The following is a 576716-nucleotide window of genomic DNA, read 5'->3' on the forward strand; positions in this document are numbered from 1 at the left end:
CCATAACAGAATGAACATATCTCCAAGTTTACTGTAATTCTTCCCTTTCGAACCCCTCAAAATCACAAATGTGTTATGTAGCTGATGAATGCATACTATTTTTTACCTTTTGCAAAGGAGCTTGCAGCATTTGTAGGGTGCGGTGCCCTCCACTGTCACACTGTCACACATGTGATATACCCTCCAGGCTGAGTTATAGCCAAATCAAGAGGGAAGGGCCCCATGCCAGTCCCTTTGCTGGACAGCACAGACTGTACCATCAGTTGGCATATAGTGGTGCAACTCCATGGCTTTCTGTGCTGCTTGTACAGGGGCAGGGTCTGCTTCTGAATCGCTAACTTGCTGTGATGCTTCTCACTGTCTCTGCATCAGGTTGTCATTCCACCAGCTTCTCTCAGGGATACCACTGTGAAAATGTTATCATGAAGATCCTTTGCAAGGCACAATAACTGCTTTAGACCTGTATTTTGGTAATAAGATATGAACCATATGATTTACACAGTAGATTATTTTAAATGCCCCAAGACGTACATACATGTATGTATACATATATTTCTATGCATATGTGTATCTGAATGTACAACGTATGCACCCACGCAGGTAACTCTTGTTTGTTGGTGCACAGACTCATCAGCATATCAGGAACCCACTGATACTGTGTTTTGCTGTTTGGATCTCTCCTCATCTGATGGGTGCATAGCAGCACAAGTGAGGAGACAGTTTCGTATTGCCTCTGAAGGCAAGGAGGCTCTTGCTGGTTATTTAACCCAGTTTGAGCCTGGAATAAAAATTTTGGTAAACAGGCTCTGGTAGAATAGGTTCAGATAAGGGGATGCTGTGAAGGACTAAAACTTTCACATTCAAAAAAACCCATTGCATTGTTTGGGGCAATTCGAGCCCAAATGCATTAGGCATGTGTCTCTGCTGTCTTTATGTGTGCCTACAGCTGCAGCTGTGAGCAATAGTTGCTCTGGTTGCCCCGGTATGTCTAGTGTTTGACCACTGTGTGAGGCTGGATCCCAAGTACTTTGAAGTCAATGGGAGTATTTTCACGGAAGCTGCTGGTCTTTGGGTTTGCTTGATGTGGCACTGCAATCAGAACTGAGCTGGAGAAGGGGAGGGCCACACCACTGCCACCAGGATGGATGTCACCTCAAACCATGGCCAACAGCACAGGGAAACTGAAGGAATGATTGTCATGGAAATTTCCCAAGAGGCAGAGTGTTTATTTTCCAGAGTTTTGGTCTTAGGGATTTACTGTAACAACCAGCAGAAAAAAGACAAAACAGCTCCTGCATTTGTGAAGAAGGAATAAGCCGAGGAAGGAAATGTTGGCTCCTCTTCATCTCTCTCTGTGATGGAAATAATGTCTGTGACCTTCCCATGCACTTCCTTTGGAAATCATAATTCACCTGGTATCTACAGTGACTGCTGCCTTCCATCTCCAGACACCCAAGAGGGGAGAGATGTCAAATTTTTCTTCCCTCTTGACCTATAGAGATGCATCAGCCTTTTTAGGGACTGTTGGGTGCTCCTTACCCAACATTTCTGTGCAGCTGGAGCACCTAGTGAAGAGTGAGGGAGAAGAACGAAGACCCCTGTGAACTGCAGGAGCATCACACATCCGGGGTGCAGTCCCACTGCAAGCTGAACCGCTTCCCCAGAGCTTCTTGTCTCGGGGGAGCACTAGGAAATCGCCGGCAAAACTCAGTGCAGGTAGTCCTGGGTTTTGCCCAGTGTTTGACAATGAAATACACAGTCCTTCTGTCAGCACTGGAGAGCAAAGTCTGCAAACTGAAAAAGCACATCATTATCATAGATATTTTTTGTTTAAATGACTACCTTTTTGTCTGGCCCGACAGAGAGCTGCTAGTGCCCACTGGGCACTGGAAGAGGTACAGAAGTCAACATTTCCTCTCTGACTACGGGAATTTCCCTTTGCTGTTATCCAAAATCATTGTAATAAATTTGAAAGTGGAGGGAGGTGGATTCTCAGCTCATGCAAAGCTGCCTTGTCCTTTGGCTTCAGTGAAGTGGCAAGAGTTCACATCAGCTGAGGACACTGATTGAGCTTGGCTCATCTTATAGCCAGAGCTGATCCCCTGACACAGCGGGTGAAAAAGCCTCTTTTAATGGCTGTTGCGGATGGGCTGCCATGCCTCGCCATCTGGGCACAAGCTAAAGAAGGGGATGTCCGTGCACTTCACCTCTGACATCAGGAAACCAGAGAGGGATTATGTGCAGTAAAACTTTGCTCTACAAATGCGTATTTCTTGGCTTATTACACTGATGAGTTATGCTTGTGATTTGGTGCCACAACCTACACTCTTTGCTTTCAGATTGCCTTTAAATGCTTCAGTCTTTTAATTAACAACAGCAACAATAAAAGACCTCTGTCAATGTTTGTGGCATTCAGCTGCCATTCTGACGCCAACTGCTGCGTGCCGATCTCAGTGAGAAGGCAGTGTTCTGGGCACTTCAACTTCCCCGAGAAAGTGGTTGGTATATCACGACAGGTGATATATCACAATATCATGATAGGTGACAATAGCAGCCATACTGACTACTGTCAGTATCAATGCAATGGACAATAATGATGGCGATAAGCTGTGTCCTTAGGCGAAGTTTGGGTTTAAGGGTTTAAGTTGGGTTTAAGGTAAGTCATTAGTTAGGCGTGCAAACTAAGGTCAGAACAGATGAGTGAAATATTTCAGAAAAGAAAAAATAAACCTGATAGGGGACTTTACTCAGCTCCTCCCTTGGCTGCTTTAGGAGCCAGAGAATTTCCACATGCCCCAGTCTGCCCTTACAGAGTGTAAAACAGGACCCCTTGGCAACACAGGGGTCTTTCTTACAATAAAAACAAGTACAGATCGATCAACATAGTCCTCTGTATTTTCACTCTGTATATCCTCTATATTTTTTAACTCTGCTATATTCCTGATTTAGCAATGGATCCAGAGAATGACTTTGGTAACTCATGTCACCTCCCTGCCCTTACTGGACTGGCAATTCAGGTTGCATGCAACCTGGCTTTCCATTTGCCCTAATAGCTCTGCCAAGCACTTCTGGAGAAAGGGGGTGCCCATGCTGCACTGAGGGTCCCCGACAGGCATGTTCCTCCTGGGTCTGCAGCAGCTGCTCATGTGGTCAGCCCTCACTCATGCCAGGAGTCTCGCCAGCCTTGGTGTGCTCACTCCCATAAGTATTTGCAGCTCACTTTGTCAGGATTTAGCTTCGTCACCAAATTTACTCCAGTTCCGGAGGGACAATGACTGAGCCAATTGCTTTGTTTTGTGGGCAGCTTCAATAACGCCAAGTACTGGCCACAGAGACTCTGACTATTAAGAGCTGGCCCTACCTGGTTTGTAATGGATGGGTGGAAGAAGACAGCCTGAACTAACTAACTCCCAGGGTGCGTTTAGTCCACCGCACCACATTATCTCCCATTTTCAGCCATTTGTTCTTTAAACCTTTTCTCAGGTAGTTCATAAAATATTAATGTGAGAGGTCCCAGAAATCTCTCTTCTTCTCCTTTGCTGTAAAAAAAAAATTATGAAAGTGCTTCTCTTCAACCAGCGATTTCTTTTGTAAGAGAAATATTTTATCTAGCCACTGAGACAATAATTTCTGTTTTCAAAAACAGGAAGAAAAGTATAAACAATGTGCAGCCAGAACAAATAATAGAGGAGGTTTGCCAGCCACATTCCTAAATGCACATATACAACGTCTGTGAACAAAACTGCCACAGCCCATGATTCCTGACATTCAGAGCTGTCACACCATTTGTTTTAGTCTTAAGATTTATGAAAGATTAATGATGATAAAGACCTACTGCTAGTTCTAAGCAATCTAGGGATACCTTGCAATTTAGAAACTGTCCCCAGTGATTGTTGCACAAGAACAGAAGAAGCCAGAGTGAGGGATGCCGGGCATGGGGAGGATGCAGCCTTTCAGGCAAAGCTCTCCTCTCCTCTCCACTCCATCCTCGCAGATCTCTGGCACGCTCCCCATGCTGGGAGCCTCTCTCTATAGGAGTGGAAGTTTTGCACATGCAGTGCAGAGTCTGCAGCTGAAAAAGACAGGAGGATTTGCCTGAAGAAGAGCACTGCAGGGCTCTGGTGGACGGGCTTTAGCAGATCGTGCTGCAGGGGTGTTAGATGTCCCAGCCCCCGACTGTCCTCACCCCTCTGCAGGGAGGCACCAACCCTGCAACAGCATCTGCACAACAGCTCCTGCGCCTACATTGCAGCCACTCAGGTTCAGCCCTAGCATGTAAGTGCAAACTCCTAAGGAGGGTGAATTTGCGCTAAGACACCAAGCTGAGAGCAAGAGCACGGGTGGAACTGGTGCCGACGGTCTCAGGGCAGTAATTCTTGCAGAAGGGCAGGCACAAGCTGCAGGGTTGCAGACATTGCTATCCAAACTGTCTGATCAGTGAATGCAAGCCCAAACCCTCATGCACTCTTCCTTCTGCTGAATTTGGCTCTAGCAGAAGGTTTCTATTCAGACAGGGCTGCCTACATTTTCTGGGGCATGGCCCACTCTTAGTTTTTAGGACAGGGTCAAATGCAGGAGGACAGGCTGGCATGCAAAGTCTGTGATGTGTAAATCAGGTGCTCATTGACCGGTCTCACCAGTCGTACATGTTGCAGCCTGTAAGGACCCTCTCTGTCCACATCAAACTGCTTTGTAAGTGATGTGCTCTCTCTAGCCCTTCTATGTGCCCTATACATGGGTTTTGTACCACATTTACTACATTGGCTTGAAACCCGCTGAGCTGTAATGAGGCTTGGCATCAAAGGGCATCCCAGTAGTATTGGCATTGGTTAGACCCCAGCCATAAAAGGAAATCGTAGCTCCAAATGAAATGGGTCAGTGCAAAAACAGTGTGAGGATTTGGGCTAAGGACATGTTCCCGTCTTTTCAGTGAATATTTTAATTTTCTTCTTTATTCCTGTTTACCTGCCCCAGGTATGAATAGGTTGTCCCAGCAAACCTTGGCCCCACTGGGAGGATGGCAAATGCAGCTGTGCCCTGGAAAGCACTTCAGTGCCCGCTACCACCACTCGACGTGCAGCCTGTCGCCCGGGGTGCATCTGCCCTGCCACTGAGCGGGGATGCTGGCACTGTTTTAGGGACATCTTTTACAGAGTTTTCTGGCAGGCAGTGCTAATGGTGGCATTGCGGTCAGCTCTTGGGAAGGAGATGGAGGGGCGACCATCAGAGGCATACAAGGTTATTCAGTGAGTCAGAGCTCCGGGGAAAAATCAGAGCAACTCATTTGAGATGGAGAGGTTTCGGTTTGGTTTAAGTGCCAGAGAAGGGAAGAGGATATTTTGAAGTAACTAAGAATTAAAAAATAAAAAGTGAGGAAAGAACCCTCATCTGATGATTGTTTAAAGCTGCTCAAGCAGTCCTGGAGGCATGAAAACTAAGAAAAGGTGAGTGAGCACTCCTCCCATGCTCACTGGAAAATTGATCCTTGTTCTCAGCTATCATTTACGTACCCATAATAAATATTGACTCCCACCCTACCGCAGGACTTACATAAGTGCTCCAGACACGTCTGTTTGCAGACATTATGATCTGTGTCTTTGACTCTCTGTACTAGTCTCGTTATAAATGATGAGCCAATAAAGACTCTTGGAAAAGTTTTTACGATATTTTAGTTGACATTTGGTAGCTTCAAAGAATCACATAGAGCTGACTTCAATCTATATGCACTGTTCTTCATTGATTAGGTGAGCTCATTGATTTCTAGCAAGATTAAAGGTAGAAGACAACTGGTGGAGAGGTTAAATATGGAGAAGACCTACTAGACCCATTTGCCAGTTACCTGCTATAGTAGGAGATGCTTTTCCCGTACAACAGCCAATAAAATATGACTTCCACTTTCACATGATTCCAGAAATTGTCTGGACATGTAGGGACAGGGTTTCTTCCTGCAGCCCTGGCAGCTGCCAGTATAAGGAATTTTCTTCTGTAATTCAGCCTGCTGTTGGCCACAGATTACTTCATCCACGTGCTTCCACTCATCTCTGGTGCTGCTCCTCTCTTGTGTTGGGCTGCCCAGCTGAGCATCATTTTACTGATCCCCTATTGAGGAGGGACCTTCAGCCTGCTGGAAACAAGGATGTCTACAGGAAAATAAGAGCAGGCATATTGGACTAAACCAAAAGGGTCTTATGATGGTGTCCCTAACAATGGCCAGCAGCAAATGAATTGAGGAAGCACATAAAAAGGGTAAGTAAAGAAATAAGAGCCTTCCCTGGTGGCACCTGGCAGTCTGTAGACACCTCCTGAGCTGGTGCTCCTGTCAGGAGCTTTGAGTGTGAAAGCCTTTGATAAACCTTTTTCCCATCAGTTTGTCTTTTTGAAGACATTTGTAGTAAGTGTTCAGCGCAAACAGGTGAGATGCTTTTCGCCTTTACATTGCACTCCAGGTTCCTTTCCAGTTTGCAGCCACCCAGTATCCAATATTTTTCTGAACACCATTGCTGAGTATTTCTCTTTAGCTAACATCTGCATTTTGGGCTATTTTCCCCAGCTCTGTTAACTAGCATTTTTCAGAATGAACATCCTTAATTGGATCAATTTGAAAGGATATTAATTTTCTGTCCATTTATTCGATCTCCCATTCTCCCCACTGGGGTTCACAACCCCTCTGAACCTGAGTGGCATCAATGAATACAATTAATATAGAGTACACATACGTTCTCAGATCATTAGTGAGAATGTTAAATAAGATCAGGTCTAATATTGATCTCTGGAGCACCTAACTTTCCAGCTATTCCCCATCTAACCATGTTGATGACTAATGATGTTTTCTACAGCTAGGCAGATGAGGTTTTGGCTTACTGCCAGTCCCAAAAATCAGGAGAAAGCAAGAGAGGAGTTGGTTTCAATCATGCTGAAAAAGAAAAAAATTCAACACTTTCTGGTGAATCATAAAATCACATATATTCAGTTTGGATCAGGTGGAGGTTTTCCTTACTTAACATGGTAGTTTCAGTTTTGTTTAAAACACCATCAAGTGTTTTAAAACTTGCTTAGCTGCACATTAAAGGAAAATTTCTAAATGAAAAATAGTTTTGAATGTGAAAATACAAATGCTGCTTCCCAAATGATCCAATGGGATGTTGGATTTTTTTAGGATGGTTACTTTTTCAAGACCAAATAATTTAGGAAAACTCAGTCAGTAAGTACAAAGTGTAACTTTGTAACTGGCAAATCTACATTTTTCATCCCCTCCTGTAACCATGGCCCACTAGAAAAAGAAAATTTTAGTTGAAAAATGTTATCCATTTCTGATCATCTTGCACCAGGTTTTCATTTCTTTTTCATTTAATTTTATTTTTAATATTTGTGGCATGTAAACGGGACAACTAATTACAGTGATTTTTCTGAGTTAGGAAGCATTATTGCTTGCTGTTATAATTAATTATATTTACTGTAGCAATGCCTGAGAGTACTTAACTGTGGCCAGGACCCTGTGGCTCTGGGCTCAGAAGGAGCACAGGAGAGCGGGCAGATCCTTCTGCCGAAAGAGTGAAGCTGGACACCAACTATAGCAGGCTGCAATGCACAAAAGTTGAGCACTGGGATAGGAGCAGATCTCATGTTTGGTGCCTTCCTCCATTTTACTGCCTTATGGTTTATTTGTATTGGGTTTAGTTAGAAAGGGATAAGCTAGTTGGGAAAAAAAGAATAAAGGACGGTTAAGGAGACTATGTCAAGGGAGAGGTTGCTGAGAGGTGCAGGTATGAAATGAAGATGAGCTCAAAAACTTGAAGTACTCTGAGTCTGTGTTCGTTTTTGTCTTTATGTCTAGTGATATACAAATATGCTATATTAATACTGATTTTATATTTTATATGAATCATATAATTAAAAAAAAAATAAGGCTGATACAACATTTATTCACTTTCTGCCCATTCTGTGAATTGATTTTAACTGTGTCTCTAGGCTAATGTCCTCTCCTGCCCTGGTGTTACACAGCTTTGTTTTAGCCCAGAGCTTTTGGTCCTTGTTCTTAGTAAAAGACTAATGCTCAGAGCTAAATGAGCTTTCCTCAGCATGGGAGTTGGCCATGGGGTCAAGAAATCAGCGGTGGCTGTACACCAGCTCCATGCTCCTTGTTATGCAGCACTGCCGAGCTGACAGCAGCCCCAAGGCTGCTCTACCCACTTTGGGGCAGATAATGGCCCTGAGCCCCTTCAAGGCGAGATGTGGCATGAACTACTACCACCTCTCACCCTCCTCTTCTTGCCAAAGTCCCCTTTCTGCCAGCAGTGCAGGACAGCCCTTCTACACAGGTAGGGCAGCTTACAAACTTGCAATCTCAAAGCCTCTTGCAAACAAAATCTAGGACACCTATGTCTTTGCGTGAACTCCTTCCTTCCTCAACGGATGTCAGTGGACCCAGTCTTCCCAATTACTCATCGCCTCACATAAGCCTGCCCCTTTCTACAAAGTTTCCTCCTCGTTTTTCACTGATGCCCCAGTTAAGAGCTAATGGGGTATAAAGCTTCAGGCAGAAAAAAAGTAGGTAAGGATGCTGGAGCACTGTCCCAAAGAGCAGACCAGAGCCTGCTGATGTATATCCACAATGAGAGTCCTCAGTATATGCGTATGGAGGAAGGGGAGAAGGGAGATGCTTATTAGACTGAATGGGAGTTCTGTGCGCAGGAGAGGAGCGCTCTGCGGCCCTGAGGATGTAAGGAAGATTTGCTAACTTTGCTTTATACTATTCATGCAGATAAGGAAGACTCTCAAGTCTCCAATCATAAATCGGTATTATACAGTATACTCCCAAAGGCCATAATTACTTCCAGAAGCAGAAATTTGAATGACCCAGATAATTAGTTCAGTGCAGCTGGTCCAAAAATTATTTACATAAAAGCCAGTTTTACTTGAGGGGGAAGAAAAACAACCTTGCTACCGAAAGAAAATGACCCAGTTAGCTTCATGCAATGAGTCTGAGGAGGCAGAGCATGAGTGGCAACAAGGTGGCCTGCGCCATCACTTCTTCCCTCTTGTTTTCAGAGGGCAAACACCGGACTGCCGGTCCAGCAAACGAGCCCCTCTATAGACAAACATGCAGGAAGGCAGTGAAGAAACAGGAAAACTGCATTAATTTGACCTTGTGCTTTCTGTGAGAATTACTCTCAGGGAGATGCAAGGGTCCACCGCAGCCAGAGGAACACATTTCACTTGCAAAGGCGCAGGCACCTAAGGAGCAGCGAGAGGGGTGAGGAGCAGCACAGCTCTGCTCCAGGCTCCAAGGGAGCCGGAGTCAGTTCTTCCACGCAGGGGACTGATGCAGCTGGAAACTAATCATTGCGGTTATCTGGATTAATTTTTAACCAAAGCCAGTTCCTCCGTCCAGCTTAGCACATAGCTGGGCAGCAGCAGGGGTGCCCAGGAGGGGAATGCCCAGTGGCTCTGTGGTTAAGGTCTCAGAGGGCCAGTACTAACGTTTCAGAGGCTGCCCTCTAAACTGCTAGGTTGAAAAGGAAAGAAAGGATATGTTTTTAGAAAGCATTTAATTTTAAAAGCATTTGAGTGATTCAACCCTTTGCTGGTGACTCTGTGCACTTTTAGCATGCACTAATGGGCACGCTAACCACTGCCAGGTTAACCACCACCGTTTACTTACGGCTGTGTCCCGTGTGGACAAGCCCTGAGTCCCAGCTCTGCAGCGCTCTGACCCCATCCCCAGGGCCATCTCCGCGGTCCCTGCCAGTGCTTTTACCCTGCAGGCAATGAGGATGGTGGCTCAGCTCATTCAGGGCTGTCCTGTTGCCCCACTGTGGGGTCACCCCCCACGAGCACTTTGGAGACGCACTGGTTCTTGCTTCTCATAGACCGGGGCATCCTGTCCCCTGCCCATCAGTGCATCAAGACATGCTGCCACAAGCATAGCAACACACGGAGCTACAGGCCATGGTAAGTGTGAGGAAGAAGGAAGCCTGAGCTGTATATCCCCTTTTATTGTGTCCTTACATCTTTGCCAAGTATCCCGAAGGTGACCCCTTTTCATTCAGGCTGTGGCCACCACAGAATCAGACCGATGCTCTGCAACAAAAATATGCCAGAAAAGGTATCTGCTGTCCCCAGTGTGCCACAGGCATCACCTGGCATCACCACTCTTTAGCACTCCCTCAAGGCATAAGTGTTTTTGTGCTGTTGCTTCTCAAAAAGCTCGCTCACTCTCAGAACAGAGCTCTCGTCCCCCAAAAGGAGCCAGAAGACAAACAAAATCTGTGAGAAACAAAACAGGGTAACAATGATCTTTTGCATTCAAGAGAGAGCACAAACACGCTTACTTAAAAAAACCCAAATTGTTCACCGAAAATGTTGTAAAATGTATAAATAATAACAGTAAATTGCCATGTATCTCACCAGCACCACATTACTGTTTGCTGTTGTTTGCTACGGTTAGCACTGGTTACTTAACAGCATATTAAATAATCAGATAACATCCCCATAAAGAGACTGGATCTGATTCACCTCCCACTTCCACTGCTTTTATGCTAGTATATGTCCATTGATTTAATGGGGTTAATTTTGATTTACAACAGTGTAAATGGAAAGGTGAATTAAAGACCACAGAAGGCAAGTTGGAGAGGATGTGACTTGCAGTGGGCTGGATCCTGATTGCAGTAACACACCCCTGGGGATGGGGGGTGGGGGGGTGGGGGTGTAGCTCCACCAAGCTAGAGAGCTGCACAGTTGCCAGGACAGAGGAAATGGAAATTCAGGCTCTGCTGTCCTTTGTTTCCAGTGAATGTGCACAACTTGCACAGCACAACGCGCCAGCAGTTTCCCTTCCCTTTCCCTCACTCCACCCTCTCTCCATGTGTCTCAGGGGCATAAGAAGCATTTCTCTTGCATAGGCTGAACCCATGGGGGTCTTCTTGATGTGCATGCTGGAGATATTTTGCTCTGCCCTTTGCCTAAAGGCAATGCACACAAAGTCCTCCAACTGGAGCTTGCTCTGGTTCATGACTCTCACATTCCTGCCCCCAAAAGCTGAGCACAGGCCACCAGCATGGGCACCTTGCAAATGTTGCTGGTCAGGCAGAAGTGCGTCTCACAAAGGGCTTGGGGCCAGTGGATGGCAGGTCCTGGAGGAAAAATATTAGTGGACAGAAGAGAGAGTAGCTTCTTGCAGGATCAGGGAGTGGATGAGGGAGGGGTCCTCAGGGGCATTTGGGTGAGTAAGCAATGCCTATCTCCCCAGGCCATCCTGATTTCCCACTTGCTGTTTGGGGGCCCGTTAGTGGAAATCTGCAGGGGTGTGTGCATTTGCATCCATGTCTCTCTTTCGACATGTGAGAACCAGCTCCTCAGATGCTATCGGGCAACAGCGAGTGAGCTCAGCAGAAGCGCGGCATCTCCCACCGGCAGCAGAGCTGCTCCTCCAGGACGCTTTTCTCGGAGAAATAGCACAGCCTGGGTGTTTGGAGACAGCGCTGTTGGTAAATACACCCTTGTTTACATTTCCTGTTACATAAGGGGAATGTTTCCTCTCCTGGCTCCTCGTCGCCCCGTGCAGCATGGGATGCTCACAGCGGGAGAGGGCGGGCGGGAGAGGAAGCAGGATGTGCTCCCCTGCCGCGCTCCCAGCGCTCCCACCACACCCTCGCCCCACGCCAGGGCCGCTGATGGAAACCGCTTCTCTCTGTGGTCTAACCTGGCTCCCAGTCAGGGCAGCAATTATGCCGCTGTAATGGGTACTCCCAAAATGTATCGGTCAATCGGAATTGCATGTTAAGCGGGTGCTGAAAGCCATGGCAGGTTTGATGATTGCTCTGCACCAGGGCCGCAGCTGTAGGCTGGCGAATGCAATGAGCGCCCAGGTGGATGCGAGGAGTGGATCTTGACGTTGCATTCACTCTGGTTGCAGAGATGGAGAGCAGTGGGTGCTTCAGAGCAGCTGCTTCCCTGATAAAACTCCTCCTGTCTTGCAGCAGAAATGAATTTGCCCCTCCGGGCCAGCTGCTCCACAACGTGGGAAGTTCAGGAACCTCCCTGAGGTGCAAACAGACATTTCCAGCAGCAACAAAATATACATAAACATTTTAAAAGATCACTTTAAAATTCCAGCTCTCCCCCTCAGCTGCTTGCCACAGTCCGATTTCTAAATAAGCAGGATTTCTCCTGTGTTCAGCTTCATACATATATATACACACATAAGCACGCCCACCTTGTACACAAAGTATTCCCCATCTTCAAGTCACAGTCTCAGCAGAGTACAGAATTAGATCCTGTCTCCGCTTCATAAGCTCGCCCTCTCTGTTAGTTTATATAAAGCCATTTCAACCCTGAAGGAGCTGGCATCTCGCATCCCTGCCTTCTGAATGTACAGAGCAGAGGAGTAAAGAACAAAATAGTGGGGGTGAGGGGGGATGTTCTGTTTCTGCTCAGTAACATGAAACGTCCTGGAGTTAAATACCAACAAAATATTCAGTGTTAATGTTTAATATTGCTGGGAACTTGTCACCTCCGCTTACCGTCTTGGAGCTGCCATTCTCTTGCAGACTCCCACATCTGAGCTCTGGGCCTAACATGCTTTCCCATTATATACTAGAAGAAAAAAAAGAAAAGCCAAGAAGTAGGGAGAGACAGTGACTCTGTCTCGGCTACAAAGCTAGGTAGGGCTTTTTTCCCCTTTCTGTTTGCAGAAATAAAGTGACTCACATGGCAGAGCTCCTGAACTGCTGCTTTTCAGGGGTTACCTTTTTGAAGCACCCCTTCTCTAACCTCTGTGAGATGCTCTTGGATGTATGGAGATTTATTTTGCTGTGCTGGGTAACCAGACTGTCATGGTTTAACCCCAGCCAGTAACTAAGCACCACGCAGCCGCTCACCCCTCCCCGCTCCCAGTGGGATGGGGAGGAGGATTGGGAAAAAAAAAGTAAAACTCGTGGGTTGAGATAAGAACAGTTTAATAACTAAAGTAAAATAAAATATAATACTAACATTAATAATAATAAAAAATAGAATAATAATAATTGTAATGAAAAGGAATACAACAAAAAAAAAGAGAGAAATAAAACCCAAGAAAAGACAAGTGATGCACAATGCAATTGCTCACCAGCTGCTGACCGATGCCCCAGCAGCAATCCACGCCTCCCGGCCAACTCCCCCCCATTTATATACTGGGCATGACGTTCCATGGTATGGAATACCCCTTTGGCTAGTTCGGGTCAGCTGCCCCGGCTGTGCTCCCTCCCAGCCCCTTGCACACCTGCTTGCTGGCGGAGCATGGGAAACTGAAAAGTCCTTAACTTAGGATAAGCACTACTTAGCAACAACTAAAACATCAGAGTGTTATCATCAACGTTATTCTCACACTAAATCCAAAACACAGCACTGTACCAGCTACTAAGAAGAAAATTAACTCTATCCCAGCTGAAACCAGGACACAGCCTCATCACCCCTCTCCTCCCCCCGTCCCCAGTCAGAGCCTGCACGGCTGTTCTGCAAACAGATTCAGGAGCACAGAATTTGGGCGATCCAGGGACAGAACGGTACCTAAAATAACATGAATTAAGACTTTGCCTGCAACACTTTAAAATCAACTCGAGGCTGATTTGCAGTTTTGAGGGTCCTCTTGAAAAATGCATGGATGCCATTTCACAGAGCTCGCTTCCAAACTGGGGAGTATTTCTCAGTGCATCTTGGTGCCATCCCGAACATCTCCCTTTCACTGCTGGAAACTCAGGCACCAAAAAAATAGGACGTCAAATCTCCTCGCAATCAGTGGAAACACCGTGCATCACACTGCAAAAAGAATTGGGCCATCCTGCCTGTCTCTCTGGTTTCTGTAAAATGCCTTATTATCCCTCTAGGCTGAGTGGTTAATGAAAATTCAAACTCTTCTAGCTTATTCCAGTTAGGAGGAGAAATGGGTGATGCAATCAGGTATCTCTGCTGCAATTCTGTTTATTTGGAAGGCTGTACAAAACCCTGCTGCTTTAAGCACAGGAGGAACAAAAAAAAAGAGGAGGTCATTTCCCTACCCTTCACTCCAAACCTCCTTTGGTCAACACCCCGACCCAAAACTGACGCCAGTATTCTGCCAAAAACATGTAATCATCAGACTCTGTTCAAACTTTCTTCTGCTTCTGTGAGCTCTGTTATTCCCTCTACACCTTACCTTTTTTTTCCCTACAGCAACAAACACGCTCATCACACTCCTGAAACAACATTCAGCCCAGGCGCTGAGGTGCAGAGCAACCGAATCCCTACAAAATACCCAGTCTGCCTTTTGCGGGGAGCGGGGCAGATGACAATGACACGTGCTTAATGCCTCTTACAGCCATTTTAAATAAAAGATGCCTCTAAACTGTCTTTTTCACAAAGGTTTAACCCAGCAACACTCGCCACCTTTGTATTCTTGCAGCTAAAACTTTCAGTTAAAAAAACCAAAAATGGATAAACTGAGATTTTTGTGGAGTTCAGTGACCAGATCCATTAGGCTTATAACACACACAGAGATGCGCTCTCATCCCTCCCAGCCCGCAAACAAGCCGTGGCTGCGGGAGGATTGTAAACTACCTCTGTTTTTTCCCTGCCTTTCAGCATCACTTCTGTTTTGAGGATGATCCAAATGCCACTTTACTACTGATCATTTGGAATCAAACCTACAAAACATCCAGCGGGGTCAGACCAAATCGCCCAGAAAGCTGTCTCTGGCAGCCGGCAAGAGCAGATGCTTCAGGAAATGTGCAAGAAAAGGGCAAATTCAGATTCATCCTTCCTCTGGCGTAGGCTTCCAGCTTCTGACAAGCTGAGCTGAAGGATGCCTTCATATTGTTGTATTTAACATCCCTCAAGAGTCTTTTCTGATCTCAATCTGTCCGATCACTTTTTGATCACATTTCGCTTTTGGCCTTCCTGGCATCCCCTAGCAATCAGCTCCACAGCTTAATTACATGTTTTTGTTAGAAATTTACTGCCTGGTCAACCAAAAATAAACCCTGAGCTACTGGACACCAAGTAAAACACTGAGAAATAGTAAATACCCATTCTTTCTTCATCTTCTCCCTGACATTCATGGTTGTATTTATGTTTATCATGTTTAATCTATCTTATCCCCTGAATTTATGCAATAAACTTTTGAACCTGTTTATACCTTTGCCATCTAAATATCCTGTGGCAATGACTTCCCAATGTAAGACTCTGCTGGTGACTTCCTTCAATTTGTTTTAAATCCACTCCTTGATTAATTCACTGGGTATCCCATTGTCACTGTCAAGAATAGTAAATAATCCTTCTGTTTATACCTTCTCCAGCCATTTGTGGTTTCATAGCACACTGCTGTAGTCCACCTTGGCCCCAGTCATCTCTCTCTAGACTGAAGTGTCCTGGTCTGTTTAATAATAGATTGCTGCTAAACTTAACCATTGCTGCTGGAGGAAGTGGTGAGTGTAAAGGCAGTTTCTGTGGCTGCTCTCAGGGTTTCATTTTCCTGTTTCATTGACCTTAGACATAGTGCCTTTCTGGAGAGTATTTAGGTCATAGGAATGTAATATAGTGGAAAAAATGTGAAAGCCTGTGAAAAGAAAGTATATTCTAAAACATTTTGGGGAGGGAAGGACGTGAACTTTATTTGCATCTTTAAGAAACAAGGTGTGATAAATGTATTCTTAATTACGTGCAAAAGTAGCACATACAAGGTATTGTTAGGTTCTCATCTGAAATAATCACAAATCTTTATTTTTTATTAATGAACTTGGATCAGAGATGGAGCTGCACTATACGTTAAGGGAGCTGACTCTTCTCTGTTGACATATCTTTAAAACAAGGGAAAAGATAGAAAATGGAAAACATCAATATCACTGACTTGCAAACAAAAAGGAAGGTTTAAAATGGAAAAGTTTGAACTGAAACGTACACAGAGACATAGTGTGCAGTGTAGATACAGAAGTTATTCATGTTTCCAGAGAATGTGCTTACTAGGTAGATAGACAGAGAGATTATATATCAAATATTACACAGTGACTCAAAATAGTTTCACTGGCATTAAATTGGAAGGAGGATTACATGCTACTATGAGTTTTGAAATAAATGAACTTCCATGGAAACGTTTATGGAAATCTTACTTCTGGAAGGGTGATGTGCAGCACCAAGAGCATTTTGAATGGAATTCCAAAATTCTTTCACTCTTTATTCCTAGAGAGAGTATTTCACTGCAATTTGTTTTCACTTCTTGCCAGAATTTTCAGTGTGTATGCATTAGGTCTTGGGATGAAATGGAGACAAATCTTGTTCTGAAAATTTCCAGGAGTCATCTAGGCCAATACATCCTAAGGTATGCTAACACACTGGAGAAATAGATGGTGTTTATGGCTATTTCTGAATCAGCGGTGAAAAAACAACATTAAGGTTGTACTTAGGAGTCTGAACAAGGAAGCAAATTTCTGCCTTGTTATAGCCCTATAATTCGGTTACAACTGATCTATGATTGACACATGATTGCCTTGAATTTCTTGGTTTGTAATTACCAGCTTCACAGTTTTCACGAACATCCATGAGTTCCTGTTTTCTTCGTGAGTTGCTCACAGTCGTGGGATCTTGAGTATTTGATCATTCAATATTTAGTGCCTGTATTCCCGTGCAGCACTGGGTATGGCTTCCTGGCTGTGTGATGCAATCTTTAGACAAAGAAATAGAGACTTGAAGAAGTCACCTAAGCTCCCTCAACAGGGAGAGATACCTCCAGCAGCCACTTTGTCCCACCCTAAACCACATACCTGTAGGAGGTGGCCTAAAGCGCTGCGGGGCTTTGCTTCTCTCTCCCCACTGCAGCTGGACCCTATTTAGCTCAGGCAAAACTACCCCATCATTTCACACATGGGCTGCAAAGTAGATTTCTCACATAGATAGTCCCCAAGGGTGTGGTTTTAAGCAGATTTATTTAAAACAGTGCAAAGGGCTGTATGTTTCCTATTTAGCTTATGTTGGCTAGCTTAGGATGGTTCGGACTTGACTTATGGTTGGGATTCTCGTGCTTCATTTACTCGAGGGCACAGAGGCATGGCTGCTGCTCTCAAAACAAAGCATGTTAATGGAAGAAGTTTAAGCAGATGTTTTTTGTCTGGCATTTACGATGGTCCAAGTTGGTTACCGCAACTGGGCTGGCACAAGATAACTTGGGCTGAGTCTGATGCTGGGGTGGGTTGGGCAGTACCTTACACTAAACGAAAATACACCACTCTTCAACCTGAGCAGCAGTGTTTGTCCCCAGATATGTTAGCACTGATTTGACAAAACTGATGGGAATAGAAGCACAGATCGGGCCTTAAAACAATTAAGCTGTGCAGATATTCTTATTTCAAACTGGGAGGCACTCACTTCATCTTAGCTCTGACCCCTATGTTTTCTTTCCCCCTTGAGAAACAGTGAATATTGTCTATAGAGAGCATTTTGGTTTTTGAGACCTGCATGTATTTGATAGCCCACTTTCTGCCAAAAAAAGAGTTTTGAGCAACCCTAATTGGAGGCCTGAAGATAAAGCTAAAAAGGATGAAAAGAGGCCTTACTGAATGTCAATGCTGTCCAGGAGGAAAGGTCTGGCACACTCGTGTTGGTAGGCAGTTACAGCCCCTATCTGTCAACGCTAATATGCCATGTGGAGGGAAATGTCTCCCGTTACACCTCCGAACGTGTCAGCGATGCATTTGAAACACACCCATCACCAGAGGACACAAGTATGAGAAGCATTTTGTTTTGCAGCAACAAAAAAGATAAAACATTGGAAAAGGTTGCCAACAAAGCAAGCTCTGTGGTGAACCATAGCCGCTCTGTGGAGGATCTGGAAAAGATACGGAGACCTTAAAAAAAGAAAGCAAAGGGGAAAAACCCCTGCCAGAAGGAATTACCAGCAATTTTGGAAGCAAATGCTCTGGAGGGGAACAGCCAGAGGAGGATGAGGAAGGGGTTACTGCGGCCATTGAGCGAGCAGAGAGGACAGTGCAATGAAGGAAGGATGTGCTGGAGATCCACGGCTTTGCCTCCTGCCTCTCCTGCGGGTCACAGGGTGTCCTTGGGGAGGCCAGAGGCCATGTGCACCTTCCCGCACACCAGGAAGTGTGCTGCTGTTTTGGGGATGGGATGGGATGGGATGGGATGGGTAAGTGCATGCCATGGCAGCCGTCCTCTTCCTCCTCCTCTAGGGTATGCTACGGTTGCTCTTGCACACATGGTTCAAGGATTATTGATTCATTTTTAGGCCACTTTCCTATACAAATGAGGCTCACGCAGCCTGCCTGAGCGCCCGTCCGTTAGTCTCCCCTGCTAACTCTTGAAGCCTTTTGTTTTCAGGCACATTGACAGACGGGTGAAGTTTCAGAAATATCTCATCCCTACAGGTTTTGTGACAATAAAGGACTAAGTAGAGAAGAGAGACCCTCTTCGCTTCTCCGCTGAAGGACTGACTACAAGAGCTCGGCTGTTATTAGGCATCAGAAACCCACACGGATGAGTCCCTCCCTGGGCTTCATTGCTTCTGCTCCACAGGAACTCACTCATGTATTAACTGAATTTTCTCGTCCTTCCCTTTATAAAGCTAGTGCTCTACTGTAACGGGGATAATGACATATTTTGCCTGAAATAGGATGCTTATGAGAGCCTAGCTTGAAATAAAGATTATAAAAATGTAATGTCTAGCAATTGTAATATCAGCCATGGAGTAGGAGAGAGAGAGACAAACAGATATATAGGTAGGTAGACAGATAGATAGATTTCTTAATTGAACTCTCTACTTGGCTGTATTTCCTTTAGGCAAGTACCATAGATGACTAACAATAAAGGACTGTAAGGAAGAATATGTAGGGTTTTTTAACAAATTTGACTTATCATAGGCAAGTTTTTACACTTGCATCAGCCTATACTGAAGATCCCTAAATAATTCAAAGCATCCAAATGGTCTAACATTAGCAAAGTAGTATTCTCCCCACAGGTGCTTAAAAGCAGAAAACAAGGTGGCAATATTTCCTCTTTTAAAATACTAATAATATTTCATTCCCCTGCTCCAGAGCATTTAATATCCTATATAAATCAATACCTACCTCACTATCTATCAATAAATGAATAATTACATTTCTGCCTATCCCCAGACGCTCTGAAACCATTTATTCTAGTCATTTAATCACAAAGCTGCTATTGCAGGGGAAATTCAAGCAGACATGAATACATAAAGCCAAAAATAGAGAGCTAAGCTGAGAACTTTGCTATAATAGCCGTCTCTTCCGAAGCAAGCTGCTTCTCTCTTTCCCAGGAGATGTAGTAGGTATCTCTTCACTTTTCAAAACAATAACTGGTGCAGTAAAGCTCAGTCAAGCAAAGCAAAACTTCACTCACTTTGCTTTTCACAGTCAACATTTGAATGCAACAGGGAGTCCTTGCTGATCTGATCAGGAGCTCTCTCTTTCCCCCTCAAAGAACCTGGGGTCCCAAAATGTTCACGCTGGAGCCTCCATTTGAAAAGGAATCTTATAACAAGACCCATCTGTCTCTATAGAAAAACTTATTCATCTCAAATGAATACTCTTCTTTTGTGCTTTTTTCAATGGACCTACATCTGGGAAAACTGAAAATATCCATCTTCATCCCATGGAAGCCTTAGTTTACCAGCAGCAACAGCATTCCCCTTCCCAGTTTGTTCACTGTCCTTTTGATGCCATGTGCCTGCTGTTAGAAGACCGGATACATATGCATTAGAGAGTGTGTGTGTGTGTGTCTGTGTGTCTGTGTGTATACACATACAGACAACACATAAGATTCAGAAGAAGAGTCTAGATGTGATGTGAGAGTGGTAGTTTCTCATTCATTGACATTAACACAATCTTCCTCCTGCACCTCGGTGAAAGCCTCGGAGATGACTGAATTAGGCTATGTCTAAGTCAAAATACTAAACAAATATTAATTATATAAACCTCCCTCCCATCTCAATTAGATATATGCTTTTTGTCTGTAAGAAGGATGGAAACTCAGATGACTTGCCAGAGTTCAGAAACCAGAATGGTGATATGTTCTCCCAGCTCCCCATCCTATGCAAACCTGTTCTTCCTTCCAGACAGGCTGGGTATGTTTACCATGTCTCTACCTTTGTTTTTGTTCACCTTCCATCCCCACAGCGAGCCCTCAAGCACGTATTTATTTGCACTTCGAACCTGTGCTTGCTTGCACGGGTATGCTTTAGCTCAAGCTGGGACCTGATTGCTTTAGGGGAGACAGAGACGAGATTGCCTGAGTGCCAGTAAAGCTTCAGTGCCTTCGTCTGCAATTCCCCCCATTCACCCCAGCACTCCAAGTTCTCCTGCAGTTGATACCAACAAGTGGGAAAGAATCCCACAGCAGTTCAGAGCAAAGCATGTGCAGCACAAACGCCCATGGGTGAGTGCAAAACAGTGTGATCAGACTAATGTGGACGGAACTTCACCTTCACCAGCAGAAATAGCAAAAGCCTTTATGCATATTCTAATGTAAACCATAGACGGTTTATTATGTCAGATTTAGCTTTGGGAGGTGTCTTGCATCCCATAAATGCTAGGTTACAAAAAATGCTGACATATGTAGGTATGTATGTGTATAAACACATATGTCTGGATCTTTGTGAAAAATAACAGCCTAGGATGGATGGACGGATAGCTGACTAACTAGCTAGCTATACACATCCTTAAACTGAAAAAAAAAAGCCTTTAAGCTACATGCATCTTTTAACACTGACTTGACTTGTAAATCCCTAAGTACACTGAGAGGGCTGCAGCCATCTCAGGTTCCATCAACTTTCCTTTTCACTGAGTGCATGGCCCTGGATCCTGCTCTGCAGATCTCAACAGCCCCAGCAGAACAGGGACGCATGGTTGGTCGATCGGGTAGCTTGGTCCTTCATTATTTGGCTTTAGTCCGAGTAGCAACAGCAAAGCTTTTGTGGGTATGATTTGAATGGTAGCCAGGCAAAGAGGACCATGACAATGCAAGAGCGAGGAAAGGCCCTGGCAAAGTCTTTTTCTAGTCTCTTTGGTATCCAAAATAACAAGTATTTTTCAAGGGTGAATCTGAACACATCCTATTTCTGTCACTCAGTGGCCTCGCCCCCCACGGCTCGCAGGCAGGCATGCAGCAGCCCTTGCGTCCCAACACAGACGATTCAGACCTGCTCTCACTTTGAAGTTAGCCCTGCTTTGAGCAGGGGACTGGACAAGAACATCCTTTCCAACCTAAATTATTCTCAAGTGCTAAGTTCAAAACCTGGTTTACGTGGACATTTGGGTGGCATCTCTCCGTCCCAGCACAGAGCTTGCCCTGCTCATTTTGAATCGCAGTGGGCTATCTGTGACTCTGCAGCAGCAGAGGAATAACATCCAATTTGCAAGGAAGGAACTCTCCTGATGTGAGAAGACTCCTGAGTAGCTCAAGCCAGCTCTCTTCCCTACCATCAGTGCCCACATGGATGGAAACAAAGTAAAGAAAATTTCAGGCACAACTGCAACTCCTGTTCCTTGGGAGGATGCAGCAGCTCCCACCTGTGCTGGGTCCAGGCTATGAGACCAGGAGAGCCACCATGGCTTTGTGAGGCCACGGTGCTGCTCCAGCTGCAGAGGGCAGTTTGGCAGGGGAGGCACACCTGGCCCATTGTCAGGAGCAGGGAGTTGATCCCAGTCCAAATCCGTTGTTGAGATAGCAGATCAAGACTAACTCTACTCAGAAATCGCCACACTGCACAGATCTGTCTGCTTGCGGGATTTGTGCTAGCTTGATGAAAGGGTTGGCTCCTATCCTCAGCTGAACTCTCATGGTTCAAAGTTGTGCTGGCTTTTTTCTGTGTCCTTTGGGGTGAAAAATGTCTTGCAGCTGCTGCTTATAATTATTTCCCCTATGTTTCAACATTCTTCAGATGAATGTCACCCGAAGCAGTGCTCTGAGAGACTGCAATCATGATTGCCAATAGCCAACATCCAGACTAAAAATAAAAAGCCACAGCATGGGACTGAGAGACAAGCAATACATCCTCTGGCAAAAATCACCGATCGCTGGAAAGAAAAGGCCTCACCCCTCCAGTCCTGTCGTCTTCGTGCTGAAAGAAGCTTCCACCTAACAACATCCTCTTCTGATGTCATCAAGAAATCAAGATGGCTTGTAGAAAGCACTAGGTGAGCTGACCTTTCCTTTTCATAAGTGTCCATGTTTAATAGCCATGAAATTTTGGCTGGTCAGTAAACTCAGTGGAGCGAAAGAGAAGGTTTGTCAGTGGAGCATTCCTTAGAGGAATCTGGGGAGCTGTTACCAAATACCTATTTTTGGCCCCACAGCTAACACATCATCTTTTTTTTCCCTATGGTTTCAACAGTCACCTTTTGCGGTTTAGGCTGAAAGGATCCCACCTGCAGAAGGGAAGGGAAGGAAACCTAAGGAAAACATTTTCTGGGAGAGAGCCACAGTCCCTGCCTTGCTTCCTCCCAGCTGTCACAGCCCAGGAGGGAGGCAGAGCTGCTGAGGATGATGTTTCCAGGAGTACTGGGATGTGGACAGGGAAAGGGGGCAAGGAGCAGAGCCATGGGTCTGCCCTTTCCCCATGCAGGTGCTCAGTGCAGAGGGTAATGGGTACACAGCACAACCATGCTGTAGAGATGGGACCCAACGGGCTGCACACCTCGGTACCAGATAACATCAGCTCTTTGGACCAAGCCTTCAGGTTGCCCTGCCTTGTACCATGTGTGGCACACAGCGAGCCTGGCAGGAAGAAAATACGACAAGCTTGCAAGGCTTCTCAATTAGCTCTCCACTACAGCTCAGGAATTGAGACCTCAGGGTTTTGCCTAGTATATCAAATTTTGCATATTATACCTGAGATGGGCCAAAATATTTATTTCCCTTCTTTTTGCTTAGTATTTAACATGCAAGGAGAATCTGTTCATTTGTCAGGCTGACCTTCCTCAGAATGGGGTCTAGAGACCAATCCTTTATGTGCTGCCAGTAGCATGTATACTTGGGCTAAGTAGAAGTATTTTGTGGCAGCTGATCCACCAGTTCACTGCAGTGTTAAGGCTGATCCTAGCCCTGCAACAAAAGCCTTCCTGAATTTTGCACGCAGTAACCTCGCAAGATGAAGACACTCTAAAAAATAACGTGACACTCTACCCTTGTGAAAATAAATAAAAGGCCACAGCTTCGAACAGCAGTGGTGAGATGTTTTATTTGCACTCATTTACCCCATGCCTGGGAGACATGAATTCTCAGTCACTATTGCTACACAGTCTTAAATGCGAAATAAAGTGTTTCATGTGAATGATAATAATTGTTTCAAATCAGACTCTAAACACCCAGTTGAGAAAGGATAGTACCGCCTTTGAAACAAAAACTTGGCTCAAGAGGGAAGGAGAGATATTCTAGCTCGTTTTCCATTTTTACAAGTCTCTCGAGCTCTCCCTCCCAGTCTGCGCAGTCCTGGGCAGATCATTTCCCTGGCGTCTTGCTCCTTGGGGGAACCGCAAATCCTGGTGCATTCTCATTTAACTGAAAGGATCCCCAGTTAAAACCACAGCACTCGGGCTGATTCAATAACTTGTTTGGCCCACTGTTTTTTAAGAGGTTGCAGAGCTATAAATATGTTGTTTCAGGGGAGGACTTAACTGCCAAGAACAAGCAGCTGATGTTATATTATTAGATTCATGACTAGAAAGAATGGAGTCTAGACATTCCTTTATTAAAAAATAAGATTTTTTTAGTTAGCATTTCCTCTCTGTGCTGTGAAGTGATAAATACGATCAATAAGTGTCTAATATCTCAAGTCAAGAACCAGTCCCACCTTCAGCCTTCTGCTCCCTCAGAGGTTTTATACGGGTCCATGCATTTGATGACATGCCTCCTGGAAAAAAAGCTTAAGATAACATTTACAAAGTTTATGAATGTTTTACAAGGGGCTCCCTTTTCACTTGTGATAAGACATGGGGATTTCAGGCACAGGCAGGAGAAGAAAAAAGTGTCATAGCTGAGTTAGGGAAGGAGGAGAAAAACTTTTCTTCTTTAGCTGATCTAGTAAAAACACCTCTTCTCCTTGGTCATTGATGCACAGTACCTACAAAGAGCGTTCCTGCATATACATCTGGCTGCATCTATTGCAAGAAGCACTGGGATTACAAGCTTGCAGGCTAGCAGGACCCACGTGAGTCACAGGAATCAGCAGACTCACCTTTTGGTTAAAAAAAAATCATGGCGATTTTCCTAAAGACGTGGGGACTCACGTTCATTTTGCTGGTCAGATCAATGCCATTGCAAGGAGGTAGAGGAGAACTGCTGAGTTCTTCCCCACCTGCTCCTGTTGGAGGCATCATCTGCAAAACCCTTCCCTCCCGAGCACAGCACACACAGACTTTGAGAAGATCCCTTTTCCATAGAAATCCTAGGGGAAAGAAATGAAAATCAATGAAAAGCAAAAGCAAAAGCAAAAATATCCAAGGTACACATCTGACAGGTATTGCAGGCCCAGACCCAACAGAGTATTTAGACTCTTATCTCCTATTAGTGCTCATGGGTTGACACAAGTAGAAAGAAATAGGAGCTTTTCTGAGCCAAAAACATGTGGAACAAACTCAGAAGAAGCAAAATGCTCCTTAATGTCTCTAGGCCTGCTTATTTAATGACACTGGAGCCACATACATCGTTATTGCAGCCCCCATAAACACAGCATTGGTGCCCATCACCCTGCTAAACGCCTGCCCCGACCCTCACAAAACGGTAGCATCGCACTGTGAACATCGGCGCTCCAGTGACCAATGAAGCAGCACTAAACGGACCGTTTCACCTCAAGCACAGCTTTCGGTGGGCTTGAGAAATCCACTCCTGCTGAAATTTCAAACAAAAACCCTTGGATGGGCCATCACTTGAGGTAGGGAAGCATCTCACACAGCTAATGGGAGTCCTGACAGACCATTCAGTTGTGTGGTAAGCTCCTCGCCTCTAAGAAGTGAGACCTCCAATAACATACTTCTGAGTTAAAATGGGACAGCTGTATTTCAGACAATCTTGCTGCTTACCCTGGGTTTTCTTGGGCTATTCTGATGGAAATCAGAGGGTAACACATCCTAAAGAATCAGATTTGGGTGCATTGTTTTCATGACCGAGAGTATGTTGCTCCACAAAAACAGATTACTACCTTGTAAACACTCCAAAAGTAAGGGTCTGTCCAAGATATGTCTGCTGCTAATACTTTAGGCAGGTTGACTATGTCCTAATTCACGCTTGCTAGACTATGTGATTATCAAATCTTAAAGCAACCAGTGTTCCTAGTCATATTTTATCCCAGAATGTGGTTATCAGCTCATATCTATGCCTTATTTACACTAGAATTTAACATCATGTATGCAAACATATGCTAAATCCCTCGGCTAAAAACCAAGCATCAGCATACATTAAACCACCTTCATCTTGTCCAGAATATTCTGCAGCACTTTAACTGTATGATGATGCCATGGCAGTTTCTGACCTAAGAGAGATGAGTGCTGAAGCAGCACAAGTGAGACGTGTTTCACACGACTGTGGCAGGTTTCCCCAGAGAGCACCACAGCACGTCTTCCAGGTGTTTTGCCCCATAAAGGGAAAATGGAGGGGACAGGCTGTGCTAGTGTCTGCTTTTGGCGTGCCAGGAGAAGCGCAGAGGCTCTCGTGGCAAGAGAAGGAGCTGCCAGAGTAGCAGGAAAGTCCACTTTCCCGAGTGTTTCCTAATTAGCGCCATTTCTGGAGGCAGAGTACCTAATCCCAGTGTGCAGGACTGACCTGGTTACTGAAGGAAGGCATTGTCTAACCCTGGTTGCCCACTGTTTTCCCTGCTCTGGAATATACTTATTATATGCTCACATAACTGGGCTCTGTACTTCTTCTCACTCAGAAATGAGCCAGCTGGGACTCAGAGAAGCACCCCTGCCCTGCCGGTGATGTTAGATGGGGTAACCGTGCACAAGTATCATAGTTTCATATAAATACAAATATAGGTGCCAAAGGGGAGCACAGTGCTCTGCCTACAAAATACACCCCTGCGAGTGCTCCAAAAGCCAGGGCCTGCTCATGATGTATCTACAGCCAGCAACTCAGCCAAGCTGAATACATCCTGATGCTTGTCAGATAGCATGATTATCACATATCAGAGATCACGTTTGCCTCCCTAGGCCAGGGATTATCAGCCCAACAAGCCCGTGGTTCCCACACTTTTAGGGCATTATTCCCTTTTCTCACAGCTCGCCCCCTTTCTCATCCAAATGACATAAAATCTGCACCTGCAGGTGGGGCAACAGAAGGTGCTTCCCATTGCCCGGTACCCACGGCAGGCCCTGGGCCACAGCTTGGAAACACCCTTGTCTTTACCAGGGGGCTGCTCACCCCTTGTAGCTCTGGAGTGCTCCGTAACATAGCCTTGGTCACGCCTGTCCATGCTGCATTGAGCAAAGCAACCCCCCACCCTGACCGCAATGTCATCAGACCCATCAGACCCCACCGATAGCATCTCCTGGAAAGGTGTTTTCAGCAACACCCGCATATAAGGAAAAGCACCGCATGAGCCCTTCTGCCCAGCAGAGAAAGGCTCGGGAGGCTGAAAACATAACCAGAGGAGGCTGTGTACATCTTATCTGGGATGCCAGAATGCCGCCTTTATAAGCGGAGCCCTGTATTATCAGAAAAGAGGCTATTTTCGGCTTCTTAGCTCACCCTCTGGAGCGGTGGGTGACCGGTGCTGCAGGAGCTCATTTAGGAGTCAGGAGATAGAGAGCCGCAGCAAAGCAGCCGGGGATTTCCGGGAATGCGGGGTCACCCTGCATCCGCCTCTCTGCACGCTTCCAGCAGCGGAGCAGAACAGGCTCGGTGGAATAAGGCAGGTGCCATTAAATTACGATAATTTAAAGCATTTTTTGCCTAACCTGCTAAGCTACGGACTTATCTGTTTTTATCCCCTGCACCAGAGAAGAGAGTGAATGCAATGGGAACAAATAGACATAGATGATATTATTTTAATACCAGGATTATTTTAATACATATAATAAAATTCAATTCTGCTTCAAAAAGTTAAATAATTTACCGTGTTTCTATGCACAGTGCACTAAAAAATACACGGTTAAAGCAATAATTTATTCTTTGACAACAGGAAACAGCTGATAAAAGAAAAACTCTTTTGTTTTGGATTTACAGACCATTTCCCATGTGTTATGTTTGCTTTGGCTGTCTCTCTGGCATCCGCTGGTAGAGATGAGAAGGAGGGGAAGGCAAGGGTGTTGCTCAAAACACAAGACCCCCAAATGGTGTTACTCCTGTTGTCCTCTGCATAAAGGTAGCAAGGATCCTCCTGAACCCTTTTTCTCCTCCCCAGAGTTTTTTTAAGGTAACTGTGTGAGGTTACTGTCCTAGCAGAGGTCCAGAAACTCCCTGGAAACACATCACAAACTTCCCAGGAAAAGACAGGCTAGGAAGTCCATAGTCTGGAAACGGAGGAAAAAAAAAAAAAAGAATAGCCTAAATAAACCAGTATGCAATTGCTCCCATGTGTTACTCTGCAATCCTTTTGTGCTTGGCTGGTGGTTTTATTTCCTAAAGGAAGCACTCCTCAATGACTGTCACACTTGTGTCACCGGCAGTCTAGCCTCCCTTTCCCTACCTGAAGAGTGAGCCTCTGTGTATTTCAGGCTGTGCACATCCCTACTTTGCTGCGTGTCCAGAGGAGGCCTTGCAGTTGCCCCTTCATAGCACCTTGGGTAAGAAACCTCTCGCCATGTGCTGAAGTTGTACCTGTGCTCCCTGCTCCCAGCATTGGGCAAACAAGGCAGCCCAGTGCTTGACTAGCCTGGAGACCATCGCCTCAGACAGGGCTCATGAAGGAAGGCAAAAAGGATTTCTTGTCTTTTCTTAATTATGAACAAAGAGGCTTTGAGATTGCTTTCTGTTTGGTTCTTACCTGAGGAACAGCAGGACTGCTAAGTCTTGTGTTGGTGTTTTTGTTCTTTCTTTTCCTCTGGAGAACCCTCCGGAGGTCTCAGAGATGGGAAAAAGCAGGATATTGAATCTTTTCTGCCCAACAGTCCTTACAGCCTGAAGAAGGGCTCATGAACCCTAAGCTTGTCTGTGCTTCCTGGCTCTCAAGCAGGTCTTGCAAAAGCTATGACCTTTACGTGTAGGCAGGAACCACCAAAAGGTTCTGTTAAAACACTTTTATTTTCCAAGCTTCGGGGATTTTGAATATTGTCATGCAGTGATTAACTGCACCATGTATTTAAAATTGTCTGAGATTTCCACTGTAGACCTTAAACACAGTGCTAAATAGGGCAAACAAAAATAGCTGTTACTTTGACAAGTGCTTATTTAAAGCCTGTTTTGTCAGCACTGCTGCCCTGGTTATGACAGGGAAGTTGTCTAGAAATTGCATAATTACCAATATTAAACGCAAAAGCAAAACAGCACCGCACAATTCAATAATGGAGCGGGTCACGTTTGCCATGGCTGTTGCAGCCTCTATTAAGGCTGCAGCAACTCTGTCTCAAACCATGGCCTCAGGAAAATGCTGCGCTGCTGCTGCTCCTCATTTGCTCTCAGCCCAGGAGGTTGCTCTGCTCTCGGCACTCAGATTGCTGCTCCAGGGGAGGTGATAAGGACACTATTTTCTTGCTCGCCCGCGTGCTGCTGAGAGAAGGCAGCGTTACTGCCTTTGCTGCTCGATCTCCAAGTGTCTGGCACTCGTCACCGGACTCTTAATGGACTTCAGTATAATAGGAGTGGGGACTGGAGGGCAAGGGGAGAAGCAGTCTGAAAACATTAGGAGCTCCTTTTTGCACATAATAAAATTTGTAAGAAATTCAGCATCTGAGCTTCTGTGGAATAAAAGAAAATATTCAGTGCTCTTTCCCTCCTTCCCCTTCCTCTTGCCTTGCCTTTCCTCATAGTGGAAAGGAGGTGAGAGAAGACGACCGGCTCAGAGATGTTTTTTTAATGGTTTGATTTCACAGACTTTGTGTTACTTATGTACCACTCATCTTCCTTCTGATCTCCAGGGGCACTTTCAGATGGCTTGTCCTCCTGTTTTCTATCGGCTCAGCAGGTCACTCAAAGGGCCTATCCATGTCATCAGTTTTTCAGTCAAACCATAGAAGGAAGCATTGCAGCAAGCTCCACACCACCTTTCTCCCCACCTCTTTCCCTCCCAAGGTTTATTGCATGCACCAGGGCAGGTTTCTACCCACGAAGACTCGTTACACGTGTCATACTTATCTGAATGCAAGCTCGGTATCGATCTGCTCTGCACTTTAGTCTAGCTCATTTACTTTCAGGAAAAAACATAGGGAAACTGAGCAGGGAGCTCTGGCCTGCTGGTGAAGATCCTCTCTCACAGTGCTGCTTACCCGGTGTCTCGCCTGGGAAAAGCAGCAGCAGGGTCAGGAGCCTCTGGGTGCCGAGGCAGGCGCACTGGAAGTGACAGATTTGCATTTAGCATCCACCAGTGAAAAACCTGCTTTAAGTGACTTGGTCAGCGTCATATACGGATGCAGTGGCAGGAGCAGGTATGCCAACCCATAGTCGAATTCCTAAGGCACCACGTAATCTTCTCCCTTCTTGTAACCTGCTGCCTCATGGGCTGCACATCTTCCAGCTACAGGAGCACTTGGGATGAGGACCCTACAGCCAAGGGCTTTCTTCATAATACAGTCTTCACTAATTTTAACAGCAGAAGCATCCTGTGCACTACATGAGGGTGGGGACTTAGGGAAAAAATTAGCATCATCATTTAATTAAAGATGGATCATAACAATAAAATCTGCACAAAGGGACTGGCGTGGGATTACGAAGAGAACCTTAATTGTGGAATTCTTCCTATTTGAGTCTCTGATTTTTCCATCTCAACACAAACTTTTTAACAGCTTTGGCATGTAATTTCCTGTCTTTAAAAAAAAAAAAATTAGGAAAGACTGAAGTGTTATCATTCAGCTTCACACTGACACCTGTATGCGTCATCAGCAAAGCTGGAATCTATTCTATCCGAGACTCTTCTCACTTGACCTAAAGGATTAACTGATAGCAATAATAGGTTGCACTCTAGCCTGCTCACTGCAGGCCAAATGTGAGGGGAGTTTGGCTAAAACACTCTGTGGCGAGCACAGGCAAACTGCAACTTTTCAGAGGCCTGGAAATTAGGTAAATTTTCTTTGACAGTATAGTGATATCAGACTTTCAGTCCCTGCTTCAAATGAGGGGTACTGCCAATGCTTTCTAAAGATAAAGTTGCCAGCCTTTTCTTTTTCCATGGGTGAAACCTCTTTTTTTCATTATGTTTGGGAGAGCTGAAATGTTTCAGCTGAAACTACTTATCAAAAAAAAAAACCAAACCCAACCCAACTAAAAACAACAAACCATGCTTCAGAAGACATCTGAAGAAAATTTCACACTGAACAGCCAAAGCTTGACAAAAGTTACACAAAGCTGAAAACAGGACCTTCTCATCCGAAACACTGGATGCCTTTAATAATCAACAGTGCTCCCCAGTTGCTCAGGTTTCCCTTGGCAGGCAGAGGATAATCATCCTCACTGCTTTCAGTAAAGCCTTTTAGACCTACTGGTGAAAATGAAGAAACTGTCATCATCACCAATCCCATCTACAGTGATTATTAATATTATCTGGAAGAAAAGCAGGGCTTTGTTCACACACAGGATTTCCTAACAATGAACCTATATACGACATCCCATACGTAAGAGCAGAGCTTCCCTTTTCGGCTGGGCCGACAACCATGTTGCAGTCAGGGTTCTGCCCCACGGGCAGCACTTGCCAGGCAGCTGAAGGTGCTGAAAAAAAAGGTCCAGCGCTGATGTGCCGGGCACATATGCAGGGCTCAGCCCGTCCTGCTGCCGGGCGCTTTGAGCACCCCTTCGTGCTGCTGTGAACGACCGTGCTGGCTGCAGACAGTAGTGAACCATGCCCCTCTGCCTCTGCCGGCATCCTAAATAGATACTGGTGAAGATGTAAAACACTGCCACTTGCACTTCTCTTGTAAAGAAAGAAACCTAGAAGTGGGTGCAAATAATAGAGCGGCACAAAGCACCTTGAAAGCAAACAACCATTTGCCTGTAAATTATTAACAAATTTGTCTAACTCTGCTTCCAACCAAGATGATTCAAATATTTTTATTTTTGTGGCTACATAGATCCCTTGCTTTCTTTACAGTCCTTTTAAATTCAACAAAACAGAGGAAAACTGCTCAAGTTCAAATTTCTTGACATTATTGTCAGTTTATTTCCATGAAGCTGAATGCTGAATATTATGAAACAGCTCAGGAATGCTGGACATAAAGGGAGATTTCCTTTTTTTCCCCTTCAGCTGAAATATCTTTTGGCAATAAATCCCTGCCGGAAATGTGCTTTCCCTGATTCCCCAGCTTAATTAGCTCAAACAATGTAAGATATGTAACACTGACCACCATGGGAAACCTGATAACAAAGAACAGTGATACAATGCAAGCCTTTCAAACAGATGCAGCCAGTACCCTGCTAAGACAAAAGTGGATTCAGTGCGGTGTCAAGCCTTTTCTTCGCTGCTGCAGGAGACACTAGCACTACGGTCAGACAAGCTAATCTTTGCCATGTTTTTCCCCAGTAATGATCTAAAATTGCCAATTCCTCTGTAGTATGCGGGTCACACATGAGTATTTTCGTCAAGGAAGAGACAACAACTAATGCCGCAGCTCCTCGGCACTCAGGATGCATTCACTGCTATTGCCATAGAGAAAACTATGAGAAAACTGACCCCAAAACTGGCTGCTCATGTGGAAACGAGCAGCGCTCCTGGTTGGCAAGACTGCATGCCCTCACATGCTCCCTTCTGAGAGAGCTGAGGCCGCAGTTTCCTCAGGTTTTCTTTCCTGGGCTATATCCTGAGCAGCTCTAACCCCCTGCCCTTGCTGAACACTCGCTCCCACCCCTGCATCATCCTTCAGCAATGGTTTGTGCAGATGGATGGTAAGCAAGAAGGATGTGCTGACTCAGGTTGCGAATATCCTTTTTCTTCTTGCCTTTCCTTGCTGCATTACTGCTAGCAGGGTGAGTTCTCCAGTGCCAGCCCCTGCTCGGCGCTGGGGTACTGCGGTAGCTGCAAAGCTGAAGGAAGGGTGGAGGATCAGGAGCATGAGCAGTGGGTGAGCAAGGACGATAGCGCTGCAAGAGACAGTAACATCACTGGTGGTGGTAGCAGCGAAAAATACAGCCTCTCCTGCAGACAAGCAGAACTGGGACCCTACTTAGGTCAGAACAAAATTAATGTGCAGTTCGGGTCTGGATTGGTGCCCACAGTGTAGATAGTCCCAGTGTACATTAAAGCTGCTCTCCCCTGATATTGTTAAAGATGCCAGCGGAGAAAAGATGCAATAGGCTTTTGCCTATTTTTCCATTTATAGTTTATAATTTTTAAGTTTAGACATATTTATAGATTTCCTTTTTCTTTTACTTGCATTAGAAGCTTGAGTCTTATCACTTCTGTTCCCCAAAATACTCTGTGGACACCAGAGAACTGGCAGGATTATAATGTCACAGGCACACAGGTAGGAAAGTGCAAGTAAACATAGGAACAGGGATTTCTTAGTCAGAGCGTTTATAGTTTGCTGCTTCTTTTGGTTTTGTCATTACCTGTGTAGCTGAAATGCCTTGCAGGAGAATGGCAAAACGACTTTGGCCAGGTCCACCCGGCAGAGCTCTGTTGACTCAGCAATGTCCGTTGGGGACATGAAACCGGTCGGAGAGCTGACCTCCATCCGTGCCTGATGCGCTGGGGCCAGACACGCTGGCAGGGTTGTGCTTTACCAGCTCAACTTGTTTCACTCGCGCATGGGTCCAGAAGCGCACTGCTGCTGAAAGCGTATGCCCTACCAGCGCGGCCCTTCCCATGTACAGCTGGCCCTTCAGAAAAGGTGAGAAAGCTCTAAATCCAGAAGAAGTCCTCCAGGAGGGCTTCTAGACAAAACAGAGAAACAGCAAATCCAACCAGTTCAGGGTCTGACTTGCATATTCCTAATATAATATCAAACAGTTAAGAAAGCCCAACAGCCGTCTCCTGGGCTTCTTTGTTCATTGTGAAGAACCAAAGGTCACGGGCTCACTTTTCTTCTGTGGGTTGCCTTTGAAGCACGGGTGTCATTGGTGCACCGCGGGGCCCCATGTAGAAGGTCCCATTTGATCCGAGTCCGTAGGTGGCTAGCTCTTTTTGGCATCTCTGGTTATCACCTTTGTATTACAAGGCCAGTTGCAATCTGGCTGATCTGTTAAACAAATTAGATTCATCCCTCTGGCTCTGCTAAAACTCAAGTGTAGCCCTCAGTTGGGTAAAGCACAAACACTCCAGCTTTATTTATATTAATGTAATTATAGATAGACCAATATTGAAATGGCCAACTTGCACTGTAGGCAAAATAAACAAATGCTTCTTTGGTGATCAGTGCATCATGGGGTTTTTTTAATTATAGCCTGCATGCTAACTCTAGACCATACCTAGAAAATGTGGCAGTCTTAGTTCTCAGAGACAGTAAATGTTGCTCATTTTCCAATATATCAAAGTGAGAGAGTGTACAGAGTATGAAATTATTTTATACACCAGTGTTGTGGTTTAACCCCAGTCAGCAGCCAAGCATCACGCAGCCGCTCCCTCACTCCTCCCCCCCGCCCCCACTCCCAGTGGGATGGGGAGGAGAATCGGGAAAGAAGACAGAACTCATGGGTTGAGATAAGAACAGTTTAATAACTAAAGTAAAATATAATACTAACAATAATAATAATGAAATAATAACAATAACGAAAAGGAATACAACAAAGAAAAGAAGAGGGAAAAAAAAATTGCACAATGCAATTGCTCACCACCCGCTGACTGATGCCAGAGCTGCGATCCGCCCCTTCTGGCCAACTCCCCCCTGTTTATATAGTGGGCATGACGTTCTATGGTATGGAATATCCCTTTGACTAGTTCGGGTCAGCTGCCCCGGCTATGCTCCCTCCCAGCTTCTTGCACACCTGCTTGCTGGCAGAGCATGGGAAACTGAAAAATCCTTGGCTTAAGATAAGCGCTACTTAGCAACAACTAAAACATAAGCGTGTTATCAACAGTATTCTCCCACTAAATCCAAAACACAGCACTCTACCAGCTACTAAGAAAAGAGTTAACTCTGTCCCAGCCAAAACCAGGACAACTAGGTATGAAAGTATTTCATACACCAGGTGTTAAATCTCAGTCCCACAAAAGTCATTGGCAAAATTGCCACTAACCAGCAGAGACAGCACTTCAGTCTAGGAGGATATGCGTGTGTATGCAGTGAACAAATGTAAGAAGCCTAAGGAAAGAAAAAGAAATATCAGGAATGTACAGGAGATTACAAAATCTACCATATCTATCATGAGTGCTGGGCAGCCACATGTGTCCTGCATCTGGTTCTCCAAATTAGTCCCATACATGGCTGCAGCATCACTTATAAAAAGATCCCAATTCATGGAGTCTTATAGCGCTGTTATTAAATACTGTTTACTAGGCACAGCTGTGCTTAATTTCTGCCTGTATAGTCCTTGGTTTCAGCAGAGATTTTGAAGATGTTCCTATTATCACCACAATTCTGGAAACAAAACTTGCATGAGAAAACAAAAATGCAGAGCTCCTTCTTCATCTACTTTTCCAACCAGGCAACCAACTACACTCCCAGCAGAATAACACCAAAACCCTGGTTTTATGCAGAAGAGCTGGTGTGAACATTTTCTTTGGTTTGCCTCCAGAGGGGATAACAGTCTTCTTGGGATTTGGGTCTGATTGTTCACCGTTTTCTCAAAAAGAGCTCCCCCAGGGCTCTGGCAGAGTTTGGTTTGTAACTTCTGAGGCTCTGCATCTGGAGATCTGCCAAGCCTCTGCCTTTGGGTGATACACACTCCCATTTAATGGGAATCTACCGCCACCACCCCACACACATACAGGGTTTCAGGCAGGAGGTACTACTTTTTCTGGGAAAATTACTGCTACGCAGGCACACAACAGTTGCGTACGAGCAGTCACACAGCTGTGGGATGCATCAGATCTATTGGGCACGCGGCAGATGGTTGGATGCCTCTTGCACAGCAAAACCTCTGCATCCTATTGCTCACATACGGGGTGGCTCTGTACCTCAAATTCAGTGAGTTCATCTGGGTCTGGCGTGCCTGGAGCTGGTGAAACAGCTAACCCTCCAAATCACTGCACAGCACTCTGTCATTGTCATCAGGCTTCCCATGTACTTGGCATGATGACTCAATTAAACCAAGATTTTCAGTCTCTTGCCTGGTGTTTCATTGGCTCAAGTTCACTTAAACAGACATCTCCAGAAGGTCAGCTCGGGAAGGTAATGAAACACGAGCCAGAAAAAAGTGTGCTTGCTTAGGGCACTTATGCCAATGTAACAGAATTGTGCACAGGGCAACTTCACTCCCACCCGATTCAGGTGGTTGCACAAAACAGAGAAATGTCAAGGAAGACTTCGGATACCTGTAGAGCTTACAGTAAAAAAAAAAAAGCAAGAAATAGGTTTCTAAACTAATAAACATATATCAGTATTTAGTCACTAAATTACATGATGTGATTTTGCATTCAGAGGAATTCCAATTGTTTTCTTCTTGAACTTTGCAGTTGGCTAAAGGAAGACAAACTCATTGAATCATTTTAACTGACTTGTGTTTTTGGGGAAACTAGAATATTCCAGTACTTCAGTACTTACAAACTTAAATTTATAGAGAACAGTCAAAATGAAGATCTGTTACAGACTTACAAATAGTCTTTCTGGAGCTACACACACTTTTCTTCACCTGGTATACTTCCGATCTTTATTTACCATGCAGCCAGAAAAAACATGCGGCTTGCTGGAAAAGTGCAGGCAGCACTAAACTTACTCAGTAACTGCTTCTCTGGTTACAGTACTATAGCACTGGTGCTGAAGGAGGCAGTGGTTGGTGTAGTTAGGAAAGGAGGCCTCTCTAAAACCAAAGTGTCTAGCTGAATTTTTTCTTTCTCTCTCATTCATCCCAAAGGGAAACCTAAGGTTTCATGCGAGCTATGGCTGTGGATATAAAATAGCTTGGCCTCTTCTCCGTGTGCAGAAAGCCTTATCCTATCCCAATAAGATTATGGTCTATCCCTAGGTAATTGCTGAGCCCAGACTCAAGAGACGGTCAAACAAGACTGCCACAACATCAAGGAACAGGCTCCACTGACATCCCAGGGAGTCAGTCCAAAGTCTCTGAGCTGAACACCCCAATCTTTCCAAACATCAGGGCTATAAATTATGTGGCTCATGTCTATGCTACATATATATATACACACACATGTATAGCTATTTTCTGTTACTGCTAGCTTCCTTGTCTTTTAATAATTAAGTAAGTTTTCCACTCTGAAGGGCAATTGATTGTCACAGAAATTCTTTTTAATGCATTCACTTTGTGTGTACCTGTCTCCAGGTAACTCCAGGACTCCATCCACATTGCCAATCATCATATTTTCAAAATTAAGTCTTTTCTCATGAACACTGCATAAGGACAAAATCAATCTGCCTCCCATCACACTATGTGAATAAAAGCGAGGCTGTAGGATGATGCCAAACCACACACTTGTGGAAACATTTAAGCATTTTCTTAGCTCCCTTGGACTGTCTTGAAATTTGAGCAGGTGCTTAAAATCCTTTGCACTATTGCATTCTTGGAGGTCAAAGTATTAATAGGGAAAGTGGCCAGAGAGCAGTACTGATCTAACAGGTCTTACACACTACACTAAAAATGTTGGTAGATCACAAAGCCCTTCACTGATTTGTTTTAACTGATGAACCAGATCTTGGTCTCCTTTTTGTCACCTGACATTTTGAGCAACTCATGGTCCCAAGATACTGATGAGAAAAAATGAAGAATACAGTTGATGAGATTCAGGGCCCTGGGCCTATAATGTGCCCCCTGCAAGCAAGATGTTAAACCCCAATGACATCTCAGCATGGACTGAAAGGTGGACCTGTGCAAGCTCCACTTCCCCAGATCAGATCTGAAACCAATGCAGGAGTCACTGCCTTATGGCATTGTACTGATGTCAGCAGACAGCAACTTTATACAAAGTAGGGCTCTCATTCACGCTCATTGAGTAAGTGTTGTTATTGCCTCCCAGCTGTTTGTTACCACCCGTCTGCTGGGCTACGATCTCCTGACAACAAAGTCAACAGGAGGGAACTGGTGTCTGAGCCTCAGCTATTATAATTTAAGCACTGCACAGACTAGCACCTTAGCATGAACCCTCCCTTCTTGGTGGCTTGAACTAAATACACAATGAGGTACAATCTGGAGTGGCTGAGGTGTAGGTACATGCTCCCCACTATTACTTCCGTCCCAGAGGGGTAATTGTCTAATGCCAAAGTCCCCTGCTCATGTAGGGGAACAAAATATGTGTAAAAGGCAAATGAAAAAATTCACAGTACTTTACACCCAGCCACTGCCACTTATCGATAAATAAACGTGAGTGTGATGTGGGCTCTACAGTAGCACTCAGCAGGTAGCCTCCCACTCCTCCCAGCTGGGTACCCAGCCCAGCCCACGCCTGCTGGGACAAGCTCCCGCAGGCTCCCAGTAGAGCTCTGCTACGAGCCACAACACCAACTGCTGAAGCACAGCCAAACCCGCACCAGCGGTGGAGACTGCATCCAGAGGCTGCTGTCCCTGTTCTGCAAGGTCCCATAACCCACCATGGTGTTACCCCAAATCACTCCAGTTCAGATGTGTCAGTTCCCATCCTCTATCAGACCCCTCTCCCATGCGCTCCCATCTGCAATGTCCACAGCAGCACTCCCTTGTGCTTCCAAGCACCAGGTTTGCTCTTCAAGGAGACTTTTGCCAGCTGCTTTAAAAAATGCAAACTCAGGCCAAGTGCTTCATGCTTTTGGATGCTGCCATACCTCTTGGAGCCATTACTACAGAGTGGCATAGAGTACTTTTATTATGGAACTCACATTTGGATTTTAAATGTTCTTTCCATTTCTCCAAATCAAGCTTGGATTTTTATTTTATTATTACAGTTTGATTATTGCAATATATTTTTTATTATTGCTGCTAATTATTACTCAGCTCTATTGGTTATTAGGTTCATCACTGCTTGGAAACTTCTGTGTTAGATCTGGTCTGGATAAATATAAAAAGATTTGGATACTTTTCCAAAAGTTTTGAATATGCAAAATTGTCTGTATTCCTGGAAAGGAATGGAAGTTAGCATATGAAAGAGGAAGAATCAGACAAAGTAGGGCAAATTAAAGGACAGACTCTAGTACCTCCCATCTCTGGGAGAATTTCCTTAAAACTGAGACACAGCATCCTAGTGAGTCTGTTTCTGCATAGCTTGTGTTAATTTAAAGTGTTTGTGTTGTATAATTACACTTTATTATCAGGCTTTCTGTAATGGTCAGTGTTACATATCTCAAGCCATGTGAGCTAATTAAGTCAGGAACTGCAATTTTTGGAGTGATATAACAGATTATTGCCACAATAGCATTCCCACAGTATTTCATCATCTCAGACTCCGACTATACTTAGAGAAAAAGAAAAGTAAATTCATTTTTTAAACTGGGTCTAGTTTAAGCCTTCACCCAGACATCTGTGTGAGGCCTCCTCTATAGAAAGAACTGGGGAAGGGGGAAGCTCTTTGTTGGGAATCTTAGAATAAAATACCTGTCGATGGTCAACTCTTTTCAGCACAGTCTCATTTAACTCTCCTGGGAAGAAAGCTAACTGACAGTGTTGAAAGTGCTGTAGACAACGGCCAAGTGTGTGTCCCTCCACAGCTGATGAGTGCATGGGTGACTCTATCCCCTCTGTGGTGGTCCCCAACACAGTTGCACAGGGCACCCACCCAGGGAAGCCAGGGCAAGGGAACAGCTCTCCTCTTACCACCCCGCTTGGGCCTGGGTTGGACTTGAGTTGGGTTCGGTCGTGCCATGGTCACACCAGGTCCAGCCAAATGCAACACTGTCATGGTAGACCAGACCCCAGCAGAGCACTTGGCTGAGGATATGGGGATGCCCCATGAAATGCTGAAGATGCCTGAGGCAAAGAAAACTAAGTTTGAGGGTATCCTTACATGTTTGGTCTTGAGTTTGTGTAAGGATGGGGGTGTGAGACGAGCTGGATCAACGAAGAAAGGTAGATTTGTCTTGAGCAATGAAAACTCTTACAGTCAAATCTCCCTGTCCATCTGGGGAATACGGCGTTTAGCAACAGCTGAAGAAGGAAGGGACGTGCCTCTGTGTCATGGAGACAGAGTAGTGCTCTGGAGATCCCCTGTTACAGTTGTTGAAGTTACACAGAGTTGTTTTGAGAAAATTTACGCCCAATTCTGGCTGCTCACTATGGCTATTGAAGAACATTTAGACTTGAATCAACTTTTTGAAGAGCCACTTTTGGATGCATTCAGATTTTGTATCAGCTTTGCTTTCTGTAGAAGAAAAAGGCCCATGAAGGCTGGCAATTTCAAATCATTTCACACAAACCCACACTTTTCAGTGAATAAGTTTGCACCAAAAATTTACCAAGGTCTAGTATAACGTAAGTGTAACTATGCAATTTCCTTGTAAATTCTGGATTTATTTTTGTTATTTCTGCATAGGAATGCCAAGTAATTAACAGCACCATCCACTAAAGTATAAATGTTTATTTCACAAAATGCTCAAGCAGAACTGACATCAATTGACCATTTCAAATATCCCATAGCTTTTCTAGCTTCCCCCCCCAGCCATTTGATTCTTAATGCTGGGGAATGTTCCATACTGTGCGATGTGTGCACAGAGATTATAAACAGTCACGGTGTGGTTTGCTTGCTGATACACAGTTAATTCAGTTGTCTCCTTCAAGTGAATTTACATCCTTCCATCTTCATATAATGCCTTTGCATAGAACTTAGGACATGTATCAGTTTGATTACATGAGAAAAGGCAATCCAATCCGATGAATTAATCTGAAGTAGAAGAAATTTTGGTGCCAGGAACATTTCTGCCTTCTAAAATGGAGCTGAAACATGGATCATTTGTGTTTCAATATATCCAGGGAAAGCAGCAAACTCTGTTCAACTTCACATGGGCAACTTTAATGAATTTTCGCTCTAGGTACAAATGAGTGGAGAATTTTTCCCTGCATGACAGACACTTTCTTTTTCTTCAGTACTTTTGTAACCAACAACATCTGTGTACCTTATTTCAACTTTTGCAAGAATTGGACAAAATTGCTTTACCCATTAGAGAATACATAATTCAACAGGATTCATTTTTCAGCTTACATCAGTGGTAAATTTAGTTTAAAATACATTACATATAGCATAGCCAAATATAGCATCCTGAATTGAGAATTAATTGTAATTACTAGGCTACAGTTTTCTCCCAGTCAATCCTACACCCATCCTAAAGAGTACTCCCATACTTGTTTTCCTTGAGACTTAATTATTTTACGCCCTAAATATGCCATCTTCTACTTCTCATTTGGCTAGGAATAAAGGTTTAAAGGATCTCTTTTCTGGATTATTAAGGAGAAGATTTTCAATTTCTAAGCTATAAATATTTGTGAAAATATTTGATCTGAAATAACATTGTACATTAAGCTGTAATGAATAAAATGCCCATTATTTCTGCTGCTGATGGCAGACAGATGGAATTTAAATTCAAACATGTTGGTAACTGTCAATTCCTTCCTCCTCCTTGAAAATCAATGAAAATGAGATCCATAACTTATAATCCACATTTAGAATTGTGCTTAATAGCTGATGACATGATATGACCTATGGGGAGAAAATAACAGAAGGACTCTCAACTTGAAGAAATTCAAGCCTAGACATCTAGGGAAAATAATCCAAAACTCAGTTATTCCTCAGAAGGGAAAATGAGGAAAGTAATGCTGAAAGAAGCCTGAGGGTGATAGTAGAGAGTGCATTAAATGTGACTGAGCAAAAAAAGAGAAAGGGAAATTTTTGGCTGCAGATTCAAAGACATCATCTCCTGGAAAAGGGAAGAAAAGATTCCACTCCTTATGGCTTTGGTGTGACCACACTAGGAATACTAAATTCACTCCTGGGCACCTTATTAGCATCTAAAAGGGCAGGTTCAGTGGAGAGCAACAATAGTGTCTAAGGGGTTGTCTGGGCTGACTTTTAAGGAAAGATTAAAATAGTTTAGGGGTGGATTGGGGCACCTTTTATTCCCATGGAGTAGCACTTTAATTCTTATTCCATCCTTTTCCCCTACATTTTAACAGACCTACTTACAAAGCAAAATATTATGGGCAAGTGTGTAAAAGTCTGGCCCTAAAGATATATGTATCGGCTAAGCAATGAACAGGGGAAGTTCCAATAGACATCTATGTATGTCAGAAGGGTTATTAACACCAGTGGGCATAACTTGCAACAGGATGATATTTTTAAAGACAAAAATGTAAAAGAAAATGAAAACTTATTGACAGGTCTGTTAGGGTATTGATTACTCTCATAAATGAAGTGATGCATCTCTTGATACATTTAAAACCATGCTTGCAAAGCACAAGTGACTCTACTCAAGTGAGCAATCCTGCACTGGACAGAAGATGGACTAGATGGCTTAGTGGGTCTCTCTTATTTCTACTTGCACTGACTTAGAAACTCTAATGAGACACAGGGAGTTACAAGACAACTTGGTAGTAAATATGCACCACTGTCTAATGTATTATTTGGCCAAAGCCCAGATAATTCCTGAAGTACACCTCAGGGCCTCATAATGACTCCAGTGCTAAATATCTTACAGTCCCACCTCTGCCTGGCTGGGGCAATGAAACATTACACAGTGTAAATAAGAAATCAGTCAGTAATCCTGAGCTGCAGTCTCTAACGGTAGAGTTGGGGAGACTCTTTGCATCTGCTAGAAACACTGTTTAGAACAGTTTTGTGCTGGGTTTAAGTCTGCTAAAACCTCCCTGGGACTGTTGCTTTCACAGAGTTGCTCTGCCGTGCTCTCTTCAAGTAGCATCTTCCCCTTGCTTCTTACCCAGGCCCAGGGCTTCCATCAGGAGGTGGATCATCATCACTTCGGTCAGGGAAAATAGTTCAGATCCTCTGACGGACAGATCTGCCACCCTTTGATACTGCAGACATGCAGCAGTGATGGTAGGTACTGGCCAAGTAGGGCTCCTGCGCTGACCCACCGCAGTCCAATTGCACCCCAACACAGGATGCTTATCACCTCCCCCAAGATGCCCTCTCTTCTCCAGTTCTCAAGCAGGCTTTGTTAGCATCTTCTGCGTTTTGGCAGAATGGTTTATTTTCCCTTCATAGGTCATTAAATCTCTATTGATTTCAAGCAATTGGTTTTCCACACTGTGCAGATTTTGTTATAAATTACTGATAGGGGATGTGAGTTGGTTTGGCTCCCCATCTGGTGTATTTAGCAGCGAGCTTTGAGTGTATGTTTCTCCTGTTGCTCTTGTTGCGGTACCCACACAATGACAGCAGCAGTCCTGCTTTTCTCCAGAGCTGAGCATAGGTAATTTCCTTAGCCTGGGTTCCCAAGGAGAAGCCATTTCATATTTATTCATTCTTCCTCCTCTCAGTCCAAATTTACTCTCCTTTCTCCCCCCACCCCGAATAAACACATCCATATTAAATTACCGCCTTCCAAAAATAGGCTAGGAAAAAAAGGCAATAGATCCTCTCACTTTTTTTTTAACTGCGTTAAGGCAACATGATAGTGTCTCTCAGCTGTGAAATTACCTGTACTGGGAAACTTTGCTTCCACAAAGAAGGTCCTCTCCGTGAAATGGAAACAGTGCAGTGATGGTTTTTTGGTTTTCCACAGCCCTTTCTGTAGCAAATACCATGTTGTTACTGCAGCCTTTTAGACGCTTGGAAAGCACCAGCCCTGGACAGAGTCAGGCCTAGCAGCCAGCATCCTTCAGGGCTTAGTGCAAAGATCAGCTTTATGGAGGGATCTGAACTGAGATCTACACAAGTTTGGATCCAGTTTGGGTCAACCAACCTGCAGCAATCTGACAAGAAGAGTTTCCAGGCTGTTTCTCCTTCAGGGATATCTGCAAACGTTTGTGTTTCTTGTTACCAAACACAAATTTAGTATGAGAGGTGGTAACAACTTTCCCAGTATTCATCCTTAACTATTTCTGTCATATTTTCTCTCCCTTTCATCATCTTCCCAATACAAAATATTCTTGCTGTTTATTTTTAAAAAGTCAAGAATGGACAAGTTGATTTACAAACAGCAATGAAGAAAACTGTTTTCCTCAACAATGTGTATTTCTCCTATATTCATTTTACCACTCTCCTTTCTCATATTCTTCTTACGCTCACTCACCAAAGAGAGTTTACATGATGGTAGCAAACAGTGCAGAAAGAGAACAGGGTAAGCGTGGAGAAAAAGAATGAGCAAGAGACAGAGAAAAACCCCAGGAGCTTTCTTCTGAGATATTTAATAAAGTAAGGGCTGTGGGAAGATAAACATAGTGTACTGATTCCATTCAAAAAAGTAGATCTTCCTTTCAAAGCAACCACAGCCAAACCAAAGAGAGCCAGGAATTTCTGTAGCAGGAATTCTGGCATCTCTGAAGATCTCTGTAGATACAGAAATACAGAGAATCAGGAGGAGATGGAAGAATAAAATTTAGATTAAGAGTGCATCTTCAGAGCTTGAAGACCCACAGCAGAAGGCAGAGGTGAGCGTCCAAGCTGGTCCATTGACAGGGGAAGGAGGTGCAGTTGCCATTTTGCAGGCAGCAACAGATCTCGTTATCTTGGATGTCAGACTCTTTCATACAGACACTGTTGCCCAGTGCAATGGGCTGTTCTTGAAAAAGAGAGAACTTTTCCCTGGAGCTCTCTGGGCATCTGATCACCCCTTCAGAGAGGTCCACTGGGAATTTTCATTACCATTTGGACAGAAAACAAAATTATGCAGACTGGACCTTAGTTTAATATTGTATTAAGGTAAGCGCATTGGCATCATCCTGTAACAAATATTACATCATCCTTTTAACTAGTAATGTTTTTAATGTATATATTTCACTAGGCAACAGACTGATAGAGTTTTTGACCTTTTAAAGTCACACGAAATATTTACCAGCTTTGCTATCTGAGAGCACTACAAAGGCAGTCAGCCCCACGAATGTGAGATGAGAAAGGTTCACATTCACTTCAAGTGGTATTCTGTGTATCTATTATACACACACACACATACACACACATATATAGGTATATACAGAAGATTACATACAGAGGCCTGCTATGGAGAGGGACTGTATATATATAAAATGATTATAAGTACTTGTCTCTCACACCCATCCTCAGTGTGTGTGAGTGCCAGAAACTAGACATGACGTTCCAGACTGGAATGATGCAAGGAAGAAATATATTGCATTTATGGAAATCGTTAATTTTCCTTGTCTGGGAACCTCTTGAATATAAATAATATCTTCACTTATAAATTTCAAAGCGCTGTCCTAAGAATGGGTAAGAATCATTATCTTCATTTGACAGTTGGAGAAACAAAGAGCAGACTGTTTTAAGCAGCAGTCTAAGGTCACATGGAGTAAATGAAGTCAAACCTCATCTCCTGAGCCTGACTTTCCCTTGAGAGAGCATACCAGAGAGCACACTACTCACAACTTTATCAGCTGAAACTCTTCAGCGCATATGCTAATAATATTGGCAAACCTGAGCCTTCACAGATCAGGACTGAGGTTTCAAATGATCAGTGGATTTGCTTTAAATGCATAAGATTAAAACCCCCAAATAAATACACTTGTGTTTCTTCTATTTGCCTTCTGTTATCTGAGCCTTTGGAGTATGCTAAGGTAATGGTTTCCAGGTATTTCCACCACCAAAAGATCCAGGCATCTTTCCCTAAAAAAAAAAAAGGGGGGGGGGCAGTACTAAACAAACAGCACTAAATACTGTAAATAAAATCTGGAGAGTTGGCAAAAAAATGCAGAGACCATACCTATTTCTGGCACATGCTGAAGACTGCTCTCTTTATAAAAGGATCTCCCCACCCTACCCCAAAAGCAGATCTTACTTTCAGAGCCGCAGCAGTTCCCAGTGATGACTCCTGAGACTGGTAAACATCCATCACTGCCTCAGTTTGCATCCTCCAGAGCTTTTCGAAGGTGCGACAGCTCAGGGCAGAGCTCAGACTACACCGTGGGAGTCATGGGTCTTTCTGAGCTGTTTGAACCCAGCAGCTGATGTGGCCAGAGCACAACAATTTTGAGCAGGGCACGTCCCAGCTTTCTTTTGCAATCAGAACTGTTCTTCCCCCAGTATAAGCCAATTCCTCCTATTCAGATTGGTAACGTGGGATCAAAGCCGCCACGGCCACAGGAAGCAGAGTGCTGGTCCAGCCTGAGCTCATTCCTCCTGCTCAAATTTGCTGGTGGATTAACTCTGTGCCGTGAAGCTTTACATCAGATACTGTTTATCTGCACCCTTCTTCATGCCAGCTGAAATTCACAACTCTGAAGCGGTGGTGTTCAGTTTAGGGCTTTTTTTTTCCCTCTTAAGACCTGTCTTTTTCAAATGTCTCCAAATTAGACAATTGCTAGGGGCACTGATAGTTGTTTTCCTTTTAAGTCAGAGGCACTACTTGCTTTTTCAGTTCCTCAGTTGTTTTATCTCTTATTATGTTGAATCATTCTGAAAGCTATATCTTCCATTCAAAAGTCGTATCCCATTATCTAGGAGGGAATTTGAAAAGGTCGGTGTTAAAAGAAAACACAAGCTAAAACAACCCCAACACTCAAGCCTTCAACACTAACTAACCCATGCGATATTGAAGGTTAATTAGACTTTAAGAAACTGTGCAGGCAATACATGTGGCATGCTACTGATAAAATGACATTGCTTATAATAAATTAAATTATAGTAGAATCTCATTGAGGCACTAATCATGGGCAAACCACTGAAAAAAATTAATGTTTAGTCAGGTTAGGATCTCTTTAAGTTAATAAACAAAAGAATACAGTGTATTCTGGTGTGTGGCCTTCAACAATTACAGTTCAATTTTACTCAGTCTTAATGCATTTGCATACATGTTGCAAAAATAACAGTTGTAGGTATATGACAGCACTGAAAATATCTGGGTGGTCTCTAAAGAGTGTGAATTAGCAGTACGTTATTTAATAAACTTTTTTACAGGGAGCACAAGATACCTCAATGGTTTCTCCTTGCTCTGCCATGTCTGTTAGCATGTAGGTATTGGAGCAGACATAGTACGTACTGGGGAGAAGCACATATGGACATTCAAAAAACTGAAATAAAGTTGAACATGTTATCCAGCTTTCATTTCTCTCTCAAAGTCATAAAATTGCATGCTGGTGCACACTTGCTGGAGTGTGAAAAATAAAGTATATGTTGGTACTGAATCTCATTTTTAGCAGAGAAGATTTGAGTGTGTGCCCTGTATATTATATGGGCATGTAATATGCTATGGTAATAAATAAATCAATCTGATCTGAGAACCCAGTTCTTATTTTTCAGATAACTTGTTGACAGACTCTGGTAAATGCAATTGCTCAGATTTCTTCATGCTGTAACCCCTGAAAATGTTACAAACACTTTTACAACTGTAAGCCTGAAGACGCAGCACCACACAGAATCCATATTGCTAACACATGAATGGCCTTTAATATCTGCAGTGCCTTCAATCAGCTCCATTACATTCCTCTCAAAGAAAGACATGAAATGCATTTGACACTATCACAGTTTCATTAGCTAAAACTTCACTGGTGTTAGCCATATGTGATACAGCAGGCAACCCTCACCTTTAGAGGAAAACGCAGATCTCACCTGTTTGACTTTGCTTTTTCTGAGAATTCAGAAACCCAGACAAATAAAAATCCCATGTTTGAAAGAAGTGGAAGGAGAAGAACTCAAAAAAATAAAGAATAGTTAGTTCTACAAACTTTGATTTGATAGCATTTGGATATGTCAAGAAGACATATTCTTCTTGAGAACATGCTGAGGGGCAAAAGTCACAGATACTCCCAGATACGCAATCACAACATGAACACGGTACTGCGAAATGCTTAATCGGAAGGAGCAGGCAACATGGAGTCATCACAATTTAATTCAAGCTCTTAAAGAGAAGGCATTAAAATATCTCAAACCAGATAATGTTGGCTCCCATTTCAGTTGATCATTAAACTTATTCCATCTGTTTGGGGTTGCAGCCCTGCCTGACTCCCTCTGAATAGCATCTGATGCATGAAAGCATCACAGAGGCAGATCTGTCTGTACCATGATTAAAACAAACACACAGATAATTGTTTGGACTGTTACGCAAAGTAAAAATGCATTTTCTTCCTTTGCATTCCTTCGAAACACATCCCTCTTTTAACCCAAACCTTTAAAAGGGTATCCTTGTCACTACAAAACTGAAGAAAACACTGGAAGTTGGAGCACATCTTTTAATGGTTTCCAGGCAGCCTGTATCAGCCCGGAGCAAAGGAGGGTCTGGTAAGCTGTCTTCCATCTACTCAACTATTCTTATCTCTAGTTCTGTTTCTAAGGTCAGTAAAAACATACAGAAGTGATTATGCAGGAACTAGCTCTGAGGGATTATGCTATTTGTCAAAGTAATAACAGTGAATTCAATATGCGTAAATCTCTTCTCCCTGTGCAGTAGAGCTATGCTCTGGAATACCAGTGGGATATTGATAGGAGTCATTTCCTAGGCAGATTATCTTTGGGGGGAGTTTGTGGTTGATATAATAAGAAACCCAAATTTTTTAAGAACCCACAAGGTGCAAGGGACAGTTCCATGGGCCCTTTCTGCTAACAAAAACAGTTACTTTGCATTTTTATCAGTGACCTGGAAGAAAATATAAAATCCTTGCTGATGAAGTTAGCAGATGACACAAAGACTGGGAGTGAACAAAGAAGAGAGGTCACTGACGCAGGGAAAGCTATTAGTAAGCAAACAGCATGTTTTCTAATATACCCCGATATAAAGGTGTAAAGAAGCTATGACTGTAGGAGGTCATTATAGAATCAGGGACTCTGTCCTGGAAAGCAATGACAGCCTGGTCATGGCGAATAGCCAGGTGAGTACCAATCCCTGAGGAGATGCAGCGGCCAAAAAACCAAGTCTCTAAGACAAGGGTGGGAGAACCTTGGGATACAGAGGCTGCATTTTGTATTTTGGCACTGGTTCATCCAGTGAAGGCCTAAGCCCATCTGTGAATCCTAACAACCTTGCAGCCTCATTTTGTGAAACCAACCTGCCTGTTGGGTGTGACTCCACTTCTGGGGAACTGCCAGGGAGCAGAAATCTTGGGTCTATACAACTCTTTGGTGGGGATCTAACTTGCATCTGTGTGGGTGAGCTGTACAGATGTGCCACATTCAGCCATGACCAGCCGTGCCATGTGCCTTGGCCTTTGCCTCCTGGGATCTCCAATGGGATGTTGGGGCTGCCAGAATGTGGGTTCCCAGTGAGGAACACCAGCCTCCTGTGCCATGGTGTCCCAGAGGCTGCCATGTGGATGAGTGGAACCCGTCAACAAGCCCAACAGCTTTAGCCCACCACATCACCTTGTATGTATCTCAGGCACAGACTAGATGCAGCCACTTTGTCCCATCCTGGTGTCTGTGGTCTAGAAGGGTGTTAATAAGCTGTAAAGCAGAGTAGGTGTGGAAAATTTGCCTTGTATAGTAAAAGGTTGACACTTTTTCACAGAGAAAATGAAGGACTGGATTTGATCAATATGTAAGAACAGAGCTTCATATTGGGCTTTGTGGTAATGAAGACAGAGGTGTAACACCACCCAGAAGCTGCAAGTTGAAACTGGACAAGTTCAGACTAGACTTTAGAAGTGCTGATGTTTGACTACTAGAAGAACCTCCCAAAGGTTTTGCTGCGTTCCCTGGCCGTGGCAATTTTTAAATTGAGATTAGGTTCCTTCTAGAAGAGGATCAGATGAGTTAAGTACAGCAGTACCTCTGGCCTCCTAGTCCGTAGTCCATGAAGCCCACTCTGAGCTTTCCTTTCTCTTCTTCCATTCCAGAAAACTTGATTAAATGGGGGCACCCCCATAGGAGCATCAGAGATGCTTTTGTTGACTTTCCTTCCAAACTGGATGTTTCAGAGGACAGTCATAGGCTATGCTAGGTGAGATGCCAAAGGAATTCACCTCCCGTGTGATACTATATTGCCAGGCATGATAAGGACTTAAGGCAGGCCTGAATAGAGAAATCAAGCCAGCTCTCTTTTGTCATACAGACCAGGAATAAATCTGGCACTTCCCACTTGAACAAAGATTTGTCTCTTGCAAATCTTGTTTGGAGGACAGCCAGAGAGCAAAGATGCAACTATCTGAGGGCCCCTCTAGAACGGGAAGCGTCATTTAGGGATGGGGATCCAACAGAGACTCACCTAATAAAATCAGGTGGGGATGGCAGTGTATGTTGGAATTTGGTTGTCAGTATATGAGGCTATAAATGAGGCTATAAAAAGCCTGGAATCTCACACAGCTATTGCTTGTTATTTTAACATGTTAATGGGGATTTCAAGCTCATGAAAGACATGAGATTGCTGGTGAAGACCTGTCTAGCCACACATAGGATCAGCAAGAAATTCAGGTTCTTCCATCCCACTCAGCCTTGCCATGGAAGAAAGACCAGCCTCTGGTAAATTTTGGCCTTTATGAACAATTTAGCCCCCAGGGCCCTCTGATGGCCTACGCCAACTCCGATGCCTGCTTTGTGATACAGATATATGTTACTTGGAAACCAGACTGGTATCGGCCACTTATTTCTTTTTCCTTATTTTCCTCCTTATTGTTTAGAAAAAAAGAAAAGGGATAGCACCACAAGAAAAGGAATAGAGATTGTCTAATACTCACAGGGACATTTGCGGGATCTCCCACCATGCCTCTAGTTATTGTATCTTACTAGAACAGCTCAAAATGGATACTTTGGCAAAACAGGGCTCTTCAACAGTGCCCCTATGCATCGGATGGTGAGATCATCACTTTAGGACTGTCAGTTTCTAAAGAATTTGACTTGTGTCTTCTTGACTTCCTGGCAGGTTCACTCACCATTTGGTGCCCGCTCTCAGCAGCACGCACGTAGAGCCCAAATAGTTACAGCCTGGCTATTTGCAGATTCTGCTTCTTACTGTGAAATTTGTTCACATTAATTCCAGATAGGAAGAAAAATCAAGTTGTTTGGGGAAATATTTTTTATTTTATCTTCTACTTTAGCTTTTATCATTAGAAACCAACATAAGTTGGTTTCTGGGCTGGATGAGTCAGATGGAGCTGATAACCATTAGCACTGCATTAAAACACTGCATTAAAAAAATAAAATAAAATACTTCTTGTAAACATCTGATTTAAAAAAAACCAAAACACTAATCAGTTAGAAGCTGACAGAAATTATTAGCAATAAGCTCTTTCGCATAGAAATAGGCTTATTACCATGCATTTGCAGCAGCTGGCATGAGCCTGGCATGGTGCCAGCAAACTGTGTCCTGCAAACACCATCTTTCCACCTGATCCTAGGAAGAACACCAGCAAGACAGGGTTGTATTCTCTTCTCAGTTCCTGCACAATACACTCCCATTGACCCCTGCAGGAGTTCCGTGCATGTGCATGTGTGTAAAGAGTATGGTCCGAAAAGGAAAAATAAAGTCAGTTTTGCCTTTTCAGCTGGCAGATCTGTGAGCAAGGACTGTGGGCTGCTTTTAAAAGACGGGGGTAGAAGGGCGGGGGGATGTGTTTCGCTACATCATTGAAAGCTGGTACAGGCCACCCGGGAAGGAAAGAATAAATTAATCACAAATCGCAGCCACATGAAGATCTTAGGTCAAATCAGATTTTTTAGAGGGTGTGGTGTTTTTGGTTTTGTTTTTTTTTTTTTTAAATCAGCAGAAAATTACCCTCTGCATGATGCATGGCATAGTCTTCAGCTCCTGGGTCTGCCCACACTCGGATCTCGAAACACATTTGTGGTTTGCTGAGATCTGGTGTTGTTTGCTTGCTTTTTTTGGCCAAAGACTTTTCCATATGATTACACTCTAAAAGTGTGCCATAGATTACACAGTCCTTAACCAGGTTACAAGGAGAGAACACGGGTCTGCATTTAGGAAACCATCTTTAATCCCAATAGGAACAGCTTCAAACATTCAGCCTTCAAACTTTTTCATTATTGACTTGGTTAAACGTAGGGACAGATCCTGCAAATGTCAGGGATGTTCACTTTGCTGGAGGACAAAAATGCTCATAATTAAAATTAAAACTGAAGCAAAAGAACGCGAAACACTTTGCAGGATTGAGCTTCAGGTATGGAAAGCACAATGTTAACAGCTTGGTGTTGTAACATGAATCCAGTGATTTTGGTATTTATTCTAAAAGGCCAAATTACGTAAGATTTTGTCAACTCTTTAGTTTAATGGGGGTGAAAAATACTGACTATAAAGGAGGAGAATGAAATGGCCTGTGAGGCTTTATGGCTAACACAAAAATCACTATTGAAACAATGATCCCCTTACAGTTGACAACATCGACCTTTGCTGAAGAAATCCAGAAGTCTTGAACACGGTGCTCGCTGCTTAATCCAATTTCAAGTCAATCGAAGGAAGCAAAATACAAAGGAAAAGGTCATATTGACTTAGTATAACAATCTTAATGAATCTTGGCCCTCTGTTTTGCATTTCCAGTGGAAACATGAACTCAGCGGCTCATTCCCTTCCTCTCTGTGCTGCTTCCAAACACACAGGTAGAGGGAATAAGCTTTTGCTCAGCTCGATCCCCGAACAGCACTGTGTCTCTGTTTAAACAGAGCCTGAAAACCAGCCTTTTTATTTTTAGAAACAGCATTTACTAAAAGGAGCTGTTGTTGACAAGAAAAGCCACTCATATTTGAACCTGAAACATTTCCAGCACTTTAAGTGTGAGGGGAAATGTAAGAAATTCGGGAGTCACAATCAATAAGGAAGAGACCATGAAGGATTTCTGGACAGGGAATATTTCTTTGCCTCCCAAAAGCATTTGTCCTGTGCAAAACCAGAATATTTTTTGGCACTGCTGCAGCTTTTAGGTGTACCAGTCATGGACCAGCACCTGGCTGTGTAATGTACTGTACAAATACAAAACAGAAAGACAAATCTAAGACAAGAGCTCACAGATGGATGCAGACAGACAGCTGGGGGAATACGAGGAAACAGGGTGACATTATAATGTTTGAGTCCCTATTTCAGATAAACAGTGAAAGGCACAACGATAAGATTTCTTTCTATTTTTTTAAAGCTGCTGCTCCCTCCGTCAGCCCCAACCCTGCCATCCCCTAAGCCTAAATGAAATAAATTAGCCTGTTAATAACAACTGAGCAGCACTGGCAGCCAAGGACAGAAGTCTAGTGAAAGACAAATGGTTAAAGTTTACTGAGTAGTTACAAACCACCAAAAACAGGTCTTAAAATGGGAAGTGTCAGGCAAGCCCTTAATAACAGGTAATACTACCAGCCCCACCTATAATTACAGTACTCATTTCCCCACCCTCTGAATGTCACTCGTTTCCATCAATTGCAGGCTTTTCAGAGCACTGACAGTGCCTTGGCAATGTCTGCACACTGCCTTACCAAAACAGGGTGACGTTTTTTTATCTGAGCTTCTGAGGAGCTGCTGCAATATATGTATTAAATAATAACAGCACAAATAATAGCAATAATAATGAAACAGGAGGTTCAGCTCTGCCCACATCTAGCTACGCCAATGCTATCATATCCCCAGTACAGTTTGAGGCAACCTTGAAAGACTGCGTGTAGATGTATTGAAAGGAATACATTTACCGTACATCACATAGTCCCCATTAGGAGATTTTTATGATCACATTACTGTGTGCTTTGTCTTCAAACGGAGACTTCGCTGGCTTTTCCACCCATAAGCAAGAAAAAATACTTGCCACACTCATTATCAGTCTCTTGGTTCAGATTTTCTCTCTGATGTACAGCTGCTTCATTTTGGTTCTCAGTTCCAACAAGACGTATTATTGTCACCTTTTCTGTAACAATTTCCTTATACTCCTGAAAATAGACGACAGTCAAGGATATTACTATGAGCCTGAGACTGGTACGTACTTAGAAACGTCTTAGATGTGTAGAGATGGTTGAATATTTTTGTTTAGTCATTATTTTACACATTTACGTCCATTTGGGTTTGTTTTGACATTATTTTACACATTTACTACCATTTGGGTTAGAGGATTTTTAAAAATTATATCAGTGCTTACTAACCAGCCTCATATGCTCTTTTTCAAACTGTTTGCTCTGACTGTTGAGGGGGGCTCAATGACTGCACAAACGGAAACTTCTACACTTGCTGATTTGATATGGGGTGCTTTTTAAACATCTGATTTAATATGCAAGAAAGAATAAAAAATAATAAATGTATGGGATGAATTTTCAAATAAATAAAGGTTTGTGAAACAAATTAGGGAAGATTTTGAGAGACGTAGTACCCCAGTGAACAAGCTCCTGTGTACTTGTAATAATATAACCCATAAATCACAGTAAGCCAAGCACGATGCTTTGATTTGTGAAAATATGCAAGAATATCCTTTTAACTATCTGATCAGCTCTATATCGAGCCCTCACACTATCAAAAGGTCAGAATCCAAAAGGGTTAAGTATTGACTGACAAGAGGATGAAAGGAAAAGCAACAGAATGTAGGTGTATAAAGGTCTTGAGGGACATTCCTAAAAGTCAGTATCAGTTTTTACACTTCTTGCACAGAACAGATATGAATTTCAAATAATGAATAGATTTGGATCATCTGTACTTTTCAAAAATGTGAAACTCCTATTTAACTGTGTCCATGCCAAAAGCTTTTCTTCTTTTTTCTTGCTCAAGCCTTCATTAATTTGAAAATTCATGCCAAAAATTCATTATTTTTACTTTTTCTCACCCACTTTCACCTGTTTAGAAAAGCACCCCCTCTCCCATCTTTGACCCTGCGATTTGTACAGTCACTCACTGAATAATGCAGCCTAAGTGTTTACAAAACAACATACATGGGTGAAACTTGCTATTTACCCAGGCGTGACAATATGTTAGAAACAAATGGGTTTGAAAGCAAATAAAACCCCGGGTGCTGGCTATTTCCAGTACCACAAAAAAATGCTTTGCATCCTAAACGCAGTGGGTAGATGCAGCAGGTTAGTGAGTTACATGCATAGGACATGTGCCCCTGCCCCTCAGTCCCGCTACAGCAGAGCCATCGGGGGACTATTCCCCTGTGACAGGACCCTCCATGATGACGGTGGCAGGATGGGAGACTCACAGCGTGAGGGGGCGACTAGAAAAGGCCCTTGGCAATCTGTGCTCCACTCTCCTTTTTTTAGGGGCAGGATGTTTTGGGAGGAGAGAGTTTGCTGGCAACCTGATCCTCCCTCCGGTTGCGGAGATCTTCAAAGGAGATGGTGCTGGCAGCTGACGTCCCCCCTTCTCCTGTTGGGTTTTTCCTGTTCACACTGCAGATCCCTCCCCCGACAGACCTCCTGATCAGCTCCTTCTTCCTTCCGCAGCACAAGCTCAGCCATATTCGCTTTGTACCATGCACCACATCAGGAGGCCTCACTACGTTGTTTATGTGGGAGAGCGGCTTCACTGTGCAGTGGCATTAACCAGCTTCAAAAAAATAATAATTTGAGAAGTTGCATGGCTTCTAAATGGGAGCAGGAACCTGATGGTTGAGAAAGGCAATGGCAAACACAGCAACACTAGGAGGGCCAAGGAAGACACTTATGAGAAGGAAATAGCTGCCAACCCAGCCCTCTCACCTAGGGCTTCCCCAGAAACCATAGTAGCTTTGTCTCTGCCCCATAGTATTTCACATGCAGTAGGCCCCTGCACAGGGATACGTAAATCTGTTGGAAAAGTTGGCAAAGCTCTTTCCCCACTTCTGCTTCTAGAGGCTTGGGTGCCCAGAGTTAAGTCCTTCACCCAAAGACACTTTGCAAGCCATCCCTCTGTGCTGGAGGTAATCTGGTGCAAGGAGAGACAGTCTGACTTGCCCAGCCCTGCAGAGGGGCAAAAGAAGAGCTCAGAAATTGTGAACCCATGCCCCAGCCCAAAAACCTCCAGCCGTACAACACCCCTGCCCTGAGACGTGGCACAGCCCTCTCCGGACTGGCGAGTGGGCTGGCTGGGGATGGGCTGCAGAGACCCTCCGGGTACGTGTAGTAGTGCGTCCACATGCTGCCTCCCCTCCAGCCCCGTGGACGTTGCCTGACAAATTATGCCCAGTGACGCAGCTGTAAATGGCAATATCTCTTGGAATGGTTTCAGTCAAACCACACTTCTCTGGCAGCGCACACAGGAGGAGAAAGGTGGGTGGAAGGAAAAAGGCAGAGCCAGCGCAGTAGCAAATATTGACACAAAACAATAACAAAACATTATTGTAAAACCCACACAAATGAATGGGTGAGTCTGTGGATGAGCACAGCCCAGGAAAGTGCTTCAGACTCATGCATTCATATTCACATTTCCAGTCCTAAAGAATATACTTGCAGAAACAGAACCTGTGTAAGCATAGGTTGCAGAAACTGAGATGAGGCAAATAATAAAAAAGTAATTTCTAATTATGCAGAAGGGCAGATATTACCAGATATAACAAAGTGCTAACACAATCACTCAGTTTGGTTTTTTTGTTGGTTTTGTTTTTTTTAATGTGGGTAGTCCCGCTGGCCTTCCTTAACTCTCAACAAATGCTTTCTGGATTGGGTGCTCAGCACCTGACAAGATTAGGCCCACATTCAACATTCACAATAAAGCTTAATCTTGAGTCACATTAGCCCATGAAAAAAAAAATAGTCTCTGCTCTGTTACAGTCATACACACAGCAATAAAAACTTGCCAGTCACACTACCTGCATTGTACAGGTTGTCTTACACTTAACTATCTGCTTTTCTCCAGAGCCGGCTATCAGATCTCCTCTTCTTCCTTTTTGTTCTTTGGTGAGGGAAGGGTGGTTTATAATGGAAAAATAAACAGCTTGTTGTATCTACTTTTCCCCCCCCATTAAATTAAACAGGTGATGTAATACCTCCAAAAGTATTTGCATATGTTTTCTTAATGAAGCCACCCATGACTCCCACCATGTAATGCTTTGTTGTCTAAAGTCACTGTTCTCTGACACATGCATTTCTCCTGTGTAGGCCTAGGTCAGCCATGGCTTCTCCCAGTTTTCCTGCTGAATGCCAAGCAAGTCGTTTTGCTTGGCAGACGGCATATTTCCAAAAGCATCTGCTAGCAGGAGCAAGGGACGGTACCGAGTACTCCACTAGCTGCCTAAGTAACCTGAAAACCTGCCCCTCAGTCCTGCTTCGGCTCTCTGGTTTTGATTTGTATTTTCCTACCCCGTGTGATGTGGTCCTGATAACCTGAGCCAGGCAGCTGCTTGGGTACTTCAGTAGCAGGAACCAGTTAGATGGATGAACAAGTTATGAAATGTTGATCCAATTCCCCTACTGAAATCACCTGCCAGCAAAATATGGACATCCTTTGAGAACACAAACAGCACCCTGTCTCTTAACAGCATGATACCGAGCATCTGAGGGACAGAGCCTAAAGCACCACTCATTTGTAGCATCAGCTTTACTTCAGGAGAAAGGAGACACCGGGCTGTGGAAATACCTGCACAAAAGTTTGCAAAAGCGCATTTTCATCCTGTGCTTCATATGCAGAAATGCTATACTATTTACTCACTTGGATGACGACTGGGAGATACATTACCATGAACTGTTATGGAGATGAATGCCTCAATTTTAGGAATTTATGTCCCAGTTGTTACTCTGAGAAAATAGCTATGGACATACATAGAAGCTGACCCCAACTAACAACTTAAAAATCAGATCTTTGGAGTAGACATGAAGAAGCCACAGAAAACAAAACAAGAGTTTGATACAAAAGCAGCATTAAAACCAAAACCATTTTCACTAGCATAGTATATACATCTTTGCTTAATTAATTATACGTTTTCCTCTTTGGGTAAAAGGGATTTGAGACATGCAAATTCTAGCTTAGGGACAAGTTGTGCAATGTCGCACTCACTCATGAGTAATCCAATTGACCTCTACGGGCCGACTCATGTGAGCAAGTGCTCATCACCACCACCGAGGGTTGCACAATCGGTGGGGTTTCAGTGCACCTCTCTATCTGCACCACCCTCCCAGGCAGCACCATGTCCGCCGTGCTTCAGCACAAGTGTTTCGTCGAGCTTCTCTGATTGCTACAAAGCTACACCAAAACACAGAGGAAATGTGTCCTGTGCAAGGAATTGGTTTGATTAGTTCTCTTAGGATATACATGATACTTTTTTTTTTAAGATCACAGAAAGAACATTTCAAGGTTACTCCGTGAGAATAATCAATCTTTTAAAACACACAAGTTCTCTAATTACATTTGCAAAGAAAAAAAAAAGCCATGTACGCTGTGGCAATGAAAAAGCTAGTAAAGTCAGCACAACTGAGCCCTTAATTTTGCCTTTTCACCAGGTTTCAGACAATTAGGTCTGTGAGCAGTAAAAAAAGGGAGGAAAAAAAAGAGAAAAAAAAGTACATGGTTAATTTTTACATTATGGTGCCCAAATGAAAAGAGATCGCTTGGCTTCATTTAACCTCCTGTCTTCGTAGTCTGAAGAATGCTGCAACGTGCTACTGGTGCATGCCTGTAAGGTAACTAGTAACTGGCTTCCATAAACACTACATTTACCAGAAAAAAACAGTAAAAATCCCTGCCTAGTTCACTGCACATTATACAAGCCTAATTGCAAAGAGATTTTTTTTTTCTCTGCAATGAAGTAAATGGAAGCGCCAACACGTACAAATATGCATCTGTTACTATTGAGATGTTTACAGCCCCTGCCTTGCCAATTGCACGTGTGTAATACCTCGGTGCGTCGTTACCTATAGAGCTCTGGTTAAGAGACAATAAGTGCAAATTAATATATAAACAGACATTATCTCTTCAAGCCTGGACATGACTTGAAGCCTCTTTAAATATTTTTAAATGCCACAGCTTTCTACTAAGGTTTTAAAATCCTTTCTTCCAGTCTCTGCTGATGGTGAAAATGTTCAGGGGACAGGACAAGATATTTATAATAACAGGACATTTCACTCTGCACTTTGTTTTAGCATGTGGGGGGAATAACAATTGTATTCAGACTTGAAATGGCTTGGGTTACGCAGTTCAGAGCACAAGCACCTGCAGCAAATTAATTTGTTGTAGCACATTTATTATCTCATAGCTTCTATTTAGGCTGCAGCTGTTGCTATTATGTTAATAATGTTTTTTATCACCACTGTATACAACAGGTTATGGTAATACAGAATTTTGGGGCATGGGGTGTTGGTTTGGGTTTTTTAAAATTTTATTTGTCAGAAAGAAAAAGATCAGGAGAATATAACACTTAAGCATTGATCAGGCATTTAGCCTTCTGTTTATTAGCTGATTTGAAAGAGAATGGGCAAGAGAAATTAGAAAAGAGTAACAATAGACAAAGATGGCGCGTGCAGAATTTGTGAAAGCAAAAAAGGAGAAGAAGAGGTGGAAAAAAAGAAAGAAAGAAAGAAAGACCGAACACCGCAGTGCTGGGGTGGTGAGTGTTCGGGTGGGGGCGGGGAAAATGCTGCAGTTTTCGTGAAATAATAAGGTGGAAAAAAAGGCATACAAAGAGTAGGTTTTTCATTGTCTGTAAAATATAAACACAGATGAATTCTGTCTTTGGTTTGTTCATGCTTTTCACTCTGCACAGCAGGGATGTTCTTAAGAAGTTGCCCTCTGCGAAATTTCACTAAATGGAAACCGTGGACCCTGCATGATGCGATTATAATCACACCAGCCATTCTTTTTACATAATTTTTTGTTTAAAATCCAGTAATGTTTCTTGTTTTTAAAACATATATCTATATCTATACACGCAACTAAAACGGTGCCGGTTTACGTCCCCCCAGCAAAGTGCAAGCTGAAGCTATAACTGGCTGTATCCCATCTGCAAATCTCCATGGACTCAAAAACAATATGAAAATTTTTAGCTGACAAGAACATGTCTGCTGCCTGCAGTCACTGCAATAGCTCACCATGTTGCCTACTAACCAAAAGATCAAAAATTATCGATTTCATGGCGCTGCGTGCTTGGGATAGAAAAGCTACTTTAAAATTTGCATTATTTAAGAAATGAATTAAGAGAAAAGACTCATGTTTTAGAGCACTTTGGAACATAAAAATGGCTTTATGTTTTAATCTTATCAATGCTTTACTATAATTCTATTATTTTTAGCAGCTGGGGTCTGCAAATGATTTTTTTTTGCCGATGAATTTAGGATTTTGCCGCAGTATACATCTGCAGTCCCAGAATCCTCTGGTAAGATAATCCCTCCTGCGATGGGGAAACGCCTTTAACCTTTTCGTGAATGAAAAATATGCAACCATTTTGAAATAAAAAGGGGGAAAGAATGATGATTTCTAAGAGCTGGAATGAAATTTACTGTGAATTGAAAGAACAAGGAAAGGAAAATATACTGTAATCGCATTGTGGCGTTGGATTTTCTCTCTGTTGTCTCCATCGCTCCTACCCCTTCTTCAATGGTGTCCGTAAATATGCCTGGAGTATGGTGTTACCCATATTTCATGTGGGTGAGAAATCGAGAACCAAGACGTTAAGAAATACAGTGTTTCCTTGCCATAACTGCAGAAATGCTACAACTACTACCTCCATGCTGCAGGCTTTAAGGAAAATTTTGATTACCGGTCATTGAAATTCATTTGACCAGTGGATTCTTAAGATGACTGGACTGCGTTAGGGGAGCCAAGCCTCCAGATAGCAAGAGGTGTTTACAGCTGCTCGGGGTTTTCAGCTAGAAAGGGAAGAGGAAATTTTTCTGCGGCGTAAGGAAAATCCGACGCCCTAGTCCATGCACAGCCTGTTTGGAGGTCTGTTCAAATGAAACTCCTACCCTGATACTCTCATATTTTCAGACTGCACAGTAATTAAGAAAGAGTGGTCTGAACAGAAAAATCAGGTTTTAATAATTTACTATCTTATGTTTTAAGATTACATATTAGAATCAATTACTCGGAATAAGGAAATCTGGCCTAAAGCTATTGAAAGAAAAAGGCAAAATTTATGTATCAACGACCTCTTCAAAGACAGCTTTCTATAAAAGCACAGCAATATATTTAGAGTATTGACAATTAAAGGGTTACAACTCTGAGAAATCAGGGGTTTCATCTGGACAGAGTCTGATTAGGGAAGAAGGCGGCAGGTGTCACACCTCTGTGACTGTTATTGTTTTTGCCTGTGTTTCTGGCTGGTTTTTCTGCCAGGGTGCCTGAACACAACCATTGCAGTTGTTTTAAAATAGGAGTACGAAACCCGTAATCATTAAGAGACAGGCACAGAGAGATATTTTAAAGGAAAACTTAAGTGCTGCGGTATACTTGATAATGACAACATTTTGAAAAGGATCAATATTGTGGATTTCTGTTTACATGATCATGCAATAAATTTTGAATATAAAGCCATCCTGATATTTGTTTGGTTATTAGTAATTAAACTATATATATTAGGAGATGTAATGCTTCATGTTTATTCTGTTCCACTGCTTAATATGCCAGTAATCAGATATTCTGATGAGTAATGCCTCAGCTGCTAAATCAGCTGGAGACTTTTTCCAGTTTCTGAAACATACCAGATAAATAAAGTTAAACTGTTGTAGGCATTCATGTGTACTGAATTAAAGAGGGAAACATTAAGGCATATTGCATATATCCAAAACAGGAACACTGAGGGAAAAGAATAACTTTAAAAAAAAAAATCAAATTGGTGGCCAATGACAATTCTATTTCCAATGCTTGAAGCAACATTTATAGACTACTCCAATTTATGTCATTCCAACCAGTTAACAAGATGTTTTGATCGGTATCTTCTATACTAATTTATTAAAAATTTGTAGGGTCTCTCTTGCCTTCAAAATGACCCAGACTTACACACTCGCATAATTTTTTGCATAATTTTTGAGAAAAGTGAAATCTCACCATTATTTTGAGTTTGGCTAATTCTCTTTCTCTTTGTCCATAAGGAACAATTTTTTTTTCACTGAAACTGAGCCCGAATAGCACAGCCATTTGCTTTAACGCGGCAAAGATTCTGACATGTATTAATAAACTGTAGGTCTCAAGTATGAGACAGAAGTTATATTGATTAGTCCTCTATCTCAAAGAGTGCTTAAATATTGCAAGCATCTCCTCTCTTTTCCCCTTCACTCCTGTATGAAAGTGAAAATATGTGACTTTTTTAATACACTGCAACTTCACTTCGTTGGAAGAAGATTCCTTTTATTTTTTTCTTTTTTTAAGAGGATCAGAATGATGTATTTTTTTTTCTGACAAGTGAATATATATTTAGTCAGTGTCTGAAAAAATATCTGTAGTTGATTCTTCAATATGTTCCTAGAGTATGCACGGTTAGAAGCCAATTATGCATACATTTTTAAGATCCATATGGGAAATCAAAGATTCAGGCCCAGAGCCCTAGATGTTTCTGTAATTGGTAGTTTTGCTTTGTCCTTATATTAGTGCCATGGCTACTCATTCGTTACTACGTTCCTTACAAACATAGCTAAATGCCAGGATTTCACAAGGAAAGGTGACCAACTAAGTTTACCTTTAGCTCTTTGTTATTTTTAATTAATGGGCTTCCTGCTTTCTACCATGTTAAAAGTTGACTCTCCAAAAGCAGTGCTAAGGATGTAAAAACAGAGGCTAACAAAAAGATCTAAATCATTATCTTTTAAAATTTAACCATGAAGCTCTCCTTTGCACTGAGGATTTCTTACTGCAGTGATACACAATGGACATGTTAGGAGACTTTTGAAAAAAATATGTCTGCAGCATACTCGTTCAGCAAACGGCCACCAAAACAAACCTATTAAAGTATAAAAGAGCTCTAAGGAAACTTCTGAAGCTGCATATACACACTCAGTGCTTTTTTAGGGGGGAAAGAAAAAAAGTAGAAGAGGAAGAATAACCAGACTGTTTGTGAATTTACTCACGAAGCCCTGCACTGTAATATGCAATATAACATTTACTCTTCTTGTTTTGATAGTGGACCGTAACGCACTGTATTTTAGAAAAATTAGAAACACAAAATGTATTTTAGAAATATTTTTATAATTGAAAGAACAGTATTACAAGTTAGAGTTAATCGTAATTGCAACACTTCCAGCTATTAAGATATTAGTTTTCCTGGGGTAGTTTTTTTTTAAAAAAGGTGAAATTTTAGAAAATGTTTAGCTACCTAATAGCTAAAAATTGCAAAGCTAATATGAACCAAATTTCTACTAGCAATGTGTCTAGAGCCAAAAGCATCCTAACCACTTGGCAGTGAAACAAATACAGATTAAAATGAGAACAAACCATGCAAGAGTAAAGCAACCAAAAATCAACAAGAATTTAGCATTATGTACTAAAGGTTTTATGAAATTTTTATATATATATATATAAGTTGTACATTTTAAACCTGTTTTTAAAAGGTCTAGTTCCAGTTGTCCTCATCAGGTCAAAAAGAAAAGCGGTCCATAGTTCAGGAGCCAGAAGCAAAGACACGGACTGTACCCCTCCTGCTCCTGCAAAATCCAGGCTCCAAAAGCCCCATCCCTGCAGACCTCAGGGGGTGGGATGGCACACAAAGAGGCTCTGAAAGGTATCTGGGACCATGCAATGCATCAAGGGCATTTGACTGATTCTACTGTTGTTATCAAGGACCCAATGGAATTGCTTATAGTGAATTTGGCAATAAAGCCCTATAGAAACAGCACTTTGAACTTATATAGTACCTTTGATCCAGGGATCTAAAAGGAGGGGTCTGTCAGTATTACTATTCCCATTTTACAGAGGGTGAAACCGAGGCAGAGCAGATTTTCTCAAGGTTGTAGAGGAAGGCAGCTGAGAAAGGGAGGTGGACAAAGAAATTAACTCTTCCCCCCCCCTTTATTTTTTTTTAATGCCCAAACCAATCTCCAGGAATACTTTCTCTGACTCTTATCATAAATTGGAATCAAACTTCTGGTCTCAAGAATGGCAAGGTCCTTCTGCTCATAGCTGCACCAAGTAACTCCCCTGGAAGGTGACGAGCATTCACAGCCCGCTGGCCCTGATCCGGCAGGACTTGCTTTGCCAACTCTTGCTGACGGTTGCCCTCGTTCTTGCCCTCCTTTTGCCCGGCATTGTTAAAACGGGCAACTGTCCTAAGAGAAAACAGCACGACAAGGAAAGCTGTATTTCTTGAACCTCTGACTTCAGGGTTGTCCAGGTGGCATTTCGTTTCCTCACTAGTGGAGACTGGAGGTTGCCCACTGCACAGGGAGGCTGGTGGGCAGATGATTGCTACGTGCCCTGCAACGGCAGTGGGGAGCAGGGAGGAAACAAGGATTTTTTATCACCATTGCCTTCCCAAAGCCACTTCAGTAGCGACAGCTAACCTGCAGACTCAGGACGCCTCCCCTGCACTTGCCCCACTGGGTTGTGGCCCCCTGCCACCCATGCCAGGTCCACCTGCGCGGGCTGGGGTGCCTTTTGTGTGCAGCAAGCCCTATATTATCCCCCCCCCCCGGGAGAAATCCCATGTTAAAAAGCACTGATTCAAAAAAAAGCAGTTGATGTGAAAATCCAGTAGCACTGTGGAAGAGGCTCCTTTAATCTAACACTACATATTACTCAATAAATCAACGGCAAAAACCCAAAAATCTTTAAGTGTAACTTCCTGAGTATAAACTCAGAGCCCATTTAAAACAGTATTATCAGTGGAAAAACAGGTATAAAGGTAGCCCCTTCATGAACCGCACATCTCCCGCTGCAACAACCACAGAAGCTGGAGGCTGGTGGGGAACAAGCGGCTGCACGAAGCCGTCCAGCGCAGGACCAAGAATTCAACCCCCAACATCTGCTAGTGCCAAAGTAAATTTATACTGGGGGGGGAATAAATCCATCTTTCACTAGCAATGGATGTTTTACATAAACACGTTAGTATATACAGTTCTTGTTTCACGTAGAAGGGTGTGTATTCCCCCCCCCCCCCCCCCCGGTATGTTAAACACAGTCCGCCAGTGCAAGACGGTACACGCAAAAAGTCTGTAAAACATTTTGCTGTGCAAGCCCGTGCACGCCGAGGAAGAGGCTGCCACATACGTGCCTTCACAAGGCTCTGCACGCCGCGAAAAACCTTGTGCAATTCATATTTTCCTGTTTTTACGACTCACTAAAGAGGCGAGGGGCGGGCGAGGAAGAGGAGGTGTTGGGGGGGTGGGGGGAAAGCTCGCTTCTTCCATAAAAAAATAAATAAATTGCATAACGAGATACTTTCTTTGGCAACTGCTTCCTGACAAATATTTACAAGGACAGAGCGGAGCGCGTTTCCGCCGACGTGAGCGGGCCCCGCCGCCACCTTCCCGGGCTCCCCCGGGCTCCCCGCCGCCGGCCGGGCCGGGCCGGGCCGGGCCAGGGCGGCAGCGACAGGTCTGCGGGCTGCCCCAGCCGTTTTTCCTCGGTTCAACAGCCCGGGAGTCTCCCGGACTTGGCGACAAGCGTTCGAGAGGACGGAGTTTCGCTACCGTTGGTGGTGTGCGTTTAAAAAAAAAAAAAAAAAAAAAAAAAATCAACCAAAAACCACCCACCCCACCCCCCGAAACTAAAACGCCCAGGCAACGAAACACCTTAATTTTAAAGGTGGGGGGGTGGGGGTACCACGGTCGCCTTTCCCCCCCCGCCCCCCCAAGCGGGACCCCGGGCTTAATCCCCTCAGCTGCACCCCCTCCCCCGCCGCCTCTACTCCACCCTCAGGCAGCAACTTCGCTCCCAGCCGGCAACTCGGATCCTTCTTCCCCACCTCCGGAATAAGGTGTCTCCGCCGTCCTCCCCCCGCCCGCCCCTCACGCCGCCGCTCCCCGCCGCCTCGGCCCGGCCCGGCCCGCCCTGCCTCCCCCCGCCGCGCCGCCGCCGCCACGGCCTTCCCCCTGCTCGCGGCCGCTTTCCCGCCGCTGCTGCTCTCTGTCTCCCTCCGCCCTGGGAGCCGGGCACTATTTCTCCTCCCCCTGCACTGTGCGCTGGGTGCCTGTGGAATGCTGCGCGCTGGGCCCGGCCGCGGCGGCAGGATACAGCCGAGTCCCACGCTCACTATAAGAACCTCCTTGTGAGCGACGCCATTTTAAGCCTCTCGCTCGGTTCGGCGGTGGGAGCAGCAGTGGCGCTCGGGGCAAAGGGACTAACACCGCGCCTCGTACGGTCGCCACCTGGGAGGACAGCGGCGGGGGCACCGCCGTAAGCAAAGAGCTGAGTGAGGAGGAGGCGGCGGGGGGACAAGGAAGGAAAGACGGACCGGACCGGGATCGCCCGGGCGGCAGCAGCAGCAGCCGGAGCCCGGGGGGACCCTGCACTCTCGCCTCCCTGCAACGTTAGTGCCGCTTTCTCCGGCGGGAACTTGGGGCGAGCCTGGGCAGGGCCCCCCTCCCTTCAGCGGCCGCCGCTGCCCCGGGGCAGGCGGGAGCGGGCGCTGCGTCCCGCGGCCGTTGGGGGGTCCAGGGTGTGCTCGGCGCCGAGGCGGGAAGGACCGGGCTGGAGGGGGGCGGGGGGGCGCTGCCTGGGTGGGAGAGAGGCGGGGGGGGGGGGGGCGGACAGGAAAGGAGGAGAGGGCTCTTGTTTTGGGAGGTCCGGACAGCTGCGTGGTTGCCGGAGGCGGCAGCTGCAGCTCCCGAGGTGTCTCTTGGGAAGCTCGTCCTGGGGCGAGGGGGTGGTTGCTCGGGTCCGCAGGAGAAGGCGAGTCTCTGCTGCCCGGGTCTCCGTGGGTCTCTGCTCCCGGCTGCGTTTGCAGCCGAGGCCGGAGTACTTTCGTGCCTTTCCCCCCCCCCCCCCCCCCCCAAGGGCGGAGGGAGGTACTGACTCGCCGGTGGGCTGCAGACCACCGTTGGTGATAGGAGGGGGAAGAGAGCAGGGGACGGGTTTATTTGTACCGAATACAATTAACTAATCACGGTCACCGTAGTCAGCGGGAGATAACTAATCTGTTGCCTTGTGGGTTTTCGGTCTTAGTTGCATGCATATTTGCTGGAGAGGTTATGCTTTTTCTGGGTGTCACCGAAATGAAGCTCCCCGGAGCTGGGAGCAATCAAATTAAGTTTTTAACACCCACGTTACCAGAGTCTTGTAGCAAATGACTTAGGACTTGGGCAGCGTGGGGGCTCGCACGCCGCAAAGGAAAGCGCCTGCTGCTTTCCGTGGCCGACTGCGGGGACGACGGCGGCTCCAACCTCCCAAACTAACGCACTTCTGAGGTGTGTGAAGCAACTTGCTGTTACTCCCAGTAGGATATAGGGCACTTGTTTCTGATTTTGCGTGAAACAGGGAGCTCCAGATGTGTTTGGTTTTTTTTTCCCGAAAAGCTTAGTTCATCTCTCTTGTGCATGATTAGCTGCTCCTGGAACACCGAGGCTTCTTAAATCTAGCAAAACCTTAAATTCTTCCCTAGCTAAAACTTGATGTAGGACGTCGGGCTGCTTCTTTTTGAATCTCTTCCCAAAAACCTCTACTGAAGATTATCTCTTCTGGGAAGAAAGGACAGGCTGTGAAGGTACTGTGGGCAACTTGTGACTTTAGGAATAGCAGTGTTGATCTTTGTAATCAGCTACTTCTTGATCTCTTTCTCATGGAACAGCCATTGTTCTGACACTCCGTATATTCCAGACATCTGTGGTCCTCCCATCCCCCAAAGTATGCAAGTGGTGAATGGAAAGAGGCTGGGCTGGTATGCTGAGGTCGATGGACGGAAATCAAGGAGGGGTTTTAGTAAAACAAGATCTTTATGTGCTGAGACTATAGTAAAGGCAAAAACAAGAAAACTACCTGAAAGACGATTGGGTTTTCCTTGATATTAAGTTCAGACACACCAGAGAGCAACTTACCAATTATGATTTTGCTTCTGAATGACAGAAAGGTACTATTGCAAGGCTTTAAAACAGCACAAAGGGCAAAACTTATGGGTGTTTATTGGGCCAAGTTATAATGTGAATTTCAGTAGCTGACAGTCCAGGAACCTAATGTTAATCTTGCACTTTTAATAAAAAGGTGCTGACAGCTGCAGGTATGTGGCTACTGTGTCGATTGCCTAATGGCTGGTACTGTTGAAATGAGGCTACTTAGGTGTTTAGACAAGGCTTTAAGGCTCTCTAAATTCAGCTATTCAGTATGAAATTATATCGAGTGTCTTGCTGTTCTGGGGTTGTTCTAAAGAAATGTCATATTTGCTTAGCTATTAGTTTAGATATTTTTTGTTTAGGTATAACCTGATATGCGTGGGAATGTTCATGTTGGTCTCTATGGCTCATTTCAAAGAGTCTAGGGGAGAAATAAGTAAAAACATGTTGATGGAAAGGACAATGCAATGCACAATAGCTTCTAAAAGCAAGGATTTAATACAAACTAAAGCTTGATTGAAAAAGTCAGTTCTTCAAATGTTGTGTTACAGCCTTAGTAAACCAAGCTTCCTTTTTCTTGCCTAAGCAATAAATAAGCTGGGCTTCTTCTTGATATATAGTCTACTATGAACACTAGCGTTTTGCTCTGATTGTGGTGCGTCAGTAACTGGCTTATCAAATCTCAGCCATGAAACCTGGCTGCCCTTAAGACGTACAGTTTCTTTGTGAAACTGGATGTTGGTCTTTCGTGACTTAACATCACCAAAAACTCAAGTTTAGCTCTTCAGAACACAATACTTCAGAAAACTAATTCAGATGTAAAGACAACAAGTTAGTACTAGTGGCTTTCTAAACTAATTTTGCAGTATTTTGAGGGGTAGAAGGGGAAGTAGCAAGAATGGGGCAGGAAACATGACTATTGTAAGCTTCAGTCTTATAAACTGAAGTCTGAATGTGCAGTCTGAAACTCCTGGATAAGAATGTTTCTGCAAAATATCGTCTAGTAGGCAGACTAGTGTGCAAATACAGCAGTAATCAAAATCACTCGTGTTAATTCGTAGTTAAAGCTGGTAACGCAAGGGTTGTGGTGATCATGCAGTTGCTTGCAGCAAAACTTGTTCTGTGACTCTGGTAGACTGCATACCGTGGCAGGAAAATCCGGACTGCCCTTACTTATCTTGAACATCATACTTCATGAAGCCTGATAAAACTTTGTGAGAAACTGTGCAGGCAGTTGGGGCTTGCTCTTGGGTCCTCACAGCATGCATTTGCAAGCTCTGAGCCCCCTGCCTTGCTGGGTGACTGTGTGGTAACTTAGAAATGGCACCGCATTAACTTTGCAAAAATCTGCGGACTCCTTGGCAGTAAGTATTGCACGTGACTTTTCTTGTCTCTTTAGATAAAATGATTATCCTGGTTGGATGGGCAGGGCAGTATTGATGACTTTCTAGTTAAGCATTGGAAGACTTGTTTTGGGCTGCTTTGATGTTAGGCACCGACTAAATTGATTAGACTTGCCAACATAAGGTAGCCTGACAGTGGTTAACATTTAATACCCATTTCTGGCACTTGATTCCAAGGTAAAACTTGCTGTAGTCTGTGATCAGGGTTTAGTCCAAGAAGGTAATGTCTTAATATGCTAGTGTTGTGTAGCCTGTGTTGCCTTTTGTGAGAAGAAAGGAGCCAGGAAAGTTTTTTGCACTGACAGGTAACTTCAAATGCAAGGGAGAGAACTAATGGAAGTGTTATTCTGGCATTTCTGTCTGTATGGAACACCAAATTGATAAGGTGAGCAGGTGAAATGTATACCTGTAGGTCACCCTGCCCTCATGAATCTGTTAACTGTGATTTGATCTGAAAGCAAATGTGTCCTATGCTGTTGTTGCCTTGGGAAGTATGGGTGCAGATGTTGCTTTACAGCTTTCATTATAGAAGAACTTTTTCTTAACATTCCAAGTTGCTTTAGGAAACAATGTACACTGGCTGGATTAGTATTGCAGAAGTAAAGTACTTGCTTTATTACTTAATACTAAATCAACTCTGGAGCCTTGTTTAAGGAATAAATTAATTCCCTTAAAGGTTGAAAGAGTTAATCTAGTATTCTAGGTTCTGCTTTTAAAAAGGCAGTATCAGCTAGCTGGATCTTACTGGAGTTGGCAAATGCACAGTGTGCACTGTAAGTATATTTGCTGGAACTAGTGTTCCTGGGCTGGCTTACTGTGCTAAATAGACTTGTATAAATTGGAGAAGTTTGCCAACTCTGCAGCAACTGTAGCAAGTAGTTCTGTATTGTCCTGGCAACAATTCAGGTGCCCTCCAGTGGCCAGAAATCTTAACATCCTAAAGGTGCTGATAAATGCTGTTGCCTTGTCAGTTTGCTGTAATTAAGTGAGTTGAAGAAACATCTTAAAATGTCAGACTTCACTAGCATGTTTGTTGCTTAAACAGTACTTTTTGGAGTGTTGGTATGTCCTATTGTAAATACATAGTTATTCTGACAGACAAGCAAAGACAGCCACTTTCAGATTCATAAGTGTTCCATTAGTGTCAGTGCAATTATGACTAATCACTCTGGTTTCTTAAACCATGGAGATTAATGTTTAACATCCATGTTCAGGGCTGGCTACATGGTTGCAGCCTAAGAAGAAACTAGATTATGGTTAGATACTTATTGGTTGGAAGGGAGATTGTTTGCTAAATTGTTGCTGTATTAGAGTGGAAATGAATGTTTTAAGTTCTACACAGGAGGGAAACATACTTCTGTAATACAGTGACCATCAACCTTCTTGTTAGTGATGTACGCAATCATGATAAATGACTGCAGAACCATTAAGTATCTTTTTGACACTGAAAACTAAGTGGGCAGGAAGCTTGAAGGCTGGCAGTGGTTTGTTGTTGAACTCTATTAGTGTTAAATGAAACACAGTATATTTGTCTAAGTTCTCATATGTTATCTCTAAATGGTCATGATGGCAGCTTTTTTTGTATGTGGCTAGGTATGATGTTTGATCCTGGCTACTGCCATCTGTACTACAGATATCTTAGTGGAAGTAGGGGCACATGGACCAAAAGCTGCAAATCAGTGCACGTTTATTAGGTGAGTACTGCTGGCAAACTAAACCTTAGATAGAAACACTAGCTCATCCCTAACTGAGAAAGGCAGGAGTGTGCATAATGTAGATACCGAACTGTGTCCTGCAAATAAGAGGCGGTAACTTTCTAAGCTGGGATAACAAAGCTGCTCTTAATGTTTTGCCCAGCCATGAAGATACTCAAACATAGTGCTGCATGAAACCCTAATTGGAAATGCTTGCTGGTGACCAAAAGATCTCAAAGTAAATCCATTGCTGAACAGAAGTGACTTAATAACTGTTTTGAGGTTACTTGCATGAGTTGGTGGTGCTTAGTTGGTCAAAACAATTAAGACATAAGAGTACTTGAGTTGATAATCTTGTTATGAACTTAGTGCAAATTCATAAACTTGAAACTGTCATACCAGCCCTTTAATACTGAGCTGCAAACTGCTGTTGAAGGATTGATATGTACATTATATGGAGAAGATTATTACTTTTGTTCTCGAGCTGGATGTGTAACACCTGATTAGTAGTTGAAGCAGTTCCTCACATATCATGTTAACATTTAAGATTATCATCAGCTCCTCTCTTGGACAGTGAAGAAGGATATGTAGGTACTTGGAGCCAAGTGATAGATTTTGCTAGTGTTGCAGTATACTTGCCAGTGAAAAGCTCTCTTAAACCATTACTTTCAAACATGACCTGATAATTTCTCTGTCAGCTTGAGCACAGCTGCTGCTTATAGCTCTTGGAAACAACCAGAGATTTCTATAGAGGACAAACAAATACCCAGTGCAGAAAGTGTAGCTCTCTTTGAGAAGATCACTTTGTTTTGTTTGCAGATCTCATTAGAAGCTGCTGGCTTACTTGCCCATGACTTTGAATATAAAGGATTGTGTTGACAGACCTCTTGCAACTCCTGAATGTTTCTCTAGGTAAAGGGCAAAATAATTGTGCTGTGGATCCAAACACTGTAACTTCTCTGAAGTGACAAGATCCAGTGCTGTGAGATTTCAGCTACTACAGTATAAGTATGCTTTTAAGTAGCAAAGAGTGTGGGACTGTGTGAAAAGGTGTGGTCTTTATGTTGCATAGTATGCCCAGGCATGTGACTCTGGCAGCCTTAGGCTCTGGCCAGCATCAAACAAAATTCTGTAGGGCACCACTGATAGTTGTAAGAAATTATGGTGGTAGGTAACTGATAGCAAGTACCTTTTGACATCTCTAGGTGTCCTATCAATATGTAATTTCCACCAAAGTTGCTCTAAAATGTCTGTCCTAAAGAGTAAAGTACTGCGCATCAAAGGTATTGGAGACCCTTTATATGATATTGCCAGCTTCATTTTTGAGAAGGCTTCATGGCAGGTTCTAAAGTTTGAAAGTTCATCTCTTAGAATGATTGTGCAGATCAGTGCCCAGGTGAACTTTATTACTTTTTTTAGTAACTTACCTGATGTGCTTGTTCTGAATTTTCCTCTAGGTTCTCATCATTTTATAGATTAGTTACTTCAGGTATTTGTTGGCTGTCCATGGCTCTCAGACCAATGTTAACTGTTGCTTTATTGAAACTTCTAATGGGTTGTTTTTAAAAGGGTACATAAATCTTAGTACCTGTGAAGACCCTGACTAATTGCACAAGCTGTTAGTGCCTAAATGCTGTTTTAGTTACTCCAAGTGCTGTGTTTCAGTGACACTTAATGCCTGCAGCTGAAAGAGATCCCATCCGGCAGTGAAAGCTCACTAAGTCCATTTCTGATATGTTTTGTTACCTAAACTTCTGGTCGGTGGCTAAAGTTGCTCTTCAGTGATCGATTAAAACTACCTATATTCTGAGTGGCATTCTGTACTTAGGGTGAGCAAAATAAAACGTGGATCTTATTTCACTTGCATTGTAGTCTCAACTGCACTTGAAACTTAATGAGTTGTCACGGTTGATCATTTGGCAAGCTGGCTAGGAAGTGTGATTCTTTACTAGTCTGCTGTCCCTTTTGGGAGGAAGGGGAGGGTAAAACAGGTGAGTGTCCTGTAGTATCAGAACACTCCGTAGTGCTCCAGTCCTAATGGAAGTGAAGTGTGGTACAATGGAGCCTTACAGCTGTGTTATAAAGTTCTTGTGGCCCCTTTCCCTGCCCTCTGCCATGTGTGCTTAAGGCTGCATGGATTCAAAGATGAGCCTCGAGTTTTCTGATCTTGTAACCTGAGTCTTTCCTTCACTAGACATTTTTTGAGGAATAAATCCTCTTTTAATACGCCTAACCCAGTGTTTAAGTCTAGTCAAGACTACCAGATGCCTGCACTTCAGTTCCATTAAGCAGTTGTAATCAACTTAGAGAAGTCTAGCAAGAACAGAAATATTTTCATGCTGTTTGTTTTAAGTAATGAGCATGCGAATAGAAACTCTACTCTGCTCTTAATTGGTCTTAGATTGCTGAGAACTGAAAATAGACAGGCATAACACTTTATTGTGTGATGTGGCATCAAATGAACTCTTATTAAAAAAACCCTTAAAAAGCTAGTGTAGGGAGGCTCTTCTGCCTTTATGTTATGGAAAGGAATTTTTAGATAATTTCTAAGGCAGAAGACAAAGGCTGAAAAGTCAGAACAATTGATGTAATAGCAAACTGGGATGCCTGAAGGAAAAAAGAAATAATGAAGTGGAAATGAAGCAGCAAAAAACAGCGGCTGAAAGCAGAGGTAATTTGTAGTGAGCATTGGCAGATCTCTGTCAGTCTGTCACTTAGGCTGTCAAATACCTCTCTTCCACTTTAATTCTGTGGATTATCTGAGCTAGTTTGTTGCCTCTTTCAGCATATATTAAGGATATTTAAAGCTTGGAAGTTGCAACCTGTAAACCTTTGAGGTCAGTAAAGCAGATACTATTCAGGTTTCTTAATTTCCTAATGTTTGATAGGAGAAACAGATCTTAGACTTTCAGGTCTTAATAATAAGAAATTTTAAAGAACAGCTTAAGACTGTTGTATATTCCGAGTTTAGAGTCAAACTTACTGTGATCCGATTAGCTAAATCTAAAATAGAATGTATTGCTGTTTGCAAGGCATCTTCTAACTTTCTGCAGGCATCAGTAGAATGCATTGTCTGAAGTCTTCTAGCTTGGATAAATTCGGGCTGGATGGATTATATAGGATACTGAGTTTATCACTGGCCTGAAGTATTCTTGCTTAGTGGTTGGAGGGAATGATGTTAAGTAAATGTCACTTAAGGAAATGACCAGAGCAGTTTTGTCATGAGTTAAAGTTTATGAATGAGTTTGTTCTGTTGCAGTCTAGGATCAGTAAGCTGGATTTCACTGTGGGCATGTGCTGTGGCATGCAGGTTAAGATTATTGATATCTCTTAGTTTTCAGTGGAACTACTGAAATAGTTGAGGTTGCTACGTCTTGGCACATCACTTAAATATAGTAATGCTGCTCTATCTCTTGCTGTGGCATTTCTTCTGAGGTGGTAGTGAAGGCTACAGATGAGTGTTTCTATCGTCTAACCTGAAAGAAGATAGAAATGTTTTAGAACTGTGAAAACCCATGGTGGTTTTTTCCTTTTAGAGTTGGCTGTATGGTTTGACTTGTTTCCTTTTGATGTTACGTACTGTATAAATTACTTCCATTTACTTAGGAGATCTTCAGATGGCCTATGACAAGATATTTTTATCCAGTATTAAATATCAGCTTGCTGAAAGCAGAAGGAAGCCTGACATTAATATGAAAAATGTGAAGTTTTATATTCTGATTTCTGGTATAGATAATAAGGTAAATCTTAACTTTACTGTCTCCAAAAATATCCAGGTGGTCCATTGCTTTGTTTAATGTGATAATTTACAGCCCTAAACAATCATTTGAGAACCAGTTTTCAATGAGTTTCATAGTAGTTTTTGTCCATCTAGGTCCTTAAATTGCTGGTGTGAGGAGGGATTTGAAAAACTGAATCTCTTAATCCAGAAGTCACTACTGGTGAGTGACTAACTTCACAAGAATCAAGGCCCTCTAATGCTTGCATATAACTTTAACTTCAAAATAATCTGCGCTCACTGCATACAGCTATTCCTTTGAGTGGAGAAGGTGACTGAGGACTGCAAATGCTGCTACTTCAGACAGAATATGGGAATGCTGTTCAGTACTTGTTTTGTGGATATGGAATGTATTTAAGGAAAACTGTTGTATTTAATCCTGTGTGGTACCTTTGTACAAGAAGAATTAAATTTTTTTAAATGCAAGTCTTCAGAGTGAAACTCAAGCATCTGTTTCTACTTTGAAATAAAGTATCTTCTGTTCATTGCATAGAAAAATTGTAAACACCAACTGTCATTCCTACAGCAAGCTTCTAAAATCCCTGAAAACGCACAACACTGAAACTGTACGTTCAGGACTTCTACCAATTTTACAGAAGCATCTGATGCATGAAGGGCCTCCAAAATTACCTACAACACATACTTTACCCCAGAGCTCAATAGAAGCCAGATAAAAATCCTAAAAGTTAAGTTTTGTTTGGAATATCTGGGAGGATATGGGAGAAGAGGACTTTATCCCCATTTTGATAAGGAATAATTAGAAGTTTACAACAGATTTCTAGTGGTAAAAATTCTTGAACTTGTTTAGCCTTTGAAGATACAAAACGAAAGTTTCCTAAATTGAGACCTACAAGGCAAATGACAATCCTTTTAACTCCCCAGGTTATCTTGCTTCTTAATACAAAACTAGAATTGTCTAAGTTAGAAACTGAATGTAAATACCTTGGATCATTACTTTCCACAAGTACCATCCTTGTTTTCATCTGTGGATAGGCAATCAGTTCTTATAGGTCACCTGTAACTCTCCCTCCTTCACTCCCTCTCAAATTGTAGCTGCCATGTTTTCTTCAGCTAGTCTAAGATTTCTGGCTCTTTTTTTTGTAAAAAGTTAGTAGGCAGGTATAAATTGATTATAGGCTTCCCTCTTTGAAGGAAGAAAAATAACTTTTTAGGCTTCCTGTTAATCAGTTTAGTGCTATTCCCAATGAATATTAAAGTGACTATTTCCATTGGATCATGTCTTCATAAGGCTAAAAGCAGGAGAAGTAGGTTTGCCTGTTGCAAGAGTGCTTATAGCTGTGGGGTAGGTTAGACCAAAAATTGCTTAAGGAGACATGTCAGCCACTCATGCCTGAAAGCTTTTATACCATGAAAGCTTCTTTGATGTTTCCACTATCAGTATTGTTTTACTTAAATGATTCCTCCTTCCCCCCTGCTTCCTTTTCTAGAAAACAGTAACAACTTCCAGGATAAGATCAAAGGATTTTTTTTATTTAAAAATCATTAATTGAATGTATTTCCCACATCCTCCACTTGACAACTAAGGTTAATTAGGAAGCTTCTGCTACATTAAGTTCTTATATTTCTGTTCTTGGGTCATAGGAATGAGTGCTGTAGTTATCTGGTGTTATTAGTTGTGGAACTCATGTTGCCTGTATATTTTGGCTACTGACTCTTTGTAAAGCAGATACACAGGCAACATCATTGGCAGGCAGCTGCCTGAAACAAGACCAGTTACAAAATTAGACCCAAACAGTGCTTCTAGTAACACCTTGGTAATGGTTGCAATAACTTCAGAGCACTTAGAGAAAAACTGTTTTCCAGTACATGTACTTCTCTTCACTTGTATGTAGATGATACATGTTTTTAACTGCTGTAACTCACAAGAAGTGTAAGATCTACTTGTTCTATGTAAAAAAATGTGTCATTCAGCACTGATGGTTAATTTAAAGATGCGGTTGCTTGGCCTGTCCTAGATGAGACAGAGAGAGAGATGTATGAAAACATGGTCAGTAGATGTGTTCCCTTTAAGTAGATCACGGTGATTGGATGTATCAGTCTTGATTTCTCATACAAGGTTTAGTAACATGCTGCTCTCAAGCAAAAGACTTCTGGAAGACTTGCAAACTTTAAGTTTGACTTGCTTTACAAAGGGGAGGGGATCTGCTTATCAGATCAGTCAGGTGTAATCTGAGTCAATCTTGATGAAGAGATTCTATTAAGATAGTAGCCTTGAAAGAAGATGGACATGCTTTTATTTAATACAAGCTGCAAATATGATCTGTTTTGTAGGCTAACAAACTGGTTTAGCTGACAATAAAAATGGGTTTATCTTAGATAAACTGCAGCAGAAGTGCAAATGTGCTGTAGTCTTGATGTACCAGGCGGGTAAATGTCAGGCTGATATTCACCCCCCTAGATAGGCTATTCTCATAGTTCTTGTACTCTGTAAGACAGAGAAGTAAACAGTTCACTGTGCTCTGTGTCCTAATAGAGTTTAACAGCTTTAGAAAGAAAATTATCTAGGTTTTACTGAAGCTATTCAGAATTATTGTTCAGATTTGAGAAATACTATAGACTTGTTGACTTCTTGGCACGTGCCTAACTCTTCTCCAAAACCAGAAGTTAATACCTAAGTTTTATTCATCATCAAAATACTCCTTCTCTTTCATTCCTTTGAAAACCAAGAAATTAGAATCGTCTTCTGTAGTAACTTGAAATTATTAGCTCATAGGCCTGCTAAGCTTGCAGAACTGTTTTTCTCAGTTTTTTAGAATTCAAATGCAAGGTTGGGACTGATGGTACACAGTACAGTCTAGTGCAATGTCTTCCATTGAGAAGGAAGGAATTTAATGAGGAATGAGGAATTTAATATGTATTTTAAAAAACCCAGCCTCCATTTAAACCCAAAGCTCATGATGCTTGCTAAACAAGTGGGTAGTGTCATGGGGGAGGAGGAGGACGTTTTTAAGAAGTTAACGTTCCCATAACTCCATCCATACAGTCCATCCATATGAACTTCTGTATAACATGACATTTATCAGAATTCAGACTTGACTTCCGAGTACCAGGTAGTCTTTAAAAATAGTGAGGCTTACAGAAGCTTGCTGTTATGCTAAAGTTTGTTTGTAAAGTATACTAAGTCCTTCCTGATGGTTAAGATCTGTATTACTGACCTTGACAATGTATTGTCACTAGTCGTGTCCTCCAATAACTTTGAATAGGAGTGCGATTTAAAGGAGCTGGTATATGCTTTATGGTTGAAGACTACAAGCTTAATTATCCTAGCAGGGTTTTTTTTTTCTCTTTTATTTCCGCTCCTCCACCACCTCATCCCCACCCCGAATGTATTGACCCAGTTTCTGTCAGGAAAATGAACAGCGCAAACATTTGTATCTAGTCTGGGGTTGTTGCTCACTTCATAAGTGTAGTGGTTAACCTTGTCAGTGACATGCAGGAAGACAAAGTCAGCAGCTTGTCCGGACTCAGTTTACTGCCTTGTAAAATGAGAAGAGAATGGGAAGGAAAGTATGGGAGAACGTTCAGTTACAGAAACCCTAAAACCAAATGGAATGTACCCCTTTTCCCTGGCTACCTTTGGTCTGCAGTTATTTTGAACTCTTAGGATTAAAACCAATTTCCCATCTAAATAAAAAAAATGCTACCTGGAATTGCTGGGGGGTTACAGGTGTATGAAATGCAGATTAGGATGTTAGAAACTTTCAGGTGCAGCTAGCAGGCTGATCTAAGGTCAGCATTTCAAAGACTGAATATCTGACTGATAATGCATTTCTGAACACTTAATCAGTATTCTTCATTGCTATTTTGTAGATGTTCTTCAGCTTTATTTTGGAATAGTGTTGCAGTTCAGTGGCTAGTCTGGTCTGTTGGATTGTGCCTAATGGTATAGCTACTCTTCTGATCTCTTCAGACTGCTGAAACTGAAACAACCATTTCAGAATGCAGTTGCTGTAAGCCAGCTGCCTTCATTTGTGCAGCATTCAACAGTGGAAGGAAATTATAAACGTTGTTCTCAAGCCCCGTAGTGCATATTTGAATCTGAGGTGGTAGTAAATATCTCAAGCATAGTCAATGCTCTTGACTGGTTCATCTACCAGTATGTTAACTTCAAAAGTAGTTTGGTGATCATTTATTTTTATTAGCAGCCTCCTCATAGGAGGAGACAGGAAAGGTTACAATAAAAATAGATCTTCTTTTGGGCTAAGCATATTGCGAATTGCATATAGCAGCTAGATCTTGCCCAGTTTTCTATTGGAAATGTTGTGTCTGACAGTGAGGACTACAGGGAGCAAAGATACAAATTTCACTTTTAGTGCTATTCCACTTCTTTCTATTTGGAAGGTGTTAGTGGGGCTGACAAAGTAATGCATAAGACCTGCAGGGAGCTATCAAGCTTTTGTGTAGGCACTTCCTCCAACTTAGCTACTCGGGAGAATTTTTGTATTAATGCTGAACTGACAGCATGACTTAGTTTTTCCTTCCCCTTACCACTGCTACTCCCAGACTCCCTAACAGCATGTTGGAAGAATCCAGTGTTCAAGGCACTGGAAAAAAATGCTTGTATTGTCAGTGCATCCTCCATGCAGATTGTGAGGAGTAGACTCCAAGTTGGCTACTCTCTTACAGGCTGTGGAGTAGGACCAGTTTAGGGACCTAAGTGTTTCCAACTGCATAGGAGGGTACTTACTGTATGTTGTGTTACGTCTTAAATCAGCTCAATGCTGCTTATCTACTGCAGATGCAGATCTACTGTCCATTTTAAAAGAGCCAGGGAAGGGTTGCTGCCAAAAGTTGTGGGAGTGCAGAGTCAGGACAAACAGCACTGGCATTTGTACAGCAAAGTAACGAGATTGCTCAGGAGCTGCTGGAGTATCCTGCAGCTGGCTCAGAGACAGTGAAATATAAGCTTGCCTCAGAGATGCCTAACCTATTCAGTGAGACTTTTAAAACTGCAGGCCTGTCTTCTGTTTAATTATGATTTTCTAAAAAGTACTCCTGAAGGAAGCTCTTAAACTGGGAAATCTGTCTTTACACAAATACAGCGTCAAATGGACTTTGTTCTCCTGACACAGTACTGCAAACCTGTCCTTTAAAGAGATTAGTGGCTTGCCTTTACTTCATTGTCTAGGAATGTTTTGATCAGCATAGCCCTAACACCTAATGGCACATTGAAAGCTGATTGCTGGAAGAGATGGTTTTGCTCACTGCACTAGTTACCACTAGAAATGTTTCTGCTTGGCTAGCTCCCAGAATAGGCTGTCACCAGCTCTGTGTCTGTGCTGAAAACAGTGTTGGACTGTGGGGGGAAGGGGAGCAAATGAAATAAAAGTATGACAGCTTTGAGTGACCTGTTGTGAAGCTGTAGCCTCGAATTTCTCTTTCTGGGTTAGTGAAGACACAGCTACAGATTTATGGTACAAATACGTACTGCTTGGTGATATCAAATGGAGGTGCATACAGAAGATTTTGTTAGGGCATTTGATCGTATTTCAGCCTCCTGCCCCCAATTATCTTGGCTTTCTGTGGGGGAAAAAAAAAAAAGAGTTTGGTGACTTAATGTGTGCAACTAAAGGAAAGCATTTGTTTATAAGGCTGCTTCAATTTTCAGTTTCACTTCAAGATATTTTGTGTCGGAAGAAGCCTTTCTTGTGGTACAGGAAAGGAGTAAAGGAGGAGGTTCAATTATAACTTTTTAGGTACTCTTTGTACCACTGAAATAATAGCAGCTTGCCTTAAATGGTCATTTCAGCTTTCCCCATGAAAATCTGTGTTGTAGCCCTGTATCGAACAGTTTTGCTAGTATCTTAAGAGTAGTTGTCTTTGAGGGAAATGAGGAAGTCTGACATTTAGCCCTTGTCTTTGCGGCATGTCCAAGCTGTGGCATTTAATGTCTGGACTTGATCTTATGCAAGGATAGAGAAGTAAAAAAATGGCTCTGTCATGGTCAGTCTTCAATTCTTTTTCTCTTGCAGCTTTAAGAGGAGAATATATCTTACATATAGTCTGCCAGAAAAAGTCTGGGTGATACATCTCATTCTTTTGAATCTCTGTCCATGGGGGTTTGCTAATTAGCATTTGAATATACTCACTGTAGTAATGAAATGGCAAGATGTGCAAAGTCTTAGTTTGCAATTCTAGCGTTCTAATATGAAATCTTGTCTTACTAGCTCTGATTAGTGTTTAATAAGTTCTAACCTTGCTCTTTTTTAGGGTCTCTGAAAGGTAGCAGGAAGAAGTTCTGGGAGTACAACAAGGAACATGGCAACTCAAGGTATATAACGCATTACAATTTCTGTTATTAGAATCTAGCGGCTCTAATAAAGAGCAGTTAAACTGGCTCCTTACTCCCCCTTTTTAACTTTTTAGTCACTTGGATTGAATAATGTCTGCACTACTGCAGTAATACCTTACACTGGAACTCAAACCTGCAAACAAGTTTGTCATCGTAAGCATTTTGGGTCCATTAAGTACACAATCATAGTATGTGGAAAAGGGAACCTTTAAGCAGTAGACTAAGACAGTCACAATAGCATTGATTGCTCTGCCTGTTAGTTGGATTTATAGATGTCTGCATTGGTTCAACGTAAAGCCTCAGTTTAAAACCGCTGTCTCACTTGCAGTGCTACCTCTGCTGGGTTGAGGTAGTTGTTTGTAACAGTTTATTTTCATTCAAAATCTGTGTCATCTCTTGAAGGATTAATACATGCTGGAGTAATTGAACTAAACTTAGTTGTTCAACAATGATTTCTTACAGCTGACTTGATGGAGTTGGATATGGCAATGGAGCCAGACAGAAAAGCAGCAGTCAGTCATTGGCAGCAACAATCATATCTGGACTCTGGTATCCATTCCGGTGCCACAACAACTGCTCCCTCCTTGAGTGGTAAGGGAAATCCTGAAGAGGAAGATGTGGACACGACACAAGTGCTGTACGAGTGGGAGCAGGGATTCTCTCAATCCTTTACCCAGGAGCAAGTTGCTGGTAAGGCCTTTTCTGTTACACTGGTTTGCTTAGGCATGCAGCTTAACAATACAGAAACCTAAATACTGAATAATTACCAATCTAGAAGATAAGCTTTTTATTCCTTGTTTGGGGTGACGACTTATCTTATGTTTCAGATATTGATGGCCAGTATGCAATGACTAGAGCTCAGAGAGTGCGTGCAGCTATGTTCCCTGAAACACTGGATGAAGGAATGCAAATCCCATCCACACAATTTGATGCTGCTCATCCAACTAATGTGCAACGCCTGGCTGAGCCATCCCAGATGTTAAAACATGCTGTTGTTAATTTGATAAACTACCAAGATGATGCTGAACTTGCAACGCGTGCAATCCCAGAACTGACCAAACTGTTGAATGATGAGGACCAGGTAAACGTTTTCTTTGCCTCAGTGTAGCCTGCTTGTGGGGCTTCTTCAACGACCTTAAAACTAAAAGCTTTCTTCAAATATTTCTGTAGGTGGTGGTGAACAAGGCTGCAGTTATGGTTCATCAGTTATCCAAAAAAGAAGCGTCTCGCCATGCTATTATGAGATCTCCTCAAATGGTATCTGCTATTGTACGTACCATGCAAAATACAAACGATGTGGAAACAGCCCGTTGTACTGCAGGTACACTACACAACCTCTCACATCACCGTGAAGGCTTGTTGGCAATCTTCAAATCAGGAGGCATCCCTGCTTTGGTTAAAATGCTTGGGTATGTGGACTACTAAGATGGTACTTACGTTTTTTAGTTGGTACTGGTAGGTGCAGGTACTCACAAGGTTTTTTCCTTCTGTAGATCCCCAGTGGACTCTGTGCTGTTCTATGCCATTACAACTCTTCACAATCTCCTGTTACATCAGGAAGGAGCCAAAATGGCTGTCCGTCTAGCTGGCGGGCTGCAGAAAATGGTTGCCTTGCTCAACAAAACAAATGTCAAATTCTTGGCCATCACAACGGACTGCCTTCAGATTTTAGCGTATGGCAATCAAGAAAGTAAGGTAAGTGCCTCTGCTATTGAAGCACTTAAAACGAGTGAGCTTGCTCTGAATGGCCTAACAGTTCCTGTGTACTGACCTCCTTATTCTGAATCTTCGGCCATGTTGGGCCTTTACCAGTCAGTCCTGACCCTGCAAGAGGTGAGGGACACAGGAATTATTTTGCAGAAATGCAGTCGTGGTTACAGTGAGACTGCAAAACTTACAGACTGCACCAGCAGATGTGAACCGTTTTTGAGATATCTGTAACCTATGATGGGTGTAAGCCAGCAACAATTACTCCCTACTGACATGCACAGGAAGTGACAGATAAACATTATTTTTGCCCTCTTTCAGCTGATTATTCTGGCAAGTGGTGGACCCCAGGCTCTAGTAAACATAATGAGGACCTATACTTATGAGAAACTATTGTGGACCACAAGTAGGGTGCTGAAGGTGTTGTCAGTCTGCTCCAGCAACAAACCTGCTATTGTTGAGGCTGGTAAGTACCTTGTACCTATGGTAACTTAAAAAGCTATACAGTACTTCAGGATCAGTACATTCCACACAAGAACAGAAACTGCCAGCATCAAAAATGGAACCTGGATCAGTCCTTCAGTTGATAACTAGTTTTGGAGGTCTTTAGTATACAGAAGTATAAAAGGCAGTCTGTTTTAAGTAAGTCTACTATGTTGTTAGCTGGGTGGCTGAGCATTGTCAGAATGGTCCCCTTAGAATATGCATACATTTAAAAGACCCAGTGTCACAAAGAGAATATCAGGGGTTTTTTTCTACTTGATGAAGGGTCAGGGCCTAGCCATATTATGATACTAATGCCAAGAAGGATCCAGAAGCTTGAGAGATACGCTCTCAGACGTCAAGGAGGAGAAGGACCTGACTGTTCACAAGATGAGCATCTGAGTAACGGTGTCAAATCTGTACCATCTTTTAGGTGGGATGCAAGCTTTGGGACTCCACCTCACAGATCCAAGTCAGCGTCTTGTCCAGAACTGTCTCTGGACTCTGAGAAATCTGTCAGATGCTGCAACAAAGCAGGTAAACGGCTCTTCTAAGGGATCAGGATCAAAAGCCAACATAGTGGAAGAGGAGAGAGACTAAATTTTTCTTCTCTCTTTTTTGCAGGAGGGCATGGAAGGCCTTCTAGGAACTCTTGTTCAGCTTTTAGGATCAGATGATATTAATGTTGTGACTTGTGCTGCTGGCATCCTTTCTAACCTTACCTGCAACAATTACAAGAACAAGATGATGGTGTGCCAGGTTGGTGGCATTGAGGCTCTTGTGCGCACAGTTCTTCGAGCTGGAGACAGGGAAGACATCACAGAACCTGCTATTTGTGCGCTCCGTCACCTCACCAGCAGACATCAAGAAGCTGAGATGGCTCAAAATGCAGTACGTCTCCATTATGGACTCCCAGTGGTGGTTAAACTGTTGCACCCGCCATCACACTGGCCTTTGATCAAGGTAAATAATGGTTAACAGCTTTCAGTGCTGAAAACTGGTGCTTTTTTTAATTTAACTTTAACTGTGAAAAATGCTTTGTTTCCAAGGTGTTGGGGAATGTAATTTGTCTGACAGGAAAGTTGCTTCAATTGAGCAACTTAGTGTTGTCTCTTTGAGATTTAAGCATTTGGGATCAACTGATTAAGAAAAGAAATCTCTAACAGCAAGCACGCCTGTCATGCTCTTATTCTCCCCCCCTCCCCCCCCCCTTCTTAACTGCAGGCTACTGTTGGTTTGATCCGCAATCTGGCGCTCTGTCCTGCAAACCACGCCCCACTGCGTGAACAAGGTGCTATTCCGAGGCTAGTTCAGTTGCTGGTTAGAGCACATCAAGATACTCAGCGACGCACTTCTATGGGTGGAACACAACAGCAGTTCGTGGTAAGTGGCCACCACTAACTGAAGTTACATGTAAAACTTGTCTCTAAAACTCCTCATTTGTCAGTGTGCCTCAGCCATGTATTGTTTGGTCTAAATAGCTGTTGTCTTATCATTTGCTCCAATTCATGTTGTTCTCTTGGCGTGCTGATAATTCTGTCTTGGCAGACCTGAAGTTTTTCTTAAGCAAGAATGCCAAAACCTTGGTTCTTATTTTACTAAGCAGCTCTTGAGCATTTAATTCTGAATGCTGTAGATCACAAAAATACTCGTTTTGCCGACTCTGGCAAGGCAAGTAGTTCTCTACTAGGAAACCAGAACTGCCTCGTCCTTAGAAGTATGGGTTTAAGAATGCTATCACAGCTTATTGTATATTTTCAAGGGTGATCAGAGCTGTAAAAGTACTGAGAAGTTGTACAGGCTCCATACTTGTTACCTGTTTAGGTACCAGGTCAGTGTGGCAAGATCAGTCTCGATTTTTGTGCCCCGTTAAACACATTAACAAAGGGGAAGTTGCCTTAGCATGGGCAAATGGAAGCAGTACCTACTAGTACAGGAGCGTAGTTAATACTTGCAGAGGCAGGAGGGGGCCCCTCTGTTACTGATAACCACTGTTTCAAACTTAGTAAACTGCCAAGCTGATCTAGCTTGGGGAAGAAAAGCCAGTGTTGTCAGACATGAAGTTCATAATGAACTGAAATAAAAATGAGAACACTGGGAGGAGTTCCACTGAGATGCTTCACTTACTGAATTTAGTTGGATAAACTGGGCCAACTCCTAGCAGGGATGTTAAGTTTGAAGGCCAGCAGTAGATAGTGGATATGAGCCCTGTTGGGGGAAGGGGGTATGTGCAGGGGACAAGTTTGGTTGATTTGTTGACAGGCTGATCAGCTTTTTGACGGTCATTTTAGAAGATAGCACGCAATACCTCAAGTTCAAAAAATGCCTTTTCTTTCCCTAACTAGGAGGGTGTGCGTATGGAAGAAATTGTCGAGGGCTGCACTGGAGCCCTGCATATTCTTGCACGTGATGTTCATAATCGAATTGTAATCAGGGGTCTAAATACCATTCCACTATTTGTGCAGGTAAGTAAGAGCTCAAGACAATGCTGTAGTACATACTAGGAAAACTAGTAAAATGGCTCTTACGCTTCCTTGGTAGAACTGCTAAGTCAGATTGTGCTGAAGAGCTCATTTCAAGTAGAAGAGCTAAAGAAACCCTTGTGTTTTGGTTGCAGTTGTTGTACTCTCCCATTGAGAATATCCAGAGAGTAGCTGCAGGTGTACTTTGTGAACTGGCTCAAGACAAGGAAGCAGCTGAAGCAATTGAAGCTGAAGGTGCAACTGCCCCTTTAACAGAACTGCTTCATTCTAGGAATGAGGGTGTTGGTAAGTGAACTTAAAAGATAGGCTTCATACTTGTGTTAGAAAAGTTGCTAGAAGACTCGACCTCTACTAAAATCGCTCTTCCTTTCGATAGCAACATATGCAGCTGCAGTGCTGTTCAGAATGTCTGAGGACAAACCACAAGACTATAAGAAGCGACTTTCGGTTGAATTGACAAGCTCTCTGTTCCGGACTGAGCCAATGGCCTGGAACGAGGTGAGTCGTGTCTTCTGTATTAATGGTTCCTTGGGGAGACCTTACTTCCAAGTCCTCCCTCCTTCCAGTAGTGAAGTGCAGGTGCCGTCAGTGATACAGGCCCAGCTTTACACATGGCTGTACCTTCTTTACTCTCTCTACACGTCAGGTTCAGTGAACCTGTGGCAAGCAGCCTTAGAGCTGCTTCTTCCCTTGCAGACGGGAAGAGTCCATTCTCTACTGCTCCTAAAGTTTATAATTCTCATTATGTCCATTAGCGTGCAAAGCTGTATAGAACTTTGTACATTTCTGTGCTGCTTGTCAGAACCTAATGAACTCTGAGTGCAAAAACTGAGGCATGAGTGATATGAGGGAAGCATAAACATAAAACATATCCTGTGAGGCTTCTATCAGGCAAACGATGTAGGACTAATAATCTTGGGGTGGGGATGCAACTTGTGTACTCCTTAGAATTGAGCTTTCAGACTTGAATATGTTTGTAGGCTGATTATCACACGTTGCCTTTTTTTCATGCTTAAAGGGCTACACAGTGACTTGAGACTGAAAACAAACTGTGTGCATGGGGTAGAGGGAAGGTTTCACCAAGTCTCTGTCTTCCCCCAGATTCTTAAGATTCAGGTGCCTAGCTTGTCTTATCTTGTACGTATTTACTAAATGAAGGACAGTAGTCCTTGATTTGTACTATTTCAGTGCTTACTTTTCTGTTTTCCTAAAATCTGTATCTACCACAGTAATGTGAAAAAAAAGCTAGAATTGGAGTATCTCTTTGAGATTGGAGTTATGCAATTGCACTACAGACAGGCAATTAATTCTGTAATTGGACAAACTGGGAGAGGTCCCTTCAGAACTCTTAAAAGCTCTATTGCTGGCTTGGGAATCTCTGAACAGCTGACTTGCAGGAGTTGGGCAGGTGTACCTGAGGAGGAGCGTTCCTAGACCTGCCCCATCTTTTTCATTCCCAAGTGGAACCCTCCTTGCAGTGATCTATGGATTCCTATCCCTAAATCTGGCTGTTATATATTGGACGCAGATGCTTAGATAAAAAGGCGTTTCATGTTCACAGAAGTACCATGCTGCAGTGCTCACTGCACAAGAGTTGCTAAAAAGGGATCTGGGGCAAGCTTCAAAACTTTTTAAACTCAGAATTACCAGTGCTGGCCCAAAGACCTGACGTTAAAACTGTTTTGTAACTTTTTGTGTACATCTAGACAGCAGATCTCGGACTTGATATTGGTGCGCAGGGAGAACCTCTTGGATACCGCCCAGATGGTATGTCTCTTCCATTCTCCTTGGCTAAACTTAAGTTGGATGAAGTCAAGTCATAGATTTTTAAAGGAGAACTGCCAATGAATGAAGAGTGAATTACTCTTCAGCAAGGTATTGCAAACTGGCAGGCGGATGGGGAACTGCCAGTTCAAATAACCAGTTTCTGCAACACCACTGGCGGCACTGAAATGGGAGCCATGTGAACGTGCAAAACTGGTGTCTCTTGTCTGAGTCTTGTGGGAGAATCTCCCGCTGAGCTGTTGTTTCCAGAAATCTTTTACATTCTTTGCAAATGGACTTGACAATTCCAAGAGTGCAGTTTTTCTTTAAAACAAAAAAGCTGGTATTGAATGTATTAGTCTGTAAGTGTCTATAGACTTGAACGCAAGCCTATCCCTAAGGATTCTAAGCTATTTTTGACTAGTCTTTCAGAAGCAAGTCTACAGTCTTGGAGCCTGGTTTTGCTGCAGTATTGTTGAATTTTAGTACTGTTGATTGTGCAGACTAATGGCTTGGCTGGAATCTGCTCGTGCTTCTGACTGCAGTGTGCTTTGTCTGCAGAATCATACTGGAAGGCTGTTTCGAACAATGGAATAGCCATTAAGGGCAGGCAACAGATTGTTTTGAACTTGGCTGAACTAGAAAAAAATTAGATGGCTACAAAGATCTTCTCACACACTGATACTTGCAGCTTCTGATGCATCTAACATCTGTTAACATTATGCTTTTTTTCCCTCTGCCACCTTTAACTTTCTTAGATCCTAGCTACCGTTCTTTCCACTCTGGCGGATACGGTCAGGATGCCTTGGGTATGGACCCTATGATGGAACATGAAATGGGTGGCCACCACCCTGGTGCTGACTACCCAGTTGATGGTCTGCCAGATCTTGGCCATGCCCAGGACCTTATGGATGGGCTGCCTCCAGGTGACAGTAATCAGTTGGCCTGGTTCGATACTGACCTGTAAATCATCCTTTAGGTAAGAAGCTCCAACCTTGAATTTAAAAACAAAACAAAACGAGACAAACGAATGACTGGACTGAGGACTTGGTTGGCAGGGAGGGATTGGCTCAATTGGGTCCCAGTGTGCCAGAATAGTGAATCAACGCTCTGGAAACACGATCAGTACACTCCAAACTGACTTCTGCCGTGAAGCGTGGAAGTAATTAACTGTAATGTCTTGTGCAGTGGCTTCGTGCAGTCTTAATGTGTTAAAACAGCCCTTTATTCAGGAACACTGACACCTGTGTTTTTTCCTCTTTGCAGCTGTATCATCTGAATGAACTTGCATTGATTGGCCTGTAGAGTTGCTGAGAGGGCTCGAGGGGTGGGCTAGTATCTCAGAAAGTGCCTGACACACTAACCAAGCTGAGTTTCCTATGGGAACAATTGAAGTAAACTTTTTGTTCTGGTCCTTTTTGGTCGAGGAGTAATAATACAAATGGATTTTGGGAGTGATTCAAGAAAAGAAGAATGCACAAGAATGAATTGCAAGATGGAATTTATCAAACCCTAGCCTTGCTTGTTAAAAATTTATTATTTTTTTTAAATCTCTGTAATGGTACTGACCTTGCTTGCTTTGGAAGTAGCCTTTCTTTTCGCAGTAATTGTTGTTAGTTTTTTTTAAAGTCTCTCGTAGTATTAAGTTATAGTGAATATGCTACAGCAGTTTCTAATTTTTAAGGATTGAGTAAAGGTGTAGAACACTAATTCATAATCGCTCTAACTGTATTCTGAATAAAGTGTAACATTGTGTAGCCTTTTTGTATAAAAAACTAGACAAATAGAAATGGTCCAATTAGTTTCCTTTTTAATATGCTTAAAATAAGCAGGTGGATCTATTTCATGTTTTTGATCAAAAACTTTATCTGGGATATGTCTGGGTAGGGGCCAGTAAGAACTGTTTATTTGGAACCTTGTATTGGACAGTTTACCAGTTGCCTTTTATCCCAAAGTTATTGTAGCCTGCTGTGATACAGATGCTTCATGAGAAAAATGCAGTTATAAAATGGTTCAAAATTAAAGTAAACTTTTAATTCACTCTGTGTCAAATTATTTCAGATCATAAAGTATATTTGTGTGTTAACAAGTTTTCTGAAAATTGTCCTGGAATTGCACAACCACCTCAGTACTTTAGGGGAGGAAGCCAAGAACCATTTACCTCTTTCATCCCACTAAGGAATAGTTACCCTTTAGAGCCCCGAGTCCTAACGACAATGGTTTCCTACTGCGGTCCTCTGAGGCAGTATTCTTCCCCTTGACCTGCTCCCGCTTTGCTTTTGGCAGGTTCCTCAGCATGGGGCAGGTCTAGCCAGATGGGAGGCAACTACACTTCATGCCTGGCCTGCCAGCCACACACTCACTTCTGGGCTTCAAAAAGTGAGAACAGTGTTTCTTCAGTGTTACTTCAGCTCTCCTCAGGTGTGCACTGTCACTAGGGTCAGATGAAGATCCTTTGCTTACAAGCTGTCAGCTGGTTCAGTAGCTTAAGCCCATTTTCAGGTGTCCTAAACCCATTTTCAGGCATCCTCAGTCTTCAGTTACTGTGTGAGATACGACCTGTGTGTACCTGACTTCTCTTGGGGCAGCACCTGTGTGGCTGGAAGCAGGGAAAGTGGTTCTTGAACTGCTGGCTAATTCATAGACTGTGCACCTCTGCACGGTGCAGCTGTCACCAACCTCTGTTGAGAGCAAACACTCCCAGGCTGTCCTGCTTCAGTGCAGCAGTTTGCCAGCAGAAGGTCAGAGCAGGTCTTGGCTGCAAAGGATCATGGCTCAAGTCAGGATCCCAAGATGCTGAGAGGCTGAACGAAACTACAAAACCGAGTGCCCCCCCCTTTGCTTGCAGAGCAAAGGCACTGCAACTGCCGAGGGGCAAGTCTCACCCAGTAATTCAGCTTTGTTCTTCTCAGCCACACTTGCGCTAGAAGACTGTTCTATAAAACACTTTACTAAATAATAGCCACCACTTAGCTTTTCCCCATTTCTAGTAACTCCAGCTGTTAAGCTATGAAAAATAGACAGCGATATTTAAAGTAATGTAAGAAAACAATTCCTGTACAATGTACAAGGTGAAATCAGTTTGTGTACCTAGGGCTGTTTGCTTGCCTCCACATACTCTGCAGAACTGGGCTGTCCGAGAGCAGGCTTGTAGCAGCAACTCTCAGTAAGGCGCCTGTGTTTGGCAGGTGTGGCAGGAGCATGCAGTTGCTGCCTTGAAAGACGAATGTTAAGGAAGAAGCAGTCATGGTACCAGGCTTAGCCATGCTGTGTTCACTCGGGGCACATGGGGAGAAGAAGAATTTAATTCTTTACACACTGTGGCATCTGCTAGCTCTAGAGGACCCTTCCTGGAGTATCAACTTTTACTGGGGATAAATGACAAACTGCCAGGCTTATCATCTCACCTATTTTCAAAGAGGAGCTCCAGCCAGGAGCGTTGGCAGCTGAGAACGACACTCCACCAGTGCAGCTTAAGCTGTGCAGTGCTAGGCAACAGAGGTGCACACAGTCTCGCTAACAAAGCCCATGCTACTGGGTAAAAAACCTGATAAAAATCTGTCATGCATACATGCCACATGGACACACAGCCTCTGTGTGATCCCCGGGGTTGGTTCTGGTTGCACAAGATGAAGAATATTGTCTTTCTTGATAGAAAGGTATTGTCTAGTGCCAGTCATAGGCATGAGGTGACCCCTTGAGATGAACAGCCAAGGCATTCACCTGGTCCAAAAGATAAACAAACATTTCTAACAGCAGCTTAAAATAGTGAAACACTTACTTTATGTCTATATTGTGAAATTACTGTTTATTTAATGTACACTTTTCAAATACTTCAGCTACATCATGTAATGCCGGCAAGGTAAAGTAGTAACTAAGAATTCATCCTTACAGGGCTTTAAAAAACAAACCACCACCCCCCAAACCAGTTTCCCTCCCTTCCTGAAGCCTCCCAAATTCACGCATATGCCCATACACGGCTACGGCTCAGCTTGCTAAATTAGTTACGTCTGCTCTGCTCATTTGAAGATGTTCCTGCAGGACTGAGGTGCTGAGGAGCACACACAACTTGCACATTTCGGTAGGCCAGTCAAAAATGGTTCACTTGGTAGTCTTGATATTTTCATGTCCCACTGTTCTCAGAATTTCAAATGCCAAGGAAGCAACAGCAACATCAGCGTGAGAGCTAGGAATTAAAACCAGTGACATCTATTAGACATTCTTAGGGGAAAACTTTTTGTTCAAATTCCACATTTGCCTTTATGCTGGAAAATTCTTAATAGCCATTAACTGCACTGTATACCCCACTTTTCTTTAAGCAGTAACATGCAACTAGTGATTCTGCCCTGCAGCAAATCCTGTGTAAAAATGAATTTCAGCTCAAATTCACAGTAACAGCTACCTCAATCTCCTCTGTAAAAAGAAAATATGATTTATCATGCCCCCCGTGAATCTACATACACACTCTCTTCCAGCTTGACAGAAAGATGTATTTTCACACACATAGCCTTCCTACCTCAGCGCTGCTCCGTGCAGGAAGGCAGTTCCACTCCAAGTGTTGCCCACCTCCTGCAAGGAGGACCAACTGCCCCACCACACACAGCTCTGCAGGTGTGAGATTGAATGGTGGGGCCCTTTGCTTCCTCACCTAAGTTTTTATTATATGTATTTTGCCTAATTTTTCCTTCTAGAAACACACATTTTTTCTAGCATTGGAACAGAGGCTCTAACACATTACTACTAGTCCACAGAAACAAGTCTTTTCTTTTTTTTTTTAGTAGACTACCATCCCTCATCTTTAGCTTAGAAAGGACACTAGCAGATCAATCTGCAGCTTCCTCGGTTGCTGCTAATGACAAATACCTACTAACACTCCATGCTTTGGGGAACGCAGAACTAGCCAGGAAATCCAAATGATTAGTCCACACTATGTAAGCCAATGGCTTAATGAGCAGCAGTTTAAACCAGAAAATTTAGTTATCTGAAACAAATTCATCTCGGCAACTGTCTTCACTGAAAAATAAATGGCTATGATCCCACATTTTGAAGTGTAGATTTGATTCCACGTAGCTACTAAGCAGAGTTATGTGTCACTCTTAAAACTGCCTGTTCTGACTAGCTGAGGATGTATCGCAGAGAGAGAGTGTGGTGATCCACAGCTGCTACACGGCAGCAGGAGAGCACCGAAAGCAGCCTACAATCCGAGCGGTGCCCCTCTCTTGGCACGTGACTGCTCGGCTGGTATCCTCCTTCTGCTGCACAGGCAGAGCGAAAGATTAGAAACCTGTCTGTAAAAAATGAGCAAAGCAAAAACACTCCTCAATCACTTCAACCCAGTGATGATATGTGGGTGGAAGGGCCTGGGAGCTTAGACTACTCAGAGGATGGCTTAGATCCAGGATCTCAGTTGTAGCGTTCTCTAAAACGTTTCCAATTCTGCATGAGATACAGGGAGGCTTCTTAACCGGGTTCAAAGCACAGGTGAGAGACCAAGTTTATTAGGTCACAAGGAATATTCTGGGAAAGATGCCACATAAGGGAATCTGGGGAGACAGCAGAATATCCATAACCTCCATAAACAAAATGGCCATTCAGCTAAACCTGATAAAGCTTGCTAACTCCAGGCTTCTCCTTCCTGCCTGTTGCCAATTTATCCATGTCTGAGTCCATTACAGCCCCAAGATCCAGGCTGAATCCCTCTCAGTTTCCTCTGGAGGCAAACGGATAGGGACATGTGTTCCCTAAAGAAGGGGAGGAGGGGAAATGAAATCCGTGAGCTCTCGGGGGCTCCCCTGCTGCTGCTGCAGTGCGGGAGCTCAGCACAGTAGAGGAACTTGGCTTACCCTAATGTATCAAAACACTCATCATTGGCATCAGCTAGAATTTGGTCTACTGAGCATTTGTGTCAAATAAAAGCGAGTGCTGTTTATTTGGGGCTCTGTAGTATGTGGTTTTCTGAGTACAGAAATGTATAGATAACAAACAGAAAAGCAGACTCGACTGGGCTGTCTAGTGCATCTAATGCTGAAATGTCACAAAACAGAGTGAAAACTAGTTCTAAAAGAAGAAAACCCCGTCTTTCCCCACTGTCATCTTCAGTAGTGGTGCCAGTGTCTCCCCTGGGGAGAGCTGACGTTTTATTTTAGTTAGATAATTTAATGTGTCATACAAAAACCCATGAGTCAGCAGCTGAGTATGCGAGAGGGATGCAGACTGTTCTCGACAGGTTTGGTTAGTCCTCAGTGTGCGTCTCCTTACACTCACCACGTCCCAACATTTCCTCTCCACATCTGCCCACATCCCCCCTTCCTTCCAACACAGGGTACACCCTGCCATAATGTCGAGGAGCCAATTTTCCCAAACAACTGACCCATATAAAGCCTGCATTTGGGAGCACAAAGAGCACTGAAAAGATTATATTAGTGTTTCAAAAACTGATCTATAAACTACAATTTCTCTATGAATTTTAGTTCAACCAGGAGTGAAATGCAGCCTAACAGCCCACGACAGGAATGTAAAATTTGTTTTGAGGGGCAGAGAACAGTAATTCATTCATTCATATGTCCAAGGGGGATTAGATGAGGGAAAGTCTATGGGAGATGAGCTGAGGTTTGGCCAACTTGTTGGGACTAGCATCTCTGTTCTCGCAGAGGAGGTCACGGCATTCCCCTAAGTCTCGTGCCTTCTGGAAGAAGCCACAGGTATTCTTAAACAAAAGCAGTTCTGTTCTTCAGCTGCGCATTTGAAAGTAATCAACTTGCAAGTGCACCAAACACAATTACTTTAAAACAGGGCACAAACATCCGATTGTGCATCTAGTCCACTCTGCCAAGAACCACTGACCAGCATCCGGCTATAGAGACCAAGTGTTTGGAATAAAATAATATTAAAAAAACCCCCAAAACTGGACACGTGCACACACATTGAGCCGGACCATGCAGCACACTGCGGCTCGCCACAGCTGGGGATCAAAGCACAACGACGACGCAGCAGAAATGCCAGCAAGCTCTGAATGAGAGGAGTCTGGAAGAGAGCAGTGCAGGGAGGGGGGCCAGGGACAGAAACCTGAGAAGCTTATACTGCACAGAAGGTGATTACAGGAGAAGACCATCGCAGACAAAAGAGGAGACAAGTGCTCTCAGCCCTGGAAATTCCTGGAAGCCTGAGGGAACTCACCTGGCAGTTTGGGCCAGGCTCTCTAGAGTTTGGATAAGAGCATCGCCATCATTCTTCAGGCTCTCTGAGCGCTTCTCGTTTGAAGTTATCTGGAACAAAAAGAAAGAACCATTATCAAAGGCTTAGCAAGGCATTCCTCTCTGTCATTTTTTGTGGGATAGGGGAGAGGGAAACAAGTTATAGCATTTATTACCATTGTAAATGGAATGTGACATTAAAGAGACCCAAGAGAAAGTCCCTTTTACTGCACAGGACTGAATTTTAGGCACAGACCATCTAAAATGTCTTGGCTTAATTAACGAGATTCACTCTTGTTCCGAGTCCCTGTATGTGTGCAAATTCACACATCACAGTGTGCCAATCCTGATTTCATCCTTAGTACCAATGCAAATACAAGTCCCATTTAGTATGAATTCCAGGGAGATCTTGGGGACGCAGTCATTTTCATTTCTCACTTCAGGGAAAAAATAACCAAGCTTGTATCAGCCTTCAGATCAGGATGTGTGGGGTTTCTCTGAGAGGAGCCAGGTTAAAATCACTGCAATGTTAGTAGTTGCATATTGAAATTTTTCTTGCCCCTCATCAGTCATTAGGAATATTACCCGCACAGGACTGTCACCTACAGAGCAGGGGACTGAGTGACCAAAGCTATATGCCCTTTTGTGTCAAGTGAATCCTGATTATAGCTGATTTTGCTGCTGGTGTGTTTTATCACACTAAGCTGTAAGGACTGGTTTATTGTTTCTCCAGCCTTAAGTAGTAGCTCCAAGCAGCAGCACATTTCCTCACCAGTTAAGCAGGTGAATGGGAAGGTCACGGGGGACATGACATGAAGTCACACGGCACTGTGGCACAAACAGACACTGAATACTTGGCTGCTTGCTGAAGAAGCTCTTGTATCTCAAAAAATTACTGAAGAAAAGGTTTGCGTGTCAGTTCCTGCTTGCAAAGGTAAATAAATCTTCGCTGAAGAGAAAGGAAAAGAGGAGGACCAGAGCAGCTGATTATTTTGATACCGGAGGAGTTAATGCTTGAAACGACGACTTCTAATCCCAAAATCTGGCAAGCACTTTTAAGCTTTAGCATGCCGCGGCGGGTCCTATTTACCATTGATCAAGCATCTGGGCGATACGCCTTCACATCTCCCTCTTAAATCAGAAGAGAAGCTGTATTTACAGCTGCCATCGCACCATAATTTATCAGCAGCGATTCTGCAACAACAGTGTCACTACATCTATAATCATAACATCCTGTAGTTAAGCAGTAACAGGGAACAGGGACTTGTCTGAAGTAAACTAAAATGTATCCTGTGTGTCAGAAAAAAACAGTGATGCCATTACCTAAGTACAAATCATTGGTAAATCCTGATTACAGGTCATTAAACCTTTTTACTCTTTTGAGGTTTATATCTGACTCTTTCAGTTTATATTTCAGTAATTTATTCTTCTATATTTGTCACCCAGACACAGAAGGCATTTCGTAATCTGGGTTCTGAATGTGAAAACACCACCACACACAATAGTAGCATTACAGTTGCAATACAGGGAGAAAAGTGCTTTCACCACGAGACATTGCTTTCTATTCCTGAAGAGTGCTCATGCCTCTACCAAACACTTCCCCGTAAGTTCTGCAGCTCACCAGCTGCTGCCACGTTCTTTGCACTTGCCACATTCGTGCCCCTTGTTTATCCTGCACACTTAAAGGAGCCAGAGGTCACGGGGGGAGGAAGGTCACTAGGACTGGATCATGCTCCATAAAACTACAAGGTCAAATAAAGGTTACAGAGATCTCTAATTCTAATACATCTTAACTCTTGGGTGCCGACATCTGTACAACCCTTAGTCTTTCAACAAATTAGCCTTTGTGCATTATACATAGACAGAACATTCAAAATACGCTCAACTATAAAATCTAGTATGAAGAAAAAGTTTTAATTCTAAAATGCTCTATTTCAAACAATAACTTAGTCCAACTGAGTCACAGGGTCTGACTATAAGCTTGCCCGTGTTGCAGCATGCCTTGTGTCATTATTAAGAATACATTTCTGTGGATACAATGCATTTGAATGGAAAGGATTAAAATGGCTTTATACGCACAGAAATTGTAACAGACAGAAACAGAAAGACCCATGAGATCATCTACCCCATCTCCCTATTATACTTCACTGTTCAGAGCAGCTTTCAGCCACAAGCAATGGGCTTCTGCGGTATCTATCCATGGGGGCTACTCCCCTATCTAATAAAATGCTTCAATAAGATTCCTTCAGCAGTACAAGCAGTACCACAAGGAGGGAAAGAATCAGGCTTTTAACATCATGAACAGCCTGCAGACTGTTTAAATTAAGTCTAAAACAAATTTAGGACACGTTTTCTTGAGAGCATCAACTAATGCCTTCACACAAGCCAAGGGGTGTTGGTGAAGAACAGACCCGTCCAGCTGGCAGTGCCACCTGCACGCACAAATGGAGAACTCGCACAGACAAAATGTGGCTGTACTGATTTATGCGGGCGGCTGGGGTTTCCCCACCTGCTCTCGATCACCGGTGTCCAGAAAACTGCTTTCTATCTACCACCAGGCATCCACACCATGGGCCTTGGAGAGGATCAACGCTGTGGTAGCAGGAAAGCTGCAGGCCGAATACAGGGTGAGCTGCCAGTGCCCTGTAGCCAGCTTGACTGCAGCTGCCTATGTTTTTTTGTCAGCACTCCCATGCTGTTACTGCTCTGACTGCTAGCATTTATTTGCCCTTTATATCAGTCTGTGTAGTAGATCTGATTGCTCCCTGAGTGATCAGAAGGTCTCTCGCATACGACAGATTACATCCTGCTTCACATAAAGCTCATGAGAAATATTGTCTGAATCACTGTTCACTTTCAAGACCCAAGATAAAACCTTGCCCATGTTTCCTATTTAAAAATTGTTCCGATTTTGTCTCCATTTTATTCCATAGATAAAAATAAATTATGACAGGACATAAAACCATCAGTAACCAAAATTTTAGAAATGAATGTATTTTTCACTTAGTTTGTTATGTTTTTCTTCTCCCCAGCACTGCTGTGCCTTTTATCCACACCAGTTCTAGTTCTCATTCACTTGAAATTTTAACTAGTTTAATGATCTCTTGTAATATTGCTATTTGTTAGGGCTGGCTACAACACATATTCAATGACATAATCAATAGCTATTCCTTTAATTAAAAATGTAATTAAATCTCAGTGTAGTTGTACACTCACTGCAATTTAACAAGAATTTCAAAATTACTTTTCTTTATTAAGCCAATAGCCATTCTGCAGCTTTCCTCTCTTCAATTCTGTTAAATAAGGATGAACCATAAGGAATATCATAATTGATATGTAAAGATCAGTATTTCCTAAAATTTAGGATAGCTCTTCAGGTGTTATGGTGCTGCTAAAGGTGAGTTCAGGAAAAGATATAATACAAAACATTCACTGGATGATCATCTTCACTAATAAATTGAGGAGTTTCGGATTCTTGGTCTAAGAAGTGATTTTTGCAATTCACGTTTCAAGAAAGCATGGAAACTTAAGGGACAATTACTTTTCTTAAGGCTAGTTTCATAATAGTGAGCTGCTTTCTCTGATTAGTCATAACTCACATTCTGTAATTTATGACTGAGTTAAATGACCTAAGTAGTAAACTACTCTCTCACCATTTTGAAGAGAAAGAAATTCTCCTGCTTTGTTGAGGTTTCAAGTAAACCGTAAGCTTGATGTCTGCGAAGCAAACTGGGAAATAATGCAAAATACTGATTGGGTAAAAATAAGGAGCTTTTTATTTGAAACTTTTTTGGGTTGAAGAAAGGCCTTAGGAGTGTATTTAGCTGCACCTTCAAGTGTTATCTTCTCAAATAAACATTTGCTGGAGATGTTTACCATTTCCATGCTCAACAGAGGCTTTTCTACAAGCCATCACTGTGCCTGTATATACAGATACAAGCAAGGCATTTCATAAATGCTCTTTCTTACAAACTGGCCTTTTCTCTTTCCCAAACACACATATTTTAACCTCATAAAGTGATGCTTCCTTACTTTTTCCTCAAAATGTAATACCATTAAGCTAATTACCTTTGCAGGATTAGTTAGCTCAAGTTCTTGCTCAACTTTACTGACACTGGCTGAGAACAGCCACACCGGTAACACAGGAGCTGCCGTGGGCTGGTTTATCAGAACCACCAGATACTTGTAGGTCCAACGTTAGCATCACTTGAATATCGACAGATGCTGTGAATAAAGTACCACTTATCCCCAGCTGGAGGCTTTTCTGTGAATGGGAATTGTATCTTCAGCTAATACCGCAGTAAAACCAATCAGCAATATATCTTTTTCTGTGCACTAACTGGGACACTATGTAGGACATGAAATATATTTAAAAAAATTAAGTTTTCAGAATGAAAAAAATAAAGAATTAAGCACACTCCTATTGGCCTCTAGACACTATTTCAAATAATGTCTTCATAGTAAGTGCTGTCCCTGCAATTTCAAATGTGCATCTCAGACTTCTCATTCCTGCTTCCACCTTTGACTGGCTGAAGGCACTGTCAGTAGGACACAGAGTCTTTCATCCCCACCCAAAGCTGCTGTTTCAAATGCCATCCAGGCTGGTGGGGATTGAAAGTTGATGGCTATTCACAGCTGCTTAGTGTGACCTTATTCCCATTTTTTAAGGAACAAATGTCACAAAATATAGTGGTGTCAAAAACATTGCTATAGCTGATGTGACAGCCCAGCAAATAAGTCAATGGGATGGTAACTTCAGAAATTAGGCATGATGCCTGGGCTGGAGGAGAAAACCTTCCAGTGTTGCAGCCCATCTTATGCCTATCCCAGGGCATTAAATGGTACTTTTCCTCTCAGGCTGTCAGTGCTGAGCTATTCACAAGCACTGCAGTAATCAAATAAAACACGTCACTTGGTATGCCATTCACAACTCATGACAACATGGCCAGAACTATGCAGCCATTCCTTCTTAACAGAGGAGCACAATAACCAAAAATATGCTGCAAACACAGACTCGTTCAGGTGAGCATCTATGTGAAATAAAACTAACAGACCCATTGATTGTGTTCAAACCTACTAAATATAAATATTTCTTTCATCATAAATCCCTCTCCAAGCATATACATTAAGCTGGCAGTGCCCAGAGGAGGTATAACAAATGGATCCATCACTTCCCATGATGGATCAAACGGATCCATCACTTCTGTAGGCCTGCACGCTTACTTACTCTTACAAAGTAATGTAGGCCTACCTTTGCATAATGAAGGGCCAGACCCAATAAAGCATTTGGAGCCTATAAAGTAGAGGCTGTAATGATTACGTTTTAGGTGTCAGCCCCCAAAAAGGAATCCCAAGCAGAGACTGACATACCTGCACAGTGCATGGGGAGCACATAGTTGCCAAAGGCCATGGAAACCTGCACGTCGAGCACAAAGTTATCTGAATTCCCCCTCCTCTCTAGACCTCAGACTGCTAACACAGCAAATGAAAACTCATGGTCCAGACAGCAGAGACCACAACTCCAACCCTTTTCTCAGTGCCCCCACAGCAGGCTACAGGCTCCTGTGCTCTCCTGTAGTCCTCTCCCCTTTTCTAGGCGAGTGAAGGTCACATTTTTGTTGCTGCGGCAGAGTTTCCACTGGATGGGGAGAGGCAGGGAGGTTTGGATGGTTCCCACGCAGTGAGTGAATAACACCACGGCATGGGGACTCGGCAGGGAGGCAAGAGGCAGCACAGCTCTCCAGGTCAAGGAAGTTAAGCACGAACTCCCGTTTACCAGGGGAGCACTCTAGCTATTAGGCCAATTTTACAACCGTGGCAGGAATTTTTTAAAAAATAAAACCAAAACAACTAAACACAGCAACAAAAATCCCAGATATATACAGTGGTCTTTTGTGAGGTGTTTAATCTGGCATTTGTTAGATGTGCTTTCAGCAGGTGCGTAGGATTGGACCCTTCAAAGTGCTAAGGTGCAACCAATGTACAGGTTGTTTAATGAAATTAATGGTAACTCTTGCCAGGCTATGGAAGTGTAGCAGAGGAACACCCGAGGACAGTGTGCTCACAGAGACACCGCATGCTCACTGGGATGGCCACAAATTATTTTTGCTCTCCATAATGTACGAGAGCTCATTCTAAAAGGCTAAAAACCTTCCTGGCATTCCTCTCCATCACAGCATGCTTCCTTGCTACTCTTCTTTCTACACATGGTAGAGAGAGACACAGAATGCGTGTGTGGGAAGAACAAATCAAGTTGGACAAGTTATATTTATGTTACTAATTGCCAACTCATTTGAACAGGCCTGAGCAACGTTGCTGGACCATAAAAACAAGAAATGAAAGTTACAAAAGCATGAGTGTTCCAGGTGTGCTTTGGCAAGCATATTGCAGTCAGGGATTGCAGACACACAATTACAAAGACTTTGTGGCCTTCAGATCCTGCAAATACATGTGAAAACAAGCAGGTATCTGTGACAAAAAAACCCCTACATCAGACAGCTTAGCTCTGATTTTAGAGTTCAAAAATCTTTTTTTTTCCCTCTTTATGGATAAAATTCTTGTTCCACTGAAGTCAGCAGCAAACTCCTTTTGACTTTGATAAGGCCAAGATTTCATTCAACGTGTTTTGTTTTCTTCTAATTTGTATGTGTGTGCAGGTTTATTCTAAGTTCAAAGCAATTTCCACCGGTAACTTGGAAATGTACCAGGTTCCCGGCAGTCTGAAAGCCACGCTGTCTCGAGGACTATTCACAGAGAGACAAGGAATGTCTCTCACATGCTATATAATGGTTAATTGATTTTGGACATTTCTTGACACCTTCCACTTTGAGGCTATTCTCTGCCCTTCAGCATATACATAATGCGCACAAAGGCATGCTCCATGATTGTTGTAAAGTTGTAAAATTACAAACTCTAAGGGGCATTATCTAAGCATAAGAGAAGATTCGTAAAACCGTGGGGTAATTATTGAATGGAAGACTGCTGTCTTGTTTGATTTTTTTAATTTGGTTTTTATTGCGAGCAGTGTTCTCAGCTCACTTTCAGGAAATATCCATTATCACAGTTTCCATCCTCTATAACTAGTGAGTTTAAAATATGTGACTTAACAGAAATGGATAGGGCAACCTCTTCACATCCATTAGAACCAGCTGTCCACAACAACTTCATTAGCAAAAGTGAACGTCAGTCCTGTCTGGCAAACGGTGTCTCAAAGGTGCTACAGGAGACTTCCACATAGTGTTGCAGTGTTGACAAATTACGCATGCTCGTAAGCCAGACCACCATCAATATGACATTAAAAATAAACACTTGCCACCCAGTTGCTCGTGATCTCATCTGCAAACACAGGTTCATCTGTCATCTGCATGCCAACAATTCCCTGAGGTACCACTTCAGACTAATTTCACTCTGTCCAAACAATGATCCCAGCCGGCCTCAAACATTGCTTTAGCAAAATAGGACCACATACTGAGCTTACACAAACCTTGCAAGCCCCTCAGATCCCTCTTCCCACAGCTCCCAGGCAGCTGCCTGCCCTCACCTTGCTGGATCTGATGGGACCACCAGCTCCCAGGTACACTTCACCCTGATGGTGTCTTATGATTTCCCCTTACAAAAGGAACAGGGAAATCCACTGGAATAATTTTTTATTACCACAGCAGGTCCAGTTTAGGCTCAGATCCTATGTTTATGTTCCTTTAGGAGCTATTATAGAGGCTCCTGCTTGTCTTAGAGCAAAAAAACCTAAAAGCAGTTATGAACACACACTAAAACAATGCACAGATTCTCTGCATATCTAGATTTTTCCTCAAGTTCATCATTCCCTGGATGTCTCATATTCAAATGTCCTTCATAGTCTCTCTTTCTCTTCATCAGCTTTTCTCCTAAAACAGCTCCTGACAAGTAACTCCCAATCTTCCTTAAATGTTGATTCCTGTAACTCTTTTTCCAGTGCCACTGTTTTTTATGGCCTAATAATTCAACTCAGGAATAAGATCCCTGCATTTCAGCATCTGTCATCCCTTGTATCTCCCCGTAAAATCACAAAATTGTCTGACTGCAAAGTTTTTTTGGAGTTATATCCAACTTTCATCAATATGCTCCATGGGTTAGGGATGGCCTTCTTTTCTTTTCAGGTACATGTTATTTTCATGTTCATCTAATACAGCTGAACCTAGATCTTTCACTGACATATTTCGTGCTATGACAATTCAAATAATTTCAAATATTTATACACTTGTAAGGGTAAGAATCATTACTACAGACAGCTCATCTTCTCGCTATTAGGAAAACCAGTGACACCCAGAACATACTGGAAAGTGGTGACCTTTAAATGGCAATTACCATACAGAAGAAGTATGCAAGCAACCAAGCAATTACCAATTTCATAAATGCTTTTATATCTAAGGACACAAACCCTTGAGCAGCCATGCCTGTGATGCTCAGGTGAACTGGCCAAACCCCTAGGAACTGCCAAGAAGTTGCAGTTTACTGAGGAATTTGAGTTTTAATGCATACAGCCTCCAAAAAATAATATCTCCAACTTGACATTGTCCCTTGTCCTGCTTTAAAATGCTCCTCATAAAGATAAAAGACTATTATGCCTTGACAAAGGCAGAGTGATGTGAACAGATGCTGTCAAAGTTGTCCTTATACAGATCTATTGGTGCAATTCAAGTCTGATCTAGTATGCAAAATCCCTAGCTTCCCCTGAGCAGAACCTTTGTATGGCATTGATTAACTTTCACGGAAGATGAAACACAATTGGAAAGCTCATGCTCACATTGGTCATATCTGGACTTGAACACAAGACTCCAACAACTAAAAATCTGTACAACTTGACTTAATGTGTTAGATTTACCATTCCAAGAAAAGCAGGAATATGATGAGCTAAATTAAGAACTAACACAGATTATGAAAAATACATACTTAAAGAATAAAAAGAGTAGCAAAATCTTGTTAGAAAATCATTATGAACTATGATTTTGAGCTAAATATTAAAGCATTAAACATTAGTTCCTTTGTAGTCCCTACAGACTTGGTTTCTATGGACACATAAAACTTGGACATAGAACCGTTGAGGTTTTCCTTAAGTACCAAACATGGATAGTCTTTCATATACTGAAAAAAAAAAGACAAAAAAAAGCTCTGAAGATTTTTTATTAGGGAAAAAAAAGCATCATTATATTTATGCTTTATATAAAAAACAACTAGGAATGTAAATGACTGAACAGGGATATAAGTCTATAAAACACCAATTTCTGAGGAAAATTATGCTTTATGTAATGGTTCAATTTCCATAAAATTGTAAAAACTGTCATAAAAACAAATGGACTTCTGAAATCGATGCTTGCTTATTGTCATGTGACAGATGGCTCTGACTGCCTGGCAGAGAACAAACAGCTACCTAGTTGGTCCTCACTGACCTCTGAGAGAATCATTTTGGTCTATTCACATTCTTTTTTTAACAAGCCCAGTTGCATTTAAGTATCTTTATGGCAGCTAGTAAGTCATCCGTGTGCAATTACAGAGAGGAGGTCAAAAGGAAGTAATAGTGATGAGCCCAACAGATGACACAGCTAGGCAACCTCAACAGTATTGCACTATGTAAAATTACAGTGCACTGAAACACCAAATGAGTCCGACAATCCTTTTGTGCCCACAGAAACAATGAATTAGGACTCCATAATGAAAACAACAGTGATAGTCATTGGGAATTACACTAGCCTTGAATTATGAATTGAATAAACAGGTTGCAGGTTTCAGAACTGCCAGTTTCACTGTACAACCCAAAGCAAAACATCTGTCCGTGTGAAAAGAGAGCGTATTTCTCATTGTTGACCATGGCAGTATTGCTTTTCAGACAGCTCCTGTATCTATTCATAATCATACTGGGCTCCCAGTACCCAAATACCAGCACAGTGCTAATCGTTGGGGATGGGCGTCGGAAAGCAAACACATTCCAAACAAGGGGGTAAGTAACTTCCCCCAGGAATATGAGTCCACAGTATGCCAGCCACTGGAATAAAGACTTTTCATTCTTGCTGCTCTCTGAAATTAAGAGCAGGTCCCATGTTTGATTCTCCCCGCCGTCAGTGTCATTAAAGAGCAGCCATTGCAGACTGACTGAATACTTTAATGTCAGTTGTGAAAACAACCATCAACCAAAATGTCAGCCCAAATCTGCACTTAACACAGATGCACATATACTTCTAGACTTACACTACTTATTCCAAATAAACATAGTAAGATTTAACGTAGAATGAATAGTTCAATAGGCAAAGTTGCGAGTAAGCGTTCACAGTTACTTCAGAGGTCATCCCCTCTCACTGCATCTCACACTGTAGGTAACCACAAGTCGTCAGTATGTTCATGTTTTGGCTTTTGTCAACAGCTGCCATTTCATTAAGTTGTGTTTGGGCTCCACATGCTTCACCCGTTATGAGCCCTGCTGGTTTAGTGACATCAAGAAACCAGTGATTTGACAATTTCATATCGGTTTTCACCTCCCCACCTCAACTCGCATATACCCACACTTGGCTGACTATCACAGTTTCATCAGTGACTGGCAGAGCAGGTTCCTGAGTAGCTTTCCTATGCTTTTATGAATTCATTGAGTTCCAGCTCCCGGCAATCTGTGTCTAAGAGAAACTCTTCCAGCTGTCCCCAACACAATACCATTTTACTGTTCTTTATAATAATATTTCAAAATACAGATGAATATAAACACTGCGGAGGTTCTTCCCTGCAACTGCAAAAACAAACGGGCTCTAAGACAAGGTTAAATGATTTACAGCAGAAACTTGCAAAGAGAAGATAAATCACCTTTTTCTCTCAATACAGTGCTGTACAGTCATCTTCGTCTTTTCTTATCAGCTGCCATTTCCAACACATGGAAGAAGTGCTCTTATTATGCTAGGGAGCAAAAAGGATGAAGCTCTTCAACCTGGCAGTCTTCTATCAACAATAAAAGAAAAAGATACAAAGACTGCAAGTCCAACATGATGTCACTACCTAGTGACATGAACGGCAATGTACTGCTTTACTGTTAATAAAAGAAGTCAGGGAAGACCAAGGCTCATTTTATTTAAGGATAAACTCAAGTATCTGGTAACTCATCCCTGACGGTATAAAAAGAAGGGTAACGCACGACAACCCTGCGTAATACTTCACGGCAGATGGAGCGAGGGGAACGAGACTAGCTGTCTGTGCAGGTAGGGGCCATGGGAAGGACAATTTTGTCCTAATGCAACTGCTCAGTTGTGATCACCAAAGTGGGACAAGGCAAGGAGGAATATATCACAGTGTCAAGAAATGAATGTAGAAGTTACAAAATATCTGCTTAAATTGTTCATCCTCTCCACGTAGAAGGCTGTGTCTGGCACTGTTACCACAGATACTCCAGCTTATCTTCTCCATTGCGTAGTTAAACAAATTTTAGCTAAATCAAAATCATGCAATTAAGTAAAGAGTCAAACAATCACAAGTACTTGATTTAAAGCAGTTTAGAAAATTACCAACCACTTAGCCAGAATATGAAATCTAGGTATATATGCACCCGCTAAATGGCAATGTTAAGTGGGCTGGCTTGAACCACCACTGTTGGTGATTTACACTAACCTATTTTACTCCATGCTGTAAAAGACTGGGGTGCCCATACAGTCAGCTGTGTTATCTCAGGCAAGGCAGTATTAATTTCCAACTGAGCAGGCAACAGCTCCCTCAATTGCTTTGCCTTGATGGCACCGTGATGGATGGCGTTATTTTAAAAGCTCACTAAATGTTAAAATTCTGAGCAAGAAATTGCTATCAACAGAGGAAAGATGCTAGCACAATTATTTTTAATGCATCCTTATTTTTACAAAACATATTTGAATTGAGATTAGTTATGTCATCAATTAGTTATGTTGTCCAAAGGGGTTTTGTTGGGTTTAGTTGCCATGGTTTAAAAAAAAAAAAAAAAAAAAAAAAAAAAAAAAAATCACTGCCCCAACTGTCTGCTCCATTTCCTTGCCAGGGGTTCCTGTCCCCAAAGCAGGAAGGGGAGAATAAGATCCCTGTTTATATCTCACTTGCTCTGGTTCACAACTTGTCCTATTAGCTTGAACAGCTGATGAAGGTGGGCCTGCATTAACACTGGGCTGAGACACGTTTCCAGGTCTGTTGAGTCCGGACAGCAGAGAGGCAGGACAGCGTAGTGGAGGTGGCGGTGGACCAGGCAGGGCAGCAGAGTCCACTGGAGCCAGCATCTCAGGGCCTTAAGCAAGAGCTCACAGACTTTTGTCATTAAATGGTGGAGATAAAGAGGTGGAAAGCTGAAAAGATAAAATTTTCAGCGAAGAAGTAAGTTCACAACAAAGGGAGAGTCTGTCCTTCTGTAAACACAAAATCCGCTGAATTCCCAAAGAAGAAATCCTTTTTCCTATAGGAAGTAAACAGTTTAATTTGGATAGGAGAACATTCTCTGGAAGACAAACTGACTGTTTCTCTTTGTAACTCTGTAATACAGCAGAGATTGACCTTTGCATCCTCATTTTGATGCTTATCTTGAACAAACAGCCTAGAAGTCAATGTCTACTGAGAAAAAATTAGGGAAGTGACTTTTCTCTAAAAGTGCAGAACAAGTCCTAGGGAAAATTTTAATAAATATGAGTCCAGCTGCTGTGGCTGAATGTTAACCAGCTTTGCGATGTAGTGTTTATTTGGCCATGAAATGCTTGCTGAGACAAGTTAAATTTCAATCTTAAATTATATGATTAAGTCTTTCAGGGAGAAAGTGATCCTTTGTAGCTTTTGTTATCTCAAAATACGTTATATTTCAGTATCAGCAGAAGAACAAACATTTTCTTATTTTATACATGCATTGGCTTTTTGTTTTTATCTCGTGGGTGAATTTAGCATTCAAGGAATGGATACCACTGACTAAAGGCAATCCTAATGAATGCAAGGGTTCTGACAAACTTCGCCCACGCAGATCGGGCAGTGAACCTTACACCTAGCTTACAGCACCACTTCTGCAGTCTTGGCTTCAGTTGAATAGACAACCGTATCGAACTGTGTACAAAACGGCTACCGACAACCCAGCTGTCAGCTATGATCTAATCAGGATGTGAACTGGATATTTTTTCCTCTCATTTTCTTTTTGACTATGGGAAAAAAATTATAAGGTACTATTATCACATGGTAATATTCATAATAAATATGCACAGATTACAAATAAAGCATTTTTAACTTAATATAGCAGTTTGTTTTCTCTTAGAGGTTTCAAGTTAAAACTCCTCAGATATTTTTGCTGATGCGCAGCTAATTACATCATTGTTTTGCATTTGCTATTGCACAACCACCACGAACAAGGTGTGCCTTAAAATTAGATGTTGCAGCCCATACGCTTAACCTGATTAGGTCAATAATTTAAATATTAACACAGTTATGGAACTGAAAGCAGACAGATTCTTGTTAAAAAAAGAAGTCATTATATACTCTTACACTGTATTCTTTTAAAAACACAGGACTTAATGTTTTCAGATGCAGAATGAGCATCTGGATGTCTGCCACAAGATACTGCCTTTTGCTCCTATACCCACCGTGGCTGTCAATCTTATAACTCTGTCCTCCAGGACAAGGTAACTGAGTCACAGTGCAAACTTAATCACATCACAACACAAAGCTGATGTGATGATCTCATTACTGTTCCAGGAAAAGAAATAAACTCAGTTCCTATTTACACCAGCAAATCTAGCTTTCAGCAAAGACCTACAAAGGCCCTGACCACATAACAGAGAGAACAAGTAACTTGAGTGGCACCCTGTTAGGGAAACTATTAATGTAAGCGAGATAGTGACATTGAGACTTTTAAAGAAAGTCTCAGTGCTTTGTCAGAGGATTTTTGAATTTTAAAGGAGATTTGAAGTTTAACCAAATCTATGATCCTTTTTGGTAAGGTTAAGGTACCTGGAAGTTACCTTTATGTCAGGTTAAAAATAATTTTGTACATTAAAGAAGAGATTTATTGCACTATTTCAAGCACTCAACCCAATCTAAATTGGCTAGGAAGTTCATTTTGAAGCTCTTCACCCTTTTTTTAATATTGTATTTGGATTATTTCCTAGAATAGTATCAGACATGCAGGAACAAAATCTAAAATGACTAAATCTGACTTAAAAAGAATACCTGTCTGATCAAAGCCTTTAGCTCACCTGTGTTGTTTTTTGGGTTTTGGTTTTGGGGTTGGTTTTTTTTTGGTAGAACTAACTAGCAGGAAAAGTCTTATCTTCTAAGAGTTGCACTTAAAACTGATTGCTTATAAAGATTTGAAGAATGATTGGGATTATCATTCTAAAACAGCACCCAGGGGAACTGGGTGGATCAAGGGATTGCTAATGAGATATTGAGTCTTTCACATCTAAACTGCTGATTTAAATTCAATCCAAGACAAAGATCCCCCAACTGGTGGACATCTGATGATCTGTAAGAAATGAGGTGAACTTCTCACTCTTAGAGTTGTTCTTAGAAGACACCTGTTTTAAGAGCACTGAACTGCCAGCAAAATTGGCACTCTTTGCAGTGAAACCAAGGAATGAATTGACAATGAAACAATTTAAATTAACTTTTATCCCTCAATCTAGTAATATAAAACAAGGCTTTGGCTTTCTGGATCAGGTTTAGATCACAATTACTTTCCCCAACCTGCTCAAAATAAGAGTTTCAGCCTCTAAGACTACTATAGTAAATTCAAATGAAACATTTTAGTAAGGTAAAGATTACTATTTAAGTTCCAGAGTAGATATATTGGGCTTTAATGACTTATAATTTACAGAAAGACCAATGGTAGGTGTTAATGAGTGACTCAGACAACTTTCTATTATGCTTTTCTGCAGGAGCAGTTATCATGTCAGTTGCTCAGAACATAGCACACTCTAGTCCTCCCTCTTATTTAATAAAAGCAAATTAATCATTTCCAATCATTTATGTACTCAGTGAATTTAGACCCTAGTTTCACTCATAAGTTACAGTAAATGTATCATTTTAATTAACATACTAGTCATAGCTGTTCTACAGATGCTTTGTTTGTTTGAACGTACTTCAGCGTATGAACTATTTGCAATTCTTATTACGGTGATTCTTGATTCACTAATGGGATTTGTGACAGATCAACTGTATGACATATGACTGTTTCTCTTTGCTGACTACTGGGTCAGACTGAAAGTCCACCTCCCAGGCCTAAAGCTCTTTACTCTTGGTACATTACATGGCTGTCTATCTCAAATGGCTACCGTGCAAACCAAGCCCATAGCCAGTACAGGGAGATGGACTGACCTTACCTGCATATGAATCAGTGGGTTGGGCACATACTAATTGCCACAGAAGGAGCAGATCCTGTTCCCCTTACTCAGCCTTCTTCCCTCTTTCCTTCCTCCCAAAAAGTACTCCTTTCACCCCATAACCCAAGCCCCTTCTCCCTGCAGGACCCTCCCTCGCAGCCCCATGGCAATTACCACCCATGCACAGGAGGGGAATCCACCGGAGCTACCAGAGCAAGACCCAGTCATGTGCTGGTGGCACTGCATGGAATGGGGGAGGCTAGAGGAGTTTTTTGTTGTGTCTTTCAAAGGATCCCTCTACTGAGTTCATTGCTCTACCAGAGAAAACAGTTCCTTCTTGTGCTAGGTCCCAGGGCAAATCCAGAGAGACTGCGCCTTGGACCAGGAAGAAGGATTATGGTCCCTTTAAATAATGGAAGGTGTTGACCATCCACAGAGGTTTCCCTCCCTCCGTGGCACCATCAAAAAGCTCACGTAGGTTCTAAGATGCTCCCTGACAGCAGGCTTGCACAGCTGGCCAAAGCCACCAAACACAAGACAGGTTCCTTAGCGGGGGTGAAGAGGGACACCACAATGTGTGGAAAATGGCACCTTGAGAGAAGATACCATTTCTTCTCCTGCTAATCCTTTCCTACTATCTTCCCCTTATGCGCTGCCTCCCGGATCCTGCTCACTCCAAACCCAGTTTTGCTAGCCATCCCTCCGCAGACACCCATGAGCAGGTGCTGGAAATTTGTCCTAGGGGACAAAACCGGCAAACTTAATTCATGGCAGGGGGTGGGGCTCCTTCACATCATTAGAAGAGGTCACTGATGCACCCACAGCCCCATCTCCTAAGACAGCCTGTGTGTACAGACAGTCATATAAAGGATTAACACCACCATCATCAGTCCTCTCACAGAGTCCTTTAGGAAGCCTTGGATATGGTTCTCTGGGATATGGTTGGTGAGAAAGAAGAGACTGCCTTAGTGGATGCCAGGCAAAAATCCATTCTGAGGACACAAGTACTTGGCTACCACCTTTCCAGAAAATCAAGGTCTTGGGTCTGACTTCTGTCACCTGAGGAAGGGATAATCTCCTGCCTTCCCATTAGGTCTTCATCTAGGTGCTGAGACAACACCAGCACTCAGTCTTATCTTTCCTGCCTAAACCTCCTCCTACAGGTCCAGCTGTTCTCAGTCTCCACGCTGACCATTGGTGGCCAATCCCACAAGGCTTGGCAAGTGCCAGATTGAACAGAATCCAGAGAGAAAAGGTGTACGTATAGAGCCCTTTCTTCTTGCATTTCCTGTGGATCTGTAAGAGGGGAGTCATCCTCTGCCAGGAGGCTGCTAACATGCTTCTTGGTACCCTTTTACTTTCCCAAGGAGTAGATGTATGCACATGCTTCAATTCTGCTCCCAAAGGAGTTGGATGTGTGATCAGAGAAATGTGCCTCAGGCCCAGTGGCCTGTCTGGACCCAGACTTTACACTCTTTCTCCTATCATTCAATACATTAGGGTGGGTAAGGCAGGTGCCTTTAGGCTCTAAAATATCTTGCACCAGATGCCAACTAGCCACAGCCCTCCACCAACTAGCCCTTTTCATGCTGCTGCAGCACAAGGACTGGCACACACCTTCTCTACATCCCAGCACCTTTACAACGAAGAAAAGACATAATTTCCTTCCTATCAAGCAAGCCCAAACTTCCAAAAGGCCTCTACAAATCCTATGTCCTCTGACAGGCTATTGTAAGAATGACCATAGGCTGACCTTGGCCAAAATTAAGAGCTTGTGACTATTACAGACACGAGGTAGCAGTCCATGAAAGGGGTTGACCAGCCACAGGGGAGCTCCTTACTCATTTCTGGCCTCATGGACATTTTTCCTGGACCAATGTTCTACAAGCCCCAATGCCTGTATAGTTAGGATGATTTTTCCCTCTATACATTATTCAGTATTTATCATTACTGAATATTATCTGCAATTCTGTCTTCCATTCAATCGATACTTTGAGTTGTCTGCAACTCTTCACAATCAGCCTGAGTTTTGAATAATTCTGTATCATCAAAAATCTGTCATAGCGCTCTTCATCTCTTTTTCGAGGCAATTTATAAATGCGTTGCACAGCAAAGATCCCGGTAGGCTTATGACAGTAATCTACATTTATGGTGCAACACTAGCCATTTATTATTTCCTATCATTTAAGCTGTTACTAATCTGTGAGAAGAACTTTCCTCTTTCTCATGGCAGCTTAGTTGCTTTAGGAAGTTCTACTGAGAAACCTTAAGAAATGCCTTTTCAAAATCCAAGTCCACTATGTCAAATGGATTACAATTCTTCACACACTATTGACTCACTCGGAGGAACTGGAGAAATATGACTTCCCTCTACGGACATCATATTGACTCTTATGTAATGTGCTATATTTATCTTTCTGTTTACCCATCCTTTCCTTATTATCATACCTAACAGTTCAGCCTTGCAGAAGTCAGAGTTAATTGTTTGCAGTTCTCAGAATGATCCCTGGAGCCCTTTTAAAAATTTTAGTATAGATACTGATTTACCTGATAGGTTGCATACCATAATTTCAGGCTCCGCAATTTCTTGGACAATTACCATTGGGACCAGCTGACCTTTTACTACTCACTTGATCAAACTGTTCCAAAATCTCTTTTTGTAACACCTTAATTTTTTTTTAGACAATTCTATATACATAAAAAACAGATTGAGATGACCAAACTGTAACTCTCAGGAGCAAAAATCAAAAGCCTGAAAAGTGACCTTTGTGGTGTAAGTACAAGACTCCCCCTCTTCTTGTCTTCAGAGGAATACTTCATGTGTCAAGCCTACAAAATGAAGTCTGATGCAAAGATACAGTAGTTTCTCAAAACCTTTGTAAATAGTGATGAATGACTACCTTCATTGCAGATGATGTATTTTTTCATTTGATGAACTGACATGCTATTAATGAGGACTATCTATGACCATGAAGAGTGGCATCTTTGTCTCTATTAAGAGACAGTTTTTTGAAAAATATACATCTCAGAGTATAACCTGGATGACTGACCTTGCTAAGTAACACATACTAATCAACTTGGTAGAACTGCACAATCATCTAAATGACCACTACAGACTTCCAACGACCTTTAAGTCTTAGCACCTCAATGTTTATGGACCTAAACATTCCGAGACAGATAGAAAATTGCAGACATTTGGAAGTCCTCTGATGGACACCTCACCTGGAGGTAGGCTATCTCATCACCTTGAAATGATTTCTTATGATTTCCCTTGAAACATTCCTAGATAAATCTCCTGGAGACAAGACACTTCTTGCTGATTGTGTCTGTCCCTTATCACATTTCCATTCAAAACTGCACACACCAGGGGGACTCTCCTCAAAACTGACACTCAGAGTGATGCTTCTTGTATGCTGCAGTTTCTGAATTTGTTCATGAAAACAGAAATGAGAGAAGTTTTTGAAGAGCATGTTTCCCATGTATTTGTAGCATATATATGACAAGCACACAAATATAATATATCATAATAACATATCTAGCTTTTGACTCTGAGAACAAATTGTGGGTGTATTAGCTCTTGCTTAATGTAGGCACCACTGGGAAGTACTTTTAAAAAGGATCATAAGGCAGTGCAAAGGACTAAGATTCATGAAACTATGAGACGAGGATAATTTTGCAATGGGTGTGGACTGCGGGAGTTTTCTGAATAGATGCTCAGAGCCAAGAAGAGCTAAACCTTTCTTCTTTTTTTAAATGAAACAAAAACTTCTAATAAAGACATCAGATAAATAGAATAATATTATTGCCATAGGACACGCAAGTGCAGTAAAGCTAGGATATGATAGCATTTCAATGATAAGCAGAAATCACAGGTTTAGAATTTAGAGACTAATAAAACATAGGAAGCTAAAATTATAAACTGTTGCAAACATATCTGAGAACATAATGAAAATATTCTTGAGAACAGTGTGCTTACCATGTTAGTGGAGGAAAATTTGCATAGTTAACAGGCATTGATAATTTACGTAATGCAGTTGAAGGAGTAAGAACATCATTGCACTGTAATTAGGAGAACTATTTGTCAATCTCATTTTAAATTGGACTTAGAAACTTCAGACATGTCAGTGGCATTTATATGAGTAAAAGTTACTGGAATGACCATATTTAAAATGCATTAGGGCAACTAACTTTTAGATTATCAGTAAACCAAAGACCATCGAGTATGCTGCCAACCAACACTGGGGGCCAAAAAAGAGGGTAAGTTCTCTAGACAGTCTTGGAGGCTGTGGGACAGAAAGTGCTAAATCAGGGGAAATGTCAACGAGTGGTTAGGATATGGAAATAGACAGCTGATGGGTACATAACGAAAAGTGCAAATACTAGATTGTTAACAAGGAAGTCTCATGGGTGAGACTGCCCTAAGAAGAAGCTGGAAGGTGGCAATGGAGAGGGCATGAGAGATAAGCAAAGGGGGGTTATGGCCTTCATCTTCCTAGATCACAGAAGAGGATCTGATTAGTGGTTAGGGTTATCCACAGAGCAGCTTCTCCCACGGAGAGCAGGGGGATTTTAAAATAGGACAACGGCATTTTATTACAGCACAACAGCTGAGAAAGCTCCAGTGGATAGGGAGCACTGGTTCACAGCTTCCCCTCTCCCTCCTTATTCTGAATGAACTCAGATCTTGGAAACCGAGCCGCTGCCTATATTCAAGTTTGTTTACATGGCTGACTGACAGGAGATAATATTTCTTTACATCTCTCTTCACAAAAGCCTGCAGCAACAGATGGATTTTGCAGCATAATCTAAAGGTCAACAACTTCTGACCAGCAAACTAATGGAGAACAGACCAGACTGCAGGAAGTTCAGCACTGGGGAAACCTAATTAAAAATGATGTTCATATTTAACCAGTGTTTCAGTATTGCACAAGGACAGAGGGACTACCTGATGTACCTAAGATATGTTCAAATCAATAACTACTTTTCCTAAAAAGGAAAGCTATGCATAAACGTAAATCACATGCCAAATCCATTATTTGCAAGACACAATATGTAACAAACAGCCAGTTTTCTCCATCAGTTAGAAGTATTTTAGAAGCCTTTAAGCACATCAAAATATTCTGAGCTCTACGTGACAAAGGGGTGGATTTTGTAGTCATATGTCTGAAATGGCTGAGAATTATTTTCACAAGTTATAGATTTGGAAAAAAAAAAAAAAGACTGTCACATGGACATTCAGAAGCACTTACGATTAATCAAGACTCTCAAACTGCAAACTTGAAATGCTCTACTTCTCTTCAGCTAAGAAAACTGGTTGAACCCTGCACACTGCTCAGCTGCCCACCCTTTCACCAAAATTTCTTCAATTGCCCAAGGGTGTATCCCTCAGCCTCAGAGGGTCTAATCAAACATGACCTATGCTTAACAGTAATGCATACAACTACAGCACCCCATCCAGAATAAACGAAAGATCAGTCAGACACTATTTTGTATAGCCTTTCAGTAAGAAATCATTCCAGTCCAGCAGTTTGTAATGCGGGCAACTGGTCAGTAAAACCAGTCAATCTCATTCCACAGCAGAGAAAGTCAAGCAATGAAACCAGTGCAGTCTCCGAAGCTCTGCATGGCCTCTAAATTGATAGGCAGAGGTGAAAGATCTCTGAAAACCAGTATTTTCTATTTGATTTCATCAGTCAGGTCGAGGAAAGTTAGTGTCTTTGACAGTAACATTTTATCATTGAACTTGACACAAACATTGACTTTTAGATATGAATTCTACACATACACAGATGCGGTCATATAACTTAGCAAAGCCCAAATCACTGGTTACCACAACACTAGTAGTAATTTCAGCTACCATGTAATTGATAATTAATTCTGTAGTTTGAGTTGCAGAACTATTATTTGATTATAATACTCCTCTTTTGCACGCACTTTTCTGAATATGCCTTATAGGAAGAAGCATTCCCTATTTTAAGAAACTTCTGAGAGTTTTTAAGACTGCTGAAAGCATTTAGCTAAGTTTTCAGCTGCAGACTTTTAAAGAGGAGCATGGAAAATACACATGTAGGAAAAGAAGTGCACATTTTAAAGAGCTGGCTAAAAGACAGCACTTTGATTTTGCCCCAGTCGTTGATTTGATTCCATGAGACCATGAAGAAGACCAACCAGTGGGAATTAAAACATTAGATCACAATAAATCAACAGACACGAAAACATTAGCTCAGGCATTAAATTTACATTTTCCAGACCATTGGCTCTTGTGACCCAGAATATACTGGGAAATTTGAAGTTCTGCTGTCAGTTCTGTAGCTCTGTTTCACTTTAGCCCAAAGCAACAATCATGAAGTGCAGGCTCTCGCTTCACTCCCTTGCCCTACACTGGAACATACTTATTTTTAGGTATGGCATACTTACAATCTTATTACACATAGGAGTGGGGAAGATAAGGTCCATGCTCAGTCTCAGACTGGGACAATGCACGCACTGTTTAAATGGAAATAGCAGCTGTTGGGGACCATACAATCAGCCGCATAGCTGCAAGAAGCTTTAGCATACTCAGGGAGAACAGAATTTTCAGATATTTCTGTTTCTAATATGCAAGAAATCTTTACTGAGCATATTTTTTTAAGGGTTTCAAGCTTTTAAAAAACTTTTCAAATAGGAAAAGATTTCAAGGGATGGCAAAAGCCACATTGTCAAAACAGAAGTCAAATTCTTGCCACAGGCAGTAACTTTTCAGAAAAGCAGAGTTAAAAAAAAGTCATCAGAATTTTTAAAACTGTGACCAGATAATAATAACAACATAATATCTCTTAGTAATCTTCCAGGCAACTGTGGAAAATTCATTAAGAATAGCTTAGGAAAATTTCAACCTGAGGCCAATACGTATTATGAAAAATCAGAGCCAAAACATCCCAAAGTCACAGGCAACTGTTATACAATGGGACAAGCCAGAAAACCCCAATAATAAGCAACCACACATGCCATATTAAGCCCTGTCTACACCACAAGGGAAAAGAAAAAATAAATATTTTGCTGAATTTTGGCTAACATGCTTTTAGCATGCTCTCTCTCACTAGTATCACCACAGCATTTCTCCTAAACATTGTGCTGCAGTAAATGACTTCCCAGGATAGCTTTGTTTCTCTTCCCTGTCTCCATATTATTTTAGAAATCATACTAGAATAACACTGGTGACAGACGTTTAAATATGTCTATTGCTACCACAGTTTCAACAGCAGTGCGCAAAGGCTGTAATGACCACATCCTGCCCACAACCGTTCAGTCTACTCAGCTGCACTGAGCAGACCCAAAGGGACACACATAGAAATGTTCCCCTCTTGATATCCCAGTTGAACAACGGTTCTCCTGGACTTCTAACTTTACCTCCCTTGTAGGAAATTCAGATAAATAAAAATCAACATAATAACATAATGAGCAAGCTTGTGATGGGAATATTGCCCAGGTACTAAAGAATATTTCATATTCTCAAGCAATATCAAATCAGTTATGGAATATTTGTAGTAATATAAACAGAACACAATAAAAATACAGATTTTTTTTTAAGTTTTCCCATAATAAATTACCAACTATATGTGATCAAACATCTGTAATGCAAAAATACTCTACAGATAAAGTTTCAAATCCACTCACACCTCCTCATTTCAACTGGCCTTGCCACGATGAGGCTATGCCTCATAAATGATGGAGGAACCAGACACCAATGCCCTGCATATAGTGCATGTGCTCTTTATGTGACATACAGTGAAGGTCAATGGGACTCCTGATAAACAGGGACTTTGGAGAGGATATAAGGTCATGACCTATAAATATGGAAGAGGTGAATCCCGTAATACTTTTTCCTCCTTTTTCATCAAGGATAGTCATGGATCCAAACTCTTAGGAGCTCTGTGCACTGAGGCTAACCCCTGGCTACTAGAAGCAGGACACTGGGGAAACCAATGTACACCAAACCAATCACTCAGGTGAACACAAACTACATCCTTACCTTGCTCCCTCTAACAGAAGTCATGGATGGGTTAAGTAGCACAGGGCAGGGGTAAAAATCTCCCCTTTGAAAGAGATCAAGAGAGGTCCCTCTCCTGATGGAAAGTCAGAAGAAAGCTTGGTTGCCTCTAGCCTGAGCTACATCTGCACTCTTCTGTGAGGCTGCTCCAAGAGTCTGAGCTCTGAAAGCATCACGGGGCACATTTTGCTGATACCGTGTTACAAAGAGTTAAGAGTTTCTCCCCTGTAGCTTCAGCTTAGCTGGGACTAAGTGGCAGAAGCGCCTGTTATTGATACACGCCCCGCGCGGCTATCCCTCACCAATCTGTCCAAGCAAAACTCAGACGTACAAGGTTCGGTCTTCACAAGTCTCTCGAACGAAATTATTTTCCTTTTGGATCAAGTTACTCATGTATTTGGTAACAGTGGGTTTGTAAAAGTCATTTTAAATAAAAAATAGTTACTACAGTTACTGGGATATTGGATAGGGTTTAATGTCATAAAGTAAGCTGGAATTAATACAGAAACTTTGTAACTTTCTGCATGAGATTTACTTATTTTTAGAAATAACAAAATTAAATCCACAGGGATCTCATCAAGTCAATATAAACTTTTTTCCCCTCTGAAATCATATCCATTAATACTACTATCACATACAGGAGAACTGAGTAAATTGAATAATAACTTTGGTCAAGGATTTACACCTAAACTGGGCAGGAAAAATCTACCCATGTCAATGGCTTGTTCTATGGTATGTAAATTACCCTAACGATAGCAAGCAATTTTCTTTAGTCATTCATTCATTCTCCTAAACAACAACTTTCCAATTTATCAAGATAAATGAAGGAGCTCAGCTACAATTCTTAAGGGAAAATTTAATAACCCCTTTTAGTAAATGTTGACGTTGAACCACAGTGCTATACAACACAGATACTGGCATTCTGCACCATGTCAAAACGAGTTCCAATTACCACAGGCTGTGATTTATTTTCTGATTCTACAGCTGAGGAGGTAGATGCTAACTAGTCCTCTTTTATATCTGCTTACAATAATTTTACTGTGACTGAAGAAAAATAATTAAAATAACTTTCCACCTTCCGCCACTGGGATACAGTTTTTGTCACTTTACCACAATGGATTGTTTCTAACACCACTGTCAAATTGCTTAGGATAAATTCTTTATATATTCATTGGAAGTTAAGTTTTTATTTTTGCCCTGTCAAGGACTCTTAGCTAAGGATGACAGATCATAAAAGAGTACATTCTGAAAGGTATCATTTTCTTTACCTGTGTTTTTCAGAAAGACTTCTAAGACACCAAAGACCTTCACATATTAAAACCTTCTGGTATAACTAGTAAAGGTGATATTTTCCAAAGCATCGTATTCACAGTAAGAAACCAGCTTACCTATTCTCATGGTAACTGGGAAAGAAAAAATGAATGTTTTATTGTGCCACTAAAACACCTAAATACTGCATTAGTAAAAGCAGAAACTGGGTAGATGTGATGCTTAGGGGTGGACTTGGTAGTGTTAGGTTAATGGTTGGACTCGATGATCTTAAGGGTCTTTTCCAACCTAACCAATTCTATGATTCACAGATATAACAGTCACTAATATTATTTATTTGTACTCTTGACAGTGGTCAAAGGTCTGGCTTACAAGAACTGGGCCACAGCGTGCAAGGTGAGCTATAGATATGGCAAGTTTTTCTATAGACCTTAGACCAGGCACAAAGTATGGAGGGAAATAAAAAAAACCAAACCAACCAATTATCGAGAGGAGAAGCAAAATGCTGGCTTAACTGTATCAAAATAACATTTGTAATTAGGCTAAGAACATATTCCAATTGTCAATTGCACAGATAAACTAAGTCAGGGCAATTAAACATTGTGCTTTGCACGGTGATGAAACTTCTATTGTTTTTGTGCATGGGCATATCGCTACCACACAAGCTACAACGATATGTAATTGCACCTTGGCACTTTTACTGGAAAGAGCATATTCCTGACTGTCCTTTACATCAGCTTTGACATCAGCAGAACGATTCTTAGTTTGATCTAGTCAAAGGAGGGGCAAAGTCTATATAATATTACAACTGTTTCCACAGCCGAATAACCACAACCCCTGGCTGCTACCTGTGAGGAAGACGCACAAAAGGGGGAGTTTCAAAGGCAGCAGTTCTGCAGTTTTGGTTACTTCTTTGAGATGTGTTTGCTCACTTCCAGTTACGCAGTGGGTTGATTCTTCGTAATTTAGATTTTAATTTACATTAAAACTTTTCCCTTCAATATATTTAATGAGCGCAATAACACTACAAAATGTGTATTAGTCAGCTAATACACCCACACCCTGGGTGTGTTATAGCCCTCAGCAACATTGCTGCCCCAGTACATCCAATATGCATGCATAATGGCTGACAAAAACACACCTTGTTGTGTGTTATTGCTTACATAAGACAGGACTTAGCATATGTAACTGTATATTAATGACACGCCTTGATACATTGTTAAACTGGAAACTATGGTTGTACTCCATCAGAGGCTTAGGTGTGTGCTGTATTACACAGAGAAAAATTAATTAAGAAATCCTGCGTTCTTGCTGGCAGTAGCTGTAGCGATACGCTGGGAACAAGAGACCGCACTCCTCACTGACCTACATGGAGCAAGATCCGGGCCAACCTCCTAAGTGCCGAATACCTCTCGGACAGAATCTCTATGCTGAAATGTGTCACGATGATACGATTCATTTAGAATGAAAAAAAAAACACCCCACCAACCATTTCCCCACCCCCCCCAGGCTGCGGCTTCTCCATCACTGTAAAACAGCCTGAGTCAGAGCTGCCGCCGAAGGGGCCTTTCCCCTCCGCCCCTCGCCAATCTCCCCAGCCCTCCTCTGCGCCAGCGCTGGCATTTGTGCAATCAGATGGTGAGAAATCAGGGATGCGATCTGGCCAACCCCTCCCATGCTTTTTTTCCCTAGGTTAGTTTTACAGTTTACCACTCACGCTCGTACTGGCACCAGAGAGGCGGCAGAAACACATGGCTGGGACCTCCCTTTTTGACGCCAGCCCACACACAGGCTGGTTTAAAGCAATCGCGAAACCATATCATTAACAATGTTGGCAAAAAACTTCCCACAGACACAGTTATCCCGACAAAAAGTTGCCTTGCCCCAGTGAGTTTTTTCATTTGAATATCGAGTTAAGGTGGCTCTCTGCTGTGGAGCTGAGGGGGAGGTTTCCCCAAATAGCTCTGCTGGCAAACCTCCTTCAAGTCTGCAGTGCAGCAGTACCGACTTCAACAAAGCAATGCCAAGTGATACCAGCAGTGATCCAGCCACTGGTGTTTTAATACTGATTTTTATGCATTGCCCTATTTTCAATATCTTATACTTTTTCCTCTAAGGACATTAACCAAGTTCTCTCTTTCTTTATGATTTTTTTTTCCCCCCTTTAATGCTTCAAGCTTACTCACCAGGAAAGTTTTACCTCCAGCTGACACAGCTCCATCAGCTCTCCTACCAGGCCCATTTGAAAGAAGTAGTAAGGTGTTAATTAGGGTGTTAATGGCTATAGAAACACCTTTTTTTTCATTTCAAGGAAGAAACTGCTGGAAACTCAGCATTCCTTGCAGAAGTGTTAGCATAAAAAATTTAACAAACAAAAATGCCTTTATTCGGCACACAGTGTAGATAGTCTTTGGCTCCCAACAGCTTCAAACTACAATTCTGTTTATTCTCTTTCACCTTTGATTTGGAACCATTTCATTGTGGAAAAAAAAGGTATATCTTTTCTTGGTATCCTTGAGTGCCAGAATATTTTTTTTAAAATCCTTAAAATGAATTCCACCAGAGTGCATCTTCACAATGAGAAAACAGTTGTGTTAATGTTTGAAGTAGCGTATGGTTTCACAAGCCAGCTGAGCCAACCTCGCATCCCTCTGCTGCCGAAAGAGGCTGCCCCCCTCTCTTCCCTGCTGAGTCTTCCCAGTGCCAGTCCACAGTTGCACTGGCACTGGCACTTGTCTGATACCTCTGTGAGTTCAGTTAACTCACTAAACTGACATAAAGCTATTTACTTCTTTGCTGGGTTCATTTTCTGCCAGTTGAGTGAGCTGAACCAGCTGAAAGAGGGGGCAGTGCTAAGCGCAGGGAAAGCAGTGGGAAACACGTACCTGGGGGATTCTTCCTTTTAACAGCAGCAAGCTGCTAAAATAGCTCAGGCATCTTGTGAAACCTCACCCTAAGGGCACAGCTTTACTAATCACCCGATACAAATTAAGAGTTTGCTATTACAGAGAGAGACAGGTCCTAGTAGTCATCCAATCTCACATTAAACTAATTCAGCTTGCTAAAGTGGCAGAAAACTACCTAGGGTGGCAGTCGCTCTTTGCCAGGTCAGCAAGTGGAACTGGCACATCTTCTGGCCCGATGAGTGCAGAAGCTGACGCGAGGCAAAGGCAGAACTGCGTGGTGGGGGCAGCAAGGAGAAGAGCCAGGGAGAAGAGTGAGCCCACTCCTTTTCAGCTGTGGTGAGAGCTGAAACCTTGTGAAATCACACCCCATTTTATGAAAACTCCTAGCAGAAAAAACCACTTATTTCTCCACTCCTGTTAACAGATAACTGTGAAGCTACTGTTCCCCCAAAGTCTTTATATAAACTTGTTGACTTGTGTAGAAGCTAAAAACTGCGTTTCTTTTTTTATCAAAATTTTAATTTCATGTAATATCCCAGTCTAACAGTGACGGCAAAAATAGACACAGTGATTTCAGACACTGCTGTACACCAGACTGTGTGTTACTGTTCTCCCAGCTTGATGAGTTAATCATGACTGTTCTTCATTCACTGCAGTGCAAAATCGGCACGGCTAGTTCAAATTATCCTCGGCAGTAATTTATATTAAGCAAAGGAGGAAATTCTGGTTGTAATCTGAAAATAATTTTTGGAGATGTCAGATGGATAGGAAACCTTACTTCCAACACCACAGCTGGAACTGGGTGGATAGGCCCCCTCAAAGGCGTGGCATCACACCAACACTCTTCCAGGTATGCAACACGGTTTGTCTTTTTAAACCAGCATCTTTCTAAATGCTGGCTGTTTTCAACTTTCACTAGCTGCTGTTTTTGAAACATTTGTGTCTCTTGGGTGGGAGTTTTGGGTTTTGTTTGTTTGCTTGTTTTTCAACGGAGCAGGTTATTTGGATCCTTATGCTTTATGTTACAGCTAGACTGAGATGAGAGTGCATTTGTCAGGTGGCTTATGTCACTCAGAGATTTGAGGCAGCTGGTACCTTTGCCAACAAAAAAGCTTCTTCTCTCAGCATATGCTACATCAGTACTAGGAAGGTTTGCACCACAACTGTGCCAACCCAGTTACAGTGGCACATTTGTAAGTGTGGCATGACAAGACCTCAGAGTAGTGATCTTTATATCCCGCTCTGACATGAATTTTGCTCATGGGGCAGAGGGATATTTTTCCATTACTTCTATTCAAACATACTCATATCTTTGGCTTTTGGTTACTCATATCTATTTTCTGATCTGTTCTGATAAAAGCCTATTAGAAAAGATATTATACAGAAACTTCAGATCCAATTTGCAGAAATATCTGGAGTCATAAATAAACAATGGAGTTCATGAAATCTGATCCATTAAAAATACAATCTTGTGACCTGTTTCTGGCTCTGGCAGATGACTTCTCCTAAGAAAAGCTGTTGAAATTCTGAACATTCACATCTGAACTCCACTCCAAACTTAATTTAAACTTCAGCTTTAATAAATCTGGATCATTACCTCATCCTTACTTTTAACTACTAATAGCAAGTAACTTTATGGATTGCTACACCTGACAAATTATTAAATATTTCAGATATTTTCTAAATTAAATGAAATCTACATGTGTTTCTTTAGTCCCCATCTCCTTTCAGAAAAATGAATGTATCTCCCTGTACCGGTCTTACTTTATTTAAATAACCTGATAACTCATCCTTTCTTATCTTCTCAGGACTCAAAATAAATCAGTACAGTCTCTTAGTCTACTCTTTCCTAAGGAATACATTTCTTGCAGATCTAATCCTTTTGAGTAACTAAAATCCTCAAGTCTTTGAATCATTCTGGTTTTGTAATACTTTTCTGTAATAAGAAAACCAGGATGCAGGCACTACCTCCCCTAATTCACATTCTGACATCTGTATTGGCGCAGGAAAGCCTGCAGTATTGTATTTGGACTAGATTGTTCACAGACATGCAAGTATTTCACTTCTGAAGTTACAGAATTGTTGATCTTTTTTAAGAAATTATTGTTCACTGAAACACTAAGTTAAGAAAAAATATTGAAGGGAAAGGAATGAAAGTAAATTATTTCTCCAAAGAAGGTAATTACATAGCTAAGCATTATCTAGGGAGAGAAAGAAAATCCTAAGAATCAATGGGGCTTGCCAGAGTTGCTTTAATGTGCCTGATTTTTTACAAACACTAACCTACAATTTCCTGACATCTTAAATTATACGTTTCTGAGAAGAGTACAGTTTGGCTACAGTGTGTCATACATACAAAGTCCTTGCTGACTGAACAGAAGGACATTTTTGATGCTATTATGACAGGCTGGAAAAATCCTTACAAAATAAGTCCTCTAAAAAAAATAAACATATCCCAAAGTTAACTTACTGGTCTACAGAAAGCATTCGGTGCAATCTCAGCTGAGATTCAAACTTAGTTCCCAGTCTCTGTTATTAACTCCACCAGAAAGGCCTGAATAATCGGTAAAACAAAACAAGAACAGGGGAAAATCTTCTAGATCCCAGAGGCCTGCAAAAGATCCAACTGCAATCCAAGAGGATGGAAAATAACCAACCTAAATATTTTGACCAGAATTAAGTATTAATGCTTCAGCGGCTTCCAGAAAGAAATATGATTAAATGGAGTTTAAAACCAAGTATTAGAGAAGGAAAATAGTTTTCATGTTATTATGCAAACCAGGCATTTTCTATGCAAATTCAGGCACCGAACTTCTATAATCTGAATTTTAAAACATAAGTTGATATCTTGATTGTAAATGGTGTTTTTTCTTTCTGAATGTCATGCTAAATTACTGTGTGCATATGCAGGGTGCATGGGTGGAAGGGACTGGCACAAGGAGGAATCCATTCTTGTAGAAAAAAGGTTTTTCTAAGGGCATGGTTAAGAATAAGAATATAGCACTTCCAATAAAAATGGAACTAACCACTGTTTGTAAACACATCAATGTGCAAATGAAGAAGCACTACTTGTTAAGTACTGACAATATTTGATTCAGCCCATGCATATACCAGTAAGCTGGTCTCGCTGGCCTCAGTCTCAACCTTCTCATCTCTCCAAGTGGTTATATTCTCTCCATGGGGATACCAGAGTGCCCCACAAGTCAATATGGACAATCTTCAGATCGGTCTTCTGAGCACATCTCCACTATTAATTTCTACATGTATTTCATTATTAAAGCGTAACTTCGATATACTGATCGAAATGACTGGCTTCTGTAATTCCCATTTTGCTTCATCAACTAGAGTAGCACAACAGCTGTTAAAAGCCTTTTATATTTAAAATACTATTCTAGACCTACTGTATATTTTCAGTTTACAAATCTGCGATACAGAATAATGAGAGGTAGATGGAAAGTCACAATGTACTTCTAAATACAGCAAACTCTACTGGAACCTGTCTTCATATATGCAGCCATAGCTTTCTCTCATTATTTCGAAGTAGCAGTTTGTATGTGTATCTGAAAATTAGGAATGCTGAGCTTGTGGGCCTAATGAGGCAAGGCAGTGAGTAAGCCCAAAGTCTACTAACTTCTATAGGATGTAGAAGTTCCCCACTTCTGGCATTTTTGGACTAATATAGCAGAACTTTTTAGCTTGTACAAACCGGTGCAGCTCTGCTGCGTCACTGACACTTCACTAATTTACATGAGTTCAGCCTTTCTTAGTCTAGTGAATGTGAGAAGTGCTTAAATAAATAAGAAAGCCTATTTCATGCTGCATCTGTATCTTGCAAGATTGTTATGTGATTAATTGTACAAAAGAACAACACAGTTGTGCTACCAAAAAAAGATGAACAAATTTCTCATAATATTTATGCAACAACATCTCAAAATACAAATTAATCTCTAGTTTGCATCTCAATTGTCAGACTAAGATGAAGGTATCTCAGCACGAAATCTATTTGTAAGACACAACAATATTACTGTTCTATAGTGCGTATAATTTGATGAATGCCTTTTCTGGAATAGTTTTTAACTCTTCATCCCATCAGAACATGCACTAAAACCTGTCCCCTGTAACAGTCATATACCATTCTGCAGAAAGATGCCAAAACGGTATAACCATAAGAGAGTATGGAGGACTGTGTTAACATTTGCTGACCTTTTCAGGTTTATTGAAACCACGTTATTTCAATTTCCTTGAGATAATGGTACTTCGGATCAATATGTGTGTTTGATCTCAGTGGTTATTTATAATTTCCTATTGAAAGTACACAAAAATTTAGTCGTCCTAAGTTTCATCTCCTTGCACGCCAATAGTCTTCCAATAATTGAATTGAGAACACTTGCTTTCCAACAGCATCTATAAAGAATAGTACTCTATATACACCAGTTTAATACCTTCTTGTATGCCTTTCCCCCCCCCCCTTAATCTAAATTGCTCTAGATTTCTTTTTAATATAGCATTATTTTCTGTGGTCACATTATAGGATTAGGAATCAGGAATTTTACTTCCAATTCTATCACTAGCCATCTTGGCTAAAACAACCAAAAAGGACAGAGTAAAATATTCTGACATGATCAGAACAATTGACAGAAGCCTCAGTAGGTAATATTAGTTCAAAATTATTTTGTTGCTTCAAATTGGCGGTGTCTTTTGAAAAACACAAGGCTCTAAAGGTAAGAATAAAGTAAAAAATGCTTGGAAGTGAGATTAACAGAAACCAAATCAGTGTCACTTTTCTGAGCAGAAAATGGAGCAGGTTAAAGTTATCAAGGCCTTGTTACCAAGTTATCAGATTAGCATGCTTTCAATAGACAAGACTGGCTGCTTCTAACAAAGCAGAATAAAACTTGGATGGGTCAGAAGCCAATGACAGTTTGGGACTTACCCAATTTGAAGTCTTACAAAAAAAAAAAAAATCTGAAATCTTGAATTAGACCCTATTTGTCACCCAAAAGCAATACAGGCTGAATCAGCAGGCAGTCATTGTTTTCTGTCTTCTCCATACACTAATCAATCTGCCTCATTCTGCTCTAGCGACAGTCCATCACTAAGGCATTAGAAACCCAAGCATCTGAATTGAGTCTTTTCTTAGGACTGTGGTCAGATTCGGAGTTGTACTAGTCTGTGTCTCCAGGAGCCTAAGGAAAGGCTGCACAACTGAAGGCACACTTTCTCATGTGTACGTGCTGAACAAGCATCGGGATGCTGATACACAGAATTCGATCCCGCTATTCCCAAGGATGTGCTGTTTTCAGAGTTTTCTGTGTCTGCAGGCAGAGACTAAAACCAGCTCACATATTCCCATAATAGTTGTCTTGACCACATCTAGAAAAGATCCTTTGCTATTTCTTTCCTCAAAGCTGAGACAACGTAATATTTTGTCATAAAGTGTAGTTTCTGCTCAGACTGCAAGCAGTAGTACTCTGGACAATTCCTCTAGAATTCAATCCGGCAAATACCCGAGCTACAGCAGTCTGAAACAAGCTCTGCAGCAACAACAGGCCAGCTGCGACCCACAGACAGCTCTAACGTGTCGCTACCCCAAGAAATACGTCATGTGCAAGATGGTGGTCCTAGAGGAGTGCTGAGCACCCTTCCTTGCACACTGAACTGTGCATTGCCATCTATTGTTAGGATTAGTCAGCACTTGTGTAGGCGTTGGAAGAGTTTTAAGGCTATGATAAATACTTTGATATTTTATGTTTAAAGGCAAAAAGAAACCTTCTCTACTGATTTACAAAAGGGTGAAATAGCTGAATGAACAAGTCTGCCTACGACCTTGAATGGGACAGACAGGTGGTTTCAAATGATTACCTCAATTAAATACAGATATTTTACAGAGATGTTTCTCTGATAAGCAGATAAGTGATACCACAGGGAAATTTCATCCTGCCAGAAACCCAATGACCTCTCCAGTTTCTACTTGCAGTAATATCAGCACATACACAATAATACATTTTGCTTAGAATCTGCTAGTGAAAGTCCAAAAAAGTTCATATAGAAACAAGTGGCCTTTTTTGGACTGATGATAGAAATAGGGGAAGGAGTTCGAAAGTTATTGAAAATCCACCTAATTATTAACATAGATTAATCGGTGAAGTGTGTTCTCCTTGATACAAGAACCACAATACCACTAATGGAACAAAACCAACCAAGAACCAAGCTTTGAAAGCCTCCAACAGTCTTTTGCACTTTAACCTTTTGTACAAAGCACCTTAGCATATCATTTCTAAACAACATTTTTGTTTAAAATTTGACTGAATTTCATAAAGGACAAATGTTTAAAACAAAAATGAAATAAAATTTTAATTTAGGATTAAAAGTTTCTCTTTTATGCTAAAACTGTTTCCCTCCAATTATATTTCATTTGGCCTGATCCCTTTCCCTCCTCAGTTTTTTTCTTTGATCAATAAACCAATGGTAGTTAAACATACATAAAAATCAGGGTCATTAAGTTAGGAAGGCAAACTTGCCAAATTCAAACATGTACATTGAATATTTTCTTTCCATAAAGTTATGTTCAGCTTTACAGCTAAGTCAAGGCTGAAAGCTTCAGCAGTAAGGTACCTGTATTAGGTATGTAAAGGGAACGTTTTTTATCTTAAATATTTTTAAAGTATGGATTACAATACTACAACTACTAGTCTGCCATTCAAAATTAAAAAGGAAGTGAACTGCTAAAAATATAAGCTGTCACTAAACCATTTATTTAATTTCTTGAAACTTTTCATACTTGCATGAAAATAGTTTGCCTAACAGACATCAGCTTCAGTAAAGAGAAACACTACTTGTTTTATAACTGGCCACTGCAAAAGATTTATGCAACTCACATTACATTCTATCAATGTTCATTGTTGTTTCCACAAGAGCTATAAGAAAATAAACATTGGCTCTGAGTTTCATTCCCAGTTCCCAAGTTTGAACCAAAGTCTACTCACCTGCATCTTCAATAAGCCTAAACATTTTAGGATAGTATCTGACTTTTGCTTTGATATGATTGTTCATCCAGACCAAAAAGTAAGAAATCGAGTGGATTAGAACTATGTGAACCAGAATAAACATGCAAACAAAAATGTTCACATAGGCTCCCTCTTCAGTGACATTGCAAACATGCACATAACCGAAGGCTGAGTTTCTTGGGAGATGTGCATGAAACTTGTCATCATACCATATCACTTTGCTCTCTCATCTGTATTTCTAGTACACTTGAGTGCAAGCACACCAATCAACATCAGCTACATCTGAGAGCAGAGGTACATTTTGAAGAGTTAAAAATAAATCACTGTAACAGAATAAAAATATAAAAGAAAATACATGAATTCAACTGAGAAGCAGAAGATAGTAGATCACATTTTAATTAACACTACTTAAAATTCAAGCTTTCAAGAACTATGTCTAATTCTCTCTGGGTTTCAATGACACCATCTAGTTGGTTTTCTTCTTTTGAAAATTGCAGGGTGCAACTGCACTTTTTGATTATCATACCTGTCTCATTTCTATATGCTGAAGGGATAGCAAAAATCCCTCCCAAGTAATTCTGCTATCCAAGGTTCCGCTCAGATGCTCTTGTACAGTGATATTTCTATCTGTTCTTTTCTTGTCTCTCCTCTTCCTTCCTTCTTTGCTTTAGGTCACAGTCAGTTTTAAGCCTATGATTAAACTGTCATTAGTGAGCGATTTCTACAATGTTAAAACTATGGGTTTTTTAAACCTCAGTTTTCAAATGTGAGAACATCAAAACATTTGTGGCTTTTTTACTCTGTGACTTCAGAGGAGTGTATAAAGATCATTATGAGCTGTTCCATGTTTTAAAATTAATAACCAGATTTGAGCAAAAGCTGCAAAGGTAAAAATGCCATCAGAGAGCAAACCACTAACAGTGCCACTCAGAAGTTTCTGCCCACATATTCAGCCCAATGGTTTTGAGACTAGACATGAATTAGGAAAGTACTATAAGGAGATGATTATGTATTATGTGGTATAACTCTAGAAAATTATTGACACTTGTAACTGCTTAACTAGAAACAACATAATTTTTGCATTAGAATATCAAGATATTCTTACATAAATTATTTTATGTAAATGAAATAATAATTTATGAGAACATAACCCATTTAAATCAATGTCAATGATATCACATTTAGGTAAAGAGAAATAGCAGAAACGTGTCATTAAAATTGGAAGTGATGAATCTAGACCACAGTTGTAAGTGCTGCTTGGCATTTAAACTGAATTTAAATGTTCACACTGGTCAGTGAGACTTTATGGTACTTTGGAAACTTTTCTCCAAAGGAAATCACAGCAGAAGTAACAGAAAGCAGAGAGATAACCCTTTACTCATCAACTCCCAAACAAAAAAAATACTAGTAATTTAAACAGTGCATACTGAAGGTAGCAGGAAGCATTCAATTGCTGTACATGCTGGGCTGACTACTATCATAGCTCCAGTAGTATCTGAACACTTCCCAAACAAGAGTTTGCTGCTTTTCCATCTGTAGCAAAAGTAACAAATGGGGTGGTGGGGACGTAAAGGACCTTTTTACAGACATTAGCAAGCTGAAGAAAGGAAATTTTGCCTTCCATCAGGAAAGTCATAAGAAACCACTGAAGCACAGTTCTTTCTGTTCACTTTAATGAACCTGAAGCATATGCTTAAGGTCTTAATTTTGATAGTGACCGAAGTCCTTGTTCATTCATTCATCGTGCTTCTGCTCCAGAAAACCAGACTAAGATTCTGTTCAAAGTCACAGGCTATGACTCTATGTCTATGCACAGTGCTGAGTATGAGAAATAAAACCCTCTAGACAGAAATACGACGACAGCCAGAAGAGACATGCAGCCAGCACGAAAGCTGTGCAAGTCGATACCTATCTTCTCAGAAAGTTCACATGATAGCTAGACTTGCACACAGTGACTGAAAAAAAAAAAAAAAAGAAATTAATAGAACCAGTATTTTCTCTGACTGTTTTGGAGAACAATGTGAACCATCTTAGCACAAGTTAATAGTGCTGGTATGTCCCCAGGCACACTGAAGACATGATGGCCCTATTTTACTCCTGAAAGCACAAAACTTTTCAGTTTAGAAAGCTCCAGGAAGGTTTCCAGAACTTTCTTTTACATCTTCTTATTGGGACTTGCTGATGGCTCCTCTATGCTTGATCACATCTCTAGGCCAGACAGAAATAAGGGCCCTGAATCTTGCCGTTGTGTGTCAGCAGGGCACTAATGACAGATGAAGCTTTTGCTTTCCTCTTTGTAGGCTCTGAAATACTACCCATCCAGTTACAGGAGCCGGAAGAGGGTGGGAGTATTTCACTGTGACCTCCCCCCACAGTTTATCTATGCCAAGGAACATAAAGAAGCCGACCCTCTTAATAACAGGACTACGAGTCCCAAAGTGCCTTAAATACATAAACTAAGACCAACTATTATACCGCAGAAATCACTTTGTATAATGACAGAATTAGGAAAAAAAATGCACGTGCTTTTTTTTCTGACAGGTCTCAAGTTGTTTATTTGTAGATGCACTGAAGTTGTCCAAATAAAACAGCAAAATGATCCACATAAATCACCTTAGGTGCTATGCATAAACATCACTTACTGCAAGGAATAAAAAAACCCCAACAAAACAATAAAGAGATGAGACAAGGTCTTTTTTTTTTTTGTTAGTATATAATCCTACTTCCAGATCTAGTTCTTTAACAAAGATTATATCAGATATATTTTTTCTCTGTATATTGTGTAATCAAACTGGTTTAGACATCTCCAATAATGAAGACGTTGCTACTATTATTATAAAGTCATATAAAAGTAGGTGAGCAGCTGTAGCCTAATAAACACACAGCTGAACAAAGGAAACTGCTGACAAGCTGCAATCTTGTTTTAATGTAAATTCTCATGTGTTCACATCATATTTTAATTGTACACAACAATAAATAAGCTTCTGTCACTAACAGTTTCTCATAAATGGGCTAATGCTAATTATCCCTCTATTTTCAACCACATGGTTTTAGTGAAAAGATTAATGTCAGAAAAATAACATGAAAATAATGAGCTTTGCAAGCCATTTGAGTGGCAGAAAATATTACAGTTTTCTTTATTTGATTTTTCTAGTTTTATATGAAAGCTGTGAGAACTCTCTCATAAGACATCTCAATATTTCAAGCATTAGATCTAGCAATATATTAATTGTGTAAGAAATATATAACCTGTTTCTCTAAATTTTTCTTCAGGATTGTTGTACTGGTGAACTGAAAGCCAAAATGTGCAACTCCAGCACCATCACTGAATTTAAGGGCTGATCTTTCTTACAGCTGGAAATACATAATTAAATACGGGCAACAAGTTTCCTTTCTCTTCTGTCCTTTGTTCTACAGCTGGCATTAGGAAATGTTTGTTTGGTCTGAAATCATTTCTACTAGTCTGACAAAGTTATTTTAGCTCTGACTAATGATAAGATACAGCATCTAAAAGAATGCCACTCAAGTGCTACAAACTTGCTTCTTTTCATTTTCACTCTTTTTGTCTGATTAATCCTTCTAGTTACATGTCTTAAGTTTCTAGTCAAAATCAAGACTGTACTGAGTACCATATAAACATACAGCTTGAGACACAAATGCTTGCATTATGTGGTGGCCCCTAGACCAGACATACATACTTTCTGTACTGCAAGCGTGGCATCAGGTCCAGCTGGAGCACAGCCCCTACTGCATGGAGGAACATGCATGCTTGAGCACACCGTGTGGGTTACCATGTTTGTACCAGTTGCCTTGCAGAGCAATAGGGCTGATGGAAGACTGGGGGGGTGCAGAGACTACTGCACCTATAGCTGCTTTATTAGTGTGGTACGAACAGTTGTTCAGCTGTTTCAGGTACCTCGGCTGATTTTCTGTTTAAAACAGAAACACTCTTTTTGCTTTCTTTTAAACAAGTCGATGGGTAATAGCGTTTGCATCTCACACGATGTTAGCGTGATACCGCTAAATATGATATTGAATCTTTTGGATGAGTGTTCAAGTAAGGTTGCCAGAACTTCTCTGTTCTCACTAATAATGTGATTGTAGCTAGAAAACGTCCCTAGAAGACCTCATCCAATGATGACACGATAATACATGGTGGCTTTGATGCCCCTTTTCTCTCCCTACAGTCTTCCTGAATGCATACAACTTCACTGGAGCACATTTTCCACTATGGACATTATCACACAGAAGTCCAGCTCTGATCCATCTTCTTCGCAGAAGAGTGGGAGATACATCCCTGTCCATCAGAGGGGAGAAGAACAGAAAGGTACATAAGAAGTGCAACCACCTCCAATCTCTTTCCTTCCTCTCTGCTGGAATAGAGAGGCTTCAAGCTGAACCCCTGTAAGTTGGGTCGGGCGCTGGATCAAAGCAACGCTACAGAGGAGACAGGCTGTACACAGCAGGACACAGGATTCATATCACACTAAAATCAGTATGTTCAGCAGTCTCAAAATCTAATGTGTTTCATATTGTTCAGGAATTACATTCAGAACTGCAGTGCTGCCATGATACTGAGAAAGTGTTCATCACTGCTTTTTATTTCTCACCTCTAATCGTTTCAAGACATTGTTATTTTTCTTTCTCACATACACGTATTCAGCAGTAGTCAATGCTGCTCCTTTCATATTCCAATCCATATCCTGCCACTGTCCTCTGCATCTTGTCTTACTCCCAGATGTCCCACAGTCACTAAATCACTGTCAGAGTGATTACATTTGCATTCTACTTTCTCATCCAAGTTCAACTAAAAGTATCATCATTTTTTAAGTTCTTGAAGTATTCTACAAGGTACTAGGCAGAAGTTGAATAAAACAATCTTAGCAGATTGATGTTTGGCTGCTATTATTTTCTAGTAGAGATGGACAAATTTGGTTTGCTTCGTTTCAAAGCCATTTGAACTTTGTCAGTCAAAAGCTTGATTAGATTATTACTAGGTTCATCTCCCATTTAAAACAATTTGTTAAAAGGGGAATGAGGAAAAAGACACAGATACAAGCTTTAAAAAACAAAAACCTACTGATGCTAGTTTTGCTTTTGGGAAGACTATTAGGCATCCCACACAGTTTAGTCTCATATCACAGCATCCTATTTCACTACATTTCATTTTCTTGAAATGTACAACTGAAGAAACTTAAACTCAAATGCAATTAAAATTGTTAAACCAAAATACTTAATATCCTATAGAATTTCTGCTCCCCAGTCAGTTCTGTAGTCTCTTCTTTCAATCCTTTTGTAAGAGAAATAAATATCTTTTTGCTAGGACTTAAAGTACCTAATGATTTGGGATGCCAAATCAGAGAAATTTTTTGTAGGCCTGATATTCAGGAGTAAGTAAGTAATACTTTCAGGAAATTAGATTTCCTTTGGAATCTCTGCAACTAAATTTGGAAAATTAAGGTATTTCAAATCCTAGTCATTTTAAAAACTTTTAGCCATTATGTAGATAGAAATACTAAAAAATAAGAGAAGTTACAATTTCATGAAAAAATTTTAAAGGATTACAGAACAGTATACAAGCCTAATAGGTGCACACACACAAGCACATAACAGTATGCTAATGTAATTATGTACTCTTGAGATCATAAATAGTTATGCAAAATTGAAGTATGAAGCTGCAAGAAGGGGAAGAGGATCTTGTTGAAACCTGCAGTGGTCGAAATGTAAAATGAGAGTAGGCATTTTAACATTCTTGCTCCTCCAGATTTCAACATCAATTCCCACAAAGCTTTCAGCTTCATTTAAAAGAAAAAAAGTTTCAAGAAAAAAACAGGAGCATCTGGTTCAGAAACCGAGTGAAGAATCAAAAACATATAAGCAGAGGTGGAAATGTAGAATAAAAGACATGTCAAGAAAAGGATCCTAACAAATATACTGGTGAAGGTGATACAGAGACTAGAACAGTCTCTAAAATCATTCATTATTAAATAATATCACCTTCAAAATGTAATATATATTCCATCTTGGAACTACAATTACATGAATAAATTGCACGAGCATCTCTCTGATGTCATCAGAGCTCCTCAGTGGAGCAACAGTCCACTTGAGCAATCCTGAGGGCATATTATTTCAGTCTTTCAATGACAGCTGTAATTTGCTTTTCAGCAATAAGAATTTTCCTCACCAAACTAAAAGAAATATTGCTATATTAGCAAAGTCAGGGCCACACATAACTGACTGATGTGGCACAAATTACTCTTAGCCATCTTATAGTTATAGACTTTGAAAAGAAATACTGTGTGCCATTTCGTGAATATACCCCCATTTATATTGCAAATACATAAACTGTCCTAATGGTTTAAAATGACAAAAGAGGGCCTTGATCTTTATAAACAACGATTCCTTTTATGCTTTATGTAAACGTGTTATTTTATCACATATGCTAAAAATTACCTTTTATAGTATTTAAATACTGGTAGTACTTCGAAGAAAAGTAGCAGTATGAGAACGTGTTAATATACTCATTTCCATGGGAATTATTCAATTGTAAAAGATTAACGTGTTTTTATTTTTAACTATAATCTACTTTGTGTAGACTTCTGCTCTAATGAGAATAAGCAACACACAAGTTAAAATTTTAGGGCTAAATGCTGCTTTACCAGTAAGCTCTGCAGAGCTTTTCTGCTCCAGCACTCAGGACCAGCAGCGCTGGGCCCAGGCTCCCTTGGGAAATCCTGCCTTTATATCTCCCCAAGCCCACTGCAGGGAAAACCTCTGCCTAGGGGGACACGTAGAGAGCCCTGCGCCGGCACCTCCCTGGAAACGCTGGTCTCTTGCATGAAAAGCCACAAAGGAAGCATTTGGTCAGAATGAGCACAAAGGTATTCTACCTCAATCCTTTCTTCTTTTTTTCAGTGATGAAATGGGACAATAGTAAATTGCAGTTACAAATAATGTAATTGGCTTAAATTATTAGTCTGGTGGACTCCACTGTTTAGTATACATACCTCACATCACATATATATACCTCACATCATGTATATATGGCAGATTTTTACACAGACGTTTTGTTTAGCACAGGTAAGGGCAGGTTTTGATATACATTATCTTTTTCTGATGCAATTCTAATATGCAATAAAACTATTCATTACAATTACCAAGGATTTACAGCATAAAGATCAGATTTTCATCCACAAGGTACAATATTATGCACTATGGAACATACCATTTTGACTTTTCAACGTATGCTGGGGTTATTCTCTACAACAGTTCTCTTGCAATTAAGTACACCAGTATATTTTCTTCAAAAATGAATTTTAAATCATTGGAGCTATTTGATACTATAAATTACATGCATCTGTTGATCCATTTCTAAATGAACACTACGTATTTCTGGACGAAGTACTCTTTTATTGATATTAAAGGATTTAGGTAATAATCTGCTTTTGACAAGACTGAGGATTGTGTGTCAACTTTATTGCTCTTAAAATGCCCCCTGAACGGTCTAAAAAAGCAAGCTGTATAAGCAGAGTAGAGCTGGTATGCAGATTATGAGATATTCTTAAACTGCATCATATGAACTCATGAACTAGGCATTGCATCCCAGAGAAAGCATCTGCTGTGTGAAATTTAGGACAGTAATTCACAGCCCATGGAACACTGCATCACCACAAATTACATTTGTTATAAATTTATAATGATGTTCGTATAAAAACATTATGTTTTAATAGTTTAAAGAAGTGACAGCACTGGGCACTTTATAAATGTTTAACCAGTAGAGTCTTCATAATTTAAAATGTGGAGGTTTCATCACTGAAGACACTGGATTGAATCACTGTTTGAATTTGGGGAGGGGGGTCGGTTACTGTAGAAATCTACTGAAAGTCTAACCTCAGTGCACACAAATGCTATTTTTAAACATAACCTTGTTTCAGAACACTTACATGAATCACGGAGTCATCTGAAATTGTGCAGCACCATGTTCATAAAGCCCAGATACGGTTATCATTGCCAGGGATTAGTATGTGAGCATTGATCCTTTGTTGGGTAACTTTAAAAGTATGCACTTATTGTTAATGAATACGTCAACCAACCATTAGGTGCATGAGATATCCAGGGAAAAACTTTAAATGTTTTGTTTTCTTTCATTGTATGTATGTTTTAACTGATGCTTCTAAAATAATTTTCATCTTTGATCTTTCCAACAATCTCTAACTCCTTAGACACTGCCTTCCTTTTGCTTCATATGGTCATGTTGCTTGGTCTCATTATCATGACCAGCATACTTCTGTTGTACCTATGTCATATTTTTACTCACAATTTCCACCTGACACAACCCATATCTGAAATGCCCTCTCAGTCTATTTGTCTCCTTTGCCTAATTCATGTGCCTCAGAGACCCACATTCTCACAGCTTGATGGCCAAGGACTGTCTCCCTCTACAATATACCCCTTTAAGCACTCCAACTATATTCCCTGTTTATCTGCGTCCACACACTGGCTATTAAATCAAGCTCTGTGTGACCTGCAGATTTGCTCATGGCAAGATTTTTGAAAACACCAGCTTCTCAGCAGTGCTCCAGCCTTATAAGATGAAGAGGGTAAGGGTCTAGACAAAGTGAAACACAGCTAATGTTTGTCAGATGCCATATTAAACTGCAGAACTTGAAATATATTAAAAAATCAATAGATAGAAACATTGGCAAGAAAAATAAGGGAGCACTGAGGATTAACAAAGAGGATACGTCAAGACCTTTTACTCTGACTGCCCAGTACCAGGTGATTTAGAAGTCAAAGGAAGGACCACTCCTTTCCAGTAGGGAATCTAATTCCTACATTAGATTTCCTTCTGGTACATGGAAGTTAAAATTCTACTTACACGCTGAAATGTAATGGACTATTTCACCCTCAGTAAACTTGTCAGCAAGGAGACTGAGTTTAAGAGAACAGATGTAATAAAAAAGGGAGGTTTTGTTGAAGGGTTTGCAATATGAGTTTGCAAAAAGTCACAGTAAGCCTGGTTTCTATGCGTATCTGTATCTCATCTTCAACATGGGCAACCAAAATCTTTCAAAGCTGTTTCAGCTTCTGGTAACAGCCTCACATGAAGACAACATGAAGAATAAGGATTTTTAAATACTCCTGTGACCATAAGAATTTAAATTTGGAATGAAATGAAGATACTTTTGTATTAATAATCAGGAGCAACTAGTTAAATTCCCATTCCTGCTTGCACAGAACCGAACATTGCCCAAGGATCTGTTTTATCCAGGATGGTCACCTTTGCGTCAAATTATTTCCTATTAGGGACTGTCCCTTTCAGGCAATTCCTTGATCTTATTTTGAATACAGGAAACAAGCTGGATTGTTCTCTGGGGCAAGAAATGACTTTTTACTGTGCTTGCATTGAGCTTACCACAATGAGGTCCCTGTCTACAGGCACTAATGCAATTCAGCTACAATAATAATGAAAGCAGCAACTACTGCTCATACACTCCCATTAACGCTACAGAACCTGGAAGTATGTGCAACCTAGTATTAACATTCAAGCTGAGAAAATATTTTTAATAATTTAATCCTATTTGATTGGTGTTGATAGATCCTCTTAAGCAAAATGTTGTTGATATTTACTACTCCTTAACCGAGGACCATGAAATATTTTGCAAACATTAAACATCACAGGAGCTTATGAGGGTAGGTGAGTAATATTAAACATAAAGCTACTAGGACAAAGCAGAAAGCAGCAAAAGTAGGAGCCATCCAGCTGTGTATTAGAAAGTTGTCAGCATCAAACAAACACTAAAGAAAAATGAAGGAAAGCCATTAAAATAGGCCTCTGTTTGAACTTCTGCGTTAGGAGTGGGAGAACTCAATATATGATTTGCTAGCAAAGCAGGTGTTCGTCTATGTGGTGGAAATACCAGATGAAGGATAGTATGCTCTCTTCAATATGGAGAAAGCACTTCACAGTTACAGTAAAAACACTGACAGCAAATTAGTCATTGCAGAGGTGTAAATGTATAAAACAAAACAGCACCTCTGGATTAAGATAACCATGGATATTCCAGACATATCACCAGCTGCAAAAAGGTGGGACCTAAATCACATCGAAAGTTAGAAGTCCTGGTAAATATTTCCTTAACCAAAAGCTTCCAAGCTATCCAAACTCCTATATAACCCCCAAAATGGTAAGTTAATTGCAGAAAAAATTCCTCACCATCTGACTTTATGTATCACTACTTAGTGTTCTGATTTTACCACAGGTTATATGAAGCCTAGTATTTTTAATAGAACAGGCTTGTGGACTCCAGTGATCAGCTGCAAAAAAACCCCTCAGCTTAGATCCAATTAAAATAAAATTTTAATTCTCACAGTTGTTAAGAATTTCTTGACACTTTGAGTTAAGAATACTCCAAGTCACATACAAAAAGAAAATACACTGTGTTTACGGTTATACATACACAGGGATACAAACTATACCACAATATAGCAAGCCTTGTCAGAGAAGTACAAAATTCACACAGCAGAAGAGGATTCTGATGCAACCAGAAATAAGTGATCCTATAAGCCTGGACAATCTTATCGAGATTTAAGTATTTGCCTTTTCTATGAGAAGAAATAAGCAGAGCATTCCTGTACCATCTAGTGCTTTGGGTGAAAAAATAGCAAAGTTTTCTGCAATCTGGTATCAGCCACAGAACTTCTGGAGAGGATCAAAAGTGACAAGATAGGGGAAGATAAGAATTCCAGGGACTGCATCGGTGACTGAGACTTACCCATGGATAAATGTTCTGCTTCATTTCATAAGACAGAAGGATAAATACTGGAAAAAAACCCATCAGCATATAACTTTAGAATGCTGCGCTTAAGAATTCTGGCCAACTAGAAGAAGGATATTGTAAAATTCAAAGAGGTAAATGAACAGGAAGGCTAATCAGAAACAGAAAAGGCCTATTAAAATTCTTTCAGTGCTCTAACCAAGTGTGTAAATCTAAATACCAAAATATACTTCCCTCTCCTCCAGCAGAAACCATAGGATGCAAATGTCAAAAAAAGAGAAAGTCAAGGACAGTGCTAACATATTGTACTACTTGTACTACTACTCAGCATCCTGAAAACACTCCATGAGTTACACAAGGTATAAATGAGCCTGAATTTAGCCCTTCACAAGTTACATAAGCCAGGCACACAGGTCATAAACACACACATGCCTCTAAGGTGAAATGGTATCTAACCATTTCAGATTAAAAATTAAAATTCTTATCAGACTTATCCAGTGAAAATTTGTGCCCTGGATTTCAATACACAGAATGTAATTAGTCAAGTTAAAATTAACCATGTATACTATTATAAAGAATGCTATGGGATCTTGAATGATAATCATCTACAGTATCCCTCTCACATCTGGATATCCTAAGTATTACTAGACGTACAAATAACATTTTCATACAGTACTTTAAAAAAGTGCTTTTTGAAATGCTATGTTACTCTTAATTTCAAATAAATAATTATGAACTAAATAATCCATATTTCAAGACTTTGTATTGCTTGTAGAACGTCTGAGAACAAATTGGAATATTATTAAGTTTGACTATTCAAAACCCACACTTTCATTGACTAAACGTTTTCTTTCTTAGTGCTACTGAAAATGCTTTATTAAGCTTAAAAAAAGTCTTCCATCAGGGTTTAATGATGAAAGGACAATATTTCTTTTCCATGAGAATTTGGTAGAGCCCATAAGACATGACAAACTGAACACAAAGTTCAAAATATAGCTTAAGCAAGATTTAAAAAAAAAAAAAAAATCCAAATTACTCAGATAAATTAATCAATATTGGCTCATTACTCTGTTCAGTAAACAACAAAGTACAGCAAAGGGGCTGTGCTGTAAGAGAACTATGCCCACTAAATGCTGAATTGCTTTAAATTACACTATACTAGCTCTATTTAAATCATTGTTTAATTGTTGTTTAAATTGCATTAGAGTAGTTGTGATTAGCTGCATTCATCTTCTGAGTAATTTAAACCAGTTTTTCTTAACTCTTTGCTGTAAACTCAATATATTGCTTCTTGACCAACGGCAATGGCCTGGCCCAGCAATTCCAACTCACAAATAACCCTGCTGACTGTTAATATTCATCAGGGACATTGTAACTTTTTTTATTAAAAGGAGTGTCATTAGATTGTATTTCAGTCAAACCATATGCAAAATTCAAAAAGCTATACTTAAAAGCTTACTCTGTGACTAGATTAAAACCCAGAAATGGAGGAGGAGGACAGTCGTCTCCCTCGCCCCTGGGGACGGGGCGATTTCCCCACCCTGCTTTCTTTCCAAGTGTCAGGATATGGCAGGGCCTGGAAGTGCCATGGCAGAAGGTTGCTAAGCAACAGCAGGCGCTAGAGGCCTCCCCATCTCTCATCTCTGGAGACCCTCTCCAATTTCATTAAAACCCTAAAACAAAGGCCTGTCCGAGTATGCAAACAGAGGGAGCTTCCCCACACGGCGGGAAGGGTGAAGAGGCATTATCCTTCCCATGTATTTGCTTTCAAAGCATTTTGAGAAACCTGTCCTGTTTAAGATCTGCATAATGTATCTTAATGCTGATTAGCTTTTTCTTCTTGGGGGGGATCTTAAGTTGTCAGTGTCTAATGAAATGCTCCATCCTACCCAAGGACATTATTCTATTAGACTGAAGCCAACAAAAGATGGTCTATAAAGAAGGGATGCAGGCTTGGTAACAACTCGACAATAAGAGATTAACACTAATGAAGGACAGAAATTGTTCATGTAAGAGTCATCCAGATTTTAAAAAGATGTATAATTTAAGGAAAACATATATAACAACACGTACATTTATAGTGAGTATACCTATACATGTCAGCAACCCACAAGTGATTATTGTATTCACAGTCTAACAAGCATCTCTTACAAAATTATTCCTTAGAGTGATGGAATATTATGGATTACCTTCGTAATTAATGAAATTAATTAAGGGCATGCTTAAAAGATTCAGATTAGGAGAAAGATGCGTAAGAAGTTTTTCTCCAGCTAATTGAGATTATTTGAGTGCTGTGCTCTCTTGGCAGCAGATACGCTGACAGGTTCCCGCAGCTTTGTAAGACTCTGGGAAAGCAGACTCTGCTGGGAATTGCCGCACAAGCACCTCCTTGTGGCACTGAATCCTCAGAGCTGAAGCCGTAACAGGGATGCTATCTGAAAATCTCTTGGGATTTTGCTTCACCTTCTTTGAGGGAAGCTCCCTGTAGACATACTTGTGGGAATCTACTGAGGAGCAAATCTCCAGCAAGAAGTTCGACTTACAGAGGGATTGCAGAACTGTTACCCTAAATCAAACATTTGTGCTACTCGGACTGTATATCTCTTCAAGCTCTAAATGTCTTTCCTCATAATGCATGATCAGTGATTAATATAATGAGGACCTAATCTGAGACCTATCACAGTAAAAAATATACGTATATATTTTAATATGCAAACACACAGCTGTCAATTCAAGAGATGTGAACTCAGCACATCTCTCTATAAAATTCAGGATGATATCATTACTAATCTACATGACAGAAATACTTAGGGATACATGACTTGAATGATATTTTAGACATAGTGACCAGTGGTTCCCCAGGCCTTGGTTCATTGGAAACAGGGTAGCAAATCTGCCTGCAGGTACACAGTGACACGGTTGCTGCGACCCAAACTGGCAGGGAAAGCAACTTAGTGTTCAATAGTCCTACAATGAAATTAATGAAAGTTATAGACCTTTGCCACAGCTCAAGTATTGTCATTCTAGCCTTAACATCTTTACTACGCAGCCTAATACGATTTGAGAAATCCTTGTATGTATCCCCACAGGGTATATGACATGCAGATGACATCCTAAATGTCTTAGTTGCTCACAAATAAAGGATGAACAACTTTTTGACAGTTATGATATGCAATTTAGTGAAAATGAGGTTCTAGAAAGACAATCAGAAGAAAAAAAAGTGTGATTTAGGTAGAATTCAAATATACTTTCTGACAAGTACTTAAGGTAAGAGTCACAGAACAAAAGTTCACTCTCCACAGTGAGTGCAGAATTGCCTATTAAAGCCTGACGCTTACTCATTTTTCTCAGAGGAATTTTTCCTTATTACTAGATGGAATAAAAAAGAGTCTTCTCTTGTTTTGAAAGCTGAAACATTTTATTTGTGAGTACCCAGCTGTAATCCCACAGTGATTACGTGGCCGGTGGAAAGATATTGGCTAGTTCTAGAAAAATTATGGTGATAATCACTTGCCTTTACATTACATACTAGATGATAAATTGAGATGGCAGGTAGATTTTTCCTCTGGGGAAAAAGAGAAATTAAAAACTTCTCAGTAAAGCAGGCAAAAATTGAACTATTTGCTTCCCAAATGAAAATTTCTTCCACTTCACAAAGAAATACTTTAATCTAGATGATTTACTGGACTGTAATAACATGCACTATATCTTCACAGAAGAGATGAAGTGATAAGATAGCGATTTCCATGAAGGGTGGCAGAAGAGGCTTCCAGAACCAAAATATGGGACAAGATCACTCTCCTGATGTCACTGATCAGTTACACAAATGCTGCTAAAAAAGACGAAGAATATTTGAATAGCAGTATTGTCTAATCTAAGATGAAGCAACCAGAACAAGAGACTTAGTAAAAGGACTGAAGGGAAAAAAAAAACCCAAACAACCCCCCCCCCCGACCAAATCCTATTTCTTTGATTCAATAATTTTATTCTGTTTCTGTCCATTATATCAATGCCAGTGAGAGAACATTCTTGAAAAAGACTGGTTAACCTGGGCTTGACAGAGCCAAAACCTTTGAAAGCTAAGAGGTGATTATAAAAAACAGAAAGAAGACAGTCAATGCTGCCTCTTTAAAGCTTTTAAATGATCCTTACTTACACAGTTACAAAAGTTAGCTCAAAGCATATTTTTTCTGGTTTTCACTCCTAATGATTTCTTTTTACAGCAAAATAAAGCCTGTAAAAAGGGCTGTTCATAGCAATTCCATTAATAAGACTGTATAAAGATATATTTTTTCCCCCAGCCTGGCCTATATCTTTATTTCCATTGAATAAATGAATACAACAAAATTGTAGGGCAAAAATCAGTGAAGAAAGTGTTGCAAGAAGTTTATATTGCCCTACAGTCAATTTGCTGGTCAAAGTTGACAATGACCATTTAAAAAAACCCCAAAACTCAAAACAAACATCTAACTTTGTCCAAAAAAACCCCTCCACCAACTGGAGATAAAACTTCATGAATGAATACTATTAAGTTAAAACAACACATAGATATATGTTTCCAATTCATCAAGGTAAGGTCATCTTGTACGTCAACAAATTCTCTGACATGCTTTAAACGGAAGACTCTGAAATTGAGATGTCTGTCTCCATTGGGTCACTGGAGTCATATGACATATGTCCATATCTTGGACAAAGATTAACTAGTCATACTGCTATGCCTTTTCCTTATTTCCAGAAATACATGCTATAAAGGCATCTATAGCATAAACACATTGAATTCTTTTTGTACATTCCTGTCTTATGTAAGCAATACCTGTGCCTGTAACAATGAAGTTAATGTAACCACAGATTGGAAAGATGCTCTGTGCAAGCACTGATTGGCAAGAATGGAAATTGGTGCACTTAATGATCCCTCCATTAAAATATTGCTCATATATTAAAAAAAGAAAAACACTGCTCTAGGCTTCAAAATTCAGCATGAACAGCTGACGTGGGCTGAATCCTTCTTAAATAGATACGATTATATTTCAATGTCTTTTGTGATTATGACAATTTTGACAAGATAATCATCTCCTCTGAACAGGACTTTTTAAGGTTTAGAGAAATAATGTAAGATTTATTAAATAATCTGTCAAATTATCTATGAACCCTGCTTTCAAAAGAAATCCTATGATCTCATTAAAATAATTACAGAAAATCTATGCCTGATATTATAAATAACAAGTACCAGTATCACTGGTATACAAAGGAGAGATCTAAAAGTACAGGAACTTGCAAGATGCGAAAGGTGATAGCATAGCTTTGTTCTCTTAAGATAGTCAACAGAAGTTTCTGTGTTAAATATCCTGCACGCTAGGTCAACTTTTGAACCATAGTCTTCAAAATGGAGGGAAAGGAAACAAGTCTGTAGCTATGCTAAAAATAAATAATCTAGATATGTATATTGCAGCCTCATTTCTCTTTCCTTTCCTCACTCTTTGTTGCCTCTTTTCTCTTATTGCTTTTGGGGAAAAGCAAAAGCCAGTTTACACAGCACAGCAATTACACAGAAAGAGCAGCACAGATATGAGCAAAAATCAATAGAGAGTGTCTTCAAAAAAATCTTTGCTAGAATTCTCTTTTCGGGAAGAGCATGAGAAAATAAAGGAGTGAAACCTGAGATGATGTCAAGAATGGGAGAAATTATTAATTTTAAACATCATATCAATTTTAATTTTATATATTCATGCTTCTTTTAGGGAAAGATAGGACTGAGCAAAACTGGGAAGAAGGGTATGGTGTTTACTTTCCTGTGACGTAAATACAGTAGGCAGGAGAAAGAGGACAGGAACAGCTCTGAAAGCTCTACAAGAGAGTTGCTTCCACTTAACTCCTGCTGCCATTGATTATGACCTTACTCTAGTAGCCAGCACTGCACTTGAAAAATTTAAGTGTCTTCTGCCTCTTACACTGAGGAAGTTGCCCTCTTTTAATCGAAAACCCCTGCTCTTGGAGAGTAAAGGGTGAAGTAATCAACCAATGCAAGGTGACCATGCAGGCAAAGCTTCTTATCAAGATACTTCAAGATAAAAAAACCATAGTATTATCTGAGAGAATGTTACAGATACAGAAGCTTTTCCACCTAAGCTACTTGAAAGACACAACGCTGCTTGTCATGCCACCATGTCAGAGCACGACAGAACTGAAACCCCTACCCATTAATATCACCAGACTAAGCCCCTGCACGACTCCCACTGATTGGCATTCTACATTACAACCACTCCAGCAGAAGTGGTCCCTATTTCTCAGTGAGATGAGGAGTCAACAGTCGACGCTCAAACCTATTCCAAGTACAAAATGGCATTTTATTTACCATGAAATCAAGCACTGTGTTTCTGAACAGCTATTTAATGCTACAAGGTTAGTTCTTTCAGAAGGCATTCAGAAAATTGTTCCAGTATTTCATAAAGCTGAAGTACTAAACAAATATATAAATAACATGAGTTATTTAAATAGCTGAACGGTTAACTGAAATAGGGGAAATCCAACAATCATTTTGTAAGAGGTTTTAAGTGTAGAAGGCTATCTTCTCCAGAGAAGTTAACTGAAATTTAAAGACATGAAATTTAACTTCACATATTTTGTTTTCAAAATTCTTTTATACTCTTTTTTACTTTAAGAGGAAAAAAACAGCCAAAAAATTATCCAATGATATAAAAGAAACACATGGACTTTTAAAATGTTTAGAAGCCAACTCACCAGTCTCTTTACAATTCTCAACAAAAGCTTCAGTTGTCGTGTATCTTTTTTGGACTTCAGTACTTCAGCAAAGCTGTCCATGTTTTCTGGAGACATACTCTCCTGACTGTTCCCTCCATACAGCTGAACCAGCAATGATAAGCACTGTGAGGCACTCACAAATATTTCAGTATCTTCACTGGGAAGCTAAAAATGAACAAAAAATGAACAAACAAAAATCAAATTCCGATTTCAGAAAAATTGCATATCATTGGGGATTTGGAAGAGTATTAACATTTGCATTGTGCCAGGAAAGAATCATTTCTAGTTGATTGACTCAAAAATCCATTAAACTAAGCTTAATAAAGTGATGAAAATATAATTTAAACATACCTGTTCTTAAGCAGCAGTATAACAATGTCTCCACTATGATTCTATCAAATAGCCTATCTATAGCGACATCATAAAAGCACTGAAAATTTTGCTCCCAACTCTGTTATTTTCAGACAGAATATTTTGCTTTAAATAAAGTAGTAATAGCAGAAAGTATCATTATAGCCATGATGTCTAATCTTCTACATAATGCACACCACAAAACTTAATCTAATTATTTCTAAATCAAGTCTATGGCTTCTGGTTGAGGTAGAGTACAGGCTATCTAGCTATTTAATAGATTTTAAGTAGTCACATTAGGAGATATGTTTTGCAGATGTAAAATATTTTCTTGAATTCCAGCTTTTCTGCACTCCTGTGAAGAGCAGACACTGGAGCAGGCCCTAGCAATGGGATAGAAAATGTCTTTCCTGGGAAGCAAAATTATGGAAAATATTTGGAGGCACGGCTAATAATCATCTTTAAATGAGCTTCTGATAGTATGACACTGCTATCAAAATTATTTTTACCTTTCTTGAAAGTACAATCTGGAAATAATGAGCAGAGATACTATATTATGCTTGTATTCAGCACTGTTGGAACGACAACAGGAATGCAATGTCTAGTTTTAGTGCAGATAGTTCACGAAAGCTAGTGAAAAAAATCATAGAGGTTTCTTGGGAACAGGCAAGAGGATGACAGATTGGAAAACATAACAGCAAAGGACTGAAGGAATTCAGTGTCTACAGCTTCTCAAAGGGAGGGTTAAAGGGCACTTGACCATATTCTCTCAGTTACACGTGAGAAAAAGCAGGCTGAGGATAGGTTAATTCCTTTACCTGAAAAAGGACTGGTAAGAGATGATAGCTCAAAACTTTAGATAAAGCAATTCAGATTAGAAGGAAGATAATTTCCTTTTTTCTTTCTTTCTTTAATAAGAGTGACTAACTGCTGAAACAACTTTCTTACAACTGAGACAGATTCTCCATCACAGGCAATTTATATATCACAAAAATACTTTTTTTCTAAAAAAAAAACCAAAATCCTTTACTATAATGAGGAATTAGTTTAGGAAAGTCCTATATCTTGTGTTATATAAGATCCTAGACTAAATGATTACAATAGCCTTTTCTCGCCTTACGATCTATGAACTGAACAAAATATACCAGCAGTAGTCTTAACCAATAAGGTATAGAAGTGTAAAAACACCTCATCACTCCTACTCAGTTCTTTAATTCCAAAAGTACTATTGAAATATAAAGAAGCTAGATTAAAGTACAGTTAACAGACTATCCTTACTGACAATAAAAAGGAAACAATTTATATAATCTGTCCAACCATTTATATAATATGCCCAACCATTTCAATAATGATTACTTATTTAATCTGCAGTACGAACTTCCCAAGTTTTTTCATTTTAAGGAAAACCCATACAGTTACTTTAAAGCAATCTGTGAACATATCATCAGACATATACTCCTCAAATATTCAAGCAGCAATTCCCCGGGGATCTGCATGCAAATACAATCCTGTTTTCCATTAGTTTCATAGAGTTGGCTGTTTAAAACAGGCTGAACTGAGATGTAAGCTCTGAATACATAGCCCCAAGACATAGCACATTCTATTTGACCTAATGCTATGCAAGTGACAGGACCACAGCAGCTATTTCTTCCACGGTTTTTCTGTATGGTTTTTCTTCATTCCAATCTAAATGCCACCTATTTGATTGTTTCCTTTCCAACATCCAGAATTATCTAATAACATCATCAACATAAATAGCAAGGCTAAAAAGGAGGAAAAGCTACAAATAGTAACAAGCTCTATAGCTCCATTTACATCTCCAATCCTTATCAAGTGGAAAAAAAAAATTCCACTGATCTCACTGGGGGCTTTGAGCCGACTTGTATTTCCTTCACTGAAAAAAAAAATGCTATTAGATAAAGGAAGGAAAAATCAAACTACTTTAACGTATCTCTCTCATCCCTTTTAAAAGCAGCACTCTAACTTACAGTTTGTTACTAGATCAGTGTAGACAGGTATATCAACCACTCCCTGAAGAAAATCACAGTACAGGAACTATATTCAATTTTCAAATGTTATTTGTTGGCTAACCAAAAAATAAAAAAATCAGTGAACATTTGGACAGATACCTCCTTGCCATGGTATTGCAGTGGAGGCTAGTTCTCTGGGCTCCACAAGCACAAAATCCCATGTGTAATCAGTAATCACAACAGCGATACTTGGAAGTGAGACTGTTCCCAAGGTCTTTTTCTGAGATATTCACTAAGTTATCAGAGGAGTGGAAAGGTGTCAGTCTCTGCAGAGGACTGCTCCTACAACAACCTTGCGTGAAAAAATACATAAAGCACCACGTCCTTCGCAGTTCTTCCTGACACCAGGAGGGTACATGACTTTCAAGGAAGCAAATGAGCAAGTCCAGCCTGTTAGCTTATTCCCAAGGTAGGCTGTCTTCAGCAGGAGTTAGCAAGACAGTGGAACGTTTTGCCCCAGGTGAGGAGGAGCTGGGCTCGAGCCAATGGCTTTGCTTATCTCCTCCTGGCATGCCCAACCTTTTATCACTGTTGCTGCTGTTCTTTGTCCCCCCACAAGAGAAAGGAAGACCCTGAAACTCTCCATCCAATATGTCTTGGCACCAGATAGGCTTGCTCTTCACAGGAGATCAAGCTTTCAGTGACCATCCTCCAAACCTAGCCACCAGTATCACTCCAGGGTTCACAGTACTTGCCAGCCGTGACATCGTCCTATTCAATCACAAATGCCAATGAAGTCCTTCATCCCCTGTTGTACTTCAGGCTCTTCTGCTCCTCTGCTTCACCAGAGTCCCTTTGAGCTTCAGTGTTATGTAGAGTTTGGGGAGCAAGTTGCTGTCATCTTGGAAAATTGCAGGGTAAAACAATAACAGCATAGGTCTTGGATGAATAGGAAAACAAGCTAGGAATAGGAAAGACCATATTTACTCCAGAGGGGATGAGAATCACTGGCCTACAGTCTAACCCATCAATAATTAAGGTGGAAGAGGAACTCTCAGCAATGTCCCTATTTAAGTATGTCCGCATCAGCATTTTTCTCAATAACTCTCACCATTTTGCTGTTTCACTACTGACAAGTAGTGATTTAGATGTCAAAAGTCGTAAGTTGGTAACCTGAAATTTAACATTGGCTGCCTGTCAGTGTTAGTACTGGTTATAAAGAGTAGGGGCTCTGAAGAAAATTAATGGTGTGAACAAAAGCAATGACTGACAATATAATAAATATCTGTAAATACAGAAAATCAAGGAATGAAAATTCAGCTTTCAAGTAAATAGTATCTCATGTCTAATAAGAACAGCGAAGCTAGAATCATGGTGCTAGACAATTAATATAGATGGATGGTTCACCTCTTAATCAGCTGGAACAGTGTTCTGATTATTTTTCTAATCATAACAACTCCATTTGATATGAAGAAGTATATTTCAAGTCTTTGAAATGCATTTATAGTTTCTCATGACAGCAGCCTCTTAAGTTTTTGTTCTTTCAGGGGACGAGAAACCCATGAAAAACTAGAGTTCTAACTCTTTAAGAAAATACCTGTCCCTTAATATTTCATAATCACATGAAAAAACTCTAGTGGCCTTTTGTTTCTTTTTGCTTTATCAGTCTTAGAGGGGATTATGGATTCAGCCCTTCAGCAAGGTAGAAATGTTAGTACTCCTTCTCCTTGCAGCTGTTAATATTCTGGCTAGTGTATAGGTTGAAGAAAAACCAGCACCTTAAAATAAATTACTGAACAGCTAAAGTCATAATTTTTGCCGTTCTCTAACTCAGAACTGTAGATTTATTTTTCACTTCAAAATTTTAAAACAATGCCTCATGACAAGACTTTTGTGCAATGAAGACTGTGTATTACTTTTTACTTAATTTTTATGGCCATGTTATAGCTTCCTGTAAACAGGCTCATAACATAAAATTCTACTTCTCTTCCTTTCTAGATGGAACCTGCTCTGTGTATTTTAAGGTTAACGTGGTGAAGAGCAGGAAGTTTCTTCTTATTACATACCTGTATTTCTGCAGTCTGTTGTCAAAAATGCCTTCAGTTTGAACAAGTTGCAGTGTGTTCATGAATTGCAAACCATTGCAAGAAACGTGTGATCATTTGAGCTGAAGTGGCAGTTTTCACACTGTTGGAGTTGTTACAGCATCTAATTTTAGAGCTACAATGAAACTGTCTGGATTACCCGGAGGGGACACTATTTCAGTGCATTAATGAGGTTATACACAAAGAGAGTTTATTACGATAAGAGATAGATGTTCATTAGATCAGTAATGTGATTACAGAATGTGCTGTAAAGGAAGCACCATTGGGAACTATAGTGAAGATGATTTTGCAAACATTAAACAAAATGTAAAAGCAAAACATCATTATTAAATCTGCTAACTTTACTATGCTATTCTTATTAGTAAATATGCACAGTTTTAAATGAAAAAATAAAATATTATATTTTGGCTTAGGGCAAAATTGTCGTCCTCCTACCTAAGGGAAAATATTTTAAAAAACAATGTATTTTCAGTTCATTTTAATCCAGCCTAATTGCTGAGAAACTAAATCCCCATTCTGAAATTCTGTGCTTGTAACAATATATTCTTATTTCCTCTGGTGTGTTTTTGTTTGGGGTTTTTTTGTGGTTTTGTTTGTTTGTTTGTTGTTTTTTTAGGGTAGCTCTCTAGAAGAGAATTCTTCAAATATAATTCGCAGATAACATTTCAAATACAATAACAGCAATACATTATACAATACAGGAAATAAATATGTCTTTCCACTGACCACAGAACTGTCTGTATTCCTAAGAAACGTGAAATAAAATCCTACAGTCTACAGGGTTATAATTCTTCTGCAGTCATTTTCATTATTCATTAGCAAATACCTTCACATGCTCTGAAACCAAAGTCAGGGCACAGCCTTAGAGCCAGTGCAACATAGAGACAGAAAGGACCTAGAAGAGATCATCTCATTCATCCATGTGTACTGAGGCTTCGTATTTGTCCTCTTCATGTTTGCACATGATTAACTGGTCTTTCAACAGTAATACACAGAGCACAGTAATCAACTGCAAATTTTACTAGTACTACTATAATGAAGAAGCCTACCACCAGAAGACAAGAAAAGTTCTCTCCCAGCAGTCTGGTAGGCTGCAGAAAAGACTGGAAGATCTACACCTAGGATCTACAGAGAAATGAAACTACTTTTTATAGGTACTGGCAAGGTTTCTGAAAGTTTCTGGAAAGTTTCTGAAAATTCACACTGAAGTGATTTCAAAAGTAAGTAAACTTTTTTTTTTTCAGTATAACAGTACCTCAAAAAGTAGAAGGTATTTTATATCTTCTATAATTGCTGCAAGTTTCAGTATAATAATCAAATTACATTTATGTTCAAGCGGAGAAACATTACACAAAAAAGCTAAATGTAATTAACTTTTAAACACAAAGCTGCCAAGAAGAAGACTAAATGCTCAATTTATTTTCCTCTTATTGATCAATTAAAGGCAGACATCATGGGATTAAATATTGAATTCTCCATATTTGCAGTGTTTTCTGCATGACAGAATTTGTAATTATTTCTTCTTTCACGTTCTTAAAAACTCTGAAGTTTCATTTACATGCAGTCTAGGTTTCCTACACTTGCTTTGCTATGCCCTAAGTGATAGACTAAATCACAATTACAGAAGGGAAAAATTGATTCTAAGTTTTTTACATTTTCAAGTTTAACTCACATTGATTTTTGAGGGATTATTAAGAGAGATAAACATGTAGAACTTGAGGAAAATAAATAAATAGACAAGTCAATGAGGCATGGAACAATCATCTACTTGAGGAATAAACATATCAATGAAGGAAAGCGATTATTCAAAGTGACATAAGAAACTATAAATATGGTAAGATAGGTAGAAATAGCAAACCAGAGAAAATACTTTTAACTCAACGTTTTAAAGTGATGGTTAGTTCAGAATTTAAGACCTCCATTATCTCCAGAAAATAAAGTTCACAAAGAACTGAATGCCTCAAAACAGTAATAAAGGGTTATGTAGCCACACAGCTCAATGAATACAGAGAACTACTGTTGGCAGCTCCACAGAACTTAAGCTTAGGTAGGCCTGAGTCTTTTTGAGGGGTAGGGAGTGTATACGTCTTGAGACCCACTAGACTTCACAAAGAATCTAGTCCTATTTAAAGAGATCAGAGCATAAAACATTTTAAACAAGTGGATCCTAAATGTTAAAATTACTATTCTGTTGTTCAAACCCTTCCAACCTTAACAGAAAATGTTTAATACAGCAATGGGTAAAGGATATAAAATTGAACAAACCTAGCTGAAATAACTTTCATATATCCAATCAAGCACATGTATGTAAAGAACAACACATACACATTACAAGAGAAAATCCCTCACTTTTACAAAATCTTTAACAAAATTCAAAACCAAAAACAAACAAAAAAAGAAGCAGCACCAATGGTCTTTACTCTTTACCCATATGTTAAAATCAGCAGATTTTAAATAAGCATTTTAAACATACCAGAATCTGTAGAAATACAGAACAAAGCAAAACCTAGTGGTAATTTGCAGCCGTGCTTCTGAAATACAAGGGCAAGTCAGAATCTAATCAGTACATGCTAACTATACAATTATCCTATCCTTTAATTAAAAACTTATAAAAGACTTCCAGGTGGTATAGGCTGAGTAAAGCTTGGCCTCTAATTTTCTGTTCTTTGGAGAGTTAATGGAATTTAAATTTATGACTAGTTTCACTTTAAAGGAACATTTGCATCTCTTCATGTCTTACTATTTATCATATATAGTGATTTAAAAAAAAATAGTAGAAAATAAATTAAAAGAATTTATAAAGATGAAATATTATATAGTTGAAATTCAGTCACTTTGTTTTAGGTCATTCAGTGAACATCCAAAAAGCCTTTGTCAATAGCTGGTTAAAATAAATCCATCAAAGGAGGACCTAGCAACAAGTATAATGCCAAAAATTAATAAAAAAGGAATCACACTCTTCCCCAAAACAGAAGATGACAGACAGTGCATAAGAGAGTAAAAGGGCTGCAGGTATTCATATCACAATACATCTGAAAACCTATATTTAAATGAAAAACAAAAAAAATTTGGGTCTGGAAGAGAATGCAGTGAATCTGAAATGCCTCAAAGTGAAATAACCTGGAAAAGACAGTACGATATGCCACAGGGAAATTCTCACATACAATTTTAATGCTTTTATGTTGAATAAAAGGCTGAGGTAGCCTCTAAAAACCCTGTCCAGCTCAAGAAGCATTCCTCTACTACAAGCTATTACACACAGAGCCAGTACAAATCGCTGGCACAGTATGATGGAGGCTGAGCTGATGGGATGCATCCGGGCCACAATACAGCACTCTGTGGAGATTTCAGTGCAGCGCTGTGACATCTAGCAAACCCTGGAAAAGACTGACTTTAAACAGACAGACTTCAAAGATGTTTACAGATCACCAGGGACCATTCCCACTCATAAATCCCTCAGGATCATGTTAAAATAAAACTAAACCCTTGAGAAAAACTCAGAAGGCTCAAACCCAAGAAAATAATATTAAAAGGCATCACCCACTGCAAACTAATTTTAAGTATACTGACTTTTCTAATGGTAGCAGTACTTGTTTCAAATTTTGAATACCATCCTTTCCCTATGGAGTGATCACTAGTCCATTCTAAAGGGCTAAAATCTGGCTATACATACGTATCTGGCTATACATACGTATCTGAACTGAGAATCTGCAGCCTGCCCCTCGTCCCACTTGGGACAGACTTACTCTGATGTCACTGGTAACCTGCAAGTCACTGTGACCTGTAATTTCTCCAAAATTGTTAGGGTCCTTCCTTCGTACTAGATGGGAGCTTACAAACAATGAAAAACTAGCAAACAGAGCTCCAAGATGTTGAATTCAGTTGAATAATTCCAACTTCAGCAACATTCCAAAAGGCTTACAAACACGCAAATTCTCACCAGTTGAATAAGCAGGCTAATTAGGTCCGTCAGGGGTTTATTGATAAGCAGAAGGTCTTCAGCAGCCTGCGTATCCCCTCCTGTGCCAGATTTCTGTGCCTTAATAAGATGAGAAAAAATAAAAAGCAACCTTGGTGACTGTTCCTTTATGAGAAACAAATTAGGTCCATTAGGCGGTCGAAGTCTGAACGGAATTTTGAAGGAGACTTATATACTCTTTTCTAGTTAAGTATTCCTGGGCTCCCAATGAGCAGTTACGCTCCCTGTGTCTGTAACAATAAGCACAAAGCAAAAGGGACTCATGCTGTCATGCCCATTCTGCACAGGCTGAATATACTGACCTACATGACATTTCTTCAGCAAAATGCTATAAACTGTATATGCAAAAGATATCTCTAAAGCCATAAATGTTTTATGTATTTGTATTCTCTTTCAGCATGACATGCCTATTTTAACATTAAAGTTTAACTATGTTTTTTTCCTTTATCAGGAACAATTTTAAGTGCAACTCAAAACAAGAAAATCAAGGTGAGTGAAAAGTTAGGATTCTCATCAATAACGTCCAATTTTGTCCTTCTGACTCACTTTGTATCCTGAAATATTCATAATATAATAATTTGTTTTTGAAATAGGAATAATAAAATCTTCAAGTGACCGAAGTCTGTGATAAGATCTGTTACTACTTGTAATTCTGACCATTGTCATCCCCCCTCATCAAAACACACTGCCATCCTAGGCAGTGCTATTTATGACCCATCCCTGCCCCAGGACATCAGAAAGGTCTGCTTGCAAGATGTTTCATTTAACTTCATTATCTTGCACCAGCTTTGGACCATGATCCTATACAGTTGAGCTGCTAGAGGAAAATGTAAACATTTTGTCAAAAAGACACATTTAAAAATCATTTTTTATAGTGTTTCATTTAAAGCTCAATCCTAAAACCATCATCCAAGTGTAATACCTGAGGATTTTTGTTTGGTTAACTGAACACAGGAGCAAGTCCCCTGAGGCAGGAGAAACTACTGCTGAAGCTTCACTGTTCATACTGATGAGTTGAAAGGATAATGCCTTTCTTCTGGAAAGAATTTTGAAATAAAAGAGATCTGAAGAGCTGTTTCTCCAGGTAATAGGACACATTGATATGTCCCTCACTGAGACTCACCACAATGACCTGGAATGCTGAAGTTAAAGAAGGGCAAAAAGACATGGTGCAGAGAAGATAAAAAAATAGTGTTTATATTAATCAAGAAAGAGAAGTAAGCCACCTTCACTTCAGCAAAATTTACAACAGCTTTTTTTGGTTAGTGCTTGGATGAGAAGAAAGACATCCTCCATCAGGAATGTTTGATTACTTTCTTGAACTTTTATATATTTAGTGTCTTTGGAAAGAGAATCAACAATATCACTAAAGGAATTATACTTTATATATGTATATAAAGGATAGACACTACACCATGCTTAAACCTACATTAAGTCACTAAATAGAGTCCACTTCTCAAATCGAGATTGCAAATTACTTTCAGCTACTGTGGATCACCTGTGGAACATGACATGATGAAACTGCTCCAAAACAGATATGCAAATTAATCTGAACCTTTGTACCATTTCCATTAAAACCCAAGTACTCGGACCGCAGAGAGCAAACTCTTGAGAGAAGCTGGATACAGTTATAAGCACCATCCAGCATAAAGTACAGAAACGCAAAGGAAAAGTGGTGTCATGTTTTGCCTATGCAGCTGGATAAGGTTATCACTTTACATATAAAAAGCTTAAATAAAAAGGATTCAAGTGGAGGTAGTACCATCTGTAAAAGCCAACTTAAGCCTTAAAAATGGATAATATGAGAAAATTTTATTCTCTTTTTCAAGTTCTGTTTTAGAAGGTATCTTATTCAGACAAAAACAGTCCAAGAATATTTGTTATCACTACAGTGATGCATTTAGTGACACATGGATAGTGGAATATTATGTAGATGCACGGTAAATAGCAGTCACCAACTAATGGCCATAATTCAATAGGGCATGTGTACTGAGGCAGCTGTAGAACCCACAAGGGCCCTGCAATGAGCACTGTCAAGACAAGTATGCCAAGGCAAGTAACATCACTGTAAAATTAGTTTTATAGGGGTACAGGACAGAGCTATGCTTCAAAACTCAGTTTTCCAGCTGTCTCTTGTTACCCATCAGCCTTCCAGAGCAAAGCAGGTTACTTTGACTAGAGTTGGACAAAACTGGAGCTGGAGTTTTAGCGCATCAATCAACTGATGTATTCATGTAAAGCCAGAACAGAACTTGGCTTTGAATGTATAGATTTAATTTTGTATCTAAATAAAAATCATCGGTTTCACTAATATTACCAATCCATGTGCAAGATCCTCTTTCCTCCTATGTGTCCTCCAGTATAACTGGCCTCACCACTGTTGCATGGAGCATAAGTTCAGAATTTAGCTCTCTGTGATTACACGGAGTGATGCCAACAACATGACCATCAGCAATTAGCCTACAAAGTTTGATTTACAAAGTGATTCTTAGATGAGAAACCCATTACAGAACCTGCTGTAAAAAGACAAAAAAGACTCAAAAAAGACAAGGTATTATACCATCAGATCTAAATTAAGTTTCTTCAAAAAATTAAAAAAACCCCACCTCTCAGTGAAATATCTGGTTGATAACGTAACTGATTACGTAAATCTGTGTAGAAAAACCAAAAAGCTCAATTTTCAACACCCACTTCATACATTAAACCTTCTTAAAACAAAACAAAACAAAATCCCAAACCGAAACAAAAAAACAACCAACCCACAGAGGAGGACCTTTTCAGAATAAAGAAGCCATGTCCTGAAAGACAATACAACCTGGCTGCAATCTTTTGAATCTCTGTCCTCCAGACATATTGGACCTAATAGGCTTCTCTGTTCTTCAGCGGATAATCCCAAGAACATAAAAAACCTAACAGGAAGAGTACGTGTTGTTGTTTGCAGCCCAAATACAGAAGTTAATTCCACTTGACTAACTTAGAAATTTGGCAGATCATTTAAAAACAAAGCAACTATTACTAGCTTAACATCATGTCTAAAAAAAGATGAATGTTTTTTCTTGTTTTGCTTTAAGAGAGTTATGTGCAATTTCTTTGAATAGTATTTTTTGTGCTTCATTTTTAAGGAGGAGGATGTCTTCATTGGAGAAGGAAGTCCTACCAATGCTCTGATTTGCAGTGGTTCAAACAGAAACTTGGAAGACAAATTGAGCAGCATAAGAGAGGAAATACTTTTATCAGTGCACATGCAAAGGTTACATATGCTTTTCAAGTACAGTAATCACATGTGATTTATAATAAAAAGATGTTGGTTTTTATGGAGTAATCTTTTTCTTTTAAAATGAATGGAAGAAAAATGCTTTGAACTATCATCGAGCAAATGTTGAATTAAGCTACTTATGGAGTACAGAAACAAAACAGTCAACTAGGATCTGTGTTTCCAGCACAGTGAGCCTAGTATAGATAGTCTAGCCAGGTAACTACATGAAACAGCGACATGAAGCTGAAAAATACATGCTTTTCTCTTTCTACCACACTAAAAATTCCATAAAAACAGAACAGTGGGCATTTCATTATTAGGATAACAGGAAGTTATCAAAAAAATTGTTTAAGATGGTGATGACCCCAGGAAATAAATTCCATACCTGTAAAGTCTGGCGCACAATGTTTGCTGTATACAACAGCATGCAGTGCAAAATGTCAAGCAAGGACAGAAGCAGTGCATTTGCTGTCTTGGTGCTGCTTTTATCATCTGCCTCCAAGTACAGAGCCACAGTTTCTATTAGTAGATTACAGATATGATGAGCCAGTCCTACATAGAAAGTGAGACAAAAAAAAGAAATAGACTATCAGGAAAAGAACAATGTGGAAGGTAGCCTAGTTAAAAATAATAGATTAGGATAAAACCAAATTTCACATACATAATGAATATTTATTAAATTTCCTCTTTTTCTCCATTATTATAATTACCTCCTCTCCTATTCTGTTCGGAGCAGCTCATAAAGAGAGTTAAACTGATACAATCAAATTTGCTAACTGCATGGAAAATTATGTAACATTCATTAAAGAAAGACATACTTTGAATCCTAAACTTTTCTGTAGCATGCTGGTACACAAGTCTCCTTCACAACACTCCTGGTCACAAGAATTAAGCAATTTCTCCAGGCTGTTATAAAATGATACACCAAGGTTGGAGCCTACAGTTTTCTTTCTTAACTGGTCTGCCAATTACGACCTTCCCCATATGCTTTAATTGTAGAATTGAACAGTGTTATGCTTAATACAAAACATGTTCAGAAGAGCATTATAAATGAAATACTGAATACTACACCTAAAATGCTATGAAGATTTGTTTGGTTGTAGTAAAAAGTTTCCTGAAAATACCTTCTTGTTTTGAAGCTTTTTTTTAAGCTCCTTTGGAATTTAATAACATCAGCTCCTGTAGCCTGCTTAACCCACAAATCAATTGACTTATCAGAAAAAATATAATCCATTTCAAGGCAACACCGATTCAATTCAGAATCTTTCTTACTTTCAAATACAAAGCGACTGAGTTCATTATATTTGATCTTAATCTTTTTCTTTCAGAGTTTCATAAGGAAGGAAAGATACTTTGTTCCTCACCAAGAACATAATTACGTTTGTAAACTGTCTTCTTTTACACTGGCAATTAGCCATACTGTGACTTGGGTGCACATATGTAGTAACATTTTAGTATATTAGGATATTAGCTTCTAGTCCCCATGACTGTCAAAAATGACTGAAGTATTTCACTGATTTCACTGAAATAAAAAGACTGCTTTTATAAGTTCTCCTTTAAAAAGTAATTGTATATATTTTTACAAATATCAGTACAAGATTAAAATGAGACATTGTAGAATACAATATGTAATTACACCATTCAGCTTTTGAGAGTAGTCACATCTGTGGGGTGTTGAACTATTTTGACTTCGAAAGACGCTCCATCAATTAATTAAACTTCCATGAAATATTTTCCTCCCCTATTCATCACCCTTAATACTTTCCTCAGGAAATTAAATACAAAGACATTCATTTAGAATACAGTTATGGGTCAGGATCATTAAGACTTGCACTCTTCTTATATCTCACATCTTTTGTGGTTTTATGATTACTAGCATTATTCTTTCACAACAGTTTGATTGATGGACTGCAGCTCAGGCGAAGCTTTGAATTTCCTGGAGTTTTGTCTGCATAAACCAAACTCTCAAAATTATATCAGTCTAATCTCGCACATTTAATTTCCTTCTCCTTTTTTAAAGTACAATTTCTGCTGCAGTTCTGAACACTTCATACAAAAATGAGATAGCATGCAGAGACGCATTTAAGTGATGTCACCAATACCCACCAAGAAGAAAAAAACCAGACATAATTGTAAGTCTACCCGATACAAAACTTGTGGTTATTCTATGCCTTTTTTCACCAGGCTAAATTAGAATAAACCTAAGAAAACAGTCCAGTAAGAGTTGGTCCCTATCAAAGCGACGTCTGCAAAACTGCCTGCAGGGATATGTCCAAGTACACTCTGTTTCTCCCTGTATATGACCACAAAACCCACAGCCACATCAAAATGAATGAGTCATTCTATTATTTCTAGATGGCTTACATATAACCCTTGAGACAGTGACTTGGAGATTAACACCGAGAAGGCCACTTTCAAATGAAGGCATTGTATATGTCATCATCAAGACTTTTCTAGGCAGTAGTCCTCTCTGTATTTATAGCACTAAGTAGGGAATGACTAGTAGTGAACGAAATAACAGCATCTATGACTCTGATCTGCAATACTTTCCCTTTCAACTTTGAAGAGAACGACTTGTTTATTCCCTTGACCATACCAGCCTGAGTCTCACAACTGCCTCATTTCTGCTGTTTGGTGAACAGGGAGGTGAAGCGAACGCTCGACCTTCTCCTCACCCATTGACACATGAATAATATAATCATCTAGATTTTATTCTCTTGAAGTATCTACATCCTAAGGGTATGTGTATTAGCAACCCTGCCTCCAAACACCTGAAATACACAAAAATATTCACATTTACTTACTTAACTAAACCATCAGAATTAGTGGATTTTATATAGGTAGATACATGCTCAGAGAGAGTTATATTTACAAAGATATGCATGTTAAATTTGGAAATTTTGGGGAAAAAAACCACCTTTTCCTGGACTTAAAATACCTTCGGAAAATTTAATGCATCAAAACTTTATTATAAAGACATCTAAAATAAAACACTGGTGCAAAATGTTCCCTAACACGCTGCATGATTCACTCAGAAACCTGATAAACACTTGGTTCGACAGATAAAAAAATAAAACAGACTGACCTCTTGGCCAAGTAAATAAAAGTTCCAGACATGCTCTTTAAAATACTTTATTGTGTCACAACAAAATGAAAATTGGAGGCCATAATTGTAGACATGTAAATATACTCCTTGCTTACACCACAAGACAAAATACACATTCTTTGTCCTCAGAAGAGAAAGTTGGGAAGCTGGTATAATTTACAGTGACCATGACAAAATTCAATAGAAGTTTAATGGCCTTGGACACTGGCACTGTAACCAGTTTACTCAAAAGGTAGCTATAAAGATCAAGACCGACATGTCTCAGCATTCCGAAAATTGAATCCCAAAACAAATAGTCTGAAAAAAGAGGACGCAATTCTAAAAAAAAGGAAACTGTATTCATAATTTAGTAAATAATTAAAAAATTGCATATGGATCTCTAAGTTTCAGAAGATACACTGAAGGTTTTCTCCCAAATTTTACAACTGATTCAAGAACCACATTCTTCTTAATTTCCAATAAAGCCTAAAACAATATTTATCTTTAAAAACTTCAGACAATAGATTTCTGAGTCATATTTAACAGACATAAGTTTCTTATGCAGTAATTCTCAACTCTTCATTAGAAAGTAAAATAGGCTCTGATTCAAAAGGCACATCCCATGCACTCCTGAACTTTGGAAGTGGTGGATGTGAATCTGAATTCTGTATCACAGAGGAGAGCTAAACCCAATTGAGGAAGATTGTTCTACTGAGAAAGGTTACATATTTTTAAGTATTCTGGTGCTTCCAAGTATGTTGTCAATAGTCCACTTTCTCAAGAGAAAAGTGTTAGTGACAGTTTACATGGGTTAAAGTAATGCATCATACTTTCTTTCAGCTAGGCATTTCTTAATATGAGAATTAAGTAAAAACTTATTATTTACATTATAGATTTTTTTGTTACTCTATTAATTTGCAAATTTCAGCAAACAATATATCACATCATATTGTTTATAGCTATAGTTAGTTAAAATTTACTACAATACTTCATAGTGCACTAGTCATGCCTTATATTTATTTGTAAAAGGAGGATCTTCAAAATATCAAGCCTCAGTGCAGTTCTCTGCTATTCAAATTTTGCAGAAAAATAAGGCAAAACTTGGATTTTGTATTAGAATTATTGTGTTTATAAATTAACATAACTGGAATTAAACAAAGAACCTGTTCTAATTGCAGTCCAAGATTCATAATATGTATTAAAAGGATTGCATCCAAAATTCCTAGCCACAGTTTTACAGCATTTGACAAACGTAGTGTTCACAGCAGAGTATTTCTCCTGCCCAGAGACCCCTGCAATGAACTGAACATGTCGCTAATAGTGCTTTATGAATGTGGACTGTGATGACCGTGCTTGTGTTTTACAAATCTTTTCACAAGATAAAAGGAGTCTTTTGGCCCATGATACAGCTAATCGGACAGAATGTGCCATGATACCTTTTGGAATAAAAGCTGAGAGGAGATATTTTATTCTCACCTATTAGCAAGATGGATAAAGGAAAAGAAATCTTCGCTTCCAAATCATACGAAACATCAAAAGACAGCCTAGGAAGCAATCTTCTAGGCAATCCTTTCATGCCTACCAGCAATTAGAGCGTTCAACAAACCTGTCTGCTTCCAGCCGAAGAAAATGTTAGAGCAGGTGCACTTCCTCCGAACAATGCCACCGCGCAGCCAAGCAGCTAGCAGCAAAACCCTCAGCCCGGCAAAAAGGTTTCTCTTTGTTCCTTTCTACGTGTTGCTCTCTGGAGAGCTGTTTTTCCCATTTGTATCACACCTACACAACTGACTCCCCAGGGATATTACCAAATATATATTCACTAGACTCTTCTTCCTTCTTTTACTTACAGAGTGGATCTGCCTGGGTTTTTTGCCTTTTTTTTTTTTTTTTAAAAAAAACAACTCAAAATAACAACATATTGGGAACTAGAAACAATATCACCAGACTAACTAGAAAACATATTTCATAATCCTTTTAATGTTAATGATAAAACTCAAAAATATTGCTAAGAAGAAACACAGGACTGTAGTCTGATAGATTCTTTCACACAAGAATTAGCTCCTCAGTACCCAAGCACTTAAGATAATCCATCATGTCATAAAGATTCTTCATAAAACCTTATTTACCTACATAAACCTGGGATTTAATTTGCATTCTTTGCATCACAGCCCTACTACTCAAGGTTTCCTGTTTTGAACAACTGAAAATAGGCAACATAAAGCAAATGGTATCTTTAAGTCAATGGTATTTTTAAAAGAGGCTTGTTGCCTTTATTGTTATTTCTGTTTATTATTTGTTACTGTTTATGTTTCAGGAATTATTTGTGTTAGTACTATAATATTATTGAGGGAAGAATAAACCAGGATAGAAAATTAGATCACCACTGATTTCAAGATTTGGTGAGTTATGAATGTCAAATCACGTGGAAAGAAAATGATAGGGTTGTTGAACATATCAATTGCATGACTGCTGCCCTGAAAATTATTTTCTATCCTGATCTTAAAAATGAGTAGCATCTAAAGAACAAAATTTTGCACATATTGGATAGTCTATTCCTAGTACCAAGATAGTGACTGGACATTTCATGACTGAATAAAGAATCACTAGGTTTGAGGAACAAAACTCTCATTTGAATTTGTCACACTGCAGTGGCCAAGGCTCTCCAGAGCTTCTGTTTGTGGGAAGAGTCTGTGGCTCAGCTTTTCCTACACACATGGCAGGCAGGCACTCACCAATGGTGCCCGAGGAAGCAGTCCTGCCCTCAAACGCAGGAAAATGGATGTGGTAAGGATTATGACAACCAGGGAAGAAAAGCCAGTTATCACCGCTACTACAACTAGGTTGAAAGTAGACTGCGAAGTACTATGTTACCTTGAGTGTGGATGCCTGAGAGGAATACAGACCTGATATTCTCAGTGGCAAGATTTTTCTGCTTTGAGTCAGTCAAAGCATGACATAGCTCTACTTCACTTTTTCAGGACTGGCAACGTTTAGCGGTGATTGTTAGAAAGCAGTTTATAGGTGGCATCTTTCACTTGGGAAGAAAGAGAGCAGAACTGATGACTCCCCAGGGAACCATGTCAAACTCCTCTCAGCCAAAGAGAATCCTGCCAACACAGAAATTTACTTTCTTCTAAAATTTAATCTATGGAACAAACATGTAGGTGATTAAGACCAACAGGTGTATAGAACAGCCAACTAAAAGACAGAAAACCAAGTGGATTCTCTCATTAAAAAAAAAAAAGTATCTGAGTGTAATAAAAGATAGTAAAAATGCAACTTGAACAATTTAGGAATAACAAAACCACATACTGTTGAATATGCTTGACTGGTCAATACAAAAATAGTAAAATATAACAAATTATACCAACTAGGCTAGACTGTGGTTGTTCTGTATGAAAAGATTTGGTTAGAATGACATACACAGAAGAGGAGTATTTCTGAAAGTATAATCACTGATCCCTTGGGATTTCCTGATTTGCTGCTGCTTTGAAAATTTAAAAAAAAAAAAAAAAGGGAAAAAAAAAAAGGAGTTTCCCATCTCAGAATCTTGTTGAGGTTTCTGTGACAAAATTTCAACTGAATTCAAGATTTTGTGTCAGATTGACTCAACCATACTATAATTAATTCAGAAAAGATATCCAAGCTGTTTGAAACTAAGTTCACAGCACATGTGGGTACATAGCATCAAAGTTTTGAAGGCAGGGCATTTTTTTCTAGACAAGATTTATCGAGATGGTCCTCATCCCTAGGAGTGTAACTCATTGGACGTGAACACAAACTTGTTCAACAGAGATAGAATGAAGGATCAGAAGGTAACTTTCTTTGGAAAATAATTATAGGAACCTCCAAATGCTTTCTAGTTCTATCGGGGGAAAGAAAATATTCCAAAATTTATATGAGCGAATACTACATAACTATGGACTGTAATGATGTTCAGGGCATCTATTCACAGTATTGATAAGACACTAATAGTGTCTCATTTCAGCAGTCAGGTTTGATTTGTTTGCACACCATGCTGTTGGCACCACAGTCTCTAGAAATGCTATCTGCTTCTTACATTCTGTAAGTCGCTGAGAATAATTGGACATTTACTACAAAAAGATAAGTGAAAAACGTAACAGAAAGGTAGGATCCAGCGAAGATGTACACACAAACTTTAAATGCTCATATCAGGTGGCTTGTGAGACTGGACATAAAAGAAACATTTCTTTTGAAATTATTTATTCAAATTAAACTTTTGCTTTTCAGAGATGAAATTTAGTACCCAGCAGAGTTGTAAGATTTGCTGCCAGTTCTGTCACTAATGCATATGTTATGTACATCACAAATAGGCTGCTTTTTTGTTAATCGGGGAGCATAAGGCCCTTGATGCATGTAAAATCAAGTGCTATCATCCCAAGAGGTAACTGACAATACAGTAGCGTACAATGCTAAGGCTGCCTGACAGACACTGATTTTGTAAACAGCTTTGTTGATGGCAAACACTACTTCTTTACAGGTGTTTTCTAGTGATCAATTGTTGGAGGTTATTACCCCTACAATTGTGTGTGAGTGTGCATGCACGAGACAGAGAGGATGCAAGTACTCCCTAGTCTCCCCTGACAAGCCCTGCTAGGCTGCTTTAAACTATTCAAATGGGTAGCCTGCATTAACCCATCTGATTTTGCTTGAAGCAGATTCATACACTCAAATGACCCTTCTAGCTGGAAGACCTAGGGAGGGATGGAGGTGGAAGTAATACAGTGACTTCATGGGGTATACATTTCAAATATTTCTGTCCCCAATTGTGCATATATTAAACACCTAACTTGCATTCTTTTCACATGGATTTAGGCATTTTTGTTGATAGTCTTTCAATATGTCAGTTGTGCAGTAGTTGCAAGCACAACCTTCCACCACAAAAAAAAATATTAAATAAACTGAGACTGTAGTAAGATAAAATAACATTGTCTGGATTGACTATTATTGCTGTTATTAAGCAAATGCTATAGCAGCTTTTCAGTTAGATATTTTTCCCAATATGTCAGAGATACATTAGAGCTCATAGTCCATTTTATAAAGCATAGTAATTCTCCGTCATACTATACTGTAAGTCAGATCCTGATACACCCCATTTCATCCCTTACAAGGTGTCAACTAAAATAAAATCTCTTGGTTTTGTCAGACAGAAGTTAGAGGATGCTTAGGAGATTTTCCAAACAGCACATTTTAATGATCTGCATGAGGAACAAGAACATCTAACAGGACACCTTACTCTTTGAGAGGCAACAGTCTTTAAAACCTCCTTTAAAACTAGCCTGAGATATTAACAGTTGTTGCTTCACAGCTATATGGAAGAACTTCTGCTTGCATGTTGTGAATTAATATATAGTGTATGCTTTTTAGAAAAACAAAGGCTGCATGAAGTCCTCAAATTAATGGCAAAAACCAGACAAAAAGTTCTTCACTAGATTAAAATCTGTTATTTTTGTTAGATTAGGAATTCTTTGCATTCAGCAAGATTCAGAGTCAGTAAAGATTCAATAAAGACTTTTGACTTCCTGCTCAGAAAGATCAAGCCTGCAACAATTACCATGTGATAAGATACAGGGGGAATTTATATCCTGGGCTTAATTTAGAACTAGAAATTCTTCTAAAGAGATTGCTATTTTAATAATAGACTTCCTGTCACACAAGATTAAACCTTGTTTATCGACTTTAAACATCTTAACACGCTTCTGCTTTGGCATCAACTTTCCCTTCTACCAAAATCCTTGAGAGACCACATTCAAACTTGGAGAGCTGCCTTTTTGACAAAACCTGTACAGACCAGATATGAACAGCCTCAGAACGCAGATACAGCCCTAAACTGTTGTCACAAATTGACAGCATTCAACAGCTTTGAATGACATTACCAGCACTAATTGCTCTAACTAGGCCTTCAAGAGTCCCTGGAATGAGAGTGATAAGGACCAATGAACCTTAGCTTCAGAAAATTTTCTGAAGTTTTCAGTTTTAAATTGCAGAAATAAAACACAGTTGACTACTGTTCCCACATATACTCAGCAAAGAATAAGGGTAAAAACTCTATACTTCCCTACTGAAAAGTCAAGCTCTGTAAGAAAAGATATTAAATATTTATTCCCGCTCCTCTTGGTCTATTTACATCAGTCTTCCATAGGATGAAAACTTACAAATACTTGGATTTTCAAGTGACAGTCTTTTACAATTGTTACAACTAGACCAAAGAACAAAAGCAAAGGCTTAGAGTATCCACTAAGCAGATTTTGCTGCTGGTTATTACAACAAAACTGAATCTACGCCACAGTTTCCTGTAACGTCCTGCATTATTGATCAATTAAGTTTACAACAGAAATGAAAGCTGACACCTAGTAATTGCAACTGTCCAAGGTGGCCTTGGTGTATTTACACTGACGTGATCAAAGGGCTTAAACAGAGGCCAGGATGTTACATGATATTAAATCTGGTTTTGCAGCTATGACCAGATTAAATTCTGTAGCCTTAAACCTACTCTGCTAGGTCAACTGTTTTCCAAATAAGTGTTACGATAACTTTCACCCGCAGACTCTCTAATTTGCTATCATCTGGCCATACCAATAATGCCACACCTGATTAAATCTCTAAAATCTAAGCGCAGACTTTTCACCTCAGATGTTATTATCCTTCTTATTAAGTGGCTCAGGCATATGTCTTGTTTTGTTTGCATGGATGCTTGTTCTACTTTGACCTATCTATGATTTTCAACCTTACCACTGGGATCTTTGAGCTGGAACCCATCACACTGAGATCACGCTGTCACCTCAGGCTGTACCAAAAGTGCCTTACCTAATCCTCACCATTAGTACAACCTAGACCAACAGAGCCTTCATTTTCTGTCAGCAGAGCTACCTGATCCCAACTATCTTGGCTTCAAATGACTGCACTGAGCTAAGTCAGCTGGTACTACAGCTCAGCTTATTTAATCAAGAGGCAGTCCTGGCTCTGAAAGAACTGTAAGCCTGCGTGTGTTTGAATACTGTGTTCCATACCCTGTCTCCCCTATCTCAACAGGACCCACACAATAGGAGCATGGGTCTGCTGACACTGGGTTGTGGACAGCCTGTACATTTTCTATGTAGGTTAGCTGTTGCTGGGAGTAGTAGAGCCTGTGTATTTGGTAACAGACTGGCTCAGACTCTTGGGGAAACTTCTGTGTAAGCACTGGAAGGAGATCACATGGAATGGTTTGGTCTACTAGGCTATCTTGGCCCAAGCCACCCAGTTTTGAAACAAAACCAGTGAACTACCACCCTCCCCAACAACAAGCTGAACTGGATCCTGCTACAGATCTGATGCTGTAACTGAGAATCTGGATTCTGCTTTGCTCAAGGGCAACTAATTTCTTCAGAGATGAAAAAGAAGTTAAGAACATTGATACAACTACAGTGAGAGAGATGGCCGCCACAGAACAGAAAAGAGGAATTTAGAGAGCCAGAATTTTTTTATTAAGTGGGTGCCCTGTGAAGACGTGCAACAGAACAGCAAAAAAAAACCAAACCAGTATGCAAGCCCCATTTTAGTACCTGTACTGGTTTTGGCTGGGATAGAGTTAAATTTCTTCATAGTAGCTAGTATGGGGCTATGTTTTGGATTTGTGCTGAAAACAGTGTTGATAATACAGTGATGTTTTCCTTATTGCTGAGCAGTGCTTACACAGAGTCGAGGCCTTTTCTGCTTCTCACACCACCTCACCAGCGAGGAGGCTGGGGGTGCACAAAAAGTTGGGAGGGGACACAGCCGGGACAGCTGACCCCAACTGGCCCAAGGGATATTCCATACCATATGACGTCATGCTCAGCAGTAAAACTGGAGGGGGGGTTGGCAGGGGGGCCACTGCTCCCAGACTGGCTAGGCATTGGTTGGTTGGTGGTGAGCAATTGTTTTCATTTGCATCACTTGTCCTTCTTGGGTTTTATTTTCCTCTCTCTTTGGTTTGGTTTTATTTTTTCCTCTTTTCCTTACAATTTTTTTTATTATTATTATTATTTTTAATTATTAAACTGTTTTTATCTCAGCCCATGAGTTTCTTGCTCAGTTTTACCCTTCCGATTCTCCCCCCATCCTACTGGGGTGGGGGGGGAGTAAGCGAGCGGCTGTGTTGTGCTTAGTTGCCAGCCAGGGTTAAACCATGACAGTACCTTTTCCTTTTTCTCTATTGTGCCTGCTCTGCTGGGCATAGGTGTTTATTAGGCATTAATGTACTACAGGGTCCCACTAACTTTACCAACTTGCTCCAGCACAGGGAGCCTCCACAATCCTGTCCCAGGGTGTGCTTCATGTGTCACTTCTTATGTGCCTCGGGCACTACCACTATGCACCTACATTTGTCTTCCAGCCCAGACCACTGATTCTAGAAAGCAAGTTCAGGCAAAGAAATTAAGTTCGATCTTTTTGTTTGACAAGATAAACAACGGGGGTGGGGCGAAAAGGGGAGCTTGCAATGAAGGGCTCACGTTCCTTTGTTCCTCCCCCATGTTATCTCAAGTGAAGACACAAACATCAAGGATGATAAAATTTAACAGTAGCTTGAAACAACGAAGTAATATTCCCCAGCATTTTCTAAGATAATATGCTCTGCAACAGATTCAACATAGATCACGGCTTCCATCTAGGATTCAGGATTGCAACAGATATCCTACAGAATGGTGACATCAGGGCATATTTGATAGGGCTTCCCTCTGTTTATGGGAAGAAACACTTTTTCTGGTTCAGAGTGAAAGCTAGTATGTCAAACAGCTTTAGGGATGCCCAATGAGTTTCAGTACAGGAGTGCACACTTTTCCAGATGAAACCAACATGCAGTTGCTAACTGTAAACAGCCGAGATCTGCTCAAAGTTTTAGCTCTGCCCTGTTTGAACTAGGCTTGTCTTTTGCCTTTGTTCATCAACATTTTTAGAAAGAGAGAACTGACTAGGCTTAATGAAGATTGTGCTTTAAGGGAGAGGGACTTTGGAAGTAGGCTACAAAAAGTGAAGTCTGGATCTAGTGAATCTGGATCTATGCCAAGTAAAAGCAGCTCTGATGGGAAGGCCAGAGGAATTAAGATCTGTGAAACTGGACTGTCAACAAATTATGCAAGAACTGGAGAGAAGCTGCAGCAAGTAGACACCAGAAATGAGAGATGTATATAATAAAATTTTCAAGAAAAGCAATTTCACGGCAAGTAGAGGTCAAATATTTTGCACAACTTGGCCTGCCAGAATACTGCACTGAACTGGGATAGTGGGCTACAACTCAGCCTGGGAGACTGGGCATCACAGGCAGCACCAACACCGGCCAGCTTGATGGAACTGAATCAGGAGGTTATTGCCAAGAGTTGTCAGTTACTGCCTTCTGGATGTGTTACTGCAGCTGGTTACAAGCATGACCGTATACACACCTTTCACGAACACAGGTTTTCTTGCAGTGGGCTAGGCAGAGCCCCTGGTCAGTTCTTGCACTCAGTCCAGACTGAGTATCTCTGTATCCAGACTGATCCCATAATGCACAGACTCAGTCTGAGTGACTGCCTGACACATAGCGTAGGCAGGCAAAATCTTGTAAGCAATGCTGTTCTTTCCATATCTTCTGTCAAAATCCCTAAACCTGCCTTGATAATCTGTTCCTTTGGGTATTTTATCTTCCTTATCTTGCTTATGACTTTTCCTCACAGTATAGACAAAATGCTGCCTCTAAATTCATCTTGTGTTGCTGTTTGAACCACATGCTCTCGAAACTCAACAACATTCAATGTAATTTCTGAAGAAAATGCATAGTAAGTAACAGTTCGAGCGTGTTTTTCTTGTAAGATGAATAATGGCATAAACCCACACTTTATGTCATTCTGGGTTGGGTGGTGGGATCAAAATATACAATATCTGTCTGTGTTTATTCAGCAAAAATGTGTATTGGAAAGACTGTTGAGCCATCATGGATAATTTTACTGTTTTTTCAATCTTTATATAATACATATAGTAGCAGTAGTTTTGTTGTCATCCAGGGAAATAAGTCATATTTCACAGCTTTATTGTTGACTAAAAAGCTACATGTCACAATCCGGGCATGTTAGCTAGGAAATATGATCTTTTAAAAGTGTGAATAAATCCATTAACAATACTGTACCAGATTTTTGCCAAGTCTCACAGGAATAGGGATGAGAGGTTTTTGAGTAAGCAACCTGCAATATGATAAGCAAAGAAAGAATGGCCCTCAGGAAAGATAAAACAAGTTGAAACTAAATGGATGCAGGTGAACAAGAAGTTTCCACCCTTTTTTTAAATTATCTTTTCAAAAGGTGGGTGGTAATTGGGGGGTGGGGTGGGGGTGGAAATTTTCCCAGTTTTTACAATCTCCTAAAAGACAGAAAAGAGCTTTAGACTTTATAAAGATATCCTATTTCTTCTCCTATTCATCTTAAAAATTCAAAGGGAAGAACATATCTTCTTCCTCAACCAAAAAGAAGGAACAGCTAGCTGATGCAATATCTTCTAACAATGTGGAGACATCTGTGGAAACCTTTAAATTCTATTTATGAAACAAAAAACCCGCAATGTTTATCAAGTTAGGGCCTCTTTAAATGAAGTTACACTGACTTGCTTAAAACTCAGATCTGAAATCCACCACATGTGCTCGAGCACATGTCTTTGCTGACACACTTGTCTTCATAAACTCTTCTTAGATAAAAATAATCTTGGTCCAATTAGACAAAAGCTTAAGCTAAAATCAGACAAAATAATTTTTTTTTTAAAAAGGGTGGATAGACAAGTTTGTACCACATTTATGAAATGTTTTTTTTTTTTAAATCAAATGGTATCATCAGGTGAGCATCTACTTTTTTGTCAGAGCAGCTTAAATAACCACTGTCCCTCAGCTGGAGGTTTCAACTGCACATCAATCAGGTTCCCCCAACAGCTGACTTGCAAAAATTGACTTTCTGCAGATACATTGCTATAAAATGTAAATATTCATGGATACAAACATACACATAATTAGTTACCATATCAAATCTACAAGGCATTGACCAAATGCTGTAGGAAAAACCTACCAGTTAAGGAGTGATAACTTGCCTAAATAACTTGAACACGAACACACTCACTCACTTGAATATATACTGCCTTAAAATGGTGGAAAATCCATATGTAGACATAGATTTATGGCTTCAGACTTCAAAAGAAATTTACCTATAGAAATGAATTCTTAAATACAAAATGCACATAAAAACATAACTTACAGTATTTGGAAAAACTAAGCTAAACAATATTATAAAATTAGATCCTGAATAGCAAAAGAAAACATCAAACTATAAAGACTATGTATAAATGTTGTATTTTAGGTAAAATTTAAAAAATAAAAAAATATTTAGGTGGAAAAACAAGAACATCACAGGAAAAGTCTCAAGTAATATAGACTACCACTTTGTATTTGTGTAGAAATTGGAACTTTCAAAAGGCTTTAAAAATGTAAATAACTTCAGTTTCTCCATTATGATATAACACCCCTTCTGCTTTAAAGAAAAAATTATTTTAAACTTTAATTGTCCAAAAATGCTTTAAACAGATTATTTTGTGAGATGAACATATTTGTTCAGTCCACAATTTTCCTGAGAAAAACTTAGAAGAGGAAAATATCTGGCTGTCTGGGAGCTACGACAACTACTGAAAACATCTAAAACAAAACAAAAAACCCAAACCATTCTTCAAACCAGTGAAAAACCTCCGATTTCATTTATCTGTCCGCTACATAGATCTTGTCCTGCCAAAACTGGTGCTTGTTTTCAGCAATTGACAAAATGGACTTCTTTCAGTAGGATCAAATAAGTGCATCTGAAGATGACCATTATCCCTATGACAGAGTAATGACTAATGTAGTTTAATTTTATATATAGTACTTTGTACCTTTGCAACTTTACACTTACTTCAAATTGGCAGTTATGTATTGCTTTCATACTGAGACCATTCTAACAGCTAGAATAGAAAATATATGATAGCTCTACAACCTATGGCATAGTAACTGTATTTAAACTGGGCCTCTTTTCAAATATATAGTTACATTTTTAATTTCATCCCTTAATATCATCTTTTAGCTTACTAATTATATCTGACAAGCTACACAGGGACATCATCATAATTAGATTTTAATTTATTATCTGTAACAACTTAAATAGTTTGTGTCATCAATAGTTAACCTGTAGCTAATATGATAGCTATACTTTTACCAAGTTATTCATTTTCTCTCAAACTGATCAAATCCACTAGTGCTAATATATCTGATTTGAGTTGCATTTCATGGGAGTACTAGCATAACGTCTAATGATAATGCAGGAAAAGCAGCACCTAGAGTGAATGCAAAGATGACAATCTCTAGAGTGGAGGAAAAAAATATCATTTTTATGGCTAAGTGGATGAGAAGGAGCATAAGGCTTTGAAGACTTCTTCCTTCTTCACAATCCTGAGTTTGTCATCAGGAAACCTTCAGATACCCACATCCTCAGATGGAAAATCGATGCCTTACATTTTAACATAAAAATATCATTTTTCAAATGAGTTTTCTGCTTCCAAACATTATCAGAGTAATCACTCAGCCAAAATCTTAAGTCTTAGTTTTGTCTAGGAAGTGGATAGGAATAAAAAATGTCTATTATGGTTTGCATATTAGAAATATAAAGACAGTCTAAGTTTTGAAATTGCTATATTTATTGAACTAACTTCCCACCATTAAACTAAGCTGATCAGTTATCAGATTTCTGCACAGGACCTCTCAGACTAGAATATCATGGAATGAAAAGATTTTGAATGTTTTTTGTTATTACTCCTTTCTCTTACATCAATTAGGTGTTAAAATGAGATATCTTAGGTAGTTTAAGCAGGCAGCTATGCTGCAAGATGATCTGCTTGGCTGGCCACAGGGATGGCATCAGGAAGCCTACTCCAGCCACAGAAAAGGCCAGTCCTCTTTTACAGTCCAGCACAAGTGAGACAAGATGTAACAACCTGTTGAGCCTTTATTAACTTATTTTATCCTTTGAAGTCTTAGAAAGCGTGCTGTGACATTTTGCGCCTATGGGTACGGCTCTCAACAACGACAGGTTTGGTTCTACTTCAATGGCATAACTGTTTCTCACAGCAATTACCATTTCTATTTTCATCCATTTCAGCTGTATTGTTGAATATCACAGGATGACACAGGTTATTTTTTCCTCAAAGACTTCACTACTACCATTCTACTTTGACATGATTCCCACTTATCTTTTATGATACCAGACTTCTAAGTTTACCCATCTGATGTTATACACTTCCACCTGAGTGACTGGCATTTTGGGTCAGAAAAACATGTCTTAATACTGTCAAAAAACATTCTGAACTCCATAACATCATAAATGAGACTTCTTCAGGCTCAACCACCACTGACTTCTCATATAAGCTGTAACTCAAATGAACATAGTGACACACAACTACTATCTTTAGATGTTGTGCTGGTTTCGGCTGGGATAGAGTTAATTTTCTTCACAGTAGCTGCTATGGAGCTATGTTTTGGATTTAGTATGAGAATAATGATAACACATTGATGTTTTTAGTTGTTGCTAAGTAGTGCTTATACTAAGTCAAGGCCTTTTCTGCTTCTCACACCGCCTCACCAGCGAGGAGGCTGGGGGTGCACAAGAAGTTGGTAGGAGACACAGCTGGGACGGCTGACCCCAACTGACCAAAGGGATATTCCATACCATATGACGTCATGCTCAGCATATAAAGCTGGGGGAAGAAAAAGGAAGGGGGGGACATTTGGAGTGATGGTGTTTGTCTTCCCAAGTAACCGTTACATTTGAGGGAGCCCTGCTTTCCTGGAGATGGCTGAACACCTGCCTGCCCATGGGAAGTCGTAAATGAATTCTTTGTTTTGCTTTGCTTGCGTGTGCAGCTTTTGCTTTACCTGTTAAACTGTCTTTATCTCAACCCATGAGTTTTCTCACTTTTACTCTTCCGATTCTCTCCCCCATCCCACTGGGGGAGAGTGAGCGAGCGGCTGTGCAGTGCTTAGTTGCCGGCTGGGGTTAAACCACGACAGATGTTCATAGAGACGTCTCTGTGCTCAAGAGCTGAACTAACTTCTACAGTACTGGCAGGGAGCTGTGAAAGGCTTACATCCCACACAGCAGACGCTGTAAGGTGTACACCTCCTAACTGAGGGACTTTCCCTGACACATCCAAATGATACAGAAGCAACATTTGCAACTACTCAGAGAGGACAATACAAGTCTGTCTGCATTTATTTTCTGTATTTTAAAATAATTTCTTACTTCACATTTATTTAACTGAGAGCATTTTGTTTCTAAACATTGATTAAATACAGAAAAATTGTTTTTAGGTCCTTACTCATATTGATTTCCCTAACTTATTCTCCCTGCCAATCTTTCCATCCAGAATCACAATCTGTTGCATGTGAAGTAAGCTTTATACTTGCTTAGGGTGATGTACAATAAGCAGGTATAAAGTACTGCCATGAAACAACACATTTTCTATCTTCAGTCACTGGACAAATATTCCTATATTTGCATGTATCCTGTAAAATTTTTGCAGAAAACTCCTCCTAGGAATAAACAGGGGCTACTAAGGAATTAGCAAATGGCTTCAAAATCAGCGTGAATGTGTGTCGGATTTCTTCACAGACTAAGTCTGTGGGTTTTGTTTGTTTGGGGTTTTTTTTTTAAGGGCATATTAGTTTAAGTAATGTATTCTATAGGATTTTATAACTACTGCCTTTCCCTTGCAAGTAGACTTCTCCTGTATGACTAATCCATGGTCCTCCTCTTGATTGCTGTTTTTTTCCAAGAAAAAGGTTAAAGTTGAATGTTGGTCTCATGAGTGCCACTTTTTCAATATGCAATATTTAACAGACTTTAACAATACAACACAAGAAGACATTTGAAATCTAATTAATCTCTTGACATCTGACTAAAAGTCAAAGCAGTAGACCACAAGATGAATAAGGACACCTCACCCATGAAGGCTGATCTTTCTTTCATGAGGTGCAAATGAGTTATGATAATCTGACTACAAAGTTTATTGCAGATCTCTTCCTTTTTAATAATTGCCCCTGCTTTAAGCACCTAGCATGCTTTCTTAATATGATATTGAATATAACAACTGCTGTAGCTGACATTCTACATTTCCACCAAAGGTCCTTCCCTAGGAACTTCAGTTTTTACACAAACTGCTTGAGGTACCATGTACTGCTAATAGCTGCTGCACTTTTACAAAACTCAAAGACTATTTTTATTGTTCTAAAACCCACAATTTCACTTTTACTTTAGTTCCTGACATTCAACAGCATTAACACATAACGAATAAAGTTTAGGATTTGCTGTACCATATAATGGAAACTGTTTTTAAATATTCATACAAACATCCCTGCTTACAATGTTACTTCAGGACAGTAGCCAAACACAGGATCACAGCAGTAGAGCCTGGAAAAGGTCATTTAATTCAACATGACTGTATTGAACTTTATATATAATCATCCCCTTATAATACCATCATGAAAAGAATTTGGTAAACCATTTATGGAGTATAATGAGACTCCAAAAAAAGCTAAAAATGCAAACTCATTCGTAAGTAATACTGGGCTGCAAACAATTTACTAGATCAGCTTTGAAATACAGCGGTAACCTTTCCTAAAGGCAGAATTACTTGGAATTACTTTTTATACATACTGAAAATAGCTGTTTATATAAATGTAATAAATTTGAGGTATTATCAGGAATAAATAGTTGCAGACAGACTATCAGAAGTTACCCATTGCAGCCTGTAAGATTTTCCAACAACCTGTTTTGTTCATTTCTTCAGAATGAGGATCCTGATGAAGCAGCTAAAGCCTTTGAAACACATTTCTCTACACTGTAATATATTATGTCCAAACTCTTCCTATAAGCAAAATGCACATGATGCAACAGTTAGAATGAAGAATTTCCTTGCCTTTAAATATGACCTGGGGACAAACAGGACTCAAAGTTTGAAAGCACTACTAACTGCAGACATTTCAGATGATTTAACATTTTCTATTTTTTATTTGTACAAATGACTTGAAAAACAAATAAACAAAAAACCCCCAGAAACACAACAAGAAAAGAAACAAAGGTGACAAAAAGACGGAATTGAAGGCTGTCCTGGTTTTGGCTGAAAATAAAGAGTTTATGTATCTGTGAATTGTACTAGAGTACAAGAGTTTTACTACATTTAAGTTCTGTGATGCACTTGCGTATTTATTACTCATCACGTTCCACATAATTAAGCAGTCTTGCACACTAACATCACTTACTTATCAAGCAGCCAAACCTGACTTTGTAGTTCATCTTATGTCTAAATTTGTCAGTACGTCAATGCTTGTCAATAGACACAACATGTCTAAGACAGACAGTACGTCTTTTCAGTAGACTGCCCTAGCGCCTATCTATAGAAACAGATGACCAGCTACTGTACTCCTACAACACCTGCTTAAGAGCTGATGATTCTAGCATCTAGAAACGGGTGTTCATTTTATAGTCAACAAATGCTAACCCTTTTAATATGACATGTGCAAAGTAATATACAGCTGGTTGTTTCATGACCAGTAGAACTAACAATACCCCATTTCCTACAGATTTGCATCCTAGATCCCTGCCTACCTCCATGGTAATAAGTCACCGTCCTCGTCACTGATGACTGCCTTTCCCTGTTTCCGAAACATTGGCACTGCTTCGTCCTATGTCACCCAACTATAAGCATGTGCTATAGTGGGAGTTGCTCCCATGCACTGACTGATCATGTGGGATCATTACATAGGTACCTTCCTCAGGCATTGACCAACACACTGTTGAACTCAGTGGTTACAAACCTAAAACAGAAGACTGCAAATATCCTAAAAAGCAAATGGGAAGTGAATACAGAAAAGAACAGGGGGATATATTAATTAATAGATCTTTACAGGCCTATTAATAGACCTCAGGATACTATATAAGAGTGTAAGTTTTACGCTTCATAATGTAATTTAATAAATGCTAATGGAAATAGAACTCACAGATGAGAAGGTTTCACCTCCACCAGTAAGAAATATTATAATCCAGGATATAAACTTAGACCAGTTAGCTCCACTTTGATCATGTCATAACTTTATGATAAAAGAAGGAAAACTTCAAGAATGATGCTCCTCTCACATTTACATTCTTTAGTTCCTACCTGAAGGTGAAATGACATCTTTTGGGTTTTTGCAACCTAATTTCCATAGGGATGGTCCAAGATAATAGGTTGCAGACTTACTGTTTTTTAAAATTTTGTAACTTGGAAACTTTAGGTATTAAAATTCCCTTCTTTCTGTAAATGTATAAGTACGTATTTATATATTTTGTGCATGTCATGCATTGCACTACTCCGTTTGCTGTACATTAGCCAGGAACATTTAATTGATAAGCCCATACTATTGCCTTTCCCTAAGCTATGGCATAACTTGGATATCTCTCCTTTCCTCAGATATTAATTATACAAAGAATACATACTTTGTATAATTGGACCTCTATGCTCTCTCAAGTTAACTTAAAATTGTCCAATGATTTCAAAAGGTGGGGAAAGGGAGGAAAGAAAGAGACTGGCAGACAGAAGCCAAGACAGAGGGAAAGAGAGTAAGTCCCACATTCTTAGAAGACCATGCTACAAATGACCACTATTGTCTTGGCTTTTTAGCATCTCACCTTAACTATTCACAAGAGATGCTATATTAATCCCAGTCTCCTTACTGAATTCCAGTCTCAGTAATTAAACTGAATCATATTATTCCCCTCTGATTATTAAGTGGAAATTGTCATTAATGTTAACAGAACAAATGTTTAATAGCTGATAACACATGTACAGGCCATTTTAAATTCCCTCTGTGACTTTAGTTGCATATGTTATTCTCCATTTCACCTTTAAACATTACAAGTGGTTATCATTACATGTCTGATGTATTGTCACACAAAAGGACACAGTTCAGGGGAGAGAGAAATTAATGCTAGGCAATCCACCCTGTCCGCAAGTTGCTGAAATGCACAACCGTATCATTGTTATTAATATGAAATCACAGAAGTAGTAATGAAGCAAGTGCCACCATGCAAGATTTCCTTGAGAAAGGCGAAAGTTCAACATGTAAGCTGCAGCCCATTAAAAAAAAAAAAATCTCTATCACCTAATACAACTCCTTTGAGCAGGAGAGAGTTCTGAAGGCTAACAGGCAGAAAAGGAAACAGTGATGAGGGTCTCTGGATGATCTGTCTACAAAAAATACTGCTCCTTGGCAGCTGAAGAAAGGCAGACACAGAATCGGAATGAAATCCTCATTGCTAACGTCTGGACTCTTGGAAACAAAAAAAACTTGACAGGACTGACCCCTTAACCTGAGTTCCTTATAATGTTTAGCAAGTATTTAGGGTTTTTAATTTCTAAAGCTCCATATATACATGAATTAATTATCGCACTGTAATGGGGAAATAAGGGAAATTGATGACCCATAATACCCTGTCTTCAGTCTTTCTTTTTCAAGACAGCAGAATAGCTCATGAATGTTGAATGCCTTCATTAACAGCATGGACCCAGAGTGTTAATAGGATGGAATAACATGCACCTTCAGCAAGTTTGCAGATGACATTGAAATGAGGCAAGCAGTTCATGTGATGAAGGGCTGAGCTAATATTCAGAAAGAGCTCAAGAAGCTGAAGAACTCAAAAATTGGCTGCCAGAAGCCTCTTAAAGTTTAGCAAAGGCAAATACAAAGTTCTGCACTTGGGAAGGAATAAATTCATGCAATAGTACAGGCAGAGGCTGGCAATACACACACCACGTGGTCCGCTCTCCTAAACATCTTGGTTGCCTTCCTCTGGACTTGCTCCTATCTGTCAAAGTCTTTCTTATAGTTTGAAGCTCAAAACTAGACACTGTATTCTAGATGAAATCCCACGAGTGCCAAATAGAGGAGAATAATCACCTTCCTCAACCTTCCAGTTATTCTTTCTTATCACAGCCCTCTTTTGCCTTTATCGCTGCAAGGGCACACTGCTGACTCATGTTCAACTATTCTATTTGGACTCCAGGATCCTTTTCTGCAAGAAGGAGCTTCCATTTTACTAGATCATGGTCTTCTCCATCACACAAAAATCATTCAAAAATGACAAGTTGAATATCAAAGATAGTGGCAGAGGAAGTTTAAGGTATTTTCCTGTAGTGAACACTATATATTTACAGTTGGTAATGAAAAGGATAAAAAGCCCTCCAGTTTGTATGGAATAACTTTTCTCTCTTTTTCATTCAAAGAAAATCTTATCTACAATTACAAATCAATACCTTCATAACATTCTTGCAAAACAAATTTCAGTTCTTTACTCGACAATTAAGCCCTTAATCAATAAAGCACTGGCCAAAATCCAGGTTTTCAGTACTCTGAAGATTAGCCAGTGGGGAAAAGGTATGAGAGAAGATGGGGACATTTTACTTGAGATAAATTATTTTTGGCTGCTGTGCTGTATGTCCTAGTCAGGATGCTGAAGTTCAGTGAGCCCAAGTTAGTGTTATCCAATCACCAATAGTCTGAAAATATTACTGGAATCATTTACAACATAGCACAAGGAAAAGATAAAAGACTTTAATACCACTTCCTTAATTTGGAAACTAGCATGATGGAAGAGATGCATTTTATTTTTGGAGCAGATGAGAAGTGAAATAGCACTGGTACACTACCAGCAGCATAAAAAGTACATGGGAGTTTGCTCTGTGAGACAATAAAGAGGAGATATTTAAGGAATGGATGCAGTTTTGCCATGTTGTTAAATAGTTTTGCACCTAATTTGCCATGCAGAAAGGCAGAGTATATTACTTCGACTAAGGCATGCCAATTATGTGGTTACAGTGCTTGTGGGACTTGAGCTAACTTCTTTGCATATCATTGTGCAGTTTTAACAAGTTATCCTGTTGCAGCTCAGGTCAGTGCTAGCTTAGGATTTTGCCCGAGACAGAGCAGATGGGCCCAAAGATAGTAAGAGCAGCACATACATCTAAACCCCAAGAAACCCCAAGCAGTTCTAAGTGTGACAGGCAGTTTACTGAGAAATAACCAAAGAATCAGAATCCTATGAACCATCCTTCTCCAATTCAGTCATATTTTCCTCTTCTTTCTTTTCTTCTGGCCCTATTCTCACACCACTATCTTCAGAATGGATCTGTTTGAAACAGAGGAGCATGTTATTAGCTACAATGTTAAGTTCCAGTTCATCTTCTGAATGATGGTATTGTCCATTCAATCCCTTCAGAGTAAAAAGGACCAGGAATTCAGCTCTCCCACTTTCTGGGTGAGTGCTTTAACTGCTAAGGTAACTACTAAAAGGAGGGCATGACCACTACTACCAACTTTGATGAAGTTTTAGGGTGGTATGTGTTCCGATTTTTTTTTTTTTTTAATCGCATATCTAAGGCAGATCTAATTCTTCAAATTTGCTCATCACCATCAGTGTTTATACTTAAACCATTAATCATACTATGTTGCATCTGGCTCCTTCTCTGATGTGATGACTATAGAAAAGCTACACTCTGATAAAGTTTCCCCCTCACCCCCCACCCAATCTTTTCCTAGAGACTTTAAAAAGGTTTTCTCTCAAGTCTTGGCTTCACAAGAGACTTAGCTGTCTCTTCACTGTCTCTCTATGCAAATTTCTTCCTTTTCCTTCTGGAGTATGCTATATACTGCTATGCCAGTAGTCTAGGTCTTTGATTTATTCTATACAAATAGTACAAACAGTAGTGTAGATCTGTACTGCTGGATGTCACCCACTCGATAAAAAAAAGTAATGCTATCAATGTGTATATTTCTAAGCAAATTTTTAAATTTATATAGATTTCCAACAGCAGAAACTTTCTCTTCATTTTGTAAACCCAACCAATTTCTAAATAAAAGGAGCTTCAATAATAAAATATAGTAAAATGAAGACACGGAATGGTTTGTAGACTAAGACTTCATAGTCAGTTTGGGCTCCACCCCACTAGTCTACATCACTGGACTGGAACAGAAGCTATTTTTTTAAAAAGTGCAGAAATATTGGACAACTTATCCTTTCACAGGTTTGAGCAGTGAGAAAAGGAAGAACTTGCAGAGGTGCTCTCTGCCTGCACTCTGCACTGTTATGGTCAGAGCTCTAGCCCACTCCTTTCCAAAGCCATTCTTCACTGGCATAACATAACTTTCAGTCAGTAATTCTTTTGCAACCACATTTTCTTGGAGGAACAGCTTTCTAAAAGTTAAATTTATAATCAAATCAGTAAGGGAGGTAGATGAAGTGATGAGGAGTACCAGTCAGTTACAATGCAATTATCTAACAACCACTACAGAATATAAATACATACAAGTCTACAGTTTCACACAGTGCCAGATATTACAACAGACCGGGAAACTTCTATAGTAAGGAGAATAACTAAAGATAAAGACGACATACCTTCTTTAAAGAGTAACATCATGTTCGTGCTTTTGTTAGCAACCATGTTATTCAGCAAGGCGATTACAGTTTGCATTGTATTCCCAAGTATACTGCCTTGGTGTTCCTGTAAAAACAACAAAAAAAACCCCCAAAATAAAAATAATCTAATTTTCTTTTTGCAAGGTTAGAAGACAACTATTCCCTTCCAAAAATGTAGTAATACAAAAGCAATACTCTCTCAATCCTTTAAAGTTCAACATTTAAAATACTAGAAAACCATGCAAATATCTTAGTAGATAATATCAATTTCAGGGAGCCAAACCTAAAATCTTGGACCAAAACGTCTCCCATGTTCTTTTGAACTGAAAGAGTTCCTAGTTAGGCCTAAAATTTTAGGACTTTTTAAAATGGCATAGAGCTTTATCAATCTGACCTCTATATATTCAGAACCAGGAACATTTCCCTTTGTATGGTATTTCTTTTATTAATGGTATTAATTTTACTCTTTTCAGTTTCAGCTTGATAACCCACAGTAAGTTGTAAAATCTATTTGTTGTTTTTATTTGTATACTTTCATAAGTATAAAATCAATTTCACATGCACATTAAAGACCTATTTCTGTATTGAATTGCATCACTCTTATGATGTCTTTCTTATGCTTGATGATTGCTTCAGTGAATTTTTCACAATTTTCTGAGACTATACTGATAAGAGGAAGGCATCAGGGTTTATAAAGAAATTTATTTTCCTCTGTTATAGTTAACACACTTGCAGACTCAACCTGAAAAGGGTGGATAAGGCAGTGCAATCAAAGCATTTATTTATTCACACTAGTGACAGTAATAACTCAGGTAACTTCCAAGAAGCCAAAATAGGACAAGCTTTTCCATATCTGAGCCTAGATATAAATATAAGCCTGAACACATTTCAAATCTCCCTAGAAGGTTCAGGAAATATTGGGTCCGATTTTTCAGACTCAAAGCCAAATAGAAACATACATCCAAAGTGAAAATAACAACATTAAGAAAAAACTGTCATATTTCACATATTGTAGAATTTTCACATGCACCTAGGTGACTTCCATGCTTCCCTTTCCCATCAAATCTCTCAACATTCTGACATCATCCAACTACTTCACTGCCACAGAATATACCATCTATTCTGATCCATCTCCTGTCTGACAGTAGGCCTTTGAAAAAAGTTAAATTTTAAGTTGAACAAGATGAAACATTATTGGTCTGAAGTTAAGTATTTCAGATGACAAAAATTACTTCAGCCCTTGAATATAGTCAAAGGAACACTCTCCCTGAAAGTTCCTTTAGGAGATGAGTGCCGGTGGCCAATAACAGTTTATTTGCTACATCTCTTTGCTCAGGTGTTTATGACCTGTCTCAGATGTATGCTTGAAAACAGCAGCAGCAATCTGTCCTTCTTTGGGATAATCTTATTGACCATCTAAATACAATAGCTAGTGCAGCATTAGGCTGCTTGACTGTTAGCCAGCAGCCATCACAAAGAACATATTTTACTGTTCTTCCAAGAATTCACTTCAAGTCAACCTATGAATGCCATTCAGAGTGATATCTCTAGTTTATAAGCCGCTTTCTGGGTTGGGCCAGGACTAAGTCAGTAGCACTGCATTTAGGATAAGCTACACTATTTGAATCCATGCCTGGAAACATCATATAACTGTTTGCAAGAAATTCTCAAGTGAGACACTCTTGATTTTTACTTTTTGACTAGTCTGATAAAACTCAGGATACTGTGAAATGTAGCTTCAATGCCACTTTGGAAAGTCCGCTGTTACAGTGGTACAAAGGGTCACGCTATGTGAAGAACAAATGTTTTCCTTTAAACATTTAACTACCGAAGGAAAGGTTTTGACAAGCAGAGGCTCACATGGTTGCTTTAAAAGCATTGATTTCTGTTTCTGCACTCAAAACTAAAATTAAATGCTATTATTTCCTGTAAATACCATGAAATATACATGATAAGGCATAATACATTAACAGATAAAGAAATATATAAACATACACAGCCTTCTATTCATCTTCAGACTGTATGAATTTTCTATTCGTACTAGAGTACTTTAAACTGGATCATAAGGAGAAGAGAGGTTCATAGCCTTTTGAGGGACTGTAGTTTCCTACTGAACCCTAAAAAAACATATATCCAAGAGCCCCAAAGTTCTATTTACTTTACATAGCACTTTAAGACGTCACTTATGATTTCTATAAAGAGTACAATAAATATCTGTTCCTCTGAAGGTTTAAAATACAGCCTGAAATATTTGAAAGCAATGTTGGAAAGTATAAACACTACATTCTTCAAAAGATAAGGTAACAAATACAGAAAAGAGATACTATAAAGCCATGGTACTAAAAATAAATTTGAAGATATTTCCTACAGATAGCTGAAGGGTAAGAAAAACATTTTTTCAAAAGATCAACAACATGTTTATCTGGTAGTCTATCATCACAATATCTTATTAATTCTCCTAAAGAACATTTAGAAAACAATACATTAAACATTAAGAATGACTATTTGTGTTATTGAAGATAATGATACATACACTAAGAATATAAAAGCAAAAAAATTCCACAAGTGCCAAAATGAGAGCTGACTCAAATATTTTCTTTGCAAGTACAATATTTCTATTACTGCCCCATATACATTTCAAGTAAACATCTTCTAGTAAAATTCCCTTTTGAGATACGCAATTACAAGAGAAGCTGGTGGTTGCTTACGATAGCAATCTTTTGCATTCACCAGGTTAGTAACATTAAAATGAAGCCATCTTTGCTTTTAATGGAGATCAATGATACTATACAACCCTCTACTGAAAGACTAGCACTGATGCTTTTACTTATATCACAGCATATGTAACAAAACTTATCTTACCCTAAACACATATAAACTAGAATTCAAGATGCTACACAGATATCTTGAGGAAGGAAAATGGTCTCTTAATGAATAAAGTAATCTTACAAATGGTATACTCAGCTGTACTACTAGAGTTTTAATGTATGTATCATAGATGGTTTTTGACAAGATACTAGGTTTCAAGAAGCTACAGGTATGCTTTACTTATCTAAGTCATCATTGATCGCTGTTAGACTTGATTTTAGAGGTTTATATAAAAATACTTAACTTCTTCATAATCTATCAAGGAGCAAAGCTGTTCTAATTTGTGTGCATAGCACCACAGACTGTGGACATTTAATGAACAGTGCACTTGACAGCTTTAATAAAACATAGCATTTGCCAGCACAGATAATTAGAATTGAAGCAGCAAAATTCTAGTGTTTGGCAACACAGATGAAACAACTTCATTAAAATGTACAGCTTCAGCGAATGAAAGGCAGGAACGCACTGGACCCTGAAGAATCAGCCTTCTCAAAACTAATTGCTTCAGTGCTTAAAAAGGACAGCTATGAAATACCAAGGGCATAACAAGGAAATACTAGTATAAAAAAAAGGAACCACAGAAGATAAATCACGCTTTTCAAATAGGACTGCACTGTATTTAGGCCATTAAACTTTTCATTCTAATTTTGAAGGGTTGTATGTTAACGGAAGAAATCAGTTGAAGTATTTTTTTTTAAAGCCAGTTAGGTAAGAGGGTGTGAATCAGCAAAGTGGGAGTATGAATCTTGGCAAGATACTACAGCTAAAGCTGCCATTTCTCTTCCTTTAAGTGGATTAGAATTTAGAACAGTAGGCAAACTACAGTATTTTAATTACATTTTAGATAACAAAAGATATAGCAATTGTAATAAGAGGCTACCAATTTGGGAGACTTCACATACATGCCTCCTACTTACATATGTAAGAATCTAGAATAAAATGCACTAAATGCTATGTTTACAGATATGCTGTAATTAAATCTAAGGACCACTATATACCACAGCACTACTGCTCATTCAATATAATCAGAGTGATTAAACTTTAACTATAAAGGGGCTCTCCTTCTCAAGCTTACATATGACCTATGAATGTAAGTTAGGTAAATAAGTGGATGTAACAAGATGGAGGCTTGATTTTTCATACACTAAATCCACTGAAAGAAGAAAATTATAGAAATGAACCATATCCAAATTATATTTACTAAAAGATGCCATTTTTATGTGATGATTCTTTGGCACAGTATAGTTGAGATAAACTAAACCAAAGCGTTGAGGCTAACAAGGACCTCTCACAAGAGCACAGTTTAATATTGCATTCAACCTAGCTTATTTTGATATACTGTATTACATTGTCTATAGAAAATAGAGGATCAGAAACTTTTTGGACATAACAGTAGAACCCTTCTGTACGAAATGGTATTATTAGCATGCAGCCTGCAAGGGACATTCACAACAGTTCTTCAATCGCAAGAGGAAGCCCACTGAGAAACAAATTTAATCCAGCTATCCACGTAGCTGGCTAATCTGGTCTTTAACATTTTGTGGCTTTTAATGCATAAGACCAGTTATGCGTAAACCGAAAGCATATAAATACGGAGCTCTAACACTAAGGTAATACTATTTTCCTTATTGATGATCTAAGTCAGAAGTAAGCACAGTCATGTCGCTTGCTACTCTGCTTTTCAAAAATCAGCCTTTTTCAAAAACACAGTTCTAACAGAGCTAATATTTCCAAATATTTTCCTCTGGGTATGGTCATACAATAAGGAGTAACTACTAATCTGGCAACCAATTTCTGGAATAATTATGCTTCTCAGATGTATCACAACAGTGATATATTCAGTCCACACATGAAGATCGGAAGTCTTGCAACTTTCACAGAAATTCCTGTTGGAATACTGAAAAAAAAAAAAGAGAATCTGTATTCTTAGTCACCAAGTGCTTAGGCAAAGTCAACTGAGGACAGGAAACAGTCGTAATTTTGAAGGACTGATGAAGGAGAAAGGATACCATTAATAAAAACCTAGGATACCAAGTACCAACCAACAGAAAGCAGTAGTGTTAGTCTTAGATTTTGTTCTCCTACCCACTGCAGCAGGAGATGCAAAATTTCACAAGATACTTTGAGAAATACATCCATTTTTGAGAAGTATATCAATTTACAAGTGTGTTCTCTTGCCATACCTAAGTTCACATTTTCAGAGATCTAATAATCTGTCTTTTTATTCTGGAACTCATTTGTTACATAATTTTCATTTCCCCAAATTCCTTGTTATCCTGGAGACAAGCATGCAATTTTATCTGTGTTAATGGTCAGAATCTCACGAGGCATAAGGAGGGAAGGTGACATTTACAACAAACAGATCTCTAAAGAACGTTGCCTCTCTAGAATTAAAAGATGAGATTTTTTACTTTTAGAAAATCAGCTTCTGTTCAGATCATACAAGTACTTCTTTTGCACAACAAATGTTAAGAACTGAAAATATAAATAAGGCCAGTGTCCTTTCTCTTCTCATTTTATTTCCAAATCCTGTGAGAATACAACTTCAAAGAATGAACATGTGAACAAGAACAGTATTTTTAACAGCACCTATTAATAGGGTAAATACTTTTCCTCCTTTAAGAGGACCACTTCGTGTTTCAAACTTGTGGAAGTTGAATAAACCATGCTAATCCAAGCAGGAAAATTTAAGTAGCGAGTTAAGGATTACAAAACTGTCCTATGTCAGCAAGCATGATAATTATAAACTATATGAAGAGAAGAATACTTAAATCTGTTCAGAATTAGAGGTAGACAATCTTCAAGGTTATTAAGAGGGAAACCATACGAAGGCTTGTCATCAATACTGCTTTATACATGATGAAAAGAGAAAGATTCCAGGATATTGATACACTTTTAAAATTAACATGATTTTTATAGTGTAAACTACCAAAGTCCTAAATCTTGAGTCAGAATTCCTTTTTGTCCTTGCTTTTGCTTTGTATTTATCTGACAAAAAAACCCCAGCTATTGGCATGAAAATTTCTGTTAGTCAATTTTCAGTGAATCAAACAGTCATCTTGGGGGAAAAAAAAAAAAACAAACCAACAACAGGAAACTAATGGTCCAATTCAGTGAAATTCATGTACCATTTTTTGTCTAATTTTTGGACATAGACAGGATAAATTCTGTTGCAGCACAACACAGTAAACAATAACCAGCCATGCAATCTTACATTCACTGTTACAGATGAAGTGCAAAGCAACTCAGCAGCAAATCTCTAAATGCACATTAAATTCTTCTTACAGAATTGCACCTAAATTTCTGGCACCAGTAAAACCTCAAAGCTTCTCCTTTTGCTCCTGAAAACCTTAGGGAAAGAACTCATTCTCAGGGGACATTTTCTTTACTGTCAACAGAGGGAGCCTGAGAAGACTGCTCTCTCAAGTAGAGTCAGACTCCTTCACAGGAAGGACACTCTGAAGCAATTTCCTATAAAAACATAATTTTCCCCATTACCTAAGAAAGAAGTACCCAAGCAATTATCTTCCTGAGTATTAAAACTATTCATTGTGAATAACACTCAGAAATACCCTTAAAAGAAAAATTTGCTCACGACTAAAGAGACAGTATGGAAAAGAAGCTATATAGATATCTTACTCTGGAGAATTAAAATTCCTCATATCAAGGAAGATCCCGGCACCCTGGAAGCATGCATGCTGGTATGTTCTGAAGCAATGAAGCTCTAGAAGTAATTGATACCACCACAGCAGTAACTTCATATTTAGTATCATAAATCTGTAAATGCTTTGGAGAGTCTCAAGTACCAGTGAAGCATTTGAACTGCAAAGTCACTTGGGAGCTGCAATCAACCATTACAGCAAGAAATTTCCTTACCAAAATATTCCCTTCTCAGACTTGTGTTTCAGCATTAATTAAAAGCTAGTTCTTAAACAACTTCAGAATGACAGATACCTATCAACTGACATCTTTTTTTTTCCCCACATAGATTTTGCTTTGATGTAAAAGACACTTTGCCACCACAAGGAAAGAAGTTTAGATGAGTTTGGGGAATTTGCTGGTGACATTTTTAATTTACAGAACATAGATTCATTAGGCTTATCCAAAAGATCATATTAACATTTTTGACTGGAAAAGGTTTGAAGGGTTCAGAATGGAATTTCTGCTTAAAATCATAAAGAGAGACATATGCTGAATAGGGTACTAAGTTAGGGCATTCACCTAGGATACTGAAAATTTAGTTTCAAGTCTCTGCTGGAATTGGGCTGTGAAGAGATTTGAACATTGGTCTCCTATACTCTGTGTTCCTTAATCCATCATCAGCTATTAAGGAATGGGTCTGTCTCTTCTCACCCAGAACCTGCTCCCTTCTCTATAGCTAACTAGTTGCTAAATCAGTAGTTAAAAGCAAAAACTGATACTGACTCAGTTTACACTGCCGACTGAGGTGCGCGAGATTGAGATGGAAATACCTTTCCTGACATTTTCCCTAACAACTGAAAAAAACCAACTGAGGAAAAACTAGACTTTTCTGAGGAAGTAAAAGGGATAGGAAAAATATCCATTGTCCCTCTTAATCTCAAATTGAATGTTTTATTCTTCATACTCACAGACTATCTTAAAACTCAGTGGTGCTGGCCAAAAAGGTGTTGAATGAGAAGCCATGGGCTGACATGGGCAGCACAGGGAAATGGAACCTGTCTGAATGAGGAAAGGATGCTCTTCCCTACCATAATTTAGTTGGGTTGAGGAGAGATATAGTCAAGCTGCCAAAAGTGGCAGGAAAAACACATTTACATATTGAAATTTTTTTGGTTTACCCTTTGCTTTATGCCTTCTACCCTCAAAATACTACTTAGTTTGAAGTACATTGTTTTTTCATACATTCACCTTTACTCAATTTGTAAATGCAACAGAGAACGTTGATAATTAGTTTATTCAAATTACATTAAATTTGAAAACAATGAAGGGCTATTAAATCAAAAGGAAGCATCTGCTGAATCTTCTGTTACTGGATTCATGGTACAGTCTCATTACATTCTGCACCTTCAAAATAATTGTATTCTCTCTCAATTTCTATTATTGGGTTTTTTAGGGATTATTTAAGTAGTTAATTACTAGTCTGAAAGACATTAGGAAATTCTCACTTTTTTAATTTTTTTTTTTTTTTAGTGCAGCCTATTAATCTCAATCTTGGACACCTGTTCATAGAGATTTTGCATTTTCCCAAAGAGACATGCATTTAGAAAACAAACATACTCAACAATCAGACTGTATCAGCTATCAACACCTCACTGAGCTCAAAGTACACATACTACCTCGTATCGATGTCCGAGCAAATTCATCTCCCAGCCCTTCCCCACTCAAGTTATTCCTATAGCAGCAAGCTACATCTTCTGTTAGTTGATACCAAGGCACCAAGCCACAAGGCAGGAAACAAGGGAGCGGTAACAGTATTCCTCAATGAACAGACTGGCAGAAGTGCTGAAGAGTAATACAGCCAGCATTATTATCCCATGAGAGAGAGTGCATTTCTTTCATGTTCTTGTCCTGGGCTTAGACAGACAAGCAATTATGCTCTAAGCAAACTATACTCCTACTATGACACTAGGCAGACAAGGCAAGAGAAATTATGAACTGATTGCTATAAGTGAAAACTCTATCTAGCAAAACACTGTTTATTAAATGTAAATAAAAAATTGTTAAATAACTCTACTCATCATCACAGTGCTTTTTTGTGGTGCTATACTCAATAAACATTAACTCTCAACACTAAAGTTGTTTGCCTCAGAGTGAAATTCATTTATACTCTAAAGAAATATTATAGGGATATTTTATTTGGCATGATTTTTCTTTGCTTAATAATCATGGTCAAGACACGACAATCCATGATTTGCCCAACACTTAAATCATAACAACTCCCTTTCAAATCACCAGCCTTCTCCCTTCCTTCTAACATTGCAGAAGGTTACAGAATTGGGTATCTCCTCCATTTTAGCACTATTGTTTCCAGATGACTGAACATTGAAAAAAAGTATAATGGATGGTAGACTCACATATGTGTTGGGTTTGTTGTTTTTTTTTTTTCCCCAGTCAGCTAATTAAGGACCATGAACATTAGTAAACCTTTACCATAACCACATTATTAAATACAAATCCAGGAAACAAAAAATATTTTAGGTATACTACAATATCTCTGTGAAATATAGGAATACGGTTTATGGGTAAACTATCTCTGTAAAGTTTCTTCTTCTATAAATTAGTGGAATATAATCTCTACTCTCAACTCTATCTCAAGTTAATGTTCCCTGATAAACAGTATGTATATTACATAAACACACTTTCATACCCCATGTATCAGTGTTATCTTGGCACTTATTCAAGAACTCAAGGATTAATGCATTTTCTTCTTATGCCAAGCTGTGTATATGAAGTCCAAGAATAAAAGGAGCTGGGGTGAAAGTGAAAATCAATGGTCTGAACAGAATTGAACTATGATACTAGGGCAAAGATTCAGAATTTGAAGGCAAGATTAGAATTCATGGTAGTCCTAACTGTGCGTGTGCCACAGCGATTAAAACTCTCCCGAGTATAAGTGGATTTGATACTGTCCTGGTTTCGGCTGGGACAGAGTTAACTCTCTTCCTAGTAGCTGGTACAGTGCTGTGTTTTGGATTTAGGGTGAGAAGACTGTTGAGAACACACTGATGTTTTAGTTGTTGCTAAGTAGCACTTCTCTTAAGTCAAGGATTTTTCACTTTCCCATGCTCTGCTAGCAAGCAGCTGTACAAGAAGCTGGGAGGGAGCATCAGCAGGGCAGCTGACCCCAACTAGCCAAAGGGCTATTCCATACCATGGAACGTCATGCCCAGTATATAAACAGGGGGCAGTTGGCCGGGAGGCGAGGATCATGGCTCTGGCATCGGTCAGCGGGTGGTGAACAATTGCATTGTGCATTTTTGTTATATTCCTTTTCATTACTATTATTATATTTCATTATTACTATTGTTAGTATTAGATTTTACTTTAGTTATTAAACTGTTCTTATCTCAACCCACGAGTTTTACTTTTTTTTCCTTTCCTCCTCCCCACCCCACTGGGAGGGGGGAGGGGGAAGTGGCTGCATAGTGCTTAGTTGCTGGCTGGGGTTAAACCACGACAGATACTTCAAGTCTTATTTAGCTTAAATATGTGTATTTGCTACTTCTCTTAATGTCAGTCTACAAAAATAAGTATTCGTGAAATCCAGGCCTAAAAAATGTAGTGTTCATTGCCACCAAAAATCTCACTGCTCTCAGAGAAACAAGTCTGGTACTAAGAGCAACATTTGGAAGGAGCAGTTTGGATTCATAGCCAGATGACTGCTGAACTGGAACAAATTAAAAAAAAGGGGAAAAAAAAAAAAGGAAGTGCAGTTTCTTATTCTATGTAAATACTAGAATCACGCTTTCTCTTGTAGACACAACAGGAAGGAAGCTTACCGTTATCCAAAAATCTCTCACAAAGATACAAACCACTCATCAGCCTATGTCTAACAAACAAGCCACCAACTCCATTCTTTAATCAAATTCTGTGCGAGGTTAACATGATTTTCCTTTATTACTGTTTACCAGAAGGAACGGCATGTAGTTAGGATGAAGAATTAAAAAGAATAAATAAATCTAGAGACTAAAAAGACAGAACTGCAAGGTTAAATGACAGTACCTTCTCCTTGCTTAAATTGTTCTAGGAAGTTGCTGCAGTTTCCAGACTCCACAGAGTTTGCTTTTAAATTAGTTCTGCCTGTGGCAGCAGAACCAAAGACAGCATACATATCTTGGTTATGTTGGTCTGAGACAGAAATAACATTTTTTCCTTTCATCATTATCTTTATTTATTATTTGTTTTCTTCCTGTTTTGCATTTAATACTTACTCTGTCTCTACCTGTGACCCTAGAAAAAGTGAACATAATGAAGTTCACTTTAGTAGGTCATATTTCATGTATGTATTTCAGCAAAATACTTACGAAGTGACAGCCCCATTTTAGCTCTATAAAATACTGACAGCATGAATGCAACATCAGTCACAGGAATTATATCCTTCATCCACTGGAATTCACTGATATTGGAAGACAACCGTTTCCTTAGCTGGCAGCGGTCTGCCAGTGATGCTAGACTACGAAGCAGCATCTGAACCAGAACTGATGAGAAGGAAGTAAAATGGAGAACGAAATGACAGCTAACAAGAATGGCAATAATAATAATAATTATTATTATTCAAAACATATTGGAAATATGACGTTTATAATAATATAAATTTGTATGTGCTAACAGATTAATATTCCTGTGAATTTAAGATGGTACCTAACTAAAAGAGGGTAGATTTAGATTACATACAAGGAAGAAATTATTTACTATGAGGGTGATGAGACACTGGAACAGGTTGCCCAGAGAAGTTGCGCATGCCCCATCCCTGGAAGTGTCCCAGGTCAGGCTGGACAGGGCTTTGAGCAACCTGATCTAGTGAAAGATGTCCCTGCCCAAGGTAGGGGGCTTGGAACTAGGTGATTTTTAAAGGTCCCTTCCAACCCAAAGCATTCTATGATTTAGTCACATGAGTGACAACATCCATGTTTTCACATAGCAGCTGCTATTAAATAAGAGACACAGACATAAAACACTAACAGTTCTCATCACCCAGAATATTAAACTAGGAAGAAGAGACAGAAAACAGAAACTACTTCACTGAGTATATAAAAAAAGTATAGCACAATGAATTTTGGAATGGCCTGAGTCTTGCTCCCATGGTGGCAATCTCAACAGTGCCAGGCAGTAGACAGTTTGAAAAATTCGTGGTACAGATATACTTGGCACTACAGCGTCAGCTGGTACGTCACTGGTACTCCCTGAGGCGCTCTTCGTGCACTTGCCTGGCCCAAGCCAAGCACCACTTCTGAAAACTCTCACTCTCAGTTCTTCTGAAGTCAACTCCTACATTTCGAAGAGGAACAAGGGCACAACTTTGGATTTAAAAGCTGGTCTTAACTCAGATCTACAAGAATACAAGGAAAAGACACCAATTCTGCTCCTCATAAGCATTTGCAAAGCAGTATCAGAAGCCATGACTTAAAAGAAAGTATACCTCTTGCTGCTACATATGATCTAACTCATAATTTATTCCATTTTTATAGAAGATTAACAGATGGGTCAAAGACAGAATCAAGAATGACTAACATCAGCAAAAAAGAAAGGTCTTCTAAACAAGTCCTACTTCTTCCTCAAAGACAGAGGAAGTTATTCTGCATATTATTATTATTAACAAGAAGTTGAACATCATTTTTTAATTTGCACATCTTTCCAGGGTAATCTCCAAATGATTTATTATTGCTTTCTTCATAGTGTCGCCCCACCTCTTCCCCCCAAGTAATTTCTATTTAGGTGCCTATATACTGATTCAAGAAATGAACTTTAGGAATACAGGTTTGAAAATTGGTATAGGTTACAAAAATAAATTCTAGTTAATGACTGAGATATATTCCAGTCATCAATTTGTGTTTTCTTCTGAGCACAAGTTCAATTCAAACCTTCCTGCTTTTCATGACTATTAAGGAAGTTATCGCCTGGAAACATAGGAGATACACTATGAAGGCACTAGAAACATAGTGCCTTCAACCCCCAAAAGAGTGACCTTCCCCCCACCCCCCCACCCCTCCCATGTAGCTCATTTCAGTAGTAAACAGATACTAAATTATTATATGAGAATTTATGTCTATTGGTTTAAAAGGACAGGATACATTAAATGTATATACACACACATAAATATACACACACGCATTTCCTTGTGAATTTTTTAACTATGACATACAAAATTCAAATGAAACTATTCTAGCAACATTGAAAAATTAATGACTTGAGACTCTATGTTGTTTCGAAACAGAGCAAGATTTTCCATTCCCTCAAACATTCAAGACTTCAAAAAAACATTCCCAGTCCGCACTGACACACTCCCTAGGTTCTCACACTACCTGTAGCCCACAGTGGTTCACTACCTCCCATGAAGTGTAGTGGACTGAAGTTCTTCTATTTCTCCTCATTTTAAGTGAAAGCCCAGATCATCAGAAGCCTCTGCTATGAGGAAAATTTAATATATACCAACTGAAGCAACTTCAGCAGGAGATGGTGAGAAATGCTAGTGAAACATCTTGCCTAGTACTCAAAATACTTATATTGAGCTTCAGAAACCCAGCATCAGCCATTCCCTCTGGGTGATTCCGAACTTGGGATCTGCATTTGGCCCCTTCCCCTAAGGCATTCTTGATTAACAGGCCACTGGCTACCCTGAGGTCTGCCTTTCTCCTCTGCCTCCCGTGCCACTTTGTGCAGAAACTTGACCCTGAACACAAGAAGCCTCTCTCAGTGAAACCTACATCCAAACTGGAATAACATCATGAAACACTGAAATAACCCAAATATCTCCTCCCTCAAACAACACACTCGAGTCCTGAAAACGATGGAGCCATGACCAGTTCCTATCAGCAATGTTCTGCTGCTCTGCCCAAGTTGTCTACCCACAAAGAGTAGTTTTATTTTCATATGAACTCATAGCCTGAAAAGGAGCTGGATACTTTTAGATCAAAGTAGCATTTTGATGCTAAGGGAGAGACGTAAAATATCATCGAGAACTACATTTATTATCACTAGAGGCCAGACGGAAATTTTAGCCCATATACGATGTCACACAATGTGTCACTGCACTGTAAGGAAAGAATAAATAAAAATAGAACCACCACCAAAACAAAAAACCCCAAATAATAGGACCACTGGATTAAGATAGCATAGAAACATGTTTTATACGAATTGATAAAAATACTAACTTTGTTAGAAGACAGACTTCTAGTAATAACTTGCCATGGTTTAATCCCAGCCAGCAACTAAGCACCACACAGCTGCTTGCTCACTCTCCCCCAGTGTGATGGGGGAGAGAATCGGAAGAGTAAAAGTGAGAAAACCCGTGGGGTGAGAGAAAGACAGTTTAGGAGGTAAAGCAAAAGCCGTGCACGCAAGCAAAGCAAAGCAAGGAATTCCTTCCCGACTTCCCATGGGCAGGCAGGTGTTCAGCCTTCTCCAGGGAAGCGGGGCTCGCTCACGTGTAACGGTTACTTGGGAAGACAAACGCCGTCACTCCAAATGTCCCTCCCTTTCTTCTTCTTCCCCCAGCTTTATATGCTGAGCATGATGTCATATGGTATGGAATATCCCTTTGGTCAGTTGGGGTCAGCTGTCCCAGCTGTGTCCCCTCCCAGATTCTTGTGCACCCCCAGCCTCCTCGCTGGTGGGGTGGTGGGAGAAGCAGAAAAGGCCTTGACTCTGTGTAAGCACTGCTCAGCGATAACGAAAACATCCCTGGGTTATCAACGCTCTTGCCAGCCCAAATCCAAAACATAGCTCCATAGCAGCTACTGTGAAGAAAATTAACTCTATCCCAGCCAAAACCAGCACATAACTAAAGGAGTTAATTTTTTAATTACTCATAATAAGCCATTTTACAGTTATTAAGGTAACGATATTAGTATTTTACTTCATTTCATTCAACTTATCCTCCCTGAATAGTTATTCACACTGAAAAATGTGTACAATAGATGTGAGAGGGAATAAAAGCATGAAAGAGGAAAACAGCTAAAATATATCTGAAAAGCTGGTAGCAAATTTTCCAAAAGCCAGGGAGAGGACAGTAGGGTATCATTAGCCATTTTCATATCCTAATGGAACATACAAGTTTCAGTCTGTTACTAAGAGCGGGTCCGTGGCAAAGAGCCCAAATGAGGTCTGAGAAAGGATAATGTACCTTTAATGATTGAAATAGCAAGAAAATTAAATCTAATCATGTTTCATTAAGCATACTCTAGCTCCCATTTTTACTAAATTATTTTATTATGATTTCCCAACTGTCTGTTGAAATAACCTTTTACAGCAATTTAATTCACCATCATAAACAAGTCTCATTTCTCACAATGAAGTCCCTTGGGATTAGTGAGAGGAGATGGATAATCTAAACCTTGCCAATCCTGCAGCCACTAAGGTAACCACTCAGGGAGACAAAGATTTTTGTTTTCCTATTTGTGGCTGAGATCATTAAGATATAATTAGAAACATATTCATGAGTAATAGAGCGTCTGTTATGGAGATACCATTCGCCCAACAAGCATCTTCTATACCAGTCTTTAATAAGAAGGGCAGCAGGCATAATCCCCACTTCACTCTCTGGAGAGTTCTGCATTAAATGGACTGCATTAGACATCCCTCTCACTCCCCCCTTTTTAATGGAATCTTATTCAGGCATCCAGTGTTTTCTCAGACTCCATTGTTACCATCAAAACTGCTAGCCTGTTTGTTTTCAGCAATATGCTCCTGCAGTGCCATCCAGATGTAAGCCCTAAAGATAGCTACGTGCAGTGAATTTAAATCCTGCTCCAGAACTTGTTACAGGGCAAGCAAATGTGGAACTTCACAATATACAGTAACAAATCAATTGGACTGTTTACAGAGTAATCCTTGGCTCTCTGCAGTAGTGAAAGGAGCTATCAACCCTCGTATGTGTCCCTTCTGCTTCAGTCAAATGAATAAAGTATGCAGCAAGTAGAAAGGATGCACCAAGAAGAAAGGATACTTTACTCAAATAAGTAACTGAAAGAAATCTGTTTTGTTCTTGTACACAATCTAATTTATTGCCAAAGTCCATACCAAATCACATGACATAGCAACGGAAAATTAAAAGCTATGTCACCCACCAAACAGTGCTTAAGTATCTGCCACAGGGATCAATTTATGGCCATCACTTAAACTGCAGAGTGAAAACTGTCAGCCACCGTATTTAGTATCATGATGTTTGAACAGGTTATTATTTTATTTGGTAGGCAGGAGTTTGAAAGGAACCAAGTATATGAAAAAGAAAACAGTTCTAGGGCACAATTTTGCTTCCTGTACCCATATGAGCAGTAAAGAAATACTTGCTTAAAGCAAGCAAGGGGCAGAAACTGAACCTTGTAATACAAACAGGGGACTTGAAAAACAAACCTAAGGGGGGGGGGGGGGGGGGGGGGGGGAAGACCACCAAAATTTCAGCTGAGTCTGTGAGATGATGCTACTGTTATAATTGTAATTAGAAAGTTAGAGTGGGTAAACTAAGATTGGATCATGGTAGGCTTAATCTTTTTGCATATATTTGACTATAAATCTACTTTAGCAAAGCAATGATTTTTAAGTTTGCCTATAAAAACATTTTATAAAACAAAATATATTTAGAAACTAAGCATATAAAAAAATGAGGAAATTACTACAGTTAAAAACAGAAAGTTGAAAGCAGAATATTAAGATTTAAATTGTTTTGCTTTGTGGAAGACTGACATTCTAAAATCTAATTATCATCCCGCAATATGAACTCTTCAGGAAGACATTAACATAAGGAATCCATTATACATGACTGAAGCCAAACCAGACAAATTTCTAGATAAATGATCAGAGTTCAGAAGCATAATGTGGAACCCTCTGCCAGCCAGAAACCACTCACGGACGTTCAATATCCTTTTACAAGCTCTATTGTGAAACACACAATAGTTATTACCTTAGTCATCAGAATGCAGCTGGTCAATAAATGTACAGTCAGCAACTGCCACATTCCTACACCAATATTTATTTAGATGAGATCAGGAGATATACCTCAGTTGTTTGACAGAACACTGATAAAGTCACAGTAAAATTCTGGTCACAAGATCAGTAACTCTTGTTCTGAAAAGCATGCATCTCAGCTTTACTTCAGTATGCATTTTTCCTTAAATGCATTTTTAAATCTTTGCCTTAATATTTGCATTAGCAGGAACAATAAATTGGCAGCTTGGTCTTAATCAGCCTGATAAACACAAAGTTTGGAAGGAATGAGATTTTTCTTTAATATTGCTTCTACAGCAAAAATAAATAAATATTTAAATGTAGAAATTAATCACCTTGGGTGAACATTTTCATTAACGGTGATTCGTTTCTATATGACCCATTTAAAACTTCTCATAAAATTGACACGAACTATGTTAAGGTCAGGATTTCTCCCTGTAACTTCTAATTGATAGAGGACATAATTTGGGACTAGACTTGTGAAGTTTCACATTAGGAAGACTCATCACCCCTAGTCTTTCTGCAGCACCTGTTTCACACATTTGCAGCATGGTGCTACAGCCCCTCCTCTTCATGAGGTCTCCACATGCCCCTTGGCTCAATCTGTGATTCAGTGACCGGCCAAGTTGGGGGGGGGAGCAAGGGAAGGCTGCAGGGTTGCACTCCAGCCAGCCCTGGGGCATGCAGCAGTCACAAACAAGAGCAGCCCTGTCAGCTTCCCAAAGCTGTTGTTCTCCCACCTCCCTCTTCCCCCGCTCACAATCAACTGACATGTAACTCCTGGCACCAGGCACATTTCTTCTTTTTTATGTCACATGATCTAGCATGAAGAACACTTATGAGGTCACAAAGACGTCGAGATTTCTAACATAAATAATGTCACATATATATGTATGTACGTTTATTTTTTATAGATACGCACATATATAATTTTGTAGTATTCATATATACAATCTGATTATAGGAGAAGAACTAAATAAAATGAAATGTGTCCAAGGTGTGGGCACTGCAAGACTGAGAATGAGGAAAAAAGCCTAAAGAATGGGAGGTGAGATTTACCAGTTACTGATAAAAGTGAGGGAGGATGGACGATGAAAGATAAAGAATTTAATTTGTTTAATTTTATTCACAGCAGAACCAGCTACCAATCCAGAACATTAACTACTTTTGCTGCATTATTTAAATTAAAATGTAGGAGAAAGGCAGCAACTGCCAAGGAACATTTGGAGGAAAGGGGTGTGACAGAAGTAATGTGGTTTCTGAAGATGATGATACCAGTTAAATCTCCAATTAAAAAGGAGTGCAATTATATCCCTTTACTCATCCCCAACCACCTCCCAAATATTTTTTCTCTAATAAGGGTGAAAATTGTCCAATTATAATGACTGAGTGAAAAGAGCTTTAATGTAACACAAATCCTGCGGAAATGTGCTATGTTAAACACGGAGAGCTCTGAAACTTGTTCATAGATAGGGAATCTGTAAATGGAGGGAGAAACATTGTATCTGATGTTGCATCTGAAATTTAATGTACGAAAAGCAATGCACACGGTGGGGAAAAAGTACTAACTTCATATATGAACTAATAATGCAGATTAGGAAAGACAGTTTCACAAAAATGACAGCTCAATGACAGCAGTCAAAAAACCAAAGTGAAATGTAAAGAAAAGAAGGAAAAATAAAAAAAGAGCTCATCCCACAGCTCATCCACCCTTTGAACACTCCGTTCTGGTCCTACATCTCAAAAACTATATATGAAAAGGGAAAATATTCTGAGAAAGCAGCAAGAATGATCAAAAGTGTGGAACAGCTTCCATTTAAAAACATCTAAGTAATGATGGCTTTGTAGTCCAGAAAACTGTTTTAGCAAACTGAGGGGGAATATTGAGATTTATAAAATCAAGAGTGTCATAAGTGGATGAAGATCCATTGTTTGCTGATTTCTTGAATACAGAAACAAGAAATAATCAATTAATCTGATAGGAGCCATGTTCAACACAGACAAAAGGAGCTGTTTCTTCACACTATGCAAAGCCAGGCTGTGCAGCGCCTTGCCACGGCGTTGGGAACTCAAGCAGTTTATATGGGCATACAAGGGCGGTTGGGTAAGGCCATGGAAAAGATGTCCATTGCGAATACTAAACACGTAGTAACTACAGCCAGCTCAGAAAGGTCTTGAGTTGAAAGGGGTTGGATATAGAGAAAGTACTTGGTGGACATGTCAGATAGGATTACTCTTTCTGATAACTTTCTTCTAGACATCCACTTGTGGCCACTGTCAGATACAAAACCAGCAGGCTAGCCAAGACCCTTGATCTGACCTGGTCCAGCCTTTTTTATGTTCCGTCTAGTTGCCTGTACAAAAAGTAACATGATCACCACCATACTTCAAAAAAAGACCTAAAGGAAATAAGGTATGACAAAAATCAGATTTCATATGGCGTCTAAGTAACCCACAATAACCAAAGAAAGCATGAAAAAGCCTCACAGAAGTCTGTTCAAACAGAATAGTTTCCAATGTTTTTCATGCAAAAAAGAGCCCTTAGATGAATCAAACTCCCATTAAAATAAACAAATATGAATTAATGTGGAAAGTAGATTAGGTACCACCTGATTTTTAGACATAACTGCAATGACTTAAGTACATGGCAAGATAGTTACATATTTACACACACAAATACTCAATCTCCAGTTGTAATTTAGATAAATATTTGACTTTTTATAAATGACATTTCTAAGCAGAAAAGATTATTTTACTTACTTGTGAATGACATACTATTTGAAACATATCAGCCTTCAGAATCATCTTAGCATAATAAATTAATATTATACCAGCACCATTAACCCCATAGTTTTATCATACACATTAAATATTCAGTTAAAAATGTAAAAGGACTTGTAAGTCTTATAACCTGTCAATAATTCTCCTTGAACTGAAAATGAGGAAGAAAAAAATCATACATAATTTTTAGCATGAAAACTCCTAAGAGTACATATTCCATCTTGTGGCCACAGTTTCCAGTAAGTTTCTCTAGAGTGAAAAACACATACATACACCCCCTCTGAAAAAAAACCCCAACACTACACCAAATTACAGAACCTAATTACTTTTGGTATTCTAAAAAATGTATTTTTGAGTAAGTGAAAAATACCTTTTTGCATATGTTATCTGTTTGAGCGATACATACTTCACAACATATGAACAAGACAATGTAAATCCTAATTAGAAATACTTAGGATAAAACTTATGTTAGGAAATTATGATAAAAATTCAGGATATGCCTACTGAATAACTCACATTGACATGGAACAGGATGCAACTTAAAAAACAGGAATGGATTTTCGTTATTATTATATTACCTTCCTTAATCAAGAATAAATTTCCAAAACATTTCTTAAGTCAGGTACAATTAGAGATACAGACACCTATACTCACACAAGTAAACCCTGCTGGAGTTAAAGGACTGAAACAGAGCTTGATATTAAATACTATATATTTTGTAACTAATACAACTAAAAATAAGAGCTTAAATAAGAACTTGATGCCCAGATTTGTTTCTGAATTCTCAAAATTACTGTTTATTTTTAACTCATGTACTCATTGATACCAACATATTTGGATCCAACCAAATAAACAGCACAGACTGAAAATTAACCTCATAACTCAAAGTTAATATTGTGTACTTTTAACTTGCTAATTTCTCAAAGAAATAACTGTTGCTTCAGAAAACAAGTTAATCTGTTTAAATCATAAAAAATAATCTGGTTTCTCATACAAAAGTAGGAGTGGTAATACAAACTGCTACAGCTAATAACTAAAAACTTACAATACAGAAAGGTTCCCATGCATGCATTTTCAGTAGGTAAAGCAGAACCTGACTCAGTTCAAACTAAAAGTCTGCCTACCCCAACAACCTATCTAAAACACTTGGCAACAGAAGCAGCCCTACAAGTACAAGCCAGGTATACAGAACACTTTCCCCAGCCTCTAGGAATTCACAGCCCAAGGACTCTGAGCCAGAATCAGATCTTTTGAACATAATTTTTCTTCCATTAATTTGTCCAGTCTCTTTTTTAATTCAGGTAAACTGAGGACCCTATGGCACAGAGGTCACAGCTGAACTTAACCGTACATGAAGCAGTATCACCTTTGGTCAGTTTTTCAGATCCCAACAGCAAGCTCTCTTTAGTTCTTATAATACAGTTCTTATATTAGAAGACACAGTGAACAGCAATATTGTTCCCTGTTCACCTTGTATGAGCCATTCATGACTGTATGCTATGTATATGTCATACTTCCCCCTCAGTCATCACCTTCCAGATTAAAGCATACGGAAGAGTAATCTCTTCCACAGCGGCCATTCCAGACCTTTGATCATCTGTGTCTCTTTTCTTTGTACTTCTTGCGGTTCTACTATAACCTTTTTGAGATGGGAAACCCAAAATCCACACATGGATTAACATAGCACAATGTTTTTCTGCTTACCATTGTAATACTTCATCTTACACTCTATAACATTCAGTTTGTTTTTCTGACCAGGACTAAAGATTAAGCAGATGTTTTTATTAGACTGTGTTTTTATCTAACCACGATATCTCATTCCTGAGTGATAATGGCAACACATCTTGCATCACTGCATATGTAGAGTTGGGACTGTTGACAGTAGACACCTTGTGCAATACTTCAGAACATATACAGGTTTCAGGGTTGCTTTGAAAAGGAGTGCAAATTAAACTCAAAGTGAGTAGTATTAGGTGTCAAAAAAACTTGAGAAGATTTTAATTACACGAATACTCAACAAGATCCTGAAGGTTAGGTACAAAACTTCTATCAAAAAAGGCTCAAACCAAGCATGATGAAAGAATATGTGAACACTAAACAGCTTTATAACTACCAAAAAAACCTACCCAAGCCAAAATTGTTGAAGAGGGGGGGAAAAACCTTGATCCAGAAACTCTGCACTGTGAACTTTGTAAGATCTTAAACCACTTCGTGTTTGCAGAAAAACTGAGAGGGGAGAGAACATGAGCACCAATTGTGTGCCTATCCGAGTCTTAGGGCGGTCCATGGTGATGGCCAGTCCTGCTCTCTCACTCCTGCTGCTGGTGACATCCATCATTAAGGAATATAAGCTCAATACCCTCCTGCCTTAAGTTCCCAAGACTGACAGACTGATCTGATGACTGAAATGAAATTCCTGGTACAATGTTCAGTGACCACAGAAAAAGGTCATAAACTCCTCTCATTCAGACTAAACTGGGGGAACACTAACAGAATTATTCCTGACGGAATGGGCTAGACAGAAGAATGCACTATGAAATTAAATACTGAAGACTATTATTTAAAGCTATGTATCAATATAAAATTTCCCTTTCATGGCAAAAAATTCATGCTTTTTCCATATTTTTTTAAAGTCTTTTGAACTATGCATGGATTCAAGCCATCCTTACTTAGTGTGAGAAAACAACAGGTTTTTATAGGATGTCTGAATTGCAGAAAAAAAAACAATGAAAAATATTTAACACCACAGTTTAAACTAGAGTACTCATTAATCAGTCCTTAATTTTGTTTTTTACATATAATTCTTCTCCTAAACACTATTAAAAAAAAAAAAAAAATCTTCTTTCTCAGTACATATTTCAAATATTCTACAAATCTTAACTGTTCCAAAGGTGACACAGTTAAAAAGAAAGGTGTTAGTTAACATCTAAGTACACTTGTTTTCCATTTAATTTTAGAGGAAACTCTTCCAGTTTTCCAAGAAAAATCTAATAGCATCAACTTTAGCTGTCAGGTGCAAAGCTGAAGTTAGCATGTTCCCTTAAAGGTCAGAGCTGCACTGTTTTCAAGTAAAAATATAATCATTAGGAAAATATTACCTCTTTTGCCCTAAATTCTCCACAGCGATATTCAAGTTACCCAATCACAAAAGTCTCATATATATCACTTAATTAAAAAATTTGTTCAGAACAGTGTTCAAAAACCACAAAAGCAAGACTTATATTTAAGGTACCTTGCATAATGTCCAAGAGTATTGCCAGACAAAACAAGCTGGCAGAAACACTCATTGACTTTATACATTCATCCACCCAACCCTGACCTACAGTCTATCTTGGATTTAATTCACAGAAGAACACCCTCATGCAGTATAAAATGTAGCTGGCTCAGATAAGGGAGAAATGGGAGCAGAGCCAAGCCAGCTGAAAAAGCACTGCCACTTCAGTCCATCCACCTTGCTTACTTAAAGATCAAAGCATAGAAGGAATTAGGAAGCAGGAAATAGATAAAGAGCTTGGAAACCCAAACTCACCTGGGAGATTACTGACTTGGATCCTAATCTAGAGGAGTTAACATATCTAACTACAAGTAGGACACAGTGAATGGTGGCTACCATGCTAGGAGAGAACCTGTGGCATAGTTTTTGTTTGGTTGGTTGGTTTTTAGGAAGACAGACTGGACCCGGCTAATCACAGAATGACATATGGTTGAAGGCACCTTTGGAGCTCTCTAGTCTAACCCCCTGCTCAAAGCAGGCTGACTCAGGGCTGCATCCAACTGAGTTTTAAGAGTCTCCAAGGATGGAGATACTACACCCTCTCTAGGCCCTTGTTCCAGTGTTTGACCACCCTCCCCACAGCAAAAAGTTTCTTCCTGTATCAAGAGGGAATTTCCCATCTTCCAACTTGCATTCAGCCTCTTGTCCTTCCATCATGCATTGCTGAGACAAGTCAGGCTTCATCTTCTCTGTACTGTCCCATGAGGTAGCTACAGACAGGAATAAGATCCCCCAAGCCTTCTTTGCAAAGGTTGTATGAAACCTGTTCTCTCAGCCTTTCTGTGTCTGTCATGTGCTCCAGGCCCCCTGATCATCAGGGTGTACATTCACTGAACTTGCTCCAAGATGTCAAAGATTCAGAGTAAGCACTATTACAGTCTTTTACAATATATTTAAAATTCTTCCCTGAACACAGTATTTGAACAAACTATGTATTCCTAACCAGTTTAGCCTTCCAAGAAAAACGAACTTATAAAAGTTGTTCAGAATAACCACTATTACAGCCTTTGTAGGGAATTAAGGGAAGCGCCTACTACCAGGGTCCAGCAAGGTCCAAAGGACAACAGGGAATCCTCTAGATATAGTAAGAACCTAGTGGATTTTGAGCAACAGCCACAGGCCAGCACCAAGTGATAAGCAGATGCTCCACCCTTTGCAGGGGTGCAGACTTTTGGACAACTGTTGTTGTTGGATCCGAAGGCAATCCCTGAAGGGATCATGGGAGTTCTGTATTCCGTACCATAACACTGGACAAATATTAGGGTTACAGTTATTTGTTAATTGCTTTGAAGAGAGTTTAAACTGTGTCATCACCATGCATCCCTGTAACATTGGGCTGTTTGTCCCAACCAACAGAAGAAGCAAAAAGACCAGAGGCCTCAGCTGGGCTGTAAGTCCCATTGAAGCAACACTGTGAAATGTTCTTGGGACAGGCAAAGCAATGAAGTGATAAAGACAGAGATCTGCCCACGCAAGGCACAACAGTGATTGTTACCCTGCAACAACTTTTTCTTTGAAATGCATTGTAAATGCATTCAAAAGACAACTTGTAAGACATTATACCATAATACACAAAACAACCATCCACTTTTGACTAGTTTAAAAACATTGCATAAAAAACCCCAACCCTCCACAAAAACAGTATGCTTGCCTGCTTATTGAAGACCAGTAAAATAAAATATGAACAGTGAGATCAAAGAGATGGAAAACAGTCACAACATCATAAAACTTAGAAATGTGTTCTTGTATCAGAAGTAATCATGGTCACCATTTCTGCAAAGCACAGACCTACACACTTCACTACTTGTTTGTGATTTTCCTTTCCAGTATGTTATAGCTAGCTTTAAAACCTTACTAAAGTCTTTTAGACTCATGTTTATTAACTGGAAGATTTTTGACTTCTGGGACAGGATAAATAAAACTACCAAGAAATACCTAAGAATATTGTTTATACATGAGTTTTCTTATGTCCCTTAGCACTGAATATAAAATAATAGTAATGTAGCATACACACTAAAATATTAGTGTCTAGCAATAGAAAGCAATTCCTTTAAGATGCAAATAGCTGAATTTCCTTCCTATAAAAGAACATAATCCTGTCACAAATGCTGTGGACTCAATTTTTCTCTCAGAAATGGAGCTTCAGGTGATTTTGTAAATAATTTTATTCCCTCCCCTAACAGAAGCACTGGCTTAAAATAATTTTCCAGATAAGAATAAGAATGATAGAAGGATATGCTTTAGTAATATTTTTCCTCTTTAAAAGCCATTTTATTAGGCACAATATCAATTTATAATATTAAAATTATTTAAAGGATGGCCCCTCATATATTTTTATTTTTCTACCAGTAGTTCTACTGGTGATAGATCTACACAGACATACAGTCATAAAATAGGCTGTTCACATTTATTTAGAATTTGTACAGTGCTTCTCATAACAAAATCTGAATACCTTCTAAATCCTAATGAATTTATCATCCCTACATTCCTGTGATGTACATTTATAGTTTAGACATTACCTTGCCATAAGGAAAATTCATTAAAGAATTATGTTTGAATAAGGTCCATCTGGGACCTTAAACAGGCCTAGTTTCAGAACGATGAGCAACAATTTCTGATAGTTTTGTAAGAGTAAACGTGTTCATCGGACACATGAACGATAGAAGCACACTAAGCACATCTGAAAAAGAAGTCTTATACAATTTGCCCAGGGTCAAGACGAAATATGGATCATCGACAGGAATAGGAAGCAGCTCCCTCAATTCTCTCAGTAGTCTGCCAACAAGCCCATTCTTCATCCCACGAATCACGTACTTCAGGAAAATGAAAAAAACTGAAAACCTGTTCTTCTCAAATTCTGTCATTTGTAACAAATACACATTTAACTACTACCATTATGATCTCTCGATATTAGAAAGTTGAATTAAAACCAGTCAAAACTCTTTAACTCAAGCAGACCTACAAGAACAGCTGAAAATCAGCTACTAATACCACTCGGAAAAACATTAAACCCCCAACAATAATTTTCTCAAGGTTATGGAGGGAAAGTAAATCATTCCAGCTCTGTTTAAAGCTAGCAGCTGTTAAGAGGAACTTTAGAAAGTTTTCAAATTTGTACATGCAAAAGTTTTAACTATACAGTATCTCCTTCATTATCACAAGCTCATGATATTCATAAAAAGAACACAAAAGAAGAAGTGGCACACTTCACCTCGGAGGTATATGGCACCCCTCCAAATGAGCAGCATGTGGTTGCCACATGGTCCCTAAGTCCCCAGAATATGTTCCAATCACTTGCGACACTCTAATTCCAGTCCTTTCCATGAGATTTCTTCAAACTACATTGGTCTTTTGCAAGTATGGGAGGACATCCATACCTTAATTGTGAAGACATCCTCCGCTTTGAACTTGCTAGGGGACCCAAGGCAGGATGGCTGCAGCAGCTAATTGCCCAAGTATTTATTAAGCTTCATAGAAGGCTTTCCACTTTCTAAGCCCTCTGTTGCAGCATCCACATTACTAATGTTAGCTAAGCTACTAGCTCAAAGTTAGGTGGAGACATCTTCGTGAATCGCTGCCACACACTGACTGCAGCACAGACAAGCCTTAAGCTTTGTGGTTACAGCAAACATGTTGAAAGTCTAGCATAAGTTACAACGATATTGAAAAAGTAAAATCTTTCTCCTATTAATGTTTGTAGCACAATGCCTCCGCAAAGGAAACTTTTATTGACCTTTTCACTGGGGCCCAAGAGGCTGGAGAGCCGCCCTGCGGAAAGAGATCTGGGGGTTTGGGTTGATGGCAAGCTGAATATGAGTCAACAGTGTGCCCTGGCAGCCAAAAGGGTCAACCTTGTCCTGGGGTACATCAAGAACAGCACAGCTAGCCCGTCAAGGGAGGTGATTGTCCCACTCTACACTGCACTGGTGTGGCCCCACCTCGAGTACTGTGTGCAGTTTTGGGTGCCTCAATATAAGGACATCAGACTATTAGAGTGAGTCCAGAGGAGGGCGACCAAGATGGTGAAAGGTCTCAAGGGCAAGACTTACGAGGAGCAGCTGATATTACTTGGTTTGTTCAGCTTGGAGAATAGAAGGCTGAGGGGTGACCCCATCCCAGTCTACAGCTTCCTGAAGGGGGGCAGTGGAGGGGGAGGTGCTGATCTCCTCCCTCTGGTGACCAGTGACAGGACACAGGAAATGGAATGAAGCTGCGTCAGAGGAAGTTCAGATCGGACATTAGGAAAATGTTCTTCACTGGGAGGGTGGTCAGTCACTGGAACAGGCTCCCCAGGTCACGGCACCAAGCCTGTCAGAGTTCAAGGAGCGTCTGGACGACGCTCTTCGTCATACGATTTAGTTTTAGGTAGTCCTGCAAGGAGCAGGGAGTTGGACTCGGTGATCCTTATGGGTCCCTTCCAACTTGAGATATTCTATGATTCTGTGATTGCTTTATCCATATGCAAAACCACTGCACAGCATCTAACAATATCTGGGGAAACAAATCATATACCATGGGTTCTCGTTATTAACCACAATCAGAAGCGGCTTTTATACCATGCATTTTAGCTTCTAATAGTTTCCTTGTCATCAGTTAAGAAGATGATAGTTACACATCAATAAAACAAAACTGTTAAGAGTTCATTCTGTACACAGTGTTAATACTTACAGAGAACAACTGACTATAACAGATTAACCTGATTCAACACTAATCAAACATTTACAGATGTATAGATATATAAACACTTCCCCAGAAACTCCTGACTGAAAGATTACTGACAAAAAAAAAAAACCAAACACAAAACTGTTTCTGAAAACAAAACAAAACTTTCTTTTAGTCAGATTCTGCTTCTTGCTAAAAAATTCTCAAGAGTTACACTTTCACATGTTTATTTCCAAGACTACACATTCTGATATGCAGGCTTATCCCTTTTAAGTATACACTGTTTTCAAGTCAGCAATCTAAAAGAGATAAGTAGTCTCAGGCATCTCATCCTTAAACTAAAGTGTTTAAGCAAGTTAACAGAGTAATGAAAAAAACCACATTTCTACCAGAGGAGCCATATTTTATTCCTTGAAAATGGAAATTAACATGCTGTACCCTATTGCCTTTTACAATATCTTCTTCAGTCTTTAGAAACACTCCTATTCGAATGATTTAGCATTAAAAAGAAAATAAATATAATACCTTACTGAATGTTGACACAGGACTTCAATGCATTGGTAAAAACTCTGTCAGTTTGAAAAACGTTTAGACCATATTCATTGTTAAAGTGTTCCTCTACTCATAGTAATTTTTACATTTGCATTACATTTCTCTAAATGGTATCTCATAATTTTTTTATCATTCCAAACATATAAATTCTAAGATAGTCTAACAATTTTTCACTAGTTTCTCCTTAACTCATCTTTGGATATTAAATCTCTTTCAAAACAAGCAATTATTTGGCTTTATAAACCACCCATTAAAATAGGATTTTGGCATTTTCACTTTCAGAAATCCTCATAGATTACATTCCTAATCTGTCACAGCAGTTTTACGTACACTGCCACAGCATACAATGTGACTATTAAATCTAGTAGATTTTAGGAAATACGCATACTTCACAAATAGAAAAAAATAGAGATATTCATTATAGGTAAATCTAACATTCCTAACTATAACTAATGCCCATCCTGTGGAAGCCAAAAAAAAAAAAAAAAAAAAAAAAAAAAAAATCACTCTTAGAATCTAATTTCAGATACCTTATAAACACAGATTTTCCCTAAAAGCAGTAATGAGCAGATCAAATACACCAAAATGAGCCATTGCATTTAACTTTTTTATAACAGCATTGAATATACAGACAGGAACAGAAATACCACACACAAAGCTATTAAAATAAATACTATTTCCTGTTCTTTAAAACATATGTTGCCTAACCATTCCCAGATATCTTTGTGTTGATTTTTTTTAATAGAAGGCTGAGGCTAAATTAAGGATTGACTATGCCCACAGACTGGAGTGAAATGTTGATAGCTATCAGTTACTACCAGTATTAGTCTTCTCATGCAAGCACAGAGCTTAAAGAGGGACTTTAGCTCAAAGCTCATTTACAGCATAGAGGACCAACCATCTATTCACAAAGTGCTAGAGCTTATACTATTTGCCATATTTGCTATCCTAATTTTCTCCAGCAGGTAAGTTCAGCAGCATAAACTTGTACTCTCTACAGAATATAAGAATAAGAGTCTCCTACGGTACTGTTTCAAGTATCCATCCTGGATGATCTACCAGTACTTGCAAGAGTTAGAAACATGCTCCCCATTCTTCTAGACAACCAACAAGGTGTGCACCATGCTGGACTAGAAGGTGCTTAGTTTAGCAGACACAAGTAAACTAGTGCTTCAACTGCTGCAATAACCTCTGATACATGTTCCTCTATATCTATCATCCACGTAGCTGCTAAACAGAAAAACACCTCTACCTCTTCCCTCAAATGATATTTGACTCCAGCCTCTCAGTAGAAAACAGAAACCAAGTAAAATAGGAATGATGAGGCTCCTGCTTTTCCTCTCCAATGTTTTTTCCTTTTTTATATTATTTTCACAGGAAAGGCTTGTCAGAAAACAAGTATTATTTTTAAATGGTTCTAAATGGGTGGCTTTGTTGCTTTAACTGGATCACAAGGAGTGGAATCTCTGACCGTAACCATTTCCTGTAGCTTGGCTTTTTCCTCCAATTAAAATTCAAAATGGAATAGAAAATCCAACCACTGCTTCTACTTGGCTGCTACACAACTTCCTTCTCACAACATTTTTTTTTTTTTTATTGAAGGGTTTTGGTTAAAATTATTTTTAATTTAAAAAAAAAAAGAAAGCAATCTAGTTATACATGGCTATGTATCTCCTACTTAGACAAAATTTCCACAAAATTATTAGCTTTCTTGAGAAGAAGGTGTTACCCAAATAAAACTGGAGTGGTTTGTTTCTTCTTTTAAAGTATGAATATGTTCAACTAATTTTGATGTAACTGTTACAATTTTTCTTATAATCATGCCTAGCTCATACTCTCTTCCTTAGCGCTCCATGGAATAATGAACGTGATTTTCAACTGGAATTACAACAAAGTGAGCAAAGCACACCTTCCAAGAGGATCAGTGTCTGCCAGCATGACAATGATTTTGACGCATTTTTTGAGCATTCGAGCACAGGTTACTGCAGTCTATCAAAAACATTAACAGTATATGAACCTTTAGTTTAAGATGCCCAATTCTGTAATTAAACTTTTTAATATGGACTCATATAGCAGTCCCAAAATACACAGGGACAGTATAAAACCTCAAACGTAGACACAACTAGGAAAAATAAACAAAAATATATGAATATGACTACAAAAAGAAACGTATTTTGTGTTTTCGTAGTAACAGCCTTCCACTGTATTTACAGGAAAATAATTTAAAATTTTTATTTTAAAATTAGTTTTAATTATTTAAAAAAAATATAAAGAAAAAATGTGGATTTGTTTCTGTTAAGGACAGACCAACAGTATAAATAAAATAATCATTATATTTGTACCTTTAAATTAGAATGTACAGTTTAGACACTAAGACACTATCTACCATTGGTTGATGGTATTTAATAAGATATCAATTTAAAGATACAATAACTTTCAATCTTACTACAAAGTAATTTTTATTAAAAGGATATGCCTTTAAATCCATGTTGCCACATTTTTCATGTGATCACTGACCATTAAAATACAGAATGTTGCAAAAAAAAAACTTGACAGCAAAAACTGAAGTCTCTGAGATGCTGGTGTGATTAAAAGTTACACTACACATTTTAATAGGATAAGCACACAATTCACTACTGACCTTTAAAAAGAGGACAGCACTGAGCTCCTAATCACAAGCATCATTAGCTTTAGTTTTAAAATTTATCAGCAGAAAAATAGAATTTCACCAACTACACAGAATTTCTTTTCTATGCAATAGCTTAGATTCAGATAACCCTAAAGGAAGGTCAGGTAATATTTATGATGTATGGAGGGTGCCTGTCCTACCCCCTCTAAAAAGTAACATAGCACAGAAAATAACATATATGCCAACTTCATTGCTAGCTACTCAGCAAAATGTTGGTAGTAATCTAAAATACAAATAGCCATAATTTATAAATACGGGAGTAAGCCACTTCCAATTCCTTTATCAACCTCACTCCAGCATCATAATATAATATTCAAAAAGAATATTTTGTATATAATATACTAATATTGCAGACAGATCACAGGTCTGACATAGCAAAATATATTAGAAACAGAATACTAAGGATGTAGCAGAAAAAGGCAGTAAGACAGTAAAACATGAAACATATCCCTCAGTAACTTATCCTGCTACAATCCCTTCTACTTCATCAACAGCAGCATTTCATATTTATACCTTATATCAACCCAACTTTTGGCATCATTCACATCATCATGGAATTTGGCTCATTATTTTTAATCTTGTTACCAAGGGGGGTTTGCACCTTTTAAATTTTGCACATTATCATGCCAGCTTTTCTTCTGTTTTTCAATCACTTACTGTCCCGAATATACTCATGTATTGTCAATACGTCTCCCTTTTTCCACAGATACACATCACTACCTCTTCACTGATCTCATCAGACATTATAGCAAGATAAATGTCTACTCATATTGCAGTTATACCTTCATATTGCTTTGTAGAACTACCCATAATCTATCTAACCGCTAGCACTAGGATCTGGGATCAGGGTACTGATGAAATTAATGTGCATTCAGGTGTAACATGAAATTCCCCTCTGAAGTTTTGCAATGAAGAACTATATCTCGGTCTTTCACGTATTCACAAAATACACTATTAATGTGTATTTCCTAAATGTAAGTGTTGAGTGATAAATAAGTGTTGAGGGTTTCCAGGGGAAGAGCAACTGTATTTAAAGCCTCTTACTAATAAGATCAGTAACTAAAACCTAGCTCAGGTGAATAAAACTAATAGCTATTCTCTTAGAACACCTTTTCAGGTAGACAGTAACAGCCTTTTTCACCAATCCAGTTCTTTTTGTTTGGCAACTATAACAAAAATCACAGTCATAAATGACATCAAAGGATACATGTGGTATGATTCAGCTGAGTTCAGAGATCTAACATGATAGAGGGTAAGTGTGGCGGGTTGACCCTGGCTGGATGCCAGGTGCCCACCAAAGCCGCTCTATCACTCCCCCTCCTCAACTGGACAGGGGAGAAAACATAAAACAAAAGGCTCGTGGGTCACGATAAGGACAGGGAGATCACTCACCGATTACCGTCACGGGCAAAACAGACTCGACTTGGGGAAAACATTACTTTAATTTATTGCTAGTCAAATTAGAGCAGGATAATGAGAAATAAACCCAAATCTTAAAACACCTTCCCCCCACCCCTCCCTTCTTCCCAGGCTTAACTTTAGTCCTGATTTTCTCTACCTCCTCCCCCCCGAGCGGCGCAGGGGGACGGGGAATGGGGGTTTGGGTCAGTTCATCACACATTGTTTCTGCCGCTCCTTCCTCCTCAGGGGGAGGAGGACTCGCACTCTTCCCCTGCTCCAGCGCGGGGTCCCTCCCACGGGAGACAGTCCTCCACGAACTTCTCCAATGTGAGTCCTTCCCACAGGTGACAGTTCTTCACCAACTGCTCCAGCATGGGTCCCATCCACGGGGTGCAGTCCTTCAGGAACAGACTGCTCCAGCGTGGGTCCCCCGCGGGGTCACAAGTCCTGCCAGCAAACCTGCTTCAGCGTGGGCTCCTCTCTCCACGGGGCCACGGGTCCGCAGGTCCTGCCAGGAGCCTGCTCCAGCGCGGGCTTCCCACGGGGTCACAGCGTCCTTCGGGCATCCGCCTGCTCCGGCAGGGGGTCCTCCACGGGCTGCAGGTGGATATCTGCTCCACCGTGGACCTCCATGGGCTGCAGGGGGACAGCCTGCCTCACCATGGTCTTCACCACGGGCTGCAGGGGAATCTCTCTGCTCCGGCGCCTGGAGCACCTCCTCCCCCTCCTTCTTCACTGACCTTGGTGTCTGCGGAGTTGTTTCTCTCCCATTTTCTCACTCCGCTCTCTCTGGCTGCAACTGCAACTCCCCTGGAACTTCTTTTCCCTTCCTTAAATATGTTATCACAGAGGCGCTACCACTGTTGCTGAGTGGCTCGGCCTTGGCCATCGGCGGGTCCGTCTTGGAACCCGCTGGCATTAACTTTATCGGACATAGGGGAAGCTTCTAGCAGCTTCTCATAGAAGCCACCCCTGTAGCCCCCCCCGCTACCAAAACCTTGCCACGCAAACCCAATACAGTAAGAAATTGCCAAACCTCAGTGTTATTGCTTAGACCACAACATAGGGTAGTATGCAGTATATGAGGTAGTGCAACTCTACATCAACGAGCAGTGAGAAGCAGTCACATTAAAACCTATTTCTTGTAAATTGCCCGGTATCTGTAAGCCATCATGTCCTCACTACTGTGATAGCTAGATTAAAGCTAGTACATTCAATCCCACTTTGATTTTAGCACAGCCTAGAAATGAAGACTGCTCCTGGAGATACTTTCCAGTTCTGAGCCCACATTATTTCCCTTGAGAGCCTAAAAGAGTCAATGTCCTGTCAGTGGCATCACTGGAAATAACATGAACTACATTTAAAGATGCATAGAAAATACATTAGACATTTGGTCTCAGCATAGAAAATTATTAAGTAGTAGCGATATTCCTTGAACTTGACAGTAATAGCTCTACATTAACTTACTGACAGTATAAAATGGTGTATTGACTCTGAAGCATAATTCAAATTCAATAGTTTAGGGTCTGGTAAAATTCTAGGTACAACAATGCAGAGCTCAATGTTTCTGATCTGTGCTGTTTCTTGAAACCAATTAAAGTATAAACCTAGCCAAAGACTAGTTTATGGAGAGTAATGGGAAGTAAATGACATGCAGCTCCTTTCACTCATATGACCATGAAAATTATTTCAGAAACCTATAATGAAGGAGTTTGCTAATCTGTTCTGTTCATGAGGAAAAACAGCCTAACGATTAATCCTTCCAGTCTGACTAGTCCTGGCTCCTGAGCCTTCCCAAATTGCCTAACATTCCTTTGCTGAATTCACTTTTCTGTAGGGAAAACAGGGGAATAGTAAGGAGGGTGGCAACCTGTTTATGGTCTCACTTCTCACATCCCTTGAGCCAAAGAAGACCACAGCTGACAGCCAGTGTACTGTTAAAGTTTGAATGCTATATATGGCAACTGAAGCCATTACAGGTGTCCTCTCTGAACAAAGTATGTTGAAAGGGGAATTTTTTTTCCTCCCTAAAAGTGATAAGCTTTTTTCCTCACAACTCTAACCATAAGCTCAAAGATAGCTATACAGGTTTAAGAGAACTGTGAAACCTTCACAGACCACCAGTCATGCAGGCAATTTTGAGCTTAGCTACTCTCTAAAAAACCTATTTCTAGAACTCATGAGGTCAAACTATGTGTGGGGAGGTGAGGAGGGAGCATTTATGACTGACTCCAACTTACACTACTTACATGGCATGACATGCACACATTTTAAATTCCATGACCATAGATACATTATAAAAAGTTTTTCAAGATCTGGGAATGGGAATATTTCTAGAGATCATAAGCATGTTCAAATACTCATAGCTATATACTAACATATATATGTGTGTGTCTGTGTGTGTATATATATACACAGGCAGTTAAATTTCAAGATTCCAACACCTGGAGACGTTTCAAACATTAACTCAATATTTGAGGACATTAACGTGAAACATTTGACTTCCACATTTTACTGTGTTCCTCTTTTGTTACTACCTAAAAGCAGCATTCATCCCAGGTAAAAACTATTCATGAACTACTGTAAAATGTTGTTTTTATTGTTAATACTTATCACAAGAAGAGATTTGTACATATATGTACACAAAATATCATAAAGCCTGTGTTCTGTATGCTACCGGAAAAATCTGTCATCACTAAAGAGGTGTCGTGGTTTAACCCCAGCCAGCAACTAAGCACCACGCAGCTGCTCGCTCACTCCCCGCCTCCAATGGGATGGGGAGGAGAGTCAAAAAAAAAAACCCCAAAAAACCCAAAAACGTAAAACTTGTGGGTTTATATAAGAACAGTTTAATAATTGAAGTAAAATAAAATATAACACTAACAATAATAATTGTAATGAAAAGGAACATAAGAAAAAAATGGGGGAAAAAAGAAGAAATAAAACCCAAGGGAAAAAAAAACACAACAGTGATGCACAATGCAACTGCTCACCAGCCGCTGACTGATGCCAGAGCAGCAATCCACCCCTCCTGGCCAACTCCCTCCTCCCCCCCCCCCGTTTATATACTGGGCATGACATTCCATGCTATGGAATAGCCCTTTGGCTAGTTGGGGTCAGCTGCCCTGCCGATGCTCCCTCCCAGCTTCTTGTACAGCTGCTTGCTAGCAGAGCACGGGAAACTGAAACCTCCTTGACTGAAGATAAGCGCTACTTAGCAACAACTAAAACATCAGTGTGTTCTCAATATTATTCTCACCCTAAATCCAAAACACAGCACTGTACCAGCTACTAAGAAGAAAATTAACTCTATCCCAGCCGAAACCAGGACAAGAGGTTACTTTAATGAAAAAGGGCTTATCTGGGTATGCAGTACTAAAGAGATTTAAAATGATAGGCAGTGAAATAAATCACTGCAAAGGAAGAGTGAAGATTAAAATACTTAAACCTAAGAAAGGAATATCAAAGTTGATTCAGAATCACATTTATGAACATCATCTACCCTGAGTAAGATTGAATTTCAAGAATGATCCAAAAACAAGTATGCAATCTGCCTGCACTGCATAAATTATGCATATTTATTTATAACGCATATTTAGTATTCATCAGGAGCATGCTTACATGACAGGACACTTACCTGATACAACTTCATGAACAAAAAGATTGAAAAAAATAAACATGAGATAGTGGAATTTAGCAATGAAAAGGCTAGTGGATAGCACAGTACCCAGCTTCCAAACTAGCCTACAGATTTTTCTTCTTCATGAACATATTTGTTTTGCAACATTTCAGAGATACAAAACCATCAACAGTTTTCATGATCTTCATAAGTGGCAGATCCTACTTCGGGATGGAATTTCAGCATGTGACTATCCAAAATCATATCCTTGATACTTTATATTGAAAAAAATTCTAAAAGCAAGTACTGGGAATTGGCATTATCATGCCAACAGCTTGATACTGTTAAATAAAATGCAAGTTCCTCAGCATTTCTTGTTTGGGCTGGGCAAATATATAGTTCTAATTAAGGAACAAGCTCATTAATTCTATTTTGCAGGTTTTTATTTGGTTTAAAAAAGAAAAAAGTATCTTATAAAAGAAACTTTTTATACAGATAGATTAGTTGGTGAGAACCACATAAATGGCTGCTTAAACTAGATTCTTTTGTATTGATAGACTGTTCAATTTCATTTTATCAACATCTTACTATTTTATCAACATGCCTAATGAAACTTACTAGTTTGACATGATTTTGGAGATATGATATCTATCTATTAGAATATATATACATATAAAAAAATATTCTTACCAAGATGACTTGGAAAAGAACTGGGAAAAGATGGATTTCTTCCACAAGGCTGTAAAAAAAATATTTTAAGATTTATTTAAAAGGATAGAAAATGAATTCTTATTTAACACACTAAACTCATGAAAGGAGCAGAGTACTAGAATAGCTGTTGGCACAATCCATGACCCAGAACCTCAGCCTTTGACTAGCTCTCTACAAAAATGAGCTCCACTTCAGCTATTAAATACAAACAGCAATGTTATACTGCTTTGGAAATTACTGCTAGGTCTGCTTCACTAATGTGATTCAAGTGAGTGGAACAGCAATTAAATTAATATTTTTAAATGGCAGAAATTAATAAAAATGCAGAAATATGCTACTATACACACTACGAAACAGTCAGTGTGCACCATTAGTAATTTGAATTAATAGTCTCAGCACACATAGTGAAATTATAAATATGCTGTGTTTTTTAAAGCATGCTTTAAAAAAAGGTTAACTAACTTCTTGGGTTTAACATATTAATATACAATACATTTGTCAGCCACTTCTCTTGACAATACTGAGGAGTGGTTACCCAAAAGAATTTAGCTATATTCTCCTGAATTTTAAAATCAGATACAGACCAGCATATATATACTTAGAAGAATATTCTCAAAAAACAGTAACACTTTACATTAATGCAGTCTTTTCTATTCTTAGAACCCAAAACACTTCATATTTATTAGTAAAGCATCTCTCACGAACACTACGATGACATATGAATTATATGATTACATACTCTTTCCTGTATTATATTGTCTAATTTGAAGAATGATTGTCCCTTTTCCTTACACACTGTACTAGATGCCTATTCACCAAACACCACAGAGAACATCAAATTGTGTGTTTTGAAGATTTTCTCGTGTCTTTATAACATTACTGAAGTGCTTCATAAACAAATAGGTAGGTTTAGCCTTGTGATACAGCTATAAGATAAGATTGTATTATGAATTCCACGTCACAAATGCAGAACTCAAACACAGAGAGCACATCTGAAAGTGTTGAGGAAGTCCACTATGACTGTATGCTCAACATGAGACACATGCTTTTGCATACTTATTCAGGGAACTCAGCATACAACATACTACAAAATTGTCTTGCAAGTAGTATGTCAGTTAAAAACACAAAGTTATATTATATAGTTTCCTATGAATAAACAGGAGTTATATTTGACTAAAATAAGCATTTAGTTTCATGTTTGAAGCTTTACTGTGTAATACCCTACACTGGCTTCTGGTACAACAATAATCAGATTAATTCTGTTTGCTAAACTATTTTTTAGAAAGAACCCATATGTTCCTCAAATTACATGTTTCCATTTAAGAGTTTTCATTCACGTCCAGCAAGAAAAGAGGAGAAGGTATTATTTTTATGGATAGTGTAAGCTAGAGCACTAGACTGTGAACTGAAGCAACTAAAAGGAATTGCACATTCTCTTCTATGAACTTAATGAAAAAATTGAAAGGGGGCTAGAACAAACATCCACGGGTCATAAAATCATAAAATGCTTCATTTAGATTAATGCCACCTATCAGAGCCATGGTCATTCATGTTTGCTGAAAACATGTTATGTAAGGAAATATAATAAGGACCAAAAGGTACGCTAACAGAACAACCATATCTATGAAGAATTGAGAATTACTTAGAAGTCAAGATACGTGCATTAAGTATAAATAATGGTTTCCTATTTCATATTGTTTTCCTATTTCTCTGATCCTTGCATTCACCTAAATGTAATAATGATGACCATATAGAATCTATATGAAGTCAGGGTGGGAGCAGGGGCTTAGTGTAAGATCTATTGCATTGTACAGCACTGGCATGTGGACCTGCAGATGAGTAAGACATATCCACTAATTGGTCAAAACATAACAAAACAATATGATTTTATGCACCTATATAAACATGTTTAATGTAACTAAGAGCCTTGCTCAATCAAATGTGTTAATTTTTTTCTTGCATACAGAAATGTGTAAAAGCACAAGTTACACCCAACAGAGAGAGAGAAAGAAGAGTTTATGTAAGGAAAGAAACTCATTATTTCTAAGTTAAGAAGCTTGAATTTAAGGACAATTTCTGTTCTTATTAAGTTGATGGAAAAAATATCCATATTCAATGGAAACCCCAACAAGATCCTTACATAGGTCAGGAGAACCTAAAAGGTATTCTTCTCTGTGCCATCCATCTAACAACCCTTAAATAGACAGTTATGGCACCTTGGACACAGGCAGGTCATGAGAGAGTCCCAGGATTGCAGATAGGAAGAGTTATTGTATTTGAGGTTCGTTTTCCAGGGCCAAATCTACTAGTTAAATTAAAAGCTTAGACCATGGCTGTAAAACGGAATTTTGCTGATGTGGGTATAACAATACTGAATGTAAAAAAGGTCATTTAAACACCACAGACTCCCAAAGTGAGTGACTACTGTAACAGCAATCATATTGACAAAATGAAGTTTTGCCAGCACAAACCTTCTTATGCTTAGGGCATATTGGAATTACTTACCCCAGCAAGAGCTGCTTACTTGGCTACGTAAGCAGCATTTAAACTGGGAACACATTGGCCGTAAAATACAATGAAATACCAAGAATAGCTAAGCAATCCTAGTTTAGGCAAAACCTAGAAAAATGCTTTTGTGGTAAAGAGTAAATTATGAAACAATTGGTTTCAAAAACTGTAAGCAGTCCCAATTGTTACAGCGTTACAAAGTCAGCTAAACTTTCTGCTGAGATAAGCTAAGACAAAACTAGAGCCAATACAGCTATTGTTAAAGGTCACCTGCAAACCTTTATGATTGAAACAGGAAATAGCTGCAGCCTTTAAAGAAAATTATACGCATAACTTAGCTAAAGCATAAAGTCACATCAAGCAATGTATTAAGACAAAGCTCAGATCTGATTTATCCCAACTTTGCATATATGTGCGCAAGAGAGAGAGTGACATTATCACATTCTTCATTGCTATCTTACATAGTTCTACAAAGGAAATATCTTAAAGCAGGTGAAAGAGGAGTTTAGCTATGGAATTTATTTCACAGAATGGTCATATTCTAAATCAAAAGCAGTTTGGTTCTTTTTAGACTTTTATAAAATTTGTATTAAATTAGGTCCTACCCTGTTTGGAAAACACATAGAATCATCATCATACATGTAAGCAAATCATAATACTTAATATCAAGTACTTGCATTTTCTTCTCATTTAAATCTACATCCAAATAAACAACACTGGCTCAAAATAACTGGTCATCTGATTTTATAAGACTTGCTATCAGTACAATCTGAATTTTTAACACACTAACAATTTTCAGAATGAGATTATGCTGCCAATTTTGCTTTCAAAAAATACACACAATCTGTTTTTCTAAGATATCCTAAATTGCCTTCTTGAAAACACAAACCTACTGCAGGACACTGACCACAGACGAAAGGCTTTTTGTTACAGGTGTGATCCCTTAACAATCCCAGGCACTTACTTTGAAGTAAGAGCCTTACAACAGGACTTCTGGTTTAGAGTTTAAGCTTTCCATCCCTGCACCTGCATACAAAAGGAAGTACCTTATACCAGGGTGTGAATTTACACTGCCTTGCATTCACTTCTCACTGGAATAATTCTGGTACACACTAATGAAGGCAGTCTTGAGGAGAGAGCATAAGACTAACTCCTATCTTATTGGGCATCAAGAATATCCATACTGGTTCCCTACACAGAATTCTTTGATAAAAATGCAATGAGATATCTCAGTTGTATGTGTTCAAGCTAGGTGTTATACCAAGTTAGAGAAAAAAAAAAAAGAGTGAAATCAATAAAACTTCTGATCTTGTGTCACTCACAAAGCAATTTAATAATGTCACTATTTTATTCCTCTAATTAAAATTGTCTAACAATTAAATACTCTTATTTAGCTTTTCTTAAACTTTTTTAGTAAATTCTCTGCTCAAATACAAAACTATAAATTCTACATATCCAGATTGCTGTTTTCCCCCTTTATAGGCAGGATTTACTTGTAGGTAGGCTACACCTACAGTGGCAGCTGGTCCCTAAATAAAGGAAACAGGGCAAAATTCTTCTGTAAAAACACAGAGCAGTGAATTTTCCACAACACTGAGATTTGTGCTCTTAAGTCAATTCATTTTCAAAAATCATTATATTATAGTATTGTCATAAGTTTTTATAAAAAAGCCGCAGATTGCTACACTTGGAGTAAACACTACTAATTAGTCTTTCACTTCTCATTATACAGAATAAATACCTTTTCTAGAAGGACAGCTATGCAACAAACAAGACATACTTCACAATAACAACAAGGGGTTAATAAACAAACAGAATTTGATTTTGACCCCTGACAAATGACTTAAGAATTCATGCTCTTTACATCATGATGCACTGCAGTCTGCTATTGTTCATGCCTGTATTTTTGGTCTGGATCGTTCACAAAAAGCCCAAACCCACAAGCATGCAAATGTTTGTATTATCAAATTGAAAGGCTGCAATAAAGGCTAGAGAATGAACACATAATGGCCAACACATCCATGACCTCATGCCACTTCAGCAGCATAGAAGGATAGAAAGTTGGTGGAAATAGTCAACTGGAAACTCCTCCATCTCAATCTCATACAGCAAGTAAACTCAGGGATACGAGTTTCTAAGTTGGAATAGCCTCTTAGGGCCATTGGTATCTTGAATAAATTAGAGAAGAGTTCACATAAATTTACTCTTTCTGGGTGAATCCCAAATAATAAAGACCCACCACTGAAGAAGAAAGTTTCAAAGTCATCTTACTGCCACACTTTCATACCATGCCCTTCAGTAGCTGTTCAAAGGCAAAGACAATGATCTTACCATTGATTTTAAGAAATATACCAAGGCACAATTTACAATGGTATCTACCATAAAATAGATCAGGAAGAAGATCTATCAACCTTATCTTTAGGGGTCCCAATTATTTTAAAGTAAATTTTCTTGAAAAGAGTTAGTCTTCAATTCCAGTTCCTAAGCTTTCTCAGCAACTGTAGTTTACATTTCAAATGACCCAGGGGGCAAGGAGGGAGACTTTTGGCCTTTCTGCAGGCAGAAAATTATGTTGGATATAGAATAATCAGATTTTTATTTAATGCTTTACTTTTTGTAGTAGACAGAAAATGAAGATAAAAACAACAATAAAGATCTGTATGTAAAAGAGATATACATCACCATTATTTGATGATTATATTTTAAAGATCTTTCACAAGTGTATAATTAATATTGAACATGGGAAACCTAACAAAGAAATGCTGACTGCTGTTCATAAACACAAAGGAACAAGATTTGAGAATTAAAATAAACGTACAACTCTACTGTAGGAAAAATATCTGAAGTAGGATATTTCTTCTTTCCAATATCTTGAGTATTTGCTACAACCGTCAAAGTATGTGAAATTCTAGGAAAATATTTTTCAATAAGTATAATATGAAGATCTCTATTAAATGTACTGATCCATAGTAGTTTTGTTTTTATCATGTATCAGCAGTTGAATTGTTAATAGCTTCCAGTAATTATGTGGTGAAACGAAAGGGGCTTACTTTCAGTCCCAGCGTAAGCTCAAAAATTGTCTGTTGCACACATTTATTGGAAGGGTGTCAACACAATCCCAGTCATTTTGCCAGCAGTCTCAGCAAGCTTACTGAGGGAGAACAGTTTGTATTGTCAATTCCTGTGCAGTTTCCAGCTTCAAAATTCATATTTTTAGAGGAATATTTGTCTTTTGATATGTCTAAGCAACTATGTATTGTGTTTCACCAATTTCCCATCATTTCCTACAATTTTACCCTTGCCTATTCACAAGTAGCATAGAATACCTAACCAACAATCCTAAAATAAAACGTCCCCCTTTTTTAATATAAAATCATAATACAAAATTATTCCCAGTCAGTGAAGCAGTAATTGCAAGCAGGCATGAAAATTATATTAGTTTTTTAAAAAAAATTAGAAGTGAAGTGTATGTGTTATCAGCCCCAAATATTACAGACCTACAACATGGTATAAAACAAGAAAATACTACGACCAAAAGCTTGAGGGGCACTAAGGGTTATAGTCATAAATAAAAATGTTTGAAGCTCTCTGACAAAGCTGCAGCCTCTCCAACTGTGCTCTGCACATTCAGTGGCAACATAAAACCTTTGCCTTACTGGAATTAAATCAATTTCCAGCTTTTTAGGGTCTAGAATCTTTGTTTCACTTTTAAAAAGAAATTACATAAAGTTTGGCTCCTTAAAAACATCTGATATTAAAAAAATGTTTTACTTTCCCTTGAGTACTAAGTCCTGAGGGATATTTTGCTTGAAAAATTTATATTAGTATTTCCATTATGTGTTATCTTCATGGTCTCTTGACACCTATGAGTCAATGCCTCCTCCTAGCTTCGAAAAAGAATTTATTTAGTCTAAAACATTAAAAATACATATTCAAGCCCTTTTCAATAGTCTCCTATTCTCTTCCTTGCTGAGATTATAAAATACCTTCATTCACTCTGATACCAAGGATTTGAGATTTAAGCTCCTAGTGTTCCAATTCAGATTGTTGATTACACTCTAGAAAGGACAGATTACTTCTCTGAATGGACTATCTGTGAAGTGCTAGGATCTATAATGTAAAGTAATATGCCAGGCTACTCCTAGTTGACCGTACCATCAGAATAAAGAAAAGCAACCTTCCTCCCGAGATTAGATATTTAGGGGATTTTTTTAATACAGACTCTAGCTTTCTGTATGTAATAAATTTAGTTGGTTCTACTGTGGGCCACAAAAATAGTCCAATATTGCCAGTGATAATACCTACACACCACAGTTTATTTCAGTTTGTTCAGTGACGTGTTTCAATATGGATACATGGTTGGTAATTTTTCTATTCCACTTATCTTTAAGAAACCAAAACAGGAAAACTATGCATTGATTTACATATTATACAAACTTGCAGAAAATTACAGAAACTGATTTACAAAGCCATAAACTGACACTAACTGTAGTTTTGATTAATTCAGTTTTCCATGATCATTTTACAGATTTTTTTCCTCTCACTGCGCATAACAATCAAAACTGAGCTCTACATGACTGTTACTAGAAATTAGAATTTACTAGAGAACAAAAGCTCCGTTTAGGGACAATTTTCAAAATTTAAGGTGGATCTATACCACAATTTCCAAATACAGTCAAAATTATTCTATTCAAACTGTCTTAACACATTTTAACATTAGTTTTATTTCACTCTGAAAGAAAACATTTTCAGGAAAACTGGACTGTACTAATGTGCCCAGTCTTAGACGAAATAACTGGATGATTGTCCCTTCTGCTAAAGACTGACTTAGGAGATTCATTTCCAAGTCCCTGATCAATTTGATTCAAAGTGATCTAGTAAGCACTCCAGTTACAAGGCCCAACTGAACCAAAGCACGTCAATCATCCATTCCGAATTTTGATATTTCACTGAAGTATATCTATGTTTTAGTTTAGACAAAAGAACACATCTCCATGAAATTTTGTTAAGAGTCCATGTTAGCAGAATGGAGAGCAATGAGGACTTAACAGTGATACAATAATCAATAAGAGTTCTGTGGAAACGAAATGCAAATCTTACTTTAAAAATACACATCTCACAATCAGGCTTTTGGAAATAACCATACTTCTTTATAAACTTTCAATACCAGATTAATTAAAACACAATGAATTTCAAGTATGGTCAAGTGATCATGCTAATTTCTGATAAATCTACTCATCTCCTGAAATATCAGAAATGATACAACTGAAAAGCTTTTAATTACAATCATGATATCTTACTCTGAAAACTGATTTTAAGAAGTATTATGCCTCAAGAAATTTTTCAGCTTAAGGATGAAGTTCATTAATTGTCACAAATGGAACTGATGAAAGTCTAGTAAATCTTACTTCTTTTAAGGATCCTAAATCTTGGGTTTTTTAGCAGAGCTTTTTTGATGTTGTTGCTGTTAAAGCTTGAAGACACATATTTTCTGAAGTTTTTGCCAGGCTGTGATTGCGTATTTTAGACTGTTATTGTATCCAACGGGAAAATAAGAAAAACAATTCCATTCTTCCTCAAGTTTTAAAGACTAGTTTGAAGGCAAGGAAGCACAATAATGTTAGCCCTTTCTCCAGTTCTGCTAATTTTTAACATTATATTAAATAAAAATTGCATTAAAGTTTTTATAAGTTAATTTTCAGATTTTTATTTAACATAAAATACACCTTGATGTTTCACAAAATTATAATGTTGTCTAAAATAAATCAATAGCTGGTTAGACAAGTTATTTCAATCATATCTCAGATACTTTTCCAAAGCCTTTTTAAAAATTTTTTATTTTTTTAAGCATTTGTGTATTTATAACTTTAAAGTCAAGCCTGACTGAGATTTCAGCCCTAAGTAGCTACAATTCCTTAACCATAAAAATACCATTTGCTAAATAATTTTAACTGGTTTGATATATGAAAAGCTTCAGACAATTCTGAAAAAACTTTTAGTCATATGCTTTTAATCATATGATTTAGTTTTAGGTAGTCCTGCAAGGAGCAGGGAGTTGGACTCAATGATTCTTATGGGTCCTTTCCAACTTGAGATATTCAATGACATGAAAAACACAATAGTATGTCAAGCAACTTTTTCTTGCTTCTGGCCTTCTATAGCTAAGCACTTTCATGCCTGAGTGTTCATGCAGAACTATTTTCACAAATAAGGACTGCAATTAGTCTGTTACATCAACCAAGATCTTTGGTTATTATTCTTATCCCTAAGAAATTATTAACACAATCTGCTAAATGAAAGAATGAGGGTGAGAAAGTACTTCATTCACCAACAAAATCAACACCTCTACCAGTAACCTTGGTGCTTAGTTACTGACTGGGGTTAAACCATGACAATTTCCAAGACAGCAAAGCATTCACTCTACACCTCAGACTTCCAACACTTTGTTAGTCAGATAATGTTAATGAAAGTTTCTGAATCCATATGATTTTTGAAGGGTGATCTGTAAGGTGTAAACACACCCATCTGCTAAATTACTGACCTATGTTTTCAAGGCACTAAATAAGGAAAGTAAAGTAGGCCTTACACCTTCAACCTAACTCATTTGAGACTCCTCTCTTTTTACATTTCCTGCAGATCATGACAGCAAGAAGCAAGGAAGCAGCATAAAGGACATTACGCGGGTTTGGGGCCTGTTCTAAAACACAGTCTACAGTATTGTAAGTCCTTCTACATATTCCCTCCCCCAAAAAATTCTTACTGAATTTAAAATTAAAAAAACCCTTTTGGATTGATAGAGAGATGGCTGACCAGGGACAAATGGAAGGGACTGGGTGAGATAAAAGCAAAGGTCCCCGTTCACACACCAGAGATCACTTCTTCAGGCAGTCAACTAACATTGATTTCAAGTGTTCTCAGTTCCTACAAAATTTCATTCTACTACATGACAAAAGGGCTGTCACAATCTCTGAAGAATGGCAGAAGTTTGAAAGAGAGATACAACAGAAGGCTGGCAAGCCTTCCACAAAGCAAGGCCTTTTCTTCACAGAAGCACTTGTAATCAAGCATCTCTTAGATATTTTAAAAATAATTAAGGAATATCTAAAGGAGAAAAGAGCCATTAAAGTGAACTTAAGCCATCTATTCAACAATGGGATTAAAATCTGAATTGAAAATGAAGATCAACATTCCAGATTTTAATTTGTGTAGAGACTGCAGTTCTTGCATGTATGATTACCTCCAACTGTTCTTTCTATGCAGAGTCTCTAGAGAAGAGACTGGTAAATATTTTGGAACTTGCTAAAAATCCAAACCCATTTTCTGTTACTGAAAGAAAGAGGACACAAGGGCAAATCCACCCTGAGCTGAAAAAAATCTAGCTAAAAATGAAGCTTTTAAAAAATTATTTTTAATAAATACTAACTACATAGCTATGAAACATCCTTATCTATATTCATTTAATAAAACTGTAAGCAGGTAGAACACCACCACTCAGTGTTACGATAACAAGGTTATCTTTCAGTCCTCTGAATATTTCCTCCATTTTAAAAAAAACCAATCTATTAAAAAAAAAAAAAAGCATAAGCAAGAAAACATTGAGAGAACATTTGGGAATAGTAGCATTTCTGAGTTGGATCTGCATGAGGATTTAGGTGTCCTCATGGTCCTAGAATTTCCAGTCATAAAAAGTAAAAGCATCTATCTTCATATATGTGGAGAATATGGGCCTAAAATCGGATTTGCAATATTCAGAACACTGAGCAGAGATCTGGCTGATCTAGCCAATATGAAGGCCTAAAATGCTCCTATCTTCCAGTTTGAGTAATCAATACCCATTTAGGATTCACAGTCTCATGCATCACTTGCTTTTCTTTTTAAAAAGGGTAGTTTTGGGCATTTGTTGTGGTTTTTTTTTTAAATGGTTACCAAATGTCTTCCTTAGAAGTGTAAGAGACCCAGGTTCCAAACCTCCTCTTCTCTCCTCAGGGAAATTTAGCTAGTCAGTAGGCTATGTTCACTCCATAGAGGGTTAACACTCCAACCTCTCTTTGTGAAGCTGTCCTACTGAAGAGAAAAAAAAATTAGAGGTTTATTAGACCACAGAAGGGGAGAATGACTTTGTCACGTATTTTTTTAGTTCATCATCTGCCAAAGTGAAATCCTGAAACCCTCGTGATATTTATGTATTTAAAAAAAACCCAAAACATACAAATATTTACAAATATGTAAATTCTGCAAAAATCCCTCTTTAAGTGCTTAAATCCTTTTTTGTAAAACTTGATCTTACTGTAAGGGTCCCAATTTATAAGTTCCCAATGGAAAAAACAAAACAAACAAGTATATTTACATCCATTTTTATCATAAATTAGCTTGGAGAAGTTCTAACAACAGCATTTTTCTTTGTAGCGAATGCATATGAGCCGCTGAGGGAACTGGGGTGGTTTAGTCTGGAGAAAACGAGGCTCAGGGGAGACCTTATCCCTCTACAACTACCTGAAAGGAGGTTGTAGCGAGGTGGGTGTCAGTCTCTTCTCCAAAGTAACAAGCAATAGGACAAGAGGAAACAGCCTCAGGTTGCACCAGGGGAGGTTTAGATTGGATATTAGGAAAAATTTCTTCACCGAAAGGGTTGTCAAGCATTGGAACAGGCTGCCCAGGGAAGTGGTTGAGTCACCATCCCTGGAGGTATTTAAAAGGTGTGTAGATGTGGCACATAGGGAAATGGTTTAGTGGTGGACTTGGCAATGCTAGGTTTACAGTTGGACTCGATGATCTTAAGGGTCTTTTCCAACCTAAATGATTGTATGATTCTATATGGTCATGTGCCTGAAACTGAGGTGTTAGTAAAAGAGTTTATAGACAAAATTAACAAAATGAGCAACATCACCAGGACCAGACAGCACTCACCCAAGAGTTCAAAAGGAACTAGAGAACAAAATAGCTCTTAACTGTAGTGTGTACCTTGTTTAGAACTCTCTGCTTTCATAGGAGAGATTTAAAAGACAGAAAATGTGATGTAATTGGATACTAACTTTCGAGCAAAGTTGGATGGGGGGGTGAAAATCTGGGTATTACAGACATTCTAAGCTGAACAAATAAGTAGAAACTATTCTGAAGAACAGAACTGGTGGGCATGCACAAAGCAAGAACAAAACCATTCATTTTAAAGGGATGTGTCGTGGTTTAACCCCAGCCGGCAGCTAAGCACCACACAGCCGCTCGCTCACTGCCCCCCCACCCCTGGGATGGGGGAGAGAATCAGGAAAAAAAAAACTCGTGAGTTGAGATAAAGACAGTTTAATAGGACAGAAAGGAATGAAAAACAATGATAATGATAATAATAATAATATGACAATAGCAATACTAAAAGAATTAAACTATACAAAGCAAGTGGTGCACAATGCAATTGCTCACCACTCGTTGACCGATGCCCAGTTAGTTCCCGAGCCGCGATCCCCCCTCCCAGTTAACTCCCCCCAGTTTATATACTGGGCATGATGTCATATGGTATGGAATAGCTCTTTGGCCAGTTTGGGTCAGCTGTCCTGATGGTGTCCCCTCCCAGCTTCTTGTGCCCCTCCAGCCTTCTTGCTGGCTGGGCACGAGAAGCTGAAAAATCCTTGACTTAGTATAAACACTACTTAGCAACAACTAAAAACATCAGTGTGTTATCAACATTCTTCTCCTACTAAATCCAAAACACAGCACTATACCAGCTACTAGGAAGAAAATTAACTCTGTCCTAGCCAAAACCAGGACAGGATGAAATGTCAAATCCATGACAGATCTTTGAAGAAGTCAGTCAGCAAGTGGACAAAGGAGAGCTGGTTGATACAGTATTCTTGAGCTTTCAAAATGTATTTTATAAGGACCCCTACTAAAGGCTCTTAAAAAATAGGCAGGACTGTTCAGATTGCAAAAGGTACAGCTAAAGGAGACAATATGCCAGAAATTTATCAAGTAGTGTGTGCTTCTTTTTAACTGTAAGAACCTGATGGCATCAAATTAAGTGGCAAGGGTCAGATTAAACAAAGAAATCCAAAAGAAAACCACTGAAGATGATAAATCTTCATATGCAGGTGATTATGCTATGGAATAACTATTAATGCTGAAAGTTGTCTGTTGAATATATTTTTGAACCCATGTAAACAAAATGAAAATTATTCATCAATAGCTACTATCTACAGAACACCATGTCTTCTTACATGGCTTCTGAAAAAACAACTCACAGGGGACTGAGAAAGCCTACAGAAAGTATTGCCGCTCGCTTGCCTTCTGTCTTCTCTGGGCACCTACTGTTGAACACAAGACAATGGATTGGATGGTGGTTTAGATTTGCTTCATGCTGAACAGAGGATTTGTGGCAGAACTGAATTCACTCAAGTCTGCAACTCCAACTGTAGTACCCTAACCAGCTTGACCCTTCCTCATTACCTGCTTATTTTTTATTTGCTATTCATATTCACAATGGCAAAAATTCACTATTGAAAGTAAAAATAACCAAGAATGAATAGTATTTTCTCCTTCTGTTTAATGCTTTACATTAAAAGAGCAAATATGTGAACCTTACAATATGACATTTTTCAATAACCGACTTAACAGTAACATCAAATAGTAGCCTCACATTTTTAAAACTTAAGACATTCAGCAACTGATCAGCAACACGAAAAAGGAAACGAAATTACAGGTTTAAGGTTAATAGCTGATTTCTTTACTAAAGGGGAACTTTTATAAAATGTAACACTAACGAGTTGTGTTTTACATTAAAAACAGCGATTAGTATTACAGTCAGTACATGACCAGACTATGAGAACTCACTTGCAGCAATGAACTCTGACCACTGCCTTTGATATGAATTACAATGATGTGCGACTTGACAACAGTGTTATTAGCTGACACACAACATTTCAAGAGTCTGTTTCTGGGTAAGTCTTCCTGCCTGGTGTTATTCAATAAAGCAGCATATATGCAAATATTATACCAAATAAAAGGAATAGCAAAGATCATAGGAATTCTTTGCTGTTTTATATTAGCATTACTTCTCTAACAAGAAAATCAAGGTTTTTACAACTCAATTTTCATAGATGTGAAACTAGTGTGATCAGAATTGGGTTCAAAATTTACATAAATATTCCCCAAAGTTCTAATAAAACTGTATCATTCTCTGACAACCTCTCTCAATCCATCTGCATTGTGATTTTCTCACTAATGTTCTACACCTCTAACATGTAATTCCACTGTTCAGTTCAGTTGGACTAGGCCCTACAGGCTTACCTGTTATCAGAACTACTCCATATTATTTTATTCATATTCATTACAAAAGACAGGAAAACACATAAAAAACAGAAAAGTAATTTAGAAGCAAATAGATCTATTTTTTAAAGTGAGCACTTCAACCTTAAACTAGGAAATTAAAATTACTAATGAGAAGAACAAAGTGGTTTTAAAGCAATTAATATAAGCCCACGTTAATCAATTCACCAGGAAAGGAAAGCACTGAAGTGCTAGCCCTCTAGTACAATGGCAAAGAAACTACAGCAGGTTCAGAGATAATCTATGCACAATACTAACAAGTGCTTGTGAACCAAATCATAATTCTACCAACACAAACCAATTAAGAGCACCACACTGAACTCCAAAGAGTTTGGTCTTGGTTTTTTTTTTTACTGTTTGTTTTTTGAAATTGAGGGCATGGATAGACCATTTCAGAACATACTGAAATGTAAACAAATGCTAATGTAGAACATCATGGTGTATGAGAAGAGGATCAATTCATTACTAACACCGACTGTAAAATGTGCCTTTAATGGTCTTTAATAGACAATGCATGGGTATGAACAGTAGCGTAAATGAAGTTTGAAAATGGGACCATTCTTGGATGATTCCAGAGACATTGTGATAAAGAGTTACTTTAATTAGTCAAGACAATCTGCTGCGGTGTACAAGGTCAACCCATCTATCATCTTCACAGGTATAAGATCTGTGGCATTTAGAAGAAGAAGATTTTTTGTTGCTCTTCAGCACCTTCCTATTTTGTTTTCTGCAGCCGTTTCCCCTTTTCTAGAGCAGTGCCTAATGTCTGTCTGGGAAATTTACAGTAAGGACAGGAGGTGGGGAAGGTTCCTTAATTTACTCCCCTGTCCTTCAATCCACCATAAATCTAAGAAGGGTCACACCATTAGTTTATAGATTATTTTTTCTCCCTCAGGAAATGACCTTAATAACAGAATACTGGAATGTGTCCCACTCTCATGATTATTATCTGATGCAATATCTGACACTTCCCTCACCTCCACTCTATTTCCTTTACTGTCTCCCTTCCTTGCAACGAAAAACGTCTATTTTAGCAACCCATAAAAATCAGACTCCATAGTTTCCAGTGTTTAGCTTTCAGATATATTAATGTCATCAAATGCTGTAAGTTTCTGACTAAAGGTAAGTCAAGTAGCTGCATAAAAGAGCACACAGCAAAATATATAGCTACGTTTCATAACCTTATAGATAAGAACAAGAGCCAAGTTAAGAATCATGATTCAGTGTAAGTTTCCTGGAGTAGCACAGTATAAGATACCTTACAACAGTCAAAACATTTAAGAAGAGCTAATCGATATGCCATATTAATAGAAACTAAGACATTCACATCAACTCCTCCTTATTACTAGAAAAATCTAGCAATCTGATCATTACAGACCACAACAAAACAGTGTACAAGACTCAAAGCAGGAACCAAAAAAAATCCCAACCCTTAACAAATAGATTATGTCTGACTTTCTATCCGTACATATAACCTACACATTAAGTTGATAAACACACAAAGGACAAGATATCTTATGATACTGCTCTTTTTGAATACAGATTTTGCATAGTTAAATCAGATCTTGCCCTGCTGCAGACATTTGCTCCCACTGTGAGAAGTCCAGTTCCTCCAACAACTCCTTACACAAGTACAATCCACCAAGAGTAATTAACAAAGGGAAAAAAAAAAACCACTAATGCAAATTTCCAGTAGTCCAGAGATTAATCATTAACTGAAGCTACATGTTTCCTTAATGCCAGTGATTTCTTTTAAAAATTGTCAGTCTCAAAATAGCTAAAGATGAACTCTGCTATTAATTCTCACACTGGTTTTAATGTCCACAGTTTTTCTTATCATAAAACATTAAAAATCTTGAAGAAAACAAGGCAATAGGTATTTAGGAGAGCCACAACAGAATACTATTAACGTTCTTAAAGCCAGACTATTAGCTTTGAGCCAAGTATAAAATAGATAACTGATGGACAAATTCTGTTCAAAGCTCATCCTTCCAATATCTGCTATTTTCTTAGTAAACGAACTCTAAGTGAGGTTGTATCAGACAGGATTGTAAAAACAGGTATATAATGGAAATACTGACTCATTTATACTCTAACCCATTAAGGTGAAAACAAACAAGAAAACACTCATCCTTCTCCAAAACTGGATTTTCTTCCTGGGGATGCTCATATGATCAGATGTCCAAATACTTCATGTGCTCATAGAAACATATTAAAGTTTTTTTTACAGCTACCATATTACACATGCTGGAACTCAGGTTTGTGAGAGATCTAATTCTGCAGCACATTAATGGGATTTCACTAGAATTCTCCACTGCTAAATTGAAAAGCAATAGAGTGGAAGAACTCCCATAATACAGAATGTTAAAACCAACCCCAACAGTGGAGCAACGGCAAAGATTACAAGGTAATTTTTTGTATTCTTACAAAATATCAATTATTAAAGGCATTCAAAATATGTATTGTACATTAACAGTATTTTATCATAAGCTTATAAGACATTAAAAATAATATTTAAATATCTGTTCCTCTGCCATATATAACAAACTACCTGTAATAGAAAAAGTGTCAAAAAAAAATGGTGAAAAGATCGAATGTTTTTCCTCTAGTATCACAAGTTAGCTGATTTACAGTATCAGCTATAAAAAAAATGAAGCAAAAGATTGGGGTGCATTTGTCTCCTTTCAAGTGCTAAAATAAGAACTGCTCAAATGCTGATGCCTCTATCGGGAAGCACACAGGAAGAGACTGAGGGGATGGGAAGAAGATGATACATAAGTGTGAGATACAAGAAAAATGGTGGGATTAAAGAAAAGAGAGAGCAAGAAAGAGAGAATGCGTTAGGTGAACATGTCTGAGAACAAGCTATCATATGGAACAAACTAAATAAAACACAGTAGCCCTCATCCTCCTCCCATTTCACTCTTGTTTATTTCAAAATAAGGTTAATAATAACAGCTATTTTTGAAAGATGTGGAAACAATAAGGTAAATACTAATTTAACATTTTGTCATTTTACAATCTTTTTGCTACCACCATTTTTATTCATTTAAAGCAAGTCACAGGAGAAAGCATCCATCCTTGAAAGCCAGGCATTGCGGATGAAATGTAAACTTGGAGAAACCACAGAGACTCAGTGAAAAGTGACTCACATCACTGTCATCAGTACTAAAATACAGTAGAGTTTTTCCACAAAGAACAAATTTAATCCCAAAGGATTTGTGTCCAATGTTACTTATTTACTCCTCATCACAATAATCGTAGATACTTTCCATGTGCCTAATGAAAGCGGCAAAAGAGAGCATATGCCTTGAGCAATGCTGAGATCCATGTGTACTGGTTAATTAGCCATCAATCCAAAACAGAATCAACTGTGATCTAGTGTTCACTATAGCATGTACCTGGTTCCCATTTTGTTCACTAGCAGTTTGTGCAAATATGAGTATATTATTCACCTCTGTCACACTTCCAATGCATCGGCTACTTCCAGCTAAAGTTATTGGGAAGTCAAAGAATCAGGAAGACGACAGACCAAGAGAATTGCATAAACTCCACTCCTTCCAAAATCTAGCCAAACAAATTATTTAGTGAAAGTAAAAGAGGAGGGCCAGTAAGACATGTGAGAAACAGAACAATTACGGATGTGTTAGTACCTGGAATCTAGTAGCTCATCCTTAAATAACAGTACTGGATACACTGGTATTTAAAATTATTAATAGTTCATTGGATATCCACAGCTGCTCTTTAATAATATTAAGAAAAGAATTGCTGCCTGCTGTAAGAAGACCATGAGGATGAGTGTGCATCCACATCCTACCTACATTGAGCACAACAGCAAATACACACTATTCCTCAAATAAAGAGAATTCATTAGGCAGAGGAAAAGTGCTGCTATAATATCCAGCATTCTAGTTATGGAAATATTTTTTATAACTCAAAGTATTAGAATATCTATAGGTTAATTCTAAAAATAGAAAGCTGTACTATTTGTATAGTACATAAAATCCTGCAGTAGCATAAACAGCTTCTATACAATAAAAATACAATTAAGTACATTTACTGTATCCAAACCATTTAAAATCTCAAGCCACTCTATGTCCTAGTTCATTTTTAGTCTACTTAGTATATTAAAGCAGTGTTCACAGTAGCATCATAAAAGATTAAAAGAGGATGTTTTCATCTTTCGTAATAAAAACAGTGGGAAAAAAAAATTACATTTCCTTCTTTATGTGTTTTTTATCTTGTGCTCATTTCAATCAATCAAAGCAAGACAGTATGGTACGCAGTGACTTCTTAGCCGTAACACTATCAGACACCTCGAACAGACAATGGTGAGTGCAAGACCAACTAGATTTTCTAGGCAGATCTGGGAAGAGGAATAGCTGCGTGTGTGCACACATATGTGAGAGAGATGCTTCCTTATTACCATCAAGAAATGCAGTTTAAGTCCTATGCCACTTTTTTTTTTTTGTCCATCATAGCCTAAACTTTGGAACAAGAAGAAAGAGACATTAAGAGAATTTTAAACATACTGAGTGTATCTATACCAAACATTAAAATCCATATTTAGGAACTTAAAAGGGTAGCTATATTTGCAGAAAAACTGAACATCTTTAAAGTGAATTGACTGGTTTAAACCTTTTACAAACACATCACCTTTGTCCTAGTACAAATATGCTTAGCTGGACAACAGTTTTGATAATGTTTTGGTACTAATTTTTTTTAAGTTTTTAATGATAATTTTAATGTTAAAATTCTTATGATTTTTTCTCTAGTGTTTCATTGGCTAAATCCATATTAAAATAACAAGTATCATATAAAATTGGCACAAAAGACATAAGATTGTGTTCTATAACAAATACTCTCCAAGGATTTTCTAAATCTCCTAAGTGCTAGTCAAAGTAGTATGATAGTGAGATCTAAGCTACTGTTAATTCCTAATGGAAAGAAACTAATTGAAACAGAAAGAACCCAGAACAACAGAGAATGTGTAGTTGTATCACCTCACAGAGGCAGGGCTGTGTTCAGTCAGGGCCACCAACAATTTCAGAGCATACATTGGTAGTGGGTCCGGAGCCATCAGAATGTGCTCATACCTGAAAGGGAAGAGGGAAAAACGGGTAGCAACAGTAAAAAAAAAGTCAAGAGACACATGTTAAAAAGTTGATATTAAAAATACATCATTTCCCATTTTCCAAACTTTATAATAACCACAATGGAAATACAATGCTGTTTGGAACTGCGCAAAGCAATAAACAAGACTCACTTAGAAACAGTATTTTAAAACCAGCATCGGATTAACTTTAAAAGCAGCATTAATAAAAGAACACATTATTTTTTAGAGATATATACATAATTATAAAATATGTAATAATATATATAAAGCATAAATTATATTAAAATATAATATAAAACATGCATTTTGTCTATGCATATGATTTATTTATTGATCTATATTATATATTTTTATATATTAAAAAAAATCTAATCTTCAAGAGACAAGTAGAAACCGAGCCTCAAAATATTAGGCAGAAGATTTACTGGGTGCACAGAAGACCATCAACCAACTTATATATGATTAAGCTCTATATTTTGTTTAAATAGTGATTTTTCTCAAAATGAAATATTTTCCTTATAGAACACTTGCATTGAGCTTTATGTTTTATTTCAAATTTCAAAAAATATTGCTTTAACTACAGCATACTTCCATTCTCCAAGTAATATGGAACAGAACAATACAAAAATACTTCAAAACAATGTTTCTTGAGAGCTATGGCAGTGAAGATAAAACTACAAGAAAAACATCTATGAAACATTTCCAAATATCACCTCATGGAAATCTTGGTAAGGGAAAACAGGCTGCTGAAAACCAAAATGGACCTTGCTGTTGCTGCTGACATTCCAGTAATGCCCACTCAAACAGGGCTATTGTTATTTTGTTTAAATCAAAATGTACCTGGACAGCAATAGGATACAATGATGGAAGAGAGAAACATGTAAGCATAAAAAACCCCACAGACTCAGCCCTGTCAAAACACCATCTTTGATTACAAATAGTGCTACTCTAAAACATGTGGAAGTAATAGAATTAGGAAGCATAAATCTCTTCATTCATGAAAGAAAAACCATGTAATCAAGTACAAATGAAAGGATGATTTGTAAGAAAATGTGGTAGGTTATCACGTTTTGTGCAACAAAACGCTTCCACTACATTTTTTTCTTTTCGTGTTCTGATGGGGGAAGGGGGTGGAATCAAGCAAATCACCAAGAATTTTACTTCACATCTTGAGATCCCTAGTGCTGCCTGAACTGATGAATCTGGATCACTTCCTACCACCTGGGTGTTGGCATGTACCCTACTGTATGCTAGCTCTTCACTGGAATGAAGATCCCCTCTCACCAGGCACCACACCTCAGCACTCGGATTTACACAGGAAGGAAACCTAGAAGGAGATGTGGTGCTTTCTGGCCAAATCTCCTATCTGGACGACTCTAGGATGAGGAGGGTGAAGCACACCAACTGTGTAGTCTTGATGTAGCCTGTGGGAGCTCCTTCACAGGGGCTAACATTCCTACACAAGCCCACAGCCTATGGGCAGTGTGTCATGGCTACTACATATTAGCTTGAATGTGGTGCCATAGAGTTGCAAACCACATTGGAGAATCGACACAATTAACCAATTAGAAGTCAGTGTTGGCTTCATGTCTTCAGTCATTAAAATCTCTCCTTTACAGATTCCAGCTCCTGAAAGAAAACTATTTCTCACTGGTGATTAAAAAGTCCCGTTCTTCATAAAAGAAGAAAATACTATAATGCATTAGTAGGCACTGATCCTGGAAGCCCTACATGTGAGCAATACATATACCTACCAAACATAATGGAACTACTTGCATTTTTTTGCAGAATCCATGACTAAATCTTTTGAGGCAAGCAAAGATGCTATCAGGTGACTCGGGTGCCAGAAGTCACCTGCTCGCTGCATAAGACATGGATTTAGGTCTCCAAAATGGTAATTCCTAATAGTAATAATGAATGAATCAGCCACGCTAGCTTAAAGATCTGACACTTGGCAATATACTTGTTTTATTATAAACACATCAATACCTTCCCTAAACAGGGTCCACTTTAAACAGTTTTAAGCCTTCCAGGTATTACATTTGAGAGAGACTATTACCATTGTGCACACTTAGCATCCTAATTCCTTGAGGTTCAATAAAAAACAGTCTCACCTTATTTCCTTTTAGTTAAAACTCTATTCCCCCCTCCCCCAAGATAACATTAGTAAAGGATATTTCTAAGGGAAGGTGCAGCGATCCATCAAACCAAATACCATGTGAGAAAACGCAGATTACTAAAGTCAATGTCTTAGCAATTAATATAAACACATTGCCTGAATAAAGGCCATTAGGAGCTATGAATATATGAGTCTTCTCTGAAGGGAAAATATTCCATGCTTGAGATACTTTGTTAAATGAGTTAATCCAATGATTTCCCTGCCACTTCAAAACACAAACCAATTTAGTAAGAATAGTTTTAGAGAGCATTTTATGAGGGTTCTGTAAACTCCAGGTACTACACTGCAAGGAGTTATTTTGTCCATCTTTTCTATAAGCAACCATGACAAGAAGACCTAGAGATTTGGGGATATGGATTCTCTTAAGTTCTTAAAAAAGACTGAACATTTTATCTACAAATTATCTCAAGTATCCTGGACTTTGTACTTGCAGAACTGGCTTGGCAGTCCACTAAGAACAAGCTACATAATCTTTCAAATGAAATAAAACTTCATTTACACATTCCTCTCCTTTTGCTGATTATGGCTCAAATTTCAAATGATATATAATTAGGTATACTAAGAATTAAATGAAAAAGATCTGATGTTTCAATTTCTGATTAAAAAAAATCTGGATATGTAACAGAAAGCATTTGCCTTGTATTCATTTTCTATAGCTGAAAGTTTCATTTTGGTTATGAAACGCTCAGGAAAATAACCTGTCAGTGAACTGAAATTTAATTACACTATTTCATTCAATTATATCAAAATCCTACGAGGAAGTTAACTTTCTGATCTACAAATGCACAAATATTTAGTGGATTTACCATTTTATTGATGATGTAGAAGATGAGAAAAAAGTAGTAACCATGGCATTCCTGCATTTATCTCAAAATGAAGACCATTTACATTTCATGCATAGTGACCAAAATTCTGTTTCCTTAGTTTTACATTTAAACAAATTAACTCGTGGAGGATATTTATAGGAATGAAATATATACACAAATGAGTATCATTATAACCTTTGTTAAAAACAGTATCCCATGTTAAACCCAGATGTCTCCCCCTTCCATAGTCAACAGCTCTCAGTTCTTAAAAAGTAGAATCAAAAGCGGTTGAAATACCTACTTCCCCACACAGACTGCCCATGAACAAACAGCCATTGCATGCCTCTCCTCTTTTGACCGTGCTCCAGCTGAGTCACACTCTGTCCCATCCTTTGTCCAGCAACAGAAAGACTAAACAACATCAGCAAACACCTCTTCACCCTCCAAATACAAGCTAGTTGTCTCTTCACTTTCTGTCTCAGAGTTTTCAAGTAACTCTTACTTCTTGGGATAGAGCTTTACATTATTTTTACAGGTAGGTTACACTGAATCTTAGACTTCCCTTCTCTTTAGATTTAGGCCAGACTCCTTTACATTCAGATAAAGCTGCTTTTGAGAACTGTAGACAGTGTGTGAGGATTCATTCCTACCTCCCATCAATATTTTCTTATCCATACCTAGAACGTTGCTGAACAAAACTTACCTTTCGTGTCTTTTCTGACATCCAAAGCAGTTGCTTTAGTCTTGTCTTAGCTTCTTTTTGAGTCTTCTCCAAATTGAGTTTTGAGGCTTTCAAGTCAAAACTGAGTTTGAGTTTTCTTTTCTACAGAAAATCCCCAAACCCTCCTCTGCTTTTTGTTCCCTCTGTGCCTTCTTGCATTGATTACCTGCTCCCCACAGGTGAACATATTTACTAGGGGTTGGCTCAACCCACACATTCAAGTAATGTATTAAATATGCAGACACTAGTTAACTCTTTCTGAATCACTAGAAGATTTACATACTGTTTTACTACGCTCCTAAGCTAGAGTAAAATTTGTTTATACCAAGGTTCCAATATATTCCAAATATCATAAACTTCAATATTTATTTTCTTGAGATAATCTCAAACAGTTTTCCAAATAGAAGTATCATCATCTCTACTGGCGAGATGAAGGAACTGATTCACGAAATACTTAAAGCCTGGAACCAAGATTCTGAGCTACTGCAAGACCCTTTTTCATACATCTACAACACCATGCATGCAAAGATAGCACAGGTGAAGTCCCCAAAGTAGGATCACATTTAGTCTCAGACCAAAAAGCCCTGCCACTCAACTGAGCTAATTAGCTTGGAGACAGGAGTATAGTGGCTGTTTTCCTTCTAGTTTGTAATTAGCATGACACACCCCCCCACCCCCCTCCAGTTCAATGATTTTATAAGATGGGCATGTCTACAAAGGGCAAGTTTCAGAGCAAGGACAGAACTTGGTCTCGCTTGACTCCAGGTCTCTTCCCCTATCTGAACAAAATTATCTGACAGCTTTTAATAATGCACATACTCTATTTTTAAAATAATATTTCCAGTTTCCATTTTAATTCATATTGATAAATCCTATATTTCCCAGAGAAAAAAAAAATAATGTGAAGAAGGTGTGAAAATAAGCTTGTCTACAGAGCTCTATAGCTTCCCATCCTCTCTCACAGAGAAAAGATTACACATCTTGCACGGACAGAACTTTGGTCCTCAAACTGTAAGAACATTAGTCAATTAGCAAGAGACAGTCCCATTTTTGGGGAAGGCACTGTGTTTCTGATCATAATCACAGTCCCATTTTTGGGGAAGGCACTGTGTTTCTGATCATAATCCAGCATCCATTTCTCTACCCTTCTGTCACTTACTTAATGTAGGGGTGGGGAACAATTTTCTCATTTAGGGCAGCTAAGTATCTACAATTATTAACTTTTGAGGACCACACATTAAAATACACTGTAACATTACTAGAATAATGTGAAAGATAAATGATGACTCATCATTACTGTACTCATCTTGTGTTCGTGCTTTCCTTCCCTCTACTCACAGATGTTATCAGCTCACAGTATGTATGTGCATAACACAGAGAGCTGTCTTTGTGCTCACCTGCAAGTCAGTTTGAAATGACAGGCCTCATTTGACCATAAACCATATAAATGAAGTTCCAGGCCACATCTGGCCCACAGGCTGTAGTTTCATCTACTCTGCTGTAGGGTTTTTCTGCTGCTTGGAGCAGCAGGAAAGGACAGCAATTTAGAGGCAATAACCCCTGGGTGGATCACGGAGGACTAATCCGTCCTGTACTATTCCTTTTTAAAAAGTTATATGCCATTCCATGTGATTTCAGAACATCTTACATGAGGGCACAATATCCAAAATAGACAAAAAGATGTTACTGTTAGAATGTTCTGACTTTATTAGCAGAACAAAGAGGAGTATTTAAATCACGGCCCGAAAGCTAAGGGAAACTTGTTTCACTTCAAGAGCAGCCAGAGGCACAGTATCAGAAATGAGTGTCGCACAGAAGTTGTGTTTGTGTTGTATGACAAAGTACTAAATAAACCTAGGAGAGAGATGTTGGGCAGAGAACTCTGGCAGCAGTTAATTGCTATTCCTCTTTTCATTTTGCCATATAAACATAAAAAGGGTAGTTAAAACAAATACGCTGTCAAAATGGATTGAGTATCAAGTTATTCCCCATTACAGGAGCAATATTATACTTACTGAGGCAGCAATGAATCTCTAATGAGAGACAGAAGCTTGCTGTTTGAGTCAAGGCTCTCCCCTTTCTCCTCAGCCATGACCTCGTGGCTTAAAAGCAGTGATGTGGTTTCTGAGAGCAACCGCAAGCTGAAGAGTCTCCATTCCACTTGAAAATAAAGGTGCCAAGAATGTGACCACACTGAAGTCTAATTAAAACAAAATGTGGAATTCATGGAAACTGTAGTTGATGTGGCCATATACTTACCATTCTGACTGTGGACCAAAGAAACTAGTGGTGGGAGGATACAATCTTCAACCTAAAATAGAGAATTAGAAAGATCTGGCTTAGATCATTCACAGGGGAAAAAATAGAACAGAGATACACTATCATCTGTGTTTATTTCACTGCTAAAGCCCTTAATCAAAGAGATGAATAATCATGGAAATTCATCTGTAATCACACTTAAAGCCATCAAGTTCAGTTTTCTCTGGTAAGCTGTCAAATTTACAGACAGTAATGTACTTTCATATAGAAAAGAACAGTAACTTCGGTATAATTCATTGAGAATGAATTTCAATTTAAAATACAGAATTCAGTGCAGATGTAAGATATTAAGAAAAAAGAATATTAGAATATCTATTAATCCTCATGCTTTAATCCCTAAACTAATCATCTAATAGAGTTCAGAAGAAACGTCCTTCTAAAACAAACCTGCACAAACTAAAATACATCAGGAAAGATGTACTACCTCTAATGAAATATCCTTAAGCTTAGTAGAGTGTCTTGATAAAATTTTAACTTCTTCCATTCTGGTAATACAGTGTCTTTCATTAAAATTTAAATTTACAGACTTAAGATTTGAAATATGAAAAAAAAAAAAAATAATCCAATCAACTCTTTATTGTCCATGAGTGTATTGTTACAGATTAATCATCTGTTACAGGACTAGTCAGCTTAGTTCCATCTGAAATCAACTTATGGCAAACTAGGTTATAACTCAGTTTTATCTAATATTACAAAAATAGTGTATTATTAGTATTCTCTATAAGAGAATGAATTGTTAAGCCTTAAGTCATTGGTAAAATATGATTTATTTAGACAGGACATGCTTTGGTTTTGGGGAGAGGATGGATGGATGGACAGCCCTGCAATTTTTAAGTATGCATCATGGATGCACAGCTTGTCCTTGGATTTATTTATACAAATAAAATTACTATCTAGGTTCTTACTACACTGTGGACAGGATTTGGTGTTACAGGACTGCATTATAATCCCCCATGTGCTTTCTTTTAGCAATTAATACTAGAAGATAGAATTTCTCTAGATTTGTGCAGCTACTATTATGAAACATCTATAGAAGCTGAAAGTATACATGAAAAGGGGTCACTAAATGAAGTTAGCCTGTACTCAGCAATAACTACAATTAGCAACTATTTCATTGCTAGTTGGTGGTCTCTGTTAAATGAATTTCTGACATTAAGGGATTCATTTAGTCTAGCTTTTTTTCACTTCTGAAAGAACTACCAAAAGATGCCTTTGTTACATAATTTCAATAAAAGAGGTAAAGGACACTGCTTGAGGTATGGAAGTCAAACTACTCTTGCAAGTACAAATAGCCTTTATGCCTATATAGATAATGCTATGTATCATAGATGTAGTGACTTCTGTAACACTTCGTGATTTTGAAATATTTCATGGTCTTTTCAGTTAATATGCAATAAGACAAATAACAAAACTACATTGCACTCCAACAACTCCACTAGTCCAGGTTTCTAAACTGTTCTACAAATGGTAGTTTATCAGTTATAACATACCTGTGAGGTAGGATTAAAAAAAAAAAAAAAAAAAAAAAGAGTTATGTACTTAAGGTTTTTCAGTCCAAAAAACTAGTTCAACCTACTGCAATGCTTCTCAAATGAAGAGGCACATTTAAGTGGTAAATTAAAGGTATGAGACAGAAGAGGCAAAAAAGCAGCTCTCAATTGTCTGAAGCAACGTAGGGACTCAGAATATTATGAACCACTCGGCAGCAGCATTGACTCAGACTGATACCAATTAAGATGGCAGTATACAGCAGTACGATGCAACTTCAATCTCTAAAACTTCAAATCTTTCACTTTCATCTAGTATTAACAGTAGTCTTTCCACATTAGCGAATGTAGTTAAAGCCAGTCGTAAGTCTTTTCTAAGATAAATATATAAACTGAAAGAGGGTAGATTTAGATTAGATATTAGGAAGAAATTCTTTACTGTGAGGGTGGTGAGGCACTGGAACAGGTTGCCCAGAGAGGTTGTGGATGCCCCCTCCCTGAAGTGTCCAAGGTCAGGCCAGACAGGGCTTTGAGCAACCTGATCTAGTGGAAAGTATCCCTGCCCATGGCAGAGGGGTTGGAACTAGATGATCTTTAAGGTCCCTTCCAACCCAAAACATTCTATGATTCTATATTTTAAACTCTCCTTGTAAAGACTATTTAAGTCTTAAATAATTGTAGTAGCTTTTCCTGACTTTTTTCTAACACAAACCTCAATTTTGGCAAACAAACTGTTTAGAATGGAATTCTCCATAGCAGGTGTTTGCCTCATGTCAGTTCGGTGTGGTGGGGAGATCAACTAAATGAAGCGCTAATCCTATGGAAAATTATTTTGTGATGCAAGAGCATACCAAAATGCACATGCTGAAGGGAGAAGCAAGTACTAAATTGCACATGAACCTTAAATCAGATACCTCCTAACTCTGCAACCCTCATCTTCTCTCCATGCCATTTGGGTCACTGTTTTTTACTAATGTGTACGCAAATTTGTAAACAAGATATGAACTAAGCAAGTAATTATTGAGGTGAAATAAACTTAAGTGTAATAGTACATAAAATATTTTTAATAAATTCACCAGTGAATTGCACAAGTTTCTGTAAGTTACGTATACAGAAGTGTGGTATTAGTATTTTGGCATTTTCTAGAGGGATTGAAACAAAATAGAAGAATATTTAAACAAGGATTCATTTTTTCTTCTTTTAAATGACTGCTGACATCTGCATGGACTCAAATCTCCATATATGCATGAAGGTAGTCAGATATTTTTCTTGTCTCAGTCTTTATCACTAAGATTGCTTACAAAAAAAAGTGGGAAATATTCTTGTTTAAGCCTAAACAGACTAGATAGTTTGAATATGATCATAGCTATATCTGGGTTTCTACCATCTTCTAAATAGCCTGATACCCAGTTCATGATAAACCCCTAACTGCACAAAGCCACTATTGTAAAATTTTGTAGTGATGGCATTCAAAGGCTATGCTGCCACAACTGTGCTGTTACCAGTACCCAAAATAGCAATGAAATACTAGAAACTTCCATACACACTACATTCACATCTCCCAGCTATAATACATATGTACAGGACCAAACAAAAATGTAGCTCTAACCTGGTAATCCTGTTTCTGCAATTGGGAAGGAGCAGAAAAAGAGTAGGAGAAATAGACCAAGCATGAAGTACAACTCTAGTTTCTAGTAAAGTAACTCTAAAGAAACTTCCTAAGCTGATGCTGTATCTGCATTTTTGCATTTAATAAAGCTTACTAGCCTGTCCTCCCATATATTTGTCCAATTCTATCTTAAATGTATTTATACCTTTAGCATGTGCAATACCTACAGCACTGAATTCCACACTTCTATTATGCCTTATGAAAAAGCACTCCCTTTATTTTAAAGCAGCTAACTTGATACCCACTTATTTTATTAAAAACATGAATAATTATTTCCAATTCATCTTTCCCATGCCATTCATAATTCTATACTTTCAAGTCTCTGTTTCCAAGCTGAAGTTCTTATCTACTCAGTCCCTCCTTGCATCATTGAGCTGTACTTTTTCTTGTTAAGTTTCATTCCCTTTGAGAGTGAATGACCACAACTGTATTCAGTATTCAAGCCTTGAGGGCACTACGGACTTACCATGGCATAGTGATGTCTTCTGCTTTTTCGTCTGATTTTTTTACCAGTCGTTACTAATAATCTAGTTGTCTTTCTGATTACTGCTGAGTATAAAGCTATAATTTTCATAGAAAAATGATGCTAAAAGATCTCCAGGATAGTTACAAGTAGTTTAGAGCCTGACACTGCATATGTATAGTTGGAATGATTTTCCCCATGTGCTTCACTTGACATTTATCAGTATTGAATTGCATGTCATTTTATTGTCCTTCCACTCAATATCTTGAAACCTTCTGCAACTCTTCTGTCAGTTTTAATTTTCACTACCGTGAAAAATTTGGTGTCATCAGTCAGTTCTGTCACCTCCCTATTCATTCCCTTTTCTGAATTAGTTATAAATAGCACATGTTGCAACACAGATCTTTATAAGGTACTATTCTTAATATACCTAAATTTTTAAAAACTGATCTCTATTCTCTACTTAGTAAATTTTAACTAGTTAGAAGAAGTTGATCTGTCAGAGGGTAAGAGGAAGGGCCACTGACAGATTTGAAGTCTTTGGTGCATGACTTTGTCAAAAACTTTTTGGAAATCCAAGTATACCATCCAAAACCAGAACATCTGTCTCCATAACATTCACTGATTTCTGCAAGGAAAACTACTAGTGAGGTATGAGCACCCAGCAAAAGCCGTACTCACTTTTCTACAGTATTTTATTACTTACAAAAATCAGACCTCTTGAAAACAAGGCACAATTTTTACAGAAATTCTTCTGCAAAGTCTGTATGTTACTTTAACCCTCAAAAGAGAGAGAGAGACAAGCCACAGTTTCAGAGTAAAGTATTCACCAGCTAGTAGGACGGGCTCGAAAGAGAAAACTGTAATTTCAGTCCTTCTGTGCTTGCCTCCACTGTTCAGGAGACGTCAGACACAAGGCCTGCACCCTAAATAACATTTGGTGTTACACTGGGTGAACAGCCTTAAAGCCTGGTCCAGTAGCATTTGTGAACCATACTGTTCTCAAGTGAAAATCAGACCCTGGAATTAAACTTACATAAAGAAACTACACTATCCATTCCATGCAGCTATCATATCCAAACTCGCAAGTGACTAAGCCCATTACTTTACTTCCAGAGATTTTTCTAGAAGTATCTGGTTCTTTTCAGTGTGCATATGTTCAACTTACAACTACTGACAAATATCTTCTCCTTATCCACTATTCAAAGCAGAATGTACCAAAGCAAAGACCATCCAGCTCCCAAACCCTTTTTTTCCAGTCACGTGTAAGATCCACAACATCCAACATCACCTTGACATCTATGCTCATTAAAATTCCACATATAAAGTTATTGCTGAAAGTGACCATGGAAGTAAGATCATGCTGCCTTCAAATTTCTTAAAGCATTTGCTGGAGGCACAGCATCCTCCTCAATGTTTTAATATTGCCAGTAATCTCTCAGAATGTAATAGAAAAAATAATCTAATGCATGTTAGAATGAATTGAGAAGGATGACATTTCTGTAATTTTTTTTGAAAAGTCTTCAGAACTTCAGAATCTTCATTGAGGTTTTTTTTTTTTTTCTTATTTCTGAAAAGAGACAGCACTGATTGACTGACTCAATATGTCAATTACTACAGAACTGCTTTCACAAAAAAGTCTCATTTCATGTGGATTAGCTTAATGGACAGAAAGCCACATGGGGTGTAGAATTTCAATCTACTTGAAACAGAAAAGTGAAGAAATGCTGTACAATATGTTCATATAGTCATACCCTACACTGACAAAATTAAGGTGTCAGTGGTTAGATCAGAACAGCCTGTGGATGAAGAACACCACTGATGCTGAATCAAGACTAAGATGAGCAGAAAAAAGCACTTGCAGAAGTTTCTAACCCTTGTGTTGCCATCTTTGGTGAAAATAGTAACTCTTATATTGTCAACCAGTAGATTTCCATGTCATACTGCTTTTCCCTTGACTTCCCATCAAGCAACTCATCATGTTCAGGGTGCTTTTATTTTAGCCTGATTTTTAAAAATAAGTTTTAAAACCTTGAGGAGGAGAATCACTGCTGACAACTTTTGCCTCAATCAGAGAAGAACTTTCATGCTTCAAGTAAAAGATCATCTCTGCAGTATACAGATCATTTTTGGGAGCTAGTTAGAGTATAGAAAGGACTCCTACAGGAACTGCCTGCCATCATGAACCTCATCACTGCTCAAAGTGCTCTGAATTAGCACACGTCCTTTTTTCAGGCAAATAAATATATTTAACAGAGAAAAGAAAAATGCAAATGATACAGTCAGCAAAGAATTCTTCCAGTTAATTATATCTAAACCTTTACCAAAATTTGAAAATAAATATTATTGTAACACTTCTTATCTGAATTTAATAAATATTTTTCCATTTTAGGTACATTGAGGAAACAGGTAGTTGGACTTGTGTCAGTTTAAGAAACCGGGGTTTATGTTCCACTCCAGTCTATAGAGACTCTTCTTGATGGCCTTCATCATCATATTTGTGTACCTGAAAATCTACAGTTTTGTCAAAATTTGCCGAGTCATGCTTACTGTTAGTCTTTACTTTATATCTTCTAAAAATGCACACAACTGCATGCAAAATGAAATTACTGCTCACTACTGGCTTTCATTTGAGCACTTTCAATTAATTTCCCTTGACTTTATCACACTTAGCAATATATAATACAGTCAGTCCCCACAGAAATGAATCTCCTTAATAACTGACTTCAGGTTGATGGTAATCAGAAATTTGATCACAAAAAAATCAATTTCTTCAATTTTCTTTGTTCAAGGTACGAATGCAAAGGCAAGTCAAACATGAACTAAAACCCAGAACAAGCAATTCTTTTCTTCTCAAAGTAGAAAAGAACCTGAAATGTTGCTCTTAAATTCCTATTAACTTACACAATTTCCTTTGCAGCTAAACTAAAATCAGAACTGAACTGAAAAATTTACTGGTTCTGCTTGCTTAATATAACCTCACTTCTTATTAAATTCACTAAACTTTATTAGAGATGCATTTAATTTCTGATTAGAGACTTCAAAGCAATGTCACAGTTGTAGCAGACAAAATGCATCCTCTAAAGAAGGTTTTGGCCTTCCCCCTGCCCCCTCCATAAAACACTGTTTGTAACCAACTTTGTCTAAATGAGCAATCCAAGCTTCAGAGATCAGCCTAGGATACATGCTTCTCTCCAGTAAAAGAGTTTCCTATTAACCACTGTTATACATAAATATTGATCTGGAAGCTCAAACATGTCTTGCTTCAACTTTTTAAAAAAGCACCAAGTTCCGCTGGGTGCTGGCATTTATATTCATAGATTCCAGTCATGCTCAGCGAGCAGCAATTAGAAGATATCCCTTGAGTAAAAGCAATTCTAAAAATATTCTGTATGCATCATAGAAGATGAAGTACCACTTTCCTCTAAAGTAATGTATGCTGTACATTCAAGTATAATTAGCACACTAGACTTTGTAAATAGTATTAAACTAATTACTGTTTGCACCACTAGTGGCAGATGCGGTTAGAGATTATTAATTACAGTGGACAATTTCTTGAATTTAACATACCAAATACAAGGCAATTTATCCACTTTATTTTGTGTCTGAATGGCTATTTGCTGAGTGTCAGGAGGGCTCTTTTAAATTAGGAAGAACTGTTACTTATGGAAATGAGTGAAATAATAGATTTTCTTTTCTCAAAAAAATAAAAAGCTGTTCATTCATTGACAAGGATATAATTATTTTTAGTTAATAAATTTCAATATATACCTATTCTAAATCAGGGAAACTATTCTACAAAAGTGGTATGTGTCATAAATTTACAAGCATTGGACAGGCAGGAAGTTTTATCTCTAGCTACATAAGGTAAACTGATGTGCTGAAATGGATTTTAAATAAACATCTAAAACTTGCAACATGTGTGATGAAGTAAACTGTACCCCAGAAATTTAGATACTTAAATAAATCACCTACTGCTAGCCAGGGGTTACTTAAAAGAGAGCGGGATAGTCATTCCCTGGCTTCAATAGAATGTTTTGCTGAATGTGGGGATGGGAGCAGGGGAAGAAGAGTTGTAAAGGGGAGCTATCTCCTTGGTGCTATTTTTTCAGGGAAAAAAACCCCAGACCATTGATGTTTAAACAGCTAGGGGAATTTTATTTAATGTGCTGACACAAGGTATTGCAATTTCAGTAAATGTTGACGGACCTCCATAAAAAATGGTACATATTTCTGTCAATATGAGACACACTGATAACCCACAGAAGTAAAACAATTATTTTTAAAAACTGAGGTGATTCTAGAATTATACAGTCATAATACAGTGACTTACAGGCTGACAGGCATGTAGGGAGATATCAATAGGCATTCATACCTCACCTACATTTACATTTCTTTTCTAGAACATCGTTTGCCATATTAAAGTAAATCGAACTGTTCAGTTCTATACTATTTCCCCTCTGACTATTAATTGGTTAGATTTTTGTGCATAAGGACCATTCTCTTGAACACCACTCTTTTGTAAGCATTAATGAAAATAAACATTAAACTTACTTAAATTCCAATTTATATTTTTGATTAATTTTACTGTTTTCATTTATTAAGACTTTATAATCTAAATACTCAACTAACACACACACCAAATAGGATTCAACTTGTAAAAACACTTAATTTCTAAGATCACTCATTCTTATCTAGCACAATCCCTAAGATCACTCATTCCTATGTATTACAATTTGCTAATGCCTTTCTTAAGTGCTTACAATTTGTCAAACACTGATTGAAACATTCTGACCTACTGATTTACTGACAACTGTGTCACAATGTAATTGTTCTGGCTTCAGCTAGCTTAGCCCACAGTAAATCATTTAACCAAAAACTTCAAAGAAAACAAATCTTAGTGATGTAAGAAGCTTACAGTATGTGGGTTTGGTAATTGTAATGCAATTTTTATTAAGCAACCTGTTATACTTAAACAAAACAAAAAAACCCCACCATAACTGCTGTTGTTAATCTCATTAGGAAGAGTATTGATGGAATGGGATCTTCAGCCCTCAGAAGTGGTCTTTCCAAGCTATGTTAAAAGCATAATGAACAAATAGAGTGGTGAAATTTTCACTAATATACAGCAACGTACTTGCTTTGAGGCTGAAGAAAGACTCATAGAATCAAGTGTTACATTTACATGAAAATCATTTTAAGAACTGCTATTTCTAAACTTTAAGCCCTTCTCATTCTCCCTCTAACTTTTCAACTAAATATAGTAAACTGAGTCTGAATGCCTTGCTGCTTCTTTGAAAATTAAATCTCTCTATAAACAATAAGGATTTTTTCTGTCAAATAGAACCATGATACATTTTAAGCCATATTTTAAACAGTTTCTAAATATTCAAAACATTCTATTTATCAATGGAATTAGGCCAATTAGCCTGTAACTATTTAATTTGTTGCCAGACTTACGGTCAAGCGATGGACTATCAACAAGACAGGATGCTGTGTTACTGCTTCAAAGGCTGATAAAGTAGTCTTAATCAATTCTTCTGATGCAGCTTGCCCTATTGGTAAAAATCATCATATTTCTTTATAAAATGCAACAGTTATAATGTCTGCATATAAAAGTACTGCAATATCATAGGTTACCTTACCTATTGCTCCATCCAAGTTTGTTTCTCCTGAATCTATCGATCTGATAAAATTCTACAGAAGAAGCAGCATTTATGTTAAAACACTTTAGAAACAAAAATTAAGAAGCATAATCGCTGAATAATTACAACGTGAAATTCTTTAAGGGACTGTGTAAATACAAAATGTTAATGCACCTACATTAGGAAACACTGTCATAATAATTAAGATACGAAAGACTGAAAGCATTAATGATCTAGCTGTTATAACATAATTTTGCAAGTCTGTAATGCTGCTGGACACTTAAACGTAGAGTACAGTAAGAACTATTACTCTGACTAATGTCAGGAATGATAACATTTCCAGCTAAACAGACAGTAATTAAATGTCTTCATTGTTAACAGAAAACTGTAATTTCTTAGAAGACTTTGAATTACCTTGGACATAGCTATGGTAAAATAACTCACTAAAAAGACCAAAGACCCTCCAGAAAATGCAATTTTCTGTTATTTGTACGATCTTTTTGATCTCCATGCATACTACACACACTATCGATACAGTTACACACAGAAGAATATACAAAAATGCATAACCTTCTATTAAAAAATGACCTAAATTAGTCACCATTTTGAGGAGCAGGGACAATGAAATGTTAATAATATGGGTTAAGTAAATGTTGTACATTTAGATCCATTATTCTTTTGCCTTTTAATCTTGATTTTATTCTTTTGCTTTCACTTGTATGCATAGCTGTTTATTTCACAGGGGATGCAAAAGACGTTATTAACATTTGCTAAAGAACGAAAAATTCTCAGCAGAATTTATAGTATGCTCTTTTTTACTAATGCAGTATAATACATGGAGCATTTACCTTGGATAACATCTTTCTCATTTTCAATTTGCACACATCTATTTATTTATATGATGTAAAGCATTAAGAAAATGACGTTTGTTTTATATTTCACTATCAATTAATTTGTTTTATTATATATTAAATTGGCAGAAATGTCTACACGGGTTATCTTTTTCTCAGTATGTAAGAAACATCTGAAGGATTCTTCTCTAATTAAAAATACAGTTAGAAACTAATTATATATTTCATAATTTAAATGCATCTCAGAGGCAGTCATAAAAAACAACTGCTTCTATAAAAAAACTAGTTATTTATATTCCTGATCGTTTGAAGAAAATTACTAGTTATTATCTAATTAACTTGCTTTGGAAGAGAGTAGATTATTTTGTTTGCTCATTTAAGACAGTTTCACACCTAACCATAGTCTCAAGACCAATTTGGAAAAATCAACATAGTTGGTGCAAAAATTTTTCTGGCTACTAATGCTTATTTCCTTAATTTTATACTAGAAACACAAGAAGAAGATCTATTCATTAAAAAAACCACCAACTTTCTGGGGTTTTTCAAGCAACGGAGAGGAATGGTGTGTGTATTCCTCTACGGATGAGTCTGTGCCCTATGCACTCCACTAGGAGCCTACTATTAGCTGTGCCTTTGGGGCAGAGCGTGTCCTCCATGTATTTCTATTCACAGCTGAAAACATGAAAGGACTGTCCTGACTCCCTCTCAGTTTCTTTGCACAACACTACTGAAAATTACAGTGATGATGGAAATAACTTCAAAGCAACGAGAAAAAAAAAATTCTCAATGAACAACAGTTACAGGAAAATAACTACTCTTTTCCTTCCAGATACCAAGCACACATCTTTCAACTCCTAATCATTTCTTATTGTTAAGAGTAAGATTTTTTTAATAAATCAGGGGGAAAAAAAAAAAAAACCAACCCCCAAAACCCCCCAAAAAACTGAAAGACTGACTTGCTAAAGTCTTAGAGGCCTCAATTATATCACAGTACTTTGAAAAAGTACAAGCTGATGATCAAATGTCCCTTTATAGATGCCAGTGGGAACACTGCTAAACACAAAATTCCAGAGTAGACTGTTGCCTGGTAGAATGGATAGTTACACTTCCAGAATTAATTATATTAGTCATATCATAACACATAAATGTTACATAAAATGGATTCAAATTTGATATTCAATTTTCAGATATACTATTTCCCCTCCCTTTTTCATGCGTAAATTGAAATAGTATATGTAAGTTCCTGAATTGCCTTGTTCGATGGAGACAGAAGGACAAGATGCAGGAAATACTCAGTAAAGTAATCTCCTCCTTGATCTGCGAGGAAAGCTGGGCTAGTATAACTAGCCTGACTTCCTCAGTCAGTAGTTCAAGCAAGCTGGATTAACATCAAAAGAAAACTTACACTGTACCTGGTCTGCTGTACCTATACTGTTGACAGAAGAATTTCACCTTCTAGAAGGTTGATCCAAAACCATTAATAAATCTACTGCCTAGTTACAAATGCTTCAAAGAGATAAAAAGCTTTGTAATTCAACATCTACAGTTTTAATTTTTTTTTATTCATTCTAATGCTAATTTTTATACAAATATTTTAGTAGAGCTAAATTAAACCTGCATTTTCTTGGAATCAAGAGTCAAAGCAGAAAGAGAAGTTAATCTGAATGGTAAACTTTAATTTAGCTGCTTGTGGTGAAGCATTTCTTCATGCTATTGTGGAAGTAAATACCTAGTTGTCATTTATGAACCCATGTACTTAAAAGTATTTACTTAACTCTGATATGCAACTTTAGAATATGCTTTTTTCTCATTTAGCAGAAACAACTGTTTTCATATGAGGAAGTTACATTACAACAGTACTACTTCATTTTGCTATGCTATCCTATTGCAGAGTTAAAAAGTTCATTTTCTATTGCTAATGTCATAAATAGGTTGTAGATGTTAACATGAGACAAATATCTTGGCTCTGTAGCTTATAATACTCAGCTTTTCATCAAATAAATGCAGTGTAAAAGTACTGGCAAGAAGGTGGTGACAAAAGGAAAGAATACCTTAAATATAGATTAGATTAAAATTTATCTTTCATTTCTACTTATAAAATACTAGTGTAAAATTCTAGAAAGAATATTCTGTGTAATTTAGAGCTAAACTTTTCTACCCTAAAATAAGGCACGCAGGCAATTCTCAGTTTATCAGACACGTGCAGAGTTTCTCTATACTTGAACACAGGATAGTGTATTTTCCCTTTGATCCAACAGATTACTACAGAAAATATTTTCTGCTAATATATAAACTTTTGATATAATCAAAGCTTAAATTTTATATTCAGAATAAAGTTCTCTCTCCAATTTATAAATTTAATGTAATTTTATCACATTAAAATAATTCCCAAAATTTTATGCATATGTATATGTTGTAAACAAGAGTTAACACAGATGGTTATACTCACAAGTAAGGTCCCATAGTTGAAAAGAAACTCCTCTGTGACTATCTGGGGACGAAATACCTATTTGAATTTAGCAAAAGTTGAAAAAATTACATTAAATGCATATCTTATGACCAGAAAAAGTAAAACATGTATTTCACAGCCACGTTAAAAAAAAAAGGACAAAATATGTATTTGCTTCTATCATTAGAGTTGTCTTACAATGTGCAAAAATAAGGCTTACATCTTTAATGCTGTTACATAGCTGGAATACTCATCAACGTATCTACACATTAATAAAAGTTCTATTTTATCCATTGTGATCACAATCAGCAGAAATTAGATTTTGGGAAACTGCAAGATTTTGCCCTCTGTTTAAAAATTTTTTGGGGAAAAAAAAAAATCTACCTGGGATGTCACAAGATGAAGTACTACAGGCATCATAGGAAGGCACATTTTCAGCTGTTTGGCCTGAATTGTTGATGGGTGTTTACGTCCAGAGACGTTAGTTAAGGCAGTGAGAATGTCACCTACAGAAAACAACATTTCAGACTGATCTAACATAATTGCTTTACTAAACAACAGCAAATGACATATAAAACATCTCTATTCCAGTATCCTCTGTTCAATCCCGTCTTCTCCCTCCTGCTGAAAGTAGTGTTCATGTGACTGCATGATAAATCAGGCCGATCCAGCACTTTTCTTTCCTAGCTCAGCAATCAGCCAGGCCAATTTCCTGCTCTGGCTACAGGAACAGGTGCGCAAATGTGACCTCTGGCAAAATGGTGAGGATAGAAATACAATGCAGGCGTAGAAGCAAAAATGAAATTACCCCTCTTGGCGGGGTAGACTTATACTGGCTTTAGGTGGCTACATAGGCATGGAATTATACTCTTGAAATTCTATGGATGCAATTCTATTTCCAGTGAAATAAAAAGCAAGATTCTCATGACTTCCAGCTGACCAAGAGCTGAATTCACCATGATTAGTGGGCGACATAATGCTCAAGCAGTATGTTTTTCCTGCAGCATAGTACCACTGGAAGAAAGAAACAAACATCCTCCCCGCTCCCCCCCCTCCAAGATCCCTCCACCAGCCATGCACATACACATTCTCATACACAAGTTTAATAATGACGCAAGTGACCTAAAGCAACAGGAATTCTCACGTTCTCATAAAAGAGGTAGCAGCAGGTCAATGAGAGAACTCAGTTGCCTCCACAACAAACCCCAGATACAATAATGTGGGAACAAAATTTTAATGGCAATAGTGAAAATTATACTTCAAACTTAGAAGAGACATATAAAAATCAAGGAACATTATGCTAAATTTGTGTTACAGTAACTATTGTCTCAGAAAAGCAAGACGTCTTCTACATAGGGTAAAGAACAGAAGTAGCATGAGAAAAGTCACAGCTTGTATGCAAAGAAGGAAAATTCTGTCTCTATAGCCTGAAAATATTGAAAGCCAAATCCCATCTTGAAAGAACGCTTCCTATATTTTTTTCCCCTCACAAGAGAGCTTCACAAAACTGTAAAAGGGAAATCACATAGACATCAAACAAGTGAAGGACAGGATTCGGTATTTTATGCAATTTTCATGCCAGAAAAGGCCCCTCCTTTCAGAGTAAGTCACACAGTTTATTCATGTTGAATAATACCAATGCTTTTCTTCTGCTCCCATGGAGTTCAATTTTCAACATAAGCAGAAATGACAGAGGCTGGCACTAAAGTAGGCTGTAAAAATACCTAACCTTAAAGATTTGACTCGTTCTATAATGCACTGCTCAAGAAAAAGAAAGCGTTGCCTAAAACTCTCCAAATAAATAAACCAAAATATTATTTTTTCATCAACACATTTTTGTTTTGAATTCCTCACAATACTGTAATTCAACAAGACCTCTCTGTGGTTAGCAGTAAGTAATTTACTGAACAATCTAATCTATGTTTTAAGGCCTATATAATCATCCCATTTGCCAATTTTGCAGTCGATAAGTAGATAGATATGGTTACTTTAATTTTTAGCATGATCTAAGCAATTTATATCTACTTCCTAGAAATAAGTTAATTATAAATGCAGAAATAAAATTACTTTCTTACCTACAACTGAAAACTTTTAAAATTATCCACAAGATTAACAATTTATTTCATTTGTTTAAATGTATCTTTAAGGCCAATTTCTACAACTTGTTAATCTATTTGGTTTATAGCTACATCTGGTGGAAGAAGATGGGATCAGTAAGGAGCTTACATAAATGCATATTAAAAAAGCCAGCTAGGATTAATTCTAAATCAACAGTTAAACTGCTTTTAACTATTCCAGTTTGCAAATCTGGGTTTTTTTTCTTAGGAGCTCCTAGCTTTTACCTCCTAAAGCAGAACATGTTCCTTCGTCATACTCATAGCAATAAAAAGCCTTCTGACAAATGTGGACAAATATGGACAGATAGCTTAATCTTAATAAAAACATTCAACATACAAATCTAGCTTGGAAAGGAAAACAAAGTGTAAAAATTATGCTTGATATATCAGTTGTCAACAATGCATTGAAATTGTACATCAGTAGTAAAAAACCCCAGCAGAATACATGTTAAAGCAACTGACATATTATGTACTGTAATGATAGTAATTATATATTTGATGCATAGTACTTTCAGGTTCTGAGGAAGTATCAGGGCCTACTATATTAGTTGCATATAGTACATACAGATAGTAGGAGGTGAATTTCTGCCTCAAACATTTATAGTCTGAGACTTCTAAATCCTGAAATAGAGCCAATATGCAAACATGATATTTAGTTAGAAAAAAGGGATCGGGTATTTGCAGTAGAGCAAAAATTTGCATTGTCATAGGAAGCAAAGTTTCTTTTAAAATAGCAGCATGACATTTAGGTCTACTGACCTTTGCAGTGCTACCATTTCATTTTCAATATTCTAGTGATAATGTAGAGAAGATGAAAAATACATCAGGTATCATTTCCTCAGAAAATAATTTTATGAAAAAAAAGTTTTATCATTTAATGACAAAGCATACACAAGTAGGGTTGGTTTTGCTCCCTTTCTTTTCTTGAATACTCACAGCATTTCCTTCCTTGTCTTCCTGTTTAGCTTTCTTACTCTTCTGTGGGTGATCTCACCCGCCAGAAGTTTTAATAAGAATTTTAATGATGATTCAGACTGGCCACACCAATCTCATACCTTCTCCTTCCTTCCTTCTTGTCTCCTTCTTCCTCCCTTCTCCCTCTTTCCTTCCCTCCCCCTCTCATTCTCCATCCCTTCTCCCTCTCTGCCTTTCCCTTCTCCTCCCCCTCCTCTTTCCTTCTTTCTTCCTGCCCTCCTCTCTTCCCTTCCTCTCTCCCCCTCCTCCCACTTCGCTTCCTCCTTCTTGCCTTTCCTCTCTAACTCCCTTCCTTCCCTTCCCTTCTTTCCTTTCTTCCTTCACTCACTCCTAATTAACTTTTTCAAATAAAAACCTCATCTTTCCTCATATAACATATAGCACAGCTTATTCCAGGAAAGACAATCCCACTATTCTTACTCATCTAGGGTAAATTCTGTGACGTTTCTTTTATTCAATATCAACCCGATGTTCAAATCTCACCAACAGATCCTCCTTCGTTTTCCAAGATTTTTATCTATTACTTTTGTACAAATGGCCAAAATTCTCATCCTGTTCCATCACCTTGACTGACTCCCCAGACTCTCGAACTGATTTCTTTGTACTCCAGTTTCTTCTCTGGTTGCCCAATGAGTCCAAATTATGCCCTGCAATTTGCAGGTTTTGTTCTATTTGCACGCAGCCCTTTCACTGTTCCTTCTGCAAGTCCCCTCTTCCCCAGTACCTCATCCCACTATGACAAGTTTGAGCATATTCAATGATGACAGGACTTCAGCTGCTATACCCAAGCAAATTTCTGTTTCAACATATACAAATAGCGCAAAGTTCAAAGTAGCTTTTTATCATTCCAAAGGCTCACATACTAGTGAAATTTGAGCAGATATTCACAAAATTGTCCAAACGCATATCCTTGGCACAAAAGCTACTTTGCTGAAACTTCAAGTCCTTATTCCTAAGTATAACGGATGAGCTGAGGTAGCACTGATGTTCTCTCAGAGAAAATCTTTCCATCTTTTCTTATGCATGAGCAAATCTGTTTCAGACATCTAAAACAACTGAAGTATCTAGGCTGAAATTTTCCAGAAAAATTGCCTGAAGCAAATACTCAACATATAAGTTTCAGTGTAAGTGATTAACACGTTCTCACAGATAGGCCCTGTTGCATCTCTCCTAGCTCTGTGCTTTATCAGGCAAATTTGCTCTTAGGTTTTTCAATGTTTGGAATATCTTTAGAACATTGATAAAACTTCTTGTACATTTGGACCTCATTCCTGACTGAGTTGATGGGGCTTACCATTCAACAAATACAAAACATTAATATAGGAAATCATGCATTCCAACACAAAATATATGGCCATGACATAACTAAAAAACTTCATGAAGCTGACATCATACAAACTTTACGTAATCAGACAATACAGTCTTTCCACCTGTATATGTAAGGAGATATTTGTTTCTCGAGGGAGTAAACAAAGGTAAGATTTGTTCAGTTAACCAACTGAATTTACCTAGAATTCCTGGCAGCTCCCGTACAATGTGATAGATGAGAAGATCCAGGCATTTTGACAGATATTCACTGCCACCTTGCTGCTCTTTTCCTGGCGTCGTCTTTCTGCCGTCTCTTTCAATATACATCACGAGTCTACATTTAAGCAAGTGCAAAACATTACGTCTCATAACAAAAAAATGACACTATATCTCAAAAATTCTACTGAACCAGACATTTCTAGTATCTATGGTTACGATCAAGATGATACATTAGCTTTGGCTCTGTAATTTTGTTGAAATTTTAGGCTTTCCCTTTCAAATAAGTCAATTTTAAAAATAACACAAATGACTGAGTCAATGTCGCGGTTTAACCCCAGCCAGCAACTAAGCACCACGCAGCCTTTTCCTCCTCCCCCCTCCCAGTGGGGTGAGGAGGAGGAAAGGAAAAAAAAAGTAAAACTCGTGGGTTGAGATAAGAACAGTTTAATAACTAAAGTAAAATATAATACTAACAATAGTAATAATGAAATATAATAATAATAACAGTAATGAAAAGGAATATAACAAAAAAAAGGAGGGGGGGGGGGGCGGGGAAACAGTGATGCACAATGCAATTGCTCACCAGCCGCTGACGGATGCCCCAGCAGCAATCCGCGCCTCCCAGCCAACTCCCCCCTCTTTCTCTACTGGGCATGACGTTCCATGGTATGGAATAGCCCTTTGGCTAGTTGGGGTCAGCTACCCCGCTATGTTCCCTCCCAGCTTCTTGTACACCTGCTTGCTAGCAGAGCATGGGAAACTGAAAAGTCCTTGGCTTAAGATAAGCAGTACTTAGTGACAACTAAAACATCAGTGTGTTATCAACATCATTCTCACACTAAATCCAAACCACAGCACTATACCAGCTACTAGGAAGAGAGTTAACTCTCTCCCAGACGAAACCAGGACAGTCAAGGATCAAGAGGAAAGAAATCCTTAAGCTACTGTAAGTTAAGTGCAACTCTACTAGTTTAAATGACTATATTATGCTAACATAAGGAGTGAATCCCTCTGCATATTTAGAGAGACTAATTTTAAAATCCATTTTATTTTGAAATATATGACCAATATGTGCAATATGAGCAAAAGACCAGACATTCATTTTCAACATGTGAGAATTCCAAAAGCAAGAATAATTTAAGTCAATGTAACAAGAGATCAATCCTTCAGTCAAGAAAAATCATGCTACATAAATCATACTACAGCCTGTCAAAACGTTAGCACTAGTTAGAATGGCTACATTGAAAGGATAAAAGTCCAAACTAGCCTTACATCCTTTATCTAGAAATCTGGTGTTCAAGATTTCTGAAGACAAACTCAATGCTTACATTCTAAATGATAAGTGCTGTGTAGCTATGCCGTTCTGCAGAATGACATTTCTCATAGTAAACTATGGTAACTGATTTATTAGCCATTGGCTAACTTACAAGAGATTGCTTCAATAATACACCTGTAACAGAATGCTTCAGGCAATATTTTAAAATGCTCATTTGAATAGACAGAAGGGCCAAACTTCCCTTTAGGAGCATAATATTGACAACTTTGTTTCACATTCAAACTCCCTGGGGGTCCTGTGCAAAGAACAATCAGTCACTGGTGAGTGAAATCCATGCTCTGGATTTTAAGAATGTACTTTTTTTTTTTTTTTAATTTTTTTTAATACTCTTCTTATAATCAATGCTCTTTAAATACGTTATCTTCATACTTCTGTAAAACTGCCCCAAGTGTACATAACAAAACTGCAGGGCTCACAAACACAAAATTTTATCCTAGGAAGTGTGTATTTCCATTAAAAAGCCGATTTACTCAATGAAATAAAAATTACCTAAGAATGCATTTTGCAGGATTAGGTCTCTCAACAATGCGTGACTATTATGGAATACTACAACTCACCTTATCCTTCCTGAACTGTGCTACAGAGACAAAGACAGAGATAAGTCAAAAGACCCATTCAATAACTACCTTTCACCTCTGCAATAGCCCAGATGCAACACATTCAGCTGCGCTTCCCAGAGACTACGGGGACATCTTTTATTTTTCTTGCAATCTCTGGAAATTGTATTAAATTACAAGGAATTTTGATTTGTCTGGTAGAAGAGAACTACTTAAAAATCTGACATTACGCTTCAAATAGAATTCTCCTTTAAAAAGCTTTAAGTTTTTTTAATACAAAAAATTGAATGTTTTAAATTAAAATGGTATAAAGCCCTCTAGCCCTTCCAGACAACCAAGTAATTTTTACTCAAAAACTGTTTAACTTTGAACAGAAACATGACAAAAGATCAGAGTTTGTATGGATTTTTTTTCTTCAAGAAAACACTTCCGTGATTTAACAATCATCTGATTCTAAATAGAAATATATTTAGGTGTGTTTAAGTTTTACTTAAAATAGGCTGAATAGACTTCAACATGCATGGGTTTATTGCTGGGGGGAAGGGGATTCATTTTTTAAAAGCAAGTTCTATTAATTAATCACATTTGAGAACCATACAAAGTATGTTCATTTATTCTGAGAGAGGAAAGATACAAAGTTTACATAAACTCATGAGTCCTCTCTTTTCGTGTTGTCCTTCCCATCACAAAATTGTTTTTCACATAAAGATTTCTAAAAATATGTGCAACTATTTTTTCCCTGATAGTACTGTTCAAGTAAACATTGCCTCGAGAAAATTGTACAGATCCATATCTAGGCAGGAAAGCATTAGTATCTCTATTTCCCTTCAACAAATTCCTCAGTCATATGTAGAACAATCCATCAGTTACTTTCATTCCCTGAAGAATCTCAGTGTTCTGTCTAATGGGCAAAACTAGGCCTATGGAAATACATTTATTCAATTCATATAATGCACACGTTTGTCTTGCACTCAACAATACATGAAAAAGTATGTAGGTGTTACTATAAATAAGGTAAACATAATGAGGAATAAACCACTGTCTATGAAGCCAGGTTTGATTTTTTAAAAATTTTGTCAAGTATCTGTATTATATGATATGGCCATCAGTGAGCTTTTACACAAAAAAGCAAAACCACCCAAGTTTTCTGAGAAAAGATGTGAAGAGTGGAACAAAAAGGGGAGAATTGCAGAGTTAATGGTCCTGAGGAATGGGAATGAGGTCTACTACTTAAAAAGAATAAGAAGTGTTCACTTATAAAGATGATCAACATGAAAAAAGAGAAGATTTAGTCAAAATTCAGAAGATTGAGCAGAGATGTGGTAAGACATGGTCTTCAAATATAACGAAGTCACTGTAAAAGGAAAGAGACTACATTGTTTTCTGTGTTTTCTGTGCTTATCCTGTAGAATTGAAATTTCAATGAGAAAACAACAAGAATTTTTGAGTGTTAGGAATACCTAACAATTAAAATAGCTGTCAAAAAGAGGTCATGGAATACCCACCATTTTCAACCAATCGTTAAAAAATATTTCTCAAGTATAACAGACCTTGACCTGGATCAGAAGGGTAGACTCTCCAACCTCTCAAGGTCTCTTTAAGAACTGTTTTCTAAAATTCATTCATTCCCTTCCATCAGTGACATTTACCCTCAACATCCTTAAAATCAGCTTTAGATATCAATACGGTTCAGCTACTTTACCAGTATTTCAACAGGGGGAAAAATGCATGCGGCCGCCAGATGACTGAACCTCAAAGCAGGAGGTCTCTCACTAGCAGTCTTCTGCCTACTTCTCTCTTCAGTTCACTAAGTTCACAGAGAATGACAGACCTCCAAGAAACTAAAGAATGTCTTGCATGCTCTGAGGACATATACAGTCCATTTACACCGACAGTTCAAGGACTCATTTTTAGTCAACCTCTGCTAACAGAAAAGGATGAAGATTTTTTAAAGGATATTTAATGTAGATATATTGTTTATTTTACGGAGATGCAACACTGGATGGCAGATCACGCCAGTAAGAAGGGTCAACCCCTATTTCTCCTCTTTTATGTTTTGTTTTAGGTTTTTTTTAAGTCTGAAACCAGCTTGCTGGGTTTTTTTCCTGAAATCACTGACTTGTGTAATTATTCCCTCCCGCCTTCCATTTTTCTTTTCCCATTTGACTGAGCACCAAACTTTTCTGTTCTTTTTCTCACTATTTTTCTAGGCCAATCTTAGACATATAAGGCCAACAGGCTATGCTAGATGTGAGATTGTTATAGGTCTCCAGGTAAAGCTTTTCCTTTGAGGGCATATAGAAGATCTGAAAATTTAAAAAATATGGGAGGTGGGGACAGATAACACAGAGAGATTTTGCCCAGAAGTTATGCTTTTGTGCATAGTTAGGCTTTTGCAGACTGTGAAAGTCTGTCAGGAATACTACCTTATCTTTCCATAAGCGTACATCTCTGCAGACAGTAGAAAAAGAGGTTTAAATAAATTCTTTAGGGAGGAAGTTCAATCTCCAGGGCAGTCTCTATTCACCTAGGAAATTCTCTGAAACCATTTAGATCCAGAAAGAACAATTCAGTGAGACTAATCGGAAATTACTACTAGTACAGAAAAGGATGAAATTATAAGCCTTAACAAAACTTCAGGTTGTATCCCTCCCCTCATTAACAGGTAGCCTGCCTTTGCAAATCATGGAGAAAACAAGGAGACTAGAAAATTCAGGGTGATTAGCAAAAGAAATGAATTTGGATAGTGTAAGCAAACAAGTGCTATTGCAGCCTAAAAGGTCTCATATCTTCTCTAAGGTATGTAATGGACTACCAGGAGACAGGTAGAAAAGAGAATAACAGGTGAATTGTATCAATGTTGTGTGAGAAAAAATTCACTTCAAAATTACATTTGATATTACACATAAATGTTTTTCATCCACAGATCTCGAAATCTCAAAGTACTGTGGAAAGTCCTAGTGGAATTTCCTCAGTGACATCCATTGTCAAGCTCTTGAATTACACACTCCCACCACAACTAATTTCATAATTTAAAAATATGCTATGACAGATTCAGAGAATTTGTTTTTGTTTTGTTTTTTTTTTAAAAAAAAAAAATCACAAAAATCTCTGCAAAGGTATGTATAATTTTGATTGCTAAACTAAAAGCCTTTTCCAATGCCAAACTGAACATTTAACTTGAAGCTGTAGAGATATATGCAGTGTTGCCATGAAACAGTTATTACTGACTGTTTTATCATCTGCATCATATCCTTTAACTAATGCACACTGAAAAATTGCCTTATATTGATTATCTTATCATAAACAGATTTTATAATCTAAAGCAATATAAATCCTGTTACAGGCACTAGCTGCAACTGCTAAAGACAAACCAATAAGTAGAAATTATGCACATTTTACTACATACTCTTTATATTTCTCAAATCAAACACCTTCATAAAGAGAACTTGAGTATATCAAACATTTTCAATAGTTATCCAACTGATTACTGATTACTGTACTAGCAATTTTGAATTTATGAGTCTTAATTTTGAAGTAACATTTTTGTCACAGAACTGGAGACATTTAACTAAAATACTCCAATAGGAATTCAACAGTGTAAGTCAAAGAATATCCATTATCTCTACTGGGCTTAATAAAATTCTTCCAGAGTTCAGGATATTATGAAAGTAGCTGTCTCCACATATAATGTCATTTCTCCTCTCTCATCCTATGTAGCCATCTTACTTTCTGGATGTAAGAAAGGTTCTAGTCTAGATGATCTATCCTGTCAAGAGATATACTGTTCACTGAAGAACAATTCTGAAGGAAACATCACAAAATTAAGAAAAACAGTTTATCAATTCAATATAGCTGCTCTAAGACTTGCCTATTGTTTTACCTAATGTGTTATACTATGTATTGGTCCCTAATCACCTCTGTCTGGAGCATCACAATAAAATAGCAGAATAAAGCCAAAATTCACAATACAAAATAACATCCCAAATTCACAACACATTCTCTTCAGAAAGGCTGCTCATTGGCAAGCATTATAAATAAAGAGATCAAATTGTTGATAAAAATGATCAAAGTTCTTCTCCTTCACATAATACCTTAGGTATAAATAAACAAACAGTAACTGTCAGTACAGGACTTCTGTCAGACATTTCTCCAAATACACAGCTCAGTCCTATGTGCTGTATCAAGCACATGAATAGCAGCAGTCATTAAAAATGCAACCATTCAAAAAGTCACTTACAAATCATTAGAGACATTTTACACTAACCAGAGCACATTACCTGATAAAACATTTCTGGAAGTATAAAAAGATATAAATGAAAAAGAAACTTGAATTCAGTACTTATTCCCTATGATCTACAAAAATTGGGATATCTACAGATTTGTATGTGAGTGGAGGGGTATATAATGATAGCACTCCACAAGATGTCCTCTCACAATGGCTTCATAGTGTAACTCACCTGCTCCTTCCAATCCAGCCCTTTAGCTCCAATGCATGTGTCTTAATTCTTCTCAAACATCAATATAAGATATAACTTTATATTTGCTGTAAATGTAGTTAGATTTACAGCTACCCACAAGCCTCACCCTTTTTCACTTTCAGTTCCAAACCTGCTTTATTCCAATACCATAAAAACTGCGTTTACACTACATTTTGCTGTTCTTCATAATGAACAGCAGAAGGTATAAATCCCAGATAAAATTTCTTCCATCTTACTTCTCCAATCACCCTCGAAACACGCTGACAATTTACATTCTAATGGAGTCTAATTTCCTCTTGTCTGATATGGGAATGTTTCTGTGCCATCAGAAGACCCAAAAATTCAAATAATTATTCTACTGTGAGTCAAATATAATTTTAGAGCAGTCATTTCTTGCAAAGTATTTTAAAAAACATAGAAACAAATAAAGTATTTCATGTAAAAGTCACAGGAATTCAGTGGTCATTAGATAAATCACTCCAACAACACATATAGCCAAGAAATATGATTTTACCTTGAATGTGCCTATACTGAAAAGACTATGGCTTATACCACACCCCAAGCTGAAGAAGGTACATGACAGACCTTTTTGTTTTGCTTTCCCACCATAGCAACAACTCACTGATGCACTATTTGTTTTGCCCTACTCAAAGCAAAATCTGCTCCTTACTAATGCTCACTGGGACCACAGGTTACTTTAAAAGACACACTCTCCCTGTAAGACAATGGTTTCCCCTTGTGAGTAATCATCACCTGATGACCCCAGACAAAAGAGAACACTCTTTTTTTTTTTTTTTATATTCTCATGAATAAAAAGATTCATATTACACAGAAAATAGTTCACTCCTAAAACACTGGCTCAAAAATACCACACGTTTTAAAGTACTTCAGGTACAACTTTGAAAATAAACATTCTACCTCTAATTATCTTCCATTATCACCTTACCTTGCTTGACAACTGAGTAGCAACATCTCCCTGTTATTAATTAAAACTTGAAGCAGGACCAGAAAGGCTTTTGCTCGAATAAAAGTTGAAGGACTTTCAAGTAAACGAGTAATTGTAGTCACAAAATCCTTGGCGGAAATAAACACAAATAGGTCAATATTATTTTATGGAAAAAGGTTACTTGCACTGTATTTTAACACTGTATACATTTAAAATTTGCTCGTTTTCATGTGCATTCTGTATTACTAAGGTACTCTTCGTGTCACTCATAGCAAACCAAACCAAACAAACAAAAAAATCCATAAAACACACTGTCCAAGACAGACTGGCCCAGTCAAGCAGGCAAAGCTGCTTTGTACATCTCAAGAGCTGCAACAAGTAAACACTATCTAATGTACTATGTCCAAAATGGTACAAAATGAACTACAAAATATGATAGAACTTACATTTTAAAATGTCTTACCTTAAGGATAAACGTAGGATATTTAAATATAATTATTTTAAAAGAAGATTGAAGGATTTTCAGAATACATAAATATTTCAGCACAAATATGATTAAATGTTTACCTATTAATTCCAATATATGCAGGAAGATTAAAAACAACATCTTTGTTGTTTTGGATACAATCATGTCTACATCAGACCCTAAATTATACAACAGATGCTCCAAATGGATGGCAAAACTGTTTCTACCTTCTCTGATTGTTCTTATCTAAACTAATTTTATTTTGGGTTCATAAAGTGAAAAACATCTTTTCAAGGAACAACCCAAATTAGGACTTGGAAAGAAAGAAAAAGGATAAACCGCAAGCAGTAAGGAGCCATGACTTTCCTAATCCACTGACCATTCTCCATTCCTATGATAAAGTCAATTTATAAGATGCTAAGATCCTTGCTAACTCCTTCCTTCCTGTAAATCAAAATGAAAGAATAATTTTTAAAAGTGTAACAAGGATAGTGAGAAATAAAGAATAACCACAAAATATTTCCCTTCAGAAGTTTAACACTGGTTAGCTGACTGGACTCTGAAATCAGAGCTTTCTTCTTTTTCTCTCTCTCTCTCTATTTTGCCCTGTATATTGAAAGGATTTTCTTTTCTAGTTTCTGGAATGTGGCCTGACATGTGGAAAGATGCGAGATTCACGTGCACTGCCTCAGCTTCCAAGGGAATAAAGCTGAGAATCAGTGGAAGGAAAAAAGAGCTTTCATATTACGAATAACAGAATTAGGTATTATGAGTTGTAAAAAGTGTAAGGTGAAGATTATTTATGCTTTGTCCAATGATATGTTGTAAATCTTGAAGAACCAAAGGAGAAAAAAGAAAAAAAAAAAAAGGACAAAAACCCCATATGGAGTATTCTCTACCTCTGAGGATTAAAAATATCTGCTACTTATCTGTACTCTTCTTCTACGAAGACCAATTGGGCTATTTGGTTTAAAAAAAAAAAAAAAAAAAAAAAAAAAGTCCATCTTTAAAGATGACCTTGCTGGCAGCAGCAATGGTATTTTTGGATCAGCTCTTGATTAGAATGCCTTGTTCTGAAAACACAAACCTTACTTCAAATCTCTCTCAAAAAAAACCTGAGCCAGAATTTACAAACTGAGTCAATTGGCTCTATCCAAGAATTAGACTAAGCACAAATGGCCTCATCAACAGGAACTACCTTCAAACATTTGAGCTGGATTCTCAAGGGAGTGACACTACAGAATAGAGGTGCGTAGTGTATGTGTGCATGTTGTGTACAAAGTTTAAAATCCTGCTGCGTGACACATTTAACATACCAAGTATTATTCAAATTCCCTCCTTTGCTGACAGAATACCTGAAAGGCAACTTCATTGTCATAAAACTGAAAATCAACACTGAATGTAATTTATTAAAGCCAGTCTTTGCAACAATTAACTATACCTCTTGACAGAGACTCGAAAAAGAACAGGAGTGTAAGAGTTGGCCAACAAACCATCAGATTTTACTCTATCATTTTAACACTGTGTTCAAAAGCAGTCAGCATAGACGGTAACTACAGAAATCCCAGAAAAACAAACTGTTATTAATTATTCTAGAACTGTTTTGTTGTATTTCTGTAATTTATTTCATAAACAGAAGAGTTCCTCAATCTTGTGGTTAATAAGCATAAGCTGTGTAAAGTTTACTGCTTTAAACACTTCAACAGCTCATGGAGCATGACTTGTAGCTCCTACAGCATGAAGCTGCAACGGTAAAGTTCTTAAATTACAATCTACTAAAAGCAAAGGTTGAAATTTTAATAAAGTGGGGTTTTGGGTTTTTTTTAATAAAATTACTCAAAACAAACAAAAAAAGTTTTTACATTAAGAAACCTCATAAAGCCTCAGACTTAGTGAAAGAGTATATATAATGCAACACTGCCTGCTAATATAAATGGACTTGATAGACCAAGCACAGGGACACCGTGACAAAGACACATGCAACTACAAGCCAAAGCACATCTGACTATTTTTAGTCCTCATGCTCTGGAAAGTAAGAATATTTCAATACTACATGTCGGGGTTACCATGGGTTAATACAACGTTGTCAATTAAAATCAGTTACATCAGACTTATCTGGCAATGTTCTCATAATCTGGCTTAAGAAACAAATGTGACATTTTGGAATTTGTTTTTCTGGACTGCAAAACAGCAACAGTTTAGCCAAAGAAAATCTGAAGCACATCTTTGCTGACCTGCAGAACTCAATATATCAGAAAAGCCAAAAATTGCTGAAATACCATCTAATACATTGATTATTAATCGCTTCACTGTTACATTGCTCTTCCCTCCCCTGCAACTGTTTGATGTATCCATGGAGACTCTGCAGGTTAAAGACACTCTTTTCATTGCAAGTGAACACACTGTTGACTGCAACAAGATCATGATCTTATATTGGATACTCTTAGTAATACTGCAAAGCAAGTTTAAAACAAATCACAAAAAGCAATGATGTTTTCAAATTGGCTACACAAGGGGAAAACAGTTAGACCATTATTTCGCTATACAAGAACTGAAGTTGCGATAGCAATCCATGTTGTATTGTGTATTTTCAAATTCCCTTTCTATGCATTGCAAATGCCTCCATACTACAAGTTAAGAGTTACAAAGATTTTGTTAAAGACATTTATATCTTTTTATTAATTCATACTGATATTGACAGAACCATCAACATCAGAGGTAGCCACTTGTCCACTACAACAACGTTTATAACACATTTATAATGCTTTTTTCAGTGCCATAATTGGATATGACAGAGATAAAAAGAGACTATGGCCAATCGTGCAGGGAAGCGAAGAAACAATGCAGTTGTGACAATGTATTGCTGTAAATATCTGAATAATTTTACTTATTAGTAGTTGAGAAGAAACAAATAAAAAACATCCCACCCCATTATCTGACCTCTGGAAGAACCTAACTGCATTCAAAAAGTTATATGACTGGTTTTCACTCATTCAAAGGTAATCTTGACAGCCAGATGAAAGTAATTAGCAATTTTTTTTTTATTTACTGCTATAGCGTGTCAAAGTTTTTTGATTTTGAGCTCTTTTTCCACACTTTATTTTACAAACATCACTGCAGCTTTTTTTGTTTCCAAGACAAGAAACTAAAATAGAAAGGCTCTGTATCAGAGAGGGACAAAAAACAGTCCCTTTTAGCTATTGTAGTTCTCTGAAGATTTATACTAGCGTAGATGATCACAGAACTGCATTTCTCCTTTGTCTTCTGGCTTTTATTTTGTAACTGGTTTTACTGCTGTTCTTGAAGGGAGTAAAAAACAAGGGCAGCCTTAAGTCTTCTAAGCTAAGGGAGTTTCCAGATAACATATACAAAGCTAAATGATCTCCATCCTGAATTCATATCTTTAAGCATCTTTTAATATGTTGGTTTGCAGCTGTAGTAAAAAGATAGTCACAACCTTGTCACTACCTTCTGTATAACACTGAGGTCCTTCTGCCTCTTAAGCTATAGTATACATGAATTCTACAGAAGGCAAAATACTTTGTAGGCCAGCACTACCCACTTGTTTTTTCTTTTCCCTTCTCTAATGAAGGTGGACTTGTGTGTCATGCTCATGGAATATTGAAAAGTGCAAGGACTATTAAATTCAGTTCTCAGCAATAAAATATTAATACTCCATGTAATGTGATAGTACCTGGCAGTTCAATTCAGGAGCAGGATTATATTTTTAGATCCTAGTCAAGAAAAATAGAAATCTAGTTTCTGCTTCCAAAATCGTACAATCTAATTTAAGCAAAATAGACATTCTATGAGATATAGATTTATCTCAGCTGTAAGGCAGAAACAGTTACGAAATGTGGGCACATGCAGTAGAACTAGACCCTCTTTACCAGTTTTTAAAGTACAATGTTTTTTCAGTTAGAGCTTTGGGTACTATTCCCACTTCTATCATTAGTTTGATATATGCTGTTAAAAGAATCTCTATATTTCAATTTTCTAATCTGCAAAATTGCAACACTTGCTCACAAAACACCTATGACAATTCATTAATGATTAAGCAGCAATTTTAAACCCACAAAGTTTCAGCCATTACTGTATTGCATGCCACCAAATACTTTCTATTTTCCTATAACTAGTTGGAGAATTTCAGAGTTGATTATTTTTATAATGTCAAAAATCTGATTAAAATAGTTCATAAGAACTGCAGTATCAGAAAGGGAGTCCTTTTAGCAATGTAAGTCCTATATAAACAAGAAATTTTTCACAGAAAACATCATGCTGTAGCCATATCCTTGTTACACTTTGCATTCTTTTGCTGAATGTTCAAATGAATATTTTTTGAACATACTTCTCTGTCTATACCACTAACTCACAGTAATGTGCACTATTAGAAACTGTGACACTATGGGACAATTTGCCACCTGTTAGTGCTGTTGTAGTGGGATCTGTGGAAAGCTTAAGGCCAGCTGACATACATTTACAAAAACACATTGGCAATTCTGACAAGGCACAGAAATGACTTTTAGGAAGAGAATGAGTGATTTCAGGCTGCAAGAAGAGATAGGTGGAAAACAGTAGGTTAGTTTTTAATTTAAACATTTTTGTTAAAACAGTGTGCAGAGAAACCAAACTAATCTCTCTCAACTAAAGCCTAATAGATTGTTATAGTCGAGATGACTGTCAGGTTACAGTATACATTACAACAGAGTATCTGATGACAACATGAGCTAGAGTTCCTATCTTCTTTGAGATTTTTATCCTTTCCAAGCAGAGGGGGACTACTTTTGTTTATGCATTGTGCACACTTACTGCCAAAAAAATAAACACTGTTTCTCTAAACATGGAATCATCTGGTGATCAAAATAGAAAGCTTTTAATCATCTCTTCCAAAAATTATATTAGACATAAATCAGAATTAGTAGTTTTATTCAGTGACACTAAAAAGAAAACCCTAAGTCATTAAAATGCTAATTTCTGCAAGACATTTCACTTACAAATTGGCCTAAGGTCCTTTAAGGAGAGCATAAAGTACAGCTTTAGATTCAATCAGGACACTCATTATTTTCTCTTTTAAATGTTTAAGAGAGCTATGTCAAATAACTGTCCTCATGCATTCCTTATTGTTTTTCCTTAGGGCCATTATCAGTTATGGTCAGGCTAGAGTCTTCAGAATTGATTGAATTCTAGCTGCAGTAGCAATTTATATACCCATTAGTACCATCTCTTGAAGATCTGTGAGAAGAAAGAAAAACTATACACCTCGTTATTTAGATTTTAAGCAAATATAAAATAAACACATTCCTCATTTCCTGCTATTCAGATATGTGTCACTGAGTTAAGCATTTTGAAAACACAAAAACACTACCAGAGCCAACTTTAACTTTCCATTAGTGAAATTCCAGGCCATTGAATAATATTAATCTGAAATCAAACCTTTTCTTGAATCAGCCTCTGTAGATGAATCCCACATGACAACATTGCCGAAAACATGGTGAGCATGTACTGCTGAATTTTGCATATTCCATTTGCCAAAGAATTTAGTACAGCTGTTAATCCCACTTTTTCAATGACACTCTGGAAAGCATTAGGTGAGTAACGAGTAATTCTGCATAAAGCCTACAAAAGTGAAAAAAACCCATTGTTATTTAATGGGATTATTATCTCAAGAAAAATAATGGAGAATAAAAACAGGTGGTGACTTTTCCAATAGTTTAGGAATACAGAGAATACATACAGTTTCATTCATAAGTCAAATATTAGAGGAAAAAGCTACTTATTTTTAGAGACCTGGAATTCTTCTAAATATATTGCTATACACTCCATGCAGCTGAAACTGAAATATCTTGTACACCAACATCAAACAGTCACATTACTCCTTCCCTCTAGAGAACAATAATGAGGGAGCGGCATAGATCATGTTTGAGTCTTTTACAGGACTGAATGCAGGACGCATCAGGTAACACTGTACTAGAAAGGAGCACAGGCAGCAGAAAATACAGAGATGGCACACACCACAGAAATTCTGGTCACCCATAAAGGTGGACGTTTTTCTTCTCTCTCTCTGCTCATGGACCATAATCTGATATGTAGCAGTTCACTATCTAAAGTCTATCTTTAGATGTAGATACTACTTTAGATCTAGATACCTGTTAAGGAACAGGGTTTAGTATAGTAGACATGAAAACTATTGTCCAAATGGTTGATTTACAAATATTAGTGATTAAAACAATTCTAAAAGAAAATGCAGATACTGACTGTGCTCTAGTGAAGTAAGCACAAATCTGTTCAGTGTATACTAACTTAGCTGTTTCATAACAAACATTACCAAATGACCTCCAGGGTGGATTCATCTCCAAGTCAACACAGCTTTTCCTTTTGATACCTCTGGAAATGCAACCTTCAAGATACTGTAACTGCTTTTGTTCTCTCCAAATAAAGAAAATAAGACTCTTTGGACATTTAAAATTTCATTTTCTTTGGCTTCAATGTAGTGTTAAGATAAGAAAACAGATTATGTCAATTATTTGAATCAGGTGAAAATCTGAATTGGTTTTAGGGAAAAACTTTGAAGGCGACTTTCTTCTGTGAAAAGGAGGCGATATTACCACTTCTTTGTTCTCTTCAGACCAGCTATATTTAGAAATTGCTGCTTCCTTGGTGTGCATTCAATAGTGAGGTATCATTTAAGAGAAACTATAGTCAATTATAGCCAGAGAATACTATCAATCAGAGAAAAGCTTTCCATGTAAGAACCTCAGAAACTGCCCAGTTCACCAGTGCCCTTAGAAACATTACTCAAAACACACACACACACAAAAAAAAAAGAAGGGAAAAAAAAAAAAGGAAGGTATAAAAGAACTTACGATTTTTAAACAGACATTTTATTGATGCTGTTCATCTACTCTCCTCCTGTTCTTCCTTGTCCTTTCTGGTCCAGGAACCATACTGATTGCAGCCTTTTATTTTTCTTCTCTCCCCACCCCCCGCTTTTAAAACAGAGACACTCAATCTCAGTTTCTTAGTACAGCATGCTCTATTTCCCCAAGGATACAATCCAGCCCTTCACCTCTAGTCTGAGTTCTCAAAATGAGTGGGCAGGAGGTATGTGCATTCACTAAACATAACCTGGAGGGTCATATTACCAGTGAACTGCTGGGACCTAGGGACAGACTGTGTCAAAGCAACATGGAGCTAACTTGGTATGCTAACGTGGTGTATGCAGACTTGCTAATGCCTTAGCTCTCCGCTACAGACCTCGTCAAACAAGGGTGACCATAGCCACAGGCCATCAGATGACCTCCAAGCAAATCCGGTAGGAAAGATATGTCTTCTAGGATGACACTGCAGCTTTGGAGACAGCAGGAAAGCTCCAGCCCACCAACAGCCAAGGGGAGAAGCTTTAAACTCCCATTAGCTTGTATGTCACAGGGTGCTCTGCTGAACAAGTGAAACCAACACTTCAACAGAAAAGCAGAAGAGAGCGTTTAATGGGGGATAGAAGACCAAGTATCCTAAATCACTTCAGCAGATCCAGTATCTGGAGAGAACAGATGGAGATAGGTGAAAAGGTGGTGGAGCAGGAATTGGGAACCAATGATGAGAAGAGGTAAGAGTAGAGCTCACACCATCATCTCTCAGCAGCGGTCTTGGAACAGGAAATGATCACAGTGAGAGTAAGGCATTGGCAGAGCCTCTCCTGGAATTAGCTTCTCCGTCCTTGCTTTCTGCACAACCTTAACCAGCACCTTTTCTCCCAGCAGCTCCAACCCTAGCATCATGATCCTTATCGGTCCCAGCCAACCTGAGATATTCTATGCTTCTATGATCATCTATGCCCTACCCATTGCCTTCTGGTTTTACATGCCATACGGTGGCTGGATAACATCCACCTTTTCAGGATGTACTCCACGACTCTCTCAAGTTTGAGAATGAATGCATTAATGTATCTGCAATACCCAAGCCTCTGAAAGAAACTATTCAGCACCAATTATTTAAGGGGAAAAAAAAAAAAAAAAACAACCCAACAAAAACAAACCCCCAAAAGATTGTGTTGAGCTTTCCCAAATTAGTTTCCATTTAAGTGGCTTATGCTTTGTTACTCCTTCTCCAGCAGAAAAAGCCATCTCTCAGAAATGAAATTAAAAATTTTTTTAAAATTTTTTAAAAATGTCAGTATACTGCAAAGAAAACATTCCTCCTGCTGCTGAGCTTGTCAGAACATCACTTTGACATCTTACAGAATTATTTCTTCTCTGAGTCTAGCAAAATGATAAAAAGATATAGCTTTCCTACAGGCAAAATGTGTGATATTTACCTGAGGCATGTTGGACTCCAAAGTGAGCAAAAATACTGAGACACAGTCCCTGTTTGCCACCTCTGACAGGCAGGACAAGGTAAAGTGTCATTTCTGGACTCCAGAGACTGAAGACAGAGAATCTTCTTGATATATTTTTATTATTGATTGAAATAATCATAAGTAAAATTCCACAGTGCCTTACTGCTGATATACTTTGCAGACAGCCTGCTAGGTCTAGGTAAAGATATGACACATGTATTTCTTAACAGAAATGTATTTTTACATGTGAATATAGATGTCAGTCAAGAATAAATTCTTCAGGATACATTCAAACAAGGCAGGAATAACTGCATAATAAAATACAATAGGACACTGATGATCTCAATTTATGTAGTCATGCAGAATAAAAATGCCTACATATCTATAGCAACAATTTAATGAATGTAGAAATTGTGCAGTATAATACAGCTGGAGAATACATTAGTATTTTACTTTAAAAATCAGTATGTCACTGAAATCTCTATAAACTTCAGTTGGTAAGAGATCTGCCTGTGCTAGATTTCAATATTGATTGATTACTTTTTTCTAGTTAAAATTATATACCCAAATACCCCAACAGTATTAATACACAACCATGATTTACATCAGGCATTGAGTAATAAATCCAACAAACAAGTTCACCCTCTTGTTACTTCAGTGTTTCACTACAAAGCAGCAAAAGGATTAGAGTACCACCTTAGTGTATCCTACTTTAGAAGCTTCCTTGTCCAATTCACTTCATATGGGGTATAAAATAATTAAACCTCAGACTTTTGATAAAGGACACAATCCCCGAAACAGTGGAGGGGAAAATTCAGGAACACATTCAGACCCAAGCACACTCATGTGAAACAATCTGTCTGGAAAAAGGAGATGGAATCGGCTACACAGATAGCAATAATTTCCATGAAGACCAGAAAAACAAGAAACAAAGCAGTTGGACCAAGGATGTAGAAGAGTGAATGCCTCTTACTCTTGCAGTCCCCCTCACCACTGCTTTTGCTCAAAGCTCTCCAATATGTTAGTCTGGAGCAAGTCCTACCTCCAGTATGACTAAAGCCTCAGTAACCACCCAAGGGAAAGGTATGATCTTCCGTAAGCCTACTGTCTTCACAGGAAAAAAATGTTAGTTGGGAATAGTTATTCTTTTGCTTATATTGTCCACATGTACATTTATACCACAGATTTACACAAGATGTTGAAGAAATTTTTGTGTCAGCAGAACTCAGCATGCACACACAACTTGGTCGTCTCTTAAAACGCTGGCCTTGACACTAAAGCATGCACTGCTAAGGAACTTTGACAGAGAAAAGTTAATAGAATGATAAAAAAAAAAGGCATCTTACTTAGATTGACAACTGCCATTGAAAGGATGTCCCACAAATCAGCTGAGTTTCTCTAGGGAATTCTAATAATTGCAGCTACCATGACCTCCTAAAACATACTGCTTTGTCCTAACATATGTCATCTATAAGAGGGCTTCTAGAGTAGTTCTTGAGGACTGATAAGCTCTGACAACTAAGTCTTTGAATTTGCATTATAAAGGGAAGGGGGGAAAAAAAAAAAAAACCAAACCACAGGAGGGAAGAGCTTGGCAAAAACAATATCATTGCAAGTCTTATGAGTGCCAACCCAGGAGTGCCAGACGATTCAATTTTGAACTACAGTATAAATATGGTAACTTACTATACATGTCACTGCATTTAACATCCCTGGTTGAGCAAGAAGCCCATAGAGATCAGGTTGCTCTATAACAGCTGCAGTGACAAGAAGTGAAGGAACTGAGGAACTCAAAATCTGTGACACTTTCAATCTCCTCACTTGGAAGAGACCACACAAATGCCAGCACTGTTCGACTGAACTGAGCAATTAAAAAAGCCTCATTGACTAGTAAGTAGTGGTAGCTGTCAGTGGACACACCAAAAAAAAAAAAAAAAAAAAAAAAAAAAAAGGACTAAACTAGGCTACAATAAGCTCTTCAGGTTTTAGCTTCCTCTTAAACATTTTTTCCTACCTTCCAGGTAAGACACATGAAAATTTTCTTCTCATCAGATGCTATGGGAAAAAAGGCAACTCCAGTAATGCTTAAGAGAGGCTAGCTACCCATAGCATAAATACTATGACAAAGAAAAGATTTCTCAGTGGTTTACCTCAACCTCACAGCCTCGGGAGGATCAAATGACCTGGGATCTCAAAAGAGGCTGAGGATAGAGAGGGAAAAACAACAACCCTCTCTTCTCATAGTCACTAGAAACCTCATCTAAGGGCAAAGCATGCAAACCATATGGCACTGATGATACTAACCTCTGAGGCCACTGCTACAAAAAGCCGTAGTGAGTCTGCACTGATGACAAGTGTATTCTTGAGAATCAGAAGTATAACTTCTGCATCTTACTGAGCAGAAAAAAAGCTCTTGCCTACCTCAAGCATACTATACTGTCCAAGAACAAACTGACTTTTCGGGGGCAGGGGGAAGCCCACTGACATCTCCTCTGGTGATCTTTCTTTGTTCAGTGTCTGAATTTAGTTCAGACTGTTTCTCTGGGATATGCTGCTCACTGTGGCACACAAAACAGATGTAACTGTCCAACTGGCCCCTACAAGTGGAGCAGCTCTGGAAGTCTGGTGTAGGAGTCAAGGGAATAGCAAACGCTGAGGCACAGTTCTCCAAGTGAATAGCAGAGAAACAGGAGGAAAACTTCAAGACAAGTTGAAAGACATAAAGAGCTATGATCTAGTAGCAAACAAATAACAACTGCCCAGTCTAATGATTGACAAGAACTGAAAGCAGAAGATATGAAACATCCCTTATGGCAAAAGTAGTGGTAGGAGAGAGGATCGAGCAGACTTGTTTAAATACTCAATAAGTAAAAGAAATCATAACTCTAATCTTCAGTCTTTTACCATATATACAGTCACGATGTAAGCATAAAATTCTCACATCAAATGGATAAAGTCTCAAAAAGAGCCTTTCTGAAAAAGCAGCCTACCAGCCAGACTCACAAGCAGGCTTAAGCTATAAATGCTCTGTATAAAGGTTACACATATATTTTACATTTTTAGAGACTGACAATCCTCTACCCATAAAAGTTCTAAGACTAAGTTTTTACAAAGCATTTCAGGTGGCACAGAACAAAGGCTTCTGTAACATGTATTTTACTAAATAAGTTTACTGTTCTAAAAGGTCAGCACGTTTTCCCAGTTTTTGAGCAGTTTATTTCCCAGGCAAGACTCTGCCACAAATACACGCTGAGCTAAATGTTTAATAAATACATACATTTTTAAAAATTATAAATTTATTCTACAATTTATCTCTTCAGCCACACGTCACATATATTTTTAATTCTCTCTATTACCTCAATGCTAGATGTGTCTAAGTACATACTGCTGCTGCAGCAACATTACCATTTTCCATCTGGGAAGCCAACAGTAAACTCATTAGTGAGCCTGAGCTCTACTCAGGAAATGAGCATCCAGTTATCACACTTCATTTACAATAAGTCAACTTGTTGTTCAGTTCTAAAATATTACCTGTATTGGTGAGTAAGGCTTTTGTTTTGTCAACAAGAGATATGCTTAAACTCACAGCCCTGCTAAGTATTTTCTACCTCACAAACGTTTTTGTTCCAAACCTTTTGCTTGCATGTCATAGCTCTGTCTTGTTACCATCCTATTAACTTACAAATTCAGGGCAAAGACTAGCCCTGACAATTTTATAGAAAGTAACATGATGATTTCAAATATGTCTCCTAAGCAAGTCTGCGATAAAAAGAATAAACACTTTTCATGTAAAACATCATACAAAAAAGAAATTTCAATTTTGCAAGAATTTAATTGATTCTTTGAAAGAGTAAACTTTTCAAACATAACTCCTGATCACCAGCATAAGAATATATATGTTTCAGAAAATGATTAATCACAAGGACTTGTCATAAGCACTGGACTGTAATACATGCACTTTTCAATTTCAGAAAATTTGTAAATATATTTTAATGTAATCTGAAATATAAATACACATACATAACAGAAAACATGCTCAAAAACATTTCCATTCCAACTCAGAATGCTTTTCAAAATAAACCCCAAAACATTTCTGTAGCACAAAAGGAAATTCCTTACCGACACAGCAGTTATCTTCAAAGAATCTACTGTAGAATGTGTGAAAAGGTACCACAAGACAGGTCCAATTTCTCCTGTAATAAATCCTTGGGCATGGCAAGAAATAGTAGTGCAAACATTTTCAATGATCTTTGCTGCCAAATGGTTCACTACCCGGTCTTCCTATAGGAAGGAGAGGAAAGGAAAACTCATACACAAATGTTTCTAATTTATTTTTAAACTACTGCCTATATCCATGTTTTATTCCATGTATATTGTCTTAGTGCGGTTTCTTAATTTTATTTGATACTTGCCAAAGTCATTTCATAGGAAACCTCACCTTGTGACAAAGTTATGTTTACAGATCCTACTTCCCCCCACTTCCTCTTCTACTGCGAAGACAATTTAATACAAGTATAATTTAATACAAAATCTTTCAGCTCCAAATTATCACCCCAAATTAAATGTAGTCACTAAAAAATGAGAAGGTTTTGTTATGTTAGAGGTGTTCCATGATCAGTGCTTTATGAATGAATGTCTGTGTATCAAAACTCATCGCTACAACAGGCTCTGAATAGCAAGATTATGAGATATACAGTTACATTAGGAAAAAGCAAATTAATTACATTAAACCCTCTTTATTCAGAAGAGCCAACAACCCCCTGGGATAAAGAAAAAGTCTTCTTGCAAGTCAAGTTACTCTATAACTCCCTTCTCTTCCTCTTCTGAAACAGACAATCCTGACCAATGTTTAAGATAAACCATTGGGTCCCATTTACTACATCAATTCCTAAATTTCCGAAAGGGATTCTGAATCCTTCATATTTTTAATACTAATAAAATAATTTTATCTGCAAAATCATTTGTGGAAAGCCACTGTACATGTAGCTTTAATATCTACATAATACTATTCATACTACAATGTCTCCACAGAATAAAAAACATCATGTCAGAATGATCATGAGTCATCAGCACACCACGAACATCACATGACAGTTCTTTCTCAATAAAACTGTTACTGACTCCAATGGAAGCTTAACTTAATACAGATCACTTAAAAGCAGAGTCTCTACTTTCTCTCTTTTCCCCCTCACCTCCTTTCTTTACTATCTCTTTTTTTTCACTCTGCTTTCACTTAAAAGCAGAGTCCTTACCTTAACAGAACTGGAAGATTCATTGCCGGTGGTTTTTTGGCTGTGCATTGCCTCACCTTATCTCAATCTTTAGCTATGAAGAAGTGAAGTTTTTCAACAATGTCTTAAATGGCATTCTTGAGTTCAGGAAGAGTGAATTTTAATATAAGAAGGACAACCAATTTAACTTGTCAAGTCTACCTCATAGCCTGGCTTCACAAATAATTCATCATAATATCTAATTGATTTCTTTCTTAAACTAATCTCCACATTATCCTACTAACCTTTGGATTTCTGACATTTATCTTCACAATCGGAACCACCAACAACTGTGAGCAATGATAATGAAACCTTTCAGAAAGCAGTACAAAAGCCTTCCAGAAGGGGAGAACTTATACTTCATTAAAAATACACTCAATATCCACTCTTCCTTCCACTGACTTAGGTATTCATCAATGTATTCATCATTTTCATGATAATCCTTCCTGTTCTCCCAAAGAACTGCAGCTCTACTCAAAATACTTTAAATAAATACCAAAGCCAATTCCCATCTAAACCATTTACACTCTTGTATAAAACACTACTGATTTTTATGGTCTTCTTTCTGCTTTACAGCCATGAAACCAAAGAGGATTTAGGCTTCTCTGTTTTTACAGTTTTTATTACTGCAATATCTTGTATCATTTCGATCTATTGAAGGTCTAAATACACAAATACACATACATGTTTACCAAAATTAAGTTTCTCAAAACTTTTTATAAATAATGTTAATTTTTAATCTTTTTCTGTGAATTATACTTCTGAATGTCAGTCCTTTTTTTTTTTTTTTGGTACAGTTAAGGTAAAAATACATGGATTTATCAAACTGACTACATGCATTTAAAATCGAATCTATAATTGAAACATTAATAGTTAAGTTAAATCTTTCTTATATAGGAAGTGATCACTAGGAATGCCAATTGGGACTCCAGTGCTACTTTAAGCAGGCAGAAACACTTAATAAATGCACTATAATCCCATTAATAAATCATAGTCAAAGCATTATACAGCGGATAATAGTTTTTATGAATGTTAACAAATTTCCAGATGCCATTACAGCTTTTCTTCACAGAATTTGGTCCTGAAGATGTGCTTTATTTCCTTTCAGCCACCAACGAGATGAGTTATGCCCTGTGCCAGATAGTCCTGCTACTTTGGCTAGAAAAAGGTCATGTATCATCACAGTGCTCTAAAAACTCAATGAGGCTGTCAGAGTAATTCCATTTGCTGCCACCTGATATTGTCCATCTCAGCTCCTCTGGGATCTATTCCTGAGCACTGTCTAAGCAACAAAACTTGTACCATTTTCTGCTTAATTAGCTCTCTGGAAGGGAAGCCTGACCTAAACTAATATTTGGCCTCTTAACTAAAGAAGTCATCCTGTCATGTTACCAGGGCATAAGCTATGTTAGTGAACAGAAATGGATCTTCAAGATATGAGTAAAGCAGTTCCATATAACAGTTAACCTCTGTCCATATCATGAACTGCATCAAATCTAAATCTATGAATAGAACTGTATCAAAAAAAAAGTACATACTCTACTTTCACTGGGTTTAGATTTCAACTAGTTTTATAAAATGCACTTAAAGATAAAGCTCCTAATTTTCAGTCATGTTGAACACTTGCTGATGTATCTGTTTCCAGTTAAAGTCACGGACGCTTAGTGAAAATGAGCCCTGAGTGAGAAAGCAAATATCAAAAGGGTAAACAGATGTAAACTGCTAAAAGAGAACTTCTTTTAATCAAGTCTTTCTATTCCAGTTGGGTGGGGGGGAGCAAATCAAAGTCATCAAAGAATCTACTTTCATTTTTTGAAATAACTGAATCTAATGGATATTTTTATTGATTGTTAAAAATCTAACAGTGCACTAGAAGTTTTGGAGGCACTGAAGATACAGTCACTACACTAACCAACATACTACCTAAAAATAGCATAATTTCATTTAAAGGTTAAGATAAAATATTTTATGATCTTTTTATAGTATACTGTGTATAGATACATACACTTGAGTAAAAGCATAATACTGATAAAGAAACATTGGAAAAGCTGAAAGATTCAGGAAGTAACACTGTATTCCATCATTATTCTACATCAACTTTCATACACTTCTTCCTTTAATCTAAAAAGACAGAATAAAAAGAAACTACAAACATAACTTAATGAAGTAAAGCTGTATCATCCTAAGCATTCATGATTATAAGAAGTAAATCTTAATTTGGCAACAATTTGCAATATAAAACCTTCACAGAGAAGAAGGAACATGTAGAAATAAGAATTTTGAATACAATTTGTGGAAAAAATTTTAAAAATTCTGACAGTAAACTAGACAATTGATATCTAAAGAAGAAATTAAAGTGATAACGTATATGATTCAGACCATTACTTTTATACTATAGGCAATTCTGTCAGTAAACTAAAAAACTGATATCTAAAGAAGAAATTGAAGTGGTAATGTGTATGATTCAGACTATTACTTTTATACTATAGGCAATTCTGTCAGTAAACTAGAAAACTGATACCTAAAGAAGAAATAAAAGTGCGAATGATTCAGATTATCACTTTTAAACTACAGGCTGTCCTGTACTTTCTGAGAAAATAGTTACGATTTTGTTCTCCTCTCCTCCAAATTCTCCTTTCTCCTCCAAATTCACTGTAAATGAACTGTTCTGGCTAAGAATATACATTATAAAACATACTGCCTTATACTATATATTGGCATTTATTTTTTAAAGTTATCTTTTATTATTAAAATTTCTCATCAGTTCAGAACCAAACCCCTCAGGCTTATATCTTGCTCCCTCATAAAGGAAGAAGTCCATATGAAAGAGGGAAATGCGTACTGTATAGCTTACTGGCAAACTCTAATTTATTAAAAATCTTGCTTACACAGTACTTCGCACATCCAAGAGACAGAAGATCCTTTGTAACCTCATTCACTATTTCCGATTCAAATACATTCTCCAGGTGCCATGCTTTAAAATGAGAGGATTATGCGCATTCTAAAAGCCAGATACAGCTAATTAGATATAGTTGTATAAATTAATTTATCCATGCAAGTGTATTGCCTATATGTAATTTTTTCCAGGTTCTATGAAGTTATTACTAAAATAGTATATAATTGTGTACCTTATATTTACATGCCATTTGTAAGCAGAAATGGACAGATACTAAGCTCCTGAAAGCTTTTTCAATGATTCCTCTCTGCTTCCACACAGGAAGACTTAAAAGGAGGCTTGCACACAGTTTCTGACTCCGTTGTCTAGTTTCAGTGAAGGACCTCGTCAAAGCAACATAATCCAGACCAAATCAGACAAGAAAAAATTATAAAAGACATCAAAAAGTAGTTTGGATATGGGAAAGATTATCAGTTCTAAGACAACTATGAGAAAAAAAAAAAATGTTTAAAAGGAGGATCTGAAGGAAAGGAGGGGCAAACATAAGGGAGAAAACAGTGGAAGCAGAAAGGTGAGAGGATTGACTGAAACATAGATGTGAAGAGGGGCAAATGTAAAGCAGAAACTAAAGCTGAGATTTCACTTAGTTAAGATTAGGTTGAACCTTAAATGTGATACCGAAAAGCAAAAAAAATATATGCAGAGTCAATGAGGAGATTCAAATAAGAGAGAGGACGATACATTTTGGGTGAAGTAGACAAGGGTAACTTTAGCAAAGGAGTTTTGAATAAATGAAGTAAAATGGATGAAAGGGGTAGCCACATTAGCATTAGGTACTTCATATTAAATAAGAATATTCTTTCTGAAACAGAAAGTATCTTTCATGACTGCGTAACACAGGAACTGTAAGAACTAAGCACTTTAGATGTAGAAATCAGGACCCTGCTATTGGGCTTATTTACTTATTTACGAATGTACCAATTTCCTTATTTTGACACATCATTGAACACACCTGTTCTTTGCCTGAGTTGAAAATCAGCTTCTATCTCAAGTTAACAACATTGAAGTGCAGGAAATCTGAACTTGTTATCCCCTACAGATAAAAGACTTTCCCAGTCTTCTACTCCACCCTCCTAAAACTCCTTTCACCTACACATACACTTTTTGTCACTGTTAGATTTTCAGGCATAGAAGGTATGTGGAGACGACACTACCTGCATTTTCTGAACATTTTGCTCCTTTATAGGCAAATAAAAGGGACACTTGCACATTTCAAACTCCTTCCTGCTCTACTGTTCTGTTTCAGAGGGCAATTCTGCTCTGCTAATGACAAATCTTCTAAAACTCCAGAGATCCAAGTACACTTCAGAGTAGTTCATAATGAAACTGAAGAACAGTGAATTTACATTACAAAACTCAAAGCTATAAAACCAATAGTACTGAATGACATAAATGGTTTTATTTTCTTGAATTTTTATTAAATACATCAAATAAAGCTTCTTAACTGGCAATAAAAAATACAAATAAGTATTTATAATGCATATACTTAACACACTGTGGTAATTCAGAATTTATTACAAAAAGTTAGTTTGCCGTTTTCATAAATACTGAGACCATATACAGATATTCACTCCAGAAAACATACTGCCATAAAATTTAAAAAAGCTTAGAACAATTAAAATAAATTTATGATTTAATTAAATTTAATTATGATTTCTTAATTACTAATGTAAGAATGCAAAGCTTACTTACATGTAATAAATTGTTAGATCAGGGAAATTTATTGAATAAATAGCAGATTACAGAAAAACAAAGAAATACAGCAGCTAAGATCTTAAGCTGCAGTCAAAAGAACATTAAGCACAGTGAAGGCAAATTTAGATGACATTTTCAGGATTTTCACATCCAATGCTTTACTAGTGCAAGCAATAAAGCTAAAATGAGGTTCTGTGTAAATTTTAAGTCAGACTTTAAAAAATTCTAGATTGTTCATTTTAACTATTTCTATTATCTCCTATTTTGCAGCAGGACGGGGAGGAGGAAGTGTCATTCACAGGCTCCCCTACCACACCCGCATATCAGCCACTAAACATTGTGAGCCACCCATTGCCTGGACAAAGCAGCTCTGTGCCTGCAATCAGAGCAATGCAAAGTTGACTCATACAAAAAACGAAAAACCAAAACCCATTAGAGCCAGTGTATTAGGTTAGCAGAAAAAAGCACTGATTTGAAAACGGGAGAGGTTCGAAAAGCAACAAGATGGGTTTCTATTGGTACATCAGTAACAAAAATAAGACTAAGGAAAATTGAGTTCACTGCTGAACAAGGCGGGGCCAAAGGACATAGAAAAGGCTCAGGAGGTCAGTGCCTTCTCTGCTGCAATCTTTATTGCTCTCACGTCTTCCACGCCCATGTGCCAAACAGCAAAATCTTGGGGAGTGAAGTATACCTACAGGACATGAAGATGGAGGTAGAGTACACTTAAGCAAACTGGACGTGCCTAAGTCCATTGAACCAGAAAGGATGCAACCGAATGTGCTGAGGAAACAAGTTTTCCTGGAAGCTATTTGCAGGTACACGAAGGGCAAGAAGTCTGGTAATAGTTAGAAGAGATTAATGAAGAGTGAAACCTACCTGATCAACATGACAAGCTTCAATTACAAGATGACTGGCTCAGTGGACTAACAGAGAGCAGTGGGTTTAATTTACCTCAGCTTTAATGAGGCTCTCCAGATGGTTTCCTATAACGAACCAAATAGCGAAGACCTGGACTTAAGTGGACTACAAGGTACATAGAAAGCTGGTTGGACCACCGACTCAAAGGGTTGTGATCAGCAGTACAAAGTTCAGCTGTGGCAGCTAGGGCTATCAAGGGTCAATATCGGGGCCAATACTGTTAATCATCACATGTTCACAGATGACACAAGCTTGGAGCAAGTGGTTGAATCAATGGAAGGTTAGGCCAGCACACAGAAGGATTTTAAGCTGCAGAAATGGGCAGTCAAATGGAAAGTCTTACACCCAGGACGGAGTAACTCCCACAAAGCAATGGGGCAGAGAAGGATCCAGAGATTCAACAGAACATGTTCAACACAAATGAGCAGTGTTCCCTTGTGGCAACAAATGTTAACTGCATACTGGGCTGCATACATACCGGTGCAGCCAGCTGGCTGAGGAAGGCGGTTTTTCACTTGTATTCTGAAATGTGAGACTATCTGGCCTACTATGTCCCAGTTTAGTTCCCCATTGTAAGGTGGACTTCGACATATGGCAGTTAGTCCAGAGGAGGGCCACCAAGATGACTGAGGGCCAGGAGCACGTGATGATTAAGGACAAGCTAAAAGAGCTAAGTTTGTCCAGCCCAAAGAAAAGACAGCTAAGGATATAATGGGTGTTTTCCAACACCTCACAGATCATTATAGAGAAGATGGTGCAAGACTCTTCCTGGAGGTACCAATGAAAGGTCAGGAGGAAATGGACACAAGCTGTAGCAAGGGAAATCCCAATTAGATATAAAGAAAAATGTTCTTCATAGTGATAGCGGTCTCACACTCAAATGGGCACAGAGTTTACAGAATAACCATCCTTGGAGCTACTTAAAGCTTAAACGGATAAAGCCCTGAGCCACCTAATATAACTTTGATGTTGAATGCAACTAGAAGCTGGCATTGTGTTGACAGGAGGCTGGACCACAAAACCTCCAAAGGTCCAAACTATTTTTTTCTTATGATTTGCTTCCCCGTACAAACAAAAAGATGGAAGGCACTTGATATTAATTTTCTTTACATGTGACCATACTTTGTGCTTTTTTCTCTGTGAAAAAGACTATATGAACATAACTAGAAAACATTAAACATGCTCTTTAACATAACACATGTGGCAATGAATTAAGAAGCGATTCTGAACATTAGGGATTTTTCTTCCAGTTATCATCTTGGTAGCACTCCACTGGACTCACTCTTGAATGTCAAGATCTTTCTTGTACTGGGGAGCCAAAAACTGAACACAGTACTCCAGATATGGTCTCATTAGTGCTGAACAGAGGGGAAGAATCACTTCCCTGAACCTGCTGGGTACTCTCTTGCTAATACAGCCCATGTTGCTGTAGCCCTTCTTTGCTGCTAAGGCACACTGCTGGCTCATGTTCACCTTTTCATTGGTACCCCCAAGTCCCTTTCTGCAGAGCTGTTTCCTAGGGAGCTTGTACTGTTGCAGGGGGCTATTCCATCCTAGAAGCAAGCCCTTGCTCTCACTTTTGTTGAACTTCATGAGGTTCCCGTCAGCCCACTTCTCCAGTCTGTCCTCGTCCTGGCTAGCAGCCCTGACATCCAATATATTGATGCTGCTCCCCCCACCAATTTGGTGCTATCCAACCGGAGAATATACTCCAGTTGGTCACTCTGGTCATTACTGAAGACATTAAACAGTATTGATCTCTGAGGGACACTGCTAGTTATTGCCAGCCAGCTGGACTTCGCACCACTGATCACTTGAGCGAATTTTCCAGCCCACCTTATCTTCCATTTAATCAGTCCATATCTCATCAATTTGGTGATAAGGGGAGTATGGGAAAGTGTGTCAAAGGCCTTCCTAAAGTCAAGGCATACAATGTTCACTGCCCTCCCCTTGTCCACAGCACCAGTCATGTCCCCATCATAGAAAGGGATCAGGTTGGTCAGAGGGCTGGAGCACGTGACATATGAGGAAAGGCTGAGAGCTGTTCAGCCTTAAGAGAAGAAGGTTCAGGGAAGATCTTAGTGCTGTCTTCAGCTACCTGATCAAAGGATACAGAGAAGTTGGAGACAAATGTTCTCAGAGATGCATGGCCACAGGACAAGACGCAATGGCCTCAAGTTGTAACATGGGAAACTCCAATCATATACAAGGAAAAACTTTATTCCTATGAGGGTGGTCCAGGCATTGCCCACAGAGGTTGTGGGACCGCCATTCTTAGAGACATCCAAGAGTCAAATAGACATGCCCCTGAGCAATCAGATCTATTTAGACCTTCTTTGAGCAGGAGTTTGGATTAGATTACCTGCAGAGGTCCATTCCATCCTGTCCGGGTTTCGGCTGGGATAGAGTTAATTTTCTTCTTAGGAGCTGGTACAGTGCTGTGTTTTGGATTTAGGGTGAGAATGATGTTGATAACACACTGATATTTTAGTTGTCGCTAAGTACCGCTTATCTTAAGCCAAGGACTTTTCAGTTTCCCATGTTCTGCCAGCAAGCAGGTGTACAAGAAGTTGGGAGGAAAGATAGCCAGGACAGCTGACCTGAACTACCCAAAGGGATATTCCATACCATAGAACGTCATGCTCAGCATATAAACCGGGGTGAGTTGGCCAGGGGGGGTGGATCGCTGCTTAGGCATCCGTCAGGGGGTGGTGAGCAATTGCATTGTGCATCACTTGTCTTTTCTTGGGTGTTACTTCTCTCTTTTTTTTTTTTGTTACATTCCCTTTCATTACAATTATTATTATTATTATATTTTTTATTATTATTGTTAGTATTACATTATATTTTACTTTAGTTATTAAACTGCTCTTATCTAAACCCACGAGTTTTACTTTTTTTCCTGATCCTCTTCTCCATACCACTGGGAGGGGGGAGGGGGGAGCGGCTGCGTGGTGCTTAGTTGCTGGCTGGGTTAAACCATGAGACATCCTAAAGTATTCTATAGTTTTATAGCTTCAAACGTGTTTAAAAAAAAAAAAAAAACTCTAAGACATGTGGTTATATTGTAAGTCATTTTGATGACACCGCACAGATGTTTTCATAAAAATTCGTTAAGTAAATATTTTTGTGTAACTTTTGCTGCTAAAGATTGTGAGATCTACTTTTTCACTAAATAATGTGATAGACTGAAGAGACTGATATACTATCATCCTGGGTGCATCTACTTCAGTAGTCCTACTCTTACAAGTTTTGAAACAAATATGCAGAAGTGACACCATAAATTGAATTGAATACTTCAAAATCTTTCTCTCTCTGTTTTTCCATCTTTGTTCATTCCTCCTCCACCCCTGCATCTAAAACATCTGGCACAAAAACTTATTATATCTGATTATTCTTTCCTTAAAAAAGAAAATCTCTTGCAAACAGCTAACAATAACATGATTTAACCATGGAATTTTAGATGCTGCAACATCATTTTCCAAGAAAGATGGGTGGCTGGTAAAGTTATGGAGGATAAGAAGAGGATTGCTACAAGAGTGGAGGAAAAAAGTAGCAAAAGAAATTGTAAAAGTTAATAATACTGCATGGTAAGTTTCTATCTACATTTCCATATGTTGTGAAGTACTTTACATATTTATGGATATTTTCGATTCTTCAAATGGTGCTGTTCTGGAAAGTTGAGGCTGCTACAACCGAGACAGAGCAATTTGTATTAGTATATTTGCACTGTACTCACACAAACAAGCACGCATACTTAAAACTCCATTACAAACCTCGAGCATCTTCACAAACAGAAACTGTAGAAATGCACAGCTGCGCTTAGTTAGCCTAGACATAAATTTAATTAAGCATAAATTTAAAGTTAATTCAAACTATTGCATGGGAAATGTATTTCTATTTTGTGTTATTTTTTCAAGAAAAATGTATCAAGATAAATTATTAAGAAAAATTCCATGTTTCAGGACTAAGAATTTTTTTTAATCTATAGGAATAAATTAGTGTCTTATGGATGTCTCTATCTAGTTTCTCTACACTGAATATTCAGAAACAGCAAGTCTTCCATTACTAAATTTATAATTAAATAGCTTCCCACTAATGTGTCTTAGAATGACATCTTACTCTAATTATGAGCTGGAAATAGTCCACAATACAAACACAGTTGTGTGTTCTTGATCACTTGAAGGTTTGAAGATGTTAAAATGCATCTCGACTCTTCATCTATTAATCACAATCTGTAGGCAATAAAGATCTCAAAAAAAGAAGAAAAAAAAATGTATTTCTCTTGCTTTCGCCCCTCCAGCAACCTCCGACATGTTTTCTGCCTTGAGCTTTGCCTTGGGCAAAAATAAAGTGAAGTGTTCTCATACAAACAGTAAATGTAAACCCCTCTACTCAATTCTTTTTCATTTCACAAATTGGAACTATATGCATGGTTTTCTTCCCTTCTTCTAACATAGCTAAGTCATCACCAAGAAAAATGAAGAATACATCACAGCACATGTATGAGAATAAAACTAATTACTACTTTTTGGCCTCAAAAGAACACTAACAACCCAGCAGGATAACAATGCAGTTTTCAAAAACTGTATATCAGCCACTTCAAAATAGAAAGTAAATCTTGCTCAAAGATTTACGAAAGATGTACAAAAATCAAATTGCAAGAGGACAGTACAAACTGTCAGAACATTTCTCAAAAGAAAGCCACAGCATTAATAAATTCCACATTTATTAACAGTAATTTATATTTACTATCCCATTTCCAAAAAATGAGCAGCAATACATAAATATTGAATGCACACAGAACAACACTGTATTTTTGCATTAATCTGCTGCTTAGGTCATGGTCTTATCATGATTATTTAAATTCAAGAGCAATACTTGGTTGACAAGGTACTGCAGTGCTGCAGGCTACAATCCTCACACAATGCCTAAAGGGTTATTACAGTGGAGAAATTCTATTGAGGACAATGCAAGAGCCTTACCCCTTCCCGAAGGCACCTCATTAGCACAGTGTAAGCAGCCGAGGGAACAACCCAGCATTCTCTGGGGTGCTCCCTTTTTTCCTCCTGAAATGAAGCCAATGGCACAAATGATGAAATCAAAAAAATCACAATAATCTCAGTCACATAAAAAATGGGTAACAGATTCTTAATAAGGTTCATACTATACACATTTCAAATTAACATATGCTAGAAAATATACTAAATTCCAGGGCAGTATTACTGTTTAATATTATTTCATGTGCAGCACAGAAATTGGTATTTTATTAGCTTTTTAAATAGTCTCCAAAATCTGTAACAGAATTTGTCCTAATATTTCTGGGTTTCACCAATTCCTTCTAATTCACACACACAAAAAAAGTATTCTTGCATTCCTCTCAATCATTTTGATTACTTCAGAAAGAGACAACTGATTATTAAGAGTAGTAAAGCTTCTCTTTAAATGTGATTTAATTATACCAAACAAACAAAGTTACTTTTGTCTGGCAATTAAAAAAATTGTAAACTTACTTTGGAAAAAAAGTACTCAAAGTCATACAAAGAGATATAAAGTGTTTAATAAAACTTACTGTATGGTATAGCCTTCAATACATATCAACACTGTTCCAAGATCTTTATGTATATTTCCTTGAAATCACCCTGTTAGGCTAATTCACTGCTAGCTGAATCAGGGGTTTGATTCTTCCATTAGAAGTTAATGAACTCCACTTCCCCCTGCCTCCCCACCCCACAGTAGCCTACTGTAAAACTTCAAGTTTAAAAGTGGACACTTGGATATCATTAAAATTTAACTAAAACAACCTCCATGTCTAGGCTAGTAACACAGAGATATTAGCAACTGAAAAAAAAAAAAGCCTCTTTTGGGAAAGAGAGTGAAAAATAATAGGCATTGGATGGTGTGAAGATGATAGGCCATGAAATCAATGTGTAGCTTGTCTTAATAAGTAGACAAAGGATAACAAGCAACAACTTCTTCAGAAATTATACATTTCTTGAACTCTGATTATATTAGCAAATTATTTTTAGCATTCTAATTAACTGTTTATAATAAAAAGCATAGGATGGGCAAGGTGGGGGTTAATGACGCAGACACAAATTATACTTTCTAAATTTCCTGATTTCCGAGTGGCCTACACTAATTCAACATATATGATGTGATAATGCCAGGCATTTAATTAAAGCATGGCACATTAGCAAGGAAGACTATTACTGAATTGCCTAGTAAAATTCATTTTCCTTCTTTACTGAAAATAAATCAAAACTTTATTTGCAACATATATCCATAGAGAAAATGAGTTTGTTAAATCTCCCATTTTTTTAAGCTTTATTTCTGCTAACTTTGTATTAGGAGGTATAGAACAATTTTCCTTAGTAGTAATTTACAGACAATAATAATAAGAGTGGTTTGACATCCGACAGAGACATTAGATCTACTACATTCCACCTCCTTCATCTTATCTGAGTAACAACATATTGACATTTAATCACCGTTTGCCTTCCAAGGCTTAGTGTATTAGTTTAAGAAAATGCAGCCCAAGTTTCAAAGAAGGATGGTAGATTACTTTCTAATGGTCAAAAGTCGAATATTCTCCACCTGGAAAAGGCAGGACGAGACTAGGAGTCAAGACAGAGTTAAAATGACAGCCTATGCTGGAACTGGCATGGGTCTGTGTCTCATTTTATTCATCTAATTTAATCAGAAATTCTGGCAAGTGTTTCTGTAACTACACATATTAAATGTACTATAAAATAAAAAGCCTTAAGAAATGGTACAGTCCTGAAACATTAATAGTTCTTCCATTCTGCAGACTGATTAATGACTTTCTGCAAGGTTTAGTCTCTAGTTAGAAATAAAAAAAGGCTAAAGGTGTATGAAACTTAGCACCATTCTTAATTACCTAAATACACCTACACAATTTGACATTTAATAAATTTAAATATATCAAACACTGGGGAATCTTCCTACTTTTTGCTCACAGCCCATGTTGATTTTGATTAAACTTGAGTTTCTGCACCCTAATAACACAAATAGCACAAAATGAATAGAAATACTACATAAAACTTGAACGTTTTCCCTCAAGGCAATTCACTCTAGAGTAGCAGAACTTTCTCCCTGGGGTCTGCTCACGCTACTTGTGAATTGCTCTTGGCTTCTGTTTGGAAAAAAAACCCAGAGATGGAGCGTAAGATCTTACTTATGAGATCTCATATGCAAGTACACACATAATATCAGAGTTTAGGATTGCAGAGGACCATTATAATTATCTGGACTTTTCCCCAGTATTCTCTAAGCCACAGAAGTGCAAACAGTGATCCTGTATTTAACCTAATGAATCATGCTGCACCTAGATAGCTGAACTTGATTTTAAGTGTTTGATAATTTATGATTTACTAAATGTTCATATGAAAAAGAAATAGTCTTTATCATTATTTAATATTAATATTGTGGTTGGACCTAGAAACACTTAGCAAAACCCCAGAGGGAACAAATAAATAAAATCAGCTATGCCCCCAAAAACTTACAGTTTAAATGATAAATATTTAGCAGCTTGATAAAACAATCAAGCAGGCTGAACAGCAAAACGGAAGAAAACAAGGAGAAAAACCCAAAATATTTTATGTACAGTTTTTAATGAATTAAATGCAGTTGTGATTTTTTTTTTTTTTTAAATAGTCAAGGCATAAAGCTTTGCTGTTTAAAGATATAAATTGGGAATAAACTTTCTTGTTTCATCTTATACTACCACTGACTTGGTATGTGATCTTGGCAAGGTCATTCAATACTACTGTTCTGCAGTTCAGTGAGCAACAAAATGCCTACAACACTATAGTATTCTGAGGTTAAGTAGCTACAGAATAGAGAAAAGAAAAGCTTTATAAAGGGCTTTTCTTAAAAAAAAAAAGTTAGTGTCTCCAAGCATACAAATCACACTGATACTTTTGAAGTTTTACCAAGACACAGTGCCTTGAGTTCATATGTGTAAAGTAGTTCTAAATATTTCTTCCTATTCTCTCATAATTTCTTAGTTAAAGCAATGCAACCCATTACTATAGAACCTCCTGAAACATCATAGAGTTGCCATTTAAATACAAGTTATCATGCTTCAAACATTGTGAAGTTCATGAATACATATAGACTCAAAAATCTGCCAGTTCACATTTTCAGAAGGAAAAAAAAAAAAAAATCTATTAGGGTCAGTGCATGCAAATCATTTTGCTCTTATAGAGCCAGTGTAAACAGATTTGTTTCAACCACTAAAGTTTAATTTCAAAATAAAATCAAGCAGTGCAAAATACTCTTGCCAAATATAATTTTCAAGCTGGAGTTTTAAGTTTGTTTGTTTTTATCAGTGGTTAAAAATACATAGTTTGCAATTTGTCTGATGAGGCTAAGTACAAATTTTTCCCCCTGAGGAAAACTGAGAAAGTATTAAAATATATAAAAATAAACTATGACTGTGGATGTGTCTTCCATAACAGAATTTCTCAATGTAAGAACAAGTTCTGTGACTCTGTGTGTTTGACAAATATTTTGGCAATTGTCTAACCAAAAAAGGACAATGCTTGCTAACCTACAAAGAACAAGGCAACCACTACATCTTGTGGAACATGCAAAGGAGCTAGCGGATGAGAACAATAAAAGATGGAAGTTCAGCACAAAGCCATAACTACAGTAAGCCAAAATACAGATCCATTTGGTACTTTCATTCCCTTATCAAGTGACCTCACAGACTGTTAACTAACATGATAGCATTCAGAGCAATTAGATGATGCAGTTAATACAAAGGCTTCAGAGAAGCTATGGCTACGCTTTTTCGGTTTGAAGTCACCTTTGTTTCTAATAAGCAAAAGAAAGTATTTTACTCTCTGAATAAGGCAAAAGAAAGGTGAGGGTTTAGAGGAGCTGTCATCTTCAATTCCTACTATTGACAGTATTTCCTTTCTACAAATAACCTCTGTTTATTTTTAATGTGAATCTACTGTTCCTAGACTGAAGGTTTAAATCAGTTCTAGTCAGGAATCACCATAATTCCATTTGAAATTAGTCAGGATCATTCCATTTCCTTTTCCACAGCGTTATGAATTCAACCATGCTAGGATAAGATCAAATATGGACTAGATATATTAATTTATTGATATCATAGGCTGTCCTGATACATCCTATTTAATCAAAGTCTCTAGCTAAGATGTTCTAACCCTTAGATCTGCCACTTGGAGGCCAGCAGTCATTATGGTGATTGATTAAATTGTCTTATGAAGTTAAAACTCTATACTTGAAGAATGCAATTTAATTAATCTCAGATGAAATACATGACTGGACAAACATGTTTCTTAAAGTAGAAAAAGTATCACAGAACTGTGGAGGATACAAATGACAAAGTAATTTGCTTTTTTTGTCTACTTCTCCATGGGAATTTTTTTTCACATTTGTTAAATTTGTAAGGATCACTTGACAGTCTTACCTCGCTGGCTATGAGGTAAAGAAGTTCCCCAAGTGCTGGTAGAAGGCATTGTTTCAATTTGCTATTTCTGAAGTTCTCTCTGATGAGTTCAGTTAAAAGCATAATTGCCTAAAATAAAAAAATCAATCATAGAACAACACATATAATCTTTTCTCAAGCAAAATGTACTGTTAAAGGTAACAAGCTTTATCTCAAATGCCATCTTACTGATACACATTTCACTTATGCTAAAGAGCCATTTGTAAAAGGAGTCAGTAAGCATGGAAAGTCAGGAAAAAATAATTACAAAACAGATTATGTATGCAACGTGGGGAAAAATGCAATAAGGAAATAGCCTAGGTGACAAATTGTCAGCTTTCCATTCTTCGCTTTCCCTCAGGACAACAGAAGCAGATCTGCCAGGAAAAAAAAGTCTACTTGCTGTTCCTATGTTTCTGTCAGAAGATCTAAAAGTTCTCCTCACCATCAGGTTACAAAAAGAACAAACCACAAAAAAAAAAAAAAAACAACCCAATGCTGTCTTTTGTACAGATATTAAATCAGAAGATAGGAACTCTTAAAGTTTTGTCTCCTGATCTCCGAGTTTACTGACTCACTGCATGAGAACTGGACATACCATTTTAGTTTTCTTACTTCAAGAGTTTCTGTTTGCAAAGCAGGTGTATATATATGGTATTTATATTGAGGGGGGTGGAGGGAAACTGAAAAGTCTGATTCATCTTGTGCAGGTGACCTAGTAAGAAATCACTTTCCGATACACATATGGAACAGATTTCAACCTAACGTTTAATGTTGGACTCATTCAAGAAAACAAGGACCATTTAGCTACCACGTTAAATTGAAAAGCATGCTATCTGCTGGGTGGGGTGTGCTCCCCAAAACCCATATGTGCTCCAATATGTACCAAACATATAGCAGTATAGAAGCCAGTTGTTTCTTTAAGAAAGACGAATCTACATGTCCCGCCCTGCTCCAAAACATTCATGCCTTGCAAGAGTAGGAAAAGACGACAGTCAGCAAATACAGATTTAAAATACTTCCTATGTCCCTTAAGTAGTTCCTTTGACTATTAGGAAGGATGTAGTTCTAATACTTTTAAAGTACTTATGAGATACAGCAAATAAGCTCTGTAAACAGATACTGTCAGTGAAGTCAGTGATTTCCAATAGTTTGCATGACATGCTAAGTGAGATCTGAAGTTATTTTTATGTACTTTAAATAAACAGTAATATTGCAGATACTATTCCATTTTAAACCTTGGAAACAACCAACTTTTAAATCATTACTTTAAATGTGAAGTGTGATGTAGCTTGCACTACTTTTTTTTTTAATTAAACAGAGAAAGCATTGCTGTAAAGTATCTTGGCCTACGGAAACAGGAAAAAAAAAATAGTAGTTCAGGCAAATAATAATACTTATTGCATGTTTCACTATTATACAGAAAACAAGGCAATAGCAACCATAATGTTATGATCTTCTTTAGTATAACAAATGGAGCACGAATTTTATTTCATTCTTCTCCTTATGAACTCTTCACTTCCCCTTTAAACAGCAAAAACATTATCAGCAGTATCAGAGACATTTCATGTGTTTATTTTATGCTTTAGTAGAGAACAATGGACTTTTAAAAAACGGACTTGTTTAAAAATATGTTAAAGTAGGACTGACTCTGTGACAGTCCTATCCCAAAGTCATTGAGTCCAGGTCTTAGATATTGATGACGCTACAAATATCTGATAAGTAGCAGAAATGTTTATACAACAAAGATCATCTAACGAATCAAATCATAATGAAATAAGTACTGGATCACTGTAATAGACTTTTTATTGTTCTCTTCTAGTTTAAAACTTACTTTTAACATGGCTAAACAATAGGAAAGAGTTCATGAGCTGAAAATAAATTCTCTGGTGTTTTTCCCAGTTGAGCAAGTATTGTATTATCTGTATACAGAGCACACAGAGCACAGATTTCTATCACTCATCTCAAGGAACCCAACATTTACAGTCCTATTTGAATACAAACAAGCAGCACTTCAACCCAGGCAGAAGGTGTCTAAACAGCAGCAGTTCTAGGAAACCACTTACTTTGGGCAGTCAAGTTCCCAAGATATTCTCAGACTTTGCATAGTGTTTAAATGGAGAACCTGACAGCCATTCTTTCAGACTGGTCTCAAATTAATCCAACAAAAAAAATACGAATTTTTCAGTTGTGATTACGGGCCCGCCAGTGTGGGCTTCTTTCTCCTTCCATGGAGGATTCAAGTCTACCTGTCTTAAGCATCAGCTTCATTGCATGCTCAAGGAACTGCTCAATTCACTTCAGCTGAGTCCCACCACTCTAACACTTACAAGCTTCATAGTTTTGCCTCTGTTAAGAAGCTTTCCCTAAACAGAAAAAAGTACTCACAGCAGACAGAACCTTTCAGATGAACCATGAGAGATGGCTCAGATAACTGGTTTTCAACACAGCTGAAATACTCATATAGCCCAGTGTACAGCAGAGACTAATATTTCAGATAGTACATTTAAAATCTGGAATCACCTCACTTGGTGACCTGGAAAAGTCAAGCAGTTCACAAAATCTGGTTAAATTGTGGCGGTTAATCCGCGATTTGTTTGCCATTGTGTGTCCTCTAACTCCTTCACGTTCTTAATCAACACACTTCAGGCATGGGAGATTATGTGACAGAGATAGAGTTGTGGAGACAGACTATAGCCTGGATTGAATATGAGGCCACAGAGAGGGAACACATGCTACTGCTCACTATAATGCCACACTGCGCATTTTTCTGAAGTGGAAGAAAAGGACCAACATAAAGATGGATGAAAAAAATATAGCCACATTCATATACCTACATTGTAGCTACAGCAGCAGATCTTGCTTCCAAAGTTTTTTCTGGTGCTGTAGCTACTAGCTAGACAAAGGATTGATGCAGCTCAGAAGCAAACAATAGAGATACACACATTTTCTGGACATAACCAAGAAAGTAGTGCAGCTTGTGTGCTACAAATGTACGAGCAGGAAAAGCTTGGGAAATGGGAAGCTTGAAGTTGAGGAAACAGATGTAGATGAAAGGACAATAGGAATGCAGGAGACTAAGGAAAGTATATAAGGTTAGGGGTTTGATCTAGAGTGATAGAAAGGTGATACTGTCATCCATATGAATAATTCACAATAAAGCTCCCAAGGAATTTTAGTTTCTCTTGTTAGAAAACTGTGGGCCAAAGCCACTTCAGTACTTACTCCCAAAGGGGAGAGCAAAACAATCTACAGTCCTTCCTCTGAAAGGGATTTAATGTGATATGCCTTTGAAAAGATGCGTGGTAACTGAAGGATGTAACGTAAAAGTTTTTCAGAGTTACAAAGACACACACTCTTTACCTTGGGTAGCACAGGAAAAAAAAAAAAAAACCAAACACCAGCACCAAACAAAGCACCAGCACCGAACAAAGCACCACAGCAACATTGTGGTTTTCTCACAAATCATGAGAAGTGTTTGGACAAAGGCAAAGGCTATCTGAAATAGTCCTGGCTCTCTACTTTCAAAACATGCTCTCTCTTCCCACTAGATCAAAAGGCCTAGCAAAACACAGTCCCATCTAGTCATTAAGCAAGAAGCAGCTAAAAAGAAAGCGTTACTCTGAGTTTTTTTCATAAATCTAAAGAAAATTGTGATTTTGAACATAAATCCCATTCTTTATAAAGCAATAAATACAAATGCCAAAACACATACATTGGCTGCCAATCACTGCAAAGCAGATAACAAATTTGTCATTATGCATACACCCCAATAAAAATATCTAATACATTATTAAATTCTTGATGGAATACATGTATACTACATACCCACAAATAAAAAAAAAAAAGTAAATACATAATTTAAGTTTTTATCCACAAAGAACAAACACATAGCAAAATAGTATAACTTAGAAAGTATTTTAACTGAGAGGTATGCTAGGCAGGAGACAAAAATTCTGTTGTTTTCTGGGAGAGGACCAGTAAAAATGTACATAATCTTGAAAAAACAGAAGATAAATTCATTATCATCCCTGACTTGCAGTTCAGAATATCAGAATATCCTGATATTATCCTGATATAAGAAACTGCCTCAATGCTTATCAGTATCTTGTAAGTCACTTCAGATTTATTGCAAGACATCATCTTCTAGAGATCTTTATCAGAAAACGACTTGTAGACTATGTTGCTGGATTCTGAACTGCTTTCATTACAAGGTTTAAATTTTTTACAATGACAAATTCATAGCTGCATAAGATCACTTGCTCAGTACACAGATATTCTTGTCTCTAAATACTTACTAATATGAAATGCAATTTATGTTTTTGCAAGTCATAACATTTTTGTAGTCTCCAACCTTACTGTCATTTGCATCTATATAGAAAGAGGCAAAATATTGACACAAAGGTCTCAAAAGCTCAAAGAAAATAATCTGTGAAAATCAGTCTCATTTTAGCAGACTTTGCAAGAAAATATTCTGTGAAGATCCCGTCACAGATTCACAAAAAGCACAAAGGGAACTGAAAGGTGAATCAGGTAGTTAAAAAAAAAAAAATCAGGAGTTTACAGAGTTTAACAATCATCCCAGGAAACAATTTCCAGTCCTAAAAGTTATAAAATGTACTCTTTTTTTTTAATAGTTTACAGATATATTTGGCAGTACAGCACTTCTTCTTCCTCAGAGCACTAAAGAGTTTTTATCCTCAACTTTCCTTGATTTTCCTTCACCTTCTGACCTTAACAGCTTCACAACTCCAATCTTTGTACAGAGAAATCATATAAAAATTGGAAATGTAGTCTTCAAATCAAAGCAAAAAGATCTACTAAACAAACTTTGACATTCTCCCCTTTTTTTAATGTAATGCTATGTTCATTAACTGTTTTCTTTAACCGCTTTCAGAACATTTCTTTAGGTGTTATTCAGGAACTTTAAATAGTCTGCCATTCCAGAGAGAGCTTCACTTTCATATTTAAGAAATAAATGTATCAGTAGGTTTTAAAGCTAATACATCAGCTTGAGAAAGTAGTAGTCGAGTTGGTTCAAGTGCAATTCTGCACTAAATGATGAAGATATGACAGCATCTTCCTTTATTAGATTTGCTTTCTATAGCTATACAGAATTACTCTTGCTTTTGTGATGAAATACATATTTCGAGGACTATTTTCACTGTGGAATCAATACCACTAAAAGTACCTCAGCACTGTGGCATTAACAGATATTATCCATATTCAGTTAACACCTCTCAACTTTGCCTCTTTAAGACTGAGGGTGAACATGCCATGAAATAGTATTTAGACTACACAAAATTGATGAGCCGTGTGATAACACAAGCTACAGATAATACTCCCAGCAGACTAGCTAGGGACATTAAATCATCATGATACCTAAGTTACAATTGCTTGTTTGTTTGCAGGCAGGACTTGATGAAGAAAATACAAATCAAATTGTACATCTGCTATAGAGAATCAAGGCAGGCTGTTCAAAATTACCAGCTTTAATGATTTATCTCAACCAGCAGAAAAATCTGACTTAATATCAGGACTAATCTTGTCCTGCACCTGTAATATTTATTTTCCCAAAGCATGGTTAATAAATTGGTAAAATTTGATGACACACTATCTAAATAAATTTATGTATGTAGTCCTAAAATTATCAGAATCCTATGTTCTATTAAATAAAATAGTGAATTAAACTTTGTATTTAGTAAACTATTCCTTTACTCACTTGTACTAAGTTCTGTTTGGCTGCCTTACTACTCAATTGAAGTTTTTCAAAACTGTCATTAACATTAAATATGCTGGGTAGATTATCCATCTTCTGTGGTTTTTCGGTTGTTCATTAAAACTAAGAATTTAAGATTTAAAATTAATGAAAATGAAATCAAAGAACAATATTTGATATTGGTGAACAGAAATTACTGTTTCTCACTCTCCTTCAAGTTTTTAGGACTAGCAGACCTAGTTATTATTTTTATTCTGAAGTGATAAGAAGAGGAATTCATTTTCCTGATATTCCAATTCGTATTCTTTTCTCATATTTGAAAGAAAAAGTGGTAAAACTGAGTTTAAAAAATTCGAGCTAAGAAGTTATTTCCTTTCCTGTGCACTAACAAAAACTGCCAAAAAGCTAGTCAACACTGCAATAAATTCAAGTTTTCATTTAAAAAAAAAGCTGGTTTATTAAACAAGAGAGAAGATCTGTCTGAAGAAATCCGAGCTGTAAGATCAGTGCCTGACTTGCAATAAAATTGTTAAATCTTTGTTAAAGAGAAACAGAATAAGTTGCATGAATTTTAATACTGATTATCTTCATATATTATGATATATTTGTCCATTAAAGGTTAATTTTAGTAACTCTAAGTAGATTCATAACAAGAAAAGCACAATTAAATTACCAGAATCCAAAGACTAATAGAACTGTATGGGAGTACTATGGCAGAAGGCAATGAACATTAAATAATTACCACACATTATAGAGGATACTCACAATTCTTAAATGCTTATGGTCTCTCAAATACAAGTCTATATTTACCATAATCAGATAATGGCCTCTTTTTCTCTAGACAGCATACAGTCTAACATTTGCCCTATGATTTCCCTCTGTTCACTGAACACATTTAAGTAATCAAACATTATACAAGTGCAGGAAATGGGAGCTCACAGAATACATCACATACTGAATAGGCAGAGTGTCTGTGCCATTAACCAAACTTAAGAAGATGATCTCCACGTGTCCTCTGCAACAGAAGCTATGAAACAGAAAGTTGTGATTCATCTATATTATAAGCACAATTATATATATACACACAAATATTTTTATAAAATACATTTAATATTATATACTATGAAGTATTTATGAATATATAATTTTAAGAACATATTTTAAATGTCCTAAAAGGAGGAAGGCAAGCTGTTTCCTGCTCTGTCATCTGCATAGATTACTTCTAATCTTGACAATAGTGATTTGCACAAGATTAAGTATTCTTTCACAAGGAAAAATATAAGACTTGAAAAAAATCTGCCCAAAAACTTTGATTCAACGCTAAAGGGTGGTATAAATTTTAGGTAAAGAAAGTACATTACCTGGAAAAATGCACAACAGAAAAATCAGATTTATTTTAATCACATAGTCTGAAAAAATAAAGTCTCCTTCTTACCTATAGTACATTTTTTTCTTTTCAACCTGCCCACATTTTCCCTTCTAGAGAAGTAAATAGTAATGAACTGCAAGTCCTACACTGTCTGGTAAAAGCATCTTAAATTTAAGAAATTACCTACACCTTTTACACTAGCTGTCAAACTGGATGGACACAGTATAATTATAACGAGATGAAAGAAGAAAGATTCATATCTGGATAGACAGTCATTATCTTCATTTACAACAACAGTGTGTGGAGTTGATATATTACCTGTAGCAGATTCTCAACCCATTTCAAGCTCTATCTAGAAGTTTCCCTGCAGTTTTAGGAGTCCAGAAGTGAAAATTACAGCATATTCAAAAAGAAGAGGTATTTTATACCTTAAGATCTAAAGTGGCAATATATAGATTTACAATATTACTCCATCTTCGATCTATTAGTACGAATGTCAGCAAGTACTAGTGGAAATTAAAACATATTTGTAATTCTGCAAACCCTTACAGTGATAAAAACTGTCTATGCCTCAAGCATAATGGAAATTACTTTTCAGTTCATTTTCTTGTGAGTATACACACATCATGTAACGTGGGCAAGTAATGCCAAAGCAATCTCACTTTCCTTGGAGAAAAGCACTCACTAGGCTGAGAAAGTACACCGTGGTTATATTGCCACTAACCAGAAAAGAAACTATAGTAATATTTATACCAAGTACTCATCTTTAAAATGGCGCATGGGAAAAAAAAAAAAAAAAAAAAAAGAAAAAAGGGAAAAAAAAAGGAAGGGGGGGAAAAAAAAAAAAAAGATTACCAGCTTTCTCCGAACATCTCGAGCTTGTCTACCTCCCTTCTCAGTAGAATACGAATAGTTAAAACATTACAAGGGATAACTGTACTTAATCAGCAGTTGAATCCACATGTACCTGTGATCCACTGGACCTCAGTGAAAGCTGGTTAAATATCCTGAAATAAAGTGTCTTGACTGAAGAGTTGGGTGGCAAGACGGAAACAGATACTTTTGTCAAACTCTTCTATGGGGTGCAAATAGAAGAAGAAAGGGTCTGAGTCAGTGAAATATTCAGGTTTTGCAAATTTTTTGTTCAATACAATAAACTGGGTCATGGAATGAGGAGGACTAAGGGAAGTCTGACCATCAGACTATGGACGTGGTATTAATGCTGTCCAGAATGTAGAAAGAAAAAGAAAGATAAGCAAATGTACAACATATTGCACAATTTATGCGGAAATATAACTCCTCTAGGAAGCAATATAAGATGGATGTGTGACATTTTTCCAGGTGGAACACAATGTAAAATCGATTCATCATGAAAACTCTTATCTTTTCAACTTTTACGTAACCGCTGTAGGAAGAGGTCTTAGCTGACAAGTAGCAGCCAACCAGACGTCATGAACTCAAATGGAGGCTCCATCAACTTGCTTTGCAATCAACTCAAAATCCCAGAGGGATACAACCAGACACAAATAGGAGGAATTACAAATCTGTTATGTTTACTGACAAATCAAAAATGCATCCACAAGAACTGTCTACAAGCTTTGGGGGTTGTTTGTTTGTTGGTTTTGGGTTTATTTTTAAGAAAAAAAAATAGTTATTTCTTCTCCTAGTCTGTCAGGACAGAGGTATTATTACATGACCCCAGTTGCAGATGTTTATGAATATATCTGATTTCCACCCCAGCCCTTAAGTTTGAAGCTTTTTAATGACAGGAAAGACCAAGTAAAAGTATTTGCTTCAAACGGGAGAGAGATCCTGGTTTTGTTTTTGCCAAGGGCAGGAAAGAAAAAGATTGCTCAGGAGTCCAAAAAGTGAAGGGTCCCTGAATTAGGAAGACTTCTGCCTTCAAAACTGAGGTTTACATCTAAAGATGTAAACCGGGACTAGAAACCAGTCTTCACAGAATAAGATTTGGCAGCAGCATCCAAAGAAGAGGTCTTTTTCTTTTCTTCCCCTTCTCTTCCTTTTTCTTTCCCTATATTTAACTATCATCATTATATGCAGGTTTCTACCATTCATCCTTGCTTTTTCTGAATATCATGTTTCTGGATTTTCATTCTTTTCATAACTCTATGTGAAGTTACTCTAAGTCATCTTCTTCTGTTTCCAGGCAGTGGGCCTGTTATCCACTTGATTTAGAAGCCATGCTGATGACACTCTTGAAGACCAATGTCCATCAATAAAATATCCATGTAGAATATTTTAGATTGATTAGTTCCTATGTAGAATTTCTCACATTTTAAAAAAATTCTATAGACTTGGAGGATTTTCCATAAATTTTCTTTGAAATTAGTTCCCTTTATTGATTATTGCTGATTCCGTTGTTCTGCTCAGTGAAGATGCAAACCAGACCAAACAACATCTGGCTAGAAATTTCCTTCTTCTCTACAGAATTCTTTTTTAAATGTATTTCAGACTAAAATTACATTTTTTTTCTAGATGATAGATGAAAGGGCTGGTATTCAGAGGAAAAGCTAGGACTACAACCAATATACAACTGATCTTGCTTAACACTGAGCCTGGTTTGAGTGTCTTTTAGTGTTGTAATCAGAAGGCAGCAGAAAATTAGTCTTTTCAGCTACCACCAGCATGCAATTTCTATCACAAAAACATGCTGTAGCCTAATTGTGTCAATCAAGCAAGTATGTGCTTTAGAGGAAAAGGCTGGATTTTTTTCTCCTGTTACTAGTCTATGATTTGATTAATTTGCAAGTGCAAGACAAAACGAGAGGGAAGAAGGGCTCTCTTTTGGGTTCATTCTTCAAGGTACGTACTTAGTTGCAAGAGCTAAACCCTTCAATGAGCAAATTGTACAACCTGCACAGACCCAAAGTTGCTTGACTCAAAAGAAATTAAAAGTATCAAAAATATATTAAAACCAAATTCTCAGCTATGTCAAGCTTTAATAAAAAAAGAACTAATAGCAACACAACACAGAATTGCAATATTATACAATGTGACTTTGCAAACATCACACAAACAGCATCAAAATTATGCCAGGAAATATTTAAAACCTCACATAGATATGTTTTCCAGAATTAACAGAAAGAGTCATGTGTTTCATGTCAAGAAGCTTAGAGATGAAAAATTTTTCAGTGTGGTCTCTCTTGCTCACAGCAAGAATGCTAACTTCACGATTCATTTTCTGTATGTATTTGATGGTTCTGCTGATACTGTAGCAATGTAAGAAAAGCCAATATTTCACTTCTTCCACAGAAAAAAAAATTTGTTCTTGCTAGGTTATATTTTAACTACACAAACAATATTCTGTCTAGTTTACCCAGCCTTTTACACCCCAAGCATCTCTCCAGTGTATATGACATATCCATTTACTTATAAAGTAACAGACATCAGCTGTACAGTAAACCAGAAAAAAATGGAAAGGGGGGAAATCACACACTGTAAACAGATTTGTCTTAGACATAATAAACTTAAACAGATCTGCTGGAGCTGCCCTTTTTAGTACATAAAATTCTTTGCCCTCTAGCACACCTCTTATTTAATATATTAAAAATGTTTTAATTAGCTAGAAAAGCTATTTGAAACTAAGAGGAAGCTTTTGTCAATCTAAGAAATGAGAGAAACATACTATTTTCAAACTATTCATTTTCACATTTACCTTAATTTTCATTTTCTATTCTACAAAATTTACCCACAGTATGCCAGTGAAAGTTACAACAAAAATTGATGCTACAAGCAAAGACCAAAGTCTATCCACGATGCCAAAAAATACTAGTGAAAGAATACATCTAATTTAAATCTACAACACGTGACAAATTCATCTCTCTCTGTCCCATGATGCAGAACCATACAAAATTCTACACTCTGGTGTGTTGTTTTCATGAAAACTGGGGTAGCATAAAAAGAAAAGAGAAGCATTTAGACAGTTGTTTTAGCATTGTCTCCTTCCCTGCAATCATTTGAAACCTCTTAGCCAATTTGTACGGAACTACGCAAGAGTAAAAAAAAAAAAGATGTATTGTTTTTTTGAAACCTTTAGAAGCAAAATACCAACATAAAAGTGACAGAAAGGCTGTGGTACAAATTAATTTCTTTTTGAACAGAGAATACATACATGAAAACATTTTGAACACACTACACACAGAAAAAGCTCAGAGATTACTCTATTAAGTATCAGAACACACCCTCCTAAACCATGGATTTTCTGTTTAAACTTTGTGATAGCTAACAAAGGAAGAAGTGAACATGCTAAATGGTAGCCTTTATGTAATTAAGTTTAAAAGTCAGCCAGCTGCAAGTCAATTCATGAGAAAGCAGGCTCTGTTAGCTGACAGATCTGCTTGTTAGCTGTAAAAGTAAGGATTTTTCAAGTATCCCTACTGCATTTTCTACGTACGGATTTAGCTGCCTTATTTTAAACAGAGAGAGGGAACTGCAGGCAGTAAGTGCTCTTGGGGCTTCAGAATAGTTGGAATTTTTTTCCTCTCCGTGAAACAGTTCTCAGTGCTCTCAAGAGTACAGGCTTTAGCAAGAAAGCTAAGGGTATATTCCCAAAGGTAACTGGTGAAGTGGCTGACGGTTTATTTGTTAACATCACATTCATTTAGTACTGCTGACAGGCTGAATCTTTCCATTTTTAATGCTGCAGGATAACCACCCTTATGTTTTTGTGAAAATAATAGCAAGGTACCTTACATTTCCCGTACTGGATTTGATTTTACTTGTCTTGATTTTTTTGGCTTTAACTTAAGAAAAAAATTAAAATGCATATTCAATTCATCTTGCTCTGTGTGTGTATGAATAAAGCCAAAAAACTCTAAGAAATCATGGAACATTTTCAGTTTAGATTCCCAAATACAACCAATAGAGGCAAAATTATTCCATGCATATACAGAACAGGACACAAGTATATTCTAAAGCCTCCAGAAAGTGATGCCGGAGGAGGGACAAACTGAAATTAGTTCAGCAAAGCCCACATAGTACAACAGTCAGAAAAACTAAGCTTCCCACTGCGTGGTACATACATAGTAAAGGTAGCTGTCAGATACATGGTATGCTTCACATAATCATCATTTTCCTCTGGAAGTAAGTTAACCTGAAACTGCTTATAATCCTAGGATCAAAACAAAAAGGTAAATTCTATTCAAGAATCCGCCAGCTGCCTTCCAAATCAAAGAAGCTTCTAGGTTTTATTCTTTGCAGCCCTAGGAAAAGATGGTTTGCACAAACTAACCCACGAAGTATTACTTTCTTCTCTCACACCCCTGCTTAAGAACCTCTGCACTCAGGCAAACATGAAATTGGTAGACTTGGGGATAGAAAAGTTAAAACATATGTAATTATTTATATAAGTTTTTCTATGCAGCTGAATTGAAGGAAAAACATAACTCAGTGTTGACACTATAAGCATTATTTATTAGCCTAACATTTGCGCTTATCTTTTTTAACAAGAAGAACTATTAGGTCAAGCTCTGTTTCTTAGTAGGTTTTGCACAGTAGAAATTTCTTTGCGTATTTCTGGTTCTGAAATGGACAATAAAAGATGATGTATCTCAGTTTTCTGGAGTAAATTTAGTCCTCGCTAGACATAACTCCCATTAACATTAAAAGAAATTACTGATTCTACAGTTGTCGTGCATGTAAAACTCCCTTCAATGGGAGTCACTCATCTGTAAAAGCTACCTGGGAATAATCTAGGGCAGGAATAATCAGCTTAAAACATAGCAACTTGACTATCACAGAAGTTAAAAAAAGTATAATAAATAGTAACTTAGAAAGTGATTGTAGTGAAAAAATATTACTTTTAACTACAAATGTAAAATATTCCAACTAAGTAGGACTTAAAACTGTATTCCTGGCTGTACATTTACATTATGATGCATAGAAGAAAAAATGGAATTATAGGATGTTGTACAACAGAGTTTAAACACCTGCATTTTAAACTGTAAGTGATGATTGTTTTATGCTAACAGGTAAAATCCTGAGATCTTAAGCTTCAAATACTAGCTGTGTTAAAGAAGTCATTATTTAACAGCATTTTTGTGAGATAATTATGTTTCTTTAGCTGTGGTAATATGCAAATAGCTAACTGTACAAGAGCAGATGACTATGCAATGTTAAAAAAATGAAAAGCTTACAGCAGAGCAATTGAAACAAGAAACATTTCCCACTTTAAAAAGAAATACAGGGGGAAGAGCCACGGGTCCAGAAAACAAAGTCACAATATGCTTTAAATAGAAACCTCACAGCTTGTGTTGCAAAAATATTACAGTAGAGATGGGCAAAGATATCAAATGGTTAGAATCAACAAAAATCTGTGATTACAGGAAAGCATATATGCTGAAAATAGTCCTACAAGCTGTCTGGTGAGACATGAAACACTTCCATCATTATAACCAATTATGAAGAATCCTTTTAAAGTGTTCTCTGATGTATGATGTGCTATTCTATACGTAAGCAACTTAAACATGGCAATCGTACACCTGAATTGCACATCAGTTTCACAGCATGTATACAAAAGAATGAAGGTAACTTTTTTTTTTCAGTGTTTCACTCCAAAATGGAAATTGATTTTAGTGTTCTACTTTCTTCATACAAATAAGTTTACTTCTGAAATAACCAATATAAAAAAGTTACACAGCAATATTAAAGGTAAATGAGTTCCCCCAGCTACAAACAATACATTCAATAAACATAAAAGAGAACTTGACATAAGTCAATGTGTGTATCAGTTATAAACCAACTGTGACAGTAAATTAAGGTTTTGTATGACTATATTTTTAACCTAAAAAAAGTGTTACTCAATTGTTTAAAATCAAGATAAATGGAAAGAAATCATGATTTCACAAGATAAATCTTTGTCAATAAAAACACAAGATGCTAAGCAGCTGTCAACTGGATCAAGACTGCTTTTTAGCTTTGTGAGTGGTCAGCTCCAGATGCTTGTTAAAAAAAGGTACAAAAAAACCGCAAAGTGAGCTTGGACACCCTAGTTAAAATTACCTCCTAACTCTGAACAATTAGGTACTCACCTTAAATCTGAGGCACGCACCTTTAGAGGCTTTCGGTAACGTTTTGCTAGCACTTGCTATTGTAAGTCTGATACTCCCATTACCCATATCGACACTTAAAACTTCTCTGAAATTTGCCAACTTTCCAGCCTACAATGTTCTCATGTGGAAAGGCACTTCTTTGTCTCATTATACATCCTCTCATTGGACCTTAATTTGCCACTTTTCAACCTCATGAAGTGGCTTTATTCTTAATCTACAATATAGGAACAACATTCCAATATATATCTCCATATGTCACTCAGCATTTGAGGATCATTCAAAGACATATTTTTACTAAAGAATCTGACACTCTTCAGTACCCTCAGAGGTCTTTCACTTAACCATTTTGTTGTTTTTCCTCAAAATCATCTTTAACTCCTACAGTGCCTTTTTTGAGATAAGTGGACTAGAACTGGACATAGCATTCCAGTACAAGTTGATGGTGGAGATGTCCCCCCCTCTACCTTAAAACCCAGGCTGACTGAATATTGCAGGGGGGTGGATTTGAGCAAAACTGGGCACTGAGCCACAAACTCCATAACATCTAACAAAAATCCCATGATTTCCCTATTGGAAAGAGAAAATGGGAAAACAGTAATCAGAAAATACTTTAAAGTTATAATTGGAAATAGAAAGTCATATCCAGTAACTACAGAAGTATTTGATGCTTTTGTACCTTTAATGGTATCTGATTGCCCAAGCAGGAAACAAAAGACCTCAGCATTCCCAAAAATAAAAACACGATTTCTTTTTTAATTCAAATTCTTTTTTGCTGAAAAAAAATATGGATATGTTTAATACACTAAAACTTCAAAAGTAGAGTGTAAATCTAAGACCACTCTGATTTTGAATACGGCTGATTACACTAATAGGCATACAAATTTATTTTTTTAAAGAAGAATGAGCTCTCACTTCTCCATCTAGTCCTAGTAATTGAATTGAATGCAAGACAGGTGAACGAATGACAGAGAAAAGGAATGCACACAGAAAGATTTATTGGCTGTGGAATTTTTTAACGTTGACCACACTGCACACGTCAGCAGTCCATGCCATATTCTTATTTACTATACACAGATATTCATTCTGAGTTTGATACCATAATTTCGGCCATTTCAAGCCAGTATAACTAGTGCCACCTTCAACAAAAACAGACTCAATCTTGCCCTATCTCTTCTTTTGGTCTGGCATGAGCATTTGCACATCGAGCTGGATGACAGAACTAAAAAGAAAAGCTCCTTCTAATCAAGATCAGTTTCCTATTGACTACTCATCTTAAGATCACAGCTGACAGTGATGATTCATCAATTTGGACTTTGAAACACCTATTCCTGCCACACAAAAAACACAATCTCATCAAAACAAAGAAATCAAACCCCAAATATCCCAAAGTTCAGTATTTAGAATACTCAGATATAACATGAGAAGCCCAACATACATGCTTTTTCTCTAAAGCTGTAAGTACATACAGTAAAATACTTCTCTCCATTGCATAATAGTGTGTGACTTTCAGACATACATATGGGATACAGAAAGATTGGCAGATCAGAGCTTCACACCAGTCTGTTAAAACTCAAGCAAGCACCGCATCTAGCCACCTATTGACTGTCCACACATATGTGTTCACTTCTCTCTGTCTTTGCCAAAAAGCTCCCAGAAGTAGGGGAGGAAATTAAATATCAAAACATTTGATGGGAAGCTGTTTTCCCTCTTAACTCTGATACAGCATCTGGATGCCCATTGATTTCTTAAAGTCTTTACATGGATGTGAATTTAGGGTCTGTCTTTTCCCCTAATGTATCTTACTCTTAGTTCTCCCCTAACAAGCTTCTCTCTGAAGCTTACTATAGTCCAGGTCACTATTGTATTTATTACAGAAGTAGCTGAAGGAGAACACTGACTTGGTGTTTCATAACACCGATTTAGGAAGAATATAAATTATGCTTAGAATCCTGAATGAAATATTGAAAAAACAGACAAAAATCTGCCAGACAGCTTTTCACCTTCCAGAGATGTAGATACTTATCCACTGAAGAAAAGGATCCTAGGGGTATAGCTCTTCATTATACCAAAAACAACAGACTTGTAGGGAAAAAAACAAAAACAAAAACAAAAACCTACAGCATTTTTACTATCATAAGAACTAAACTGAAGACTATTGCAAAGAGATATACTGGCAGCACCACTGATGTCATTTTAATGGAAAAATGTATTGTTTCATCTCTCCAAGAAAATAGAGTAAATTTAATGGACTATGAAAACAGCGTCAATTAAATGTCTTTTAAAAGGGTACAGTTTTTCCTTTGGTCAGGCAATTAATCTAAGAAAATTCCTAAAAGTGATTTAATCCTGCAATCACCAATGTAAGTTTTCACTTCCCTAGCTGAGAATTTCCTTATTTTCTACTACCAACTTGGTTTGGACTTCAAACATAAAGCAAGCCCAACTAATTGGACTGATAAAATTAATTTTTTTGAAGGGGGAAAAAAAAAGAATCTTCCTACAGTTATGATAAAAGATCTTAATATTTTCTCTAACAATCCAGAACTGCCATGCTTGACAGATTCATTGCTGTTTAATTATATTTACATTTTCTGTTTATTAACTTGGAAGAACTTTCTCAAACACATCATGAGTTTCTGCCAGCAGAGGCTAAATTACCTGAGAAATGTTGATCTTTTGTTTGTCCTCCTGCCACATGCCCCAGGCAAGTATGTAAGTTATATTCAATGGACCAGGTTGTTGAAAACAAATCGAAGAAACTTGTTGTAGAGGTTGAAAGTTTAATAAAAGTCACTCAAAAAAACTTAAATGGAATCTCCTTTCACTGTTACCAAAGTATTAAGTGACAATCCTGATTATGTCAGAAAGATAATTTTAAGGCTTTAATCATTTTACAAAAAAGTGGACATCTGTGTGTGTGCACATGTGTAAGTACTCATGCACACACTCTGCTACAGCTTCCATCTCCTGCCTACAGATTATTTTTTTTAAATTGGGTGGGTTTTGTTTGGTGGTTTGTTTTTTTTTTTTTTTTTTCCTTTTCACATAAGAGATATCGGGGCAAAACAAGGAAAGTGCCCTTGGGGGAAACAAACAAGGATAGACTAAAATTATGATCATTTGTGAGCAGACTCGAAAAAGTTATTTTACAATAAAACAACATTAAAACTAAATGGCTTGGGAATAAATGGCCAAATGAAACCATTTTTATTTGAATCTCCTTACAATATGGGCAGATGCGGACAGACCTAGAAACAGGAGTTATCAGAGAGATAACCTAGGAACATGACTTAAAATAGGCATTCTGTATTAATTTGAATGACAACAAACTGTAGACCTAGACCAAAGTAGATACAATCAGACTAGCTAGAGTCTACATATGCATTTACAGGTCATAAAACTGTACCAGTAATGATGCAGCTGCTTTGCAACTGTAGAAAACAACCACCAAGCTGTACTTCAAAAAATCAGAAATAAAAAGGCTCAAATTATATGGAGTTTCAATTTGGTTGAAAACAGAAATCAGGATATTCCACTGCTTTGACAAAGGAATCACATTCTAAGCTCAGTATTACGGAGATATTCTAATATGCTGTCATTCTCCACGGGGTATTTAGTTCATTAATTTGGCCACGGAATTCCATGGTTCCTTTGCAAAGGTTTTGCAAAGAAACTTGCAGTGTGAAGGCTGTAACAGGTTCTCTGAGCCCTTTAAACACTCAGTAGAGCAGTGGACCCAGGTCTGTAAAAAAAAAAAAAAAAAAAAAAAGGCACAGCTGCCTAGATCATAGTGTGAGACTGATATTCCCAATTAGCAAGTTTAAAAGAGGTAAGGAAAAGGACTAGATTTTTGCCTCCAAAAGGACAGGCAGAGAGCAACTCAACAGGTAGAGGCGGTCTGTCTCCTACCAGACAGAAGGACACTGCTCCCCGACATGGAGGCATTCTGTGAAGTTGCTCTATCATCTCTTACTAAAATAAAAGACTGAGTCTGATATTTCACATCCGAGTGGCTGTGTCCTAGATGGCAGAAGGCCCGATCTATTCAGAGAGGAAAGAACAATAGCTTCTTCTAATAAATAAGCCAAATTAGATATACATGGAAGCAAGCCTCCCTAACTTGGGAATAATTTTTCTTTCTGTAAGATGATGAATAAGCAGATTCTTCTTTCCAAGAATCCTGGGAAAAAAGAATCTTTTTTTCATAGAATCTAGTTCCCTACGAACCAGTTTCAGAATCTAAACAGAAAGATAAAACTTTAAAGTTTAGGTGTTTTCCTAAGATAACTAGGAATAAATAAGAGGAAATGATGTTTCAGATTTGTAAAGGGCAATGCCATGGAAAAAAAAATACATTACTAAGTCAGAAGAAAACCTGACCTATCAAAAACTTTTATTGCAACTGCCAGATAGAAGAAATTACACATAAAATGTCTTCATCTTCAATTATACAAGAGATAAATTTCCCTATTGTATTCTAAGATCTGTCTCATTTTTTCTAATCAATGCAGAATTCTTCTAAAAAATACTTAACTGGAAATAGATCAACTGCAAGTGAATTCACAGGTATGAATATTCATTTATTATGATTTTTTTCTAATATGACCTACATATTAGAATACATCAGCAGAATAAAGATAGTACACAGTTCCACAGTTACATGTTTATCTAGTCTGTGAAACAGCAGTTTTAGTTAGTTAGTTTTATTTATGCATTTTATTTTTGCATTTTAGTGACCTCTGGTGGTTGCATTCGAAACAAATGGCTGTTCACCAATTACCTGAATAAGAACTTTAAAAAAAACAAAATTAGAAAAAGGGAAAACCATTAATTCTTCAAAAAACAATAAATTAAAGGCTTTTAGCATACAGTATGTGAACGTTTACTTTAGCCTGTAAAATGAGTATCAGGCTTCTTTTCTTTCCTAAAGTTTTTCTGCTTCTTCATGACTTAATGTTTCTACTATTTAACAAATTGTTTAAACAACAACAAAAAGGTTAATGGTGCAGATTCAACCTCAAAGATAGAGGAACTATCCTTAAATAAATGTATAACCTGGTAAAAGACAGTAGAGGGTAAAAATGAAGAGCCAGATTTTAACATGTAAAAGCCAGCAGTGGTGTCCTGCACCAGTCTCTATTAGGTCCTGTGGTACTTTAAAAGTTCAAAAGAAATCACAAATAACTGGATGAGTGCATAATGAGGTAACAAAGAACTGCAAAGGGGCCGTGATTGAGTGATTAAAAATTGGAAAGAAAACTTGGTGTACATAGCATGGTACACATAGGGGGCAAAAATAATTCCAGAATCACATCTTCACGAGCTCTGAACTGACTTTTCACGCTTGGGAACAAAATTTTGGGGCTATAGGAGATAGTTCTACAGAGAGATCACCTCTAACGGGTCAAAAAAGCAAACAGTATTAGAAGTTCCTAGGAATGGAAGAGGAAACAAAATAGAGAAACAACTACCAATAGATAGATCACTCATATATCTTTAGTCTGTAAGACCTGGATCACAGAGAGTCAGATTATGTTGTTCTGACTAGCTACAGCTTGGTTTTGACATTTCCTAAACCACAGCAGCCACCAAGAAACTTCAGCTGGAGCATCAGCTGGCTAATATAAAAGCATAAATTACAGCATTATATTTTAATACAGTATATAATGCTGGTTTAAAGGTTTGTTTTGTGTTTTTTTTAAAGCACCACACAACACACAATAGCTGACAGTCCACAAGAATGTTCAACAAACTCACAGGTTCATCTAGTTCCTTTGAGGGGAGCAGAGGGGAACACAACTTTGTAGATCAGAAATTTCTAAATTACTCCTTCCTACTTTTCCTATAAATGAACTATCAAGTTTTGTGTACTGCCTACAGTTATCTGATTTTAGATTACATACGCAAAAATAAATTTCAAGACATTAAAATATTAGGATTCAATTTTTTTCTGCATTCTAAAATATTTTTAAAATTCAGAGATATTACTTTGGGAGGAAAAAACTTGGAATGAATGTCATTACAGCAAGCACAGTAGAAGCCTTTTGAACCGTTATAACTCAGATTTGTTATTTTAAAAAATAAATATTTATTTTCCCAATGAATGCATATAAAAATTAATTTTAATTCACATAAGAATGGGGCCAGAAAGTGATAATGAAAATTAATTTTCCTTTCTAGTCCTTCAGTTTAAATGTCACTGGTCTCAGACTTAACTTGGTTTTTTCTAAGTATATGCATATTTCTAAAAATGCTAAATTCCATTCGTGAATTATTTTTATGTTCATATGAAAAAAACCAAAAAACTGAAAACATTTTGAATAAAATCATATTATAGCTCAATGTAAAATTACTTCAATCTATTGCTTTTGCATACACAAAGCAGACTAGGATATGTATTTTCTATGATGGAAACTGGGAAGCTAGGGAAACTATCACTGAATATATTAGTGCTAAACACCTAAACAAACACCTAATGCCAAAAGTTATATGGACGTCTCAAAATTACTTTTGAGTAGTTTCACTGGAACTTTTAAAAGTTAAATATCAGAAAAATCTGCCACATACAAAAGCGCACTTAAATAGCAACCTGGAATTCAATTGACATGCAACTGTCAATACTGAAAGACTTTGACCAGACTTCAATGACTGTAACCATAAGGACTCTTCCCCCACTTTGTAACTTTATAAAACAAACAAAAAACCCTAGGTAATAACAATAATGTTTTGAGTTCAGCTTTTACTACAGAATTGAAATGTTAAGCAACATAGCAAGATAATCATAATCATTCTTATTATTCATTAAGAAGAAACCAGAGGGACCTAGAATAACAAAAAATTCCTTAGCTGCAGTGCCAAAAAAGTCAGCTATTAATCAATAACTACATGTTTCTACACGTCAGATCTGCACAGTATGGAGGCATATTTGCTACGTGTGTTTAGCAGTTGTTTCTCACATTCAAACACCCATTACATTCAAATCCTGACTTCACCTCATGAAGTAGAAATAATGTCACATTCACACTTTAAACAGATATTAAATAGCAGATTGTCAAGTTTACGCAATTTGTGTGCATGTATCACTTGCAAAAAAGGACAGTAAGATCACTTTGTCTAATCAGTCTTCTGTTTAAGTCAACGACTGAGCATGCAAAACGAAAAAAGGATTAAAAATATTTTTCTTCTCCAAAGAAAATGACTTGCCCTTCATTACATATATGCTTCAACAACTGTAAGGAATCTCAAATTAGTCCCATCTCAATTATTTTTTGGAAAAAAGGATTTCTGACAATCAATTGTACTATTTTTATACTAATTATAATAATTACATTTCAGGATAACCAAATATGTCAACACTTTCTTCTTGTTACACACAGATGCACAAAAAGTATGACAGTGACTACTTAATTTTCTGAAAAGGAGAGAAAAAGGCTAGAGTTTTATCATTGGTGGGTAGTTCTGTCACAGGTTAGTAAAGGTCAGAACCACACCTACATAGAACAAACTCAGAAGTTTATACATTTAATGAATTGAGTTAATTGTATTCCCATTTACACATATGAGAAAAAATAAAGCAGGGTTCAAAAAAAAAAAAAAAAAAAAAAAAGCTGTGAAACTTTCTGACATAAGTAGTAAAACCATTAAAAAAAATCCGCCCCCCGTCCCCCAAAAGGAAAGTTACCTCAGAAACAGGTACATTTTCTCCGAGTTCAGATGCGTGTAATGCCAGTAAACCAATCACTCGAGCAACTTTGGCACGTCTGCATATCAAATAAATTTTTTGTAGTTGCACAAAAACTATTTCAAAAATATCACAAAAACAATTACGTCTTGTTTATATTTTACACAGATTGCTAAGGGCAGGAATTTTCTTCTTACTTCTGTTTTCTTAGTATCATAAAATTATTTCAGTATCTCAGCTCAATTTAGCAATAAATTCATGCATAAAGACATTTCTTTCCTTTAGCACTGAAGAATGAAGATTCTTTTAGTTTGTTATAGTCTTACTTATCAGTCATGCTCATGTTCAGTTTTCTTATAACACAGAAAACCCCTATAGATCATTTTAAACTTTTCAGTATAGCTGACAAAACAGAAATTAAATCTGTATCAGCAAATCAGTTTTAAATGTTTCATTAAAGAAAAAAAAAAAGAATAAAACCCCCGACATTTATGAAACAAACAGCAGAGGGCACTATAACATTGAAATATTTCTTACAGGCATTTAAAAAAACAGCTACCATTATAGTTATTTTACTACTATTTGGTATGGGTTGGTTTATTTAGTGATTTTAAGTAACACTATTTGATCCACTGAATTATGTAACTTCTAGATAAAATTTTAGAGATTTTCTATAATCTTTGGTACAGTAGAATAGCAATATATTAATTCAATGCTGAAAAAATTCAATGCTATATACACCATCATACTGCCAGTCAGGTACCACAGCAGATTGACAGGCTAAAACACTCCTCAAATATCCTGTTAAAGAATATCTTTAACAAAATTCAGTGATAATTCCATATTTGAACAAATTAATTTAAAATTATTTTTACTTACATATCCCAGTTGGCGGCTGCACGCAGCTGCTGTATCAATATAGGAAACTACAGTTTAAAGAAGATAAATACACATTAGTGAATTTCAGTGACCTGATATGTCCCAATGATAAACAAAAAAATCAAAATATCAGTAATTTCAAAAAAATTTATTTGGATAACATTTGCAAAAAGTATCATCATAGACAAATACTGTAGATATTGTCCAAACGTTGATTAAAAAAAAAAAAAGGCGGAGAGTAAAAACACAACTTCTTTCTATATTCTTGCCTTAAACTAAGCTGCTAAACATATATCAGTGTGTTAAAAAAACGCATTTTTTTGGTTCTGAATAACACTATGCAGAGGAAAAAAACCTCTGATACTTTCATCTACAAACACAGAGATCATCATATAGTGTTACCCAACAAATATTTCAGAAATTAAATTTATTTTGTGAGAATGGACAAAAATAGTTGGCAAACAGTAGAATAATGAATGGACTGTTAACACACATAATCAGCCGCTTGAGAACCAAACTGCATAATTACTAACTCATTTCTAAAATGTTCTGTTAATTGGCAATTCAGTTACTGGATTATTGTCCCCCAAATTATCCAATGATAATGGAATACACCTTCCAGCAATTCTGTTTCCTGTTTTCACAGGAATTCTATGGCATAAGACCTACCATTGCTTCCAACCTGAATGTTCCTCATTGAATTTTTCTGGCAGTGCAATTTTGTCTTTAATATCTCTGTATCCAACAATGACGTGTCAGAATATGACGTAGGTGCATTAGTATAAATGTAGGAGAACAAGGTCGTTTACGTTTTATTAAATAAACTGAAAAGTGCACATTTCAGGATAGCCTCTGTGATGCTTTTACATAATGGGAAAAATAGGTCTATTTCTCTTCTGCACATGCAATACTCTGAGAAATATATTAAACCACTACAGAGGATACTAGTAAAATTGTTTGTCTGGTAGAATATGGTTCTTGAAAGGTGAAACCGCCATTTAGGTATACACTAAAACAGACTCTTCAGATAGCATGCTCACTCTTTGAAGCAGTGCTTAATGAAAGTTTCACTGTACGTTCTTTAGAAAGTTTTTCTTCCTATTCTTTACAGACCTATGGCCAAATAAAATTGATTTAACAATTCAAACATGAACTTTTTTCAGTCTTCTCTGTCCCTTAATGATTTACAAAGACTAACATTTCATCATATGTTATTTCACACTCCCCATCAAGGTTAGTTTTTACCCCAACTTTTTACTAATACAACAAATCTATATGTAAATGTATCTGAAATCTAAGAGAAAGAATAAGTTTCCCTCAGCTCTTTTAAAAAACCTGACATGGAATTTAGTAATTTTTTTCATTATTTTGTACTTAATTTGCCATATTATTTTTGTCAGTACACCGATGATTTCTTGAAATATAATTACAAAGCAGCTGATTTTTGCTACAACGGCAAGTATGTAAACCATGTTGATTCCTTCAAAGCTTTATTATTTACCAGCTGAGAGCTAATTAGCCTGCTTGCAATTTCCTTGTGGACAGCCACAGTACACAGATAGTACAGTAAGTTCAGTTTAGAACGTGCTGCTCCTGTATTCTTCTCGGTGGAATCAAGCAGTGAACATACTCGTTGCAAGAAGTCATTCCAGTCCACGTCTTTCATAGATGATAGCTTCTCAGCTAACCATAAGAAGCAAACAAGTAGTCAAAGATAATGGATCTTTGATGTTGCTTTAATACACTAGAAAGTAACATCAACATGAATAAATAAGTTTCAAAGTTTGAATCTAATTATAATTTTAGTACTTAAAATATTAAACGAACATGTTGTAATTCGTGTCTGAATATTATAGAAAGCAAAAAAGAAGTAAGAAGAGAAACAAAGCATAAAAATGTAGCAATAAAAGCCTCAAAACATTTTTGAAAGTGCAACCCTGCTAAGTCCTTGGACTTCATTTAAGTAAACATTTATTGGCATTATATTTAGGAAAGGTAGTAGTTGTTGTCCTTAATCATTACTAATTCTTAATAAGAAAATGCAGTTTCATCAGATTAAATTTGAGGCAAAAACTAATGAAAGTCAGCAAAATCTCTGCAGAATCAATAAACTGAAAATGTGTATAGTAATTCATATAGGTAGGTATCCATCTAGTTAAGCCTCAGTAGTATCAGAACATAGATGACTTCAGAATAAACACAAAGAAGTCAAGTCACTAGGACGATTAACATAAATCCTGTGGTTCAATTCACTGACCACTGTAGATGAATAGAGATTTTCCAAAGACTTCCTTATCAGTCTCAACAGATAACTTCACTCTAGCAGCGATACATTGCCTCAGTTTTGATTAGTTATTAATAACTTATCTGCCATCCCGATATGCTCCAGTACAGAATATTTAAAAGCATGTCTTCTGTCTTTTACTGCAATTTTACACTTAAGTACTAATATCTACTAATGAAGGCAATTATAGTTTACATTAGTAAAGGTGAAAAGAGGTTTGGATTTCAGGTATTTATCTCAATTTTTCCATAGTGTCTTTAATCATTATTGACGAGCAGCAGCAAACTCAGTATCTTCAAAAACAATCAGAAAGTTGTCCAGAGAAAAGCTACAACCCTGAAAGTGTTACAACCACAAAGAACACTGTCCCATATTAAATAAATACAGACAACAATAGTTAAACATATCAGAACATCAGTGTGATAATTTAGCTACTTCAATGCAATATGAAATAAAATACCACCCCCTTAGGCACTTGAATCTGATCATTTTTGCCTAGGATGTTAGCCAAATTAAAAGTATTTTCTGTTACTACAATCTTGATTGGGAGACTGAGGGACGTTGTGTTCTTTTCCAACTATAAAATTTCTTCAACAAATTAACTCTCCAAAATAAATACTTTATAGAAAGAAAAAAGGAACTTTTACATCTAGGAAGAGGTGCTATGTGAATTCTAGAAGGACTACATATCTGGCTGACATCCCTCTTCAAGCACAGTAAAGTGTAATAATACTTCCTTAAACAGACTAGAGGACATTTTCCAGGGGAAGAAACACTACACTCGTGACAATGAGCAGCCTTTCTAGACAACAAAAACTAACAACCACAAAAAACCAAACCTCAAACAACTCCACACTAGCTTTTGGGACATGATTCCCATAACATTTCATGATTAAAGGTGGGACTGGCAAGGCTGCCTAGTATTACGGCTGATCAACACTGCACATTTTAAGATCCTGTTTTCATTTGCTTCTCTCTACCTTTGTCAAATTTTTATCTATTTGGTTGAATATTTCAGTTAAAATATCTCACTTGTTTACAAATAATAACACAGAAAAAAAATATGCTGTTTTTCCCACACTAAAACAGTGTTGACTGTCTCATTTTAAAAGCCTTTGAGCACGGGCTTGTAACGGAAGAAGGCAGAAGAGAAAGGAAGGGCATATAACTTAGCACTTGAAAAGTCTACTCAAAATTGGTCTAGCTAAAAACATTACATATGCAACTTCAGTTTCAGAAGAATTACGAGTTCTGTAACTGTGACAGCTCATCATCTACAAAGGGAGGCTATAGGTCTTGTGATAGCAAGTTACACCACCATATGCAGAACTTAAGTTTTAACAACTTCAGCAGATCCATACCTGAATATGTTGGTATATGTAAAGTTTTCAAGTCAAATCTAACTGGTACTTGCTTCATTATCTGGAAAAATAAACAAACACATTACAACTAGTTTTAATACATTTCTGGAAATCTCTAAGTAGTTGAACATGAAAACACAAAGATGCAAAAATTGTACAAGATAGGTTTACAAACCACTGCTCATTACTGAGGCATTTTCCATTGTTTTCTGGTATGTATTTCTTTCAAGCAGGTATTTGAGATTTAACTCTATGTTTTTAATATAATTAAATTGTTAGTATTTCCATTTAAGTGGTTTTTTTTAAATGGGAATATAAAATGACAGGATTTTTTTCAGTTTACATTTTTATCTTGCTTGTATGCGGAAAAATACTTGCATTTGGGTGTCAAAAGCTACAGAAAGGAACTATGCAGCTGAGAGCTTATGAAATGTTTTAACAATTCATTGCCATACAGTAAATACATATATATACACACTAGATCATTCTAGAATATAAGAAGTCATATTATCATCAACTAATCATTCATAAGGTATGGGCTTTTTCCCTGTAACACATCATTTTCTGGTACGTTGTGAAATTGGATGACTGCTCAGTGACTGAGCATTTGAGTGTGATTTTCAGTAACTAAAGCATACAAAAAAGGTAACTGTATACTGGAATTTAGCCTTTGACAGATGAAGCCTAGGTGTAACTAGAGAGCTATTTTCTAAAAAAGGTCTTCAATTCCACAGATCTGCAGAACACAGGGAAATCTTACGATATAAGTTGACATTTCAGCTTTTAAAATTCTGCCAGCATCTAGTAAATCCCCTTCCAGGAGATTAAATTGCAAGCTCTTCAGCTTTACCAGGTGTCAGTATCATCCCTTAGTTTGAAGATTGCCAAGTATGCAGTGACTCTGATTACATGTCCCTGGAATTTAGTGGGCTATTTTGCATTAATTCTGAGGCTGGCATTGCATGGTAAGGAGATTAGTCTCCATGTGCACATTAGTATGTACACTTATCCCTAATCTCATCTCTTACACTTGTAGTAAGAAGAGAAGCAGTGAACGGCTAAGGCTTTGTGTGGGAGCCCTGAGACAGAACTGAGAATTTACAGAGGTGGCATTCAAATGTATAATTACCTTTGAAATTCTCCACTGGCAACAATGTCCGCCACCTCAAACACATTAAAACAGTACTGTTGGGTAGTTACCTTATCTAGCTGTATAAGATTTTTATTTTTTGAGAGTGTTAGGAATGCCATTAAAACAAACAAAAAAAATTATACTAAAGCAATACAGCAACTAAAAGCTGTAAGACATTCTTAATGAGCTAGATGCTCACTTCCAATGGAAAATGTTGCATTCCCTGCATCCGCCACTTACTGAGTAAAGTTGCTAAAATGACTTCATTTTTTTTGCACAGAAATAAAAGGAAGACTAAAGGAGCTCTTGTCTATCATTCCTTCTACCAATACTACATGTTGTGCCCATACATGCACATTGCATTGTCATTGCAGTGCAGCGCTCTGATTCTTTTTTGGTCTTCCCTTTGCTGTCAAGCAAGTGTCAGTGTCTGCTCAACAGACTCATCACAAACTGTTATCACATTAGAATCCATATTACAGAAATTGGATGGATATTTCTTGTAACTTCAGGTCTTCTTTTCCAGAGAAAATAAGTTCATATCTATTAGAAACATTATCACATCTAAAGTTTAAAGAGTAACCAAAGTTATTCAGTAAAGGTTTAACTCCTAATCTAGAAGGCTTCATAGATGGCCTTGTTTTGACTATACCGAAACACAGTTTTGTGTTCATTTAAGTAATAGGTATCAAACCAAGTTATCAGAAAACAAATCTACAAAAGCACTGAACATGGCATTTAGTAGCTTCTATTTCTTGTAAGACATTATTTAATATTAGTATTCAATCCCAAAATAACTCAGTTCTCCAAATTAGCAACACAATAGGATTATAAAAGACTGCCAAAAAAATTGCATGAGAGCTTGCCAGATGACTGGGTGGAACTGCTTTAAAATGAGAATTATAAAATACAGGAAAGGAGTTTCACCCTGATTAAAGATTTATCTGCAAAAATAGCCTCACCCACAAGTTCCTGAATCTTGCATTTTATTTTGCTATACCTTTGGATTGTCAATGATTGGTGTTATGATAAGATCAGATTCAGTGTAAATGAGCTCTTTCAATGTTGACTCCAGATCCTGCTGGCTTGAGCACGTATTTTTAGCCTGGAACAAGAACAAAGTTTTTTAAAAAACTGTTCTGCACAAAAAAAGAAAGTTTATGTTTATTCCCAAAATATTTCATCTCAACATTATACTACACAGTTTGGCCATGTAAACAACATATTCTGAATTATTTTCATTTATGTAGTAGCAGGTAGGGCCAACTAAAAATTATGGTAAAGAAATATGTTGGAAGAAAAAGCACTGGGTCCAAAGAGTAGACTGAGAAGAAAGAAGATAGCATTATCCCTCTTATACACTGGGAAAAAAAGACTAAGCATCTTTCTTAACTCTTACATGTGAAGTTCTGCAATTTTTTTTTTTTTCCCCCAAATAACTTGCACACTGTAGGAACTTCTTTCCTGTTATAATTATGGAAGGATGGAGAAGAAAGTTGACTTTGCCACAGACTCCAGGCTAAAATTCTAACTATAAAGATACCACCATCCCTTAATAGTATTTTTCTACTCACCTTTTTCAAGCATGAATCTCTTTGTGGAGAATTTTGGATTGGGGCAGTAGCATCACCTACTTCTACTGCAGTACTAGTTCTAGGTGTGGGACGAGAACTTAAACGAAAGAAAAAAAAAAAAGAAAACAAAGACCACAGATTGTTTCACTGCAAACTACTTTTTTGTTGCTCTTTTGAAACTTTCATGTCATACACTAAACTTTCAAAGCTGACAAACATAAATGATACTATGCCCAATCCATCAACTAACCATGAACTTCCCGTCTTTAAATATGTCCTGACAAGGTTAGGATTTGTTTGTCAGTTAGAAATGGGAAGGACTGGGCAGTTTCTTTTTGTTCTTGTTGTTTTTACATGAATGTAATTTTATTATTTTCTCACCCACAGTTGCTCTCCAAACTGGATGCTAAAACATGATTATCTTAATTCCTAATAACAAACAACATATGATGAGAATTAACTCGACAAAAAAATTGCAATTTATTTTATGTTATTCTCTTCTGACTGCCAACTCTTGGCTAGGTAATGAGAATTAAAAACTACCTAATTCTTGTGTATGAATATGAACTGGGTTTACTTTTCATTTTTTTCTTTTTAAAAATCCTGTCTGCTAACTAGAAAATGAAGAAAGGAGAGACCAGAATACTGCAAATTTGCAATCTTCATAAAGCTGCTAGTGAACTTGTTTTTTGTAGTATACATTAATTTAAATAAAAGTGTTTAAAATCAACTTTAGAATTATTAAAATTGGCAGGCCAGGAAACTAGTTTAATCAACAACTTCAAATGAATATGTTTTCTTGATTAGCAGAAAGTAATATACATGTTTAGTTGCAAATCAGTTTTATTTATTAGCAAAAGCAACTAAATTAAAAATACAAACATCAAACAAAGTTAAAGATACTCATGAAAATCAGCGATCAAATGACTAACATAATTGTTCTCATTCTTATCCTTATTTTGTTAAAAAGGCATCTTTTATCTATTTTCAACAGAAACTTAAAGGGCACAATGAAGGAGTGTCAAAATATATTATCTTCTAGCTAGATAAAACTACATAAAATGTCCTAATTCTTATGGTAAAAAAATATATCAGGATCTGCTTGGAAGTTTAAGCAGTCTTATTTCCTAAACCAAAAAACATATGATTTCTAGCTAGGAGGCTGAACAAATTATTCTAGGTTCCCACATGCTTCAAAACATGTTGATTTGTTAAATATATTTTTTTCCAAACCTAATTTGCTTTCATATGTGTTTGAGATACAGAAAATCTTTCCTACTTTTCCAGTTCTCAGCTGGTTTCTCAGTTCAAAACAAGACAAGACAAGTGATCGTTGAACTAGTTGAAATGTATAAGATCTATTCCCTTTGCACATGTAGAAGAAGCTACTGCCGTTAAAAGCTGATTAACCACTCCAGCAGCTAAGTAAATTCTGGTGCCAAATGCCAGGTCAGCAGCTTCCTTTCACTTCAATGTTTTAAAACTTTAGTAGGTAACACATGCTGCTTTGAGCAGTTAAATCATTGGAACAAAGAGAATTTCAGAAAAGAATTTTTAAAAAAAACTGTTTGTATTAATTTCAAATTTTGTATTAAAATACTTATCATAAAGTATGTTGTTGTTAAAAATACATTTTTTTTCCTACTCTCATTCCTGACATAATTTGGATTACATGTTGTTATACTAAGCGTTTTTAATGCTATTGTAGCCTTTCTTTTCAGCAGACTGCTAAAGCAAATAGCAAATGTTATTTTAATTTACTAATAGGATGCATTTAACTGTGATTATAGAAGTTATAAGTGAGATGAGAAGTAATGCTTTATTAAAACAAACTGAAATAATGGGAAAAGCAGACCCACTATCATGTACAAAAGCCCTATTTCAGGTTATGCAAGAAGCTTGAAAGAATATTTAATTTCAAACTGGAATATTTCTGCTTGATGATAAGAACAATACCTATTTTACTAGATAATCTTGGCTTGAAAGCTAGTACAAAGTTTCAGAATCAGGCCTCAACTAAAACAAATCACTGTTAAACCAATCACTATTTTTTATTTAATACCTATGTAGTACTTAGCAGACTGTTACCAATAGCTTGTGATGAAAAGCTGCAGGCAGAATTTATTAGTGGATCTTAAGCTGAATGCTTATTCTTGCGTATTTAAAGTAAGCATATTCAGAGCATATTCTCATATATATGAAGTAAGAAGGAAAGAAAGTTCTAAATAAATTCTTCTGTTTAAACAGACAGCTAAGAAATCAAAAGGCTACTTCCAAAAACCAGTGTAATAAAGCCATAAAAGCATTGCTTTAACTACACACACTGCTTTTGCAGCTCTTCAAAGATATCTTAATATTAATTAAACTGGTGATAGAAAATTCAAAAGGAGACATACTAACAAAATGTTACAAACAGAATAATTAGAGACAGGGAAAAAAACCCAAACCATACAGGGTTTCAAGGGTTTTCTAATTGTTCTTTAGGTTTTCATACCTGAGAAGAAATATGGATTCATTTGATTCACCATCAACTGCACTTTTTGGGCGCAATTCAGTCTGAGTTTCTACTGAAAAGAGAACATGAACTTGCACTCATTAGTTAAAAATAAATAAACCATAGGGAATAAGCATGTTGGTAAGATTGGCAAAATTCACAGAACATAAAATAATTCAAAATAATGTAATGAACAATATTACCTATTTTGAAAGAATTGCTTGGTAGCTTATTATCTGCTCTTGAGGATGACAGGTTATCTAGATTTTTATGAGTATCCACTGGCTCTTTGGCACTCCAAGACATTGATGACTCTGTGTATTCGCTGCTGTTTAATAAAAGATATTAATTACACAGATTTTAAAAAAGAGGGTTCATATTCATTATTTGTTGCAATTATTAGCACACAATTTAGCCGTCATTCTCTAGAAGAGCATACTATTGTAATGTGTTACACATACTTTTTATATTAGTAACAGCAATGATGAAAAATAAGTTTACAGCAAATGACTTGGAGAATATTAAAAATTCTCCAGCTCCCTCCGTAGAACTTGCATGAAAGAAATTAGAAAAGTTAAATTATTACCCCATAATACCAGAGCTATAAAGAAATATTAAAAGCTTTAGAGACCATTCAATCTTCACAGGAAAAAGTCACAACAAACCTACTTCTAATAATGAAGTCTGTAGCCTAGATTAAGATCAATAAAAACTACCATTTTTTTTGCATAATGATTTACATGTCACACTTAATTGCAAGTTTATTGATTTTGGTTGTTTGGGTTTTTTTAATATACCCCTCTATTATTCACACGGAACTGGGTCATATAACCTTCCTGAAGGCTCTCCAGGATATCAAATATTAATCAAACCCACATTGTGAAGAAAATAGATACATGGGCCTCACAGCCGGAAAAGAAAAAGTATCGAGCTTCTTTTGCATGTCAAGCCAATATCCTACATTTGTCATATTTGTCAATCAGCGCATACCTCAGCAGATATTTCAGAGGCATTAGAAAACCCTCAAGAGTAAAGGTCAAATAGCCCAATATTTCGTAGGAGATTAAGATTCTTCTGATTCTCTGAAAATTCCTCAAAGGTGAGCACTGTGGTGGAGGTTGACATAAGTCTTGCTAAAACCTTGAATAAATTCTTATTTTGTGGTATAAACTTTAAATCTTGATTTCTTATCTGCCTTGGTGGTGAAAGCAGTAATAAAATTAAAAGACAAAGAGCTGTATCTCAAACTAGAATAAATGTTAATAACAAAAATACTGCAGCACTGGTATCAGAAATAGGTATTAAACAACACAAAAACATTCAGCATTCTAAAAGAAAACTATTTTCACATTAGTTCCCTAGACTGGCACCTAAAGCATCTTTCAAATATTTAGAACAAAAGAACATAAAAATCAACACTAAATATCCTAATTCAAAATTAAAAACAAAAAACCAGCAAGGTAACAGGAGTTTTGAAGAAGCCTAACTTTAATACATAGAACCTACTTTCACAAAAGGTTTGTGTTTTTCTGCATATATAGCAGTGTAGAGTATTACAAATTTAGAAAAAAAAACATTAGATTAATGCTTTATGTCATAAGCAAAGAATATGGGTCAGCTGCATTTGCAAGGATATAAGGCTGAACCACAAATCTAAGATGCTGTACTGACAGGCTTTGTGATGCTCTAAGCCTAAAGCATAAAAACAAACAAAAAAAATCTCACTAAAGATAAAACTGACCCATATTTAAAAGATTCTACAAAAGCTTTAAAAAAAAATTGTAAGTCAAATTACTGTGCATTGTTGTTATATAAACAAATAAATAAAAATGAGAGCAGTTAGTTCAGAGGTAAATTTTAACACATTCCATAGCCAAGAGGAAGGAGTCTGTTGAAAGCGAACAGTGTAATACACTAATAGGATAATACAATTCCTAAGCATCCAAAATTATTCACTGAACGGAGTTAATGAATTGATAAATGCAGTTTTACAACAAGAAAATCTTAAGCAAAATTAAAAAATGAGAACTTTTACAGAAAACCATAGTAATTTTTTTTTTTCCCCCCTTATATTTACTATAACAGCAGTCTTCCTTGAACATTCAGTACCTTGAGCTTGGGCCCTGGCTGTCTGCAGAATCACCACCACAATGGCTAAGGGATCCTTTCCAGAACGGATGCTGCAATAGCTCTGTCCAATTCAGCCTTTTGAAAAGCAACAAACAAACTGAAAAAGCAGTGGCAAAGTACAGCTGCACAGAGACTAGGTTTTGAACCCAGTGACACTACAGAGCAATCAATCCTGTTTTTCGCTTTTATTTGGTCAACAAATAAATCTTCTTACAGGACAAACTTTTTGCCTCAAATCAGAATGGATAATTCACGCACCACAGAGGTATGAGACTAAGAATGAAGGAAACTGCATGGCCAATCCCAACATGTAAGTTATCTGAGCTACCCTATAAATGATAATCTTATGTTATTTAACAATATAACTATATCAGCTATAAATCAAAGCCTCATAAAATAGATGTGCCCATTGCTTGGGAAAAGCAAAGCCATCCAATTTTAAAACTGCCCATCATTTCTGTTACAAAGTTATCTATTTAGCACCGGCTACAAAAATACAAAGATATACTTAATCAAAACATTAATTCTGTATATCTTCATATAAGAAAAAGCACAATCTGCTCTTTTATATGAGGGATTAAATGATTTTTGCATTGCTTGTCATCTACAAAATACTATACATACAGCACCATAGCAATTATTTTCTCCAGAGGTGAAAAAAAAATGATGTAAACAGTCATGGATTAGACAGTTTACCTTTTCTGAGGATCCTTTTGAAGCAACCCATCAAGCAAACTAATGAACTCAGCAGATGGTTTGTGAAAAGCAGAACCTGTAAATAGAAGCACTTGAGAAGATAAGCATTGGGCAGCAAAAACAACCGTCACAAAATGTAGATCAAATCATTATCTACAGATCATGCTAAAAAGTTTTTTTTAATAGTAATTTCATCGGAAAAAAATCTGCATGTATGAAGAATCTTAAATATACACTCTTTGCATTTCAAAGGATCCTTAAAAAAAAAAAAAAAAAAAAACAGAAAACCAAACAAACCACCAATGCTCAGTCACCGAACTAATTATAATTGTTTATATGTTAAAAAAAGCACCCTCCAATTATCATATAACTATTAGCAAGAAATAAAGTGGAGTTGAAATCTGCTTAAATTGAAATTAAATTTCCCCCAAACATGGTAATTTTAAGAGGACCATTGTTACACCCCATTATACAAAAGAGGTTGCCAAAATTCTTATTTAACTGAGACAGACTCTACTTCTGAAAGCTCAGAACTATGAAATGCACTTTACCCACTTTGAAAACAAAGTCTCTCTTAGAATTGAAACAAGTAACAACAGTTTTAATTCTACCGGTCACCATTTTCACTACGTTACTATGAACTGAAAAGAGCCACTAACATTTAAGGTCTCCATGAATACCACTGATGCCCAGAATGACTGAGATCAAAAATTCCATCCCAAAAGGTAGATTTACTTTTAATTCTTAACACGAAATGATATGCCTGCCTGTCAAAAGGGAAATAAGCATTCATCATTAACAGGAAAAAAATTCTTATCAAAGGAAGGTAATGCTAACATTCACTTCACACAGCTAACTGATTCCTGCAATCAGCCTCAGAAGAAATAGTGCAAAACAAAACTTTAACTTTGTAAGTATTACCCTGATTCGATTAATTAAACAATAACAGAATGTTACCCTCTGGTCTAGGTGGCAATGGATCTTCATATAAAATCTTTTCAATTAATTCAGAAACGCTGTCTGAGAAGAACGGTGGTCTACCTACAAACAGAAGTGTATTTTGCAGATTAGGCAAACTTCAAAAAGGCTGTCAGGTGCAATGATATATGATGAGCTCATTTTCCTAAGGAAACATCCAAAGAAATAAACACTCTCAGCCTGAATTCTATTTATCAAGTTCTCTTGTCAATTTAAATACAAAACCTTCAATTAAATTCCTCTACTATGAACAGCAAGAGACCATGGACAGAAGAGGCACTAAAGACGGCTTGATGGAGGTCACCATGATAGCCCTATATGAATCAGCAATGAGACAACAACAGGAGGTCTAGACAGAAATCTCAGTATCTATGTAACTATGTTGATCCAACATATCAGCATATTGTTTAAGACTTCAGAAGGTTGCACTATAATTCTCCTTTGTGATGAAATTTTCCTTCCAGCTGCAGCCAATGCTAACAGGTACTTTATCTGCAGGAAACCCAATGACTCTAGTTTTATACTAGTGAAACAGTTTAAGTCAAAATAACGCACCCAGAGTTTAATACTGAGGAGATTAAAAACATTACACTGGCAGAATCCGAGGACTGCTATAATTTTAAATCATAGTATTTAAACAATACATGTTGGCTAGTATTACAATATTTAGATCACAGTCAAAAGGACAACTTAACAGTATTATTTCAGCTGATTATTTGATAAAGACCCCCCCCCCCCCCGTTTTGTTTTGGTTTTTTTAAAGTAGAGTTAGTATATTCTTCAAGAAATCTTTAAAACCTGTCTTAAGTTTTTGTATGTCTTAACTTCCCTAGAAAGTTAACAAGAATTTACTCTGGGACCATGACCTATGTTGCCATTATCACAGATATTAAATAGATACACAAACTTACAACCTGAGAACATTTCATAAAGTAAACATCCCAAGGACCACAGATCACTGCCTTTGGAGAAGTCTTCTCCCTTTATTGCTTCTGGAGCTGTGTATAATGGAGAGCCTACAAAATACAGTATGTATAATGCACTTTGATTATTCATTCAGCATTTATCCTGTTCAACACTTCAAACTTTGTCTCCGCACTTCAGTGAGTTAGGGATTATGTTCACTTAGTATAAGAAAACTGAGATACCAAATGTAAGTAGTTTCAAAGGAACTTCTCTCCTATACTTTTACTGAATTATGTAGGAGTATATACACTATTTTGTTGTTTATTTCACTTCTATTAACCAAGCTGGCTTGTGCTACACCTTTATAACACAGTGATTAATGCAAATAATGTTTTGATATGCTTTGACAGCTTCCAGAGCCAAGCAAATTGAGCAGAATGGTAAACCAACATAATTCTCACATGAGTAACAGAAATAATTATGTTACATCAGGTTTGTGGGTTTTTTGGTTTTGGGTTTTTTTTTTTTTAAAGCTATCCCAAGACATAAACCTTCATGAAATTAGAAAACTCTTACAAAAAAAAAAGGTAGCTACCCAACTGAATCACTGATCTAAACTAGTTATAGCTATTTTCACACTAAAACACTATGAAAACATCACATATCAAATTATAGCATCTTATTCACAAACCCCTTCTGTCTTGATATAGACAAAGAAATATACAGTTCCTATTTCTACAGTAGATCCCATCTAAACACTAACTCGGTTCTCAAAGATCTCTCAAAAAATTACACAAACTCAGCAAAAGTGTCAATTCCGTAGTCCTTTAAAAAGTTTCTTTTGGATTCTTTTGTTCTTGGGTTTTATTTTTTTAAGTGACAAAAGGTCATTAACCATACACATCAAAACAGCTGTTCTGAAAGGCAACAGGAAAGAGATTAGATTTGTATTTCTTCCTGAATAAAGATCTGTTCTTGGTCTTAGTATTTCCAGTGTGGACTTTCAGCAGGAGACAGCAAAGTATTAAGAAAGCCATCTTCGTTCCCATAAAATGTTGCCAAGAATTCCATTGTTCCCGATACCAGGAATTGCTATGACACATTATTATCTTGGAAATAGAGGTCTGTGAGATGCTCCGAGATGATGACTGATAAAAGATTTGGAAGATTAAAACGAAGTTTCTGAATTTTTCTATTCGATGAAAAAATAACATAGTATTTGCAGCCTACTGCATTTGCACGGATCTGCCTGTTGAAACTAAAGCACAGTAACTGTCTTATACTTTAAATAGAAATGATCATTCTTAAGTAAAAGCTACTGAAACAGTCAAGCCTCAAACTAGAAATCACTTGGACCATTTGCATCAAAAAGGACAATGAAAGTACAGCAGTGCAAAGTCTCCAATGAAAGAAGTAGCAGTTCTGTGTAGTACTTACTGAATTTGTGTATACATTTAACATGAAGTCAATAGAATTTAGTCCTAGACCTTACAGAGAGCATCTGCAGCATAGACTTTTTAAACGTCCATAAATAATTCCATAGCTCAAATTTTTCTGAGACAAAACAGGATTAATTTTAAATAACTTTTCTTTATCATGCTTCCAATATCAGTTATTTCTTCATTCTCCAATTACTACTTTATAACTGGTGCACAAAAGGTTGTAATTAAGTGATTCTTTTTGCTACTTCCTTTAAACTTTTTTTTTTTTTTTTTAAATACTGTCCTATATCAACTAAATACCAGAAATACAATTTCATCAGTTAGGAAAGCCAGTTCCAGTCTGAACTCTGAACTTCCAAAGTTTTAGCAATGTTCCATAGTTTTCATCAAATAGCAATTAATAATTAAGCCTCCTCAGCAAATTCAAACTAAGAATTAATATTTTTAATTAGTTAGCTACCTTGAGACATTTCAGATCTCATTCATATACTCAATTTGGGGTTTTTTGTTTGTTTGGTTTGGGGTTTTTTTTCTTTTAATTCTTGAAATTTTGCTTCTATTTTTTTTCCACAAATTAAAAAAAAAAAAAAAATCAAGAACAGTCTGTAAAATAATGAAAACATGCTCAGGATAGACAGACAGTTTGTACATTAAATTGTACTGTAGGGATTTGATTTCAAGCTGCAAAAAGAAATTTAAAATAAGCCACCTCCAGTTATGTTATGTTCAAAGTTTGTTATACAAGTATACTACAGCCTATAATCACCATATATATGAGCTTCAATCCAAAAAATAACCTGAAGTCTATTTACAAAACGCACGAAAGGTCAGGAATTGTTAATATGTCATACATTTTGTGACAGACAGAAGTATATTTTTTCCAGCTTTTAGTTAAACTGGCTTTGTGAAACTTAGAATTATTACCATATACTTGTAAATACAGTTTCTTTTCTTTCTACTCACTTGCAGGTGTTGTTCCCTGTGTAAGTTATGAGGTCTCTGAACAATCTTCCTTAAGAGCTAAATTTTGGTTTTGAGCTTACTTTAAAAATTCCCCATATGCAGGATATGTTAAACCTGCTTACTGAAAATGTACAGATCATGCTTTCCGTTGCAACGACACTGGCAAACACATTAACCTCTACAAATAACAACACAACAGAATTAATTATTCAGTTTCTCTAGAAATTTAGTCAGCCCCAACAGAACGATAAACAACTATTTTATTTCAAGGTCTTCTCTCCAAATTACTTCAGACAAAGGCTTTTTCCAAATTCCATTCTGTCCCTTTGGTATAAGTTAATTTTGCCTAGTAAAAACATCATACCTCGGAATCTATTTTTCAGGTATCTTTGTGGAGTGCTTTCACTGACATCTCCTTCACCTTCTTCTGATCCAGCTAAAGCAAAAAATTCTTCCAAGTTTTCACCATCCACTTTAGCCAAGCAAAAATTACTGAATTTCAAAGTGCCAGGCCCTTCCAGCAGAATCTAGAACAAACAAAATCCAACATACAGGTATCATATACTAAAACTGATGACTGCTGAGATTTCCAACAGAGTATAAAATAATCTAATAAAAAAAAAAAATCAAAATCTCAAACCATTTAAGTACATACAGATGATCACTATAAGTGAAAACACTCAAAAATTTTTCGTTTAAGTCAAGACCAATACTGTCTTTTTTCTTATAACCAAAAAATTACAGAATCTCACAATAGAACCCTTAAGAGGTTTAATGTGCACTTTTGTTTACTCATTATTAAATCTAAATGAACAACGATGTTACTATAGAAAAGAAAGTAAAAGTAGAGTAAAACTGTATAGGAAAATAAAAGTGTAGTAAAAAGAAACCGTTTCATTTGAGGGGAAAAAAAAAGTGAATCTGTCTAATTTTATTTAGCACAAAGTTCCAAAGATTTTGTCCAATGATGATGAGAGTTTTCTCTATGCGGTCACTGCTTATTCTTGTAAATAAAAGCTTCATAATCCCAAAAATGTTGTTTGGAGAAATAGCCCACTCAGACGGTGGGGCAGGGGGGGACGATGACAGGGGGAAGGAAAAAAAAAAAAAAGCAGTCTTCAGCACTCTATTTTGTGTTCAAAGGAGTACTTTCCAGCAACATTCTTCTTTGGAAGAATGCAGAGTAATCTCCATTATGCTTTATTCACATATTTTTTTAGTGCTTTTGGACCCACAAAAGATAGAAACTGAGTATAATTGTGCAAGATCTTACAGAAAATTCAGAGAAGGGCAACTTGAACACTTATAGTTCAATATCAAAACCAATTACCGTTAAGCAAGAATTTTTGGTTATATTTATACTCTGGTGACTACATAAATTAAAAGCAAACATGGACTTTGACAAAACTATACATAAATTCCACACATACACAAAATCAGAAACTACATAAAGATTTGTATTTTTATACAGGAGTAAGATGACAATTTAAATGGCATTTGGAAACAACAGAGAAGGTTATTAACAAAGAAACTTTAGTTAACTTTACTCCCTCATTAGCATTTTCTATGACTTCAAAATATTCTGCAGCATGGTAGAATAGGTATAATAACAAAGTTATATGTCTGAGGACAGAGAACTAAAATCCTTCATTAATTCAAACCAGTACACTAAATCAAAAAGAATCTATCACATTGTATCAAATATACAACAAGGAAAGAAAACAATTAGATCATAAAATATTCAAACTATAGACTTGTCTTTCATTGTTTTCACATATATTATGAAGCTCAACTGGCCTCCAACCTGAAGTAAGCCTCTTCCAAACAGTAAAACAGAAATAATGAATTAAATGTTGATGGCATACAAAGTAACATGCAGTGTCTCCTATAAATAATACTCCTTCTTACCTTTCCAGGCGTCAGTTCACAAAAGATAATTCCAAGCTTATGAATATGGTATAAACCAGTAATCAAATCAACACCAAATTCTCTCACTACATCTTCAGGTAGATGTTCATCTTGAGCAATAACAGATTCTAGAGAACCACCTGAAATATGTTTACACATAGTCAGCAAGTGCATATAAAGAAGATGCCATACAAATAATTCCCAAGGACATTATATAAGCTTTTTCAAAAGATGTTAAGCAAAAATCATTATCAGTAGATATTAAAAATATTTCTTGAGATGATCTAATAGTTACAAAATCAAAGATGCCCAGAAAAAAATAATCTATTTCCAATATTGTGACAAAAATCTTAATGTTGACAATTAAATTGAGTGCATGACTTCAAAATTACTTTAATATTGATTTATTTTACAAAGGAAACAGAAGGGCAAAAAGAAACCCAGAAACTGTGTCACGTCACAATGTAATAGTACCCAATGGGTTTATTCAAATTCCTTAACCAGATCCCTGCTGCATGAGTTAAAAGAATACACAATAACAAGAGCAGGCTATCACTTCTGTGAACAAGTGCTAAAGCTAATGACAGGCAATTTTCCACTGAATTCACAGACAACAGAAACAGTAAAACTGGGTTACATTCTGAGGTCCTGAGGTCAACAACATCCAACAGATAAATTCTTTTGTTTGTTCTTCACACACAGTATTTCTGTACAGTCCTTTTCTTGACTCGTGCCCCAGTTCTTTCATTTTCATCCTTTCCTCTCTCTATTTTTTCTTTTTTTTTTTTTTTAAGAAAAAAGAATTTAAAAAACCAAAACAAAGCAAAAATATCCAGGACTAAACTTTCACTTTCCAGGTTTCTCACACAAATCCCAACTTCCTGTCCCAATGTCGTGATTTAACCCCAGGCAGCAACTAAGCACCACGCAGCCACTTCCTCCTCCCCCCTCCCAGTGGGGTGAGGAGGAGGAAAGGAAAAAAAGTAAAACTCGTGGGTTGAGATAAGAACAGTTTAATAACTAAAGTAAAATATAATACTAACAATAGTAATAATTAAATATAATAATAATAGCAATGAAAAGGAATATAACAAAAAAGGAGGGGGGGAAAGGAAAAAAAAACCAGTGATGCACAATGCAATTGCTCACCACCCGCTGACCGATGCCAGAGCCGCGATCCGCGCCTCCTGGCCAACTCCCCCCTCTTTCTAGACTGGGCATGACGTTCCATGGTATGGAATAGCCCTTTGGCTAGTTCGGGTCAGCTGCCCTGACTATGCTCCCTCCCAGCTTCTTGCACACCTGCTTGCTGGCAGAGCATGGGAAACTGAAAAGTCCTTGGCTTAAGATAAGTGCTACTTAGCGACAACTAAAACATCAGAGTGTTATCAACATCATTCTCACACTAAATCCAAAACACAGCACTGTACCAGCTACTAAGAAAAGAGTTAACTCTGTCCCAGCCGAAATCAGGACACCCAAAAAGTCCTACTCATCTCTCTCTGGACTTCCCGTCCTAACATGAGACCCTTCTCTGTCCTTCCAAAATCATCACTCTCCTTCTCCACTAAGTTCTAACTAACCCTTCCTCTGTTGCTGACCAGATTACACCTACAAAGTCTTCCAAATAACCCTCATATATGTCCTCTATCACCTGTGTCCTTCCCTGGGCTTCACATTTACCCTCTATGCTTCTCCCCACTGATTGTTACTGTTTCTCTGTCCTTGCAAAAATCTCTCGTCTTCTCCCATCACCTACTTCCTCACATCCCACTGATTCTCAGGTATGTTAGACTCATCCCATTTGAGCCATTCCTGTCCTAACTGTTCATAGGACTTGGACTTCTCCTAATCTCATTTCCCACAAGCTCATTGCTCAAACAGTCTTTCTCTTCCTTCCTGTCCCAGTCTCCTAGCCTAAACTCCACATTCCCATCTCCCCCAGAATCCCTTTCCTCAACCTCATTAGATCCTTTACTACTCCTGCACCAAACCTATTCCCTTGAGACTACAGTTTGTATTTTTTGAATTATCTACAGGTTTCCTGGGTTATCTATTATTTATATCTTAGCCAAATCATGTAGATTTAAAAAAAAAAAAAGACACAAATTTAAGTCCCTGAATGAAAACAGGGATTAGGAGAGCTTTTCATAGAAAAGGATACTAGATCTTTTATTTCAAATCATATAATAGATTTTCCTAAGCTTTTTTCCCTTTGCTCAATAATTTCTTTCAGAGAATAGTAAAATTAAAAGGTCTGTCATCACAGTATTCTTCAAATTATTCAACACTGCTGAATCTTAAAATTATTTTCTTTCTAAGCCTTTTTTATGCTCTTTAGTAATCAGTCATTCCTTTAAAACCAAGCCCATATTACATAGCTATAGTAAAGAATTTTCCATCATGTTTAATTACTGGTTTTTATAATGGAATTTAGAGGACTACATATAGAATAATTCCATAACATGACCAAATACACAAATAAGAAAAAATACTGAAACCAGCAACACAGAAGTATGCTGCATCTGATAACTGAAACTCACTTCGTCACCCTGAGATAAGTGAGAGAGATCTTCCATATTTCAAAAGCAGTTTTCAAGGCTCTACCAAATTAATAAGAAATCCATGTCTTATTCCATTTATAAGTAAGTTAGTTTCAAGACACTCTCCTTGCAGGAAACTGCAATACTGCAAGGTAAAAATACATAATTGTTCAAACTGTATTTAATAAAAGGCTGCCTCTCTAATAACTTAAATATGTGCCCATAAGTTAGTCTAAGCAAATAGACCAAAGCCTCCATCTGAGCTATTAACTTCACTTTTAATCACTGAAAGAATGATCATATTTTTTTTCCAGAACTTGTAGCTTCTCTTCTTCAGTAATTTTTGAAACAGAATTCTGGACAGAAAAAAAGGCTGTGTGTAATATGAAAATTCACTATGAAACGAACTCCACATACCAAAAATCTTAACATGCATCACTTGCACAATTGTCCTTCTTTTCTTTCCATGTGGAGTAAAGCATGCTATCTGGAGTTTAAAACATGCAGTCACCACAATTAGAGAAAGCTTTAAAAGATTTCTTTAATGGATTGATGAGCACCTATCAAAACTCAGTCAATCACTTCATGCAGTTTTGGGTTCTCAGAGCTCCCAAATTAATGTCTTAACATAAAAGTCAAAATACTTCTACTGAACAGGAAGAAAACTTAAATAATTTACTATTAGCTACAGAATTGCCCTTTGATTAAAAAATTCATTTGGACAATATTAAGTCATTTGTACTTTATAACTTGGTTTGTTCCTTGTTCTCTTTATTATTGTGTGCTATAAAATGAAAAGAGAACGTCAAAGCTGCCAGTCCTTAGAACACTTTTCTCAAGTAATTTTTACTTAACTACCCTCCAACTATTCACAATTTGTTTTTAAGTTTCCCTGATTAGCCCTATCTCTTCAGCTATTAAAAACCAACATTATGTCACAACAATTAACATTTAACATACATATACAGTGAAGCAGAGGAGAAATATGATTTCAATTGATTTCTCAAAATGTTTCCAAAAGTAAAAACATTTTTATATATAAACAGGATTCTCGAGTTAATAATCAGATAATTACTAAGCTTTTTCAAAAATCTAAGTACTTGTTGTGGAGAAACTGTTATAAGAAATCTCTTACAAATACCCATTCGATAAATTTTTACCTTTTGAGCTTATCTTACCTGTGCATAATTCCACTACAAGCCAGAGATGGTTGCTTGTTTCATACCATTCATGAAATGTCACTATATTCTTGTGTCTGATTTTGTGAGTCAGACGAACCTAGAACAAAGTTTTTAACATACTTAACTGGGGGGGAAGGGGGGAAGCAATATATATGGACTTAAGGGGGGTGCCGGGGGAAGACAATACAACTTTACTCTAGATCAACTACTTGTTCTCTTACCTTTTCCAGTGAACTAAAATTATTCTCCAATTCAAATATTTTAGTTTTACATGTATGGTGAGAAAAGATAACTTTCCTCACAGACCCTGCCCAACTCACTTGTTTTTAAAAATATAGAAAAAAAAATAGGAAGTTCCCCAACCCAAAATTATATGCACTATTTAACCTTCCTGCATCACTAAAACAATAACAAACTGGAAATCAGAATTTGGAGTCAAACTTGCACTCCTACTTTCTTTTTCAATGAGAACGTAAGTGTGAGACAATATGGTGAATACAGTAAGAGGAAGTAAAAAGAAATTTTTCCATCATTCCTAATCTTATCAGGCAAGAGCAATCATTCAAGGGTCCCTGGAAATCTATATTTCTATTACACCTACATGGCCTAAGCTCTACAGAAGCCTCTGTATCTTGTCAGAGTGGTATGTAAGGTATCCTCAAGGGCTTTCTAGGAGGAATATGTTTCTAAGAACAAAATGTTTAAATTAAGCAGATTAATTAATCACCCAATAAATGATCATTAAACAATAAGAGCGAATATGAAACTGTATTGGGTTTGCGTGGCAAGGTTTTGGTAGCGGGGGGGGCTACAGGGCTGGCTTCTGTGAGAAGCTGCTAGAAGCTTCCCCCATGTCCAACAGAGCCAATGCCAGCTGGCTCAAAGATGGATGTGCCGCTGGCCAAGGCCAAGCCCATCAGTGACAGTGGTAGCGCCTCTGTGATAACATACTTAAGGGGAGAAAGTTACTGCGCAGCAGCAATTGCAGCTGGAGGGAGGAGTGAGAATATGTGACAGAAACAATTCTGCAGACACCAAGGTCAGTGAAGAAGGAGGGGGAGGAGGTGCTCCAGGCGCCAGAGCAGAGGTTCCCCTGCAGCCCTTAGGAAGACCATGGTGAGGCAGGCTGTCCCCCTGCAGCCCACAGAGGTTAATGGTGGAGCAGATATCCACCTGCAGCCCCTGGAGGACCCCACGCCAAAGCAGGTGAACGCCCAAAAGAGGCTGGGACCCCATGGGGAGCCTGTGCTGGAGCAGGCTCCTGGCAGGACCTGTGACCCCATGGAGAGACGAGCCCATGCTGGAGCAGGTTCACTGGCAGGACTTGTGACCCCGTGGGGGACCCGCGCTGGAGAGGTCTGTTCCTGAAGGACTGCACCCCATGGAAGGGACTCTTGCTGGAGCAGTTCATGAAGAACAGCAGCCTGTGGGAAGGACTCGTTGGAGAAGTTTGTGGAGGACTGTCTCCCATGGGAGGGACCCCAGGCTGGAGCAGGGGAAGAGTCTGAGGAGAAAGGAGCGGCAGAGACAACGTGTGATGAACTGACCGCAACCCCCATTCCCTGTCCCCTTGGAGGATGCTTAGGGGGAGGAGGTAGAGAAATCGGGAGTGAAGTTGAGTCTGGGAAGAAGGGACGGGTGGGGGGAAGGTGTTTTTAAGATTTGGTTTTATTTCTCATTATCCTACTCTGATTTGATTGGCAATAAATTAATTTCCCCAAGTCAAGTCTGTTTTGCCCATGACAGTAACTGGTGAGTGATCTCTCCCTGTCCTTTTCTCAACCCATGAGCCTTTCATTATATTTTTCTCTCCCCCGTCCAGCTGAGGAGGGGGAGGGATAGAGTGACTTGGTGGGCATCTGGTATCCAGCCAAGGTCAACCCACCACAGAAAGAAAATTTATCTACGGGGAAAATAAAAATATTTGAAATGTCTAACTGTATCAGTTACAGTTTCTTTTCCAGAAAGTATTATATGTTTAAAACTTTGTCAAGGTTTTACAAACCAGAATTCATTCACCTTAAATGCTATTCGTTCATAAAAAATAATTTCTTCTTGGTAAGTAAGAAATTGATTATTTACTGGAAGGTATTACTACCACTGGATTTGCACAACTAATAACAAAATAAAGCAAACCACTACATGCAAGTAACTGTTTTTACAAGTTCTCTGACACATCATAGAAACAGTAAGCCTGTAAACATGGGTTTATGCATGTGATTTAAACAACAATAAAATCACATGAAGAAATAAATACATTAAAATAAGACTGTATTTAAAGTATAAAAATTTAAAATCTTAAGAAGCTGATCTAAATGGCGACAAACTCCATGTAAAGAAGCACATGGTATTTTTCTTTTATATTACCTGTGATACAAGGATTTTGTAAGTGTTATCTTTTCCAGATTTAGCAGGAAAAAAACATTACTTACCCAGTTTGTTATTTCAGCTCTTTTGCATTTATCAGTGCAAAGAACGGCAACAAAATTAATTGTCCCCTTTCTTCTTCCTTTATAAACAACTGTCTTATTTCCTCTTCCGATCTCCTCATACAGAATGAAGTTCTCCATACTTAAGGATGCTTTACAGGCAATGGATTGGAAATATGGTATTAGTCTCATAAACAAACCAGCCCTTAAAGAAACGAGGCGGCGGGGGAAGCATTCAAATTTAATATTTATTGATGTATAGTATTTACCCTCCCAATTCTCAAAAGTAGGGATTATACACTTCCAGCAAGATCAAACATAATTACTTTACAGAAGGCCTCCTCTCAGGAAATGTGATAAAAATTTTGAGCGGGTGATAGAATTTTCCACTTCCAAAGCTCTTACCACATTCAGAAAGTTACAGATGGGCCAGTAGCTACAAATTCTAAATTTTTTATCTGTAAATAATAATCATACTACCAAACTTAAAATTGCATGTTCTACATAAAACTGCTATCCAAATGAAAATATTCTATACTGAAAGCCTTGCCAAATAAGATTGCCATTTCTGCCCAAGGGCACTTCAGGCAAACGTGCCCCTGCAACTTTTCACAACGTAATTTAAACCTGCCAAATAACTGATTTAATCAACGTAACTGAAAAACACAGGACTTCGTGAATATTAGTGTTCCTACCAATGCTAAGCTGATTGTAGCTCATGAAGTAAGAGTTCTGCATCAGCTTTCCATCCTGCTCCTTGGCTATTCCACTGGGTTAAGAGCAGAGAAACACAGAATCCCAATACCGGCAAATTCCAGAAACAGGATATATTGCTAACTAGTCCTCAGTGACCACCTTGTAGTAAGTTCTTCCAGCTTCAGGACAGCTTCACATTCAATGCCCAGTTCTTCCAACTACCAATTTAATTAGCTCCAAGCCATTTGGAGTTGCTCTTTCTCATCTCTACATGACTTATTCCATTTTGCTTATAAAACTGTTGGGTTTTCTTCAACAAGACTGGTTCTCAATGTAGTTATCCTAAAACCATAGAAAAGCAGCATATTGGAGAGGGTAGTGCAGCAACAGGAATAATGAGCAAGGATGGAAAGGAAGGGCTGCTTAAGTAGTAGAGCTGCCAAATGCATAATCACAAACCACAAACTCAATTTCACTTTAACTCTTTCATGAGACACAAAGCTCCCAGCGTGACACATCAAAGACCAAAATGAAGACCAGGGAATCCCCAAGTTTTCAGACAAGACTTCAAGTGAAAATACAAGCAAGCATTGGGCAGCACCAGACAACAAAGTGCCTGTCACCAAAATACTGGTTCTTGCCAGAATATCAGCCAGCTGCCAAGTACAACCCAGATGATCCAGAATTTACAACATCCATAGGAACCTCGTGATTCCAGGATTTCCTTTACCAAGGACAGTTACTCAAGACAGATGTTTTCTTCCCAAAAGAAGAAAGAATCTCACCATTACAATTCAAAAGCCTTCAGATTAATACTGTAAATTAGTTTGATTTTACCTAGCACTAAGCAAACAGCTAGGTACAGCCAGTATAACATAGGAAGGCAGACTTTTTTCCTAGTTATCTATGAGAACAAGGTAATTGTACAACGATCAGTTTGCCAAACACCCCAAAATAAGGCACGAAGATACAGCATCAGAACAGATGGGGGTCTCCATTTCCCTACCTCTCTTTTCTGATTCATGCAGATCATCACACCATTCCTTATGTTCTTTTTCTAGACAGCTTAAAAAAAAGACCAAAAAACCCATAACGTCCTCCTCTACTACACAAAGATTCCAGAACAGCAACGCCATAGAAGTGTATCCAGCAAAAGAAATGGCCAATCTACAACCCACCCCCAAAATTTACATGACCACAGCCCCTTCCTTGCACTTCTTCTTTCCTAAGAATACTTCAAACCTGACATGCACCTCGTCACAAGACTGAAGCATATACACATTAGATGGATGGAAGATACCTTCATGTTGGTCATATAAAAGGCATTATCATCCACTCATGCAACAAACCATACAAATGCATGCCAGGCTGAATGACAAGTACAGAAATATCTGGTTATCTGACAAAAGCAAAACCAATGACACACAAATGCACATTGGGACAGAGTAGTCATGGTCATGGGAAAGGAAAACCTTCATTGCTACCTCATGACTGGCAGTACTTGCAAATAAGGTCTCCATTAGCTGCTCTGCAAGAAGCTGCAGGAAAAGAGAAGCATCTAGTCTTGCATCCCTGAATCTCAAGAGTAATGGCTATGCCATCATTTCAGCACACAAACCAATGGAGCACAACATGAGACAGACTTTCAACAGCTGGAATACATTCATTGGTTTTGACATAAAGTACAAAGAGATTAAAGTGACACGAAAAGCGAAAAGAAGTATGGCAAGGTGAGATGGCTGCTGTGGAAGCCTGCCACACCACCATCTGTAATGAAGCAGGTCTGAAACTCCACAGAAGCACCCAAAGCAGCAGACTCCAGTTGCACAGGGAACTGCATTTGCTCTGGGCAGGATGCAGGACCAGGATACCAAGGAGACATCATTCTGTCTCTTGGTGAGAGAAAGGCCAAAACCACTCTGAACTGAGCAGCACATGCAGGACCTGAGATCTCCTGCAGTCAAAGCTCTGTCAAGAGCGGTCAGCTCGGCAGGCCTGAGGCGCTGCACTGCAGCCCCTGGGACACAGCAGCCTGCTGGCCCACCTGCAGCAGAGGTGAGGGTGCCATAAGGCAGGCCATCCCCCGGCGGGTCTCCCGCCCCTCAGGAAGCCTTCAGCGGGGGGTACCAGCCCCCCAGGTTTGAGCCCGCACTATGACCTACGGACTATGCCCGCGGGTGCGTGACCAGGGCGGGGGCGGAAGGACGGGGATGGGGAAGGGGCAGGCGACTGCCTGCGCCTGCGCGCGCCCCCCACAGGGGGGGCGGAGGGCCCCGCCTCGCGCGCCGCCGGGCTCCCGAGGGCCGTTAGGCACGTGCGCGCCCCGCTAGCTAACGGCCGTTAGCCGTCCGCGGGAAGGCGGGGGGGGGGAGGGGGGGTGGTAAGCGACAGCCGTACCTGTGAGGCGGGGTATGGACAAGGAGGCAGCGTTACTGCCGCCGCCATCAACCGAAATCGGCAGAGCCCCGCCCCCGGGCCGGAGTCTCCCATGCCCCAATGGGAGGGAGGAGGGATTTGGAAGTGTCCCGACGGGAAACTCTTCCCTGCACGCCACAAAATACAGCCAGCGGGAGGTGCATCAGCACAACAGGCAGAGTGACTCCGGGAACTGGTTTTATTCCCCTCACTCTAGCAAGAACACACCGCCAGGTCCGGCCCGCGTCTGTCCCCTGTCCCCCCCGCGCACCGCTCGGATGGTCGCCGCCCCGCGCCCGTATCCAGGAGACGGGGCCAGACGCCGGAAACAGAGCGGAGCCGCCATTGGGCCAGGAGGCGCCTACGTCAGAGCGGGTCCGCTGGGCCTGGGCCGGAGAAGAATTCCCGGATGTTGCGGGGCGCGGTCGCGACGGGAGGGGGCGGTGCCTCGCTAGGCGAAAGGGGGGGCGGCACGTGCCTGAGAGGGCGGGGCGTCAGGCGCGCAGCCGCCTGGTTGCCGGGCAACCGCCAGTGCCGGGCTAACGGTCGGGGAGGCCTGAGGCGCGGCGGGCGGCTCGGGCAGAGTCAAGGCACGGGGCTGGGCCGTGGCTCGGGAAGGACAGCGCGCTGAGAGCGGGCTCCCGCAGCGCCCCGCCGCTTTGCGACGGGGTTGTGGGGGCTTTGCTATTAAACCTCCGTAGGTCTAGCATCGGTCAAAACAACGTGTAGCGTCGTCAGTCCTGTGATGGCGATTTGTAAACGCCTAATTGAGGGACACTTTGTTATGACAAAATTCAGCCCTCGAAACAAGTGTTTTCCATTTTTAGAAGTAAAGTGGAGCTTTCACTTTATTTTTCATCCTAGGGTGGTGGTCTGGGTTTGGGTTTTTGTTTGTCTGGTTTTGTTTTTGTAAGGCCCTTGAAAAAGTCAAATAAGTATCCTTTTCCCTTGTGCGACAAAACATTTAATGTTTGGAGCAAGTTGTAAAGAATTATGCTTTGTCTCTTGTCCCACCTTCGTCTTGACCTCCTAACAGTTTTGAACCCATTGATCCATTTCAACCACATTTGATAAAAGAAGTAGAATACTTAACAGGAAGGATTCAATGTTTCTGTAGGCTGTATGATAACAGATGGTCAGGTTTTCTACCTCCGCTGTAGGAAAGATTTCAGTATGAACTTAACCCCCCCTAATACTGAAGGATTAGGAAAAGGAAAAAAAAAACCCATAAATTACCCTATTTAGAAGAAGGATGTTAGAAAGGTGTCAGCTGCAAGAAGCACTTCAGTTTTGTTTCATAACTTCTCAGACAGCGGAGGCTGTAGACGCAAAGCACAGATCTGGAGGAAATGAAGCTTCCTTAGTTACACAGCTTGCCAAACATTTTGTCACAGTTCAGCTGTTGAGGGGTTTGGTAGAGAGTCTACAAAACTGGTAAGAGGTCAGTGCTGCACACAGGTAAAATTTTTGCTGGTTTACTGGATATCCACATAGAATTGACTGGACTCATAAGCACTTAAAAATACCATGTGCATATGCATGGCAAAACTGCTCACTTCTTAACAATTTCAGATCCTGTCCCATTTTGCAGCATAAGTTTTCAGCAATTGCAGAGTTGATCTGTAATTACCAATGCAGCTACAGCTTTGAAGCTGCACAAGCAAAATAATTTTTCCAGTTCTTTTTTAATGTAAATGAGTAGTTGACTAGATATAAATAAACCAAATGCGTAAGTAGACATCACCTAGTTTCTTTTAGTAAGCACAAGAAAAGTATGCTTTGAAGAGGGATTTATTTAGATTCTAGAAAACTGTGTATTTTATCTTTGGCTCTGATGAGGGTGACTGATATAAAGAAGAAGGAATAGAATATTAGCTCAATTGCAGACCAGTCCTGACAGCAGTTTGATGGCAGATCTTAGAAAAGTCACTTAATTTCGTTGTCCCTGTCCAAGAGGACAAAACTAAGCCACAATAACTATCAAGTTACTGCCTTTGCTTCCAAATTTCTAGTGTTTTGTCCTATGTACAGCTTTCTGTTAAATTAGTCCAGGTTAGGGATTGGTTTTACGCAAAGGGGGCAAATACTCCCATTCTGGGGGAGTGAGATGGTATGAACTTTAACGTTAACAAAGTCTGTTGAAATCTTCATATAATAGTGGCAATAGCATTACAAAGTACAGAGAAAGAAACACCAAAAAACGCTTTAATAACAAACCAACCAGAGATTCATAGCTTTTCAAATTACATGTCTCCATGATGAAGAATTTTCAGTGTAATTAAAGGCAGGCACAGTGGGACATGTTGACTTATATCCCTCCTTTTTCCAGTACCTCTTAGTTAGGAACTATGGCACTTTTTTATTGTTGATACATACTTCATTACATGTCTGTATCTTTCTTACCATCTGGATGCACAATTTCAATATACTCCAGATGGGGAATTTTCCCTTTGATTTGGTATAAGAATCGGGAATTCTCTCTTCAAACATGTCACTTGTTTCCAGTACAAGAGTTATCTTGAAGAAATAATCTAAATACAAATACAGATCAGGGCTGTAATTATAAGACTCTTATCTTTGGCCTTTTTCTTACTGTTTTAGTCTGTTACTCCTTTAGTCTGTTACCGAACATGACTTCAAGCATTGTACTCAACTGCAGTAAACTTTTCTGTGGGAATATTGTCAACATTCAAGAACGGAATGCAAAATATTCTCTCTGCTGTTTGCACCATTTCAATACCCTTAGCAATCTGTACAGCAAACTCAGCCTTGCTATTTGCCTGGCTATCATATGGGACAGTCAGATGTAATCAAATTCTTGTTCTCAAATAAATATATGATCTAATTTAAGGTAAGCTGAGATCTTGTGATTGAAACCACATAGTTCAGGAATGCTTAAACACTTCGCTGCTCTACCCTCAATAGGTACTACAGAAGCCTCTGACATTTTGCCTGGTTCCCAAAAGCCTGACTATAATTTTAGCCTAGTAAAGTAGCCTATAATTTTAAGGTATGTTTCCATATTTTGTTTTCCTTTGGTAAGAAGATCTGTTCTTTAGTTTGCTCTAATGCCTGTTGAAGATGCTATGCACTTCTGTTTTATTTTGCCACATGTACTAGGTTTTCTCCCAGCTATCATGATTACTCATGCTCTATCCCATCTTGCTAGTACATGGTATTTCTTTCTATTCCAGACTGACCCCATTCTCAAGAGAGTTTCTATTCTCAGCGTCCTGGGTATGATGATTCAGTTGCTCATATATAATATTTTTCTGTTCCATTTGCCTTGACAGTTCAGTCATTCCTGGGAAGTACACGGGGCCACTTTTCTGGTCTTTGACCATTTTGGCAGAACGATGGACATACATAAACACATCTTTATCTTGTACTTTTTATTCTCAGATTCTTTTCCAACATCCTCTTGAAACTAGCACATACTTTCACTGTTTGAGTGAAACTTTGTGTGTTTTTCTTTATTTTTGCATTTCTGTGGTAACATTAATGTTCTCATATTATGATTTAGTCACCTTGTTTTTCTGGTACAAGGCTGCTGTATTCACTGGTCCTTCTCGAAGTCGTTAAATAAATTCAAATGTTACAGTTTCAGTATTGCATGCTGCTGATATTTGGGAGTAGCAATGATTTTTCAAATTCTTTGGTAGCTTCTGGGATTCTTCTGTTTGGAAATTTGTTTTCTCAATCAGAGTTGACCTTTTCACTGCAGAAACATTATTGCAAAACAGTGCTTGCCAATGCATTTGTTTCACCAGTGAAGCTAAAACTACTAGTGGTTTCTTTTACAAGAACAGGGCTCCAAATCTCGCCTCACTGGATCAACTTGTAAGGTCACCAATACTGCATGTATAGCATGCTTGTGTTGCCTCTTCCTCCATTATGGTCTCAATGCTTTGCATATGTCTAAGGTTTGAAAGAGATGTGGTAAGATACTCTGCGAATTTTAATACTCTCTGAGTTAATACCTTTAAACGTTGGCATATTACAAGCTACTTCTACCTTCCCAAAATCACTGGGTTTCCTTGGGAAGTCAGCAATTGCTCTGTATACGATACTGAAGTAAAAACCAACTTCCTCTTTTTTTCTTTTGTTTGTATTGAGTTTTATCTGCTAATGAGATGGGGTTAATTGTTATGGACTACCACAGTTTCTGCCAGGCATTCCTCATATCACATTCCTGAGTATCATCAGCTCTGATGCTGATTTGTGAGCCTGGCTGGCAGAGCTGATATTCTGCTGCTGCAAGGTTCACAACCAACAGCATTCTCAACACCTAAGCCTACTTGCTGGCTTCCAAAATATGATGAGATGACTGCCTTGCTTATGCAGGAAGGCTCAATAGGCCTTGTCAAAATCTTGCTTTTTCAGTGACTATCATGCTGCTTATGTAATTTTGAGATTACATAAAATTATTAGTGATGGTTTCTTTTTCAGTGTATTTCAGTGTTCAAACTATTCCTTATTCTAATGCAATAGATAGCGTGAAAAGCAGATGCTGTGCTGGTTGAATTACTTTCATCTGTTCTAGGTAGAACATGTTGGGAGGACATCCCATTTTCTTCAAATACGTTCAGCAGTTTGGACTCACAGAGTCAAATGCTTTATTATCGAGTATACAGATTCACTGTTTCAGCAGAAAGCAATGGCTTTTATGTTGCATATTCTGAAGATTGAGCCTCTATACTCAGGATATCCTTTGCATTCTGATGAGAATTCACAATGTCTTGAAGGTATTATCATCATTCCACAGTGTAATTTTCATTTGGCTTTGCTTGATTGCACTTTTTTTCCCTTTTCTTGTAAAATGCATGCCTGGCACATTTATCATTATCCCATTATCTTGCATTTAGTTTCCTCTTTGTTTGTGTACTTGTCTTCACTTCTAATGCTAATCTGAGCTTTACAAACTATTTATTCCAACTTGCATTTCATTAATGTCAAATATGTGCAAAACCCCATCCTCTGAGTCACTGTTTGCTTTCTTCATGTTTTTTCAGACTGTAAGATCTGGAATAACGCTTTCTTTTGCCAGAATTATTATATATGATACTCTATGCAGGACATTTTTCATGAGTTTTCTCCTTAAGACCTTTTTATCTTCATTTTATTTGTCTCCTCTGCTTGTGTTTATGCTTTAGCTTGTCCATAAACTTTCACTTTTTTGATTTAGCCTCTCATTTTCCTTGTGTTCTTTTTCAGATTACATGTGTCTGCTCTCCTTAGGTCACCATTGCAATAATACTTCAGACCAATGCCATAAGCTGGTATTGCTCCCGAAAGATGCAGCCCCTTTACAGGAAAGAAATTTCCAGTAGAGAAGCAGTTGAAGAAGGAGAAAGCATTGGTGCTGGCGGATGCTAGCTGAAGGAAGCATAGAGCTCTGAACAAGAAAAGCTTTTCTGCTGATTTGATTCTTCCAGCAAAGGCAGCATTGCATACCTTGTTGTAAACCAAAACCAAAACAAAACAAAACCCCACAAAACCAGAAAAAATCCATCAAAAGTACTCACATTTTTTATTTTCACATGCTCAGTCAGACAACTTGCAAGAATCTATGTGTTTTGATATTCAAGTAAAAGCAATGACAGCTTTACAAAAAACACCATTTAAACAAGAACAGATGTTGTACAGGCAGCATTAGGCAGACACTTCATAGATCCTTTTGAAGGACTTACAGCATTACTTGATCCATGCTGATATAAAAGTGTGAGAAATGGGGCCAATAACACCAGGTACCAGCAGGAAGAACAAAAAAAGGAGGCACCGCAACTCCTTTCTTCTTAAATCCACAACAGAGCTATTCAGAAACACATTCGTGGGATATGTTTTAGTGATTTTTTTTTTCCTCAGATCATTTGTTCATGCCCGTTGGAATTAGCTTGTTCTCTGAGATATTAAAATAATCTACTCTACAGTCATAGCTGCAATGGGGATCTTCAGCTGGCAAATTAACCAGAGATTCCTGAAACTGGTTTCAAATGCTTTTAAAGCAATATTGTATTCTTTGTTCTACAGGGACTGTAAAAGAAGTTCTAGAGACAGCAAGTGAGGAACATGCAAGAAAAACAACATGCTCACTGAAAAGTATATTTGAAAAGTCTTCTATTTTAGCAGGGTGGAAATAAAAAGTCTCTTCTAGAGATGTAATCAAGGAAGCAAAATTAAGAATGAATGTGATAAATATCATGTGATAATCAAGAAGAGAGAGGAAATGGAGAGGATAATGAAAACAGAAAGAGAGCAGAGAAATCTAGGGAACTTTTTTAAAGTATCTGGTTACTGTGTCAATTGCCAGCTTCGGAATTACTAGGTGGATGAATTGAGATGGCAATAAGAATGCAACGGAGGATGCTTATGTGCACTATAGCACCATGCAACAACAAATCATAAGGAGGATTTGGTGCAGCAACCACCAAACAACTGCTACCGTACCCCATGACCAGCGCAGACACGCACCTTGCATGCGAGGGGCTGGTAGTCCTGTAGCCCCAAGTTCTCTCCCCTAATATACTCCCACACACTGTGTTTGTGTATAAATAGTGCATGTCATTGCCATTTGTCCCACCATGAAGGACTTCTGCTCACTCTAACAAGACTCTTTTCAGTCTCAGCAGTACATCTCAAATCCTTGTTCCTTACAGACGTGACCGGTCAATTGGTTCTTATCAACAAGAAGTCTCCAATCATGCAGACTTGTTTTCCTTCTGCCTGCAGATCCTTTCTGGCTTCTGTTTTTTTCAGCATTGGATTTTCTTCCTGGGCTCTGATCCCAAGATGCCTCTGTTGTGTGTCTTCCTCTGTTTTTGTGGAACTGAAAGCTCTTTTTTTTCTTTTATCCCTTACCAGCCTATCTTTGTTTTTTTCCTCCTTCTCATTGACATTCTGTAAAGCACAGAGCAAACTCTGTTCCTCAAAACTACTTCTCCTTCACTGTACAGACCCTTCCTCCTCACTGCTGTCTTGGGCTTATGTTATACATTATAACAAGTGCCCAGCGGCTGCTGAAAGGCTCTATTCCTTCTTTGCAACCACAGAGTCTTGTTCCCTCTCTTGTGCAACCTCTGTCACTCATCTGACTCCATTGTTAGCTGTTTCAGGAATTAATCAGAAAACTACCCTTTTTTAAAGCCTCCTGATGTAGCTTGCTCACTGGCTAACCCCAGGGTCACACGTATACAAGACCAGGCACAAAGGAAGCAAAGGGAGGACTCAGCTGAGGGTGAGAAGTGGAAGGGACCAACCTTTTTAACGATACGTAGGTGTTAGACTTCCTAGCAGTAACATGAAGTTTCTATTTTAGGGAGGAGTTAGCGGAGACTACCGGGATGATTTAAGAGTGCGGTCTTTCCAAAGGGATGATCCTGTTCCTCCCAGGCAAATGGTTTCAACTCTTCCTTTGTGCTCACTCCTGATACTTTTATGACCTTAGGGTGAATCTATTCAGTTCACTAATCTGGCAGAAAACTGACAAGGAAAAAACCCCAGTTAGTTCTGTGTCAGGTTAGCAAACTGAGTCACTCACTGAGGAATCCTAAGCAGCAGAGCCAGCCCCTGAGAAACCCAGGAGTGCCTTGCTCCTCCACAGGAGAAGTGGGGAGAGCAGCATGCTCCTTTTGGCAGCAGCGGCAGCAAGCTTTTAGGTTGACTCACATGCCCCATCTAACTGCACCCTTAGTCACTTCCAGGGGATCTGCTCTAAAGACACGCCGGTTCAGCAGGTGCCTGTGAATCCTGTTGTCCTTGTAACCTTTCTCCTCTCTTTTCTATCACCCAAGTGCATCCCCATCTGGGATTCTCTTTGTTTGCATCTGTGAAGGGTTGGATCATTTCTTTTTACGGGTTGCTCAGGGTCAAACCCTGAATCCATTTACACTCGCTCGAGGTTAACACACATCCCACGCTCCTGGAATCCTGTCACCAGCACGACTGCAACTTTTTTGTCATACCAGCTGTAACCTTGGACACAATTCTGTTCTTCCCTTGCCAGTAAACAAAAACAATCAAACCCTCCTCCAACAAATAGTTCTGTGAGCTGCAGAAATAAGACGTCGTGATTTCCTCTGGGTTTCTTTTTTTTTTTTTAATGATTAGATTTATTAAGAACCTGGACTGAAGCTTTTCTCTGTAGGTGGGACATTAATAACAAGTCTTTTCCTTTGGGGATTTTCTGGTGTCTAATAGATCTTGTACTCATACTGCAACTTTCCTTTCCAGGAGAGCACGGGCGAGATTCCTCTCCTTCATTCCTCTACCAAACTTGAAGAAACACATATTTTGAATGTCTAACTTTCATCGCGACCCTCTCTCCTATTCCCGTGTCGGTTGTTCTGTCCACCAGCGTCCCTGCAGCCTGGCTGGGTGCTCGGCCAGGGTTCTGTTCAAGCCTTTTTGCGTGGCTCAGGCAAGCAGCGCTCTCGCATGCACCGTGACAAATCCAGGAACAGGTCGCCGCGGCAGTTCGCCGGCTCCACCAGCCCAGGTCATTCAAAAGCGAGACGGCCCAGGCGGCCGTAAGAAATCCCAACACTTGGCAAAACCGCAGCCCCCTTCGCTGGCACCCGGCGGGCAGCTGAGCGGGTCTGCGCCGCGCCAGCCCTCGGCCCCTGCCCCCCGGCGAGGCCCTCCCCGCACCGCGGCGGGTCCCTCTGCGCCTCCCAAACCGGCTCGGGTCGCTTCGCGTGGCCGCTACCGACCCAGCTACGCCTTCCCCAAGCCGGGGAGCCGCCCGCTCGCGTCCTGTGGCAGCCGGCCGTGCCGGGGCAGCGGGAGCCCCGTCGCGGCGCGGGCCCGGCACCCCTCGCCCTGGCTGCTCTGCGGAGAGGGCCCCGCGCAGCCACAGCGCCGAAGGCCGGGGAGCGCTTGGCCGCGGGCAGCCCGGCCAGCTCCGGCCGAAGCAGCGGTGAGTTACTTCTAAGGCGGGCGGTCCGCCACCGCCCGGGACCGAGGCGAGCGGTGGCGGGCAGTGCTGCCCGCGGCCGCCTTCAGGTTGGTCCGCGCAGCGACAAACGTCTCCCGCTGCCGAGAGCCCCCCTCGCCCCGTCCCGGCTCCCCCGGCTCAGAGCAGCCCGTCCCGCCGGCCCGGGCCGCGGCAGGGGGCCGGTTGCTGGGCGACGCGCGGCCCCTCCCCCGCGGCAGGGCTGGGCGATGAGGTAATGGCCGCCGGGGGGCGGGGGGGAGCGCTGCGACTACCGAGCCAGCGGCCTCCGAGGTGGCCGGCGGCGGGCGGCGCCGCAGCCCCCTAGGTGTCCGCGCCGCCCCGCCTCCCGAGGAGGCCGCGCGGCCCGGCGCGGGTAAAGGCGAGCAGAGGAAGCCCGCGCCCAACAGCGGCCGAGGAGAGCGGCCGGCAGCCGCCCCACGTGCGCTGCCGCCCGGCCGGCCGGCGGGAGGGGTTCGCAGCGGTCCCCGGGCGCTGTTTGAGAGCGGGGAGCTGAAGCGGCGGCGGCCCGCGCGGAGCGACCGGGGAGGAGGGCACATGAGGCGCTGGCAGGAGGAGGGAGAAGCAGCAGCCAGCCGGCCGCAGCAGCCCCTGCGCTCTGCCCGCGCCGCACGCCGCGGCCTCTCAGCGGCGCTGGCCGAGGGCGAGCCGTGAGGGGAGAAGCAGCCCGGAGGTGGCCGCCGCCGGCAGCGAGGCTCCCCCGGCCCGCGGGGGCGCCGCCGCCCGCGCCCCGCTGCCGTTGGCGGCGCGCGCGCCTGGGCGGCCTGGAGCGGGGTGAGTGCGCGGGGCGGGGAGGAGGGCAGAGGTGCCCGCGCGCCGCCGCCGTTTGGCGTGTAACGGTTCGGCGTGCGGCTCGGTCCGCGGCCACGGCCGGGGAGGCGGGGACCGGCGTGGCTGCCTTTGCCCCCGCTCGCCGCTTCTCCTCAGGTGAGCGAGCGGGCGCGGGAGGCGGGGGTCTGGAAGCCGCGCCGTGGCGTTGCGCGGGCGAGGCCTGCTTCGTTCGCCGGGGAGCGAAACGGGTGGGTGAGCAAGGTGCCCCGGCTCCGCCTTCTCGCGCCCCCGCAGCCCCGTGGCAGCGGGGCGACCTTCACGGCCGGCTTGCTGGGGGGCGGCCGGAGCGCCGCCTCTTTGCTGCCTCTGCTCTTTTGTCCCTTCCGCCCCCTTAAAAGAAAGAGGTAGTTGGGCGTAATTGTTTACCGAAGGTCAAGAATCGCTTGCAAAATTTCGCCTGTGAATTATTTACAGGTAAACTGCTGCTGTTGTCGGTTAGAAGGATCCTCGCTTATAGAGATAGCTTTCATAGCCATTGGGGAGGGACATACAAATACCAACTTGGTTTCTTCAGTGTCAGGGATTACGGATAGCTTTTGGTGGTATACCTCTATTTAAAATGACTAAAATATTCCATTATGGTTTTTTTAGCAAGTTTGAGATCTTAGTGTCTGCTTTGGTTTGCAGCTGATGATTTTGAACTTCATGTTTAGATGAGCTTATTTTCAGGTAAAATTAGGGAAGAGTAGGAAATGTCCAAAAAATGGAACATCTGTTAAAGGGTGGGAGCCCAGGCTTCTTGTTCTCCCTTGCTCAGACTTTGGGAGAAGTCTGCCGTGTGGGCACTTACGCTCTTGCAATATGTAACCTTATTTGAACCTTTCAGTCTGCCGAGATTAAATCGTGGGTGTAATGGTTTTTGCAATCAGGAAAGCAACGGCAAAAAAACAAGCTAAAACAAAACCAAAACAAACAACAGTTATGGTGACTGGTTTGCCATATGTGCATGTTCTACTGCTGTGTGTTACACAGTTTCATGTACTGTAAGTAATGCCCTGGATTCTGACTCTACTGGAACTGAACTGTGTTTAAATGTGGTTGTTCCTAGTAGGGCTCTTCTTCCTCCAGGCTTCTTATAGAAACTCCAGGAGCGTTGTCCCCCAGCCCGTGAACCATATTCACAAAGTTGTGCCTTCTCTGAGGCACTGTAACCTGTTTTAATTGAGCCAGAGCAACCTGTGATGACAACAGATATGAACATCATTTTAGAAGCACGTCAGAAAATTATATTAAGCCATGATTATAGCTATTACTTCTCTGTTTTTCAATGGGCATCATTATAAGGGAGGAAAAACAGAAGGGTAGAAATCCTAATGGAAGAGTTTTCAGCTTTTAATGTGAGCTAAGTGAAGACCAGACGGCTGTATATGTGGATAGAATTTAAATTTCTCTTGAAGCAAAACAAAAGTTTCTGTCAGTTGCATGAATGAACTCCCACTTGCCAGTGGATTTAACTGCATGGTGGATGACAGTAGTGGAAATAAGTAGAGTCTCTCTGGATCTAGTGCAAAAAAAACCCTAATCAAAAATCCTGTAGTTCATAACTGAGCTTGGTGCCTATTCTAGAGCACTGGGTAGCACGTCAGTATGCTGAGAAAGCATTAACATTAGGCACATACATTTATATATGTGGTGTTCCATGTTTGATATGTGTATGCATAAAATCTCAGTGAAACATGAAGTTGTTGCTGCAACCTCTGAGCATCTGACTAGTTTAATCCAGGGTCCTGACTAATGAAGTAGTACCAGCATGTGATCTGCAAGTTGTGCCATGTATATTAATGGCTGTTAACTTGGCACTCTATCAGTTTGTGGAACGCAGGTGAGAGTTGGTGGGAGTAAGTGAACTTGCATGTACCAGGGAGCAAGATCAGATTGAAAAGATTTGCCTGGAACTGTTTGGAACTCCTGTTGTTCCTTTCTGCTGCAGCTCACACCTGAGCTCCTTGCTGCTTCACACATTCTGTCTCCTTTAACAGATTAGCAGCTGCTTTTGTAGAAGTAATTTGATCCTAACCTTTCCATGTCCTCTGAGGATTTTCTTTTGAGTTTTGAAATATTCTAGCCGATCTACTTTGGGATAGAAGAATGAGATTAGTATCATAGAAATTAGTGCAGGTTAAATATTTTTGTTTTAAGCATGCACTTGATCAATACTATTGTTTCTTACTGTTGTCACTGTATAATGCTGAAAAGGAAAAATGCTGAAACTTCCCATTGTATCTGCTGTGATAGACATAAGCTGAATGCAATACTTTTTTTTTTTTCCTAATAGCTCAGTAGAAAAAATTCTCAGAATGAGTGCTATTGAGCCAGCATCTGCAATATCGAAAGGCAAGAAGTTAAAAAACAAACCTATCACCCTTTCTAAAAGCTGTATGCGTTTTTCTTCTTAACAATTTCCTATGTTACTTAAAAATTTCCTTGGGAGAGGGGAGATAATAAGGGGGAAGGCAGTGTATGAGTTATATTTGTTTGAAATCTGTTTCTTTCCGAAGTCTTTAAAATAATTTTCTTTCACTTCCGAAACTGGCGTGGCTTAGTGCTCCTTCTGCTAGGATCAGAAGTAGCATTTGTGGGACACCATTTGTTTTGTGTTGTCTGGATGTTGTACATTGTGAGTGGTCCTCAAGTCAAGGTTGGTGGAGTGCTTCTTCTTAGTTTGCAGAAAATGGTGTGTTCTTTGTTTCAAATTTTGAAACAAATACCTTTCCCCCTGCCCCAGTAATGACTGTTCTGTTTGCAAAAATGAGCACCTTCCTGATAAGTCTCCAGTATTAGGCTGGGTACTTCATCGGTGTAACTTTTTGAATAACCCCATTTTAACTCTCACAAAACTGTCGCTTGATTTCATGTGCTGCTTATTTCACAATACCTCCATATTAATGCAAGAACAGACCAGTATGATATTAGAAGTCCTGATAACTACAGTATGGAGTTAGGAGCTGTGTTTTAGCCTGTTTGTCAGAGAACTATTGTTGGTAGGTAGGCTGTTATAACTGGTTCTGTTTGCCTTTTGAACTATTCCTTTTCTCCATGGCAGTTCTGCCTCTGTAAGAAGCTTAGTGATGCCACCAAGATCAAAATTAAAGAATAAATACACTTAAATTGCATGTAAAATGATCAAAGGCATACTGGCATCTTCCTGTGTGATGCTCATATTGTTCCTTGTTTCTGCTGTGAATGAGATTGTCACTTGTGTGTTGCATGAGAGCTATTAAAAGGAATGGATTCCAGTAGCAACTGCATACCAAATGGCCTTCAGAGTTACCATAAAAACATAGTAAGTAGGAGAAATGCTTTCTACTCACTAAATGACAACTGTTGCATGTCAGTTGTAGGCAGCTCAATGTACGAGGCTTTGTAATGCTGGAACTGTAAAACTGGTTTGTGATCTACAATGCCTGTGCTGTGAAGGTATGTTTGAGTCATGTTTGTATCATTAAAACTCCATGAGCAAAGCCATTGCCTCCTTGGAATGCTGCACTTGAATGGAGAGCTCCGTTTTGTGGATTCAGTTGTGGGATTAGTGCTACTGGGAGAGAAAAATCTTGAGAATTAACTTCCTGTTAATGTAGGGTTTCCAAGATACCTGTTGGTGTCTGGTTCAAAGCCTTCCTGCTTACTCTGTGGTTTGACTGAGATAGCTGTATGAGTTTACAAGCACTCTTATTTCACTTTGTAGTGAATAACATCATGTCTCCTAAATAAATTTCAGGAGTTCACTGCTAATGTTCTTTGTCAAAAACTGTCCTTTATTTGAACTTTGATTCATCAATATTTGTGTTTTTATTGGAGCCTATTGATTACAGTGCAAAAAGTCATGCTATATAGTCGTCCGGCTTATGGTTGTCCAGCTAAGAGGCTTATTGATAGCACAAACAGATTAGCTCAGAGATAATTCTTAGATTCAATTATGTTGGCAGATTTTCTTTAGTTAAATCCGTTAGTGACTGTACTGGAGTCGATTCTTTGCCTTATCTTACACCTTCTCTGGACAGGATTGTCTAACCTTGCAGTCCATGAGATGCTGTAAACCCAAATGATGCTGCTGCTCTTTGACTGTCATATTTCCTTTTCTGCGTGGTTTTTTTGGTGTTTTTTTTTAAGTATTCCGATGGATTAATATATATTAGAGCCCTGTTGTTTTTGCTTCCATTTATAGCAGAAGTTCAGAACACTGTAGCAGTCAGAGTAATAGAAAGAAGGAAGGAAGTGTGAGAAGAGCTTGGTTTAAAAGCTCTTGCAAATTTTCATTATTGGCTAGTTTTGACATAATACCATGTTGCTGCCCAGCAGAGCAAATTTTCCCCTGGCTGTGGATTCCCTCTTCTATCCTCTTCCATGTTATGGTATTGGGAATCAACTCCATGACTTAGCTGAGAGCTGTTTTTAAGGTAACTCTTCAATCAGATTGTCCGTCCTGTAGGCAGCTGAGCAGCTGTTAGCAGTGAGGCAAAGGAGGCAATAGGAGTAAGTGGCTGAGGTGTCACTGAGGTGTCAGGAGGGAAAGTCTTCGGTGAGCATAAGCTGACTTTGAAACTGTTGCACTCTAAGCTCTGATATAACCAACACCAGTTGTGTGTTGATAGATGAGATGCTAATGCTGAGGCTGACAATAACCTGCTATGTATTTGTGTGCTTATGGAATATTCTTAACTCCCAGCACCTGTATGAACAGAAGAGAGAAATACTGAGTAGTTGATGTTCTTAGGCTATACACAGACATTATCCTTTACGATACAGAATGACAATATACTTAAGAATAAATTTGAATATTTTCACCTTGCTAACTTTCAGTTCAGTCTGCATTTCTGAGTATTCTTTCCTGAGCAAGATGCCCACAAATTATAGTCTCTATTGTGAATAATGCAATCCTCAAAACTTAATGTGTAAAACGGTATGATTTTAGATTTATAAAGTAATATGAACTAACCTGGGGGGGGGGGGGGAAGGACTTGTTTTCCTTCTGCCGCCTTCATTTATTTTTTTCTTAGCAGACTTCTTTGGAAAAGCTTTCCCTTTTTAAAACTCATACAAAAACAGCAGAGCTTTCTTCCTTAGGTTTTGTAACATCAGCAGGTAAATGTTTTTCTTCATAGACCATAAGACCAGAAAGAACAACTGGATGATCTAGTTTGATTATCGAAACTATGAGCTTATGGCTCCATCCTGAAGTGTTTTGATATGAGTTAAGACGTATATATGTGTTTGTAATCACTCTGGGGAAAAATTATCCAGGTATTTTTCATTAAATGTTGCTTTCCTAGTGAAATAGCCATGTGAAAATTGCTCATGCTTTTTTCTTTTTTTTTTTTTTTTAAACTTTTCTTATATGATGTGTTCTGAAGGGTTTGGAAAGTAGAAGCGAGAGGTTTTATTAAGACAGTAACTTTTTTCCCCTACTGCTTTTAATTTGTGAATGTCTTGTAACTTTGCAGGAGGTCTGCAAATACCTTTAAGTCTTAATGTGTAGTAAAGCATGTAAAAGTTATTTCCTTAGTTTCTTTTTGCAGACCCTTTAAGGAAATCAGTGAACTCCAGGATGAAAATGACTGGTGTAGAGAGAAAGTGCAAAGAAGAGAAATACAAAGTGATAAAGAGTTTATATTTCTGAGATTTTGCAGGCAATGTGTTGTAAAAGAACAAAGTTGACTTTATGTCCTGTGTGAAGATAGGAGCTCTGTGGAAAGTGTGCCACTTTGTGTTTGGTGGATCACAGCATGGTTGAGGTTGGAAGAGATTTCTGGAGGTCATCTGGTCCAACCCCCCTGCTCAAGCAGGGCCACCTACAGCCGATTGCCCAGGACCGTGTCTAGACATCTTCTGAATATCTCCAAGGGTGGAGACTCCACCACCTCTCTGGACAACCTGTGCTAGTACTCGGTCACCCTCACAGTGAAAAAGTGTTCCTGGTGTTCAGAGGGAACCTCCTGTGTCTCAGTTTGTGCCCGTCGCCTCTGGTCCCGTCACTGGGCACCACTGGAAAGAGCCTGTCCCTGTCTGCTGTGCGCCCTCCCTTCAGGTATTTGTAAATATTGATGAGGTCCCCCCGAGCCTTCTCTTCAGGCTGAACAGTCCCAGCTCTCTCAGCCTCCTCTCATAGGACAGATGCTCTGGTCTCCGTTCTTTGTGTTAGTGGTCCTTCACTGTACTCTCTCCACTATGTCCATGTGTCTCTTACACTGGAGAGGCCAGAACATAGTGCCCCAGGTGTGGCCTCACCAGTGCTGAGTACAGGGGAAGGATCACCTCTCTCATCTAGTTTCCCACCTGTCTTACAGCTGTTAGAGGAAAAACGTAAGAACCACCCCCCTGCTCCGCTATGTAATAATTCCAGTGCTTCAAACAAAACATGGAAAAACTGCTTATCATTAGTTTTCAATGAAGTTTAAAATAATGCTGAGTTGACTTGTCCCATCTTTTAATGGAAACCAAAGGTTAGGAAAATGTTCATACAGTGGAAACATTTATAACCTAGAGGGGAAGAATGAAAACTGTGGATACATTGAAATAGTACGTGCACCTTTGAGGAGATTAGCTGATTACTGTAAATTGGAACCAATCAGTGCACTTTGTTGCATGTTCACATAAATTCTCCTTTTTAAAGGCAGGTGCTGGTAATGTCATATTGAACTTTAATTTCATGCAAGTCAGGACTCTGCATGAATTATGGTCTGACAGTGGCCATAATTTGGTGTCCTAGAGAATACTGAAGTGCAGTTTTGTTTGAAGAGAGGGGTATTTTTTAAAAATTACATTGATGTCTGCTGCTTGTGGGAAATGGAGACTTCTATACTTAGTGTCCTCTTTAATGTTTGCATAAGTGGAGCTTGTGTTACTAACAACATTGCCTGTCCCAGAAAGCCTAATTTCACCATCAGATACTGCACATTTGCATGCTTCGCAAGGGGGCACCATCCATTCCTCTGCAGTAAGCAGAAACCTTGCAGTTCAAATCCATGCAAACCTGTTGCCCCAGTGGTACCTGTAAAATGAGCAGAACTGGAAGACATTGGAGCAATGTCAAAGTCTTTAGACTGTCCTTTAAACCTGTCTTGAACGGAATTTCTTTCTCTGCAGCTGTGACTGATCATACTAGCTGTATTTCTGAGGAGGTGTGCACTGTTGATGTAAAGTGATGAGGAGGAAATCAATCTTTCTGGTAATATGGTTTCCTATTATAGATCTCCTGTAGTCACAAATTGCACTGCCTTCAGAAAGGAGTGGCAGACTTCTGTTTTGTTTTGGTAATACTACAGTAATGATCACTTCCAGGAATTTATGGAGGGGGTGGAGGTCACTGTTTACCAAAAACATTACCTTCTTAGAGGCTTTGGTTCTGTAATGAATTCTGCAAACCTGCATGTGTGAAGGTCATAGCAAGATCAGTCCTTTATGGGTGTATTTCCTGAGGGTTATGTAATCTTGTCAGGTGGTAGATAAGCATGTTATGGTTTGACCCAGTGACTTGTGGCTGACCTGAGAGCCACAAATTTCCAATATAAAGCAATCTGAACTGAAAGTGCTTCTTCCGATTGTCTGAAATGTTTATAACCTTTGATTACTCTTGTATTTGTTCCCTACAATTTTACTCTGTAATGGCTTTCTCAAAAATCTTATTTTGCAAGCCATCGGAATGAAAAGACTGAGAAAGGTTAGATACTGCACTTATCTGGCAGAATACGATCTTGTCTCAAAGTCCAAAGTGGTCTCTACTGTAATGCTATTGGATGTATGTTATGCTATCATTTTTCTGTAGAGAACATTGAGTTCTCCATGACATTCACTTGTACTGCTTTTATCTACTAAATGAGATTTCATTTAGGAACTGTTGTACCTCAGGCAAATGCAACTTTCTTAAATACTTTGCTCATTTATATTGCAAAAGCTACAAAACATTCAACATAAACTTCTAATGAACTGAGTTTGTTTAAGCATTCACAAGTCACAAAAAATCAGTCTCTCTTGCTTTGCAAAGGATGAAGGAGATCAGCAAGATCAAAACATTTGACTGAGGTAATTCAGGAATTGGTGCCAGTACTAGAATTAAATCCAGTTCTTGTGAATCTCTGTTATAAGCCTGTCAGTCTCTTAGAATCAGTGGATTGGCACATTATGTGGTATTAGCTGTTTATGACCTGACAGGGTAGACTATCTCAAATAGGCAGCCTCCTCAGTAGACATGAGTACTACACCTGCACTTTTTTATTTACAGTACTAAGGTTGATAGCATACATTACTAATCCTCTTACAAAAGAAAAACTCCAGGTGGGCCAGAAGACTCTCCTTTCTCTGAAGAGTGTATGACTTGCTCAAGTAATTTGAGTGCATTTTACAAAAGTTTTAAATACATGTCTGGCAGATGGGTTGTTCAGGATAAGACAGTGCTACTATTACAATAGTGATTTTAGTGAAATTTCTATGTTCTTTTTGCCTTCAGTAAAACTGATGGACTATTAAGCTAACCATGGGGTATTGCTATGAAAAAGATCTGTATTCAAAATGGGAGTCTGGGATTTCACAGCCTGGGAACAGAGCACATCCAAGACACAGCGCCATCTCACTTTGCTCACTGATGACTGTTCTAGGTAAGTCAGAGTCTCAGAGCTTCTTGAGCCTGACTTACTAACCTCCTCCCTCCAAGAGTAAACACTGCACCCATTTTGTACTATTTATCAACTTTCAGAGGATACCTGCTGTTTGTTGACATAAAGGAAGAAAAATGGGAAGTCTTGTTATTAATGTCCCCCTGTACTGTTATACTGCATAGGAGGAAAGAGAGGAGGGAAATAAGATTTTTGACTTGAAATGTCTGGATAGGAATCTTTTTTGTTTTGTTCATGGGGGTATTTTTAAAAAAAAAGAAATTTAGATAACTGCTTTTGTGGAATGAGTAATGTATTAAAGCTAGGGATGTTTGTATGTAAAGGCAAAGATCATAACAAAGTGTAGTTCGAAGGGAATAAACATAGAATTAACAGTTCACGGTAGATAATGACTCTAATAAAAAGCTTCTCAGCCCAGGTGGAGCAGGCAGATTGATGCCGCGGCACTTTGCGTATGAACCTATCTCCTAAAAGCAGAGAGTGGATTTCTTATATTCTGCATTCATGATTTTATTATGATTTTATTTCATTCATTGAGGGATATTTTGTATCTTATTCCTGTTCCCAAATTGTTGTTGATGATCCCTGATGGCAGGAAATGTATCTTAATGATATGACCTTAAATGATATGCACAGAGAAGTTGTGGATGCCCCATCATTGGAAGTGTTCAAAGTCAGGTTGGACAGGGCTTTGAGCAACCTGATCTAGTGAAAGATGTCCCTGCCCATGGCAGGGGGTTGGACTAGTTGGTCCTTAAAGGTTCCTTCCAACCCAAACCATTCCATGAAATGTGGCCGTAAATGTGGGTTTTTTTGATCCAAAAGTAGTATGAATGCACTATGTTGATTGATATGAATATTTACAGTAAGAATTAAGAACTGGAATGAATTTCATGTATTTACTAAAGTAAAACTGATAATTCCTTAAAAAAATTTTGACATGACTTGCAAGCTGGTATTTAGACGTTTCAATTCAGGTGGACAAAACTGTACTTTTAAATGGTCCTTATTGTTCATCATAATTAATTTTTTCCTTTTGAAAAATCTTGGTATTAAAGCTGACCTTTCTTCCTTTCTACCAACTGACTAAATGGATTATTTCTTGGATTTGTAAATCTAGCACAGCTGCTCTTCCAGCAGGTATGAATTCAACAAGAACAAAAATGTTTCTTGGCTCTTGAGTTGCCAGTTAGTTTCTCAGCTTCAGTTTCATATGACTGTTGAATTGGTCTGGGTAAGTTGAAACTGAAACCTCATCTCTTTGTATCTCCAGAAGAGGCCATTGCTGTTAAGCCTTGGGTTGATGCTTGTCTAGGTTCTGTAAATTCTGGCTCTGGGTGCTCGCCTGGTGGTTTCCCTCAGTCCTGTGGTGCCATGGGTAAGCACATGCAGCAGTTAATGGAAATAGTGATGATTTGAGTCCCACTAGGGATTGCTGTTCTCATGGCAATGAAGCTTGGAAGATAACATTGCAACACCAGTATTTGAAAATCCTCGAAGCTGCAGATAAAAGTCAGGAAGTGACTGCCTAAGAGTGGGTGAGAAGTAAAGCCAACAGAGTGCCTTGATTTAGTGGTTTTACTCTTTAAAAAAAAAAAAAAAAAGGCAGTTTCCCGACAAGCAACTGAAGCTGCAGAAGAGGGCAGTCTTCCTTCCTCATCCTCACCTCTCCCTCATGCACTGCTTCTTGTATGGGCATGCAGTGGCCCAGCTCAGAGAGCTGATCTAGCTGAAAAGTACTTTACACCATCCTCTGTGTGTTCTCGCCTGTGCTGCCTCCTACATCCCCTTGGCTTAGCCTTTCAATGAGGTTGCATTCCTGATCACATTGATGTGGAGTGGTACAAGCACCAATGTCTCTATGAGGAAAAAGGAGTGATGGGAATATATGGCTTCAGGGTAAGTGTGCGGTAGGATGAGGGTGTGCTTTCAGGACAGCCTACACTAATATTAGCTAGGGATGACTGGGAAAGCGTGTGCCTGAAGGCTGTGCTTTTGCAGCCACATTAGCCTGGTGTCACAGTTTGCCATCTCTGGTGGGAATAGTTGTACCGTGTCACCAGCTATGTGTTGTACTGCTTTGTCCACAGATCTTTCACGCTGGCTTTACCCAATGGGGAAATAAGCCAGGAAGGCAAATTGGAAAACCATGTTTTGAAAAATTGGTTTTATTTCTTTGGTTTTAGTTTTTTGCCAGTTTGTGTTTCTCGGGGAGTTAGATGAATGCTGGAGATGGCACAAAGGCAAGACAGGTGTGTGCAGGCAAGGCCAATTAGTGTTTAGTTTGCTTTAGGTGTATAACACCACACCTTTTATTTAACATGTATGCATTCAGTTATATAGCTCTCTTTAAAAATGAGAGTTAATGTTATCAGAATTGTATCATTTGCTAGTTGTGTGGGAAGTTTTTTGGTTTTTGGTGTTTTGTTTTGTTTTTTTTTTATAAAAGAAGGCAGCAAACATTTTAGTAATCTTGGTTAGCACAATTGCATGAGGAAGATTGAATACCCTGTCCTATTTCTGTTATCTGAGATGGTAAATTAGCACTAATTACCTTGTCAAGAAGGCTGAGAGGAAATTCCTAAAAGCACCTAGCAGCAAGCCTATTGTTTTGATCCTATGACTAGCAGGGATAACTTGAAGATAAAGACATGATATAATATTGTAGCGGGAGAAATGACTAAGAGGAAATAGGAGCGGCTGCATAGTCAGGAAAATAATCAGCTTATAACATGACTTGTTATAGCAGATGTAATACTGTGTTCTCTTCTTTGTTCCTCAGACCTTTCTCTGGAAGAGATAAGCAAGCAATTGTTATAATGTGGGCAATAAACATTTTTTTTGATTTGGTGCACTCTTAGACTGAACAGCTGTAGAATACTTATTTCGAACTCCAGAAATCGGGAAGGCGTGAAACTACAGGGCTTCAGCCTGTTCTGGCTCTGATGTGAATCCTACAACAGGTATTTCATTTCTCTTCTGAATGGGAATTGGTGGTTCCTGATTGTCCTGATTTCTAAGTGGAAACTGTTGTTTGTTTTGTGATAGAAAACTTACAATACAGCTGTGTGGCAACTTGGAATTGAGTATAGATGAAACTAAAGAATAGACTTTGGGAGGGACTGTTTTGGACACTGCATTGTTCAATGGTATTGTCAGTTACCACTGGAGAAGTGAAAGGATATTGAACTCTTGGGACTTCAGAATATTAAGGCATTGGATGTTCTTAAAGGGCACTAAAGACATTTGCAAGTGTCTTTTATGAATTCTCACATTTTGGCTAATCTTCTCTACTTTTTCTCCCTGCTTTTGTTTTTTCTTTTTTTTTTTTTAACCGTACTGTTTCTCTGGCTTTGTTTTGTATGTCAAGTATTGCAGATTTTCCTTTATATCCTTATTAAGAGCTCGAAGAGAGAAATTGGCAATCTTTTCTTTACAGGGAGTCAGTTAATCGTTTGTAAAGTTTGTGGTAGCAGCTAGTTGCACAGAGGCATTTAAAAGAGAGAAATTAATGAACAGGGTTAAATGGAACTGATCAAATGCAAGTGAAGGTCATATGTAAGATTTAGCTCTTAAACCCGCAAAATTGAAATAATTCTTTTATAAATTTTTTTCTAAACATCTTTTCATAAAAGTTACTGAGAAGTTGTTGTCTAGTAAAACTTATGCAGTATGCCAGATTTTGTAATAAACCCCAGAGATGGCTGTGGTGGCCAAAAGAAGTTATGCTACCTAACTGTATTCCACGTCTAACAAAAACTTTATAAAGTGCCTGTTAAAAATGATCTGAAAAAAAGGCATTTCTGAACAAGTGGACTCACTAACCTCTTGGAGAACAGATTTTAATAAGAGTTGGAAACTGATATTTACAGATGTAAATGCCTATCAATTATGAGAAGCAGAACATGGCCCTGTAACTCAGGAATGATTCCTTGAGTAAAGTCCAAATCGTGAGGTTGTGGATTACTGATGTTAAAGCCTTTGGGTTTTTTTGTTTGTTTGGGTTTTTTTTGTCTTAAGGGTTATCTTTGCTTTTTTGGGAAATAATTGCAGGAGCCAACAAAATGAGTCTAACTTCAACATAGTTTACCATTTACACTCTAGAACAGCAAAACCAGACTGGAATCACAATGGTTAAACAGGTTGTTACTTGTTGCTTTTTGTGTGAAGATCACCCTTAGCGTGCCTGAAGTGAAAAAGGTGGAGAAGGAGAAAGGAATATAGTGATAGGGTAGGTGGGTGTGTTTTGGGGGAGGGGGAGTAGAATTTGGAAGGATCCATTACATTACAAGACATGATGTTTGGTCCAAAATGGCTAGTATTTTGTCTTGGGAGTCTATATTGACCTCTGGGCTTCTCTGCTTTTTAGTTTTTTTTAAAAAAAAAAAAAAGCCCAAATTACTGTTGTTGGATACAGTAGTGCACCTGACTGAATATAGTTAGTATATCCAGTACCTCAACTGTGGATGTAGAAGAGTCTGGAATCCTTGACACCTCAAATGTGTCTCTGAATTACAGTCTCTTGGATCTTGTGCGTGGCAATATATGGACCATGTCAAAATGTCAGCAGCTGCTTCCACATTTGCAGTGCTGACAATATGACCTTCAGGTTAAGAGATCTCCACTGACATGAGCTCTGCCTAGTGTATGTTTGTTTTACTCTGTATGGAGCTTTTGTAGCTGCGTACTTCTAAATGACCACAAAGCAAACGAGAGCATGAAACAACTCTGTCTTCTGCACTTGCAAATGGTGCAATCTGCACTTGTAATACTTATGCACTGATGATTCCACTTTTCCAATGCGCCCTGGGGTGTAATACTTTGTGGTAAAGTACGCATGCAGCTTAAATGAGAAGAAGGCACAAAAGGAGCAAATGTATTTCTTGGCAACACTGACACTACCTTTGGACCAGTTCCCATTTGCACCTAGAAGGGTAGGTTTGCAAATGGGGGAGTTTGCTCGGGAGGTGGTGTAAACAGAAGGGCAAAGTTAGTCTGTTAACCTGTCTCACCTCAGTGCTGGTAAATGCAACTGAGCATAGCGGTGCTGTTGAGTATTTTGTCCAAGTTTTGCCTCTTGTCTACGGAGCATGCCCAACTCAAAAATCAGTATGAAGTTGCAATAATATGAGTGCTATCCACTTCTGTTAACTCTTGTTTTGATATTTATTCAAGATGAGGATATCAACTGGCACAAGATTCAGACATAGTGAAATAGCTGATTGTTCTATGGTGTGTGCTTCTAGAGTTTGCTACTCTGAGCTAAGTTTAGCCAAGTGACTTTCACTGGAGCCTATCGCCTCTTCATATAAAGTGCTCAGCTGGTGTGAATCAAACTGTAACTCTGAATGTTAAGGCTGTGTAAAGTAGGGGACTGTCTCGTTAACCAAGCTTAATTGTGGTTTGGAAGACCTCTAGGTTACTCTATAGCTGCATATGTCTGTGATCTGATGTTATTTATGAGCTTTGTGATTCGTTTATCATGTTAAAACAGCTCCCCCATCCACCCCCAATCTTCCGCAGACAGCGTTGCAGCGGTAGTCAGAGACATACTTCCAGAAAGATGGGAATCGGGCCAAGCAGGAATTATTACAGGTTGTGGTAACTGTGTCTATCAATGACTGTACTTTGCAGTTATACAATGTTTGCATTGTGTGTCTTTGTCGTCTGACGTACTCATTTGTCTTACACCCCAGCCTGTAGTTTCCCGAACAGCAAAACACAAGTTCTGTCAGGACAGCTGCTTAATAAGGCACATGTTGAAATACTCAGGAAGAGAAAACTGTTTTCTGGATAAATTACAAATCGCTGAGAGGAAGGACATAGCATACAGATGGGCTAGAAAGCATGCAGGTTAAGATTCCTGGCCTTTTCCCTATCAATAGCTTGATCTTGTAAGTAGAGTAAGGCTGAGCACTTGTAAATTGTAGGCAGATATTGTTGTATTGAATGAAATAGTGCAACTGCAGTGCAAGGCGACTGCAGTGTAGATGGCTAGGGTCTGTCTCTTTGAAGTGTGGAAGTACTACCCCACTTAGAAGGACTCCTTGTCTCTACTGCTTTCTGTCATGTGGGACTTGGAGCTACAGCATGTGGCACCAGAGAGAAGGGGAAAAGGAGTTTGGGCAAGTGAGGAAACAAAATCTGGAGACAACAGTAGTTATGTGCCCACTTTGAGCCAGCCGTTGTGAGCTGAATTATGCAGGAGAACTTTGTTAGTTCTGCAGATTGTGCTTCTGAGAGATTATGCTTGTTTTGGTGAACAACGGTCGTCTCTGCCAAGTTGAAGGGCATCATATGTCTTATTTGTAGTTACTGTATCTGTTACACAAGCAACAGCACAGCAACAGAAGACTTCTTTAATGTGTCTGATGTCAAATTTATTTTTAAAAAGCAATGTAATTCATTATAGGTGCCAGCCCAGATCTTTGCCACAGTCAACACTTGTGACACAGCTGTTGCTGCCATTGCATAGTTAGCTCCCCAGTTGCAGTTTAAGGTGGGAATGAAGCGGGTTTGCCTTATTTGCAGTCAGAAATCTACAGCATGACCACATACATACAGCCTTCTGTAGGCAGTTGTGTTGTACACTTTTTGATATTAAGAGTTCATGATCAAACTGATGTTGTTTGAGGCTGTATCTTTTATTTCTATAGATGCTCTTCTGCTGCAGGTTTTTGTTTCTCCTTTGACCTAGTTCTTGCTGATGGTTAGATTTTGGTTGAAAAGGTGGGACAGTTTGCCTAGTTTCTTAAAATATAATTTTTTCATAGTGAAGTCAGCAATAAGAGCGTGTGTGTAGTTTAATAGCCTAGTTGAGACTCAAGGGAAAAATGCTACCTAAAATGTATCTTGATCTTATAGCTCTGAGTGAAGAGAAGTTATGGATCAGATAGAGGGCTATCAGAGGAGTAAGGCGCATAACTGATGCATGACTGTAAGTATGTTTGTCACAGCCAAACTGATTACTGTAACTGGGCTGATATTGTGTATTAGCCTTTCTCAGACTTCAGTGCTTTTATGTAAAACTAAAAAGTAACTTGTTCTGTATCTTCTCTTCTTTTTCCCTTTGTTGTTCAGTGATGTGGTGCAAATTAAGAAAGATTATCTGCTAAATGGTTCTTATCTTAAAGTGGGCCAACCTTGTTGGATAGTGTGGGAATTTACAAGTGTTGCCTTTATCTGCTTTTGGGTTTTTGTTCCCTCTCTCCCTCATGGGAAATGAGAATGAAAACATTCTTTGAGGATGTTAGTGTCACATATTGGTGTTTTATAGTAGACTGATTAAGTGGGTTATTCTTGGAATTTGGAGCTCAGTATTCAGTCTGTTGTTACTGTGGATACAGTAATTTGCTAAAGTAGCCACCCCTTCGTGCTTTGCCAGTGACTAAATGTGACTGTGGAATGCTTGCCTGTCCTGTCTCTGCTAGACACAGTCAGTTATTGGGTCAGGTCTAGCTTTTCATAGGTGCACCTGCATACATTATATTAAAAAATAAACTGAACTAATGGTGGTTGACAGCTGGAAGCTACCTACGGTTTTGTGTAGATGGAGGAGTAAAGAGGACAAAGGGTGGACTGAAATGTAATGAAAGTCTCAGGCACTTCACCCCCACCCAAACATTGCTTTCTTTGTTCCCACCTTCACAGAGTCCATCATACTGTTTTGCTAGCCACATTCTTTGGGCATGGGAAATCGCAGACGTTTCTCTAAAACATCTGTGTGATAAATACCTGTTAATGCCTAATGCTGACTCTGTGTGAGCTAAAACATAGTTCCATTTCCCGAGTTCCTTGCTCTTCTGCCTTCTTTTTTTTCTCTCTAAAATAAAGGTTTTCTCCTCTATAAACCAGCTTTTGAACATGTTTAAAAGAAAGCTGGTAGAAACATTTATTTGTAAATAAACTAAATAGACAGGAATGGAAGATAGCCTGTGAGTTTAGCAGGGGAAAAAAAACCCAAAACACCACCTCTGTAATACAGTTAAGTGCGGTTAAAGCATTTTATGTTTCTAACCCTGGATCACTGAGACTTGCAGTTATTTTCTTGAGTAGCTTCATTTTATGGAATAGGGAATGCTCTGCTAAACTGAAATTTAATGAAAGGAGCATGGGGAAATTCTATGGAAACAGTTACTGTTGAACTGCTTGAAATGTAAGCATTTCAACTTGCTTTCTGTGTTGGTTCTTTAGCGAAATACAAATCGAGTTGAGAATGAATGAACATGTCCAAGCTTTGAGTGTTTCTGCGCTTTGCCTGGGTTGGGGGAGTCAGGAGTGGTCACATGAGTCTGTGCTGAGATCATTAGACTGGGGACACCAGCTGTGCTATTATTAGGGGTTTTAAAATCTGTGGCAGATGTTCTTAGGCTCTCTTCCAGCCCCCACATATGGTGCAGTGGAGTACATGGAAAAAGAAACGTCTGACAAATTGTTTTTCCATGCAACAAACAGATTTTTTTTTTTTCTCCTATGCAAGTGGACAAGATAGTTTGTGTTAACTTTCATGTATCAAAACCCAGTTTGAACTATTTGAAACAGAAGAAAGAAAGAAGTCATCATATGAGAATAAATACAAGTGCTTTGCGTGGAAAGTAGGACTTGGGGCTAGCCAGGACGCAAGTCTGTAGGTGCATGTGTTCTGCCGTTCATGTATTTGTTTTCTATTTTCTTTGACACAGCTATTTAGACAGGGCCCTTGTTGTATTACTTTTTGTGTATGTATATAATGTAAAGCTGTTCCTGCAAAGATTTTCAATATATGTGATGAGACATGAGTTGTAATACACACAGAGCAAAGAGGTATTAATAATGTAGTGATTAAAATCTGTGAACAGAAATACTGCTTATTATGTTATGGTGATATAGCATATAGCATGGAGAAAAGCATGTTTTTTTCTTTTTTTGTCATAGTAGGAAAAGAGTATGTGTCTTGTTTTGAATGTGTAATTTGTGTGCCCTCTGGAAATCAGGGAACCAGTTTAAATATCCTCAAAATATCAATCACAAGCTGCTTAGTATTCTATGGACTTCTGATACGCTCTGTGTTGTACAAAATGCAAAAGGGAGGTATCTATGAGGAAGATGCAAGACTGACTAAATGGTAAACCAAAGGTACATGAGGAGCTGAAGAATGTGAACTATTTATAATAGGTAACAAGTATTATGGGTTTTTAACCATGTAAGCGTGTTGTTGCTAAGCAGAACAACAAATGTTTAAACAATTCCCTGTGCATAATCTTTTCCTTTCTGTCGTTAAAGTGTGTGGTGGTTTTTGAGGTAAACCAGCTGAGATGCTGCATGAGTTGCCCTGTGTTAAGCACAAAAGGAAGAAAATGGAGCACTTGATAAGTTTTTATTTTTCTATGTCCATCTCTCGGCTTCCTAACTCTAATCAGACAGCTCTCTCATACAGAGCTTTTTAGTATGATTAAAGAGAACAGTACACAAAATAAATAATCTAACATGCTATTCTTGTTGGGGCTCTCATGCTTTTCCCATGCATTTCCTCTGTGCATGTTCCTTTCTGGATATTACAGGTACAGACCATACAATTGATCAGAAAATCTGAATTCTCATTCTCTGCATTCTTTTATCTGACACCAAAAAAACCGATGTTGGTAACCTAAAGGGTTTTTTTTCTTTTTAAGTCAGTGAACTGGGATTTTAATCAAGTGCTAGGACCCACTTGCAGGTGCATATTTCTGGCAAGAGATACGTCTCTAGAACTAGTCTGAATGTGATTCCCTCTTTTGATCTCCGCATCCCCAAACTGTTAACGTTTTTACTTTCTAGTAATGGTGGTGTTTTAAACCATTGGAGACCCAAATAGTTCTTCAGGCTGTTCCCGCAATACGGTGTAAAGGAACTAAGTGCCTCCATTTACTGCAGTGCAGAGAGCCATGGGATGTGATGTCAGAAGTCTTTGGTGGTTCTTGTGGATGAGTGCTGTTTTACAGCTTATACCTAGTCATTTGAGAGTACTGCTGTATGATTGCACCCAAAGTAAGCTGGTCTGTGTGCTGAAACCTGGGTGTTGATTACTCAGGTTGATAGCAGTGAGGAATCAATTGCGATTTGAATAAGATTCTGATAGTCCACACAGTCTCATAGCTCCTATGAAAAGAACAGTGTCTCCTGTGTTACTGAGATTACAGTGCAGGACCCAGAGAAAATTTAAGAGGATTAGTCATGGCGTGTTGCATTAAGCCTGACTGCTTAATCAGAAAGATTTTTTCCTGAAGATTATTTTGTTGGCAAAACTGAGAAAATCAGGGTCTTGATGAGCTCCAGGGGCTTGCTCTGAAGGCTTGGAGCAAGCAAAGTCCTAATGTCCTAACATGACTAGTTAGAACATGTTTTTCCCAGGTAAAAGACGAACTGTCATATCTGCATGATGGGAAGAGACTGTGGTAAATATGCTTGTGATATTATGCTTGCCTTCATAGGTGGCAGTCCTTGTTTGACTAGAATCCAGTATTTAGAAACTTCTTGATACTGTAAGAAGCTATATAACTGGAAAATAATTGCATGGATTAAAGTGGTTGAGTCTTGCGCTGAGACTATTAAGCCCCAGTCAGCTCCCTTCCCCCGCCTCCCCCAATTCTGAACTTTAGCAACCTGTCCAATTTTCTGTGCATGAGGCAGGAGGAGAGGAGAAGATTTGTTATAAATGTGTTACAGAAATGCATTTTCCTCTCCTGAGGATGTGCTAGAGGAAGCAGTTGTGCTTGTTAAATCTTATCTTCCAGGATTCTCTGCAACTCCAGTGATGCTATCAGTGATGCTGGTTCACATGCCTCTTTTGACAGAAAACACTTCCATGCAATGGGTTCAAGCTAAACAGTTGCCCGTTACGTTTTAATTTCTCTGTAACTCTAGAATGCTGTAGACATACAGATTCCCATGTGGGTGTGTATCTTTGTGGGTAGATGGATCAACCCTTGGCAGATGAAAATCTCATCCTCTCACTGAAACATATGTTCTAAATCTCTCCTGTGAGAATATATAGGAGCCTACTAGCCAATTTAATTCCCTCTTCAGCTTTAATCAATATATTGTGAATAGTGTGGGAACTGCCATGTTAGGGGTATGTGTGTATGTGTTTTATGAAGGTTCATTTTGCTAATTGACAGGTTGATAGATTAATGCATGCTCCTGCTCCTTGGGTGTATTGAAGATGGGCTGTGATTTTTTTTTTTTTTTTTTAAATACCACCCCCCCCCCCAGCTTGACACCTCTTCTTGTTGCTGTCTTACAGTACTGAGCATGTTATTGCTTCAAGTCAGCAGTAAAAAGAGAAACTTACTTGTGTTCTAAATGAGTGAAGCTCTGAAGAAGCAGTTCTCCCAGTCTCTCTCCCTCCTCCTAGTTTAAAATTAGATCTGCTGGCCCAACAGGAAGGGGCTTACATTTCTTGCTCATTTTCCAACTGTCAAGCAGAGCACGTAGTCATGCTGAACAAAGCAGCAGCATTCCTGGATCCTTTTAATGATGTATTCAGAACTCCAGTGCCTCCTGATTTAATGAGTACAGTGAATGTATTCACAACTAACAAGAGCGTGCTCATTAAACGGCAGTAAGTTAACTGTCCTATTCTCTTCTAGCAATCCAGTTCATAATTAAATGGTGCCATATCTGAATACAACACTGGGCTGTCAGATGGAGAGATTAGATGTTCTGTGGGTATGCGTGGTTAGATAGGATTGTTGGAGTATAAGTAATTTAGCTTAGCTTGCCTCACTGAGAGGGCTACTTTTCTTGGTGGGGACTTTGTGTTTATAAGTCCCAACCAACCAAAAAGTTTAAACTTAAGCAGTTAGCCAAAATGTTAATTTAAATTGTCTTTTAGTTTGTAGCTTTCAGTTTTATATTCTACTGCATTGTACTGTTACTGTTGTGTAAATCCAAAGTAGCACAGCTGTACTAACTGGAGTTACTAGACTGTAACTGAGAGCAGAATTGGACCCTTGATTGACTTGACTGCTACATAAACTCAGTCTTACAGTCCTGATGGTTACGTGGTGACATTTGGAAAACTGAAGAGATCAGTTTAGTGTTTTGGATAGGCAGATGCAACCTGAACAAAGGGTTATGCTGCCTAGAGGCATACAGGAGCTTGTTGGAATCGTTTTCAGTGATGTTAAAATACAAGTAACAACTGAGTGCTCATGCAAGTTATCTGCCCCCAAAAGCACACTTATCTTAATTTTTCATGGAATTATGGGTGAAAGCATAAATATTGAATACTTGTCTTTGCTTTTAATCTGATGTCTATTCTGAAATGTTTGGGTTTTAATAGTTGCAAGCAGTATTTAATAACAGATTTGGAGGCAGAGGGAATTTGGGCCTGAGGGAGGGATAGCACATGTATGCTGTCTGCTTTTCTACTGGCAACCTCCTGACAGTGTTTTAGGGGCTTTTAGCATAATCAGGGTGACACCAAGCCAATTCTTATTTAAAACCAGCTGACAATCTATTCAGTTTGTGCTGTCTGTCTGTCTTTAAACTGATTTCAGAAAAAAGCCATATAGTCCTTAGTACCTGTTTGCCATCTGGAACAGCAGGCTCCCGCATGGATAGAGGGAGAAGTACTGAATGTCTGATGCAGCCTTCTGCAGCTGCTGCCTGTTACCACAGGCTGGCTGTACCTGGCTCTGATCTCTGTTCCTCAGCCCTCAGTTCCTCTGTCCCTGCAGGTCCCTGGCATGGGCGCCTGTGTAAATCTATCAAATGTATGCTGAATTCTCTAATAAATAATCATTAAAGTTTCCTTTTTTCCTCACTGAGTAAGCATCACTGCTTGTCTTCTACATCTGTCCTTTCACATTAATGCTGAATGGTAAGGTTCCTTTTAAATGTAAACTTACTGCTTTATTCATGCTGGTGTACGTTGTAAAACCTAAGCATGAATTGTTTGATGTAATTCAAAGGAAGAAAACTTGCACACTCCAGAGTAAGGAAGAACTTGTTCTTTCCATCTTTATATTTAAAGAATGAGCCACAGTGGTTGATTCAGACTGGAAACCACTTGTTTACTTGGGGCGTCATGTGGAGACACAGTTGCAGCTACTAGTGTCTTGTGTAGTGTGGGGACATGTGTAGTAAGCACACTGTGTGTAGAGAAGGAGGACAGAGGTGGGGAGGAGACTTCAGGGTTTTTTGTTTGGTTTATTTTAATCCTCAGTAAAACTTTCCCTGCTGGTGTCTGGAACAGGTCAACTCAGCTGTGTGACCTTTTTGTGTAACTTGTTGATGGAGGTGCGATGGGTACTGCCATAGGGATACCATACCAAACTGAGGTATGGAGTGATGTTTTGTCATCTGTTGCTTTCTACTTCTGCCCCAGGGTTTTTTCTGTCTATATTATGCAGATTGGTAAAAGGCCTGGGTGTTTTTCTTCAGTGTGTGTGTTTGGGGGGGGTGGGGATGGTGGTTGTTTCGGGTGTTGTTTTTCGTGGCATAGGATTGCCAGGGCAGAAGAGGACTATTTGGGGAACAAGCTGCTTTTGTTTTATTCTTATTTCTGAGGTTGAATTGCTTTTAACCTCTTTTTAATACTAGGCCACAAATGTGCATTAGACGAGGAGGGAAGTGGAAACAGTTCCTGTGTTACAATGCTCAATCCTATTTTTTCAAGATCTTAAATCTTTCTAAATTAATTCTAAACTTTGTCTGTATTGTGGCTTATAGCTTTCTTATAGTAGCCATATAACTTATTTTATACTTTTAATATTAAGACAGTCTGTTACTCTGCCCATTTGCTCAGAGAATAATCTGCTGTTTACTGACTGTGCCTGGGTATCTGAAAAGCTGAGACACATTCCAAATGTTCTAATTCTGAATAATAATTTATCCTGCCTACATACAGTGTTTTCAGAGAAGCTGCAGGGGAAGGATTTTGGATTGAACACATATTTGCTTGTGTGGGTGTGAAAGGGCGGTGTAGGGGATATTTTTCACTGGAAAAATGATCCACAGTTTTCTCTGTAAACTTTCTTGGCCCATTACTTCAGTTTGAATCTTTACACCCACCGTGCATAATAGCAGTTACTACAAAGGACAAACTTTTGTTACCTTGCATTAGTAAAACAGCACTAATTATTAGCACAGACAAGCTACTCCCTTCTTCCAAGCTCTTTAGATTATTTTTAAAGACAAAATAACCTTTTCCTTCCTCGCCACCAAGCTAAGGTTGTAGTGAAAGTTATATTACAAACTTATCAAATAATCAAATAAAATAGTTTAGCAATGTTGAGTTGAAATACGTTGCAGATAAAGGAAATCAAGAAATTTTGTGCTTTGCATGTAGGCTTATTATGAGAGTCATTTTTTTGTTTGTTTGGGTTTTTTTCCCATAGCAAATCAAACAATAGATGTGCGAGACAGTAGACTTGAGTTACTTCAGATATCTCTGCAGTATCACCATGAAGCAGTCAGTCTTGAGGATATGCAGTGTGAGTAGATGGATGATGTACGTCATGCAGCACTGGATTATTCCTGCTGTGGTAGCATAATGTTTTATGGGTAGGCAGGAGACATCTAGTTAATGCCTTGAGGCTTTGGAGGTCATATAGAATCAGCAAGGTGACTCTTCCTAAAAACCTGTGTGTAAATAGCACCAAATAACTGTTTGCTTGTTGCTTATAAAAGTCCTATTTTTCTATTTTGCAAAATCTGGGGTAATGCCCAGGTGTCCAAATTTGTCATTTGCTGTTCTCCTTTTCATTGTTATCTTTTTGTCTTCCCATCCTTCAGGAGCAGAGCTGATTGCACGTCTGTGAGAATTTAATCTCACTGCATGTACTGCAAGTATCTTCAGTGAAATGTGTTTTGGGATTTATACATGCCTTCTGTTTTTGTAAATATAAAAAAAAAGGGGGTGGTGGTCATTCAGTAACAGTTTACCCAGGTACTGCTCAACAGAGTGTCTTGACAGAAACTACTTTTCCCCTGTGAAAGTCAGATGAATAGTTGATGATTCCTTTATTTAACAACAAATTAATTATTTAAATTGGAACGGAGTAGAATGACTTGAAGGTCTGAGGTATACTGATTTGGCAACTTGCATCCACAGTTGCATACAAAGCAATGACTTGTGTTTCAGAATACACTTTGCCAAATAATAAACCCAGGCAAATCTATACAAGGTTTAGTAGCCAGTCAGATGTAGAGTTAAATCCTAATTTATCTCACTGGATATTTAACAGTGACACAGTCCGGCAAAGGATAAATAATCTTACTGTCAGTTCATTCTTGATTATAATGTCAGCAAATCTTCCTGCTGCTGAAGGTGCGTGGGCAAGACAGATGGAAGATGGCAATTACATGGACTCATTGGGAAACCTAAAAGAAAAATGTTGGTTGAAAAATTCTTAGTTCTCGGAAAAAGTAAATTTTGTAACTGAAAAATGAATGAAAACAAAAAATGGATTTTTCACAAGATACTTTATCTGCTGTGATTTCAGGGAAACATCTGTGGAAATCCCAATTTATATACAAAGGGTATGAACAGGAAATCTTTCTCTTAGTTCTGCATGTTGGTGAAAAGAAACATTTTTCTCTGCAATTTCAGCCTTTAAAAAGAGTATTTTATTCCCTTCCCTGACCGCTAAAGTGCGGTATTTGCATATTGCTGCAAATGGTAGTTCTGGATTGTCTTTAACTGATTGCTGAAGGCCTACTGCTGTATTGCTTCTCTTTTTTGCACTCTTGGGGAAGAAAGGGAAACTTTTTTTGTAAAATTATTTTTCTGTGTCTCTGCCCTTTAAAGTTCTATGGTACTGGAAAAAAATTATCTCCCTAACAATGGAACTAAGTGGTATAAATAACTTGAGGATGGGAAGATGTCTTCTTTGAAATAGGACAGGTACAATATTTTTCTCAGTGAAAAGTTCTATGTGAAATATTTTCATTCGTTATTACTTTAGATCTTGGCACTTCACTATCAGGCTCAAATTTAATTTCTTCTATTGCAGGTGTTTTTGTTCAAGCTTAAGATGGAAGTATAGAAATGCACATGGGAATAGAATTACATTTGCAAATGTAAATCACCTCATCAAATCCACTGTTCACCATATGGTGAATTTCAGTCTTCTGTAATCGCAGCCTGATACTCATAACAGTTCTTGCACTTTAATATGCTAAAACTGCATGAGTCAGGACTGCTGTGAAGCAGGAAAACAGTGGTGTGAAAAGGCACTGGGAATATCTACAGTTCTACTGATAAAGTAAATGATGGCTTATGTATCTTAAAGGCTGGACATTATCCAGGTATACAGTTACACTCAGTCTTGAACTGAAGAATAATGAGATAACTGAATGCAAATCGATCTGAAGACATGCACGAGTGTAAAGGATTCACCTAGTAAGAAGACAGTCCAAAATGAGGAATCCTCTTTTGATGAGAGTTGGGTTGTCAGCATCCAAAAGCTTGATGCAATAGGAAGCACTGTAAATAACTGTCGATGTAGGTGTGAGCCTTTTGAATAATTACAGCTGAACTTTTTAAAAATCTAGATAGTTGGACATGAATGGGAAGGTAACTTCTAATAAGCAAGATCAGATGAGAAATGCTTAAAATTGCATTATCCTTTATTATGTCTGAAGGAGCATCTGTTTTTGAAGAGGTTTTGCAGGGAGGGAGTTGCATTTCATATCTACAAATATTCAAAAGTTTGTCATTGGTGCGGACTTACCCTTGGAAGACAATGCTTACGCATCCTTTATTTTGACACTAAGAGTTGGATCAGTCCACAAAGAGAATTGCTATTGGAAGAGGTGGCTGCAATTGCAAACTTGTCCTGAATGTGAGGGGAGAGGAGGCTGTCTGAGAAGAACTGTTGTGATCTGTCTTGGAGGAAAAATTAAGAAAGGAAATTGCTCAGTAGTTTTCTTGAGGAATGATAAATTATTTCCAAATTCTTAAAACGTGAAAGTTTGAGGTCACAGCTCATGCGCTATATAAAAGTGCCATTTTGAGGAGGGCAAAGTTTGTGACTGGCTTTCCTTTGGAGGATAATTTCAGCAAAATGGGGTTTAATTTGTGGGAGCACTTGTGTGATTGCCAGATGAGCTTGTAGCTCTGTTCTGTCATCAGTGTTTCAAGACTTGCGGAAGAAAGCCTTAGTCTTTTGAAATGTATGCAGTTTTAAAGTACTGCTTTATTTTGCTCTATAGGTAAATCTTAATACTTTTGTGAAGACTTTGGAAACAGTTTGTAGTGTTTTCATGATGGTATACCCTTCCCTGTTTATGCTTTCTATGTGATGTTTAAGAGGAAAAGATTTGCTGACATCTCTTCTGTCCAGAGGATGTTTGCGTACATTTGTCTATACTGCTCTGTGCTCAAACTGAAAATTTTGGACATGGTTAAGAATGTAGATGCTGTAAAATACACTCGAAAGATCAAGGTTTTAATGCAGCAGGCTGAAGAGAGTAGTCGTCTAACCCTTTCTTTTTGACTCAGTTTGGTAGTTTGTTTAACTGCTCCGCCAAGAGAGGGCGAGGAAACTTGTGCGTGAGCCAAAGTTACAATTGCATTCAAATGACCTTACAGCATCAAGAAGTGTTCATGTGGGGGAAACGCAAATAGAAGCAACACTTAAAGTGAGCCTGCTAGCCAAATAGTGAAATTCTGGAGGGGAAAAGGAGGCTCAAGAAAGGAAGAATGCTGTGCAGATGATCAAGAGCAAAAAGAGTTGAAAACCAGGTACAGCAATGGCTGCTACGGAGCTGTAATCCCCCAATACTGTTTGTCTCTCTTAGAGCTTAGCTTTGAATGTAGTATGTATGTAGTGTGTGTGCAGAAGCATTGCTAGCCATGTTTTAAATTAACTCAGACAAAGGAAGGGAACATGGCAAATGCTGCTTTAGTAGTTTTCGGTTTCCCTTACTCTGCAGTTTAGTTGAATGCTGTTTTTCAACTATTGCACTGCATAACGCTGCCTGGCCTCTTTCTCAAATAATGCTGAGCTGAGCTGCTGTTTTGTTCTGGTGGGGCAGGGGAAAAGACTTACGCTTTGATGTGCCAAAGTAGAGCATCGACAATGTACTGTGCTTGAATGGGTCAAGGATCACTTTTACTGTGGCTGCTTTCTCCCTCTCTGCCTCAAGGTCTAAAGTTAGTCCTAGTAAACTGCCATGTTATTTAAAATGCTGCCACCATAAGATTTTTTTGAGAATAAACCAGAAGGAATTTGAGATATCTGTAACCTTAAAAATATTAGCTGAAACTGCTTTGGGCATCAGGTATCTTAAGTCGTGATACTATTGTTAAACAAGTGTTGTGGTGGGAGCATGCAAATTGGTGCAAGCAGAATTACTTGCACAGTTTTGCAGGCTTTTGACTGCAAAGAAATTGCAGTTATTTGGGATACTCATATTGTCCGATATTCATAGGACAATTTGTCACTGATTTCTATTGGCGATCCTGGAGCATCAGAGACAAGAAATGTGTTAATATTTATATGCTATGTGTATTAATCTTTGTATATGCTGATAGATACTTCGGTAACTTTAAGCCTATTTACTGAAGTATGCTATTAATGATGCCTGTCTGACTGGTATCCTGGACTTCATTTTGTTGTTAAAATGGAAATTCATACACTATAAGGAGCTTAGACATGTGTGTTTCCTTTGAAACACAAGATAACTGGTGCTGGGAATGTTTTCATTTTGTTAAGCTCATTTTCTGGATGTGGTTTGAGTTTGCTTTTCTTATCTGTATTTAAATTTGAAACCAGAACTTCAAAACAGAAAAAAGCAAAATGGTTAAAAATTAATGCATGAATTTGGGATGGTGTGAACTATTTTCTTCGTAGAACTTTTTTTTAAGAATAATTTTTTAAATCTTGATGGCTCTGAAATATTAGATTGCTGTTGGAGAGTTACATTCTTGTGTTCTAGTGGCTGGAAGGTAGGAAAGCTATTTATATTGCCCCCCAACATTGTTACTGTGAATTTCTTTGCTTACCAATGAATTTTAATGTAATAATCTTCATTGCTATAATCAAATGAGGAACAACTCTTTAACTTAGGAATTCTTTTTACTACTCTACAACTTGACTGTGTCTGAACTCTGTTAAAAGAATGAGTACATTTAATTTGTAAAAAATTTGCAACAGCTTCTAATCAAGTTAAAACAAGAAATCAAGTTTAACTTTATTTTTTACATGCTCTTTGTTATAAAACCCATTTCATCTTGGAGCCAAAATAGTTTAAAGGGCCTTTCCATCATTGAGACCTTTTTAGCTTTGGAACAATGCCCATAATAGCTGTTCCTTGCTCTGTGATTGACTGACTTGAAGGAAGCTGACATTTCTTAATGGAAAGCTTTACATTTTAAAACTTTATAAAAATGCTTTGGACTGGCACTACCTGTAATACCTAAAATACTTAACACACTCAAAAATGTCAGTGCTACAGTTGTTTTTAGACTATTGTAGGAAAGCAAAGGGAAGGAAATGAGACATTTTTGTACAATTGTTAGCATCTGTAACGTGACTTTGCAAATTATGGGAGCGTACTTGTAGTTGGACAGAGGTGGAGTTCATATCAGGCAGAAAGAATACCCTTCTTGTTAGCTCTTTTTACGCTCCTCCTCTGTCCCCACTAGTTCAGGTAGGATTACGTTGCAACCGAAGGGCACTTAAATTCTAGTAGGAGCCCTTGTCCATAGGGATTAGACTAAAAAATCTAAAGTGTTCTTGAGTGAAATACATCTGATGGATTTTTCTTGTTCATTTTCATATGGCTCACTTTTTCCTCTTGTAAATTCCTGTTTCACCCCCTGATAAAGAACGTAGAGGTACAATGAATACAAAGAGTTTGTATTCTCCCTGTTCACTTAACTTACCCACATTTCTGGTTTCTTTCAGTTGTCTACTTCCAGTGAGGTGGTTATATTCATCACAGAGTGGCTCAGAATTTGTCCCCACTTTTTTATTTATCTCTAAAATACCGGGACACCTGCCTTGCACAGGTGTTGAGCAATTTTCAGTTCTTGTGGAGGAAGTCTTTTTGAAGGAACATATTAAAATCAGAAATATTTTCAACAGACTTTTATTTCTGTTTAATGTATGTACTGCTATGGCATGGACTGCAATGGAAATCACTTTTGTTTCTTTCTGTGAACTGTGTCCCAAAACACAGCATTAACACAGATACCAAGAAGAAAAGTTGGAGGCAGAGGAAACGTATGTGAAAGGTGCTGTTAGAAACTGCCCTGCAGTCGGGAGGTCTTGTTCAGTGAGCAGTCTGGTTCTAAATGTGTGAAGGGAGCTTGGATAAAAGCAAAGGGTAGGTCTGTACTAAAACTTGCAGTCTTTGCAGACTAGCAAGAAAATAGAATAACTTAATTAAGTCTTTAAACAGAACTGAAAGTATTTGGACTAATTTATAATACATTTACTAGCCTTCCTAATTAGGATTTTAGTTGGAATTATTCTGAGATGACTCGTTTCAAATATGAAATTAAAGACTGAGGTGGATATGTAGCCTTTTAGAGCAGTACAGCTTGCCTTCAAATCATCATGGGCCTGTACAGGAATTACTGGGAAAACCTGAGAATTAGAAGTGATAGGAGTGTATTTCACCTTGTGGTTTCCAAGTTGTTAGATTTTTTTAAATACCAAAACTATTTCCTCATCAACTGTGATACTGTTCCCTTTGATCCCACCTCATTCTGAAATCCTTTTTCTCTAAAAGAGATGAAATGTGCTTCCTGATGTCATTTGACTTCACACATACAAGGTTTCATCAGAGAGCTGGAACTGAAGTTGAAAAATGTAGCTGACAAAGAAACTTTCAATACAGGAGATGCAGAAAGAATAGCTGCCTAGTTAGGCTCTAAAAATCATGTGAACTTTAAGTCACTCAGGAACTTAATTTAGTAGAAGACTGGCCTGAGGGGCTTAATATAGATAGCTCAGATATCATGTGGAAACTCTAATTTAGACATGTATTGATATAAGAGACCTTGAGCTTATTTTTATTTGTTCCTGGCCAGATTGTTTGTTTGCTTCCCTCCCTTAACCCCCACTCTTTATTCTCAGGAAATGCAGTACATTGGCAACTGTTACTGCACAACTACACCTAACTGTACCTATACTGTAGGGAGAGTGAAGGAAAATCGGCCTTTTGATACTGGCACTTGCTCTGGTTTAGCCAGTTTTCAGTGGAGTCTTCAGTAAACTTGTTTGGCACTGCTCCTGGTAACTTTGACTGGGAAGGTGAAACAAGTAGTGGCTCTGGTCAGGATATCCTTCTGCTTGCTGAGGAGTGTTGGTGACTTTTGAGCATGGCTTTTCCTTTTCTTCCCATAAGTGAAGTTCTTGAAGTGGTGAGAAAGACAACAAATTTCGTAGGGAAAATGCTTGTAGGGAAAAGCAGGTACATTAATCCAGATGTGTCACTCTCTCAGTGCCCTCCTTCCAATGTAAAACAAAACAAAAGAAAACAAACTTGAGTTTAAATGTTTTTCTTGAAATAACAGAGTCTTTAGATCAGGCAAATTCTTCACTCTTCTCTGCCTCTTAAAGAAGGATGCAAGTTCACTGGGATTTCTACTCTTTTTCCTTTTTTTTTTTTTTAAGTTATGCTTAAGCATTAGTTTACTTGTATGTTTCCCAATACTGTAACTTCAAATTATAACTATTACATCAACAGCACAGTAATTTTTAACTTGATTCAGAAAACTTCTTGTTTCTGGCGTGGTCATTAACATAACATCAGTAGAAAGGTCATAGTGTAACTGATGTGACTTGCCCTTCGATGAAAGTGTCATGGGAAAAACAAATGGACGAATGGATTCTCTGTATGTTTACAGTAGCCATGGAAAGTTCTGTTTTGCTAAAATCTACATTAAGCTTAGGAAAAAACCCACCCACACTCTAAATCTTTACTTTAAAAAAATGAATGTTTTCAAGTATCACTTCAACTCTGCACAGGAATTTATTTGGGGTAAAATCGTACTGTTGGTCTGGAAGCAGCTTGGGATTTTAACTGTACAAGAAAAAAACGCTTCTGAAGCATGTGTTCAAAGTCTGGAGTAGGTGCTGTTGATACCACTACCAGACTTCTTAAAATTACAGCCCTTAATGTAGTCACAGTTTGACATGTAACTGTACTTATGGATCTATAACTTCATAACTGGAGATTCAGTTTGGGAGGTATCATTATGAAAGCTACTGTTGTCTTCCATGTGAAGAATTAAAATACCTCAACATCCTTACAAAAACAGCGATGGAGTAAATAGGACACCTTCATGTTTAAAAACTTTTTAAGTTGGTGGTGAACGTTTCACTAAAATTCTCTGTGAACAAAGCTATCTTCTATGAGCCATATAGAGTAAGGTTAGGAATAAGAGTCAGACCAAGGGTCTTTGTGGTGGGTTGCAGAGTTTTTGCTGTTAATGACACAAGAACTCCGTTGTTCCATCCATTTTCAGTAAGTCACAGTACTGTCCTCTGGTAGCAGTGAGTGGTGGAAGTTGCAGAAGTTTGTGGTCTATACAGGGAGGGCAGTTTTGTGTATGAAGCTTCAAAGTCTTGCTAACTTTTTCTGTGTCTTCCTGAGAGATGGTAAGTTCCTTTTGAGTTAAAAAATCTCAAATACAGATGCTGTGAGTCAAGGTGATTTTTTTAAGATGCCCTGAAAATTTTGCATGGCACTTAAGTATAGTGATCCAGTGCAGAACGCCATTTTATGCAATGTCTGAAGATGACCTAGTTCTTGTCATGTCTCTGTTACATTTGCATTTACCATAATTTAAAAGTAGTTAGAATCTATCAGTTAGCACAAAACTAACTTTTTGAAGGGGGAAAGAGGGAAATATTTATATTTTGTCTTTATTGAACAATATTGCATTGCTTTGCTACTGACGAGAAACTAACATCTCAAGGTTTTGAGTGAACGTCTATGTGAAAGACAACCTCAGTCTCTGATTCATTTGTATTAGAAGTAGGTTTTCTTACAGCTACCTCCCAAAATACAAACCAAATGTTTTTATGTACAACTTTTTTGAACACCAGACTAATCCCTTATTCCATTAAATTCTTGCTGTTAAACTAGAGAACTCAGCTCTAGAGATAGAGGAGAACAAGCAACTGGGTATTTTTGGTGTTAAAGCACTCTTTCATTTCATGAAGTGCCATCAAAATTGTTCTCCCTTATGAAGGTTTGATGGAAACATGCCTCACGTATCTTTTTGAGACTCTAACTGGCCTTTAATTCTGTAGCTCCAAACTTTGGGTAATGGAGGATCTTGTGCATTTTTCCTGTAGTGATCATAGCATGCAATGAAGCAACAGAACCTGCAACACAGGTATCCATACAAAAGTGACCTGGGTAAGCCTTTTAATCCCTCTGTCTGTTTTATTACTGTTTTATAGTGAGAAAAATAACTTTGAGAGCATTGCACTTGCCTACAAAATGTCACGTACGTTATTACACGTTGCTTATAAAGACCTTCAAAGAAACGATCGTGGAAGACTGCTGAATTGCAAACTAATACATATTTAAGTGTACTTCAGATTATCAATGTGTTCCTAACATATTCAGATTTTACAGTCAGTGTTGCTTATAATGCAAAAAAAGACATTTTTGATACAGTTTTTTGAGATTTGCCTTTGAAATATCTATCACCTGGGGAAGAAAATATATATTCTGTCTGTGATGGGCATGGATGGGCATGCAGTAAGGGCTTCCCTAACTCGACAAACCATTCTTTAGTCCGCCTCTTCAGTCTCTCATGTCATCAGACTGAGCTGTGGGGCTGTTACTAGCTCTGCGGAAATGTTTTCCACTGATAATGTACATGTCTTGTAGTTGAGTAGCTATTTTTAGCAGTCTGGTTGGACTTTTAGAGTCACTGAGGGACAGAGTCCTGTGGAGAGGTGTAAAAGGGAGCTGCTAATGGTTTGGAATGGGAAGGGCTGGGGGAAAGGTACCTTTCATTCCCAAGTGTTTTGTCTTTTTTTGACTATGTTGTTGTTTCCTGGTAACTTGCAAAGAAAAGGCATGTTTCTCAGGTTTGTTACCTTGCGTTTGGCTAGGAATAATCTCTGTGTTATTGAGGGGGAAATTGGTAGAATTGCATGGGTAGAAACTTCCTTTTTCACTGTGAGGATGTTCAAAGGCTGCCTGGATCTCAACAAACTGACACCTTTTAACTAGAGTGAATCTAAAAAGTGCTGCTCTTCACTCTACATTAGTGAAAAGGCTCTGACCTGAGACAGTTTGGATGAAGTGGGAGTTATATTCATTTGTACACTGCATTTGCTTATATGCCAGACTTTTTACCGATTGCACAGTAACCAGGGAAGGGAGCTGCAGACAACAATGCCACTGAAAAAGGAATTTGTTATAAATTGTGGAACCTTGAATTTGACCATGATACTCAGCTACAGGCAGCTTTTTAATATTTAAAATTGGATATTTAAAAAAACTCTTGTGAGCTTCAATTTGATCGATTTTATTCACAGAACTATTACATGAAAAGACAGCTGCAGTAGAAAAATAGCACAAAGCACAGGAGGGCCCACCAGTTTACATGTTGATGTGCTGTATTATGAACTCGGGACAGGAAAGCTGCTGTTTTTTCCTGGTGGCAGAATAGCTAGTGAGACTCCCCTAAATACATTGCTGTGCTTTTCCCCTTCCTCTCTTTCAACTTTTTCTTATCTTTAATGTGTGTTTTGTTTTAGTGCTAAAGTCAAAGGTCATCCCCAATGTTTCAGTCTCCATATGCATGGCTGAGTGAATGTGTTTTTCTTCACTTTCATGTTTATCTTTGCAAATAAAATCTGCAGGTAGAGAATTTAAAATGGAATTCAAAGCTGTTTGAGACTTCTCTGAATGACATAACCTGGGAATGCTGCCACATAGCAGAAACATTTTGGTGATGTGTATTTCATTGCTGTGGGGACACCGAAGATAAAGTAAGGTAGGCTGTGTCAGTCGCTACAGTGTTTTATAAAGTAACATTCCATGCAATCGAAGGTTTGCAGGCATGCTGAAGTGAAAGATCCCCTATCTCTCCTCTTACTATTTATTGTTAGGTTTTATATGTTCCACCGTACTATCTCTTCGTACCGGGCTTCGTAGTGTCATCTACCTGATATGGAAAAACTTTCTTTTTTCCTTTTCTCTCAGTTGACAATAACTTTCAAAATGTTTGTATTTCTTTTCTCTGGACAGTCAGAATGAGCTCATGCTGAATTTCATCTTTCTTCATTTTGACTGGTGGACATTGGTCCTGCTGAAACCATTGTATGGTGGCTGACTTTCGTGCTACATGTGCAGTCTTGTGGATTTTTTAGGGCTTAATCTGGTGGTGCAACTTTGCCTATGTAGGATGTTTGTAGGAAAATTCTGCTTATGGCACTTCAGCTTTGTTGGGTCAGGTATTTTCTGCCCACTGTCATGTAGAAAACGTGATGTACTCTGGGTAATTTGCAAACTTGCTAAGCTAAAGTTCAGTTTTATTTTTACAGCTGTTTGTAATTTGTCTGAAGAACACAGGCCATAATGGTTAAAACCTAGTGGCTATGGTGGTGCCCCTTGTCTTGCAGCAGGGGGAACTGACAGTGAATGCAAACTGTACTATGGTAGCTAACCATTAAATGTTTGGTTTTAAAGACTTGATGACATACATATCTCTGTCACTGAGCCTGGTGGCTGTGCTGAGGAACATAAGAATGATGTGGCCAGTGTCCTCTCTAGTTGCCTTTTACTTTGCACTGTGAATGACTATGGAGCGCTGTGCAGCTGTATTGCCTGCAGGTATGTTTGGAACAAGGATAGAGCATGCTCAAATTCTCTTCCTGCCTTCATCTGTAGGAATATACTCTACCACTGTGCACTAATGTGCATCTACATTATTTTAACCAGAATTGTTAAAAAAAACAAACAAAAAACCAAACAAAACCAACCAAATTTTCCAAGAACAGATTCACACATCTTCAGTGACATAGTTGTGATGCATGGCTGCAAAAAAAAGCTTCTTATTAGATAAGAATAAACTTGTGCAAGGAGAAAGAGGAAAAATCTGTCTGAATTCAGAAACCTGCAGCTAAACACCATGCCGGTAAATCATATATGCACTCTAATAGCAAGAAAATATTCTTCTTTGTTCCAGCTGTATGTTTGGGTTTTGTATGGTTTCTTAATTGCACTGTGAATTGGTATCTCTATGTAGGGGCCTTTGAAAAGCTAATGAACAGCTCTGTTCTTTGTTCAGTGCCTTCAGGTCTGAACACAATGTAAAGATTGAGGAAGAATGGAAATCTATGAAATGATATGGTTATGCAAAAGTTCGAAGGAGAAAACTTGCAACCCACCCCCCCAAAATGTAGTGCCAGTTGTTAAGTGATCTGTTGTCTGTTGCTGGACTTGTTTTACATTGCTTTTTTCCTACCTCACTGTAGATTTAGCATGGATTATCTGAAATCAGTGGGAGTTGTAAAACACCGTTCTGTTCTGTGTCGACGTGGCTTTATGAGCACTCATTTGGCAGTAGAATTCTGTGGCAGACCATATAGGTGTATGTTGTGTTGTTTCCATGCAGTTTCATGGTATGTTCTGGGAAAACTGGTCTCTTATCTGGCCCTTCTGGCATACTGTACAACTGATCTTAGCCTAGAAGTCGTGGATCCAAGTCAAGTTGCTGACCTTTTCCTCCTGCTTATTAATAAACCTTTGTGTTTCTACTGCAGTCAGTGTAGGTAGAGTGAGACTGAGGAAGAGAGCATTTCAGCACTGCCTCATCCTGCTGAGCAAGTGGCAGCATGCCTTACTTAAATTGCACAGGGATCATTTGGGCTGTGGGCAGGGGCTCTGCAGGCAGCTGGTGTGGATTTTGGTGGCTGTGGAGTCTGCACTGAACAGCAGCTTTGGAACAAGGGCACGAGCGGTGGAACTGCAGACCTACAATGAAAACCTGTGGATCTATTAAAAGGAGGAGAGCTCTGGGAAGATTCTGGTGCAGCTTGTCACTAGCAAGACAGTCACCCCTAAGGGGCTGTGCTAGTCTTACTGCTGCTTCAAAACTGGCTGCCTTAAACTGTAGGACAGTGGCTTATACAGGCCTTGACATGTCAATTGCTGGTGTTGATGGTGGAAGTTTACAAGGGAATTATTGCTAGGCCTGAGTCATGGGAAACTTACTGTGCTTCCTGTTTTGGCCATGGAGAGTCCAGCCTAATGATGAATATCAGTAGGGTATTTTGATGATGAATTTTTATTTAATAATATAAATGAGGTATGTTCACACTTCCCCCCCCCCCCCCCCCCCCCCCCCCTCCTTTTCTGTTTCCATGGTGAGGGACCGGTGTGTGAAAACTGAGCTTTACTGCTGTGGGCTGTGGGACCTCAGAGATGTAAAAGCGCACGGAAGAACGGAATATTACAAAGTGACAATTTCAAAGTGATGGCAGAATGTTTTACTGAGGAGAACAGAAAATGGTTCTTAATAGAAATGGGGGGTCATGTCTTTGAAGCCTGCAGTTGGTACAGGTGAATAAACAGTATGTTTCTGAAAACTGAGTCTGGATACAGAACAGCAAGGGAAGTAAGAGGGGTCTAGTGTACCCATGTCTCTCTGTAGTAGGAATAACTACAATGTTTAATTTTCTGCATGCTGGTAGGGGAGATACTGCAATTTTCTCTTTGGGATACAGTCTTGTCTTTCGCTTGAACTGCTGCATGAACTGTTTGGACTGCTATGTTCTTCTGACCAAAAGGATGACCAAGAATTTGTTAAAGACAAAACTGTTGTTTGAAGTGATGGCCTGGAGATCTCTGCTGCTATTGGGCATGCTTTTTAATGTTACTTCAGCATTTCTTGCTGAAAATTCTGTTGGACCCCAAACCCTCAGGAAGATAAACTATAATATGTCACCTTGCTTGTGCTTAAAGCATGACTAAATTTAAATTAAAAGCTTTTCTACATGAACTGTAGAAGGAGTTAAATATGTTGACTTCATTTTGGGGAAGTCAGTGCCTATGTAGAATATAAAAGAGAGTACTTTTAAAAAAATACTTCTAATGATGTGATGTGCAGCCCTTTCCAAGCAAGTTCATTTTTTCCCTGTCTGCCACACTGAGTTGCAAGGAAGTGCTCCCCAGACCTTCTTTAATAGCAAGGAGAGTTTCATATTCTCTCTTGACAGTAAAAGAGATGTGATAAAGCTTTGAGGTCTGATGCTAGAACATATTGGACAGAGAACCTAAAATTAATGAAGGCTAAATAATGAAATTGAGGGTGCGCAGTCTCAAAGCACTTTTTAATGTTACTGGCTTCAGCTGTCAAATCTTGGCTTCTTTTTACCTTGTTTAGCTCAAATAAGAGTTTGTATGTCAAATGAGCAATCTACACAGGGAATTTAGAGAGTAGGTAAAGAGTCTGTTCTTTTCAGGAAATCCTGTGTTTATATTTGGGATTGTACTTGTAGGCCTTGCTTTCCATTTTGCTTGTTGATGTAGAAATCTGATTCTTCCACAACTCCCTTGATAGAAGCTTGCTTCTTCATGTACAAGCAAAAAACGTGAAAGTTTTTAAAATAGTCAGACAATTACTTTGGCTTTAGTGATACTTTCCTGTGGCGTCAAAATTTATCGTCTTCGTCAAATGTAACTGTCAGTACTGAAACTCCAGAAGATGTTCTGGTCTTAAATCTGAGTAAATATTATCATTATTTTGAGGAAACTGAGTATTGGAAATGATAACTTTGCTTGTGGTAGAGTATGTACATGAGTCGAGGAAAATGAATTGTAATTCTGGTTCTGAGGCTGATGGGACCTTTGCTCTGCCAAATTTAGATCATGAAAAAACATTTTGACGGAAGAAATTTCTAAGCGTCTTGTATTGAGAGAGGCTTTCTTTTAAACTGGGGACGGGGAACATCAGTGATATTTTTATATTTTTTCAGTTGAATGAAGTAGTGCTTCAAATGCTGTGTTTTCCAACCTTGTAAACCTACACATTTTTCTGTGCACTTTCACCTTTACATGTGTCTGTAATATTTTACTGAATTACAGTTCCTCTGCTTGCTCTTGATCCTGTAATGAAAAATTTCACTTTCAGAGAAATCTCAGTCTACCAATTAAGTTGTAGAGTACACACAGAAAAAAATTCTTGACATACAGGAATAAGGTTCGTCAAAGAACTGTTTCCCCTCACTGAAAGCTGGCTTGGTTGCTTGCCTGAGGCTGTTGGTATACTCAGAATGCTTTTGAACTGGGCGCTAAGATACGAGTAAGTCATAAGGCATGCTGATAAGTGGGGAAACTAAATTGACTGATTGGTAAGCAGGTTGGCTTGCCTAGTCCACTTAGAGTAGTTTTAGGTCTCCATCAACAGAGATTTACAATAGAGCAGGAGTTAGCAGGGGGCAGTTTGGTCAAGTGCTTTCTTACTGCCTGCACTATTCATGACTCTGAGTAAGTGAAGTTCAATGTCCAGTACTATCTGTTGTACATTTTGGAGAATATGTACATGTGTACAGGAATTTGTCTGAGGACAACTTCAAGAAGCACCATGTTTAAGGGTTATTGCAATTATCTTCCAAAATCAGTTTCCAAATTGTTTGGAACCATTTGATGCATCTGTATTGAGTTACTTCAGGTTTTTATTTTTGTGGTCCTTCGGGGGAAGCCACAATGCTGGATTTCAACTTCATTGTGTAATTAAGAAAGATAGTTTAGTCTGCAAATGAAGCAAAATCAGAGCATGTATTATATTTAATTTGCATTTTTACCCGTTAGCTTGTGCTGTTGTGTAGTTCTCCCTTGTAAGGAGACTTTTTTTTATAAATATAAAGACTGTATCACAGTGTTGCTCTTGCCATGTTCATGTTAATGCCCCTGGAATTTTCTAAAAAAACTCTGTTCCAAAATCTTTGCTAGTGTGACTTTGACTTTAATGGCACTAAGCCACAGATAATTGGCTCAGTTTCCAAAAATTCCACAGCCTGTTGTTAAGATAAACATTTCTAGGTTCCCAAGAACACAGACGCATGTATATGGTAATATGCTGGGTATACAGAGCAACCTTTAAACAGCAAATTTCTATTCTCCTCTTTTATTCTTGATGTTTACACACAAACTTCATAAGCAGAAAAATGACTTGACAGAATAATTGTGCCAGTTCCTAAAACTCAAAATGCTACGATGTAGAAGGGCTGTGAAATTTCTCTCTTTTGTTGTAGCCATTAACTTCTACGGAAGCCGAAGGGAAGCAGTCCTACATTGGAATAGTGTGTGATGAGATGCACCCTCGTTAGTCAGCAGCTCATGTCTCAGTTTCTGGGAAGTCCATGTGACCAAGGCTTTGGTATAAGGCCCAGGATTGCTGGTTGTTTGGGAATTGTAGTCTTGTTATGTCGCTCCTCAACACTGGTACCTAAAGTGACTTGTAAGGCCCGGTTATCCACAAGTGTTGAAGGTCTGGCTTTCCCTTTGCTGAAAAGGGCTGTGATCTGCATTTCCCCCAGCCCAAAGCTTTAGAGGGGGGTATAATTATGGAGCTTGTGGCAGAGCTGGGTTCAGTTCACTCACGTCCTCTCAAACATAATAGTATATGGTTGAAAGCATTGCTCCCATACATAACTACTTAAAGACAATAAAAGAAAATGGATATGAGGCCCAGGGATATTAACAGCCAGTTAAGAAATTGTGGGATAGGTTCTGAGGAACTCTGTGCACGTTTAGGGTTGTAAGACAACCTTGAAGAGTGAGGGAGGTTCTCACTGTATCATGCCAGTTGCTGGAGCACGTGGGGAGGCTGGCTGCCAGGGAGTGAGGGCCAATGATGCTAGTGAGCCAAAGTAGATCCTCTTAGCATCTTACTCAGAGCAGGAATTGGTGGTCTGACTGTCCTTGGAGGTAAGCTTCCTAATGGTCATCTTTAAAACTGCTTCTAGCAGCAATAGGAAACTTTAAGTTCTTACTTTCTGCAAAAAAATGGGATGTTCTTACTCAACAGATTGGGTTGTGACTTGTTCAGTTTTTTTCTTTATCATCTTTTTATATGATTATTCAACTTAGTCAAAAGCAATAAACTCAGTCTGAAAGTAAGTGGATCAGGACACAGCAGGTGTGTGTGGTTTTTTTGGGGTTTTGTGTTGGTTTTTTTAGGGCAGTTTGCGAAGAATTTTGTTTCTTTTTTCTGTCAGCTGATTCCTCTCACCCCTGCTCTCTCTGTCTCTGTGCAATAAGAAATAGTAAAGAAAAGCAACAGTCTTAGTTCTGTTATGTGATATTTTGTGTAAATGTTTTCAGAAGGACAGCTATTAAAATTTGAAATGGTGACACTTCTCCAATCCTGTAAAACAGCATTTTTCAAAATTTAAATTATACCAATTCTGTGTAGACTCTTAAAAGTCCTTGTGGAGGGTGAGAAATTAAAAAAATCTTCCTGTAATAGGATAAAAACAATAGTAATGCGAAACAAGATTAAAATTCACACACACACACCCCCACACCCCCCCCCGGGTTTTAAATCATGATAGATATCTGGTTTGAGTCATTCTGTTCTTTGTTTAGGGTTACTTGACTAAAACTCTTGGCCCTAATTTGTTGGCAGTTAGGTTAATTGTATCTTTGTTTAAACAGTGGGGGGGGGGGGGGACCCACACACCACCAGCCTAGCATGGTCGTTCAGCTGTTTTCACTGCTTTCCCTTGCTCTTCGGTGTTGTCCTGAGGAACAAGGTATGGCTTGGCTGGCTGATCAGGGTTTTGACTTGGAATGGTAACATATTTTAATTTGAATATCTTTACCTACTGCATGCTGTCTTAGGCCCAGGCACTGTTCAGTAGGGTTGGTGGTGGTTTGGTTTGTTTTGTTTTTCCCCTTTACTAGTAGCTAGTTCATGTGTGTCTAGTGAATTTGTGCCTCTCTTCTCTGTTCTGCTTCTGGTCAAGTGCTCTCACTGGTTCTTCCTGTGGATAGGAAATGAGCTCAGGACTCAAGAGCAGACACAGTGGTGTTACCTCCTCTGCTGCATTTAAGAGAAGTTGTGGTCATCCCACAGCTCTTCCCAACTAGTGGAAAAGCAGTACCAAATATTTACCTACCTTTTTGAAAGTCTTTGAGGCTTATGGAGAAGTAAAGAAGTGGGGAGTTTCATGCTCTTGTGGTGTATAAACTAACAACACTTTTCAGGTTTCTGTTATCACTGTTCCCATCCGTACTATTTGAGGACCTGGATTGCTGCTGGTGTAATAGTTTCCCCCATACCTGAGCTGTTTGACAAATCTTTGATATGTGCCTCTTTTTTTTTTTTTTTTTTTTTTTTTTCCTTTAGTGGTTCAAGGAGATATGCTGGTACGCAGCATATGTGTTAATGTACTGAAGCTGACTTTCACGTAGTCTAGCTTGTATATTGTCTGTGTACGAGGCAGGAGTTCGTACATGCTTAATACAACAGCAACCTAATCCCAAATGCTTAGGTGGTTGGTTTGTTTTTTGGTTTGTTTTTCTAAGTCATTAGATCCTTTGCTTCTCTTCAGTAAGTATTGGACCATGTCCGTGGGACTCATGCTCATCTACCTCAGTGAGCACCTTGCATGTGCATGGGTGTGAATAGAAAGTACATGTTTGAGGAATTTATAGTTTGCATTGCCATACCTCTGAGCTTTGTTTTGTTACCTGATGAATTCCTTCTTTGACTGTACATGCAGTTCTCATACACTCCGTACTAGTGGTGGTGGTCGAACAGCTTTCCCTTTCCAAGACAGGTACACAGCATGTCTAGCTAAGATCTCCCAGCCAGTAGTGTGATGCATTGCAGGAACGGGAATGCACTAATTTTTAACTGTTTTCAGTTTTATTTGTTCATGGAGCTGGGGGGCAAGTTTGGTGGCCTGCATTAAATAAAAGGAGAGGGAGCTGTAGAAAGCTCCCAGTGTAATGTGAGCCTTACACAAGGAAGAACTATTTATAGAACCCTGCAATATTTGCCTCAAGGAACTTCAGAGCAGAGAGGGGCAGTGTTACATAAAGCCGGGTGAGAGCACACTTGTGCACTCACAGCTGCGAAGGTCAAACCCAGGGCTTGTCTTACAGTATGCTTCCACTCTCCATTGGCCTGAGGGGAGAAGAGACTGATGGGCTCCTTTTGAAGGCCAAATCCTAGTGGTGAGAAACTTTGGTTTGTGGAGAACAGTGGGGTGTTTTTCTTTCTTTTTTTTTTTCCTTTTCTTTGTGGGACTTTTTATTTGTGATGTTTTGACTTGCATTACTTTTTGAGAAAACAGGACTCTATTGATTGATGACTTAATGGTCAAACAAGGTCACAGCAGCAGCTTTGGGGACCTTGAGAGTAAGGTTTTATGCTTTACAAGTTTATACTATCATTTAAGCATCTTTTTGGTTATTGCTGCTGCTGTTCTGGTTTTTGTTCTCTAGTGGTGACTTTTTTATTGTAAATGACATTGCCATGCCACTGGCAGTTAACCAGGTATTGTTCTGGTTTTGGATGCCTTCATCTGCTTAATACTTGTTAGTTATGAGGCTTTATAAAAAGTGATTCTGGAAACTCTTCAAATCTTTAGCTTGAAAACATTCTTTAATGGTTTCATAGGCAGAAGAGCCCCTCTTTTGGGAGGCATACACCTGAGAAGATCCTTCATAGCACATGGCATAACCACTCGGTGTTGAAACTTCTCTGAAAAGATTGCATTTGGCTAGGCCAAAGAGTTCCTAACCCCACTGGGGGGGGGGGGTGGGGGGGGGAAGCATGGAATATAGTTTAAAGTAAGGCATGCGTAAAAGGGTCTGTGTGATGTTGGGGGAGCAGACGGCTTTGGTGTGACTGCCTGGTTCACTAGACACAAAAGCACTGTTAAGAAAGTGAGGCAGTGTTTCCTCCAGGGTAATCTAGGAAAGATGTTTGATTAAAAGGTTCTTAAATGCCTTTAAAACTTTGGATAAGGATGTAGTCTAGAGTTGTCCAAGATGCTTGTCCCTTTAATTTACTGTAAAAATAATGGATCTCTTCTGACATGAGAAATGCAGTACTTGTTTTTATGTATAGTGTTTGAAGGTAAATAAACTGCTTGTCACATTCTGTCACTCATCTATAACACTTTGACTGTTTATGTCCCTCTAGTTAGAGGGTTAACTAAGCAGTCATCATTCTGCATATTTAAAAGCTAGCTTCTGAGTGGAAAATAAAACCCCTTGGTTTGTAAGAAGGTATATAATACAGCACAAGATTAAAACAACTCAGTAAATTATTTGGGATCAAATTTAGCCTTTATCTAAAAATTAAATAGTGATTGTGTGTGTGTGTGTGTGTGTAAAAGACTTATTGCAAATGGTTGGTTGTTTATGGTCTGACAAAGTGTGTTTAAATGGACGTAGGCATTTTGACTGGCTTTTGAGCCCACCCACTCAGTGAAGAAATTTTTTTTAAATTAAAAAATGCAAACTTTTGTAGATGCTTATTTCTTTACTAATTCACATCTTGCAAGTTGAATGCTTGAAGCAATTCTTACTAAGTTGCTTTGGTCAATTCAGTGATTATTTTCCAAAACACAAATGGAAGACTGTATTCTGAATTACTGAGGGTAGGCCAGCATGTTAATCTATTTCACAGATTAGACAGACATACAAACTGGCTTTGATTTGCTCTAGTGTCTACATAGGGCATTTTGCATCTGAAGAAAGGGTTTTTTTGTGTAAATAAGAAGCCTGCGTGTTCTTTTTAAAGAATTTAATAAAACTTAGAAGACTTAGTAAAACAAAAGTGTTTAGTGGATTTACAAAGTGATGTACAAAACAGGGAAGAACATTTCTGGTAGGACTCTTGCAAGTACATAAAAGGGAGGAATTTGCACACCCTAAAACCCTCTGAAGTGTTTAACCATCAGTTAGCAGTTAGTAAATGAGAATTAGTAAATGAGAATACAGGGTCAGAGCTCTGTAGCTCCAGGCAGATGCCAAGAGTGGAAAGCTCTCTCAGTCCCTTGATACGTTGAGGTTCTGTCTAAATTAGCAAATACTTTTGTCAGTAGGGATGGATGAATAGATCAAAGTTGTGGGCACTGAAGCTTCTTAGATCTCCATTACTGATTTGGGTGGGTTACTTTAGATTAGATTTAGCTTGGCACCTTGGGCTGAATGTCCCCAATTACCTATGCAGTTTGAAGCTTCCTGAAGGAGGAAAATGTAATACGTACACCCCAGAAGACCTTGCAGCGATGGTCAGCCATCACCCCCCAGCCCAAGGGGTTATTTGAAGTCTCATGTCTGTATTTTGCAGCAGGTTGCATTTGAAATGCATCTTGGAGCAGATTTTTCGGGTTCTCTTACTCAAAAGGGAATTGATTGTTCATGTGCACCAAAGTTGTTCTGAAAAACCAGCTAGCTCACAGTAAACGGTTTTGCTTCAAAACTGTGTTACTGCTCTAAACCAAATAGCATAGTTAATTTAAGTATGAGAGTATGCATAGCAAAAGGATGACCTGGGAAAGGGGAAGGGAAAGACTTTAGTCGGAAGCACTAGAAAGATATTTTTCCCCTCTTCTAAGGAAGGATTTTTTTAAATTCGCAGATGTTTGCAGTGGTCAAGCTGCCATTTTAGACTAATGAATAGAAGTATTATTTGAAGCACAAAATCTGAGCTAGATAACTAAAAATTGTTCAAAGCTTAATAGTCACCATAGGGTGCAGTGTGTGGCTCTTGGGTAGCACATTATTTGTAGGAGTTCTAGATATTTTGTGACTACAGTAAATTGCTGTTGCTGCAATCCAAGTGGTGATGAGAATAACGTTGCAAAGTTACAAATCATGTATTTGTTGGCATTGCTGGGCTCTGGGTAGGCGCATGGCTGAATAGCTCCCTATCTTTTACTACTTTTGGGGGAGGAAGAAGGATTACTTTAACTCATTTGTGTCTTTAGATTCAGAGTTAAGTTGTGCTTAATCCTGAATGTAGAAAAACTTTATCTCAAATGGCTGTGAAACAGCAAGTGGCTTATTTTATTTGCATTTGTATGAAATTTGTGGTATACGAAATTCAACCCCCTCCCCCAAAACACACTGCAAACAAAAAATGAACTTTTTTTTTCAATGGCCAGAACCCAGAAATGGCTGACTGATGTGGAGATTTTTTTTCTTTACCTCAAAACCCTCAAATCTTGGCTGTTGTCTGATGTAAGCATGTCTGTTAGCTTTGAACTTTGCACTGCTTTGCGTAGGTACTTAGAACTGGATAACTTTTTCTTTTTCAAGTGGAGTGCAGTGCTGGCTAACCACAACTCAATTTTTGACATGGCTTTTGTAATCTGGGCTGCCACAGGTGCACTGCAATTGGTACCCAATGTACTTCTTGATCAAGTCTTAGTTACATAGCAGTCATAGTCCAAACTATTGTGTAGATGTACTATTAGATGACAATGGTGTTTGTTGTATATAGAATTTAAGCTCTTGCTATAATAATCATGCAAACACTCTATTTTAAGCATTTATTGGGTTAGACCAAAATCTGAGTATTGTACAGAGGAGGTGTGCAGGAGCAAGCCTTTGTGCTTATGTCATTGCTCTTATAAAGTGCAAGGTTTGAATGAGTGCCTTTAACAAACAGCTTACAAATAAGGTTTTTTTTCCAGAGTAAAATGACCTGGTTAAAAACATTTAGATGATAAATTTAAGGGAATTGTGCTCTTTCTGGGGGCAGTTTTACACTGAAGAATTAAGTTCAAATGTTCCAAATTAATATTTCTTTAGACCTAGGTCTGTTTATTGGCCCCAGACTGTTACTGTATTTAGACTGCTAGAAATGGTGCAATACAGCCACTGAGGCAAAAGCTGAATTATGTCATATTAGGCAGAAGAGAAGAGTTATTTAAATCCTGTATGCAGGCTGCTGTTGACATATACAGTAAAATGAAATGCATTGAATTTTCATCAAGAAAAGTCATAATGTGACTTAAATTGTGTACTTGTTTGGATGTCAGAAGGAGTGAATACGAAACCCTGCAATTACAATTTGTATCATCTTCTTGTTATGAATACTGTATATGCAGGTGAGACTGACTAAAGAATAATATTAACGTTTTGTATTTCATGGGTATAGTGGCTACAATGTGTATTTCTCCTCATGGCTGTTTTAGCAATCTGGTAAATCCTGCTCAGCTGTAGTTTGTTTTTCTTTTCTGCAACAGGAAGATTTAGATGAAAGTTTAAAGGAAAAGTGTGTGCCTCTGGATTAGGTGGCTCATTTGCCTTGCAAGAGAGGCCATGCAAACAGTTCCTCTATAGATTTGATAGATAGAGTCTGAACAATACTTTTCCACTGTGTGTATGGAAATTGAGGATATTAAATAAGTCTGAAAGGAAGCAGGCATACGCATTTATGCCTGCTTTCTTCCCTCCATGATACAAGGTTTTAAGATCAAGGCAAATTCTCTTCCTTAATCCAGAACTTTACTTTCTCATGTAGATGTTACATGCATTTCTGCAGCAAACCAGGCAGACTGACTTGGGGGGATTTTTTGGGCGGTGGTTTTTGTTGCTTGTTTGGTTTTTAAAGCTCCATTTGTTTATAGTTTCCATAAGTGCCAACAGTGAAAGAGTTTGTGTGAAGGAAGAGTATTGATGACGTTTTGTTTCTGAATGCGTCTGTCTATTTGTTCTTAAGAGTGACAAGCCAGAGGCTGTTGGAGTGCAGCTCACAGGAGGGGGGGAACTGGTTCCATGGTACCTCAGTGGGGTGAATGTTAAGCTGAGTGAAGGCGGAGAGGTGAAACTCATCCAACACAAACTTCTAATGCAACTTGCAATGTTATGTTCTGGCCAAAAATACTTCTGGCGAGGACTGTGTGGGAGATAGTGGTAAATGAGTAAAGATGATCAGGTATGTCAGATGTTGAATGTAAGTGTGCCCAGAAAAGTTACAAGATCTCAGATTCCCAAAACTCACTTGAAGACTTTTACACACAAATAACACTTTGGTTATCAGTGTTATTTCATTTGGTAGTGTTGTTATGTTGCTGGCTTCCTGTAGTTGGTAAGGCAGGGCATGGGGAAGAGGGGAGAGGGGGGCAAGAAAAGCTGAAGAGTGCTGTTAATGCTTTCAGTTACTTACTCCCAGACATGTTGTTGTTCATAACAACAGAGTTATCTAGCAGTTTTCCAAAACAAACGTGATTCACAGATGTGTGGTGTCAACTAGGACAAAATGGAGCCCTTTTAATCAGTCAGTCTGTGCATTTCCAGTATATTTTCTTGTTTACAGCTTAAGCTGTTTCTGTCTTCAATGCAGAGGTGGAAATGAAGATTTTCATTTTGATTCCAACTTCGTTTGAACAACTAATTTCTAATATCAGTAATCTCCCTCTTCTTGTTCCTAAAGAGCCATTTGAAAGGGGACCATTTTAAAAATAACCAGTACAAGTGACGCCAGTGTTCTTTTCAGTATGTACTGTGATAGTGCAGGAATAATGGATGCTCTGCAGGAGAACCGTAAGATTTTCTGTTAAAGCACTCGAGTGAAACTTTCTCTTCCTGCAGCTGCTATAGTAGAGTACCATTTGTATGAGAGTAAGGTATCATAAATTTGTCGTTTGATTTAATCTGTTCCTGTAGCTATTATGATCATAAAAAAAATACAGTTTTTGAGCCTCTGAGTGAGAGAACTATTTCTGGGTTAAGTGATACTATGCAGAAATACAAATGTATGTAATTGAGGAAAACTTAATGAAACGTCACTTTGTGTATGAGGGTGTTTTTTTCCCAGAGTTAATATTGCCCATCCATTTTCCAGTTGTGGTATTCTGATTTCAGTGTAAACACATCCTTGTTGAGACACTCTGAGAGTGGGAGAGAATTTTGCTTTTTTGTTCTTATGCCTGTGGTGAAAGGGAAAAAAAGGTTGAGAAAAGATGGTGTTGGTACAGTGTTACAACTTTGTTGCAAGGTTTCTCTGAAGCTTGCTCCTAGAAGGTCTAGAATGCATGATCTGTGTCTTGACAGGTTAGAGACAGATACTTGAGTCTTGAGTTTGTAGAAATACTGTCATGCTTTGGTGAAGCAATAATATTATTTACTAGAAATGCCAGAAAATAAGATGCCGAAATCCTGAGTGTAACTTTAACAGCAAAATAAGATTATCTGGACGTGTTCCTAGAGATTTAAAGAGAACGTTTATCATATGATTCTCTAGAAAACTGTTGTATTTCTGGCTCTCAATGAAGCACTGAACACAGCATGCACTGATCTGCAAGCAGAAGGTGTGGATGCTGCACATGCATATTGAATTGCATCCACACCTTCTGCTTGCAGATCAGTGCATTTGTGTCTTCTTGCTGGCTGTCTTTCTGCTTTTCCCATGTAGTCTGGGTGTTCTTGTGTGGCCTGTTCCTCAGCTACTGCTTATGCCTTGTAGTTACTACATACATAAAGTCTTTTTTTCCTGTCCTTCAAGTCCTTTCCCAAGTCTGGTTTTCTGCAATCCCATGACTGTATTTTCCTTTCCTAGCAGTAACGAGTATTTACATCTCTCCTTACACTGCTGATAACCAAAAGCAGTACCATACCACCAATTATTGCAGTGCCTTTAGCCCCTTATCCAAAAGGTTCAGTGAAGTTTTTGGATAAAGGTGCTGCTTCTTCATTCGTTCTCTGGCCAATTCAATCTTCCTGGGGGCATCAATACCTGTCTTTGAGGGACTTTGTTCCCTGTTTGAGGCTGAAGCACTGGGGAGCAGCAATAAGTGGACACCCCCTTAACCCAGTGCAACTTGAGTTGTGTTTCCTGTGTGCTCTGTAAAGGGAGTAAAGATGCCAGCTGGCAGTCTGTCAGTGAAGGGCCGGGCTGTGCAGGGTGGCCCAGTGGAGAGGAAAGTCTAGCAGGGTTATAGTATAAGCTCCTAATCATTTCTGTATTGTTTGCTATCAGTCAACTTGAAATGATGACGTTATTAAAGGACCAGTAAATCAATCGGTGATGTGCAGTCTGTCTGCAGGGCATGGCTCATGCAGCACGCTGGGTTACGTAGAGCTTTTGCTTGGCTGACATGAGAGAAAGTTAGTTGGTGAATGAGCCAAGGTGGATGGACTGTGCTTAGTCCAAGTTGGGTTAGGCAAAAATACGGATGTTTAATCAGCTGTTGGTAAATAACAATGTACAAGGAATAGCACTTTCCTACTTGACATGACTGCAAGGTGCAAAGATAGGCAGTTGCTCTGTTTGAAGAGTGTTTGGGTTTTAGTATTTGCTGAATTTGTCAAGTTAAACTAATGTTTAAGGAAAAGAAGATTATTCTGATTTATGCTGTTTGGAATGGTTTGAATTGAACATTTGTTTCTTCTGTGTTTTGCAGATTTCTTGAAGCCAACTCTAGCAAAGAGAAGGAGTTCTGTTTCTGCCAGCCAGACCCAGTCTCCAGTGCTGGTCCCCCTGATGGCAGTTTGTATAACCCTGTGAAACCTGCCAAGCTGGACGCCACAGCTTTGCACGACTGCACTTTGGCCGCCACCGTGCCTCCTTCGGAGCTGTCGAATCATGCAGTCCTAGCCTGTGACACAGGCATTCACGAAGAACACTATGTAAGTGAAGCAGTGGAAGATGATGTGCCAGACTGCAGAGAGTACAGAGATGCCTGCACCATTACTGGTAAGCAGTCAAATCTTATCTTGGGAAGGATGTGGAGATGTATAGTTAAGCTTCTGTTCTTAAGCTGTTGGTGAGGTTTCTGGTTCAAGGACAATGCTGCTGCTGTTCTGCACATTTTTTTTTCTTGTTTAAGAAGTGATTTCACAAGCACCTGAATTTTCAATGAAAGCACTTTGTAAGGTTTAAGGCTCTTGCAAATAGGCTAGACCAATGACAGCTGTGAAACTAGGATACTAATGTGCTTGGGAAGTTGAACCATTTGAAATTTGTTTGGAAAATAAACCAAATGAAAGTCAGGGATGAGGGGAAGGAAATACTGCAGCTTAAAATTATGGAATGGTAGTCCTAACGTTCAACATAACTTAGATTTTTATCTTGATAAGAGAATTGCTTTGTGGGGGAAGGGGATGGGAGAAATACTATCTAACGTCATATTTTGACTGTACATCTTTTTGCTTTTCAAAACCATTCCATTTTTGTCCCATTAGTTCTGGAACTATAAAAGTTAACGTATAACGAACAGCTTCTTCTGCATGCTTTTATGAAAGGTTAAATGCCTTTTTATCATAGATTCATATAAATAAATGGAATATGTGTTTAAGTATGGTGTTCTAAATAGAATTAGATTCTTAGCGATGTGGTCAGCTGACCCAATTTTTTTGTGTTTGGATAATCACTGTAACTCAGTTTAGTCATGGATATGGCCATGAAATGACAGGCAGTTTCCATTCCAAATGCATGACTTGTTGGTTGAGCTGTGAGTCGTCTTTTAGCTTAAAGTGACCTTGTCATTCCAAGGTGTTTTGGGAATGTTTAAGGAGTCACCTGAATTTTTGGGAGGAAGAAATAAGAGGCCTGAGAAAAATAAGACTGGGGCCATTCTAATTGGCTGCCAGATACATTTATCCTGAGTTACTTCCAGCCATTTCTAGAATTGTCTGTAGGTCAGAGAACTAGTTAATGGTGACCATCAACAGATACTTTGGTGGTATGCCTTAACTTAGCTCAGCCCAACTGTGGTGTAGTTACTAAGGGTTGTTATTCTGAAAAAAGAAAATAGAAAGAAGGGGAGAGATGCTCTGCAAGTCCATCCCGATTCCCTTGAAGACAAGCAGCAGGATTAACACTGAAGTCACTTTCAGTCAGGTACACTTTTACATAAAATAAATGTTTTGTTAACAGAAACTTACTCCCCATCCCTCCTCCCTTGTATTCATGGGTTTAGAGCTCTTTAACTGGTTAGTTTATAAACGGGTCACTCTTTTGACTGCCATGTAGGTACTTGCTTGGTAGGTAGACTAGAAGCTCTACACAGATGCATTCCTGGTAGCATAACTCTGTTTTCCAGGCCCCTTGTAGAAGGATCTTTCTTGGAAGTTGATCTGTTGGCTGTGTCCTGTCTCCCTTCCCCCTCCTTCCCCTGTTAATAGGAAGATGTTAACTTTTATGTTTTTCTGTTTCTGACTACAAACCCAGACAACCAACTTCTTTCATTAATGAAGATGCCTTCTTGATTATGGTTCCTTGAAAGGCAAGATAAACTCTTCCTTTTTTAATTTTTAAAAGTAGCTTTTGTTAAATGGAGGTCAATGCATGTCTTCCTACCTCACACTCTTTCAAGCCTGATGTAGTTTCTGAATCTCTTTCTTCTTGCTTAGTTGTCAGCCAAGTGTGATTTACTGATTGATCCTCCGATGCTTTTTTTTTTTTTTTTTTTTTAATGGACTAGCTGTTCTGCAGCAGCAGATTTGTACTGTTTGTGACCTGGTGACAACATGATAAGACTTGCGGTAAAAATAGTGGTGGGTTTTTTTGTTTGGTTGATTAGTTCTGGGTTTTGGGGTTTTTTCTTTTTAAATTGATTTTTCTGAGTTTCAGCTCTTTACTGTACTTTTTAAAGGTGTCAAAAGGCATAGACTGGGAGTTAAGAATTAGTCTCACTTCCAGTGTAAAATCTCTACTTTGTCAGTAGTACGTGCTGATATGCAGCACATACCCTTGAAACAAGCAGAAAGAGAAATACTTGCAGAGGAATAAGGATTGTCAGAGGCTTTAACATGAAGACTTTGTGTAGGTCTGACCAACAGGTTAGCAGTATTTACACTTTTAAACTGTTTAGTGGGAAAGAAATTGCTCATCCTAGAGTGGGCATGTTCAAATTCAGCGATCAGGATAATCTGTTTTCTTTTAGTCTAAGACTAACACCTAGATCCTATTGTAAAAGTCATCTCCAAAAATTATTGCAAATAAAGGCTTGAACACAGTTAAGAAAAAACTGGGAAACTGAGTCACAGTGCTGTGTGGTGACACTTTCTGAAACGTAACCAGCTAATGGTAGTGTAATTGGAGTTGACTCTGATGTAACTTAAACCTAAGAACAAATTACATGATATGTACATTTTGCTATTTAACTTTTCAAGAAGGCCATTGGTGCTCAAAGAATTCTAAATTCTTGCTGCTTGCCTTCCCTCCCCCCCCCCCCCCCCCCCCCCCCCCCCCCCCTTCTATTTGCTGCCAGTAGAGAGGCACTTCGGCATTCTCTGTCAGCAGCACGATCTTTCCTGCCTGGGACCTAAGAGCAGATGTAATGTAGCTGAGGCTGCATTGCACATTCTGATTGTGCTAAGCATGTTTTCTTGGATACAGGGTTGGCTTAAACATTTCCTGTCCCCAAACCACCTCAGAATTGTAGGAGTGCAACTGGAGATATTTTAGGCAACTGATCTGGATAGAATCTCTGCTCCGCTTTTGTGGCAGAGGGGAGGTGAGGGTTACTTTTTAGCTAGGTCACACCTCTGATCTGTTGTACTATGTGGCCTAAAAGCAGTTATGTTGGCATAACCGAGGGACTGGCACTGCAGGGGTGGGCCTGGGTGACAAAAACACAGTGAGGTGAAAAGTTTCCTTAAGCCAGTGTTACCTCTGAGTGGGGGACAGTACCCTAAAAGACTTCTTCTTTCCCACTGAATTTGATAGTAAAGTGATCCAAAACTTGTAGTTGCTGTAACTGAAGTGTTATGCAAGCAGACACTTCTGAATCTGTGCTAATTTGAGCATAGAAGGGCAAATGAAATAGGACAATTGATCCATTTAAAAAAAAAAAAAAAGTTGTTTGTGACTGTTTTAAGAGTCATTATAAAAAAAAAAAAGTTACTGGTGGAGCACACATTTTCTGAACACTAATGGTATTAAACCTGAAAATGGATTCAGTAGCTGCTGTAGTAGGTCTTCTGTAATTATTACTTCATTTTGGTTTTTGTTAGCAAGATTTAAGAGAAGAGTTCAATGTGGCCTGACTTACAGAATTCCTACTGCTATCACTTGTGGAGCTCTTACAGGTAAATGGGCAGAAGGAGACTCAATTCCCAAGATTGGTGGACAGTGGAGCAGCACTGTATGACATGGAAGTGGCACACTGCTACTACATGTGTGAGGCACCTACCTTGTCCCAGTTGTTTTTTCCTTTGAACTTTTCTTTTTTTTTTTTTTTTGCTGCTACCATTCATTTGAGAGCATAAAGGTAGGAATATGGATGTAGCACCATCTAGTGTTCCTTTTGCTAGAAAGCGAATCGAAGTGCTTTTAAAGGTGTCTGTCTTTCCTGTAATTACAGTGCAGACCTGGATACTTCCTGTCAGGTGTTCATGGAAACAGCAACTGGGATTGGGGGCTTCCTTCTCTGTCTGACACCCCCCGTCCCATATTTTATAAAGCAGGAGGGGCTGTAATCCTGACATGATAAAGCAGAGTATCACTAAGTTGCTCAATAGTCCCAATTTTGTGAATTATAAAAGCCTCTTAGTCTGATTGCCTTTCTTCCTTGTCCATTGCTGTCAGACAAATCCTGTCCTTCTGGAAATGGAGAGTACAGTGGGGATGGAAGTCTGAAATATCACTGGAGTATATAGATTTACTCTTGTCACAGATGTCTGGCTGCCAGAGTGGTTTTGTGTTGTGTTTTTTTTTTTTTCCTTTGTTTCTCTTAAAATATACACAGTATCATTAGCCATCTTCAGTTAACTTTCAGTCTGCTTTCTCATGTCTGAAGTCTCGCTATTTGCAATGATTTTGGCATGATATACTTTGTAATTCAAGAGCTAACTGCTTAATATGCTATGTAGGTTTCCTTCATCCTTCTCTGAAAAAGGAGAGAGTGAATGGACTGTGACTTAAATTGCCTAACTCCTTCATTAGTTTGCATGATTCACTTGTTCATTATACTAATTACTTTTTCTGAATGCATGTAGGAGTGTGTTCTCTGGCTGTTGTGTTCTGGGCAATTTCCTGAGGGTTCTTGGGAAATTCTTTGTGATGATAACCTGTTCTGTGTCTTATTTTGTTTGTAATTAACACAAGTTGATTTTTTTTTTTTTTTTTTTTAAATAAAGTTAAATCACTGGATGGGTCAAACCATGAAATCCCTTTTTCGCTCGGCTGGGAGGTATCTCTGAGAAGAGTTGGTATTGTTTGACCTTGCAGGTAGTGTAACTTCTACCTTACCGCACTGACTGCAATGATGGGTAGTCATAACATCTAGAGAAACTGACTTTCTCTTGCTGTCAAGCCTCACACAATCTCCTACCAACAAAGACATTTGGGTGCAGAAAGTTTTCTCTGGATTTTTCATCCTGCCTCTATCCTTATTCAGGCTTTAATTATGTTCTCATATGAAACAGAGCTTCTGTTCTCTTCCACCAAATGTTACCACTCTTCATGGCAACGTCAGCCAATTTTGATGACTGACTGATCCTACAGATAACCAGTGTAATTCTGACCATTTTTTCTGTAGTCACTTCACTTTAAAAGGCATGCCTAGGGCCCACAGAATGTCCATTCCAGTCCTCCCCCCACCCCACCCCCAAAGGTGCATGTTTTTGTTTGAAAGGCTGAATTTCTAGTTCTTCTGTTCCAAGTCTGACAAAGCATGACTGCCCCAAGATAACTTCTTAAGGATTTTGGTAATACAGGTTGTTACTAAATGCTTTACTCTTGTTATGCGGGAGATGGGAAAATACCATATCTGTGGCTGTCCTGTTTTGGGTGTGTGAGATACCACCAGACCTTGCGTGCTTGCTGTTCTGAGGCTGTTGAACAGGGTGCTCTGGTTGTGTTTGGTACCTGTTACAGGCTGGGTGGTTGTCCTCTAAGCATTAAATGGTTACAAAAGCATTGATAAAATAATAACAAATTAGAATTGCTTCCCTCTATTTTAACCACTCTGAGTTCTGTTGTGGTTACCTTCTCTTCTAGTGGTTGTTCCCTACACAGCATAAACTTGCTTTGGCACTTTCTTCTTTTTCGGTTCCTGTTTCGGGGTATTTCTTCTGTGTTTTTCTCAGTTTTGTTAATATGAGAGAAGAAGTGTAAGATACTACTTGGTGGAGCTGGAACTCAAATAAAGAACATAAGAAATGCTCTCCTGGGTCGGACCAGCTGGCTCAGGACTGTGTTTCTGGCTCCAGAAACAGCAGATGCTGGGTATGGAGAGCACGTGCTCAGCCACTCGTTAGTCTATTCTCAGCATAAGTACCCCCATCATGCAGAACTGTTGTACTAGGGATATAGAGAGTACCTCCCTGCCTAGTTCTTTTAGTGTCTATTTAGTGTCGAACCCTGTCTGTGACTTTGTCTAAAACCTTTCTGAATCTGCTGATTGTGTTACCATGGAAGTTCATGGTTTTTACTGGCTGTGTGCAGTGGTGCTTACACCAATCTCCCACTGATTTCTGTCAGTATTTGTCCTAGTTATGCAGGATTTGGTGAATATCAGTTCTTCATTCCCCTTATGATTTCATCTCTATGATTTTGAAAAACCTCCATAATTTTCACACCCCCGCCTGCTCCTCTCCCAGCTTTCTTAGTCTCTCCTTTAAATAAAACTTTGAGAATGTGAGCTTTTACCTCAGTCCTTCTACTTCGCTGTTGCTGTCACCAGTCTCATCCTGTAAGCTTGATCTAGTTTTGGACTCTTCTCTGTTTTCTTTCCTGCCAATTCCTATAAGCAGCTATTGCTAAATTCTGAGCACTCTTTCTCTAAAGCATGCCAGAAATGCTAGTCCTATTAACATGAGGTAGCTCCCTCAGCATGACTGGAACTATTCTATGATTCTGACTTTAGTTCTGTCTAGCATACTCTAACAAAATGATCTTATTTTCTATGCCTGCTGCGTCATTGCCTCTGTTTGAATTTTCTGGCTGGCTTTTGGTGGATTCTCAATCAACTTCACACAGCTTCTCCCCCCTCCCCCCTTCCTGTCAGTTGTTTTCCAGCTCTTTACCCTTTGTCAGTAACTTAATGTTTTTCCTGATTCCTCTCCTGTGACAGGTTGTTATGCTACCTCTTAGTCTGTATCCCAGGCATACTTTTTTTTCTTTCAAGGATTATCTTTTTGTGTTTTGGTGGGGTGGGTTGGTTGGTTTGTTTTTCCCCCAAGCAGAATTCTGCTGCTACTGCTATGCTTCTTATCCAGCCCTCTTACTTATCCTCCTCTTCCTAGGATGATAATGGTTTTTAGTGTAAACTGTCAATTCAAGAGTCACTTTGAAAGCAACTGCAGGAATTACTAAAGTCTAGTGTGACATTTTAAAAATTTGTTTCCAGATTTCCCTTGTTTTGGAAAGCACTTGTGATTCCTAAATGTGTACTTTATTTGGGGTAGGGATGAGTGAGAGCTGTAAGTGTTCATCAGTGTTCTGGGTTTGTTCTTTGGAGAAAGAACAACTGAAGGCAAGTGCCTGGTGGATTTTCTGGGGGTGTGGTTTTGGTTTGTGTTTTTTATTTTCCTGTTGCGGTGCACTTGAATAGTACTGGAACACTAAAAAGCTGCGTTTGATTATTGGTGTATTTAAATATGTGAAAATACTTTTATTCCATAATTTACCTCCATAACATGCTGAGTGCAGCTTTACCTTTCTCCCTCAATGTATGTATATGTGTCCATCATGAAACAACAGATTTTCCATTTGAAGTCAACATCTGTAAAAAGGAAGCTGCATAAGAATTAATTCTTCTGTTTTGCTTGTGATTCTAAAGCTTCGTTGACAGCCATTGTTTAGGGGCTGGCACATTTTGTAGCTGGGCTGAACAACAAGCAAAAGCAGGACAATTGCTTTTCAGGGTTTTCCGTACTCGGTGATTTATCAATGGGTTTTTGAGACATTCTCGGTCTGTCTTGGCAGCTGGAAGATCCTCATGGTTAATGAATGTGTTTATTCTTACTGCTGCTGAACAGTGCATTGCCAGCATGCATTTGATACATGAATAGCTTTTGTTCTTGCTCTAAAAGAATAGCCATGATGGTGGAGTTTCCTTTTATTTTCTGTTTAATGTAAAAATAAAAGCATGAGTATGGCTGCATTTATGTACAGAGAGAAACATTTCCATACTGAAGCAAAGTTCATTTAAATTTATGGCATAATGTACAGTAGGGACTTAATAGTTTAATGGCCTCTCATCACCAAGATCTGTCTCACCTTTTATACCCAGCAGGAATCCGTGTGTAGGATGAAACCAAAGCAGGGACACTTTAACCTAATAAACAATGACATTCCTCACATTGGAACTGCACTTTCCAGCAGTTTTATCTTTGTTAGTTTTGACATTCCCAACTTTATCCCAATCTTTATTTGGTGTGTTTGGCTAAGTCAAGTTTTCTCCCAGCTTACTTCTTCAATATGCTTTCAATTGTCAAATTTAAGTAGAATTTCCTACCAAGGAAGGTAACATACTGGAAATACTAGTGTTTTATGCACCCAAAAATGCAGATGTAGGCTGAGCCCAGTGACCTATATGGGAAGACCATTCCATGGCTTGTCCACCCCACAGACAGGCTTGGCCAGTGCCTGGTGTGGCAGAACTGAAGGAACAGCATTTTTTCTTCCCCTTCAGCTGGCAGTCTGGTCAGTGGAGTGATTTTTCCTGCACAACAGTATTCTCTTGAATAATATTGAATGATCTGATCCTTCCTACCAATTCTCCTTTGTAGCAAAGGAAGAATTGTGGTTATGTTCTGTGCAGCTTCCCCATTCTTGCAGGAATCCTTTAAAACTTTTGGGGAGAAGAGACTTTTTCTTTCTTAGTGATGAAGCTGGATTTGTTCAGGGGAAGGGGGATGGGAGCGGGTGTGGGGAAGAAAAGCAAATTCTTGAAGTCTTTTTCCTTCCTGCTCCTATCCTTGCTCTTATAAGTGCATGCTTGTATGAATTAAAATATCAAATGGCAGACAACTGAAGTGACACATGGTATTATATAGAGAATATGATGAGAATCCCTGTTTGGGTGCTTCATTCTTCTGCATGGGCTGGACTTCTCATCCAGAATCCCTTTTCCGTGATTCAGTGTGCCCACTTGGCTACCATAAATACTGCCTGCGTTTCCTGTGGTGCCCCACCTACACAAGGTGGGAAGTCCAGTTGAGATCTGTGTGTGCAAGAGAGAAAGCACTGTGGGCAGTACTGGGTAACTGGTCAGCTGAAGCCTTGCTGTGGCAGCCCAGAATGGGAATACCTGAGGTTGGCATGGGGTCTTTTATTTTCCCCTGGAAGACTGGATTTTATGCAGTATTTGCCATGTTTAGAGGCAGAAGAACCACTGCTTAACCAACTTTCGTTAAAGGTGTGGCAGGACTTGCAATTCCAAAATCGTGTCATGCCAGTCAAGTTACAGAGGCTGCCATGGCTGCTTGAGGAGTCTGAGCTTTAAAAGTATGAGACAGCTTTCTTGTTGAAGAGCTTTTCTTCCAGCAGTTTGGCTTTGCAGCCTGCAATGAGACTTCTGATGTGCAGGATGCTAAGACTATCTTTCCCTTTGGGCAAGTCAGTGAGTTGGGAGGACGGTGAATTTTCTTTGTATTAGAAGTAATTTTCTTTGCCCTAGAAGCTAATCATACACTTTACATTAAAACACACGCATTGTGTGTGTGTGCAGTCCTGAGTTCAGCAGTAGTATTTGTAAGACTTCAGTATAATTAGCTGCATTCTGGGCATCCTAGAACTGAAATTGGCTAGGAATATGGTGAGTTCTGGGGTTTTGCCTCTTACAGGTATATGTGCAGAGTAATTATTAAATAATGTTCAAAAATACTTGTAATTCTGGACCCCAGTTAGTAATTAATGCCTGTGTCTGTGTGGGCCTATAGAGCTCAAATAATAGATGACTACAGGCTATGCTTCCCTCTTCAGAAGACTAGCTGGCAGCCTAATTGTGGAGTTGAAGTTTCTTATCTACCCTTTTGCTTTTCATTTTTATCTAGATCTGTTCACAGTGGTAATTACTAGTTCACTCCATTCCATGATTGTCTAAATGGACAGAAAGCATGGGGAAAATGACATGATTGGGCTGCTTCAAGCATGGAAATATCTGCTGGAAAAGCATTTAGAGAAAGCCCATCTTTCTTGCTTCCATCCCTGGAATATAATTAGGCTTTGGGCTTGTGGTCTGCTGAGAAAGGAGAATCCTAGTGTAGTAATGGTCTCTTGGCTGGTTGTCGAGCTAGATTAGGTGACTTTTCTTCAAAGGAGTTTCCAGAATTTTCTAAGCCCAATGGAATGGGGTGACTTTTCACGTTATGGAGTTGCATATTTCTTCACCATTTTAAAAATGGGGGAGATACTGAATAAACTGGGAATTTTAAACATGGCACTTTCTATGTAAATAGTAGAAAATGTAATGCTCTCTTGTGTGACGGTACATGTACTATAGAATTTTATGTCATTTTACATACAGGGATACAAAATTTGCTGAGTGCTTACTGATCCTTGGTTTCTGAGAAGGGACGCAGATTTTCGGTTTGTGTTCTCTGTGTGTATATGCATCACATGAAGCAAAATCAACGGTCAAGATTCACTAGTATTTAGCATGAAATAGCCTCAAGTTGATGAACTTTAATTTCTTGCCTTACACGTGGCTGGACTTCAGCCTCCATGCAGTAGCCCTGTTCTGCAGAGAACCTTCCTTTTACTTAACTAGTAGGGAGCCAGCACTGGAATTGACCCTTTTCAGGTATTGTGTGCTTTTTTTCCAGAATAATTTGTTATTTATTGACTGGCCATTTTCAAACTTTTTTTTTTTAAAGTTTCTCTGGTTTAAACTTTAGAGAGCTAAGTGTCGAGGGGTAGTGTAATATGTGTGTGGGAAATGGGACAGGACTGAAAACCAGGGAGTGGAATAGGTGGCTTCATGAAGTAAAGTAGTAGACTTCTTCATTCTTCCTGCTTTCTCCAGAGAGTTTCCTTGTTTCTGTCATCTATTTTTGTTACTGTGCTCTTATCTACTTCCCTTTCCTCAACTGCCTCAAGAGGTTGTGACAAGTTACTATTTTTTAATTCTGTTGTGGGAAATGAAAGAATTTGCTGGAGAGTGACTACTGAGGCCATTTTGATTTGGTTTTGTTTTTTTTGTTTAAGAAGGAGAGGGTGTTTAGACTGCCCCTTTCTGGGTGTGGGCTGAGGACTGGCTGCTGGGTGGTGATGCAGTGGAGTTCCCTGGAAGATGGTCAGAGTGGGTGGGTGATACAACCTGATGACCAAAGCTTGTGTTTTGAAAGTTGCCAAGCAGCCCAGCCCTTCCCCAAGGTCACACCTAGAGTGTAGTTGTTCTGCTGGACACATCAGTTCTTCACAGCAGTTGTTTCCCTTTTCTCGGAGGAGGCACTTCAAAGTAGCACAGCTGCTTTGAGCTGTTTACAAGGTGTTGGCCTCCATCAGGACCACAACTCTGGAGCATGGTGCTCCAGGAATGATACTGTCTCTGGGTAGTTTTCTTGTGGTCTTCATTGTCTTGACTTGTGTGTTCTGGCCTGTCCCTTCTTGAGCACGACCCTGACCCTAGCACGGTTCATGGCAGGGTTGGGTTTATGAGAAATTGTTTTGCTCCACTTAGAGCGATGGGCTGTAAATGGGAAACTGGCTGACAAAATGTCATTTGTGGTTTAGGGGTTGGAGTAATAAGACACTTCTTACGCCAGGTGGCAGTATCTACTGCTAGCAGATTCTATAGAGACCTGGAAGTCCTTTTAACCTTGAAAGGGGAGCCTCTGCTTTAAACCAAACCAATAAAACCATAAAGATCGAGGATGGTTTGGACCAGAATTCAGACAGACTGAAACTAAATACTCTATGTTCCATGCAATGACTGTACTGATAAGCTGTGTTGTATTGTGTTTCTAAAAACTCCTGCAGATACCAGGTTTTGAGATTCATAGAGTTTGTTTTCTCTATGTCCTTGTTTTGTGTATGTTTGGGGTTTTTTTGTTTGTCTCCCCGCCTGCCCTTGTCCGTCCTCTTTGTTTCAGGTTCTTTTCTCTGAATTTATCACTACTTTTTATGTGAAGTTGATAATGAAATTGAATAGGTGCTCCTTCTTTATTAGTCAAGCTAGGTTTCATTTCTACAGTAAGATATGGCTATTCAGTCATAGCTGTAAACAGGTGAAACCCCAAAGCCTAGTAGGGAATGGAGTTTGACAGGAGAGCTGCTCTAGGTGACCATGTTGTCTGGAATGAGATCTTCAAATCTGTCTACCTGTGGTTCACATTGAACTTAGCTGGAGTTGAAGTTAGCTCAGCTGAGGTTGAATTGCTTGGTCATGAGGTGCTGGCATAGTTCCACCCATCTAAATAACACTGACAGCTAAATATGTATTTAACACTGTATGGGAAATGACCTAATGTATTGCATGGCTGCATGAGTGCAGGATGAAAATGGCCATGGGTGACAGCACGCTACACAGTGCCTTATGATCTGTGTGACGTTATGTGCACGGAGGGGGAGTGGCAGTCCTTGAGGTGCTGTGCCCCTTCAATACAGTCAGCTCCCGTTGTTTTAGACCTCTCACTCTCTTTTCTGTTTGATCAGCTCCTTGCTCACTTGTCAGCAGAGGAGGGGTGTAAGTGTACATCTGAAAATAACCAAGTGTACTCTTATCCTCACATGGTTGTCCTAAAAATTATGCCTCTTCCTCCCTGCCCAAAAAATTAAAAAAAAAAAAAAAAAAGAAAAAGGCACCCTCGCTTCAATTTCCACAATGAAAAGTTAATTTACTATGCTTACTGCATTTTGTATGGATAGAGGTATTGGCTAGAAGGAAGGGAACTGATGAAATAGTCAAAGGTGTCCAGATCAGCAAGTCTAATAATTCCTCTAAGGAAATGTAAGCAAGCTGAAACAACCAGTGAAACTTTAGTGGCTCTCTTAAGTTGCGAAGGAGGTGGTAGAGAGGTTTAAGATGCCCAGAGAAGGGGAAATACACCATCAGTCAAATGCCAATGTATGAAAAGATATGGAACAAGCTAATAAGTAATCCATTAGTAACTACCCAAGAGATACTGAAGTAGGAAGAAAAAATCCAGAAGAGAGCTCAACTGGAGTGTTCTGCCCAGTTTTGCATCATCTTTATTGAAAGAGAAGATTAGAAACTGAAGCAACAATATCATCAGCAGAAAAGTCTTTGAAAGAACTTGGTTTAATCTCATTTAGAAAACGTAGAGGGGACGAGGAGGAATAATGTCTAAAAGTCCTGCAATTTCTTTATTTCCTGAGGAACAGGGCATGGAGAAATATATTTTTGTACCAAAATAGGTGAGGTGGGGTGTTCGTGCATGTGCCGCGTTTAAGCTAAGATGATAGCAAAGCAGTGGAGCATGTTACTTGCAAAAATAATATGGAAAAGAATTAACAAATTTTCTTTGTTTATATATAATTATGAAGTGCTGAAAGCTGCAGAGTTCTGCAGTATGCAAGAGCCTTAGCAAATCTTTCTTCTTAACTCTTTTCTTTTAAAAACAGAACCTGAAATGATCCACGCTTTAGTAAGAATCATGAGTTCATAGTTCATTTTTCTATTTAAGTTGGTTGTAATTTGCTTGTAGAAGTTTCTGTTTGCCAAGGATGTCGAGAAAACTGCAAGTTTAACATCACTTAGACTACAAAACCCAAAATCCGTAACAGAGCAACTTACAAGGATATGGTTCAATTGTATTTTGTTGTATCATTTTTTATTAATGATCAATTAATTGTCTTAAGCTTACGGTGTTATTTAACTCAATAAAATGAAGGTACCACTTAGAACAAGAGGAAGTGCAACAGTTTTATGTCTGTTGGACATAAGTTAACTTAATCATAAAACACAAATGATGTCTTAGATGTTCTTAGCAGAGAAGTTATTTAACTTAGTTGTTTATCTTTGCAGTTTTACTCAGAAATATTAATAAAAACTATATGGAAGCACAATCAAGGTCTTCAATAAAATGTAACTTGTGTTTCAGGATGGGGGATGGTGTTAGTCTGTGTACCTTCTCAAACAAGTGCCTGCATCTCAGAAAAGGGAGGGGAGGAAAAGTGAAGGGGAAGACTACGTCATTGTAGCACTGAGAATGTTGCTGTGATTTAAATGGTGAACTAATGTTTAGTCATACACAAGTGTTTTTCTAAATAGGCAATTACATCAGAGCTTGCTCCTATTTCCTGCTGGTATACAGATTTAAAGCTGCAATACAATTTGATGACAATAGCATCATAATAAGTTGCCTTTCCAGTTACTCATTAATATCTTCCAGTTGTTAGGCCTTTTGAGTTGCTCAGAAACACTCAGGATTTATTATATGGTAGAGTGGAAAAATTGTCTTGGTTGACTTGTATTCCACGATAATTCTTATTTCTTTACTGTCTGTCCTTCGTGTTCCGGTGGATTTCTTTTCCACAATAAAACTGTATGGGTTTCTTTTGTATGTGTGCATGTGTGGAGTTTTTTTTCTCCTCAAATTTTATTCGTAACTTCTTTTGCATTCCATTTTTTGCTACTTTTTACGATACAGCAAACCAGTTTACTTCTCTGCACAAAATTATTTGCCTGAAACTTTCTCTTTTCATATGTAAAGTCAGTCCATTTCTTTTGAAATATTAATTAAAAGCAGAAAGACACTAAAGGTTTGAATTTTTCAAACATTTTTATTTCCTTTTTCCCAAGACCACCTCAGTCAGGCTGTGTAGACTCTTACATTTTTCACAAGAGGAAAACTAACATTTCAGTCAACCCACCCTCCCCACAAGGCCAACAAAAAAACCAACCCTGACAAAAAAACCAACCCCATATTCTTGACAGTGAGAGCAATTAGGTAATCCAAAGATAGATACATTAAAAAAATCTTTATGTGTATGCATGTACACACAAATGTCTTTGAATGTTTAGTTGATGTTAACAGGTGTTTTTTAGAAGATCAGCTGGCTTTTCTGAACGCAGACGGTTGCAGGCCCTAAGATGGATGTTGTCAGCAATTAAAAAGGTAGCTGGGGTAGAACAAAGGTTTGTAGTTAAAGGTTAACTCTCAGCTTTTGCAACGTGGGAAACAGGTCTTGTTTCTTTGTGTAAGTTACTAGTCCTCTGAGAGGGCTGCAAGGACCTCTTAAAATGATGTGTGCAAGCTGACTTGCATTGCATGGCGCTCCATAAAAATAGTATTGCCACACATGTGGGTACCTAATCTACTAACTTCTGCACATCCACCTGTGCAGTGAGGTTTGGAGAACACTTACATACGTACAACAGTTAGCAGAACAGCCTGGATGAAAGCAGAGGAGAATACCTCCTGATAGGTAGTAGCAGACTCCTTGAACCATAAGGTATAATGCAACTTTCCCAAGTGGATTTTAGTTTTAATCAACAGGATCTTGTAAAGGATATAGGCAGGAGATTAACAGTATGAGTTCATCTTTGTATCCTCTGCCCTGTTGTCTGATTGAATAGTAACATTCTTGCCGTCTTTAGTGCTCAGGATGACGCTTACGACAATGCAATTTCTGGATTAGGAAGATTAAAAAAAGAGGTAATTGGTGGTCTATAGAAAAGTATGTGTTACTTCCCCATTGCCCCCTCCCTCCCCTCCCCTGACAGAGGTGAATTCCACTAGCTTGCAGTGGAATTGCAAGTCTACATCAGTCCTGCAATAATGAGTTTCTCTCTTATGAAAATAGGTGTCTTTGTCAGGGAGCAGCAAGAGCAGGGCTGCCTTACAGCCCTGCTGGCAGCTGAGTGTGACCACAGGATGGGAAGGGCAGGATCCTTGTTGACAGAGCCTGGTCCCTTTTTTCCTGAGCAGGGCAAAGGTGCTGGCAGTAACAGTTAAAATTGACTCTCCAGTGATCATCAGATAAATGCCAGGTACTGAGTGGGTCTGTAGTCAATCCAGGAAGCCCGGGCAATGAGTCAATATCAGCAGGGGACAGAGCTGGATACAGACCTACCCTACAGCACTGCACAGGGGAGGACAGGGGGCTTGGCTTTAAATGGGGCTCCTGGGCCACTGGGCAGAGGGTGCTGGGTGGGGTCCCTGATGAGCCTGGTCAGGGCAGTAAAGGCCTATGTGTGCGCTCAGGGCCTTGACAGTCTTTGCTGTTTACTGTGGAGTGAGTCTAGCAACAGTTGGAAGACTTACGGTACTTGTTAAGGATGGAGCTGCATTGCACACCATGTGAGCAGCCTTCCTTAGTGCGTGCCCTTCCAAAATAGGCTTAGATAGCTCTTTCATACTGGGGGGGGGGGTGAGGAGCGGGAGCAGTGGTGTTCTTTTCTTTTTGTCCTGGTATGGAAATGGGCAGTGGGCAGATTGATGCACTAAATATTTATGGAAAACATACCACGGGTTGCTCTGTTTCTTCATAATTATTTAGCAAGACATTGTAGTTAATTTTATATGGTAATTAAAATGTATGTTTTTAAAACTATCATGCCTTTTTTGGGTATTGATACACACACACAAAATTCTTCATTATAGAATAATATAGGTTGGAAGGCACCTCTGGAGGTCATCTATGCTGACTTCTACTCAGAGCAGGTCTTTTAAAGTGAGTGCTCATGGCCTTGTTTAGTCAAGTTGTCAATCTTTCCAAAGATGGCAGATTTCCTAGCCTCTCTGTGCCCCTGTTCCCGTGTTTGACCATCCTCATGGTAAAAAAGTTTTTATGTTGAATTGGAATTTTCTGTGTTAAAACTTCTCAGCTGCCTCTTGTCCTAAATTTAAATCTCCAATTTTAGTTGCAACGTTTTTGCAGTTGTTGATGGCTGTCGGTATCCATTTTAAAACTGTGTGCAAACTTGGTATACTTGTGAACATGAGGGACTGACATTACAGAATGCGGGTTGAGATAGTGTCAAAAGGTGCCCTAGAAGTTGTTGCAGCCAGCTTTACCAGTGCATCTTCAGTGTGAACTGTGACACTGTTTGCTATTGCAATCCTGGAGTTCTTTTCTCTTGAGAAAAATCTGCCAGCAGCAAAGGCAAAAAATATAATGGTACTAAACTGTGGTCAAAGACCAAGTTAGGGAGATATGTAAAGCTTACAAGCTGAAAATAATCTGTCAAGTAGAACATCAAAAATGTAAATTCCTATATGTGCTAATCCTTTCTGCATACCCAGGTTGTAACTATGCTGTCTTGGTCAATGCTCACTTGCTCTCTATTCCCCCCCGCCTCCCCCTTATTCTTCAATAGATGAGTCCCTGCTTCTAGGGGTTGGACTTTTTGTCCCTAAGAGCATGCCCTTGTATTTTCTGCTAGTAAATATGCTATTTCGGGATAATTTGTGCTAAACAGATTAGTATCTAGCTGTTCTTTACATGCAGAAGAATCTTGCTGATATCAAAACAAACTGACATCTTTGCTAACTTGTATGTATAGTACTTAATTTAAAGTAACTAACAGAGATTGTCCTCTTTCTCTTACCAGATGTGTGCAATAGTACCAATCTTCCTGAAGTCGAAATCATCAGTCTACTGGAAGAGCAGCTGCCTCATTATAAGCTAAGAGCAGATACAATCTATGGTTATGACCACGACGACTGGCTTCATACACCTCTCATTTCCCCTGATGCGAATATTGACTTAACAACTGAGCAAATAGAAGAGACCTTGAAATACTTCCGTAAGTCAAAAATTCAGAAGTTGTACTGAGGAACAAATAGTGCTGGTTTTGTTACCTTCTCTGAAGTATCTGTGCAATTCTGTTACAACTGTGGAAAGCAAGACAACTGTTTGTGATATATTGCTTTGTTCTTCAAGTTTGTGGTAGATAGAAAACAAAGGAAACATTTAATCAAGAACAGCAGTTGCATTTAACTTGTGTGTGCACCTCTATCAAATATTGGTGAAACTGAAATACTTCTTTTTGCTTGTGATCTCTCTGGCAAGGGACTGAAATTTCTGTATCTATACAACATAGAAAGCTTAGACCTGTTTCCGTATTTGCTTTTTTGAACATGTTCTCTGACCCATTGCACTGTTGTCTGATGGCACTGTGTGCCAGCGTCACAGCATGACATCAAATCATTTTTCTGCAGCTTAAGCTTCTAGGAAAGACCTTGTGAAGAACCAAACTCTGAGCGTTTGGTTGAGATGGTTTGTCCCTTCATTCTTTCTTTTGTTTGTATTCATACTGTTGGACAAAAAGGTACCTTTTGTGCCTGGAGGGAAAGCATGTAGAGTTGTGACCTTCTTGGTTTTTCATTCTTTTGTTTGAGCCTGTAGATGCTTTTATCATGGTGAATGGATTCATGTCTCTCTGGGTTCTTCCACTGTGGGTAGTGACTTAGCTGTGCGATTAGAGAATCACTTTTGTGATTCCTCCTCTAGCTGCTGATTTATCGAGTAGTTTGATTAAATGAGTCTTCCTTTTTTTTTTTTTCTTCCCCTCCATGGTTTCATGTGAAGATGCAATTTTGTTGCTCTTCTGAATGTGTTAACATGTTAAAATACTCTGCAGAGCATCAAGCCAATAGGTTACATGCTAAAGCTATAGTAGTTAGACTCACACAGTAGTGGATTTACATAGATTATAGTAGTAGATAAATTTAGGTAGACTTACTGAGGCACTGTGGAGCTCAGAAGGGATGAGTTACAGGGCTCAACACAAACCTTTGCAAAGATGGCTTCATTGCATTTTGAAGTACCTGGACAATTCACTTTGTAAGGAGCAAGGCTGGTAAAGAAAAGCATTAAGAATATGAAGAACTGAGTTTCCGACTTTAATGCTTCAATAGAAGGCATTAAGTATTTTAGTAGATAGCTTACATATGCGCTCCACCTCCCCCCAATCACACAAAAACAGTGGGAAGGGGTGGGAGGCAAGCTGAAGCTGATCTATGGAATTAGTTGTACTACAACTTCTTGTTTTGTATCAGTCCATTAGTGCTGTTATAATGATGGCAGAAGCTGGCTTAAAGAAATGTTTTGAAATGTCAGGTTTCCAAAGTCTTCAGTAACAGGATTAGTCCTGTCTCATGAATAAGATTGTCTATGCGGGTGGACTGTTGCAATAACCACAGGAAAGATGTTTTGCTAGTGGGGCAAGGAAGTAAAAAATCCCTGTGGAAGCATCCTAACTCTCCCAACTGAGATGCTGGTGGGGCATGTCACTTGCAGTGGTGCATGACTGTTGGGTGGGGATGGATACAAAATGAAGCTACGTACAACAGAGGAATCAGCTGCCTGGAACTGTGAGTACTTAAACAATTTTATCCAGCTTTTAGCTTACAAGCATAATGACTGTAACTTTACCATGTTGCTGTGATTGAAGATTTCATCCAATCAACTGGCTTGAATGAAAAAGTTTTGAGCGTAATTCCTGCCACAACATACGTTTTCTGCTTTTGTTGGGAAATAACTGCTTAAAAAAGAGGAACCGAGCAAGGCAACTTTCATAAAGAAAAGTTTATTCCTTACTGCTTATGTGCAGACACTTGTGTATAGATAATAGTTTAAGAAGTTTAAGCAAATTTGGATTGAGCCTTAGACTGATACCCTGGAAACTGAGATCTCTAACTTTACCCTTGTTCAGTTATTGTGAACAGGTCATATAATGCATCTATACATGAGAGGACAAGATCATAAAACTTTGGCATGTTTGGAAATTATGGCATTGATTGTAAACATTGGTTTATGGAAAAATTAACTATCAAAAATATTATTTTAAGTAAGTTGGCAGAAATGTCCTGTGAATTGTGCCATTGTCACTTTGGAGAGTGTTTTCCAGGGTGTGGCTGCTTGCACAATGATTCATTTTCAGTGCTGCAATTAAGGCACTCCTTCTGTATGTGTTTATTCTGCTTTAAAAACCTTGATGAGGCGGTGAGCAAATAGTTGTCTATTGGAAACTTTTAGTCTAATCTTACAAATTTATGCTGTTTTCAAAAGAGTATCCTTGTGGTCTAAGAATTCTATGGATGTAGTTAAATTTAATAAATAACAAAAATGAAATTTCATAATCTGTCAAAGTTTTTCTTAACTGAAGGAAGAATCCATCGATTTTGCTGCAACACAAAAGCATTTGCTGCAAAATAAATACTTTTATCAGAATTAAAATGCACTACACATACAGATTGTTGCTATACCTTCTTCAGGCTTCTTAGAGACACTCAATTAAAATAAAATTGATATTGAAACTTGTGCTAGTGCAGAATATTTTTAGGTGTGAAATGAAGTCTTTTGATTGCTTATGGTTCCTGGTGGTGTAGTGTCGATCAGCTTCAAAATCAGGATGTAACATGAATAGTTAAGTCAGAGAGGGAAGGATATGTTGTGGCTTTATTCAGGAAATGTTCACAGGCTGAGAAATACTGGACAGCAAGGGAGGGTGTTTGTGCATGTTTTAATACATATAAATATCATGTCTTTTGTAAGGCTTCCTGTTGTTTAGGGTGAGAGCTTACAGGAAGAGCAACACTTCATAACTACTCACCACACCAGTTAAAGTGTAACTACTTAGGTTGGAAATAGTCTGAATGGTGACCCCATAGTGACAGTCTTGCACTGTAATGCATTGTTTTAACGATGTTCGGGTACCTACTGTGAACAACTGGAATTAGGGAAGGGGAACACTTCTGTTTTTCTACTGGTTATAGTTGCATTCCCACGCCCCCCATCCACAGGCAGTGGAGGTTGATTTTGGGTGGCAGTAATTGAAAGCAGCTTTTTTCCTTCCTTCTGCTGTAGGTTTTGAACACATTTGTGGCCAGTTACCATACTCAGTGACTCTTTAACGTCTTTCTTGATTGTGATCTGTATCTCCAGCTCTGTCCCAACTAATTTTGTAAGTTCTGAATAAGACAGATGTCTGAACCTTTGAACCTCAGTACTGGATTACTTAAAAATATTTTTAGGCCCACAGAATTAGGGAAGTGGGGTGTTCTAAAGTGTGTGTATATGTACATATATAATAAATATATATAGTATATGTGTATTGACATACAATTGGATTTGTAGTTATCCTTTTGAAAGAACTTTAAAATATAGTGACCAAACTTTAAATCTCTACTCAAAATGAAAATAATTCCTCAAATACATTTTTGGTTAAGTCTTGTAAAGTGCCCTGAAGTTGATTTAAAAAATGTGGCCATCTTAAGCCTAGTAAGTAAACTGATTCTGAAAATAAATACCTCTTAAACTGTACTATCGTCTTCATTTGTTCCTGCTTTAGAATGGCAACACGAAAGGGAGAAAACTCGTTTGTCAAAAAGGTTATGTAAAAAGCCCTAATTGATTTGCAACCCCAAACCAAAATTTTAAGCTGCACTCAGAGAACAGCGCTCTAATTCTCCATGGACTATCTCTCTCTGAGAACTGTACTTCCAAAGAATTTATTTGCTGTTTAAGATGTCATTTGTATATGAATTGTAGTACATGATTTCTGTATTAGACACATGTAAGTCCATGTTCACATATACCCATTGCACATCTTATAATTTCTTCTCATTATCTATCTAGTATTCTCCTTTTCTATAAACCAGGCTTGTTAATAGGGAACTCGTGATACTGCATACCTATTTGTCTGTGATTTTTAGTTTCTGAATAGTACATTTATATTTAATAAGAGAGACTCTGTGGTGGTTTGGATAGATTCAGGTGTCTCCAAAGACCATTACCTGTGAAAGAATCTAAATCACTTGTAGTGACAGTATTCTCTAGTTTGAGTTCATCTGTGTTTGCATTTGCTCCCAGGAGAGAATCCATGAGAAATATTACTTCCAGGAGTGATTCAGCATATAAGGTAACTGGCAGCTGCATTGCTGGCACTGAAATGATCGAGTTTTCTGAAGAGCTGATGGGTGTTTGGAGTGGTGTATTATCAAGTGCTTAAAGTATACAGATGCATTTTCATTCAGTTAAAAAGTAGATTAGTAGCTACTCATGCTCACACATACTTGTTTTACTGTGACTGAATAGGTACTGTTTCAGGGGACAGAAGGGGCTGGATTTCCTTTTTACCATAGGAGGCGTATCACAAGGGAACACTTGTATTTAGGAAAATAGTCAATCATTTTTGAGTGAAAAGGGAAATTATCTTTTCTGGATTGCAAAATGGAAAGAGTGTAAATGCTTTTAATAGGGCCACTGTCTTAATGGACATCTCCATTTCAGTTCCTGATTTTTGTTGATAGCTTCTTTAGGTCTCCTTGGGTTTGTACATCCATCTTTAATAGAGCATAATGACATACTAGACCCTACTATAAAGCATGCATGGAGTACAACTGTTCTCAAAAGTAACTTGATAGTCACAAAATGCCATCTGTTCTTGTATTCTATTACTTCTCCTTAAAACATGAAAACAGGCATTGAACATGTACTAAAAGGTAAGCACAAGGGTGGATGGAGGAATAGAGCTTCAATGCGAAGACAGAGTAGGGAAGCCACTGTGGTCTGGGAAGGTTTTCAGTAAAGTGAAGTATCTTCTGCAGCTTGTGTATAATGAAAAACTATAAATTTAAACTAGTTTCATTACTGAGTTCCAGACTAGGAAGACTTGTCATATAAAAGTCTATACAGGGCAAGTATTTATGCTACAGTCCTTTCTTGGATGCCCGAGTGCTGCATGCCAGTGATATGCATTTAATACTGACTCTTTTCTGGTTCTCCAGTCTACTGAACTTGTTCTGCTTAATCTTCTAACCGTGTGTGGTGGTTACAACTGAGTCAAGATATGACCTATTAAAATAAAAAAGCAATGAGATTTTTGAGGGATGTGGATATGTGTATGCATATGGTGATTTCAGTAATTACTGAAAACCTGATTCTCTGTCAGTAAGCCAAATTTACAAACTAGTTTTTCTTAGTATTCAAATGAATTACGTTTTTGCTTACTGTTCCTGTTCTTGTAGGCTTATATAGATGTTGTGTAAATTATAATACAAGATAAATCAAGGATAATAATGCTACAGAACTATAAAATGAGCTAAAATCACTTCCTCAATGCCACCTGCAAATTTCTTAAATTCTTTGTGATACTTGGATGATATTTTAATCTTTACAATTGCAAATCATTGATTTCTGAAAAAACTTTGTTGCTTTCTTGGTATTTTGCAGTAAAGAGAACTATTCTGTCATTATTACTGGAATCTTGGGTACCTCCATATTTTTTTCACTGTGGAAGGCAAACTTTATTTAAGTAAAAATGTCTCTGAAACACTGCAGCCTTATCATGCTGAGGCTAGTAATGTTCTGCCATTGCCAGCAAGATGTTATGCTGCTTAAACTCCTTTTAATAGAATGCAGGATGTGCATCACAAGATACAACAACAGGAGCGGTGGTCTTGCCTAGTGTAAATTGAGTCGATTTCTCTATAGTGGGAAAGAAAACTATGTGCCAAGGGAATGTTTGGATCCTTTGTCTTAAATCTCCCTCCACAACCTACATCAAAACTTTTAGGCAAAATACTGATTGCAGTTGGCTATTTCATTCCTATGGGATTCCTTTTATACAACTCACTGATTTTGATTGGAATTTAGATGACTTGACAACAAGAGTTATGCTTGGAATTTTAAAATCTAGCTTTTGACTTCTAATAGTATTCTGTTAAGCTTCATAAGGCTTGCACACTGAATGTTGTCATTGTAACTGTTCTGTATGAACATGTGAGGTTTGAAATCTGAGCAATTAAGCAAGAAGGGCATTTGATTTCTGAATGATTTACGAAAAATGTCCGTGCAGCTTTTGGACTACATGCTGAGATTAATGCTGGCTTATAACCTGCTGGCAGAAATGTGATGAGTTTCACTCTGTGGTGATCCATACAAGATAAGAGTCAATAATGACCCTTAGCTATACTGCTGTGGCTTGCTGGAGAAGATTCTTCTGCCTTCCTGTGGCTTTTTATTTTTGACATCCTCAGTCCAATCCCCAACCACAAAGGCTAGCCGTCACAGAATCTGCTGGGCAGCGTCACTCAGGAGCATGGACCCACGGCTACTTAGCCTTCCTTTTTCATTAATTTTTGAACATATTGGTAGAAAGAGGAATATTTAAGTATCCAAGCATTTTAATGTTTTAGCAGCTTTGTGGGGGGACTCTAGCTATAACCCGAGATAGGTGATGCAGAGAATTAGTTCTTAAAATTTAGTTGGCAATTGGGAAGTGGAGTCTTCACACTTGGATGAAGATACCTGTTGGGAGGAACTGAATAGTGTATTAGGGCTGCATCTGTTCTTTTACATTCCGAAACTCCAAAACACATTTCTCTCATTATTTTCTTCACATGCTTCAGATGGAAGACTGAGCTGGTCCCTACCAAATTAACAAAATAAAACTGATCTGAGCCTAAAGCATGATCAGATAAATCAAATGTCATCTCACCAGTCTCATTAAACTCTTGAGGCAGAGTGCTTTTTAAGCCAGTCTAAAATGTGCTGCTAAATGTATGTGCTAAAATGTATGATACAGCAAAGTGATGTTCCATCTCCCTGCCCCCAGATTAGGGAAAGTCAGGCACACTTTTAGCTGGTGGCTAGGGAGAGGTCTATATAAGAGCCAGGCCTAGAGCACAGCTCTCGGAGCGCAGCTACCAGAGGCAGCGAAGACACAGCAGTTTGCCCAAGAGTCTGGGTTCTGCCTTGGCAGCTTATGGGGACAGGGCCCAGGATCATCTGGGGACTCCTGGGAACCCTCTGAGAAACTTGAGGGTGCCTGCTGCTGCCAGGTAAGGGCAAGGTAAGGGGAGCCACAGGGTTGTGGGCCTGAGGAAGCTCTAGTGGCTTCTGAGAAGCTGTCAGCTGCCCTTGATCCAAGGGTGCTTGGAGCCTTCATTGCAGCTGCTGCTGATGAGGGATGGTCAAACACCTTTTTAGCTCGTGCTTGGGAGAGCCGTATGTAAAGCCAGGTCTGGAGCACAGCTCCTACAGCCAGCCAACAGATGCAGCAGTTTGTGTGGAAGGGTCCTCATCTGAGTTCAGAACAGCCTAAACCTTCAGATATGGTGGTGATGTGCCACAGGGTTCATTCCCCAGGTTTTGGAGCACCTGTCCCTGCCAGGGCAGAGACTTTAACCCAGACAGAGCTTCAGATGGTGGATGCAGCCCTGCAAGTCCCAGGCTGCTGGGAGTGCCTAGGGCTTCTCTCTGAGGTAGGGAGAGATGGCCTTCTTTTATGCAGGTGTGCTGCTGTTGAAGAGCTGTCAACAAGTGGAGAAGTTAAGAGAGGAAGTCAGCAGGCTGTGCAGCGTCAGGGAGGATGAGACAGACAGGATCCAGAAGGAGTGTCTGGGACACTAGAAGGTTGTGCTCCCATTCAGAGGGACCTTGACAGGCTGGAGAGATGAGTCAAGAAGAGACTTGTGCAATTCAACAGAGGGAAGTGCAGAGTCCTGCATCTGGGGAGGAACAACCCCATGCACCAGTATATGCTGGGGTCTGACCAGCTGGAAGGCAGCCTTGCAGAAAAGGACCTGGGGCGGTCCTGGTGGACACCAACTTGAATGTGAGCCAGCAACGTGCTCCTGCTGCAAAGAAGGCTAATGGTATCCTGGGCTGTATTAGGAGGAGTGCTGCCAGCAGGTTGAGGGAGGTGATCCTTCCTCTCTACTCAGCATTGGTGAGGCCACAGCTGGAGTGCTGTGTCCAGTTCTGGGTTCCCTGATTCTATATTCCTTCAGTGTAATGCAACTTGCATTCCTTTCCTCTCCTAGGAAGCTGCAATCATGACTGTCAGTGGGTTTTTTCCTCCCTTGTTAGAAAAATAGGTCATAACCATGCTACTGTAATATTTTTGTCTATCCAATCAAGCATGATGTTAAGCTCAACTTCATTTTACAAATGTTTTTGCTGTCTCCAGGAAAAATATAACCACAAAAAAATAGAGATTGTAGTTTACGTTTTTTCCAGGTGGTGAACAGTTTACAAAATCTGATTCTTTAAAGCTTTACTCTTCCTCTTTTTTTTTTTTTTTATGCTGGATAGGGGTGTATTCTCTTAAATGTCTGGCTCTTGCTATCATGGTCTCATTTACAGTATTTAAGTATGTCCAGTGATACCTTAATTAAACTCTGCAGCTGGTTTTGCAGGTAGGTTGCTGAAGACCACATCGATTTTGATTTTATACAAGTGCAAATAATAGTACTCTCCAGTAATAATTTGGGGGAAGGGAGAAATAATCCTTTCATGTGGAAAATAGGTTTTTGTCCTTAAGTAATTTAATTTCATCTGTCTGCCCTGTCTCATGGTCCATCATTTTGTTTCAGTGGGAGAACAGTAAGACACTTCTCTGCATCAGAAGAGTCTTTTGTCTGTACCAGGTGAGGTCAGTGTACCCTTATGGTGTTCAGAAGGGACCATCTCTGTCCCATCTGTAGGAAGTACCTGTACTATTTTGAAGCTCTGGATAGCTATCCCATTTTGATGAAGGAGAGTCAATCAAATCTGAAGCACTTATATTTCTAAAATGGTTCCACTATTTTAGATAAATAAGTATGGTTATCTGTTCTGGTTCCACTCTTTTCAGGTTAAGCAAGCCACAGTGACTTCTTGCTAAGCAAAATCCTACGCTGGAAGAGATCTCTGTCCTAAGTTGCAGAACTGTTTGCTCTTACTAAATGTGCAGTCACAGGATGACTCCTGTTCAGTGTTCTTTTAGAAGGTGAAACACCAGTAACTCTTCAGTAAATGAGATCCCAATTTAGAAATAACAGTATGCCAGCGTATCCTTGAAAATCAGTTGGGCTTTTAAATATGCTTGCTTTCCTTTTTAATGCTCTTTAATAACTTTTTAAAGTCAGTTAAAAAATGTCAGTTTGCAAAGTAAGTATTGTGGCAACACCTGACTATTAACAATATGCATTGCGTAGTGGTGGACTGTACAGCTGCTCCTCTGGTAAAAAGGACTCCAGACGGTGTTAATGGGATGGGCAACTTTATCCTGAGTGGTGGCGACTGTAGAAAATAATGAAAGGATATGGTGTTTAATTATCTGAACATCCTGATATGATGCTGTAGCCAAGAGAAGAAATGTGACCCAGAGTTAATCAAATGGGCGGGAACACACTGTTGCAGTTGCCATGGCAATACTCCATCCAGCTCCGGTGTTCAGTTTCAAAGGATCCTCTTGGAATTGGAAAAGTTTTGGAGAAGAAAGCTGAGAATGACTAAGCATGGGAACACATGATTTATAGTGACATACTATGTAATGACATTCTCTGAATACTTTATTTGCCAGGAGAGATGACTTGCTGCTGCTTTGCACCCTAGCAAGATGGTTCACTGCATTCTTGAGTGTGCTGCTACAACTTTCTTGAGAGGCCACATTTATAAATGGAGTAGTTGAAACTATCTTTGTCAAAAATTCTCTTTAAACAAGGAAAAGGGTTTGTGTGATTTTTATAACCTGGTTAATTTAGGCAGATCAGTTTAGTGTTGACCTATGGCATGGATTTATTCGAGCAAAAAGGAAGGAGGAGAGGGCTCATGAGCTTTTCAAGCCAACTTTTCTGCCTCATAAAACCCCTTTGTAACTGCAAACTTAAGGAGTCCTCAGTGTAGCTGATCACAGCTGGCTGCCAGAATTCTTTATCAGTGTGTGTATTTTGCTCTGTGGAGAACAAATAGAAGTGGTTTTTTGGTTTGCTTTAAAACTAACCATAGAAAAATAGAACAAAATCTGGCAGCTGGAAGGGAATGCTGAATGAATTTGAATAACTGTATTTATTTAGCTTTGGAATAGGAAAAAGCAAGTCCCTTAGTCACAGATCTATTACCTGAAATCTTTCTTAACCTCAAGTTTTATATGAACTTTTAGGCAAGTAACACAGTAATACCTCAGCCAAATGTAGTGTTGTAATATGGAGATCTGAATACACAGAGGTTCAATGTTTGTAGAAGCAGTCCACGACAAAAATGTACCATTCTGGCAAGTTTTACATAAGATGAATCTGATATACAGCTGTAGGAAGGAAAAGTAGGGCTGCAGAGGTTGAAAGTAGCTTCTGCAAGCATGCAGCTGCTGTGTCAGCCTGGTCAGACTTTCATGGTCAATTTGACAACCCTTCCAGCTCCTGCTTTGTAGAGCTACAATTTCTCATATAATTGAAGGGATGCTTACCTGTGGATACCTGGATATATAGTATTCTGTCTGTCCAGGGTTTCTATCTTCATGCTGGGAAGATCATACACTTATCCCATATTTCCAAGTCTCTTGAGGAGTTCTGAAATCATTTGACCACACAAGTGATTTTCTCCACAGAAAAGTAGTGCCTTTCTGGATTACACCAATATGTTTCCAATCAGATTTGTAGAAAAATATCAATAAAACAAAAAGCCCCAAACCCCTACCTTGAACTATTTTTATCCCGTCTCTTTGAAAGGGGGAGTGTGTGCAGGGAGACAGAAGAGAATTCTAGCATGTTGAAGATTTCCTTTGTTTAAAATGTCAGGAAATAAAAAGGAGAGAGTCCCTGTAGCAATTTAAGCTGGTAGCCAATGTTCATTCTTTATATTTTAAATGCTTGTTTAATAGCATTACCAGACTGAAATTACCTTTTGGACAAAAATAATACAAGTGGAACAAACAGCTTATATGCAGAGCAATTGAGTTAATGTTGCCATAGGAACCTTTATTTTTCTCTGACAGTATTTTAACAGTGTAGCCTTAATTGCATTTAATAGCATGTGCAGTTCTTGCCTTGTAAGTATGCATAACTGAAACTCTGCAAGACTGAGCTAGGGCTGGAGTACCCTGTCACATTGCTGTTTCAAGATGGCAGAGTGTGAGGGCAGAATGATCACATTTGGCAAAAATGCTTGCACTATTCAAAATATGATTTTTTTCAAGATAATTGTACGACCTTTGCATTTCCAAAGGCTTTTAATGGCTTTTATATAATCCTTTGATTTACTAACCTGAACTTCATGTACACTTATTGTATTGCTTTCACATCGGTATTGGGCATAACAAAAATCTAATCAGCAAAATGAAGCCAAAAATAATGCGCTCTCTGTCAGAATGAAAGTAAGTTCTGTTCTTCAGACCCTTGTTATCTCGGTGTGCCTTTTGATTTCAAGAGGGCTAAGCTTAGCTTGATGCAAAAGCAATGGCCTGGATAGCCTCTGTCCCCTCTGTGGGTAAGTAAGAATGATTTTTGCGCTTTTCATGTATAAGGCTAGAAGTTAATAGGGCATGAAGATTTCCTGGCCTGTGGTGGGTATAGAGGGGCAGAAGCTGAAGACAATAGCCTTCATCCTGGCAGCCAAAGCTCAGGTGCAGGTGGTTCAATTGTTGTTGACTTTGCATTTTGGTATCCTATAAATGGGGGGAAGTGCCAGTAAATGTAGCAGTACCTTGATAAAGGCTGTGCTTTGCTTTGAGTTAGCCTGCCAAGAATGGCAGTGCTTCCAGCCTAGAGTATGTTGACTTACTTTACTTGGATATTACGCCAACTCAGTTGTCCACCAGCAGTAACTGAAGTAGTGAAGAACATTGGGTCTCCTCATCTGGAGACTTGACTGCAGGAGAGCTGCAGGCCTTGGCTCCAGGTGGCTAATGCTGGCTTGGGGAGGAGGATGGACAGAGACATAAGAGTAAAGTTGAACAAAACCAGTGGTTTAGACACATGGGCTGCAGTTCGCTGCCCAGCCAAGAACATCTCTTAGGGGCAAGGGAGAACAGTCTTTGCGGAAGAGCTCTAGCACTTCAGTCTCTGTGAATCTTTAAAGTTCACAGTGGTCTGAAACCACGTGCCCTTGTTCCTACTGTCTAGGAAGTTAAAAATAAGTATTTTGTACAATGAAAGAAGTTCAAAGAACCTTAGTCTGTGGTAATTAAATGAAGTAAATGGGTGGAGGCCCTTGAACTACAAAATCACAGAATAGCAGAATGGTTGAGGGTTGGAAGGGAGCTCTGCAAGTTATCTGGTCCAACCCTCCTGCTCAGGCAGGGTCCTCTAAAGCAGGCTGTGTCAATGCTCAGTCACCCTCACATTAGGGGGAAAAAAAAAAAAAAAAAAAATTTCTTATGTTCAGGGGGAACTTCCTGTGTTGCAGTTTGTGCCTGTCGCCTCTGGTCCTGTCACTGGGCGCCACTGGAAAGAGCCTGGCTCCGTCCTCTTTGCAGTCTGTCTTCAGGCATTTATACACATTGATGAGGTCCCCCCTGAGCCTTGTCTTCTGGCTGAACAGTCCCAGCTCTCTCAGCCTTTCCTTATAGGAGGCATGCTTTGGTCCCTTCGTCTTTGTGGCCCTTTGCTGGACTCTCTCCAGTATGTCCATCTCTCTCTTACACTGAGGAACCCAGAACTGGACACAGTGCCCCAGGTGTGGCCTCACCAGTGCTGAGTAGAGGGGAATCTTGTGCATATTGCCAAATAGGTTACTGTATTGTAGGATGAACACAGTGAAATTTTTTTTTTGTTTGCACTTAGAAACATGTTACTTCACGGTGGAATAATGTACTTGCAGACAAAGGTGTATTTGAGTTTGGCCCTGGTCTGGAACTTTGGAGTTGAGTGAATAACATAGGCAATCGCCACTGACAAACGTGTGGCAGATGCGTGAACAGATCTGTTAATCTGTGCTTCAGCTATCAATATATAAAAGGGATGTGGCAATTCCCAACCTCAAAGTTACTGCAGTGATAATTTTTTTTTATACCAGTAAAACCGAAATACTAATGTGGTCATGAAACCAATGTATTTTCCTCTACATAGCTTGACTATTCCTTACCTATTTCTGTTACAGTAAAGCAAAGTGGTGCCAGTCAGGGAGTAGAGCAAGTGGTAACAACCTAGAAAAGACATGAGTGAGGGTGAGCTTAATAGAAATCTGCAAAATGACGTGTGATTGGAAAAGAGAGATGAATTGAGCATTCAGATTTCCAGAGCTGGAGGCATTGAATTAAGTTAGTAAAAACGAGTTGCAAAGCAAAAGGTGAGGGTTTCCTATATGATGAATAGTAGATGTGTGGAACTTCTTGCAAGGGGACAGTGGAGGTACTAAAAATGTACGTGGGCTCAAGAATAGACAGTGTAAGTCCTTCAAGAATTGCTAAAAGTAGAAACTGTATCTGTCCCAGGCTGTCTCTGAAGCCTGGAAAAAATTGGAGGTTGGGAGGGCAGTTGAGGGAAGTATTGGCTAGTTCTCCGTTACCTGCTTATGACTGTTCTTGTAGATGGAGTCTTCAGCTAGACAGATACCTCCTTGGTCAGACCCAATATGGCCGCCTACCTTGTGTTATTAACATATGTCACAACTTAATCTATCCCAACGCTTCTACTGGTGTGCGCAAAGAGATACAGTTTCCTAAAAAAAGGGGGAGAAAGGAGTGAAGAACATGTGGCAGTTACGGAAAAACTGGATGTCAATCCCTGTGGTAACTGTACCTGCACAGATTCAGACTTGCTTTTTGAATTGCTGTGTTTGATGATGATGATTTAGTGCCATCTGTTCCTCAGACAGATCCTCTTCTAATAGCTTAAACACAATTTTATTGGGTGCTGTAAAAGTAAAGTCTTTTCTTTCATTTCCAAAACATTGAACACTAATATTAAGCTATTCTGTGTGATGACATGCAGCATTTTTAGGAATGGAGTAGTGAAAGTTTGTCCTAACCCCTTGTTTTCAGCTATGAAGCTTAGATGCTTGGGAAAAAAAAAGAGGTCAGTGGTTCATGGAGAGGGCAAAAAGTAGAAGCAGATTAGCTTTATTGCAAGGGGAAATGTATTGCTGTCCTGATTTTTCTGATTCTTTAATTTTTTGTTTGCCACTTTTGCAATAACAGGGTGCATAAAGGATTCTATTATATCAGCCCAGAATAGTGTAACAAAGGAGTAACGTAGTTTAATTTTCCACAGGGAGGGCAGGCTTTTATCAAACTGTGTGGAGGAGAGTAGTAATGGACTAGATTTTCATTATTAATGTACTGCATGTACCCAGTGAGTTGTGATGGCATGATGCTGTTGTTGCGTGAGTAGTTAGCAGAGAGTTGTATCATCTTTCTGAGCAAGGATTTTTGTTTCCAGTATGGAGGGGTACTTCTAGTCCGTAAAGCCAGAAACAGCAAAATGCATTTTCTTCGTCTCTGCATCGCTTTTGGAGCCAGCTCGTCTCCATGGCAACATGTTAGACTGAAAGAGATGTGGAGACTAGGGAGGAAAGGAATGAGTTAGAAACAGCCAGGCGGTGGTGTGTCCCCCCCACGTCAGCGCATCAGCCTTTTGATAGGACGATTTTGTTAACACCCATCCAAGGCTCCTGTGCAGAGCTTCTTTATTAGAGGAGCCGCCAGGGCATCTGCTTCTCCCTTCTGCATCCTTTTTCTATTTTTTATTTTATTTTTATTTTTTCCAAATACACCCTCCACACCCTGTTTTTATCTTAGTTGCAGCCTCATCGAAGATGTGCAGCGCATTTTCAGCTTCCTGTGAGCTTCCTTGCGCTACGCTATTTTGCAAAGGCAGGAAGGCATGGCTGCATTTCACTTGACCTTAGCAGCGAAGTGAAATCTTGTCTATGTTGCTGAAGGATACTGACTATGCAGAAATTTATTGAAGCAGATTATTATGAACTGGACTGGTATTATGAAGAATGCACAGATGGTAAATATTTCTTTCTAGTCTCTTGTTGCAGAATTTGGAGCTTGTAAGACTGGAGCATCGTTATTCAGTGGTTTTAAAAATGAAATACCTTGAAAAAGGCAGCACCCTGGTGTAGCAGAGATGTCCGCATCTCTGTTGCACCTCAACATCTATTGTGAGCGTGCTACAAGAGACTCTGCTGTAGAGCTTTCTCTTTTTCAAAGGGAGTGGCAGAGGAGCATATGCACTATATGAGCGATCTTTGGGCAGGGGGAGAAATATTTGAAATGTGAACTGTATGTATAATTGAGCTGAACTTAAATACACTTACTGTAAGATTCTGTATTGGTTTCAGTTTTAAGTCTGGGGGTTTTTCTGCATTACCAATATGCTGTAATATGTATAGATTTAATGAGTTAATAGGCAGTACATGTTTTCTCTGGTTATTTGTCTGTGAAAGACATTTAAAACTGTAGCTTCTTTAAAGTGAGCAGGTTAACTTTTTGAATTGGAAAAATTACAAACTCTGGCGAGCACTATCTTCTGGGCCTCTTGCTATTTTTCTGATGTTTGCTTGGGTGATTATTCCTTTATCAGAGCACTGAATGTTTTCATCAGACTTCTGATAAAAGGCACATGAGAAGGGGTAAGGAGTGGCTAAAACTGTACTCTCTGCAGAGTGGAAAAATCAAAATTCCTCATCGATGACACTCAGTGGTAACCTCTAAAACAAAATGCAGCCTTTGGGAAAGTAGTGGTTGTATATGGATTTTATTCTGGTTGGAGAGCTTGGCTTAAACAAGGCAAGTCCAAGATCACAGTGAAGCAAAGAACAGAAAGGAGTAAGGAGTGTAGGCCCAGGGGATGTTGTACATATGTAGTACACAAAGATATTTCATAGTGCTTTGATAACAATATCAGAGGGGACGTGAAGAGTAAAGACGTGTGAAAAAATTTGTACGGGTTTTTATGGTCTTTTGAGTGGCGTGTGCCTCCATTTGTTTCTCTGTACTAGATTTTGGAACCGAATGCAATTTCAGAAGCTTGTTAAACTTGAACTTCTATTATGTTTAATTGATTATTCCTGTCCAGGTGTTCAAAGAGGAAAGGTGCATATTTATTTGAAAAATCTGACCACTTTAAGTTAGATTGAATCCATTATGTAACCTTTATCCTCTAGGTTTAACCCTAGTAAATACTGTAGCATCTGATTAATCCGCATGATGTAACAGGCTGACTTGGCCTGGTTTTAGAAGCTTAAGAAATAGAACAGTTGTATTGTCATTAAAAGCTGTAGCTGATTTTTTTTCCCCAGGTTAAATACAGATAACCTTCTTCTTGTTGTTCTTTTTTATGGTTCTTTTTCTGTCGGGTCAAAAGTGTCATTATGCAGAAGTGTGGCATGCCTGAATGTCTGAGCTAAGAGCTGATCTGCTCATCAATTTTGTCTTAAGGTGTGTGCTGCACTGGAGAAACTATGGGAGTTCCACAGTAATGGAATAAGCAACAAGTGTTGGGCAAGCATTTAAATACCTTGTGGGATCAGGGCCTCAGGAGCACTGTAATGGCTGGTCTGATTCTGGGCTTGCAAGTTTTCTTGTGAGTGCTGAGCCCCCGCCCAGCATACTTCTTCCATGAGCCGAGATCTACAGAGAGTCAGCTAGAGTATGTGCTGGCTGGCTGCTTGAAGTATTTGGGACATTCTCCCGTAAGAGAAAGCAGAGTTTAATGCCTGATAGGGGAAAAATCTCTCCAGTAGGTAAGGCATAATGCTTTTTTAAAATTATTTTTTATTTTTCAATTAAAATATTACTTTTTACATGATGGAAGGATAGTGCTGTCAGTCCTGTCTCAGCCTCTCCGGTGAATGGTAGTCTCATAGGGTTTCATGGAACTTTACGGGGTTTAGCTTTCTTTTGCTTCTCCCAGTTGAAATGTGCAAGAAAGAGAGAAGAATTTGAGAGGTGCGGTGGAAGGCCTAGTCTTTGTCCTTCGATACTGGCATATTAATTTGGGTTTAAAATAGTATTGGCATTTCCTGTTGATGGAGAAAGGTATTCTAATTGTAAGGGAGACAAAAGGCATCTTTATAGTAGAAAACGGAGCTTTTCCAAAAACCTGGAGCAGATGGCATATTTTAAGAGATGCCTGTCTCTTGAATGATGTTTGATTTTTCTACCATGTATTTGTTGATACCAGAGTCATTTGCCTGAGATTCTCTTTATATTCAGTAGAGAGTGATAGGCAGTTGCAGCTCAGCTGACCTGTTTTGAATATCTATTTTAAGACAAGATGAAGCGTAGTTAGAGAGCTTATTTCTCTGCTATACATGGACCCTCCAGAGCTCAGAAGTATATGTGCATTCAATTGTGAATCCCACCCAGAGAGTCGGCGGTACATTGAAACTAATAGAAAACCTCACAAGATATTATCCTACAGAACTATTTTTCTGATTAAATTGTTCATACATTCTTTGTCAGAGCCAGTGGAACTCAGATTTCTATTTAAAAGATGTGACTTAATTTGTTTTGTTTTTTAATGATTATTTTAGCAGCATATGGTTTCTTGTTCTTCAAAGAAAAAACCGCTCTAAAATTACACCAGGATATAAGGTTTTAATGCTATTATTTAACTTAATAGGTAAAGAAGTGACTCTCACTGTTACCTGAGATTTAATGAACTTCTGTATGGACTGACATAGTAATGATGTCTTCAAGTTGCATTTGGTGGCAGTGATTTTTTTTTTAATACCTTGCAAAAGCAAATGAACAAATGCGCAAAATGTACAATTTATAAATCTTTACAAAGACTTTCTAGGGTTGGAATAATGAATTAATCCCTTTACGTAAGGTCCTCTACAGAGTTTATTTTTAGTAGGAGTAGACGGAATTAGACAATAAAATGTCACACTGTATTTGAATCATTGATGTTAACTAACATTACAATAAATTGAAACTTCTGTAAATAACTATGACACTGTGCTTTTTAGATACGTTTTCAGGTATAATATTTTATAATATGAGTGACAGTTGTCACCTTACTTGGCATTAATGAAATATGTTGTGTACGTGGAATGGGGAGGGGGAAAGAGCTGGGTGTGTACTTGAGTAGGAAAGTAGCTATTTTCGTAGCAGACTTTGAGATTGACAGAACCAATGATAAAAGAGGAAAAGGTGAAATTTTTGTAGACTCTTATCACAAAAGGTAACAGTATAAAATCTAGGTTCATCTAGGTGGTTTTTTTTTTTTTAGAGAAAACCAAATAGATTCTTAGAAACAATACACACAACGCAACTTGGGTGAAGAAAAAAAAAAGGGCAAAAAACTGCACAAACTACCAAACAACTGAACAAACAGATAAGTAGATACCCGTAGAAATCTTTATGAATAGTCTTGTCCTCCTGCCTCTTTCTTAGGCCAATATTTTTTCATCCTCTCAATGAACAATGCTTTCTAGAGAAATCCAGGTTGACTTTGGATCAAATTACTTTTCTTGTGGTTTCTTCCATTACTCATTTATTTCTAGCTGAACAAATCCATGCTAATGCCTGAGAGTTCATTGCCTGCAATTCCAGATGACTTTGTGTATGTGCAGTTGGCTCTTTCCTCCTTTTGTTTGCTATGAGTTTCAGCAATTTCTTGTGGAGAAAATAGTATCTTTTCCTTTTTTCCCCTGCCAATCACACTGTGTGCCCTGTTTGTCACACATGCTGAAGCTTCTAACCCCTTTTACGTTTGCCTGAGCAACTTCATCTCACTCTCTTGGTCGTTCCAGCACCCCTTATCCTGCTTTTGCTCTTCTCTATAGTTTTCAACCCCTACCTATATTTTCTTCCTGATCACATTGAAATGTTTTCATCATGTGTTCTGTTTGCAGTTACTGTTTGGAGCTTCTCTCCTCTGTTCTATTTTCCACTCCACTGAAACAATTATCAGCAAGCTCCCGAACTTTCTTTTTAGCTGAACAATAATTAACAATGTTAATGCTTGTTCTCCTTGACCTCTTAGCCACTCTAAGAATGATTACTTATCCTAGCCTTGCTTGTGTTAGTGTGCCTTTACAGATGTGAGACTGTGTCCTGGTTCTCTTTTTTTCTTTTTTTTTTTTTTGATCACTCCTTTAAGGTAGCATTAGAAGAATATTTCATATTCCCTGCTGCAGCTCTTTGAGAGTTCTTGGTTCTCCATGTTTCTTCTCTGTGCACCTTAGTTACAGGTAATCTTGCAAACGCACATCTGCCAGCTCTGTGGGTGGTGCGGTCAACCTTTTTACTTAAAATATACTTAGCTTGACACCTTCTCCCTTACAGTAAGAGCTTGGCTGCTTGTTGGGCATTTATGATGAGTCATCATCTCCCTCATACATTAGCCCCTTTTGTCTCCATCCCTGTGGACAGAGTAACCCTCGTGTTACTGTGGGTATGCCATCTAAATCTGTGAGAATCTTACGAATGCCTGTAGCGTGCAATCTCTGAAATAGCCCTTGCTCTATAGGTATGCAGCTAAAATTCTCATTCAGGTTGTTCTTGTTTTGCTCCTATGTCCTTTATCTCTATACTTGATAAATATAGTTGAACCTTGCTTATATTCATGTAATCGTTGATACCATTTTCCTAGTTTTCTGCTTTTTGCAATGTCACTTCTTTTTCTTTATTCCTCCATTGACTCTGTATTCTTTATCCAGTCAGACCTGAGCTACTTCTACTTGTATGTTGTCTTGATGTGGCTTATATTTCAGTATAGGGGTATTTTTCCTCTTTATTCTGCTTGGCTGCTAAATTTCCAGATAAGCGTTTTCTCACTTCATCCCATTTCATTCCCTTTCTGCAAAAGTAACATGCTGTCCTTTTGGTTGAGTGACAGAAGATAATTTGGGTGGGATTTTGAAGGAGTGGGAAACGTGCAAAACCTGTAAAAATTTGAACAAGCAACTTTGCTTGACTGTACGTCTTAATAGAAGGCACATATTCAATGACCAATTTATCCCCCCTCCCTGAAAAGCCCACCTCAGAACACCCACATTTATTCATCAACATATTTTAAATCTGGGTGCTGCTGTTTCAGCCACTGTTTTTAGGACTTGTTTGCTTACAGAGAATCTCTTTGTTCTAAATGCAGCATTGCTATTATTAGTTAATTGCAGTCAAAATTAACGTGGTTAGTTGTGCAAAAGTCTAGATATTCTTATTGATAAGGGAAGGTTGAAATGATTTGAATGCATTGGAGTTCCTTGGAAATAATGAGTCAGGATATGAGGGTTTGTTTGTATTGTGTCCAGCCTCACCCTCTGCAAACTAGCTCCCGGTTTGTGTGTTTCCTGTTTGATTGCAAAGTTACTGAAGGCAGTCTGTACCTTAGTGCAAGCATCGCATGAGGAATATACATCTGTGTGCTTTAAGCATTGCAACTCACTTAGCAAGCTTCCTGAAAGGAGCTGAATGTCTCTAGCCGCTAATTCAGAGTGGTGATTGCAGCAAATATGCCAAATGTACTTTGCAGTGGCAGCCCATAAAAATAAATGTTCATTCTGGTATATTCTTTAAGTCCCTGAGTGTGTGTTTACAGGAAATATTGAAAATCTCTTTTTAATCTTTCCTGATTAGAATGTATATTTTCAGAACCGTATACAATTTAGCTTTTTTTTTTCCCCTCCATAGCTGCTTATTGTTTGGTCTCTGTTGGAAACCTGGCTCTTAATCTTTAGTGAGTAAATATTCCTGCACTACTAAAAGGGCTTAAGGCAGAATAGCACTAAAAATGAGTTGATAGTGTGAGGGTGGGGAACACATTCCTTCTCCACCCATTATGAATTTGCATCAGCATTTATCATATGCTGATATCAAAATAAGCATTGCAACACTTATCTTTCTCTCAGCTTTTGAATGTCAGAGTCCTTCTGTGCAGCATGAGTTGACATGAGTCACGGTTCAGAAGTCAGCTTGTGGGAGTATTCATTTACTCTCCTTATATTGTCATGTGTATTGGGCAGCAACGTGCATGTTTTCAGTGTGTCACCCACTGCCCTGCTCTCCTTTATAAGCTAGTTGGTTAGCTATAGTGAACACTTGTCAGCAATATTAAAACCATAGTATGTCGACAGGGTTGGCAGGGGTGGACTTTTCTGTCCTAAGCTTTAAAAGGTGCTTCTTGCATTCTCTTAAAATGACTTATTGTTCTGGTTACTCTCTGAAATTCCGTTCTCTAGCTATTACCGAAATGTGGTAAATTGATACTGTATGGCAAGTGGGTACTTAAGATTCTTACTGGCTGATTTTTTTGATTATTTTTTTAAAGAGTTTTGATTCACTGTTACAGGGGAGAAATGAGGACACAGAAAAGCTCTAAGGAATCAGAAACTAGAAGTAATCCCCATTACGTTGTTATTAAAATTGCATCTTTTAATGTCATGATATAGGGAAAAAGGGACAATCCTGTTTTTTCCCCGAGTTCTTGAGGCTATTGCTGCTGCTGAATATTGTAGTAAATTTTGGCAGTCGAAGGTCAAGTTGTTAAGTTTGAGTAGTAAGATATATCTTTATTCAGAAATGAGTGTTCCTTTCCTCAGCAAGCACTTATGTGTATTTCATATCCTTTGGCTATTGTTTATATAAACATTGTTATGTTGTTTGTATATAAATATCAAGAGTTTAAAACTTAAAACAGAATAATTAATCATGATTGTATAAAATTAGTTCCTTCCCATCTCATACTACCACGTACTTTCACACCACTAGAGAAATGGTAACAGAGAAATTGTTCCTACATGACCCTAACTGTTATGTTCTGCTGGCTTGTAATGTTTGTTTGTCTCCCTCCCTAGCAGTTATGTCCCCTCAGAGGGTGATGAGCTGCCTTTGCCTTGCAGTGCCCCCACTTTGCCTGCAACTGGTTTGCCTTGTGACGCAGATAGAATGCTTTCCGCAAGCAGCGAAGGGCGCCTATTTGCCATTGAAAGTAAGGGAGGCAACCTGGCAAACTTTAAATATCTATAGCTGCAAAAAGTTAAATAAGAATGTTAACCTGCCCTATACGTGTAGTCAAGTTTAGCAAACACAACCTGTTGGAAACCAAGAGGTCTCAGTACAAGGAGTTTTGTTTGTTGTTGAACAGAGAAGAGATAGGTACGCCCTTGAAAATGCACTAGGGTGCCATAGGTGGACTTGAGGTACTTCGTTTCCCACAGCAGACAAGAGTAAAGATGATGGTGGAAAACACGGTATTTGACAGGTGATGCGATATGTCACTTAAATGCTTTGTACAAGCGTAATCTTTTTTGTAAAAGCAATAAAAAAAGCTCCCTTCCCCCCAGCCTCATTCTTCACACCGTGGTTTTAGTGTGTGGTGGATGCTGCAGTCAGACCATACTATACAATAGCCACAGCTTTCAAGATCTCTCTGCTGGGTGGGATTGGCATGTGTATGTGCACAGGCTTAGGCTATTCACTACACCTGTGAAATCTGTTACTTGCAGCGTTAGGCAACTTGAGAGGTGCTTTAACTCCTGTGAAGGTGCACACCCTTCACCAGGTATGACAGTCGGAGGCTGGGTCGGACTTCCGTGTTGGTGAGACACCTGTGGGAAGCTACCACTTCACTTGGAAGAGCAGGGGCAGAGGAGAGAGAACCTTGTTGATGTGAGGAGTGCCAGGGAGGGGGCTTTCAGCCCACTTACTTTGTCTGAAATACGCTAGTGGAGCTGTTGAGCAAAAACTGGCTACCCTCAGAGCTGGTATGAGGAACAACATAAATCTTCTAGTAATTATTAGACAGATGGTCTCTTCCCTCCTCCACCCCATCTGCACAACACAAAGCTGTTGTGCTAAGAAGGACAAATACTCAGTCACTCAGGAACTCCCTGGCTGAGCATGTGAGTGAGGAAAGATGGTATCCTGCTTTGTGGAGACCTTGCTTTGCTCTCCCCAAAAATACAGCTTCCGAGGGAATGACTTCCCATCTCCTGTGAGACTAAGGCATCGTATCGTGTCTATCTGGGATAACTTTAGCAATGTCAGTAAACGAAGAGGAAAGCTTTGAGTATGACCATGAAAAGGAAAATAAGAGAGAATGCACATTTAACAGGCAGAGCCTTGATATCTTGGAAGAAGGTACTTTTCACCTTTTCATTTTAAACTTTTATGGTGATAGCACGTGGCAACATATAAGTGATTTGAGAGATGTTTGCAGATTTAAATCTACTCAATTTTACAATTTTTTTTTAATGTGTAGCCAGTACATTCAGATAAAATACTAAGAAAATACTGATATGAATGGGATGAATCTTAATTTATGTAAACGTCTTTAAAGAAGAAATACATGATGAACAGATGTAAGCTATGCAGTACCTTTTTTCTAATGAAACTGGGTTTGGGAAATTGTCTTTCTTTGGAATTGTAATGCATTTTTAATATGTACATCAATGTGTGTGTGTGTGTGTGTTATGGAACTGTGTGTGTTAGGTTGTCATTCCCAACAGGTACTTCTAAAAATGAGAAGAACAGGGCAACAGTTTTGTGCTTATCCATGAACTTGAAAGCACATAGACAGAAATAATCTAAGTTTTGGGTCTTGTGACTTAATCTTTCAACAAAACAAACAAACCAAAAATCTTGTCATACTTTGTGGAAATAATGGACATCTGCAGTATTGCAGACAACTGGCCCATTATGGTGGGAATGTGAATGTATGTGCATGGAAAATCCTCCTGTGCACCTGCTGTATAGAGAGTGTACCCATTCAAGGACTGCTTCCAGCCAGTCTGGCAATCTTTTTCAGGGCTTCAGGTACCAAAAACTAAATGCACCATGTATGTTATTTCATGTGCTGTAAATTTTGCTCTAAAATAGCAGTTTTATGGTAGAGAACTGGTATTTCCAAATACACCAGCTTTACGATAGTGTAAGGATGCTTTGAAAGATCGTTAGCACGAAGGATGTCACCTGCTGTGAATTTACACCCTTATTCACCTCATGGGAAAGAATTCCTGTGTCCAAAGCCTCAGTGGGTGAAATGTGCTCTTTGAATCCTGTTGCATAGGACTTTCCTGTAAAGACTTCCTCAGAATCAAATATTCCACCTGGATTTCAGTCATACGCAGTCAATAAGCTATCAGTCTCTCCTGTTGTGGGTCTCTGAAGGAAGCTGAGAACTTGTGTGTCTGTGCAAAATAGAAAGGTACTGGAGAGAATACTGGTAAAAGGAAACTTTGAAACTGGGGATTGGGGTGGGGAGGAAACTTATCAAGAGAGGCCAACTGACATTGTTTTATGTTTGATTCCTTTTTTTTTTAAGTGATTAAATGGTTGCTGAAATATACATTGTGCTGTTCTTATTCTTCCTGCTGACTTTACCTTTCATCAAGATCTAAGTACAGTCTGAAGCTGTTCTTGTTGATTTGAAGAGAAAAAAAATGTTGAGTTCCATCTGGGATAAATTTAGCCGTGTCTTTCTACAGTACCTTCCTCTCAAAAGCTCAGTATGTATTTGAAATGCCTTCTCTCCTCCACCTATACGTTCAGATCACCTACACACTCAGTGTAGCAGTGATACAGATGCACAAAAATTATATATGGTATTTCTATGTATCTTTGCACGTGGGTGCACTTACAAAAGATAGTATTTCTCTTGGGGATGAGTCAATCCATTCTATAAGTAAAGCAGATGGAAACACCAGCATGTAGCCTTTTCATGCTGAACAAAAGAAACATTTTAGCCATATCTGGCTATAAATCTGGTATCAGAAATGGAAGGCCTGAGAATATGCTTCACTTTAACCATTTATAGTTATTGAAAAGAAGGCAGTAAAAATTGTGTAATTAAGACTTCTTAACTGTTTGGCCTATTCCATGTGCAGAATGTGTACTCATTACTTGTCTGTTATTTCCGTGGTCATTTTGATGTAGTGAGTTTTTTTCCTGTGCTGACATTTAGATCCTTTGACTGCCCTCAGTCCTGTTTCTAGAGCCTCTGTCACAGAACTAGCGTTACAGAATTGGCTCTCTTGATGAGTATGGGAAGCACCTTCATAAAGGTCTAGGCAGAACAGTCCTAGAGTCAGTGCATTGCTTTGGAGTTGTAAATTTGCCTGACAGCAACATGTGTACTCTTCATTTGATAAGCTGGTCTTTGAGCTGACTGCAGTGAAACTTTGTGGAATGATATCTGTTGATAGTGTTGATAGTCTACTCAGTTTTAGTTGATAAAACAACCTGAGCTGTGAAAGGATAGCCTGTTAGTTTTCTTTGATTAGTGATTTGTTGGGTCAGCTAAATCTGAAACTGGGCTGTGTTTTGATTCTTGCTTTTGCAGGTGCAACAGGAAAAGACACTTACCTGTTTAGGACCTGTGATGGCAGCCAGTCATTACTATTGCAATTTACTAATGTAACAGTTAGATTAAAAGTCCTCCTTATCTAAAGTACTGGGTAAATGCAGGCTAAGAATGTAGCTCAAATTTAATTTAAAAAAAAAAAAGTCTTGTGATCACTGTTAAAGTCTCAAGTTCTGGCACTCCATGGGTCTGACTTTCAGAAAATGTAAAATACCTGTTTTATCTTACAAAGACATTGACTAGAATGGAAGCCATACAGGGCTGTGGAATCTTTAAACACTAAAGCAAAGAAAATGGAGACTAGTAATTCTTGAAAGCTTTGGCACAGCCGGTCCCTCCCAAAGAGTTGGAATAGGAAAAGATCACGTATTTAAGTAAGGGAGACAGCTGACAATGCATGGCTTTTAATATGCGCTTGTAACTTCATTTTAGGATTTTTGAAAGATTTACAATCCAGATCCTGGTTTAAGCCTTACACCCATTTATTAGTTGCAAGGAATGCAATCCAGACATTTCTTGACAAGAAAGGGATGGAGGAGAATGTCGAGACAGTAATTCAATGGCTAGTAATCAAAAATCCTGCAAGAAAAGTTTTACTAGTAACAGGAGAGTTATGCTGAGCTGTATCAGTAAATGATATATGCAGTAAGGTGATAGTGAGTCCTCTCCAGGCACTTTTCCTTGTCTCCTTAGTTTCACTTTGTGGCTGTATTTTCAAAGTCACCACATTTGATACGTGTTTATGCTAATAGAAGGAACAAGTATGTGATGTTCTTGTTGAAATTTCCTTTAACTTGATTCTTCATTCATTATGAGAAAATTCGATGTAGTTCATGGTCTGCTTAGAGGAAGTACTTTGAAATGGCTACCTACCTGAGTGTTCGGGCATAAGCTTTAGAAGAGTAATAACAGCAAAGTTTTTTCCCAAACCTGAGATGAAGTAATAACAGGTTTGTATGTGAGGCTTTAATATTGGATTTACTAAGCTATTTGAATACTGTATGAGAGAAATGGCAGTAAACAAACACCCTTCAAACCATAGCTTAAATGGCAAGATAAAAATCTCTTCTTCTGGAAGAATCAGTAACTGCACCTTTATTAAAAGATTAATTTGCAAACTATGCCATTGAAATCACAGTAAGCTAGGCTGTAACATTAAAAAAAAAATCTATTGTCTGTTGAACTTAGGGTAGTTATTTTTCACTGCGCTAATATGTACTTGCCGACTGAGTATGTATTGCTCACAACATTATGTTCTTCCAGACTCCTCCATGGAGCTCGCTCACAGTGTGACTTGACAGTTGTGAAGCAGTTGGCACGCTGTGACTGCTCTTTATCCCTCTAACCAGGGTCACAGCCACCCGCTGAACTCCCCATCTGCCTTCTGGAGGGGCTGGCCTGCTCCTGTGCTTGGGGAGCGGTGGGGAAGGCTGGAGGAACTGCTGGCGTGTTGTGTTAAAATTTGGACTTCTAGTAAGTCATGCCTCAGACGCACAGTCTTCAAGCTCTGGTGACAGTAGTCTCTTACAATTTTTAAGCTCTTTAGATGAACGTGTACTCTTAGGGCCATCTCAAATGTGACAGGCAACAGCAGACCTGAAGCCTCTCCCCCTGTTTAGCCAGGGCTGCCAAAAACTCCTCTTTAGTGGCGGAGAAGCTACCATGTTTATCTTTAAACGTGTAAAATCTTTCTAGTCTGGGTCAGTAACAGAGCTGAAGGCACATTTTAGGTATAATTTTCCTTCAGTTTATTTGAAAGGGAATATCCATAATATGGCACAGTTTCAGAATTCCTCATGCGCTTGGCTCAAGTTGATGTAGTGCTTGCAGTAGCCAGTGCCAGAGCATAACTATCGGTGGCTCTAGAACTGAAGCTGTGATTTTTAGCAAGTGCTTTATCCTTGGAGTGCAAAAATAGCCTTTCAGAAATTAAACCAGTGTGAGCTGAGGAGTCCAAGTCTGCCAGGGTCCCTAATTGCTAATGTTTCCAAGTGGTAGCCGGCAGTAAGGAGTGCGGCTGGTCAGTCAGTGTTACTGTGTGTGTTCTGTACATCTCGACGTGCAACATTTAGGATGCAATGAACTTGCCATTGTATCTTCAGTGTTTGGACAGAGCTCTGAGCAGAGAGGAGGGAGACACAAGCTATTTGTGAGGCAGGGCTTCTCATGACTGATCAAGAATATAGTAGGCCTTGCCATAGTTAAAGGCTTTGGGTAGGGAACTGTTATCAAAAAAAGCAATGTCCCCTGCTGCCACCTTGCCAATAAGAAGCATCAGTATTACAATTGCCAGAGATCTATGCTCCATGAACAGTACTCCCTTATCCTGATGTAGTTTCTGAGGAAATACATTTTGGTAGTAGGGAAATCCCCATGCACTAGGGCCTTTCCTGTTAGACTTTAGGTCTTAGACTTAGGTCTAGACTTAATAGGTCAGTATTATATGCCCAAAAAGGTAACTTTACCATGACATCTTATCCCCCTTCTGTTTCCCAGGAGTTGGAAATAGATGGGAAGAGGAGTAGTTGGAGCTGGGCTTTCCTCTTCAGCCATGGCCGCTCTCTTTTAGTTCTTTAGTTTGTCCCTGATTGATAGGTCTCAAAAATAAAAAGGGGGTGTGCCTCAAGGAGGGGTGCAGGGAGCAGGGGCTGAGGACACCTGTGACTGCTAGCTCCTGTGATTTCCGCCCCCCCCCCCCCCCCCCCCCCCCCCCCCCCCCCCCCCCCCCCCCCCCCCCCCCCCTTTCTTTTTTTCTTCCACCTGAATCCCCTGTTTGGTGGGTGGTGGCTCATTCTAGCAACTCCCAATAGTGGTATTCTTGCTCCCCTTCCTTCCATGGCTGTTTCCTGTTCCTGGAAACATAACTTTTCCTCTAAGCAGCATGCTAGATGGCTGTGTGACTTTCAGGGAGCAATCCAGGAAGGTACATATTTTCCTCCCTTCTTCTGAGCATCTTCAGCTTGGGAATCAGCGCTTTAGTCAGTGCAGAGCTCAGAGCCTGAAAGAAGCTTCTAGTCAGATGCTGCATTAAACAGATGATGAGAAATAAATGCAGAGTACATCATTCAGCTGTACTCACATTGGGAAACACAGGAATGTGGGTACCTGTAAATTTGCAAGCTTTAAGAGGGTATGAAGATGGTGCTAGGTACTTTAAGGCAGAGGAAATACTTGATCTGTGTAGCATTTATCCGTTTATGTGTTTGGCTGTTTAAAAAAAAAAAAAAAAAAAAACAAATACATTGAACTGCAAACATGTACCTGGTAGCATGTATTTAATGCTGTCATGAAAATAATGTGATAGAATTTTTCTTTGTTTCTTTCTCTGTTCTGTTTCCTGTCTTGAATCTGTGACATGAGTTTCAAAGCAGTTACCAAAATACATTTTCGAACTCTGTGTTTCTGGAATTCTGTGGTCCATCCACTTGCTGTAGACTTTTTTTTAAATTATTCTTTCTTTCTTTCTTGTCTAACAGCCTTCTCCATAAACTGAGCGGTGCAAAGTGTATTTGGTTTGGATGTTTCCATGCATCCATGCATTTAGACACTGCGCTTCCTATCACCCTCAAGCAAAATCAGTACTGATTTGCAAGTGAGCAAAAAGAGGTCAGTAAATTGGCACTGTAGGTTTTGTATTACAGAGCATTGTCCTTCATTTGCTCTTGTTTTATCTTTACAGTAGTGTTACCAGGCTCTCATACTCATCAGAAACTCCAGCAGGCTAGAAACCTACTATGCAGAATCCATTAGAGATGTGGAGTTTGTGGGGGGTTCTTCCCCTCCATACTTCACTGATCACAGCTCAAAATGATTATTCAAAATAGTGTGTCTTTTTCACTGCTAGATTTTTTTGAACCCTAAGGAAATAAAAATCACTGCACTAGCAATGGGCCAAATGTTATCTTGTAATCTGTGGAGGCTGAATAATTACATAGTAAAACACTGTTTTGAAGGTTTTTAATGCCTCTTCTGAATTGCTTTCTCTCCCCTCACTTTTCACCTTCTCTTCCTCACAAGCCTGGGTTTGAGGGGTGGAGAGCAACACCTGTTTGCAAGTTTGCCCTCCTTCCAAAAGGAAAACTTGCCTTTTAGTTAGTAGCTCTCTGCTTCTGGTGTATTGTATGTTGAGTGCCGATAGGATGTAGCTGACTGGAGGAGGCATTTTATTATATGTGGTCTGTTGGAGTTTGTTTCCACTTAGACGTTGAAGAGGATGCATAAGATATCATTTCTGCTTTGAAACCCTTCCACATTGGCAGAGTAGTATATGAAGACCTTTGTTTTAACAATGACCAATAGAATTTTGATGGAAATTTTGAGATACAAAAAGAGATCAGGTCACTACTGCTTTGCTAGTAATAAGTCTGTTGTGATAAGGCTGTGGTGTTACCCTGCCGCGTTAAAGATTAAATGGCAAATTCTGAAGGAATAGCCAAGTGAGCAGCCACGTGAATCAACCTTTATCACTCTCCCAGCTGAGTGACTTTATTCTGTCTGTGGGAGCACCGTCCTTTTATCAGCTTGGATGTTAGGAAGGTTATACATTCACCTGAATTAGGATAGTATGAGGTTGCCATAGTCATAATCAGTGGTGATTATTAGTGCTAGGTATGGAGTTAAAATGAGCTTGCTAATGACAATCTCAAACATTGTTTTATAGTAATGAGGAAATGTTGTAACCAAGGGAACTATTTAGTATACAGTTGTTTTGGAAAACAACCTGCTGGCGTCAGAGTTTCTGATAGATGTGTTATGGCATGACTTAATGAAGTTACTATGTTTAAAAAAACCTGCGTTTATGGCTATGTTAATTTTTTTAAATTGTGAATAGTCTTCTGGATGTGACACCGTCTGTCTTTATGTGAAGTTTTTATGGAAAGCTTCTATTTAACCGCTTTGTTTCCTATAGCTGATGTTCTCTGCAAGTTACTTCAATTTTTTCCTGTGGAATCCTGATTAGTCTGCTTTTGACTAATACAGCTTGTAGTGTACAGATGCACTGTATTTTTGCTTGTTCAGTGGTATAGTTATTCTTTATATTGCAATGTAATGTTTGTCAAATTATTACTTTGAAGCGTAAACTTTTTACTGTTGCCACTTTCAGACTTAATTATTTGGATAAGTGTAATTATCTTTTGAATACTTTTGAAGGGCATTCTCTGGAGTTCACTGGCACTACTGACATCACTAAATATTGTAAATGTTTTCAGGATTTGATCCTCAAAAATAGAATTTGAGAAACGGGAAAATAAACTGAAATAAATTGTACTTCTTGCAGTAGTTTAAGCAACTTTCTGATGTTTAAGTATGGGAAAAAAATCCTCCAACGTTTCAACAGATACCCAAGTACTGTTGCATTTGATATATTATTGATGTGCCTTAGTGGTGATCAACTGTATATTTATGTAGATTGTATATTTATAAATTGGGTAGTGATGTTTCCTTAGCATGACAAACTGTCTCCTGGTAATGTTACTGTACTCAATATGCTTTTTCTTCCCCCCTGCCCCCTTTAAATCTTATTAGGCCTTATCTGTCTCCCTCCGCCTTAATGCACGCTAGAGCAATGCTAGCTAATCTGTCAGACTGAGCTTTAACTGGCACTGTCAAGGGTAAATCCCCTGAAGAACAGTTTGTGCTACAGCAGCCTGATAACCCATAGTCCATGTGATCAACTCAACTTCATTAACAATCCCTTTTTTCCAGAATTACAGGGTTTGAGGAATAGGTGTAGCTGAAAATAAAAAGAATATAAGGGTAGAGCGGAAAGTGCTGTTGTTTCCTCTGATTATTGGTGGATTTTTAGAAAACTTGCAGACTGCTAGATAAGTCAGGGTAGCTTCTTAAAGGATCACCTAAGGTGGTAGATGAAACTTCTGCATACTTTCTTCAGTCTTCACAAAACTCCTGGTTCCGCCTCAGTGATTAATCATCTTATCCAGTCTAAGTAAATATTTTTTGAGTGATACTATGGCTGCTATGGTGTGGTCTGGGTATTATAAGAATCGTTTATTATTTTGCATGTGTTTTGTGTTTACTTTGCTGTCTCATACCATAGAACCCAGTTCTTATCAACTTAATATGACATAGTATCTTTATGTTGAACGGTGTTACTAACAGTATTGGAGTTGCTTATTCATGGAGTAACTCTACTGCACGGGATACAATGACTAGGTGACATGATAGAATCCTAATTATGTGTCTAAGAACATCTGTTTTCACTTCTTCCTTGATTATTTTTTTTATAAACTCAAGAGATTCCTCTTCAGAGAAGAAAGTTTTAACATTTTAACAGTTCGTTCTGCCACTGACAAAAGCAAATACTCATTGCAAAAGAGAAACACTAGTATTCTCAGTGTAACTTGAAGCTTTGATTATTTTTAAGGGGTTTTTTTTAGCTTTTGATATACTTACCCAAAAGTTCACATAAGTAGTTTTGAGATGAAAACTTAGACAAACCTAAATTCTTAAAAGGATATTTTCCCCCAATAGTATTGCCAATATGATTAATGTTTTATTTTATTTCCTCACAGTTTTATGTGCTGAAAGAGTGGGCCAGATGACTAAAACATACAATGACATAGATGCTGTTACACGTCTTCTTGAAGAGGCAAGTATTACATCTCTTTAAGGACCCATACACAGTATGAGAAAGTAGTACAGAAATTATATGGTACCACTACTAAAGACTGTTGTAGACTGTCCTCCAACGAGGAGAAATAAGTGCTCTGAGTGTATGTACGCTTTATCTATTGGTAAGGTAAATATTCTAAATAAAGGTCATTTGTTTACCTCAGTCATATGGATTCATTACTTGTGCTTCTTTTTCAGTTGAGGCCATTTAACTTGCTCTTGGCCAAATATTTGCCATAATGAAGGGGGGGGGAAGTCATCTTAAAATGACACATATTTTTACAGTACATGTGAAGCTAATAGTATCATTATTGATGGATTTGTTATCTTTTAAAATTAAAAAAACCCTCACAAATAGTCTTGTATTCATAATTATCTCAGATAATGTCTTTCCAGAGAAGTGCATAAACACAAAATTAGAAAATATCTAATACTCCATTAGTCTCCAAGCCTTTTCTTCTTTGCCTTATGTTTGGTTCATTTGTGGGTTTTTTTAATACCATTATTATGTAAATTGTTATTACTGTAATCCTTGGCACTCAAGAAATGTCAAAAAGCAACTGTTAAGCTACAATGCTTATGTTCAGTAAATATCATGATAAATTGCTTGACTGAAATTAGCTGCTTTTCTGCAGTAAACTTGAGCAATGATTTTCCAAATAATGTTTATGAAGAATTCTTTAGGTCAAAACTGTTACAATTGTATTAGTTCATGGCTGAGAGTAATTTAATCCTTCATATTTATTTGCTTGCTTATTGCAATAGCAATGTCAAAAATGGGGTCTGTCTAGCCAAGATATATTGGGTGGTCTGTTCTTCCTCTAATTCTGCAAGGAAACAAGCATGGGAATGCTCACATCTCCCACCTATGCTTGATACATCTCATTGCAGTACAAAGTCCTGCATTTTGTGCTTTGAGCTGAACTCATTTAAACAACTCTTTATGAAATATCAGTTATAACTGATGCTTTACCTAAAAGACTTGTCCTGGAATAATCCATTAACTTGTAGTTAGTCTGTTGCCTGTTTGTGTCCTGTTTCCTTTGTCTTGTTTGGCTGAGATTTACTTGCATTTGTTTCCATGGCTCCTTCTAGCAATGATGCAGCATTCTGTTTCCTCCCCTGAGTCCATGTAGCCAAATGTCTACAGATCCAGAAATCACACTCATGGGAGCAATGCTAGAAGGACTTGCTGAGCCAGTGTTTTAAAGCTTCTAGTGTACTTCCCTATCTGGATGATAACAAAGGAAAAACAGGGGAGCATGTAATAGGTGAACCTTTAATGAACCAAATACTTTCAGTGAGCTTTTTTGTTTTATTTGGCCATCATTTCTGATTGAGTCACTCTATTCCTAGGCAGACAGGCACTTACAGTTCCTTTCTCTGTTCTTCAAATGATGGTTATCACAAGAGATTACATCCATTTGCAGAATTTCAGGTGTAACTCCTTCTGCTACCTTCACACACACAAGCGAGGAAAAAAAAAAAAAAAACCCCAAACCTACCCCTTGTCTGTTCTTCTTGTTGGCAAGCTTCAAATGATTGTATTACAAAGTTGGCAGGGTGAAAGGTGCAGTATTTTGGGGGGAGATAGGAAAGAGAAGATCTCAAAACAACATCTGTGCAGATATTTTGAAAATCTGTGCCTGTTGCCCTGAAACTAAGCACAGGGAGTTATACCAGGCCTGCCTGGGTATGTGGTAAGAGTAGGAGCAGATTCCTCTGTGAACCTGCTTTCTCATCCCTTTCTGATGATAATGTAAATGTGTCTGTCTTCAGTACTGTTTTTTACACATTACTGTAATAGTCACAGTGATAAGGAACTGATTTAAGAGGCCTGACCCCAAACTGAGATTTAGAGCTGAATTGCTAAAAATTGTGTAGGAGTATCTAGGGAGGTTAATTAAAGAGCCTGGAAATACACTTACGTTCCTCAAATTTGAGGTTAGAAACCTTGCTGCTAGATAGCTCTTCCTCTGCAGAGTCAAAGTTGCAGCAATATATTTTTTTCCGCTTCTTATTTATGAAGTGAGCCAAATTACTAAACAATAAGTTGGCTTGATACGTAAACAAAACGTTTTTTGGTTAACTTTGTGGGACCTATTGTTCTGAAAGATTGTACATAAGATTATATAAAGATTTTATGGCTAGATAATCCCAGTAGCTTTCAATGCAAATATAAGCCTGACCTTCAGCAACCATTTGGAAAATACTATTTGTAGATACAGCAGTGATTAATAGTCTCTCTTTTTATTTACTGATTATAACATAACTTCCTTTTTTTCCCCACTATGAAAGCCTCTTCATGCAAATTCATTGACTTCAAATCCATGTAATCAGTAGCTGTAGGTTTTGTAGGCTTTGTCATTAATGTATACATGACATAAGGTAGCTTTTAGTCATAAAATCTGGATGGCTGTCAAGGGCAGTAAATAAGCCCCAAACAGTATTTTCAGTGACAGGGAGAAAACTCTTGCTCAAATGGTGTTGAACTAAAGGTAAGTGGGGAGTTAATCTTAGCGCCATTTTCCCACTATTTTAAAGACCTAGTAATTGAGTAAGAAAATGATAAATAGAAATGCTTAATGAACAGCACAAAGTTTTATGCAGTTTATCATCCTCTCCCAGGCAGATTACAACCACATGTCTCAGCTTTGCAGAAGCTGAGACACATATAGGTACATCTCATCAACAGGATAAGCTTCTAGTTTTTATCGGTGCATGTGGTGAACTGTCTAGATGGGTTATTTCCAATTCTGTCCTCATAGGGAAGGGGGAAGAAGGGGCCAAGAATGGCATGAGAGTAACCACTTAATGTAGATTTGGGCATCTGCAAAAAGGAAAGGGATAGGATTTGTTTTTATATGAAAGCACTAATGGATGTACGTACAAGAAGAAGATAGGAGCTGAACATGTGGTGGAATTGGCTTCTGCTCCTCCACAGCTTACTGCCTTTTATTTCAAAGTGGAGCAAGTGGAAACTGAAGAATGCTTTGAAATGCCTAAGTTCTCTGGTATTTTTACCGTGCTTCTGAATTCTTTAGAACGTAACCTCTAAAGCTCTGTGGTTGCATTCTGCAAATGGTATAACAAGATGATGGAATAGTTTTCCTCAGTAGTTGCTCAAACAAAGCTGTAATAGAGAACCGGATCTGGTTTCACTTACGTTGTTTTACTCTAGACCTTGAAGCTGTGCTTTCATGTGTATGGTTCAATAACTCTGTATGGGTCAGTCTTTTCTGAATAATGTGGGTGTAACATAAGCAGGAATAGAAAAAGGAAACTAGCAAAAAACAACCAAACAAACCCTCACAGAAGGAAAAGGTCTTTTTATTGTTTAAGTACTTGTTCCTTCCCTTTCATGGCAATTTTACCCTCCCTCTGATCCTTTGGTGAATAAAAAATTTGAAATTAGCTTTCTTTTCTTAATGCTTCACAGAAAGAACGGGACTTAGAATTAGCTGCTCGGATTGGCCAGTCGCTGTTAAAGAAGAATAAATCACTGACGGAAAGAAATGAGTTCCTGGAGGAGCAAGTAGAACACATCAGGGAAGAGGTAAGATTTTTATGCCTGTGTATTAGGTTTGCATGGCAAGATTTTGGTAGCGGGGGGAGCTACAGGGGTGGCTTCTGTGAGAAGCTGCTAGAAGCTTCCCCTGTGTCCGATAAAGTTAATGCCAGCGGGTTCCAAGACGGACCCGCCGATGGCCAAGGCCAAGCCACTCAGTAACAGTGGTAGCGCCTCTGTGATAACATATTTAAGAAAGGGAAAAGAAGTTCCAGGGGAGTTGCAGTTGCAGCCAGAGAGAGCAGAGTGAGAAGATGGGAGAGAAACAACTTCACAGACACCAAGGTCAGTGAAGAAGGAGGGGGAGGAGGTGCTCCAGGCGCCGGAGCAGAGAGATTCCCCTGCAGCCCGTGGTGAAGACCATGGTGAGGCAGGCTGTCCCCCTGCAGCCCATGGAGGTTAATGGTGGAGCAGATATCCACCTGCAGCCCGTGGAGGACCCCCTGCCGGAGCAGGTGGATGCCTGAAGGACGCTGTGACCCCGTGGGAAGCCCGCGCTGGAGCAGGCTCCTGGCAGGACCTGCGGCCCCGTGGCCCCGTGGAGAGAGGAGCCCACGCTGAAGCAGGTTTGCTGGCAGGACTTGTGACCCCGCGGGGGACCCACGCTGGAGCAGTCTGTTCCTGAAGGACTGCACCCCGTGGATGGGACCCATGCTGGAGCAGTTCATGAAGAACTGTTGCCCGTGGGAAGGACTCACGTTGGAGAGTTCGTGGAGGACTGTCTCCCGTGGGAGGGACCCCGCGCTGGAGCAGGGGAAGAGTGTGAGTCCTCCTCCCCCTGAGGAGGAAGGAGCGGCAGAAACGACGTGTGATGAACTGACCCAAACCCCCATGCCCCGTCCCCCTGTGCCACTCGGGGCAGGGGGGGAGGAGGTAGAGAAAATCAGGAGTAAAGTTAAGCCTGGGAAGAAGGGAGGGGTGGGGGAAGGTGTTTTAAGATTTGGGTTTATTTCTCATTATCCTGCTCTAATTTGACTAGCAATAAATTAAAGTAATGTTTTCCCCAAGTCGAGTCTGTTTTGCCCGTGACGGTAATCGGTGAGTGATCTCCCTGTCCTTATCTCGACCCACAAGACTTTAGTTTTATGTTTTCTCCCCTGTCCAGTTGAGGAGGGGGAGTGACAGAGCAGCTTTGGTGGGCACCTGGCATCTAGCCAGGGACAACCCACCACAACCTGAGTGCTGTATCTGCAGTGATGGGGAGAATTTTCCTTCTAGTTTCACCTTGTCCGTACTTAATTTTCTTGGGCATCCTGTCCATAGCAGGTCAGTCTGTGTTGCAGCAGTTTGGTCAGCCATTTTTATAGCATGTATGCTTTTAGAAATGTGATCAAAAAAGTAATTTGACCTGTTGGCTCAAATCAGGTGATTGGAGGAAAAGAAAAAACTTCAAGCCATTGAATTTTGCTCTGCCTCAGATTTCATTTTCCTCTGAAACCAGCTGCTCTTTTCATTTTGAGTCTCTATATCCACTGTTTTCTTCTACCTGTTCTGTCCTTGTTCCCCTGCTTTATGCATAATTCCCCTCTGTTTTGGTTATCTCGCTAATCACTCTCCCTTCTCCTGCCTCCCTTTGTGTGCAGCTCTTTCTTCTTGTTTCTCCCCTGAATCTTTCGCAGTCCTCACTTGTTTCTTCCTCGCCGACTGATGCTTAATTGCTTTTTCCCAAATGCTTTTCTATTCATACCTGAGTTAAATTTTAGCTCTTAGAACATAGCATTTGAATGCTGGGAGTGCTTCCCTTTACTTCTCAAACTGAGTATGATATGGGTACCACGTATAAAGTAAATCACTTCTTGTATTCATGGAGATTTCAGTAGTGCATGCTCACTGAAATCACGTGCATTCTGCCTTTTCCAAGCTGGGCCAACTTCATAGACTTGTGTTAAGCTTCCATTGTTCAGATGGGTCAGGATATATTTTAATGATTGGTAATTTTTATTCAGCATGCTCTGTAAGTATGAACTTGTCAATGTTAGGAAGCATTGGGTTATATTGGAAAGCAAAGGGTTATAGACTGAGACTTGCTACCTTCTGTATAGATTGTTGAGATCTTACAGCTTCTTGTGATTTTGCTGTATCTCTTTCCAGGGAACTGTGATAGAATCTGTTGAAGCATGGATCGGTAGCCTGCTGCAGTACATACATGTGTCTGAGTTTGACTGCAGTAATAATGTTTTAGACATTTGATGAGCACGTTTAAAATATAATATGATGGTGCATGTGTTTCTCAATTCATAGAATCGTAGAATGGTTTGGGTTGGAAGGCACCTTTAAAGGTCATCTAGTCCAACCCTCCTGCAATGAGCAGGGACATCTTCAACTAGATCAGGTTGCTCAGAGCCCCGTCCAACCTGACCTTGAATGTTTCCAGGGATGGGGCATCTACTACCTCTCTGGGCAACCTGTTCCAGTGTTTCACCACCCTCACCATAAAAAATTTCTTCCTTATATCTAGTCTGAATCTACCATCCTTTAGTTTAAAACAGTTATCTTTGTCCTATCACTACAGGCCCTACTAGAAAGTCTGTCCCCATCTTTCCTATAAGCCCCCTTAAGTACTGAAAGGCCGCAATAAGGTCTTCCCAGAGCCTTCTCTTCTCCAGGCTGAACAACCCCAACTGTCTCAGCCTTTCTTCATAGGAGAGGTGTTCCATCCCTCTGATCATTTTTGTGGCCCTCCTCTGGACGTGCTCAAGCAGGTCCATGTCTTTCCTGTACTGAGGACTCCAGAGCTGGACGCTCACCAGAGTGGAGTAGAGGGGAAGAACCACCTCCCGTGACCTGCTGGGCCATGCTTCTTTTGATGCAGCCCAGGATATGGCTGGCTTTCTGGGCTACAAGTGCACACATTGTGATCTATAAAACAAACCAGAAAACTTACATTGTTTCAAGTAACACCTTATGTCTTCCAGATACCATTGAATTTTTAATCTAATATTTATACAGTTGCTATTTCTTACTGTATTCCTCTGAATGGGTATTTGGATGCTATAGGTACTGCCAGATTCTTGATAGATGTATCTTGGATGGAACCATACAGGATGCTTTAAAAGACCTCTTTATCCGTAACTACAAGTGTCACTAAACTCTGACTTACTAACTGAGCTAGGGGCAGATGTTGACAGTGACCTTGGTTTGTGAATCTCGTCCGTATGTAGCTTTGAGCAAGAGAAAGAGAAGTCTCACGGTTGTAGAGCGAGCAGGAGAACAATGAACCACAGTGGATTCAAAACTTTTAAAATGGCTCCTAATAAAACTGCTCAGGCATGTGAGGTGTTGAATTATATCAGAGATGGGCTGATGAATAAAGCATGGATGAAGGGATCTCAGATGTGCGATAAATGGTGGTGGAGCACACACACAGAAATAATATCCTTTGGTGTGGCCTACCCTTTTTGGCCAGGAAAACTAGTTCTCTTCTGTCCCAGAGGAGTGCTGTTGCTTGCTGCCCAAGTCCCATCATGTGGCAGACCAATTTATTTGTGCATTCGTCAATATGGCATTTACTAGGCACGTGCATACTGACTGGGCAGGGCAGTGCATTCATACCATACATCCAGAATGGAAGATTTGATTGAGGAAGGTGGAGGACAGGGATGGGCTGCCTCTGTCCAGGTCTATTTTTATTTAGAGGGACTCAGGAGCAGCATTAGGAAAAGTGCCACCAGAAATAAGCTTCGTACCAGGTGGCTTGACATGTTGGGCCATATGTTCTATCAACACCCATCTTTCACACATTCATTTTGACTCCTTCAGAAATTGATGCTTTTGAGGCAGAGCTCATCAGGCTTTAAAGTCATGACACTTTTGTATGTTGAAAATCTGTCTTTAGTAGGTTTCAGATTTTCCATTAATGCTGAATTTTGAATATTTGAACAGAATGGTAACTAAGACAACTGTCTCTAAGGGCGAGAGATAAGAGAATTTATTTGGTGCTTTTTAAATTCTGTAAAAACAGCCTAAAAATGGTTTGTCTGGGGGATCTGTGGTTTCTGTAATATATAGACAAGATCTTTCTGGTGTGTGGTATAAAGTTAAGGTTTTATTGGTATATGTATGATGGCATGAATAATTTAGCTTTACATCTCTTCGACTTACCAAACTTGTCCTGACAAAACCTTCTGGCCATCCCATTAAGTAGCTCAAGTTTTTCTGTGTCCTTGTAACATGCCACGTTCATAGGTACATGTCAAGGTAATATAGACCTGTGCAAAATGCATTAGATTCTTGGGTTTGTCTTTTGAGTTTGTATTGTTAGGTGCTGCTTAGATTTAGGAAGGGGCTGTGATCATGTTCAATAAAAACTGATGGAACTGAGACTTTTCCTGTAGTGCACTAGAGAACAGTAGGTGAGTGCACTGAAGCAAGCACTGTACTGCGTGCAGAGACACTTTAGTCTCAGCTTACTGTTTCAGAAATACATACTAGAAGCATAAACGTTATACTGAGAAAACTTTCTTAATTGTAAATTGTTTTGGTTGCAGAGATGAGTGTCCACCTTTTCAGCAGCAGAAATGTAGTACCCAGGTACAGTGTGTCTACCTGCTGTTGTATTACCATGTTCAGGAAGAACGCTGCAGCTCCATTCTCAAGATGTGTCCCTTTTCACTGGGATGGTGCTACCTACAGTTTAATGTTGTCTTCTTTGAAATTAGAGCTTGGTATCAAAGCAGTGTAAACTGTTACAATGTGAACTGTGTTTGGAAAGGAGTAGGTCATTAGGTTTTAGCTTCTCCTGATCTTTCTAAATTTCCCAGTTTACGCTTCTTTTTCCTCTTCAGATTTTGTCGTGTTTCTGAAGCTAAAAAGGCAGTACTTCAAACATAGTGTCAGTCCTCAAATAACACCACCTGAAACCTGTGGTAACATCTGAGTAATACAGCCCTTCAGTCCTGTTGTTCTAGTTACAGGTCACATATCAGAGTTTGTGTTTTGGTGATAGCTGGTTTTAAAGTCCAGGTTTGATTTTGTTCTGTGTAAAGTGAGAGGAAAGGAAAAGCTGAATTACAATCTGGAATGGTGGCTTAGAAAAGGAAACATTGGTTTTGGTTGGAAAGGTAGAAATGCTCTTTGTCTTGGTACTAGCGTGCATGTTATTTACATACAGTGTAACTGGGTGTCTTCATTTTAAGTGAATAATTCCAACCTGTTAAGCATTTAGTTGCTGTCAATCAGGAAGACAATCAGCTGGACTCTTGAAACAGTTGTTCGTGATTCGGTAAGGATTGTCCCTGCAAGCTAGGTCCTATGTCTCTAAGCTGTTGTGCTCTACGTGAGAATCCTTCTATGTTCTACCTCAAATTATTTCTAAGATAGGTGCAGCTATTTCATGACATAGTTCTGAAGCTGAGTGAAGCTTTCAGGGCAGTGGAGTGAATTAGAGCCTGAACAGATGAAGTCCTGGGAACCAAGCATGGTGACAGCTCATGGGCCTTGTCCCATGTGGGGCAAGGGCTGAGTCTGTATTGCTTGGTAACAATAAGTTGTGCGGGGGTAGCGTGGTAGTGTTTGCTCCAAAGGGTACACGTTGCAGTGGCTTGTGAAAATACAGAAGAGATCCTTTCTGTTTGTAAAACAGATCCTGTGTTTTGCAATGTAAAAATGTGTATGGATCTGGCTGAGATGGAGCTAATATTCTTCATGGCAGCCTACATGGTGCTGTGTTTTGGATTTGTGACTAAAGCGGTGTTGATAACAACCAGTGTTTTGGCTGTTGCCGAGCAGTGCTTGCACAAGGCTCTTCCCTGTGCCCTGCTGCGGGCCACCTCCCCACCCCCCCACCCCCAAAATCTGTGGGAGATGTTGGGAGGGGGCACAGCTGGGATAGCTGACCTGAACTGAACAAAGGGATATTCTATACCTTATGTTGTTATGCTCAACAATAAAAGCTTAGGGAAAGGAGGAAGAAGCTGCCACATTCATGATTATGGTGTTCGTCTTCAAGTAACAATTGTGTGTGCCAAGGCCCTGCTTTCCAGGAAGTGGCTGAACATCCGCCTGCTGATAGAAAATAGTGAATAAATTCCTTATTTTGCTTTGCTTGCATGGGCAACTTTGCTTCACTTATTAAACTGTCTTTATCTCAGCCCATGAGTTTTTCTTGCTTTTGTGTTTCTCATTCTCTTCTCCATCCTATGGGGGTTGTGGGGCAGAGTATGTGCTCGGCTGGTGGGTGTTCAGTTGCTAGCCAGGGTCAACACACCACAGAATGCCATGTTGAAGGGAAGTGTTGCTGGAAGTTACTGCAGTGAGGTTTTTTCACATTTCACAGCATGATTGAGGTTGGAAGTGACCTCTGGAGGTCATCTTGTCCACACCCTCTTCTCAAGCAGGGCCACCCACAGCTGGTTGCCGAGGACCATGTTGAGACAGTGTTTGAATATCTCCAAGGATGGAGACTCTACCATCTCTCTGGGCAACCTGTGCCAGTGCTCAGTCACCCTCACAATAAAAAAGTTGTAGCTGATGTTCAGGGGGAACCTCCTGTGTTTCAGTTTGTGTCTATTGCTTCTGGTCCTGTTCCATTAAAACGTCACCCTTTCTGGCTGTTCACCCTCCTTTGGAGAACTGGAATGCTTGGAAATGGCAGTAAAAATAGTATCCTCAGTCTGTTTAATTCATAGAGAAAAAAGTGTAGCAAAAGCTGGAGATGATCTAGTCCCTACCCACTGACAGTATCTGAATCCTTTCTACTTAAAGAAGCAGAGCCCTAATGTGCTGGAGGGAAGTAAATTGTTATTTTTGGCTCAGCTTTTTAGCTCTTCCTGAAATGGGGAAAGTGAGCCTCCTGAAACTAATGCAAGGATTTTGTTTCATGGTTTTCTAAAATGTGGTTGGCTGGGTTTTTTTCCCCTTGCATTTTAGAACCCATGTCTCAGGGGGACTTGGTAGCTTAGCACATCTGATTACACAGAATAGCCTTAGTAAAATAAATGACCTTGTTTGCTTAAAATTTTGCACAGTTTAAGTGCTTTATTGCATTGAGTCTTCTTTTTATTTGATGAAAATGCAGTGTAAATCTATTTTATTGATATTCTCTGGGGTTTTTTTGCCAGTCATAACTACAAATATAAATATGCCTACAATTCAGAAAGCAGAAGTCTAATAAAAACAAATGTGCTCTGCAATTTATGCATTGGAAAGTGAAAACTGAGGGCCAAGTCTTGCAGTGGAAGGGAACAGATCTGTCTGATAAGTTGTGCTATTTATAGCTATGCAAGGCAAATAAAAACTAATCTCTTGCCACTGGGGTCTCAAATTGCAGCTGTGAAGTGGTGCAAGTGCTACTGTGTAATTGGGCTTTTCACCCTTTTCTTGGAGAATTGCAATATAAATTAACCAAGGTTAAGTTTGTGGAGCTCACAATTACAGGATATCTTAACCACCTGATTTTGATGTTTTGTTCCTTTTTGATACATGTATGTACTAAGTATGGGACTCCCACATGCTACTTTACTAGGCTCAGGTTTCGAAGTCATCAAAAGCCCGAACTACACCCAGAAAGTGACTGCCGTCTCCACTGTTGCAGCAACCTCAGAATGGCAGCCTACCACTGCATGGTGGTGTTCTGCAGCTCAACAGGCAATTGAGTCCCAAATGTAACCTTACTACACAAGCATTTTAGTAATTCTATCTTAAGTCTCTTGGAGAGGAAGAAATGTCTGTATCTGAGGCCTGCAAGGTCTGTATCCAAGCCAGAAGGTGACAGTCATCACATAAAATGGATAAAAGTGATGTTTGGTTTGATTGTGCCACATTAATTTCTTGCAGTATCATTGCAATATATCCATTTCTGTGGATGAGAATCTAGACTAATGCAATATTGAATCAGGATTGCTCATCTTAAAGAATGTGAAAGAGAAACACATCTAATAGGAGTGAATAATTGCATTTTTTACCTTCTAAAAAAGAACATTTAATGGCTAATTTAAAAGGTACACTTTTCGTTCTTTCTAAGAAATAAAGGAACTGGTTCTGATCCGTTCTAGTCTTGGCCTCTTGATTTAGTCTGAAGACGATGCTTGGAGGATTAATAACTAGCTAATTTGTAGCGGATTTACTTAAGAATATGCCTGGAAAATCAACTTACTGATCTGCAAGCTCTTTCTTTGTGCAGGTTTCTCAGTTGCGGCATGAGCTCTCCATGAAAGATGAGCTGCTCCAGTTCTATACCAGTGCTGCTGAAGAAAGTGAGCCAGAGTCCATCTGTTCCACCCCGTAAGTTAATCAATCTACAACATTGAACCTTCATCTGGTACTAAGCATGGGTAGTTTGGACAATTTAATAGCTTTGAAAAGTAGTAAAATGATCCCTTGTGTCGGCTGGAACTATAAATGGGACTCTGATCTTGGTGCATGACACCAGCTGGAAGGATTTGCGTTGGACCAGCTGGCTATCTGGGTGCCAACAAGAATCAGGAGGAGAGAGTACATAAGGAGGCTGCTGACACAGCGTTGTAACTTTCACAGGAACTAGGTCACTCTGGTGATGAGGCAGACACAGGTCCCACTTACAGTACCCCACTGCACCACGTACCTTTGCATGCTGTGCTAGAACATGCTACATGTGTGACCTTTGCGCTTGAAGGACCTGAAGGCACTATGGAAAAATTCCAAGCAGAGGGAAGGAAATAAAGCATGGCTTATAGCATGGGTTCCAGGCAATTAGCTGACTGAACATCATCGCAGGCTCTGAGGGACTGTCTGCCCTTGCTTGCAGAGTTATTGCTGCATTCTGGTGAAGCATGTGCAGCATAAATCAGGAAGCTATTGGGTTACTCCCTGTAGTAAGGTGGTTTCCTTTCTCATAGCCTTGGCTGAATAACTTTTCCATAGGAAATGTGTGAAATAATAAATAAATTTAAAAAATGTTCTCTTAAAAATCACTGCAAATATATTGCTACCCAAACATACTGGCATGAACAAGCTGTATTTCATGTGGCTCTGGCTGGTTTTGAGACCTCTATTCAGTCTGTTCTTCTATGAGATTGGCCATAATACAGGTAAAAATGAGTTAAAACTGTTTTTTTTGTTACAAGGCTGAAGAGGAATGAATCTTCCTCCTCTGTCCAGAACTACTTTCATTTGGATTCTCTTCAAAAGAAACTCAAGGACCTTGAAGAGGAGAATGTTGTGCTTAGATCTGAGGTGAAATTGCTCCCTTTGCATTTTGCTTAATACAGTTGTTCATTTAAATGCCACAACACAGGTATTGAGAAGCATGTATTAAAAGTTGAGAAAGTCTAATTAAGAGTATGTAATTCCACATGTGACACAGATATTTTTGTAGTTGTTTAATCACCATCCTTTACCCTACTAAATGAAGGAAAGACGGAAACATGGAAGCTACATGAAGCTACATGCAAAGTAGTTTCCTTGCCAAAAGAATGTGCAGGAGCATGGGCAGGTTTTGGAGTCCAGCACTGCACTTTGAAACAGGTCTTAAAGGGCTGACCTGGTAGATATGGGTGACTTTAGCTGCAAATCTGAAGTTTGTAGGATGGCATGGTTTCTCTGGTACAAATTCAGTGTTTGTCAAAATAAAAATTGCTAGCCTAAATTTGCATTAAATATCTTCAACTTGTGTTTCAAGTCAGGCTGTTAATATTTTAAGTTGAATGTGGTTTTGTTGCCTTTTATTCCTGATAATGTTCTATTTGTTTCACAGACAACACAGTTTTTAAAAGTGTATTTACTGTTCCCTGTCTGTCAGAAATAACACTTCATAATTGAATATCCTATGAATAATTTTGTTTTCCATGCAACTTTTAAACTCTGGGAGCATGTCACCATTTTGCAAACATGTAGCAGAGTATAGCAGAAGAAATACTCTGTTTTCATACATTTTTTCTTAGCTCAAAAATATCATTACCGTTTTCTACTGCAAATGCAGGGCCCATTGCAAATAGGTAGTGTCATATCTTGGGACAAGACACTGTGTAATGGAGAGTGCTGTATGCTTCATTGAGAAGTTGCGCAAGGAAGATGAGCAGTAGATGGTTTGAGAATAATGAAGGTTGGGTTAGAACTGAGAGCACCACTGCATCAGGAGCTGATAGGAGAACTGCACGTAGCACTGGCTTCCCTTCCACGGAGATGCATTCTGTGCCAGCAAGGCACAGGATGGAGCCAAATCTGAAACCTCTGAGCTACGCAGTTCTGTACAGATGCAGTCTGTGGGTGTCTGTGGATGCCCCCAGCACTGGGAATAGATTGAGGTGGTGTCCATCGAGGTGGTGCCAGACAGAACCAGCTGGGTGTAGCCACACTCCTCTTGGCACTCCTAGAATCGGAGTGGAAGAGACAAAGCAGGGAAGGAGGCAGCACTAAGGTTTTATGTGGGATATATGGTTACAGTGGCAGAACTTTTCAAATACTATCTGAATGTTTTTTAAATACGTGAATGTTTAATTCAATTATTTAAACTAAGCATTTAATTAGTTTGTGATGATACCTAGCTTTGTTCAGGTGACCAGATCAAGCTCTGCATACTAATCTTTTGTATGTTAAGGGCTTTTTTTATTTTTAGTGCAAAACATGCAAGTGACATCTAGCGGGGATATGGTGACAATGATGCAAGTTTCTCCTTACAGTACTGTCTCTGCTGAATATTCACCTGGCCCCTTTTTCCAGAACATGAGAGAGGGCAGGCAAAAACTCTAGTTTCTCACCATCTTCCCGGAGGAGTGATTAGAAAAGCTTGTCTTTCTGAAGGAGATGGAAATGCAGCAGCAGACTAACAAAGAACAAACGTGCTAATGTAGCATATTTGATGTGGATTTCTTAAATAGGCCTGCCAGCTGAAGACTGAAACAATTACTTATGAAGAGAAAGAGCAACAGCTTGTCAATGACTGTGTAAAAGAGCTAAGTATGTCCCTATTTCTTTTCACTTCTCATTCGAGATAGTTCAGTAAAAAAAAAAAGAAAACTGAGTCAGATCAGTCAGTCATGTTTTTCTGTGGTGCTTATTTTCCTTATATAAATGGTAGTGAGGAGAAAATTTCTGGCTGAAATTTCACAGCAGAAAATTCTGGCTGTAAGCTAAATCTTTGTCAGTTGCAAAATAGTTTTGCATTGAAAACGTTAGTGTTAAGGGAAAGTACAATCTCCTTTGCAGCATGAGCACTTTGTGTCTTTCTGTTCTTGTGTCCTACTGTTGTTTTTCAAAAATACCTTGCGGTGTATTGGGGCTGGATTGTGCTGAATCAAGTGATATTTCAAAAGAACATCTTTCTGCTTACTTTTCTACTTTTGAGTTTGTGATGTTAATTGTAGTCACTTATCTTAAAGGGGATGCAAACATCCAGATTGCCAATATCTCTGAAGAGTTAGCAAAGAAAACCGAAGATGCTGCCCGGCAGCAAGAAGAAATTACTCATCTTCTCTCTCAGATAGTCGATCTGCAGAAAAAGGCAAAAGCTGTAAGGAATCCAGTTGCAAGACTACTGTTGTGATTTGCTACTATTGTAGCTGCAAGACAAGTTATAATCCTCTGTATACTAGAGCCTAAAGGGAATTTTCCATCCTCCTTATCTGGGTGACCTTGTTTGATGTTTAATATCTAGCATGCTTGACTAGAAAGCATCGATTTATTAGAAGATGCATGTGTGATATATCAAATACAATAGTTAAATTTATTGTAAATATTAGAAGTGAAATTCTGCACTCAACGACTTTGGTAAGACAAGAATGTCAGTGCAGGTATTTCAGTGGGCACATACTTGTTTGGTTTAGGGTCTTGGAGGTTCATTTAGCAGGGCGCAGACTGATGCTGACTGTTCTTGTGTTAACATTTTAAACGTTTTTAAACTACCATGTGTGGACTAATATTGCTGCAGAGAGGGTCTTGAGAAAAGTTAGAATTTTCCTACTTACCTGTAGTATAGGATACAAACATCATCACAGGACAAAACATCACAGTATTTCTAACATATTTTGGCATATTTTAGTGTGCAGTTGAAAATGAGGAACTTGTCCAGCATTTGGGAGCAGCTAAAGATGCCCAGAGACAGCTCACAGCAGAGGTGAGTACATTACTTAGTATTACAGTAATTTAGTAGTAGGGCAATGGCTGTTCACTTTACCATGAGAGTTTTATTCTGAACTGGATCAGACGTATTAAATAATTTTGCCGATGTATATGGAATGAAGGAATATTTATGTTCCTGGTAGAGTTCAAAACCTTTTCCTTCCTGTTCTCTCCTCCTTCAACTGTCACACATTTTGAAAAACTGAGGCTTATGGGCTATATGGGAACCCTTTTAGAGGTAGACCTCTCTAGGCTGGTAGTTTAAGCCTATTTTGAATAGTGAGATAACATGGAAGAGCTCATTCGTACTGTATTTGTTCAGTGAATAAACCGAAGGCAGTCCAGGATTGCTGCCTGTCTTCTGGGTGCTACATTCACATGAACAAAATGGATGAAATAGAATGAATAAAGCTTGATCCCCTTAGGATGTGTCTTGTACTTGGACTACTTGGTGTTGAAGGTGGGAATGCCCATAGAGGCTTTTCCTGCTGATGGGCCTTTTGTATGTGTGGTGCTCCACAAAGATAGAGCTCATGCCTCTCCATCCCTGTCTTAGGAAAGACATTAACAGGATCTCTGTTTCTAAGCCAAGTAGCTTGTTTTTGTGAAACTTGTAGGAATGTGGTATTTCAGACTTTTGCCCTTTTGCCAAACTTGACTGAAGTGGCTGATGAACTCAAAAACTATGAGGGTACACAGACATCTGCAGACAGAGTGATTACATAAGATGTGTTTCCTGAGAAAGTCAAGCTAAAAATAAGGCATGGTCTTAGGCTGTTGGAGGTTATATGTGTGTGTATATATATGTATGTAATTCTTGGTTTTAAAATTCCTAAGTCCTTTGGAACACTGTGAAATGTCTTGTCCTTTTCCCATGCTGTTTGCCACTGTGGTCATCATGGCAGTAATTAGGCACTAAACCTGATCAGACTAAAGATACTTTTAGCTCTGTATTGTATCCTTGACAGTGGCTTCATGTAGATACGTAGGGTAGGAAATGGAGCAAGCAGTTCCTTCATGCATTGTGGTGCCCTGCCTTCCCATTACTAATCCATGTTATTAATGACTTTCAATGATATTCACTCGTTGGAGTTCTCATCCTTTAAAGTGGAATATTCTTCCTTACAACATTATCCTTTACCAGTGTTAAAAGAATTTGCAGGCTTTTTGTGATGATAGTGCAGCCCATAAGGTCTTGGACTGTTTTCTATGTGTTACAGTTGCGAGAGCTGGAAGACAAGTATGCAGAGTGCATGGAAATGCTTCATGAGGCTCAAGAAGAGTTGAAAAACCTTAGGAACAAGACTATGCCAAATGCCATATCACGTCGGTACCACTCTCTCGGTCTCTTCCCTATGGTAAGCAGATTGAAGAAAAAAACCTGCACACACCAGAAAACAACCAATCAAAGGAAATGTATTTGCACCTGACTTACAGCTTCAGGGATAGGATGCTAGGCCAGACATGTGCATGGGTGAAATGTGTATTTATATAGTGTTAAAGGATACCTGAGTGATCAGTGTTGCATACCTGGTTCTGCAACAGTGGTGCTGTGTAGTTACTTGTTTTTAGTGCAGTATTATAGACAACCTGCAGCTGGCTGTGCTTATGCTGTGAATCATGGGTAGCATTAATAGGTTGTTACACAGTTCTGTGCATCTTTGTTATGCATCTCCTGTACTGCGCTGGCTGATTTTCAGTAGGAGCTTCCTGTTTTTCTTCAATATCCTTGGAGACGTAACTTCCTGATAACATAACCAATAGTTTCTGGACATGGCATCCTTCTAGTCACTTACGATATACATTCTAGTTCTTCAGTACTTGAATAGGTTACACATATATTCTTGTTTTAAGATCACTGAAAATTCAGTATTCATTAAAAGAATATTTGTTGCTAGTATGTATTATGGCAACATCAATTACGGCAGTGTCACTGGTGTTACCAACTTTGTTTACCTAGTTTTATTTGATTATGACATTGTACATTTAAAGCATGGGGAATATGCAGTACCCTCAACCAAATGAGGAAAAAAAGAGTGGATAAGAATGTCTAGGTAACTTCAGTGCCTGGCTCTGCTTGCCTGTGTATCTCTAGAATAATTCCATTACTTCTGAGGGCAATGATATCAGTGAAGTTTCTTTTGAGTTACGTTAATGTAATGAAGCAGCAGAATCTGGCCCTCCTTGTCTTTAGCCATGTCTCATCTTAACTGCTGAGGAAGAACTCAGATTATATTTGTGCTCACAAGAAGTAAATTGTCAACAAAGACTTAGCTTGCCTTTTTGTGTTCCCTTCTGAGGCTGAACACAGGCCAATTTAAAGTGCAGACGTTTAATAATACAAGTTATACTTGCACAAGTACAGTTGAAAGCTGCAAAAAGTATGCTTGTGCTGAGATAGGTTTATGTGTTTTGTATAAAAATGATTTTCAAATGTTGAATCACGGGACCAAAGATCATTTGGATTTGTGAATGTTTGACACTTAGACCCTGCACTTAACTGCACTTAGGCAGTAAAACTTACTGACCAGCAGTGGAAAATTGATAGCCTGTCACCTTTAACCCTATGGGGGAAGTATATAATGCTGTATGCCAAGAACCATGTCTTTTTTGTAGGTGGGTGGGTAATGTTGTGAAAGGGAAGAGTGAAGCTAAGCCGTAATTTGTCAGTGACTTAGATACATTCATTAGTCTTCCAGCTTTCCAGTCAACTTTCATTTTTAAACCTTTTCTTTTTCTGGAATGACACCTTATTAGTTATTAATTATTTTATGTAAGTAATTAATTATTTTCTGCAATGACAACCTATTAATACTATGATATTTGTTTTTCTTTTGTGCTTATTTTTAACAGGATTCGTTGGCAGCAGAGATAGAAGGGTCAATGAGGAAAGAACTGCATTTAGATGAACCCGACTCTCCTGACTTAGCGTACGACTGAAAAGAATTGGTTCCTAATTGATTGATTATATCTGAAGTTAATTATTTGATGAGAAAGGAAAAGACAGGAAATAGTTGAGCTAGCAATTTAGAAAGAAATATTTCTGGCAGAGTGTGAATGATAGAGAGAAGGGAAAATAAATTGTCTGGTTTTTGGGGTGGCTATATTTTCTGCTAAAGCTACCAAAAGAAAATGCCTATATATAGGTTTTGTCTTGTCTTATGAACTTTTTGTCCTCGTTCTCGAGTGCTGAGAATGAGAAAAGATTTGTTTTCTTGTGTGTTACCATGCTAGGCTTCTTCAGTTAATGATTAGGGGATAAGTTCAATTCCTCAGGTTCTCTCTTCAGGTTTTATAACGGAAGTTACCGGGTAATTGTTGATCTAATCCAGTTTTTACAGGGAGAACATCAGTGCAGAAAGGGATTCAGAGTGGTTGGGTACGTACAGTGTGATGCCCATTACGCCTGTGCTGAAGTTCTCTTGAATTAAACAAGAGAGTGGTTTGAAACAAGTTAAGTACTTGTGACAGTCCAAAAGCTATAGATAGGTACAGCTTGGCAGAAATGGCCTTACGGACACCAGTTGCATGTGTACTCCAATAGGTTTATCTCGCCTATTTGTACAAAGCATGGGCTGGTTGATTTGAAACAAGTTAATCCTAGAGGGTGTGCTAGAGAAACAGAGTTTACAAAGAAAGGACAGTCAGGGAAGGTACAGTAGCCACTTTCCAGAAACCTTCTATTTACGAAAAGCTTGACACATACTTAAACCACCTCTGAGCATGAGCCAAGAACTGTAAATGAGGCTTTGACAGAGTTAAATTTTGATTAGAAAAATGTAAGATCAGAAAGATATGAGCATGCTCAAACGCCATAGGATCCTTTTGTCCTTGCAAAGTTATCTAACTTAAGGATAGTTTAACTTCTTTAGAATGTCTTTTATATTGCTATGCAAGTACCAAAGAAGGATACCTTTTTTTGGTTTCATGGCTTGTCTTGGTTTTATTTATGTGCTCAGCAGTAGTAACTGTAACCTCTGTGGGACCGTTTATTGATAGATGCTCTTATATTCAGCCTCTTAAAGATATACAACTATAGACTTGGAGCCTACACATAAAGATTGCAACTGTGGGGCACTTGTGGACAGAAGGAAAGAAATTTGAATGACATTAAATAGCATAAGGCATGCTGTTGTTGTTATATGCTGACAGAGTTACCTTTAAGCTGGAAGGGCTTTGCTGTTCTTGTGTTCAGCGATTGTTGAACTGTAAAACAAAGCAGCAAGGGCACTTCTGTAGCATGATGTAGGGCAAGTTTATTTTGTCAAGAAATTTCTGCTGAAATGTCATCTGGTCTTAATCTTGAAGCAGATGAACAATGTTTGCTATGATATCAGGACAATGGTGATAAAGAATGAACTGTATAAGTAGGTAAAAAATTAGGTTTCCAGCCTTGACAGCCTCTCTCTAGACTCTTGGTCCATTATATTTCTGATTTTTTTTTCTTTTTTTTTTTAAATGCTGTTTAAGGGGGTTGGAAATTGGTTTCAAAAAGAAAAGATAACAAGACTTGCTTGCGTAGAGATACTCAGTAAATTCAAATTCTCTTTTAAAATGGATTAGCCAGTTCATAGTTAAGAATTGAATGGAGATCAATTTTGTTTTTTAAAAACTGATTTCCACACAATGGCTTTAAGGCGTTTTTAGCTGATGTATTGAAATGCTCTTTCACTTAATTTTTATTAATATTTGAGAGGGTCCATGCATGTAATTCTCAAATGTTCTGTCTAAAATGCTCTAGGATGATGGAAGTATTATGTTGATGGATTGAATGTAATGGCTAGACTGTAGCAAGTATGGGACCCTATGCATACTATATAGAAACTATAAAGACAAGGTGGTTGGTGGAGCTGTGAATAGGAAGGGTCATTAACAAGCTGTTACCTGTTTCTCTGTTCCTTCTTAAGGTAAGAAGGCACTGTGTGATTATTAACTCTGTGTATGTCTTACCAGTCATCAGAAGCGGGTCTTCGAGACAGTGAGAAATGTTAACCAAGTTGTCAAGCAGAGATCCATGACTCCGTCACCAATGAATATCCCAGGCTCGAACCAGTCCTCTGCTATGAACTCAGTCATTTCTAGCTGTGTCAGCACTCCACGTTCCAGTTTCTATGGGGGAGACATCTCTAACATTATGATAGACAACAAGACCAATAGCATCATCTTAGAGACAGAATCCTCTGACAATGGGTCAGTACTGTAGCACTGGACTTAGCTTTTGCTTTGTTTCTGACATAAAGGCAAAGTGTTTCTATTTTCCTCTTTTTGTTTTACATTGTGCTGTTAACACAGTGATGTACATCTTCAAAAGTTACTTTATTTTGTGCTTATAGTTCTTGAGCACTCAAGTTTATTTAAAAAGGAAAGCTTTTTGAAAGTACTGTGTATCAGTGTCTGCAACTCGTGCCTGTTCTGAGATGCAGCATCACCAGATGATGTAAAACTACCCTTTGTCTTTGCAACTGTAGGTCAACGCTTTAATTATATTTTCACCATTTTACATTAATGCCAGGGAGTTCTGATCTAAGTTGCAGCTACAGCTAACTCTTTTGATCCTAAAAATAAATAAATAAAATGGGGGGGGGGGGTTACCTAATACAAAAACTTGTGAATGAAACCAATTAGAACTTTGCTCTTCTAGCTACTTGTCTCTTCCCCCATGTCCTGGTTTTGGCACCCACGACACCCCAGTACAGCTCCATGCTATGCTGTGTATGCTTTCCAGTAAAAATGACTTAATATCTCAAAACAATGAATATTTGTCAGCATAATATACTCTTGTGACTCATTATGGTATTCTTGCAGAGTTGGCCCTGTAAAATGTGGCCTGCCTACTTGAGTTTGTATAACTGTAAGAGAGACACAACAACTAGACATCTCTCATCTCTTTGTAGGAGGAAGCTCTTAAGTAATGTGCAGCTTTTCCAACCAGGATTTTCCAGGCAGGAACTAGGATTCAAAATGGTTTTAGTATGAAAGAGAAAGAAAATATTGGTGTTTGCCTTTGAGCTCTCCAGATAAGTAGCGAGTTGTTCCCAGACATAGTAATTTAAAGGTATTGGTGAATGTCTCAAAACTGTCATGTGGAAGTTTTAAACATCTCTAAGAATTTTTCTTCTCCCTCCCCTGTTTTTTTTTGGGTTTTTTGTGTGTGTGTGTGTGTGTGTGTGTGTGTGTGTCCTCTGTTATATTTTAGAAATGAAGACAGGATAAAGAAGCCTGGAACTCCGGGGACTCCAGGCTCCAGTGACCTAGAGACTGCCCTTCGAAGGCTGTCCCTCAGGCGGGAGAATTACCTCTCGGAGCGGAAGTTCTTCGAAGAAGAGCAGGAAAGGAAGTTGCGGGAACTGGCAGAAAAGGGCGAACTCCATAGTGGTTCCGTTACCCCCACAGAGAGCATCATGTCACTGGGAACTCACTCCAGATTTTCAGAATTCACTGGATATTCAGGAATGTCTATCAGCAGTCGCTCCTACCTGCCAGAAAAGCTTCAGATTGTGAAACCACTAGAAGGTGATAACAAAGGGCCTCGGCCTTTATCTGTTCTTCTTAGTGACTCTTTGTGGTCTCTTATCCATCACCAGAAAGCAGGAAATCTTTGCAATACATACTCTTTTTACTTTAGAGACAGTAATCCACGCTGTTGGTTTGAAATCTTTTAACTACTACATTTTTCTACAAGCCTTAAAAGTGTTAGGAAACAATTCCAGCCAAGGCGGTAAAATAACTTCACAGGCCACACATGCATCAGCAGTACAGCTTTACATCTGACCTAAATCTCAATGTTGCCATTTCATACTTAGAAAAGGAAGGTGGTTGAGTATCTGAAACCTAAGTAGTGAGAGTATTAGTTCATCAAATCTCAGTTCTGCACGTAAGTGTCTGGAAAGACCTTTACCTACTTAAAATAGTCCAGTTGGTCTAATAAGACTATTTTTGTCATTAAAAATGATCTCTGGACTTTAATTGGCTGTTTGAGAGGACACACATGAGTCTCTATGGCTTTGGGTTTCATGTGTGAAATAGGTTTGGGGGTTTTTTAAAGTAAAATTTCCTCCATATATTGTCTCAGAAAAAGGCAAGATATAGGTAGATGGTAGTCAGGGCTAGAGCTTTATTTCAAAGCGCATTTCTGTAGTCTGTCTAACAAAGCTGACAGAGCATGTATAGTCTGCCTGGCTTTCTTCAGTCTTTTCAGGTTGTTGCTGGAAGTTAGTTGAGTAAATTCCTTCAGGTTTTAAACAAAATGAAGCTGTTTTCCTATAGTACTTCACAGATATGCTAGTTATGTAATTTAGCTTTGGTTTCTCTCTCTCTCTGTTTTCCTTTAACAGAACTCGTGTTACATTACATTGTCTGTGTGTGTTTTAGTTGCGAAAGTTCCTTTTTTTCATCTTTTTAGAACAAATTTATTTCATCTGTAAGGAGCATTTAGCATGACACATATTCAGAAGCAAAAATAACCCTTCTTGTGTTCTGAAGAAAGTGATGTGCTGTACCTTCCTATTCAAATGAAACTATAGCCATAGCGCACAAGTCCATACTGTTTAGCAGATTTTAGTAGTTTGTTTTCATGACTGCTTCTAAATGGTCATAAAAATTCTTGTACCATATCAGGGAAGGGATGTGCCAGCTTTGTTTCAGTTACTGGTTGCTACCACTGTAATAGATTTCTGTCACCATCCCATTATATCTGCTTTTTTCTTCCAATAAACTCTTAAAGTCTTTATCATCTTTCTATCTGTCTGGGTTTTTTTTTCCTGGTTTTTGTTCATTGTTCTCACTGGGTCATTTTTTTCCTTAAAATTACTGCACCTTTTAAAGTACTTCTCATGTTTGGTTTTAGATCTCATTTGTAGTATGTTTGTGTCTGCCTGTTTCTAAGTTTAGTGTTTGTTATCTTTTATTAAATACATGTTTATGATTCTGTTCCTCACTTCAGCTTAGTTTCTTTCCCGAGTATTTTTCATGAGATTTAATTTTTTTTTTTTTCAACTTCATGGATACTTTCAGACTACTGGGGCAAAATAGTCTGCTGTACCTGCAGATTGTTATCAGTAGTTGTGCCTTTGGTTTTTATTACTGTTTTCCTAAGGGTGCTCATGCTGTAAAATGGAAGAAATAAAAATCAGTTCTATAATCAATTTCAGGTTCATGGCTTCTACTCCTTTAAAGCAATCTTTTAAATACCACAGTAAAATAAATAGGGTGACGGAAGTACTAAGAAATGAATCTTCTTCTTTTGCACCCTAAAAAAAACCCCAAAAAACCCCCCAAAACCCCACGCTTTCTTTTAGTCAAATAGAGTGGTTGCTTGATGTGAGTTACTTTAGTTACAGTCTAGTGGGTTTTTTGTTTTGGTTTGTTTTTAAACTGTGCGTCTGCAGCTTGTTGTGCCATAAGCATGAAATAGCACTCCCTGTGTCCTGTAGGGAAACTAGAACCTTGGACTGATCATGTCTTCACCCACTTTGTTGCAATTGTGGCAGCAACACATCATAAATTTCTAAGCTTTCTCTGACCTCCATAGTGTACATGTGATAGTGCAGATATCAGGAATAGAAAAACAAATTTCATTTACTCTATTCATATACTTATTTTGCTCTTATATTTCTTCTTGCTTCAGCTTGGCAGCCCCACTGTTGCACACTAATTCCCTCATGCCAACTTTTTCTGATAACATAATTTACAAAACTGTCTAGTAGGAGCCTGGGACTGAGTATAGGCCGAGGTGTTGTATTGCCCTCCTAATTTGACTTGCCCCCTCCCCCCCCCCCTTTTTTTTTTTAAATAATCATAAGGGAGTTTACAACTGTTGCATTGCTTTCTGCATTTGTGTTAATTTTCTGTATGGCAAAGTTAAAGCTCTCTTACATGCATTTTATGAGATCAAGATTAAACTCAGATATCCTCCTTTTTGTGATGAAGCTTAGGCCACTTTGATTTCCAGTTCCCAAAAGAAACTAATAACATGTAGTGTCAACAGAAATGTTAAAGCTCAAAATGCAGATATTCTGGTGAATATCTTTCCATAGGAAAGATATTATATATTATCAATTAAATGCTTGTACTCTGCAGTTTTTTTCTGAGTATAAGTTTTGGTGAGCTTTAAGGTAAAAAAGATTACAAGTTCAGAAGCTTGCGTGTAGAAGTTAATTAGCAACAGGATTTTATACTTGCATGCAGCACATAAAGAAATTTTGATTTCTGGTGTTCTTTAATTTTTGAGAGTATTGTCATACAGCAAAGCTCTACTCCTTGCTTAAGGCTTGACAATATCTGGCACTTCTTCACATTCTGGAATATTTCTATATAGAAGCAAAGAACTTGACCTTTGTGTCAATTCAGAAATAAATGCAAGTTATAGGCATGTCTCTTCCCTACAGTTATTTATTTTGGAGTTGTAATGGTTTCTACTTCTTGAGCCTCAAGGGTGCCAATCCTCTTTAGTCCCTCAAAACTTACTTTAAAAAAAAAGAAGAAAAAAAAAAGGATAGGGTCATTATCCAGATTAGTCTTGCAGATCCATTTATTCTGAGCTAAAAAATACAGATTTTAAAAAGTGAGATAGGCTTAATTAAAATGCTGCTCACTGATCCCAGTCATTCTAAAGAAAGACTTTTTCCCTGTTCACTTCCGATTTACAAGAAGCTTACTGTAATGCAATATCCTTATTGTGAAATGACAATTTTTCTCATTCCATGGGATTTTTCTCAGATGCAAAATAATGTATATAGGAGCCATCCCTTCCCTAGTTATTACAGTGGTTTAGATTTTTACGTATACCATGCAACGAGTTGAACATTCTTGGTCTTTGAATACTGGTGAGACATTTGTATGCCAGGTTGTTGAATGAGTCAGTATTCTGCTTTGGGGAGAGGGGACAGCAACAAGACAACAAAAAGTGCTCTGATTTGAGCTGGTAGAGATGAAAATAAAGATGTTTTGTGTCATAGGACTTGGAATGCATAGTTTTAAGTCACATGTTACAACACAGTAGTGATTGGGTAGGCACACAGGAAAACATAGGCCCTTGTGAGCAGTGTTTTAATCACTACTTGAGGAATCAAATAAATCCTCCCCTGATTTCAGTGGGCCCATCTCAGTGTATATATCAATTTAACCTGATACATTGCTGTTTCTGACTCATTGTCTCCTATTGAATGCTGAATATTGAATGCTTTTCTCTGTAAAATGCACCTCTTTCCTCGCTCAAAACATTTTTCTGCCAAGGACGAAGCTACAGGTACAGTAGCATTTAGTTATGTAGTAGTTGAGTTCCTGTAGCATAGGGGCGCAGATAGGGGCCATACAAGTATTTAGACTTGATGTATAGGTCAGAGCTATTATCTGCTTACAAGTGCCTGAAGTTGATGTGGCTTTCTAACGTATGGTAGAAAGCTGAAATTGCTGTGCAATCCATGTGACTATTGTCCTCCTGTTAGCCACTGGTAGTAAATTCTGGCATGTTTTCAGCACCTTTCTTAGTGTGAGCTTAATGTGGGAATATGTGGTATATGTTCCTCTTAGAGCTTTCTGTGATCGTGCTCATATCAACTGTTAATATAAATTCTTTCTACTCCTGCTTAATCCCGTGAATTTAGGATGATGAGAATATTGAGGGGAGGGGATGTGCATGTGCACAAGTATACCACATCTTACCACCAGACTTTGCCTATCTAAGTGCTCATGTGGTCAGTTCATTTCATATTGATGTGGAAATGCTGAAGAGTAGGTGGAGCAGTTGTGCCTTGTAGCATGTCTTCCTAGAAATATTAAAGCCTAGAAATATTAAACCCAGAAACATTAAAGGTTTTGAGCTCCCAAACCTTTGGTCTTCCGGATAAACGAAGTGGGATTTTCTGCCTTTTAGGTCCTGGATTGATTACTGATTTATTTTGGTTGTCTTTCTATTCCCTTTCAAGGTTCTGCCACATTGCACCACTGGCAGCAGCTGGCTCAGCCTCACCTGGGTGGGATCCTGGACCCGAGGCCTGGCGTTGTCACTAAGGGCTTCAGGACCCTGGACCTGGACCTGGATGAAGTGTACTGCCTTAATGACTATGAGGAAGATGAGACAGGTGACATTTCTTACAAGGGCCTAACTACCTCGACGCCAGTTCAGCACACAGAGACCTCAGGTGAGAGGTCACAAGCACAAGTGACTGTTTCAGACAACAAGAATAACCCCCGCCAATCTCAGGCTTTCACAGAGGAGATGCAGGAGTCCGCAACTGACGATGATGAGGGGTCTGGTGAGGGAAACTCATTAAGTCCAGTAAAACTGACATCTTTGCAGGATTTTGATTACTGGGCCATTCTCGCATCTCTCCAGAACAGCATTCATAGTATTGCTTTGTGTGTGGCATCTGCACGTTAACGCGTGCAGTAGTTAGAACATAACCATTCTAACATTGGCTCAAAAATCCTTTCTTTAATAATCTTTTAATTTGACTTTTTTTCAGTAACAGCATCCGTGGTCAATATTTTACTCTATTTTGATAAGAGAAGGCTGCTAAAAGGAAGTGGTTTGTTCACAAACCTTTGTGTGGCACGTATGCAACTTGTATGTGTATTTAGTGCACGCTCTTCAGTGTATATAATGTATAGACGATATATTTTTTGTATGCCTATAGTGCAGATATTTTTCTGACTGTTCATGAGAGGTGATGCCATGCTTTAGATTTTTGTACTCTGGGAAAAACCCAAAGACTAAATGATGACAAAAGGTGCATCTAAGTTGCCTTTGCTGAAACAAATCAAGTGCCTTGAAAATCAAGCAAAGAAATTCTGCAAGTTTAATTCAGTTACCTCAGATACAGTTACCTGTTTTTAAATTCCCTTTGAGATAAAGAATTAAGAGGATGTTTTTATGCAGAGAACAATGACATTTCCCTCATTCCCTCTCCACCACACTATTAAATTCTGTCCTTCCTATTTATACCATATTAAGACTTAAACATTTTTAAGTGATGCAGTAGTGCATGGAGTTACTAGATACTCTGAACTGACATTTGCAGTGTATTATTGCACGAGGTTACAGGTTCTCAGACTATAGAATTGTTTGGAGTTTGTGTGGTTTCTTTTGTTGTTGTTGGTTTGGGGGGGGGTTGTTTGTTTGTTTTGTTTCAATAAGCTATATAGGAGTGTTAGTCTTTGTTAAGATTTGCCACTGTAAAGAATTATATTTAGTCCAGAATCAGAAAACTACCAGACCTCCTTTTTCTTCAGACTTCTTGTTTTTACATAATTACTTTAAATGAAGACACTTCCTTCCCCCTCCTTTTTTTTTTGGAATAAATCAATAAATTATTATTTCACTGGTCTTCGGAAGATTAGATTGTCTCAGGGCTAGACAATAATATTTCTGTTGTTTTCATGAAGTGCAGAGTGTCCTGAGCTCTCACTGAAATGGCAGTTCAGTGCTTTCAGCTATTGAATATAAGCTACTTTTTGCAGTCAGTTGTATTAAGATTAAACTTAGAATCATAGAATCATTTAGGTTGGAAAAGACCTTAAGATCATAGAGTCCAACTGTTAACCTAACACCACCAAGTCCACCACTAAACCATGTCCCCAAGTGCGACGTTTACACATCTTTTAAATACCTCCAGGGATGGTGACTCAACTGCTTCCCTGGGCAGCCTGTTCCAATGCTTGAACATTCAAACCCTTCAACTTCCCTTCCCATTGGCAAAAAATTGTCTTTATCCTATGAGATCTATTGCCCAGGAATAATGATTATATTAATTTTTTATATTAATATGGAAATAAATAATGCCTCTGCAGGACTTGTGTACAGTTTTGGATATTATCCAGGTTTTTATCATTGAAGAGTCTGAATAACAACCGCAAGAAAAGCTGGAGATCTAGGAAACATGGACTGAAATAATCAAAGACTGAAATAACTGGCATTTTTTAGGGTCTATGGAATAAAATACCCAAGAAAAGATATGATTCATTTTAAAATATGTTGCTGCAGAGAGGAACAGAACAAGCAGCTCTTCATGTACTCAGGATACAATAATTGTGCAAAAAAAGCTGTTTGGGTTACACTTTGGGCAAAGAATTTTCTAATTGTAGGAATATTCAACACAGGAACATGTTGAAAATTTGGAAACCTTGTTGTCGTGAACTATACATAGACAAGGCTATAGATATAGTTTAGTTCTTTAGGGTTTTTTAAGAACAGATTAGTAAAACATCTGTGGGTAATGATTTGGAAGAGTTCTTTCTTTGCAGCAGAAAAATAAATGTAGTCCTGTGCTGTGATTACAAACTGGCAAGAAGGACTAGTATTTCCCTCCATTTTTTTTTTTCTCCATTACAATTTGAATACAGGCCACTGTTATTAACAGGTTATTCCCTGGTTACTGCTGATTTTGCCTGGGAAAACTCTAGTTATCTCAGACAAGGTTTTTAAGTATATTCCCTACCTTATAAATTGGCAAAGTAGATAAAATCTATGAAATTGTCTTGGTAATCTTATTTCGTCTTGTATTGTTTGCTGAGTAATTTTAATACATTACGGAAATAGAGAAATTGGTCAAAATGAATAACTTTGTGTAGAATGAACAAATGCACTGAAAACTTTAATTTCCCATTCTTTATCCTTCCTTCAAATTGCCCAGCTGCTTAGGATTTAGGAGTATCCGTGAGGCACCACATCATTATTGGTTGCGTTGCTCAAATGAAGTAAAGACACTGCTGTATCTGCTTTTTGTTGAAGCAATTTGTCAGGCGGTATACAAGAAGACAATTGTGGATGTTTTCAGAGTAGGCACACTAGCGTGGCAGTGCTTCTTAGGATCCACAGTCTGCCCACTGAAGAATACCTTTTGGGAGCAGAGATGTGTGCTTAGCTTATGAATTTATTTTGTATTTAAATATTGTGCAGCCATTGCTTCTCTTGAAAAAAAACTCCTCAGCATTCTTTCTACCTCTCCTAGATTTCTCTGTAAGAAATGCAATGCAGCTAGGGGTGTGTATGGACATGTGATTCCTTAGAGTGCTGTCGCAAGCGCAAGGTTATGACCTCATTGCTTGCATGATTCCAGAGGAGATTCCAGGCAGCAACGTACAGAATAAGCTCTTGCTAGAGAATGTGGAAGTAAAATAAAAAGGGAAGGAGAGAAATATCTTGAATACAATCTTTAGTGATAGTGCTTTTGCTTGTAATCCAGGATAGCTCCATTGTGGAAAAATCTAGTTCAGGAGGTTCGTAAAAGCCAGAAAGTATCTCCCTACAGTTGCCATTGGCAGACCATAGAGTGTGCCAGTCTAGGGCTACAGGTCTTCTAACCTGAGAACAAAATGTCTTTGGAAATACAGTGCCTACAAGGACTGTTCCCAGCAGGTGTAAGTAATCTTAGTCTTTTGGGTAGGTGCCTGCTTCATTTGATATGTATGCTTTGAGGCTTGTATCTTACCTTTTTTGCACTGGAGATGTTCTCTGGCAGAGTACTGTGAGGTGCTATTCTTACTGCTATTTTGTGGGCGTGCAGAGTGCTGCTTGAGATGAGCCCGAGAGAAGTAATTTTAACATCCAGGCTCAGGAAAGCAAACATTGCTGGTAGTGCCAAAGGTGTCTTGTAGCCAAAATAAATGTATTCAGAACAGAGTATCAGTTGTTTCTTGTTGTGTGATGGATAGAGTCAGAAATCATTCTGACTAAATAAGAAAAAGTTATGATGGTTGAATTTTCCTGTCTCTGTATTGAAACCTGTAGTATCCATTGATATATAAAATAACTTCCTCACCGTGTATGCGGATTATATCCCAATTACGGCACTGAACATTTCAGAAGAAATTAACACACATGTAATCTATGACCTGCAGTTGGTCTGTCGGAGCTACATACTGTGTGTCGGCTCAGTAACTTTATGGAAGATTGTAAATTCCAGAATCGCAGTTCTAGCCTAATACACAGGAGTAGGTTGAAATTTGTATATCAATTGAGTAGAGTCTCAGCATAATTGGAATGGTAAAGAAGTTATAGGACACAGCGATGTTAATACCATCTAGAACAAGTAGCTTTTGCAGCACAAATTTTTAGTAACCTCAATATATTTTTTTTATTCTTTGAAAGAAACTGTAGTATATTATAAAACTGTACAGAGACTGTTTTGGGGGGAGGGGTTGTTGGGGGTTTTTTGGTTTGTTTGTTTTTTTTAATTTATTGCCTTTCAGGTTTCCCTTAAACAAAAAACCCTAAGCCATTCAAAGCACTTAATGTTGTGAATGTTCTCATTTTGAAGTTGGAAGGGCTACACTTGATTCAGCGTGTGCTTAATTGCATGCTAGTATTGGGTGCATGAACTGGTCTTCCAGTACTTGTGTTTGTTAGTTCTACTGATTGATTGCTTTGAACAGACATGTGCACAGCATTACGGGATCAGCCCTCTTGTACTTTCTGTTTAGACCTTAACCATGACATGGAGATCTTTCCAAATAGATGCCTAAAATCATGAAAGCACATAATGAATGTCTTATGTTTGAGTTGTTTTTAGCAGGATTACTATAAATGATTCTAAGAGGTTACCATTGTACAGAAAAGCAACAAAATTTGTAACTCTTCTTAGTTCTAAGGTATTGATGCATATTTAAATATATTTTATTTTCAAATGGCATGAATATTTCACAGTAATTATTTCTTTAAGAAAAATCTGTCAGCAGTTGCTATCTGTGCTGTTAAAATGCTAGAATTTTAATTTGGGGATCCTAGCCTGCATAAGCTCATGTTGAAGCCACATTAAATACTTTGAAGTCTTTTTACATCTGTGCTCCATGGTTATATACATATGAGAAGGACAGCTCAGCCAGAAGAAAGCTAAGAATACCTGCCTTTGTTCAGTTTTTCATCTCTTGCTGTTTCCAAAGGCAAAATAAATGGAAAGGCTGGAAATTATATTTCAGAAAATATTTTATTCAGATATTGAGAAAATAATTTTATTGTTGGTTGATTAAGAAACATACAGGAGTAACGCTCCTGGCATAGACATATGGATTCTTGGAGGTTTTGAGCATTCACGGTTACCCCTGAAACTTGTGTTTTCTGAAGGACATTCCGGCAGTGTTTTCTGAAGGACATCTGAAGGCACCTAAATGCCTTTAGGAGAGCACCATGCTCACATTTTACAGCTGTTGTGTTTATCACCCATCTCCATTTCGTTGTAGTAGTTAACCCAGGCATGAGCTCCAGCATACCCTGTATACTCCCTGTTCTGTCAGCCAGGAGTTTTCAGTACAGGTAGCACTGGATATCAGAGCTCTCACCTTTAATCACCTGGAGGGGATGAACTCTGCTAAATTTAGAGAGTACATGAAGCAGCTGTCTTGTCCTGTGGATCCTAATGGGGTTTTGTGACCTAGTTTTCAGGAATTTCACCTTGCCCAAGAATGGAGTTGGTGGCATAGACTGGCAAAAGTGAAGTCCATAGCTTGTATTCCAAATGATCACACTGGAGGAAAAAAGTGCCTCTTAATGGTCCTTCGTTATCCTCTTCTAAAGCAGGCAGAGCTTTTTTTTTTTCTATTCAGCAATAAAATAAACTTCTAATGCTTTAAAACACCATCTGTTGCTCTAAGGACTCCCCAACCTGATTGTCATTCCATCCCTGTCTCACCAGCCTGTGCTAAAGAGATGCCGAAATTCGACTGTTCTCTCTGCTGAAACAGCAGGGAACGAGGTTTCCTCATTTTGTTAAAACGTGCCAAAGAAATGATGAGCAGAGTGGCTTGCTTTAGAGTTGGACTAAAACGTTACCTTTGTGCCAGTCTGGATCAAGTCATACTCTGAAGATCTCTGATACCTCTTACAAATCTTTCTCAATCTCAATTTGTCTTGATGCCTTTTTCTGGATGGGGCAGGCCACTAGTTTACCTACTGTAACTTCGTACCTTTCTCTGCATCAGCTGCTTGAAAATCCAGATTAAACAGTCTTTTGAGTGTACCCTGAGCAGAAGATCATGTCCTAAACGCATCTGTTTTGCTGTTTGCACCTAGCACAATGGCCCATAAGCTCTGAGTACTGAAGCTGGATCTGAAACAGCTCTGAGCGATATAAAATCAGCTTTGTGTTTTGAGTGGAGAGGCTCTGTTTTACCAGAAGATGGAGCTCTCTGCAGTCAGTTTGACTACTACCTTTTTTTTTTTTTCAGTATTTTAAAAGATGTTTTTACAACAGTGTTTGTGCTTACAGGAGAGTCTTTCAGCTATAATGTTTTGCATTTTTTCCAGAATGCCTAAGAGTTGTTTGAGAGAGCTTAATAAGGTAAAGAATCATTAATGACTGAGAGACAAAACACAATCCAGTGGCAATCTAAGGTTTAGCTTGAATTTTAATTTAGGGGGAAAAAATGCACATACAGTTTAGTTTGTTTTCCTGATGGATAAAATTATGTGATGTTTCTGTAAATTTTGTTAAACACTGAATTATGTACAGATTCTTTTTCATACAAATATGAAGCCTGATTGTTAATCATCTACTTTGAAGAAGAGGTCTTAAATAAAACATTTGGTTCCAGACATAGTCACATGAAGCAGACGTTTATATTTAAAATAATACTTTGGTGTATGTACATGTGAAGATAGTCTTTCTTATTATAAACCTATGTATTACTTCCTCACAAATTTATACCAACTCAGGATATGGCCATTCTTATGTAAAATTACTAGGTTAGGAATGAATCATTTTGTTTCTATTTTATAAACTTTGTTCATTTACAGCAACAGGTTCTCACTCTTTGTATTGTGTCCAAAGGATGGAAAATGCTACAGCAATATGATACACCCCATTGTTGACTGATGGAGGACGAAGCTGGTACAGGACTTTTAGTGGTATTTGAGGGTGGAATACATCCTTGGAAATTGATTATTTTTTTTTTTTGTAATTTCAATTTGTTTCCTCTTAATAGAGTCAGTGATTTCTCTACTTTTAGCAGCCTTCTCCTATCTCTGACTCATTAATAGCAATGAGTCTTGCTTTTGCTAATGCAGCTATGTATCTTCAATGTGCCTGTTTCCAATCTGAGGGGATGCCCAATGGATATTATAAATGGGGAAAATGCACTTACTGTATTGCAACTATGTGCTTTGGGTTGAGCTTGCAATCTTAAACCGGCATTGCTTTATTCTGTTCTCTGTTCATCATCCAGGGATAATTGCTTTGTTTCTACTTGATTTATGTTGAAATCCTTTGTTTCCTCTAAATAACCAATTTTTTCATGTCCAGTTATTTGAGCTCTTTCTCCAGATTTTCTTTTAACTCTCTACAATATGGAGAGAATCATGATTGCTAGGCTGTGCTCCCTTGTAATAGCTTTTATAGTGCTCACACTAATCTCTAAAGCAACTGGATTCCTGAAGCGTCATAATTACCATCTCTGGAGGTGAAGTAGAGCTTGTTGTTATGTTATGCTGTGCTAACATTTGAGTGTGTTAACATGACACTCCAGTGGGTTTTTAGAACTATCCTTTAATGTACAGCAGTACATTCCAGCGCTAACTAGAAGTTACCTCACGTTGTTTGCTTAGCCACTTCTGCATCCACTGTTCACATTTCCCATGCTCTAGCCTTCACACACCGCTTATATGTGTTCTTAAAGGACTACCTAACTGCACACACTATTTTGGAGCTGTGATACTTTATATATGAAAAAGGGAACACAGCCATGATTAAGACTTGCCTTGCTTCTGCTGAGCATCTCTGGAAGTTCAGAATGGTGTCTGGTCTAGTTGGTCTGTCTGTCCTTTGCAATGTGTTGAATAGTTGTGTACTGTGGTATTAAAATGTGGCTTAATCAGGGAATGGCTCAGAGGGTTGGGTAGGACTGAGAGGGAGGAAGCTGCACATAGTTTTTATTGTGCATGTCTTTGGACCACTGCTAAGTTTCATTACTAACTAAGAGAACCTATGCAATCATGATATCTTTGATGTAATATTTAACTCTGGGTGTTTTTCAACCAGCTTTTCAGATGCATGGCTCTTAAATTTTGTAGTTATTTTGCAATGGCCACAGCTGCATTATACAGCAGGTTAGTATATCCACAGAAGTATCTCTACTAAGAAGAAATTGGCCGAAGTCCTTCATTTTTTTTAAATTGAGCTGTATTGCTTCTTTCCCAAACTATTGATATACTGACAGAGTGGCCACATTTGTGGGGAAAATTATTTACTACACTGTCTACAAATATTCAAAAACTGCTATATTGTGCAGCTGAGGACATACGTTCTTAAAGAACCTAAACACATGCACAAGAGAAATGCCACAGATGTACAGTAGTGGATCCAAAAAACTACCACTTTCCTTACTGTGGATGTGAAAAGTCAGAGACACAGTAATACGTGTCTGTCGCCTCCCCACCCCAACAATCTATATTCCTGTAGCATTAGCAAGCTGGATCCATTACTGAGAAGTCATGGGGATACCTTTTTGTGGATCAATCTAAAAGCTGAAATGCATGAGCATTCAGAAAATCTTAGTGCTCCTGAGCTGGTACTAGAAAATGCTGCTTGTAATTTCCCACTGATGACGGTTGCTAGTTTAGATGAGGACTAGCATTTCAGGCACTGTGTTGCCTAAATTTGGTTTGAGCAAGACTTACCTGCAGCGTCAGTGATCATGGGGAAGTTTCAGCAGACCCTTTTAGCACTGGCCTTGGAGTCCTAGATTTGTTTGTTTTGGAGATCAAGTGTGTGTCAGAACACTGTAGCACTTCTGTATTTCACTTTTCTTGCATTGATCCTGTCTGAGGTACCTCATCACTTTTTGCATCTGTCTTATCAGCACGCAGAAGTTTGGTTTTCCCCTTTTCTGTGTAAAATGCAAAGAATTTGCTTTTTTTTAATTTAGTACCTCATCCTGGGAAGTGCATGTCACAAACCAACTCCACCTTCACCTTCACCACCTGCCGCATTCTGCACCCTTCTGATGAACTCACACGTGTCACACCAAGGTAAGGGTTTCCCATGGTGGCAAAGCGTTCAGCTCTGTCAGAGTTTTCCCGGTAAGGAAATGCAAAGTAATGGCATAAGCAAAAGCATTAGCCGCACTGGTGAATTACAAGACACCTCCAAATTATTCCTCCCATTTTGAGTTAACTCAACCTGATTTTATTGGAGAGGCACGTGTAATGTTTTAGAAAGGCAATCAAAATTTTGTTGTCTCTAGTTAAAATATCGCAGGATCAGACATAACTAAATTGGCTTCCAATATCCAAACCTGACTACCCTTGATCCCAAACTAGTTGTAGTCCTCGTGTGAATGCGCAGAATGTGGTCTCTCTCAAAAAATACGAGAGATTTTTCCGGGGAGGAAAAATCTAAATCTTTGGCGCAGAAGAAAAAAGGATGTGCAGGTAAAGAAATCCAGGAGGTACGTGAGGAATGGAGGAGGAAATATGCCTTAATCAAAAACAGGGAGCCATCTACTTTGTTCCTTGGTGTAATTGTTGGAAATGCTTTCATAGTAGCCAGACTGAAACTAATGAACTGGCTTAATAATAGCAATTGGCGTGTATAGGCAGTACATGCCAACAGAAGGCAATTCTATAGCCTTATAGAAGGTGAAGATCTGAGAACCAGAGGGGGTGAGTGAATTTCATACCTAAAGAGGGAACTCTCCTTCCTTAGCAAATCAGTATTTAAAGAATGTTTTTTCTGTTTAGAAGGACAATGCCTCATTGCTTTCTCTGCCCCTTCCAGCTCCTGTGTGGGAGTGTACCATTGTGTAGGTCCCCATTCAGAGATATGTGTCTAGACTTGTTTAGACATGAGATGGGCACTGACTACCTAAGGAACGCATGAAAAGTAAGGATATCAAATATGAAACCCTGCGAGGTGGAAAGGAAATGGCTGATGATTAAATGTAACTTTTCTGCTTCCCTTTCTGAACTAAGTTAGTTAATCGTGGCCTGGCTGGTTTTTCTTTACTCTCTTCTGTCTTCCTCTCCCCTCAACACTGTTACTGAAGAGATCCTTTTATATGGCTGCAGTTCTATTTTAATTTTCTTATTATTGTTGAATTGCTGTTAATTGTGGTCATAATAAACTCCTTGATTACATTGGTTACTAAATCTAACAAATCAGCCATTAGTGACAGCTAAATTCAGTACATTTTCAGGTGCCTTAATTATGCCAAAGTTCATCCTTCATTCAGAAGGAAAAAGAGCAAAATAAACAATATGATGTTTACAGCAGACATGTTTAAGGAGCTCCTCCTTACCAGCTATAAATGATTCTTCACAGGTCATGTGAGGAGGACGAGGAAACTGCATTATGTCTCGTTATGCTGAGAGGAGGTATAGGGCAGACACTATGACCCAGCGTGGCGGGGGGTGAGCAACACTGCCAGCAGCCTCTGTGTTGGCAGGGTCATGTACAAGGAATGCTAGTGTGTGTGGCACCAGCTAACCCGAAGAGTTTTGATATTTACCTACCTGGTTGTGTTTTAAGCTAGCCCCTAACCCAGGTGATGCTTTAACCTGACTAAATTTCATCTAGCTGAATGAGGTGCTCATTTATTTGTTTCTTTTCTCAATCTAACCCTGAAGCTGTCACTGGGCCGAGTTGCTGAGGCTAGTTTGTGTCTGTTTCTGTGGTTGTGTCCAGGCTGCTCTGCAGTGTTGGTCAGTTTGATGGGGAAAATATTTCCCAGTTAAAGCAATACTAAAATGATCAAACAAACAAAAAAGCAACACCTACATAACAACTGCTTTCTTGCAGGGATGTCTTTTTTTTTTTTTTTTTTAATTGCACTGTAGTGTGTACCTGTGCTGACAAATTAGTAGAAATACTAATCTAAATATCTGTGCAACTGAAATCTGGAGCTGGAAAGAATGAAGCTGTTGGAGTTAATAAGCCATTGGAGTGCTGTAGTTTTCATCTTGTGACTAGGACATCTTAGAAGCCTGATAATTAACACCCTATGTCTGGGTTTCCAAAATGTACTTGGTTGTACCCTGTAGAAAGTCAGTTCATGCAGTAAGTTCTCTTTCTCTTTCTTTTCCCTCCCTCATGCTTTTCAAGACTTCTGAACTTTTGTGTTTAGCCAGTGCGGGAGATGCATCACAGTGGCTGTCACTGCTCTTTAGTTCCACCGTGAACTGGAATCAGAGCTATGAAGGTCCAGCTTTAATCAGTGCTTAAGAGAAGAATTGTGATCTAACTTCTCCTTTCCACTCAGCCTTGCCTTCAGAGTGCGTGTGTGTGCTGCTGCAGTGGGCGTGTGTGGTCTCCTTAGCTCTGCTGTGAGGAGTCCTTCTCCCCTGCCGCTGATTGAGTCCAGGCAGAATGAAGAGGACATAAGGAGAGCTTGCCTTAGCACATCTGCCACATGCACTGACAGCCATAGAACACAGGGTGGTGCAAGAAGACCAATTCCAGAGCCACTTAGCAAGGCTGCTTTTCAAATTACACCACTCTTAATACTAGTTTTCCCAAACATGCATTTCACTACAGTTTACAGGGAGGAATATATGGGATTCCTCTTGTTGAATCACAACTGCAGGGTAAAAATCCCTTGGCAGTTTCACTTGCTTACAGTACAAGTTGGTACAGTTCCAAATCACTGTAGAGATCATGTTGGTCAGATCCTATTTAGCCATGGAAAGATGACATGACTTGAGACTTCATAGCATCAGGCTAATATTTCCTAAATTAAGGAGTGCATTAAAGATATTAAGGAACTGCTGATTTTTAGAAGATCACTGGACTAGAATTTGTAGTGTTATGTTAACTTGTGTCACCTGATCACTGTATACCCTTAGATGATGTTCTAAGCTCATCAGAAACTGTGGCTCAGAACAAAACATTTCAGGGTGTCTAACCTGACATGCACAGTAGTGTTGGCTACACAGAGTTTATTAATGTAAGGTGAAATGAGACTGCAAATTCCAGTCAAGACCTCATCTAGGCCCTTTGTCCATATGGACAGAAAGGATGCAGTTTGTTCATTGGCCTGGGTCTTCTCTACACCTGGAAATCCAACCAGATTGTCTCAGTGTGGCTATTTGATGCATTTCTTGGTACAGAGAACCCAACTTAAGTTAAAGATGCGTGTTATGGCTGAGCCAATCCAACAGCGTGGCTCTGCTGAAAAGGGAAGATCCCGCTCTTTCCCCTGTTCCTTCCCCTCCCAGCTGCTTAGTTTTCCCACTCTCTTGCATTGGCTTTGGTTTTTGTCTGACTCTTTGCTGAGTGTCTTCTGCTTGCTAACCTGGCAAGGTGAAGGGGAAGGTTTCCTTCTTTGAACAGTTGTGAGCTGTCACATCAGTGAATTCTCTGTTAGCATCAAGTGTTGCATTGTTCAAGACCCTTTAAATGCCATTAGAGAGGATGAATCCATGCCTAGGAAATACTGCCATGGAATGCAGTTTTTGTGTGTATATATGTGGCAAAAACCATCATTTGAGCATGGTTAGAAAAAGTTGGAAAGCTTTTTTTAAGGTGCATGGAACCCTTGGGATTCTCCCAAATACACGTGAATTTGGAGTGTCATGGATGTTCCACGTACCTTGTTTCTGGTATAACTGAGTACACCACGCCTTATTCAATGAATGGCGTACCTTGGACTGCCATAAATTTTGAGTGGGGATTATCCATACGTAAACATGCTGTGGCTAACCTGATCTATTAGGAACAAGTTTTCTAAGGATGGCACTGTAGTGCCAGAAACACTCAAACCTCAGTGTCCACGAGATCTCATACTGTGGCACAAAGGATTTGGAACGTCTCCTTTGTGTTGGTAATTCTTTGGAAAGAGGTGCTGCATTGAGTCTGTGTTCATTCAGATGGTCAGCTTGTGGGGAGAGGACAGTCTACCAGAATGAATGCTATTTGATATGCCTCAAGAAATCCCAACCCCTAATAACTAGCAGTAGTGTGCTTAAGAAAACAAAATGACATAAGATAGCACTAAACATTAAGTATGTAATGTCTGTCTACGTGTTCTAAACGTGCAGACTGTGGCCCATTTAATATTTTCTTGTCCGCTGCCTGTACATAGTTTATTTTGAGAAGAAAGAACTGGAATTGGGGAGCAATTTAGCCATGTTTCAAACTATAGAAATTAGTGTTTTACCAAATTAACAGTAGAATGGCTCTTTGTCATGCTTGGTTTGCTGCTGAGTTATCAGTTACCTATTGACCAATAGACAACCAAGAGCTTGACTGTATTTTCTCATCTCTTCTGATGACTATTCACACCTCTGTACATCTCCATCAAAACTCAGATCCCCCATCCCCTTCCCCATAAATGAAAGCAAATTCAACAGAAGGGAAGAAGGGTTTGACCTTACAGAAGTGCATGTTGGTGACAATGCCAGCTTCTAGCAGCTTTGCTACGAATGCTTCTGTAGCAAATACGTTCCCCTCCTCCCTTGCAGCTCCCTCTGCTATGACCCAGCAGTACTAGAAGGACTAGCAGTTCTGTGTGCTCAGAAGTGACACTAAAAAGTAAATGTCTTGCTTATACCATTGGTGAAGTCTCCCTGTTTCCTTGTCTCATGTAAGCAACTGGGAGTTGTGACAGCCAGTAGATCAGGAAGAAAAACTGAAGGTGTTGATCACAAACCTATCAGAAGAAATGTGGTGTTGTTGGGGAATGCATTAATCCCATGAGACTGCGTGGTGAAGTATGCAAAGTGGAGAGATGCATTTTGTAAGATACGATGTTTTTGCACTTGTCATCACATTTGCAAGGAGCTGGGAACTGTCAGTTTCCCCTGCATTCTCAAAATGGATAAAAGGCCCTGTTCAGGGTTTAAAATCTTGCTTGCAATAAGTTTTAGTTCCCTAGTGGAGAGAATAATTTGCCTGCTCCTTTGCTTTCAGCCTTAACGCAGCACCTACTCCAGCTTGTGGCAGCATTAGCAATTTGAAAGGCACCCCGGTGGCTACTCCCTGTACTCCTCGGCGTCTGAGTTTGGCTGAATCCTTCACTAACCTCCGGGAATCCACGACGACGATGAGCACGTCTCTGGGGCTGGTGTGGCTGCTGAAGGAAAGGGGCATCTCAGCAGCAGTGTACAATCCGCAGAGCTGGGACAGAGCCAGCAAAGGCACCCTCCTGAACACATACCCCCCTAAAATGGCAATCATTCCTTCCACTCCACCAAACTCACCTATGCAGACACCTTCTTCATCCCCTCCATCTTTTGAGTTCAAGTGCACCAGCCCACCTTATGACAACTTCTTGGCTTCGAAGCCTGCTAGCTCAATCTTGAAGGAGGTGAGGAATAAAAAGAACATCAGGAACAGTGAGAGTCAGACTGATGTGTCTGTTTCCAACCTTAATCTCGTGGACAAAGTCAAGAGGTTTGGTATCGCCAAAGTTGTGAGTTCAGGGCAAACGTCAGCTCCTCCTTTAACTGATGACCAGGGACCTCTTCTCTGTGGGGCACAAGGACCGGTGAGGGCCCTTGTTCCCGGAGGCCTGGCACCAGACGGTCTCCCATTGGGCTGCCCTGCTGTGACCAGTGCCATCGGGGGCATCCAGCTGAACACTGGCATCCGAAGGAATCGGAGCTTCCCCACCATGGTGGGTTCCAGCATGCAGATGAAAGGCCCGACATCTCTCACTTCGGGGATCCTCATGGGAACCAAGCTCCCGAAGCAAACTAGCTTACGATGAAGGACTTTATTTTTACAGCTAGTCTTTTTAAATAAAAATACTCAGATTCTTTCTCCGATTTTCTTTTCCTTTCCTCACCACCCCTTCATTGCCTCTTGAGTTTGACAAATCAACTTCGTGCCTAATGGGAGAAATGTGTAAACTTTGTATAAAATGTGTAAATATGTACCAGATCTATTGTAACTAATTGGATTATTTTACTGTTCAATTGAGTGCAAAAGGCTCTACGTTATGATTGCTGTATTAAGGTTAACTTGCTAACCTTTTGAAAAGGTTTTTTTTTTAAGATGCACTGAAAAAAACAAAAGAACAAAACCAACAAAAAATAACTTGACTAGGAAAACGTGAATTCTGTAGCTAGCCTAACTTGAGTCAAAGGTGCATGGGAAGCTATTGAATGTGTTATGTGAGACCTCGCATTACATCACTTGAAGCATGGGAGCATTTGTGCTTCGTTAAATGCTGAAAAAAGCACTCAGTTTAACATGTGGTAGTTTTAATTTTGCTTCTGTAGATGAGTTAAGCTGAGTTATTGGAGTGCCTGGCTATTATGCCTGAATGGATTTTTTTTTTTTTCTGTTCTGTATTCTCCTCCTCCCCAAGATTATAAACTTGAACTAATACTGTGTTGAGGTCAGCAGGCCTACTGGGTACTTGGAATATTGACGTATTCCTACCACCGCTGTTTCATTTGGCATGCTTACACTCTGTGCGACTTCTTTTTTGTTTTTTGTTTTGTTTTTTCAATGCTGCACTGGATTGTGGAAGGGAAAATGCTTTACTATGTGTTGCTGCCACTGAAACACGCTTTGTCAGTGCCCCCAAAGAAAACAGTTTTCACAACTCGTGAGGTAAACATGGCAGTGACTTCCTAGAAGTCAAAGTTGCGGAACAGATTGACAGATAAGAATGTTATAAAAGAACATGTAGCAAAACCAGTGTTAGGAAAAGGTGCGTCCTTGAAACCTCAGCAGAGAACCACAAAACGCATTTAGTAACGGAATGGTACAAGCTGGAAAGAGCAACTTGCAGTCTTCATGCTGATCTTCAGGTTTCATGCATGTCGAGGACCATGACCTTGTAAGCAGGGTGAGAATATTCCCCACCCATTTTCTGTTTTCTTTTTTCAGATAAACCTTTTCATGCAAAGTTGGACCTTAGCATAGGTAAAAATACGGGAAACGCTTTATTTGATGGTGTTTTTAAACTGAAAAAAATACCTCCCAATACCAAACATATAACCCCCTGCTTTTTCAGAAAGGAAACAAAAGACCTCACACAACCTCTAGTTACAGCCAGGCAATCCTAATCTATATTGCAATTTTTTTCTCTGTTTCTCCCAAACTTCTGCTGGGTGCTTGTAGAAGGAATTGAAACATCCTGGAACTGGAACAGACTGGAGGGAGCTTGTTTCTAGAGCTGAGCTGAGACCTAAATTTTTTTTGGAAGGGGGGATGGAAAAGAGTGAAGAGGGGAGGGTTTAACATCCACTTTTTTCCTTGCACTTCTTGTGGCATCTAAATCAAGCTCCCCTTTTGTTACCATTATCACACTACACATAATTGCCGTGAATTGCCGTTTGTACCAGACTGTTACTAAATCATTAGCACTGATAATTTCTTGTATAAATGAAACTGTCTTTTAGTCTTTGTGATGAGAGATAGGTGGGTGGGGTTTTTTCTGAATGAAGTAGTTATTGCGGTAGTGCTATGGACACTAAGGATATTTTTTGAGAAAGAAAAAACACATCGGTCAGTTACTGCATGTGTTTGAAGACTTCTATTTATTCTATGAACTTAAAATGTTTTAGTAAAATGTCATCAGCTCTCTTTGCTGTTGTATGTGTGCACTTATTGCAAGTAAATTTAAGTATCTTTTTATTTGAATGTATCTTAAAACAGTAGATAGAATAACAGTTGATTCTGAAAAAAATCATGGACTTAATGGACCATTTTATATACCCAGAGGAAGAAAGCAATACCATATGAGAACGTAAAGTGTAGAAGTTAATCATGCAATCGGGAAGTATTATTTAGCCTTTAAATAAGCAGTAGGAGCTGTCCACCCACCGGAGAAAGCAATTGTAACACATCAGAAAGATGAACTTTAAATTTTTCTTCACTAATATCAATAAAATAACAGAAAAGTTGCATTGTTGTGTATTATTCAACTTTTTTCCTATTTTTAAGGTGATAAATCTTCCACCTCGTTCCCTTGCTTTCATCTCTTGGTCAAAGCGAAATAAGAGGCCATTACCAGGTTTCATTTTTAAATTCTTAGACACAGAAGTGGTTGAAAAGTTTTGAGATTTTAAGATTGCTCAAACTGGTGGAACTTAGGTCAAAACAAAAAATATAGAAGTGAATTTGATTTTTTTGTTTTTATCTGAGTTCCAAGAAAGCAGAATTGGATGTTGCGTACTTTGTGTATTTTGAGCAGGAGAGGGGTGTGAATTCTCCTGCCTAATACGATGCAAAATCTGTAGTGACAAAATGTGACAGTACAGAGTAAGCAGGAAACATCCTGTGTTTTCCAGCAGAGAGAGAAGTGAGGTCTGCGGTTAGCTAGTATCTTTGTTACTGAGGGAGGAAACAGCCCACTGATTAAACACCAGGTAATGAGAAACTCAAAAAATCCTGCACACGTGGTGAGAGCTAAGTAATGATGAAAGAGCTCCCTGGAGGAGGGGGTAGTCGGGCAATAATTCATAGAAAGATTAGATAGTCTCATACATTGAGCAGAGGGATGTGTGTGAGGCTGGGAGGGAAATAATGCCATTTGTATCACATACTTGCTACAGAGAGAAAGCTGGAAAGCAGTAATGCCAAAATAAACTTTTGGAGGGCTTGCATTAGTATGACGCAGTGCCATACGACAACTGTGAGAAAGGGATGCCATGCTGGGCACATCCAGGTACTGTGTTAGTGAGTACAGAGACTCATCCTTCCTGCCTGCCTGCCAGGCTCCGAGCCTGGGGGAGGCTCATGATCAGAAAGTTAATGGTTAACGGGAGGGATCCAGGGAGGACGAGCATGGTGCATCCAGCCCTGCACGGGATGAGGACAGGCTGAGTTAAAGAAATGCCACTCCAGGGAAGGGGGGGGGGAGCTGAAGCTGGTCTATAGGGTGCCTGTGGCTTTACAATGAATAGGATTTTGGATTCAGTTAACTCACGGAAGGGTGTGTGCATGTGAAATGGGAAGGAAATCTGGAAACCATCACAGATGTGTGCAGAAGAGAGAGCAAGGAGGCAAGCCCTCACAAGTACTTGTAGTGGGACCTATTAATGAAAGTTGATGCTTAAGGTTTAAAAAGAGAAAAGTTCTACTTGGAGAAAACTGCATTCTCTTAGCAATAAATGCCATATTGGGATATTGTTTGGTCCATCTGGACCTGATCTGTCCTGCCCTCTTTAAAAAGCAAATATTCTCAGTCAGAGGCATAAGCCTAGAAGGACTCCCACTTAAATTGGAGAGTTTTGCAGTCATAGGGTCTACCTGCATGTATCTTATTGCAAGACTGTAGTATTAAGACATGAGCATTTTGAGGAAGATATTTTCTCCTATTATAGCTAAAAAATAAGATTTTAAATAGTAATTCAGACTAGATAACTCCTTTTTTTACAGGCTTATGTGTTTTGTCTGGATATCGCAGTGGACAAAGTCAGGCACTTGTGGCCTCATGCGGTACCTTCCTGGGCCTTTGGGAGTGAGGACGCAGCCTGGCAAGTCCAGTTCCTGAATCCCTTCAGCTCTCACCTTGGTCAGAAGCTTCAACCCCTATTTTGCCAGCAAATTGCCAGTGCAATCAGGGGACAAGTGACAGTGGCGTATGAGCCAGGAAAGGCAAAAGAAATGAATGTGCAGCAGAAAATGGGAAGGTAAAATTATTTGATTGCACCCAGGAAGGTTTGTAAGGCAGTTGTATGAGTGATGGAAATTAAGCCGAGCATAATGCAGTTCCCTGCATGGTTCTACGCCAGCCTGGCTGCTGCTGTGCTGGGGAGCCCTGCAGAAACCCACCTCCCGCACCAGCTTCTAGAGGGAGCTGTTGGTTGTGTATATGCTTTCAAATGATCTTTCAGGGCTTAAATAAATTAATTCTAAGCTCTCACACGTGGCAAAACAAACGTTTGCTGGTTCTGTGTAAACTGTTGCCTTGCCCCAGGTAGCCTGCTGTCCTTAATTTTGTAAGCTGTGTGTGTAGTGGGCTTTCTCCTGTGCTTGCTGTACCTGCAGTACCTTGCTGAGTTCTTGCTGTACCTGCAGTGGCCGCTGGCTTCTCTCTGCTTCTCGGAGCAGGGTACCCCAGTGCTCCCCAGCACTTTCCATGGCTCACAGAGAGGTCTTGGAAACTACTTGCTCACACAGGGTGGGAGCTGTTCTGCCACAGGAGCTGCTGCGGTGCAGCGGAGGGCTGCGTTCTTTAGCGAGAAAGGAAGGTACGTGCTCAAGTGAAATATGCCATCAGCCCCCAGCCTGGGTAGCCAAGGATCAGGCCTAATCTTGGATGCCATATGAGCTTCTAGCCTGTGTTTTTGTGCTGTTACATGGCTCTGACCCAGGAGACCGAAAAATCCCCCTGTGACAGTGCCAGTGTTGCAGTTCTGCAGTGCTGTGCTCACTTTTTGCTCTATTCTCTCCTCGCAGCAGCAGCCCTATCTGCATGCAACCCTGGCCTGCGTTTGCCTCCCTGCCAGCTCCTTGTCATGTAAGGGCGCTGGCTGTTGCTTGCACAGCCCTCTCAGATGCTGTCACTTCTTGCTGAGCTGCGCTGGGTGCTGTGGCAGTGTGGTGACACTCAGGGTCCTGGGTGAATTTTGTGTAACACAGGAAGAATCTTTTTTGGGTATCCTCTTTTTACATCTTTTCTCCTTACCAAATTAATAGCTTTTTTTCCCCCTAACTTATTCTTGCTGGTGTGCATGAATGCTCCTGCAGTGATCTAAATCTTTGGCTTTGGAAAGAATAAATACGTGGGCTTTGTTCTTCATGCTATATTGTTATTTTCTGACTTCTAAAAAAGTATCCAGAAGGATGCATGTAATGCTGGGTTTGTTCACTTCTTTGTTTGGAGATACGCATCTTCTGTGCCAGCTAAGTGAACAAGTGATGGTGTTTAATAAGTGAGTGCATGTGGATATACCAACTTTCAGGCTATCATGTCTCTGAAGGTGAATTATAAACCCAGCTTTCCCAAAGGCCTGGAACTCTAGGGAAACTTGGATTTAAACAACCATGAAAATACAGAGGTTTAGTATTCACTGAATGCCCTACAGAAGAACTGGGCTTCAAGGTTGTGTTCCTGGGAAAGAAAAACTGATAAAATACCCACGTTGACAAAGAAGGCCACAGGGAAACCGAAGAGGGAATAAGTGCAGACCACTGAGGTCAAGGGAAGTCAAAGCTGAGTCAGGCCGAACTCCTCAAGGTACAAAAGGAGCAACTGGAGATTGTGCAAGGGTAGGAGGTCTACCAGGGTGCAGGACTGTTCTTTGTGAGATGCTTCACCCTAGAGATTTCAGTGGATTTTGGAGGAAACACCCAGTTTCTGCTTCTGGAAACAATGCTGGTATTTGGAGAGTGTCTTAGTTTCTCCTTCAGGACAGTAAATTATGCCACAGGGTAATAAAGACTGCATGAGCTATCTGGAAACTCAGCCAACGTATTTAGTGCACTCAGACAATTTCAAAGCAGAACAGAACTACTGCATAAACTAAACCTCAGAAGGCCAAATGGCTGATGAATTGGTGCCTCTGATCTGAAACGGTCCTCCATCCTTGCAATATCCAAGTATCTTAGAAACTTTACTGGATGCATCTCCGCCATATTACAGCAAGGAACGTGGTCTTCCACCTCTGAAAGATGGATTGGAGGTGAGAGGAGGGTGAGGTGCTGAGGACTGTGTCTAAGACGGGGCTGTGGACACATAGGATGTTCTTTGGAGAGCCAAGACACGTATTTCAGCCTTTTGAGACTCTTCCTCCCTTCCTTTTGCACGTCTCCAAAGCACTGGATGGCCCCACAATGTAACACTGCAGTGCACAGAGGTTTAACAGTTGCTCTCAACTTCCTGAACACATTTGTTGGCAGCTGTCCACATCAAATTGAAAAGTCCAGCGATGTCGGTGAGATGTGTCCTGCCTTCCTTTGGTACAGACAAGATCTGCTGCCTGTAGCTCGTATTCACGTTGAAGAATTAGCATTGTTCAGCTGTGCTATGGCATCTCACGGGGCGCCGTTCAGACCTGCTTTAATTCAGTTAACAAGCCAATTGAGACCACAGAATAGCAAGAAAAATAATAAAAGGCCTGAAAGTTATTGGTGTTTAGCAATGTCCTTAGCTGTAATGTAGGCAGTGGGCTTTCATGTGAGAATGGCATATATTCAAGAAGCCGATAATGTTTGTATTTAAAAGATTATAGAGATTTTTGTCCTGCTGAAATAGGTTTCCAGCTGTGCTGAATCCAATTGCTGTTCAATTGACACAGGCATTTAGGAATGATTAAAGCTTTAACAAGCCCACAGCCAGATTTTTTTCTTTCTTTAAGAGAATTTTAATGAACTCACGGGATACAGAAATCAAACACACAGAAAAGCCTTTCACTGCTCTGCTAGGACATTGTAATGTTCGCATTTTGTCTGACTTGCAAATTCCTCCGCTCAGGCCGTGGAGAAGGACCGCCTGGTTTGTGCTCAAGCTCGCTGAAACGCGCAGAGCTGGGCTGCAGCTGGGAACATCTGGCTGTGGCGTGTCCCCAGCCCAGCCCGGCTGCTGCCCCATGTGCGGCAAGGACGGAGGGGCTGGTGATGCAGCAAAGCGTGGGAGAGCAGAGCAGGTTCCACATGCATTCCTGTATGAAATACCAGAGCAGATAAGACTGTTTCAGGTGCACTGGCGTAGCTGAGGTTTCTCTTACACACTGCCCCAGCTCCAGGGGAGAGCTGCCGCTTCCTGGGGCATGGGTGCTCCCTCGCTCTTGGGGGGCTGCCTCGGTTCCCCCTTACTCCCATGAGGAGCACTTGCTGCTTCAACCCTCTTTTCACGGCTGCTGTTTGCATGGCATACAGAGCCACAGGCTCTTCCCCACTCATTTATATGGAGTTTGCAGTAAGCTGCTCTGTTCACGGAGATTTGCCCAGGACCTGTTTTGAAATTAAGTTAATAAAGCTGGAACAGAACTAATTGAATCAAGAGCACGGAGAAAACAAACTGTCTTTAAATGCAAAAAGGTATTGATTTCCTATTTTGCCAGTGTTAATTTAGCCCCTACGCACATGCTTCCATAAAGATGCATTTGAGTGAAGCTAAATTAAATGTCAGAGAGTTGACAGTAACTTGGGAAACTCACCTCTCAGACAAGCACCAGGAGGCTGTGCCAATGCACTGCCATGTGTGCTGAAATCTGCAGAGCACTTCTCAGCCCAAAGCCTTTGCTGGGGCCAAGGGGCTTGTACCCAGCTGCAGGGGCTCCATCCCCGAGGCTGCTGTTTCCCTTGGGTTAAAACAGAGCAGCCTGGAGGGTGGCTTCACTAATGCCCTGGGATGAGCACTGCAGCTAGGAGGGTTGCTTGACTTTCCCAAATTTGCTGCCCCCCCCTGATTAGCTCTGATTAGCATCTCCAGGTCAGCCGGGAGCTGAATGGTCTCAGAAGCCTTTACAACCCTTTCCCAGCTGGGCAATTTCTTCTGCTCCCAGAGCAGATGAATGGATGTTTTTAGGAGGAGGAGGATGTTGCTAAGCCACTTATAGCCAGCTCCCCCTTGCCTCCAGAAGCAAGTGCTGTGTCCTAGAGCAACAGTTCCTCTTATCTTGATGATTACTGCAATTGCCACCAAACCAGTACTCCTTTGAGTGTTAAGAACGAAGAAGAGATGTCCCGTGCAGCTACAAGTTTGTATCTTAGTCACACCTGAAAAACCATGTTAGTCCTGAGCTGGGTTTTAGGTGGTAAAGAGGGTCTCTGGCAGAATTTAGGCCTGTAGGTCCTGACTTGCAATCCTGAACAGCTCTGTGCTCTGCCCAGTGCTCCCACTCCATGCAGGTGCCTCACCTGAGCAGGGCTGTGGTTGTGCAGCTTTGCGTTGCCTTGGGGTGCGTCTCCATGTGAATTTGTCAGGGCTGGGCAATTCAACACCTGCCTGAAATCCAGGTGAGGTTTAGTAAGAAGCTGTTTTCTGCTAAAATACTGAGGGACGGGTGGACCCAAGAAGTGTCTGCAAACGCAGGAAACAGTGGCAAGATCAGGCTGTCTGCACAGCGCACTTTCATTTTACAGTTATTTCAATGCCCAGTCAGAAGAGGGCCCCCATTTACCTGTACTGACTGGCTAAGGCCTTAAGTCTGGAGATGGGGGGGGGAGAAGATATGAAATTATGTATGTTTTCAATCCTCATTTGGATGCCAAGTGAGTCACTGCAAGTCCCTTTATTCCCCTGGTCTATTTTACAGCACTGGTACAGCTTAAATATTAAAACTGGCATGTGCAGTGACTGTAAAAAAAATTAGACCAAGTTTTGTCTGAAGCTCTCCGGCATCCAGGAAAGGTAGCAGATGTGATTACTTACAAATGTCACACTGGTGGCAGGCTGGCAAAGAAAAATAGCGCTTCTCTTAATCACTTTCAAAACCAGACAAACTTTGCTTGCAATCATATCACCAGGAGAAAGCAGATTTCACAGGTGAAACTACTTTTTCTGTAATTCCAAATGTTTGGTCAAAGGCAATGGTGGTGGTGGCTTGGCAGGGATGGAAGCATTATGTTGTGCCTGGGAATGCTGCCTTGGAAGTTACTCGCCTGTTGGGGATACAGAAAGGCACAACCCTGATAACTGCAAGGACAGTGAAGCCCCCCAAGCCACCCCAGGGACCATGGTCTCGCTCACAGGGCAGTTTTGCACCACAAAGGACGGGGTCGTGGGGCTCCTCTTACCTGGGAGCCTTGTGAGCAGCCAGGTGATGAAACCATTTTGTGTGTGGCAGGCAATGAAAAGATGCCCCTGTCCTGGGGGAGCAACTTGTAAAAGCCCTCAAAACCGTCACCCGGCTGCACCGAGGGCCACGTGCTTTCGTAGACATCTTCAGAAACCTTCAGAAGAGAGAGGAATGGGAGGAAATGTCTTTGTCCCTCCATTCCCCTGCCTGGAGGAAATGAGACAGAAAAAAAAGTTTGTTTTTTTCCTTAATGACAACATTCCGCAGTAATAAGGCTAGATTTGTAACATCACCCACCCCCAGCCCCCCTGCAATATTACAATATTACATCCTTCATTAAATAATCCAGGGATAGAAACATTTTAAAATGTTGTTTGAGCATTCCTGTCATTAATTTAAAAGACAGCGAAGTAGAAACTTAGTTTGCTCCCAAGTTACTTTTAAAGAAACATCACTTTGGTGGGAAATGTTGTAATCTATGCATTTTTAGATTACTTTGTATTTTCCTCAGTTTGAAAAAAAACAGATTAATTGGTTTTAATCTCTTGTTTGAAAGTTTTGGAAAAATGGGCACTTTGGACTGTTTTCCTGTGGGCAATAGCCAAAACTAAGGAAAGAATTCAAGTGTTTAGGGACTCATTACTTTTGGAAAGGAACTGAAAAAAGCCAGATTAGGTGGCCTGGAAACTGGTTGACTTGAGAGGAAGAAAAGTTCATGCAGAAAAGCCGTTCCACATTTTCAAGATGAGATCCACAAAAAGAGAGATTTGGTGTTACCAGAGAGGAAAATTCCCTGTTACCATTTGCTGAAGCCTCCCTTTCATTGCAGATTTCTGCGGTGCTGTCCGCTCTCCCAGCTGCTGTTGGGAACAGCTCCTCAAAATGTTTTTGTGTTCAGCCCTTGGCATAACCATTTTGTTTTGTTTCCCGATCTTCTTGGTTTTGGTAGAATTTTGTTTTAGTACAAATATTTTCTGTGTATTATTTTCTGTGCATTGTTTTTGCCTGTTAACTGCTGTAGAAATTGGTGCTGGGGTGTTTACCTGCCTCTTTCCTTTGGCAAGCACCTGCTTTTCAGCATGTGACAAACGCTTTCCTTTTCTTATTAATGCACACATTCGGGAGAAATTCTGTGAATTATGCAATGCAAAATCACCTCCTTTTTCAGTTTAGGGAATGTGAGGGGATCGCTCCCCAGCTGCGAGCGTGGGGTGCTCTGCCTTGCTTTGTGCCAGGTAAGGGCTGGGCCCAATCTCCCTCCTTCTCCCCACGCCGGTGGGCGATAGCTAACTCAGGCTGCCACTGTGGTACTCGGGGGCAACCTGATTCCTTTTAGGACAGTGTGACTAGACTGCTCTGATACCTCCTCCCCCTCAGGATCATCTTCTGCTCTGTTCAGGGAACTGTCCTTGCCCCCTCCCCAAATGAACGCTTGGCTCACCACACGGCAGGGAATTCTCTGTTTATTCCGTGATTTGCAGCCGTCAGCAGAACTTTCACATTTAGTTCACAACATAAAATAAATAAGCCAGGAAGATGAAACATGTTGGTGTCGTTCCTCTTTTAGTTTTAGCACTGTTGACTATTCACTACAACCACGTGGGCTTGGTGTATAACTCAGTCCTTTACAAATGGGGTCACCATGAAGATAGCTGGCCTTTTCTGGCAGTATTGTGCTGTTGTGTTTATATTTGGACAAGGTCCCCTTAGAGTTCACAGCTATTGGGACTGACACAAGATTTCTCTGAAAAGTGGCTCATTTGTCTGACTGCTCAACACATGGAATATATTTACATTGCAGAATGAAGGCATTTTCCTGCCTCTCTTTACATTAAGACACCCAGCAACATGTGGTGACAGGACAAGAAGGGATAAGTGAAATCATTTTAATATAATATCAATGTATGAGAAACCACAAAAGAAACAAAACATTTTCTGGAAAATTCTGCATATGTATATATTGCATTGTATAGTCTTACTAACAAATTTACATCAAATAGATTATATTATTTTAAAACACTGATTCGAAGAGGACAACAAATTAATTTTTCTCTTTCTGTACAGACATGGGAGTGTGATTTTTTTTCTGTTGCTATAGTTTGCTGTTCTTTAGGAAGAGTACTCGTATTCTTCAGCACTGCGGCGTCCAAAATCCATCCAGCCCATGTAGTCTCTGTCATTTATCCTGTGCGTAGGATCAATGCTCTGTACCCTGTTTCCCATAACTGAGAGCCTTCCGGTGGGACCTAAAGAAAAAGCGTTTGGGAGAGCAGAGAGTAAGTGGACACATTTTTCAGGTTCATCCATTTTCTGATCTGTTTTGTACTCATTAGCAGATGTCTGCAATAGTTGAAACTCTGACTTAATACAGACCATGTAACACCACTGTCATGTCATTGCGGACAACATCATAGAAACGTTATAGGTAATGTCCTGAGAGTGGCTTGGGTTTTTTTATTGTAAAATAAACAGATCATTTTCTCCCTCCTGCTGCAGAAGCATTCTGCTCCTGGCTGCCAGGAAGGAATATGGGTACCTTTGTCCTTTTTCCTTCATGCTTCACTAGAAAGTCCAAACCATTTCTCACTCTTCATATAAGACCACACCCTTGCTTGCTGGTATTGGGAGAGTTGCTCTAGGTGCAAAGTAACTCTGCTTGAGAGCAGACTCAGGCCTGAGACAGGACTCCACCACAGTCCCGTGTTGCTCGAAGAGCCATAAATGTAAGTACAGGAGCTCTTACAGTGCAAATTCAGTAACAAGCTGGGTAGAGTTATGAATCTGAGGTTTTATGGAGAAGTGGGAATAGTCCTGAAATGGAGAAAGTTGTGTCTGGAATTTATAGCTAGATGTCTATTGCTGGAATTATACAGGGCTTACTACTATGTGTCCTGGTTTTGGCTGGGACAAAGTTAACTCTCTTCTTAGTAGCTGGTACAGTGCTGTGTTTTGGATTTAGGGTGAGAATAATGTTGATAATACACTGATGTTTTAGTTGTTGCTAAGTAGCGCTTCTCTTAAGTCAAGGAGTTTTCACTTTCCCATGCTCTGCTAGCAAGCAGCTGTACAAGAAGCTGGGAGGGAGCATCGGCAGGGCAGCTGACCCCAACTAGCCAAAGGCCTATTCCATACCGGGGAACGTCATGCCCACTCGAGAAAGAGGGGGGAGTTGGCCGGGAGGCACGGATTGCTGCTGGGGCATCGCTCAGCGGCTGGTGAGCAATCGCATTGTGCATCACTGGGGTTTTTTCCTTTTGTTTCCCCTCTTCTTTTTTTGTTATATTCCTTTTCATTACTATTATTATATCTTATTATTATTATTGTTAGTATTATATTTTACTTTAGTTATTAAACTGTTCTTATCTCAACCCACGAATTCTGTCGTCTTTCCCAATTCTCCTCCCCATCCCACTGGGAGCGGGGGTGGGTGGGGTGGGGTGGTGAGGGAGCGGCTGTGTGGTGCTTGGCTGCTGACTGGGGTTAAACCACAACACTATGTCAGTGATATTTTCATTGCTTATCCAAGCTTTCATAATTCCTTTCACAGTAGGGTTGGATGCTGATCTCTGATCTTACCTTATCCTTTCTGTCTTCCTTGCTTAAGGCATCAAAGACACAAACTATTTGCAAGGAGAATTTATGCTTTAAAAAAAGGGCTGTAATCCTCTGTTTTGACATCATCACATTATATAACAAAAAATGCAGGGAAAGGTAAATTACATCTCTCTGTACTCCCTGAAAACAGCCAAAATTGACATATGCCAATAATTAGATTGAGCTCAAGCCTTGAGTGAGGAAGGAACAGATTCAATATATTAGTATTCAATGTAGACTGAGGCTTGAGGAATACTTGAAGTGATCAAAAAGGAAAAGCAGCCCAAATCCAACCCCACAAATCCAAATCTACACAATTGCCTTGCTTATGGTTTCTTGTGTTTTGAAGGAACCCTTGGTAACTCTGTGCTTTCATATTTCAAGGTTTTCCTCATGTAATGATTTATAATGAACATGATCCATTAAAAACAAAAACAACTGCATTGCTTTGTTAGTGGTTGCAGAGGGATGGGAGAGTTAAAGGTACCAAAAAAAGAAACCAGCCATGTTTTGGACATTTACCTAAAACAAAATGACAAAAAATTTAATTATCTCTAGAAAAGAATGTCTACCATTAAACGCTCAAACCCCATGAAATTCACATTCATAATTCAAAATACATAATTAAGTTGATGAGAATGGCTTTTTGGCACTATAATCAGGCAGGGCTAAGACAGCGCAGAACTACCACTCAGATGTTGGTATTTAGGAGACTTCTGAGCCTGCAGTGACCTGTGGGCTGTAATGGCTCCCCTGGTGCCATTATGGTCTGGCCTGGCAAGGGCTCCTTAGAGGATAGTGAATGTGCGCGTCACTGACTTGACAGCTACAACGTCTCTTCTACACGGTGCCAGATTCATGCTGAAAGCCTGCAGATGAAGTTAATTGAAAGCTAGGGGTCACAAACAGTAAAATTAATTTCTTAACAGCACCTTAATGACTTTCCTCAAACCACCGGAGATGTCCTGTGGATACTGCAGAATCAACGTACAGCAAACGTATTCAAAATTGTAGCAGTTTGGCTACAAAGCTGCCATCTAGCCCTAACCTCTTGAGAGAATTTAATTCTCTCACTGTTTTAACTGGAAATACCATCCAAAATCAGCCTTTCTATTAATCACAAGGGCAAACGCCGTCACTGGTGACTGCTAACACTAGCAAACACCCAGACTCTCTTTCCCCCTAGATGGAATTTTCTGGTGGGTATTATGGTTTAGACAGGTTAAAAGTGACGAATACAGTAGATGTGAGTGTTCTGCAGAGATTTCTGAAGTACTGCCCAGAACCTTCATGTTAAATGAGAATATAATGTTTTGATGGGAACACTGTATGTATTGTTAGAAATTAAGTAAATACTGTTTTGTCGCTGTGAATCTTCCCTTCTGTAACTAGCAACTACATCTACAAACCAGAGTCCAACTAGGCTAGTCATGTCACAAGAATCCCATCATCTGCTAGCAGTCGCTTTGTAGAGTTAATGACATATGTCAATTAACATGTATGCAGGAAATTCTCCCTCATATTAGTACTTACCAAAAAGATGTCTTAAATCCAAAGTGTTTTTTTCACTTCATCTGATTAAGCTATTTGGAAATGTCAGCCAGATATTTAAGAAAATACAATGGCTACATAAGCTAGAATGAGGAGTTTGGTTTCCATGTAGGTGGGTGACAATGACTACACTGGGGAAAGGTAATGAGGATTCTGCTTTGTAGGCTCCTGCAATAACATGCTTATTCAGTAACAGCTTTAACTGTAGCACTGAATTATGGAATTTCTATCTGAATTCTCTTTCCATTAGATTATGTGAAATGCTAAAAGAAGTTCCTTAACAGATATTGTGCAAATTGGTAACGTGAGATGAAGTCTCTCAGACTATATTAAAAGTGGTTCTTTTTCTGTTGTTTCTGATTTGGCTCTGTTCTATGTACACAGATGAACATGTATGGCTGCATATGTAATGCATAAAAATGCTTGTGGCATCTCTTAATTGCAGACTGCCATCAAAAATAAGAATAGGATTTTGCCTAGCATAGAGGTCAGCAGTGAGGCTATCAAGAGGGGAGGGTTAAATGATCTGCATAAGGTTGTGTGGGGAGACAGGAGAGGAGAAAGCTCCTACTTATATAAAGTGAATTTTATCCTAAGCAGTCTGGGGCTGGGAGTGAATTAATTTCTCAACGTCTCTATGTCCAGGTAATCCTAATTACTGCCTTCCCCTCCAGCCCTCTTTGCTTCTCAGATGTCCTCTTTCCCTGTAGTACAGGGGATAGACTAGAGTGAAGCTATCACAAGTAAACAAGATTTGTGTAGTGGCTTTTGTTGAGGTTGGCAGTCAAAAGGCCACAGCAGTTAGGTTGCCCATGGTGTTACTCTATTGAGATACAAAGCAATACAGAGATGAGACAGTTCAAAAGGAAAAATGTTTTCTTGGGGGGAGTTTCAGCGGTCAATGATTTAGATCCATCATTTTTACTGGTAGCACAGATGGCATGCGTTTCTGTCTATGTAAAACATGTACTGTAAGATGTCAACAGGGACAGCTTTACTCTTTCTCTTGCTAGCTCATGTATGTAATACAATTGTTTCCTCAAGTGACTAATAAATCACGTGATAAGAATGAAACCCTTTAATTCCACTACTCTACCGGTGCTTCATGCCCTCATTACAAACACAGTGCCATGGAGGTTTTAAGTAACTGCAAGATTGTGTTCCCAGGCTGCCTGAGACCGAAAACCTAACGGGAATTGACATGTTTTGAAGCAAATGTGCTTTTACTTATCACTGCTTTTAGTTATTGTGTTCATAAATGTGAATTCTGATCTTTCAAAAGCTTTCACACTTTTGTAACTTCCTCTTGGAACAAACAGATGGAAAATCCAATACTCAGAAGATTTCCCTGGTACAGGTATTTCTGGCTGAGGTGAGGTTAGCCATTTGGTCTGTATTTATCCTCAGAAATGTTTTCCTGCTCTTCTAACTTAAAAAAGGGAGGGAGGAGGTTAACTAAATGAAAAAGTTGGAAGAAAATGCAATTACTGTATTTTATCTGAGATACAACATGCTGAAAATAATCCTAAAATAATTATAAGGCTATGAAAATAGTAAGTTAAAAATAAGAGCTGAACTATGACCTGACAGGTAGGTTACATTTTCTTCAGTTACCTGTACGCAGCTCTCAGTCAGTGGCTGCTGTCTACAAATCTTTTTTGGGAGGAGTTTTGTAGTAAATAAGATAATGCTCTCTACTTCAGGAATAACCAGGCAAAATCTACATACTATCTTCTCTAGGAATTCATGCTAGATGATGACACGGTTATCTTAACATCTAGTTGTCCCTGCAGGAAATTCCACTGACAGTGGAAGTAGCACAGTAAATAGGCTATAACCAATACCTTTTCTGGCTTGCTGGAGATACTTGGCCAACAAAGCCCCGATGTTAGCTCTTTGGTCAATGCTTCCATCCAGCCGCGGCACAGATTTCAGCGGGCCAGCAGATGAAGGGGCGCGGATGTGCCGGTGATGTTCTGTCAAGCTCTGCTCAAGCTCAGCAGCCAGTGGATTCCCATTGTGTGAGCCCACAGCTTGCTGTCCGAAAGAGCTCGCTGAGAGCACAGCAAGGAACACACAGACGCCTATACCGCTGTACATTGCTGGAGAGAAGAGGAACGATAGGCTGTTAAAATGACCAGATTTACTACATTGTATATTGTCCCTACCCCCATCTTCCCTTGGGGGTGCTGGTTTCTGAGCAAACTAGGGTTGTGTTGGGTTTTTTTTGATGCAGCTAACTGTGGGATAAGTTGGAAAACATGTACATGAACAGTTAAATATCCCTTGATAAGAGGAAGATACACTGGAAGGCACAAAATTAATTCACTGTCATATGTGCTATGTCTCCCTGATCTACTCAATTCTTATTTGTGGGGGTTTTTTTGGAAGCTCTATTTCATTAGAACTTAAGGGAAATGAATCCAGCTCTGTGAAAAATCTCAGGATTCAAACATTTCAGTATTTTGCTGTTGTACTAAAAACTGCTGTTATTACAAATATTCAGTTTTGACAAGTTGTATGAAGAGCCTTTATTCTACCAGCCTTCATTGGTTTGAGCTTTAGTGTTCAAGAGGTTTCATCTCATCACACACAGAAAGAAAAAAACAAAAACTTGTCCCGAGGAAACAAAAACCAAAGTCTAACACTCCCCCATGCATTTGATCTAATAGCTGAGGTGCTAAAAGCTGTTTAGTTAAAAGCTGTAAGAAATAATGTACAACTTCACAATAATCCTCTTCATATAAAACAGAGAATTCAAATGTAACAATTTTTTTACTGCTTCCTTAAACAAGTAGTAGACAAAACAATGTCGCTTTAATAGATTGTTTGATCATATAAGCTGAAATGGTATTTTTCTGGAAGCAGAGAAATTACTCTCAGTTATTCGGAGAAACAAGCTACCGAGTACTTATTGCTATAGTGGTAATTTCCATTTATAAATATATTTGAATTATCTCAGCTATATGAGAATTTTCGAATTGATTGAGTTTTTGAACAGTATACTGAACATAACCTTTTAATTTTAAAAGAGGAGAAAATTAAGTTTATTTGCCCATCACATACACTAGATTGAAAACATCTGTGATGCATAAAATATGTTTTTTTAGTATTGTTAGGAGATGAATGAAAAATGCCAAAATGTCACCCCAGCATGGTTATTAGTGATGTACCCATGTAGGTTTTGGTACTTAGAAACCGAAGGTGCATTGCATCCTTTCCGCAGAGATTATCTTTTTAACCGACCTGATTCCTGTATTTTTTACGCATATATATATATATATATATATATTCACGGACATACTAACGACTCCAAACACAAAATCTCATCCCTGGTAGTTGTTTCTTTCACAGCGTGCTCGCTCAGGAGCACCGCTCGCCCTCCCGGGAGCGCACCGGGCGGCACGTCGCCGGGCAGCCCGCCGCTCCCCGCAAACCCTCGCCCTGCGCTGGGGACCGTCCGGCACCCGGCGCCGGTCGGGAGCAGCCTGAATTCCTCTCCCCCGCCGGACCCGGGTGCGTTTCCTCCAGGAAACGGCGGGATGCCTTCAGAGCCGCCGCATAGGTAAGCGCCAGACACCCCCATTTCGCCTCTCCCCCCCCCCCCCCCGCCCCAGCAGAGGTGCAGTTTGAGGAGGGGTGACAGCTGCTTCCTACCTTTCCGCTGCGCTTTCCCGAGGTCGGACCCGAGGAAGGAGCGAGTCCCGTGTGTGCCCAGGCAGGAAAGTTAGGGGCGACTCAGCCTCGGCCCCTTAAATAGCGGCGGGAGCCGCGGCGATGTTTGCACAGCTCTGACGCAGCCGGGGCCGCCGCCCGTTCAGCCCCCCGCTCCCGCCGCCTCCCGCCGCCGGGACCGGTGTGTGTGTGGGGGGGTGGGGGGGGTGGTGGTGGGATGTGTGTGTGCGCGTGTGTGTGCACGCTGCGGGGGGCTCGCCCTGCCCGAGAGGCCGGCCCCCGCCGGGCGCTCTCGGCTCCCTCTGGAGGGAAGCGCTCGCCCTGGGCACGGACAAGCTGGAAGCCCAGGCTGGCTTGCAGCTGGGCATTAAAAAAGTGCTCTTGACCGGGGGAGGGGGTAGCCACCCCCCCGCCCAAATACCGCAGCGAGAGGCTTCTGGTGGGGCTCCCGCCCGCAGCAGCGGCCGGCGGGAGGTGCCCCCCGGGCTGCGGCAGGTGGGGCGGACTCTCCCTGGCCGCGTTTATCGGCGGTGGAAGGTGAGGGGTGTGGGGGTTTGGGTTCCTCTCGCTGCAGCCTGCTGCGACCTGAGCCCGGGGGGCACAAGCACCTTCAGCCTCCCCTCCCCGGGGCCCTCCCGTTCGCCTCTGTTTAGGAAGAAGGGCCGGTCATTTTATTTAAAAAACAAACAAACAACAAAACAAAACACAAAGCCAAGGATGATCCTCCCACAAAGCCAGCGATGGAGACGGGGACGCCTTCGACGTGGTTGCCCCGTCCCGCGCCCTCCTCCTTGCCGGTGCTGCCCAGGGGCCATGCCCGCCAGGTCCCCGCAGCCCTCTGCGCTGCGCGGAGCCACCTCAGACGCCCTCCCTCCTCCTCCTCCTCCTCCTTTTCGGGGAGGGGAAGAAATCTCCTCAAGCTCGGGCTGCCCGGGCTGCCGCGACGAGGCCGTGCCGGGACCGGGCGCTTGCCGCGGCCGAGAGGGCTCGCCGGGTTAGCCCTGCCCGCCGCCGTGAAATACCCGCCCGTACCCCCTTGCCCGCAGCGCAGTCCCGAGCCGCCTCCAGGAGCAGCCGTTTCTCGGGACCCAGCGCTGGGCTCCGGCGTGACCGTGCCGAGTTTGTATCTTCATTTTTAAGTTTGCAACTTGGAGGCAAGCGAGCCCCGTAGGTTGCTTTTCCTTCCCCGGGAAGGGAGCCGGGCAGCCCGGCTTTCTCCTGGGGCACCGAGGCTCCCGTGGGAGCCACGTGTGCTGTGCAGGGGATGCGGGAGCGCCCGCCGGGGCCGGGGCCGTGCCAAAACGGCAGCTGAAGGGGGCTCCAGCCCTCCAAGGCAGGGCGCGGGGCGGGGGTGTGGGGGTGGTGGTGTGCGTGTGTGTCCCCTCAAGCCACAGAAGAAAGGGCTCCTGGGGAGGGAACTGCGCTTCTTCCCCATCTCGTCACCTCCCCGCCGGTGCTGCCCAGGGGCGGGCGGTGCTCCGCCACACGTCGCCCCTTGCAGCCCGCCCGGGCTCCTCGGTTCGGCCACGCTGCCCGGGGCAGGCGGGGGGGCTCCCGCTGCTCTTCCCGCGGCGGCCGGCAGAGGGCTCCCCCCCCCGGGGCGGCCCAGCCTGGCGCGCCCGAGGCCGGGCGGCTTCGCGAGAGAATTAAATTCACCGGGAAGCCATGGGATCCCATGGCAGGGGGGTGCCGCGCGGCGTGGGAGTGGGGAAAAGCCAACCTGCCGGGCTCCCGGGACGGCTTCGTGCCCGAGGGCTCCCGAGCTGAGGGCCCGGGCGTGGGGAAGGCCACGCCACGCGCGCCGCTGGCACGGCCTGGAGCGTTGCTGGCATGAGAGGGGTGTTGTGGCCTGCTGCACCCCGCTGCCTGGGTGGGGTGAGGCTCGGAGGTGACAGGGATGGTGATGCACGCATTTTTCTCGCCGCCTCTCAGCCGCTAACCAGGGCGTCTGTCGCTGAGCGGGATGCGCCGGCTGAGCTGTGGGCTGCTTTTCGGCTCCCCGCGTCAGCGCCGACGTCGGGCAAAGTTGGCATCCCGAGGCAGTTAAAAAAAAAAAGCAAAATCAAACCCTGCTTTGAAAACAGAAACATAAGTTGAAGCGGATTGGCAGGGGAAAGAAGAACACTGAACTTGTTCCAGCAGTACCCGTCCAAGTGCTAGTTTAATGGCTCTGTCTGTCTCTGGAAAAAAACCCAGTAATATTCCTGATAATTCAATTTCACTATTTTGGCTTGGGGGGAAAAATGCTCACTGCTATTAGACGATTAAATAGTCAACACTGAATTGAACTGTAGGTGTCTGGGAAAAGTATCACAATCTTTCTGGGAAGGTACAATACAATAACAATTCTGGTAGAGTCACGTCAAGCCCTTGTGAAACTCACTGTAGATAATGAGTTCCCAAGGGACCAGCCCAAAGCTTAATAGAAGAGAAAGACAGAGTGCTTACTAATATATGCATATGCATAATTCATATCAGAGAGGTGTAAATATAAATGCAGGCATTTAAGGCTGACATGTTTGCCTGGCTGAACAAATACACACTATAGGAGTTCATTTACGTTGAGCTGATTTGGAATATCAGTTCACTTATAAATATATCCAGGACTGCACAAATGGAGTGAGAGAGCGTGTGTGCGCATGCATGCGCATGTGTGTGCATACGTGTGGCAGCCAAACTTACTATTTGTGTTTGTGAACATACTGAAAGGCAACAACATACACAATCGAAGAGAGAAGATGGGAGTGTTTGCTGGATGGTTACATGCATGTATTTCTGTGAGATCTCTGGACTTTTATAAGCTCACATACTAGCTTTTTCAGTGGACCTCTGAATTGATCAAATTGCTATGTTTGCAGTGAGAGGGTCAGGAACTCAACAGTGTAAGCACAGCATGAAGTTTTCTGCCTCATTCTACCTACACGATCTCTACACTGACTGCAAATGCCTGTTTGTTTTTCCTATTTAGACATCATAATGTATGAAGAAAATTAGTGAGGCTACAGCATGATGTCAAGTTATTAAAGTCAGCAGTTCTGCACCATCTATAACTTTGGTTATAGGCTTTTGAACACTGGATTTTCCTCACTGAATTTCTTAATACTAGTATGTACAGTCCTTGGAGATAATTTTCTGACTTACTGATGTTTTATTCGGTGAAAGTTTGAAGTTGTATGCAAGTTCAAGTCCTTGGTAAATATATGTTAATTAATGGCATTTTAGAATTGTTTTGGGCAGAGATAAAAGACCAGAAAGCCTGTTCAGGTTGAGCGATACGATAGCAGGACTCTGAGGTGAGTTGCCTGCGGCAGCTTAGGCTACGTATTACTCACTGAAGCGACACAAAGAGGAAACAGTCAGGGTTTGTTTTGCAGTGACCTGTTAGGTTCCAGGACCAGTGTTTTCACCAGTTGCTGGGCCGAGGCGTGCACCATGGATGTGCAGAGTGTTAACCACCGGAGGGCCTTGTGACACCATCACAGGTGGGGTGAGACAGATGCTGCTCTAGTGCCTGGCTTCAACCTTAGTTCACCAGGAAGGAAGGTGCTTTGACTGCACCAGAGCTTGAGCGATATTGCAAGAATACAAGTATAGAGGCAAAACAAATTTAGACCTAAAGTGAACCCTGCAATGCAGTAAATGCTAATATAGATGCATCCCTAAGGTAGAAGCGGGATGATACCATAGTTTAAAGGCTGCAGGCTTTTAAAAATTGGTTTTCTGGCAAGTGTCTGTTAAAAGATTTGAGTTTCTCTAACCTTTTCCCCATGTCGATCAAGATGTCTCTATCCTCAACTGCTTTCTCTATTTATCTGCCACAGGTTGTCTCCTGTGTCGCTGAGATGGCAAAAGAGAATGTATGACTGAGCATACATTTTGTGCTGTTCCAGCACAAAGCTTGGAGTTGGGTTTGGAGCAAGAAGGCAGCGTGAGAACAGAGGGATGGAGATACTTTCCTATGTCTGTGCTGCAGTGGAGGTGGCTGATGCCAATAGTTAGAGTACAACAGGGCGCTGCACTAACGCCTCAATCTCTCTCTGCTGTGAGATGGAGCAGAGCTTGTCTGTGAGGGTCAGAGTGGCAACGAGCTTGGAAATGCTCTGCTCTTTCCTACAGCGGTAAGCATGCAAGTGCTGTGCAATACTTCATTTCTGTCCATATGCATGTGACTTTTGTCTCTGCAGTATATATTTTTCTTGGCAATATCACATGCAGTTTGCAATAGCATGGTTGTCATGTGGCCAGCATAGCAACTTACGATGCTTATGTTTGATGCCTTTTCTTTTTAGCCAAAAATAAAACATACAGATATTACTCAGCGTTATTGCATGACTTTGGATTCCAATACATTTAGGCTGAATATTAAATATGGAGGAGTATACTGCCAAGTATAAGTATATTGGGATTTTAGACCATGAAGGATAAAGCCAGGTGGCTATTCTGTGGGACTAGGGGGCCTCGTGTCCAGGAGAGTAACAAGAAATACATTCTTTTGTTTCTAAGTACTATATCCTTTTCGGATTATCACTATGCAGGGGTCTTTTACTTTCCTCTGGACCCTGATACTTAAGGGTAACATTCTTTGCTATGTTGGGGCAAATGAATGTTTTTTTCTGTGAAACTGATGGAGTGGCGGTCTGGAGCATTACAATGAAGTAGGAATAATTGGCAGAGGATAACAGGGAAGGGAATGGTATTGTTTTCTGGAACTAACGGACAAATTAGTGAATATATTATTTGGACCAACTGCATGGATTGTTGCTATAAAACAGAGTCTTGAATATGTTTTAAGACAGCACATTGTTCTGCTGCTATTTCTGTGGGTGTTGATTCAGACATTAAATTTTTGGTATTTTGTTTGTTCAAATATTTTGAATTTTAATTCAGTAATTTCTATCAAATGACCTAAATGCTTTCACTCTAGTCTCTTTTCTCTGAATTTGCATCCCACTTGACAGGAAGACAAACTCTGCCTGGAGTCAACCCAGAAACTGAGGGAAAAATTTTGGTCCTGGGCAAGTGAACAGCAGTATTGCCTGGAATTGTAAGGAATCTGGGTCCTCTGCCTGAAGAGTGCTGACCTCCTTTCACAGAGCAGTGCCTCAAAATAATATACTAGTCCTGAAGAGATACCAGACTAATATATCAGGCCTAAAGAAGGGTGGAGTAGAACGAGATCAGCAGAGCTGGTGCTGAGGATGATTGGGCACTCACAGACTGCTCTGCAATGGAAGCCAAAGAGCAACAAGTGGGAATGATCAGGAAGTCTGTCTCAAAAGCGTACTCCTGATATGAACTATGTGCACTAATGTAAATTCACTCGTTGTCTTAGAATTACGCATTATCCTGCAGTTGTGTGAAGAAGGAAAATAAGAGGAAAAATCCCATTTCCTGGGTGTAGGGTTGGATTGTGTAGAAAATCAGATTTCAACCTGTATCCCATGACATTCAGGCAGTTGGTATGTAAGCTCCCTACAGATCAACTGGAAAACTTACTTGTATGATGTCTTCAAATTTGGTTCCCTGTGGTTTCAAGAAGATATGGCGAAGTGGAACAGAGAAAAATCCAGAGTCACTTTCTAGAAGACCACCCAGTCCCAAATCACTTGCTTTTTTGTATGGTTTTTGTTTGTTTGTTTTTTTCTCTCTGAAAAACCAGATTGATTTTCTGTGGAAATTGGCTATTTATTTTCCAAATTGACCACAGGATAGAGGCTTTCGTGCAAGTTGAAAACTGGAAAAGGAAATCAAAGTACTAGAAAAAAATGACAAAGATCTGTAAAGTGTTTGTTCCTAGCAAATTATCTGTGATTTCAGCAATACTTTGAGAGGTATGGTAGAGTTTGAAAAGGTGAGAAGATAAAGGCCTTTGTTGACAAGCACAAAATAAAAGTATAGTAACAAGTCTCTCATGCAGAATGGGAGGTCTGTTTAATGCCTGCTTTGTGGAATGGCTTGGCATTTAGGACTCATCTTCCCTTTCCTTTATTGTCTGTGACGTACCTATGTTACTTTGCCATGTACATTTCAACTAAAAATGGATGAAAACAAATAGTAAATAAAGAATAAGTGTTGTTATGTATCAATGTAGAAGGAAGGAGAAAATGACAACTTGTGCTAGCTGCCTAAAGCATGTGAATTTATTCCTAGCAGTGTGCTTCTAATTCTTACTCCTGTGAGGTATTTAAGCATGTGCTTAAGCCCCTGCACACGTGGTTTATTGGCCAGAGAGGGAAGGCACACCTTTAAATATGTCCCTTTAAATATGTCGTGACACTCATAAAGACCACTTGTTCCTTGAACTTGTTGTTTGCTGTTTTGAGACCTTAGGGCTGTGATCTCCCAGATTTTGTCACACTTTAATGTCTAAAATTCAAAATTTCATTCAGCTTCTCTTGCTTGTTGTTACCTTAGATATATGTCATGCATCTCAGGAGAGTCCTTGCCCTTCTTCAGAGGAGAGTCTTTTAACAGACCTTATGTTGTCTGCCATTCAGACTTGAAGTACCTGCTTCATCAGATATTTTTTTGAGATAGCAGTCTTGTCTGTGAAACTAAAATACATATTCGCAAGTACTGGAATCTGTTTTACATTGATGGGATTATTTATTGTTTTAAATAATTGTATTTTATTCCATAATTAATATTTCTTTTTATGTAGGAGAAACCAGTCCAACACACTTCAATGTATATATTAGTTCATTTATTATAAAAATAGCCTAGTACAGAAAGGAAATACATTGTACCTTTCAAAATACTTTGTACTTCTCAGATGTGCTCTCCACCTCGCTGCCTGGACCCAGATGAAAAGTGTCTTTTCTGCTGTGTGGCAATAACAGAATCCTGTAGGAGATACTGTTTGCTCCACAGTCTTCTCCTGTGAAAGGGGAATGTCTGGATAATCAACATTTGTCAAACAATTTAAAATCCCCAAAAGGAAATTCTATAAATGACAAGTGCAATGTATTAGCCTCTTGTCTTCCAAACATTTGCATGTTTTCATCTGTGCTAAAACTAGAATCAGAATTTAAGAATAGCAAAGTAATTTGACACTGGACAGACTGGACAGCCAATAATGGCTTTTCAGTGTCCTTCAGAAGAGATAGGGGCTTTCTGTTTGATACATAAGTGGATAGGACAGCTGGAGTCTTGTTATTTCACTTCTACTGTTAAATTATACTTAGTAATATGGAAGAAAATTGAATTAACCTGGGTGCAAAATATGAATTGTTATTCTGACAATTCCTGTATAAATGGAAATGCCAGAAACGTCCATGGAAGGTGTAGATGCCACATAGCTGTTTTGAATGGCTAGAATGGAATGAAAAAATAATGGTGATCTTTGGACAACAACTCTGACTGCATTGCAGTGAGCCGATGGAAGGAATTTGGTATAAGAGTGTTGTAAAGAAGATACCTGGAGGTCCTAGGGATTGTCCACTGGATGAAGTCAATATTCCCCACTTTTGACAAGGCTGCTCCTTTACTGATAGCTCAGCAATATCTCTTGGATGTACTGGAGGAGGGTTACCTGCCATGTGGCAGGAAAAAAGCATTAGCCAGGAGGCTCTGTAGTCTAACACTTAACCTTTTGTGGCCTGGTATTTCCATGCTCAGGAACACCTACATCTGTGACCATCGTAACTGAATTACAGTCTCCAGGAGGTCGAATTGATTCAACCTGTTCAACTTATTCAAAGGCTGAGGAAAAGGAGACAGTTAACTCAGAGCTCTACTTTAAATACCTCTCAGCTGCCCCTTAGTGAGTGAGCCTTCCCTTAAAAAAGCAGAAAGAAGACTACTAAATTAGCATATTTTACTGCATTATTAGGTATGAATGTATTTTGAAAGCACTGGGAACTAAGAACACGCATGATAGAAAAGAATTATCACCCAGACAGAATAACTGAATCTAAGGGGAATAATTCTTTGGAAGCAGACAAACCTTGATATATACTGCTCACTTTTTATTGTTTCTAGCTGTCTGTCTCTAAATTAGGTTTTTCTAAATAAAAAAGATTTACTGTATTCAGAGTAGAGCCTGGAATTACTTAAAATCAGCTGTTCTACACAGCGCTGTGTGCATGAAAGACACAGCTTTATGAGGCATTTAAAGAAGTATGTTTTCAGGTTGAGTTCGTAAAATTAACAAAGACTAATTAGTGGGATTGTTCTGTATGGTAAAGAAGTCTTAGGTTCACTGTTTGATAATACAAATATATATGTTATTTAACACCTTACCAATGTTGTATTTTATTTAGCATGCTCTTAGGCCAAATAAAGGAGCTCTATCAAAAGATTCCTTGGGGTAAGAGCTAGCCCAAGGTCCTGGCTGTACTTCCCTAGAATCATAGCATATCTCAAGTCGGAAGGGACCCATAAGGATCATCAAGTCCAACTCCCTGCTCCTCGCAGGACTGCCTAATTAGCATTTACTTGTGGAAACAGGAATAAAATTATTGGAATGGGATGGCTCTGAGTTCTCTGGCTCAAATTTTCTCTTGAAATGAAAGAGCAGGATTACTGATTACTTCACTGGTGTAACATGGTGGCTTGTTTATTTACAGTCTACTGAGGCCCTGGTGCAATAGTGAAAAGGTACTGTGAAGTGCGCAAGTGTGTAAAATGGAGGAGAACTACAGTGACTGCATTTTCTTTTCCTCTGTGTATTTCTACTCAAAGTATTATGGAAATGCACACTGCTTCTTTTTGTTTTCTTACAATTTCCCTCCTCCCTTTACTTCATCATAGTCTGAAATAAGCCATCCAGGCTGAAAGAGGACGTCTGCCATTTGTATGCAGTCAATAAAATAGCTCTGTTGTTGAGTCAGTGGGTTATGCTTTCGGTATAACATGGTTCAGGGAAGAGGCCAAGGGAAGTGTGGGCTGGCAGGGCCTAGTCAAGGCAGGTGAGAAGTTCCACTTCAAAGCCTAAGCAGAGCATGGGGGTGAAGGAGTGATGAGACTGGAGAGATATAGCTCCAGAGAAAGGGTAAGCCCTGTGTGGAGCAGGCTGCTGGAGGTGGACTGAGCTAAGAGCGTTAGCAACCTGCTGTGATTTGTGTTTAAGAGAAGCAGACTGGGTGCCCTGTAGCCTAGCCATACCACCTTTGTCCCCACCTGATTGACGGCGGTGGTTGCCTGCATGGTGACGTACGTTCAGTACTTCATTTTTTGGGATTCAATGATGTGCCCCACGCATAGCTGTTCACAAGGATGCTGGGGTGCCCAGTGTGACCCATGTGGGGACACAGTCATACAAGCTTGTTCTTTGGGAGATAATGCCAGTGGGAGGACAGCAAAACAGATACATTATAACTGTCAACTTTATAAGAGTTGTACACATTGTCCTCTTGTTCTGACAATATAATAGAGCATCCACTGTTTGGATGTACATAGGGTCTGCTAAGTGGTTGTTGACTACTTGATCAGGATAATCCATACCTGAAATATTCATCAGTGTCTGTGTAGTGTTGGATCTGATGATGCTCTTGTTGAACATACCACTGATTGCAATAGATGGGTTGGCATTCTGTGACATTCTCTTCATAGAAAAGTTCAGGTCGTGAACATGAACATGAACTCTCAAATCCTTATTTGCATCCAGTAAAATTGTGTTAAATCTCTTCAGGCTGGGTGAGGGGCAAAGATTTCAAGTTGGTTACTAGTGTATCAGAAAACATGCTATCGTCTCCAGCCATAAATAACGTGATGATAAACTGTTTGATCAAAATGTTTTGAAGCAGAATCAGCCACCAAATCCTAGGACACTACTGAACATAAGGTCCACACTTCAGATTAATCAATATCTAATAGTTCAGGCATATTTTAACATAATAGAGAGATGAATTTAGGTTTGTTAGTTTTGTCTTAAAAATTCTTCTCTCATATGAGTTTGAATTACTATCTTGAATTTATTCAAAGCAAATCCTTTCATTTTTAAATAATGCTATTAAGATAATTACTAGAAGTGCACAATTAAATTGAAATGTAGATCTTCATGTATTTATTTTTTGTATTTGTGAGAGAGAATAACTCCTGAATATTCATTTAGCTGGTGAATATTCACATCTTCATATTTTCATTACTAACCAAAACAAAAAGCAAAGAACCTTTCATAAGACTAACAGAAATTCAAATGATCATGTTTCATTAGAATCATGTTATCTTGCTAGAAATACAAAATCAAGATTTTTTGGTACAAATTAATTTTTACATTTTACCTTGATTTTAATTATTTTTCTATTGCTTTTCTTGATTATGATATGCCTGATTCGTTACTCTTATTCAACAGTGAACAGTGTTTAAGCCCAAGCCCCCAAGCATGGACCAAACATGTTACAATACTTCAGCAATGCTACAGTTTGGGTGAGTTATACTTCTGCTTTCCTCTGCGGAATACGTAATTTTTTGAATTTCCTTGATGGCCTCTCTCCTTGGAGAGACAAAGTGGTTCATCATATGTATCCCAGCTGTGTTTTGTCCTTGGTGATGACTCTGAAGCTCACGGGGAGTGTGTAGGTATGAAACAACTGAACTACAGATTTAGTGAGAGCATTATTTGCTCATTATACACTCTGTAAGTATGAGTATTTCTGAATTGAAAGACCTTCACTTTTGGCTGAACTAAACTGTTTTTCAGACATTTGTGTGTTTGGGCAGACTCACCTATTTCAGCAGTTCGGTAACTTTTTTAATCCCTGTGATGTACCGGTTAGTGGTAGTGGGACAATATGCCAGTCATTGTGGGTAATATCCAAGAGCCTCTTTGATAAAGGAAACAATCCTGAGTGCAGAAAGCCAAGATTTGCACCTGAAGACAGAAGCAGATTGCATTTCTCTGATTTCAGAAGCATGAGGAGCAGCTTTCCACCGAGAGAGGAAAAAGAGGGAACAGTCTGTGTGGTGTTCCTCAGTGGAGTTAATGGCTAAGCAGGGTGACTGATACCTTTCTTGTCAGGATAGCAGCAACCACAGTATTACAGATCCTTCCAAACTCCTCTGTGGAGTAGCCAAACTATGTACCATTTTATGCTAGGGTTTTTTTTTCATATTTCTAACATAATTTGCATATAAGATTTGACCATAGTTTCATTAAGGGCCAAATCCTGCTCCTTTAGAATACTGGCAAATAGAAATTTTCATTAAGGCTAAGCAATGGTGTGAAAGTTTGTGTGGGTGTGCAGGAAGGTGGTATCTGAAGTTTTCTTGGCACCATGTTTTCTTTCCAGTCCATGAGAGTACTCATGGGGCTGATTCTCTCCTCATCCTTTTCTTTTTTCATCTTAAGCAGAACATTTGTATGTATGTTTTTTCCATGCCAAAATGGATTTTCGTTTATACGGAGAGTACAAGATATTTCACATTAAAATGCACTGGAAAGGTTTATAGAAATGAGAGCTTTGCAAGCAGGTTGCTATTTTACAGACTTTGCAGTGTTTGGTATTAAATATTTTGTTCAGAACAAAAGGAAAGGAAAAATCCTCAACCAGACTTTATTGCTATTAATATTTTGCCCTACTGCCTGCTACTGGCCTGCTACTACATGGCTAGAGTAAGTTATTTTTAAGAATGCCCCAGTGAATTAGGGCCTACAAGCCATTTACTGCAGTAATGTAAACGTGTTGGAGCTTTGATGCTGATGGTTAAGTGAAGATGGATCCGAGGCTTCTGAATCTTCAGGTTCTTGAACATTTTTGCCTGATTTGGTTTATCATATTGTTAAAAATTGCAAATAAATCTAATCTAAAACCCTACCTCTGTAAACATTCTTAAATTTGGAGATGTTTTAAATGCTGACAAGGTTCCAACATGCTTTATGAGAGGTTGCACACAAACCTTGAGTATGAATAACAGATATTCCAAAAGGAAGTAAGATTTTTGCAGCGTGACTACATTGTCTCTGAAGTGGTTTACACAGTGGAATAATAGTTTTAGTGTTGAAAATAGTGTTGGCTCTGCTTTATGCCTTAGCCAGAAAACCACAATACCAGAAGTAGTGTAGGACATTAATAACCTCGTTGCATACTGATGTTAGAGGTAGTATTGCAGTTCATCATTGTTTGCTGTTGTAAAAGTTTTGCTGGGCTTTTAGCTGTATCTGTTCTTCCATACCCCTGAGGACACTTACTGAAAGATGGATTTAGGATGTTTTCTTCCAAGTACAAAATTGTACAAGAAAAGCAAACATTCAATATTCAAAAGACAGACCTATAGACACAAGAAACAGAAAAACATTCTCCTAACAGCAATAATTCCTTGGGAAGATAGATACAGTGTAAATAGTATCATGCATTATGCATTTTGTCTAATATACTGCTCAATAATGAGGTAGGAAATCGATAGGGTGTTTCATTATGCCATTTTAGGAACAAACTTAAGCATGTGTCCTAGTCAACTAGTTATCTGTAAGACCTTACACTGCAAGGCATATCCACTCATACGCATTCCTCGAAAGGTCACTAAAAGCTGTAGATGTTGCAGATGTCCTTGGAAAGATTTGAGCACCTCTGAATACGGGATCATGAGCCACAGGAGAAAATCTCTATGTCTCTATCTGTGTTCACAATGGCTTTAGTGCATTTTCACATAGCTCTTTGCTGTAGAGCTCTCATTTTCCCCTTGCTTTTGTAACAGCTCTGGTGTTACCCCTGAACCTTTTCTAAAGTCGAATGTCATGGTTTTTCACCTTTTTCTTGGTTCTTTGACTTGCTAGTTGACTTTATTAAAAGCAGGCTAATTAGAGGGAAAATGACAAATAGTTTGGTATCATTACCTAACACACTGAAATGTACTAAGTGGGAGAGAAATGGGAGGAAGGTCTTCATAGCTCAGTTTGACTTTGCTTGCTAGCCCAAGGATGATGAAACCGGCTAGGGCTCATTTTTTTCTCCCAGAAAAGCAGTAAATTATCTTCTTTTAGTCTTGCATAGTTATTTTCTGTCAATTTGTCAGTATTCTGCTTTGTCCCTGGTACAGGCTACAAAACATAACACTTGACTGTGCTTTCCATCCTTAGCTTAATGTACCTGGAATTATTTGCTAGTAAAAGTTTAAGAAGAATGGGTATTACTGCCACATCCAGACTCTATACAACCTCTGCACGTACAAATTTGTACAACCTCTGCCATTGACATTTCCCCCTCTTACTGTGCTTCAAAATATGAACTTTGCTTCATGGCTTTGAGATGAAGTCCATACATAGGAGCGGGGTAAGGACTCTAGATGCCAACCTACAGAAGACATCTGTCTGCCACCTCTGAGAAGGAAAAAATTTAAAAGGCATCCTTGTCCTTTTGTATTGCATTGTTTATATGCTCAAAACAACACAATGCTGACTTCAGATGTCTTTCTCTACTTTCTGGTTGCTGCAGACCGCTTTCTTTGCATGCTCTATATGGAAGATAATTGTCTCACTGAGCATTTTAGGTTCTGCTCCAGGAACCAGTAACCTTTTAGTCAAACAATATTCTGAAGCATAATTTTTAGTTACCCAAGTCGGTTGGTACTGGGTCAAGCACACTGTACTGGGCTGGAGTCAACAGATGATGCCAGGGCAAGTTTGAAGTTCAGCTAGTACAGGATTTGTTGCTTTCCCATCCACACAGGCATTTTGCTTTGTTTAATTTGTGATAGTGCCTGGACTAGATGGTAAAAATATAATTTTTTTTCTGTAACAGGATATGAATGACTGGACATTATAAATAATGGAATCTCTTGTAATTGTATCTACATGAATATTTCATATTCTTAGAGCTGTGAGTTTATCCCATGTCTGAGAATGCTCTGAAGTATCTGACAGAGCTTGTTTGCTTTTGCTGCATCCCTCTCATACTGATGACACAAGTCTGTGGCTGCTTAAGATCACACCATTTTTCAAAAGTTCAGCGTGCCTACACGTGCATGGAAAACCAAGGAGCACACTGTCAATCTTCACCTTTTTGTTGCAAAGTCTGTAACAGTGGAAGTGCAAGGAAGCAAGTTAAATTGGTCTTGTCTTTCTCTTTGGAAGTCTGCTTTCCTCTTGTACAGTATAGATATATGGATTGGCTGCAACAGTCAATACAAGTTTCAAAGAGCTCTCAGAGGCTAATTATGAATGCTAGCTGGCAAGGAACGTGCAAGGAATTTCTCACTATAGGCGTACTCCGAGACTGAGAGATAAGGAGTTCATTAGTACTAGGTATGTTTCAAAACCAAAATGGATTGAAGTATTTTTTTCAGCAGTTACTTTTTGAGTAACTGGAAATTAATACGTATATCAAATGTATGGATTTGATCATGAAATGACAGTATTTCTCATCCTCTAGGAAGGGCCAAAGGAGAAACAGGAAAATCAAAACAGTGGTGTTTGAGAAGGTAGATTTCAATAACCTTTGAGAGTTCATAGGATGTTTTGTGAGAGTCAGACCTAAAGGAAAAAAGAGATGAAGATAGCTCACAGCTCTTTGATGGAATAATATTAAGGGTACAGTGGAAAGACAAGTGTGGAAAGAAACCAACTTGACTAAATCATAAGTTCTTCATTGACCTTTAACACAAGGAAGAAGAATACAGAAGTTGGAGTGCAGATCAGACAGCTGGGACAAGTCTCAAAGTGCAACGTGGGTAGGCAGAGAAAAAAATCAGAAGGGTCAGTGAAAAAAATGAGATGCAGTTAGTGAGGGACATCAAAAGTAACTGGAAATCACTCAAAAAGTACATTAGTGATAAGACAAAGAACAGGAAAAGTTTGTCTGCTACTGACTCTGAGGATAAATATGTTAAAAAGTGTTTCTTTTGTATCAGTCTTCACTTAAAGCTCAATGGCAATCTTTGACAATTAATGCTAATGACAAATGAAGACATCCTCAGCCTTTAGGGGGGTACACCAGGCCGGATAGTACTTAGATGTATCTGATATTTTAAGATTGATGACAACTACTGTCTCTGTTGAACAAATGACCAAAGCTATTTGAGTTATCTTGAAGATTCATGAATGACATAGGACATACCAGAAGACTGAAATAAAACTAAATGTAGTGCTTCTTATGTTGGAGGACAAGAAGAGTTGGGGATTTATAGTGTAGTTTTAATCCCCAGAACAAGTACTAATTCTGATAAAATTTTGTAAAAACCTAGACAGTAATGAGATGAGTAAAAGCCTCTCCCCTCTTTCCATCCCCTTGCCCCCCTGCAAATGCAAGAAAAATGGGTGTTATTTAAAATGGCAAGACAGGATCTGACTCTGCACAAGTCAATACTTACTTGTAGCAACCCATGTAATTCAGCTTTCTAGCACTGTTCCCCGTATGCATCAGAAAAAGTTCCTGTAGTTCCAGATCTAGAAATTACTGGCATATAAGCCAACACGAATACCCAGCTGGCACTTCAAACAAGCTTTCTGGACTGTCTTGCCTAGGACCAAGGTATTAGGTTCTCCCTGGAGAATTTCTTCCATTCTTTGATTTTGTGTCTATTTCATATTAAATATTGCCAGCTTAGTTTTAAATGCAGAAAGAGTTTAGCCAGCCACATTCAGTAGCACACATTCAGTTTTCCACGGTGGTGGGGGTCCAAAGAATACTGAAGCGTATATAAAGGGGAAATCTGCATTCACGTATTATCTGATATTGAACAGAGGATGTGCCACCAAGCCTGTAATCAATGTTTATTAAAGGAAGGAATAAATATTGCATGACCTTCCAGTCCTAGATATAGCTGTCTCATTCTATTTAATAAGCAGAGGAGGTTTATAGCATTTGCCCAGCCATTTCCCAAGATACGTTTTTTTACTAGGCTTTGTCACGATGTGACTTTATTGCTTCTTGCTGTGTTAAGGTCCTACATTGTCTTGTCTATTCTCTGACTGAGATACATTTGTCAGAAGATCAACTGCTATGAATCAATGGACCTCCAGTGAAACTGCTGCAGGAACATTGATTTACAACAGCTGAATATTGGCTGTTATTTTTCACAAATTGCTGATGACATTAGCTATTTAGAAGCCAAGTTTAAAAAAATGTATCCAGCACAGAGCAGAAAACCCCAGTAATTCCATTTCATAGAAAATGTAAAAAAAGTAAATGTTTAGCATGAAATGAAGCCAAGATGTATAAATGGAGAGAAGCTGATTATCCTAGGAGAGTGAGTATTCCAAATGATAAGAATAGTGAGCAATGCCATGATTTGGTCATCTACCTGAGATTTGTGAGACCTGTGTTTTTCAGCCTGTGCTTCAAATCAAGTACAACAGGGAATGGAACCTACTTTCTGTCCATTCTCACTGAATTACCTAGCTGCGGAGTTACTTTGTCCCGCTCCAGATTCCATCCTGGATCTGATGTGTTTTAATTAAAATAAATGTTTCCGGAAATGTAATTTTTTGACATTCATTTTTGACAGAACAGCATTCTTCAGTGGGAAGTTAGTAACTTTGTAAGTGGGAAGTAATTATCTATACAGTATAGTCATTATTTTTTGTGTGAGCTCTAATTGTATCCAAATCACAGCTGGTGTGAGAATGGTTTCTTTTGCACGTAACTTTTCAAAGCAAGCCAGGTTGGTATCACTTCAGAAGAAGAAAGGAAAAAGATGTTTAACAAATGTGGATCCGTGGAACATAGTATAGGCAGTGTGCAAATGGTCACGAGGGAGATGCTCTCCTCCTGGGGATTTGTAACTATACTGTTCATTTATGATTTGCTCATATAGTTCTTGATAAATGCATTGAAGTCTCTAAATACTATTATGGCCTCATAAAACCTAATTCACATGCAATTTCATCTGCACTGCATTGCAGCAGTTGCTTAGACCACTTTTGAAAGTCTTCATACTAAGAGCATTCTGGACTGATTGTGATTGTTCAAATCACTTAGCTGAATGGAATGAAAATACACTTGCATTTCATGGAAAAAGGAAAAAAAGAACAAACTTAACACATACAACCAACGAAAGCTGTACAGAATAGAATCCCTTTATTAGATGCTATTGAATTTCTAACAAGTAATATACAATTGTTATTGCTAAGCAATAAACGATTAGCAGCAGATCATTTATATGACTATTCAGGTCTGTAGAAATTGTCTTCAAACTGAAGATAGAATAATACTATGGAAATGTGGTGGAGAAAGGTCTTGTTTAAACTAAAGATAGAACATTATTGTGGAAATGTGGCCAAGAAAGATCATATTTTACCCTTTTTCTCCTGTATGGCTCTTATCTTCATTCACGTTAATTTTCCCACTCTTTTGTCTTTTCTTTATCATTTATGCATTTTTGTTACTTAGGTTTCTAAGCATCCTGGATATTTCAGCCAAAGCTGAGCGCTGTGATTTGCACTCAGATGGATGCCTATACAAAGTCTGTGCTAGTAGAATTTTAAGGCAAATCTGTTCCTTGCTGTTGTGAATCTGAACGAGTGTACTGTGCTGCAGTGCAATGATATTCCTCATTACAACAGAGTCACAGGGGGCTTGTGGCAGTCTTTCAGGTTGGAGAGCTACCATCTTCTCAAGATGAGAAGACATCTGTCAAGGTTGATACAGGGGCATGGGGATACAAAAAAGGGAAGCAAGATCACACACAAACCTGGGACTATGTGACTGTATTCTTTCTATATTAATTTGTGTGAAATTGGTACTTCATGATTCATGTGAAGTATGTGGAAAGAGAGAGAGGGTTCTCTCCAAGTATGAATTTGAGGCTATGGCCAGGAAGGGCTGACTTTACACATGAAGAAAAACATGGATAGAAGTTTAATTCTAATTAAAATTATTTCTATTATTTTATGTGCACATATATACACTTTTTAAAATACATTATTTTTAGCTTTTGCATAAGGTATCAGAATTCTCTGTAGTAGCTGGAAGTTGTTGCTTGAGCAATTTAGTAATCTGAGACTTTTCAAGACTGCTAGGGTGTGGTTTCTACCTCCTCTAACTTCAACTGAAAGATGAGATTGGAAGGGTATGAGTTTTTGAGTTTTCCAGCTGTTGTTTTTTTATGTGTATATTTACATAACACACATTTTTATATATTTATATAAAAATTTTATATTTATATAATAGTTATATTTATATAATAATTACATGTATATAAGTATACTATCATGTTTTATACATCAGAAGTATCCCCAGGTTTCAGCAGTTTGCCCAAATGGTCATGCAGTTTGATCATGAACAGATTATTGTTTGAGAACACAGGGTTAACCTTACCGGAGTGAATCAACGATTTATTAAAATGAAAATTACAAAAATTATTTGTACCTCTACCTCTGTGGAGGGACTTTGTCCTTCCTATAATTTGCTGATAATGCAGTGCTTTTCACAAGAGTATGAGGTAGTTCTTTCTCCCAACAAACAGATAACCATCAGTTATCTTTACTCCACTACAGATTCAGAGAAACAAGTAATGATATGGTGTGAGTATCCACATAGGCAAATCACCTTATGCCTTGAAAAGTGTTTTTAGATAGAACTCAGTGATTGTTCTGTGCAAGAGTAGGTAAAACTCATGTAAATCTGGTTTGTGGTAGTATGTTTTTGCTCCAAAGCAAGGGAAGATCATTCACACAAATCACCAAACCCCCTTGTTAGACTCCAGTCTCTTACCCAAATATCAAGATTAATTTTAAAAGGTTTGATTATGTCTTTGTGCACTGAACACTTTTCATCTGCCACTGAAATATAAAGCAAGATTTGTATCCTTCCTGCTTTCATATGAATGCAGATCTTCCCCTAGCCTAGTTTAATAAATCTAGCTGTATGAAAAAGTTTTCAAAGACAAAATAAATCTTTCTACTTTGTGTCTCAACTCAGTAATATTCTTCCCTCTTTTTTGCAAGTGAAATGAATGGTAACTTGAAAATTTATATGTTGCATTTCATTGGTAGGTGAGAAGATGCCATTTGGGTACCAGATAGGTAAACAACAATGGGAAGGAGGCATCCAATGTTCTCTAATGGCTGTGATTTGTGGGCACTTTTCACGGGACTGCTATTGTACAGAAATGGGAATGCGTTCCCATTTACCTATAATGAGAGGTAAGTGGAGCTTGCTTTCTCAATCTCTTATCGAAAGAGGAAAGCTGCTTAGCTTATCATTCCTGATCTAAAGTACCAGGCTTTGCCTGTTGTATTCATTTCTCGTTTGCTTTTCAGTTCATTCGCTATCAAGATGAAAGCCAGGATTAGACAAAATGCAGACCTGTCCTTTTCACATTGTTTTATGTTTTCTGATTGTTTTAAATCTGCTGCATTGCTACACACTTTTAGTCTTTCTTTCCTGGAGAAGTTATAAATTGTTTGCTATCTAGTTAAAAAATAAAGAAAAGCATCTCGTTTGTTTGTTTGTTTGTTTGTTTGTTTTTTAATAAAGACATTACAAATTGGGGTATTTAGCAGAAAAATCAGTGTCATACAGAAGAGACCTCCCTTTCTTAGCTAAGAAAAAAATGCTTCTGAATCTTATGCTGCTGGTACATCTTTTAGGGTTGAATGTGGAACCAATTTGTTTGTTAGCAAGAACTTAAACACATACATGCACACACAGGACTTAATTTGAAATAAAATGAGATGGTGAAGGTGGAGAAGTTGGGAATCACATAGGTAAGGGGTTCATAGCTGGGCCTTTTTGATGAGCAAAATTAACTCTGTTTTTGTTTGAATGCTGAAGGTTTAGTTTATTTGCCCAATAAAATGGTGATGGTATTACGGAAGTAGTTAGAGACCCCTTGCTGAGATCAGAGTGCTTTTTTGTTAAGTTCTGTAAAAACACATGGAAGACAAGTAATGAAAGGTCTAGGGAGCTGACAGCAAGACCATGAAGACAGTCTATATTACTTCAGAGGTCAGGAATTGAACAGAGACCTGAATAATATGCAGAGTTCACATTCTGAATGAGTTAGCTTGCATGAGATTAAATGAAAAACAATGAGCGGACAAAGGACAATTGTTTTAGAGAGATTTAAAATGGATCAGAAAGTGAAAACAAATCTATTGACAGTGAAAACAAATCTCTTAAGACTGTGAAAAAAGAGCTGGAGAAAAAGAACCTTGTTAACTCAAACTCTACCTTTAGCCATGACTGCAAATACCTGAGCCTTTCTCTTTTCCCCACCACTTCTCTGCCCTTGTGATAGTGGTGACCATGTTAATCTAAAGACCTCCATTGAAAACCAGTTTGGCAAGAAAGATGGAGAATTGTTTCAGTCTCTTAAGGCACAAGCTAGAAACAGAGAGTTCCTGACAAAGCTCCTACTGGGGCAATTTCTGTTCTCATTGTTGTTTGTTTTATTTCTTCACCTTGGAGAAATGACTGGAGAAATGAAAAAAACGACAAATTTGCTGCCATTGAAAGGGATGACTATATGTATTATAGTGCTGACTATCCTCCCATGCTATTCAGTGTATATTGTTATTTTGCCTCATTTCAACATTAATACAGTACTGTGCTGTAGATTGCAGACCACAACGGGACAGTTTGTGAGTAATTTTGAAAGGCAAATGTTTTCTTGGAAAAGTGGATCTACCTTACATGTATCTGCATCATGCTGCTCTGTAGGAGTGATTTTCTCAGAGGTTGAATCAAGCCAGCACACTGTCTGCCAACACTTTGAAATGTTATTGAGCCATACAAAAGTAGTGGAAGATGAATTGTCAGTAACTATGATGAGATAAAGAAGAAAACAGTATTCAATAAAGTAAAGCTAGTTTACCATCATTGTAAGTGTAATCTGGAACAGAAACCAATTTGGGTGATCCTCAGCAGCTTATTTTATAAGGATACCTAGCCAGCTCTTTCAGCAGGTGGATCACAGCATAGTTCTTTCCAGAATTCCAGGAAGTCTGTAGCTAGAGATCTACAAAATTGTTAGTGGTATGGAAAAAATAACTAGAGAACAAACTATTAACTGGTTTTTCCACTATAAAAAAATCAAGATGTGACTGAAAGTATCACACTGCCTATTTGAAATCCAAAAAACAAAGTGGCTCTCTACCACCATGACATGTAGTTACACTGTGGAACTTCTTGCCACAGGATGTTGTGGATGCTAAGAGTTTACTTGGGTTTAAAGAGCAAATGGACAAGTTTGCAGAACTATCTGTGCAGGTCTGTTAAATACGAAGAATCCACTATGACTCTGGAAATCCCTGATTCCCCAATTATTTAAGGCTGGGAGACACAGCATGACATGTTTGCCCTGTTCTATCTTGTGTCACAGATACAATATTATTAGATACAGAGTACTAGACTGAGTGGACTTTTGTTCTGACACAGAACCATGCGGCGATTCTAATGTTGGCTGATCCTGGATTTTTGCTTAATACTATGTACTAGATGTATCCTGTTCCTTTCTGTTTCTTTCTGTTTCTCTATTTGACAAGTAGCCAGGTACCAACACTGGGTCTGTTTTGGGAAGATTGTCTACCAGTCTAGGGCAGGTAAGTCAGTGTCTTTCTTGCTGTACAATTCTAGTTTTAAAATTGTATTTTTCAAAAATATCAGAGTTGTTACATGAACTCAGTTATTGCATATCTAAAACTTGACACCAGATCTACTTCACATTACTATCTAAGGGTAGTAGGTAGAACATAAGAAACTCTTCTACTAATTGTGGGCTAAAGCCCAAGTCTTTCTTTTGGCTGACTAGTTCTGTATCAGGACATTCCTGGGTTTTGCTTTACAGGATTATCCCAGTTTACCAACTAAGAGTGTAACTTACTGCAGTACTAATCCTGCTATCACTATTTCTGGAACACTGGAGTAGTTCTGTTCTTGAAATCATTTAAAGTATAATTAATTCCGTTGTGTGGTAAGTATACTTCAGTTACTGTGTACCATACTGCACCAAAGAAAGGTACAAAAGTGCTTTTGAAATGTAGCATACATAAAATGGAGAACATAAAACTGTTATTTATCATGTTTTCTTCATAAGCTACACTGTATGTTTAATATACTTAATTCTGTACTCTAAGTATAAAGGCATGCAAGTAAACCAGATGCTGATTTCTATATCTGTAACCTGATCCAACACCTACTGGAAAGGGGAGAAGGCTAGTTTTCAGTGCTGCTTTGTTGTAACATTGGCCTGAATTTTAAATTCTATCGGTCTTAAAGGAGAAAGACTGGATGCCACAGTGGGGGGTATGCACTTGATTAGCTGCTCCCTCATCGTTCCTTCACTACCTTTGGCTCCCTGACTGCAGACGCAAGACCAGAACACAAGACCGGATCTCTGTTCTCCTGCTTATGCTGCATGGAGTATGATATCATCCACCTTTTATCACTCTAAACTTATTGTCTTCTTCTTCTGAGTCAGAAACTTCAAAGTGTTTAGCTTCAACTATCCTTTCTTTTTATTTCCCTTTGGATTTTGTGTTTTAGTATTCTACACATAGTGCTTTATAGATATGACCTGCTTTCAAAGTTGTTGTCGTAACAGCATGTTTTGGCCTAGCTGCTTCTGTTCCCCAGGAAATTCTGACTTCCATACTGATTCTGAATGACTTTTTTTCTCTTTGATATTCTGGAATTTCCTAGGAAAAAATACTTCTGTATTTTCCAGTCTTAGCACATCAGTACAGTGTCACATCCTAAGGCTGGGACATCAGGGGCAGCTGAAGTGCAGCTGTATCTGCTGAGTGGTAACAGCATTGCGTTGGTGTGAGGACTGCTGAAAAACCTGAGTCCCCTGTTAGGAAGGTAATGGGTTGGGGTGGCTGCAGGAGCCAATGCCATCATATTGCCGTGGGTCCTCACTGCACAGCTCTGCTGGTCCAGCTGACTGCAAAATGGTTTCCAAGGACACCAGGGTTGTATGCTGATGAAAAGCTGCTCCTGGAGTTCCCTGCTCATGAATTTGCTGAGCCTCGGCCTTGAGGATCTTTGCTAGTTGAAGAGTTTGATTAGTGGCCTGTAGTATTACAAAGGTTGTTTACCTCTCATTGAAACAGATTCTTTCTTTCGTACCTTATGTCTGAGTTCAGAACTGGGAGTTCAGATTTGGAAGGTTCCTTCTTTGGGGCCATTGCTGGTCCTCTACAAGTGAAGTTGTCCCAGGTGATCTTCCCCATCACCATTCTGGCTTCCCTTTTGTTTCTGTATAGGCCCTGGGAGGAGAAAAAACTCTTCATTAATATTCTCAGTGAGGAATAAACAGGAAGAGACAATAACTTCTAATAGTTTATAAAAGTTCATATAATAAAAGCATTAAAGAACAATGAAAGAAATGTCTGCCTTGACAGAGAACTACATAGTGGTACAGTTTTCCATTAGTTAACAGCTCCTAACACTAACTGCCTTAAATTAGCTTTCAAAGTAGCAAACAGTTGAGTGCATTTTAAAGCTGAACTTTTATCACTGGGTCTTGGCTCTATTCCCAGCAAAGAAACACACAAAATGACTTGTTTATGGGCTCTGAAAAAATTCATGTTTGCTTTCTGATGCTTGATTTCTACTTAGGGAAAAATAGTAATTCCTCAAGCTGTCAGTTTCATTCTGAGATTAAATGGAATAAAGAGCCTGAGGAATCCAAATAAACATGCCCAGAATTGCACATCAACGCAGAGGGGCTGCTACCTGGTGAGGGGACAGGACTGCTGGCTTCCTTTGGCTTCCTCTAACTCTCCCATCAGTCATTTGTGGCTGTATGCATGTCAGAAAGCACTTGACTCTGAGTCCTCTCTGGGCCTGATGGGATGCTTCTGCGGCCTTGCTGTTCCTTGTTTTCTTCAGAGTGTGTGGATATGGGAGGTCTGGGCTCCAACCCTCACAGTGGTGCTTCTAAGCGTGAAACTGAGTATCTGCTGTATCTGTGTCCTGCAAGGTAGCCCAAAGGCTGAAGATGGTGGGTAGTACAATAATCTTGGAGGACTGGGTAAGACACAAGGCCAGCCTGGTGGAGTCTTGACCCTAGTGCCCACTGGGTGGACTAAGGAATGAAGAAATTTACGTGCTATATATATATCCATGCACCAGTATGTGCTGGTGGCCACCCAGCTGGAAAGCAGCTTGGCAGGAAAGGATCTGGGGGTCCTGGTGGACACCAGGTTGAACACGAGCCAGCAATGTGCCCTTGCCACAAAGAAGGCGAATGGTATCCTGGACTGTATTAGACAAAGTATTGCCAGCAGGTTGAGGGAGGTGATCCTTCCCCTCTATTCAGCACTGTTGAGGCCACAACTGGAGTGCTGGTCCAGTTATGGGCTCTCCAGTACAAGAGAAAGATGGACATACTGGAGAGAGTCCAGTGAACGACCATTAAGATGATTAGGGGACCAGAGCATGTCTGCTATGAAGAAAGGCTGAGAGAGCTGGGATGTTTCAGCCTGGAGAAGAGATGGCTTGAGGGGATCTTAATATAGATAAAACCTTAAAATACAGAAAACCTGAAATGAGGGCACACAGAGGACAGAGGCAGGCTCTTTTCAGTGGTGCCCAGTGACAGGACCAGTGACAATGGGCACAAACTGAAACACAGGAGGTTCCCCCTGAAAATCAGGAAACAGTTTTTTTACTGCAGGGGTGACTGAGCACTGGCACAGGTTGCCCAGAGAGGCTGTGGAGTCTCCGTCCTTGGAGATAATCAAAAGCCATCTGGACATGGACCTTGGCAACTGGCTGTAGGTGGCCCTGCTTGAGCAGGGGGCTTGGACCAAATGACCTCCAGAGGTCCCTTCGAACCTCAGCCATTCTGTGATTCTGTGATTCTGTGATTTATACTAGTAAATAAAAAGATCCATGGCTTGTTCTCTGGCTCTCAGGCAAGTGGTATGGTATAGGTCATGTCCATACCAGCTAAATTCTCTTCCCGCTCCTGAACACAGTGGCTTCATCTGTGCTGCATACAGGGAGCAATCTCTGGCGTATGCTCCCTTCTGAGAGGTCAGAGTGGCTGCTAGGTGGCCTGGGCCAAAACTACGTCTGGCAGTGTAGTAATAAGCTGGACTGTATCAACGACTGTGGGACCATGCTTGAGCCTATGGTCAGTGTATGTTTGGTTCACTAATAAAAATGTGGTCTATCAAACCTATTTTCCATGTTCCAACCATGTTAGAGGAAATCAGCATCGCTGCCGAGAGGTTTTTAGATACAGGTTTCTTCCCTCTGCGTTTGTTCTTTATTCATAGGTATTAAAAGCATCCTGCATCCTGCCTTGCCTCACAGCTCTCCTGGCTCGCCCCCATAGCCTGGGCTTCCTAGTGTTTTCTTCATCCTGTCCAGGGATTTTGCCTGTGCTTTCACAAATCGTCACTTGGTTCAAGGGTGGTTGAAGGTTGGTACTGGAAGGTTGGTGCTGAGGCACCTGCTGTCCTTTCCTTAACAGGTAGCTGAGGCTATGTAGCACTGCCCTGGGACTTACCAGTGGGTTTCTGCTGTGTGGGGAATTGATTGCAAAGGTGTGAAGCAACTCAGTTACATTCCTAATGGGTTGCCAGTGTGGAGGCTAATGCTGGCACAGCTTCCCAGCTGCTGACTCGACTGCAGGGAGAAGGGAGGGGAGAAATTCAGGAAGAGAAAGGCAATGAAAAGAAACCATAGAAAAACAAGATAAATGCAAAACCAGAAGGAGCACAAGAAAGAATAAAAAGAAGAAAGAAATATTCTAGAAAGAAAATAGTGCTAGAAAGAAGCCTGGGGCTAGCAGAGCAGAGAAAGGAAACAAGAATGTGGTAGAATAAACTTACAAAACAGAAAAGAAAGGGAAAAAGGAAAACATATTCTTTACATTCTTTCTTTACATTCTTTTTCCTACCAACGCATGCTCTAAGCGCTGTGTAACCAGCTACATCCCTAGATTTGTATTTTGCAGTAGTTCTACTACACATTTTATAGCTTTCAACAGCATTCTAGCTGAAGCAGAAGGAGCTTGTGGCATTTTTCTTCCTTTCTGTCCCCCAGTGCCCTCTCAACATTTCCTACGTTCTGCTGACAGTAGGCAGAAGGGTTATTTGGCACCATTCGCCCACTAGATTGAGTGCAAATGCATTTTGGCAGTGATTCCTGGTAAACTGCATATGCTTTGCACATGGCCCCTTCCCTGTAAAGTTTTGGGTAATATTCCGCTAGTTTTCTCTCTCATTTACGTTTCCTTTCCCTGTGTAGCCGGACTGTGTGAGAATGAGCATTGGTATAGTGCTTACCTTTTGCTAGTTTACTGTATGTTTAAAGCTCACCCACACTGACGTATGTTTTTGCCTCCCTCTTCTTTGCCTTATCTGTAGAATTTTTTTTTCCTGTGTTACATGCAAATAGGATAGAAGCTTCTGCACAAGGCAACATGTTTTACCAGGCACCAATGAGGCACTGAGAAAATGACAGTTATGTTTACTGAGTGTACAAATTCTGCAGTATTTTCACCCAGGCTGTGTACCCTTTTCTTCATTTTTGAAGAGTGTGCAAGGTTCTGTTTCTTTGAAGAAAGGAGAAAACAAGGAGACAATGTATTTGCTTACTATTCCAAACCTCTCACTCAGCTTGTGTTGTCCAAAAGCTTCTTTCTCAGAGCTGGTCCAGGCTATTTCTGGAGCTTGCTTTTCATTCTGTTTTTGTGGTATCCCCTTCTTTCTCTCTTGTTCACTACTCCCTTGGTCAAAGAACAATCAGCTCAACCCCTTTGCCCACATAGTTCAAATCTGGAAGATCCATGGATAAGTAGTGCCTTCAGAGAATGTCTTCCTTGTATCGTTTCAAACAGTGTTACAGTGGTGAAGATCTGATACTTACAAGCTGCAAAGTGGTGACCTTTGGTCAGGAGAGATGTAGACAAGGCATTCTGACTGATATTTTCTGTCCCTTAAACAAACAATTCTCTATATATCTCACTTTTAGTACAGAGATTTTAGGAATCTATGTTTTTATAAGATGCTTCACTTACCACCTTTATTTTGTTCATTTGAACTGTATTTGAGTGGTACAGCAGCCTAAAAAATAATTAAAGCTTCCCACTTCCCAAGGCAGCTATTCTTTATGTAACTTTTAAGAGTACTGAATGAATATCTGGTAGCTCATCGTATTTTAGCTTTTGTTGAAGGAAGGGGAGTATTTCATTAATCATCTAGCTCTAAGATTTGTTGCTAACATTGTTAAACCAGAACTTTTGCATGGTTAAGCTCCGTCTTCCCTATACTATGATGTTGTTCTTCCTGAAGAATCTTCAGCTACCTAACTGGATTATCTTTTGTGTGCATGCTTGTTTGAAAGGATTGCCGACTGTCCTGGAAATGCAGTTACCTCCAGTGTGTTGATTAGCAATACACAGGTTTCTACTGTTTTCCTGTCTTAGTTTTGTTAATTGGGTAAGTGTAACAACAGCATGGAAGTGCAGGACGTCTGTGTCACCAGCCTGAGCTGCAAAGGTGCTCATGTTGGCATAGCCTGAAAGTATGCAAAAGATGAAATTAATGTGTTGCATAGTTCTTTTTGTCCAAGTAGTTTGAAGGGAATGAGCTGGCCACGCCACCTCTGGTCTTGTATAGCTGTAGACACCATGGCCCATTCTACTCATGTAGCCAAGGGCAATGTGGGAGTGACTTGGCATGCAAGAGCACACTCCAGACCTGCTGCACGAGATGCTGAGATGTAGTTACAGAGTCACAAATCCCACAGAGTACGTTTGGGAGTTTGAGTTTTATTTGTCTTTGGAGAAAATTATATTTATTGGTTTTATTAACTAAATAATTGCACAACGGAAAAATATATGTATTTGGCTAGGAAAGGGTTTGCAAAAGCACATGAACATTCTTACCTCGTTCCTTTTGAGTCAAAGTTGGACCCCTAACTTCTGCATTTTTTAACTATCCTCCTCAAAACCTGACAAAGTGTCTGTTCCTGCTGTGTTTAAATATGGGGGAATGTGAATGAGAATTCATACAGAATATAGTCACTGCTGTCAATAATTTCCCTTGAATCTTTCCATTGATCTCAGTAGGAATTATACCAAGCCTTTGTTAGGCACATAGCAGATTGTGGTGCCTATCACTCCTGATATTTGGACTGGTTTTGTTTCTATCAAGTATGTCTGTTGCTATGAAAAACTATCTGTGAATTGTGTCCTTCCCAGAAAAAGCAGTTCTGATGAGGCATGTACATGGTTCTTGTGTTGTATTACTTTCCAGGTCAACACTTTTACAGAAATAACACCTTCTCTGAAGGTTTACCGTAAATAGATGTGCTAGACAAAGGTTGAAGGCAATTAGAAATGTGGTGATGTGACCAGCCAAGAATGTACTGTAGATCAGTGGGTAAATTTGGTACTACAGCCTGCTTGCAGTACCTGTATCACCTGGTTTTCAAATGAGAGTCCTGATCTGTACTGTTGGGCTTTTTAGTTGTTTTTGTTGGTTTGTTTTTGCTTTTGGTGTTTTTACTTTTGTTGTGTTTTTTTTTTAACAGAAGTAATTCACATTGCTAGTGTATTGAAGATTACTTGAAGTAATTAACAATAATATTATGGTTTCTTTTTTTTTAATTTACTTTCACAGCATTAACAATATAAGGACATGACTGAATAATTCATGTATGTTTTACTGAGGCATTCTCCAAGCAACCAAAAGCTTTCCTAATGGTTTGCCTAGACAGCGATTCCAGTCTCTGCTTGGAATGTTTGATTTGCAGTGCCCCACCACTGTGCTATTGTGTTTTTCTTTCATAGCTGTCTCAGTCATATAAAATGGTTGCCCTACCTATAGATTGATAAATACTTTCCCTTCTTTGGCTCTGTCAATTCACATGAATATTTCATGCTGCTGCAAGTTGATCTGGATGTTCGTGTTAGTGAACATCCTTTTCTCTTTGACTTTACCACTCTGATATTCAGTCAACTCTATCATTTTTAAAGAAAAACACTAATCAATTTGCATGTATTTTTCTGCTGTAGACAAGCCATATATATATGATCTTATGTACCCTATTTTGGGTATATCTTCTTACCTCCATTGTCATCTACCTTACTGTATTTGGTTTATGTGGCAAGGTTTTGGTAGCGGGGTGGCTACAGGGGTGACTTCTGTGAGAGGAGACCAGGGGCTGCTCCTATGTTGGACAGAGCCAGTTCCAGCTGGCCCTAAAATGGACCTACTGCTAGCCAAAGCTGAGCCCATCGGTGACACTGGTAGCACCTCTGTGATAACATATTTAAGAAAGGGTAAAAAACATTGTGCAGCAGCTGTGAGAGTGGAGTGAGAAAAATGGAAGAGAAACAGCCCTGCAGCACCAAGGTCAGAGAAGGAGAGGGAGGAGGTGGTCCGGGCGCCAGAGCAGAAATTTCCCTGCAGCCTGTGGAGAAGACCATGGTGAAGCAAGTTGTCCCCCTGCAGTTCGTGGAGCAGATGGATGTGCCCTGAAGCAAGCTGCAGCCCATGGAGAGCCCATGCTGGAGCAGTCTCCTGGCAGGAACTGCAGCCTGTGGAGAGGAGCCCACACAGGAGCAGGTTTTCTGGCAGGACCTGTGGCCCATTGGGGACCCACACTGGAGCAGTCTGTTCCTGAAGGACTGTACCCCATGGAAAGGATCCATGATGTAGCAGTTCTTGAAGAACTGCAGCCCATGAGAAGGACCCACATTGGAGCTGTTAGTAAAAGACTGTATCCTGTGGGAGGGATCCCACACTGACAGGTGAACAGTGTAAGGAGGAAAGGGCCGCAGAGATGAAGCGTTAGGAACTGACAACAACCCACATTCCCCAGCCCCCTGCACCGCTCAGGGCAGGGGGAGGAGCTGGAAGACTCAGGAGTGAAGTTGAGCCTGGGAAGATGGGGGTGGGAGGAAGGTGGTTTTAATTTTGATTTTTTGGGGGGTTTGTTTCTCACTATCCTACTCTATTTTTAATTGGCAATGAATTAAATTAATCTTCCCCAAGCCAAGTCTGTTTTGCCGGTGATGGTAATTGATGAGTAATCTCCCTGTCCTTATCGCAACCCATGAGATTTTTCACCTATATTTCTCCCTTTTCTGTCATGCTAAGGAGGGGGAGTGAGAGAGTGGCTTGGTGGGCATCTGGCAGCCAGCCAAGGTTAACCCACCACTTTTACCTAAAATGGTCCCTTGTGGTCTTTTAGGCAGACCATATTTATGGATTTACTTTAGAGTATTTACCAAGAAATGTAATTGGCTGTCAAGGGAAGAAGAATGATTTCTCACTCCCTTGATTGTACTCTGTATTTGAATGCACTGAAAAGATTAACAGAAACTCATGGGCTCAGGCACCTGATTTGAGCTTGGATAAAATCTGAAAATCCCTTCCTAACTTGCAGCTGTTTTCTTGTCCTATCTACCTCTGAGCAGCAAGCAGAAAAATTTGGCTGTGGAAGGGCTTGTTTCTAGAGCATTTGTAACTATTTCAGCCAGAAGTCTACCTTTGCAACACTGTAACTAATTATCTGGGCTGAAATCTTTACCTATTCTGATGCATCTCTTAAATCCCCCATCTCAGGCACCCAGTGAATGCTGTCCTTTTCACTTTCTTTGACATTCTCTTACAGGGCAATGAGCAGTGGTATTGCAATGCTTGCTGACACATTAACTGCTAATATTAACATCAGTCTACTTTTAGCTGAGACAGCCATGTAATTTCTTAGATGAGATGAAAACCATGTCTTAAAAGGGGTCTCTGTTCCAAATAAGCTATGTTTGCTTGCAACAAAGGTGGTGTGCCAAAATATTGTCTGAAACAAAAATATTCTGGTATTTGTTGGTGGGGGGAGAGGAGGTATTCCAGGCAAACAAATTGCTTATGTTGAGTATCTGAATCACAGGCTTTTCCTGCTGAAAAATAAGCTTTGCAGATGTATATAACTAACGAAACCTGCAAAGTCTGCTTCTTCCCTTGCAAGTCTTGGAATGGAATGGGAGAATACCCACTGCCTTTCTCCTATTCCCATCAGCTCAAACTAGACTGATGGTCTGTAAAGCTAAAAGTATCTCCATCTGCCACCCAAATTACAGAGCAAGGGATTCCATCCAGTGGACAGGCTGAGCTGCAGGGGCAAAGAAATCTAGGTGCCTATGTCCCTCTTTTGGTGTGAATTCTCAACTGCCTAGTAAAGACTAAGCCAAACAATGATTTAGATGATAGGAAGAGCTAAAAATCAAGCTCAGATGGGTCTGCAGAGCAGGTCTGCACCTGGCTTATAGATCCTCTCCCTCTCAGTGGAAGCCAGTCCCTCAATGATATGTCCATGGTCTTTAAACACTACCAGGGTAGAATGAGGTGCCTTAGATGGGACCACTTCTTGCTGTGCCCTGATTCACCCTATCTGGCCATTGCCTATTGTCAAATGCTGAAAACGGGGGCTCCTTTTTGGAATGGAACTGCCTTATCCTTATTTACTGGCAAGTATCTCCGGCTCTGGCCAGAAAGCTGCTGCTGAATGGAGTATGAGCATATGGGAGGTGAAGCATTTTGTTTCAGGGTTCTGCCTAATTTACCTCCACAACTACAAGCCAGAATGAGGCCTTAAATCTGAGGCTCTAAAATCATCAGAGAACTTCCACTTGTGATGTCTGTGTGAGATAATGGCTTCAATCACTTGAAACTGACCACAGTTTGACAGCAAGGGAAGGAATGAGGGGAAGGTAAAGTAAGCCTTCTTGCAGGAAAGCAGTAATATGCTCTGGAAGTCATGGTAGAGACTTAAATCTCCAGTTCACTCCCAAATGACTTGATTTTAATAGTCTGTCCAAACCCATTGACATTCCTTTCAAGCCCTTCAGGGCATTCAGATTCCACAAGCATTTGTTGTGCTACCTAATTAATTTGAAACACTGTGCTTAATCCCAAGAATAAATTGATGAAGTTTCACAAGGGTTGATCTTTGATAACAAAGCTGAAGGTGCTTCAAATAAAGCAAGTATAGAAAGTCACAAATACATTACTTTTCTAAGAGAATCAGTGCAAAAGAAATAAGCTGTAATGCCCTTTGTTGGGATTGTACAAGGTAGTGCTCAGTGACCTTTTATATTACATCAGACTCTTGTTTATAGTAGAAGCTGTTTTTTAGTTCTGAATATAGTGCAGCCACTGGCCTCCTATCTTACTCTCTCAGGCAAATGTTCCAGAGGAGCAAGAGAGCTGTATTCCCTTTCCCAACTAGTACTACCCCATGCAGCATGGGAAAGCTCTGCCCACCCCTTTCTGTCTCATCCAGCATATATGGAGTGACTACATCAGTGGACAAGGGAAGAGCTACGGATGTCATCTATCTGGACTTCTGTAAGGCCTTTGACACAGTCCCCCACAACATCCTTCTCTCTAAATTGGAGAGAGATGGATTTGATGGGTGGACTGTTCAGTGGATAAGGAATTGGCTGGATGGTCACATCCAGAGAGTAGTGGTTAATGGCTCAATGTCCAGATGTAAATCAGTGATGAGTGGTGTCCCTCAGGGGTCCATATTGGGACCAGTACTGTTTAATATCTTCATAGACATATCTACATAGACAGTGGGATTGAGTGCACCCTCAGCAAGTTTGCAGACCAAGCTGAGTGGTGCAATTGACACACCTGAGGGACAGGATGCCATCCAGAGGGACCTGGACAAGCTCAAGAAGTGGGCCCATGTGAACATCACGAGGTTCGATAAGGCCAAGTGCAAGGTCCTGCACCTGGGTTGGGGCAACCCCAGGTATCAATACCAGCTGGGGGATGAAGGGATTGAGAGCAGCCCTGCTGAGAAGAACTTGGATGTACTGGTGGATGAAAAGCTGGACATGAGCCGGCAATGTGCGCTCACAGCCCAGAAAGCCAACCATATCCTGGGCTGCATCAAAAGAAGCACGGCCAGCAGGTCGACGGAGGTGATTCTGCCCCTCCACTCTGGTGAGACCCCACCTGGAGTGCTGCATCCAGCTCTGGAGTCCTCAGCACAGGAAAGACATGGACCTGCTTGAGCAGGTCCAGAGGAGGGCCACAAAAATGATCAGAGGGATGGAACACCTCTCCTATGAAGAAAGGCTGAGAGAGTTGGGGTTGTTCAGCCTGGAGAAGAGAAGGCTCTGGGAAGACCTTATTGCGGCATTTCAGTACTTAAAGGGGGCTTATAAGAAAGATGGGGACAGACTTTTTAGTAGGGCCTGTTGCGATAGGACAGGTGGTAATGGTTTTAAACTAAAAGAGGGTAGATTCAGACTAGATAAAAGGAAGAAATTTTTTACGATGAGGGTGGTGAAACACTGGAACAGGTTGCCCAGAGAGGTGGTAGATGCCCCATCCCTGGAAACATTCAAGGTCAGGTTGGACGGGGCTCTGAGCAACCTGATCTAGTTGAAGATGTCCCTGCTCATTGCAGGGAGGTTGGACTAGATGACCTTTAAAGGTCCCTTCCAACCTAAACTATTCTATGATTCTATGATTCTACACACAGCAAAGTACACTCACACTATGCTTCATATTTCTCTTAGAATTCCTGATGACTGTTCTCTTTTAGCACTTTCATTTCATCCACCTCTTACTGCTCCAGTCTTGCATCTCAGCTGGGACAGGATACCAATGGGTGGTATGGGTGGGATACCAATGTCAAAAATAAGTCTTGTTTCCTGTTGGTTTAAAGGCATCGGCTCAGCAAGTCTGGAGTCTGCTCACAATACTCAAATGTAGCCCAATTATTGCAGCAGTGGCACTGAGCACTGTCCAGTAGCTTAGTACCTTGCTCTATGGCCAGGTTTCTCTGCTTCTGGTACCCCACCCAGGCAGCCTCTCCCTAAGTCCTCTTCTATTTTCACTAATAGTTTGTTAAGCGTAAGGAGACCACCTCTTCCGGTAGAACCCCTTGAGCAGCCTGCTTCTCTGTGTAGGTGGCACTCGGCTCTATCAACACAGGTGTCATAGAAACATTCTGCACCTGATGTTCCTCTTGATCCTCCTGTTATAGATTGAATAGTCTTGTTGGTTGCATGTGTAGCTATCCCTCCCCAACACCCCCCATCCCCCCCCAAAAAGGGCCACTACTTCCCTAAATGGGAAGATCACATGCAGGGATGGACACTGCAAGTTGATTCTGATTTCTTTCTTGCCGTGTTCTGTAGGGAAGTTCATATTGCCAAATGCTGAGTACTTTGAGCTATACTAGAGCTAGCTTCCGAAACTCTGTGCTGTCTTCTGGCTCCACGTGGCACCTAAAGCCCTTCATCAGCCTGGCTGTGACACAGCGAACTCCAAAGACTTTCCTTCTTTATGCTGCTTTAGCACACCCCTACCTTAGTGGAACAGTTGATTCAAGGTGTGAAAGAAGGAGCAGAAGAAATTTAACATGGAGCCAATCTCTGTTGCTTTCTTTGGAAGGGTCCCTATGTGGAGGGCAGGATGCTACAGAATTTGACCACTTTGGGCCAACCTTTTCCACCTTTACTGGCAAATTTCCAGCGGTAGCAGTAGATTTGTTCAGTTGAATTTTATGTTCACTAAGGAATTAAAGCTGGACTCAGATAAATAAGGAGGATTCACTTTTTTGTGGGAGAAGGATGAGAATTTTCTGTTAAGGAACTGATCTGCACCAGATCTATGAACATCAAGGAACTGCTGAAAATACCAGAATTAAGAGTGATGCCATGGTGGATTAGACCACCATGGTGAGGCTTTTCAGTGGGACAGCTCAGATGAGAGCATCACTGACAAAAGGAAGGACTTATGCAAATTTTAAATGAGTCCAGTATACTCTGGGCCCTAAAGTTTGTGTGATTGATTTGAGCAGAGTCTAATTGCTTGGGGTTTTTTAGTTTCTTCTTTAACTGTTCACCTGTCTGCGGGTCCTGCTTTAATATTTTACAACTGGAAGTACACACAGCATGAATAAAATGAGTTCTGATTTATGAAGTCTGTATGTCTGTTGTTGCTTAAGAATCCTGATGGGCTGTAGCAAGCTAGCTTTAGATGGATGGCAGTTGTAGTGAAAAAGAACTAAATAACAAGATAGAGAAATTCCTTAGCAAAATTAGTGGCAATTAAAATTCACCTCCAGCAGGTATATTTAGGTTTGTTTCTTTATATGAAAACATAAACATTAAGGTTGACAAACAAATATTTCAGTGGAGTTGTTTCTGATTAACTCCAGGGACTTCTTTTCTGGATATAATTTGCAAGCTTCCTATAATGATTATTAAAACTTCTGAAAAATCCTGAGAGAAACTTGAAAAAAAAGTCAAATTTTTCAGCTCTGTGCTTTTTCTATCGAGTAGCAAAAAAGGTCTTTCGGTTAAAAAAGACATAATTTAGGTTAAATAGAGCTGCAAGAAATGGTGAAGCTGTTTTTTCCAGGAGAAGGCACAAAGCACGTCATCTTTGTCTATGGGTGCAGCTATGCTGAGAATGCAAATGCTTGTAAAATACTGCTTAGTGATATTTCAAAAAAATCAAGTGCCAATAGATAGAGTACAAAATTGTCAGAGAGCTATGCACCCCAGATGGTAAATATGGCAGCTTAGAATCAAGAAGTAAGACATCCTTTGAATGTGAACAACTTTTATTGAGGTTCACTGTAAATAACATTCCTATGGAAGTATGCTCTCCTGGACAAATTCTGTACCAAGTTTCTTACCTGTGTCTCTTTCAGTGTGAATGTGCTAGCAGACTCTTCTTCAATACTGTCAATTCGTGTGAGTTGCTCCTTTTTTGGAGTTGATGATGAGAATTCAAACCCAATATTTTTATGCCTGTGCACAAAGTGGTTACATGAGTAAGTTGGACACATTAATTAAAAAATATTTGTTGGTTCCTGCAATCCTGCAAGTTACCACTGAGTTTGAAGCAACCAATTCTGCACATTTCTAGATGCCTCAGAATTGATTGACCCTTCATAAAAGCAAAAAATCTTATTTATGAGCACAAAGTAGTTTCTTCTAAACAAAATATATCGTCGCTCTGTTTCTCTCTCTCTTTCTCTCCCCCACTTAAGCTGTGCAGAGCTAACTGCACAGTGCAGGAAAAGCAAACAGCTCTGCATTCAGGAGTACTGGTTCTGCTCTCATCTGCCACCTACACGTGTCTGTTCTTTGTGCCATAAACTGACTATGGCAACCCACAGTGTGTGAAGTGCTTCTGGATCCAGAATAAAGAATGTATTGATATCATCACAATTACTACCACATCAAGTTGGAAGTAAAGATTGCTAGAAGCTAAAAGCATGTAAGAGAGAAATGCTTGCCATATTTTTGTACTTTTCCCTAAGAATTCTGTTGTAGCTAGTGACAACGACAAGTTGCTGGAATAGATACTCAGATATATGTCTCCAGTACAGCTGTTCTTCAGAAAGACTAGGTTCAGGAAACAATCTGGAAAAGCTGCATGTCATGTGCCTCAACCTGGATGTCAAGAGAGCAGACTTAGATCATGATGTCTGTTTGGTTCCTGGCCCTTTTGCCAGCCTAAGTTGTGATTTTGATTTCCATAGCGAGTGGCATGGAGAGGATGAAGAGGGATCAGTTATTCACTACCTTCTCCAGTAAAAGAACTAGAGGAGCATCAAATGAAACTAGCAGTTGCCAGGTTCAAAGTGAAAGGAGGTGATTCTTTATCCAATGTGAAGCTAAGCTGTGGAACTGGGAGACTGTAGAAATCCATTGAGCAAAACAACACTGATAGCAGCTGAATATTTAAAAAACAACTCTGGCTCAGGAAGTATTCAAGTCACAGACCGTAAGAGTTGGGGAAGTTATTCTGAAGAGAAGTATAGCAATGTACTTGCCCTGTTCTTATTTTCTTTAGGCATCAAATTTTGTCTGCTGTCAGGATGCTAACAAGATACTGAACTAGTTTTTGGCTGGAGTGGTTCTTATGACTGTGAGTAAAATGTTTGGCAATATATACAAGAGTCCCTCAATGGCAAAGCTGTCCATAACACCTAGCTTACTTAAAAAAAGAAAAAAAAGGCATAGGAAAATTAATGTGTTTATATAGATACGTGTGGTTTATATCATATGTGGTTTATATCGCTCGTTATCACTACATATAAACCTTTAAAACTGTGCATTGCCAGTAACATATCCAGTATATAACACTTTCCCATAAGATTCCCAAATACTCAGTTTACATGAATATCACCCAAATATAAGAATGGCAGATATGAAGTCCAGCCAGTATTTCCAGAGATGGGTGTCTGTTAAAGCTCCAATGTTTTTCTATTAAAACCTACCTAACTTTGATGTACTAATTTATGAAGCATGATTCCATAGTTTCCAGATGTGCAGCTTTTCATAAAAGCTCTGTTTAGCCTCTGTATCAGTGACAGCTTGTGGCTTGATGTGAGAGTTGCTGAATTTTCAGGATTCTGTGATCCACACCATATGTGGCAGACAGATTTGGCAGGGGGGATGGTGAACACAACACTGAGCACGCAGTGTAAAGGTCTAGAGCAAGGGGAATTGATGTCTTTCCAAACATCCATCTGGATGAAGACACTTCAATAATGGCCATTGGCTTTCATAACACTCCTGGAGTATTTCACTAAAGAAACTTTTAAGGAGAAAAGGCTGATCCTCCTGACCTTGAGAGGTAATGCCTTCACACAAAGTTACAAGCATGGCAAAAGTCTCTGTAGGGTGTTCAGAGTGTTACTGTTATGCAAGCTTTAGTCACAGTGTTTGGCCTAATGTTAAGCTATGAGTTTTGTAAGAGTGAATCTGTCAGCTCCTATAGGACCTCAATCTTTAAGCATTTTAATGTTACTTTAATATCAGTCTAATTTGGCTGCTGTGTGAATGAGAGATGCAAAAAATGTGTTACGAGAAGAATGAAGTAATTTTTTAAAAATCACACCCCATTACTATATTGGATTAATCTGTTTTCTGTGGTTGACTTATTGTCCCAATTACTTTTGTTCCACTTAAAAATTGATGTGAGCACGGAACTGACATCCACCTGCATTCCAACCTGCAAATACTCAGTGTCTCACAAAGATCAAGAAACTTTCAAAGCCATGCATTAAAGAACTACAATGAAGGCTGGAAATCAACAGTTGTTTAATCAAAATTGTAGAGGAATTCCATAAGAATAATCAGGGACAATAATCCCCAGACATTTAAAGTGGCTGAACAAGAACGTAAATATATTTTTCATTTGATTTCCAATAGAAATCTCTCATTTTGATATTTTTGGATATTGCTATTTCCTCCTTGCCGTCTCTCCTTTTTTGTTTGTTTGTTTTTTTACATCAGGGAAAGGGATAGAAATTATATTTAAAGTAATTTAAGAAATATTTTTGTGCTTTTTTCCTCCCAACTTTTTTACCTAGGCGGTGGGAAATTGAGGGAAATTAAAGCAGGAAAGGAAAAAATGAACTTTGAATCTCAAAAGTATCTCAAGAAAAATTTTGGTTTTGAGATTCTTGTATGCTACAGTACGCTATAGGTAAACAGCAAATCTGGTAGCCCCAGTCATGTTTAGTCATGGATGCTTTGAACCATCTGTGAACAGGTAGATGTGGTGGATAGGCATAGACTATATTTTGCTGTTCTCTGCTACTTCAGGGAGTGCATATATGATCTGTGTGCGTTTTAGTTGTGTGTATATACATGCACAGCCTTGTGAAGCAATGCCTTCTTTGCTCTACTTTTGTATATTTCTTTATAATACTTTTAACTGAGTATCTGTTGTGGTTTAAGCCCAGCCAGCAACTAAGCACCACACAGCCGTTTCCCCTTCCCCCCTCCCAGTGGGATGGGGAAGAGGAAAAAAAGGGTAAAACTCGTGGGTTAAGATAAGAACAGTTTAATAACTAAAGTAAAATAAAATACACTACTAACTACTACTAATAATATAATAATAATAATGGTAATGAAAAGGAATATAACAAAAAAAAAAAAAGAAAGAAGACCCAAGAAAAGGCAAGGGATGCACAATGCAATTGCTCACCACCCGCTGACCGATGCCCAAGCAGCAATCCGCGCCTCCTGGCCAACTCCCCCCCAGTTTATATACTGGGCATGACATTCTACGGTATGGAATAGCCCTTTGGCTAGTTCAGGTCAGCTGCCCTGGCTATGCTCCCTCCCAGCTTCTTGTACACCTGCTTGTTGGCAGAGCATGGGAAACTGAAAAAATCCTTGACTTAGGATAAGCGCTACTTAGCAACAACTAAAACATCAGTGTGTTATCAACAGTCTTCTCACACTAAATCCAAAACACAGCAGTGTACCAGCTACTAAGAAGAAAATTAACTCTATCCCAGCTGAAACCAGGACAGTATCTTACCTTACAGGTAGCATTCTAGCAATGGGAAAAGGGAACCTCAAACTAGCACATAAGTTACTTTTTTATTTAATATAAGTTTGAGGTTTAATATTGCTTTTATAAGGAAAGCAATTATACTTGTGGCAAGTAAAAGAAAAGATCAATGTTCTAAACACCTCACTGAAGAGGGTAAGTGGGCACTTACACACTTACTGAACTGTCAGTGCCTCTGACTTGTCAGAACAGCTTAAAGATCATTCTAAGAGGAAAACCTGACACCTTTGCAAATTAAACTGTGGCTCAATAGGCGAGCACTAGGCTAAGTGCTTGTCTTAGCCGTTGTATTAGAGTAAAAAGAAATGTCTTTGATATACTGCCTTGTTTATCTGACAACAGGGAGTGATTATTTGTTTGTTTTCTGTAATTATAACTGCCAGGAAAACATACTCTTAATCTAACGTGGTGTTTTCAGTTGTTAGTGTGCTTTAAATGGTAAGAAATCTCATACTTACCCGTAAAAGGCTCTAATAGGTTCCATGGCTGTATCTTCAACTTGGTTTCAAGAACTTCAGAAATGTGGCTTTTGGAAACTTTGCAGAGCACTGTTGCTGAAATTTGGATACCCAGACTGAGTCATTAGGTTTTTGTGCTGTGCACTATGCATCTTTCAGAGTTGTGAGGGACATTCAGCACCTCATAGCATGGAGCTCTAGGAGTGCGGGGACACAGTATGTAACTATATAGAGCATCTGAAGTAGGAGATGGTGTGTTTGGTTTGTAAAAGCACAATCCTCAGAAGGGAAAAAGCAGCAGAGTCACAGTCTGCTGCAGCCTTTTGCATGACAGCCTTTTTGAAGGGTGTTTTCCTGCCCTGAGCCCAAATGTCCTCTTCCATTAATGAGGAGAAGCTTACAGCTTCCTGTGACTGTCCTCATCCAGTCTTGCACAAGAGGGGAAGAAAGCTGGAACACTTTTCTTCTTTTCTGTTCTCTTGCTCATAGCAAGAGACAGGCAGCTTATTCCTCTACCAGATTAAGACTTACTGCAGCTATGAAGAGTTAGAGGTGGGGCTATATATCCTTGTACAAGCAAATAAGGGCTGTGACAACCTTATCCATTGGTATTTTAATCTTTGAAACCATTCTTCTTGCTGTAAGGAAGAATGTGAAGAATTCAAGGTGAGACAGGACCATTAGATTATTTATTCTAACTTCTTGAGTATATTAGTCCATAAATCATCACCAATTGAACTGAGTTGAAGAGCTTAGCAATAGTGTATCCTCCAAACAGCATCTAGTTTTTGTCAAAATGACTTGTGAAATATAGAGTCTGACTCCTTCTTTAGTTTATTCTAGGTGTTAATACTCTTCACAGATACAAATTTGGGCCTTAAGCTTCATTTTGTAGTCATTAGTTTCTGTCAGAGCCAAACATAGTATAGTAGACAAAATGTATACTATAGGTCTTTCACTGCAAGGTATTTCCCTCAATTTATGAATGAATTTCTGAGATTATTCTATGATTTTATTATCTTCTGTGTCCTAAAAAAAAAGAAAAAGAACACAATACTTCAGTGCTAATGACCTAACTGATATTGTACACAAAGATAAAACAGTCACTTGGACCCGAGGGTCACCCTTAATGGTCACATAAGCCCTCTTTGCCCCAGCCATGGTAAGAGCTCTGCTCAGCTGCTTGTCTGACTCTCTTCACAATACAGTCCACCACTTTACAGAACTCTGTTAATCTTTGTCATTTACACAGTTTTAGCAGATGTGCTTTTTAGATCCGTAGTAAAGACTCAGTCTGATCCTCGCAAAATCCTATTAGACAGTACCTCTGTTGGAGGCTGGCTTCCCACTGATTTCTACTTTTTTATGTTTCTCCATTAACCAGTTCACTCGTCATATAACATGGGCTTTGTATTGCTGTTTTTTAAAAAATAAGGCTGTTGTACAATACTACAAATGCTTCACAATGGCCATTATATCTGTGTAGCAACTTTTATAATCTGGTCTTGTGATTTATGAGTGTATTTAACTAATAGAGGTGAAGCTTGACCAAAATCCCAGATTAAAGTGTCAGTATTGCCTTCTTTCTGTGATGAGGAAGTTAATGGGACTAAATTTATCATGGCTATCATGAAAAATTCAGAATTGCCAACTGTTTTAACTTGTACATGAACATTAGTTTCCCAGTGGGAGCTGTGTCTGCACATGCACTGTCAGATTTCATCTCATGTTTAAGAGTAGCATTGCATGGCAACAGATGATGGTGTTATAAGGACAGGGCTTTTCCTTCGTTATGGATTTCCACACACGTAAAAATGATAAGGGACAGATTGAGCAGGAAAAAATGCAAGTCTCTCTCTTAATGGTCTTTAAGATTTGCAGGAGAGAAAGTGAATAAATTCTCATTGAAAACCAAAATGCTGCACTGGCAAACACTCTTCCCTAAGGGGGGGGAGAGAGAGGGAGTGAAGTGGCAATATGAGGAACGAAATGGTAGGACTTTGATATCAGTGTAATAAAGATGTGGTGAAGGAATCTCTATGGAGTAGAACAGGTTCTCAGTTTTAATATTATATTTATGTTTCATTTCTAAATGCTTTACCAATGACAAATACACAAATAATAGAAGTTACAAACCTGAGCACTATACATTGTATCAATTGTAGGTATAGCAGAACAAATCTGTAACAAAGCTATAGACTTTCTGGACTTTAAAAATCTATCTCATTAATCATTAAATTGTGTATTAAACTTTTATTAATCCTTTTAAAGTATTTATAATTAGGACATTAATATGAAGCCAGTTTCCTCTTTACTATGCTGTAGCACTGCATGGCTGTGGTAGAAGGCATGTTGATTAATGAATTACTTATTCTTTCAATACATTCAGTGAACGTGATATGATGGACTTTCTGAAGTGGCAGCATAGTAATACGATATGATCTTGATACAAAGCACTGATCCAAAGTTCCTTTCAATCTGGGGATGTTCAAGTCTAGAGTCAGATACAGATAAGCCTTTGGCAAGCACGGGTGGAACTAAACTGAGTTCTGACATGGCAGCAATGCTGGCAGTCAAGCCCAATTCTTTCCCACAGTGATGTTGAGGGGGTGGAAAATTATTCTGTATACATCTTCCTGGAGCTATATATGACCTTTCAGGCTCATTTATAGAGACTCTTTTTGTCCCAGAACAAAAATTGCTTGATCCACAGGCAGACGCTGACCTCAACATAGATGGAAAAGGAGACATATATGCAGCAGCAGTAGTACTTGGTGACAACAAGGCTCCAGTGTATCCCCATTACAGTAAATTTCTGTTGAACGAACGTAATTGCTACCATTCAAATACAAATAACACCTGTCATCATTTGAGTCCTAAACACCTCATTAGAAATTTCAAGCATAAATGCTGCTTACTGGCAAGAGTTCAAATGCAGAGACAAATCCTAAAAAGCAGAGGACTTGCCATATTTTGAAGTGCAGGGATCCTTGTTTGCATAGCTTTACTGAAGTAGGAAAAAAGTTAAAAACAAAAGCCTTAGAGTGTAGCTAATTTAATGGTAGGGCAGATGCTTTGTACTTTCGCAATTGTTCTGTAATGGAGAGGAGATAGGCTTTATGATTAGACTATGGCAGTTTTCTAAATAGAAAATAGCACCAGTAATGACCACTCAGCACCAACCCAATTAATGTGGTGCACTGCAGTTCCATGCCTGTATGCTGTATCATCTCTTCCTCTTTATCTCAGCTGTCTGTGGGTATTCTGGAGATATCACAGTCTGTTCTTCCCTGCTGTTTTGACTAGTCTCCTGTCCCATCTAGCCAATTTGATAATGGAAAGAGGATACAATATGTTTCCAAGACCTTGGTCCCTAATAAACAGGGTGGGAGAAGCAGGCAGGCAGGCTTCTTGACCACAAAAAAAGAGATGTCTAAGAGATGTTTTTATAATTCTTGGTCCCTGTAGCAGTAAATAAAGTCCTGATGTCGTGACCTTTTGTAGAGCAGACTGTCCTATGAAACAGCTGGTCAAAATGGAGCTTGCCAGAAGAATGCAACTAAGGAATTTTTGTGCTGTGGCTATCATAAAATGCTCCCTTCTGGTCCTAGGAATGTAAGAGTTGACAGATTGAATCATCCTTCATTGCACTGAAAGGAGCAGCAGGGGGGAGGAGGCACCTCTGCCTTGCCAGGTTACCAGGGCCAACCTTCTTTTATAGGTCTGACTGTGTGCAAACTAGGTTGACAGCGGTATTACCTAAAGGGAAACGCCGTACATGCTGCAGAGTCTTTTCTTAGTCAAAAGAGACAACTTCCCAGTGTGAGATTTTGTAGAATCTCTTTATAAAGCTGCACATGAATGAACACTATTGAATGTGTTTAATGCTCCTAGTTTTTCTGTGTGAATTTGAACAAAAAGAGACTAAAATCTCTCCTATTAAAAGATAAGAAAAAACCTCCAGGAAGCCATTTGCTGCTGCTGTAATAAATGTTCATTATTAACACTACTTTGTGAACTAAGAACAAAGCTATTTTGCTGGTAGGACAGACCTGCTGTGTGTAGCTCTGAAGCACATTAGTGACATGCTGCAGCAAGTATTGATATTCAGCAAGAAAGTCTTTGCTACTCCTTCAAATTTACCCTTGTTGGGAATAGAAATAAGTACTTTTTATATTATTTGTTTGAAGATGCTGAGTGAGTTATTTGGCCTAGTAAGAGCACTACAAACAGTGTTTTATTGCCTGTCCAGTTCAGACCACCTTATGACCCCAAGCAGGTTTCTTTAATATCTTTGTAGCAGCCCACTGAGAATACTGATACAGTTAATAGAACTGCTCAATAGCTAACATATGGGTGGCAAGGGCATCATGAACAATCAAGCTTATTTATAAAGGACTTCATCTGTTTATGGGGATCCTTTTACTGCTATGTGAGTTCACATGAGTTTGCATTGGTCCCCACTGAGCCCTTACTGTAGGTCTGGAAAGTGCATTCATTTGATGCTGGAGACTCAGGAGGTGAGACCATGCTCTCTGAGTCTCTGTTGGCAGTTAACATCAGGTTCTTCTGTAGTTTACCTGGAAAATGTCAACAAAATAGCCCTCTTACTGGAACTTAAGTTGCAGCAATATTGACTATGTAATGGATAAATCAAGTAGTGGGCTGTATTTAATCACCAAAACAGACAAGCAGTTTTGTGAGCAGGGGAATGAAGGAAACCTGGTTTCTTGTGGATGCGTTACCTGTGCGGGGGTATAGGCTATGTCTAATAAAAAGGGAATCTATGCTACCTTCTTTCTCATAATGAGGACTCCAATGATTTTTTTCTTTGGCTGCCCCTCCTCGTGAGGCGATGAACATTGAGGTTTGCACTACCCTGTCAGTTTTGATCAGAACTGGTCTACAAAGTTCGGGCAGGGAGGGAAATGAACACACACAGATATATATTCATGGAAATAAGTAGTGTGAGTATTAGTTATCTGTAAATTCATTTAGCTCTAAGATGCTCTGTCTCATTCAGCTAAAAAAGTTGTAATGCCATGAGGGAATGCAGGTCGCTGGTCGGGGATCCAGTCTTTCAGAAGTAAAGCCTATTGGATAGTATCTGTTCAATTAAACCACTGAGCACTCCAGTTCTTTAATGAAGCTGGAATTCTTATCTTAGAAGGTACCTCTCCTGTTTCTTTTGCCTGAGATGCCTCATGTACCTCTCTCTATCTCTTTCTGAGAAACAGAAGCATTGATGTCTATGTGCTTTTTAATCTACACTGACAAGAACCACTCTTGGTTTATATGGGATGTACTTGTTCATCCAAAATATGGATTTTTGGTTGGGATGCCTTGAATCGACCTCTTAACTTCTTATATCTAGGTGAATCCCTTTTGTGACCTTATCTCACTGTTTCACTGACCTGAAACACAGTTTCCTCCTCAATGTTTGTATCAACACTACATACCTTTTTCTCAGACTAATGTTGCCAACAGAGATCTGTATAACAGAACAGTAAGAGCATTGATAGGATTCAGCTTTTTTTGAAAGAATTCTAGCAAATTACTATAGGAAGAGTAATCAATAAGTTCACTTTTCTTTCATGAACCAGCCCTTGACACAGAAGATGATAACTCCTCTTGAAAATTACGTGTTACCTTTCAAGGCTTATTATGTGAAAGACTCTTAGAGTGTATTAAAAAGACCCTCAGTTTAATGGCACACAGTCACAACCATTTGAGTTATTTGAGTGTAAAAGTACTTATAATACATTGTTTATATTGTTAAAAGTTAATAAGATAATTTATGTCAGTTTAGTGGAAAATAAAGTAGTGTGTCTTAAGACCTTTTTAATTAATAAGTGGGGAAAAAAGCATATAGTCTTTTCTATAGGGTATATGATGAATTATTAAGACAAAAAGATGAAGATGCATCATACATGCATACATGAGGACATCAGGAAACTTGCCTGGAGGATCAGCTTGCATATATACAAAAGGTGCTGAGGCAGAGGCCTATACAATGAACTGCCCTCTCCCTGTCCAGGCTTGCTACATGCCTTTAGGAAGCCTGTGAGGAGAGGAGGTGATAATGAGCTACGGCTCAAATCTCATGACTGTTTGCAGGTGGTGTTTATAGACAAGCATTGTGGTCCCATCAAAGATGATAAGAACTTTTCCATTAATTTCTTTGGGAAGTCAGGTCCTATTTGTTTTCACAGTTCTTTATAAAATACAGCTTTGATCTGGGTTCTGAAGTCCAATTTTTTCCTTGGCTTCACTGTCAGCAGGTTCTAAAAAGGTCTTGGTATGGGAAGTTTTGCTGGATTTGCCTTTGTATGTTCTTTCTAGAAGATACAAGACGACATTGTCATTGCCTATGATGTGTTTTATTTCCACTTTTTTAATGTCTACCTCATCATTGTAAATCAGGAGCTGCATAACCTGGGTGCTTTGGAGTTGGTTTTGGTAGTTTCTAGCTGGCAACTCAAGAAAAAAAGGCTGTGATATTCCATTGCCACTCAGCAGAAATGTATTCATTCTATCACATATGTTCTGAACAGGTTAAAATCCCATTATTTAACTTTAGTGTGGGCTTGTTTCTATACTGATAACACTGGATCTGCTTTGGCTTGATATAGGGCTACTCACTTCCGTAAAGGTACTCCTGATCTTAGTCTTCCAGCAGTACACTGTTCTGGCCTTCACCTTGAACAGCCTTTCAGCAGGGCTTTTTACCTCCATATGAGGGCTAACAGCCTTCTTGGATGTCGGTGGAAGTGAATCAGTATGCAATCTCAGGAAAAATATGCCCAGATTACCAGCAGCAGAGAAACACACAGCTATGTAAGCTTTTCTGTACTGTCCTGCTTGTCTCTGCCAACTGTGGGCAATCCTGTTCAGCCTCACCCCTCTCAGAAAAGCATATATGTATTTTGCAGGCATAAGTAGATGGATGGCAGTTAGATGAGCTGTTCTGCTTCCTGGATATCTCATCATACCACCTAGCAACACTGAAATGAATGCATCTCACATGGTTCTCTCCAAGCTGTATTTAAACTTAACCGCATTAACAAGAATAGTCTGAAATTTAATACATATGCAAAACTGCCAGAACTGTACTGAAACTTGTTTCTGTGGTGTTCTCCTTCCTGGCTTCTTTTATTACTTGTCTAAAAGGCATGTCAACATGGCACAAACTATGCAAGAAGCTGATCTTGCAGAGCTTGCTTCTATTGTGGCTGAACTTTCATTAACTTCTGAGATGATAGCTAATTTTAAAGCTAGCTGAGTATTTAAACTTAGAGCAGCTACTAGCCAGCAGCCATTGCAGTATAGAGAACTTGTTCAGATATGAGGGATGCTGTGACTGTCAAACATAGAAGTACTTGTTGATGGATGACTCCAAGTAATGGTGAAATAAAATTAAAATCCTAAAAGCTCAGACCTTTTTCTGTCCAACATTTGCACAGTTTGTTTACAGTTGCCTGTTGCACTCAGGTGTAGTTTAATGAGTCCTAACTTATGAAAAAAATAGTTGCAGCTATTTCTAGTTCTCTCTATTTATTTTCAGTTCTCTCTTTTGATCTGCAATTATTAGTAGGGGAATTTTTTTACAGGAATTGTTGCGATGGAGAGAAAGTTCCTCTACTCATCAACAAACATTTCCTCTGATTTTCTTAAATGTATTTGTCTGTTAGAACAGAAAGAAAAGTCTGGGGATGAGTTTATATTTACTAGAAATGTCTTTGTGTCATTCTGGCTTATGAGACTTTCACTCTTATCTTTCATAAAACTTACTGTACCTCTGCATGGACAAAGTCACAAACCATCCCTGTGCAAAGCCTAAACACTGTGGGAGAGCTTCTGTGAGGTTTGACTTTAAAAAAATGTTCTTGTGAACATATATTTCTGTTTCTGAGTCTTCCCAAGTAATTAAAATATGCTGCAGATAATGAAAAAGAGGAGTCCTTATGACAAAAATGAAATCTTGCTGTTAAAACAAAAAAGTCCTGTGGCACTGTTAGATATCAGGACCAACCTGGTAACCTTCTATGGTGAGATAGATAGATGGATAACTAGCTTGGTGGATGAGGGGAGAGCAGTGCACATTCTTTGTGTCAATTTTGGTAAGGCTTTCAACACTGTCTCCCATAACATCCTCATACGCAAGCTGATGAAATATGGACTAGATAAGTGGACAGCAAGGTAGATTGGAAAAAGGGTGAACTGCCAGGCATAGAAGGTTGTGATCAGAGGCACAAAGTCTAGCTGGAGGCTGGTTACTAGTGGAGTACCCCAAGGGTCAATAGTGGGCCCAGTAGTATTTAACCTCTTCATTGATGACCTGGACAGAGTGCACCTTCAGCAAGTTTGCTGATGATACAAAATTGGGAGGAGTGGCCAATATAGCAAATGGTCACATTGCCATTCAGAGGGACCTTCACAGGCTGGAGCAAAGGGCTAACATGAGCTTCATGAAGTTCAGCAAACAGAAATGCAAAGTCCTGCACCTGGAGAGGAATAATCCCATGCACCAGTACAGGCTGGGGGCCAACTGGCTGGAAATCAGCTTTACAGAGAAGGACCTACAGATCTCAGTGGACAACAAATTGAACGTAAGCCAGCAATGTGCACTTGCAACAAAAAAACCCAACAGTGTCCTGGGCTGCATTAGGAAGAGAGTTGCCAGCAGGCTGAGGGAGGTGAGCACTGCTGAGGCCACATTTGGAGTACCGCGTCCAGTTCTGTGCTCCCTAGTGTAAGAAAGGCATGGAGTTATTGGAGTGAGTCCAGTCTAGGGCCACAAGGATGATCAAAGGACTGGCTTGTCTCTCATATGGTGAGAGACTGACAGAGCTGAGATCATTTAGCTCAGAGAAGAGAAGACTTGGGGCAGGGAAATTTTATTACTGCTTACGGATGTCTGATGGAAAGATGTAACGAAGACAGAGCATGACTCTTCTCAGTGGTGCTCAGTAACAGGACAAGATGCAACAAACACAAGTTCAAACAGGAAATTCTTTCAGAATGTAAGAAAAAACTTCTATTGTGAGGGTGGTTGAACACTGGGCCAAGTTGCATGGATCCTGCTTTGAGCAGGGGGTTGGACTAGACCATCTCCAGAGGTCCCTTCCAACCTCAACCATTCTGCAACTCCATATGCACCAAGTCCCTGAAGTAAGGCAATATTGGCCACTCACCTTGCAAGGCAATGTCTTCCTTCAAGCCAGTTGCAGCTTTCATGCATCAGTTTTATAAATGGAGGTGTTAGCACCTATTATTTGTAGAGTTTTTGGACATTTCCCATTATCAGATCCTGTCTTCAGCTTCTCATGGTTTGCTAAATTTTACCTTATACCTGCTGCCCTACTGCATAAAAATAATACTTAATGTTCTGTGAATACATCTTCTATATTGTTTCTTGGTCTCATGGGGCTCTCCAGACTCTCCAGTGAGATCTTCGCTTGAGAATGAGACTGCCTTCTTCATCTTATCTAGCAGGACTGAATAACGACACAGTTTCAAAAGGTAGAGGGAGAAATTCCCCTTTTTTTAGGAAGACATTGGCCTGCTAAGGTGGCATGGTACTGTGGGTCCTCCCCTTCTTTTCCTCATCTCTGCTCTGGACTCTCATCCAAGACTTCACCCTTTTCCTTCTCTATTTCATTTTTCTACCAGACATACAACATTCCTGACTGATGAATGTGCTGGTTTTGGCTGGGGTAGAGTTAATTTTCTTCATAGTAGTTAGTATGGGGCTATGTTTGGGATTTGTGCTGGAAACAGTGTTGATATAACACAGGGATGTTTTCGTTATCGCTGAGCAGTGCTTACACAGAGTCAAGGCCTTTTCTGCTTCTCACCCCTCCCCACCAGCGAGGAGGCTGGGGGTGCACAAGAAGCTGGGAGGGGACACAGCCGGGACAGCAGACCCCAGCTGACCAAAGGGATATTCCATACCATATGACATCATGCTCAGCATATAAAGCTGGGGAAGAAGGAGGAAGGGGGGGATGTTTGGAGTGATGGTGTTTGTCGTCCCAAGTAACCATTACAAGCGTGATGGAGCCTTGCTTTCCTGGAGATGGCTGAACACCTGCCTGCCCATGGGAGCTGGTGAATGAATTCCTTATTTTGCTTTGCTTACGTGCGTGGCTTCTGCTTTACCTATTAAACTGTCTTTATCTCAACCCACGAGTTTTCTCACTTTTACTCTTCCGATTCTCTCCCCCATCCCACCAGGGGGGAGTGAGTGAGTGGCTGTGTGGTGCTTAGTTGCTGGCTGGGGTTAAAACATGACAATGAATAACAGAAAACAGCCTACAATGCTTGTGAATAGCTCATGAATGAGAAGACTTAAATATGACTGAAATGGTAAAATTGCATACAGAGAAATGAGTATATTCTGTTCATTTATATTTTTATTCTACACATTATGAATCAGAATATCTACTTGATCAACACATTTAATGATTTAGTACTTTATTATGTACATCATGGTCAGACTGATAATGGTTCCAATGGTTAGCACATTGTCTGAAAAACCAGGCTACAGGAAAGAAATTTGACGGACAACTCTCTGTAATTGTCTCAGATGTTACAGTAGTGTTCTAAAGAATCACAAACTTTTACCTGTGGCTTTATTCTGCAGTAAAAAAGAGACAATAAATGGAATAGTTTTAATGAAATCAAACAAGCTTGCATTTCGCTTGGTATCTGCCTGGACTCAAAGGCAATGTAATGCACCCTATATCTGAATGTACTATAGACTATTCAGGATGAAATGTGATTTACTTTTATTAGGGTGCAATAAGCAGTTCTTTAGTACAAAGACAACATTGTTGGTGCTCTCAAAAGAGCAAGTACCTGTCTCATAACTAGCACTGTAACTGGCTTCTACAACTTAAACTACAAAATGCAATAGAGGTGTCTTTTCCCTTTAATTAAAGTTTGAACAGAAGGATAGGCTGGCTGGCAGGGCCTGTTCTTGTCCCAGTTTAACTGAAGTATCCTATTAGCAGGTACTGTTGGAGAGTTCAGTAACTAAAAAGGACACTGAGATATTTTTCTAACTTTCTGAAGAAATGTTCTAAAAATAAGAATGTATTCACTGTCTTTCTGCCTGTTGAATTTCAAATGCATCAAAGAGCTGGGAGTTCATATCTGCATCTGTTGGCTTCAAAGGCAAAGTTTTGGTACAGGACACAGATGATGAACAGAATTAAGAACTGGTTTCTCCTTGAAAGACTGTGTAGCCCACCAGTCCATCTTTCAACTAGGATTAATTCTCCCCATACTTTTTAACACATTGCTTGTTGTGGGAGTACTTGTTCCAAAAGAGGATAGAACAGGACAACCTCATTAGCTGACCACCATGAGACATCAGATAAATCTTTTCTACCTTTGTCTGTGCTGATCAATATAGCAAAAGTTCCTCTGGATAGAATTTTGTCATGAAAGAGTCTTTGTTTTGAGTACCCAGAGAGCTGAGCAAATCTGTAACTATGTGTAGGTGCTTGAGGAAAGCACAGTTTGAGTATCTGACAGACTATCTCACTGTGATGCAGTGAGTTGCAATTGGTTTTGCTTTTTATTGATCAAGGCCGGCATCTCGCTCAAAATGTCATGGGTCAATTTTTCCCTGGGATTTACCATTGCCATTCCCACTCCCTTCTACAGAGGCTCCCATTTGCACTGTCTTCTAATCAGATTCCTCTATCCTTGTGGTCCCTGAACAGCTTTAATGTTAAAGTTTATGCTAGAAGCAATGGAAAAGCACCCATTGAAAGTATAATCCCAGTACTACGATGGCCTATTCCAAACAGAGAAACAACTTACCTATTTACCAAGGCATAGACATATGTTCACTCAGCAGATGCTTCTGATGGCTAAAGAAGTAATCCTCATCAAAATTTGTTTGCAGCTGTCCCTTTACTGGAATTTATCACCTCTTTTGGCCTATCAGCAGAAGGGAATTTCCAAGTCTTCCTTGTCTGACTCAGTGCAAGCTTCACCAGCTTAATTTAAACTGTTGGAAGAGATGATTTGAGTTAAGTTGTGATACTTGTGTGGCTTAAGTTGCTGCAACCATTTGCTGATCAAATGTCTGCCTGCATCTAAACTAAGTGGTGCTTAAGAAGATGAGTTCTGCCAATCACAACCTTTTCTAAGGCGTTCTGGGTTTAAATAACAAAGTTAGCCCTCAAACCATCCTGAAAATGTATTTATCTTGCAAGAAACTTCAGCTTTAACTCTCTGTTCATCCATTAATCTTAAATATAGCATTCCCTTCCAGAATGTTGAAAAATTGCTTTCTTGAATGTAGTTTGAGTGAGAGCAAAATGTCATGTAGGAAACAGACTGAGAGGAGAAAGTGAGTCTTTTTATGCCACACAGTCTCTTTAAAATAAAAAGAATTTCTTAAAAAGAGGCTGTTTGAGGAAGTTTGGAGACATTTGGTGCTTCAAGCACTATAAGTAAAGAAAGAATAATTGTATGTCATTGAAAATATTTTTTCCTATCTCTAAACAAATTTCTGCACATTATTATTTTGAGATATTGAAATGAAAACCTCTCTAAATTAAGAGCTTATAGAAAAGTGTTTAGTTCAGCTGAATTTCTGTTATAATAGTTAAGCCAAGAATTGTCAAAAATAGGAGCATGTAGTTGGATAGATTCTTTCAGTGTTGAGCATCCAGTAGCTTCCATGGAAGAAAATGAAAGCAGGCACTTGTTCATTGTTTTGAAAATCTCTTATGTGTATGTCTGAGTTGGGAGCAAGCATTGCATAAAAACATCATGTTTTTTAGAGTCTTGATCTAACTGTTGAAGGCCTGTTCTTGCCCCTTATTTTGTGGATGTCTCCACAAACTGTCTCTAGCTTTTCCCAGCAAATATGTCCTCAAAGACATAATCTGTATTGGTCTTACATAATCACTAGTAACCCATGTAAATGTGTGCATGAAGTCCAACTGAAGCATAATAAAACCTATCTATCTGTATTCAAAATGTGAGTGTACATGACAGAAGGAAACCAACACAATAACATATTGCTGGCTGTTGATTCTAACACTCTTCCCACACAATGATTTAGTGAGAAGAGCTGCCTTGTAAGACTGTGTCACTATCAATCTGGCCATACTGTGGAAAAGCAAGTAACCAATCCTAAAGGGTCTAAGGCAGAGTCATTCATCATCTCTAAAGCAAGTAAATGTCATGACAAGAGGTATAGGACTTCCCAATAAATTAAAAAGAACAAACATGCATCTCAGTATACAATATAGTGCAAACCCCAAGAGAGGGAGGAATCAATTTCACCAGTGCTGGCAGTGCTTGGAAAGATAAACAAGGAAGATTTTGAAACTTTGATTGTAGCTATTTTTATCCAATATTATTGATTGATCACACAAGCAAAGGCTAAGATTCTCTGTGTTTTAACAAAACACAAAAATATTAATCTATGTTGGCTGAACACCAGCCTTACCAGATGTTAATTGAAATTGTTTTGTCTATTATTTCAAGCACAAAATTTACAGTTATATGACTTGCAATCTTTGGAAACTAAAGATAACGAGAAAAAGCAGTTCAGTTCCATGGAAACAGAGAAATCCACATGTTTTGTTTCATCCTATTATAGAATGAAATCAAAAGTTTTCAAAACATTTATCTCTCCTTCTGTGTTTTTCTGAGACTCCACGTAGGCAGTAGTCCCAGTGATTTAGGCAGATATCTGTGTGTGGACAATTCATGTTCTCCCAGGTTCAGTAAGCACTCTGAAAACAAGACTACCTAGGCTATCCTCCTTTCTTGGCAAGGTGGAGGGAAAGTTGAGGCTGCTTAGCCATCACTCAGCCAAATTCCTCAAGCCTGCAGTATGCCGTGTGTGGCACAGTGGTCAGAGGTCCTGCATTGTGGGAGGAAGGCTGCTGTTGAACATAAATCCTACTATGGACCAGAGAAACCATCCTAACAACACTGTCAGTGGCAATAACACATCTCTCTGAAGCATTTCTGTCTCAAAAGGTAAACGTGTCAGGGGCATTTTTGGGTTTTGACTTGATGGAGAATTATGCTGTAGCTTAAATTTTTCTCTCACTCATATGTCTTAGTAGTCCTGAATGATCAAAAATGGAAACTAGAAGTAGCACCCTGTACTTGCCTATGCCTTCCATATGCTGAAGAAGTTACAATCACTTCTGATCCTGTTTAAAAAGAGAAAGTTTAGAGGATGATCTGTGCAGCTCCAGAATGCAAATTTGGCCAAGTGCAGATGCATCTCTAATGTGTCTTTGCAAGCATGAGGTCAATGGTGGTTAGGAAAACCAGAGCGAGACTGATAATCACCTCTGTAAGGACTTCATTTATTCTAGTGCTATAACATATTCCTATCGCTCATTTGTCATAGCTGTTGCCAGCTTCAAAAGCAAAGTGTAATGCAACTCTTTATGTTATTGGATGCAACTTTCTTTCACAAAGGAGGAGCTTGTGTAAAACAGACAAAACTATTGAAGGCAAAATGTAAGCCTATGGAATAACAATCACTGTGTCTTCACAGTGAAACCAGCATTAGACATAGGTTTCAACAGATGATGGTTCTGCCAGCTCTTTCGGTATGGGTCAGTCTGTCTTTCTCTGTGTAAGACTCTATCTGCAACTTGTAATAGTGATAGTGTCATGCTCTCTTCTGTATGAAATACCCATCTTTTCAGTGTTACAACTATACAAATTGGGTCAAACTGCTTTTATTTCCTTTACTGTGCCTGCTTCATACTCCCTTGACAATCAACGTAAACCGCCTGTTTTTAATGGTCTGGATATAGTGTCATAAAAAGAGTAGTTTAGAGTTGTCAGTAGAAACAGGTGTTAAAATGAGTTGTCAGTGATTAGTCCATTTCTTATGATTAAACTGCTGGTGACACTGAAACCAAGACTGAAGGGTGTGATACTGAGAAGTGGCATATCCTTCACTATCTCTGTTACTGACCTAAATCCTGATCTGATATCACCCTTGATTTAGGAAATGCTTAGTGGAAATTTCAGACTACATATTACTGAATCACAGAATGGTTGAGGATGAAAGGGACCTCTGGAGGTCATCTGGTCCAACCCCACTGCTCAAGTAGGGCCACCGAGAGCCAATTGCTAAGGATTATATCCAGACTGGCTTATGAAAGTCTCTAAGGAGGGAGATTCCATGATCTCTGTGGGCAACCTGTGCCAGTGCTCAGTCACCCTCACAGTGAAAAAGTGTTTCCTGGTGTTCAGGGGGAACGTCCTGTGTTTCAGTTTGTGCCCGTTGCCTCTTGTCCTGTCACTGTGCCCCACTGAGTGCCCCACTGGCAGAGCCTGGCTCTGTCTTCTTTGTACCCTCCTTTCATGTATTTATACACACTGATAAGATGCCCTTGAGTCTCTCTTCTCCAGGCTGAACAGTCCCAGCTCTCTCAGCCTTTCTTCATAGGAGACATGCTCCGGTCTCCCTTAATCCTTAATCACCCGTAATAACAGTGTCCCTTTGCTGGAGTCTCTCCAGTATGTCCATCTCTCTTTTGTACTGAGGAGCCCAGAACTGGACCCAGCACTTCAGATGTGGCCACACCAGTGCTGAATAGAGAGGAAGGATCACCTCCCTTGACCTTCTGGCAATACTTTGCCTAATGCAGCCCAGGATACTATTTGCCACCTTTGCAGCAAGGGTACATTGCTGGCTTGTGTTCAACCTGGTGTGCACCAGGACCCCCAGGTCCTTTTCTGCAAAGCTGCATCTGAAAGAAGAAAAATGCCATCTGTATTTGAATTGTGTTTTGCTGTTGTTCTCTTTTGTTGCTTTGATGTGAGGCTCTCAGGTATAATTTCTGGGGCCTTGTTTTGATTAGTAAAGAAAATAGTTTCCTTTTTTACCTCTTAGTCATTACATGAACTACCCCAAAAGAAAAAGCCCAGTTGAAAGGCCAGCACTATATCCATTCTATGGAAGGAGATAGCATAAGATTTACTTAGTGGATAAACTTAGGTGCTTTGGCTTCTCTGTGTTTACCTCATGTTCATTGGTCATCCTGTGATTAGAGCATGTTCTTTTGCAATGAACAAAGACCTGGTCTTAGTCTTGGCCTCTCTTTCAATGGTGACCTTAAAGGCAAAAAGGCCTCTTTGTAGCCGTTGGCCTGCATACCCACAGTCCTGCTGGAATAAATGTTTTTCTTTAGTAATTGGCATGGCATGAGGTTAATAGCAGCACTTTATGTCATGGTAACATACTAAAGATATTGAAATTTTAAAAAATTCGTTATTATAATTGGTTTCACAAATGGTTCAGGTTGTCTTATAAATAAACACCATAACCTGCCCTAAAATTAAAAATGAAAGCTCTACGAGAGCAATTGTACATTTTGATTTTTCTATGTCACAGTGTGTGGTTCGTTAGCATTTGCATTCCTATTGAGTCAGGATGATGCAAGACCTATAAAGCACTATGAAACAAAAAGTATAACTAACTAAGTCAAAATGCCCTTCTTCAGAGTAGCTACCTTATATTTTGAAATGCTTCAACAGGGGCAAGGTCTTGCCAGGGCAAGAACACTATGTGAATAAATGTTAAGAAATCCTCATGTCATTTGCTAGCCCAAGGAAGTCTTTAAGAAGAACAAAACCAAAATGCTGAGCAGAAGCATAGCTGCCATACTGTTTGATATCATCAGCCCTCACCTGGTTTCTCTTAGTAATGCTTTTGCTATTGACGAAAAAAACGTTGTCTCTGTCTCCTACTACTCAGTGGCTCTGGGAAAAAAAGCACCATAGCTCAGGGAATCACCTCAGTTCAAAGGTGGATTCCAATCTCAGACAGGAAGGAAAGAATTAAGATGTGGGAAATGACAAATTTCTAACTTTCCACTTTGAGAAAAAAGTTGTTAGTAATGCTTATGGAGTGCTGAGGAGATGTCTGCATTTGGTTTGTTTTTAGTGCAAGTGCTACAGGACTACACAGTGGCTAGGTAGAAATAGGGAAATTAGTAGAAACTGGTTTTGGTTGAACAACAAAAAAGGTGGCTATCATGGACATCTGATGAGCTGGTGACAGGGAAATGCATATAGGATGGATTTGGGAGACAGAGAGTACAGAGGAAATGGAAAAAAAAACCACTGGACTTAAGGTCATAGATGCACTAATTTGAGGCTACAGGGATTTCTGTGCATGTTCAGCTATAATATGTGCAGGAGTTCAGAAGAGCTTGACACGCAGAAAGATGATATATTCTTAGTGGGGGCTGAGAGATCAGTTACACACAGAGAAAATGCTTAATTCTGAGTGAAAATAAACTGATGAAGTGCTACTCATAACTTGACATAGTCCTGTGTAGTGTTGCATGTGAAAGGGTCTATTTGAATCCAATTTGCTGAGGTTATTTGTGTCAAAGGTAATTGCTTTATTTACGCCAGTGAAGCATTTCTAGAACCAGCTGCTTGGATTATGTTTTAATGCTAAGTGGGAAGTATGAAGATACTACTATTTACAGACTCAAGGTTTATAGTCTATTAAGGTCAATACAAGTTGCAGTGACCTTAGCTGTTCTCAAGACTGGGTCTTTACCCATTAGAATCAAACAGTCAGCATATTTGCTTAAATCCTGCCTCAGTGCAGGTGCTTATACTAGTTCATACTTAAAGGTTGTTCCAGTGCGACATTTCTGTGAAAACTTATCATTCCTAAAGGAATGAATTGGATAAAGGATAAAAGAGGCAGACTGAGTCACATCCTTTCATAGAATATCCTTTCCTAAAATTTGCAGAAAGAGGAAGAAAAAAAAGAGGAGAGTGGGAATAAAATAATTGTCCTAGGGGACATACTAAAAATGTTATAGTCACTCCTGGTGTAAGCACAATAAATGAATCGTGGCTTGTTGCCAATATTCTATTCACTCTGGGATTAAATCAGAGTAAGTGTGAAGTTATTCTAATATGAGCATGCAGTCAGAATCCACCCCTTTTAAATTTTTTTCATAATTTCAGTGTACAATAAAATATAGTTCAAACTGAACACTTCTACTTCCCTATCCTTTGCAAGAGTACAAATATGTCAGGCAGGGTTCTAAGTGTCTAATTTATTTTCTGGATCATTAGTAGAGAGGCTGACAAAGTAGATGCACTAGGCTGGCTATGAAGTGTCAGCCAAGTTGCTAGGGCTCCTCTGCATTACCTGACCTACATACTGCTGTTGTTCTGGGCCACATGAGTTGTGCAACTTCCCTGTTTTATGTATGTGATACTATTTTCTTTAAAGTCCAAGTGACCTCAAAGTTGTGTCACTCTTTGCGTGGGAATGATATACCTTGCAAATGAGGTTTTTTAAAGTGCTGAAGAACTGTATTACTAAGTGTTAAAGTTATGATTGATTGTTAAAATATTAGAAATGAATTCTTATGGCCCAGAGGACAACCAGAGCATCACATCAGCCAGGGAAAATTTCCACTCATGATAGCCAATTGTTTAAGACTGAAAATGTGAGAAGAGTAGTTAGATCAATGCTGCCTCTTTCTTAGTCATAATTTTCTGTTCAGTAGGGATTTTAAATAGCTTCATACATACTGAAAAGCTTGTATCCTGAAGAATTAAAGTGTTCTTTATGTTTGCTCCCTGCAACATATTTCCTTGTACTTTAAGACTGAATCAAAATAAAAAGAACTTGGCCTAAAAATGCTGCACTGTGGTTCTGAAGGTTCCACTGTGTTATGACTCAGCAGCAGTGAAATTAAATTCAAAGACTTTATCTTGTGGTGAAGTTACCATGGCATACACTTGTAAAGAAAACTTAACACTGAAAAGATTTGCATCAGTTATTTTATCATGTCAAATGTATTTATTTATCATGTCATTTAGCATCAGAAATCTCGATTTACATGCCTCTGCTGTTCAGTGCAAGATAATCTGTCCTTCAAATGGCAGACAGAGAGAAGATCCATGTGGGCCTTAGATGGTATCTGAGCAGAGGAAAACCCACAAATAACCTGTGGATGTCCACTTTGGAACAGTGGACATCCACACCTTCTTGCAATCCCTGCCATTTTATTCCAGTATCCAAAATTGAGGTGAGATCTGCTATTCAGTGTTTGGTTTTATTTTTAAACAGTATTTGCCTAAAGAACTTTGAAGTCATGACAGTGAAAAGAAAGGAGGAAAAAAACAATAATACACAGCCCTGAAGTAAATCAAGTTATCTTTAGCTTATTTCTGGAGTTTCTTTTTCAGCAAGTTTTCTGGGATCCTGTTTTCTGGAAAGTCTTTACCTTTTAAATTCTATGTAATTTCATTTATTGTTCAAAAAATTCAAACCTTGTAGGAAGTTTGTAGGATCAAACCCAGGCCCTGTGTGTGTGTGAAGAGAAAAGATAATAGTGGATAGAATGGGCCCCATTCTCATTTATTGCAAAGAAAGAAGCCTCAGGGTAGAAATAAGGTCAATTTACATTTGCTTTACGGTCCTTTTAAGCCATCAGAGTGGAGTAAAATGGTAATGGTGAGCAGTATGAAGCTGACTGATAGAGTAAATGAGGCCATGGCACCAAGAGGTTCAACCTTATAAAAGGACACTCTTTTAGCTAACAGAAGTGAAATGCATGGCTGTCCAGATAAATGTATATGTGGGCTAAGCTTTGGTAAATCAGTTTTAGAATGGGTTGAAAGTAGTTTCTTTTAGAAACAGGAAAGAAGCCATACAGCATACATATATAGACCTTGAAGGAATGTGAAATAGTGTTATGCTGTCCCAGTGTATTACCAGAAAGACATTCTGACTTTGTACAAAATTGCATGAAAGTCAGACTAGGACAGCTTTAAAGAAAGTTAAAACTTTTTGGGAGGGGTGGTGGGTGGTGGGAGAGTGTGTAGAAACTTCATGCTCCTAGCATTACACATTACTTTATGAGAGTCCTTGCTGAAGTCCTCATGGACTGAGGTACTGCCTACAGCAGTAGGCAACGGTATCACAGTGTAGTTATTTGTCTGTAGCAATAGAAATAGAACACATCACAAGAGAAAACATACTGTGTGCAGTAAAGAAAGATTCAGCTCAGCTTGTAGCCCTAGAAGTCAGAATTTGGAAATGTGCAGAACCTCCATCTTATGTACCATCTTGTGATTATTTCACATAGATGAATGTTATTTGATGCATCATTGATGCTTGTGCCAGCCAAATAATGATCAGAGAGGTATTGAAATTTACTCTGGGTAAGAGCTTTTGGCTGATTTTCATCAGAGATTTCAAATGACCTGATACTTTTCTGTCTTGTTGAGCATAAATACTAGAGCAATCAATTTCCTAATCTTTCTCTTGAAAAAATTATAATGTACTGCACATACAAATAAAAATAGAATTTTCACTTCTTTTTAATAAGGTTACTCTCCTGCTGCTCATATTCATACTATCTGAGAATCATTCACGTCAGAAATTATGCACTACCTCAGAGAGAATGTTGTGCTATAGCCGTATCATATATTTGTGTGTACTGCTTAAGCTTCCTGTAAAGTAATGTTGTTTTCTATGAATGAGCAGTACAAATGCTAATCTGATGTAATGACAAAAGAGGCACCTGCAATGTTATGATACAACCTGTAATGGATGTGAAGGGTTCCTAGCACTAACAGTGTCTATGAGACTTCAAATTCAGCTTAAACTATTCAAGAACAGATATTAATCTAAAGTTTTAGTCATTTGTATCTATAAGCCAGGCTATTTTCTTCTATGGTTTGCTCTGCTGGTGCCATCAGAAAACCCAATCCTATTGAAATCAGCAGGAGTTTGCAATTAACTTGGACAGAGTCAGAGGACAGGCAGCACACTGAATCTTTTCAGTTCTGATTTTCCCCGAGTTTCAAACTCTGTTTGATCAAGAGACGTTCCAGTAAGTCCTGTTGTATTTCATCTGCTTTCCATTTCTCTTTAGCTATGAAATCTAAAACTCGTACGAATACTGTTCTTGGTGTGGATATCAACTGAGCAAGCAAATGCTTCATCCCCTATGTAGCCTATTTGTTTCTGGAAAGTCCCAGCCTGCACGGCTTTTCCTGGCCTAATATAATGCTTTTCTAGTAACAGCCCATCACATACAATAAAGAAACATTGAGGGTTTCTTAAAACTGTATGAGGTGCAGGTACTGTGATTTATTAATCTAGGTCCTCTCTGACTGTAACATGGATTTATCTGAGCACAGTACAAACTATAATTGGCTGTCTTGTTTTAATGTAACATAGTTCATTTTTCATTTGCTTGGAATATGTCTTTGAAACATACACACACACACAAACACACAAACAGACACACACAAAATTGCTCATTGGCCAAAGTCATCTTTGTCTCAATTGGTTTGAAGACTAAGACAGAGACAAAGTTCTGTCACAGTTGTATCGGTAAATATCTGTCTCAGTTCTTCTGGTAGAAGTAAGCTGTCAAAGCAAAAACACAGCGAAGAAATACAGCTGACTGCCATCAGCTTCTGATACAGTATCAGTGGGCTTTGTGTCACGAGAGGATTAAAGACTGTTTGGTAATGATGTATTGATGAGCTTAAGAAGGAAACAGTAAATACTTTTGACAGCTGATCAATAGTACTGACTGGAAGATACTAAGTGAGCTGCATGGAGCAGGCACATCATGGATAATTGGCACATCATCATATACAAATTTGTCTTAGCAATTTAAAAACCATGAGTAACTTAAGATGCCTTTGCTTTGACATGAAGTGAGAGTACTTTTGACCTATTTGTCTATTTTGACCTGATTTGTATGTTGATGATGCAGGAGAACTGATAGATTTTCATCTCAGTCTGGAAAAGGCTTCCGTAGAAATATATTCAAAAGCTAAAACATGGCAATGGTATGTTTAGTACAAAAAGGAGAAGAAAGTGCCACACTGCCTTTCCAACCCTTCTCCTGGTAAGGACCAAAGCTGGCCAGAAGTTTTGATAATGTTATAATTCCTTTAACTGGGAATCTGAAGGGGGAAGTAACCAAGAAAAACTGCTTAAGACAGTCCCTATACAATACTCTTTAGATGTAGCATGCCTCCAAACCAGGTCCCTAGGAACCAGCTGTGTGAGTCACTTGTTGGATTTAGGGTGAATACTCCCACTTACTAGAAATTGAGAGCACCTCTACATGAATTGCTTATATGGTAGAATATGGTATATTCTTCAAATATAAAGACGACAAATAAAGACTCTTGCTGTTTGCACAGCACGATGTCTGTTTGTTATGTCTGTGCTCATTAATGGAAAGCTACAATTACAGCCATTTTCCGTTAAGTGTTTTACATAAAGCCCTCATGCTGACTTTGTAAGACTTGCACAACATGTTTGCCAATAAACAGCATGAGTAAATGTAACTATAATATATTTTTTTCCAGGGAACAGTATTTAAATTATCGATTAATTATTGATTAGAGAACAAGTGATGAGTTAAAAGGCAAAGGCACTGTACAGCAGATCAGATTTAAACACAAGACTAACCGTATCTAGGAAGTTACTTTCATGTCCCTTTAGATGGCTGGGATACAACTAGTGTGTTTGTGCACTTCAAAATCTTTGAATGTTGGAAGAACAGCTGATTGATACTTGGTAGTGGTGAGAAATCTGAATTTCCATGTGTTTATCTCATTTGTTAGAGCCTCTTGTTGGTTTCAGATCAAGACACTCATAATTTCTGCAACATTTGCCCTGTGTTTGTGTTCATGTGTCTAATGTTTATAAAGAAATTAAATCTTCACCTTTTCTACTGTTGGGGATCTTGATGTGACAGAATTCATGTCACATATCATGACCTTGTAAGCATAGTTTTCTAGATTATACCCTCGCCCTGAACCAAATAAGAAATTTCTCTGTGTTTTATCAGAAATTCCCACACAACCGTTTGCTAGGAGTCTCTACATTTACCTCTACTCCTGGAGTTACCTGGTAACAGTAAAAGTTGGTCATCTCTAGCAAGGGATGAAGTATACATTTCCTTTATACAGGAGAGTACTACTGAAACGGAGGAATCTTGTATCCAGTTCTAACTCCCTGAGGAGTGTGTGCCCCTATGGCCTCAAACCTTGTTGTTAATTGGCCATACCTTGATCCTCTTCTCCCTTGTTCTCTCCTAGTGTGGTCTGTCCCCTACCCCTGTCTCCTTCTTCTAGTTGCATCCTCTTTGCTTATATTGTTCAGACTCTGTTCATTAAACTTCCCATGCTAGATTAATTCTCATAGTCCAATCACTTCACATTTTCCTCTCAGAGGACTTCTGACGTTAATTCCCATCACCCTGTTTTCAGCTCACTTGTTCACCTCATTGTAGTCTGCTTCTCCACTTTTGTTCCTCATCCCACTTTTTTACTTTCTTTGATCTCATAGTTTCTTGCAAGGACTCCCAGAGCTGTTCTCTCTAACTGACCTCTCATTCATTCTCAATCTCCCCTCCTCTGAAGCCTGATGCAGGGCCTTCTG

The 576716-nt window shown here is 39.2% G+C and overlaps 4 protein-coding genes across 14 annotated transcripts; 2 read left to right on the forward strand and 2 right to left on the reverse strand.

Moving 5' to 3' along the window:
- Positions 1-65306: 65306 nt before the first annotated feature.
- Positions 65307-88701, forward strand: CTNNB1 (catenin beta 1). Of its 2 annotated transcripts, XM_050890748.1 has the most exons (16): positions 65307-65520; positions 80143-80203; positions 80687-80914; positions 81052-81305; positions 81395-81633; positions 81718-81919; positions 82253-82397; positions 82848-82951; positions 83039-83377; positions 83639-83797; positions 84760-84879; positions 85032-85182; positions 85274-85395; positions 86604-86664; positions 87420-87640; positions 87928-88701. In XM_050890748.1, the coding sequence occupies exons 2-15, from the start codon at positions 80191-80193 to the stop codon at positions 87626-87628; spliced, it is 2346 nt and encodes a 781-aa protein (XP_050746705.1). In that variant the 5' UTR covers positions 65307-65520; positions 80143-80190; the 3' UTR covers positions 87629-87640; positions 87928-88701. The 2 variants fall into 2 exon arrangements, with proteins under 2 accessions (XP_050746705.1, XP_050746706.1); XM_050890749.1 differs by lacking the exon at positions 87420-87640.
- Positions 88702-90493: 1792 nt separating this feature from the next.
- On the reverse strand, positions 90494-344642 carry ULK4 (unc-51 like kinase 4). Of its 7 annotated transcripts, none has more exons than XM_050892383.1 (37): positions 344417-344642; positions 343725-343873; positions 341290-341389; positions 337569-337708; positions 336025-336187; positions 333264-333365; positions 332329-332412; positions 331372-331447; positions 330655-330750; positions 328749-328873; positions 328546-328615; positions 326052-326148; positions 325478-325582; positions 323346-323406; positions 321202-321383; positions 319701-319747; positions 318822-318900; positions 296965-297072; positions 292484-292567; positions 280776-280937; positions 273755-273937; positions 267856-267983; positions 260517-260650; positions 256301-256422; positions 255917-255973; positions 252617-252668; positions 252432-252526; positions 243293-243344; positions 243049-243193; positions 237215-237307; positions 218370-218418; positions 182169-182274; positions 157969-158135; positions 154289-154387; positions 145902-146087; positions 93838-93926; positions 90494-90847 (listed from the first exon to the last, which is right to left on the reverse strand). In XM_050892383.1, the coding sequence occupies exons 1-37, from the start codon at positions 344457-344459 to the stop codon at positions 90763-90765; spliced, it is 3915 nt and encodes a 1304-aa protein (XP_050748340.1). In that variant the 5' UTR covers positions 344460-344642; the 3' UTR covers positions 90494-90762. The 7 variants fall into 7 exon arrangements, with proteins under 7 accessions (XP_050748340.1, XP_050748339.1, XP_050748343.1 ...); XM_050892382.1 differs by having other exon boundaries at positions 328546-328618; XM_050892386.1 differs by lacking the exon at positions 344417-344642 and having other exon boundaries at positions 328546-328618; positions 328749-328870; positions 343725-343898.
- An 11719-nt stretch (positions 344643-356361) lies between these two features.
- On the forward strand, positions 356362-497993 carry TRAK1 (trafficking kinesin protein 1). Of its 4 annotated transcripts, XM_050915794.1 has the most exons (17): positions 356362-356556; positions 405551-405843; positions 422561-422755; positions 454511-454587; positions 458050-458166; positions 466298-466398; positions 467220-467328; positions 468972-469050; positions 469473-469603; positions 470132-470206; positions 471432-471569; positions 473065-473141; positions 475165-475401; positions 476408-476724; positions 481137-481352; positions 490066-490168; positions 495045-497993. In XM_050915794.1, exons 4-17 carry the CDS (start codon positions 454537-454539, stop codon positions 495841-495843), a joined length of 2550 nt encoding a protein of 849 aa, XP_050771751.1. In that variant the 5' UTR covers positions 356362-356556; positions 405551-405843; positions 422561-422755; positions 454511-454536; the 3' UTR covers positions 495844-497993. The 4 variants fall into 4 exon arrangements, with proteins under 4 accessions (XP_050771751.1, XP_050771752.1, XP_050771753.1 ...); XM_050915795.1 differs by lacking the exons at positions 356362-356556; positions 405551-405843; positions 422561-422755 and adding an exon at positions 437609-437672; XM_050915796.1 differs by lacking the exons at positions 356362-356556; positions 405551-405843; positions 422561-422755 and adding an exon at positions 437609-437672 and having other exon boundaries at positions 481137-481292.
- An 8727-nt stretch (positions 497994-506720) lies between these two features.
- CCK (cholecystokinin) lies at positions 506721-512023 on the reverse strand. The gene is made up of 2 exons (XM_050892588.1): positions 511768-512023; positions 506721-507024 (listed from the first exon to the last, which is right to left on the reverse strand). Exons 1-2 carry the CDS (start codon positions 512021-512023, stop codon positions 506888-506890), a joined length of 393 nt encoding a protein of 130 aa, XP_050748545.1. The 3' UTR covers positions 506721-506887.
- Positions 512024-576716: the final 64693 nt, after the last annotated feature.

The sequence above is a fragment of the Gymnogyps californianus genome, chromosome 2, assembly GCF_018139145.2.
Source record: "Gymnogyps californianus isolate 813 chromosome 2, ASM1813914v2, whole genome shotgun sequence".
NCBI classification, from domain to species: Eukaryota; Metazoa; Chordata; class Aves; order Accipitriformes; family Cathartidae; genus Gymnogyps; species Gymnogyps californianus.

Coding starts and splice junctions, on each gene's coding strand:
- CTNNB1 (XM_050890748.1), top strand. Junction 80,915..81,051: donor TACCCAGGAGCAAGTTGCTG/GTAAGGCCTTTT, acceptor CTTATGTTTCAG/ATATTGATGGCCAGTATGCA. Junction 82,398..82,847: donor ACCTGCTATTGTTGAGGCTG/GTAAGTACCTTG, acceptor ACCATCTTTTAG/GTGGGATGCAAGCTTTGGGA.
- ULK4 (XM_050892382.1), bottom strand. CDS start 344,459: ATGCAGAACTCTTACTTCATGAGCTACAATCAGCTTAGCATTG. Junction 337,709..341,289: donor TGTAGTGGAATTATGCACAG/GTAAGATAAGCT, acceptor AACATATTTCAG/GTGGTTCTCTAGAATCTGTT. Junction 218,419..237,214: donor CACAGCCCTGCCTCTGTGAG/GTGATACAACTA, acceptor TTTTTTTTACAG/CCTTGTGGAAGAAATCCATC.
- TRAK1 (XM_050915793.1), top strand. CDS start 445,657: ATGTCAGTAAACGAAGAGGAAAGCTTTGAGTATGACCATGAAAAGGAA. Junction 466,399..467,219: donor GAGTCCATCTGTTCCACCCC/GTAAGTTAATCA, acceptor TTTTGTTACAAG/GCTGAAGAGGAATGAATCTT. Junction 490,169..495,044: donor CTCACACGTGTCACACCAAG/GTAAGGGTTTCC, acceptor CTTTGCTTTCAG/CCTTAACGCAGCACCTACTC.
- CCK (XM_050892588.1), bottom strand. CDS start 512,023: ATGTACAGCGGTATAGGCGTCTGTGTGTTCCTTGCTGTGCTCTCAGCG. Junction 507,025..511,767: donor TCTCCAGCAAGCCAGAAAAG/GTATTGGTTATA, acceptor CTTTTTCTTTAG/GTCCCACCGGAAGGCTCTCA.